The 517621-nt window shown below is 41.3% G+C and overlaps 17 protein-coding genes and 3 pseudogenes across 26 annotated transcripts; 13 read left to right on the top strand and 7 right to left on the bottom strand.

Annotated features, from left to right (window-relative positions):
• Positions 1-9983: 9983 nt before the first annotated feature.
• LOC117534489 (GRAM domain-containing protein 4-like) lies at positions 9984-30078 on the bottom strand. Its single transcript, XM_034198690.1, has 17 exons — positions 29833-30078; positions 28615-28720; positions 26398-26518; positions 24858-24925; positions 23445-23577; positions 20926-20951; positions 20719-20810; positions 19507-19566; positions 18679-18750; positions 18292-18335; positions 17968-18077; positions 14617-14771; positions 13180-13327; positions 12476-12569; positions 12129-12219; positions 11217-11285; positions 9984-10189 (listed from the first exon to the last, which is right to left on the bottom strand). Exons 1-17 carry the CDS (start codon positions 30013-30015, stop codon positions 10082-10084), a joined length of 1680 nt encoding a protein of 559 aa, XP_034054581.1. The 5' UTR covers positions 30016-30078; the 3' UTR covers positions 9984-10081.
• A 464-nt stretch (positions 30079-30542) lies between these two features.
• LOC117534487 (E3 ubiquitin-protein ligase TRIM21-like) lies at positions 30543-33785 on the top strand. Of its 2 annotated transcripts, none has more exons than XM_034198687.1 (2): positions 30543-30640; positions 31475-33785. In XM_034198687.1, the coding sequence occupies exon 2, from the start codon at positions 31481-31483 to the stop codon at positions 33125-33127; it is 1647 nt and encodes a 548-aa protein (XP_034054578.1). In that variant the 5' UTR covers positions 30543-30640; positions 31475-31480; the 3' UTR covers positions 33128-33785. The 2 variants fall into 2 exon arrangements, with proteins under 2 accessions (XP_034054578.1, XP_034054579.1); XM_034198688.1 differs by having other exon boundaries at positions 30625-30640; positions 31479-33785.
• Positions 33786-52749: 18964 nt separating this feature from the next.
• Positions 52750-56262, top strand: LOC117534503 (E3 ubiquitin-protein ligase TRIM21-like). Its single transcript, XM_034198709.1, has 2 exons — positions 52750-52774; positions 54347-56262. Exon 2 carries the CDS (start codon positions 54351-54353, stop codon positions 55989-55991), a length of 1641 nt encoding a protein of 546 aa, XP_034054600.1. The 5' UTR covers positions 52750-52774; positions 54347-54350; the 3' UTR covers positions 55992-56262.
• Positions 56263-67107: 10845 nt separating this feature from the next.
• On the top strand, positions 67108-83592 carry LOC117534502 (annotated as a pseudogene).
• Positions 83593-91864: 8272 nt separating this feature from the next.
• LOC117534501 (E3 ubiquitin-protein ligase TRIM39-like) lies at positions 91865-112297 on the top strand. The gene is made up of 2 exons (XM_034198708.1): positions 91865-92000; positions 109170-112297. Exon 2 carries the CDS (start codon positions 109176-109178, stop codon positions 110814-110816), a length of 1641 nt encoding a protein of 546 aa, XP_034054599.1. The 5' UTR covers positions 91865-92000; positions 109170-109175; the 3' UTR covers positions 110817-112297.
• On the top strand, positions 91941-136579 carry LOC117534497 (annotated as a pseudogene).
• LOC117534498 (E3 ubiquitin-protein ligase TRIM21-like) lies at positions 117117-161148 on the top strand. Its single transcript, XM_034198705.1, has 2 exons — positions 117117-117228; positions 159234-161148. Exon 2 carries the CDS (start codon positions 159240-159242, stop codon positions 160881-160883), a length of 1644 nt encoding a protein of 547 aa, XP_034054596.1. The 5' UTR covers positions 117117-117228; positions 159234-159239; the 3' UTR covers positions 160884-161148.
• Positions 152897-200365, top strand: LOC117534496 (zinc finger protein RFP-like). Of its 2 annotated transcripts, none has more exons than XM_034198704.1 (2): positions 152897-153010; positions 197231-200365. In XM_034198704.1, the coding sequence occupies exon 2, from the start codon at positions 197237-197239 to the stop codon at positions 198881-198883; it is 1647 nt and encodes a 548-aa protein (XP_034054595.1). In that variant the 5' UTR covers positions 152897-153010; positions 197231-197236; the 3' UTR covers positions 198884-200365. The 2 variants fall into 2 exon arrangements, with proteins under 2 accessions (XP_034054595.1, XP_034054594.1); XM_034198703.1 differs by lacking the exon at positions 152897-153010 and adding an exon at positions 196298-196397 and having other exon boundaries at positions 197233-200365.
• LOC117534494 (GRAM domain-containing protein 4-like) lies at positions 173102-195825 on the bottom strand. The gene is made up of 18 exons (XM_034198701.1): positions 195607-195825; positions 192965-193070; positions 190789-190909; positions 188807-188874; positions 187250-187382; positions 184727-184752; positions 184520-184611; positions 183593-183684; positions 182336-182384; positions 181508-181579; positions 181121-181164; positions 180787-180896; positions 177448-177602; positions 175964-176111; positions 175260-175353; positions 174913-175003; positions 174067-174135; positions 173102-173307 (listed from the first exon to the last, which is right to left on the bottom strand). Exons 1-18 carry the CDS (start codon positions 195766-195768, stop codon positions 173200-173202), a joined length of 1740 nt encoding a protein of 579 aa, XP_034054592.1. The 5' UTR covers positions 195769-195825; the 3' UTR covers positions 173102-173199.
• Positions 200366-206659: 6294 nt separating the features above from the next.
• On the top strand, positions 206660-213234 carry LOC117534500 (E3 ubiquitin-protein ligase TRIM21-like). The gene is made up of 2 exons (XM_034198707.1): positions 206660-206759; positions 210930-213234. The coding sequence occupies exon 2, from the start codon at positions 210934-210936 to the stop codon at positions 212575-212577; it is 1644 nt and encodes a 547-aa protein (XP_034054598.1). The 5' UTR covers positions 206660-206759; positions 210930-210933; the 3' UTR covers positions 212578-213234.
• Positions 213235-213907: 673 nt separating this feature from the next.
• Positions 213908-260986, bottom strand: LOC117534488 (annotated as a pseudogene).
• A 469-nt stretch (positions 260987-261455) lies between these two features.
• On the top strand, positions 261456-265111 carry LOC117534495 (E3 ubiquitin-protein ligase TRIM39-like). Its single transcript, XM_034198702.1, has 2 exons — positions 261456-261588; positions 262895-265111. The coding sequence occupies exon 2, from the start codon at positions 262902-262904 to the stop codon at positions 264546-264548; it is 1647 nt and encodes a 548-aa protein (XP_034054593.1). The 5' UTR covers positions 261456-261588; positions 262895-262901; the 3' UTR covers positions 264549-265111.
• A 7443-nt stretch (positions 265112-272554) lies between these two features.
• On the top strand, positions 272555-279000 carry LOC117534504 (cytosolic 5'-nucleotidase 1A). Its single transcript, XM_034198710.1, has 6 exons — positions 272555-272694; positions 273822-273935; positions 274769-274904; positions 276881-277003; positions 277097-277221; positions 278704-279000. The coding sequence occupies exons 1-6, from the start codon at positions 272659-272661 to the stop codon at positions 278938-278940; spliced, it is 771 nt and encodes a 256-aa protein (XP_034054601.1). The 5' UTR covers positions 272555-272658; the 3' UTR covers positions 278941-279000.
• A 2769-nt stretch (positions 279001-281769) lies between these two features.
• On the bottom strand, positions 281770-291266 carry LOC117534492 (caspase recruitment domain-containing protein 8-like). 2 transcript variants are annotated; one of them, XM_034198697.1, is made up of 10 exons: positions 291160-291266; positions 290710-290805; positions 290045-290085; positions 289269-289309; positions 288221-288279; positions 285988-286205; positions 285044-285306; positions 284145-284261; positions 283520-283661; positions 281770-283255 (listed from the first exon to the last, which is right to left on the bottom strand). In XM_034198697.1, exons 2-10 carry the CDS (start codon positions 290772-290774, stop codon positions 282954-282956), a joined length of 1248 nt encoding a protein of 415 aa, XP_034054588.1. In that variant the 5' UTR covers positions 290775-290805; positions 291160-291266; the 3' UTR covers positions 281770-282953. The 2 variants fall into 2 exon arrangements, with proteins under 2 accessions (XP_034054588.1, XP_034054589.1); XM_034198698.1 differs by lacking the exons at positions 288221-288279; positions 289269-289309; positions 290045-290085; positions 290710-290805; positions 291160-291266 and adding an exon at positions 287327-287413.
• Positions 291267-301247: 9981 nt separating this feature from the next.
• Positions 301248-341277, bottom strand: LOC117534491 (NACHT, LRR and PYD domains-containing protein 14-like). 5 transcript variants are annotated; one of them, XM_034198692.1, is made up of 15 exons: positions 340915-341277; positions 331857-331968; positions 330648-330746; positions 329773-329877; positions 328366-328470; positions 326525-326721; positions 312002-313817; positions 310488-310661; positions 309503-309676; positions 307798-307971; positions 306542-306715; positions 305650-305823; positions 303992-304165; positions 302829-302869; positions 301248-302223 (listed from the first exon to the last, which is right to left on the bottom strand). In XM_034198692.1, coding segments are annotated over exons 3-15 (3378 nt in total). In that variant the 5' UTR covers positions 330716-330746; positions 331857-331968; positions 340915-341277; the 3' UTR covers positions 301248-302221. The 5 variants fall into 5 exon arrangements, with proteins under 5 accessions (XP_034054583.1, XP_034054585.1, XP_034054586.1 ...); XM_034198694.1 differs by having other exon boundaries at positions 312002-313814; XM_034198695.1 differs by lacking the exon at positions 307798-307971.
• Positions 337274-352332, top strand: LOC117534493 (D(4) dopamine receptor-like). The gene is made up of 5 exons (XM_034198700.1): positions 337274-337513; positions 345456-345568; positions 348930-349318; positions 349448-349642; positions 351496-352332. Exons 1-5 carry the CDS (start codon positions 337274-337276, stop codon positions 351711-351713), a joined length of 1155 nt encoding a protein of 384 aa, XP_034054591.1. The 3' UTR covers positions 351714-352332.
• Positions 352333-355811: 3479 nt separating this feature from the next.
• Positions 355812-382284, bottom strand: deaf1 (DEAF1 transcription factor). The gene is given in 14 exon segments (XM_034198712.1): positions 355812-356591; positions 358423-358512; positions 359258-359356; positions 361773-361931; positions 361933-362042; positions 362422-362568; positions 363181-363304; positions 365144-365188; positions 366781-366846; positions 371989-372128; positions 372643-372792; positions 375368-375494; positions 379778-379875; positions 381861-382284. Coding segments are annotated over 14 exon segments (1644 nt in total). The 5' UTR covers positions 382048-382284; the 3' UTR covers positions 355812-356489.
• Positions 382285-384719: 2435 nt separating this feature from the next.
• On the bottom strand, positions 384720-389334 carry bet1l (Bet1 golgi vesicular membrane trafficking protein-like). Its single transcript, XM_034198691.1, has 4 exons — positions 389232-389334; positions 388129-388214; positions 387272-387328; positions 384720-385875 (listed from the first exon to the last, which is right to left on the bottom strand). Exons 1-4 carry the CDS (start codon positions 389248-389250, stop codon positions 385708-385710), a joined length of 330 nt encoding a protein of 109 aa, XP_034054582.1. The 5' UTR covers positions 389251-389334; the 3' UTR covers positions 384720-385707.
• Positions 389335-391653: 2319 nt separating this feature from the next.
• On the top strand, positions 391654-442170 carry LOC117534507 (plasma membrane calcium-transporting ATPase 1-like). Of its 2 annotated transcripts, XM_034198715.1 has the most exons (21): positions 391654-391808; positions 393899-394192; positions 405098-405295; positions 406332-406589; positions 408210-408335; positions 414460-414630; positions 415550-415576; positions 416414-416554; positions 417529-417743; positions 419011-419253; positions 420518-420759; positions 421035-421272; positions 426640-426819; positions 427012-427099; positions 427361-427467; positions 428314-428505; positions 430543-430756; positions 431766-431977; positions 438214-438321; positions 439706-439894; positions 441081-442170. In XM_034198715.1, the coding sequence occupies exons 2-21, from the start codon at positions 393997-393999 to the stop codon at positions 441444-441446; spliced, it is 3711 nt and encodes a 1236-aa protein (XP_034054606.1). In that variant the 5' UTR covers positions 391654-391808; positions 393899-393996; the 3' UTR covers positions 441447-442170. The 2 variants fall into 2 exon arrangements, with proteins under 2 accessions (XP_034054606.1, XP_034054607.1); XM_034198716.1 differs by lacking the exons at positions 391654-391808; positions 393899-394192 and adding an exon at positions 403224-403365.
• Positions 442171-444455: 2285 nt separating this feature from the next.
• gtse1 (G-2 and S-phase expressed 1) lies at positions 444456-457734 on the top strand. 2 transcript variants are annotated; one of them, XM_034198686.1, is made up of 12 exons: positions 444456-444588; positions 445362-445431; positions 445528-445585; positions 445915-446593; positions 448442-448603; positions 449096-449231; positions 451889-452233; positions 453592-453652; positions 454442-454654; positions 454785-455361; positions 455503-455619; positions 457414-457734. In XM_034198686.1, exons 2-12 carry the CDS (start codon positions 445410-445412, stop codon positions 457498-457500), a joined length of 2457 nt encoding a protein of 818 aa, XP_034054577.1. In that variant the 5' UTR covers positions 444456-444588; positions 445362-445409; the 3' UTR covers positions 457501-457734. The 2 variants fall into 2 exon arrangements, with proteins under 2 accessions (XP_034054577.1, XP_034054576.1); XM_034198685.1 differs by having other exon boundaries at positions 445915-446626.
• The last annotated feature ends 59887 nt before the right edge of the window (positions 457735-517621 follow it).

Raw genomic sequence — 517621 nt, 5'->3', positions numbered from 1 at the left:
AGTATGTTCTAATGTACTCTAGTTTATTCTACGGATTGCACTCCCTGCCGTCATGACTTGAAGTGATCAGAAAATTATATACTCAAAAAAAACGTTTGCCACTTCTTTATATGCAGTGGCGGTTCTAGACCAATTTGACTGGGGGGGCTACTGGGGGTCCAGTTATTTTCTGGGGGGGCACAATAAATGCAGGACGAAAAAGAGAACTAGACAGTATGAAGTAATTGCGCATAAGAAAACAATGCAATACAGTTATTGGTATTTGTTTCAGTACACTTATTTATTTCAGATAGATCTTATAGTTATTACTGTTAGCTTCAGCTTAAGTTATAGTGCAATGTTTGCACTAACACCATATTTATATAAAAATAAAGGCAATGAACAGTTACATCTCTACTTTACATAAGGGTGTCTGCACAATCTCACATTACAGCAACAAAATCCTGCGGTATTTGGCAAACCGAGTACCAGAAAATATACATTTAAAAAAAAATAAAAAAAATAAACTTTTTATTGTTAGGGGGGCCACAGGGGGGTGTGTTTTTTCCCCTGTCGTTAGTTTCCCTGGTGTGTCTAGTTGTCTGATTGTGTTCACCTGTGGCCCTTGTGTTTCTCCTCCCCTGCCCGGCTGTTTCTCGTCTCGTGATTACCCCTCCCTGTATTTAGTCTAGTCTCTTCCTGTGTTCAGTGTTGGTTCGTCTTTTGTTTGTGACTGTGTTCACCGGTGAGTGTTCTGTTTTGTCCAAGTTATTTTTATTTATCCTTGAAATAAAGGCATTTTCAGCGTTATCTGCATTTGGGTCCTGCTTCCTTCACTCAACCGTAACAGTACGAACCAACCAAATATGGGCCCAGTAGATCCTTTTGAGCAGGAATTATTGGATTTTTCCTTTTTTTTACTAACTGCTCTGATCGATGGAGGGGAGCGTCCGGGGTTCAGCAGCGAGAGGCAGCTCTGGCAGAGGCGCGCCAGATGGCTATGGAGAAGCCAGGCTTGGTGAAATTCTTACCTGGCTGGATTTTGGATTTCCTCTCTGTGTGTTATCCCCTGCCTGCTAGCCCCAGCCATGCTGGCTCCCTGCCTCCCAATTCCCATTATGACACCACACGCATCGGTGTGATCCGTCTGGAGTAGTGTTAATTTCGTCAGCTATTTTTTAATTTAGTTTTAGTCTTAGTCCTGTGTTAAATTTTCTTTTAAGTTTTAGTCATATTTAGTCACCTTCATCCTGTTTTTATTTAGACAAGTTTTAGTCGACTAAAAGTCTGAGCATTTTAGTCTTATTTTAGTCAAAGAAAACGGTTGAGTCTTTTTTAGTCATCAGATTATATAGAACATTTCAGTCAAACTAGTCTAGCCAAAACCAATAATTTGTCATTTTAGTCAAACGTATTTCACAATAAGATTATATCTTGTCCTTATTTGATGAAAAACACAGGTTGATTAGAAAGCAGCTTTGCAGAGAGTATTATGGTCAGGTTTGTGGTGTTTTACTCTGTTATGGCCACATTGCTTCCCTTCTGATAAAACAATGCATTCGCTTTTTTTCTCCGCCTCATTGTAGCGAAAATGGGCCCAAATATCACATTGTTTCTTTCTCCCAAGCAGTGGTGGCTTTAGACTTTTTCGTTGTCAGTAATTTTGATGGACAGGATCGTAACATTTCCGTCATAATCCATTATTATCCATCGAGTGCATAATTTATGAATCACTCGCGCTGACGGGGGGGGTATTCGGTAAACGCGAGTGCGACCACTGCTCCCAAGCCCTGTTGTTGCCATTTTATTTTCTGTTAAATAAGGTTAGTTAGACCATGAGTTAGACCCGAGTCTTCCTGACAGTTCATATTGTGCCGCTGCCCGGTGTAATTCAAATCTACCGCCGCGCGCAGCACAGACACACAGCTGCTGCCCAGCCGCAGCACCGGAAATGGAACTGCTGGGAGAAAAACTGACTATCAGAGATGTAACGTTATCTTTGGTAATATTTCGTCTCTTCATTTTTCGTCAACGAAAGTAAAGAGAGATTTTGGCATAGTTTTTATTTAGTAAACTACATTTTTGTCTCGTTACTTTTCGTCAACGATATTGCATGATGATTTCGTTACAGTTATTGTTTACTGCCGTCGGTACCGTCTCGTCATCATCTCGTTTTCATCTTGGAAAAAAAGGTCGTTGACGAACATATTTCATCAACGAAATTAACACTAGTCTGGAGTCAACCCTTGCTTCTGCCCCAGTTCCTGCTCCTGTCCAAGAGCCGTTCTCTGGAACTCGTCTGGCTTTTGGAGGTCCATGGAGCCTCCAAAAGGCTCCTAAGAGAATGAGTTGCAGGTCCAGGCTAGCAGCCCTAGCCACAGAAGCCATGCTTTGGGCTCCAGTACAGGCCCCAGCAGCCATGGTTCCAGCCCCAGTTCTGGCCCCAGCAGCCATGGTTCCGGCCCCAGCAGCCATGGTTCCAGCCCCAGTTCTGGCCCCAGCAGCCATGTGTCCGGCCCCAGTTCTGGCCCCACCAGCCCTGGTTCCAGCCCCAGTTCTGGCCCCAGCAGCCATGGTTCCGGCCCCAGCAGCCATGGTTCCAGCCTCAGTCCTGGCTCCAGCAGCCATGGTTTCGACTCCAGCCCCACGTCTCCGGCCGACGCCAGCTCCCCGTGTCCTGTCGGCATACCGGCCGACGCCAGCCCCCCGTGTTCTGTTGGCGAACCAATCTACTCAAGACTCCTCCCAAGTTCCTTCTCAAGTCTCCTCTCAAGTTCCTTCTCAAGTCTCCTCTCAAGTCTCCTCTCAAGTTCCTTCTCAAGTCCCCTCTCAAGTTCCTTCTCAAGCCACATCTCCAGCTCCCTCTCGAGTCCCCTCTCAAGTTCCTTCTCAAGTCCCCTCTCAAGCCACATCTCCAGCTCCCTCTCGAGTCCCCTCTCAAGTTCCCTCTCGAGTCTCCTTTCAAGTCACCTCTCGAGTCTCCTTTCAAGTCACCTCTCGAGTCTCCTCAAGTTCCCCCTCGAGTCACCTCTCGAGTTCCCTCTCAAGTCTCCTCTCGAGTTACCTCTCAAGCCTCCTTTCAAGTTATCTCTCGAGTCCACTCTCAAGTCACCTCTCGAGTTCCCTCTCAAGTCACCCCTCCAGCTCCCTCTGGAGTCACCTCTCGAGTTCCATCTCAAGTCCCTCCTCTAGTCACTTCCGTAGTCCCATCTCCAGTCACTTCTCTAGTCACTTCTCTGGTCCCTTCCAGAGTCCCTTCTCTAGTCCCTTCTCAAGTCCCTCCTCTAGTCACTTCCCTAGCCCCTTCTCTAGTCCCACCTTTAGTCACTTCTCAAGTCCCTACTCTAGTCCCATCTCGAGTTCCCTCTAGAGTCCCCTCTCCTAGTCTCTCGTCTAGTTCCCCTTTTGAGTCTCCTCTCTAGTTCCCCCTTGGTTCCCCTCTCGAGTCTACTCTCAAGTCCCATCTCGAGTCACGTCTCAAGTCCCTACCCAATGTCCTGGTCCGTTGGAAGTTCCGCTGGGGGTCCTGCCAACTCCATGTCCTGTCCCGTTGGAGGCCCCGCCGACTACTCCTCTGTCGGGGGTCCTGCCAACTCTATGTCATGTGCCGTTGGAGGTCCCGCCGACTACTCTCCTGCCGGGGGTCCTGCCAACCCTATGTCCTGTGCCGTTGGAGGTTCCGCTGGGGGTCCTGCCAACCCTATGTCCTGTCCCGTTGGGGGTCCTGTCGACTACTCTTCTGCCGTGGGTCCTGCCAACCCTATGTCCTGTGCCGTTGGAGGTTCCGCTGGGGGTCCTGCCAGCTCCATGTCTTGTCCCGTTGGGGGTCCCGCCGATTACTCTTCTGCCGGGGGTCCTGCCAGCTCCATGTCCAGTCCTGTTGGAGGTCCCGCCGACAACTATTCTGCCGGGGGTTCTGCCAACCCTATGTCCTATCCCGTTGGGGGTCCTGCCGACTAATCTCCTGCCGGGGGGCCTGCCAACCCTATGTCCTGTGCCGTTGGAGTTTCCGCTGGGGGTCCTGCCAGCTCCATGTCCAGTCCCGTTGGAGGTCCCGCCGACTACTCTCCTGCCGAGGGTCCTGCCAATCCTATGTCCTGTTCCTCTGGGGGTCCCACCGACAACTATTCTGCCAGAGGTCCTGCCAACCCCTTGTCCTGTTCCGTTGGAGGCCCCGCCATCACCTGTCTCGCCGATGGTCCTGCCAACTCCTGGTCCTCTTCCGTGGGGGATCCTGCCGAAGCCTGTCCCACCGGCTCCGGTTCCTGTTCGGCCGACACCGGGTCCTGCCCGGCCTCCGGAGCTGTCTGGTTTCGCCCTCGAGCCCGGCCCCCTGAGAGCCGCGGTCTTCGCCCTCGAGCCCGGCCCCCTGAGTGCCGCAGTCTTCGTCCTCGGGCCCGGCCCCCTTACTCTTCCTGCCGCGGTCCTCGCCCTCGGGCCCGGCACCCTGACTCTTCCTGCCGCTGCCTTCACCCTCATGCTCGGCCCCCTGAGTTCGCCCGCTGTGGCCTTCGCCCCTCCATGGTCTCTGCCTTGCCCCCGGGCCGTCCGCCCGAGTTCCCCACCTTGGACTCTGCCTTGCTCCCGGGCCGTCCGCCCGAGTTCCCCACCTTGGACTCTGCCTTGCCCCCGGGCCGTCCGCCCGAGACCCAACCCTTGGACTCTGCCTTGCCCCCGGGCCGCCCGCCCGAGTCCCCCTTCTCGGCTTCTGCCTTGCCCCCGGGCCGTCCGCCCGAGATCCCTTCCGGGTCCACCCACCCTGGTCTGTCTCACAACACAGAGCCTCTAGAATTATGTCCTTCCCCGGCCTTTGTACTCCTCCCCCGGAGGATGTGCTGGAAGCGGGCGGGGATTGGATGACGTCAATCCAATCACCTCTTCGGATGTTGCGAGGGTGGGACGGCCAATGGCATCAGAGGAACTGCACAGCTCATTTACATACACACACACACACACAAACAGAGTTAACAGCACCAGGAAAGCAGCGGCTGTAACAAAGACGTTTAACAGGGTCGGGCTATTTCTTGAACGGGACCAAAACAAGTTGCCAAATTGTTTACACATTTCAGTTTTTGTACAGAGATATATTAAGTACACTTAAATGTGTATTTTGTAATTTTTTTGAAAAAGCCTGGCTAACTATTTCTCCCCTTTTCCTAATATATATATGCTAATCTAAGTGTCTGATGGCTGCAGCCTGTGTCAGTGTGAGCGGTCTGACTGGTTGGACTGCTTCTAATGATTATGATCTCATTCTTCACCTTGAACACACTCCAACACTGCCTGTACAGGTGAGACTAACTCACTGCAAACGTCCTGTCTGACTGGGAGATAAATAAAGGGTTTTTTAAATAACAAAATTGCATTAAATATGCTTGTAAAGTCTATTTTATTAATGCCCTGTTTATAAGATGGAGCTTATCATTTGAAATGAAATGTCATTATTTTTAAAGAGGTGGATGGTGAATAATGTTTTACAACAACAGTGTCTCGCCTCAATGGTGACGTACCTTCACCTGTTAGCGACACAGTAATTAAGTTAAAAAAATAGTAACTAATTCATATGACCACTTTTTGTATTAGATTCTAATTTAATCTGGCATTATTTAATGATAACATAGTAAGGAATCAAAATATCCTAACCTTTCAAAACTGTCAACCAATGGTGACGTACCTTCACCTGTTAGCGACACAATGCTTGAATAGCACGTTCTCTAATAGGGAGTTGGCTCAAGGACTAAGAGGTTAAAATAAGGGCAGTGTCTGCAAGATTCAAGACAACCTGTCTGCACTGAGTAAACTAAAATATGCTATGAGACAGTGAACAAATGTGCAATCTCATAGTACGTCCCAACACATAGATATCTGTCTAAGAATACCTCAGTTGTACTGTGTGAATGAGGTCAAAGGCCAGGTTATATTTCAATGTGTGTTCATTGAATTATAGTGGAAGTAGTGTTTCATATGAAGGGCCGTACAGGCCGTAATTCATACTGGTCCTCTTTCACACATACATTCTCCTTTTACATACGTTCATACATTTTCATTTTCATACACATATATTTCAACGCACACATATATACATTTAGCTCTCATATTCATATATTTTAACGCTCATTTATATATATATATATTTATACATTTTGCTCTTATGTACATTCATTCAATGTTTACATTTAATATTATAAACAGTATATGCATGTCTGAAGACAATATGCAAGAGAAGAATGCATGCATGTGTGAGAGAAAGTATAGTTGAAACGGAAACATTATCGTGCTTTGATTGGCTCAGAAGGTCGAGCGGGGCGGGCTCATGTTCAGAATTTCAGATTCAAATCAACATGATGGAGGGAGATGAATCCGTGTATCTTCGGACCATTTGTTTTTATTTATTAAAAAAGTAAACGGAAGAGCGTCTGCGAGGCATTTTTGCTTTTTGTTTTTCATAAATATATAGAACCATTTCTTCAAATGATATATATTTTACATTTTAAATAAAAATAATTTAAATAATAAACAAAATGAAACATTCAAATAATAATAAGTTATTTTTAATTCCTGAGGTCCAATTCTAACGCATGTTTAAAGTCATCTCAAATAATGAGAGTGTTTATGAATGTACTGTTTGTGTTTCATAGTCTCCTCCGACTCTCTACTGACACCAACAGGCTGAACGTGGTACTGCGCAGAGCAACAATTAAAAACAGGAGACTGTCAGTGTTTTGATTTTACTTTTAAAAAAAATGTACATTACAATTTAAGAAGAGCAATCATTTCATTTAAAAAACGTACACCTATGTATACAACGACACCAGTTTATAAAACCATTGTATCTGAAAGACAGCAGCCGACAGAAAGGTTCACAACGTTCACGTAAACGAGACGAAAGCAGAACCCGAGAAACCACAAAATAAACCGGGGAAGAATTTAATCAAAGTTTAGACAATCAAACCTTTTTTTTTTTTTAAAGGAATTCCATTTGGCAAAGAAAGAGCTTAACTGGACCAATAAAAATACCTATTGAAACTGAGTATTTATTAGAAAACAAACTGATAAATAATGTTACTAAGTCTGAGTTTTGAGCCCAACTTAGAAACAAATATTGGTGTTCAGTAATTATACTTGTAATTATTTTAAAGAGGATATCCCTACTTATTCTGCAGTTTGTTTTTCTGTCAAATGTGCAACTTTCTCATTGAAATAAAGGGAATTTAACGTCAAATAAAATGATTAAACGCTGGATTAAAAGCTTTCAGACTGAAAATACAAAATACAGACATGATTTAAACATACCTGAATTAGCTGGGTAACAGACACTTAATCAAGCTGCAAAAATATATAATTTAAGAAGCCTTACTAGTGTTAGAGTAAAAATAAACATGGGCTACATGTTGATGGGAATAAGAATGTTGTCAAAATAAACTAGGAAATTGAGCCAAAAAAGAAAAGCTGAACTACGACTTTGTGTTTTAACTTGTTTAGCTTTAGCCAATTAGCTCGGACTGGAGAAGCTAAAGTTAATCAGATCAGAAAAAACCTTGAATATTTATAGATATGTTAATATTAATATGTTTTAGCTTCTTTTGAACATCCTAGCTATAGTAAAATATAACTTGACTGTGATTTAAAAAAGGTTTTAGGTCAGTTCCAGTTGTTTAGCCGATTAGCTAGTGTTAAAGAGGCTAAAGCTAACAATCCCCTTATTGTTTACATTACAACATACATTTATTTAAGCCTCTTAATTTATCTCTCAGCTAAAGTAAAATATATATTAACTGTGATAAAAAAGAAAAGCGGCCCAGGTCAACATTTCAATCGGTTAGCTTGTCGATTAGCATCAAGCTAGGAGATGAAGTTCAAAGAAATGGACAGAAATGTTATATTTAAAAAAAATAAAAGCCCCCCTGCGGTCGATGTTGTGGTTTCATTAAGTCTTTCAGCACATTCATATAGAAACAAACAGTGTCCGCCACCACATTAAAAACCCAACATACTATAATACAAACTGGCTGTAAGGCTTAGTACAACACAGAGTTACATAACGTTATAAATCCCTGAAGATATGATGTAAAGTGGTTCAAACACGGAGAGTAAAAACATTTCTCATTAATACCAGAACATGTAATATGTTCATATTTCAGCACTAACACATTGTGAAGATGTTCAAGTATAATATTCATGATGTAGTGTAAAGACACTAAAGGAAATAAGTCCGATTTTAGGGTTTTAAACGGCTCATTAGAACAAAAAGGTGATTTTCACAACTCAAAGCGGGTCAAAATGTTATTTTTTGTACCAAGTACTGAACTGTAACGACCAAATAACAAGAAATATTTAAAGCCAACTTTTATGGATTATATATAAACCATTTAAAGTGCAAACATTTCAGGAATAATGCTGTTTTTAGTCTCAAAGATGGTGATTTCCTACTATCCTTTGCTTTTTGAATCATACTAAAGGGAATATTTATGTTTAAAGTTAAGTTTGAGATCTTTAACTCAAAGAGGGACATAAAGTCCTTTTTCGTACCATGATTTATTGCATCAATGGCTAGTAATCATTTTCTGATAATACATTAATCATTTTAAGAAACTTTTCATGCAAACATTTCAGAAATAATTTGTTTCTAAATTTCAAATTTGCCAATTTCCTTCTATTCTTTACATTTTATCCTCGTAAGTGAATATTTATTTTAAAAGTTACATTTTTGAGAGATTCTTTACTCAAAATTGGTCATAAGTACCAGTAACTCTTTTTTTTTACCGTCAAAAGTCATTCATTACCAAGAAAATCCATATATAATTCAAACGATTTTTTAAAAACTATTACAAATTATTGTGCAGCATTCATTTTGATTTACATTAGAAATGTCAACATAATGGATGTAGATTCAAAATGTTGGGTTCAGCCCAGAAGGCGCGTTCACACCGCAGTACTTTTCCCACTTTAGTTCCGATATAGTTCCGAAATGTTGCGTTGACACCAAAAAGAGCCGGAACTAAAATTAGTTCTAGAGAACCTTTTTACCCCCTTTTCAGTCCCTGCTAGAGAGCAGGTACTTTCGTGGGAGAAAAAGGTTCCTATTTCTGATTGGCTGGGCGGATTGCAAACCACGCCCCGTAAAACTCCCAACAAGTTTTGTGAAGCCGCCATTTTATTATCCTCGCATTAGCATTATTAGCATTAGCCCAGCGCAGAAACGCAGAGAGACTAACTTATGGCAACACAAAATAAAACATGGGAGCGGTGGAGATGAGGAGGTGTCGGCGTTCTGGCGATTTACTCGGAAGGCTTCAGTAGAAGCTGCTGGGACTCTCAGCAGCTTCTACTGAAGCCTTCCCCAACTCCGGGGACTTCCGGCCGGGGACTTTGGGCGGCAGTATACGCCGTGAAGTTGTTTGCGGCCTGCCAGTAAGCCCAAAGCAGAAGAAGAACAAGTGACGGGCCTGCCAGTAAACCCAAAGCAGAAGAAGAAGAAGTGACGTCAGCAGCTTCATTTGCCTAATCCTCCCCCAGGGACTTTTTCCAGTGTGAACGCGATCTGTACTTAGTTCATGAGAACTAAAGAGTTCACATGAACTAAGTTCACATGAACCTTTGTGGGAAAAGTACCGCAGTGTGAATGTGCTGTATCTATGGTACAGCCGTATTAAACGCGGTGATTAAGACATGACTGTTTGAAGGAAATGTAATTCATATTTAATTTATCAAGGGAGAACTCGCCTCGATATCCTTACGCCTTCTGGACAATATTTATTAATATGCAGGACATTATTCCAGAGATAAATACCGGACATATTTGAGGATTTATCAATTAATTAGCTCTAAAAATGTACCTTATTGTTTCCTGTTTTGTGGGAACTTGTTTAAGAAGTCATTGGTGACAAAAAAAACTGCGATTTAACGTCACCGGATTATTTAAAAACTGGTTAATTAACAGTATGACAGTCCCAGTGTGTGTGTGTGTGTGTGTGTGTGTGTGTGTGTGTGTGTGTGTGTGTGTGTGTGTGTGTGTGTGTGTGTGTGTGTGTGTGTGTGTGTGTGTGTGTGTGTGTGTGTGTGTGTGTGTGTGTGTGTGTGTGGCAGCCTGGTGAAGGTGTTACTACGTCTCCGGTTCGATGGCTGTTGCCGCGGAAACGATTTTCGTGTGCTGGTTAAAGATGGCGTCGAAGGCCTCGTCTCTGTGGATCATCGCGCCGAACACCATCGGCTGCAACAAGACAGGAAGTGAGTTCAATTCAGATACTAATACTTTACTTAACATGTAATCTATCAATTAAATGTATTTATACAATATAACTGGAGGGAGCACAGGGATTGAACCCTAACCCAAGGGAAAGACCCCAGAAAGGTGTGCAACAAGACATCACTATGTAACACTCGCGCTTCTATTGGCTAGTGCTCCGACACATTGTATGATGTGAGAGGACTCTTTAAAGTAGATACACTTCATACTGATATACACCTGAACATCAGCAGGAGAGGACTCTTTAAAGTAGAGACACTACATACTGATATACACCTGAACATCAGCAGGAGAGGACTCTTTAAAGTAGAGACACTATATACTGATATACACCTGAACATCAGCAGGAGAAGACTCTTTAAAGTAGAGACACTACATACTGGTATACACCTGAACATCAGCAGGAGAGGACTCTTTAAAGTAGAGACACTACATACTGATATACACCTGAACATCAGCAGGAGAGGACTCTTTAAAGTAGAGACACTACATACTGATATACACCTGAACATCAGCAGGAGAGGACTCTTTAAAGTAGAGACACTACATACTGATATACACCTGAACATCAGCAGGAGAGGACTCTTTAAAGTAGAGACACTACATACTGATATACACCTGAACATCAGCAGGAGAGGACTCTTTAAAGTAGAGACACTACATACTGATATACACCTGAACATCAGCAGGAGAGGACTCTTTAAAGTAGAGACACTACATACTGATATACACCTGAACATCAGCAGGAGAGGACTCTTTAAAGTAGAGACACTACATACTGATATACACCTGAACATCAGCAGGAGAGGACTCTTTTAAGTAGAGACACCTGAACATTAGTATAATAGGGCCCCTTTAACTTGTAACAGTATTTTTACACCGTAGAAATCCATTCCAGGCTCTCTTGTTATTTGCACGCTTTGTTTTATATCTTAATTTAACTCATTAACTTCCACATTGCATCAGATCATAGCGCCCTGTCTTCTCGTACCTTTGTTGTGGACGGCGTTGCGATGGAGATGCCGCTCCCTGACCCCGGCAGCACGGACAACACTTTGTACTGAGAAGAGAAAAAAGCAACACAAACGTTTTTTTAAAACTAATTTAAAAACAAAACAACAACAGAAACATACTCTGATTGACTTTTAAATATCAGTATAGAATACTTGATTTAAAATGTTAGTAAATAGTGAAACATTTTCATCCCGGTTCCTCAAAGTCCAAGATGATGTATTTCAATGTTTTGTCACTATAAACACCAAAGATTTTCACTCTTTTTTTAACAATATTTAATATTGTTCTAACTTATTTCCTTTTATATTTGTATGCCGAAGGCGAGAGGGGTCTGCCTGCAGGCTCCACTCTCAGGACAGTTCCGTCTGATGGAAGTTTTCAAATCACAATGGAGACTTGTGATGAGTCCGCTCACCATGGAACCTCCCCACCTCCGTCGCGCTGCACTCTGCAAACACGGTTGTTTCTCGAACCCTCCACTGTTGTCTAGCGTGTGTAACTAAAATATAAGATGTTGTTATTTATATATATAATAAGTGTCAGTGCGATTTTATTTTGTCCTCAGAGTGGAGGTGTCCTCAGAGTGGAGGTGTCCTCAGAGTGGAGGTGTCCTCAGAGTGTAGGTGTCCTCAGAGTGGAGGTGTCCTCAGAGTGGAGGTGTCCTCAGAGTGGAGGTGTGCTCAGAGTGGAGGTGTCCTCAGAGTGTAGGTGTCCTCAGAGTGGAGGTGTCCTCAGAGTGGAGGTGTCCTGAGAGTGGAGGTGTGCTCAGAGTGGAGGTGTGCTCAGAGTGGAGGTGTCCTCAGAGTGGAGGTGTCCTCAGAGTGGAGGTGTCCTGAGACTGGCGCCCTGGCCAAATTGGGGCCCTACGCAACATTTTGTCAGAACAAACCTTCTGGATGTCGGTGATGTCGGCCAGTTTGATGACTTTGTTCCTCTTGGAGGATCCAGATCTGGAGCTGGAGCTCTCAAAACACAGATGACTGAAAACAGAGGAACAAACACGGATCCAGTTTTACACGTTTCACAGTGTTTATTCTGCACTTGTGTATTTAAAATGTTTTGTACGGAGAGTAAAGTTTGGAGAAATTTGACAATTTGTTCTGATCTTCTATAAATACTACGGCCTCAGCTTGATCTCAAAACTTTAAGTATTTCAGTCTCCCTCCTCATCTGTGTTCCGTCTGAAAACATTGTGCGGGAACAATAATCAATGTGAACAGGAAGTGAGGGACTTACTTCTCGGTGACGTAGAGGTATCCGTTGCGGATGTAGTCAGTGGGCGACTTCCTGTCTCTGTTGATGAGGCAGCAGCGCCAGCCGCTCTCACACACTGACACACAAAGAGTCAAACATCACTACATGCAGGAGGGTCAGGCAGCGTCTTGTGGGAATGAGGGCGTGTCCAGTGCTTGAAGACTCAATGTACTTTTAAGGGTCACACATGTATAAAGACATTAGTATTTCTCATTAGAGGTTAATGTATGTCACTGTGAAGCAGTTAGACCTACCTGTTGAAGATGGAACTAGTAATCGCCGTTAATACCTGTGCGATATATACCTAGCTGCTATATCTTCAGAACTGTTACAGGATGTGTATTTTGTAAATTGTGTAATTATTTTAATTATGTTTTGTCTTTAATATTTGTTCTTATGCTTCTTAGGTAACATTAAGCTGTCTTTGGTTATTTTCTGCGGTAACAAATGTAAATGTCCGCTCTGTGGGACTAATAAAGGTATTCTGATTCTCATTCTGATAATTTAACATTCATCTGAATAAACACTTTGTTGGGAGAATTGATTTTGCTAAATTCTTAGCTACGGTCCAGTAAAGAAAGGTTGTTTTAGATGAAAGACTTGTTTTCTACTTTAATTCAAATAAACAAACACAACAAATACCAATAAACAAAAGCAACAAACACATATCTAGAGTTCCTGCCCACCTGTCAGGGGGCGCTCGCTCTCCTGCAGGTTGAACACCTCGTGGAAAGCTCCTCTCTTGGTGCTGCTGTATCGCCCTCCGTCTTCATCCCGGCTCGCACCGAGAGGAGCCGCCGGGCCGACGCTGCCCCGCCCGCTGGATAACGTGACCTGGAGGGGGGGGGGGATACTAGCTTTAACATTCAGTAGCAGAGAGGATCTGTGGGAACGTCCTGAACATCACTGTGAGACGAGTCTATTGTTGTTCCAACCAATGGATGCATTATCATGGATTTGACAGCTGTGTTCGTTTCACAGAGTATCTTTTCCAGAGCAGATTGATGAAAATAGTGCTTTTTTACCATGAAAGACTATTCCCAGTTATGCTGAGTTTAGTATAATTGTAATCCAACCTTTAACCCGGACAACTCAGATGTGTTCACAGCTCTTCACAAGATCCGAGCCAATGATCACCTTCCTTTGTGGCTGAAATCTCGACTATGTCCTGAAGACTTAAGGATTTTTAGAGTCTTACACAAAATGTAACGTTGGTGGTGAAGAGGAGAAGAACCAACTTCAGTATTTGTTTACCTGACCGAAAATTGTCCCTAAAAACTAAAAAAGATGTTGATTCAAACCTTTTAACATTAGTTTGGAAACATGAACATTTGGTAGGATCTGAGAGTGACCTGAGGATGGCGCCAGAGGAAAGGGGACATTAAAATATCAAGAAGAACAATTCTGCTGATCATCAATGTGTAGAAGTTTTACCTTTATTACAAACCTGAAAGAAATTGAGTAAAAGAGGCAACATTTCACGTATAGGTTTATGATAACTCAAACTAACACCGTCACAAACACTACCAGCAGCTGACAGGGGGGGCAGTATTATCACTACTTATCTAACTACAATAAACACTGCTGATCTCCACACACACACACACACACACACACACACACACACACACACACACACACACACACACACACACACACACACACACACACACACACACACACACACACACACACACACACACACACACACACACACACAACGATCCTACCTGTTCAGACTCAGACAGCTGTGAGAGAAGAACAAATGCAAACTGAACAACCAGGAACACCAGGAACCAGCTGCTGGGACCAGTAAGAACCAGAGGAGGAGGGAGCATTGCTTTACTTCAATAGAAGTAGTAATATTACAAGTAATTAAGTGAAAGTCCTGAAATCAAAAAACATTCTCAAGTATTACAATGAATTACTGTTTTATTATAATTGATGCATTTAAGTGCATCACTTTAATGTTGCAACTGATGTTTTCTGGATATTTCTTATTCTAATTTTGTTTTTTTCTGTACATTTTGTGGATGTCTTTGAGGTATTCTGTGTATATATTTTTTAGGTATTTTCTGGATATTGTCCTGGTATTTTCTGGATATTTCAGAGTGTGTACTGACCCTCCTGGTGAGCGTGGAGCCGCCGCGCTCCTTCAGCTGCAGGTCGGTGGGCAGGTGGGTCCAGATGATGAACGGCGTGTCGAAGCGCTGCCTCAGCTTCGGACAGCTCTTGAAGAGGAAGTCGATGATGAAGAACTTTATACCTGCGTACACACCTGAGCAGAGAGACAAGTCAGAGACACTGAATATCTAATTTAGTGGGAATGGTGTTAACAGCATTCCCACTAACTGTTATGCTACGCACGAAAAGTTTATTATTATTATTCCGCCGGTATTTTGGCCCTCTTCTACTCCCGTATTGAACATCGCAGAAACTCCGTTCAAACATCAAAACGTTCAGCTCGGTCGGGAGTCGATGGCTATTACTTTTCTCATTCATAACTTTCATAATTCCAGAGATACATCCCATAATACATCACATTTTTAACATTGAAGTCAATGGAGGAAATCTTCAGACTTCAACAAATCTTCATGTGACTTCAACTGCTAACTGTTCATTCATACTTTCACTCAGAAACCTCATTCCAACTTTAAATGTTACACATCTTTCTGACATTATTCGTGCAAAACAACTTTTAAATCTCATTCTTACTTTTAGAGATATTAAACATTGTTCAGACCTTGTTTTAGAGGTTTTCTTCAGATTTTAACATTAACTAGAGTGCGTGATGTCACAGCTAGAGGGTAGAAAATCTTGAAATGTGCCTTCATATATATTTTTTAAAACTGCCATAATTCCCAAACCCTACATTCCTGAGACATAATTTATCATGATAAACGTAGGAAAACATCTCGTAGCTTGAAAAATGACAAATAATTAAGCAAAAATAATTAAACAAAATGCCTCTTGAGGGCATGAAGTGACAAAAACGTTCAAAATTCGTCCATTGAAGCCCATTGTAATTTCAGGCAGATATTTCCTCACAGCAGCAGCCGCACACCTTTAGTTAAACTGCCAAAAAGGCCACATTATTAACCTGAAAGTACACAAAAATTACACTTCAGATACTCAACTTCCTTGACATGCTACACATTTTGAAATTTCAAAGATATCTGTTACGGTTCTTCCACAAAACGTTCACATGTAAGAGGTTCATCTCTCATTCAGAACAATGGAAACCTTTGATCTCTGCACACCTCGTTAGCTCAAATATAAACACCTGTGTAATGGAACACGATGCTGACGTGCTCAGAGCAGCAGACTTTAGATAGCAGTGTGCTAGCAGTCCAGCCGTGAAAACATCTACGGGACAGTTTGAGATTTCTTCAAATGCCTTTGCCATGGCAACACAATGCTCGCCATGAAACACGGTTTTCTCATAACTTCAGTGAAACTGCTCCAAACGCCCCAAAATTCACAGGTTTGGTAACGATGCAGGCATCAACGCATCTAAGCGTATTATGGGGTGTCATCAAATGCCGTTGCCATGGCGACAGACCACTCTCCATGAAACATGATGTGGCTGTAAGTCCAATGGACACGGTCCAATCGTCCCCCAATCTTCACTTGTATATCACCGGTCCATGCCTCAACAGCTCTACGCCAAATCTGAGATCTCACCATATGCCGTTTCCATGGAAACGCATCCCTCGCCATAAAACATGATGTCGCTATAACTCCTATGCAAATGTTCAAAAAGTGCTCAAGTGTGCTAACAGTCCAGCCTTGAAGACATCTACGGGACCGTTTTGAGATTTCTTCAATTGCCGTTACCATGGCAACAAAATGCTCGCCTGGAAACACGGTTCTCATAACTTCAGTGAAACTGCTCCAAACGCCCCAAAACTTCACAGGTTTGGTAAGGATGCAGCCATCAACGCATCTAAGCGTATTATGGGGTGTCATCAAATGCCGTTGCCATGGCGACAGATCATTCGCCATCAAGTTAGTTCAGAAGTTTGCAGTTCAAATATTCTGCTGCTTTTCCAAGCTTTTTTTACTTTATTTTCTTCTCTCATCACACATTCAAGCCCCCAGTGTTCATGTATCATTTCAATCTAAATTCTTCACTTTCTTCTTCCACATTACATTTCAGCATAGCAGTTTAGCGTCAGCTTTTCAGCATAAAGCATTCCCACTAGCAATTTCTTCTGGAATTGCATTCTCTAGTTCAATCTGTTGTTCAACTTAATACAATGCACAGAAATGTATTAAATGCACAATTACTCAAATAATAATTACAATCACAGTTTATGCTTCCTACCAAAAACCTCATCAACTGCGATATCGACATTTAAACACTGATCGGCTGCTTATCAAATTAGGTGCTTCCTAAAGTAATGACCACCAGGGGGCGCTTGGAATAAGGAAACTACGCAGCAGAGAGAAGAAGAGTAAGGCCAAATCCCAAACCACGCCCTACCCCCTACCCCTACACACTCCCCCTCCGTGACTGAGTGACACTCGCAGCTCAACGAGTCTCCCTCCTGTCAGATAGAGGGAGTAAATACAGCGGCAAGCTTTGGGACGGCCTCCCCTCTCTTCGGCAGAAACAGGAAATGCCATAACTGTATGTAACAACGGTTTCAAATCAGCATATCTTTGACAAAGATAAAATAAATAACTCAAATAAAACTCCAAACATCTTTAATTGTGTTCTTTTAGTTTTAAAGCTGATGTTTATAAGCTTCTTAGTTTTTGCAACAGTCTGTAAATATACAACTTTATAATAAAATGCACACATTTACCTGTTTCTAGACTAAACACAGGTTTGATCCTAAGTTAAAACATATGAGGCTATCATGAGGTTGTTAACATCGCAGTTTATCAGTGGATGTTTGCTGGAACTACTTGTTAACAGCTTGTTTCCTGACGGACACACACAGCGTTGAGACCGGTCAGGTAGAGACCGGTCTCAAGTCAGCACCGCTGCAGACTCGCTGTTTGAGGGCTTGATAGCCCACTCCCCCTCCACACCGCTCCACACTCGTTGCTTTGGAACAGCCCTTAATGTGGCGAATGCGCAAACGGAGGGGTAGTGTGTAGGGGTAGGATGTGGTTTGGAATTGGGTCTTAGATACAAAAGTGTAGGAGGACAAAACTAAAATGCACTGAATTCAGGTGAAGAAAAATGTCATGTTAAATCCTCTATTGATGCAAATATGCGTTATTTAGCAGGAATTCAGCAGTTAATTGAATGTGAAATGGTTAGTTCTACTTACTTAATACTTTTGTACTTTTAGTAAGTAAACTTTTATATGCAGGACTTGTAACAGAGTAATTATACAATGTAGTATTAGTACTTTCACTTAAGTAAACCATTTTAGTAGGCCTACTGCTTAATTAAATGTATAAGTGTGTAGTGTGTGTGCGTGTGTATGTGTGCGTGCGTATGTGCGTGTGTGTCATACCTATGAAGAATCCCAGCAGTTTGAACGGCAGCAGGCAGGAGGAGATGAAGGCCAGCCACAGACCAACGTACAGCTTCTGAGTCAACTCAGGCTGAACCCAAATGAACAAACTACACACACACACACACACACACACACACACACACACACACACACACACACACACACACACACACACACACACACACACACACACACACACACACACACACACACACACACACACACACACACACACACACACACACACACACACACACAGTATTACATGTCTGTCCACGGACCATCATTCCTCTCTGACGTGGAGCAAAGTGTGTGACTCACTTCTTGATTTTCTCCAGTCTGTTCGCCATCCTGCCAAAGAGGTTCTGAGACACAAAAGGAACATCTTTTAATAATAATAATAAGAAGTTTATTTAGTGGAGCAGCTTTCACAGCAATAACATCACAAAGTGCTTCACAAGAAAGAACAAACGTTTAAAACTAAGACCACAGAAACATGAATACAATAACAACATGAGGCAGAAATGTCAAGGTCAACATAAAACAAAACACAGACCACGTGGAGTCCCGAAAGAAACACACATAAGAACACAACAAACATCTCAAGTAGAAACAAAGGTAAAGTAAAAAGATTGGTCTTCAGTAGTTTGTTTGTAGTGAATCTGTCTGAGCTGACGTAGCTCCGCTGAACTCTCCGTCTCGTCTCACCTGAGCTTTCTGAGCCACGTCCAGAACCAGCGTGAACTTCTCCGACACCGTCAGGTCTTCTTTGGGAGGCTCCTGGAAACCAGAGGAGACAATAAGGAGATACAAACTGACACAATCATCTACACAACTAGTGACCATGACAACGCAACTTCCCCAGCTAATTACTCACATTAAGAAATACACTGTGTGTTTGTATGAGAACTTCCACAATAACATGTTTTTGTATTGAAACCAGGCATAACCTTATCATATATGTGTTATTATGCATACATTTCGAGAACAGACATCTAAAAAAGTCAGGTCTAAACGTAGGTAGAGTACATGAAAGTTCCTTAAAATTTAGTAAATGTACTTAATAACAATGCAAGTTACATTCAAATGTTATGTTTTTTAATGCAAATCTGGTATTATTTTAATAAATATGAGTTCATTTGAATACTTTTCAACAACAGAAATCTGAAAAATAAGTAACACAGGTCATTTGAATTTATAGGACAGAAATGTATGTCAAATACTCTAAACTACCTCAAAACTGGAATATGTTACATGGAATTTTTGATATTAAAAAGGCACAACCGTTTTTAATACCAAATTTGAATACAAATGAATTATTCGTCAATTAAAAACCTACTTTTCATGACCATTAAAAGTCATTCCACTATTTAACATGACATGACATTAAATGACGTCCCATAGCCACCAGGTGGAGCTGTTAGTCTGTCACACTAACTTCCTGTTCACCTGTGCAGGTAGCCTGTCAGGACACTTTCAGATTTTAAATGGATATTTCTTTTCATGTTGAAGATAAATCACAGAGAGATTTCTCACCACGGGCTCGGAGACTTCAGGTACGATGCTCCACTGGATCCTCCAGCCTCTGAGAGCAGTGCATCATGGGAACACACAGGTAGATATGAGATCATTTCACACTGTCTAAATATATCTGTTTGTCAAAGATTTTGAATTCAAGCTGCTCAGAATCATTGGTTCATTTTTAAAACACAGTGAGGCTTTGAGTGGATGAAAAGTTACCTATCTGTCAAGAATGGAATAAAAAACATCTATTAAAACATTTTAATTAGTGACGTTTCCTCTACCTGACTGAAGTACTTTACTCCATGTTACACTCTTAAACACATAGTTAACCCCCTTCTATTTCCCATTGAGTAGTTTTAAAGAACATACAGTCATAAAGTTACGTAACCGGGGTCTAAGTACCCTAAACGAGTCAGAGCAACAGCTCATTAATGGAGCGTCTGAGAAATAGCTGTAACTAACAATTATATTGTTCAATTGATTGTTATCATAAAACCCAGATAACAGTGCCAATATCCTACCAGTTCCTCACAGGCGATGTGTTAAAATGTCCTGTTTTTAAGTACAAATACCAAATATATTCAGTTTAATATGATATAAAACATAAAAGCAGAAAATCTCTAGATTTTGGAAAGCTGAAAACAGCATTTTCTGCCATTTCTGAAAAATAACATTTACGGTAAATACTTTTTCAAAAATAGTTTCAGAATATTCTGATAGATTAGTTGACTGGAGTTAAGATGCATAAATGTAATGAACCCCCCCCGATCTATTATTCATCTGATTCACCTGCATGTTACTTAAATTGCCTATACGAGAAGATTGATGTAAACCTGATTAACAGGGTGTTTCTCAATGTCGAGGACGCTTCCTTGTCCTCCGAGTCAGGTCCATCAGAGGCTAGGCAAGAATCCTTCCTGGCATTCGGAGAACGAAGAATGGAACAGGCTAGCAAGTGTGCAGGTGTGCGTCATATGAGAGGCCCCGCCTTACGCCAGCAAAGCTCCGCGTCGCTTCCCATGCAGTGAATCCAAAGTGAATGGTGAAGCTTTCAACGCACGCCGCTGTGATTTTGGAACATTGAACAATGTGAATGTATTCTAGTAGACCTCAACAATGGAATTATGATCAGTAGAAATGGCCATGACATGGGACCTTTAAAAAGCGCTCCACAAATCATTTTTTTATTATTATCATCATCAGTAACCTTCGGGCTGAACTCACAATAAAGGCGATGGCCGAGGTGTAGACGGAGTACCAGCTGGACAGCGCCGTCAGGTTCCTCTTGAAGTTGGACAATGGTTTCAACCCTCGCTCTGAAAAAAACAGAAACTGACCAATCACAGACGCAGAGAAACACAGATGTATCTTGATAGCTCTTGTATTCTGTATTGTTTGTGATGAACGGTGAAGGAAAGTATTAATACTCACTGAGTCTTCTCATGTTTTCAGTCAACCTGTGTGTCGGAAACCACATGTTTGATTAGGATGTATTTATTTAAAGATATTCAGCTTTAACACATTGTTTTTATCACAAATTGGGATTTTCGTTCGTCACAGCGGCATCAGACATGAGTTAACAATATAATTAAATTAAAAAAACAAAAATAAAGATCTATTATTTTTATAACAGAAAGAATACAAATAAAACCTTATGAAAAAAAGATTTTCGTTCGTCACAGCGGCATGTTAACAGGCATCAGACATGAGTTAAAAATATAATAAAATAAAAAATAATTTTTTTTATAAAAGACGAAGAAAAAACTAAAATAAAATATTATAAAAAATATAATAAATATTAAATGAAGCATACTGTACAGAATAAGTTCAAATACTCTTAAGAGGACCTACATCTATCTAATATTAAAGGTCACCTATCATGCTATTTGTAGGCAATAGCATAGGTCTCAGCAGTGGCGGCCGGCCCATAGGGGCGCCGCCCCACCTCTTCCCACATACAAAAAAAAATATTAAAAAAAATATAAAATTAAAAAATATATATTTAAAAAATATATATATTTTATATTTGTATTTGTAATGAACAAGGTAAATATCATACAATTGGTATCAGTAAAATGTATAATCTACAATAAAATCTCGTTTAAAATGGTGTTACGATGTCTAAAGTTACTGATAAGTCACATGTTTCCTGCCTGGCCTTGCCCGTGGCATTAGTTTATCATTACCGGGCAGAGCTCCCGAGACAAACAGCAGCAACCAGCACGTTGCAAAAGTCTCAATAGTAAACTGTGCCGCCGAAACATAATTTCAGCCAATCAGCGACGTCAAATATTTTGGTCACGAGGGCGCTCACGTTGGCGCCCACGTTGCTTACGTGCGTTGACGTGAGTTGTTTTTTAGACTCGTGAGTGACCAAGGTGACGCAGTAGTTAGATGACAATGGTGTGCAGGTGGAGTCGCCGGACCTTGGTCCCCGCCCAATTCCGTGCAAGAGCTAATCTCCAATCCTTTCGAAAGGAGAAGTTTGGGAGATAAACTGTTGCTTAAAGACCTTGGACCGGACCAACCCGATTTGTATACATCACAGCAAGCTCGTGAAAAAGACAAAACGTATCAACGAGGCTTCTCACGTAGCTGGTACACCAGAAAGGCATGGCTAGCTGGATGCAAACAGGTAAATGCTGTCTTTTGTTTCCCATGCTTGCTCTTCAAACAGCCGGGGACAGATACGATCTGTTCAGAAACTAGACAAAAGTTAAACAAGTACAAACCACAGACTGTCTGTGTCATGGAGAATATAGTCACTGGTTTATTTATGTCTGTATAGGCCGTTGTTGTGAGTGTGGACGGTCGGAACATATATAACGTTAGCTTAGCCAAGCTCCATTCAGAAAACAAGCATTCTAAAAGGTTTTTCGCCTGCCGTCTGTCTGCAGATTTGTCAAAGCATTAATTCATGGTTTTTACTAACCGGTATCAGTATGTTGTTACGTCGGCATCATTTAGAAACGTGTATTACAATTTAATCACGGTCAAATATATTCATTTTGTTGTAGTTGTAGCTCCCGAGCCAGCGCCTCTTGTTTGAATGATGCGAGTAAACACAGCTGGCAGCCGCGGTGAAACTCGAGCGACTAGATCGATGCGATAGGAGCGTTTAGAGCGAAGCGAATATTCGCATCACGTCCGGTCTGAACGCAGCATTAAAGCAAGCTCCGCGCTGCACTGGAAACGCGCCATTACATCACCAGAAGTCCTAATTTAAGGGGTCATTTCTCCCAAAAAAAATGTTTTTACTCACTATATCAACAGCCCCACCCAAAATATTTTTCCACCAGCCGCCACTGGGTCTCAGATATATAAAAATACATAAAAAACATGTCTATGAAGTGTTTTGCTCAAAATACCAAACAGATCACCCATTCTAGCCATGCCTCATATCCCTCTGTTTCACTTCCTGTTTCAAAAGTGCTGAGTTGGATATAAAGCTTTAAAAAAAAAAAAAGTTGATAAAAAAAAAAAATTCTAAAAAAAGGAGCTTTCGAAATAAAGAGGAGGGGTCTGAGCTCATGCGGGACCCGGCAGCTACTGTCTAAACTAAATACTGCCGTGATGAAACGCCATATCATGGATTATCAAGGATTATTTCTGAAACAGTATGGAGCTCAAAGGCTTTCTCTCTTGCTGGTTACGGTACGGAGGAAAAGAGAGAGGGTTTTATTTCTGACGCTGCGTGAGTTCCCCCGACACACCGGGGACACATATTTAAAAAGTGCATTAAAAAATAAAAGCAATATTCTTTCAGTCACAGTTGCTTACAAATACTGAAACATGAAAGCAGAACACGATCAAAAGTCAACTTCATACTGTCTAATAACACTTTCTTTATACATTTTCTGAAACATAAAACATTTCTTACAGCCCTTGTCTTCAACAATGAAATGAATCGCATCTATTTTTTTTAGGGTTTCTGTGTTTCCCCTCCTCACCTCTTGGCGCTCAGCGGCTCGTCCGTCTCCACCGTCTGCTCCTCCTGCTGGAAGCGGAAGTCCTCGATGTAAACGCCAAATCTATCGTAGAGACACTTCCGGAAGCTGCTGGACCAAGTGTCCTTCTGTTTGTCTGAAGATGAGAAGAAGAAAAGATGGAGGTTACATGGTTGTTGACATTTCACCACATTTATACACTGAGGTTTATACCAGACTTTGCCTTGTATGAAAATATCAGTCACAGATATCTGAAAAATCTGGACGAATAAAACCTAAACTATGATTTTATAAACAATATAATTACTTATCTATAGAAGAACAAGAACATTTTATTCATACAATTACATGTGTGTTACTCACATTCGTGTTCTGTGGTTTTATGTGTAGGTCTTAGTATAGAGTGGTGAAGAAATGAGTCCTAAAACCTGGAAATGAGTTGGCATTTTACAACTTCCTGTTCACTCGTCTTGAAGTCAACATTTTTTACCATAGTTTGGTTGTGAGCCTGAAATAAGGTCTGTGGTTAACACAAGCTGAAGAGATTAAAAAGTGTTGTCCTACGAAATAAAATGCGTCAGTAAATACCCCACTGCTGAATTTAAAAATGGCGGTTGTTAACAAGTATCTAAATGAGTCATGTGACCGTGCTGTAGTTCCTTTATAGCCCAACATTAGCCACCTTTAGCTTAGCGGTGGTGACGTGAAGTCATGTGACCGTGCTGTAGTTCATTTATAGCCCAACATTAGCCACCTTTAGCTTAGCGGTGGTGACGTGAAGTCATGTGACCGTGCTGTAGTTCATTTATAGCCCAACATTAGCCACCTTTAGCTTAGCGGTGTTGACGTGAAGTCATGTGACCGTGCTGTAGTTCCTTTATAGCCCAACATTAGCCTCCTTTAGCTTAGCGGTGGTGACGTGAAGTCATGTGACCGTGCTGTAGTTCATTTATAGCCCAACATTAGCCACCTTTAGCTTAGCGGTGTTGACGTGAAGTCATGTGACCGTGCTGTAGTTCCTTTATAGCCCAACATTAGCCACCTTTAGCTTAGCGGTAGTGACGTGAAGTCATGTGACTTCTTTATAGCCTAACATTAGCTTTTTCATTCTGGAGATTGCATTTACACTTCAATTGTTATAAAAGTGGTGTTAATATGTGGAGATTATCCTGCTGAACCAAACAAGTAATTATCATAAAAGTTTGATCAAGAGATTATTTTGTGCAATTTTCCGAAATCCATTGGTAAAATCCCATTGGCTTTTTGTTTTATTTAGGGAGCCCTTGCGATGCTTACTTCCGTTTTGGCCCACAAAGATACATCATCCCTGCACCACTCGAACATCCTATGACTGATGAAACTACATTTCAAAAATATTGAACGATAACGAGTAATGTAAGAAAAAGATAAACTCACCTGTACCGCTGGCTGCAGATGTAGAAGGGAGCGGGGCTTTAGGCGTTTGTGAAGGTGAGTCTTCAAGTCTGTAAAGCAACAGAAACGATAATTCAGGTGATCAGATTCAGCCATGAGACTACAGGAACAAACCGCTCTGTCTGATGGTTAGCATTAGCTCATTAAAAAACGTTTATTTTTATTTAAAGGTCCTCTATCATACTGTTTTTCATCAATATATCACAGGTCTCAGATATATCCAGAGCCTGTCTCTGATTGGCTGAAACACCAAACAGATCATTGCAGCATCCCATAATCACCTCTGTTTCAGCCCTGTTTCCAAAGTGCTGATTCTCTGTCTGTTACTTTAGATGAAAATAAGGAGCCCCTCCCCACGCCCCTCTGAGAGAGGTTTGGTTACAAAGAACTCAATGGTGCTCTAGAGGAGATTCAGGTGATAAGGGGGGGGGTTACCTTGGTTGGTGATTTGCTAATGGTTACACAAGACAAAACATCGTTATGACATCACAAAGTGGCCAAAATCTGATCAGTTCATTTTCAGACAGGTTTTTATAGAAATGGATCAAAAAGAGAGAGAGAATCTTTGTTCCTGAAACTTTCAGAGTCTCTTTACACAGAGGGGACACATGTTGATGTAGAAGAGACATGAGGAAGAGGGGACACATGTTGATGTAGAAGAGACATGAAGAAGAGGGGACACATGTTGATGGCGAAGATACATGAAGAAGAGGGGACACATGTTGATGTAGAAGAGACATGAAGAAGAGGGGACACATGTTGATGTAGAAGAGACATGAAGAAGAGGGGACACATGTTGATGTAGAAGAGACATGGAGAAGAGGGGACACATGTTGATGGCGAAGAGACATGAAGAAGAGGGGACACATGTTGATGTAGAAGAGACATGAAGAAGTGGGGACACATGTTGATGTAGAAGAGACATGAAGAAGAGGGGACACATGTTGATGTAGAAGAGACATGAAGAAGAGGGGACACATGTTGATGTAGAAGAGACATGAAGAAGAGGGGACACGTGTTGATGTAGAAGAGACATGAAGAAGAGGGGACACGTGTTGATGTAGAAGAGACATGAAGAAGAGGGGACACATGTTGATGTATGAAAGACATGAAGAAGAGGGGACACATGTTGATGTAGAAGAGACATGAAGAAGAGGGGACACATGTTGATGTATGAAAGACATGAAGAAGAGGGGACACATGTTGATGTAGAAGAGACATGAAGAAGAGGGGACACATGTTGATGTATGAAAGACATGAAGAAGAGGGGACACATGTTGATGTAGAAGAGACATGAAGAAGAGGGGACACATGTTGATGTATGAAAGACATGAAGAAGAGGGGACACATGTTGATGTAGAAGAGACATGAAGAAGAGGGGACACATGTTGATGTAGAAGAGACATGAAGAAGAGGGGACACATGTTGATGTAGAAGAGACATGGAGAAGAGGGGACACATGTTGATGTATGAAAGACATGAAGAAGTGGATTTTGCATAATAGGTGACCTTTAATAAGCACCTGGGTTTCAGCACGTCGTTGATCTTCTGCTCCAGCTCGCTGCAGCGGCTGCGCTCTCTCTCCAGCTCGTGCCGCAGTGAATCCACGTTGGACTCCTCTCTCAGTTTCTTCAGCTCCTCCTCTGAAAACAGACGAGGATGAGACACGACACGTTCATGTTACCCAAAACTAAATCAAACATCAAACAGAAGTGGTGGAAGTACTCCGATCTTGTACTTGAGTAAAAGTACAGAGGAAGTACCAGAGTGTATGAATACTCTGTTACAGTGAAAGTCCTACATTTAAAATGTTACTCAAGTAAAAGTAGAAAAGTATTATCATCAACATATACTTGTAACTCTTTATTTGTGTGTGTGTGTGTGTGTGTGTGTGTGTGTGTGTGTGTGTGTGTGTGTGTGTGTGTGTGTGTGGTGTGTGTGTGTGTGTGTGTGTGTGTGTGTGTGTGTGTGTGTGTGTGTGTGTGTGTGTGTGTGTGTGTGTGTGACGAGGTTAAGCAGGCTTATTAGCAGTGTGTGTTATGTAAAGCTGACGAACAGATATTGACAGATTACCCAGCATGCATCTGTGCTGTAGGGCATTTAACCCTGAAGTGATGCTAAAGGCCAGAATGAGTCGACAGCCAATTAACACACAACTCTCCCAGCCACAGATTTAAAAAGGGACACTTTACTTTAACTTATTTTATGCTAAATTAAACCAATAAAATAACCTTGACTCAAGATCCAATAATCAGCTTTAACCTGGCTAAAACATTCTGTGTATTTAAGTGTTTTTGTTTATATTGTCTTTATTGAAATGTTGCAGGTAGCGACATTATTTATTAATGGTGGTTAATTTGAGAAGAGAGAAACAAATAAATTCAAGATAAATAACAAAAATAGTGGTGATTATAATACTACTATCACGATAGTTATTCAATAAAAATAAAAATAAATACAAAAAAAAGAAAATAACAATATGTTTCAGAGGAAAATGTCTAAATAAAACTGAGTTCAAGAAATATATATACAGTGGGGCAAAAAAGTATTTAGTTAGCCACAAATTGTGCAAGTTCTCCCACTTAAAAAGATGAGAGGCCTGTAATTTTCATCCTAGGTAAACCTCAACTATGAGAGACAGAATGAGAAAAAAGAAAATCCAGAAAATCACATTTGTCTGATTTTTAAAGAATTTATTTGCAAATTATTGTGGAAAATAAGTATTTGGTCAATAACAAAAGTTCATCTCAATACTTTGTTATATACCCTTTGTTGGCAATGACAGAGGTCAAACGTTTTCTGTAAGTCCTCACAAGGTTTTCACACACTGTTGCTGGTATTTTGGCCCATTCCTCCATGCAGATCTCCTCTAGAGCAGTGATGTTTTGGTGCTGTCGCTGGGCAACACGGACTTTCAACTCCCTCCAAAGATTGAGATCTGGAGACTGGCTAGGCCACTCCAGGACCTTGAAATGCTTCTTACGAAGCCACTCCTTCGTTGCCCGGGCGGTGTGTTTGGGATCATTGTCATGCTGAAAGACCCAGCCACGTTTCATCTTCAATGCCCTTGCTGATGGAAGGAGGTTGTCACTCAAAATCTCACGATACATGGCCCCATTCATTCTTTCCTTTACACGGATCAGTCGTCCTGCTCCCTTTGCAGGAAAACAGCCCCAAAGCATGATGTTTCCACCCCCATGTTTCACAGTAGGTATGGTGGAGTTTGGAGTGTGACTGTTTGAGGTTGTGGACAGGTGTCTTTTATACTGATAACGAGTTCAAACAGGTGCCATTAATACAGTTAACTAGTGGAGGACAGAGGAGGCTCTTAAAGAAGAAGTTACAGGTCTGTGAGAGCCAGAAATCTTGTTTGTTTGTAGGTGACCAAATACTTATTTTATCGAGGAATTTACCAATTAATTCATTAAAAATCCTACAATGTGATTTCCTGGATTCTTTCCCCCCATTCTGTCTCTCATAGTTGAAGTGTACCTAGGATGAAAATTACAGGCCTCTCATCTTTTTAAGTGGGAGAACTTGCACAATTGGTGGCTGACTAAATATTAGCCCCACTAGAATATTAGCCCCATAAGATAAATATATAAAAAAATATAAATAACATCCGGTTTAAAAGAGAAAAACACAGATTATTATATATTGTTATATGTTGTTTCTTTGTTTACATAAGTAAACAAAGAAACCCCACACAGTGGAGTGCAGTTCAGGTCAGATTACTCACCTAAGAAGTGTTTCTCTAACAAGGCGATTTCCAGGTGACCTTTGACCTCGTTGAGATCCGTCCTGGAGTCGTCGTGGAGAGCGGCAGAGAACGATGCATGACTAGCCTGAGAGACAAACACACAGTTAAATACAGACACACATAACAAGCAGACGAGTTAGTTTACAGGTGGTATCTCTGGATCTAATCATAAAACTAAACTACTTCAGTATATAAGCTACAGTAAGTGAAACCGCGTCTAAATAAGTAGGTCACAAAAAGAAACATTTGAAGACACCTTGACTTGTACTTTTTGTTTAATGCTACCATATTCTTCCAATCCACTGTATTTTAGAGGTAAATATTGCACTACATTTATCGATTTTACACATTTGTAGTCTTTTTGGTTGTTTATTTTCCTCCTGATTTCATTTCAATAACTGTAAGAGGCCCTAAAGAATTACTCATAGTACAAACAAGTTGCATGACTAGCCTGAGAGACAAACACACACACAGTCAAATAAAAATAAAACACACATGACAAAGCAACGAGTTAGTTGAGAGGTGGTATCTCTGGACATAATCATACAACTCAACTACTTGTATATAAGTGACATGATTATGTAAGTGAAGCCTGGTGTCTGAATACGTAGGACACAAAAAGAAACATTGTAAGACACCTTTACTTTTTATTGTATGCTACCATATACTTCCAGTCTGCCTGGTTTCAGACAGAGGGTGAAAAGAGGTGCTGCAGCAAAATAAAGAGCTTCATGAACATTAAAGCATGGAGAGACACTACATACTGATATACAGCTGAACATCAGCAGGAGAGGACTCTTTAAAGTAGAGACACTACATACTGATATACACCTGAACATCAGCAGGAGATGACTCTTTAAAGTAGAGACACTACATACTGATATACACCTGAACATCAGCAGGAGAGGACTCTTTAAAGTAGAGACACTACATACTGATATACACCTGAACACCAGCAGGAGAGGACTCTTTAAAGTACAGACACTACATACTGATAGACACCTGAACATCAGCAGGAGATGACTCTTTAAAGTAGAGACACTACATACTGATATACACCTGAACATCAGCAGGAGAGGACTCTTTAAAGTAGAGACACTACATACTGATATACACATGATGTCCTCTTTAAAGTCCAGGGTCAGATAAACATGTTTCTTTCTAAACTCCTGGTTGATATTGTGTGTGTTTGTGTACCTGAGCGTCACTCTGCTCCCCCTCCGCCTCCCTCAGCTCCTCTGAATCTCTGGCGGAGACTCGAGGTCTGCTCCCGACCTCCTCGTTGCTCTCTGTGTCGGAGGTGTTGGGAGAATCGGCCAGATCCGGGAACTCATCCCGTCTCTGGCCCCGGAAACGGATCCTTTCCAGATGTTTCCGCATGGTGGCCGCCGTTTAGCCGGTCGTTCTCTACCTGAACATGACTGCCGGCAGCACTGCAGAGACTGAAGGAGGACAGGAACACATCATTATTATTATTATATTTAAGTTCTTAGGATACATTTTGATATATTGCAACATAAATTTACATTTGTTTAACTACATATCAAATGTATGCGAGTCAACAATCACGTGACCCATTTTCAAACCGTCTGTTCAGGGAGGAGGAAGTGTTTCACCAGCTGCTCTTAAACAGGGACCATAGCACAGTGTTGTGAAATATAGCTATGAATCTCCAGATGTGTAAAGAGATGTTCTTTATGTATTGAGAACATACTCCTACTTATGCTCAATACACTATTTGAAAAGCCTCTTGGATCAGCTGTAAAATGCATCGTCACAAAGTTAAATAAAGCCTCAACAGTTCTTCCTCCACTTCCTCTTGGCAAACTGCCACTGAGAGGTTGAACCACACTGTAAGAGAAGAGTTTCAATTTCCCAGAAATGAAAGTTGTTGTTTTTCTGAGCGACAGCAGAGCAGCAGCCGAGACAAGTCTCTGTTTCTCTGAAGAAACACTCAACTGAATCCAGCAGCTTTTTCCAACACAGCAGGACTCTGCAAACACTGGTGAGTTCACTACAGACACATCACTTACTAAACATTTAGTCAAAGTTGGATTAAAATCTGATTCTGACTGTAATACATCCATTTGACCATATAAAGAATATTACACAATATAAATGTGTCAGTTACGATAAAAACCTCAACATTTACATTAGCAACAGCCACAAAACAACTGCAATGTAAACTCTGATTACGTTAGGTTAGAGAGCATACAGCCAAAGCTAGCATTAGTTTATACTTATTATGATATTTCCTGTATTTGAAAACATCTTTATAATTGACTTTATTAAACAAAGTAGAATCTAAATAGTAGATTTGTTCTGGACTGTCCAAAGCAAGGGATCTGGTGTTATGTTACAAGTGTTGCTCATAAAAAGGCATGACAATTACATATTTCATCTTATATCATTTGTACACACTGAGGTAAGTAGCCTTGAGCTTTGAACCTGTTTCTGTAGTAACTGCTGTCTGCCTTTTGAAGCTGATAACATTTAGTGTTTTTTAACAACTAGTATTAACTTCAGTGATGCTCAGCAGGAGGTTTCACTTCTCTGTTCAACAACGGCAAAATGCCCCAACAGTATTAGAGCGTACACATTGTGTTTCTTAGAGTTTAAACCGAATGCTAATATGATTTTCCAGATTTCATTTGAACTTAAATTGTAATTCTTACAGACAAAAAACGTAAATGTTGTTGGTTGTTTTGGTCTATGTATGTCATTTCTAACATAAAACGTTGGGGTAGTTTACATTTTCGGGTTCATAGTAGAACTCTATGAACTGGCAAATAGAGAATATGTAATTAGAGTTGTGTTTTTTTCAAACCCTTGTCCCCAGAGAGACATGTCTGCTGCCAGCTGTCTGCTGACTGAAGATCAGTTTCTGTGCTCCATCTGTCTGGATGTGTTCACTGATCCAGTCAGCACACCATGTGGACACAACTTCTGTAAAGCCTGCATCTCTGAACACTGGGATACTAAAGTCCCCTATCAGTGTCCTAACTGTAAAAAGTTATTCCACACAAGGCCTGAAATGCTGGTCAACACTTTCATCTCTGAGATGGCTGCTCAGTTCAGACAGTCAGCTCAACAGAAAGCCAGCAGCAGCAGCTCAGAGCAACAAGTTGTCAAACCAGGAGAAGTTCCCTGTGACGTCTGCACTGGATCCAGACTGAAGGCCCTGAAGTCCTGCCTGGTGTGTCTGGAGTCCTACTGTGAGACTCACCTGGAGCCTCACCTGACAAGAGCAGGCCTGAAGAAACATCAGCTGATCGACCCTGAGGAGAACCTGGAAAGCAGGATGTGTGTGAAGCACGATAAACTGCTGGAGCTGTTCTGTCAGACCGACCAGGTGTGTGTCTGCATCCACTGCACCTATTCAGAGCACAAGACACATGATGTTGTTCCTCTGAAAGAAGGATATGAAGGAAAAAAGGCTGAGCTGGGGAAGACAGAGGCTGAAATTCAGCAGATGATCCAGAAGAGACGACTGAAGATCCAGGAGATGAATCGCTCAGTGGAGCTCAGTAAGGAAGGAGCAGACAGAGAGATAGCAGATGGTGTTCAGGTCTTCACCGCTCTGAAGGAGTCTGTTGAGAGAAGCCAGGCCGAGCTCATCGACACCATCAAAGAGAAGCAGAGAGAGACAGAGGAACAGGCTGAAGGCTTCATCAAAGAGCTGGAACAGGAAATCTCTGAGCTGAAGAAGAGAAGCTCTGAGGTGGAGCAGCTCTCACGCTCTGAAGACCAGCTCCACCTCCTCCAAAGCTTCACGTCCCTGAACGCTGCTCCACCCACCAAGAACTGGACAGAAGTCAGGGTCTGTCCACCTTCATATGAGGGGACTGTGAGGAGAGCTGTGACTCAGCTGGAGAAGACGCTCAGGAAACAGATGAAGAAGCTGCTCTCTGAGGTGGAGCTGAAGAGGGTCCAGCAGTCTGAGGTGGAGGTGACTCTTGATCCTGATACAGCAAGTCCTGACCTCATCCTGTCTGTTGATGGAAAACAAGTTAAAGATGGTGATGTGAGGAAAAATCTCCCAAACAATCCAGAGAGATTTGATTCTTGTGCTTGTGTCTTAGCAAAGCAGAGTTTCTCTTCAGGAAGATTTTATTACGAGGTTCAGGTTAAAGGGAAGACTGACTGGACTCTAGGAGTGGCCAGAGAGTCGATCAACAGGAAGGGGAAGATCACACTGTCTCCTCAGAAAGGTTACTGGACGATAGTGTTGAGGAATGGAAATCAGTACTCAGCTCGTGCTGGTCCTTCAGTCTGTCTCTCTCTGAAGTCTCAGCCTGAGAAGGTGGGGGTGTTTGTGGATTATGAGGAGGGTCTGGTCTCCTTTTATGATGTTGATGCTGCAGCTCTGATCTACTCCTTCACTGGCTGCTGCTTCAAAGAGAAACTCTACCCATACTTTGGTCCCTATCTTAATCATGGTGGTAAAAACTCTGCCCCTCTGATCATCTCTCCTGTCAATCACACTGAGTAGAACAACCATTTGATTTACTACAGAAAGATTCACTCTCACTAAATGTAATACATATATTCAACTGGGGAAGTACATTGTACACATTGTAAATGGTTCAGAATCTGATCACATATGGTTCACCTTGATGAGACGCATAACAACACATACAATACTGATGAGTATGTTCTAATGTAGTCTAGTTTATTCTACGGATTGCACTTCCTGCCGTCATGACTTGAAGTGATCAGAAAACTATTTACTCAGAAATAAACTTTTACCACTTCTTTATATGTCAGGGGGACAAGAAAAGTATTTATTGTCTCAGAATTGTGTTTTCAAAAAGTGTTTCATACTTGCAGACATTACTAGTGGAAATAATGCACTTGTTTTTTAATCATTTTAAAAGGAAAAAATGATGGGTATATTTTAAAGGGGTCGATTCAGGATTCATGCTTTAATTATAGTATATTGGTAAAAAAATGATAAACAGTTACTTTGAAAATCAACAATACCTGATCATTAAACATTAGGCTGCAGTGGTTTAACAAATGAGGGACATTTAAATGTTACATCTCAGCTGTCTGTTGTGTTGTGTTAATTGTATTGCGTCCACCTCTCTGCACACTGCTTGTAAAGTTTGAACAAAGCCTCAATGGATTAAAAAAAAAGGAACAAAGAATGTTATTTTTTGTGTTTTTTTAAATGTACTAACTGAAGTACAGTTTTCACTAGTTCTCAATTTAGGGAAAGTAGCTTAAAAAATGTACTTAACTATTTCCATTTCTACTTAACTACATGTGTCTGATAGATTTGGTTCTTCTGAAGCTTTATAAACTATTAAAACCCTCTTGGATCAGCTGATCATAGATATTAAGATTGCTGTATATGTTTGTTAGAAATAAGGTCATCAACTGGTTAGCTTAGCTTAGCATAAAGACTGGAAACAGGGGAAGACAAAGCCAGCCCGTCCAAAGGTTACAAAATCCACCTATCAGCAGCTCTGAATCCAGTTTGTTTAATCCATACCAAATCAGAGGAGTAAAAACATCAATAAGACGTTTAACAAGGGATTATGGGTCGGGCTATTTCTTGACTGGGACCAAAACAAGTTGCCAAATAGTTTTTACATTTAAGTTTTCGTACAGAGATATATTAAGTACACTTAAATGTGTATTTTTTCACTCACTATTTCCCCCTTTTCCTAGTATACATGCTAAACTAAGCTAATCTAAGTGTCTGATGGCTGCAGCCTGTGTCAGTGTGAGCGGTCTGACTGGTTGGACTGCTTCTAATGATTATGATCTCATTCTTCACCTTGAACACACTCCAGCACTGCCTGTACAGGTGAGACTAACTGACTGCAAACGTCCCGTCTGACTGGGAGATAAATAAAGGTTTTTTTAAATATCAAAATTGCATGAAATATGCTTATAAAGTCTATTTTATTATTGCCCTGTTTATAAGATGGAGCTTATCATTTGAAATGTCATTATTTTTAAAGAGGTGGATGGTGAATAATATTACAATTAAAAAAAAAAAAAATGTTTCACTCACATCATGACTTTGTTTTTATTACAGTACACGTTTTCTGAAATGTTATCTTTAATATACTAACGCATACAGAAACAGCACAGAAATGTGTACACTGGTTAAAACCAGTGTTACGTTCCCTCTTGGCTAGGGGTAAAAAGGTGAAACGACACGACCAGTTTGTAACTGGTATTGGTTACCGGTGGGTTTATTTATGACTGCAAGTAAGTAAAATGATGTACACAAACAGCTTGGCCCAACAACGGGTCAAGCTGTCCCTATCCAACAAAAGGGGTCTCCAAAAGAGAGTTGCCCCGCTATACAAAAGGAAAGAAAATCTCACTTCTAAAGTGGAAACAAAACAATAACAAAACGGGACTGTGTGGAAACACAGCTGTTGCTGATCAACCGGTGCTAATCACCGGGGTCTAAGCAATATACACAAATGCTGATCTACAGGCGCTAAGCTAACCTGGGTCTAAGCTGTTTCACAATGTCACTAATCTAAATGCGGGTCTACAGGAGCTAAGCAACCTGGATCTACGCAACACACACACACAAACCCTACACCAAACACAGAATACCACGACACACTGCTAACCAGTGTGCTCGCACAGAACCCTACAGAATACACACTGCTAGTCAGTCTACAGAAGCACAGAATACACACTGCTAGTCAGTCTACAGAAGCACAGAATACACACTGCTAGTCAGTCTACAGAAGCACAGAATACACACTGCTAGTCAGTCTACAGAAGCACAGAATACACACTGCTAGTCAGTCTACAGAAGCACAGAATACACACTGCTAGTCAGTCTACAGAAGCACAGGATGAGGGCTTTGTCACAAGTAGAGGGTTGAGGCATCTGTCACAAAATACAGGGCCTCCAGACGGATGTTCGTGCCCAGCCTTTATCCTAAATCTATTCTCCACATGTTTTTGAGGGAAACAGATGTTATAATCCTTAACGCAATTATCAATAATCAGTCTATACATCTGGCTATTGATGATATATGAACAAACCACTCAGAGTACAGATGGGACTGAAACTCATTTTGAGGTAGGAATTAAAAGAGCCCAAACTTTCAAAACTTACAACCAATGAAAAAAACAATGTTTTACAACAACAGTGTCTCGCCTCAATGGTGACGTACCTTCACCTGTTAGCGACACAGTAATTACGTTTAAAGAATATTAACTAATTCATATGACCACTTTTTGTATTAGATTCTAATTTAATCTGGCATTATTTAATGATAACATAGTAAGGAATCAAAATAGCCCAACCTTTCAAAACTGTCAACCAATGGTGACGTACCTTCACCCGTTAGCGACACAATGCTTGAATAGCACGTTCTCTAATAGGGAGTTGGCTCAAGGACTAAGAGGTTAAAATAAGGGCAGTGTCTGCAAGATTCAAGACAACCTGTCTGCACTGAGTAAACTAAAATATGCTATGAGGCAGTGAACAAGTGGGCAATCTCATAGTACGTCCCAACACACAGATATCTGTCTAAGAATACCTCAGTTGTACTGTGTGAATGAGGTCAAAGGCCATGTTATATTTCAATGTGTGTTAATTGAATTGTAGTGGAAGTAGTGTTTCATATGAGGGGCCGTACAGGCCGTAATTCATACTGGTCCTCTCACACACATACATTATCCTTTTACATACGTTCATACATTTTCATTCTCATACACATATATTTCAATGCACACATTCATACATTGTCACTCTCATATTCATACATTTTGCTCTTATGTACATTCATTCAATGTTTACATTTTATATTATAAATAGTATATGCATGTCTGAAGACAATATATGTATGCAGTACTCAAGTTGTAAAAATAAATCAGGGGGGATGGTGGATTTTATCATATGGGGACATCATTTGTGCTGATAACCCGCCGAGGGTGGGAGACCTACCAGCATAAAGATAATTATTATACTCCTAAAACAACATGCATGTTATGGATGTTCAGATACTCCTTTCATTGCTCTTGACCAAGTCACCTCAGAATTAGAGTAGAATAACATTTAGGGTCAAATGCAGAGGACAATTAGGGCAAAATATTTTTTTCACTTTCATTTAAAGGGGGGGAGGGAATACAAAAATGTGGTTATAATGAAGTATATGGTACAAATCTTGTAGGTTAACAGTCCCTCATTTATTATTCAGATGGATCAACTGATTATACTAATAATAAAGTCAAAATAGTTTTTAGAATATTGAATTATAGTGTATTTTTTCAAAAAAGCAGTTACTGGTATACGATCAAAACTGGTATCTAAAGGGTTACATTTGTATCGTAATTAATTAAATCATTATGTAAATTCTTCATGAACATTTTTAGGAACAGGGCATTAAGTGCAAATTGAAATTGTTTACGAAATATGAAAATATATTAAAAGATTATACAGATAATACAAAATAGGACCAATGTTGTCAATGGCTGCCTCCTCCACTCTCCCCCATCTCATAGAAGTTTCCAAAGATTTTCATAATCATGCTTTTTGGTCTCAATTTTTCTGGCTCTTGCTTTCGGATTGTTAGCTAAGCAATGGCTTTGAAGCCAAGTCTTGACATATACCTCTGGTCTGAACTTGTTCAGTGGAGGGCCAACACACTTGATGAAAAGCAAGGCTGACATGCTTTTTACCTCCAGGGAGCTTCTAGTTGTGGTTAAAATGTTTATCTGACTAAACCCACGTTCACACTCAGCTGTGGAGATGACCAGAGTGTTCACTGCTTGAAGGAGGGGTTTCAGCTCTTCTGATGCTGGTGGTATCATTTCATCAACAGTTTTGAGTCTTACCAGCTAGCTAACACGAGAGAAACACGTAGCTAAACTCCAAACTAAGTTATTATTGCTGCTTATGTCCATAGATTCCACCTTTGGTGACTAAAGTAATGAGTAATGACTAAGATTACTGATTCTTGACTTACCTGAAATGTTATTTTTAGTATTTTTAAATATGAAGTCCCTCAGATCGCGTTGTCCTCCTGGTTGCTTGGCCATTGTGATGACCGTTACCTGCGCTTCTGGCATCGATCAAACAGGCGCATCACGGCGCTCTGGCGCCCTCTAGGGCACTCGCATAGTATAGCGTCATTGACTTGGTAAAAATGTCATTGCGTGTGTGCGTGCTTTCTCGCCCACAGTATTTTACTCAAAATGCGCACAATTAATGTTGAAATAGCAGTAATACCAGTGCCACGTTCATTGATAAAATTACATAAGGGATGGAAAGGGGGGATGGCAATTTTAGAAGGGGGATGATTTTTTACCGTTTTTATTTCAGGGGGGATGCCATCCCCCCTCAACTCGAGTACTGTATGTATGAAAGAGAAGAATGTATGCATGTGGGAGAGAAAGTATTGTGGAAACGGAAGGAGTATCGTGCTGTGATTGGCTCAGAAGGTCGAGCGGGGCGGGCTCATGTTCAGAACTTCAGATTCAAATCAACATGATGGAAGGAGATGAATCCGTGTATCTACGGACCATTTGTTTTTATTTATTAAAAAAGTAAACGGAAGAACATCTGCGAGGCGTTTTTGCTTTTCATAAATATATAGAACCATTTCTTCAAATAATATATATTTTACATTTTAAATGAAAATAAATATATAATTTAAATAATAAATAAAATGTAACATTACAATAATACAGAGTTATTTTTAATTCCTGAGGTCCAATTCTAATGCATGTTTAAGGTCATCTGAAATAATAACTAAAGTGTCACGATCTGTCTGTGTTTTGTTTTGTCTTGTCTTTTTTTCTGTTTCACCATAACATCTAGAGGGGCGCTGTTTCACTCTTTGTAAAATACTCAATGAGAATGGGGGAGAGACGGGCCGACAGAATAATTACCGAAACTAAACGAAGTGTTTTCATTTATTTATTAATATTATAACTACAATGCATAAAAACAGGGGAAGACTGGCTTCCCTTGGCCTCCAGGAGAAAACGACACTGAGTTCAAGGGATAATTCTCACCCACCTCTTGCTCTTGCCCTGCACGTGTGCCGGTTGAGCTGGTTCTTCCAGCAGCTCAACTCTGTCCCTCATCATGAATGCTGGCTGTATATCTGAACTCGCGCCCACATCATTCTCTTCATCATCTTGCACTTGTTTTAAGCTGCTGATGATGATAGAGCTTGTAGCAGCGCTGCTGCCAAAAACGTCTGTCTATTTGCGACATTTATATGCTCCACCTGCGAGTGACTTCACCTTTTTTTCTCTTGCCTTCTCGGCCCACCTTTTTCTTTTCGTTTTCTTTGATATTTATTTTTTTAACCATGTTTTTTCATTCTCCCTGTCTGCCGCGGCGTCTAATCCCTTCTCTTCATGTGGCCGGTATTTTTTCTTCTTCGTGTGTGATTATTTGACATAAGAACCACACAACTTCATTAGCGGCCGCTGTCGCCCTCTGTCGGCCGTCAGCGCAATTTAAATGATGATGTTAAACCTTTTTTTTTTTAAAGTGCCGGCCGCCAACGGCCCTTGACGACCGGCCGTTCTGTGGTTCTCCAGATTCTACAGATGGCCAGTCCGCCCCTGCTTGACTGTGTTCACGGGGAAGAGTTCTGTTAGTTTCCATTTGACCTTGGAATAAAGGAATTTTCTGTGGAATCTGCATTTCGCTCTACCCTGCCATAAAGAGAAATTAGAGTGTTTATGAATGTACTGTTTGTGTTTCATCGTCTCCTCTGACTCTCTCCTGACACCAACAGGCTGAACCTGGTACTGCGCATAGCAACAATTAAAAACAGGAGACTGTCAGTGTTTGACATTTGATTTTACTTTTTAAAAAAATTTACATTACAATTTAAGAAGAGCAATAATTTCATTTAAAAACGTACACCTATGTATACAACGACACCAGTTTATAAAACCATTGTATCCGAAAGACAGCAGCCGACAGAAAGGCTCACAACGTTCACGTAAACGAAACGAAAGCAGAACCCGAGAAACCACAAAATAAACCGGGGAAGAATTTAATCAAAGTTTAGACAATCAAACTTTTATTTTGTTTTTAAAAGGAATTCCATTTGGCAAAGAAAGAGCTTAACTGGACCAATAAAAACACCTATTGAAACTGAGTATTTATTAGAAAACAAACTGATAAATAATGTTACTAAGTCTGAGTTATCAGCCCAACTTAGAAACAAATATTGGTGTTCAGTAATTGTACTTGTAATTATGTTAAAGAGGATATCCCTACTTATTCTGCACAGTTTGTTTTTCTGTCAAATGTGCAACTTTTTCATTGAAATAAAGGGAATTTAACGTCAAATAAAATGTTTAAACGCTGGATTAAAAGCTTTCAGACTGAAATTACAAATACAGACATGATTTAAACATACCTGAATTAGCTGGGTAACAGACACTTAATCAAGCTGCAAAAAAATATAATTTAAGAAGCCTTACTAGTGTTAGAGTAAAAATAAACATGGGCTACATGTTGATGGGTATGAGAATGTTGTCAAAATAAACTTATTTTTTTACTTATCGGCTCATTTAGGTCAGATTGATAGGAAATTGAGCTTTGTTCAAAGTCAAAAAAGAAAAGCTGAACTACGACTTTGTGTTGTTTGAACTTGTTTAGCTTTAGCCAATTAGCTCTGACTGGAGAAGCTAAAGTTAATCAGATCAGAAAAAACCTTGAATATTTATAGATATGTTAATATTAATATGTTTTAGCTTCTTTTGAACATCCTAGCTATAGTAAAATATAACTTAACTGTGATTTAAAAAAGGTTTTAGGTCAGCTCCAGTTGTTTAGCTTTAGCCGATTAGCTAGTGTTAAAGAGGCTAAAGCTAACAATCCCCTTATTGTTTTTATTACAACATACATTTATTTAAGCCTCTTAATTTATCTCTCAGCTAAAGTAAAATATATCTTAACTGTGATAAAAAAAGAAAAGCGGCCCAGGTCAACGTTTCAATCGGTTAGCTTGTCGATTAGCATCAAGCTAGGAGATGAAGTTCAAAGAAATGGACAGAAATGTTATATTTAAAAAAAATAAAAGCTCCCCTGCGGTCGATGTTGTGGTTTCATTAAGTCTTTCAGCACATTCATATAGAAACAAACAGTGTCCGCCACCACATTAAAAACCCAACATACTATAATACAAACTGGCTGTAAGGCTTAGTACAACACAGAGTTACATAACGTTATAAATCCCTGAAGATATGATGTAAAGTGGTTCAAACACGGAGAGTAAAAACATTTCTCATTAATACCAGAACATGTAATATGTTCATATTTCAGCACTAACACATTGTGAAGATGTTCAAGTATAATATTCATGATGTAGTGTAAAGACACTAAAGGAAATAAGTCCGATTTTAGGGTTTTAAACGGCTCATTAGAACAAAAAGGTGATTTTCATAACTCAAAGCGGGTCAAAATGTTATTTGTTGAACCAAGTACTGAACTGTAACGACCGAATAACAAGAAATATTTAAAGCCAACTTTTATGGATTATATATAAACCATTTAAAGTGCAAACATTTCAGGAATAATGCTGTTGTTAGTCTCAAAGATGGTGATTTCCTACTATCCTTTGCTTTTTGAATCATACTAAAGGGAATATTTAAGTTAAAAGTTAAGTTTGGGAGAGATCTTTAACTCAAAGAGGGACATAAAGTCTTTTTCGTACCATGATTTATTGCATCAATGGCTAGTAATAATTTTCTGATAATACATTAATCATTTTAAGAAACTTTTCATGCAAACATTTCAGAAATAATTAGTTTCTAAATCTCAAATTTGCCAATTTCCTTCTAGTGAATATTTATTTTAAAAGTTACATTTTTGAGAAATCCTTTACTCAAAAAGGGTCATAAGTACCAGTAACTCTTTTTTTTTACCGTCAAAAGTAATTCATTACCAAGAAAATCCATATATAATTCAAACCATTTTTTAAAAAACTATTACAAATTATTGTGCAGCATTCATTTTGATTTTACAATGTCAACATAATGGATGTAGATTACAAATATTGGGTACAGTCCATAAGGCGCGTTCACACCGCAGTACTTTTCCCACTTTAGTTCAGATATATTTCCGAAATGTTGCGTTGACACCAAAAACATCCAGAAGAAAAATTAGTTCATGAGAACCTTTTTACCCCCTTTTCCGCTAGAGAGCAGGTACTTTCGTGGGAGAAAAGGTTCCTTTTTCTGATTGGCTGGGTGGATTGCAAACCACGCCCCGTAAAACTCCCAAAAAGTTTTGTGAAGCCGCCATTTCATTTTCCTCGCATTGCATTATTAGCATTAGCCCAGCGCACAAACGCAGAGAGACTAACTTATGGCAACACAAAATAAAACATGGGAGCGGTGGAGATGAGGAGGTGCCGGCGTTCTGGCGAATTACTCGGAAGGCTTCAGTAGAAGCTGCTGGGAGTCCCAGCAGCTTCTACTGAAGCCAGTCCCCAACTCCGGGACTTCCGGCGGCAGCAGCGCCGTGTATACGCCGTGAAGTTGTTTGCGGCCTGCCAGTAAACCCAAAGCAGCAGAAGAAGAAGTGACGACAGCGGCTTAATTTGCCTAATCCTCCCCCAGGGACTTATTCCGGTGTGAACGCGATCTGTACTTAGTTCATGAGAACTAGAGTTCTCATGAACTAAGTTCTGATGAACCTTTGTGGGAAAGTACTGCGGTGTGAAAGCACCTATAGATTGTATCTATGGTACAGCCGTATTAAACGCGGTGATTAAGACATGACTGTTTGAAGGAAATGTAATTCATATTTAATTTATCAAGGGAGAACTCGCCTCGATATCCTTACGCCTTCTGGACAATATTTATTAATATGCAGGACATTATTCCAGAGATAAATACCGGAGATAATTGAGGATTTATCAATTAATTAGCACTAAAAATGTACCTTATTGTTTCCTGTTTTGTGGGAACTTGTTTAAGAAGTCATTGGTGACAAAAAAACAGCGATTTAACGTCACCGGATTATTTAAAAACTGGTTAATTAACAGTATGACAGTCCGTGTGTGTGTGTGTGTGTGTGTGTGTGTGTGTGTGTGTGTGTGTGTGTGTGTGTGTGTGTGTGTGTGTGGTGTGTGTGTGTGTGTGTGTGTGTGTGTGTGTGTGTGTGTGTGTGTGTGTGTGTGTGTGTTGTGTGTGTGTGTGTGTGTGTGTGTGTGTGTGTGTGTGTGTGTGTGTGTGTGTGTGTGTGTGTGTGTGTGTGTGTGTGTGTGTGTGTGTGTGTGTGTGGCGGCAGCCTGGTGAAGGTGTTACTACGTCTCCGGTTCGATGGCTGTTGCAGCGGAAACGATTTTCGTGTGCTGGTTAAAGATGGCGTCGAAGGCCTCGTCTCTGTGGATCATCGCGCCGAACACCATCGGCTGCAACAAGACAGGAAGTGAGGTACATTCAGATACTAATACTTTACTTAACATGTAATCTATCAATTAAATGTATTTATACAATATAACTGGAGGGAGCACAGGGATTGAACCCTAACCCAAGGGAAAGACCCAAGAAAGGTGTGCAACAAGACATCACTATGTAACACTCCCGCTTCTATTGGCTAGTGCTCCGACACATTGTATGATGTGAGAGGACTCTTTAAAGTAGATACACTTCATACTGATATACACCTGAACATCAGCAGGAGAGGACTCTTTAAAGTAGAGACACTACATACTGATATACACCTGAACATCAGCAGGAGAGGACTCTTTAAAGTAGAGACACTACATACTGATATACACCTGAACATCAGCAGGAGAGGACTCTTTAAAGTAGAGACATTACACACTGATATACACCTGAACATCAGCAGGAGAGGACTCTTTAAAGTAGATGCACTACATACTGATATACACCTGAACATCAGCAGGAGAGGACTCTTTAAAGTAGAGACACTACATAGTGATATACACCTAAACATCAGCAGGAGAGGAATCTTTAAAGTAGAGACACTACATACTGATATACACCTGAACATCAGCAGGAGAGGACTCTTTAAAGTAGAGACACTACATACTGATATACACCTGAACATCAGCAGGAGAGGACTCTTTAAAGTAGAGACACTACATACTGATATACACCTGAACATCAGCAGGAGAGGACTCTTTAAAGTAGAGACATACTGATATACACCTGAACATCAGCAGGAGAGGACTCTTTAAAGTATAGACACTACATACTGATACACACCTGAACATCAGCAGGAGAGGACTCTTTAAAGTATGTAATAAGACACTACATACTGATATGAATCTGAAAATGTGCATTTTAGGGCCCTTTTAAATCATAACATTGTTCCTGTGCGTGTGAAATATTTAGATTAAGTCAAGTTGAGTAGATCTTCTAAACTTGAAAAAAAAAACATATTTTATGGTTAAGCACTTTAAACTAGAGGAACTCATATTTATAATTTCATGAAATTGTTCCTGCTCCTGATTTTGGACATCAATCAATCTTTATATATTGAATTATTTAGCTTTTTTGTTTGTATGTGTATTGTTTGTGTTAAAATCCTCTGTCAATTATACATAATCGTATTGCCCTGTTTGCTCTTTTGTTTGTAAAGCACAAGAAATGTAGTTTTCATCTGTATAACTGAAAGTCAATAATAATAATAAACACAATAATAATTATAAAATATTGAATGTTAATTTTTCTACTGCGACCAATGTAGTGAAAATACAAAATGGACAAAATTAAGTTCAATAAATGTGTATTAATTTATTTATTCTCAGTCAAATCTGACCTTTATTTTGAAATAACTTGACATGTTTGTTAAGGGAATAAATCACCCACAAATTAACCATTTATATTATTAATAATCAATCATTTCTGTCTCTTTTTTTGATAATTCCAGGTAACGTAAGTAATTGATATATTAATGATGATTTGATTCCTTTACAGCCGGGGTGTCAAACTCAGAGCCGTATAATAGACAGTGCTTGAATTGGAATGAAAAAGGTGCCAGTACTCTAAAATCAGCAACTTTTTCAAGTCAATTTTATATATACAGCCCACAAACAAGAATTTGGCTACTATAATGCTGGTGGGTTTGTCTCTTTACTACTGTATATTTAGAAAGGTTCACTGTACTTAACATTTTTTATGATAGGCAGCGGATATGGCTAAAGCTCAGTAAGGTCAATATTAACTGAAAATATAGCAATCAAAGTCTAGATCTTCTGCTGAAGACACATGAAGCAGAGACCTTTCAGGTGAGAGCCCCTCTGGTGGTGTTCAACATTAATGACAAGGAAACAAAGCTCTGGTCAGAAGCATTTTTTATAAAAAGCTTTAACAAAATTAAGTATTTCTGTACATTTTGAATGCAATCTAACTTTCCAACTCAGAAAACGAAAAACGAAAAAGTGCCAAAAGTCTTCTCACATGGCTGAGCTGCTTTGCAATATACTTCACCACTGAAGAATACAAATATGTATAAAGTAAACTATGATGCAATCTAACTTTCCAACTCAGAAAAATGATAAAGAGCATGAACAAAGAACATGTAAAAACAAATGCAAAATTTGCACAATCTAAAATAAGAAACTGTAACTGCAAGTAACAAAGTCTGAGCCATGGTAAAGAGTTACATTGAACACCAAGCTGATCAGATAACTCCCTGGTTGGTCTGAAGTCCTTCTATCTCCAGGATCTGTACAAATCGGCACATTATGCCAAAAGTCTTCTCACTGGGTGAGCTGCTTTGCAATATACTTCACATTGTTAGAAAAGGCTCCAGAAGGCCTTGGGGACATCAGTATCAGGGGCTGGAGCTGGACAGGCTCTTTCATCAGCACTTCTCCTTCCCTTTGCCAGCCAGGACCTCACATACTGTTCCGGATTGAACTGTCCTAGTGATGGTCCATTACATTTAATGAAAACCAGGCTGGACAGTCGGCTGACAGAGAGAGCATTCCTTTTTGCAGTAAGGATATCGTTCATGCAGCTGAATGCCCGCTCACACTCACTAGTGGAGACAGCGATGGTTCGGACTGCTTTCAGTAGAGGCTCCATGGCAGCAGGTGTACGGGATGCCCTGGTTTCCTTGTATTCGCGAAAGCCCTGAACAGTCTCTCTTCTGTCCACTTTCAGCACTTCGCACAAACGTAGCACCTCTACGTCCCCATACTGTACGTCTAACTCCTCTTCAGGCCAACTTCCAGGATGGATAACTTTCATGTCCTGGATTAGCTGATTGTCCCGGGCCTCCCGGCCATGTAATGGGATTTCTCTTGTGCTGACATGAGAGGAGGTTGTGGAAGTCATTCTGTGTCTCAGATTCTCTACCATACTGCGGAAAAACTGACCTGCATGAATCTGTACAAGCCTGCCATTCTCACGCAGGGCAACACCCTTGAAGGACTTCTCAGCTAGAGCTGTATGAACTGTAGTCATGTGTGGGCCAGGCATGGTGACCATGGATTCAAAAACTCGTATTTCTCGAGTTAAGAGCCTATCTACTGTAGGCAGTGTCATCTCTCTTTTTTGGAGTTGCCGAGAGAGGTCGCTGAGCTCTGTGAGCGCATCGTACATCAGTCCCAGATTGCTGACAAACGTTGCAGATGTGAGCACATCATCCAGGCCCTTGTACTTTGCTCTGTCTCTGGAATCCCTGCTCGTGTCGTTTGCAGCATTTGTGAAGTGATCATGAAGCACTCGGTAGTTTTCCCAGACTGCTCTGACGCTCCTTTCACTTGAAGCCACCCAGCGGATGGACAAAACACGCCCTATCACCAGGAGACGCTGTCCGACTGCTTGCGCACACTGCGCTAACTGCCTCTGATTTTTGGGGGAGGCATGGAACAAGGAATAGAGTTTGTCAAAAAAGATCTGGAAATGATTGAGCCCTGAGACCTCCTTGACCACATCCCCAACTGCCAGCTCTAGACGATGATTGGAGCAGTGCCACACAAACAGGCTTGGGAATTTACTACACAACTGGGTAGCAACGCCTGTTCTCTTCCCTAGCATGACTGAAGCCCCATCACATGCAAAAGAAACGAAACGCTGACCTAAAAAGTCCTCGTTAAAATCTCTTCCAAGACACTCCATTAACGCCTTTGTGATGTCATCAGCCGTTGTTCCATCCAACTCGATCAGCTCCCAAAAAAACGTTTTGGGCTCAGCATCAGCTAATGCTGAGCGTAGACACACAACAAGCACCGTTTTACCACTAATAGTGGTAGATTCATCGACCAAAACACAGAATTTTCTTTGGTTTTCTGTAATGTCTTTTGCCATTTTTTTCTTCAGCTCATGAGCTATGTGGTCGATGATTTCGCCACAGGTTTTATTGGAGTGCAAAACCCTGCCCACGTTCAGCCCATTCAGTTTCTGTACATTCAAATCAATTGGCATGTCTGTGAATGGCCGGCTATGTTTGCCAATTTTATATGCCGTTCGAAAAACTCTGATAGTGGTGTCTAATTCAGATTTATGCATAGACTGCACTTGATGTTGAATAGTTTCACGTGAAGCAGATGTAAGGATGTCAGCAGCTTTTACATGGGCTTGTGATTCTTTATGTTCTTTGATTTTTTTTCTCAGGCTAGCTTGTTGTTTGCCCTTGTCAACACCGAAATGAGACACTGCACACTCACCCCATTCAGTTGACAGTTGCAGTCCTTGTCCAGTGTGTATTCCCAAAGATTTGACATCTCTGCATATCCGACATCCTAGCTTCTTATCTTTAAGAAGGAGCCATGCATTGGTCTTGCAAAAATATTGCACCTGGTCCGTTGTCCAGCAGTCAGGTGCATCGCTTTGCCCGGTGTTGGTGGTGGCAGTTGCGCCAGCAGCAGCTAACTTTAGAGGCTCTGGAGGAGGCGGCGGAGCTAGTGCTAATGCTAATGCACTAGAACTTGGAGCAGGAGGATCAACCAAAGAAAGCTCCCCATCAGACACAATTTCCAACACAGGCACAGCATTCTCTGTATTTGAAGTTTCTTCCGGCGACAACCGCTGTCTTTTTGCACTTTTATTAATCCACGCTAACATTTTAGAAATGCTAATTTGTGACGTGACTTGCTTCCTTCTCTCGGGGGCGTGCCTGCTCTGTTCTATCACTCTACATAGCCACCCACTGGGTGGGAGTTGCACTGCATAAACACAACACACGTGCATCTAGGTATGTAAATTGTAAAGCATTAAAACATGGTTTTACTAACAGTTTTCAGTATGTTGTTACTTCGGCATTATTATTATTATTATTATTTTGAAACGTGTATTACTATTACATCACGGTCAAATAGGTTAATTTTGACATAGTCGTTTCCACCACAGTATTTACATGGAGAAGATAAGCCCCGCCCCCTCTCCAGCACGTTCTGTTTGAATGACAGGAGTAAACAGCTGACAGCCGCTGTGAAACTCCAGCGGTTAGAGCGATGAGAATGTCCGTTCGGCACCTCATGACGCATCTACTGAGTACCGGGCGGCTGTATATATATATATGGATGTATAATAAGAACGGCGGGAGAGTGTTGAGTACTGGCACGGTGCATGAGTACCGGAGTACCGCCAGCATGCCGGTACTGAGCAAGAAGTGCCGGTACTCCATGGGTCAGAACCAGAAGTGCCGGTACTGCGTACCGGTGAGTACCGGCCCAATTCCAGCACTGATAATAGAAGAGTTATGACATCTCCGTTCACTCCAATGGACCACTTTTTTACAGCAATGGCGGATCGTGGAGCCTCTCAATCGTTCCCCGGAAGTTAGCGCCAAGGCTAGCAGAGCTGTGGAGTTGCAGCATAATAGACCGTTCGTGACGGACTTTTAAAGGTAAGAAGAAGTTTAAAGATTTATATTGCGGATATTATCAGTACATCTGATTCAAATGAACATGTGTATTAAAGGATGTCAGTGGATTATCCCTAAATCAGTAGATTTAGGGAACGTTTACAGATAACAGATCAAGCTAGGATACCGAAGCAAGTTAGCAACAGACGTTGAACAGCCTTTTAATTGTAAATTCCGTTCTCTTAATGTCATTTGGTCCAACGTTGTTGAATTAGAGAAGAGGGGCTTCTAAACGGGATTGTATGCGGGGGTGGAGGGAGTTAAATATTAGATACATATAACTTTGGTGCGTGTAAGAGTGAGTGTTTTTAGCAGAGCCATATTGTGTCCTTGTGATTATGTTGATTATTACCTGCCTGTATAATGTTGCAGCTCAGCTGATTTTGGATTGATGGCAAAGGGAGAGGGACTTAAGTGAGTGTGAACAGACAAGGTAAGTTTAATACTACTGTTTTATATAAGTAAGCATACTAAACATGTATTCTATCACTGTATTATATAAGTAATCTTGTTAGTAACCTACTGTATGGCAGGTGGAGGGGCAGTGATGTTACAGGTGGAGGAGCAAGACTGCAAACTCACAAGACAGAGAAATCAAAGTTTGTTCTCCAGAGAAGAGGTTGATTTCACTTCCATTTTTTCATATTTTCTAAAGATGTGGAAATGGCAACAAAAAAACACGTGAGAGCTGTAACCAAGACAACTGTAACAACATGAGTAGACAGCCACCAAGGTTTTTCAAGTCCCTCTCTTACTCCATTTTGCCAACCCAAACTTCCAGGTACATGACGGGACACCTTGCTTGTTTTTGTTGTTTGCGCTCCTCTGGCAGGTGGAGGGCAGTGATCCCTTCCCTTCTTCCCTCAATCTTTGAGACTAATGTAAGTAGAAGACATGGCACTGTAAATGTTCGAACATTTAAAATATTATACCACTTAAAAATAAGAAATATTACTTTTGTTACTAAGAGTTCATACTTATTATACCTGTGTCACCTTTCACACTATCGCTGTGATCATGAGCTATGGGCTTTGTAGATACAGGTCCCGGGGTGAATCGTGGTGCAGGGGCCCTTCTCTTTTTGACCACAGGGCGATGCACGAAGATGGTGGGTATAGCCTCTGCTCTCAGCCTAGTCTTGCCCTTTTTTGTCTTGACAAACTGGTCTGCATCAAAATGTGCCTGCGGAGTGACTTGAGGTTACTTCACACACAGAACAACTGTGTCTGAATCTTGTCTGCCCACATACATATTCCATAGTGGTTGAATACACAGTATTAGGAAACACTTTATACTTACTGGACATGTTATACTCATTACATACTGTATATAAAATATGACCAAGAATGTGAGACAACTTTATAGAAATTCATATCACATATGTTACTGATGCCATTTGTCATACTTTGTTAAACTCACAAATAATAAAGTTCCATAACTTCAGTTGGGAACAAAGACCACACCTTATCTCGCCAAGGCAATTTCCCATTCAATAGGTGTGCTATATAGGTGTGTATAACCCTTTCTCCTGTCTGTTACTCCCTCTTTCAGCACAAGAACCAGAGGGGGATTCAATGGAGCCTGAATACCTGCACTGAGACCCTCACCCTGCACCCTGAGTCTCAACTCTCAGTGTTTTTCAAGCCTTTCCCTGTTTTTTGTATTAAACAAAACATTAAGCTTTCCCAATGGTGTGGTTTTCGTTTTGTGAAAAAGTGCAAATGCAGTGTTTGTATATAAATCACATATTTTTTTGCTGTTGGTCGTGAAATTGCTCCTGCTTCCTCCGCTCTGTGTCAGTGGGGAAGCTGTACATTCGTACTCCTTTCTCTGAGCGATTGGAGCATCCCCAGGCAGCACAGCAAACCATGGTGGCGACTAGGAGGCAGCACAGCACACCAGGACAACAAGGAGGAAAAGGCACAGACAAACTGCATGATATGCTATTCAATGTTTATTGAATTCCATGTATTTGCAATGGATGTTCCTAAAACAACACATTTAACATCATCATCATCATCATGCTGCTGCTGCTAGTCCTTTGATAGTCACCTGTCGGTCTCCTGTCCTTTCTGAAAGCCATAAAGATGACATTAGTCATTTAGATAACTTGTGTCCTCAATTACCATGGTTACTGAAACTACCATGAATTTAAGAAAATGGTAGACATTAATCTAATCTGAATTTTAAAGCATTACTTTAGATCCCCTCCCTCTAAATATATCAATAAACATTAGAAAGTGATGCTCCTGACTACCATACAAGTTTAAGAAGATAATATTGGTTTGAAAGAATTCAAAGCTATAAATAAACAGCAACAGGCTCTTTAACCAAGGCACTGTTAGCCTAACATGTAAACTAGTTGTTCACACTAATCCTAATATTATCACTTAATATTAGCAAATTCTATTTTATTTTTTAAAACATATTGATGTAAATACATACACATATCGATTTGTTGTATACATTTTGCAAATCAAAACCTTTATTCACTAATAATTACCAAAAATCGTAGTTCTATCTCCTGTTATCAATGCATTCACATTGCCCGCCATGAACTTCCGGGGAACTATCCTCTTCTACATGAACCACGTGACGATAACCGTTTTTGGACTTCCGTTGTCGTAACTCTTCTATTATATGGCTCTGGTCAAACTCAAATACACAGTGGGCCAAAATAAAAAAATGGGTACAAGTCGAGGGCCGGACTGGTTCAATGTTTATTGCAGAACTTATTGAAATGAACTCATTGCACATATTAAACCTGGAACTAACAAAGCTTAAATTATTGCCTATAAAAACAACATGACAAATTAAATAATCAGTTGCATTCATTTCTTATGGCTCTATCTGCAGCTTTTCCAGAGTCATTTCTTATGATTACATTTTCCCACAGGCCAACAACAGCTTCAACAAAACTATTCCCCTCAAAGAGAAAACCAAACATGCCCTGTTGTCGTGAGAGAAAGTGCAGAAGGAAACATCCATTAAACTCAGTGTGCTGCTCTGTGATGCTAGCTCAGATACTTGGCATCTCATCTTGGGTGCAAGGTCATCAATGTTTGGGCTCAGGCTCTGAGCTGAGGAGACCCTCAGGATGGAGTGAAGGTGTGCGTGCAATATACCGGCGGGCCAGGTCTAATAGTAATTAGAAATTATCCTGCGGGCCGAAATTAAATTCACCAAGGGCCTGATTTGGCCCCCGGGCCTTGAGTTTGACACATGTGCTTTATAGCATAGTTTCACTCCATATGCGAGAGCAAAGGCAAACAGCAGGATAGAATAGAAGAAGGACCTGGAAAAAGTTATGTTTTTTTAAAGAACGAAAGTCTGTGTGTTTAATATCAGTCTTTCCCTCCAGGTGAGTAGATTATTTACTGGTTATGGTGATTGTTACCGTCAGTGATAATAAAACCCTCCCTGCTGATACTGAAGGCTGTAAAACATTATAACAGAATAAACTGAACTTCTGTCGTTATGACCCACAAATGGTTTTAGAAACATTTGTCAGAATGAGGCAGAATTTGGGGCTAAAAATAAATGAAAATGACATTGTAGATTTATAATAATAATAAGTTATTTTTATTTCCAGACATCTAATTTTAACGCATGTTTAAAGTAATCTCAAACAATAACTAAAGACAAATTAGAGTGTTTATGAATATACTGTTTATATGTTTGTCATCGTCTACTCTGACTCTCTACTGACACCAACAGGCTGAACGTGGTACTGCGCAGAACAACAATTAAAAACAGGAGACTGTCAGTGTTTGACATTTGATTTTACTTTAAAAACAAATGTACATTACAATTTAAGAAGAGCAATCATTTCATTTAAAAAACGTACACCTATGTATACAACGACACCAGTTTATAAAACCATTGTATCCGAAAGACAGCACGTGACCCATTTTCAAACCGTCTGTTCAGGGAGGAGAAAATGTCTCACCAGCTGCTCTTAAACAGGGACCATAACACAGCGTTGTGAAATATAGCTATGAATCTCCAGATGTGTAAAGAGATGTCTTTTATGTATTGAGAAAATACTCCTACTTATACTCAATACACTATTTGAAAAGCAAAAAAAAATGCATCGTCACAAAGTTAAATAACAAGCCTCAACAGTTCTTCCTCCACTCCCTCTTGGCAAACTGCCACTGAGAGGTGGAACCACACTGTAAGAGAAGAGTTTCAATTTCCCGGAAATCAAAGCTGTTGTTTGTCTGAGCGACAGCAGAGCAGCAGCCGAGACACGTCTCTGTTTCTCTGAAGAAACACTCAACTGAATCCAGCAGCTTTTTCCAACACAGCAGGACTCTGCAAACACTGGTGAGTTCACTACAGACACATCACTTACTAAACATTTAGTCAAAGTTGTATTCATATAAAAAATAGTATACTATAGATATGTGTCGGTTAAGATATTAGGAACAGCTGCAATGTAAACTCTGGTTAAGTTAGGTTAGAGAGCATACAGTCAAAGCTAGCATTAGCTTTACTTATTTTAATATTTCCTGTATTTGAAAACATCTTTATAATTGACTCTATTAAACAAAGTAGAATCTAAATAGTAGATTTGTTCTGGACCGTCCAAAGCAAGGGATCTGGTGTTGTGTTACAAGTGTTGCTCATAAAAAGGCATGACAATTACATATTTCATCTTATATAATTTGTACACACTGTGGTTAGTAGCCTTGAGCTTTGAACCTGTTTCTGTAGTAACTGCTGTCTGCCTTTTGAAGCTGATAACGTTTACTGTTTTTTAACAACTAGTATTAACTTCAGTGATGCTCAGCAGGAGGTTTCACTCCTCTGTTCAACAATGGCAAAATCCCCCAACAGTATTAGAGCTTACACATTGTGTTTCGTAGAGTTTAATCTGAATGCTGCTATGATTTTCCAGATTTCAATTGAACTTGAATTTAAATTCTTACAGACAAAAAACCTAAATGTTTTTGGTTGTTTTGGTCTATGTATGTCATTTCTAACATAAAAACGTTGGGGTAGTTTACATTTCCGGGTTCATAGTAGAACTCTATGAACTGTCAAATAGAGAATATGTAATTACTAGGAATGTAACGATATATCGAATATCGCGATATTGCGGTAAATAAAAGTCTCAATACCGTCGTGAGACTGACAAAATCTACCAGACCTTTATTTAACCAGGTGGTCCCATTGAGATCATCGATCTCTTTTTCAAGGGAGACCTGTCCAACATGGCAGCAAGTAGGTTACAACATGAACATAAAACAACAGATAACACAAAAGGACATCGTATTTACAGGGCTACATGTACACACCTAGAGACATTGACAAGTACCAACAGTATATTTATATCTCGCCCTGTCAATAAGCCTCACCTTCTTGGCAAACACTGTATTGTTTTTGAAGTGGTGGAAAGACAAGGCACAGTTTGACCCACTGCTGTCACCCATGGCCAAAGCATATCTCTCTGTCCCAGCAACATCAGTACCAAGCAAGAGAGTTGTTTCCACAGCAGGGGATTTTGTAAACGCCCAAACATCCCAGCTTCTACCTGGAAATGTGGACATGCTCATATTCCTAAAAGATAACCTTGATGACGCTGAGTGAGTGAGTTAGAGTTGAGTTACTTGAAAAACTAAAGTGAAACTTGATTTATTCTATTGCACGGTCTGATTATTATAATGTTGACACTTTAAAATACTACTATCCTATAAAATGCCGTACAAATCAGATTTATTATTTAATAAAGAAAAAAGAAAAAAAAGATTCACATTTATTTTCTTTCTTTTTCAATATCGCGATAAATATCGTACCGTGGACTTTTTATCGCGATATTATCGTACCGTGAGTTTTTGGTATCGTTACATCCCTAGTAATTACAGTTGTGTTTTTTTCAAACTTTGGTCCCCAGAGAGACATGTCTGCTGCCAGCTGTCTGCTGACTGAAGATCAGTTTCTGTGCTCCATCTGTCTGGATGTGTTCACTGATCCAGTCACCATACCATGTGGACACAACTTCTGTAAAGCCTGCATCTCTGAACACTGGGATAGAAATGTCCCGAGTCAGTGTCCCAACTGCAAAGACGTTTTTAACATAAAGCCTGAGCTGCGGGTCAACACGTTCATCTCTGAGATGGCTGCTCAGTTCAGACAGTCAGCTCAACAGAAAGCCAGAAGCAGCAGCTCAGAGCAACACGTTGTCAAACCAGAAGAAGTTCCCTGTGACGTCTGCACTGGAACCAGACTGAAGGCCCTGAAGTCCTGCCTGGTGTGTCTGGCCTCCTACTGTGAGACTCACCTGGAGCCTCATCTGAAAAATGCAGGTTTCAAAAGACATCAGCTGATCGACCCTGAGGAGAACCTGGAAAGCAGGATGTGTGTGAAGCACGATAAACTGCTGGAGCTGTTCTGTCAGACCGACCAGGTGTGTGTCTGCATGCTCTGCTCCTTTTCAGACCACAAGACACATGATGTTGTTCCTCTGAAAGAAGGATATGAAGGAAAGAAGGCTGAGCTGGGGAAGACAGAGGCTGAAATTCAGCAGATGATCCAGAAGAGACGACTGAAGATTCAGGAGATTAATCGCTCAGTAGAGCTCAGTAAGGAAGGAGCAGACAGAGAGATAGCAGATGGTGTTCAGGTCTTCACCGCTCTGAAGGAGTCTGTTGAGAGAAGCCAGGCCGAGCTCATCGACACCATCAAAGAGAAGCAGAGAGAGACAGAGGTACAGGCTGAAGGCTTCATCAAAGAGCTGGAACAGGAAATCTCTGAGCTGAAGAAGAGAAGCTCTGAGGTGGAGCAGCTCTCACGCTCTGAAGACCAGCTCCACCTCCTCCAAAGCTTCACGTCCCTGAACGCTGCTCCACCCACCAAGAACTGGACAGAAGTCAGGGTCCGTCCTTCATATGAGGGGACTGTGGTGAGAGCTGTGACTCAGCTGGAGGAGACGCTCAGTAAACAGATGAAGAAGCTGCTCTCTGAGGTGGAGCTGAAGAGGGTCCAGCAGTATGAGAAGGAGGTGACTCTTGATTCTGATACAGCACATCCCAAACTCATTCTGTCTGATGATGGAAAACAAGTGAAACCAGGTGATGTGAGGAAGAATCTCCCAAACAATCCAGAGAGATTTGATTATTGTGCTCGTGTTTTAGCAAAGCAGAGTTTCTCTTCAGGAACATTTTATTACGAGGTTCAGGTTAAAGGGAAGACTAAGTGGGTTCTAGGAGTGGCCAGAGAGTCGATCAACAGGAAGGGAAACATCACAGCGTCTCCTCAGAATGGTTACTGGGTGATATGGCTGATTAAAAATGAGTACTCAGCTCTTGCTGGTCCTCCAGTCTGTCTCTCTCTGAAGTCTCAGCCTGAGAAGGTGGGGGTGTTTGTGGATTATGAGGAGGGTGTGGTCTCCTTTTATGATGTTGATGCTGCAGCTCTGATCTACTCCTTCACTGGCTGCTGCTTCAAAGAGAAACTCTACCCTCATTTTGGTCCCGGTAATGATGATGGTGGTAAAAACTCTGCTCCGCTGATCATCTCTCCTGTCAATCACACTGAGTAGAACAACCATTTGATTTTCTTCAGAAAGATTCACTCTCACTCATTTCAAACCTTTATTTATCCAGGTGAATCCCATTGAGATCATTGATCTCTTTTTCAAGGGAGACCTGCTCAAGTAGGTTCCACATGAAACATAAAAACAAACAGAACAACAAAAAGGACATCTTACAGAATCATTACAGGGATTACAATTTACAATAACTATCCACATGAGCAGGTACCAACAGCTTCCGATTGAGTAGCATCCAACCGAGCTTTAAAAACATTTAGTGGCACCAGATTGCTCATTTTCCATTTCAATTGCAGACTATTCCAAGACAGAGGAGCTGCGCATCTAAAAGCTGTCTTCCCTAAGACAGTCCTAGCAGTTGGCACATTTAATAAAACCACAGCATTCGATCTCAGGCAGTAGCCACTTACAATTTGCCGTGAGATCAGGGAGCAGATGTAGGATGGAAGTTTCCCTAACATGGCTTTATATATAAAAATGTACCAGTGACTGAGCCTCCGTACAGTTAGTGAAGGTAAACCAGCCCTTGCATACAGGGTACAGTGATGGGTTAATGCTTTACAGTTTGTCACAAATCTCAGTGCGCTGTGATACGCAGCATCTAACTTGACCAGGCCATTGCCATGGCAGGTGCATTCATATAGATCAGATCCCCATAGTCCAGCACAGGTAAAAAGGTCACAGTGACTAGCCTTTTCCTGGCCTCAAGCGAGAAACAGGACTTACACTAAATGTAATAAATGTATTCAACTCAGGAAGAACATTGTACACATTGTTAATGGTTCAGAATCTGATCACATATGGTTCACCTTGATGAGACGCATGACAACACATAAAATACTGATGAGTATGTTCTAATGTACTCTAGTTTATTCTACGGATTGCACTCCCTGCCGTCATGACTTGAAGTGATCAGAAAACTATATACTCAAAAAAAACGTTTGCCACTTCTTTATATGCAGTGGCGGTTCTAGACCAATTTGACTGGGGGGGCTACTGGGGGTCCAGTTATTTTCTGGGGGGGCACAATAAATGCAGGACGAAAAAGAGAACTAGACAGTATGAAGTAATTGCGCATAAGAAAACAATGCAATACAGTTATTGGTATTTGTTTCAGTACACTTATTTATTTCAGATAGATCTTATAGTTATTACTGTTAGCTTCAGCTTAAGTTATAGTGCAATGTTTGCACTAACACCATATTTATATAAAAATAAAGGCAATGAACAGTTACATCTCTACTTTACATAAGGGTGTCTGCACAATCTCACATTACAGCAACAAAATCCTGAGTACCAGAAAATATACATTTAAAAAAAAATAAAAAAAATAAACTTTTCATTGTTAGGGGGGCCACAGGGGGGTGTGTTTTTTCCCCTGTCGTTAGTTTCCCTGGTGTGTCTAGTTGTCTGATTGTGTTCACCTGTGGCCCTTGTGTTTCTCCTCCCCTGCCCGGCTGTTTCTCGTCTCGTGATTACCCCTCCCTGTATTTAGTCTTGTCTCTTCCTGTGTTCAGTGTTGGTTCGTCTTTTGTTTGTGACTGTGTTCACCGGTGAGTGTTCTGTTTTGTCCAAGTTATTTTTATTTATCCTTGAAATAAAGGCATTTTCAGCGTTATCTGCATTTGGGTCCTGCTTCCTTCACTCAACCGTAACAGTACGAACCAACCAAATATGGGCCCAGTAGATCCTTTTGAGCAGGAATTATTGGATTTTTCCTTTTTTTTGACTAACTGCTCTGATCGATGGAGGGGAGCGTCCGGGGTTCAGCAGCGAGAGGCAGCTCTGGCAGAGGCGCGCCAGATGGCTATGGAGAAGCCAGGCTTGGTGAAATTCTTACCTGGCTGGATTTTGGATTTCCTCTCTGTGTGTTATCCCCTGCCTGCTAGCCCCAGCCATGCTGGCTCCCTGCCTCCCAATTCCCATTATGACACCACACGCATCGGTGTGATCCGTCTGGAGTAGTGTTAATTTCGTCAGCTATTTTTTAATTTAGTTTTAGTCTTAGTCCTGTGTTAAATTTTCTTTTAAGTTTTAGTCATATTTAGTCACCTTCATCCTGTTTTTATTTAGACAAGTTTTAGTCGACTAAAAGTCTGAGCATTTTAGTCTTATTTTAGTCAAAGAAAACGGTTGAGTCTTTTTTAGTCATCAGATTATATAGAACATTTCAGTCAAACTAGTCAAGCCAAAACCAATAATTTGTCATTTTAGTCAAACGTATTTCACAATAAGATTATATCTTGTCCTTATTTGATGAAAAACACAGGTTGATTAGAAAGCAGCTTTGCAGAGAGTATTATGGTCAGGTTTGTGGTGTTTTACTCTGTTATGGCCACATTGCTTCCCTTCTGATAAAACAATGCATTCGCTTTTTTTCTCCGCCTCATTGTAGCGAAAATGGGCCCAAATATCACATTGTTTCTTTCTCCCAAGCAGTGGTGGCTTTAGACTTTTTCGTTGTCAGTAATTTTGACGGACAGGATCGTAACATTTCCGTCATAATCCATTATTATCCATCGAGTGCACAATTTATGAATCACTCGCGCTGACGGGGGGGGGTATTCGGTAAACGCGAGTGCGACCACTGCTCCCAAGCCCTGTTGTTGCCATTTTATTTTCTGTTAAATAAGGTTAGTTAGACCATGAGTTAGACCCGAGTCTTCCTGACAGTTCATATTGTGCCGCTGCCCGGTGTAATTCAAATCTACCGCCGCGCGCAGCACAGACACACAGCTGCTGCCCAGCCGCAGCACCGGAAATGGAACTGCTGGGAGAAAAACTGACTATCAGAGATGTAACGTTATCTTTGATAATATTTCGTCTCTTCATTTTTCGTCAACGAAAGTAAAGAGAGATTTTGGCATAGTTTTTATTTAGTAAACTACATTTTTGTCTCGTCACTTTTCGTCAACGATATTGCATGATGATTTCGTTACAGTTATTGTTTACTGCCGTCGGTACCGTCTCGTCATCATCTCGTTTTCATCTTGGAAAAAAAGGTCGTTGACGAACATATTTCATCAACGAAATTAACACTAGTCTGGAGTCAACCCTTGCTTCTGCCCCAGTTCCTGCTCCTGTCCAAGAGCCGTTCTCTGGAACTCGTCTGGCTTTTGGAGGTCCATGGAGCCTCCAAAAGGCTCCTAAGAGAATGAGTTGCAGGTCCAGGCTAGCAGCCCTAGCCACAGAAGCCATGCTTTGGGCTCCAGTACAGGCCCCAGCAGCCATGGTTCCAGCCCCAGTTCTGGCCCCAGCAGCCATGGTTCCGGCCCCAGCAGCCATGGTTCCAGCCCCAGTTCTGGCCCCAGCAGCCATGGTTCCGGCCCCAGTTCTGGCCCCAGCAGCCATGGTTCCGGCCCCAGCAGCCATGGTTCCAGCCTCAGTCCTGGCTCCAGCAGCCATGGTTTCGACTCCAGCCCCACGTCTCCGGCCGACGCCAGCTCCCCGTGTCCTGTCGGCATACCGGCCGACGCCAGCCCCCCGTGTTCTGTTGGCGAACCAATCTACTCAAGACTCCTCCCAAGTTCCTTCTCAAGTCTCCTCTCAAGTTCCTTCTCAAGTCTCCTCTCAAGTTCCTTCTCAAGTCTCCTCTCAAGTTCCTTCTCAAGTCCCCTCTCAAGTTCCTTCTCAAGCCACATCTCCAGCTCCCTCTCGAGTCCCCTCTCAAGTTCCTTCTCAAGTCCCCCTCTCAAGCCACATCTCCAGCTCCCTCTCGAGTCCCCTCTCAAGTTCCCTCTCGAGTCTCCTTTCAAGTCACCTCTCGAGTCTCCTTTCAAGTCACCTCTCGAGTCTCCTCAAGTTCCCCCTCGAGTCACCTCTCGAGTTCCCTCTCAAGTCTCCTCTCGAGTTACCTCTCAAGCCTCCTTTCAAGTTATCTCTCGAGTCCACTCTCAAGTCACCTCTCGAGTTCCCTCTCAAGTCACCCCTCCAGCTCCCTCTGGAGTCACCTCTCGAGTTCCATCTCAAGTCCCTCCTCTAGTCACTTCCGTAGTCCCATCTCCAGTCACTTCTCTAGTCACTTCTCTGGTCCCTTCCAGAGTCCCTTCTCTAGTCCCTTCTCAAGTCCCTCCTCTAGTCACTTCCCTAGCCCCTTCTCTAGTCCCACCTTTAGTCACTTCTCTAGTCCCACCTTTAGTCACTTCTCAAGTCCCTACTCTAGTCCCATCTCGAGTTCCCTCTAGAGTCCCCTCTCCTAGTCTCTCGTCTAGTTCCCCTTTTGAGTCTCCTCTCTAGTTCCCCCTTGGTTCCCCTCTCGAGTCTACTCTCGAGTCCCCTCTCTAGTTCCCCCTTGGTTCCCCTCTCGAGTCTCCTCTCAAGTCCCATCTCGAGTCACGTCTCAAGTCCCTACCCAATGTCCTGGTCCGTTGGAAGTTCCGCTGGGGGTCCTGCCAACTCCATGTCCTGTCCCGTTGGAGGCCCCGCCGACTACTCCTCTGTCGGGGGTCCTGCCAACTCTATGTCATGTGCCGTTGGAGGTCCCGCCGACTACTCTCCTGCCGGGGGTCCTGCCAACCCTATGTCCTGTGCCGTTGGAGGTTCCGCTGGGGGTCCTGCCAACCCTATGTCCTGTCCCGTTGGGGGTCCTGTCGACTACTCTTCTGCCGTGGGTCCTGCCAACCCTATGTCCTGTGCCGTTGGAGGTTCCGCTGGGGGTCCTGCCAGCTCCATGTCTTGTCCCGTTGGGGGTCCCGCCGATTACTCTTCTGCCGGGGGTCCTGCCAGCTCCATGTCCAGTCCTGTTGGAGGTCCCGCCGACAACTATTCTGCCGGGGGTTCTGCCAACCCTATGTCCTATCCCGTTGGGGGTCCTGCCGACTAATCTCCTGCCGGGGGGCCTGCCAACCCTATGTCCTGTGCCGTTGGAGTTTCCGCTGGGGGTCCTGCCAGCTCCATGTCCAGTCCCGTTGGAGGTCCCGCCGACTACTCTCCTGCCGAGGGTCCTGCCAATCCTATGTCCTGTTCCTCTGGGGGTCCCACCGACAACTATTCTGCCAGAGGTCCTGCCAACCCCTTGTCCTGTTCCGTTGGAGGCCCCGCCATCACCTGTCTCGCCGATGGTCCTGCCAACTCCTGGTCCTCTTCCGTGGGGGATCCTGCCGAAGCCTGTCCCACCGGCTCCGGTTCCTGTTCGGCCGACACCGGGTCCTGCCCGGCCTCCGGAGCTGTCTGGTTTCGCCCTCGAGCCCGGCCCCCTGAGAGCCGCGGTCTTCGCCCTCGAGCCCGGCCCCCTGAGTGCCGCGGTCTTCGTCCTCGGGCCCGGCCCCCTTACTCTTCCTGCCGCGGTCCTCGCCCTCGGGCCCGGCACCCTGACTCTTCCTGCCGCTGCCTTCGCCCTCATGCTCGGCCCCCTGAGTTCGCCCGCTGTGGCCTTCGCCCCTCCATGGTCTCTGCCTTGCCCCCGGGCCGTCCGCCCGAGTTCCCCACCTTGGACTCTGCCTTGCTCCCGGGCCGTCCGCCCGAGTTCCCCACCTTGGACTCTGCCTTGCCCCCGGGCCGTCCGCCCGAGACCCAACCCTTGGACTCTGCCTTGCCCCCGGGCCGCCCGCCCGAGTCCCCCTTCTCGGCTTCTGCCTTGCCCCCGGGCCGTCCGCCCGAGATCCCTTCCGGGTCCACCCACCCTGGTCTGTCTCACAACACAGAGCCTCTAGAATGATGTCCTTCCCCGGCCTTTGTACTCCTCCCCCGGAGGATGTGCTGGAAGCGGGCGGGGATTGGATGACGTCAATCCAATCACCTCTTCGGATGTTGCGAGGGTGGGACGGCCAATGGCATCAGAGGAACTGCACAGCTCATTTACATACACACACACACACACAAACAGAGTTAACAGCACCAGGAAAGCAGCGGCTGTAACAAAGACGTTTAACAGGGTCGGGCTATTTCTTGAACGGGACCAAAACAAGTTGCCAAATTGTTTATACATTTCAGTTTTTGTACAGAGATATATTAAGTACACTTAAATGTGTATTTTGTAATTTTTTTGAAAAAGCCTGGCTAACTATTTCTCCCCTTTTCCTAATATATATATGCTAATCTAAGTGTCTGATGGCTGCAGCCTGTGTCAGTGTGAGCGGTCTGACTGGTTGGACTGCTTCTAATGATTATGATCTCATTCTTCACCTTGAACACACTCCAACACTGCCTGTACAGGTGAGACTAACTCACTGCAAACGTCCCGTCTGACTGGGAGATAAATAAAGGGTTTTTTAAATAACAAAATTGCATTAAATATGCTTGTAAAGTCTATTTTATTAATGCCCTGTTTATAAGATGGAGCTTATCATTTGAAATGAAATGTCATTATTTTTTAAAGAGGTGGATGGTGAATAATGTTTTACAACAACAGTGTCTCGCCTCAATGGTGACGTACCTTCACCTGTTAGCGACACAGTAATTAAGTTAAAAAAATAGTAACTAATTCATATGACCACTTTTTGTATTAGATTCTAATTTAATCTGGCATTATTTAATGATAACATAGTAAGGAATCAAAATATCCTAACCTTTCAAAACTGTCAACCAATGGTGACGTACCTTCACCTGTTAGCGACACAATGCTTGAATAGCACGTTCTCTAATAGGGAGTTGGCTCAAGGACTAAGAGGTTAAAATAAGGGCAGTGTCTGCAAGATTCAAGACAACCTGTCTGCACTGAGTAAACTAAAATATGCTATGAGACAGTGAACAAATGTGCAATCTCATAGTACGTCCCAACACATAGATATCTGTCTAAGAATACCTCAGTTGTACTGTGTGAATGAGGTTAAAGGCCAGGTTATATTTCAATGTGTGTTCATTGAATTATAGTGGAAGTAGTGTTTCATATGAAGGGCCGTACAGGCCGTAATTCATACTGGTCCTCTTTCACACATACATTCTCCTTTTACATACGTTCATACATTTTCATTTTCATACACATATATTTCAACGCACACATATATACATTTAGCTCTCATATTCATATATTTTAACGCTCATATTTATATATATATATATTTATACATTTTGCTCTTATGTACATTCATTCAATGTTTACATTTAATATTATAAACAGTATATGCATGTCTGAAGACAATATGCAAGAGAAGAATGCATGCATGTGTGAGAGAAAGTATAGTTGAAACGGAAACATTATCGTGCTTTGATTGGCTCAGAAGGTCGAGCGGGGCGGGCTCATGTTCAGAACTTCGGATTCAAATCAACATGATGGAGGGAGATGAATCCGTGTATCTTCGGACCATTTGTTTTTATTTATTAAAAAAGTAAACGGAAGAGTGTCTGCGAGGCATTTTTGCTTTTTGTTTTTCCTAAATATATAGAACCATTTCTTCAAATGATATATATTTTACATTTTAAATAAAAATAATTTAAATAATAAACAAAATGAAACATTCAAATAATAATAAGTTATTTTTAATTCCTGAGGTCCAATTCTAACGCATGTTTAAAGTCATCTCAAATAATGAGAGTGTTTATGAATGTACTGTTTGTGTTTCATCATCTCCTCTGACTCTCTACTGACACCAACAGGCTGAACGTGGTACTGCGCAGAGCAACAATTAAAAACAGGAGACTGTCAGTGTTTTGATTTTACTTTTAAAAAAAATGTACATTACAATTTAAGAAGAGCAATCATTTCATTTAAAAAACGTACACCTATGTATACAACGACACCAGTTTATAAAACCATTGTATCTGAAAGACAGCAGCCGACAGAAAGGTTCACAACGTTCACGTAAACGAGACGAAAGCAGAACCCGAGAAACCACAAAATAAACCGGGGAAGAATTTAATCAAAGTTTAGACAATCAAACCTTTTTTTTTTTTTTAAAGGAATTCCATTTGGCAAAGAAAGAGCTTAACTGGACCAATAAAAATACCTATTGAAACTGAGTATTTATTAGAAAACAAACTGATAAATAATGTTACTAAGTCTGAGTTTTGAGCCCAACTTAGAAACAAATATTGGTGTTCAGTAATTATACTTGTAATTATTTTAAAGAGGAAATCCCTACTTATTCTGCAGTTTGTTTTTCTGTCAAATGTGCAACTTTCTCATTGAAATAAAGGGAATTTAACGTCAAATAAAATGTTTAAACGTTGGATTAAAAGCTTTCAGACTGAAAATACAAAATACAGACATGATTTAAACATACCTGAATTAGCTGGGTAACAGACACTTAATCAAGCTGCAAAAATATATAATTTAAGAAGCCTTACTAGTGTTAGAGTAAAAATAAACATGGGCTACATGTTGATGGGTATAAGAATGTTGTCAAAATAAACTTATTTTTTTACTTATCGGCTCATTTAGGTCAGATTGATAGGAAATTGAGCTTTGTACAAAGTCAAAAAAGAAAAGCTGAACTACGACTTTGTGTTGTTTTAACTTGTTTAGCTTTAGCCAATTAGCTCGGACTGGAGAAGCTAAAGTTAATCAGATCAGAAAAAAACCTTTAATATTTATAGATATGTTAATAATAATATATTTGAGCTTCTTTTGAACATCCTAGCTATAGGAAAATATAACTTAACTGTGATTTAAAAAAGGTTTTAGGTCAGCTCCAGTTGTTTAGCTTTAGCCGATTAGCTAGTGTTAAAGAGGCTAAAGCTAACAATCCCCTTATTGTTTACATTACAACATACATTTATTTAAGCCTCTTAATTTATCTCTCAGCTAAAGTAAAATATATCTTAACAGTGATAAAAAAGAAAAGCGGCCCAGGTCAACGATTCAATCGGTTAGCTTGTCGATTAGCATCAAGCTAGGAGATGAAGTTCAAAGAAATGGACAGAAATGTTATATTTAAAAAAAATAAAAGCTCCCCTGCGGTCGATGTTGTGGTTTCATTAAGTCTTTCAGCACATTCATATAGAAACAAACAGTGTCCGCCACCACATTAAAAACCCAACATACTATAATACAAACTGGCTGTAAGGCTTAGTACAACACAGAGTTACACAACGTTATAAATCCCTGAAGATATGATGTAAAGTGGTTCAAACACGGAGAGTACAAACATTTCTCATTAATACCAGAACATGTAATATGTTCATATTTCAGCACTAACACATTGTGAAGATGTTCAAGTATAATATTCATGATGTAGTGTAAAGACACTAAAGGAAATAAGTCAGATTTTAGGGTTTTAAAATGCTAATTTGAACAAAAAGGTGATTTTCATAACTCAAAGCGGGTCAAAATGTTATTTTTTGTACCAAGTACTGAACTGTAACGACCAAATAACAAGAAATATTTAAAGCCAACTTTTATGGATTATATATAAACCATTTAAAGTGCAAACATTTCAGGAATAATGCTGTTTTTAGTATCAAAGATGGTAATTTTCCTACTATCCTTTGCTTTTTGAATCATACTAAAGGGAATATTTATGTTTAAAGTTAAGTTTGGGAGAGATCTTTAACTCAAAGAGTGTTGTCTGAAAATGACCAGGTGATACAAATCTTTGCATTGCACAAAGTGGTAAAACTCTGCCGTACAATACTACTTGTACAAAAAGAAGGGCTTTCAGAACAACATACCGTTGAGTCCTTTTCGTACCATGATATATTGCATCAATGGCTAGTAATAATTTTCTGATAATACATTTATCATTTTAAAAAAACTTTTCATGCGAACATTTCAGAAATAATTTGTTTCTTAATCTCAAATTTGCCAATTTCCTTCTATTCTTTACATTTTATCGTCTTAAGTGAATATTTATTTTAAAAGTTACATTTTTGAGAGATACTTTACTCAAAAAGGGTCATAAGTACCAGTAACTCTTTTTTTTACCGTCAAAAGTAATTCATTACCAAGAAAATCCATATATAATTCAAACGATTTTTTTAAAAACTATTACAAATTATTGTGCAGCATTCATTTTGATTTACATTAGAAATGTCAACATAATGGATGTAGATTACAAATATTGGGTACAGTCCATAAGGCGCGTTCACACAGCAGTACTTTTCCCACTTTAGTTCTGATATATTTCCGAAATGTTGCGTTGACACCAAAAACATCCAGAAGATAAATTAGTTCATGAGAAACTTTGTACCCCCTTTTCAGTCCCTGCTAGAGAACAGGTACTTTCGTGGGAGAAAAAGGTTACTATTTCTGATTGGCTGGGCGGATTGCAGCAGCAGCAGCAGCAGCAGCAGCAGCAGCAGCAGCAGCAGCAGCAGCTTCTACTGAAGCCAGTCCCCAACTCCGGGGACTTCCGGCCGGGGACTTCGGGTGGCAGTATACGCCGTGAAGTTGTTTGCGGCCTGCCAGTAAACCCAAAGCAGAAGAAGAAGAAGTGACGTCAGCGGCTTCACCGTTCCCGGAAATGCATCCGCGGAGGAGCCGTGGAGGAACCATCAGTGTATCCTCGGTTATAGCTCCTCCAGAGAGCCTCCTCAATGCTCGATCCTCGGTCCTCGGTCTGCATTTAGAGAAATTAGATGTCCTTCAAAATGGCGCGCTGAAATTCATTTCCGGGTCACTACCGGAGGACCGAGGAAATTTGAGTATTGAGAAGCCTCTTAAGTCTCGAGGATAGGAGTCGAGGATAGGAGTCGAGGAGGGGAGTTAGAGAAATGAGAAAGGGCCCTGGTTTCTTCCTCTTGTCTTCTTGGGCTGCGAACTGACAACATGTCCGTTTCTGCTGCTCATTAAAGCTAGCTTCATACCTTCATTCTCCCTATCTCTCAGCACTACAATATCTCTTTTTCTTCTCTCAATTATTTTATTTATATTGTGCAATCAATGTTAATCAAACTATTGTTCGTTTATACATTTTAAGAATGGCTTTTATCTTTTTTGAGAATGAGTTCTTATTTTTATTTATTTGGTCTACAACAGATGATACAAATGTTTGTGTCAGTAAATGTGTGCTAACAGAGGCGAGGGTGAGTGTGGAAATAACGGGGACAGAGCTGCTGTCAGACTATCAGCTGTGCTGCGTCATCACAAAGGACATCGCTTCACGTGACGCTCCGGAGGAAAGGAAGTCCCATTGCTCTTAAAACTCATTTATCTGCTTCTCGTGGTTTCCTTGCGTCTCTCCATGCTTCCCCGGTGGGAGGGACTAAACGCTAAGAGAAGAGTTTCAATTTCCCGGAACTGAAAGTTGTTGTTTGTCTGAGCGACAGCAGAGCAGCAGCCGAGACACGTCTCTGTTTCTCTGAAGAAACACTCAACTGAATCCAGCAGCTTTTTCTCAACAACACAGCAGGACTCTGCAAACACTGGTGAGTTCACTACAGACACATCACTTACTAAACATTTAGTCAAAGTTGGATTACAATCTGAATCTGACTACATCCATTTTACGATATAAAGAATATTACACAATATAAATGTGTCAGTTATAGAAAACTCAATATTTACATTAGCAACAGCCACAAATACAATGTAAACTCTGGTTAGGTTAGAGAGCATACAGTCAAAGCTAGCATTAGCTTATACTTATTTTCATATTTCCTGTATTTGAAAACATCTTTATAATTGACTCTATTAAACAAAGTAGAATCTAAATAGTAGATTTGTTCTGGACTGTCCAAAGCAAGGGATCTGGTGTTATGTTACAAGTGTTGCTTATAAAAGGCATGACAATTACATATTTCATCTTGTATCATTTGTACACACTGTGGTTAGTAGCCTTGAGCTTTGAACCTGTTTCTGTAGTAACTGCTGTCTGCCTTTTGAAGCTGATAACGTTTACTGTTTTTTAACAACTAGTATTAACTTCAGTGATGCTCAGCAGGAGGTTTCACTCCTCTGTTCAACAACGGCAAAATCCCCCAACAGTATTAGAGCTTACACATTGTGTTTCGTAGAGTTTAAACTGAATGCTGCTATGACTTTCCAGATTTCATTTTTACTTGAATTTGAATTCTTACAGACAAAACAACCTAAATTATTTTGGTTGTTTTGGTCTATGTCATTTCTTACATAAAACGTTGGTGTTGTATACATTTTCGGGTTCATAGTATAGGGTGTAACTTTGGTTTGAGAAGTATGGCGGACACAAAACAGGGGGTCCTTCGCAATGAAAAATGTTCTTGATTTGAATCCCATTTCCTGCCTTTCTACAAATATTTAGATATTTTTTTTTAAATCCCTCAAAAATGTTTAGTGTATCCTCCTGGGACCCAGCCCATTGAAAATGTCCACTGTAGTGGACATTTTGTTAACATGCATCTCCTTTTACTCTTTTGAGCTACTCTACCAATCCCTGATGTGCTGTACAGAGGACATCCTGGTCTTTCCAGTGATATGTCATTGCTTTAAAATTGCATGCTGGGAAGTTCCTCTTTCTTTTCATCCAAAATGGCTGGCATACGAAAAACAAAATGGTATAGAAGCAGGAGGAGAAGTCAAATATTGTTGAATAATTGTCATTTTTACCTTCAAATCATATATGTTCTTGTTTATTAACATGTGAGGAACTATATAATTAGTTCTGAATGCAATTAAATAATTCAAGTTTTCAAATAACAGCCCTTTTATAAATGTCCATTCTAGTGGACGTCAGGACTATCTTCATGGACTTTATGACTCAATATTGTTGCAGGAGACGGAACTGAAGCAGACATTTTCTGTACCAGATAGTTCAGGGAGATTCAGATGTTGAGCTCTCAGATGATGAGAGAGATGAGGCTTTCACACCTGGGATAGAAGAGGGTCAAGAAGAAGGGGGGGAAAGATGCAGGATGAGCTCACAGATAGATACATAGAGACAGATAGGGACGAGCTGGAAAGACATGGCCCTCTGTGGGCCAAGAGTAGCACGTATGTCTTATTGTTGTTTTTATTTTAAGTGGAGCCATGAAAAATGAGAGTTGCCTCAGGAATGCAAGCTTTGTTTCTATGAGCAGGTCAAATGGAGACCAGATCCATCAAACTAGTCAAGATGACCCTACAGCCCGTGCTGACTGGAGTCAATGAGGTACTTTCCCACTACATTGACTACAAAGTCTTTGAAGATCTGGAAAGATTCACCAAAAAAACAAGCTAGTTTTGTATACAAATAAACAGCAATGTTCAGATCAATTACTTATTCATGTTTTAAATAAAGGTGAATGTATTATTGTATTAATATCACTCTATAACCATAATACGTTACATAGTCCATCTGTTAATTTTGGCTGTCTTTTCAAACTAATATGGTCCCTACGTCCTCTACAGTGGACATACTGTAACATTTTAAAATAAAAATAAAATAAAAAAAGTCTAAATTGCAAGATGTTTTTTTAACCCTAAATAGGTAGGAAATCACAAAAAAAAGGAAATTGGAAGACACTTTTTTCCTCGGGTCCCAGGAGGGTATATTATGAGTGTGTAGATGTATCTAGTATCCTATCCAGTGTTAATTTCGTCAACGAAAACTAGGACGAAAAATGTTCGTCAACAACCTTTTTTACATGACTAAGACGATGACGCGCTAAAAATAGATTCTTGATAACGAAAACTATGACGAAATGTATATTTAGTTTTCGTTGACGAGACGGGACTAAGGTGTTAATGGTGGACTATCAGACATTCAAAATGCAGCATATTTTCCCCCAAGTGTCCATCTTGTCTGTCAAAATGCATCTTATGTTTAACTTGCAATATCATTATTTTCGCTCTCTTCACTCCAGAAGAGCGATCTCCCTGTGTCTCTGTGTGCGGGGGGCGGGGCCTAACAGACACGCTGCAGCGGACACAGAGATCTGCCGGGGACGGAGCGTTCAGAGAGTATAGAGACACTCTACAAGGCTCGATGTGGACAAAGCTTGTTTGCCATTAGTGTTATGGCGTTAGGGCGTTGACACGAGTACAGTAGTCTGTCCAGACAGCTGGCCAAAAAATACTACTTCCCTGAAGGCTCCCACAAGATTGTTGACATCCTCGTGGATTCATCTTCTTATTATAGACACATGCATTTCCAAACATTTGGTCTACGTCTACCTATGTTGTAAATGTATTATCTTTTCGATTTACACACGGCATCTATTGCACGTCTGTCCGTCCTGGGAGAGGGATCCCTCCTCTGTTGCTCTCCCTGAGGTTTCTCCCATGTTCCCTTTAAACTGTGGGTTTTCTCTGGAAGTTTTTCCTTGTACGATGTGAGGGTCTAAGGACAGAGGGTGTCGTATTGTCATACTGATATTTTGTACACACTGTGAAGACCACTGAGACAAATGTAACATTTGTGATATTGGGCTATATAAATAAACATTGATTGATTGAAAATGCGTCATATTCAATCGGAGAAATGCACAATTTTCGACTTCCTTAAGTAGCTCTGTTGCGCCAATTACGAGTAACGTTATCACATCAGGTGCGCAGAGGTGGGAGAAGTACTCAGATCTTGTAGTTAAGTAAAACAAATACCATAGTGTAGGAAACTCTGTTACAGTAAAAGTCCTTCATTCAAAATGTTCCTCAAGTAAAAGTATAAAAGTAGTCATGGTGCAGATTGGTCCATTTCAGAATAATATATATGATATGTTTTATAATGATTGGTCATGAAAGTGTTCTCAAAGCTGGTGAAGGTGCAGCTAGTTTGAATGACTTTGTATACTGCAGGGTAGCTTGTGGATTTACTCCAGGTGGAACTAAAGTCTGATTTAAGACTTGATTATATTTCACATCATTCATCCAGATCAATAAAGTAACTAAAGGGATTAAATACATGTGGTGGAGTAAAATTACATCATTTACCTCTGAACTGTAGTGGAGTAGAAGTACTAAGTAGCCTACCTCAACATTTTACTCAAGTACAGTACAATATAATAACATAATTACACATATTTTATTTATTTATTTCACATGTAAATAAAGCAATGTTAATTCGGTTAACAATTTGTTTAGTTTTTTCCCTTTAAAAAATAACAAAAAGTACCTACAAGAATACCGTTAAGGTACCGGATCGATGAGCAGTATCGATAATAGTAGTACCGTTAAAAACCTTAGCGTTACCCATCCCTAGATATTACACAAGTAAAGTGTTAAGAGAAGGAAATGTTGCTTTACGAATTTCAACACTTGATGCTGTCACCTTGATTCCAATGTCAGAAACCTGTATTTAACTGAATTGGTTTAAAGAGAGAAAACCTTTTTTTTTTACTAAAAGTAATTTTTCATCAACTAAAAGTAGACTAAAACGTTTTGAGTTTTTGTCGACTAAAACTAGACTAAAACTACGAAGGATAGGAATGACTAAAATGTGACAAACTAATAACCATTTTTGTCTTAAGACTAAATCAAAAACAGCTGCCAAAATTAACACTGATGTGAACCTATTTTATTTATGGGTGGACCTCACATCCTCTAGGGGGGTCCACGGGCAGTGGCGGCGCCAGGGTATGGCTGGGGTAGGCTACAGCCATACTAAGAAATGGATTAGCCCCACCGTGAAAAATGATGTTAAAGTAAGCAAAATAAAGTCCGCCAACTCGCGCGGAGTAAATTGCACAGACAGCAGTTCGTAAGATTGGTTTCAGTAGCCACTTGTCTGGAAATAACGAAGACTAGAAATGGTTTTCAAAACTTTTGTCACGGAGTCTCAATAGAACATCTTTGATAATGTCTTCTGGCCAATCAGAATCACGATAACGGCGTGGTGTTGTTGCAGGAAGTCCCGACGGAGAATACTTTTGCTGTAGTACAGGGGTGGGGAAGCTTTTTCCTCTCAAGGGCCATTTCAATTTTTTCAACATCCTCCGAGGGCCGCACAAATTATTGACCTCTGCTTAAAAATCACAGCCCATTTCATTTGGCCTTTCTTTCATGCTGTGCAAAGAAAGAGCAACCTCTTAATCCAGATATCTCACCATGACTCGTGCACGGTGTGGCATGACCACCAAACAGAAAGATATGGACACAAGAAATGTAAATGTATTTAGTTTCCTATCCATGGACATGATTTAAGTGGGGGGGGACCTAACCTCCTCTAGGGGGCATGCTCCCCCGGGAAGATTTTTTTTTAAATGTTGAAGTTAAAGCATCAATCTGGTGCACTTTGAGAGCAACATGAAGAGATCTATGGAAACATCTCTCATCACCCATATGAAACAGAACTGGAAGCAGATTTTCTTTTTCTTTATGGATATTTTACAAATCACTCTCCTTTCAAACTGTATTCTTGTTTATTAATAACAACTTTTTTTTACTGTCATATAGTATTTTATACCTGTTTACTTTATTCTCTTATTTTTTTATAACTATAATGATCATATAAAGATGTGCCTTTACCTCACTGGTTGTGGAAAAAGCTTCTTATATTCATTAGCATAGCTAGCTAACCAGATGCTAATAACAACAAAGTTATGATCAGTGTGACAGATGAGCAGATCGCCACTGGGCTTTCAACTAAAGACACAGCCACGCCAAAACTGCAGCATGTGTACGGACCGGTACTGTTAACTGTGATGGTTATTCTCGCGTCCAGGAAAGAGAAGCTTAAAAGGGAGACTAAATGGAGTCTCTGAGATGTTTTCAAATTGGTACTTTAATTAATAAAAGGCGCGGTACAGTCACAAACAGGATATTGTCCGACAGAAAAGCAGCTGTCTCTGGCCCTCGCTAGCAGAGAAAAGAGGCCGAACCGCTCAGGTGCTGCTCTTATATAGCTTCTGTAGGCTCCTCCCTGCGGGCCGGCCCTCCACATCTTAATGTCCGTTGTTACGTTTAAACAGAGGATTCAGGCATTGTACATTCAATACATACTTAAACACGCCTCTTCTCCTCATATTGTCTTTCATCACTTTTCCTTTAACACATTCTAAACGTTGTAGTTAATATTCTAAAAAATACAGAAAATACTTCACGGCTGGTTTGGTTTCTGGTCATTCCGGAAGTTGTCACATCTTACCCAGGTCTGTAAACAATAACTTTATTCAAATAAACTGTACCTTCATTTAATATTCAGCAATAATAATACATCTATAGTTGCAGTGTTAAAATCAGTAGGTTTCGGTGTGCATCACTCCATGTCATTTCGCTACTAAATTAACCTCTATAAGAAATGGTAAACTAGCCACATGCTAACCGGAGATGAAGGATTTTCAGAATAAAAGCTTAACTGGTTGTGCACAATAATTTTCTGGTTTTTCAGTATAAAACAGCATTTAAACTGAAGGTACATTTAAGGTACATTATGCCATCAAAACATTGATTTTAATTTCTAACAATACGGATTTATTGGTACTGCCATTTTTTGAAGTGCCGGAGCGGCGTTCTGGTGCTCTCCGTCAGAATTGCACCCCCGTCGGACGTGGTATTATACCACGTGATGACACGTTAGGCTCGTGTTGTGTTCAAGGACCATGACCGTTGCCAGGAAAAACAGGCACTCGCTTGTTTAATTATTTTGCGGTCTAGATTTTTTAAATTTTTTTCTTTTTTGCGTGTGTTTATAAATTACCTCGAGGGCCATACCAAATGGTCTCGCGGGCCGTATACGGCCCGGGGGCCGGAGGTTCCCCACCCCTGCTGTAGTACATCTCTATATACATCGATACAACATTACGTAATGAAATAAGACCCCACGGTTTGATGATTGATAGGTGTGTGGGCTGTCTTTTATTTTGACACACAGAACAATGGGGGCTATCCACCCTTATCCACAATGTAAAGTAACTCACAGCCTCTTCCCTCTTCAGTGAGGAGCAGCAGGTTCAGCTTTCAGAACAAAGTAACACAAAACTAAAATGGCATTCATTTTTTATATATGTCGTTTAGTGATAGATTTATTTATTTTTCTTCTCAAAAGAGAACTAGAATGTGTATTTTATGTTAGTATTTAAAAAAGTCTCCTGAGGGAGAATCCCCTCAGACCCCCCTGCAGGGGTTGGGTTTTCAGCATGTCAACTCTTTCACCTGTGGGGAATTGCAGGATTGGCTTCAGGTCGCCCTTTTTATTTACTACAAGACAAATGTGCCTTTTTATTTCATACAGTTCAATTTGGATTGAGACAGGGAAATAATCTAAACCTCACGCGTGGCGTTTCACTGTCAAGGGGAGCGTGTATGTAATTACATTGCAAATACTGACTTGAGCCCCACCACTGTATGGGTTAGCTCTACCATAGATTACCCAACAAAAATACTCTTGCGCCGCCACTGTCCACGGGCTAGCTCTCCCTCCAGCTTGTAGAAACACCTCCTTATATCTATTAGCTCCAAGCTAGCATCAGATGCTAACAAAAATCTCTCTCTCTCTCTCTATCTATCTATCTCTCTCTCTCTCTCTCTGATTGTGAGTGGACCGGTGAGTATAGCGGAGAGCGATCGTTTAGAGTTGTACAACTTTTCAAACCATTGTTAACAATTCATTTTTCTCTGGGTGATAGTTTATGTCTTTGTGCATCACTTCACCGACTTTGGTGTTTTTTGGTGGTGTTGTTTGGTTGCACTGGTGAATTGTTTGTCTAATTGTTTGTCGAGCGGCTGCAGCTGCAGTCACGCCGCCCGGCATGGCGTTCCGTGGCAGCTGCGCTGTGTTAGAGAAGCTGACTCGCCAACACGCCATCAAGCTCTCTCCACCTGTCGGTGTGTCGGTGGAGGAGTGTGGTCTGGCTGTGGGGGCTGTGGTGGGATATGGCAGAGTTAAATCTGCCTCCCGCATGAACAGTGCAGTGGTTATTTTTTTAGACTACACGGAGAAAGCTAACCAGCTGGTGGAGAGCGGGCTAGTGATTAAAGGGACGCTGTTACCCGTGCTACCCCTGGTCACTCCAGCTAAAAAAGTCATCTTCTCTAATGTACCCCCGTTTCTGAGAAACGAGTTGTTGGAGAGAGAGCTGGCTCGATACGGCCAGCTTGCGTCTCCCATTAAGTTGATCCCCCTGGGCTGCAAATCCCCGCACCTCAAGCACGTTGTGCCTTTTAGGAGACAGGTGCTTATGGTCCTGAAAAAGGATGAAGGGGAACTTAATCTGGCTCTCAAGTTTAAAATTGATGATTTTGTGTATACTGTCCATGTTACGTCTGACATTTTGAAATGTTATGGTTGTGGAGCGGCAGGACACCTGATCCGCGCGTGCCCGGAGAGGGCGGGTGACTCACCCGTGGTATCCGTGCTCGCAGCCGGCCCGACGGTGCCCGCGGCGGAGCCGCTACTGGTTGCCTTGTCCACTGCCGGGCCGCCGGTGCTGGGGTCCGAGCCCGCGGCGGAGCCGCTGCAGGTCCCTTTGTCCACGGCCGGGCCGCCGGTGCTGGGGTCCGCGCCAGCTGCGGAGCCGCTGCTGGTTGTTTTGTCCACGGCCGGGCCCGCGCCCGCGGCGGAAACGCCGGTGGTAGAACCGCAGGTCAGTCGGTCCGTGGCAGAGCCAACGGTTTCACGCGTAGAAAGCACACAGGCAGCCGGTACACACAGTATCACACACAGACACTCAGGTCACACAGAAAGCAGATAGTGAGCACACTGCAGCCAGAGTGGCTGAGTCTGTTCTAGAGGATGTGGTAATGGATGAGGATTTGTTAAGGTTACCTGTTAAAAGGAAAAACGAACAAGTGAGCAAAGGAAGTGTGGCTCAGAAAGGGAAGGTGTCAAAGAAGGAGTCGCTGTGTTCCTCCTCTCAGCCAGAGGGAGTCTCAGAGGACTCAGAGGACAGTGACAGCGAGTCATTCTTTGACATCGTTGAGGTAGCAAAGGGAGAGGAGTACTCTTTCCAGAGGATCAGATCTTTCTGGTGGAAACTAAGGGGTGGAGGGGGGTGAAGTTAGATGACTTTTTTGCAGATTTGCAGATCTTTCATAATACTGCCAGGGTTCTCATGCGGCGCAAAGAAGCCTTAGGGGAACCTTTCTTCAGCGGCCCAGAGAAGGCTCGGTTAAAGAAGATACTTCAGAGGATTAGAGGGGAAACTGCAAAGAATGATGAATAAGTACATCTTGGTTTTATCTTTTTTTTTTTTTTTTCTTCAGCCAGGTTTTTGATTTTGTTAGGATGCAACTATAATTTCATTATGAGTGACATAAAGCTGGGCTCTCTAAACATTAACGGTGCTCGAGGGGATGCTAAGAGAGCATCTTTATTTACTTTATTAGGAAACAAGAGTTTAAATGTAACGTTTCTCCAGGAAACTCACAGCACTGCTGAGAACGAGAGTGACTGGAGGAGGGAATGGGGGGGAGGGCTTCTTCAGCCATAAGCGCAGCAATAGTGGAGGGGTTGCCATTCTCTTTGCGAGGGGCTTTACACCCTTCTCCTGTACGGTCGATGAGGTCATCCCAGGACACTTGCTCAAAATAAATGCTGAATTTGAAAAAGTTAAAATATGTTTTATAAATGTTTCTGCTCCCAGTGTGAGAGAGAGGCTTTTGTTTTTTGAGAAACTGAAACACACTCTTAGCACCTGTGATAGTGGGGAGTATCTGTTCCTGGGGGGTGACTTCAACTGCACAGAGAACCCTGTGCTGGATAGGAACCACCAGGAACCGCATGCTGCCTCGAAGAGTGCCTTAATAAGACTAACAGAAAGCTTTGAGCTGTGTGATGTTTGGAGGCACTTCCACCCGGGCCAGCGGCAGCACACATGGGTGCACTCTAGGGATAACCTGTTGTCTCTAGCTAGGCTGGATCGTGTCTATGTTTTTAACCATCACATTAATGTGAGCAGAAGCTGCTCCATCAGTCCAGTGGGAATCTCTGACCATTCCCTCGTACAAGTCTCACTTTTTATTAATCATGTTAAGTGTAATAGTGCGTATTGGCACTTTAATGCTTCTCTGTTGGCCGACAACTAGGGCTGTGCAATTAATCGTATTTTAATCGCGATTACGATTATGGCTTGTGACGATTATGAAAACAGCATAATTGACAAAATACGATTATTTTGCTGGGTGTGCTTTCGCCCCTCCCTAAAAGCCCACTCGGCCACGTGGGAGTGACATGTGTTCATCGCAAGCGAAGATGTCAGAACAAGAGCAGCAACTCGTTAAAAAGAAGGGTCGCGGGGAGATTCCTAGTCGATCGCGAGATGTGTCTAAAAATAGAACAACAATATTCTGTTTTATCGTTAATGTCCTGTAACATAATCTTCCTGTGCCAGAATAATGCACTTGAACGCATCAAAACTTTGTGATTGGCCGGCGTGGCTGGTGGGCAGTGGGCAGTGCAGTGACAGTCCGCACACATACAAGACCGCAATTATGGCAGAAGCAAAAAAGCCCAAAATATATCATTTTCACTCCGAGTGGGAGGATGATTATTTCTGTATCTATTCCAATTCAAAGTCCATCTGTCTCATCTGCAATGCGAGCGTGGCTTTATCGAAGAAGGGTAATTTAGGAGCGGCATTTCAAAAGAGTGCACAAACGCTACGAGACGGAATTCCCTCCTAATTCTGCCCAAAAGGGGAGGGGCCTGAAAGGACAGCTAAATGCACAGCAGTCCATTTTCACCAGGCCCAACAACAAGAGCAAGGCTGCCACCAGAGCATCTTATCGTGTCAGTTACGTTCTTGCGAAACACATGAAGTCTTTCGAAGATGGCGAAGTTGTGAAAGAAGCATTCCTGGGGACAATAACAATAACAGAAGCATTTCAACAGGTTTTTGATATAATACAAACTCAAGTTAGATACCGTTATTAATCAGCTGTAAATTTGAGTTTGTTTGAACTTATTCATTATAATTATTGTACAACATGGTATAAGAATGCAAACATTAAGATCTGTTCTGTTTAAATTGATTATAGTCTATGATCAATTCAGGTTAAGAAACTAGTGTTGCTATTTTAAAGGCATTTATTTGTATACTCTACTAAAATGCAACAAAAAAAGGGTTTGATTCTATTAATGTTGTCTTTTTTATTGCACTGTTGCAGCAGATTCCTGTAGCTTCAGATCTGAGTTGTCTTATTAGTAAGCCTCATTTATACTTTTGTAGCAACACTATTTTTATATAATGGCAAAGAAAGGGTTCAGAGTCTTTTCTTTTTTTCCTGTGTCATATGTGGCAGCACTGCCACAAGTTCCTCTTCAGAGAGGGTCTTCAGTACAGGTGGCAATATTGTCACCTGCCTGCGCTCATCTCTGAAACCAGACCATGTCAACAGGCTGGTGTTTATTGCAAAAAATCTTTAAGAGTTGACACGAGCAGCCCTACCAGCATTTGCCATGGTGGCTTAAACATTTTAATTTGGTCTTAAATTGTAGTTCAACATTTATTTCCTGTTACTTCTGGACCATGACGGTGGGCCAGCCTTCAACGTGTAACTGAGTGGAATATGTTGAATATGTTTTACCAAAATGTTGGCTATATGTTAAGGAGTTTTCAGTAGGTTGTGACAGTGCACTGCATCATATTTGATTTAATTTATTTTGGTCTAATTTATTTTTATTTATCATATTAATATATGTTTAGTATGGTTTTGGAAGTGCGCTCCAACATATTTTGTTGATCTTGTTTATTGGTAAAATATTATTTGTTTTAAAGTTCAATAAATGGTCAATGAATAATCGTCAAAATAATCGTGATATCAATTATTGACCCAAATAATCGTGATTATGATTTTTGCCATAATCGCACAGCCCTACAGACAACCATTTTAAAAATGTTTTAAAATTATTTTGAGAAAACTACCGTTTATCTAAGAGTGAGTACAATTCTCTTCAGCAGTGGTGGGATGTAGGTAAAGTGAAGATCAAGCAGCTTTGCCTGCAGTACACTTTCAATGTCACAAAGACATGGCTAGATCTCTGAGAGCTCTGGAGAGAGAAGTGGTGGAGCTGCAGGGATTGGCAGACTCCACAGGAGAGCGAGAACATGTTGAAGTTTTCAAAAGTAAAAACTCAGCTCTGTCTGACCTGCTGGGGTTTTCTGCTCAGGGTGCTCTGGTCAGATCCCGGTTTCAGAACATCGTGAAAATGGATGCTCCCTCTCACTTGTTCTTTGGTCTGGAGCGTAAGAATGGTCAGAGGAGGCTGATGCACTCGATCCAATGCTGGGCAGCTGCTTCAGGAGTCCGCCGACATTCGTCAGTGTGCTGTGGAGTTCTACAAAGAGCTCTACAGAACAGAGTTCCAGGCCGAGCCAGAGGTGGCGCAGTCGTTCTATGAGGGCCTTCCTAACGTCCCTGAGGAGGACCATGCTGAGCTGGAGGTGGAGCTCTCTGCCCAGGAGCTGCAGGAGGCCCTGCAGAGCATGCAGAGTGGGAAGGCTCCTGGCATAGACGGCCTGCCTGCAGACTTCTATAAGGCTCTCTGGCCAGTTATAGGTGACGACCTGCTGAGTGTGCTCAGAGACAGTCTAAGTAACGGGAGGTTGGCTCTGAGTTGCAGGAGAGCTGTGCTCACTCTCCTCCCTAAGAAAGGAGACCTGCAGGAGATTAAGAACTGGCGTCCTGTGTCTCTACTCCGTACCGACTACAAGCTGCTTTCCAAAGTGTTAGCGACGAGGCTGAGAAAAGTGATGGAGCATGTCATTCACGTAGACCAGACATACTGTGTACCAAGCAGGTTGATAACTGACAACGTGACTCTAATTCGAGATGTTTTGGACCTCTCCGGTTCATTGGGCTGTGAGCTTGGTCTGATTTCTCTAGACCAAGAAAAGGCTTTTGACCGAGTTGAACACCAGTACTTGTGGCAGACGCTGGAAGCTTTTGGGTTCAGCTCTGGTCTCATAACCAAGATCCAGGTCTTGTACAGGGACATTGAGAGTGTACTGAAGATAAACGGTAGTTTGTGTGCTCCTTTTGAAGCTCAGAGAGGAGTCCGACAGGGCTGCTCTTTGTCCGGGATGCTCTACTCCCTGGCCATAGAGCCCTTTTTACACCGGGTCAAAGTTACATGGTTTTTCTTTTCCTGGCTGTAGGGATGTCTTTAAATTGTCTGCGTATGTGGATGACATAATGGTCTTTGTTAAAAAACAAGATGACATCAATGTTTTAACTGAAACTGTGAGCAATTTTTGCAAAATCTCATCTGCTCGAGTCAACTGGGGGAAAAGTGAGGCCTTAGCAGGAGGAGAGGGCAGTATTGACAGCTTGTTGTTACCTGGGGGCCTTGGTTGTAAAAGGGCAGGGTTAAAGTACCTGGGTATTTATCTTGGTGATGACACATTTTGTTTGAAGAACTGGGACGGGCTTATAGAGAAAGTGGAAGGCCGGTTAAAAGAAGTGGAATTGGATCCTTCCCCAACTTTCTTTTAAAGGGAGAATCCTTATTTTAAACAACCTTGTTTCCTCCATGCTGGCTCACCGGCTGGCGTGCACCGACCCACCCGTAAACCTGCTGTCCAGGGTGCAGGCTCTCATGGTGGACTTCTTCTGGGACCGCATGCACTGGGTCCCTCAGAGCGTCCTGTTCCTGCCAAAGGAGGAGGGGGGACATGGCCTGGTTCACCTGGCAAGCAGAGGGGCGGCCTTCAGGCTCCGGTTCGTCCAGAGGTTCCTGACTGGACCTGCTGACCTGGTCTGGAGACCCGTAGCTCGGGCCTTATTGGAGCACTGTGGTGGGCTGGGTCTGGCTGAGTCGCTGTTCCTAATGGACCTGAAAGGATTACACCTGATTTGTTAAAGTTGGACAATGTTACTGATTTTAAGTTTAGCACCATGTCCAACAAAACATTTTATTATTTGGTGATAAAGGTGCTGAATCAGAGCAGACTCCAAGAGCGAGTGGACACCCGGTGGAGAGCCCACCTGGGCCTGCGGGAGGCCTGAGTGGAGAGCGCTCTACAAGCCTCCGCTGACTAAGAGGGGTGGGGACCTCCAGTGGAGGGCTCTCCACGCTGCGGTAGCTGTTAATGCGTTTGTTTCAGTGATCAACCCTACAGTGTCTGACGCCTGTCCTTTCTGTGAACAGAGGGAAAACATTTTTCATTGTTTTACAGAATGTGGTCGACTCCTTTGTCTTTTTCAGTTACTCACTCAGATGTTGATTTTGTTTAATGTGGTTTTTTCTAAGTCAATGTTCATTTTGGGTTGAAGGTACAGCCAGAAGCAAAAGTGCAAAAGTCAGCTTTTGAATTTTTTGTTGGGGCAGACTAAAATGGCCATCTACCTCAGCAGGAGGAATAAAGTTGCGGGATCATTGGATACCGATAGAGTTTCGATTTTCAAGCGGATGGTTAAAGCAAGACTGAAAGCGGACTACGGTTAATTTTGCTTAACAAAAAATGTGGGAGAATTTGAGGCCATGTGGTTAAAAATGCTTTGTGTTCTGAGGAGAATGAGGATCTTATTTTCAGTCGTTGTCTGAACTGTCAATGTGTGTCAATGTGTCTGTTTGGTTATTTGCTTTGTGAATAAAAGTGGTTTGAAAAATCAAAAAAAATAAATCTCTCTCTCTCTCTCAAAATTGGAAATTACCCCAGTGATCGTAGGACTCTATGAACTGGCAAATAGAGAATATGTAATTACAGTTTTGTTTTTTTCAAAACGTTTGTCCCCAGAGAGACATGTCTGCTGCCAGCTGTCTGCTGACTGAAGATCAGTTTCTGTGCTCCATCTGTCTGGATGTGTTCACTGATCCAGTCGCCATACCATGTGGACACAACTTCTGTAAAGCCTGCATCTCTGAACACTGGGACAGAAATGTCCCGAGTCAGTGTCCCAACTGCAAAAAGGTGTTCAACATTAAGCCTGAGCTGCTGGTCAACACTTTCATCTCTGAGATGGCTGCTCAGTTCAGACAGTCAGCTCAACAGAAAGCCAGCAGCAGCAGCTCAGAGCAACAAGTTGTCAAACCAGGAGAAGTTCCCTGTGACGTCTGCACTGGAACCAGACTGAAGGCCCTGAAGTCCTGCCTGGTGTGTCTGGAGTCCTACTGTGAGACTCACCTGGAGCCTCACCTGACAAGAGCAGGCCTGAAGAAACATCAGCTGATCGACCCTGAGGAGAACCTGGAAAGCAGGATGTGTGTGAAGCACGATAAACTGCTGGAGCTGTTCTGCAAGACCGACCAGGTGTGTGTCTGCATGCTCTGCACTGTTTTAGACCACAAGACACATGATGTTGTTCCTCTGAAAGAAGAATATGAAGGAAAGAAGGCTGAGCTGGGGAAGACAGAGGCTGAAATTCAGCAGATGATCCAGAAGAGACGACTGAAGATCCAGGAAATGAATCGCTCAGTGGAGCTCAGTAAGGAAGGGAGCAGACAGAGAGATAGCAGATGGTGTTCAGGTCTTCACCGCTCTGAAGGAGTCTGTTGAGAGAAGCCAGGCCGAGCTCATGGACACCATCAAAGAGAAGCAGAGAGAGACAGAGGAACAGGCTGAAGGCTTCATCAAAGAGCTGGAACAGGAGATCTCTGAGCTGAAGAAGAGAAGCTCTGAGGTGGAGCAGCTCTCACGCTCTGAAGACCAGCTCCACCTCCTCCAAAGCTTCACGTCCCTGAACGCTGCTCCACCCACCAAGAACTGGACAGAAGTCAGGGTCCGTCCACCTTCATATGTGGGGACTGTGAGGAGAGCTGTGACTCAGCTGGAGGAGACGCTCAGGAAACAGAAGAAGAAGCTGCTCTCTGAGGTGGAGCTGAAGAAGGTCCAGCAGTCTGAGGTGGAGGTGACTCTTGATCCTGATACAGCAAGTCCTGACCTCATCCTGTCTGATGATGGAAAACAAGTGAAACATGGTGATGTGATGAAGAATCTTCCAGACAATCCAGAGAGATTTGATTCTTGTGCTAATGTCTTAGCAAAGCAGAGTTTCTCTTCAGGAAGATTTTATTACGAGGTTCAGGTTAAAGGGAAGACTGAGTGGGATTTAGGAGTGGCCAGAGAGTCGATCAACAGGAAGGGGAAGATCACACTGACTCCTCAGAAAGGTTACTGGGTGATAGTGTTGAGGAATGAAAATAAGTACATAGCTGGTGCTGGTCCTGCAGTCCGTCTCTCTCTGAAGTATCAGCCTGAGAAGGTGGGGGTGTTTGTGGATTATGAGGAGGGTCTGGTCTCCTTTTATGATGTTGATACTGCAGCTCTGATCTACTCCTTCACTGGCTGCTGCTTCAAAGAGAAACTCTACCCATACTTTGGTCCCCATCTTAACAATGGTGGTAAAAACTCTGCCCCTCTGATCATCTCTCCTGTCAATCACACTGAGTAGAACAACCATTTGATTTACTACAGAAAAATTCACTCTCACTAAATGTAATAAATGTATTCAACTGGGGAAGTACATTGTACACATTGTTAATGTTTCAGAATCTGATCACATATGGTTCACCTTGATGAGACGCATAACAACACATCAAATACTGATGAGTATGTTCTAATGTACTCTAGTTTATTCTACGGATTGCACTACCTGCCGTCATGACTTGAAGTGATCAGAAAACTATTTACTCAGAAATAAACTTTTACCACTTCTTTATATGTCAGGGGGAAAAGAAAAGTATTTATTGTCTCAGAATTGTGTTTTCAAAAAGTGTTTCATACTTGCAGACATTACTAGTGGAAGTAATGCACTTGTTTTTTAATAATTTTAAAAGGAAAAAATGATGGGTATATTTTAAAGGGGTCGATTCAGGATTCATGCTTTAATTACAGTATATTGGTAAAAACATTATAAACAGTTACTTTGAAAATCAACAATACCTGATCATTAAACATTAGGCTGCAGTGGTTTAACAAATGAGGGAAATTAAAATGTTACCTCTCAGCTGTCTGTTGTGTTATGTTAATTGTATTTCGTCCACCTCTCTGCACACTGCTTGTAAAGTTTGAACAAAGCCTCAATGGAAAAAAAAAAAGGAACAAAGAATGTTATTTTTTGTGTTTTTTTAAATTTACTAACTGAAGTACAGTTTTCACTAGTTCTCAATTTAGGGAAAGTAGCTTAAAAAATGTACTTAACTATTTCCATTTCTACTTAACTACATGTGTCTGATAGATTTGGTTCTTCTGAAGCTTTATAAACTATGTAAAACCCTCTTGGATCAGCTGATGATAGATATTAAGATTGCTGTATATGTTTGTTAGAAATAAGGCCATCAACTGGTTAGCTTAGCTTAGCATAAAGACTGGAAACAGGGGAAGACAAAGCCAACCCGTCCAAAGGTTACAAAATCCACCTATCAGCAGCTCTGAATCCAGTTTGTTTAATCCATACCAAATCAGAGGAGTAAAAACATCAATAAGACGTTTAACAAGGGATTATGGGTCGGGCTATTTCTTGACTGGGACCAAAACAAGTTGCCAAATTGTTTTTACATTTCAGTTTTCGTACAGAGATATATTAAGTACACTTAAATGTGTATTTTGTCACTCACTATTTCTTCCCTTTTCATAGTATACATGCAAAACTAAGCTAATCTAAGTGTCTGATGGCTGCAGCCTGTGTCAGTGAGAGCGGTCTGACTGGTTGGACTGCTTCTAATGATTATGATCTCATTCTTCACCTTGAACACACTCCAGCACTGCCTGTACAGGTGAGACTAACTGACTGCAAACGTCCCGTCTGACTGGGAGATAAATAAAGGGTTTTTTAAATATCAAAATTGCATGAAATATGCTTATAAAGTCTATTTTATTATTGCCCTGTTTATAAGATGGAGCTTATCATTTGAAATATCATTATTTTCAAAGAGGTGGATGGTGAATAATATTACAATTTTAAAAAAAAAAAAAAAAAAAAAAAAAAAAATGTTTCACTCACATCATGACTTTGTTTTTTATTACAGTACACGTTTTCTGAAATGTTATCTTTAAATATACTAACTCATACAGAAACAGCACAGAAATGTGTACATTGGTTAAAGCCAGGATCACATTCTTGTTTTATTGTCGACTTATTAGAGTCAAAGGTTTTTACAGAGGGGGGTTTTGATATGGGTTTGTACCACTACATACATCCACAAAAACTGTCAGCAGCCTTTAAGAGAAATCTATTCTCCACATGTTTTTTAGGGAAACAGATGTTATAATCCTTAACGCAATCATCAATAATCAGTCTATACATCTGGCTATTGATGATATATGAACAAACCACTCAGAGTACAGATGGGACTGAAACTCATTTTGAGGTAGGAATCAAAATAGCCCAACCTTTCAAAACTGTCAACCAATGGTGACGTACCTTCACCCGTTAGCGACACAATGCTTGAATAGCACGTTCTCTAATAGGGAGTTGGCTCAAGGACTAAGAGATTAAAATAAGGGCAGTGTCTTCAAGATTCAAGACAACCTGTCTGCACTGAGTAAACGAAAATATGCTATGAGGCAGTGAACACATGTGCAATCTCTCAGTACGTCCCAACACACAGATATCTGTCTAAGAATACCTCAGTTGTACTGTGTGAATGAGGTCAAAGGCCAGGTTATATTTCAATGTGTGTTCATTGAATGATACTGGAAGTAGTGTTTCATATGAGGGGCCGTACAGGCCGTAATTCATACTGGTCCTCTCTCACACACATACATTCTCCTTTTACATACATTTTCATTCTCATACAAATATATTTCAATGCACACATTTATACATTTTTCACTCACACATATATACATTTAGCTCTCTTTCATATATTTTAATTAATCTGTGTATCTTTGGACCATTTGTTGGTACGTACAGGCCGTAATTCATACTGGTCCTCTCACACACATACATTTTCCTTTTACATACTGTGATGGTTGTCGCCTATCCGGTCCTTGTAATTATTTTTGCTGTATATGTATACATGTAAATGAGCTGTGTAGTTGCTCCAACGTCATTGGCTGCCATCTCCTGGTCCGCCTCCGAGGACACTGATTGCAGCACGCCGGGCCCGACGCACTCCAATCCCCGTGCAGCCCCAACGCACACCTTCCGGATATGACTACAAAGCCTGCGGACACCTATCACTCGGGAGGCTCTGCTGCGATCAGACGCCTCACTCATTGTTGCTCCTGTGTCGTGGACACGTTAGAGTTAAACTGTCAGAACTTGTGTGATCCGTGTTTAGTGTTGTGTGTAGCGTGTGGTTTATGTGTTTAGAGTAGTGTGTTTAGATATGTGTTAGAGTAGCGTGTTTTGGTTCCCCTGTGTTAGCTGCATTTCCCTGCGGCCTCCCCATTAGCAGTGATTAGTGGTAATTAGCGGTGTAGCCAGGTGTGGATTTAGACTCCCTTTTAGAGTCCTCTTTCTGTTTAGCAGTTTACCTGTGCCCTTTTGGCTCTTTAGTTTGGCTTAGGCTATTTTTGTCCTCCTTTTGTTGTACACCTGTTGGTTATCCCATTAAACCCTATTATAATGAATTACCAATTCCATTCTGGTGTGTGTTGCCTACCTCATCCCTATAGTGAGATCGTAACACACACGTACATATATTTTCACTCTCACACACATACATTCTCCTTTTACATACTGTACATACATTTTCATTCTCACATACATATATTTCAATGCACACATTGTCACTCACATATTTATACATTTTTCACCCACACATATATACATTTAGCTCTCATATTCATATATTTTAACGCTCATATTTATACATTTTGCTCTTATGTACATTCATTCAATGTTTACATTTAATATTATAAACAGTATATGCATGGCTGAAGACAATATATGTATGCAAGAGAAGAATGTATGTATGTATGTATGTGTGAGAGAAAGTATAGTGGAAACGGAAACATTATTGTGCTGTGATTGGCTCAGAAGGTCGAGCGGGGCGGGCTCATGTTCAGAACTTCGGATTCAAATCAACATGATGGAGGGAGATTAATCCGTGTATCTACGGACCATTTGTTTTTATTTATTAAAAAAGTAAACGGAAGAACGTCTGCGAGGCATTTTTGCTTTTTGCTTTTCATAAATATATAGAACCATTTCTTCAAATAATATATATTTTACATTTTAAATGAAAATAAATATATAATAATTTAAATAATAAATCAAATGTAACATTAAAATAATACAACATTATTTTTAATTCCTGAGGTCCAATTCTAATGCATGTTTAAAGTCATCTGAAATAATAACTAAAGTGTCACGATCTGTCTGTGTTTTGTTTTGTCCTTTTTCTTTCTCTGGTTTCCTGTTTTATTTTGAAAAGTGTTCACCCCCTGTCTTGCCTGTTGCTTTCTTTCTGTGTTCCCTCCTGTCTGATTACCCGATTGTGTTCACCTGGTGCCCCTGTGTTTTCTCCTCCCTCCTCACCTGTCTCTTGTTTCTTTGATTAGTCTTGTGTGCATTTAAGTTCTGGTTTTTCTGTCTGTCTTTGTTAGTTCCTTGTTAGTCTTCACTGTGTTCACGGGGAAGAGTTCTGTTAGTTTCCATTTGACCTTGGAATAAAGGAATTTTCTGTGGAGTCTGCATTTCGCTCTACCCTGCCATAAAGAGAAATTAGTGTGTTTATGAATGTACCGTTTGTGTTTCATAGTCTCCTCCGACTCTCTACTGACACCAACAGGCTGAACGTGGTACTGCGCAGAGCAACAATTAAAAACAGGAGACTGTCAGTGTTTTGATTTTACTTTTTTAAAAAATGTACATTACAATTTAAGAAGAGCAATCATTTCATTTAAAAAACGTACACCTATGTATACAACGACACCAGTTTATAAAACCATTGTATCCGAAAGACAGCAGCCGACAGAAAAGTTCACAACGTTCACGTAAACGAGACGAAAGCAGAACCTGAGAAACCACAAAATAAACCGAGGAAGAATTAAATCAAAGTTTAGACAATCAAACCTTTTTTTTTTTTTAAAGGAATTCCATTTGGCAAAGAAAGAGCTTAACTGGACCAATAAAAATACCTATTGAAACTGAGTATTTATTAGAAAACAAACTGATAAATAATGTTACTAAGTCTGAGTTTTGAGCCCAACTTAGAAACAAATATTGGTGTTCAGTAATTGTACTTGTAATTATTTTAAAGAGGATATCCCTACTTATTCTGCACAGTTTGTTTTTCTGTCAAATGTGCAACTTTTTCATTGAAATAAAGGGAATTTAACGTCAAATAAAATGTTTAAACGCTGGATTAAAAGCTTTCAGACTGAAAATACAAATACAGACATGATTTAAACATAGCTGAATTAGATGGGTAACAGACACTTAATCAAGCTGCAAATAAATATAATTTAAGAAGCCTTACTAGTGTTAGAGTAAAAATAAACAAGGGCTACATGTTGATGGGAATAAGAATGTTGTCAAAATAAACTAGGAAATTGAGCTTTGTAAAAAGTCAAAAAAGAAAAGCTGAACTACGACTTTGTGTTGTTTTAACTTGTTTAGCTTTAGCCAATTAGCTCGGACTGGAGAAGCTAAAGTTAATCAGATCAGAAAAAACCTTTAATATTTATAGATATGTTCATATTAATATGTTTTAGCTTCTTTTGAACATCCTAGCTATAGTAAAATATAACTTGACTGTGATTTAAAAAAGGTTTTAGGTCAGTTCCAGTTGTTTAGCTTTAGCCGATTAGCTAGTGTTAAAGAGGCTAAAGCTAACAATCCCCTTATTGTTTTTATTACAACATACATTTATTTAAGCCTCTTAATTTATCTCTCAGCTAAAGTAAAATATATCTTAACTGTGATAAAAAAGAAAAGCGGCCCAGGTCAACGTTTCAATCGGTTAGCTTGTCGATTAGCATCAAGCTAGGAGATGAAGTTCAAAGAAGTGGACAGAAATGTAATATTTTAAGTTTGTTTGTGGCTCTGCTTTAGCCAGAGTTTCTTAAGTTATTGACTGTGAAGAAAGCTAAAGCATAAGAAGTATAAACAATGATTAAACAAAACGTATGTATCAAAGGTTGTGTCTGTTATATTAGCATTAGCTTTTTTAACTTGTAGCCAAAATAAAAGCTCCCCTGCGGTCGATGTTGTGGTTTCATTAAGTCTTTCAGCACATTCATATAGAAACAAACCGTGTCCGCGCACCACATTAAAAACCCAACATACTATAATACAAACTGGCTGTAAGGCTTAGTACAACACAGAGTTACATAACGTTATAAATCCCTGAAGATATGATGTAAAGTGGTTCAAACACGGAGAGTAAAAACATTTCTCATTAATACCAGAACATGTAATATGTTCATATTTCAGCACTAACACATTGTGAAGATGTTCAAGTATAATATTCATGATGTAGTGTAAAGACACTAAAGGAAATAAGTCAGATTGTATGGTTTTAACCTGTTAAGCCCGAAGGTCCCCGCCGACGGGGACCCTGGGTCTTTTTTTCACGATACTGTGTCTCAGGGGATCTTAATATTTAAGAACCTATTAATGTGTTATACCAGATTAACGGAAATAATCTCAGCTAACTGCCGATACAAACCATGTTTACCAAAACAAAGCACAAGTCTCACAAGAAGCATCTAAATTACCCCTGAGCGAAAAATGCTAACGGACATTGGCACAGAACTCAAGATAAAAGTACCCTTATTACTTATCATAGCTGCACATACAATATATCCGATTAAAGCTGAGACTCCACAGATTATGTAGGTATATAGTATCATCACTGAGTGATCCGGACTCGCAACAGGGGAAGCAAATACAGTCATCACAACACGTACCTTTACGAAGCTTCTAGGGAGATCGTCTCACAAGTAGCTGTCAATCTGATCAAAGTACGTGTTCAATGGCATTAAAATGAGAAAAAACGCGGCTGAATCGGTTAATCCATAGGTTCTTAACGTCCATGTATAAAAAACTGATTGAATTTATAATCCATAATTCCATTTTTATGTAAAAATCGGAGTGTAAATGCTAGCTGCTAATGGTAGCCACCACAGCTAGCTGCTGCTTCCGGTCTCGGCGATGCAGCAGTCTCACACATACACATGACCAAATAAGGACTATGTGGGAGTTCCCCTCGATTCCATTGGCTCTGACGGTCAGAAAGAGATGTCACATGGCAAAATCGAGCAAGGGGGGCCAGAGATATGGAAAATCCACCCAAATGGCCCCAGAAGAGGTTTTTTTTTGCTAAATCTGTCTAAAAAGGTCAAATATCACTTGTTTTGCATCAATCTTGATACAGGGTACTTATTATATATTGTACTTTGGATTCCTAAAGGTTTTAGTCTACTAACCCATCATCCAAGGTTAGTTTTCACTATAAGTACAACATATTTTTTGGACGGACACAATAATTTACAGTTTTTTACCATGTTCAATCTGAATTTTCTTTAAAATAAAAAACATCTATATTGAATCTGACTTTTCTACATCCAACTCACAGGTTTATCATTACTTTGAGAAAAAAGATTATTAATGTAACCCTTTTAGAAGGGAAGATATGGTCATTTGTTCTGGGAATGTCATTTTCGAGCCTGAAACCTGAAAAACAGGCTCAGGGTTTAACAGGTTAAACGGCTCATTAGAACAAAAAGGGGATTTTCTTAACTCAAAGAGGGTCAAAATATTATTTGTTGTACCAAGTACTGAACTGTAACGACCAAATAACAAGAAATATTTAAAGCCAACTTTTATGGATTATATATAAACCATTTAAAGTGCAAGCATTTCAGGAATAATGCTGTTTTTAGTCTCAAAGATGGTAATTTCCTACTATCCTTTGCTTTTTGAATCATACTAAAGGGAATATTTAAGTTAAAAGTTAAGTTTGGGAGAGATCTTTAGCTCAAAGAGGGACATAAAGTCCTTTTTCGTACCATGATTTATTGCATCAATGGCTAGTAATAATTTTCTGATAATACATTTATCATTTTAAGAAACTTTTCATGCAAACATTTCAGAAATAATTTGTTTCTAAATTTCAAATTTGCCAATTTCCTTCTATTCTTTACATGTTATCGTCGTAAGTGAATATTTATGTTAAAAGTTACGTTTTTGAGAAATCCTTTACTCAAAAAGGGTCATAAGTACCAGTAACTCTTTTTTTTACCGTCAAAAGTCATTCATTACCAAGAAAATCCATATATAATTATAACCATTTTTTAAAAAACTATTACAAATTATTGTGCAGGATTCATTTTGATTTACATTAGAAATGTCAACATAATGGATGTAGATTAAAAATATTGGGTACAGTCCAGAAGGCGCGTTCACACCGCAGTACTTTTCCCACTTTAGTTCCGATATAGTTCCGAAATGTTGCGTTGACACCAAAAAGAGCCCGAGCTAAAATTAGTTAATGAGAACCTTTTTACCCCCTTTTCAGTCCCTGCTAGAGAGGACTCTTTAAAGTAGAGACACTACTGATATACACCTGACGTCCTCTTTAAAGTTCAGGGTCAGAAAAACATGTTTCTTTCTAAACTCCTGGTTGATATTGTGTGTGTTTGTGTACCTGAGCGTCACTCTGCTCCCCCTCCCCTCCTCCCTCAGCTCCTCTGAATCTCGAGGAGCTGCTCACGACCTCCTCGTTGCTCTCTGTGTCGGAGGTGTTGGGAGAATCGGCCAGATCCGGGAACTCGTCCCGTCTCTGGCCCCGGAAACGGATCCTTTCCAGATGTTTCCGCATGGTGGCCGCCGTTTAGCCGGTCGTTCTCTACCTGAACATGACTGCCGGCAGCACTGCAGACACTGAAGGAGGACAGGAACACATCATTATTATTGTTATTATTATTATATTTAAGTTCTTAGGATATATTTTGATATATTGCAACATAAATATACATTTGTTTAACTACATATCAAATGTATGCGAGTCAACAATCACGTGACCCATTTTCAAACCGTCTGTTCAGGGAGGAGGAAGTGGTTCACCAGCTGCTCTTAAACAGGGACCATAACACAGCGTTGTGAAATATAGCTATACATCTCCAGATGTGTAAAGAGATGTTCTTTATGTATTGAGAACATCTTCCTACTTATGCTCAATACACTATTTGAAAAGCCTCTTGGATCAGCTGTAAAATGCATCATCACAAAGTTAAATAACAAGCCTCAACATTTCTTCCTCCACTTCCTCTTGGCAAACTGCCACTGACAGGTTGAACCACATTGTAAGAGAAGAGTTTCCATTTCCCGGAAATGAAAGCTGTTGTTTGTCTGAGCGACAGCAGAGCAGCAGCCGAGACACATCTCTGTTTCTCTGAAGAAACACTCAACTGAATCCAGCAGCTTCTTCTCAACAACACAGCAGGACTCTGCAAACACTGGTGAGTTCACTACAGACACATCACTTACTACATATTTAGTCAAAGTTGGATTAAAATCAGAATCTGACTGTATTACATCCATTTGACCATATAAAGAATATTACACAATATAAATGTGTCAGTTAAGATAAAAACCTCAACATTTAAATTAGCAACAGCCACAAAACAACTGCAATGTAAACTCTGGTTACGTTAGGTTAGAGAGCATACAGCCTGTGACTACCCGATTTTCATCTCTGCCTGATTGCCTATATTGCACAGCTACATACGGCAACCCTAAAAGGACCTTAGACGTCTAGACGTCTGCCCGATTTGCATTGCGCATGCGCGAGTCATAAACGTCTCAAATATCTCTAAAAAAATATTTTATGCAATTGTATTTCATTTGAAATTGAAATTCACAACAGTGTGTCCGCTAGACCAGGGCTGAGAGGGCGTCCACCCCGAGAGCGGGGGGGGGTGCTTGAATTTTGACTTGAGCCGTCCCTTATAGATACTGTCTTTTTACGTTAGTGAGCCGGATCATTTGGCTCGGCTCTCTTAAAGCGCCGTCTGTTTCGGCTCCCAAACGGCTCTTCATGTTACCACAGTTTACCACGGAGCCTCAGTTTCGCCGCTGCAAGGCTCTGGCGCTCGCAGCTCACGCGCGTGCTCCACTAACCCCCCCCCCCCCCCCCCCCGCTCATGCGTCCAAATCACGCACGCTCCGTGTTGTCCTGTAGCAGGCACCTTCGATGTCGGGGAAACGATCTTCAATACTCCGAAAATAATCCCACCAGACTCCTTTGCCCCTCCAACAGAGGGATGTCCTTTTTCCTTTTCGTCATTTCAAGCGATAAAAACTCTCGATCTTCTCTCGAATTATTAATATTTGTGGACGCCCTCGGCTCGAGTTCAGGGCGTCCCGAGCTGAATAAGGGAGTCAAATGACGGCAAGACGCCCCCCTGGGGGAAACGCTGATTCACAGTAAATATTTCTTCAGTATGATAGCTGTCTAACAGAAGTTAAATCCATTCCTCACTTATTCTGAGATTGTACTTAACCCAATAAAAGTAGTTGTTAAATAATAGTGAAGTCACATTGTAATAACATTAACTCATATCTCTCGTTCAGATTAATGTTGTTGGTTTTTTTTTGTATGCTTTGCGAAACAAATGTCCTATGTGGGTTGCCGTATGTAGCTGTCCAATATGGCGGACAATCTCGCGCATGCGCAATGCAAATCGGGTAGTCACACAGCTAGCATTAGCTTATACTTATTTTCATATTTCCTGTATTTGAAAACATCTTTATAATCGACTATTAAACAAAGTAGAATCTAAATAGTAGATTTGTTCTGGACCGTCCAAAGCAAGGGATCTGGTGTTATGTTACAAGTTTTGCTTATAAAAGGCATGACAATTACATATTTCATCTTATATCATTTGTACACACTGTGGTTAGTAGCCTTGAGCTTTGAACCTGTTTCTGTAGTAACTGCTGTCTGCCTTTTGAAGCTGATAACGTTTACTGTTTTTTAACAACTAGTATTAACTTCAGTGATGCTCAGCAGGAGGTTTCACTCCTCTGTTCAACAACGGCAAAATCCCCCAACAGTATTAGAGCTTACCATTGTGTTTCGTAGAGTTTACACTGAATGCTGCTATGATTTTCCAGATTTCATTTGAACTTGAATTGTAATTCGTACAGACAAGAAACCTAAATGTGTTTGGTTGTCATTGGTCTACGTATGCAGTTTCTAACATAAAACGTTGGGGTAGTTTACATTTTCGGGTTCATAGTAGGACCAGGGGCGGATCTAGACAAATATTCATGAGGTGGCAAGAGGGGGTGGCAGGAGAATTTTAGGGGTGGCATCCCCTGGCAGAAGTATATGCTGATTTAATCGCAGTCATATCAACAATTTTAACTTGGAAAGCCACAATATTGATATTTTAACTCAATAACATAGGTGATATTATTGTGGCACATCAGTAAAGCCTTACATATAAATATATATGGTGGCAGACATCCATCCATCCATCCATCTTCTCCCGCTTATCCGTGGTCGGGTCGCGGGGGTAGCAGTTCCAGCAGAGAGCCCCAAACTTTCTTTTCCCTGGCGACATCCACCAGCTCTGACTGGGGGATCCCAAGGCGCTCCCAGGCCAGCGAAGAGATATAATCCCTCCACCTGGTCCTAGGTCTACCCCTTGGTCTCTTCCCAGCTGGACGTGCCTGGAACACCTCCCTAGGGAGGCGCCCAGGTGGCATCCTAACTAGGTGCCCGAACCACCTCAACTGGCTCCTTTCGACGCGAAGGAGGAGCGGCTCAACTCCGAGTCCCTCCCTGATGACCGAACTTCTCACCTTATCCCTAAGGGAGACACCAGCCACCCTGCGGAGAAAACCCATCTCGGCCGCTTGTATCCGCGATCTCGTTCTTTCGGCCATGACCCATCCTTCATGACCATAGGTGAGGGTAGGAACGAAAATGGCCCGGTAGACAGAGAGCTTTGCCTTCTGGCTCAGCTCCCTTTTCGTCACAACGGTGCGGTAAAGCGACTGCAGTACCGCTCCCGCTGCTCCGATTCTCCGGCCCATCTCACGCTCCATTGTTCCCTCACTCGAGAACAAGACCCCGAGATACTTGAACTCCTTCACTTGGGGTAAGGACTCATTCCCTACTTGAAGTGGACACTCCATCGGTTTCCTGCTGAGAACCATGGCCTCAGATTTGGAGGTGCTGATCCTCATCCCAGCCGCTTCACACTCGGTTGCGAACCGATCCAGTGAGTGCTGAAGGTCGCAGACCGATGAAGCCATTAGAACCACATCATCTGCAAAAAGCAGTGGTGCAATCCTTAGTCCACCGAACTGCAGACCCCCTCCCCCATGACTACGCCTCGAAATCCGATCCATGTATATTACAAACAGGATTGGTGACAAAGCGCAGCCCTGGCGGAGGCCAACCCTCACCGGAAATGGGTCCGACTTACTGCCGAGGACCCGGACACAGCTCTCGCTTTGGGAGTACAGAGATTGGATGGCCCTGAGTAGAGACCCCCTCACCCCATACTCCCGCAGCACCTCCCACAGTAACTCCCTGGGAACTCGGTCATACGCCTTCTCCAAGTCTACAAAACACATGTAGACCGGATAAGCGTACTCCCAGGCCCCCTCCAGGATCCTTGCGAGAGTAAAAAGCCGATCCGTCATTCCACGACCAGGACGGAATCCGCATCGTTCCTCCTCAATCTGAGGTTCGACAATCGGCCTGACCCTCCTTTCGAGTACCTTAGAGTAAACTTTCCCGGGGAGGCTGAGTAGTGTGATGCCTCTGTAATTGGCACACACCCTCTGATCCCCCTTTTTAAAAAGGGGAACCACCACCCCGGTCTGCCACTCCTTCGGTACTGTTTCCGACTTCCACGCAACGTTGATGAGACGTGTCAACCATGACAGTCCCTCAACACCCAGAGCCTTCAGCATTTCCGGGCGGATCTCATCCACCCCCGGGGCTTTGCCACTGTGGAGTTGTTTGACGACCTCAGTGACCTCCCCCCGGGAGATTGGTGTTGATCCCCCGTCATACTCCAGCTCTGCCTCTAACATAGAGGGCGGAGTTGTCGGGTTCAGGAGTTCCTCAAAGTGTTCCTTCCAACGCCCTAACACTCCATCAGTTGAGGTCAACAACGTCCCATCCTTACTGTACACAGCTTGGATGGTTCCCTGCTTCCCCCTCCTGAGGTGTCGGACAGTTTTCCAGAACAACTTTGGTGCCGCCCGAAAGTCCTTCTCCATGTCTTCTCCGAACTTCTCCCACACCCGCTGCTTTGCCTCGGCCACGGATGAGGCTGCTGCCCTTCGGGCCTGTCGGTACCTTGCCACTGCCTCGGGAGTCCCCCGGGATAACAAATGCCCTGAAGGCCTCCTTCTTCAGTCGGACGGCTTCCCTGACCACCGGTGTCCACCAGGAGGTTCGAGGGTTACCGCCCCTTGAGGCACCTAGGACCTTGAGACCACAGCTCCCCGCCGCGGCTTCGGCAATAGAGGCTTTGAACACCGACCACTCTGGTTCAATGTCCCCAACCTCCACAGGAATGCCCGAAAAGCTCCGCCGGAGGTGTGAGTTGAAGGCCTCCTGAACTTGGGCCTCCTCCAGACGTTCCCAGTTCACCCGAACTACACGTTTGGGCTTACCAGGTCTATCCAGAGGCTTCCCCCGCCACTCGACCCAACTCACCACCAGATGGTGATCAGTTGACAACTCCGCCCCTCTCTTTACCCGAGTGTCCAAAACATACGGCCTCAGGTCCGATGATACGATAACGAAATCGATCATGGACCTTCTGCCTAGGGTGCTCTGGTACCATGTACACTTATGAGCATCCTTATGTTCGAACATGGTGTTTGTTATGGCCAATCCATGACTAGCACAGAAGTCCAGTAACAAACCACCACTCCGGTTCAGATCAGGGGGGCCGTTCCTCCCAATCACGCCCCTCCAAGTGTCTCCATCATTGCCCACATGTGCGTTGAAGTCTCCCAGCAAGATTAAAGAGTCCCCTTCAGGAGCCCCATACAGGACTCTTTCCAGGGTCTCCAAGAAGGCCGTATACTCTGAACTGCTGTTGGGTGCATAAGCACACACAACAGTCAGAGTTTTCCCCCCCCATAACCCGCAGGCGTAGGGAGGCGACCCTCTCGTCCACTGGGGTAAACTCCAACAACGAAGCACCTAACCGGGGACCTGTGAGTATCCCCACACCCGCCCGGCGCCTCACACCTTGAGCAACTCCGGAGAAGAATAGAGTCCAACCCCTATCCAGAAGTAAGGTTCCAGAGCCGACGCTGTGCGTAGAGGTGAGCCCAACCAGATCCAACTGGTAACGCTCCACCTCCCGCACAAGCTCCGGCTCCTTCCCCCCCAGAGAGGTGACGTTCCACGTCCCCAAAGCCAGCTTTTGTCGCCCGGGTCTGGTCCGTCAAGACCCTCCGCTTTCACTGCCATCCTTCTGGCAGCGCACCCGACCCCATCGATGTTTCCCGTAGGTGGTGGGCCCGTGGGACGGAGAAGCGGAGGTGTTGCCCACGTTGCCTTTTCGGGCTGGGCCCGGCCGGGCTCCGTGGCAAGCCCGGCCACCAGACGCTCGCCGACGAGTCCTCCTTCTGGGCCTGGCTCCAGAAGGGGACCCGGGGCTTCCTCCGGGCCGGGTATCCTCACTTCTTGTGTCGTCTTTCATGAGGTCTTTTGAACCAATCTTAGTCTGGCCCCTTGCCTGAGACCAATTTGCCATGGGAGACCCTACCAGGAACACAAGGTTCCAGACAACACAGCCCCCAGGTTCATCAGGGCACACAAACCTCTCTACCACGGTAAGGTGCTGGTTCTTCAGAGAGGAGGTGGCAGACATAATGTAATGAATTTTAACTGAACAATAACTGAGTTGGTTTCACTCTTAGACCAGCAGGGGTACATTAATTAACTGTCTCATCGATGTTTGTCTGTATGAATATGATAATATTAAAGGAATGCTCCACTCATTAGATAATTAATCAAAACTTCAGTATTTAGTGAAACATTATGTTTAAACCATACCCTGAAGAAATCAGCGATATTCCCTGGTAAATAATGATTTTATAGCTCTTTTTGATCAAAACCTGTATATTCCGTCAGGCCGCTGCCATTTTGCCCATTTTCAGTAGTCACGTGATGGTCGTGACGTCATCCATGCGTTCACTTTGTAAACACACGAAAACATAGCGAAGTTTTGAGCAATATGAAGAGATTGGAAGGGGGAATTCAGCCATACAGGTTCGAGCCTACTTAGTACTACTTAGTAGATACAATGATTTTGATTACTATATATGTATGCATGTAGTACTACCCTTGCTAGCGATTCCCTCTCTAGTTTAGCATACTCAGCCTCGTTGTCCCTGGCCCTAGAACCACGATTTTATGAGGCCGGAAAAACTGGGGGAAAATACCCACTAGCCGGTACTACGCTATATGGAAAGGCCACCAAAAACTGGCCTGGCCTGGACGATAAAGGACGTTTTAAACGGGGCTACCCACTGCAATGGAAATGCACTATAACATACCTTATTCTTACTCCGAGCACTACTTCTGGTCCTCCGTCGCTTCACACTTGCAGAGGGCGATTTCTCAACTGGCCGAACTGGTGTCCTGGTCGGTGATGACACCAGAAAGACCGATGGTACTGCATCTCCATTAAGTAATGGTTGTTCAATAAATCCCATGTTATGTTTTATCATACTCTCAGAGTAGTCGTCCGGAAACTTGAAATGTTTGCTGCATACATGCGCCTGTGGATCTTTCGGTTCGGGCCGGCCACATTTCGCTAGCCACTGCCTCCGAACGTACTTCCTACGCTTACCTTTTGGCAACAGATGGAACCGAGCATTCCGTGGATTGTTCCTATCAGAATTGTGGCAATGTTTCGCGATACAATGAGGCATATTTGAAGAGAGTAACTACAGTAAATAACATGAACATCAACGTGTCCTCGAAACCAAACGCATGGTTTACGTCACGTCCGGTAAAATGGCGCCGCCCACAGTGTTGATGTTATTTCGGTAATTAATCAGTTTAAAATCACTGATAATGTCATCGGATTAAAAAAAAAAAAAAAAAGACTGGCAGAGACTGGTCTGTTTTATCGGATGATAATTATTTAAAAATGAGTGTCATGAGCATACCATTCCTTTAACAATCATATTATTCCTATCAGCTGTCAATCACTGTTATGATTAAGATATTCAGTGTTATTATTAAATAAACTATATTTTTTGGTGGAGTTAATGATGAATGTTCCTCAAAATGCTTGCTCACCCTCCTTCAAATTTGAAAGACAAGTAATTATCATAAATCAAAAGATTCAAAGGAACAGTTCAGCACCCCACAACTTCATTGCAAACAGTTACAACCTTGACTTTACATCAGAAAGAACAAACATTAAAGAAGTGACTAACTGCATCAGTTAGGGTTAAAAAACGTGTATTCAGCTAAAACATATGCATTACATCGCTGCAGTTATTATCCAGTGGAAAGCCCTTACCTACTGGCCTAGTTAAATCAAAGTGGTTACTTCTTTTTGGCTGGGCAGTGAAGTTTTACACACCGTCTTATTTGACTTTCTCAGGACTTGAAACTGTTTTTTGGGGGCAGAACCCCACAAAGAAGAAACATATTATACACACGTAAGGTCATCATCTTAACAGTTTATTATTCTCATCGACTCATCCGTGAGCAGAGCATCAAGTTGGCATGCCTATAACAGCTGAATGTGGCGATTACCATCTTGTTCAGCAAAACGCCTCACAAAAGATTTAAAGCTATGGTGCGTTTTGATTCAATGCTGAGTACAGCCAAACTTGACAGGCTCTTCTCTGTCATTGTAGACCGCAAACAGTGGCGCCAGAGTATTTTTGTTGGGTAATCTATGGTAGGGCTAACCCATACAGTGGTGGGGCTCAAGTCAGTATTTGCAATGTAATTACATACCCGCTCCCCTTGACAGTGAAACGCCACGCGTGAGGTTTAGATTATTTCCCTGTCTCAATCCAAATTGAACTGTATGAAATAAAAAGGCACATTTGTCTTGTAGTAAATAAAAAGGGCGACCTGGAGCCAATCCTGCAACTTCCCCACAAGTGAAAGAGTTGACATGCTGAAAACCCAACCCCTGCAGGGGGTATGGGGGGATTCTCCCCCAGGAGATTTTTTTAAATACTAACATAAAATACACATTCTGGTACTCTCTTGAGAAGAAAAATAAATACATCTATTACTGCACGACATATTTAAAAAAATGAATGACATTTTAGTTTTTTGTTACATGGTTCTGAAAGCTAAACTTGCTGCTCCTCACTGAAGAGCAGTGTTGTGCTAGTTACTGAAAACCAGTAACTAGTTACCATTACTAGTTACTTCATTTCAAAAGTAACTCAGTTACTTTACTAGTTACTTGAACCCAAAAGTAATGCGTTACTGTGAAAAGTAACGTTTTAGTTACTTGAAAAAAGGTCTCCCATTAATGCCCTTATAGCCTTCATTTCAGTACTGTTATTGCATTGGAGAATAATACAATCTGTTGATCAACTTGACATGCATTATATGCAATCTGGATTGCATCGATATTAGCTGGCTTTCCATTTTTGTATATTCTTTCTCCAGGTAGTTGGAAAAAGTGTTCCGTCCCATATGCCGTGTGCCGCCCGGACATGCTATCATGCTAACTAGCTCCCTGAAAGCGGGTGACTCCACTGTAGCAATAGCCTGCATGTGTTCTACAACATACCGTGCAATGGCTTTATCGACTTTTCCCTGCATAGCAGTCCTTTGGTTAAAATCCCGCCGCTGTTGCTTAGGTGGAGGTGGAGTGGCGTCGGCTGAGTCTCTGTGGTCTTAGCTACTAGCTTCGTCCCAGCATGTTGTTTTTGCAGATGTTTTAAGAGATTTGAATTACTGGTTTGGGCAGTAGATAGGATCTTTGACCCGCCAGGACACAACTTACATTTAACTAAAACGTTCTTTTCTTTGTGCTCGACAAAAGTGAAATAGTGAGAATATCTCCAGGTGGAGAAACTGAGGTTACCTACTGTAACCCAGCTTCTATGAGTATTGGCGCAGCCCTCTAAGGCTATCGCTATTGGGTTTACCCTTCTGCGTCCCCGCGCAGTACTGAAAACACTTGTAGTCCACGCCCACCCGCTAGGTGGGCCCCACCCTCGGGCCTCCTTACGGTATAAATAGGGAGGTTGCCCGGCGATCTGCTCCCATACAATATAACTTTTCTTCAGCTATTCGTAGAGCCAGTGGGGCCCAGCGCTTAGAGGGCTGCGCCAATACTCATAGAAGCTGGGTTACAGTAGGTAACCTCAGTTCTATTTCGTATATGGCTTCGCCCTCTAAGGCTATCGCTATTGGGTTAAGGGCGAAGCATGATGTAGTCTGCGCCCCACTGGGTCCGTCCAGCACTAGAAGCACAGACATACCTGCTTAATAACACCCCCCTGCCTGTTGTGCCATGCGTAATGGCACATCCCCGTCCCTGGAGCAAACATACCTGTTTTCCTGACGGGGTGAAGGCTGGGAACAATACATACCGACCGCTGTGAGAAAGTAGAGACGAAGGTCCCACCTTGTCCTGCGATCATAGAGGGGGAACAGCCGCTCTCTCCGTGTCAGCCAGGTAGGAGAGCTCTCAGCTGGATCCCTGACGTCACTCACTCTGACCAGGCACTCCCTACGAAGTGTGTCAGAGGAAGGGGAACGTCCCTCTCCTACAAGGGGAAAAAGGGCCGCTCTCTGTGTGCCGCGAGGCAGGAGAGAGGCGCACAGCTGGATCCCTGACGTCACTCACTCTGACAGGACACCCAGTACAGGGCGTGTCAGAGAGGAAAGGGAGACATCCCTCAAATAAAATTGAATAAATGAACAGGGGGAAGACCAAGATGCAGCCGTGCAAATATCTTCCACTGACATTCCTCCGCGCAACACCGAGGAGGAGGAAATTCCTCTGGTTGAGTGCGCTTTGATATTCTCCGGGGGCTCCACCCCAGAGGAGACATATGCCTGTGACACAGCCTCACACAGCCAGTGTGACAGCCGTTGTGTAGACAGAGGTTGCCCGATCGAGCGCTCTCTGTAGTGCACAAACAGGCTCAGCTGAGAACGGCGCAATGCCGCCGTGCGCGCTACATAGCAGACAGCGCGCGCACCGGGCAGAGGAGATGAGATGTTTCTTCTTTCTCCGACCTCTTGCATCCCATGGAACTGCTGGGGGGAGAGGCTTCTCTGTGATGTGCCGTAATGGTCGTCATGGTGACGTGCCACGCCCTCGCCGCTGCTGCCCGTGAAGCAAAAAAGCTGCGAGGGAGTTTCCACACGCTGCATTCCACTCTGTCTCTCATCATGAGGCGCGTACACGCCCAGAGGATGAGAGGTGTGTGTATGCTGTCCTCACGAGGCGTTATAACAGTGCTCGTGGATTTATTATGACCGTGTGTAAGGCATATCTGGGACAGAGGAATGCCTCGAGCTCTGCAGTTTATAAACCAATAGGTTAAAACAGCAGGCTTCTGCAGTGAATGAAGCACCTCTGGAGACTCCCCCTGTGGGGGAGACCCAGGGGAATCCCCCACGTGACCAGCAGACGCTAATGCCGAGCGGCTGCGTTACGGAGAGGGTTGTGTGGTTTGTGACACGCCGGAGGAGAGCTGTCAGTTTCTCACTCGCTGCCAGAGAGCGCTCTGCTGCTGGCTGAGTTTTTAATTCCACTCCAGATAACGTTTGTCTGAGAGGGAAGGGAACAGCTCTTCTTCCAACTTGTTATGAAACCCAGGCTTTGACAGATGCGATACGAGATGTACCGTCTGTAAAGCGCTTCCTCCCTGGAGCGAGCCAGCAAAGCAGGTCGTCCAAAGGAAACCACCCTCTCATCCCTCCTCTGTGTAGCGGCTCCAGCCTTCTCTACACAAAAATGGGAGGAGCCAGGAAATATCCAAACGGCAGACGATTGTCTGGTCTGATATTCCCTGAAATGAGAAACCGCAGGAATTTCCTGTGTTTCGGGAGGATGGGTACGTGGAAGTATGCATCCTTCCACGTACCCATCCTTACATCTGCTTCACGTGAAACTATTCAACATCAAGTGCAGTCTATGCATAAATCTGAATTAGACACCACTATCAGAGTTTTTCGAACGGCATATAAAATTGGCAAACATAGCCGGCCATTCACAGACATGCCAATTGATTTGAATGTACAGAAACTGAATGGGCTGAACGTGGGCAGGGTTTTGCACTCCAATAAAACCTGTGGCGAAATCATCGACCACATAGCTCATGAGCTGAAGAAAAAAATGGCAAAAGACATTACAGAAAACCAAAGAAAACTCTGTGTTTTGGTCGATGAATCTACCACTATTAGTGGTAAAACGGTGCTTGTTGTGTGTCTACGCTCAGCATTAGCTGATGCTGAGCCCGAAACGTTTTTTTGGGAGCTGATCGAGTTGGATGGAACAACGGCTGATGACATCACAAAGGCGTTAATGGAGTGTCTTGGAAGAGATTTTAACGAGGACTTTTTAGGTCAGTGTTTCGTTTCTTTTGCATGTGATGGGGCTTCAGTCATGCTAGGGAAGAGAACAGGCGTTGCTACCCAGTTGTGTAGTAAATTCCCAAGCCTGTTTGTGTGGCACTGCTCCAATCATCGTCTAGAGCTGGCAGTTGGGGATGTGGTCAAGGAGGTCTCAGGGCTCAATCATTTCCAGATCTTTTTTGACAAACTCTATTCCTTGTTCCATGCCTCCCCCAAAAATCAGAGGCAGTTAGCGCAGTGTCGGGCAGTCGGACAGCGTCTCCTGGTGATAGGGCGTGTTTTGTCCATCCGCTGGGTGGCTTCAAGTGAAAGGAGCGTCAGAGCAGTCTGGGAAAACTACCAAGTGCTTCATGATCACTTCACAAATGCTGCAAACGACACGAGCAGGGATTCCAGAGACAGAGCAAAGTACAAGGGCCTGGATGATGTGCTCACATCTGCAACGTTTGTCAGCAATCTGGGACTGATGTACGATGCACTCACAGAGCTCAGCGACCTCTCTCGGCAACTCCAAAAAAGAGAGATGACACTGCCTACAGCAGATAGGCTCTTAACTCGAGAAATACGAGTTTTTGAATCCATGGTCACCATGCCTGGCCCACACATGACTACAGTTCATACAGCTCTAGCTGAGAAGTCCTTCAAGGGTGTTGCCCTGCGTGAGAATGGCAGGCTTGTACAGATTCATGCAGGTCAGTTTTTCCGCAGTATGGTAGAGAATCTGAGACACAGAATGACTTCCACAACCTCCTCTCATGTCAGCACAAGAGAAATCCCATTACATGGCCGGGAGGCCCGGGAGAATCAGCTAATCCAGGACATGAAAGTTATCCATCCTGGAAGTTGGCCTGAAGAGGAGTTAGACGTACAGTATGGGGACGTAGAGGTGCTACGTTTGTGCGAAGTGCTGAAAGTGGACAGAAGAGAGACTGTTCAGGGCTTTCGCGAATACAAGGAAACCAGGGCATCCCGTACACCTGCTGCCATGGAGCCTCTACTGAAAGCAGTCCGAACCATCGCTGTCTCCACTAGTGAGTGTGAGCGGGCATTCAGCTGCATGAACGATATCCTTACTGCAAAAAGGAATGCTCTCTCTGTCAGCCGACTGTCCAGCCTGGTTTTCATTCAATGTAATGGACCATCACTAGGACAGTTCAATCCGGAACAGTATGTGAGGTCCTGGCTGGCAAAGGGAAGGAGAAGTGCTGATGAAAGAGCCTGTCCAGCTCCAGCCCCTGATACTGATGTCCCCAAGGCCTTCTGGAGCCTTTTCTAACAATGTGAAGTATATTGCAAAGCAGCTCACCCAGTGAGAAGACTTTTGGCATAATGTGCTGATTTGTACAGATCCTGGAGATAGAAGGACTTCAGACCAACCAGGGAGTTATCTCATCAGCTTGGTGTTCAATCTAACTCTTTACCATGGCTCAGACTTTGTTACTTGCAGTTACAGTTTCTCATTTTAGATTGTGCACATTTTGCATTTGTTTTTACATGTTCTTTGTTCATGCTCTTTATCATTTTTCTGAGTTGGAAAGTTAGATTGCATCATAGTTTACTTTATACATATTTGTATTCTTCAGTGGTGAAGTATATTGCAAAGCAGCTCAGCCATGTGAGAAGACTTTTGGCACTTTTTCGTTTTTCGTTTTCTGAGTTGGAAAGTTAGATTGCATTCAAAATGTACAGAAATACTTAATTTTGTTAAAGCTTTTTATAAAAAATGCTTCTGACCAGAGCTTTGTTTCCTTGTCATTAATGTTGAACACCACCAGAGGGGCTCTCACCTGAAAGGTCTCTGCTTCATGTGTCTTCAGCAGAAGATCTAGACTTTGATTGCTATATTTTCAGTTAATATTGACCTTACTGAGCTTTAGCCATATCCGCTGCCTATCATAAACAAATTTAAGTACAGTGAACCTTTCTAAAATATACAGTAGTAAAGAGACAAACCCACCAGCATTATAGTAGCCAAATTCTTGTTTGTGGGCTGTATATATAAAATTGACTTAAAAAAGTTGCTGATTTTAGAGTACTGGCACCTTTTTCATTCCAATTCAAGCACTGGTCATGGTGAACACATTCCAGCCCCTGTCTCATTGCCCCAGTCTTTTTCGGGATTAGAAAAATAACGGGAGTGAAAACCCCTGATTTTCCTCCCTTTGAGGAAACCTGGAAATATCCTCTTTCAACAGGAGTTCCAGCAGCTCGGATTTGGAGCGCAAGACATAGCTTCTGGGAGGACAGGAGTGTTTCCTGTATCCCATTGAACTGTGGGGGGCTTTTTCGTCACCACGCTGCGGGGTGTGACACGTCGAAGGAGAGCTGTCAGCGTGTCCACTCCACTCTCTGCCGTGAGAGTCGTGCTCTCATGCGGGCTGAGTTCAATTCCACCCAGGTAAACAATACTCTGGGCTGGAATAGGACAGCTCTTTTCCCAATTTATCATGAAACCCAGCTTTGACAGATACGATATGAGTTGTACCGTCTGTAAAGCCGCTTCCTCCCTGGAGCGAGCCATGCAGCAGCAGGTCGTCCAGGTAAAAATAGTACTCTCATCCCTCCTCTGTGTAGCGGCTGCAACGCCGTCTCTACACACTTTGAAAAAGTACGAGGAGCCAGGGAATAGCCGAACGGCAGACGGTTGTACTGGTACGCTATTCCCTGGAATGAAAACCGCAGGAATTTCCTGTGTTGCGGAATGATGGGTACATGGAAGTATGCATCCTTAGGTCTATAGAGGTGAACCAATCTCCCTGGTGAACACACTCTAGCACCTTTTTGACCGTCAGCATGTGAAACAGGTCGAGGATGGGTCTCATTCCCCCTGTCTTTTTCGGGATAAGAAAATAGCGGGAGTAATACCCCTGATTTTCTTCCTCCTGGGGAACCCTGGAAATAGCCTCTTTCAACAGGAGTTCCCGTAGCTCTGCTTGGAGCGCAAGACACTGTTCACGGGATGTTAGGCATGTCACCTGTATCCCGTTGAACTGTGGGGGGGGGGAGGCGAACTGCAGGGTGTACCCTCTGCTGATCAGCCTGTTCATCCATCTGTCCATCAAACACATGCGCTGCCACGCCGAGAAACACTCTGACAGCGGGCGCGCATGCTCGAGATGTGTTGTGGTTGTCATGACGACGAGCCACGCCAGAGCCCTCGCCACCGCTGCCCGTGAGGCAACCCAAGGTGGGCCTAGAGCGAAAGGGCTGTGCGGAGGCTTCCACACGCTGCGTATCACTCCGCCTCGCATCATGAGACGTGTACACGCTCAGAGGATGGATGGAGGTGTGTGCAGTAATATCCACATGAGGCGTTAACACTGCGCTCATGGGCTTATTATGACCGTGTATAGGTGGCGTATCTCGGACAGAAGAATGCCGCGAGGTCTGTGGTTTAATAACCGAAGAGTCAGCTGGTGTAATTACTGTGCTCCGCAGCTTATTAATCGATAGATTAAATAGCGCAGGCTTTTGTACCGAACCCGGCTGGCTATTAACCGATAGGTCATGGCAGCTGGCTCACCGGCCAGAGTGGGGGATATGTGAAACACATTTGAAACTGATGACTCAGCCAACATGTTGGAAAATAAGCTTATTTTTATTTTCCTCACACTCCCTCCCAAACCGTCAAGGCTGCTCTGTCTCCTCGGCGGCTCTCATGGAGCAGACGCCGAACGGGAGTACCTCACTCCCTTTTTTTACCCCCCCTCTCCTGGTGGGGGGGCGGAGGCCCCGTGAGGCATCCCCAGGTGGGCCTAGCGAAAAGGCTGTGAGGAGGCCTCCACACGTTGCATTCACTCCGCCTCTCATCATGATGCGCGTACACGCTCAGAGGATGGGTGGAGGTGTGTGCAGTGATAACCACATGAGGCGTTACCACGGCGCTCATGGGCTTATTGTCACCGTGTGTAGGTGGCGTATCTCGGATAGAGGAATGCCGCGAGGTCTGTGGTTTAATAACCGAAAGTTATAACCACCAGAACCCTGCAGCGAACCATGCTGCCTACTAATCACCAGATTGAAGGCAGCTGGTGTAGTTACTGTGCTCCGCAGTTTATTAATCGATAGATTAAAAAGCGCAGGCTTTTGTAACGAATCCTGCTGGCTATTAACCGATAGGTCATAGGCAACTGGTTTACCCAGAGTGGGGGATATGTGAAACACATTTGAAACTGATGACTCAGCCAACATGTTGGAAAATAAGCTTCTTTTTATTTTCCTCACACTCCCCCGGTGCCCCAGCCGCCGCTTACGGACGATTCTGACGCCTCGGCTGCTGTTGCTGCTGGTGTCTGTCCGTCTGCCGCTGTGGCCGGGTTGGCTAATGCTGCTGCCGCTGGTGTCACTGCTGCTTCACCGCTGGCTGTCCTCGCCTGGGACACCGCCACGGCTGCGCACAGCGACGGTGGTGTGTTCTGGATGGGCTCCTGCCCACCCCAGACGTCTTCCTCACCCGCAGCAGCTAGAGCGTCCGGCCTTCGCTTCCTGTCGGATGAAGGAATGCGCACATAGTGAGGACATGCAACCTGCTGGCTGAGAGCCGCGTCCGCATGCTCTGGCCCCAGACAGGCTGCGCATATCGGATGCAAATCGTAGCTCATAATGTGGCCCGTATTGCACGAAGGGCACATACGGACACACTCTTTATTGCTCATGATGTTGCTTTTCTCGTGCTTCAGTAAACTGCTGGTTGCTGAAGAAAAGAGGGAGCAGATCGCCGGGCAACCTCCCTATTTATACCGGAAGGAGGCCCGAGGGTGGGGCCCACCTAGCGGGTGGGCGTGGACTACAAGTGTTTTCAGTACTGCGCGGGGGCGCAGAAGGGTAAACCCAATAGCGATAGCCTTAGAGGGCGAAGCCATATACGAAATAGAACTAGTCTTGAGCTCCGCCGCCGCCATGATAGTCTTGTTAGTAAACAACACAAACACGCCCACAGCCCGTCTCCGCATGTGACACAGGAAGTATCTAAGTACATTTACTGAAGTACTGTACTTAAGTACAGTTCTCATCTCTGTTCGCCTGGCTGTTGACTATATAAAAAAAACTAACGGAGTAACGCACCATGTAGTAACGGTAACTGAGTTACTGAATTTAAAAGTAATGCGTTAGAGTACTAGTTACTGCCACAAATAGCGGCGTTACAGTAACGCGTTACTTTGTACCGCGTTAGTCCCAACACTGCTGAAGAGGGAAGAGGCTGTGAATTACTTTACATTGTGGATAAGGGTGGATAGCCCCCATTGTTCTGTGTGTCAAAATGAAAGACAGCCCACACACCTATCAATCATCAAACTGTGGGGTCTTATTTCAGTACGTGTTGATTTCTATCAACACGTACTGAAATAAACACGTAATGTTGTATCGATGTAGAGATGTACTACAGCTAAAGTATTCTCCATCCGGACTTCCTGCAACAACACCACGCCGTTATCGTGATTCTGATTGGCCAGAAGACATTATCAAAGATGTTCTATTGAGAAGACGATCACTACGTGACAAAAGTTATGAAAACCGTTTCTAGTCTTCGGTATTTCCAGACAAGTGGCTGAAATCAATCTTACGAACTGCTGTCTGTGCAATTTACTCCGCGCGAGTTGGCGGACTTTATTTTGCTTACTTTAACATCATTGTTCATGGTGGGGCTAAGACATTTCTTGGTATGGCTGTAGCCTACCCCATCCATACCCTGACCTCAAATACCTCATTCCTTCCGTCTACTTGGATCCGAAATGCTTCTCGTTTTGAGCTGTCCCCCGTTCAAATGAAATCTCCGCCAATCATATTTCCACGCTCGCGGCAGGGGGGAGGGGCTACAAAGCTCGCGTCTTGTGCTGCATTCACTTGCACTCGGACATTAGAGATTTTCTCTCATAAATGTCCGATGAGCCACAACTTTTCTTTCAAAACAAAGCTGCCAAATGGGGTGGCAAGGCATTTTCTGAGGTGGCAGCTGCCACCCCGTGCCACCCCGTAGAACCGCCACTGAGTAGGACTCTATGAACTGGCAAATAGAGAATATGTAATTATAGTTGTGTGTTTTTCAAACTTTTGTCCCCAGAGAGACATGTCTGCTGCCAGCTGTCTGCTGAATGAAGATCAGTTTCTGTGCTCCATCTGTCTGGATGTGTTCACTGATCCAGTCAGCACACCATGTGGACACAACTTCTGTAAAGCCTGCATCTCTGAACACTGGGATATAAATGTCCAATTAAAGTGTCCTAACTGTAATAAGCTCTTCTACAAAAGACCTGAGCTGCTGGTCAACACGTTCATCTCTGAGATTGCTGCTCAGTTCAGACAGTCAGCTCAACAGAAAGCCAGCAGCAGCAGCTCAGAGCAACAAGTTGTCAAACCAGGAGAAGTTCCCTGTGACGTCTGCACTGGAACCAGACTGAAGGCCCTGAAGTCCTGCCTGGTGTGTCTGACATCCTACTGTGAGACTCACCTGGAGCCTCACCTGACAAGAGCAGGCCTGAAGAAACATCAGCTGATCGACCCTGTGGAGAACCTGGAAAGCAGGATATGTGTGAAGCACGATAAACTGCTGGAGCTGTTCTGTCAGACCGACCAGGTGTGTGTCTGCATGCTCTGCACTGTTTCAGAGCACAAGACACATGATGTTGTTCCTCTGAAAGAAGGATATGAAAGAAAGAAGGCTGAGCTGGGGAAGACAGAGGCTGAAATTCAGCAGATGATCCAGAAGAGACGACTGAAGATTCAGGAGATGAATCGCTCAGTGGAGCTCAGTAAGGAAGGAGCAGACAGAGAGATAGCAGAAGGTGTTCAGGTCTTCACCGCTCTGAAGGAGTCTGTTGAGAGAAGCCAGGCCGAGCTCATCGACACCATCAAAGAGAAGCAGAGAGAGACAGAGGAACAGGCTGAAGGCTTCATCAAAGAGCTGGAACAGGAGATCTCTGAGCTGAAGAAGAGAAGCTCTGAGGTGGAGCAGCTCTCACGCTCTGAAGACCAGCTCCACCTCCTCCAAAGCTTCACGTCCCTGAACGCTGCTCCACCCACCAAGAACTGGACAGAAGTCAGGGTCCGTCCTTCATATCAGGGGACTGTGGTGAGAGCTGTGACTCAGCTGGAGGAGACGCTCAGTAAACAGATGAAGAAGCTGCTTGAGGTGGAGCTGAAGAGGGTCCAGCAGTCTGAGGAGGATGTGACTCTTGATCCTGATACAGCACATCCCAACCTCACCCTGTCTGATGATGGAAAACAAGTTAAAGATGGTGATGTGAAGAAGAATCTCCCAGACAATCCAGAGAGATTTGATTATTGTGTCAGTGTCTTAGCAAAGCAGAGTTTCTCTTCAGGAAGATTTTATTACGAGGTTCAGGTTAAAGGGAAGACTGACTGGACTCTAGGAGTGGCTAGAGAGTCGATGAACAGGAAGGGACCGATCACATCATCTCCTCAGGATGGTTACTGGATGATAGTGTTGAGGAATGGAAATCAGTACTCAGCTCGTGCTGGTCCTTCAGTCCGTCTCTCTCTGAAGTCTCAGCCTGAGAAGGTGGGGGTGTTTGTGGATTATGAGGAGGGTCTGGTCTCCTTTTATGATGTTGATGCTGCAGCTCTGCTCTACTCCTTCACTGGCTGCTGCTTCAAAGAGAAACTCTACCCTTACTTTAGTCCCTGTGTTAATGATGGTGGTAAAAACTCTGCCTCTCTGATCATCTCTCCTGTCAATCACACTGAGTAGAACAACCATTTGATTTACTACAGAAAGATTCACTCTCACTAAATGTAATCAATGTATTCAACTGGGGAAGTACATTGTACACATTGTTAATGTTTCAGAATCTGATCACATATGGTTCACCTTGATGAGACGCATAACAACACATAAAATACTGATGAGTATGTTCTAATGTAGTCTAGTTTATTCTACGGATTGCACTTCCTGCCGTCATGACTTGAAGTGATCAGAAAACTATTTACTCAGAAATAAACTTTTACCACTTCTTTATATGTCAGGGGGACAAGAAAAGTATTTATTGTCTCAGAATTGTGTTTTCAAAAAGTGTTTCATACTAGCACACATATAGTGGAAGTAATGCACTTGTTTTTTAATAATTTTAAAAGGAAAAAATGATGGGTATATTTTAAAGGGGTCGATTCAGGATTCATGCTTTAATTACAATATATTGGTAAAAAAATTATAAACAGTTACTTTGAAAATCAACAATACCTGATCATTAAACATTAGGCTGCAGTGGTTTAACAAATGAGGGAAATTTAAATGTTACATCTCAGCTGTCTGTTGTGTTGTGTTGATTGTATTGCGTCCACCTCTCTGCACACCGCTTGTAAAGTTTGAACAAAGCCTCAATGGATTAAAAAAAAGGAACAAAGAATGTTATTTTTTGTGTTTTTTTAAATGTACTAACTGAAGTACAGTTTTCACTAGTTCTCAATTTAGGGAAAGTATCTTAAAACAATTTACTTAACTATTTCCATTTCTACTTAACTACATGTGTCTGATAGATTTGGTTCTTCTGAAGCTTTATAAACTATTAAAACCCTCTTGGATCAGCTGATCATAGATATTAAGATTGCTGTATATGTTTGTTAGAAATAAGGCCATCACCTAGTTAGCTTAGCTTAGCATAAAGACTGGAAACAGGGGAAGACAAAGCCAGCCCGTCCAAAGGTAACAAAATCCACCTATCAGCAGCTCTGAATCCAGTTTGTTTAATCCATACCAAATCAGAGGAGTAAAAACATCAATAAGACGTTTAACAGGGGATTATGGGTCGGGCTATTTCTTGACTGGGACCAAAACAAGTTGCCAAATTGTTTTTACATTTCAGTTTTTGTTCAGAGATATATTAAGTACACTTAAATGTGTATTTTTTCACTCACTATTTTCCCCTTTTCATAGTATACATGTTAAACTAAGCTAATCTAAGTGTCTGATGGCTGCAGCCTGTGTCAGTGAGAGTGGTCTGACTGGTTGGACTGCTTCTAATGATTATGATCTCATTCTTCACCTTGAACACACTCCAGCACTGCCTGTACAGGTGAGACTAACTGACTGCAAACGTCCCGTCTGACTGAGAGATAAATAAAGGGTTTTTTAAATATCAAAATTGCATGAAATATGCTTATAAAGTTTATTTGATTAATGCCCTGTTTATAAGATGGAGCTTATCATTTGAAATGTCATTATTTTTAAAGAGGTGGATGGTGAATAATATTACAATTAAAAAAATGTTTCACTCACATCATGACTTTGTTTTTATTACAGTACACGTTTTCTGAAATGTTATCTTTAAATATACTAACTCATACAGAAACAGCACAGAAATGTGTACATTGGTTAAAGCCAGGATCAAATTATTGTTTTATTGTCGACTTATTAGAGTCAAAGGTTTTTACAGAGGGGAGTTTTGATATGGGTTTGTACCACTACATAAATCCAGAAAAACTGTCAGCAGCCTTTAAGAGAAATCTATTCTCCACATGTTTTTGAGGGAAACAGATGTTATAATCCTTAACGCAATCATCAATAATCAGTCTATACATCTGGCTATTGATGATATATGAACAAACCACTCAGAGTACAGATGGGACTGAAACTCATTTTGAGGTAGGAATTAAAATAGCCCAAACTTTCAAAACTGACAACCAATGAAAAAAACAATGTTTTACAACAACAGTGTCTCGCCTCAATGGTGACGTACCTTCACCTGTTAGCGACACAGTAATTACGTTTAAAGAATATTAACTAATTCATATGACCACTTTTTGTATTAGATTCTAATTTAATCTGGCATTATTTAATGATAACATAGTAAGGAATCAAAATAGCCCAACCTTTCAAAACTGTCAACCAATGGTGACGTACCTTCACCTGTTAGCGACACAATGCTTGAATAGCACGTTCTCTCTAATAGGGAGTTGGCTCAAGGACTAAGAGGTAAGGGCAGTGTCTGCAAGATTCAAGACAACCTGTCTGCACTGAGTAAACAAAAATATGCTATGAGACAGTGAACAATTGGGCAATCTCATAGTACGTCCCAACACACAGATATCTGTCTAAGAATACCTCAGTTGTACTGTGTGAATGAGGTCAAAGGCCATGTTATATTTCAATGTGTGTTCATTGAATTATAGTGGAAGTAGTGTTTCATATAAGGGGCCGTACAGGCCGTAATTCATACTGGTCCTCTCACACACATACATTATCCTTTTACATACGTTCATGCATTTTCATTCTCACACACATATATTTCAACGCACACATTCATACATTGTCACTCTCATATTCATACATTTTGCTCTTATGTACATTCATTCAATGTTTACATTTAATATTATAATAGTATATGCATGTCTGAAGACAATATATGTATGCAAGAGAAGAATGTATGTATGTGTGAGAGAAAGTATAGTGGAAACGGAAGGAGTATAGTTGAAACGGAAGCATTATCTTGCTGTGATTGGCTCAGAAGGCCGAGCGAGGCGGGCTCATGTTCAGAACTTCGGATTCAAATCAACATGATGGAGGGAGATGAATCTGTGTATCTTGACTTCACTGTGTTCACGGGGAAGAGTTCTGTTAGTTTCCATTTGACCTTGGAATAAAGGAATTTTCTGTGGAATCTGCATTTCGCTCTACCCTGCCATAAAGAGAAATTAGAGTGTTTATGAATGTACTGTTTGTGTTTCATCGTCTCCTCTGACTCTCTACTGACACCAACAGGCTGAACGTGGTACTGCGCAGAGCAACAATTAAAAACAGGAGACTGTCAGTGTTTGACATTTGATTTTACTTTTAAAAAAAATGTACATTACAATTTAAGAAGAGCAATCATTTCATTTAAAAAACGTACACCTATGTATACAACGACACCAGTTTATAAAACCATTGTATCCTAAAGACAGCAGCCGACAGAAAGGACACAGTTTGTCAAATGTGCAACTTTTTCATTGAAATAAAGGGAATTTAACGTCAAATAAAATGTTTAAAACGCTGGATTAAAAGCTTTCAGACTGAAAATACAAATAGAGACATGATTTAAACATAGCTGCATTAGCTGGGTAACAGACACTTAATCAAGCTGCAAAAAAATATAATTTAAGAAGCCTTACTAGTGTTAGAGTAAAAATAAACATGGGCTACATGTTGATGGGTATAAGAATGTTGTCAAAATAAACTTATTTTTTTACTTATCGGCTCATTTAGGTCAGATTGATAGGAAATTGAGCTTTGTACAAAGTCAAAAAAGAAAAGCTGAACTACGACTTTGTGTTGTTTTAACTTGTTTAGCTTTAGCCAATTAGCTCGGACTGGAGAAGCTAAAGTTAATCAGATCAGAAAAAACCTTTAATATTTATAGATATGTTAATAATAATATATTTGAGCTTCTTTTGAACATCCTAGCTATAGTAAAATATAACTTAACTGTGATTTAAAAAAGGTTTTAGGTCAGCTCCAGTTGTTTAGCTTTAGCCGATTAGCTAGTGTTAAAGAGGCTAAAGCTAACAATCCCCTTATTGTTTACATTACAACATACATTTATTTAAGCCTCTTAATTTATCTCTCAGCTAAAGTAAAATATATCTTAACAGTGATAAAAAAGAAAAGCGGCCCAGGTCAACGATTCAATCGGTTAGCTTGTCGATTAGCATCAAGCTAGGAGATGAAGTTCAAAGAAATGGACAGAAATGTTATATTTAAAAAAATAAAAGCTCCCCTGCGGTCGATGTTGTGGTTTCATTAAGTCTTTCAGCACATTCATATAGAAACAAACAGTGTCCGCCACCACATTAAAAACCCAACATACTATAATACAAACTGGCTGTAAGGCTTAGTACAACACGGAGTTACACAACGTTATAAATCCCTGAAGATATGATGTAAAGTGGTTCAAACACGGAGAGTACAAACATTTCTCATTAATACCAGAACATGTAATATGTTCATATTTCAGCACTAACACATTGTTAAGATGTTCAAGTATAATATTCATGATGTAGTGTAAAGACACTAAAGGAAATAAGTCAGATTTTAGGGTTTTAAAATGCTAATTTGAACAAAAAGGTGATTTTCATAACTCAAAGCGGGTCAAAATGTTATTTTTTGTACCAAGTACTGAACTGTAACGACCAAATAACAAGAAATATTTAAAGCCAACTTTTATGGATTATATATAAACCATTTAAAGTGCAAACATTTCAGGAATAATGCTGTTTTTAGTATCAAAGATGGTAATTTCCTACTATCCTTTGCTTTTTGAATCATACTAAAGGGAATATTTATGTTTAAAGTTAAGTTTGGGAGAGATCTTTAACTCAAAGAGTGTTGTCTGAAAATGACCAGGTGATACAAATCTTTGCATTGCACAAAGTGGTAAAACTCTGCCGTACAATACTACTTGTACAAAAAGAAGGGCTTTCAGAACAACATACCGTTGAGTCCTTTTCGTACCATGATGTATTGCATCAATGGCTAGTAATAATTTTCTGATAATACATTTATCATTTTAAAAAACTTTTCATGCGAACATTTCAGAAATAATTTGTTTCTTAATCTCAAATTTGCCAATTTCCTTCTATTCTTTACATTTTATCGTCTTAAGTGAATATTTATTTTAAAAGTTACATTTTTGAGAGATACTTTACTCAAAAAGGGTCATAAGTACCAGTAACTCTTTTTTTTTACCGTCAAAAGTAATTCATTACCAAGAAAATCCATATATAATTCAAACGATTTTTTAAAAACTATTACAAATTATTGTGCAGCATTCATTTTGATTTACATTAGAAATGTCAACATAATGGATGTAGATTACAAATATTGGGTACAGTCCATAAGGCGCGTTCACACAGCAGTACTTTTCCCACTTTAGTTCTGATATATTTCCGAAATGTTGCGTTGACACCAAAAACATCCAGAAGATAAATTAGTTCATGAGAAACTTTGTACCCCCTTTTCAGTCCCTGCTAGAGAACAGGTACTTTCGTGGGAGAAAAAGGTTACTATTTCTGATTGGCTGGGCGGATTGCAGCAGCAGCAGCAGCAGCAGCAGCAGCAGCAGCAGCAGCAGCAGCAGCAGCTTCTACTGAAGCCAGTCCCCAACTCCGGGGACTTCCGGCCGGGGACTTCGGGTGGCAGTATACGCCGTGAAGTTGTTTGCGGCCTGCCAGTAAACCCAAAGCAGAAGAAGAAGAAGTGACGTCAGCGGCTTCACCGTTCCCGGAAATGCATCCGCGGAGGAGCCGTGGAGGAACCATCAGTGTATCCTCGGTTATAGCTCCTCCAGAGAGCCTCCTCAATGCTCGATCCTCGGTCCTCGGTCTGCATTTAGAGAAATGAGATGTCCTTCAAAATGGCGCGCTGAAATTCATTTCCGGGTCACTACCGGAGGACCGAGGAAATTTGAGTATTGAGAAGCCTCTTAAGTCTCGAGGATAGGAGTCGAGGATAGGAGTCGAGGAGGGGAGTTAGAGAAATGAGAAAGGGCCCTGGTTTCTTCCTCTTGTCTTCTTGGGCTGCGAACTGACAACATGTCCGTTTCTGCTGCTCATTAAAGCTAGCTTCATACCTTCATTCTCCCTATCTCTCAGCACTACAATATCTCTTTTTCTTCTCTCAATTATTTTATTTATATTGTGCAATCAATGTTAATCAAACTATTGTTCGTTTATACATTTTAAGAATGGCTTTTATCTTTTTTGAGAATGAGTTCTTATTTTTATTTATTTGGTCTACAACAGATGATACAAATGTTTGTGTCAGTAAATGTGTGCTAACAGAGGCGAGGGTGAGTGTGGAAATAACGGGGACAGAGCTGCTGTCAGACTATCAGCTGTGCTGCGTCATCACAAAGGACATCGCTTCACGTGACGCTCCGGAGGAAAGGAAGTCCCATTGCTCTTAAAACTCATTTCTCTGCTTCTCGTGGTTTCCTTGCGTCTCTCCATGCTTCCCTGGTGGGAGGGACTAAACGCTAAGAGAAGAGTTTCAATTTCCCGGAACTGAAAGTTGTTGTTTGTCTGAGCGACAGCAGAGCAGCAGCCGAGACACGTCTCTGTTTCTCTGAAGAAACACTCAACTGAATCCAGCAGCTTTTTCTCAACAACACAGCAGGACTCTGCAAACACTGGTGAGTTCACTACAGACACATCACTTACTAAACATTTAGTCAAAGTTGGATTACAATCTGAATCTGACTACATCCATTTTACGATATAAAGAATATTACACAATATAAATGTGTCAGTTATAGAAAACTCAATATTTACATTAGCAACAGCAACAAATACAATGTAAACTCTGGTTAGGTTAGAGAGCATACAGTCAAAGCTAGCATTAGCTTATACTTATTTTCATATTTCCTGTATTTGAAAACATCTTTATAATTGACTCTATTAAACAAAGTAGTATCTAAATAGTAGATTTGTTCTGGACTGTCCAAAGCAAGGGATCTGGTGTTATGTTACAAGTGTTGCTTATAAAAGGCATGACAATTACATATTTCATCTTATATCATTTGTACACACTGTGGTAAGTAGCCTTGAGCTTTGAACCTGTTTCTGTAGTAACTGCTGTCTGCCTTTTGAAGCTGATAACGTTTACTGTTTTTTAACAACTAGTATTAACTTCAGTGATGCTCAGCAGGAGGTTTCACTCCTCTGTTCAACAACGGCAAAATCCCCCAACAGTATTAGAGCTTACACATTGTGTTTCTTAGAGTTTAAACTGAATGCTGCTATGACTTTCCAGATTTCATTTTTACTTGAATTTGAATTCTTACAGACAAAACAACCTAAATTATTTTGGTTGTTTTGGTCTATGTCATTTCTTACATAAAACGTTGGTGTTGTATACATTTTCGGGTTCATAGTATAGGGTGTAACTTTGGTTTGAGAAGTATGGCGGACACAAAACAGGGGGTCCTTCGCAATGAAAAATGTTCTTGATTTGAATCCCATTTCCTGCCTTTCTACAAATATTTAGATATTTTTTTTAAATCCCTCAAAAATGTTTAGTGTATCCTCCTGGGACCCAGCCCATTGAAAATGTCCACTGTAGTGGACATTTTGTTAACATGCATCTCCTTTTACTCTTTTGAGCTACTCTACCAATCCCTGATGTGCTGTACAGAGGACATCCTGGTCTTTCCAGTGATATGTCATTGCTTAAAATTGCATGCTGGGAAGTTCCTCTTTCTTTTCATCCAAAATGGCTGGCATACGAAAAACAAAATGGTATAGAAGCAGGAGGAGAAGTCAAATATTGTTGAATAATTGTCATTTTTACCTTCAAATCATATATGTTCTTGTTTATTAACATGTGAGGAACTATATAATTAGTTCTGAATGAAATTAAATAATTCAAGTTTTCAAATAACAGCCCTTTTATAAATGTCCATTCTAGTGGACGTCAGGACTATCTTCATGGACTTTATGACTCAATATTGTTGCAGGAGACGGAACTGAAGCAGACATTTTCTGTACCAGATAGTTCAGGGAGATTCAGATGTTGAGCTCTCAGATGATGAGAGAGATGAGGCTTTCACACCTGGGATAGAAGAGGGTCAAGAAGAAGGGGGGGAAAGATGCAGGATGAGCTCACAGATAGATACATAGAGACAGATAGGGACGAGCTGGAAAGACATGGCCCTCTGTGGGCCAAGAGTAGCACGTATGTCTTATTGTTGTTTTTATTTTAAGTGGAGCCATGAAAAATGAGAGTTGCCTCAGGAATGCAAGCTTTGTTTCTATGAGCAGGTCAAATGGAGACCAGATCCATCAAACTAGTCAAGATGACCCTACAGCCCGTGCTGACTGGAGTCAATGAGGTACTTTCCCACTACATTGACTACAAAGTCTTTGAAGATCTGGAAAGATTCACCAAAAAAACAAGCTAGTTTTGTATACAAATAAACAGCAATGTTCAGATCAATTACTTATTCATGTTTTAAATAAAGGTGAATGTATTATTGTATTAATATCACTCTATATAACCATAATACGTTACATAGTCCATCTGTTAATTTCGGCTGTCTTTTCAAACTAATATGGTCCCTACGTCCTCTACAGTGGACATACTGTAACATTTTAAAATAAAATAAAATAAAAAAAGTCTAAATTGCAAGATGTTTTTTTAACCCTAAATAGGTAGGAAATCACAAAAAAAAGGAAATTGGAAGACACTTTTTTCCTCGGGTCCCAGGAGGGTATATTATGAGTGTGTAGATTTATCTAGTATCCTATCCATGTGAACCAGTGTTAATTTCGTCAACGAAAACTAGGACGAAAAATGTTCGTCAACAACCTTTTTTACATGACTAAGACGATGACGCGCTAAAAATAGATTCTTGATAACGAAAACTATGACGAAATGTATATTTAGTTTTCGTTGACGAGACGGGACTAAGGTGTTAATGGTGGACTATCAGACATTCAAAATGCAGCATATTTTCCCCCAAGTGTCCATCTTGTCTGTCAAAATGCATCTTATGTTTCTAACTTGCAATATCATTATTTTCGCTCTCTTCACTCCAGAAGAGCGATCTCCCTGTGTCTCTGTGTGCGGGGGGCGGGGCCTAACAGACACGCTGCAGCGGACACAGAGATCTGCCGGGGACGGAGCGTTCAGAGAGTATAGAGACACTCTACAAGGCTCGATGTGGACAAAGCTTGTTTGCCATTAGTGTTATGGCGTTAGGGCGTTGACACGAGTACAGTAGTCTGTCCAGACAGCTGGCCAAAAAATACTACTTCCCTGAAGGCTCCCACAAGATTGTTGACATCCTCGTGGATTCATCTTCTTATTATAGACACATGCATTTCCAAACATTTGGTCTACGTCTACCTATGTTGTAAATGTATTATCTTTTCGATTTACACACGGCATCTATTGCACGTCTGTCCGTCCTGGGAGAGGGATCCCTCCTCTGTTGCTCTCCCTGAGGGTCTAAGGACAGAGGGTGTCGTATTGTCATACTGATATTTTGTACACACTGTGAAGACCACTGAGACAAATGTAACATTTGTGATATTGGGCTATATAAATAAACATTGATTGATTGAAAATGCGTCATATTCAATCGGAGAAATGCACAATTTTCGACTTCCTTAAGTAGCTCTGTTGCGCCAATTACGAGTAACGTTATCACATCAGGTGCGCAGAGGTGGGAGAAGTACTCAGATCTTGTAATTAAGTAAAAAAAATACCATTGTGTAGGAAACTCTGTTACAGTAAAAGTCCTTCATTCAAAATGTTCCTCAAGTAAAAGTATAAAAGTAGTCATGGTGCAGATTGGTCCATTTCAGAATAATATATATGATATGTTTTATAATGATTGGTCATGAAAGTGTTCTCAAAGCTGGTGAAGGTGCAGCTAGTTTGAATGACTTTGTATACTGCAGGGTAGCTTGTGGATTTACTCCAGGTGGAACTAAATTCTGATTCAACACTTGATTATATTTCACATCATTCATCCAGATCAATAAAGTAACTAAAGGGATTAAATACATGTAGTGGAGTAAAATTACATAATTTACCTCTGAACTGTAGTGGAGTAGAAGTACTAAGTAGCCTACCTCAACATTTTACTCAAGTACAGTACAATATAATAACATAATTACACATATTTTATTTATTTATTTCACATGTAAATAAAGCAATGTTAATTCAGTTAACAATTTGTTTAGTTTTTCCCTTTAAAAAATAACAAAAAGTACCTACAAGAATACCGTTAAGGTACCGGATCGATGAGCAGTATCGATAATAGTAGTACCGTTAAAAACCTTAGCGATACCCATCCCTAGATATTACACAAGTAAAGTGTTAAGAGAAGGAAATGTTGCTTTACGAATTTCAACACTTGATGCTGTCACCTTGATTCCAATGTCAGAAACCTGTATTTAACTGAATTGGTTTAAAGAGAGAAAACCTTTTTTTTTTACTAAAAGTAATTTTTCATCAACTAAAAGTAGACTAAAACGTTTTGAGTTTTTGTCGACTAAAACTAGACTAAAACTACGAAGGATAGGAATGACTAAAATGTGACAAACTAATAACCATTTTTGTCTTAAGACTAAATCAAAAACAGCTGCCAAAATTAACACTGATGTGAACCTATTTTATTTGTGGGTGGACCTCACATCCTCTAGGGGGGTCCACGGGCAGTGGCGGCGCCAGGGTATGGCTGGGGTAGGCTACAGCCATACTAAGAAATGGATTAGCCCCACCGTGAAAAATGATGTTAAAGTAAGCAAAATAAAGTCCGCCAACTCGCGCGGAGTAAATTGCACAGACAGCAGTTCGTAAGATTGGTTTCAGTAGCCACTTGTCTGGAAATAACGAAGACTAGAAATGGTTTTCAAAACTTTTGTCACGGAGTCTCAATAGAACATCTTTGATAATGTCTTCTGGCCAATCAGAATCACGATAACGGCGTGGTGTTGTTGCAGGAAGTCCCGACGGAGAATACTTTTGCTGTAGTACAGGGGTGGGGAACCTTTTTCCTCTCAAGGGCCATTTCAATTTTTTCAACATCCTCCGAGGGCCGCACAAATTATTGACCTCTGCTTAAAAATCACAGCCCATTTCATTTGGCCTTTCTTTCATGCTGTGCAAAGAAAAAGCAACCTCTTAATCCAGATATCTCACCATGACTCGTGCACGGTGTGGCATGACCACCAAACAGAAAGATATGGACACAAGAAATGTAAATGTATTTAGTTTCCTATCCATGGACATGATTTAAGTGGGGGGGGACCTAACCTCCTCTAGGGGGCATGCTCCCCCGGGAAGATTTGTTTTTAAATGTTGAAGTTAAAAGCATCAATCTGGTGCACTTTGAGAGCAACATGAAGAGATCTATGGAAACATCTCTCAGCACCCATATGAAACAGAACTGGAAGCAGATTTTCTTTTTCTTTATGGATATTTTACAAATCACTCTCCTTTCAAACTGTATTCTTGTTTATTAATAACAACTTTTTTTTACTGTCATATAGTATTTTATACCTGTTTACTTTATTCTCTTATTTTTTTATAACTATAATGATCATATAAAGATGTGCCTTTACCTCACTGGTTGTGGAAAAAGCTTCTTATATTCATTAGCATAGCTAGCTAACCAGATGCTAATAACAACAAAGTTATGATCAGTGTGACAGATGAGCAGATCGCCACTGGGCTTTCAACTAGACACAGCCACGCCAAAACTGCAGCATGTGTACGGACCGGTACGGATTTATTGGTACTGCCATTTTTTGAAGTGCCGGAGCGGCGTTCTGGTGCTCTCCGTCAGAATTGCACCCCCGTCAGACGTGATATTATACCACGTGATGACACGTTAGGCTCGTGTTGTGTTCAAGGACCATGACCGTTGCCAGGAAAAACAGGCACTCGCTTGTTTAATTATTTTGCGGTCTAGATTTCTTTAATTTTTTTCTTTTTTGCGTGTGTTTATAAATTACCTCGAGGGCCATACCAAATGGTCTCGCAGGCCGTATACGGCCCGGGGGCCGGAGGTTCCCCACCCCTGCTGTAGTACATCTCTATATACATCGATACAACATTACGTAATGAAATAAGACCCCACGGTTTGATGATTGATAGGTGTGTGGGCTGTCTTTTATTTTGACACACAGAACAATGGGGGCTATCCACCCTTATCCACAATGTAAAGTAATTCACAGCCTCTTCCCTCTTCAGTGAGGAGCAGCAGGTTCAGCTTTCAGAACAAAGTAACACAAAACTAAAATGGCATTCATTTTTTTATATATGTCGTGTAGTGATAGATTTATTTATTTTTCTTCTCAAAAGAGAACTAGAATGTGTATTTTATGTTAGTATTTAAAAAAGTCTCCTGGTTGGAGAATCCCCTCAGACCCCCCCAGGGGTTGGGTTTTCAGCATGTCAACTCTTTCACCTGTGGGGAATTGCAGGATTGGCTTCAGGTCGCCCTTTTTATTTACTACAAGACAAATGTGCCTTTTTATTTCATACAGTTCAATTTGGATTGAGACAGGGAAATAATCTAACGAGTGGCGTTTCACTGTCAAGGGGAGCGTGTATGTAATTACATTGCAAATACTGACTTGAGCCCCACCATGGGTTAGCTCTACCATAGATTACCCAACAAAAATACTCTTGCGCCGCCACTGTCCACGGGCTAGCTCTCCCTCCAGCTTGTAGAAACACCTCCTTATATCTATTAGCTCCAAGCTAGCATCAGATGCTAACAAAAATCTCTCTCTCTCTCTCTCTCTCTCTCTCTCTCTCTCTCTCTCTCTCTCTCTCTCTCCTCTCTCTCTCTCTCTCTCTCTCTCTCTCTCTGTGTCTCTGTCTCTGTCTCTGTCTCTCTCTGTCTGATTGTGAGTGGACCGGTGAGTATAGCGGAGAGCGATCGTTTAAAGTTGTACAACTTTTCAAACCATTGTTAACAATTCATTTTTCTCTGGGTGATAGTTTATGTCTTTGTGCATCACTTCACCGACTTTGGTGTTTTTTGGTGGTGTTGTTTGGTTGCACTGGTGAATTGTTTGTCTAATTGTTTGTCGAGCGGCTGCAGCTGCAGTCACGCCGCCCGGCATGGCGTTCCGTGGCAGCTGCGCTGTGTTAGAGAAGCTGACTCGCCAACTCGCCAACACGCCATCAAGCTCTCTCCACCTGTCGGTGTGTCGGTGTGTCGGTGGAGGAGTGTGGTCTGGCTGTGGGGGCTGTGGTGGGATATGGCAGAGTTAAATCTGCCTCCCGCATGAACAGTGCAGTGGTTATTTTTTTAGACTGCACGGAGAAAGCTAACCAGCTGGTGGAGAGCGTGTAGTGATTAAAGGGACGCTGTTACCCGTGCTACCCCTGGTCACTCCAGCTAAAAAAGTCATCATCTCTAATGTACCCCCGTTTCTGAGAAACGAGTTGTTGGAGAGAGAGCTGCTCGATACGGCCAGCTTGCGTCTCCCATTAAGTTGATCCCCCTGGGCTGCAAATCCCCGCACCTCAAGCACGTTGTGTCTTTTAGGAGACAGGTGCTTATGGTCCTGAAAAAGGATGAAGGGGAACTTAATCTGGCTCTCAAGTTTAAAATTGATGATTTTGTGTATACTGTCCATGTTACGTCTGACATTTTGAAATGTTATGGTTGTGGAGCGGCAGGACACCTGATCCGCGCGTGCCCGGAGAGGGCGGGTGACGCGCCCGTGGCAGAGCCATATAATAGAAGAGTTATGACAACGGAAGTCCAAAAACGGTTATCGTCACGTGGTTCATGTAGAAGCGGATCGTTCCCCGGAAGTTCATGGCGGGCAATGTGAATGCATTGATAACAGGAGATAGAACTACGATTTTTGGTAATTATTAGTGAATAAAGGTTTTGATTTGCAATATTTATACAACAAATCGATATGTGTATGTATTTACATCAATATGTTTTAAAAAATAAAATAGAATTTGCTAATATTAAGTGATAATATTAGGATTAGTGTGAACTAGTTTACATGTTAGGCTAACAGTGCCTTGGTTAAAGAGCCTGTTGCTGTTTATTTATAGCTTTGAATTCTTTAAAACCAATATTATCTTCTTAAACTTGTATGGTAGTCAGGAGCATCACTTTCTAATGTTTATTGATATATTTAGAGGGAGGGGATCTAAAGTAATGCTTTAAAATTCAGATTAGATTAATGTCTACCATTTTCTTAAATTCATGGTAGTTTCAGTAACCATGGTAATTGAGGACACAAGTTATCTAAATGACTAATGTCATCTTTATGGCTTTCAGAAAGGACAGGAGACCGACAGGTGACTATCAAAGGACTAGCAGCAGCAGCATGATGATGATGATGATGTTAAATGTGTTGTTTTAGGAACATCCATTGCAAATACATGGAATTCAATAAACATTGAATAGCATATCATGCAGTTTGTCTGTGCCTTTTCCTCCGTGTTGTCCTGGTTTGCTGTGCTGCCTCCTAGTCGCCACCATGGTTTGCTGTGCTGCCTGGGGATGCTCCAATCGCTCAGACAAAGGAGTACGAATGTACAGCTTCCCCACTGACACAGAGCGGAGGAAGCAGGAGCAATTTCACGACCAACAGCAACAAAATATGTGATTTATATACAAACACTGCATTTGCACTTTTTCACAAAACGAAAACCACACCATTGGGAAAGCTTAATGTTTTGTTTAATACAAAAAAACAGGGAAAGGCTTGAAAAACACTGAGAGTTGAGACACAGGGTGCAGGGTGAGGGTCTCAGTGCAGGTATTCAGGCTCCATTGAATCCCCCTCTGGTTCTTGTGCTGAAAGAGGGATAAACAGACAGGAGAAAGGGTTATACACACCTATATAGCACACCTATTGGATGGGAAATTGCCTTGGCGAGATAAGGTGTGGTCTTTGTTCCCAACTGAAGTTATGGAACTTTATTATTTGTGAGTTTAACAAAGTATGACAAATGGCATCAGTAACATATGTGATATGAATTTCTATAAAGTTGTCTCACATTCTTGGTCATATTGTATATACAGTATGTAATGAGTATAACATGTCCAGTAAGTATAAAGTGTTTCCTAATACTGTGTATTCAACCACTATGGAATATGTATGTGGGCAGACAAGATTCAGACACAGTTGTTCTGTGTGTGAAGTAACCTCAAGTCACTCCGCAGGCACATTTTGATGCAGACCAGTTTGTCAAGACAAAAAAGGGCAAGACTAGGCTGAGAGCAGAGGCTATACCCACCATCTTCGTGCATCGCCCTGTGGTCAAAAAGAGAAGGGCCCCTGCACCACGATTCACCCCGGGACCTGTATCTACAAAGCCCATAGCTCATGATCACAGCGATAGTGTGAAAGGTGACACAGGTATAATAAGTATGAACTCTTAGTAACAAAAGTAATATTTCTTATTTTTAAGTGGTATAATATTTTAAATGTTCGAACATTTACAGTGCCATGTCTTCTACTTACATTAGTCTCAAAGATTGAGGGAAGAAGGGAAGGGATCACTGCCCTCCACCTGCCAGAGGAGCGCAAACAACAAAAACAAGCAAGGTGTCCCGTCATGTACCTGGAAGTTTGGGTTGGCAAAATGGAGTAAGAGAGGGACTTGAAAAACCTTGGTGGCTGTCTACTCATGTTGTTACAGTTGTCTTGGTTACAGCTCTCACGTGTTTTTTTGTTGCCATTTCCACATCTTTAGAAAATATGAAAAAATTGAAGTGAAATCAACCTCTTCTCTGGAGAACAAACTTTGATTTCTCTGTCTTGTGAGTTTGCAGTCTTGCAGTTTTGCTCCTCCACCTGTAACATCACTGCCCCTCCACCTGCCATACAGTAGGTTACTAACAAGATTACTTATATAATACAGTGATATAATACATGTTTAGTATGCTTACTTATATAAAACAGTAGTATTAAACTTACCTTGTGTGTTCACTCTCACTTAAGTCCCTCTCCCTTTGCCATCAATCCAAAATCAGCTGAGCTGCAACATTATACACAGGTAATAATCAACATAATCACAAGGACACAATATGGCTCTGCTAAAAACACTCACTCTTACACGCACCAAAGTGATAGTTATCTAATATTTAAGTCCCTCCACCCCCGCATACAATCCCGTTTAGAAGCCCCTCTTCTCTAATTCAACAACGTTGGACCAAATAGACATTAAGAGAACGGAATTTACAATTAAAAGGTTGTTCAACGTCTGTTGCTAACTTCCTTCGGTATCCTAGCTTGATCTGTTATCTGTAAACGTTCCCTAAATCTACTAATTTAGGGATAATCCACTGACATCCTTTAATACACATGTTCAATTGAATCAGATGTACTGATAATATCCGCAATATAAATCTTTAAACTTCTTCTTACCTTTAAAAGTCCGTCACGAACGGTCTATTATGCTGCAACTCCACAGCTCTGCTAGCCTTGGCGCTAACTTCCGGGGAACGATTGAGAGGCTCCACGATCCGCCATTGCTGTAAAAAAAGTGGTCCATTGGAGTGAACGGAGATGTCATAACTCTTCTATTATATGGCTCTGACCCGTGGTATCCGCGCTCGCAGCCGGCCCGACGGTGCCCGCGGCGGAGCCGCTACTGGTTGCCTTGTCCACTGCCGGGCCGCCGGTGCTGGGGTCCGAGCCCGCGGCGGAGCCGATGCAGGTCCCTTTGTCCACGGCCGGGCCGCCGGTGCTGGGGTCCGCGCCAGCTGCGGAGCCGCTGCTGGTTGTTTTGTCCACGGCCGGGCCCGCGCCCGCGGCGGAAACGAAGGTGGTGGAACCGCAGGTCAGTCGGTCCGTGGCAGAGCCAACGGTTTCACGCGTAGAAAGCACACAGGCAGCCGGTACACACAGTATCACACACAGACACTCAGGTCACACAGAAAGCAGATAGTGAGCACACTGCAGCCAGCAGTGCTGGAATTGGGCCGGTACTCACCGGTACGCAGTACCGGCACTTCTGGTTCTGACCCATGGAGTACCGGCACTTCTTGCTTAGTACCGGCATGCTGGCGGTACTCCGGTACTCATGCACCGTGCCAGTACTCAACACTCTCCCGCCGTTCTTATTATACATCCATATATATATATACAGCCGCCCGGTACTCAGTAGATGCGTCATGAGGTGCCGAACGGACATTCTCATCGCTCTAACCGCTGGAGTTTCACAGCGGCTGTCAGCTGTTTACTCCTGTCATTCAAACAGAACGTGCTGGAGAGGGGGCGGGGCTTATCTTCTCCATGTAAATACTGTGGTGGAAACGACTATGTAAAAATTAACCTATTTGACCGTGATTTAATAGTAATACACGTTTCAAAATAATAATAATAATAATGCCGAAGTAACAACATACTGAAAACTGTTAGTAAAACCATGTTTTAATGCTTTACAATTTACATACCTAGATGCACGTGTGTTGTGTTTATGCAGTGCAACTCCCACCCAGTGGGTGGCTATGTAGAGTGATAGAACAGAGCAGGCACGCCCCCGAGAGAAGGAAAGCAAGTCACGTCACAAATTAGCATTTCTAAAATGTTAGCGTGGATTAATAAAAGTGCAAAAAGACAGCGGTTGTCGCCGGAAGAAACTTCAAATACAGAGAATGCTGTGCCTGTGTTGGAAATTGTGTCTGATGGGGAGCTTTCTTTGGTTGATCCTCCTGCTCCAAGTTCTAGTGCATTAGCATTAGCACTAGCTCCGCCGCCTCCTCCAGAGCCTCTAACGTTAGCTGCTGCTGGCGCAACTGCCACCACCATCACCGGGCAAAGCGATGCACCTGACTGCTGGACAACGGACCAGGTGCAATATTTTTGCAAGACCAATGCATGGCTCCTTCTTAAAGATAAGAAGCTAGGATGTCGGATATGCAGAGATCATGTCAAATCTTTGGGAATACACACTGGACAAGGACTGAAACTGTCAACTGAATGGGGTGAGTGTGCAGTGTCTCATTTCGGTGTTGACAAGGGAAAACAACAAGCTAGCCTGAGAAAAAAAATCAAAGAACATAAAGAATCACAAGCCCATGTAAAAGCTGCTGACATCCTTACATCTGCTTCACGTGAAACTATTCAACATCAAGTGCAGTCTATGCATAAATCTGAATTAGACACCACTATCAGAGTTTTTCGAACGGCATATAAAATTGGCAAACATAGCCGGCCATTCACAGACATGCCAATTGATTTGAATGTACAGAAACTGAATGGGCTGAACGTGGGCAGGGTTTTGCACTCCAATAAAACCTGTGGCGAAATCATCGACCACATAGCTCATGAGCTGAAGAAAAAAATGGCAAAAGACATTACAGAAAACCAAAGAAAACTCTGTGTTTTGGTCGATGAATCTACCACTATTAGTGGTAAAACGGTGCTTGTTGTGTGTCTACGCTCAGCATTAGCTGATGCTGAGCCCGAAACGTTTTTTTGGGAGCTGATCGAGTTGGATGGAACAACGGCTGATGACATCACAAAGGCATTAATGGAGTGTCTTGGAAGAGATTTTAACGAGGACTTTTTAGGTCAGTGTTTCGTTTCTTTTGCATGTGATGGGGCTTCAGTCATGCTAGGGAAGAGAACAGGCGTTGCTACCCAGTTGTGTAGTAAATTCCCAAGCCTGTTTGTGTGGCACTGCTCCAATCATCGTCTAGAGCTGGCAGTTGGGGATGTGGTCAAGGAGGTCTCAGGGCTCAATCATTTCCAGATCTTTTTTGACAAACTCTATTCCTTGTTCCATGCCTTCCCCAAAAATCAGAGGCAGTTAGCGCAGTGTGCGCAAGCAGTCGGACAGCGTCTCCTGGTGATAGGGCGTGTTTTGTCCATCCGCTGGGTGGCTTCAAGTGAAAGGAGCGTCAGAGCAGTCTGGGAAAACTACCGAGTGCTTCATGATCACTTCACAAATGCTGCAAACGACACGAGCAGGGATTCCAGAGACAGAGCAAAGTACAAGGGCCTGGATGATGTGCTCACATCTGCAACGTTTGTCAGCAATCTGGGACTGATGTACGATGCGCTCACAGAGCTCAGGGACCTCTCTCGGCAACTCCAAAAAAGAGAGATGACACTGCCTACAGCAGATAGGCTCTTAACTCGAGAAATACGAGTTTTTGAATCCATGGTCACCATGCCTGGCCCACACATGACTACAGTTCATACAGCTCTAGCTGAGAAGTCCTTCAAGGGTGTTGCCCTGCGTGAGAATTGCAGGCTTGTACAGATTCATGCAGGTCAGTTTTTCCGCAGTATGGTAGAGAATCTGAGACACAGAATGACTTCCACAACCTCCTCTCATGTCAGCACAAGAGAAATCCCATTACATGGCCGGGAGGCCCGGGACAATCAGCTAATCCAGGACATGAAAGTTATCCATCCTGGAAGTTGGCCTGAAGAGGAGTTAGACGTACAGTATAGGGACGTAGAGGTGCTACGTTTGTGCGAAGTGCTGAAAGTGGACAGAAGAGAGACTGTTCAGGGCTTTCGCGAATACAAGGAAACCAGGGCATCCCGTACACCTGCTGCCATGGAGCCTCTACTGAAAGCAGTCCGAACCATCGCTGTCTCCACTAGTGAGTGTGAGCGGGCATTCAGCTGCATGAACGATATCCTTACTGCAAAAAGGAATGCTCTCTCTGTCAGCCGACTGTCCAGCCTGGTTTTCATTCAATGTAATGGACCATCACTAGGACAGTTCAATCCGGAACAGTATGTGAGGTCCTGGCTGGCAAAGGGAAGGAGAAGTGCTGATGAAAGAGCCTGTCCAGCTCCAGCCCCTGATACTGATGTCCCCAAGGCCTTCTGGAGCCTTTTCTAACAATGTGAAGTATATTGCAAAGCAGCTCACCCAGTGAGAAGACTTTTGGCATAATGTGCCGATTTGTACAGATCCTGGAGATAGAAGGACTTCAGACCAACCAGGGAGTTATCTGATCAGCTTGGTGTTCAATGTAACTCTTTACCATGGCTCAGACTTTGTTACTTGCAGTTACAGTTTCTCATTTTAGATTGTGCAAATTTTGCATTTGTTTTTACATGTTCTTTGTTCATGCTCTTTATCATTTTTCTGAGTTGGAAAGTTAGATTGCATCATAGTTTACTTTATACATATTTGTATTCTTCAGTGGTGAAGTATATTGCAAAGCAGCTCAGCCATGTGAGAAGACTTTTGGCACTTTTTCGTTTTTCGTTTTCTGAGTTGGAAAGTTAGATTGCATTCAAAATGTACAGAAATACTTAATTTTGTTAAAGCTTTTTATAAAAAATGCTTCTGACCAGAGCTTTGTTTCCTTGTCATTAATGTTGAACACTTATTCTGAGATTGTACTTAACCCAATAAAAGTAGTTGTTAAATAATAGTGAAGTCACATTGTAATAACATTAACTCATATCTCTCGTTCAGATTAATGTTGTTGGGTTTTTTGTGGTTTTTTTGTATGCTTTGCGAAACAAATGTCCTATGTGGGTTGCCGTATAGCTGTCCAATATGGCGGACAATCTCGCGCATGCGCAATGCAAATCGGGTAGTCACACAGCTAGCATTAGCTTATACTTATTTTCATATTTCCTGTATTTGAAAACATCTTTATAAATGACTCTATTAAACAAAGTAGAATCTAAATAGTAGATTTGTTCTGGACTGTCCAAAGCAAGGGATCTGGTGTTGTGTTACAAGTGTTGCTTATAAAAGGCATGACAATTACATATTTCATCTTATATCATTTGTACACACTGTGGTTAGCAGCCTTGAGCTTTGAACCTGTTTCTGTAGTAACTGCTGTCTGCCTTTTGAAGCTGATAACGTTTACTGTTTTTTAACAACTAGTATTAACTTCAGTGATGCTCAGCAGGAGGTTTCACTCCTCTGTTCAACAATGGCAAAATCCCCCAACAGCATTAGAGCTTACACATTGTGTTTCGTAGAGTTTAAACTGAATGCTGCTATGACTTTCCAGATTTCATTTGAACTTGAATTGTAATTCGTACAGACAAGAAACCTAAATGTGTTTGGTTGTCATTGGTCTACTCTACGTATGCAGTTTCTAACATAAAACGTTGGGGTAGTTTACATTTTCGGGTTCATAGTAGGACCAGGGGCGAATCTAGACAAATATTCATGAGGTGGCAGGAGAATTTCAGGGGTGGCATCCCCTGGCAGAAGTATATGCTGATTTAATCGCAGTCATATCAACAATTTTAACTTGGAAAGCCACAATATTGATATTTTAACTCAATAACATAGGTGACATTATTGTGGCACATCAGTAAAGCCTTACATATACATATATAAGGTGGCAGACATAATTTAATGAATTTTAACTGAACAATAACTGAATGAGTTGGTTTCACAGGGTACATTAATTAACTGCCTCATCGATGTTTGTCTGTATGAATATGATAATATTAACAATCATATTATTCCCATCAGCTGTCAATCACTGTTATGATTCACATATTCAGTGTTATTATTAAATAAACTATATTTTTTGGAGGAGTTAATGATGAACGTTCCTCAAGATGCTTGCTCACCCTCCTTCAAATTTGAAAGACAAGTAATTACTATCATATATTAAAAGATTCAAAGGAACAGTTCAGCGCCCCACAACTTCATTGCAAACAGTTACAACCTTGACTTTACATCAGAAAGAACAAACATTAAAGAAGTGACTAACTGCATCAATTAGGGTTAAAAAACGTGTATTCAGCTAAAACATAAACATCGCTGCAGTTATTATCCAGTGGAAAGCCCTTACCTACTGGCCTAGTTAAATCAAAGTGGTTACTTCTTTTTGGCTGGGCAGTGAAGTTTTACACACCGTCTTATTTGACTTTCTCATGACTTTAAACAGTTTTTTGGGGGCAGAACCCCACAAAGAAGAAACATATTATACACACGTAAGGTCATCATCTTAACAGTTTATTATTCTCATCGACTCATCCGTGAGCAGAGCATCAAGTTGGCATGCCTATAACAGCTGAATGTGGCGATTACCATCTTGTTCAGCAAAACGCCTCACAAAAGATTTAAAGCTATGGTGCGTTTTGATTCAATGCTGAGTACAGCCAAACTTGACAGGCTCTTCTCTGTCATTGTAGACCGCAAACAGTGGCGCCAGAGTATTTGTGTTGGGTAATCTGTAGAGCTAACCCATACAGTGGTGGGGCTCAAGTCAGTATTTGCAATGTAATTACATACACGCTCCCCTTGACAGTGAAACGCCACGCGTGAGGTTTAGATTATTTCCCTGTCTCAATCCAAATTGAACTGTATGAAATAAAAAGGCACATTTGTCTTGTAGTAAATAAAAAGGGCGACCTGAAGCCAATCCTGCAATTTCCCCACAAGTGAAAGAGTTGACATGCTGAAAACCCAACCCCTGCAGGGGGGTCTGAGGGGATTCTCCCCCAGGAGATTTTTTGAAATACTAACATAAAATACACATTATTACTCTCTTGAGAAGAAAAATAAATAAATCTATTACTGCACGACATATTTAAAAAAATGAATGCCATTTTAGTTTTTTGTTACATGGTTCTGAAAGCTAAACTTGCTGCTCCTCACTGAAGAGAGAAGAGGCTGTGAATTACTTTACATTGTGGATAAGGGTGGATAGCCCCCATTGTTCTGTGTGTCAAAATGAAAGACAGCCCACACACCTATCAATCATCAAACCGTGGGGTCTTATTTCATTACGTGTTGATTTCTATCAACACGTAATGTTGTATCGATGTAGAGATGTACTACAGCAAAAGTATTCTCCGTCGGGACTTCCTGCAACAACACCACGCCGTTATCGTGATTCTGATTGGCCAGAAGACATTATCAAAGATGTTCTATTGAGAAGACGATCACTACGTGACAAAAGTTTTGAAAACCGTTTCTAGTCTTCGGTATTTCCAGACAAGTGGCTGAAATCAATCTTACGAACTGCTGTCTGTGCAATTTACTCCGCGCGAGTTGGCGGACTTTATTTTGCTTACTTTAACATCATTGTTCATGGTGGGGCTAAGACATTTCTTGGTATGGCTGTAGCCTACCCCATCCATACCCTGACCGCAAATACCTCATTCCTTCCGTCTACTTGGATCCGAAATGCTTCTCGTTTTGAGCTGTCCCCGGTTCAAATGAAATCGCCGCCAATCATATTTCCACGCTCGCGGCAGGGGGGGAGGGGTTACAAGGCTCGCGTCTTGTGCTGCATTCACTTGCACTCGGACATTAGAGATTTTCTCTCATAAATGTCCGATGAGCCACAACTTTTCTTTCAAAACAAAGCTGCCAAATGGGGTGGCAGCTGGGGTGGCAAGGCATTTTTCGGAGGTGGCAGCTGCCACCTCCGTGCCACCCCGTAGAAACCGCCACTGAGTAGGACTCTATGAACTGGCAAAGAGAGAATATGTAATTACAGTTGTGTTTTTTTCAAACTTTTGTCCCCAGAGAGACATGTCTGCTGCCAGCTGTCTGCTGACTGAAGATCAGTTTCTGTGCTCTATCTGTCTGGATGTGTTCACTGATCCAGTCGCCATACCATGTGGACACAACTTCTGTAAAGCCTGCATCTCTGAACACTGGGATAGAAATGTCCAATTAAAGTGTCCGAACTGTAATAAGCTATTTTCCCCAAGACCTGAGCTGCAGGTCAACACTTTCATCTCTGAGATGGCTGCTCAGTTCAGACAGTCAGCTCAACAGAAAGCCAGCAGCAGCAGTTCAGAGCAACACGTTGTCAAACCAGGAGAAGTTCCCTGTGACGTCTGCACTGGAACCAGACTGAAGGCCCTGAAGTCCTGCCTGGTGTGTCTGACCTCCTACTGTGAGACTCACCTGGAGCCTCATCTGAAAATGTCAGGTCTGAAAAGACATCAGCTGATCGACCCTGAAGAGAACCTGGAAAGCAGGATGTGTGTGAAGCACGATAAACTGCTGGAGCTGTTCTGTAAGACCGACCAGGTGTGTGTCTGCATGCTCTGCACTGTTCAGAGCACAAGACACATGATGTTGTTCCTCTGAAAGAAGGATATGAAGGAAAGAAGGCCGAGCTGGGGAAGACAGAGGCTGAAATTCAGCAGATGATCCAGAAGAGACGACTGAAGATCCAGGAGATGAATCGCTCAGTGGAGCTCAGTAAGGAAGGAGCAGACAGAGAGATAGCAGATGGTGTTCAGGTCTTCACCGCTCTGAAGGAGTCTGTTGAGAGAAGCCAGGCCGAGCTCATCGACACCATCAAAGAGAAGCAGAGAGAGACAGAGGAACAGGCTGAAGGCTTCATCAAAGAGCTGGAACAGGAAGTCTCTGAGCTGAAGAAGAGAAGCTCTGAGGTGGAGCAGCTCTCACGCTCTGAAGACCAGCTCCACCTCCTCCAAAGCTTCACGTCCCTGAACGCTGCTCCACCCACCAAGAACTGGACAGGAGTCAGGGTCTGTCCACCTTCATATGAGGGGACTGTGGTGAGAGCTGTGACTCAGCTGGAGGAGACGCTCAGTAATCAGATGAAGAAGCTGCTTGAGGTGGAGCTGAAGAGGGTCCAGCAGTATGAGGAGGAGGTGACTCTTGATCCTGATACAGCACATCCCTATCTCATCCTGTCTGATGATGGAAAACAAGTGAAACATGGTGATGTGAGGAAGAATCTCCCAAAGAATCCAGAGAGATTTGACAAGTGTGCTAATGTCTTAGCAAAGCAGAGTTTCTCTTCAGGAAGATTTTATTACGAGGTTCAGGTTAAAGGAAAGACTGAGTGGGATTTAGGAGTGGCCAGAGAGTCGATCAACAGGAAGGGACATATCTCAGGGACTCCTCAGGATGGTTACTGGGTGATAGTGTTGAGGAATGGAAATGAGTACAAAGCTCTTGCTCTTCCTTCAGTGCGTCTCTCTCTGAAGTCTCAGCCTGAGAAGGTGGGGGTGTTTGTGGATTATGAGGAGGGTCTGGTCTCCTTTTATGATGTTGATGCTGCAGCTCTGATCTACTCCTTCACTGGCTGCTGCTTCAAAGAGAAACTCTACCCATTCTTTGGTCCAAGTCTTAATGATGGTGGTAAAAACTCTGCCCCTCTGATCATCTCTCCTGTCAATCACACTGAGTAGAACAACCATTTGATTTTCTTCAGAAAGATTCACTCTCACTAAATGTAATACATGTATTCAACTGGGGAAGTACATTGTACACATTGTTAATGTTTCAGAATCTGATCACATATGGTTCACCTTGATGAGACGCATAAAAACACATTAAATACTGATGAGTATGTTCTAATGTACTCTAGTTTATTCTACGGATTGCACTACCTGCCGTCATGACTTGAAGTGATCAGAAAACTATTTACTCAGAAATAAACTTTTACCACTTCTTTATATGTCAGGGGGACAAGAAAAGTATTTATTGTCTCAGAATTGTGTTTTCAAAAAGTGTTTCATACTTGCACACATTACTAGTGGAAGTAATGCACTTGTTTTTTAATAATTTTAAAAGGAAAAAATGATGGGTATATTTTAAAGGGGTCGATTCAGGATTCATGCTTTAATTACAATATATTGGTAAAAAAATGATAAACAGTTACTTTGAAAATGAACAATATCTGATCATTAAACATTAGGCTGCAGTGGTTTAACAAACCAGGGACATTTAAATGTTACATCTCAGCTGTCTGTTGTGTTATGTTAACTGTATTGCGTCCACCTCTCTGCACACTGCTTGTAAAGTTTGAACAAAGCCTCAATGGATTAAAAAAAAGGAACAAAGAATGTTATTTTTTGTGTTTTTTTTAAATGTACTAACTGAAGTACAGTTTTCACTAGTTCTCAATTTAGGGAAAGTAGCTTAAAAAATGTACTTAACTACTAGATATTAAAATTGCTGTATATGTTTGTTAGAAATAAGGCCATCAACTGGTTAGCTTAGCTTAGCATAAAGACTGGAAACAAGGGAAGACAAAGCCAGCCTGTCCAAAGGTAACAAAATCCACCAATCAGCAGCTCTGAATCCAGTTTGTTTAATCCATACCAAATCAGAGGAGTAAAAACATCAATAAGATGTTTAACAGGGGATTATGGGTCGGGCTATTTCTTGACTGGGACCAAAACAAGTTGCCAAATTGTTTTTACATTTCAGTTTTCGTACAAAGATATATTAAGTACACTTAAATGTGTATTTTTGCACTCACTATTTCCCCCCTTTTCCTAGTATACATGCTAAACCAGTGGTTCTCAACCTTTTTACACCAATTACCACCTGAGAAAATAGTTGTCTCTCCAAGTACCACCATATGACCAATGTTCAAATACAGTCAATGCACAGTTCATGCAGGACTCGGAGGCAAATGTATTCATAACAACATTATTTATTGTCTGCCACAGCTACATGTATACGGGCAGTCTCTCTCTGTCTCACTCATCACTCACTCACACACCACAAGCGAGAATATAAAGAACAAAATAATAACTAATTCTCACAACAAATGACAACCATACATACCTACATGTACCAAATACCAAAGTGTGAATGTCCTATTGGGAATTCAGTTCCACAATAATATTGAAGCCTCCAGGAGCAGATGAGCTCATCTTCAGTCTGCTGATGTTTGCTATTGCCATTTCTGTGGTGGCAAAGTAAAAAAGAAAAGAAAAAAGATAACAATTAAGGACAAGTGTTTGCTTTTTCAGCTTTTGACCTCGGTCACAGCCTTCTCTCCATTCTTTGCGCAAATGCCTTCTTCCTGAGTCACTTCTCTCCTCCATCACAGCGGCTGTGCCTGTGCATATCACTTTTGTGTTGCTGGTGGAGCCTGCGCTTGTGCTCGGTTGATGACTGTCCTCCTCCTCATTCACTTGTTCACTTTCGCTGGTAATATTGTCCTCTGTACAACATCATTCAGCTTTATTCTTTCTTTAGCTTGCTTGCAACGTTCGCTAATCGTTCGCGGGTAGTATGGTCGTCATTAGCAACACCAGAAAAAAAAGAAAAAATGTTCGTTTCTACATCTAAAAACAACAATAGCCTATAAGAACTTATTTAAACCACAGTTTCAATTATCTCAAGCTTATTTTCATTCGTTGTAGTATTTTGATAGTATGATTTATTTTGTAATTAATGTTATTCAATCAAGCCTCAAACTGATGGCACTTGTCCCTATAGCCCAGGGATGGGCAAATGACGGCCCGGGTTGTGACGCGTTTGTGTGTATTGTGCTTATTTCCCGGGGAAACCCTCACAAGAAACACCGGCTGTTGTTATGTCTGCTGTGAGGTTAAGTTGCCGCTTGTAATTATGCATTTACAAGCTTAAAAGTTATTTTTATCATCTGAATTTGGCGAAACAAGTTTAATATTATAAAAACCAAGACTTTGTTTATTTTAAATCAGATGAAAACAAACTGTCACGGACCCTGCCGTGTTATCTATGATTACTATACGCTTTTCTTTCATAATTTCAGCGAGAGGGGGAGCGGCGCTGAGGAACAGCCGAGTGCGGGTTGGCAGGTGTCTGTTTTGACATTCCCCTTATTGTGGAATAAGGGGAATGCAGAGACTGGCTACAAGTGTCTTAGGTTCAAGTTAGACAACTAATGGTTAGTGTGTATGTCATCTTATGGTTAATCTCAATACACACACATTTTCCGTGCTTTCCAATAGTTCAAAATTGTTTCATTCCACTGTTAAATAACCTGTTCAATACAAACATGCCACTTGTACAAATTAAACAACATTTCTGTGAACTGATATTTGTTTAGTGGCTTATTAGAGGATGTTCCCTGAAAGATTGTAAAATGCCAATGAAGATGTCAGACTTAGTATATTTGTTAATAATTACATACAATACATGGAATTTGTGTGTGTGTGTGTTCCAAGTGAATCTGCGGGCCCCTGGTGGCCAGTACATCAATTATGTGGCCCCTACCACCATCCAAGTTGCCCATCCCTGCTATAGCCTGTTTTAAATTGAAGTTGTCTGAGGTCCTTACCACCAGCTGCTCTTGCAGTAATAAGTAGTGTACCTTTCTTACTGTCCCAAATGTGCACAATGTAGTGACTGCTTTTCGTCTTTTTGTTTACTTAGTTGTGTATTTTATATGTTATGTGTAAGAATATGTAACGTTGCTGCCTTCTTGGCCAGGTCAGCATTGTAAATGAGATTTTGTCTCAATGTTTTCATCTGGTTAGATAAAGGTTAAATAACATGTAAAATGTTTTTTTTTAAATGTTTTTTTTTTATATGTCAGATTCCTCCGTACCACAGGTTGAGAACCACTGTGCTAAATGAAGCTAATCTAAGTGTCTGATGGCTGCAGCCTGTGTCAGTGAGAGCGGTCTGACTGGTTGGACTGCTTCTAATGATTATGATCTCATTCTTCACCTTGAACACACTCCAGCACTGCCTGTACAGGTGAGACTAACTGACTGCAAACGTCCCGTCTGACTGAGAGATAAATAAAGGGTTTTTTAAATATCAAAATTGCATGAAATTTGCTTGTAAAGTCTATTTTATTATTGCCCTGTTTAGAAGATGGAGCTTTTCATTTGAAATGTCATTATTTGTAAAGAGGTGGATGGTGAAGAATATTACAATTAAAAATGTTTCACTCACATCATGACTTTGTTTTTTATTACAATACACGTTTTCTGAAATGTTATCTTTAAATATACTAACTCATACAGAAACAGCATAGAAATGTGTACATTGGTTAAAGCCAGGATCACATTCTTGTTTTATTGTCGACTTATTAGAGTCAAATGTTTTTACAGAGGGGAGTTTTGATATGGGTTTGTACCACTACAGAAATCCACAAAAACTGTCAGCAGCCTTTAAGAAAAATCTATTCTCCAGATGTTTTTGAGGGAAACAGATGTTATAATCCTTAACGCAATCATCAATAATCAGTCTATACATCTGGCTATTGATGATATATGAACAAACCACTCAGAGTACAGATGAGACTGAAACTAATTGTGAGGTAGGAATCAAAAGAGCCCAAACTTTCAAAACTGACAACCAATGAAAAAACGATGTTTTACAACAACAGTGTCTCGCCTCAATGGCAACATACCTTCACCTGTTAGCGACACAATGCTTGAATAGCACGTTCTCTAATAGGGAGTTGGCTCAAGGAATAAGAGGTTAAAATAAGTGCAGTGTCTGCAAGATTCAATACAACCTCTAAAGTCTATTTTAATAATGCACTGTTTATAAGCAGTGGCGGAGCTGGGGGGTGGCTGAATCCTGGTAACCCTATTGGCCACCCCAAACAACCTCACCACGGGGGCCAAAACTATTTTAGAACATTAAAGAGCCTGTGACACGAGTTTCCCCCATCATCCAAACCCATCAATTTGAGTAAATATTGTCCCCTTGAAAACCGTTACTGAACTGATTTTGGATATTTGTACTTTGATAACCATTAATCTGCCCTTCAATGTTGACCATTTCCTGGATCTTCTCGGGGATTCTTCAAGTCCCGCCAAATTACGTGTGACGTCATTGCGGGCACAGCGCTCCAGCTGCACCGTTCAGGATCCCAGCATCTGCATGTAAACGCACGATGGCGCACAGAGCAGCAAGCTCAGACAGCGATGACAGTTTAATTTTGAACGTGTCTGAGAGCTCATATGAGGCTGAAGGATCGGTTTATGCTGTATCTGTTAGAAGTTTAGGAATTAGGTGCGTCAATATGGGCGATCATACGGTCATGTAGCCAGTGGTGGAATGGGACTAAAAATCATCCCGGGACTCTCGACCGGCCCACTTCGGTACCACTAGTAAATTGTCAACGGGGGGAGTGGGGGATGTCAGGGGCGGCGGGTGCTGTAGATAGTAAATGTAAATATGTAAATATTTGTGTCACTGCATCCTGGTAAAATACAAATATAATGTATAATGTCTGTGTCTTTGACATTAGCGCTGCCAGCCACCTGTGCCCTGTACTACGAAGCCAGTTCAACAGACCCTGGATATGTTTGAGTAACAAACAAACTAACAACAACAAACTAACAAACGAGATCTCGCTAAGCGGTCCTACGACGCTGGTTATCAACTCGGTAAATCAAGCCAGGGGTTCTCTCACCAGCTGAGAGCGCGTTCACGTCTAAGACACGAGTGGATCTGACTTTAATTACATTTGTCTCGAGTGTTTCGTCAACATAATGTGTTGCTTAAAATAATACTTCAGCATACAGTATGTGATACTGTAAGTGTTGCACGGCCAGATACGGCTGGAGAAGCTGACTCAGATAAGGAAATATATGATATATTATGATATTATATGATCGATGATCTGATTGATGATGTAATATGAATGATAAGTGCGACACGTCGGCGTCTTCTCTGCATACGGCAGTTTAAACTGTATTTCCTTTATCCTGTAATATGACTTGAGAGATTTAAACTCCGCACACTGAGTTGATCTATTTTCTATAGACGCCGGAGGCGGGCAGCGTCAGGCAGGGCCGGACTGGGACAATAAGTCAGGCCGGGAATTATACACCCAGCCAGGCCACTACCAGTTTTATTTTGTGTAATTTTCCTGGATTTATTTGTCAATATTTACAGCGTTGCTGCCCGTAGTGATAGCCATAAACTTTAAATCTACTACCCCAGAATAAACATATGGACATGGGTTACTATTTTTTTTTAAAGTGCAAATCTATTTAGGAACCTATCCATGTGAACATATTTTAAGTGGAGGTGGACCTCAAATCCTCTAGGGGGGTCCGGGGGCATGCTCCCCGCGGAAGATTTTTTGTTTTTTAAATGTTGGACTTAAATGCATCAATCTGGTGCACTTTGAGGGGGAAATAAAGAGACTACACCCATATGAAACAGAACTGTATACATTTAAATAATCATAAAATCATAAGAACATGGCCATAACCAATAACATACCATATCCAATATGAAAAAACATTGAAACTTGTTTATTTATTTGTTTTTGGTTCATTTATAGTTGTGAGTGTGTCTGGGCTCCTGAACCAGCCTCACTCGTCTCCCCCTGCTCCTCTTTGAGGCAGCAGCAAAGACTATTAGCTCTCAACAAGTTTTAAAGTTTATCTTACCTTTTTTCACCTAGTTAACTTTTTTAAAATTATTATTCATGCATATTGTACTAATCACTCCCCCTTCAAATGGAAATATGTGTTTACATAAATGGTGACCAAACCGTTTGAGACCCACAGAGATAACTTAGACTAAGTTAACTATCTAAACACTCTAAAGTCCTTTACCTCACCTGAGCTATAGTTATCAGTCTCTCAGTCTGACAGGAGAGGACTCTCCTCCACCTTGTTGACAGCTCATTCCGTTAGCGCCGCTAGCTAGCACCGGATGCTAACAACAACAATACACGTAACCAGTGCACGCGCTTTCTCTCTCGCTTGCTCGCGCCACACATACACACCCTCCCGAGCTTGAATGACACGAGACCAATCGAGGGCATTAGTGTATGATCTGTATGAAAGTGGCCATGTCGGCAGGCCACATCATGTAGACAGCCAGTCACCCTCTGTGAGGCAGAGTCAGACCCACATTTGCGCAGCGTTGTGTTCACAATACATAAAAAAAATTCCTCAAGCCAGCAGGCCACTTAACAGGCCAGGCCATCGGGAAACCTCCCGGTCCTCCCGATGGCCAGTCCGGGCCTGGCGTCAGGTAAAAAAAGTTATTTAGCCTTCCCAAACCTGAGCCTCACGCGCCGCCTATGGGGGATGTGCTAGCGACTTATCCGACCGGCCCACTTCGGTACCGGCCCATCGGGACGAATCCCGATGGCCAGTCCGCCACTGCACCCAGCCCACGTAAACTGTCAACGGGGGGGGGGCCTCGCTGCGGGGAAACGGTGGACCTAGTGTCCCGATCGGAGTGGGAATAATAATAATAATAATCCGTGCATTTTACCCATTAATTTCCCCAACATTGTGGTAAAAAACCACACGTTTAATCCATGTTGGTGTACTACAACTACAAAAAGCATCGGTTTGTTTTCTCATCAGGAAATGCAGACCGGCTCAAACAAACGATTTTTAATCATCATCCTCACGATCATTTAATGTATCATATGTTCGCCGAATTGACACGAAAGCACTAATAAATGTAGTTTCATCCACTTGAGTTTACAACTACAAAAATAATCGATTTGTTTTTATATCACATACGGGAGGAAATTCAGCAGCTCTCACTACCGATTTTTAATCCTAATGTAATCATCATCTTCACCACGATCATTTATGTTTATGTTCGCCGAATTGACATGAAAGCACTGACAAATATGAATATACTGTAGTCAACTTCATTAAAACGTTATTAACGTGCCTAAACTCAGTAATTCACCATTTCTACGCATGACAACACACTTTGTCCGTGTTTGGCTCTCTCGCCGCACAGTGAAGTGTTCCCGCATTGACGTCACTTCCGGCTTCCCCCAAAACTTCAAAATGAGTCGAAGGAATTTCCCCGCGATGTTCGAAATTATTGATATTTAACGGAACGGTATCGCTTTTTCTTTTTTAAACTGACGGTTCGAGATTACTAGTAGCCCAATATTTCATTGCACAACAGTTGTTGGGATGATAGGCTCTTTAAGAAAAAAATGTTTATGTAACCTTTCATCATTCATCAAGAATTAACATTAATAGGACGTTATATCGATAATGTATCTACTCACTAAACTTACAATTCATTTAACTTATTTTCTTCCAAAAGCTAATTATCCAAAGCCTCTGTACACCCCCTTCTATTTACATGTAATGGTTTGGTCCTGCCTCCCAACGTGGTGCAGCACCTCCGGCACTTTCTAGCAGAGAGTGAGAGCGTGTGAGGAGCAGGGATGCTAGTACTTACGTGTGTAGTATACCATGTCTCAACGACTTACAAAGTCAGGCTTTCAAAATAAATAAATACACTGCCGGAAAAAATCTGCCACTTCCTTACAGAGCCCCTCCTCCAACACAAACAAACGCGCACATGACCAATGAGGGCAAGAGATAAGTTTGTGCACAGATGGAAGGCTGACAGGCAGGTAGGCCATCCAGTTACTTTAGCCGGGCCGGCTCAAATGATTGGTCGTGCTTTTTACAGTACTACGGCTTCCACAGATGCACTTAAGATATTCATTGCTATCGGGATGTTAAGAGCATTCCATGGAATATAACAAAGTGTATCTTGAGCCGGTTTCTCAAACTTACCTACCCCGCCTTTAAGGACTGTTAATATCTATACAGGTTTTTGATTTCACTGCTCTTTTAGCTGACATTTAATAAATGCAGGTACATTTTTGGCAGCTATTCATACTAAATCAGTTGTCCCTCCCCTGGTGCCAGGACCAACAGATCCATCTTTAGGCTCAGCAGCCCTGTCCCCCATAAGCCTGAACCTGAACCAGCTTTTCTCCCAACTGAAGGAGGTGAGCAGCATTGTGTTGAATGCCACTTAACATATCTGAAGGGAGACTGGAATACAACATATATATCAAAACAAAAAGCTAACATCTAAATTTCAATTGCACATTTCAAACACAGTATTTTTACACATATTTCAGTTATATTTATTTGGATGTATGCATTCATGTTGAGAATGTTCCATTCAAAAATGTAATTATTAAAAAGGCATTCACACCATAAAAGATGACTCTTGAGATCTATTGTCAGGAATGTTAGTCTTATATCTAATAGTGAATTCTACTGCAGCAGAATGTTGCACGTCTGCACAATATTTTCACCGCTCAGTGTCAGTAAATATTGTGCGGTTAGTATTGGATTACAAGATAGATGCCACCCTGTACAGGTAGAGTTATTTAAAGCATAAATGAGTCGGTTGGGTTCTGGAGGTGTGGTTACAGCATTGTGCTTGGTTGGTGAGACCTGGGCCTGGTGGTGGGTCCCAATGTGATATACAGTGGGGCAAACAAGTATTTAGTCAGCCACCAATTGTGAAAGTTCTCCCACTTAAAAAGATGAGAGAGGCCTGTCATTTTCATCCTAGGTATACCTCAACTATGAGAGACAACATGAGAAGAAAAAAAACAGAAAATCACATTGTCTGATTTTTAAAGAATTTATTTGCAAATTATGGTGGAAAATAAGTATTTGGTCCATAACAACAGTTCATCTCAATACTTTGTTATATACCCTTTGTTGGCAATGACAGAGGTCAAACGTTTTCTGTAAGTCCTCACAAGGTTTTCACACACTGTTGCTGGTATTTTTGGCCCATTCCTCCATGCAGATCTCCTCTAGAGCAGTGATGTTTTGGGGCTGTCGCTGGGCAACACGGACTTTCAACTCCCTCCAAAGATTTTCTATGGGGTTGAGATCTGGAGACTGGCTAGGCCACTCCAGGACCTTGAAATGCTTCTTACGAAGCCACTCCTTCGTTGCCCGGGCGGTGTGTTTGGGATCATTGTCATGCTGAAAGACCCAGCCACGTTTCATCTTCAATGCCCTTGCTGATGGAAGGAGGTTGTCACTCAAAATCTCACGATACATGGCCCCATTCATTCTTTCCTTTACACGGATCAGTCGTCCTGGTCCCTTTGCATAAAAACAGCCCCAAAGCATGATGTTTCCACCCCCATGTTTCACAGTAGGTGTTCTTTGGATGCAACTCAGCATTCTTTCTCCTCCAAACACATCTAGTTGAGTTTTTACCAAAAAGTTATATTTTGGTTTCATATGACATTCTCCCAATCCTCTTCTGGATCATCTAAATGCTCTCTAGCAAACTTCAGACGGGCCTGGACATACTGGCTTAAGCAGGGGGACACGTCTGGCACTGCAGGATTTGAGTCCCTGGCGGCGTAGTGTATTACTGATGGTAGCCTTTGTTACTTTGGTCCCAGCTCTCTGCAGGTCATTGACTAGGTCCCCCTGTGTGGTTCTGGGATTTTTGCTCACCGTTCTTGTGATCATTTTGACCCCACGGGGTGAGATCTTGCGTGGAGCCCCAGATCGAGGGAGATTATCATCGGTCTTGTATATCTTCCATTTTCTAATAATTGCTCCCACAGTTGATTTCTTCACACCAAGCTGCTTACCTATTGCAGATGCAGTCTTCCCAGCCTGGTGCAGGTCTACAATTTTGTTTCTGGTGTCCTTTGACAGCTCTTTGGTCTTGGCCATAGTGGAGTTTGGAGTGTGACTGTTTGAGGTTGTGGACAGGTGTCTTTTATACTGATAACAAGTTCAAACAGGTGCCATTAATACAGTTAACAAGTGGAGGACAGAGGAGGCTCTTAAAGAAGAAGTTACAGGTCTGTGAGAGCCAGAAATCTTGTTTGTTTGTAGGTGACCAAATACTTATTTTACCGAGGAATTTACCAATTAATTCATTAAAAATCCTACAATGTGATTTCCTGGATTCTTTCCCCCCATTCTGTCTCTCATAGTTGAAGTGTACCTAGGATGAAAATTACAGGCCTCTCTCATCTTTTTAAGTGGGAGAACTTGCACAATTGGTGGCTGACTAAATACTTTTTTGCCCCACTGTATTTTCATGGGGCCCAAAATCCCTGGCGTGTATGGCCAGAGGGCAGGACTATATACTATAGGCAAGGCAAGGCAATTTTATTTATATAGCACTTTTCAGCACGTGGCGATTCAAAGTGCTTTACAGATTAAAAGCAAACAACATTTAAGAACAAATACAGCATAAATACATTATTAAAAAGGCATTTAAAAACAGGCATAATAAGCAAAGGTAATGAAATTAAATAAATAAATAAACACAGCAGGTACAGAATACATGACTAAAAAGGCATACTGTAGTGTGAGTATGGGCAGCTCAATTAAAAACAGCGGCAAATAGGTGCGTTTTTAGTCGGGATTTAAAAATAGGAAGTGTTTCGGCGGACGTGCACGATTTAGGCAGTTTGTTCCAAATTGTTGGGTTATAATAACTAAACGCTGCTTTTCCATGTTTAGTGGTTATTTTCGGAACAGAGAGCAGACCCGACCCAGAATACCTGAGACTCCTGGATGCTTCATAGTGATGGAGGAGGTCGTCTATATACCTCAGTCCGAAGCCATTTAGTGATTTAAAAACTAGCAGTAGTATTTTAAAATCAATTATTTGGCAGACTGGAAGCCAGTGTAATGATCTCAGAACTGGAGTGATGTGATCCACTTTTCTAGTGTCAGTGAGTACTCGAACAGCAGCGTTCTGAATCAGCTGCAGCTTTCTGATAGATTTTTTAGTGAGACCTGTGAAGACACCATTGCAGTAGTCGAGTCTACTGAAAATAAAAGCATGGATAAGTTTTTCTAAATCCTGTTGCGACATCAGTTTTGTATTCCTTGATATATTCTTCAGGTGCTAGTATGCATACCTAATAACTGTTGTAATGTGACTGTTAAAATGCAGGTCTGAGTCCATCACTACACCCAGATTTCTTGCTTTGTGAGTTACTTTGTAGTCTGCCGACTGAAGCTGATCTCAGTTTTTTGTTTGTTCAATTGGAGAAAGTTCTGAGTCATCCAGTCAGTGATGTGCTCAATGCACTTGCTCAGTGTTTTAATCGGAGAGTAGTCTCCCGGTGTAATTTTAAAATAAATCTGGGTGTCGTCTGCATAGATGTGATAGCTTAGATCGCTCTTTTTAATAATTTCAGCCAGAGGTAGCATATAAATATTAAAAAGCAAAGGTCCTAAGATGGAGCCTTGAGGAACCCCGCATGTCATATTTATCAGGGTTGATTTGTAATTGCCTATTGAGACAACGTTTGTTCTGTCCTTCAAGTAGGAGCTAAACCAGTTTAGAGCTGTTGCTGAAACTCCCACCCAGTTTTCTAGACGGTCTAGTATGTTGTGGTCAACAGTATCAAAGGCAGCGCTGAGATCTAATAATACTAACACTGATATTCTGCCACTGTCTGTGTTCAAATGGATGTCATTTAAGACCTTAACAAGAGAAGTCTCAGTGCTGTGGTTAGGTCTAAAGCCCGACTGAAACACATCAAAACCGTCAGTTAAAAACATGAAATTACTCAACTGTTGAAAAACTGCTTTTTCAATCAATTTGCTTAAAAAGGGAAGGTTTGATTTTGGCCATTCATTATGGTTTTGTCTAGGTTATGCTTTTTTAGGAGCGGTTTAATTATTGCAGTTTTCAGGGCTTGTGGAAATACACCTGATTTAAGAAACTTGTTTACTATGTGTAGTATATCTGAGGCCAAGCAATGAAAAATAGTTTTGAAAAAAATCCTGTCGGGATGATGTTGAGGCTACAGGAGGAGGATTTCAGATGCATAATGTCTTCCAGTTCCAGGTCATTAGCATTTATCAGACGAAATTGTGACATGGTGTCTGAATTGGCTTTAGGTGAACACAGGGACAGTACATTTGCTGTAACTGATACAGAGGCACTGACTGCCTGTCTAATTTGCATGATTTTGTCAGTGAAGAATTGCAGGCCCTGGTGGATAGAAATTCTGAGGCTATCGACACTGGGGCGTTTGTTAGTCTGTCGACGGTAGCAAATAAAGCACGTGAGTTGTTTTTATTTTTGGTAATGATGAAGAAGAACGATTGTCGTGCCTTTTTTATTTCCTGATTATAGAAACCGAGTTTCTCTTTATATATTTCCAAGTGAACCTGGAGATTTGTATTTCTCCACCTGCGTTCAGCTTTTCTGCACTCAGTTGTTGCTGTTCTCACAGTCATGGCTTTTCTCCATGGAGATATTTTCTTGCCAGATACTTCCTTTATTTTAATGGGAGCGATGGTATCCATGACATTTGTTATTTTAGAATTAAAATGATCAACTAGCTCATTTACTGAGAAGTTAGCATGGGCAATTGAGGGAGTACAAATCTGGACAAACATTTCCTCTGCATTTTCAGTTAAGTGACGTTAAGTGACCTCTTGCTTAACAGTTGTATGGACGGTAATAGAGCTCTCAAAGAAAGCACAGGAATGGTTGGAGAGCGCTACATCAGTCACCACAAGCTTAGCGATGTTCAGACCCTTTGATACAATTAAGTCCAGGGTGTGCCCCTTATTGTGCATCGGACCCATCACATGCTGAGTCAGTCCAAAATTGTCGATAACACAAAACAGTTCTTTAGCCCCACTGTCCTCAGGGTTGTCAACATGGATATTAAAATCGCCAACAATGATTAAACAGTCAAAGTCAATACACACTATAGACAGCAACTCGGTAAAATCATCAAAAAAGCTTGCACAGTATTTGGGTGGTCTGTTGATGTTTAGGAAAAGAGCTCGAAAGGAGCATTTCAACTGAAGGGCCACATATTCAAAATAAGCAAAGTTGCCATACATAGTCTGCTTGCATTGAAATAAATCATTAAACAAAATAGCTACTCCACCCCCTCTCTTATGCAGTCTTGCCTGACTCATATAATTAAAGTTGGGAAGAGTTGATTCTATAAGAACAGCTGTGCTGTTGTTTTGGTCTAACCAAGTTTCAGTTAAAAACATAAAATCCAGGTTGTGCTTGGTGATAAAATCATTGATTAAAAATGATTTACCTGCTAAAGACCTGACATTTAATAAAGCCAGTTTGAGTGTGTTTGACATACCACCCAGTGGCGGTTCTAGACCAATTTGACTGGGGGGGCAGTTATTTTCTGAGGGGGGCACAATAAATGCAGGACGAAGAAGAGAACTAGACAGTATGAAGTAATTGCGCATAAGAAAACAATGCAATCCAGTTATTGGTATTTGTTTCAGTACACTTATTTATTTCAAATATATCTTATAGTTATTACTGTTAGCTTCAGCTTAAGTTATAGTACAATGTTTGCACTAACACTATATCATATTTATATAAAAATAAAGGCAATGAACAGTTACATCTCTACTTATCTACAATTACACGGATACAATAGTTTAACTCATCTTCAATTATCGTGGTAGTCTCTCGAAACGTAGGTTTCAATCAGTCTTTCTTGGATGCAACAGCCTCTGATGATCCAAGATGAAAAGTGTTTGTTTTTCGCGCGCTTCAGCCGGACAGTGAAAGTGGGTGCACCGCTCTAATGGGTCCGACTAGAATGACGAATAACGTTAGTTCCGCCTATTCCGTCATTCAATAAATCGTGTAATAAATCATACATTTTTTTCACTTTTCATTTTTAGGGGGGCCACAGGGGAGTCAGAGGTCAGTGTTAGGGGGGCACTGCCCCCCCCCACCCCCCTAGAACCGCCCCTGATGCCACCACTCTGACTGTTAACAACAGACCGTGGAGCACGTGGAATCACTACAAAATGTGATACATTACATACATTCAGACGGATGCCCTTGGATCCTCTGTTCTCAGTCCTAGTCACCAGCCTTCTGTGTAAGCAGGCCACAACACAAATGGGACGCTGCACTGGTATAGAAGCCTCTGGTCGTTGGGTGGCGCCAGAGAGCGAGACGGCAGGCGTGGAAACAGTGGCCTTGGATGACACCGCCGGAGAGGGGGGTGTGTCAACGTGGCGCTGGAAAAGTCAGGGAGACGTCTGAACAGCGTGATGCATGTTAGCCGCTAGCATGCGGCTACCAAACCTGCTGGGGTGGATTCCATCAGTGCCGAAGAGGGCGGGTCGGCCCCAAAATAGAGTGAAATTGTCAATAAAAACAAAATCGGCAGCTCTGCAGGCGGATTGGAGCTAGGTGTGGAGGCTGAGGATCCTAGTGAAACGCCCTGCTCCACGGCCTAGCGTTGGGATCGGACCTGAGATAAAAAACGACTTTTCACAGCTCCGTAAAAGAATTAAAAGTTTCTTAAAATCATTTTTTGTCAGCTCCGACTGCTGGCGGGCTGTATCGTTAGACCCCACATGGACGATTAGACGATTGACAGAGGACGGGAGTGTGTGCAGCAGCCGCGGGAGTTTCTCCAGGATAACCGGGACGGTGGCTCCAGGGAGGCAGCGCGTGGCCGCTTTGAAAGATCGGATGTTTCTGATTATGGACTATAAACACATTTACTACCCAATAGCATTGTGAGGCTGAACAAAAGGACCTTTTGACTATGTAAATGTAGTCTTTTAAAAAACTAAACATTTACTGACTTTTTTAGAATAGCTTAAAGTAATGTTGTACAATTACAACCGGGGGCCTTACAGGGTTAAGGGCTATCGTTTATTGTTATTTACTTTAAGATGTTTATTCTTAACCTATCATTGAATTTAAAAACTCTTATTTAAATTATGTGTGTGTGTCTCTGTATTCCTGATGATACACTGAGAGAATGAGCTCATAGAGCTGCTGATCATCATAAGCTAAACAGTCTGTATATTGCATTACGTTTGTATAATGTAAGCTTTGTTGATACTTTACGAAAAAAATTGTTAGATATACTGAATATTATTTGATCTATTCCACCACTAGCTTAATCCCAAATAATGTAGAGGTGTGTTGTAGGTGCCTTAAATAACACCTTATTTTATAGTGAGATGTATTTTTATGTTCATATAATAGTGATTTCAATGCCACCCCAAAATGATCACTGGTTCCATCCTGGCCACCCCACTGAAAATGTCCTGGCTCCGCCACTGTTTAGAAGATGGAGCTTATCATTTGCAATGTCATTATTTTTTAAGAGGTGGATGGTGAATAACATTACAATTTAAAAATGTTTCACTCACATCATGACTTTGTTTTTTATTACAGTACACGTTTTCTGAAATGTTATCTTTAATATACTAAAACATACAGAAACAGCACAGAAATGTGTACACTGGTTAAAACCAGGATCACATTCTTGTTTTATTGTCGACTTATTAGATTCAAAGGTTTTTACAGAGGGGAGTTTTGATATGGGTTTGTACCACTACATACATCCAAAAAACTGTCAGCAGCTTTTAAGAAAAATCTATTCTTCCCCTTTTTTTTAAGGAAACAGATGTTATAATCCTAAACGCAATCATGAATAATCAGTCTATAAATCTGGCTATTGATGATATATGAACAAACCACTTTGTACTCTTTTTACTCAAGTAAATAATAATAATAATACATTTAATTTCAAAGCGCTTTTTCAGGTGCTCAAAGACGCTTTACAGTGGTGATAAAACGAGATAAAATAGAATAAAACATGTTAAAACAGCAACACAACATAATTCACAAATTAAAAGCCAATCTGAAGAGGTATGTTTTGAAAGTGGGGGGGACGGTGCAGTCTCTGATGTGTTGTGGAAGGGAGTTCCAGAGGGTGGGGGCAGCGATGGAAAAGGCTCTGTTCGTGTGGGGATAGAGAGGAGGTTCGCTTCTGATGAACGAAGGCTGCGGGAAGGGGTGCAGTGGTGGATCAGGTCGGTGAGGTAGGGGGGTAAGATCTGAGTACTTCTACTTTTACTCAAGTACAAGATCTAAGTATTTTGTCTGTAATATTTATTATTTTGCAGACCATGTACATGCACACAAACCTCCAGAACACACTACAGGAAAGGGGAAAACCCAAAAGCATAACAGTGCCTCTTTAATACTTCTTCCACTACTTGCACTCAGTCAGTCAGACAGTTCAATGTTTTTTAAAGGTCAAAGTCAGTAAGGCATCTATCAGCAGTCTTTAAGATCCCTCACAAGTGCAAATACTCAGTTGTTAAGTCAATTAGTTTAGCATTCAGCACAGAAGCAACCTGATACACTACATCCAGTATAATTCAATGAAGTATTCTACCAGAGTGTAGGAATACTCTTTTACAGTAAAAGTCCTGCATTCTAAATGTTACTCAAGTAAAAGTAGAAAAGTATTAGCATCAAAATATACTTAAATTACCAAAACATTGGTCCATTCCAGAATAATATATATGATGTTTTATAATGATTGATCATGAAAGTGTTCTCAAAGCTGGTAAAGGTGCAGCTAGTTTGAATGACTTTGTATACTGCAGGGGAGCTTGTGAATTTACTCCAGGTGGAACTAAAGTCTGATTCAACACTTGATTATATTTCACACCATTAATCCAGATCTGTAAAGAAACTAAAGGTATTCAATACATGTAGTGGAGTAAAAGTATACCATTTACCTCTGAACTGTAGAGGAGTAGAAGTAAAAAGTAGCAAAAAATGGCACTTAAGTACAGACCCATTTTAGAACAGGAAATGATTCAGCTGCTCTTAAACAGGGACCATAACACAGCGTTGTGAAATATAGCTATGAATCTACAGGTGTGTAAAGAGATGTCCTTTATGTATTGAGAACATACTCCTACTTATGCTCAATACACTATTTGGAAAGCCTCTTGGATCAGCTGTAAAATGCATCGTCACAAAGTTAAATAACAAGCCTCAAGTTCTTCCTCCACTCCCTCTTGGCAAACCACCACTGAGAGGTTGAACCACACTGTAAGAGAAGAGTTTCAATTTCCCAGAAATGAAAGCTGAAGTTTGTCTGAGCGACAGCAGAGCAGCAGCCGAGACACGTCTCTGTTTCTCTGAAGAAACACTCAACTGAATCCAGCAGCTTTTTCCAACACAGCAGGACTCTGCAAACACTGGTGAGTACACTACAGACCAGAGATGGGGACTCGAGTCTGTGACTCGGACTCGAGTCGCACTTAAGTCGCACACACAGAGACTTCAGACTTGACTTGGACTCCTGCTCAAAAGACTTCGGACTCGACTTGGACTCGTGAACAATCATTGTGTTTTCTATTTTTGGCGTATTAAAGGTGGGGTAGGTAAGTTTGAGAAACCGGCTCGAGATCGCTAGAATTTGAAAATACACAACCGGAGAAAATCTGCCACTTCCTCACAGAGCCCCTCCTCCAACACACACGAACGCGCACATGACCAATGAGGGCACGAGATAAGTTTGTGCCCCGATGGGAGGCTGACAGGCAGGCAGGCCATCCAGTTATTTTAGCCGGGCCGGCTATCGGGATGTTAAGAGCATTCCATGGAATATAACAAAAAGTGTATCTCGAGCCGGTTTCTCAAACTTACCTACCCCACCTTTAACATTAACATTATGGTAACACCATGGCGACCGGCGGCACACCTGCAGCTGTACCGCTTGTAATTAGGTTCAACTATAAAAACTTCGAACAAAACGCCGGCGGCACCAACAAAAGGAGCGCACACTGCAAAGTCTGCAATATTAAAATCAAGGATGCTGGTGCAACAACGTCAAATTTCATCAGGCACTTGAAAACTCACCCGGAGAGGTCAGTCACATTAACGCATATGGACCAACCCAGTCTCACGGCATTTCGTGTTCACCAACACGATTTTTAATCTATTGATTCGTGTTCCCCAACACGTTTTTCCCCTTTTTTTCGTGTTGCACAGCACGATTTTAAAAGCAATGTATTTCTACTGCTTGCAGCACGTCTTTTTCTCCGGTCGGGTCGAGGAAGACCTGAAGCTGTGTGGTTCATAAAAACATGTTCTTACTCAATATCAAGCCACAATTATTGCTTTTATTTTAAATCGTATAATTTCGGACTTTTGTTGCCGTCTGTGAGGAAAATAAATGGGGCTCAGAGCCTCAGAATACTGAAATCTGTATTTTTTAAATATTTGTTCCTTCTAATTTGTTATTCTTTTCAAAAATAACACACTGTTATTTACTCACCAATAACACACAATTATCCTTGATTTTATTTATTGGTTTAACTCCATAATCTCGGGCTTTTTTGGCCTCCGTCAGGAACTGAATTTCAAAATAAAAATAACCGGACATAGGCATTACCCAAGATCCTCAGCTATGGTTTTAAGCTCGTTTATTGGATGTTTTAGCCGCAATGCATGCTGGGATTTGGTGTTTATATGATATGAAATCCGGAAAACATTTGTGTACCTTGTGTGCATCTAGTGGTTAAAGCACGTTATTGAATGATTGTGTTTGATTAAAAAAATATTAAGAGTACATACTTTCATAGGGGGAAAGTATAAATATAGAAATATAGAATATAAAAAATCAAGAAGATACTATAAAGTGATCTCTACAATAAAACAGTTTAGTGCAGAATGTACAAAGATATTAATAGGAGGAGGTGCAAAACAGAAAAAACGAATTAACCTTTATTTAAACATTAAATAACAGATTAAGGTCTTCTTTTAAATAAGAAAAAAACGTTGGGGGTATCTATCTACAGATAAATATTAACCTGACAAAGTACTTAACGTCTAATATATTGCTTTCCTGCAATGTTAACTATGTTGAAGCACTTATTTTAACTGATATTATACATATGAATTATACTCGTATGTATGTAGATATAATAAGAAATGTGCAGAATATGACAGTTTAATGGTGGAGGTACACACACATATTGATAGATGTCTTGTAATGCACTGTTGAGGAACCTGTGACCCAAGTGTTTCATTCATTGCATAACTACACCGTAGTTGTGTATATGATATGTCAATAAACCTTTGAAAATCTTGAAAGGGATGTGAAAAATAGCCATAATATACAGTCTTTAATTAACTATTAGTAGAGAATAACGAGTAATGAATATACTTTATTACTCGTTTCCATTCATGTCAATTGCAGATACATGTTTCGTCTTCTCAAGCACCAACTATCAAATATCTCTCCTGATTGTTGGCACTTGACAATCACCTTACCTGAATTTTACTCAGGTGTAACTAAAGTCTGATTTAAGGGTTGTTTATATTTCACATAATTAATCAGAATCTGCAAAGTAACTCAAATAAATGCAGTGGAGTAAAAATACCAGGTTAACCTCTGAATTGTAGTGGAGTAGAATTACAAAGTAACAATGAGCTGTCATGTGGGTATATATAGCGATTTTCACCCATTTATTAATTATAATAAATAATATATAATAGTTTTACATTTGATAACACCAATGTGTTTAATACTGGCAACCTCTAATTGTGGGAAAAACGAAAACGTTCAGTAGAGACGTCCCATAGAACATTTGGCGAAACACAACAGCCAGCATCCAGCATGTGTAGTTCTGGGGGGGGCGTTCGATTCCAGTTTTGGATAGTCTGGCGTGGTTTCGTTCCATTTCACACAGCTGTTTGACGCTCTGCGTAACCTTACGGGGGACTGTAGTCCTAAACGATAGCTGGGGATTATGGGTAGTGTAGTGTCTTCGGCCATCCTAAACTCAGAAAGGTTGACAATCGCAATGACGCTCGAAATGTCCCTTATACGTCTGTTTCCGGATATTTTATTTTGAAATTCAGTTCCTGACGGATGCCAAAAAACACAGAGATTATGGAAATAAACCAATAAATAAAAGCAAGGATAATTGTGTGTTATTGGTGAGTAAATAACAGTGTGTTATTTTGAAAAGAATAACAAATTAGAAGGAAACAAATATTTAAAAAATACAGATTTCAGTATTCTGAGGCTCTGAGCCCCATTTATTTTCCTCACAGACGGCAACAAAAGTCCGAAATTATACGATTTAAAATAAAAGCAATAATTGTGGCTTGATATTGAGTAAGAACATGTTTTTATGAACCACACAGCTTCAGGTCTTCCTCGACCCGACCGGAGAAAAAGACGTGCTGCAGGCAATAGAAATACATTGCTTTTAAAATCGTGCTGTGCAACACGAAAAAAAGGGGCAAATCGTGTTGGGGAACACGAATCAATAGATTAAAAATCGTGTTGGTGAACACGAAATGCCGTGAGACTGGGTTGTATGGACGGTTAGCAAACATGTTTAGCTCAGCATCAGCTATGTAATGTTAACTTAGCTTGCTACTAGCTTTGTAACTGAATATTTGAAAAGATGAGTGAATGTTTGCTTGTCACACTTGTTTGCGTTGAGTGGCGTTGACATCCAACTCTTGACATGACATAAAAAAGGTCGGTAACGTTAATCATTACGTTCCGCTGCCACCATCTACTGGCTAACGTTAAACGTAGAAAAATACATAGTTACATACATACATACATCTGTCGGTTTATAGGCAGGTTATAGGTTTATTGTTGACCACGTAACGTTAATGTTACAGGTTTATCAGGTTACCATTACACTGGGTTTGAGTGAGAGGATAGAGGAATATGTTTATTTATAGTAGACTTAAAAGATGTCATTAGAGACCCAGTGTAATTAAACAATACGGTTGCAGAGGTCACATTTTAAAAATGTTGTCCACTAGCCAAATGGCTAGCCTAGTGAATGTTGAAATTTTACCAGCCACTCAATAGATTGCCATTGTTATTTTTGGCTGGTGCGTGCAACATACAGTACCAGCCACTTGCATGATTTACCAGCATTTGGCTGGTAAATGGTGTTAATGGTAGATATCTCTTTTGGAACAGGTCATGTTTTAATATCACCAGTTCAGTATATTTCAGATAATATTGCAGCAATAGTTTTTTAGTTGCAAATTGCACAGAACAAATGTTTACTTTTAAGTACTTTTAACACAGTTTCCCTGCGGGGGATTAATAAAGTATTTGTGATACTGATTTCTGATTCTGAAGTGTTTTGCTTATAAGTTGTTTGCATTTAGCTAAAGTGTGATGTTTGTCCTCATATTGCATTGCAATAGCCTGTTTAAAGTGATCATATAACAAACAACTAATCAGTACTGATACTGTATGCTAATAGATATAGGAGTGATACTAATACAGTAAATGCTTTGAATTTCTTAGATATAGCTGTGCAGTATTCTTAACAGACTGGATAGCAGCAGACAATAGAAGGCTTATTACAACCAGAAGAGACATGAGACTTTTATTTTTTAGAGACTTGAGACTTGACTTGGACTCGTGACCAAAGACTTGAGACTTGATCAAGTCTCACCCCACAAAGACTTGAGACTTGACTTGGACTCGTGACCAAAGACTTGAGACTTGACTTGGACTTGCAAAAAAAGACTTGTGAACATCTCTGCTACAGACACATCACTTACTAAACATTTAGTCAAAGTTGGATTCATATTAAGAATATTAATCAATATAAATGTGTCAGTTAAGATAAAAACCTCAATATGTACATTAGCAACAGCAACAAAGATAATGTTAACTCTGTGTAAGTAAGGTTAGAGAGCATACAGCATAAGCTAGCATTAGCTTGTGCTAATTTTCATATTTCCTGTATTTTAAAACATCTTTATACAGTAATTGTGTTTATTAAACAAAGTAGAATCTGAATATTAGATATGTTCTGGTCTGTCCAAAGCAAGGGATCTGGTGTTATGTTACAAGCTTTTGGAATTGCTTATAAAAAGGCATGATGATTACATATTCAAACTTATATAATTGTAACACACTGTGGTAAGTAGCCTTGAGCTTTGCCGCACTGTTTCTGTAGTAACTGCTGTCTGCCTTTTGAAGCTGATAACGTTGAATGTTTTTTTAACAACTAGCATTAACTTCAGTGATGCTCAGCAGGAGGTTTCACTCCTCTGTTCAACAATGGCAAAATCCCCCAAAATGATTGGAGCTTACACATTGTGTTTCTTAAGAGTTTAAAACGAATGCTGCTATGATTTTCCAGATTTCATTTATGATATTAATGGAGAGCTTGAATTTGAATTCTCATAGACAAAAACCTAAATATTGTTGGTTGTCATTGGTCTATATATGTCATTTATAATGCTGGCATCACACTGTCCCAAAATTGACACCAGATGGACACACGAATATGGAATTGTGAATTTAGCACGAAGATGGCCCCGAACTTGGTCAACAGCCAAGCAACAGCCGAAGCAAGTACGATGCCTACAGAAGGCCACACGATGGCATCCGAACCACACACAAAGGCAACATTCAAATTACATTTAAGACATACAACTGCAACGAAAGTAACAAAAACAATTATGTTAAAGTACTATGGGACTTCACATTTTGGAAACTTGAGATTGTATATAATGGTCACTGATATTTTCAGACTTTGTTCTTTGCTTTCTCCGTCTTTATATGTAGAAGATATTAAGTTTTCTCCGTCATGTTGTTTCCATAGCAACAACAACTTCCTGTCAACAGTGTAAACTCGCCTTCAAAATAAAAGCATCTAAATAAAACAGGACGTTAAACTAAATTACATTCAAGACATACAACTGTAACGAAAGTAACAACACAAATGTAATATCCTTTTCAGTTTCACACAACACAAATTGGGTTATTTACATAATATGTTTACATGATTTTGTTGTGCAATAAAACAACCAGAGAAGCGATCTGCAAGGAAACACACCGTGGTCCCATCTCAATGTCATCGTACTATAATACGATGGCTACACGACGGCATTGCGAGGGCTTCACATAGTCGTGTTGCCTTCATAAGACAATCGGGCAGCTTCTTGTTTCCTTTGTATTGTCTTCGTGAGGCGAAAAATGCCCGATGGCACCGATGATCACACAAAGTAAAGACGAAGATGACACGATTTGACAAGCGACCCTCATGAGTGCATTAAGAAGGGCAAAATGGACACACGAATTCAACACGAAAATGAACCTTCGCAAGGTCTTTCGGCAATTTTTTGGCATACCAAAGATTTTGCCACCGCTCACGAAGTTGCTGCCAGAGCCTGAGAAACGGTCATACGATGGCTTAAGATGCCCTCACGAATGGCCCGATGTTGTTACGATCAGAGCCGAATTTGAAACATTTCCTTTATTGTGTGTCCATCTGGTGTCAATTTCGGGACAGTGTGACGCGGGCTTAACATAAAACATTGGGGTAGTTTTACATTTTCGGGTTCATGGTAGGACTCTATGAACTGGCAAATAGAGAATATGTAATTGCAGTTGTGTTTTTTTCAAACTTGTGTCCCCAGAGAGACATGTCTGCTGCCAGCTGTCTGCTGATTGAAGATCAGTTTCTGTGCTCCATCTGTCTGGATGTGTTCACTGATCCAGTCACCATACCATGTGGACACAACTTCTGTAAAGCCTGCATCTCTGAACACTGGGATGTTGATGTCCAGTGTCAGTGGCCCAACTGTAAAGAGGTGTTCAACATAAAGCCTGAGCTGCGGGTGAACACGTTCATCTCTGAGATGGCTGCTCAGTTCAGACAGTCAGCTCAACAGAAAGCCAGCAGCAGCAGCTCAGAGCAACAAGTTGTCAAACCAGGAGAAGTTCCCTGTGACGCCTGCACTGGAACCAGACTGAAGGCCCTGAAGTCCTGCATGGTGTGTCTGGCCTCCTACTGCGAGACTCACCTGGAGCCTCATCTGACAATGTCAGGTCTGAAAAGACATCAGCTGATCGACCCTGAAGAGAACCTGGAAGGCAGGATGTGTGTAAAGCACGATAAACAGCTGGAGCTGTTCTGTAAGACCGACCAGGTGTGTGTCTGCATGCTCTGCACTGTTTTAGACCACAAGACACATGATGTTGTTCCTCTGAAAGAAGGATATGAAGGAAAGAAGGCTGAGCTGGGGAAGACAGAGGCTGAAATTCAGCAGATGATCCAGAAGAGACGACTGAAGATTCAGGAGATGAGTCGCTCAGTGGAGCTCAGTAAGGAAGGAGCAGACAGAGAGATAGCAGATGGTGTTCAGGTCTTCACCGCTCTGAAGGAGTCTGTTGAGAGAAGCCAGGCCGAGCTCATCGACACCATCAAAGAGAAGCAGAGAGAGACAGAGGAACAGGCTGAAGGCTTCATCAAAGAGCTGGAACAGGAGATCTCTGAGCTGAAGAAGAGAAGCTCTGAGGTGGAGCAGCTCTCACGCTCTGAAGACCAGCTCCACCTCCTCCAAAGCTTCACGTCCCGGAACGCTGCTCCACCCACCAAGAACTGGACAGAAGTCAGGGTCCGTCCACCTTCATATGAGGGGACTGTGGTGAGAGCTGTGACTCAGCTGGAGGAGACGCTCAGTAAACAGATGAAGAAGCTGCTCGTTGAGGTGGAGCTGAAGAGGGTCCAGCAGTATGAGAAGGAGGTGACTCTTGATTCTGATACAGCACATCCCAACCTCATTCTGTCTCATGATGGAAAACAAGTTAAATTTGGTGATGTGCAGAAGAATCTCCCAAACAATCCAGAGAGATTTGATACGTGTGCTCGTGTTTTAGCAAAGCAGAGTTTCTCTTCAGGAACATTTTATTACGAGGTTCAGGTTAAAGGGAAGACTATGTGGGTTCTAGGAGTGGTCAGAGAGTCGATCAACAGGAAGGGAAAAATTACAGCGTCTCCTCAGGATGGTTACTGGATAATATGGCTGATTAAAAATGAGTACTCAGCTTTTGCTGGTCCTTCAGTCTGTCTCTCTCTGAAGTCTCAGCCTGAGAAGGTGGGGGTGTTTGTGGATTATGAGGAGGGTGTGGTCTCCTTTTATGATGTTGATGCTGCAGCTCTGATCTACTCCTTCACTGGCTGCTGCTTCAAAGAGAAACTCTACCCTCATTTTGGTCCCGGTAATGATGATGGTGGTAAAAACTATGCCCCTCTGATCATCTCTCCTGTCAATCACACTGAGTAGAACAACCATTTGATTTTCTTCAGAAAGAGTCACTCTCACTCATTTCAAACCTTTATTTATCCAGGTGTATCCCATTGAGATCATTGATCTCTTTTTCAAGGGAGACCTGCTCAAGTAGGTTCCACATGAAACATAAAAACAAACAGAACAACAAAAAGGACATCTTACAGAATCATTACAGGGATTTACAATTTACAATAACTATCCACATGAGCAGATACCAACAGCTTCCGATTGAGTAGCATCCAACCGAGCTTTAAAAACATTTAGTGGCACCAGATTGCTCATTTTCCATTTCAATTGCAGACTATTCCAAGACAGAGGAGCTGCGCATCTAAAAGCTATCTTCCCTAAGACAGTCCTAGCAGTTGGCACATTTAATAAAACCACAGCATGCGATCTCAGGCAGTAGCCACTTACAATTTTCCGTGAGATCAGGGAGCAGATGTAGGATGGAAGTTTCCCTAACATGGCTTTATATATAAAAATGTACCAGTGACTGAGCCTCCATACAGTTAGTGAAGGTAAACCAGCCCTTGCATACAGGGTACAGTGATGGGTTAATGCTTTACAGTTTGTCACAAATCTCAGTGCGCTGTGATACGCAGCATCTAACTTGACCAGGCAATGGGCAGGTGCATTCATATAGATCAGATCCCCATAGTCCAGCACAGGTAAAAAGGTCACAGTGACTAGCCTTTTCCTGGCCTCAAGCGAGAAACAGGACTTACACTAAATGTAATAAATGTATTCAACTCAGGAAGAACATTGTACACATTGTTAATGGTTCAGAATCTGATCACATATGGTTCACCTTGATGAGACCCATGACAACAGATAAAATACTGATGAGTATGTTCTAATGTACTCTAGTTTATTCTACGGATTGCACTCCCTGCCGTCATGACTTGAAGTGATCAGAAAACGATATACTCAAAAAAAACGTTTGCCACTTCTTTATATGCAGTGGCGGTTCTAGACCAATTTGACTGGGGGGGCCACTGGGGGTCCAGTTATTTTCTGAGGGGGGCACAATAAATGCAGGACGAAAAAGAGAACTAGACAGTATGAAGTAATTGCGCATAAGATAACAATGCAATACAGTTATTGGTATTTGTTTCAGTACACTTATTTATTTCAGATAGATCTTATAGTTATTACTGTTAGCTTCAGCTTAAGTTATAGTGCAATGTTTGCACTAACACCATATTTATATAAAAATAAAGGCAATGAACAGTTACATCTCTACTTTACATAAGGGTGTCTGCACAATCTCACATTACAGCAACAAAATCCTGCGGTATTTGGCAAACCGAGTACCAGAAAATATACATTTAAAAATAAATAAAAAAAATAAACTTTCATTGTTAGGGGGGCCACAGGGGGGTCAGAGGTCAGTGTTAGGGGGCACTGCCCCCCCCCCCTGGCCCCCTCCTAGAACCTCCCCTGTTTATATGTCAGGGGGACAAGAAAAGTGTTTATTGTCTCAGAATTGGGTGTTCAAAAAGTGTTTCATACTTGCACACATTACTAGTGGAAGTAATGCACTCCTTTTTCATTACTAAAATACTGTATATACTTTTTTTTTAAATATCATTTTAAAATGGAAAAAATGATGGGTGTGTCCGGTGTGTTTTAAAGGGGTAGATTCAGGATTCATGCTTTAATTATAGTATATTGGTACAAAATGTATTGACAGTTACTTGGAAAATCTAAACTATGTGATCATTAAAGGTGGGGTAGGTAATTTTGGAGAAACCAGCTCGAGTGCGCTAGAATTTGAAAATACACAGCCGGAAAAAATCTGCCACTTCCTTACAGAGCCCCTCCTCCAACACACATGACCATTGAGGGCACAAGATAAGTGTGCACAGATCTCGAGCCGGTTTCTCAAACTTACCTACCCCACCTTTAAACATTAGGCTGCAGTGGTTTAACAAACCGGGGAAATTAAAATGTTACATCTCAGCTGTCTGTTGTGTTATGTTAATTGTATTGCGTCCACCTCTCTGCACACTGCTTGTAAAGTTTGAACAAAGCCTCAATGGATTAAAAAAAAAGGAACAAAGAATGTTGTTTTTTGTGTTTTTTTTTTTTTAAATGTACTAACTGAACTACAGTTTTCACTAGTTCTCAATTTAGGGAATGTATCTTTAAAAAAGTGTACTTAACTATTTCCATTTCTACTTAACTACATTTGTCTGACAGCCTTGGTTCTTCTGAAGCTTTATAAACTATTTAAAACCCTCTTGGATCAGCTGATCATAGATATTAAGATTGCTGTATATGTTTGTTAGAAATAAGGCCATCAACTGGTTAGCTTAGCTTAGCTTAGCATAAAGACTGGAAACAGAGGAAGACAAAGCCAGCCTGTCCAAAGGTAAGAAAATCCACCAATCAGCAGCTCTGAATCCAGTTTGTTTAATCCATACCAAATCAGAGGAGTAAAAACATCAATAAGACGTTTACGTTCCCTTTTGGTCTAGGGGATCCAAAGAGAAGCAACACCACCAGATTGGATTTGGTATAAGTTACAAGTGGTTTTATTGTAACTATAGTTGAACAAAATAATAGACACCTACTGTCAGGATTCTCATGTTATGTCACGTTTGTAGTTTTGTATGTCTGGTTATGGGTATTTTCCTCCTTGTATATTGTCTGGTCCTTCTTCCTGTGTTTTTTCCCCTGTCGTTAGTTTCCCTGGTGTGTCTAGTTGTCTGATTGTGTTCACCTGTGGCCCTTGTGTTTCTCCTCCCCTGCCCGGCTGTTTCTCGTCTCGTGATTACCCCTCCCTGTATTTAGTCTTGTCTCTTCCTGTGTTCAGTGTTGGTTCGTCTTTTGTTTGTGACTGTGTTCACCGGTGAGTGTTCTGTTTTGTCCAAGTTATTTTTATTTATCCTTGAAATAAAGGCATTTTCAGCGTTATCTGCATTTGGGTCCTGCTTCCTTCACTCAACCGTAACAGTACGAACCAACCAAATATGGGCCCAGTAGATCCTTTTGAGCAGGAATTATTGGATTTTTCCTTTTTTTTTACTAACTGCTCTGATCGATGGAGGGGAGCGTCCGGGGTTCAGCAGCGAGAGGCAGCTCTGGCAGAGGCGCGCCAGATGGCTATGGAGAAGCCAGGCTTGGTGAAATTCTTACCTGGCTGGATTTTGGATTTCCTCTCTGTGTGTTATCCCCTGCCTACTAGCCCCAGCCATGCTGGCTCCCTGCCTCCCAATTCCCATTATGACACCACACGCATCGGTGTGATCCGTCTGGAGTAGTGTTAATTTCGTCAGCTATTTTTTAATTTAGTTTTAGTCTTAGTCCTGTGTTAAATTTTCTTTTAAGTTTTAGTCATATTTAGTCACCTTCATCCTGTTTTTATTTAGACAAGTTTTAGTCGACTAAAAGTCTGAGCATTTTAGTCTTATTTTAGTCAAAGAAAACGGTTGAGTCTTTTTTAGTCATCAGATTATATAGAACATTTCAGTCAAACTAGTCTAGCCAAAACCAATAATTTGTCATTTTAGTCAAACGTATTTCACAATAAGATTATATCTTGTCCTTATTTGATGAAAAACACAGGTTGATTAGAAAGCAGCTTTGCAGAGAGTATTATGGTCAGGTTTGTGGTGTTTTACTCTGTTATGGCCACATTGCTTCCCTTCTGATAAAACAATGCATTCGCTTTTTTTTCTCCGCCTCATTGTAGCGAAAATGGGCCCAAATATCACATTGTTTCTTTCTCCCAAGCAGTGGTGGCTTTAGACTTTTTCGTTGTCAGTAATTTTGACGGACAGGATCGTAACATTTCCGTCATAATCCATTATTATCCATCGAGTGCACAATTTATGAATCACTCGCGCTGACGGGGGGGTATTCGGTAAACGCGAGTGCGACCACTGCTCCCAAGCCCTGTTGTTGCCATTTTATTTTCTGTTAAATAAGGTTAGTTAGACCATGAGTTAGACCCGAGTCTTCCTGACAGTTCATATTGTGCCGCTGCCCGGTGTAATTCAAATCTACCGCCGCGCGCAGCACAGACACACAGCTGCTGCCCAGCCGCTGCACCGGAAATGGAACTGCTGGGAGAAAAACTGACTATCAGAGATGTAACGTTATCTTTGGTAATATTTCGTCTCTTCATTTTTCGTCAACGAAAGTAAAGAGAGATTTTGGCATAGTTTTTATTTAGTAAACTACATTTTTGTCTCGTCACTTTTCGTCAACGATATTGCATGATGATTTCGTTACAGTTATTGTTTACTGCCGTCGGTACCGTCTCGTCATCATCTCGTTTTCATCTTGGAAAAAAAGGTCGTTGACGAACATATTTCATCAACGAAATTAACACTAGTCTGGAGTCAACCCTTGCTTCTGCCCCAGTTCCTGCTCCTGTCCAAGAGCCGTTCTCTGGAACTCGTCTGGCTTTTGGAGGTCCATGGAGCCTCCAAAAGGCTCCTAAGAGAATGAGTTGCAGGTCCAGGCTAGCAGCCCTAGCCACAGAAGCCATGCTTTGGGCTCCAGTACAGGCCCCAGCAGCCATGGTTCCAGCCCCAGTTCTGGCCCCAGCAGCCATGGTTCCGGCCCCAGCAGCCATGGTTCCAGCCCCAGTTCTGGCCCCAGCAGCCATGGTTCCGGCCCCAGTTCTGGCCCCACCAGCCCTGGTTCCAGCCCCAGTTCTGGCCCCAGCAGCCATGGTTCCGGCCCCAGCAGCCATGGTTCCAGCCTCAGTCCTGGCTCCAGCAGCCATGGTTTCGACTCCAGCCCCACGTCTCCGGCCGACGCCAGCTCCCCGTGTCCTGTCGGCATACCGGCCGACGCCAGCCCCCCGTGTTCTGTTGGCGAACCAATCTACTCAAGACTCCTCCCAAGTTCCTTCTCAAGTCTCCTCTCAAGTTCCTTCTCAAGTCTCCTCTCAAGTTCCTTCTCAAGTCTCCTCTCAAGTTCCTTCTCAAGTCCCCTCTCAAGTTCCTTCTCAAGCCACATCTCCAGCTCCCTCTCGAGTCCCCTCAAGTTCCTTCTCAAGTCCCCTCTCAAGCCACATCTCCAGCTCCCTCTCGAGTCCCCTCTCAAGTTCCCTCTCGAGTCTCCTTTCAAGTCACCTCTCGAGTCTCCTTTCAAGTCACCTCTCGAGTCTCCTCAAGTTCCCCCTCGAGTCACCTCTCGAGTTCCCTCTCAAGTCTCCTCTCGAGTTACCTCTCAAGCCTCCTTTCAAGTTATCTCTCGAGTCCACTCTCAAGTCACCTCTCGAGTTCCCTCTCAAGTGTCCTCTCGAGTCCCCTCTCAAGTCACCCCTCCAGCTCCCTCTGGAGTCACCTCTCGAGTTCCATCTCAAGTCCCTCCTCTAGTCACTTCCGTAGTCCCATCTCCAGTCACTTCTCTAGTCACTTCTCTGGTCCCTTCCAGAGTCCCTTCTCTAGTCCCTTCTCAAGTCCCTCCTCTAGTCACTTCCCTAGCCCCACCTTTAGTCACTTCTCTAGTCCCACCTTTAGTCACTTCTCAAGTCCCTACTCTAGTCCCATCTCGAGTTCCCTCTAGAGTCCCCTCTCCTAGTCTCTCGTCTAGTTCCCCTTTTGAGTCTCCTCTCTAGTTCCCCCTTGGTTCCCCTCTCGAGTCTCCTCTCAAGTCCCATCTCGAGTCACGTCTCAAGTCCCTACCCAATGTCCTGGTCTGTTGGAAGTTCCGCTGGGGGTCCTGCCAACTCCATGTCCTGTCCCGTTGGAGACCCCGCCGACTACTCCTCTGTCGGGGGTCCTGCCAACTCTATGTCATGTGCCGTTGGAGGTCCCGCCGACTACTCTCCTGCCGGGGGTCCTGCCAACCCTATGTCCTGTGCCGTTGGAGGTTCCGCTGGGGGGTCCTGCCAACCCTATGTCCTGTCCCGTTGGGGGTCCTGTCGACTACTCTTCTGCCGTGGGTCCTGCCAACCCTATGTCCTGTGCCGTTGGAGGTTCCGCTGGGGGTCCTGCCAGCTCCATGTCTTGTCCCGTTGGGGGTCCCGCCGATTACTCTTCTGCCGGGGGTCCTGCCAGCTCCATGTCCAGTCCTGTTGGAGGTCCCGCCGACAACTATTCTGCCGGGGATTCTGCCAACCCTATGTCCTATCCCGTTGGGGGTCCCGCCGACTACTCTCCTGCCGAGGGTCCTGCCAATCCTATGTCCTGTTCCTCTGGGGGTCCCACCGACAACTATTCTGCCGGAGGTCCTGCCAACCCCTTGTCCTGTTCCGTTGGAGGCCCCGCCATCACCTGTCTCGCCGATGGTCCTGCCAACTCCTGGTCCTCTTCCGTGGGGGATCCTGCCGAAGCCTGTCCCACCGGCTCCGGTTCCTGTTCGGCCGACACCGGGTCCTGCCCGGCCTCCGGAGCTGTCTGGTTTCGCCCTCGAGCCCGGCCCCCCTGAGAGCCGCGGTCTTCGCCCTCGAGCCCGGCCCCCTGAGTGCCGCGGTCTTCGTCCTCGGGCCCGGCCCCCTTACTCTTCCTGCCGCGGTCCTCGCCCTCGGGCCCGGCCCCCTGACTCTTCCTGCCGCTGCCTTCGCCCTCATGCTCGGCCCCCTGAGTTCGCCCGCTGTGGCCTTCGCCCCTCCATGGTCTCTGCCTTGCCCCCGGGCCGTCCGCCCGAGTTCCCCACCTTGGACTCTGCCTTGCTCCCGGGCCGTCCGCCCGAGTTCCCCACCTTGGACTCTGCCTTGCCCCCGGGCCGTCCGCCCGAGACCCAACCCTTGGACTCTGCCTTGCCCCCGGGCCGTCCGCCCGAGACCCAACCCTTGGACTCTGCCTTGCCCCCGGGCCGCCCGCCCGAGTCCCCCTTCTCGGCTTCTGCCTTGCCCCCGGGCCGTCCACCCGAGATCCCTTCCGGGTCCACCCACCCTGGTCTGTCTCACAACACAGAGCCTCTAGAATGATGTCCTTCCCCGGCCTTTGTACTCCTCCCCCGGAGGATGTGCTGGAAGCGGGCGGGGATTGGATGACGTCAATCCAATCACCTCTTCGGATGTTGCGAGGGTGGGACGGCCAATGGCATCAGAGGAACTGCACAGCTCATTTACATACACACACACACACACACACACACACACAAACAGAGTTAACAGCACCAGGAAAGCAGCGGCTGTAACAAAGACGTTTAACAGGGTCGGGCTATTTCTTGAACGGGACCAAAACAAGTTGCCAAATTGTTTATACATTTCAGTTTTTGTACAGAGATATATTAAGTACACTTAAATGTGTATTTTGTAATTTTTTTGAAAAAGCCTGGCTAACTATTTCTCCCCTTTTCCTAATATATATATGCTAATCTAAGTGTCTGATGGCTGCAGCCTGTGTCAGTGTGAGCGGTCTGACTGGTTGGACTGCTTCTAATGATTATGATCTCATTCTTCACCTTGAACACACTCCAGCACTGCCTGTACAGGTGAGACTAACTCACTGCAAACGTCCTGTCTGACTGGGAGATAAATAAAGGGTTTTTTAAATAACAAAATTGCATTAAATATGCTTGTAAAGTCTATTTTATTAATGCCCTGTTTATAAGATGGAGCTTATCATTTGAAATGAAATGTCATTATTTTTAAAGAGGTGGATGGTGAATAATGTTTTACAACAACAGCGTCTCGCCTCAATGGTGACGTACCTTCACCTGTTAGCGACACAGTAATTAAGTTAAAAAAATAGTAACTAATTCATATGACCACTTTTTGTATTAGATTCTAATTTAATCTGGCATTATTTAATGATAACATAGTAAGGAATCAAAATATCCTAACCTTTCAAAACTGTCAACCAATGGTGACGTACCTTCACCTGTTAGCGACACAATGCTTGAATAGCACGTTCTCTAATAGGGAGTTGGCTCAAGGACTAAGAGGTTAAAATAAGGGCAGTGTCTGCAAGATTCAAGACAACCTGTCTGCACTGAGTAAACTAAAATATGCTATGAGGCAGTGAACAAATGTGCAATCTCATAGTACGTCCCAACACATAGATATCTGTCTAAGAATACCTCAGTTGTACTGTGTGAATGAGGTCAAAGGCCAGGTTATATTTCAATGTGTGTTCATTGAATTATAGTGGAAGTAGTGTTTCATATGAAGGGCCGTACAGGCCGTAATTCATACTGGTCCTCTTTCACACATACATTCTCCTTTTACATACGTTCATACATTTTCATTTTCATACACATATATTTCAACGCACACATATATACATTTAGCTCTCATATTCATATATTTTAACGCTCATATTTATATATATATATATTTATACATTTTGCTCTTATGTACATTCATTCAATGTTTACATTTAATATTATAAACATGCACGTATGCATGTCTGAAGACAATATGCAAGAGAAGAATGTATGCATGTGTGAGAGAAAGTATAGTTGAAACGGAAACATTATCGTGCTTTGATTGGCTCAGAAGGTCGAGCAGGGCGGGCTCATGTTCAGAATTTCAGATTCAAATCAACATGATGGAGGGAGATGAATCTGTGTATCTTCGGACCATTTGTTTTTATTTATTAAAAAAGTAAACGGAAGAGCGTCTGCGAGGCATTTTTGCTTTTTGTTTTTCATAAATATATAGAACCATTTCTTCAAATGATATATATTTTACATTTTAAATAAAAATAATTTAAATAATAAACAAAATGAAACATTCAAATAATAATAAGTTATTTTTAATTCCTGAGGTCCAATTCTAACGCATGTTTAAAGTCATCTCAAATAATGAGAGTGTTTATGAATGTACTGTTTGTGTTTCATCATCTCCTCTGACTCTCTACTGACACCAACAGGCTGAACGTGGTACTGCGTAGAGCAACAATTAAAAACAGGAGACTGTCAGTGTTTTGATTTTACTTTAAAAAAAAATGTACATTACAATTTAAGAAGAGCAATCATTTCATTTAAAAAACGTACACCTATGTATACAACGACACCAGTTTATAAAACCATTGTATCTGAAAGACAGCAGCCGACAGAAAGGTTCACAACGTTCACGTAAACGAGACGAAAGCAGAACCCGAGAAACCACAAAATAAACCGGGGAAGAATTTAATCAAAGTTTAGACAATCAAACCTTTTTTTTTTTATTAAAGGAATTCCATTTGGCAAAGAAAGAGCTTAACTGGACCAATAAAAATACCTATTGAAACTGAGTATTTATTAGAAAACAAACTGATAAATAATGTTACTAAGTCTGAGTTTTGAGCCCAACTTAGAAACAAATATTGGTGTTCAGTAATTATACTTGTAATTATTTTAAAGAGGAAATCCCTACTTATTCTGCAGTTTGTTTTTCTGTCAAATGTGCAACTTTTTCATTGAAATAAAGGGAATTTAACGTCAAATAAAATGATTAAACGCTGGATTAAAAGCTTTCAGACTGAAAATACAAATACAGAGATGATTTAAACATAGCTGAATTAGCTGGGTAACAGACACTTAATCAAGCTGCAAAAAATATAATTTAAGAAGCCTTACTAGTGTTAGAGTAAAAATAAACATGGGCTGCATGTTGATGGGTATAAGAATGTTGTCAAAATAAACTAGGAAATTGAGCTTTGTACAAAGTCAAAAAAGAAAAGCTGAACTACGACATTGTGTTTTAACTTGTTTAGCTTTAGCCAATTAGCTCGGACTGGAGAAGCTAAAGTTAATCAGATCAGAAAAAACCTTGAATATTTATAGATATGTTAATATTAATATGTTTTAGCTTCTTTTGAACATCCTAGCTATAGTAAAATATAACTTGACTGTGATTTAAAAAAGGTTTTAGGTCAGTTCCAGTTGTTTAGCTTTAGCCGATTAGCTAGTGTTAAAGAGGCTAAAGCTAACAATCCCCTTATTGTTTACATTACAACATACATTTATTTAAGCCTCTTAATTTATCTCTCAGCTAAAGTAAAATATATATTAACTGTGATAAAAAAGAAAAGCGGCCCAGGTCAACATTTCAATCGGTTAGCTTGTCGATTAGCATCAAGCTAGGAGATGAAGTTCAAAGAAATGGACAGAAATGTTATATTTAAAAAAAATAAAAGCCCCCCTGCGGTCGATGTTGTGGTTTCATTAAGTCTTTCAGCACATTCATATAGAAACAAACAGTGTCCGCCACCACATTAAAAACCCAACATACTATAATACAAACTGGCTGTAAGGCTTAGTACAACACAGAGTTACATAACGTTATAAATCCCTGAAGATATGATGTAAAGTGGTTCAAACACGGAGAGTAAAAACATTTCTCATTAATACCAGAACATGTAATATGTTCATATTTCAGCACTAACACATTGTGAAGATGTTCAAGTATAATATTCATCATGTAGTGTAAAGACACTAAAGGAAATAAGTCCGATTTTAGGGTTTTAAACGGCTCATTAGAAGAAAAAGGTGATTTTCATAACTCAAAGCGGGTCAAAATGTTATTTTTTGTACCAAGTACTGAACTGTAACGACCAAATAACAAGAAATATTTAAAGCCAACTTTTATGGATTATATATAAACCATTTAAAGTGCAAACATTTCAGAAATAATGCTGTTTTTAGTCTCAAAGATGGTGATTTCCTACTATCCTTTGCTTTTTGAATCATACTAAAGGGAATATTTATGTTTAAAGTTAAGTTTGAGATCTTTAACTCAAAGAGGGACATAAAGTCCTTTTTCGTACCATGATTTATTGCATCAATGGCTAGTAATCATTTTCTGATAATACATTAATCATTTTAAGAAACTTTTCATGCAAACATTTCAGAAATAATTTGTTTCTAAATTTCAAATTTGCCAATTTCCTTCTATTCTTTACATTTTATCGTCTTAAGTGAATATTTATTTTAAAAGTTACATTTTTGAGAGATTCTTTACTCAAAATTGGTCATAAGTACCAGTAACTCTTTTTTTTTACCGTCAAAAGTCATTCATTACCAAGAAAATCCATATATAATTCAAACGATTTTTTAAAAACTATTACAAATTATTGTGCAGCATTCATTTTGATTTACATTAGAAATGTCAACATAATGGATGTAGATTCAAAATGTTGGGTTCAGCCCAGAAGGCGCGTTCACACCGCAGTACTTTTCCCACTTTAGTTCCGATATAGTTCCGAAATGTTGCGTTGACACCAAAAAGAGCCGGAACTAAAATTAGTTCTAGAGAACCTTTTTACCCCCTTTTCAGTCCCTGCTAGAGAGCAGGTACTTTCGTGGGAGAAAAAGGTTCCTATTTCTGATTGGCTGGGCGGATTGCAAACCACGCCCCGTAAAACTCCCAAAAAGTTTTGTGAAGCCGCCATTTTATTATCCTCGCATTAGCATTATTAGCATTAGCCCAGCGCAGAAACGCAGAGAGACTAACTTATGGCAATACAAAATAAAACATGGGAGCGGTGGAGATGAGGAGGTGTCGGCGTTCTGGCGATTTACTCGGAAGGCTTCAGTAGAAGCTGCTGGGACTCTCAGCAGCTTCTACTGAAGCCTTCCCCAACTCCGGGGACTTCCGGCCGGGGACTTTGGGCGGCAGTATACGCCGTGAAGTTGTTTGCGGCCTGCCAGTAAGCCCAAAGCAGAAGAAGAACAAGTGACGGGCCTGCCAGTAAACCCAAAGCAGAAGAAGAAGAAGTGACGTCAGCGGCTTCATTTGCCTAATCCTCCCCCAGGGACTTTTTCCAGTGTGAACGCGATCTGTACTTAGTTCATGAGAACTAAAGAGTTCACATGAACTAAGTTCACATGAACCTTTGTGGGAAAAGTACCGCAGTGTGAATGTGCTGTATCTATGGTACAGCCGTATTAAACGCGGTGATTAAGACATGACTGTTTGAAGGAAATGTAATTCATATTTAATTTATCAAGGGAGAACTCGCCTCGATATCCTTACGCCTTCTGGACAATATTTATTAATATGCAGGACATTATTCCAGAGATAAATACCGGACATATTTGAGGATTTATCAATTAATTAGCACTAAAAATGTACCTTATTGTTTCCTGTTTTGTGGGAACTTGTTTAAGAAGTCATTGGTGACAAAAAAAACTGCGATTTAACGTCACCGGATAATTTAAAAACTGGTTAATTAACAGTATGACAGTCCCAGTGTGTGTGTGTGTGTGTGTGTGTGTGGTGTGTGTGTGTGTGTGTGTGTGTGTGTGTGTGTGTGTGTGTGTGTGTGTGTGTGGTGTGTGTGTGTGTGTGTGTGTGTGTGTGTGTGTGTGTGTGTGTGTGTGTGTGTGTGTGTGTGTGTGTGTGTGTGTGTGTGTGTGTGTGTGTGTGTGTGTGTGTGTGTGTGTGTGTGTGTGTGGCAGCCTGGTGAAGGTGTTACTACGTCTCCGGTTCGATGGCTGTTGCCGCGGAAACGATTTTCGTGTGCTGGTTAAAGATGGCGTCGAAGGCCTCGTCTCTGTGGATCATCGCGCCGAACACCATCGGCTGCAACAAGACAGGAAGTGAGTTCAATTCAGATACTAATACTTTACTTAACATGTAATCTATCAATTAAATGTATTTATACAATATAACTGGAGGGAGCACAGGGATTGAACCCTAACCCAAGGGAAAGACCCCAGAAAGGTGTGCAACAAGACATCACTATGTAACACTCGCGCTTCTATTGGCTAGTGCTCCGACACATTGTATGATGTGAGAGGACTCTTTAAAGTAGAGACACTACATACTGATATACACCTGAACATCAGCAGGAGAAGACTCTTTAAAGTAGAGACACTACATACTGGTATACACCTGAACATCAGCAGGAGAGGACTCTTTAAAGTAGAGACACTACATACTGATATACACCTGAACATCAGCAGGAGAGGACTCTTTAAAGTAGAGACACTACATACTGATATACACCTGAACATCAGCAGGAGAGGACTCTTTAAAGTAGAGACACTACATACTGATATACACCTGAACATCAGCAGGAGAGGACTCTTTAAAGTAGAGACACTACATACTGATATACACCTGAACATCAGCAGGAGAGGACTCTTTAAAGTAGAGACACTACATACTGATACACACCTGAACATTAGTATAATAGGGCCCCTTTAACTTGTAACAGTATTTTTACACCGTAGAAATCCATTCCAGGCTCTCTTGTTATTTGCACGCTTTGTTTTATATCTTAATTTAACTCATTAACTTCCACATTGCATCAGATCATAGCGCCCTGTCTTCTCGTACCTTTGTTGTGGACGGCGTTGCGATGGAGATGCCGCTCCCTGACCCCGGCAGCACGGACAACACTTTGTACTGAGAAGAGAAAAAAAGCAACACAAACGTTTTTTTTAAAACTAATTTAAAAACAAAACAACAACAGAAACATACTCTGATTGACTTTTAAATATCAGTATAGAATACTTGATTTAAAATGTTAGTAAATAGTGAAACATTTTCATCCCGGTTCCTCAAAGTCCAAGATGATGTATTTCAATGTTTTGTCACTATAAACACCAAAGATTTTCACTCTTTTTTTAACAATATTTAATATTGTTCTAACTTATTTCCTTTTATATTTGTATGCCGAAGGCGAGAGGGGTCTGCCTGCAGGCTCCACTCTCAGGACAGTTCCGTCTGATGGAAGTTTTCAAATCACAATGGAGACTTGTGATGAGTCCGCTCACCATGGAACCTCCCCACCTCCGTCGCGCTGCACTCGGCAAACACGGTTGTTTCTCGAACCCTCCACTGTTGTCTAGCGTGTGTAACTAAAATATAAGATGTTGTTATTTATATATATAATAAGTGTCAGTGCGATTTTATTTTGTCCTCAGAGTGGAGGTGTCCTCAGAGTGGAGGTGTCCTCAGAGTGGAGGTGTGCTCAGAGTGGAGGTGTCCTCAGAGTGTAGGTGTCCTCAGAGTGGAGGTGTCCTCAGAGTGGAGGTGTCCTGAGAGTGGAGGTGTGCTCAGAGTGGAGGTGTCCTGAGAGTGGAGGTGTCCTCAGAGTGGAGGTGTCCTCAGAGTGGAGGTGTCCTGAGACTGGCGCCCTGGCCAAATTGGGGCCCTACGCAACATTTTGTCAGAACAAACCTTCTGGATGTCGGTGATGTCGGCCAGTTTGATGACTTTGTTCCTCTTGGAGGATCCAGATCTGGAGCTGGAGCTCTCAAAACACAGATGACTGAAAACAGAGGAACAAACACGGATCCAGTTTTACACGTTTCACAGTGTTTATTCTGCACTTGTGTATTTAAAATGTTTTGTACGGAGAGTAAAGTTTGGAGAAATTTGACAATTTGTTCTGATCTTCTATAAATACTACGGCCTCAGCTTGATCTCAAAACTTTAAGTATTTCAGTCTCCCTCCTCATCTGTGTTCCGTCTGAAAACATTGTGCGGGAACAATAATCAATGTGAACAGGAAGTGAGGGACTTACTTCTCGGTGACGTAGAGGTATCCGTTGCGGATGTAGTCAGTGGGCGACTTCCTGTCTCTGTTGATGAGGCAGCAGCGCCAGCCGCTCTCACACACTGACACACAAAGAGTCAAACATCACTACATGCAGGAGGGTCAGGCAGCGTCTTGTGGGAATGAGGGCGTGTCCAGTGCTTGAAGACTCAATGTACTTTTAAGGGTCACACATGTATAAAGACATTAGTATTTTTCATTAGAGGTTAATGTATGTCACTGTGAAGCAGTTAGACCTACCTGTTGAAGATGGAACTAGTAATCGCCGTTAATACCTGTGCGATATATACCTAGCTGCTATATCTTCAGAACTGTTACAGGATGTGTATTTTGTAAATTGTGTAATTATTTTAATTATGTTTTGTCTTTAATATTTGTTCTTATGCTTCTTAGGTAACATTAAGCTGTCTTTGGTTCTTTTCTGCGGTAACAAATGTAAATGTCCGCTCTGTGGGACTAATAAAGGTATTCTGATTCTCATTCTGATAATTTAACATTCATCTGAATAAACACTTTGTTGGGAGAATTGATTTTGCTAAATTCTTAGCTACGGTCCAGTAAAGAAAGGTTGTTTTAGATGAAAGACTTGTTTTCTACTTTAATTCAAATAAACAAACACAACAAATACCAATAAACAAAAGCAACAAACACATATCTAGAGTTCCTGCCCACCTGTCAGGGGGCGCTCGCTCTCCTGCAGGTTGAACACCTCGTGGAAAGCTCCTCTCTTGGTGCTGCTGTATCGCCCTCCGTCTTCATCCCGGCTCGCACCGAGAGGAGCCGCCGGGCCGACGCTGCCCCGCCCGCTGGATAACGTGACCTGGAGGGGGGGGGGGGGATACTAGCTTTAACATTCAGCAGCAGAGAGGATCTGTGGGAACGTCCTGAACATCACTGTGAGACGAGTCTATTGTTGTTCCAACCAATGGATGCATTATCAGAGCGGCGTGTTAATCACACTAATATGGATTTGACAGCTGTGTTCGCTTCACAGAGTATCGTTTCCAGAGCAGATTGATGAAAATAGTGCTTTTTTACCATGAAAGACTATTCCCAGTTATGCTGAGTTTAGTATAATTGTAATCCAACCTTTAACCCGGACAACTCAGATGTGTTCACAGCTCTTCACAAGATCCGAGCCAATGATCACCTTCCTTTGTGGCTGAAATCTCGACTATGTCCTGAAGACTTAAGGATTTTTAGAGTCTTACACAAAATGTAACGTTGGTGGTGAAGAGGAGAAGAACCAACTTCTATATTTGTTTACCTGACCGAAAATTGTCCCTAAAAACTAAAAAAGATGTTGATTCAAACCTTTTAACATTAGTTTGGAAACATGAACATTTGGTAGGATCTGAGAGTGACCTGAGGATGGCGCCAGAGGAAAGGGGACATTAAAATATCAAGAAGAACAATTCTGCTGATCATCAATGTGTAGAAGTTTTACCTTTATTACAAACCTGAAAGAAATTGAGTAAAAGAGGCAACATTTCACGTATAGGTTTATGATAACTCAAACTAACACCGTCACAAACACTACCAGCAGCTGACAGGGGGGCAGTATTATCACTACTTATCTAACTACAATAAACACTGCTGATCCACACACACACACACACACACACACACACACACACACACACACACACACACACACACACACACACACACACACACACACACACACACACACACACACACACACACACACACACACACACACACACACACACACACACACACACACACACCATGATCCTACCTGTTCAGACTCAGACAGCTGTGAGAGAAGAACAAATGCAAACTGAACAACCAGGAACACCAGGAACCAGCTGCTGGGACCAGTAAGAACCAGAGGAGGAGGGAGTATTGCTTTACTTCATTAGAAGTAGTAATATTACAAGTAATTAAGTGAAAGTCCTGAAATCAAAAAACATTCTCAAGTATTACAATGAATGACTGTTTTATTATAATTGATGCATTTAAGTGCATCACTTTAATGTTGCAACTGATGTTTTCTGGATATTTCTTATTCTAATTTTGTTTTTTTTCTGTACATTTTGTGGATGTCTTTGAGGTATTCTGTGTATATATTTTTTAGGTATTTTCTGGATATTGTCCTGGTATTTTCTGGATATTTCAGAGTGTGTACTGACCCTCCTGGTGAGCGTGGAGCCGCCGCGCTCCTTCAGCTGCAGGTCGGTGGGCAGGTGGGTCCAGATGATGAACGGCGTGTCGAAGCGCTGCCTCAGCTTCGGACAGCTCTTGAAGAGGAAGTCGATGATGAAGAACTTTATACCTGCGTACACACCTGAGCAGAGAGACAAGTCAGAGACACTGAATATCTAATTTAGTGGGAATGGTGTTAACAGCATTCCCACTAACTGTTATGCTACGCACGAAAAGTTTATTATTATTATTCCGCCGGTATTTTGGCCCTCTTCTCCTCCCGTATTGAACATCGCAGAAACTCCGTTCAAACATCAAAACGTTCAGCTCGGTCGGGAGTCGATGGCTATTACTTTTCTCATTCATAACTTTCATAATTCCAGAGATACATCCCATAATACATCACATTTTTAACATTGAAGTCAATGGAGGAAATCTTCAGACTTCAACAAATCTTCATGTGACTTCAACTGCTAACTGTTCATTCATACTTTCACTCAGAAACCTCATTCCAACTTTAAAATGTTACACATCTTTCTGACATTATTCGTGCAAAACAACTTTTAAATCTCATTCTTACTTTTAGAGATATTAAACATTGTTCAGACATTGTTTGAGAGGTTTTCTTCAGATTTTAACATTAACTAGAGTGCGTGATGTCACAGCTAGAGGGTAGAAAATCTTGAAATGTGCCTTCATATATATTTTTTAAAACTGCCATAATTCCCAAACCCTACATTCCTGAGACATCATTTATCATGAAAAACGTAGGAAAACATCTCGTAGCTTGAAAAATGACAAATAATTAAGCAAAAATAATTAAACAAAATGCCTCTTGAGGGCATGAAGTGACAAAAACGTTCAAAACTCGTCCATTGAAGCCCATTGTAATTTCAGGCAGATATTTCCTCACGGTAGCAGCCGCACACCTTTAGTTAAACTGCCAAAAAGGCCACATTATTAACCCGAAAGTACACAAAGATTACACTTCAGATACTCAACTTCCTTGACATGCTACACATTTTGAAATTTCACAGATATCTGTTACGGTTCTTCCACAAAACGTTCACATGTAAGAGGTTTATCTCTCATTCAGAACAATGGAAACCTTTGATCTCTGCACACCTCGTTAGCTCAAATATAAACACCTGTGTAATGGAACACGATGCTGACGTGCTCAGAGCAGCAGACTCCAGATAGCAGTGTGCTAGCAGTCCAGCCATGAAGACATCTACGGGACAGTTTGAGATTTCTTCAAATGCCTTTGCCATGGCAACACAATGCTCGCCATGAAACACGGTTTTCTCATAACTTCAGTGAAACTGCTCCAAACGCCCCAAAATTCACAGGTTTGGTAACGATGCAGGCATCAACGCATCTAAGCGTATTATGGGGTGTCATCAAATGCCGTTGCCATGGCGACAGACCACTCTCCATGAAACATGATGTGGCTGTAAATCCAATCGACACGGTCCAATCGTCCCCCAATCTTCACTTGTATATCACCGGTCCATGCCTCAACAGCTCTACGCCAAATCTGAGATCTCACCATATGCCGTTTCCATGGAAACGCATCCCTCGCCATAAAACATGATGTCGCTATAACTCCTATGAAAATGTTCAAAAAGTGCTCAAGTGTGCTAACAGTCCAGCCTTGAAGACATCTACGGGACCGTTTTGAGATTTCTTCAATTGCCGTTACCTTGGCAACAAAATGCTCGCCTGGAAACACGGTTCTCATAACTTCAGTGAAACTGCTCCAAACGCCCAGGTTTGGTAAGGATGCAGCCATCAACGCATCTAAGCGTATTATGGGGTGTCATCAAATGCCGTTGCCATGGCGACAGATCATTCGCCATCAAGTTAGTTCAGAAGTTTGCAGTTCAAATATTCTGCTGCTTTTCCAAGCTTTTTTTACTTTATTTTCTTCTCTCATCACACATTCAAGCCCCCAGTGTTCATGTATCATTTCAATCTAAATTCTTCACTTTCTTCTTCCACATTACATTTCAGCATAGCAGTTTAGCGTCAGCTTTTCAGCATAAAGCATTCCCACTAGCAATTTCCTCTGGAATTGCATTCTCTAGTTCAATCTGTTGTTCAACTGAATACAATGCACAGAAATGTATTAAATGCACGATTACTCAAATAATAATTACAATAACAGTTTATGCTTCCTACCAAAAACCTCATCAACTGCGATATCGACATTTAAACACTGATCGGCTGCTTATCAAATTAGGTGCTTCCTAAAGTAATGACCACCAGGGGGCGCTTGGAATAAGGAAACTACGCAGCAGAGAGAAGAAGAGTAAGGCCAAATCCCAAACCACGCCCTACCCCTACCCCTACACACTCCCCCTCCGTGACTGAGTGACACTTGCAGCTCAACGAGTCTCCCTCCTGTCAGATAGAGGGAGTAAATACAGCGGCAAGCTTTGGGACGGCCTCCCCTCTCTCCGGCAGAAACAGGAAATGCCGTAACTGTATGTAACAACGGTTTCAAATCAGCATATCTTTGACAAAGATAAAATAAATAACTCAAATAAAACTCCAAACATCTTTAATTGTGTTCTTTTAGTTTTAAAGCTGATGTTTATAAGCTTCTTAGTTTTTGCAACAGTCTGTAAATATACAACTTTATAATAAAATGCACACATTTACCTGTTTCTAGACTAAACACAGGTTTGATCCTAAGTTAAAACATGAGGTTATCATGAGGTTGTTAACATCGCAGTTTATCAGTGGATGTTTGCTGGAACTACTTGTTAACAGCTTGTTTCCTGACGGACACACACAGCGTTGAGACCGGTCAGGTAGAGACCGGTCTCAAGTCAGCACCGCTGCAGACTCGCTGTTTGAGGGCTTGATAGCCCACTCCCCCTCCACACCGCTCCACACTCGTTGCTTTGGAACAGCCCTTAATGTGGCGAATGCGCAAACGGAGGGGTAGTGTGTAGGGGTAGGATGTGGTTTGGAATTGGGTCTTAGATACAAAAGTGTAGGAGGACAAAACTAAAATGCACTGAATTCAGGTGAAGAAAAATGTCATGTTAAATCCTCTATTGATGCAAATATGCGTTATTTAGCAGGAATTCAGCAGTTAATTGAATGTGAAATGGTTAGTTCTACTTACTTAATACTTTTGTACTTTTAGTAAGTAAACTTTTATATGCAGGACTTGTAACAGAGTAATTATACAATGTGGTATTAGTACTTTCACTTAAGTAAACCATTTTAGTAGGCCTACTGCTTAATTAAATGTATAAGTGTGCGTGTGTGTGTGCGTGTGTATGTGTGCGTGCGTATGTGCGTGTGTGTCATACCTATGAAGAATCCCAGCAGTTTGAACGGCAGCAGGCAGGAGGAGATGAAGGCCAGCCACAGACCAACGTACAGCTTCTGAGTCAACTCAGGCTGCACCCAAATGAACAAACTACACACACACACACACACACACACACACACACACACACACACACACACACACACACACACACACACACACACACACACACACACACACACACACACACACACACACACACACACACACACACACACACACACACACACACACACACACACACACACACAGTATTACATGTCTGTCCACGGACCATCATTCCTCTCTGACGTGGAGCAAAGTGTGTGACTCACTTCTTGATTTTCTCCAGTCTGTTCGCCATCCTGCCAAAGAGGTTCTGAGACACAAAAGGAACATCTTTTAATAATAAGAAGAAGAAGTTTATTTAGTGGAGCAGCTTTCACAGCAATAACATCACAAAGTGCTTCACAAGAAAGAACAAACGTTTAAAACTAAGACCACAGAAACATGAATACAATAACAACATGAGGCAGAAATGTCAAGGTCAACATAAAACAAAACACAGACCACGTGGAGTCCCGAAAGAAACACACATAAGAACACAACAAACATCTCAAGTAGAAACAAAGGCAAAGTAAAAAGATTGGTCTTCAGTAGTTTGTTTGTAGTGAATCTGTCTGAGCTGACGTAGCTCCGCTGAACTCTCCGTCTCGTCTCACCTGAGCTTTCTGAGCCACGTCCAGAACCAGCGTGAACTTCTCCGACACCGTCAGGTCTTCTTTGGGAGGCTCCTGGAAACCAGAGGAGACAATAAGGAGATACAAACTGACACAATCATCTACACAACTAGTGACCATGACAACGCAACTTCCCCAGCTAATTACTCACATTAAGAAATACACTGTGTGTTTGTATGAGAACTTCCACAATAACATGTTTTTGTATTGAAACCAGGCATAACCTTATCATATATGTGTTATTATGCATACCTTTCGAGAACAGACATCTAAAAAAGTCAGGTCTAAACGTAGGTAGAGTACATGAAAGTTCCTTAAAATTTAGTAAATGTACTTAATAACAATGCAAGTTACATTCAAATGTTATGTTTTTTAATGCAAATATGGTATTATTTTAATAAATATGAGTTAATTTGAATACTTTTCAACAACAGAAATCTGAAAAATAAGTAACACAGGTCATTTGAATTTATAGGACAGAAATGTATGTCAAATACTCTAAACTACCTCAAAACTGGAATATGTTACATGGAATTTTTGATATTAAAAAGGCACAACCGTTTTTAATACCAAATTTGAATACAAATGAATTATTCGTCAATTAAAAACCTACTTTTCATGACCATTAAAAGTCATTCCACTATTTAACATGACATGACATTAAATGACGTCCCATAGCCACCAGGTGGAGCTGTTAGTCTGTCACACTAACTTCCTGTTCACCTGTCCAGGTAGCCTGTCAGGACACTTTCAGATTTTAAATGGATATTTCTTTTCATGTTGAAGATAAATTACAGAGAGATTTCTCACCACGGGCTCGGAGACTTCAGGTACGATGCTCCACTGGATCCTCCAGCCTCTGAGAGCAGTGCATCATGGGAACACACAGGTAGATATGAGATCATTTCACACTGTCTAAATATATCTGTTTGTCAAAGATTTTGAATTCAAGCTGCTCAGAATCATTGGTTCATTTTTAAAACACAGTGAGGCTTCGAGTGGATGAAAAGTTACCTATCTGTCAAGAATGGAATAAAAAACATCTATTAAAACATTTTAATTAGTGACGTTTCCTCTACCTGACTGAAGTACTTTACTCCATGTTACACTCTTAAACACATAGTTAACCCCCTTCTATTTCCCATTGAGTAGTTTTAAAGAACATACAGTCATAAAGTTACGTAACCGGGGTCTAAGTACCCTAAACGAGCCAGAGCAACAGCTCATTAATGGAGCGTCTGAGAAATAGCTGTAACTAACAATTATATTGTTCAATTGATTGTTATCATAAAACCCAGATAACAGTGCCAATATCCTACCAGTTCCTCACAGGCGATGTGTTAAAATGTCCTGTTTTTAAGTACAAATACCAAATATATTCAGTTTAATATGATATAAAACATAAAAGCAGAAAATCTCTAGATTTTGGAAAGCTGAAAACAGCATTTTCTGCCATTTCTGAAAAATAACATTTACGGTAAATACTTTTTCAAAAATAGTTTCAGAATATTCTGATAGATTAGTTGACTGGAGTTAAGATGCATAAATGTAATGAACCCCCCCCGATCTATTATTCATCTGATTCACCTGCATGTTACTTAAATTGCCTATACGAGAAGATTGATGTCAACCTGATTAACAGGGTGTTTCTCAATGTCGAGGACGCTTCCTTGTCCTCCGAGTCAGGTCCATCAGAGGCTAGGCAAGAATCCTTCCTGGCATTCGGAGAACGAAGAATGGAACAGGCTAGCAAGTGTGCAGGTGTGCGTCATATGAGAGGCCCCGCCTTACGCCAGCAAAGCTCCGCGTCGCTTCCCATGCAGTGAATCCAAAGTGAATGGTGAAGCTTTCAACGCACGCCGCTGTGTGGACGGGCCAGTACCCCGGCCTCGGTAGAATTCCAAGTATCCTGGACATTGGAAAAGTCCTTCGGCGGGACTCAATGACGTAGTATCCTTGAAATAGTGGCTCTGGAGCAGTTTTCCTCGACATTGAGAAACACCCACTGTCTCTGATTGGAGCCGTGCGATTGGCTGTAGGAGAGAGAGGGGCGGGGCTTACACTGACCTGGCGATGAGATAATTTAAAGAGAGTCGGACGATGGCGAGGAACAGGAACATCGGGACGGCCCAGCCGTGCCACGCTGCATACATATAGACCTGCAACACACACACACACATTTTTAAGGTGTCTTTATATATTATGTAGATAATTCATGTGAATGCACACTAATAGATGAAGATGCAATAATTAAAAGGTGTCACGGATCAAGATGAGGTCACGACTAAATGAAAAACGTTTCAACTGGAGTGTAAAATCTGATCTTATACTGAAACTCTTTGTCTTTTTATAATATTTATAGTCAACAAAGTATAGTTAAACTTCAAAATGAATGCTCAAAATATACATGTATCCTTCTTTAAATGTTTTGTTGAGACTGTGTCGGCGAGAAACTCCCTCTGGGGGAACTTTCAGATGTTACCCTTTGCAGACCATTTACATGCACTAAATCCTATACAACACTACAGGACCTCTTTAATAAATGAAAAGATAGGAGCGTTTTAGAAAATATGGATCTGAAATTTACCAAATGAATAATAAATAAATAAATCGCATTTTTATAAATCCCAACATGTTTCAGTTTCCTCAAAAACAACTCGTCATCAAAATAATCATTAGTTTATTTTCTATTTTTCTATATTTTTCTACACTATAATAGTTGTTTATATACACTTTATAGTTTTCTTTTTCATTTGCAATGAAAGGAGCTCCAAGAAGGCGTGTAGGACAGAGAGTGAATACACAGACTATACAGAGATGCTGGATGAGAAACCAATGTGATTTTGGAACATTGAACAATGTGAATGTATTCTAGTAGACCTCAACACTGGAATTATGATCAGTAGAAATGGCCATGACATGGGACCTTTAAAAAGCGCTCCACAAATCATTTTTTATTATTATCATCATCAGTAACCTTCGGGCTGAACTCACAATAAAGGCGATGGCCGAGGTGTAGACGGAGTACCAGCTGGACAGCGCCGTCAGGTTCCTCTTGAAGTTGGACAATGGTTTCAACCCTCGCTCTGAAAAAAACAGAAACTGACCAATCACAGACGCAGAGAAACACAGATGTATCTTGATAGCTCTTGTATTCTGTATTGTTTGTGATGAACGGTGAAGGAAAGTATTAATACTCACTGAGTCTTCTCATGTTTTCAGTCAACCTGTGTGTCGGAAACCACATTAGGATGTATTTATTTAAAGATATTCAGCTTTAACACATTGTTTTTATCACAAATTGGGATTTTCGTTCGTCACAGCGGCATCAGACATGAGTTAACAATATAATTAAATAAAAAAAACAAAAATAAAGATCTATTATTTTTATAACAGAAAGAATACAAATAAAACCTTATGAAAAAAAGATTTTCGTTCGTCACAGCGGCATGTTAACAGGCATCAGACATGAGTTAAAAATATAATAAAATAAAAAATAATTTTTTTTATAAAAGACGAAGAAAAAACTAAAATCAAATATTATAAAAAATATAATAAATATTAAATGAAGCATACTGTACAGAATAAGTTCAAATACTCTTAAGAGGACCTACATCTATCTAGTATTAAAGGTCACCTATCATGCTATTTGTAGGCAATAGCATAGGTCTCAGCAGTGGCGGCCGGCCCATAGGGGCGCTAGGGGCGCCGCCCCACCTCTTCCCACATACAAAAAAAAAATATTAAAAAAAATATAAAATTAAAAAATATATATTTAAAAAATATATATATTTTATATTTGTATTTGTAATGAACAAGGTAAATATCATACAATTGGTATCAGTAAAATGTATAATCTACAATAAAATCTCGTTTAAAATGGTGTTACGATGTCTAAAGTTACTGATAAGTCACAGGTTTCCTGCCTGACCTTGCCCGTGGCATTAGTTTATCATTACCGGGCAGAGCCCCCGAGCCAAACAGCAGCAACCAGCACGTTGCAAAAGTCTCAATAGTAAACTGTGCCGCCGAAACATAATTTCAGCCAATCAGCGACGTCAAATATTTTGGTCACGAGGGCGCTCACGTTGGCGCCCACGTTGCTTACGTGCGTTGACGTGAGTTGTTTTTTAGACTCGTGAGTGACCAAGGTGACGCAGTAGTTAGATGACAATGGTGTGCAGGTGGAGTCGCCGGACCTTGGTCCCCGCCCAATTCCGTGCAAGAGCTAATCTCCAATCCTTTCGAAAGGAGAAGTTTGGGAGATAAACTGTTGCTTAAAGACCTTGGACCGGACCAACCCGATTTGTATACATCACAGCAAGCTCGTGAAAAAGACAAAACGTATCAACGAGGCTTCTCACGTAGCTGGTACACCAGAAAGGCATGGCTAGCTGGATGCAAACAGGTAAATGCTGTCTTTTGTTTCCCATGCTTGCTCTTCAAACAGCCGGGGACAGATACGATCTGTTCAGAAACTAGACAAAAGTTAAACAAGTACAAACCACAGACTGTCTGTGTCATGGAGAATACAGTCACTGGTTTATTTATGTCTGTATAGGCCGTTGTTGTGAGTGTGGACGGTCGGAACATATATAACGTTAGCATAGCCAAGCTCCATTCAGAAAACAAGCATTCTAAAAGGTTTCTCGCCTGCCGTCTGTCTGCAGATTTGTCAAAGCATTAATTCATGGTTTTTACTAACCGGTATCAGTATGTTGTTACGTCGGCATCATTTAGAAACGTGTATTACAATTTAATCACGGTCAAATATATTCATTTTGTTGTAGTTGTAGCTCCCGAGCCAGCGCCTCTTGTTTGAATGATGCGAGTAAACACAGCTGGCAGCCGCGGTGAAACTCGAGCGACTAGAGCAATGCGATAGGAGCGTTTAGAGCGAAGCGAATATTCGCATCACGTCCGGTCTGAACGCAGCATTAAAGCGAGCTCCGCGCTGCACTGGAAACGCGCCATTACATCACCAGAAGTCCTAATTTAAGGGGTCATTTCTCCCAAAAAAAATGTTTTTACTCACTATATCAACAGCCCCACCAAAAATATTTTTCCACCAGCCGCCACTGGGTCTCAGATATATAAAAATACATAAAAAACATGTCTATGAAGTGTTTTGCTCAAAATACCAAACAGATCACCCATTCTAGCCATGCCTCATATCCCTCTGTTTCACTTCCTGTTTCAAAAGTGCTGAGTTGGATATAAAGCTTTAAAAAAAAAAAAAAATTGATAAAAAAAAAAAATTCTAAAAAAAGGAGCTTTCGAAATAAAGAGGAGGGGTCTGAGCTCATGCGGGACCCGGCAGCTACTGTCTAAACTAAATACTGCCGTGATGAAACGCCATATCATGGATTATCAAGGATTATTTCTGAAACAGTATGGAGCTCAAAGGCTTTCTCTCTTGCTGGTTACGGTACGGAGGAAAAGAGAGAGGGTTTTATTTCTGACGCTGCGTGAGTTCCCCCGACACACCGGGGACACATATTTAAAAAGTGCATTAAAAAATAAAAGCAATATTCTTTCAGTCACAGTTGCTTACAAATACTGAAACATGAAAGCAGAACACGATCAAAAGTCAACTTCATACTGTCTAATAACACTTTCTTTATACATTTTCTGAAACATAAAACATTTCTTACAGCCCTTGTCTTCAACAATGAAATGAATCGCATCTATTTTTTTTAGGGTTTCTGTGTTTCCCCTCCTCACCTCTTGGCGCTCAGCGGCTCGTCCGTCTCCACCGTCTGCTCCTCCTGCTGGAAGCGGAAGTCCTCGATGTAAACGCCAAATCTATCGTAGAGACACTTCCGGAAGCTGCTGGACCAAGTGTCCTTCTGTTTGTCTGAAGATGAGAAGAAGAAAAGATGGAGGTTACATGGTTGTTGACATTTCACCACATTTATACACTGAGGTTTATACTAGACTTTGCCTTGTATGAAAATATCAGTCACAGATATCTGAAAAATCTGGACGAATAAAACCTAAACTATGATTTTATAAACAATATAATTACTTATCTATAGAAGAACAAGAACATTTTATTCATACAATTACATGTGTGTTACTCACATTCGTGTTCTGTGGTTTTATGTGTAGGTCTTAGTATAGAGTGGTGAAGAAATGAGTCCTAAAACCTGGAAATGAGTTGGCATTTTACAACTTCCTGTTCACTCGTCTTGAAGTCAACATTTTTTACCATAGTTTGGTTGTGAGCCTGAAATAAGGTCTGTGGTTAACACAAGCTGAAGAGATTAAAAAGTGTTGTCCTACGAAATAAAATGCGTCAGTAAATACCCCACTGCTGAATTTAAAAATGGCGGTTGTTAACAAGTATCTAAATGAGTCATGTGACCGTGCTGTAGTTCCTTTATAGCCCAACATTAGCCACCTTTAGCTTAGCGGTGGTGACGTGAAGTCATGTGACCGTGCTGTAGTTCATTTATAGCCCAACATTAGCCACCTTTAGCTTAGCGGTGGTGACGTGAAGTCATGTGACCGTGCTGTAGTTCATTTATAGCCCAACATTAGCCACCTTTAGCTTAGCGGTGTTGACGTGAAGTCATGTGACCGTGCTGTAGTTCCTTTATAGCCCAACATTAGCCTCCTTTAGCTTAGCGGTGGTGACGTGAAGTCATGTGACCGTGCTGTAGTTCATTTATAGCCCAACATTAGCCACCTTTAGCTTAGCGGTGTTGACGTGAAGTCATGTGACCGTGCTGTAGTTCCTTTATAGCCCAACATTAGCCTCCTTTAGCTTAGCGGTGGTGACGTGAAGTCATGTGACCGTGCTGTAGTTCATTTATAGCCCAACATTAGCCACCTTTAGCTTAGCGGTGTTGACGTGAAGTCATGTGACCGTGCTGTAGTTCCTTTATAGCCCAACATTAGCCACCTTTAGCTTAGCGGTAGTGACGTGAAGTCATGTGACTTCTTTATAGCCTAACATTAGCTTTTTCATTCTGGAGATTGCATTTACACTTCAATTGTTATAAAAGTGGTGTTAATATGTGGAGATTATCCTGCTGAACCAAACAAGTAATTATCATAAAAGTTTGATCAAGAGATTATTTTGTGCAATTTTCCGAAATCCATTGGTAAAATCCCATTGGCTTTTTGTTTTATTTAGGGAGCCCTTGCGATGCTTACTTCCGTTTTGGCCCACAAAGATACATCATCCCTGCACCACTCGAACATCCTATGACTGATGAAACTACATTTCAAAAATATTGAACGATAACGAGTAATGTAAGAAAAAGATAAACTCACCTGTACCGCTGGCTGCAGATGTAGAAGGGAGCGGGGCTTTAGGCGTTTGTGAAGGTGAGTCTTCAAGTCTGTAAAGCAACAGAAACGATCATTCAGGTGATCAGATTCAGCCATGAGACTACAGGAACAAACCGCTCTGTCTGATGGTTAGCATTAGCTCATTAAAAAACGTTTATTTTTATTTAAAGGTCCTCTATCATACTGTTTTTCATCAATATATCACAGGTCTCAGATATATCCAGAGCCTGTCTCTGATTGGCTGAAACACCAAACAGATCATTGCATTACCCATAATCCCATCTGTTTCAGCCCTGTTTCCAAAGTGCTGATTCTCTGTCTGTTACTTTAGATGAAAATAAGGAGCCCCTCCCCACGCCCCTCTGAGAGAGATTTGGTTACAAAGAACTCAATGGTGCTCTAGAGGAGATTCAGGTGATAAGGGGGGTTTACCTTGGTTGGTGATTGGCTAATGGTTACACAAGACAAAACATCGTTATGACATCATAAAGTGGCCAAAATCTGATCAGTTCATTTTCAGACAGGTTTTTATAGAAATGGATCAAAAAGAGAGAGAATCTTTGTTCCTGAAACTTTCAGAGTCTCTTTCCACAAAGGGGACACATGTTGATGTAGAAGAGACATGAAGAAGAGGGGACACATGTTGATGTAGAAGAGACATGAAGAAGAGGGGACACATGTTGATGTAGAAGAGACATGAGGAAGAGGGGACACATGTTGATGTAGAAGAGACATGAAGAAGAGGGGACACATGTTGATGTAGAAGAGACATGAGGAAGAGGGGACACATGTTGATGTAGAAGAGACATGAAGAAGAGGGGACCCATGTTGATGTAAAAGAGAAATGAAGAAGAGGGGACACATGTTGATGTAGAAGAGACATGAAGAAGAGGGGACACATGTTGATGTAGAAGAGACATGAAGAAGAGGGGACACATGTTGATGTAGAGAAGAGACATGAAGAAGAGGGGACACATGTTGAGGTAGAGGAGACATGAAGAAGAGGGGACACATGTTGATGTAGAAGAGACATGAAGAAGAGGGGACACATGTTGATGTAGAAGAGACATGGAGAAGAGGGGACACATGTTTGATGTAGAAGAGACATGGAGAAGAGGGGACACATGTTGATGTAGAAGAGACATGGAGAAGAGGGGACACATGTTGATGTAGAAGAGACATGAAGAAGAGGGGACACATGTTGATGTAGAAGAGACATGAAGAAGAGGGGACACATGTTGATGGCGAAGATACATGAAGAAGAGGGGACACATGTTGATGTAGAAGAGACATGAAGAAGAGGGGACACATGTTGATGTAGAAGAGACATGAAGAAGAGGGGACACATGTTGATGTAGAAGAGACATGGAGAAGAGGGGACACATGTTGATGGCGAAGAGACATGAAGAAGAGGGGACACATGTTGATGTAGAAGAGACATGAAGAAGTGGGGACACATGTTGATGTAGAAGAGACATGAAGAAGAGGGGACACATGTTGATGTAGAAGAGACATGAAGAAGAGGGGACACATGTTGATGTAGAAGAGACATGAAGAAGAGGGGACACATGTTGATGTAGAAGAGACATGAAGAAGAGGGGACACATGTTGATGTATGAAAGACATGAAGAAGAGGGGACACATGTTGATGTAGAAGAGACATGAAGAAGAGGGGACACATGTTGATGTATGAAAGACATGAAGAAGAGGGGACACATGTTGATGTAGAAGAGACATGAAGAAGAGGGGACACATGTTGATGTAGAAGAGACATGAAGAAGAGGGGACACATGTTGATGTAGAAGAGACATGAAGAAGAGGGGACACATGTTGATGGCGAAGATACATGAAGAAGAGGGGACACATGTTGATGTAGAAGAGACATGAAGAAGAGGGGACACATGTTGATGTATGAAAGACATGAAGAAGTGGATTTTGCATAATAGGTGACCTTTAATAAGCACCTGGGTTTCAGCACGTCGTTGATCTTCTGCTCCAGCTCGCTGCAGCGGCTGCGCTCTCTCTCCAGCTCGTGCCGCAGTGAATCCACGTTGGACTCCTCTCTCAGTTTCTTCAGCTCCTCCTCTGAAAACAGACGAGGATGAGACACGACACGTTCATGTTACCCAAAACTAAATCAAACATCAAACAGAAGTGGTGGAAGTACTCCGATCTTGTACTTGAGTAAAAGTACAGAGGAAGTACCAGAGTGTATGAATACTCTGTTACAGTTAAAGTCCTACATTTAAAATGTTACTCAAGTAAAAGTAGAAAAGTATTATCATCAACATATACTTGTAACTCTTTATTTGTGTGTGTGTGTGTGTGTGTGTGTGTGTGTGTGTGTGTGTGTGTGTGTGTGTGTGTGTGTGTGTGTGTGTGTGTGTGTGTGTGTGTGTGTGACGAGGTTAAGCAGGCTTATTAGCAGTGTGTGTTATGTAAAGCTGACGAACAGATATTGACAGATTACCCAGCATGCATCTGTGCTGTAGGGCATTTAACCCTGAAGTGATGCTAAAGGCCAGAATGAGTCGACAGCCAATTAACACACAACTCTCCCAGCCACACATTTAAAAAGGGACACTTTACTTTAACTTATTTTATGCTAAATTAAACCAATAAAATAACCTTGACTCAAGATCCAATAATCAGCTTTAACCTGGCTAAAACATTCTGTGTATTTAAGTGTTTTTGTTTATATTGTCTTTATTGAAATGTTGCAGGTAGCGACATTATTTATTAATGGTGGTTAATTTGAGAAGAGAGAAACAAATAAATTCAAGATAAATAACAAAAATAGTGGTGATTATAATACTACTATCACGATAGTTATTCAATAAAAAGAAAAAGAAATACAAAAAAAAGAAAACAACAATATATTTCAGAAGAAAATGTCTAAATAAAACTGAGTTCAAGAAATATATATACAGTGGGGCAAAAAAGTATTTAGTCAGCCACCAATTGTGCAAGTTCTCCCACTTAAAAAGATGAGAGGCCTGTAATTTTCATCCTAGGTAAACCTCAACTATGAGAGACAACATGAGAAAAAAGAAAATCCAGAAAATCACATTTGTCTGATTTTTAAAGAATTTATTTGCAAATTATTGTGGAAAATAAGTATTTGGTCAATAACAAAAGTTCATCTCAATACTTTGTTATATACCCTTTGTTGGCAATGACAGAGGTCAAACGTTTTCTGTAAGTCCTCACAAGGTTTTCACACACTGTTGCTGGTATGTTGGCCCATTCCTCCATGCAGATCTCCTCTAGAGCAGTGATGTTTTGGGGCTGTCGCTGGGCAACACGGACTTTCAACTCCCTCCAAAGATTTTCTATGGGGTTGAGATCTGGAGACTGGCTAGGCCACTCCAGGACCTTGAAATGCTTCTTACGAAGCCACTCCTTCGTTGCCCGGGCGGTGTGTTTGGGATCATTGTCATGCTGAAAGACCCAGCCACGTTTCATCTTCAATGCCCTTGCTGATGGAAGGAGGTTGTCACTCAAAATCTCACGATACATGGCCCCATTCATTCTTTCCTTTACACGGATCAGTCGTCCTGCTCCCTTTGCAGGAAAACAGCCCCAAAGCATGATGTGTCCACCCCCATGTTTCACAGTAGGTATGGTGGAGTTTGGAGTGTGACTGTTTGAGGTTGTGGACAGGTGTCTTTTATACTGATAACGAGTTCAAACAGGTGCCATTAATACAGTTAACGAGTGGAGGACAGAGGAGGCTCTTAAAGAAGAAGTTGCAGGTCTGTGAGAGCCAGAAATCTTGTTTGTTTGTAGGTGACCAAATACTTATTTTACCGAGGAATTTACCAATTAATTCATTAAAAATCCTACAATGTGATTTCCTGGATTCTTTCCCCCCATTCTGTCTCTCATAGTTGAAGTGTACCTAGGATGAAAATTACAGGCCTCTCTCATGTTTTTAAGTGGGAGAACTTGCACAATTGGTGGCTGACTAAATATTAGCCCCACTGTATATAAGATAAATATATAAAAAAATATAAATAACATCCGGTTTAAAAGAGAAAAACACAGATTATTATATATTGTTATATGTTGTTTCTTTGTTTACATAAGTAAACAAAGAAACCCCACACAGTGGAGTGCAGTTCAGGTCAGATTACTCACCTAAGAAGTGTTTCTCTAACAAGGCGATTTCCAGGTGACCTTTGACCTCGTTGAGATCCGTCCTGGAGTCGTCGTGGAGAGCAGCAGAGAACGATGCATGACTAGCCTGAGAGACAAACACACAGTTAAATACAGACACACATAACAAGCAGACGAGTTAGTTTACAGGTGGTATCTCTGGATCTAATCATAAAACTAAACTACTTCAGTATATAAGCTACAGTAAGTGAAACCGCGTCTAAATAAGTAGGTCACAAAAAGAAACATTTGAAGACACCTTGACTTGTACTTTTTGTTTAATGCTACCATATTCTTCCAATCCACTGTATTTTAGAGGTAAATATTACACTACATTTATCGATTTTACACATTTGCAGTCTTTTTGGTTGTTTATTTTCCTCCTGATTTCATTTCAATAACTGTAAGAGGCCCTAAAGAATTACTCATAGTACAAACAAGTTGCATGACTGGCCTGAGAGACAAACACACACACAGTCAAATAAAAATAAAACACACATGACAAAGCAACGAGTTAGTTGAGAGGTGGTATCTCTGGACATAATCATACAACTCAACTACTTGTATATAAGTGACATGATTATGTAAGTGAAGCCTGGTGTCTGAATACGTAGGACACAAAAAGAAACATTGTAAGACACCTTTACTTTTTATTGTATGCTACCATATACTTCCAGTCTGTCTGGTTTCAGACAGAGGGTGAAAAGAGGTGCTGCAGCAAAATAAAGAGCTTCATGAACATTAAAGCATGGAGAGACACTACATACTGATATACAGCTGAACATCAGCAGGAGAGGACTCTTTAATGTAGAGACACTACATACTGATATACACCTGAACATCAGCAGGAGAGGACTCTTTAAAGTAGAGACACTACATACTGATATACACCTGAACATCAGCAGGAGAGGACTCTTTAAAGTAGAGACACTACATACTGATATACACCTGAACATCAGCAGGAGAGGACTCTTTAAAGTAGAGACACTACATACTGATATAAACCTGAACATCAGCAGGAGATGACTCTTTAAAGTAGAGACACTACATACTGATATACACCTGAACATCAGCAGGAGAGGACTCTTTAAAGTAGAGACACTACATACTGATATAAACCTGAACATCAGCAGGAGAGGACTCTTTAAAGTAGAGACACTCCATACTGATATACACCTGAACATCAGCAGGAGAGGACTCTTTAAAGTAGAGACACTACATACTGATATACACCTGAACATCAGCAGGAGAGGACTATTTAAAGTAGAGACACTACATACTGATATACACCTGAACACCAGCAGGAGAGGACTCTTTAAAGTAGAGACACTACATACTGATATACACCTAAACATCAGCAGGAGAGGACTCTTTAAAGTAGAGACACTACATACTGATATACACCTGAACATCAGCAGGAGAGGACTCTTTAAAGTAGAGACACTCCATACTGATATACACCTGAACATCAGCAGGAGAGGACTCTTTAAAGTAGAGACACTACATACTGATATACACCTGAACATCAGCAGGAGAGGACTCTTTAAAGTAGAGACACTACATACTGATATACACCTGAACATCAGCAGGAGAGGACTCTTTAAAGTAGAGACACTACATACTGATATACAACTGAACATCAGCAGGAGAGGACTCTTTAAAGTAGAGACACCACATACTGATATACACCTGAACATCAGCAGGAGAGGACTCTTTAAAGTAGAGACACTACATACTGATATACACCTGAACATCAGCAGGAGAGGACTCTTTCAAGTAGAGACACTACATACTGATATACACCTGAACATCAGCAGGAGAGGACTCTTTCAAGTAGAGACACTACATACTGATATACATCTGAACATCAGCAGGAGAGGACTCTTTAAAGTAGAGACACTACATACTGATATACACCTGAACATCAGCAGGAGAGGACTCTTTAAAGTAGAGACACTACATACTGATATACACCTGAACATCAGCAGGAGAGGACTCTTTAAAGTAGACACACTACATACTGATATACACCTGAACATCAGCAGGAGAGGACTCTTTAAAGTAGAGACACTACATACTGATATACACCTGAACATCAGCAGGAGAGGACTCTTTAAAGTAGAGACACTACATACTGATATACACCTGAACATCAGCAGGAGAGGACTCTTTAAAGTAGAGACACTTCATACTGAAATACACCTGAACATCAGCAGGAGAGGACTCTTTAAGTAGAGACACTTCATACTGAAATACACCTGAACATCAGCAGGAGAGGACTCTTTAAAGTAGAGACACTACATACTGATATACACCTGAACATCAGCAGGAGAGGACTCTTTAAAGTAGAGACACTACATACTGATATACACCTGAACATCAGCAGGAGAGCACTCTTTAAAGTAGAGACACTACATACTGATATACACCTGAACATCAGCAGGAGAGGACTCTTTCAAGTAGAGACACTACATACTGATATACACCTGAACATCAGCAGGAGAGGACTCTTTAAAGTAGAGACACTACATACTGATATACACATGATGTCCTCTTTAAAGTCCAGGGTCAGATAAACATGTTTCTTTCTAAACTCCTGGTTGATATTGTGTGTGTTTGTGTACCTGAGCGTCACTCTGCTCCTCTGAATCTCTGGCGGAGACTCGAGGTCTGCTCACGACCTCCTCGTTGCTCTCTGTGTCGGAGGTGTTGGGAGAATCGGCCAGATCCGGGAACTCATCCCGTCTCTGGCCCCGGAAACGGATCCTTTCCAGATGTTTCCGCATGGTGGCCGCCGTTTAGCCGGTCGTTCTCTACCTGAACATGACTGCCGGCAGCACTGCAGAGACTGAAGGAGGACAGGAACACATCATTATTATTATTATATTTAAGTTCTTAGGATACATTTTGATATATTGCAACATAAATATACATTTGATTAACTACATATCAAATGTATGCGAGTCAACAATCACGTGACCCATTTTCAAACCGTCTGTTCAGGGAGGAGGAAGTGTTTCACCAGCTTCTCTTAAACAGGGACCATAGCACAGTGTTGTGAAATATAGCTATGAATCTCCAGATGTGTAAAGAGATGTTCTTTATGTATTGAGAACATACTCCTACTTATGCTCAATACACTATTTGAAAAGCCTCTTGGATCAGCTGTAAAATGCATCGTCACAAAGTTAAATAAAGCCTCAACAGTTCTTCCTCCACTTCCTCTTGGCAAACTGCCACTGACAGGTTGAACCACACTGTAAGAGAAGAGTTTCAATTTCCCAGAAATGAAAGTTGTTGTTTTTCTGAGCGACAGCAGAGCAGCAGCCGAGACACGTCTCTGTTTCTCTGAAGAAACACTCAACTGAATCCAGCAGCTTCTTCTCAACAACACAGCAGGACTCTGCAAACACTGGTGAGTTCACTACAGACACATCACTTACTAAACATTTAGTCAAAGTTGGATTAAAATCTGATTCTGACTGTAATACATCCATTTGACCATATAAAGAATATTACACAATATAAATGTGTCAGTTACGATAAAAACCTCAACATTTACATTAGCAACAGCCACAAAACAACTGCAATGTAAACTCTGATTACGTTAGGTTAGAGAGCATACAGCCAAAGCTAGCATTAGTTTATACTTATTATGATATTTCCTGTATTTGAAAACATCTTTATAATTGACTTTATTAAACAAAGTAGAATCTAAATAGTAGATTTGTTCTGGACTGTCCAAAGCAAGGGATCTGGTGTTATGTTACAAGTGTTGCTCATAAAAAGGCATGACAATTACATATTTCATCTTATATCATTTGTACACACTGAGGTAAGTAGCCTTGAGCTTTGAACCTGTTTCTGTAGTAACTGCTGTCTGCCTTTTGAAGCTGATAACATTTAGTGTTTTTTAACAACTAGTATTAACTTCAGTGATGCTCAGCAGGAGGTTTCACTTCTCTGTTCAACAACGGCAAAATGCCCCAACAGTATTAGAGCGTACACATTGTGTTTCTTAGAGTTTAAACCGAATGCTGCTATGATTTTCCAGATTTCATTTGAACTTAAATTGTAATTCTTACAGACAAAAAACGTAAATGTTGTTGGTTGTTTTGGTCTATGTATGTCATTTCTAACATAAAACGTTGGGGTAGTATACATTTTCGGGTTCGTAGTAGACTCTATGAACTGGCAAATAGAGAATATGTAATTAGAGTTGTGTTTTTTTCAAACCCTTGTCCCCAGAGAGACATGTCTGCTGCCAGCTGTCTGCTGACTGAAGATCAGTTTCTGTGCTCCATCTGTCTGGATGTGTTCACTGATCCAGTCAGCACACCATGTGGACACAACTTCTGTAAAGCCTGCATCTCTGAACACTGGGATACTAAAGTCCCCTATCAGTGTCCTAACTGTAAAAAGTTATTCCACACAAGGCCTGAAATGCTGGTCAACACTTTCATCTCTGAGATGGCTGCTCAGTTCAGACAGTCAGCTCAACAGAAAGCCAGCAGCAGCAGCTCAGAGCAACAAGTTGTCAAACCAGGAGAAGTTCCCTGTGACGTCTGCACTGGAACCAGACTGAAGGCCCTGAAGTCCTGCCTGGTGTGTCTGGAGTCCTACTGTGAGACTCACCTGGAGCCTCACCTGACAAGAGCAGGCCTGAAGAAACATCAGCTGATCGACCCTGAGGAGAACCTGGAAAGCAGGATGTGTGTGAAGCACGATAAACTGCTGGAGCTGTTCTGTCAGACCGACCAGGTGTGTGTCTGCATCCACTGCACCTATTCAGAGCACAAGACACATGATGTTGTTCCTCTGAAAGAAGGATATGAAGGAAAAAAGGCTGAGCTGGGGAAGACAGAGGCTGAAATTCAGCAGATGATCCAGAAGAGACGACTGAAGATCCAGGAGATGAATCGCTCAGTGGAGCTCAGTAAGGAAGGAGCAGACAGAGAGGTAGCAGATGGTGTTCAGGTCTTCACCGCTCTGAAGGAGTCTGTTGAGAGAAGCCAGGCCGAGCTCATCGACACCATCAAAGAGAAGCAGAGAGAGACAGAGGAACAGGCTGAAGGCTTCATCAAAGAGCTGGAACAGGAAATCTCTGAGCTGAAGAAGAGAAGCTCTGAGGTGGAGCAGCTCTCACGCTCTGAAGACCAGCTCCACCTCCTCCAAAGCTTCACGTCCCTGAACGCTGCTCCACCCACCAAGAACTGGACAGAAGTCAGGGTCTGTCCACCTTCATATGAGGGGACTGTGAGGAGAGCTGTGACTCAGCTGGAGGAGACGCTCAGGAAACAGATGAAGAAGCTGCTCTCTGAGGTGGAGCTGAAGAGGGTCCAGCAGTCTGAGGTGGAGGTGACTCTTGATCCTGATACAGCAAGTCCTGACCTCATCCTGTCTGTTGATGGAAAACAAGTTAAAGATGGTGATGTGTGGAAGAATCTCCCAAACAATCCAGAGAGATTTGATTTGTGTCCTTGTGTCTTAGCAAAGCAGAGTTTCTCTTCAGGAAGATTTTATTACGAGGTTCAGGTTAAAGGGAAGACTGACTGGACTCTAGGAGTGGCCAGAGAGTCGATCAACAGGAAGGGGAAGATCACACTGTCTCCTCAGAAAGGTTACTGGACGATAGTGTTGAGGAATGGAAATCAGTACTCAGCTCGTGCTGGTCCTTCAGTCTGTCTCTCTCTGAAGTCTCAGCCTGAGAAGGTGGGGGTGTTTGTGGATTATGAGGAGGGTCTGGTCTCCTTTTATGATGTTGATGCTGCAGCTCTGATCTACTCCTTCACTGGCTGCTGCTTCAAAGAGAAACTCTACCCATACTTTGGTCCCTATCTTAATCATGGTGGTAAAAACTCTGCCCCTCTGATCATCTCTCCTGTCAATCACACTGAGTAGAACAACCATTTGATTTACTACAGAAAGATTCACTCTCACTAAATGTAATACATATATTCAACTGGGGAAGTACATTGTACACATTGTAAATGGTTCAGAATCTGATCACATATGGTTCACCTTGATGAGACGCATAACAACACATACAATACTGATGAGTATGTTCTAATGTAGTCTAGTTTATTCTACGGATTGCACTTCCTGCCGTCATGACTTGAAGTGATCAGAAAACTATTTACTCAGAAATAAACTTTTACCACTTCTTTATATGTCAGGGGGACAAGAAAAGTATTTATTGTCTCAGAATTGTGTTTTCAAAAAGTGTTTCATACTTGCAGACATTACTAGTGGAAATAATGCACTTGTTTTTTAATCATTTTAAAAGGAAAAAATGATGGGTATATTTTAAAGGGGTCGATTCAGGATTCATGCTTTAATTACAATATATTGGTAAAAAAATGATAAACAGTTACTTTGAAAATCAACAATACCTGATCATTAAACATTAGGCTGCAGTGGTTTAACAAATGAGGGACATTTAAATGTTACATCTCAGCTGTCTGTTGTGTTAAGTTAATTGTATTGCGTCCACCTCTCTGCACTCTGCTTGTAAAGTTTGAACAAAGCCTCAATGGATTAAAAAAAAGGAACAAAGAATGTTATTTTTTGTGTTTTTTTTAAATGTACTAACTGAAGTACAGTTTTCACTAGTTCTCAATTTAGGGAAAGTAGCTTAAAAAATGTACTTAACTATTTCCATTTCTACTTAACTACATGTGTCTGATATATTTGGTTCTTCTGAAGCTTTATAAACTATTAAAACCCTCTTGGATCAGCTGATGATAGATATTAAAATTGCTGTATATGTTTGTTAGAAATAAGGCCATCAACTGGTTAGCTTAGCTTAGCATAAAGACTGGAAACAGGGGAAGACAAAGCCAGCCCGTCCAAAGGTAACAAAATCCACCTATCAGCAGCTCTGAATCCAGTTTGTTTAATCCATACCAAATCAGAGGAGTAAAAACATCAATACGACGTTTAACAGGGGATTATGGGTCGGGCTATTTCTTGACTGGGACCAAAACAAGTTGCCAAATAGTTTTTACATTTAAGTTTTCGTACAGAGATATATTAAGTACACTTAAATGTGTATTTTTTCACTCACTATTTCCCCCTTTTCATAGTATATATGCTAAATGAAGCTAATCTAAGTGTCTGATGGCTGCAGCCTGTGTCAGTGAGAGCGGTCTGACTGGTTGGACTGCTTCTAATGATTATGATCTCATTCTTCACCTTGAACACACTCCAGCACTGCCTGTACAGGTGAGACTAACTGACTGCAAACGTCCCGTCTGACTGGGAGATAAATAAAGGTTTTTTTAAATATCAAAATTGCATGAAATATGCTTATAAAGTCTATTTGATTAATGCCCTGTTTATAAGATGGAGCTTATCATTTGAAATGTCATTATTTGTAAAGAGGTGGATGGTGAATAATATTACAATTAAAAATGTTTCACTCACATCATGACTTTGTTTTTATTACAGTACACGTTTTCTGAAATGTTATCTTTAATATACTAACGCATACAGAAACAGCACAGAAATGTGTACACTGGTTAAAACCAGTGTTACGTTCCCTCTTGGCTAGGGGTAAAAAGGTGAAACGACACGACCAGTTTGTAACTGGTATTGGTTACCGGTGGGTTTATTTATGACTGCAAGTAAGTAAAATGATGTACACAAACAGCTTGGCCCAACAACGGGTCAAGCTGTCCCTATCCAACAAAAGGGGTCTCCAAAAGAGAGTTGCCCCGCTATACAAAAGGAAAGAAAATCTCACTTCTAAAGTGGAAACAAAACAATAACAAAACGGGACTGTGTGGAAACACAGCTGTTGCTGATCAACCGGTGCTAATCACCGGGGTCTAAGCAATATACACAAATGCTGATCTACAGGCGCTAAGCTAACCTGGGTCTAAGCTGTTTCACAATGTCACTAATCTAAATGCGGGTCTACAGGAGCTAAGCAACCTGGATCTACGCAACACACACACACAAACCCTACACCAAACACAGAATACCACGACACACTGCTAACCAGTGTGCTCGCACAGAACCCTACAGAATACACACTGCTAGTCAGTCTACAGAAGCACAGAATACACACTGCTAGTCAGTCTACAGAAGCACAGAATACACACTGCTAGTCAGTCTACAGAAGCACAGAATACACACTGCTAGTCAGTCTACAGAAGCACAGGATGAGGGCTTTGTCACAAGTAGAGGGTTGAGGCATCTGTCACAAAATACAGGGCCTCCAGACGGATGTTCGTGCCCAGCCTTTATCCTAAATCTATTCTCCACATGTTTTTGAGGGAAACAGATGTTATAATCCTTAACGCAATCATCAATAATCAGTCTATACATCTGGCTATTGATGATATATGAACAAACCACTCAGAGTACAGATGGGACTGAAACTCATTTTGAGGTAGGAATTAAAATAGCCCAAACTTTCAAAACTTACAACCAATGAAAAAAACAATGTTTTACAACAACAGTGTCTCGCCCAATGGTGACGTACCTTCACCTGTTAGCGACACAGTAATTACGTTTAAAGAATATTAACTAATTCATATGAGCACTTTTTGTATTAGATTCTAATTTAATCTGGCATTATTTAATGATAACATAGTAAGGAATCAAAATAGCCCAACCTTTCAAAACTGTCAACCAATAGTGACGTACCTTCACCTGTTAGCGACACAATGCTTGAATAGCACGTTCTCTCTAATAGGGAGTTGGCTCAAGGACTAAGAGGTTAAAATAAGGGCAGTGTCTGCAAGATTCAAGACAACCTGTCTGCACTGAGTAAACTAAAATATGCTATGAGACAGTGAACAAGTGGGCAATCTCATAGTACGTCCCAACACACAGAATCTGTCTAAGAATACCTCAGTTGTACTGTGTGAATGAGGTCAAAGGCCATGTTATATTTCAATGTGTGTTCATTGAATTATACTGGAAGTAGTGTTTCATATGAGGGGCCGTACAGGCCGTAATTCATACTGGTCCTCTCTCACACACATACATTCTCCTTTTACATACGTTCATACATTTTCATTCTCATACACATATATTTCAATGCACACATTCATACATTGTCACTCTCATATTCATACATTTTGCTCTTATGTACATTCATTCAATGTTTACATTTTATATTATAAATAGTATATGCATGTCTGAAGACAATATATGTATGCAGTACTCAAGTTGTAAAAATAAATCAGGGGGGATGGTGGATTTTATCATATGGGGACATAATTTGTGCTGATAACCCGCCGAGGGTGGGAGACCTACCAGCATAAAGATAATTATTATACTCCTAAAACAACATGCATGTTATGGATGTTCAGATACTCCTTTCATTGCTCTTGACCAAGTCACCTCAGAATTAGAGTAGAATAACATTTAGGGTCAAATGCAGAGGACAATTAGGGCAAAATATTTTTTTCACTTTCATTTAAAGGGGGGGAGGGAATACAAAAATGTGGTTATAATGAAGTATATGGTACAAATCTTGTAGGTTAACAGTCCCTCATTTATTATTCAGATGGATCAACTGATTATACTAATAATAAAGTCAAAATAGTTTTTAGAATATTGAATTATAGTGTATTTTTTCAAAAAAGCAGTTACTGGTATACGATCAAAACTGGTATCTAAAGGGTTACATTTGTATCGTAATTAATTAAATCATTATGTAAATTCTTCATGAACATTTTTAGGAACAGGGCATTAAGTGCAAATTGAAATTGTTTACGAAATATGAAAATATATTAAAAGATTATACAGATAATACAAAATAGGACCAATGTTGTCAATGGCTGCCGACTCCACTCTCCCCCATCTCAGAGAAGTTTCCAAAGATTTTCATAATCATGCTTTTTGGTCTCAATTTTTCTGGCTCTTGCTTTCGGATTGTTAGCTAAGCAATGGCTTTGAAGCCAAGTCTTAACATATACCTCTGGTCTGAACTTGTTCAGTGGAGGGCCAACACACTTGATGAAAAGCAAGGCTGACATGCTTTTTACCTCCAGGGAGCTTCTAGTTGTGGTTAAAATGTTCATCTGACTAAACCCACGTTCACACTCAGCTGTGGAGATGACCAGAGTGTTCACTGCTTGAAGGAGGGGTTTCAGCTCTTCTGGTGCTGGTGGTATCATTTCATCAACAGTTTTGAGTCTGACCAGCTAGCTAACACGAGAGAAAAACGTAGCTAAACTCCAAACTAAGTTGTTATTGCTGCTTATGTCCATAGATTCCACCTTTGGTGACTAAAGTAGTGAGTAATGACTAAGATTACTGATTCTTGACTTACCTGAAATGTTATTTTTAGTATTTTTAAATATGAAGTCCCTCATATCGCGTTGTCCTCCTGGTTGCTTGGCCATTGTGATGACCGTTACCTGCGCTTCTGGCATCGATCAAACAGGCGCATCACGGCGCTCTGGCGCCCTCTAGGGCACTCGCATAGTATAGCGTCAGTGACTTGGTAAAAATGTCATTGCGTGTGTGCGTGCTTTCTCGCCCACAGTATTTTACTCAAAATGCACAAAATTAATGTTGAAATAGCAGTAATACCAGTGCCACGTTCATTGATAACATTACATAAGGGATGGAAAGGGGGGATGGCAATTTTATAAGGGGGATGATTTTTTACCGTTTTTATTTCAGGGGGGATGCCATCCCCCCTCAACTCGAGTACTGTATGTATGAAAGAGAAGAATGTATGCATGTGTGAGAGATAGTATTGTGGAAACGGAAGGAGTATCGTGCTGTGATTGGCTCAGAAGGTCGAGCGGGGCGGGCTCATGTTCAGAACTTCGGATTCAAATCAACATGATGGAAGGAGATGAATCCGTGTATCTACGGACCATTTGTTTTTATTTATTAAAAAAGTAAACGGAAGAACGTCTGCGAGGCGTTTTTGCTTTTTGTTTTTCATAAATATATAGAACCATTTCTTCAAATAATATATATTTTACATTTTAAATGAAAATAAATATATAATAATTTAAATAATAAATAAAATGTAACATTAAAATAATACAGAGTTATTTTTAATTCCTGAGGTCCAATTCTAATGCATGTTTAAAGTAATCTCAAATAATAACTAAAGTGTCACGATCTGTCTGTGTTTTGTTTTGTCTTGTCTTTTTTTCTGTTTCACCATAACACCTAGAGGGGCGCTGTTTCACTCTTTGTAAAATACTCAATGAGAATGGGGGAGAGACGGGCCGACAGAATAATTACCGAAACTAAACAAAGTGTTTTCATTTATTTATTAATATTATAACTACAATGCAAAAAAACAGGGGAAGACTGGCTTCCCTTGGCCTCCAGGAGAAAACGACACTGAGTTCAAGGGATAATTCTCACCCACCTCTTGCTCTTGCCCTGCACGTGTGCCGGTTGAGCTGGTTCTTCCAGCAGCTCAACTCTGTCCCTCATCATGAATGCTGGCTGTATATCTGAACTCGCGCCCACATCATTCTCTTCATCATCTTGCACTTGTTTTAAGCTGCTGATGATGATAGAGCTTGCAGCGCTGCTGCCAAAAAGGTCTGTCAATTTGCGACATTTATATGCTCCACCTGCGAGTGACTTCACCTTTTTTTCTCTTGCCTTCTCGGTCCACCTTTTTCTTTTCGTTTTCTTTTCTTTTTATTTTTTTAACCATGTTTTTTAATTCTCCCTGTCTGCCGCGGCGTCTAATCCCTTCTCTTCATGTGGCCGGTATTTTTTCTTCTTCGTGTTTGATTATTTGACATAAGAGCCACACAACTGCATTAGCGGCCACTGTCGCCCTCTGTCGGCCTTCAGCGCAATTTAAATGATGACGTTAAAGCTTTTTTTTTTTAAAGTGCCGGCCGCCAACGAACACAGACCCGGCCCTTGACGACCGGCCGTTCTGTGGTTCTCCAGATTCTACAGATGGCCAGTCCGCCCCTGCTTGACTGTGTTCACGGGGAAGAGTTCTGTTAGTTTCCATTTGACCTTGGAATAAAGGAATTTTCTGTGGAATCTGCATTTCGCTCTACCCTGCCATAAAGAGAAATTAGAGTGTTTATGAATGTACTGTTTGTGTTTCATCGTCTCCTCTGACTCTCTACTGACACCAACAGGCTGAACCTGGTACTGCGCAGAGCAACAATTAAAAACAGGAGACTGTCAGTGTTTGACATTTGATTTTACTTTTAAAAAAAATGTACATTACAATTTAAGAAGAGCAATCATTTCATTTAAAAAACGTACACCTATGTATACAACGACACCAGTTTATAAAACCATTGTATCCGAAAGACAGCAGCCGACAGAAAAGTTCACAACGTTTCAGAAATAATTTGTTTCTAAATTTCAAATTTGCCAATTTCCTTCTATTCTTTACATTTTTCCTCGTAAGTGAATATTTATTTTAAAAGTTACGTTTTTGAGAAATACTTTACTCAAAAAGGGTCATAAGTACCAGTAACTCTTTTTTTTTACCGTCAAAAGTCATTCATTACCAAGAAAATCCATCTATAATGCAAACGATTTTTTTAAAAACTATTACAAATTATTGTGCAGCATTCATTTTGATTTACATTAGAAATGTCAACATAATGGATGTAGATTAAAAATATTGGGTTCAGCCCAGAAGGCGCGTTCACACCGCAGTACTTTCCCCACTTTAGTACCGATATAGTTCCGAAATGTTGCGTTCACACCAAAAAGAGCCGGAACTAAAATTAGTTAATGAGAACCTTTTTACCCCCTTTTCAGTCCCTGCTAGAGAGGACTCTTTAAAGTAGAGACACTACATACTGATATACACCTGAACATCAGCAGGAGAGGACTCTTTAAAGTAGAGACACTACATACTGATATACACCTGAACATCAGCAGGAGATTACTCTTTAAAGTAGAGACAGTGCATACTGATACACCTGACGTCCTCTTTAAAGTTCAGGGTCAGAAAAACAAGTTTCTTTCTAAACTCCTGGTTGATATTGTGTTTGTTTGTGTACCTGAGCGTCACTCTGCTCCTCTGAATCTCTGGCGGAGACTCGAGGTCTGCTCACGACCTCCTCGTTGCTCTCTGTGTCGGAGGTGTTGGGAGAATCGGCCAGATCCGGGAACTCGTCCCGTCTCTGGCCCCGGAAACGGATCCTTTCCAGATGTTTCCGCATGGTGGCCGCCGTTTAGCCGGTCGTTCTCTACCTGAACATGACTGCCGGCAGCACTGCAGACACTGAAGGAGGACAGGAACACATCATTATTAATATTGTTATTATTATATTTAAGTTCCTAGGATACATTTTGATATATTGCAACATAAATATACATTTGATTAACTACATATCAAATGTATGCGAGTCAACAATCACGTGACCCATTTTCAAGCCGTCTGTTCAGGGAGGAGGAAGTGTTTCACCAGCTGCTCTTAAACAGGGACCATAACACAGCGTTGTGAAATATAGCTATAAATCTCCAGATGTGTAAAGAGATGTTCTTTATGTATTGAGAACATATTCCTACTTATGCTCAATACACTATTTCAAAAGCCTCTTGGATCAGCTGTAAAATGCATCGTCACAAAGTTAAATAAAGCCTCAACAGTTCTTCCTCCACTCCCTCTTGGCAAACTGCCACTGAGAGGTGGAACCACACTGTAAGAGAAGAGTTTCCATTTCCCGGAAATCAAAGCTGTTATTTGTCTGAGCGACAGCAGAGCAGCAGCCGAGACACGTCTCTGTTTCTCTGAAGAAACACTCAACTGAATCCAGCAGCTTCTTCTCAACAACACAGCAGGACTCTGCAAACACTGGTGAGTTCACTACAGACACATCACTTACTACACATTTAGTCAAAGTTGGATTAAAATCAGAATCTGACTGTATTACATCCATTTGACCATATAAAGAATATTACACAATATAAATGTGTCAGTTAAGATAAAAACCTCAACATTTAAATTAGCAACAGCCACAAAACAACTGTAATGTAAACTCTGGTTACGTTGGGTTAGAGAGCATACAGCCTGTGACTACCCGATTTTCATCTCTGCCTGATTGCCTATATTGCACAGCTACATACGGCAACCCTAATAGGACATTAGACGTCTGCCCGATTTGCATTGCGCATGCGCGAGTCATAAACGTCTCAAATATCTCTAAAAAAATATTTTATGCAATTGTATTTCATTTGAAATTGAAATTCACAACAGTGTGTCCGCTAGACCAGGGCTGAGAGGGCGTCCACCCCGAGAGCGGGGGGGGTGCTTGAATTTTGACTTGAGCCGTCCCTTATAGATACTGTCTTTTTACGTTAGTGAGCCGGATCATTTGGCTCGGCTCTCTTACAGCGCCGTCTGTTTCGGCTCCCAAACGGCTCTTCATGTTACCACAGTTTACCACGGAGCCTCAGTTTCGCCGCTGCAAGGCTCTGGCGCTCGCAGCTCACGCGCGTGCTCCACTAAACCCCCCCCCCCCCCCCCCCCCCCCGCTCATGCGTCCAAATCACGCACGCTCCGTGTTGTCCTGTAGCAGGCACCTTCGATGTCGGGGAAACGATCTTCAATACTCCGAAAAGAATCCCACCAGACTCCTTTGCCCCTCCAACAGAGGGATGTCCTTTTTCCTTTTCGTCATTTCAAGCGATAAAAACTCTCGATCTTCTCTCGAATTATTAATATTTTTGGACGCCCTCGGCTCGAGTTCAGGGCGTCCCGAGCTGAATAAGGGAGTCAAATGACGTCAAGACGCCCCCCTGGGGGAAACGCTGATTCACAGTAAATATTTCTTCAGTATGATAGCTGTCTAACAGAAGTTAAATCCATTCCTCACTTATTCTGAGATTGTACTTAACCCAATAAAAGTAGTTGTTAAATAATAGTGAAGTCACATTGTAATAACATTAACTCATATCTCTCGTTCAGATTAATGTTGTTGGGTTTTTTGTGGTTTTTTTGTATGCTTTGCGAAACAAATGTCCTATGTGGGTTGCCGTATAGCTGTCCAATATGGCGGACAATCTCGCGCATGCGCAATGCAAATCGGGTAGTCACACAGCTAGCATTAGCTTATACTTATTTTCATATTTCCTGTATTTGAAAACATCTTTATAAATGACTCTATTAAACAAAGTAGAATCTAAATAGTAGATTTGTTCTGGACTGTCCAAAGCAAGGGATCTGGTGTTGTGTTACAAGTGTTGCTTATAAAAGGCATGACAATTACATATTTCATCTTATATCATTTGTACACACTGTGGTTAGCAGCCTTGAGCTTTGAACCTGTTTCTGTAGTAACTGCTGTCTGCCTTTTGAAGCTGATAACGTTTACTGTTTTTTAACAACTAGTATTAACTTCAGTGATGCTCAGCAGGAGGTTTCACTCCTCTGTTCAACAATGGCAAAATCCCCCAACAGCATTAGAGCTTACACATTGTGTTTCTTAGAGTTTAAACTGAATGCTGCTATGACTTTCCAGATTTCATTTGAACTTGAATTGTAATTCGTACAGACAAGAAACCTAAATGTGTTTGGTTGTCATTGGTCTACTCTACGTATGCAGTTTCTAACATAAAACGTTGGGGTAGTTTACATTTTCGGGTTCATAGTAGGACCAGGGGCGAATCTAGACAAATATTCATGGGGTGGCAGGAGAATTTCAGGGGTGGCATCCCCTGGCAGAAGTATATGCTGATTTAATCGCAGTCATATCAACAATTTTAACTTGGAAAGCCACAATATTGATATTTTAACTCAATAACATAGGTGACATTATTGTGGCACATCAGTAAAGCCTTACATATACATATATAAGGTGGCAGACATAATTTAATGAATTTTAACTGAACAATAACTGAATGAGTTGGTTTCACTCTTAGACCAGCAGGGTACATTAATTAACTGCCTCATCGATGTTTGTCTGTATGAATATGATAATATTAACAATCATATTATTCCCATCAGCTGTCAATCACTGTTATGATTCACATATTCAGTGTTATTATTAAATAAACTATATTTTTTGGAGGAGTTAATGATGAACGTTCCTCAAGATGCTTGCTCACCCTCCTTCAAATTTGAAAGACAAGTAATTACTATCATATATTAAAAGATTCAAAGGAACAGTTCAGCGCCCCACAACTTCATTGCAAACAGTTACAACCTTGACTTTACATCAGAAAGAACAAACATTAAAGAAGTGACTAACTGCATCAATTAGGGTTAAAAAACGTGTATTCAGCTAAAACATATGCATTACATCGCTGCAGTTATTATCCAGTGGAAAGCCCTTACCTACTGGCCTAGTTAAATCAAAGTGGTTACTTCTTTTTGGCTGGGCAGTGAAGTTTTACACACCGTCTTATTTGACTTTCTCATGACTTGAAACAGTTTTTTGGGGGCAGAACCCCACAAAGAAGAAACATATTATACACACGTAAGGTCATCATCTTAACAGTTTATTATTCTCATCGACTCATCCGTGAGCAGAGCATCAAGTTGGCATGCCTATAACAGCTGAATGTGGCGATTACCATCTTGTTCAGCAAAACGCCTCACAAAAGATTTAAAGCTATGGTGCGTTTTGATTCAATGCTGAGTACAGCCAAACTTGACAGGCTCTTCTCTGTCATTGTAGACCGCAAACAGTGGCGCCAGAGTATTTGTGTTGGGTAATCTATGGTAGAGCTAACCCATACAGTGGTGGGGCTCAAGTCAGTATTTGCAATGTAATTACATACACGCTCCCCTTGACAGTGAAACGCCACGCGTGAGGTTTAGATTATTTCCCTGTCTCAATCCAAATTGAACTGTATGAAATAAAAAGGCACATTTGTCTTGTAGTAAATAAAAAGGGCGACCTGAAGCCAATCCTGCAATTTCCCCACAAGTGAAAGAGTTGACATGCTGAAAACCCAACCCCTGCAGGGGGGTCTGAGGGGATTCTCCCCCAGGAGACTTTTTTAAATACTAACATAAAATACACATTCTGGTACTCTCTTGAGAAGAAAAATAAATAAATCTATTACTGCACGACATATTTAAAAAAATGAATGCCATTTTAGTTTTTTGTTACATGGTTCTGAAAGCTAAACTTGCTGCTCCTCACTGAAGAGAGAAGAGGCTGTGAATTACTTTACATTGTGGATAAGGGTGGATAGCCCCCATTGTTCTGTGTGTCAAAATGAAAGACAGCCCACACACACCTATCAATCATCAAACCGTGGGGTCTTATTTCATTACGTGTTGATTTCTATCAACACGTAATGTTGTATCGATGTAGAGATGTACTACAGCAAAAGTATTCTCCGTCGGGACTTCCTGCAACAACACCACGCCGTTATCGTGATTCTGATTGGCCAGAAGACATTATCAAAGATGTTCTATTGAGAAGACGATCACTACGTGACAAAAGTTTTGAAAACCGTTTCTAGTCTTCGGTATTTCCAGACAAGTGGCTGAAACCAATCTTACGAACTGCTGTCTGTGCAATTTACTCCGCGCGAGTTGGCGGACTTTATTTTGCTTACTTTAACATCATTGTTCATGGTGGGGCTAAGACATTTCTTGGTATGGCTGTAGCCTACCCCAGCCATACCCTGACCGCAAATACCTCATTCCTTCCGTCTACTTGGATCCGAAATGCTTCTCGTTTTGAGCTGTCCCCGGTTCAAATGAAATCGCCGCCAATCATATTTCCACGCTCGCGGCAGGGGGGGAAGGGTTACAAGGCTCGCGTCTTGTGCTGCATTCACTTGCACTCGGACATTAGAGATTTTCTCTCATAAATGTCCGATGAGCCACAACTTTTCTTTCAAAACAAAGCTGCCAAATGGGGTGGCAGCTGGGGTGGCAAGGCATTTTTCGGAGGTGGCAGCTGCCACCCCGTGCCACCCCGTAGAACCGCCACTGAGTAGGACTCTATGAACTGGCAAAGAGAGAATATGTAATTACAGTTGTGTTTTTTTCAAACTTTTGTCCCCAGAGAGACATGTCTGCTGCCAGCTGTCTGCTGACTGAAGATCAGTTTCTGTGCTCTATCTGTCTGGATGTGTTCACTGATCCAGTCGCCATACCATGTGGACACAACTTCTGTAAAGCCTGCATCTCTGAACACTGGGATAGAAATGTCCAATTAAAGTGTCCTAACTGTAATAAGCTATTTTCCCCAAGACCTGAGCTGCAGGTCAACACTTTCATCTCTGAGATGGCTGCTCAGTTCAGACAGTCAGCTCAACAGAAAGCCAGCAGCAGCAGTTCAGAGCAACACGTTGTCAAACCAGGAGAAGTTCCCTGTGACGTCTGCACTGGAACCAGACTGAAGGCCCTGAAGTCCTGCCTGGTGTGTCTGACCTCCTACTGTGAGACTCACCTGGAGCCTCATCTGAAAATGTCAGGTCTGAAAAGACATCAGCTGATCGACCCTGAAGAGAACCTGGAAAGCAGGATGTGTGTGAAGCACGATAAACTGCTGGAGCTGTTCTGTAAGACCGACCAGGTGTGTGTCTGCATGCTCTGCACTGTTTCAGAGCACAATACACATGATGTTGTTCCTCTGAAAGAAGGATATGAAGGAAAGAAGGCCGAGCTGGGGAAGACAGAGGCTGAAATTCAGCAGATGATCCAGAAGAGACGACTGAAGATCCAGGAGATGAATCGCTCAGTGGAGCTCAGTAAGGAAGGAGCAGCCAGAGAGATAGCAGATGGTGTTCAGGTCTTCACCGCTCTGAAGGAGTCTGTTGAGAGAAGCCAGGCCGAGCTCATCGACACCATCAAAGAGAAGCAGAGAGAGACAGAGGAACAGGCTGAAGGCTTCATCAAAGAGCTGGAACAGGAAGTCTCTGAGCTGAAGAAGAGAAGCTCTGAGGTGGAGCAGCTCTCACGCTCTAAAGACCAGCTCCACCTCCTCCAAAGCTTCACGTCCCTGAACGCTGCTCCACCCACCAAGAACTGGACAGGAGTCAGGGTCTGTCCACCTTCATATGAGGGGACTGTGGTGAGAGCTGTGACTCAGCTGGAGGAGACGCTCAGTAATCAGATGAAGAAGCTGCTTGAGGTGGAGCTGAAGAGGGTCCAGCAGTATGAGGTGGGGGTGACTCTTGATTCTGATACAGCACATCCCTATCTCATCCTGTCTGATGATGGAAAACAAGTGAATCATGGTGATGTGAGGAAGAATCTCCCAAAGAATCCAGAGAGATTTGACAAGTGTGCTAATGTCTTAGCAAAGCAGAGTTTCTCTTCAGGAAGATTTTATTACGAGGTTCAGGTTAAAGGAAAGACTGAGTGGGATTTAGGAGTGGCCAGAGAGTCGATCAACAGGAAGGGACATATCTCAGGGACTCCTCAGGATGGTTACTGGGTGATAGTGTTGAGGAATGGAAATGAGTACATAGCTCTTGCTGGTCCTTCAGTGCGTCTCTCTCTGAAGTCTCAGCCTGAGAAGGTGGGGGTGTTTGTGGATTATGAGGAGGGTCTGGTCTCCTTTTATGATGTTGATGCTGCAGCTCTGATCTACTCCTTCACTGGCTGCTGCTTCAAAGAGAAACTCTACCCATTCTTTGGTCCAAGTCTTAATGATGGTGGTAAAAACTCTGCCCCTCTGATCATCTCTCCTGTCAATCACACTGAGTAGAACAACCATTTGATTTTCTTCAGAAAGATTCACTCTCACTAAATGTAATCAATGTATTCAACTGGGGAAGTACATTGTACACATTGTTAATGTTTCAGAATCTGATCACATATGGTTCACCTTGATGAGACGCATAAAAACACATTAAATACTGATGAGTATGTTCTAATGTACTCTAGTTTATTCTACGGATTGCACTACCTGCCGTCATGACTTGAAGTGATCAGAAAACTATTTACTCAGAAATAAACGTTTACCACTTCTTTATATGTCAGGGGAACAAGAAAAGTATTTATTGTCTCAGAATTGTGTTTTCAAAAAGTGTTTCATACTTGCACACATTACTAGTGGAAGTAATGCACTTGTTTTTTAATAATTTTAAAAGGAAAAAATGATGGGTATATTTTAAAGGGGTCGATTCAGGATTCATGCTTTAATTACAGTATATTGGTAAAAAAATTATAAACAGTTACTTTGAAAATCAACAATACCTGATCATTAAACATTAGGCTGCAGTGGTTTAACAAATGAGGGAAATTTAAATGTTACATCTCAGCTGTCTGTTGTGTTGTGTTAATTGTATTTCGTCCACCTCTCTGCACACTGCTTGTAAAGTTTGAACAAAGCCTCAATGGATTAAAAAAAAGGAACAAAGAATGTTATTTTTGTGTTTTTTTAAATGTACTAACTGAAGTACAGTTTTCACTAGTTCTCAACTTAGGGAAAGTATTTTAAAACAATTTACTTAACCATTTCCATTTCTACTTAACTACGTGTGTCTGATAGATTTGGTTCTTCTGAAGCTTTATAAACTATGTAAAACCCTCTTGGATCAGCTGATCATAGATATTAAGATTGCTGTATAGGTTTGTTAGAAATAAGGCCATCAACTGGTTAGCTTAGCTTAGCATAAAGACTGGAAACAGAGGAAGACAAAGCCAGCCCGTCCAAAGGTTACAAAATCCACCTATCAGCAGCTCTGAATCCAGTTTGTTTAATCCATACCAAATCAGAGGAGTAAAAACATCAATACGACGTTTAACAGGGGATTATGGGTCGGGCTATTTCTTGACTGGGACCAAAACAAGTTGCCAAATTGTTTTTACATTTCAGTTTTTGTACAGAGATATATTAAGTACACTTAAATGTGTATTTTGTCACTCACTATTTCTCCCCTTTTCCTAGTATATATGCTAAACTAAGCTAATCTAAGTGTCTGATGGCTGCAGCCTGTGTCAGTGTGAGCGGTCTGACTGGTTGGACTGCTTCTAATGATTATGATCTCATTCCTCACCTTGAACACACTCCAGCACTGCCTGTACAGGTGAGACTAACTGACTGCAAACGTCCCGTCTGACTGGGAGATAAATAAAGGGTTTTTTAAATATCAAAATTGCATGAAATATGCTTATAAAGTTTACTTGATTATTGCCCTGTTTAGAAGATGGAGCTTATCATTTGAAATGTCATTATTTTTAAAGAGGTGGATGGTGAATAATATTACAATTAAAAAATGTTTCACTCACATCATGACTTTGTTTTTATTACAGTACACGTTTTCTGAAATGTTATCTTTAAATATACTAACGCATACAGAAACAGCACAGAAATGTGTACATTGGTTAAAGCCAGGATCAAATTATTGTTTTATTGTCGACTTATTAGAGTCAAAGGTTTTTACAGAGGGGAGTTTTGATATGGGTTTGTACCACTACATAAATCCAGAAAAACTGTCAGCAGCCTTTAAGAGAAATCTATTCTCCACATGTTTTTGAGGGAAACAGATGTTATAATCCTTAACGCAATCATCAATAATCAGTCTATACATCTGGCTATTGATGATATATGAACAAACCACTCAGAGTACAGATGGGACTGAAACTCATTTTGAGGTAGGAATTAAAATAGCCCAAACTTTCAAAACTGACAACCAATGAAAAAAACAATGTTTTACAACAACAGTGTCTCGCCTCAATGGTGACGTACCTTCACCTGTTAGCGACACAGTAATTACGTTTAAAGAATATTAACTAATTCATATGACCACTTTTTGTATTAGATTCTAATTTAATCTGGCATTATTTAATGATAACATAGTAAGGAATCAAAATAGCCCAACCTTTCAAAACTGTCAACAAATGGTGACGTACCTTCACCTGTTAGCGACACAATGCTTGAATAGCACGTTCTCTCTAATAGGGAGTTGGCTCAAGGACTAAGAGGTAAGGGCAGTGTCTGCAAGATTCAAGACAACCTGTCTGCACTGAGTAAACAAAAATATGCTATGAGACAGTGAACAAGTGGGCAATCTCATAGTACGTCCCAACACACAGATATCTGTCTAAGAATACCTCAGTTGTACTGTGTGAATGAGGTCAAAGGCCATGTTATATTTCAATGTGTGTTCATTGAATTATAGTGGAAGTAGTGTTTCATATGAGGGGCCGTACAGGCCGTAATCCATACTGGTCCTCTCACACACATACATTATCCTTTTACATACGTTCATGCATTTTCATTCTCACACACATATATTTCAACGCACACATTCATACATTGTCACTCTCATATTCATACATTTTGCTCTTATGTACATTCATTCAATGTTTACATTTAATATTATAATAGTATATGCATGTCTGAAGACAATATATGTATGCAAGAGAAGAATGTATGTATGTGTGAGAGAAAGTATAGTGGAAACGGAAGGAGTATAGTTGAAACGGAAGCATTATCTTGCTGTGATTGGCTCAGAAGGCCGAGCGAGGCGGGCTCATGTTCAGAACTTCGGATTCAAATCAACATGATGGAGGGAGATGAATCTGTGTATCTTGACTTCACTGTGTTCACGGGGAAGAGTTCTGTTAGTTTCCATTTGACTTTGGAATAAAGGAATTTTCTGTGGAATCTGCATTTCGCTCTACCCTGCCATAAAGAGAAATTAGAGTGTTTATGAATGTACTGTTTGTGTTTCATCGTCTCCTCTGACTCTCTACTGACACCAACAGGCTGAACGTGGTACTGCGCAAAGCAACAATTAAAAACAGGAGACTGTCAGTGTTTGACATCTGATTTTACTTAAAAAATGTACATTACAATTTAAGAAGAGCAATCATTTCATTTAAAAAACGTACACCTATGTATACAACGACACCAGTTTATAAAACCATTGTATCCGAAAGACAGCAGCCGACAGAAAGGACACAGTTTGTTTTTCTGTCAAATGTGCAACTTTTTCATTGAAATAAAGGGAATTTAACGTCAAATAAAATATTTAAACGCTGGATTAAAAGCTTTCAGACTGAAAATACAAATAGAGACATGATTTAAACATAGCTGCATTAGCTGGGTAACAGACACTTAATCAAGCTGCAAAAAAATATAATTTAAGAAGCCTTACTAGTGTTAGAGTAAAAATAAACATGGGCTACATGTTGATGGGTATAAGAATGTTGTCAAAATAAACTTATTTTTTTACTTATCGGCTCATTTAGGTCAGATTGATAGGAAATTGAGCTTTGTACAAAGTCAAAAAAGAAAAGCTGAACTACGACTTTGTGTTGTTTTAACTTGTTTAGCTTTAGCCAATTAGCTCGGACTGGAGAAGCTAAAGTTAATCAGATCAGAAAAAACCTTGAATATTTATAGATATGTTAATATTAATATGTTTTAGCTTCTTTTGAACATCCTAGCTATAGGAAAATATAACTTAACTGTTATTTAAAAAAGGTTTTAGGTCAGCTCCAGTTGTTTAGCTTTAGCCGATTAGCTAGTGTTAAAGAGGCTAAAGCTAACAATCCCCTTATTGTTTTTATTACAACATACATTTATTTAAGCCTCTTAATTTATCTCTCAGCTAAAGTAGAATATATCTTAACAGTGATAAAAAAAAGAAAAGCGGCCCAGGTCAACGATTCAATCGGTTAGCTTGTCGATTAGCATCAAGCTAGGAGATGAAGTTCAAAGAAATGGACAGAAATGTTATATTTAAAAAAAATAAAAGCCCCCCTGCGGTCGATGTTGTGGTTTCATTAAGTCTTTCAGCACATTCATATAGAAACAAACAGTGTCCGCCACCACATTAAAAACCCAACATACTATAATACAAACTGGCTGTAAGGCTTAGTACAACACAGAGTTACATAACGTTATAAATCCCTGAAGATATGATGTAAAGTGGTTCAAACACGGAGAGTACAAACATTTCTCATTAATACCAGAACATGTAATATGTTCATATTTCAGCACTAACACATTGTGAAGATGTTCAAGTATAATATTCATGATGTAGTGTAAAGACACTAAAGGAAATAAGTCCGATTTTAGGGTTTTAAACGGCTCATTAGAACAAAAAGGTGATTTTCATAACTCAAAGTGGGTCAAAATGTTATTTTTTGTACCAAGTACTGAACTGTAACGACCAAATAACAAGAAATATTTAAAGCCAACTTTTATGGATTATATATAAACCATTTAAAGTGCAAACATTTCAGGAATAATGCTGTTGTTAGTCTCAAAGATGGTGATTTCCTACTATCCTTTGCTTTTTGAATCATACTAAAGGGAATATTTAAGTTTAAAGTTAAGTTTGGGAGAGATCTTTAACTCAAAGAGGGACATAAAGTCCTTTTTCATACCATGATTTATTGCATCAATGGCTAGTAATAATTTTCTGATAATACATTTATCATTTTAAGAAACTTTTCATGCAAACATTTCAGAAATATTTTGTTTCTTAATCTCAAATTTGCCAATTTCCTTCTATTCTTTACATTTTATCGTCGTAAGTGAATATTTATTTTAAAAGTTACGTTTTTGAGAGATACTTAAAGGTGGGGTAGGTAATTTTGGAGAAACCAGCTCGAGTGCGCTAGAATTTGAAAATACACAGCCGGAAACAATCTGCCCCTTCCTTCAGACTTCCTCACAGAGCCCCTCCTCCAACACACACGAACGCGCACATGACCAATGAGGGCACGAGATAAGTTTGTGCACAGATGGAAGGCTGACAGGCAGGTAGGCCATCCAGTTATTTTAGCCGGGCCGGCTCAAATGATTGGTCGTGCTTTTTACAGTACGGCTTCCACAGATGATGTTTTTTTATGGATTTTTTATCAAAGAATTTAAGATATTCATTGCTATCGGGATGTTAAGAGCATTCCATGCAATATAACAAAAAGTGTATCTCGATCCGGTTTCTCAAACCTACATACCCTACCTTTAACTCAAAAAGGGTCATAAGTACCAGTAACTCTTTTTTTAACCGTCAAAAGTCATTCATTACCAAGAAAATCCATATATAATTAAAACCATTTTTAAAAAACTATAAAAAATGATTGTGCAGCATTCATTTTGATTTACAATTAGAAATGTCAACATAACGGATGTAGATTCAAAATATCTGTTACTACGGTGGCCCTGAAGTGCAAGACACAACAGCATTTCACAAAACGCCACAGCATTTCACAAACACAACAGCATTTCAGAAAACACAACAGCATTTCACAAAACGCCACAGCATTTCACAAACACAACAGCATTTCAGAAAACACAACAGCATTTCACAAAACACAACAGCATTTCAGAAAACACAACAGCATTTCACAAAACACCACAGCATTTCACAAAACACCACAGCATTTCACAAAACACAACAGCATTTCACAAAACACCACAGCATTTCAGAAAACACAACAGCATTTCAGAAAACACCGCAGCATTTCACAAACACAACAGCATTTCACAAAACACAACAGCATTTCACAAAACACCACAGCATTTCACAAAACACAACAGCATTTCAGAAAACACCGCAGCATTTCACATTGGACGGAAAGGGTATTCCTTAGGGAGAACACTTCTTGTTTGTGATTGGACAGAGCCAGCCATAGAAGCACTGCTGTGATTGGTTGTTTTTGCTGCCAGTCAAGAAATTACGCTTCGTGATTGGCCCAACACATCAGCCGTTAGCTGTTAGTACACACTCAGAGCTCACAGCTCCTCATATCTGTTCAGAAACTGGACAAAAGTTAAACATATACAAAACACAGACTGTCTGTGTCATGGCGAATACAGTCGCTGCTTTAGTTATGTCTGGATGACGTTGTTGGTGAGTGTGGACGGAGCAGCAACAGGTTCGTTTAGCCTGATCGATCCGATTCCGATAGGATTTACATGGAGATACGGCCCGCCCCCTCTCCAGCGTCTTGTTTGAATGACAGGAGTAAACACAGAATTAATGCTTTATTCATTCATGGTTTTTAAGGGGCTTATCTCCATGTACATACTATGGTAGACCACCCAATATTCGCATCGCTCTAATCGCTCGAGTTTCACCGCGGCTGTCAGCTGTGTTTGGTCCTGTCATTCAAACAAGAGGCGCTGAGAGGGGGCGGGGCGTATCTCCATGTAAATCCTATGGGAGATACCAACTACAACAAAATGAACATATTTGACCGTAATTTAATTGTAATACACGTTTCAAAGTGATGCCGAAGTAACTACATACTGATAACGGTTAGCAAAAACCATGAATTAACGCTTTGACAAGTCTGCAGATAAGACGGCAGGCGAAAAGCTTTTCAAATGCGTGTTTTCTGAATGGAATCGGATCCATCAGGCTAAACTAACCTGTTGCTGCTCCGTCCACACTCACAACAACGTCATACAGACATAAATAAAGCAGCGACTGTATTCGCCATGACACAGACAGTCTGTGGTTTGTACATGTTTAACTTTTGTCCAGTTTCTGAACAGATTACATTACATTACATTGCATTTAGCTGACGCTTTTATCCAAAGCGACTTACAATAAGTGCGTTCGTCCAACAAAATACAACTTGAAGAAAACAGAATCATATAAGTACATCAGGTTTCATAGAGCAAAAACATTTCAAGTGCTACTCAACTGGCTTTAGAAAAGCCAGTCCTTTATTAGTATAAAAGTGCTTCGTTAATGAGGAGCTGTGAGCTCTGAGTGTGTGCTAACGGCTGATGTGTTGGGACCGGTTGGGACATGTTGCGCTGTCGGGTGCTGACCAATCACGAAGCGTCATTTCTTGACTGGCAGCAAAAACAACCAATCACAGCAGTGCTTCTCTTGCTGGCTCTGTCCAATCACAAACAATAAGTGTTCTCCCTAAAGGAATACCCTTTCCGTCCAATGTGAAATGCTGTGGTGTTTTCTGAAATGCTGTGGTGTCTTGCACTTCAGGGCCACCGTATGTTACAGCCCATAGACTGTATCTATGGTACAGCCGTATTATACGCGGTGATTAAGACGTGACTGTTTGAAGGAAATGTAATTCACATTAATTTATCAAGGGAGAACTCGCCTCAATATCCTTACGCCTTCTGGACATATTTGTTATATGCAGGACATTATTCCAGAGATAAATACCGGACATAATTGAGGATTTATCAATTAATTAGCACTAAAAATGTACCTTATTGTTTCCTGTTTTGTGGGAACTTGTTTAAGAAGTCATTGGTGACAAAAAAACAGCGATTTAACGTCACCGGATTATTTAAAAACTGGTTAATTAACAGTATGACAGTCCCATGGCGTGTGTGTGTGTGTGTGTGTGTGTGTGTGTGTGTGTGTGTGGTGTGTGTGTGTGTGTGTGTGTGTGTGTGTGTGTGTGTGTGTGTGGTGTGTGTGTGTGTGTGTGTGTGTGTGTGTGTGTGTGTGTGTGTGTGTGTGCGGCAGCCTGGTGAAGGTGTTACTACGCCTCCGGTTTGATGGCTGTTGCCCGCGGAAACGATTTTCGTGTGCTGGTTAAAGATGGGCGTCAAGGCCTCGTCTCTGTGGATCATCGCGCCGAACACCATCGGCTGCACAAGACAGGAAGTGAGGTACATTCAGATACTAATACTTTTACATAACATGTAATCTATCAATTAAATGTATTTATACAATTATACCTGGGGGAGCACAGGGATTGAACCCTAACCCAAGGGAAAGACCCCAGAAAGGTGTGTGCGTAGCCTACTCATAATGCGCAAGGCTTGAGTAATTTTTACTGTTGGGACTCGGGTTTGAGTCCAGCATGATCTTTTTTGTTATTTTCATGTCGATGGACACTGCATACAGGGGCGCCGTAAGGGGGTGAAAAGTTAGGACGATTCTAAGGGCCCGTGACTGACAGGGGCCCCAAAATGTTCAGAACATTAAGAAAAAAAATGTAAGTAACCTTTCATCAATCCTCAATAATTAACATTAATATAGCGTTATATTGATAAATTACTCACTAAACTTACGATTCATTTAACTTATTTTCTTCCAAAAGTTAATTACCCAAAGCCTCTGTACACCCCCTTCTATTTACGTGTAATGGTTTGGTCCTGCCTCCAAACGCGGTGCTGCACCGGCACTTGCAGAGAGTGAAAGCATGTGAGGAGGGATGCTAGTACTTAGCCTACATACGTGTGTTGTACCATGTTTCAACGACCAACAAAGTCAGGCTCTAAGAAAAGAAGAGAAAGAAAAGAAGACAAGAGAGAGGGACTAAAGGGCGACAATATGTCACCAAGTTTTTCAAGAGAAAAGGTGGGTGTGGTCCATGAGTGGTGGAAATGAGTCTGTTAGCTAATGTTTTTTTGTTTACTAAGCTGACATTAAGTACTGTTAATATCTTTACAGAAAATTCAGAGGTCTTTAATTTCACTGCTCTTTTAGCTGACATTTAAAGGTATGGTAGGTAATACACTTCAGATACACTTGTTGTTATATTCCATGGAATGCTCTTAACATCCGATAGCAATGAATACATTAAATGCTTTGACAATAAATACGTACAAAAATATCATCTGTGGAAGCCGTGGCGCTGTAAAAAGCACGACCAATCATCTGAGCCGGCCCGGCTAAAGTAACTGGATGGCCTACCTGCCTGTCAGCCTTCCATCTGTGCACACACTTATCTCGTGCCCTCATTGGTCATGTGTGCGTTCGTGTGTGTTGGAGGAGGGGCTCTGTAAGGAACTCTGAAGGAAGGGGCAGAATTTTTTCGGTTGTGTACTTTCAAATTCTGGCGCACTCGAGCTGGTTTCTCCATTCTTACCTACCCTTTAATAAATGCAGGCACATTTTTAGCGCCTATTCATACTAAATCAGTTGTCCCTCCCCCTGGTGCCAGGTCCAACAGATCCATCTTTAGGCTCAGCAGCCCTGTCCCCCATAAGGCTGAACCTAAACCAGCTTTTCTCCAAACTGAAGGAGGTGAGCAGCATGGTGTTGAATGCCACTTAACATATCTGAAGGGAGACTGGAATACAAAAAATATATATATAACAAAAAGCTAACATCTAATTTAAATTATACATTTCAAACACAGTATTTCCCCACATAGCCAATGATCTATATAAAACAAAAAACTGCTTTTAGTCTATTTAGGATGATGGACAGTTTGAAGCATTGAGTGATCAGTCTGTAAACAAAATGTTAATCACCGACATTTTGGCTATGATATTAATACTAATGTTATTATATTAAAGCAGGGGTGGGGAACCTCCGGCCCCCCGGGCCATATATACGGACTGCTAGACCATTTGGTACGGCCCTCGAGGTAATTTATAAACAAAGTGGCCTGTGCCTGGTGGTGGGGCCCAATGTGATATATTTTCAGGGGGCCCAAAATCCCTGGCGGCGCCCCTGACTGCATAGTATGTAGTTTGAATAGAGGATTCCTAATATTGTTTGCCGAGACCAACATTAATGACCCATCAGCATTTAAGTCTAAGTATCCCTGCACATGCAGCAATGACATTTCTGCTGCTATCTTTGCAAAACGAGTTAACAGTCACATCTTATCTGGATGAGTGCTGCAGAATACCGCTTTGATAAGGGATACATGTGTGTGTAGTCTTTCATATTAAAGATGATCGCTGGTAGATAGCCACAGAAGTCGTAACACAGTTTAACCTGGGTGGATCGCCGTTTACCTGAACGGGTCAGTTTAACACAGATGAAGACTTCTCCACGCTGCTTTCAAACTGTGAGTAAACAACGTGTGCTTCACTTGGAGGCTGTCTGAAGGTATACACATGTCTCAGATGGACTTGGTATCACATTAAGAATGATATTCAGTAATAAGTCTGGCAACAATAGCTGGTTTAAATGATTTATTGGAGTTTGCAATGTTTTGAACAGACATCCCCTGTCAACTCGTTTTTCTTTTTGTAGTCCTCGCTGTTCACGTCCGGATATCGCCATCGTAACCACAACCTCACACACTGGTACTGAATGTGCATCAAAGTCTTCCTACCGAGCCAAATACACCAAAAGATTTATGTAAACGACAGAAGAAGCGATCGCAATGTGTATTTCAGTCGAAGGCCACGCCTCCACATCTGTGCCCGTTGATCGGGAAACCAGTTAATCCGGAACACCGGCAGCACTGCAGAGACTGAAGGAGGAAAGGAACACATCATTATTATTGTTATTATTATATTTAAGTTCCTAGGATACATTTTGATATATTGCAACATAAATATACATTTGTTTAACTACATATCAAAGAATACAACTGAACAGAATCAACATCAGTTCCTCTGACACACGTTAAAGCTGTAGTTTGTCCAAAAGCCCCTAAAACTACAGGTGAATAAAAATGAATCTGACTGTAATAGAAACTAAAGACTGACCTGAATGCGAGTCAACAATCACGTGACCCATTTTCAAACAGTCTGTTCAGGGAGGAGGACATGTTTCACCAGCTGCTCTTAAACAGGGACCATAACACAGCGTTGTGAAATATAGCTATGAATCTCCAGATGTGTAAAGAGATGTTCTTTATGTATTGAGAAAATATTCCTACTTATGCTCAATACACTATTTAAAAAGCCTCTTGGATCAGCTGTAAAATGCATCGTCACAAAGTTAAATAACAAGCCTCAACAGTTCTTCCTCCACTCCCTCTTGGCAAACTGCCACTGAGAGGTTAAACCACATTGTAAGAGAAGAGTTTCCATTTCCCGGAAATGAAAGCTGTTGTTTGTCTGAGCGACAGCAGAGCAGCAGCCGAGACAAGTCTCTGTTTCTCTGAAGAAACACTCAACTGAATCCAGCAGCTTCTTCTCAACAACACAGCAGGACTCTGCAAACACTGGTGAGTTCACTACAGACACATCACTTACTAAACATTTAGTAAAAGTTGGATTAAAATCTGAATCTGACTGTATTACATCCATTTGACCATATAAAGAATATTACACAACATAAATGTATAAAAGTTAAGATAAAAACCTCAACATTTACACATTAGCCACAAATGTATAATGTAAACTCTGGTTAAGTTAGGTTAGACAGAATACAGTCAAAGCTAGCATTAGCTTATACTTATTTTCATATTTCCTGTATTTGAATAACATCTTTATAATTGACTTTATTAAACAAAGTAGTATCTAAATAGTAGATTTGTTCTGGACTGTCCAAAGCAAGGGATCTGGTGTTATGTTACAAGTGTTGCTTATAAAAGGCATGACAATTACATATTTCATCTTATATCATTTGTACACACTGTGGTTAGTAGCCTTGAGCTTTGAACCTGTTTCTGTAGTAACTGCTGTCTGCCTTTTGAAGCTGATAACGTTTACTGTTTTTTAACAACTAGTATTAACTTCAGTGATGCTCAGCAGGAGGTTTCACTCCTCTGTTCAACAATGGCAAAATCCCCCAACAGTATTAGAGCTTACACATTGTGTTTCTTAGAGTTTAATCTGAATGCTGCTATGATTTTCCAGATTTCAATTGAACTTGAATTGTAATTCTTACAGACAAAAAACCTAAATGTTTTTGGTTGTTTTGGTCTATGTATGTCATTTCTAACATAAAAACGTTGGGGTAGTTTACATTTCCGGGTTCATAGTAGAACTCTATGAACTGTCAAATAGAGAATATGTAATTACTAGGAATGTAACGATATATCGAATATCGCGATATTGCGGTAAATAAAAGTCTCAATACCGTCGTGAGACTGACAAAATCTACCAGACCTTTATTTAACCAGGTGGTCCTATTGAGATCATCGATCTCTTTTTCAAGGGAGACCTGTCCAACATGGCAGCAAGTAGGTTACAACATGAACATAAAACAACAGATAACACAAAAGGACATCGTATTTACAGGGCTACATGTACACACCTAGAGACATTGACAAGTACCAACAGTATATTTATATCTCGCCCTGTCAATAAGCCTCACCTTCTTGGCAAACACTGTATTGTTTTTGAAGTGGTGGAAAGACAAGGCACAGTTTGACCCACTGCTGTCACCCATGGCCAAAGCATATCTCTCTGTCCCAGCAACATCAGTACCAAGCAAGAGAGTTGTTTCCACAGCAGGGGATTTTGTAAACGCCCAAACATCCCAGCTTCTACCTGGAAATGTGGACATGCTCATATTCCTAAAAGATAACCTTGATGACGCTGAGTGAGTGAGTTAGAGTTGAGTTACTTGAAAAACTAAAGTGAAACTTGATTTATTCTATTGCACGGTCTGATTATTATAATGTTGACACTTTAAAATACTACTATCCTATAAAATGCCGTACAAATCAGATTTATTATTTAATAAAGAAAAAAGAAAAAAAAAGATTCACATTTATTTTCTTTCTTTTTCAATATCGCGATAAATATCGTACCGTGGACTTTTTATCGCGATATTATCGTACCGTGAGTTTTTGGTATCGTTACATCCCTAGTAATTACAGTTGTGTTTTTTTTCAAACTTTGGTCCCCAGAGAGACATGTCTGCTGCCAGCTGTCTGCTGACTGAAGATCAGTTTCTGTGCTCCATCTGTCTGGATGTGTTCACTGATCCAGTCACCATACCATGTGGACACAACTTCTGTAAAGCCTGCATCTCTGAACACTGGGATAGAAATGTCCCGAGTCAGTGTCCCAACTGCAAAGACGTTTTTAACATAAAGCCTGAGCTGCGGGTCAACACGTTCATCTCTGAGATGGCTGCTCAGTTCAGACAGTCAGCTCAACAGAAAGCCAGAAGCAGCAGCTCAGAGCAACACGTTGTCAAACCAGAAGAAGTTCCCTGTGACGTCTGCACTGGAACCAGACTGAAGGCCCTGAAGTCCTGCCTGGTGTGTCTGGCCTCCTACTGTGAGACTCACCTGGAGCCTCATCTGAAAAATGCAGGTTTCAAAAGACATCAGCTGATCGACCCTGAGGAGAACCTGGAAAGCAGGATGTGTGTGAAGCACGATAAACTGCTGGAGCTGTTCTGTCAGACCGACCAGGTGTGTGTCTGCATGCTCTGCTCCTTTTCAGACCACAAGACACATGATGTTGTTCCTCTGAAAGAAGGATATGAAGGAAAGAAGGCTGAGCTGGGGAAGACAGAGGCTGAAATTCAGCAGATGATCCAGAAGAGACGACTGAAGATTCAGGAGATTAATCGCTCAGTAGAGCTCAGTAAGGAAGGAGCAGACAGAGAGATAGCAGATGGTGTTCAGGTCTTCACCGCTCTGAAGGAGTCTGTTGAGAGAAGCCAGGCCGAGCTCATCGACACCATCAAAGAGAAGCAGAGAGAGACAGAGGTACAGGCTGAAGGCTTTCATCAAAGAGCTGGAACAGGAAATCTCTGAGCTGAAGAAGAGAAGCTCTGAGGTGGAGCAGCTCTCACGCTCTGAAGACCAGCTCCACCTCCTCCAAAGCTTCACGTCCCTGAACGCTTGCTCCACCCACCAAGAACTGGACAGAAGTCAGGGTCCGTCCTTCATATGAGGGGACTGTGAGGAGAGCTGTGACTCAGCTGGAGGAGACGCTCAGTAAACAGATGAAGAAGCTGCTCTCCTGAGGTGGAGTATGAAGAGGGTCCAGCAGTATGAGAAGGAGGTGACTCTTGATCCTGATACAGCACATCCCAAACTCATTCTGTCTCATGATGGAAAACCAAGTTAAATTTGGTGATGTGTGGAAGAATCTCCCAAACAATCCAGAGAGATTTGATTATTGTGCTCGTGTTTTTTAGCAAAGCAGAGTTTCTCTTCAGGAACATTTTATTACGAGGTTCAGGTTAAAGGGAAGACTATGTGGGTTCTAGGAGTGGCCAGAGAGTCGATCAACAGGAAGGGAAACATCACAGCGTCTCCTCAGAATGGTTACTGGGTGATATGGCTGATTAAAAATGAGTACCAAGCTTGTGCTGGTCCTCCAGTCTGTCTCTCTCTGAAGTCTCAGCCTGAGAAGGTGGGGGTGTTTGTGGATTATGAGGAGGGTGTGGTCTCCTTTTATGATGTTGATGCTGCAGCTCTGATCTACTCCTTCACTGGCTGCTGCTTCAAAGAGAAACTCTACCCTCATGTTGGTCCCGGTAATGATGATGGTGGTAAAAACTCTGCCCCTCTGATCATCTCTCCTGTCAATCACACTGAGTAGAACAACCATTTGATTTTCTTCAGAAAGATTCACTCTCACTCATTTCAAACCTTTATTTATCCAGGTGAATCCCATTGAGATCATTGATCTCTTTTTCAAGGGAGACCTGCTCAAGTAGGTTCCACATGAAACATAAAAACAAACAGAACAACAAAAGGACATCTTACAGAATCATTACAGGGATTACAATTTACCAATAACTATCCACATGAGCAGGTACCAACAGCTTCGATTGAGTAGCATCCAACCGAGCTTTAAAAACATTTAGTGGCACCAGATTGCTCATTTTCCATTTTCAATTGCAGACTATTCCAAGACAGAGGAGCTGCGCATCTAAAAGCTGTCTTCCCTAAGACAGTCCTAGCAGTTGGCACATTTAATAAAACCACAGCATTCGATCTCAGGCAGTAGCCACTTACCAATTTGGCCGTGAGATCAGGGAGCAGATGTAGGATGGAAGTTTCCCTAACATGGCTTTATATATAAAAATGTACCAGTGACTGAGCCTCCGTACAGTTAGTGAAGGTAACCAGCCCTGCATACAGGGTACAGTGATGGGTTAATGCTTTACAGTTTGTCACAAATCTCAGGTGCGCTGTGATACGCAGCATCTAACTTGACCAGGAATTGCCATGGCAGGTGCATTCATATAGATCAGATCCCCATAGTCCAGCACAGGTAAAAAGGTCACAGTGACTAGCCTTTTCCTGGCCTCAAGCGAGAAACAGGACTTACACTAAATGTAATAATGTATTCAACTCAGGAAGAACATTGTACACATTGTTAATGGTTCAGAATCTGATCACATATGGTTCACCTTGATGAGACGCATGACAACACATAAAATACTGATGAGTATGTTCTAATGTACTCTAGTTTATTCTACGGATTGCACTCCCTGCCGTCATGACTTGAAGTGATCAGAAAACTATATACTCAAAAAAAACATTTGCCACTTCTTTATATGCAGTGGCGGTTCTAGACCAATTTGACTGGGGGGGCTTACTGGGGGTCCAGTTATTTTCTGGGGGGGCACAATAAATGCAGGACGAAAAAGAGAACTAGACAGTATGAAGTAATTGCGCATAAGAAAACAATGCAATACAGTTATTGGTATTTGTTTCAGTACACTTAATTATTTCAGATAGATCTTATAGTTATTACTGTTAGCTTCAGCTTAAGTTATAGTGCAATGTTTGCACTAACACCATATTTATATAAAAATAAAGGCAATGAACAGTTACATCTCTACTTTACATAAGGGTGTCTGCACAATCTCACATTACAGCAACAAAATCCTGCGGTATTTGGCAAACCGAGTACCAGAAAATATACATTTTAAAAAAAAAAAAAAATTCATTGTTAGGGGGGCCATAGGGGGGCAGAGGTCAGTGTTAGGGGGGCACTGCCCCCCCCCCCCCTGGGCCCCCCTCCTAGACCCTCCCCTGTTTATATGTCAGGGGGACAGAAAAGTGTTTATTGTCTCAGAATTGGGTGTTCAAAAAGTGTTTCATACTTGCACACATTACTAGTGGAAGTAATGCACTCCTTTTTCATTACTAAAATACTGTATATACTTTTTTTTTAAAATATCATTCTAAAAAGGAAAAAATGATGGGTGTGTCCGGTGTGTTTTAAAGGGGTAAGATCAGGATTCATGCTTAATTATCGTATATTGGTACAAAATGTATTGACAGTTACTTGGAAAATCTACAATATGTGATCATTAAAGGTGGGGTAGGTAATTTTGGAGAAACCAGCTCGAGTGCGCTAGAATTTGAAAATACACAGCCGGAAAAAATCTGCCACTTCCTTACAGAGCCCCTCCTCCAACACACATGACCATTGAGGGCACAAGATAAGTGTGCACATATCTCGAGCCGGTTTCTCAAACTTACCTACCCCACCTTTAAACATTAGGCTGCAGTGGTTTAACAAACCGGGGGAAATTAAAAATGTTACATCTCAGCTGTCTGTTGTGTTATGTTAATTGTATTGCGTCCACCTCTCTGCACACTGCTTGTAAAGTTTGAACAAAAGCCTCAATGGATTAAAAAAAAAGGAACAAAGAATGTTGTTTTTTGTGTTTTTTTTTTTTTAAATGTACTAACTGAACTACAGTTTTCACTAGTTCTCAATTTAGGGAATGTATCTTTAAAAAAGTGTACTTAACTATTTCCATTTCTACTTAACTACATTTGTCTGACAGCCTTGGTTCTTCTGAAGCTTTATAAACTATTTAAAACCCTCTTGGATCAGCTGATCATAGATATTAAGATTGCTGTATATGTTTGTTAGAAATAAGGCCATCAACTGGTTAGCTTAGCTTAGCTTAGCATAAAGACTGGAAACAGAGGAAGACAAAGCCAGCCTGTCCAAAGGTAAGAAAATCCACCAATCAGCAGCTCTGAATCCAGTTTGTTTAATCCATACCAAATCAGAGGAGTAAAAACATCAATAAGACGTTTACGTTCCCTTTTGGTCTAGGGGATCCAAAGAGAAGCAACCACCACCAGATTGGATTTGGTATAAGTTACAAGTGGTTTATTGTAACTATAGTTGAACAAAATAATAGACACCTACTGTCAGGATTCTCATGTTATGTCACGTTTGTAGTTTTGTATTGTCTGGTTATGGGTATTTTCCTCCTTGTATATTGTCTGGTCCTTCTTCCTTTGTTTTTTCCCCTGTCGTTAGTTTCCCTGGTGTGTCTAGTTGTCTGATTGTGTTCACCTGTGGCCCTTGTGTTTCTCCTCCCCTGCCCGGCTGTTTCTCGTCTCGTGATTACCCCTCCCTGTATTTAGTCTTGTCTCTTCCTGTGTTCAGTGTTGGTTCGTCTTTTGTTTGTGACTGTGTTCACCGGTGAGTGTTCTGTTTTGTCCAAGTTATTTTTATTTATCCTTGAAATAAAGGCATTTTCAGCGTTATCTGCATTTGGGTCCTGCTTCCTTCACTCAACCGTAACAGTACGAACCAACCAAATATGGGCCCAGTAGATCCTTTTGAGCAGGAATTATTGGATTTTTCCTTTTTTTTGACTAACTGCTCTGATCGATGGAGGGGAGCGTCGGGGTTCAGCAGCGAGAGGCAGCTCTGGCAGAGGCGCGCCAGATGGCTATGGAGAAGCCAGGCTTGGTGAAATTCTTACCTGGCTGGATTTTGGATTTCCTCTCTGTGTGTTATCCCCTGCCTGCTAGCCCCAGCCATGCTGGCTCCCTGCCTCCCAATTCCCATTATGACACCACACGCATCGGTGTGATCCGTCTGGAGTAGTGTTAATTTCGTCAGCTATTTTTTAATTTAGTTTTAGTCTTAGTCCCTGTGTTAAATTTCTTTTAAGTTTTAGTCATATTTAGTCACCTTCATCCCTGTTTTTATTAGACAAGTTTTAGTCGACTAAAAGTCTGAGCATTTTAGTCTTATTTTAGTCAAAGAAAACGTTTGAGCTTTTTTAGTCATCAGATTATATAGAACATTTCAGGTCAAACTAGTCAAGCCAAAACCAATAATTTGTCATTTTAGTCAAACGTATTTCACAATAAGATTATATCTTGTCCTTATTTGATGAAAACACAGGTTGATTAGAAAGCAGCTTTGCAGAGAGTATTATGGTCAGGTTTGTGGTGTTTTACTCTGTTATGGCCACATTGCTTCCCTTCTGATAAAACAATGCATTCGCTTTTTTTTCTCCGCCTCATTGTAGCGAAAATGGGCCCAAATATCACATTGTTTCTTTCTCCCAAGCAGTGGTGGCTTTAGACTTTTTCGTTGTCAGTAATTTTGACGGACAGGATCGTAACATTTCCGTCATAATCCATTATTATCCATCGAGTGCACAATTTATGAATCACTTGCGCTGACGGGGGGGTATTCGGTAAACGCGAGTGCGACCACTGCTCCCAAGCCCTGTTGTTGCCATTTTATTTTCTGTTAAATAAGGTTAGTTAGACCATGAGTTAGACCCGAGTCTTCCTGACAGTTCATATTGTGCCGCTGCCCGGTGTAATTCAAATCTACCGCCGCGCGCAGCACAGACACACAGCTGCTGCCCAGCCGCAGCACCGGAAATGGAACTGCTGGGAGAAAAACTGACTATCAGAGATGTAACGTTATCTTTGGTAATATTTCGTCTCTTCATTTTTCGTCAACGAAAGTAAAGAGATATTTTGGCATAGTTTTTATTTAGTAAACTACATTTTTGTCTCGTCACTTTTCGTCAACGATATTGCATGATGATTTCGTTACAGTTATTGTTTACTGCCGTCGGTACCGTCTCGTCATCATCTCGTTTTCATCTTGGAAAAGAAGGTCGTTGACGAACATATTTCATCAACGAAATTAACACTAGTCTGGAGTCAACCCTTGCTTCTGCCCCAGTTCCTGCTCCTGTCCAAGAGCCGTTCTCTGGAACTCGTCTGGCTTTTGGAGGTCCATGGAGCCTCCAAAAGGCTCCTAAGAGAATGAGTTGCAGGTCCAGGCTAGCAGCCCTAGCCACAGAAGCCATGCTTTGGGCTCCAGTACAGGCCCCAGCAGCCATGGTTCCAGCCCCAGTTCTGGCCCCAGCAGCCATGGTTCCGGCCCCAGCAGCCATGGTTCCAGCCCCAGTTCTGGCCCCAGCAGCCATGGTTCCGGCCCCACCAGCCCTGGTTCCAGCCCCAGTTCTGGCCCCAGCAGCCATGGTTCCGGCCCCAGCAGCCATGGTTCCAGCCTCAGTCCTGGCTCCAGCAGCCATGGTTTCGACTCCAGCCCCACGTCTCCGGCCGACGCCAGCTCCCCGTGTCCTGTCGGCATACCGGCCGACGCCAGCCCCCCGTGTTCTGTTGGCGAACCAATCTACTCAAGACTCCTCCCAAGTTCCTTCTCAAGTCTCCTCTCAAGTTCCTTCTCAAGTCTCCTCTCAAGTTCCTTCTCAAGTCTCCTCTCAAGTTCCTTCTCAAGTCCCCTCTCAAGTTCCTTCTCAAGCCACATCTCCAGCTCCCTCTCGAGTCCCCTCTCAAGTTCCTTCTCAAGTCCCCTCTCAAGCCACATCTCCAGCTCCCTCTCGAGCCCCCTCTCAAGTTCCCTCTCGAGTCTCCTTTCAAGTCACCTCTCAAGTCTCCTTTCAAGTCACCTCTCGAGTCTCCTCAAGTTCCCCCTCGAGTCACCTCTCGAGTTCCCTCTCAAGTCTCCTCTCGAGTTACCTCTCAAGCCTCCTTTCAAGTTATCTCTCGAGTCCACTCTCAAGTCACCTCTCGAGTTCCCTCTCAAGTGTCCTCTCGAGTCCCCTCTCAAGTCACCCCTCCAGCTCCCTCTGGAGTCACCTCTCGAGTTCCATCTCAAGTCCCTCCTCTAGTCACTTCCGTAGTCCCATCTCTAGTCACTTCTCTGGTCCCTTCCAGAGTCCCTTCTCAAGTCCCTCCTCTAGTCACTTCCCTAGCCCCTTCTCTAGTCCCACCTTTAGTCACTTCTCTAGTCCCACCTTTAGTCACTTCTCAAGTCCCTACTCTAGTCCCATCTCGAGTTCCCTCTAGAGTCCCCTCTCCTAGTCTCTCGTCTAGTTCCCCTTTTGAGTCTCCTCTCTAGTTCCCCCTTGGTTCCCCTCTCGAGTCTACTCTCGAGTCTACTCTCGAGTCCCCTCTCTAGTTCCCCCTTGGTTCCCCTCTCGAGTCTCCTCTCAAGTCCCATCTCGAGTCACGTCTCAAGTCCCTACCCAATGTCCTGGTCCGTTGGAAGTTCCGCTGGGGGTCCTGCCAACTCCATGTCCTGTCCCGTTGGAGGCCCCGCCGACTACTCCTCTGTCGGGGGTCCTGCCAACTCTATGTCATGTGCCGTTGGAGGTTCCGCTGGGGGTCCTGCCAACCCTATGTCCTGTCCCGTTGGGGGTCCTGTCGACTACTCTTCTGCCGTGGGTCCTGCCAACCCTATGTCCTGTGCCGTTGGAGGTTCCGCTGGGGGTCCTGCCAGCTCCATGTCTTGTCCCGTTGGGGGTCCCGCCGATTACTCTTCTGCCGGGGGTCCTGCCAGCTCCATGTCCAGTCCTGTTGGAGGTCCCGCCGACAACTATTCTGCCGGGGGTTCTGCCAACCCTATGTCCTATCCCGTTGGGGGTCCTGCCGACTAATCTCCTGCCAACCCTATGTCCTGTGCCGTTGGAGTTTCCGCTGGGGGTCCTGCCAGCTCCATGTCCAGTCCCGTTGGAGGTCCCGCCGACTACTCTCCTGCCGAGGGTCCTGCCAATCCTATGTCCTGTTCCTCTGGGGGTCCCACCGACAACTATTCTGCCGGAGGTCCTGCCAACCCCTTGTCCTGTTCCGTTGGAGGCCCCGCCATCACCTGTCTCGCCGATGGTCCTGCCAACTCCTGGTCCTCTTCCGTGGGGGATCCTGCCGAAGCCTGTCCCACCGGCTCCGGTTCGGCCGACACCGGGTCCTGCCCGGCCTCCGGAGCTGTCTGGTTTCGCCTTCGAGCCCGGCCCCCTGAGAGCCGCGGTCTTCGCCCTCGAGCCCGGCCCCCTGAGTGCCGCGGTCTTCGTCCTCGGGCCCGGCCCCCTTACTCTTCCTGCCGCGGTCCTCGCCCTCGGGCCCGGCCCCCTGACTCTTCCTGCCGCTGCCTTCGCCCTCATGCTCGGCCCCCTGAGTTCGCCCGCTGTGGCCTTCGCCCCTCCATGGTCTCTGCCTTGCCCCCGGGCCGTCCGCCCGAGTTCCCCACCTTGGACTCTGCCTTGCTCCCGGGCCGTCCGCCCGAGTTCCCCACCTTGGACTCTGCCTTGCCCCCGGGCCGTCCGCCCGAGACCCAACCCTTGGACTCTGCCTTGCCCCCGGGCCGCCCGCCCGAGTCCCCCTTCTCGGCTTCTGCCTTGCCCCCGGGCCGTCCGCCCGAGATCCCTTCCGGGTCCACCCACCCTGGTCTGTCTCACAACACAGAGCCTCTAGAATGATGTCCTTCCCCGGCCTTTGTACTCCTCCCCCGGAGGATGTGCTGGAAGCGGGCGGGGATTGGATGACGTCAATCCAATCACCTCTTCGGATGTTGCGAGGGTGGGACGGCCAATGGCATCAGAGGAACTGCACAGCTCATTTACATACACACACACACACACACACACACAAACAGAGTTAACAGCACCAGGAAAGCAGCGGCTGTAACAAAGACGTTTAACAGGGTCGGGCTATTTCTTGAACGGGACCAAAACAAGTTGCCAAATTGTTTATACATTTCAGTTTTTGTACAGAGATATATTAAGTACACTTAAATGTGTATTTTGTAATTTTTTTGAAAAAGCCTGGCTAACTATTTCTCCCCTTTTCCTAATATATATATGCTAATCTAAGTGTCTGATGGCTGCAGCCTGTGTCAGTGTGAGCGGTCTGACTGGTTGGACTGCTTCTAATGATTATGATCTCATTCTTCACCTTGAACACACTCCAACACTGCCTGTACAGGTGAGACTAACTCACTGCAAACGTCCTGTCTGACTGGGAGATAAATAAAGGGTTTTTTAAATAACAAAATTGCATTAAATATGCTTGTAAAGTCTATTTTATTAATGCCCTGTTTATAAGATGGAGCTTATCATTTGAAATGAAATGTCATTATTTTTAAAGAGGTGGATGGTGAATAATGTTTTACAACAACAGTGTCTCGCCTCAATGGTGACGTACCTTCACCTGTTAGCGACACAGTAATTAAGTTAAAAAAATAGTAACTAATTCATATGACCACTTTTTGTATTAGATTCTAATTTAATCTGGCATTATTTAATGATAACATAGTAAGGAATCAAAATATCCTAACCTTTCAAAACTGTCAACCAATGGTGACGTACCTTCACCTGTTAGCGACACAATGCTTGAATAGCACGTTCTCTAATAGGGAGTTGGCTCAAGGACTAAGAGGTTAAAATAAGGGCAGTGTCTGCAAGATTCAAGACAACCTGTCTGCACTGAGTAAACTAAAATATGCTATGAGACAGTGAACAAATGTGCAATCTCATAGTACGTCCCAACACAAAGATATCTGTCTAAGAATACCTCAGTTGTACTGTGTGAATGAGGTCAAAGGCCAGGTTATATTTCAATGTGTGTTCATTGAATTATAGTGGAAGTAGTGTTTCATATGAAGGGCCGTACAGGCCGTAATTCATACTGGTCCTCTTTCACACATACATTCTCATTTTACATACATTTTCATTTTCATACACATATATTTCAACGCACACATATATACATTTAGCTCTCATATTCATATATTTTAACGCTCATATTTATATATATATATATTTATACATTTTGCTCTTATGTACATTCATTCAATGTTTACATTTAATATTATAAACATGCACGTATGCATGTCTGAAGACAATATGCAAGAGAAACATGTATGCATGTGTGAGAGAAAGTATAGTTGAAACGGAAACATTATCGTGCTTTGATTGGCTCAGAAGGTCGAGCGGGGCGGGCTCATGTTCAGAATTTCAGATTCAAATCAACATGATGGAGGGAGATGAATCTGTGTATCTTCGGACCATTTGTTTTTATTTATTAAAAAAGTAAACGGAAGAGCGTCTGCGAGGCATTTTTGCTTTTTGTTTTTCATAAATATATAGAACCATTTCTTCAAATGATATATATTTTACATTTTAAATAAAAATAATTTAAATAATAAACAAAATGAAACATTCAAATAATAAGTTATTTTTAATTCCTGAGGTCCAATTCTAACGCATGTTTAAAGTCATCTCAAATAATGAGAGTGTTTATGAATGTACTGTTTGTGTTTCATCATCTCCTCTGACTCTCTACTGACACCAACAGGCTGAACGTGGTACTGCGCAGAGCAACAATTAAAAACAGGAGACTGTCAGTGTTTTGATTTTACTTTAAAAAAAAAATGTACATTACAATTTAAGAAGAGCAATCATTTCATTTAAAAAAACGTACACCTATGTATACAACGACACCAGTTTATAAAACCATTGTATCTGAAAGACAGCAGCCGACAGAAAGGTTCACAACGTTCACGTAAACGAGACGAAAGCAGAACCCGAGAAACCACAAAATAAACCGGGGAAGAATTTAATCAAAGTTTAGACAATCAAACCTTTTTATTTTTATTAAAGGAATTCCATTTGGCAAAGAAAGAGCTTAACTGGACCAATAAAAATACCTATTGAAACTGAGTATTTATTAGAAAACAAACTGATAAATAATGTTACTAAGTCTGAGTTTGAGCCCAACTTAGAAACAAATATTGGTGTTCAGTAATTATACTTGTAATTATTTTAAAGAGGAAATCCCTACTTATTCTGCAGTTTGTTTTTCTGTCAAATGTGCAACTTTTTCATTGAAATAAAGGGAATTTAACGTCAAATAAAATGATTAAACGCTGGATTAAAAGCTTTCAGACTGAAAATACAAATACAGAGATGATTTAAACATAGCTGAATTAGCTGGGTAACAGACACTTAATCAAGCTGCAAAAAAATATAATTTAAGAAGCCTTACTAGTGTTAGAGTAAAAATAAACATGGGCTGCATGTTGATGGGTATAAGAATGTTGTCAAAATAAACTAGGAAATTGAGCTTTGTACAAAGTCAAAAAAGAAAAGCTGAACTACGACTTTGTGTTTTAACTTGTTTAGCTTTAGCCAATTAGCTCGGACTGGAGAAGCTAAAGTTAATCAGATCAGAAAAAACCTTGAATATTTATAGATATGTTAATATTAATATGTTTTAGCTTCTTTTGAACATCCTAGCTATAGTAAATATAACTTGACTGTGATTTAAAAAAGGTTTTAGGTCAGTTCCAGTTGTTTAGCTTTAGCCGATTAGCTAGTGTTAAAGAGGCTAAAGCTAACAATCCCCTTATTGTTTTTATTACAACATACATTTATTTAAGCCTCTTAATTTATCTCTCAGCTAAAGTAAAATATATATTAACTGTGATAAAAAAGAAAAGCGGCCCAGGTCAACGTTTCAATCGGTTAGCTTGTCGATTAGCATCAAGCTAGGAGATGAAGTTCAAAGAAATGGACAGGAATGTTATATTTAAAAAAAATAAAAGCCCCCCTGCGGTCGATGTTGTGGTTTCATTAAGTCTTTCAGCACATTCATATAGAAACAAACAGTGTCCGCCACCACATTAAAAACCCAACATACTATAATACAAACTGGCTGTAAGGCTTAGTACAACACAGAGTTACATAACGTTATAAATCCCTGAAGATATGATGTAAAGTGGTTCAAACACGGAGAGTAAAAACATTTCTCATTAATACCAGAACATGTAATATGTTCATATTTCAGCACTAACACATTGTGAAGATGTTCAAGTATAATATTCATCATGTAGTGTAAAGACACTAAAGGAAATAAGTCCGATTTTAGGGTTTTAAACGGCTCATTAGAAGAAAAAGGTGATTTTCATAACTCAAAGCGGGTCAAAATGTTATTTTTTGTACCAAGTAGGCCTACTGAACTGTAACGACCAAATAACAAGAAATATTTAAAGCCAACTTTTATGGATTATATATAAACCATTTAAAGTGCAAACATTTCAGAAATAATGCTGTTTTTAGTCTCAAAGATGGTGATTTCCTACTATCCTTTGCTTTTTGAATCATACTAAAGGGAATATTTATGTTTAAAGTTAAGTTTGAGATCTTTAACTCAAAGAGGGACATAAAGTCCTTTTTCGTACCATGATTTATTGCATCAATGGCTAGTAATCATTTTCTGATAATACATTAATCATTTTAAGAAACTTTTCATGCAAACATTTCAGAAATAATTTGTTTCTAAATTTCAAATTTGCCAATTTCCTTCTATTCTTTACATTTTATCCTCGTAAGTGAATATTTATTTTAAAAGTTACATTTTTGAGAGATACTTTACTCAAAAAGGGTCATAAGTACCAGTAACTCTTTTTTTTTACCGTCAAAAGTCATTCATTACCAAGAAAATCCATATATAATTCAAACGATTTTTTAAAAACTATTACAAATTATTGTGCAGCATTCATTTTGATTTACATTAGAAATGTCAACATAATGGATGTAGATTCAAAATGTTGGGTTCAGCCCAGAAGGCGCGTTCACACCGCAGTACTTTTCCCACTTTAGTTCCGATATAGTTCCGAAATGTTGCGTTGACACCAAAAAGAGCCGGAACTAAAATTAGTTCTAGAGAACCTTTTTACCCCCTTTTCAGTCCCTGCTAGAGAGCAGGTACTTTCGTGGGAGAAAAAGGTTCCTATTTCTGATTGGCTGGGCGGATTGCAAACCACGCCCCGTAAAACTCCAAAAAGTTTTGTGAAGCCGCCATTTTATTATCCTCGCATTAGCATTATTAGCATTAGCCCAGCGCAGAAACGCAGAGAGACTAACTTATGGCAACACAAAATAAAACATGGGAGCGGTGGAGATGAGGAGGTGTCGGCGTTCTGGCGATTTACTCGGAAGGCTTCAGTAGAAGCTGCTGGGACTCTCAGCAGCTTCTACTGAAGCCTTCCCCAACTCCGGGGACTTCCGGCCGGGGACTTTGGGCGGCAGTATACGCCGTGAAGTTGTTTGCGGCCTGCCAGTAAGCCCAAAGCAGAAGAAGAACAAGTGACGGGCCTGCCAGTAAACCCAAAGCAGAAAGAAGAAGAAGTGACGTCAGCGGCTTCATTTGCCTAATCCTCCCCCAGGGACTTTTTCCAGTGTGAACGCGATCTGTACTTAGTTCATGAGAACTAAAGAGTTCACATGAACTAAGTTCACATGAACCTTTGTGGGAAAAGTACCGCAGTGTGAATGTGCTGTATCTATGGTACAGCCGTATTAAACGCGGTGATTAAGACATGACTGTTTGAAGGAAATGTAATTCATATTTAATTTATCAAGGGAGAACTCGCCTCGATATCCTTACGCCTTCTGGACAATATTTATTAATATGCAGGACATTATTCCAGAGATAAATACCGGACATATTTGAGGATTTATCAATTAATTAGCACTAAAAATGTACCTTATTGTTTCCTGTTTTGTGGGAACTTGTTTAAGAAGTCATTGGTGACAAAAAAAACTGCGATTTAACGTCACCGGATAATTTAAAAACTGGTTAATTAACAGTATGACAGTCCCAGTGTGTGTGTGTGTGTGTGTGTGTGTGTGTGTGTGTGTGTGTGTGTGTGTGTGTGTGTGTGTGTGGCAGCCTGGTGGAAGGTGTTACTACGTCTCCGGTTCGATGGCTGTTGCCGCGGGAAACGATTTTCGTGTGCTGGTTAAAGATGGCGTCGAAGGCCTCGTCTCTGTGGATCATCGCGCCCGAACACCATCGGCTTGCAACAAGACAGGAAGTGAGTTTCAATTCAGATACTAATACTTTACTTAACATGTAATCTATCAATTAAATGTATTTATACAATATAACTGGAGGGAGCACAGGGATTGAACCCTAACCCAAGGGAAAGGCCCCCAGAAAGGGTGTGCAAACAAGGACATCACTATGTAACACTCCGCGCTGCTATTGGCTATGCTCCGACACAATTGTATGATGTGAGAGGACTCTTTTAAAGTAGATACCCTTCATACTGATATACACCTGAACATCAGCAGGAGTAGGACTCTTTAAAGTAGACGACAACTACATACTGATATACACCCTGGAACATCAGCAGGAGAGGACGTCTTTAAAGTAGAGACACTACATACTGATATACACCTGAACATCAGAAAGACTCTTTAAGTAGAGACACTACTACTGGTATTACACCTGAACATCAGCAGGAGAGGACTCTTTAAAGTAGAGACACTACATACTGATATACACTGAACATCAGCAGGAGAGGACTCTTTAAAGTAGAGACACTACATACTGATATACACCTGAACACCAGCAGGAGGAGGACTCTTCTAAAGTAGAGACACTACATACTGATATTACACCTGAAACATCAGCAGGAGAGGACTCTTTAAAATAGAGACACTACATACTGATATAACACCTGAAACATCAGCAGGAAGAAGACTCTTAAAGTAGAGACACTACATACTGATATACACCTGAACATCAGCAGGAGAGGACTCTTTTAAGTAGAGACAACCCTGAACATTAGTATATAGGGCCCCTTTAACTTGTAACAGTATTTTTACACCGTAGAAATCCATTCCAGGCTCTCTTGTTATTTGCACGCTTTGTTTTATATCTTAATTTAACTCATTAACTTCCACATTGCATCAGATCATAGCGCCCTGTCTTCTCGTACCTTTGTTGTGGACGGCGTTGCGATGGAGATGCCGCTCCCTGACCCCGGCAGCACGGACAACACTTTGTACTGAGAAGAGAAAAAAGCAACACAAACGTTTTTTTAAAACTAATTTAAAAACAAAACAACAACAGAAACATACTCTGATTGACTTTTAAATATCAGTATAGAATACTTGATTTAAAATGTTAGTAAATAGTGAAACATTTTCATCCCGGTTCCTCAAAGTCCAAGATGATGTATTTCAATGTTTTGTCACTATAAACACCAAAGATTTTCACTCTTTTTTTAACAATATTTAATATTGTTCTAACTTATTTCCTTTTATATTTGTATGCCGAAGGCGAGAGGGGTCTGCCTGCAGGCTCCACTCTCAGGACAGTTCCGTCTGATGGAAGTTTTCAAATCACAATGGAGACTTGTGATGAGTCCGCTCACCATGGAACCTCCCCACCTCCGTCGCGCTGCACTCGGCAAACACGGTTGTTTCTCGAACCCTCCACTGTTGTCTAGCGTGTGTAACTAAAATATAAGATGTTGTTATTTATATATATAATAAGTGTCAGTGCGATTTTATTTTGTCCTCAGAGTGGAGGTGTCCTCAGAGTGGAGGTGTCCTCAGAGTGGAGGTGTGCTCAGAGTGGAGGTGTCCTCAGAGTGGAGGTGTCCTCAGAGTGGAGGTGTCCTCAGAGTGGAGGTGTCCTGAGACTGGCGCCCTGGCCAAATTGGGGCCCTACGCAACATTTTGTCAGAACAAACCTTCTGGATGTCGGTGATGTCGGCCAGTTTGATGACTTTGTTCCTCTTGGAGGATCCAGATCTGGAGCTGGAGCTCTCAAAACACAGATGACTGAAAACAGAGGAACAAACACGGATCCAGTTTTACACGTTTCACAGTGTTTATTCTGCACTTGTGTATTTAAAATGTTTTGTACGGAGAGTAAAGTTTGGAGAAATTTGACAATTTGTTCTGATCTTCTATAAATACTACGGCCTCAGCTTGATCTCAAAACTTTAAGTATTTCAGTCTCCCTCCTCATCTGTGTTCCGTCTGAAAACATTGTGCGGGAACAATAATCAATGTGAACAGGAAGTGAGGGACTTACTTCTCGGTGACGTAGAGGTATCCGTTGCGGATGTAGTCAGTGGGCGACTTCCTGTCTCTGTTGATGAGGCAGCAGCGCCAGCCGCTCTCACACACTGACACACAAAGAGTCAAACATCACTACATGCAGGAGGGTCAGGCAGCGTCTTGTGGGAATGAGGGCGTGTCCAGTGCTTGAAGACTCAATGTACTTTTAAGGGTCACACATGTATAAAGACATTAGTATTTTTCATTAGAGGTTAATGTATGTCACTGTGAAGCAGTTAGACCTACCTGTTGAAGATGGAACTAGTAATCGCCGTTAATACCTGTGCGATATATACCTAGCTGCTATATCTTCAGAACTGTTACAGGATGTGTATTTTGTAAATTGTGTAATTATTTTAATTATGTTTTGTCTTTAATATTTGTTCTTATGCTTCTTAGGTAACATTAAGCTGTCTTTGGTTCTTTTCTGCGGTAACAAATGTAAATGTCCGCTCTGTGGGACTAATAAAGGTATTCTGATTCTCATTCTGATAATTTAACATTCATCTGAATAAACACTTTGTTGGGAGAATTGATTTTGCTAAATTCTTAGCTACGGTCCAGTAAAGAAAGGTTGTTTTAGATGAAAGACTTGTTTTCTACTTTAATTCAAATAAACAAACACAACAAATACCAATAAACAAAAGCAACAAACACATATCTAGAGTTCCTGCCCACCTGTCAGGGGGCGCTCGCTCTCCTGCAGGTTGAACACTTCGTGGAAAGCTCCTCTCTTGGTGCTGCTGTATCGCCCTCCGTCTTCATCCCGGCTCGCACCGAGAGGAGCCGCCGGGCCGACGCTGCCCCGCCCGCTGGATAACGTGACCTGGAGGGGGGGGGGGATACTAGCTTTAACATTCAGCAGCAGAGAGGATCTGTGGGAACGTCCTGAACATCACTGTGAGACGAGTCTATTGTTGTTCCAACCAATGGATGCATTATCATGGATTTGACAGCTGTGTTCGTTTCACAGAGTATCTTTTCCAGAGCAGATTGATGAAAATAGTGCTTTTTTACCATGAAAGACTATTCCCAGTTATGCTGAGTTTAGTATAATTGTAATCCAACCTTTAACCCGGACAACTCAGATGTGTTCACAGCTCTTCACAAGATCCGAGCCAATGATCACCTTCCTTTGTGGCTGAAATCTCGACTATGTCCTGAAGACTTAAGGATTTTTAGAGTCTTACACAAAATGTAACGTTGGTGGTGAAGAGGAGAAGAACCAACTTCTATATTTGTTTACCTGACCGAAAATTGTCCCTAAAAACTAAAAAAGATGTTGATTCAAACCTTTTAACATTAGTTTGGAAACATGAACATTTGGTAGGATCTGAGAGTGACCTGAGGATGGCGCCAGAGGAAAGGGGACATTAAAATATCAAGAAGAACAATTCTGCTGATCATCAATGTGTAGAAGTTTTACCTTTATTACAAACCTGAAAGAAATTGAGTAAAAGAGGCAACATTTCACGTATAGGTTTATGATAACTCAAACTAACACCGTCACAAACACTACCAGCAGCTGACAGGGGGGGCAGTATTATCACTACTTATCTAACTACAATAAACACTGCTGATCCACACACACACACACACACACACACACACACACACACACACACACACACACACACACACACACACACACACACACACACACACACACACACACACCACCACACACACACACACACACACACACACACACACACCACCACACACACACACACACACACACACACACACACAACACACACACAACACACACACACACACACACACACACACACACACACACACACACACACACACACACACGATCCTACCTGTTCAGACTCAGACAGCTGTGAGAGAAGAACAAATGCAAACTGAACAACCAGGAACACCAGGAACCAGCTGCTGGGACCAGTAAGAACCAGAGGAGGAGGGAGCATTGCTTTACTTCATTAGAAGTAGTAATATTACAAGTAATTAAGTGAAAGTCCTGAAATCAAAAAACATTCTCAAGTATTACAATGAATGACTGTTTTATTATAATTGATGCATTTAAGTGCATCACTTTAATGTTGCAACTGATGTTTTCTGGATATTTCTTATTCTAATTTTGTTTTTTTCTGTACATTTTGTGGATGTCTTTGAGGTATTCTGTGTATATATTTTTTAGGTATTTTCTGGATATTGTCCTGGTATTTTCTGGATATTTCAGAGTGTGTACTGACCCTCCTGGTGAGCGTGGAGCCGCCGCGCTCCTTCAGCTGCAGGTCGGTGGGCAGGTGGGTCCAGATGATGAACGGCGTGTCGAAGCGCTGCCTCAGCTTCGGACAGCTCTTGAAGAGGAAGTCGATGATGAAGAACTTTATACCTGCGTACACACCTGAGCAGAGAGACAAGTCAGAGACACTGAATATCTAATTTAGTGGGAATGGTGTTAACAGCATTCCCACTAACTGTTATGCTACGCACGAAAAGTTTATTATTATTATTCCGCCGGTATTTTGGCCCTCTTCTCCTCCCGTATTGAACATCGCAGAAACTCCGTTCAAACATCAAAACGTTTAGCTCGGTCGGGAGTCGATGGCTATTACTTTTCTCATTCATAACTTTCATAATTCCAGAGATACATCCCATAATACATCACATTTTTAACATTGAAGTCAATGGAGGAAATCTTCAGACTTCAACAAATCTTCATGTGACTTCAACTGCTAACTGTTCATTCATACTTTCACTCAGAAACCTCATTCCAACTTTAAAATGTTACACATCTTTCTGACATTATTCGTGCAAAACAACTTTTAAATATGATTCTTACTTTTAGAGATATTAAACATTGTTCAGACATTGTTTTAGAGGTTTTCTTCAGATTTTAACATTAACTAGAGTGCGTGATGTCACAGCTAGAGGGTAGGAAATCTTGACATTTGCCTTCATATTTTTTTAAAACTGCCATAATTCCCAAACCCTACATTCCTGAGACATAATTTATCATGAAAAACGTAGGAAAACATCTCGTAGCTTGAAAAATGACAAATAATTAAGCAAAAATAATTAAACAAAATGCCTCTTGAGGGCATGAAGTGACAAAAACGTTCAAAATTCGTCCATTGAAGCCCATTGTAATTTCAGGCAGATATTTCCTCACGGTAGCAGCCGCACACCTTTAGTTAAACTGCCAAAAAGGCCACATTATTAACCTGAAAGTACACAAAAATTACACTTCAGATACTCAACTTCCTTGACATGCTTCACGTTTTGAAATTTCAAAGATATCTGTTACGGTTCTTCCACAAAACGTTCACATGTAAGAGGTTCATCTCTCATTCAGAACAATGGAAACCTTTGATCTCTACACACCTCGTTAGCTCAAATATAAACACCTGTGTAATGGAACACGATGCTGACGTGCTCAGAGCAGCAGACTTTAGATAGCAGTGTGCTAGCAGTCCAGCCGTGAAAACATCTACGGGACAGTTTGAGATTTCTTCAAATGCCTTTGCCATGGCAACACAATGCTCGCCATGAAACACGGTTTTCTCATAACTTCAGTGAAACTGCTCCAAACGCCCCAAAATTCACAGGTTTGGTAACGATGCAGGCATCAACGCATCTAAGCGTATTATGGGGTGTCATCAAATGCCGTTGCCATGGCGACAGACCACTCTCCATGAAACATGATGTGGCTGTAAGTCCAATGGACACGGTCCAATCGTCCCCCAATCTTCACTTGTATATCACCGGTCCATGCCTCAACAGCTCTACGCCAAATCTGAGATCTCACCATATGCCGTTTCCATGGAAACGCATCCCTCGCCATAAAACATGATGTCGCTATAATTCCTATGCAAATGTTCAAAAAGTGCTCAAGTGTGCTAACAGTCCAGCCTTGAAGACATCTACGGGACCGTTTTGAGATTTCTTCAATTGCCGTTACCATGGCAACAAAATGCTCGCCTGGAAACACGGTTCTCATAACTTCAGTGAAAATGCTCCAAACGCCCCAAAACTTCACAGGTTTGGTAAGGATGCAGCCATCAACGCATCTAAGCGTATTATGGGGTGTCATCAAATGCCGTTGCCATGGCGACAGATCATTCGCCATCAAGTTAGTTCAGAAGTTTGCAGTTCAAATATTCTGCTGCTTTTCCAAGCCTTTTTACTTTATTTTCTTCTCTCATCACACATTCAAGCCCCCAGTGTTCATGTATCATTTCAATCTAAATTCTTCACTTTCTTCTTCCACATTACATTTCAGCATAGCAGTTTAGCGTCAGCTTTTCAGCATAAAGCATTCCCACTAGCAATTTCCTCTGGAATTGCATTCTCTAGTTCAATCTGTTGTTCAACTTAATACAATGCACAGAAATGTATTAAATGCACGATTACTCAAATAATAATTACAATCACAGTTTATGCTTCCTACCAAAAACCTCATCAACTGCGATATCGACATTTAAACACTGATCGGCTGCTTATCAAATTAGGTGCTTCCTAAAGTAATGACCACCAGGGGGCGCTTGGAATAAGGAAACTACGCAGCAGAGAGAAGAAGAGTAAGGCCAAATCCCAAACCACGCCCTACCCCAACCCCTACACACTCCCCCTCCGTGACTGAGTGACACTCGCAGCTCAACGAGTCTCCCTCCTGTCAGATAGAGGGAGTAAATACAGCGGCAAGCTTTGGGACGGCCTCCCCTCTCTCCGGCAGAAACAGGAAATGCCGTAACTGTATGTAACAACGGTTTCAAATCAGCATATCTTTGACAAAGATAAAATAAATAACTCAAATAAAACTCCAAACATCTTTAATTGTGTTCTTTTAGTTTTAAAGCTGATGTTTATAAGCTTCTTAGTTTTTGCAACAGTCTGTAAATATACAACTTTATAATAAAATGCACACATTTACCTGTTTCTAGACTAAACACAGGTTTGATCCTAAGTTAAAACATGAGGTCATCATGAGGTTGTTAACATCGCAGTTTATCAGTGGATGTTTGCTGGAACTACTTGTTAACAGCTTGTTTCCTGACGGACACACACAGCGTTGAGACCGGTCAGGTAGAGACCGGTCTCAAGTCAGCACCGCTGCAGACTCGCTGTTTGAGGGCTTGATAGCCCACTCCCCCTCCACACCGCTCCACACTCGTTGCTTTGGAACAGCCCTTAATGTGGCGAACGCGCAAACGGAGGGGTAGTGTGTAGGGGTAGGATGTGGTTTGGAATTGGGTCTTAGATACAAAAGTGTAGGAGGACAAAACTAAAATGCACTGAATTCAGGTGAAGAAAAATGTCATGTTAAATCCTCTATTGATGCAAATATGCGTTATTTAGCAGGAATTCAGCAGTTAATTGAATGTGAAATGGTTAGTTCTACTTACTTAATACTTTTGTACTTTTAGTAAGTAAACTTTTATATGCAGGACTTGTAACAGAGTAATTATACAATGTGGTATTAGTACTTTCACTTAAGTAAACCATTTTAGTAGGCCTACTGCTTAATTAAATGTATAAGTGTGCGTGTGTGTGTGCGTGTGTATGTGTGCGTGCGTATGTGCGTGTGTGTCATACCTATGAAGAATCCCAGCAGTTTGAACGGCAGCAGGCAGGAGGAGATGAAGGCCAGCCACAGACCAACGTACAGCTTCTGAGTCAACTCAGGCTGAACCCAAATGAACAAACTAGACACACCACACACACACACACACACACACACACACACACACACACACACACACACACACACACACACACACACACACACACACACACACACACACACACACACACACACACACACACACACACACACACACACACACACACACACACACACACACACACACACACACACACACACAGTATTACATGTCTGTCCACGGACCATCATTCCTCTCTGACGTGGAGCAAAGTGTGTGACTCACTTCTTGATTTTCTCCAGTCTGTTCGCCATCCTGCCAAAGAGGTTCTGAGACACAAAAGGAACATCTTTTAATAATAATAAGAAGTTTATTTAGTGGAGCAGCTTTCACAGCAATAACATCACAAAGTGCTTCACAAGAAGTTCAAAACTAAGACCACAGAAACATGAATACAATAACATGAGGCAGAAATGTCAAGGTCAACATAAAACACAGACCACGTGGAGTCCCGAAAGAAACACACATAAGAACACAACAAACATCTCAAGTAGAAACAAAGGTAAAGTAAAAAGATTGGTCTTCAGTAGTTTGTTTGTAGTGAATCTGTCTGAGCTGACGTAGCTCCGCTGAACTCTCCGTCTCGTCTCACCTGAGCTTTCTGAGCCACGTCCAGAACCAGCGTGAACTTCTCCGACACCGTCAGGTCTTCTTTGGGAGGCTCCTGGAAACCAGAGGAGACAATAAGGAGATACAAACTGACACAATCATCTACACAACTAGTGACCATGACAACGCAACTTCCCCAGCTAATTACTCACATTAAGAAATACACTGTGTGTTTGTATGAGAACTTCCACAATAACATGTTTTTGTATTGAAACCAGGCATAACCTTATCATATATGTGTTATTATGCATACCTTTCGAGAACAGACATCTAAAAAAGTCAGGTCTAAACGTAGGTAGAGTACATGAAAGTTCCTTAAAATTTAGTAAATGTACTTAATAACAATGCAAGTTACATTCAAATGTTATGTTTTTTAATGCAAATCTGGTATTATTTTAATAAATATGAGTTAATTTGAATACTTTTCAACAACAGAAATCTGAAAAATAAGTAACACAGGTCATTTGAATTTATAGGACAGAAATGTATGTCAAATACTCTAAACTACCTCAAAACTGGAATATGTTACATGGAATTTTTAATATTAAAAAGGCACAACCGTTTTTAATACCAAATTTGAATACAAATGAATTATTCGTCAATTAAAAACCTACTTTTCATGACCATTAAAAGTCATTCCACTATTTAACATGACATGACATTAAATGACGTCCCATAGCCACCAGGTGGAGCTGTTAGTCTGTCACACTAACTTCCTGTTCACCTGTGCAGGTAGCCTGTCAGGACACTTTCAGATTTTAAATGGATATTTCTTTTCATGTTGAAGATAAATCACAGAGAGATTTCTCACCACGGGCTCGGAGACTTCAGGTACGATGCTCCACTGGATCCTCCAGCCTCTGAGAGCAGTGCATCATGGGAACACACAGGTAGATATGAGATCATTTCACACTGTCTAAATATATCTGTTTGTCAAAGATTTTGAATTCAAGCTGCTAAGAATCATTGGTTCATTTTTAAAACACAGTGAGGCTTCGAGTGGATGAAAAGTTACCTATCTGTCAAGAATGGAATAAAAAACATCTATTAAAACATTTTAATTAGTGACGTTTCCTCTACCTGACTGAAGTACTTTACTCCATGTTACACTCTTAAACACATAGTTAACCCCCTTCTATTTCCCATTGAGTAGTTTTAAAGAACATACAGTCATAAAGTTACGTAACCGGGGTCTAAGTACCCTAAACGAGCCAGAGCAACAGCTCATTAATGGAGCGTCTGAGAAATAGCTGTAACTAACAATTATATTGTTCAATTGATTGTTATCATAAAACCCAGATAACAGTGCCAATATCCTACCAGCTCCTCACAGGCGATGTGTTAAAATGTCCTGTTTTTAAGTACAAATACCAAATATATTCAGTTTAATATGATATAAAACATAAAAGCAGAGAATCTCTAGATTTTGGAAAGCTGAAAACAGCATTTTCTGCCATTTCTGAAAAATAACATTTACGGTAAATACTTTTTCAAAAATAGTTTCAGAATATTCTGATAGATTAGTTGACTGGAGTTAAGATGCATAAATGTAATGAACCCCCCCCCGATCTATTATTCATCTGATTCACCTGCATGTTACTTAAATTGCCTATACGAGAAGATTCATGTCAACCTGATTAACAGGGTGTTTCTCAATGTCGAGGACGCTTCCTTGTCCTCCGAGTCAGGTCCATCAGAGGCTAGGCAAGAATCCTTCCTGGCATTCGGAGAACGAAGAATGGAACAGGCTAGCAAGTGTGCAAGTGAGAGGCCCCGCCTTACGCCAGCAAAGCTCTGCGTCGCTTCCCATGCAGTGAATCCAAAGTGAATGGTGAAGCTTTCAACGCACGCCGCTGTGTGGACGGGCCAGTACCCCGGCCTCGGTAGAATTCCAAGTATCCTGGACATTGGAAAAGTCCTTCGGCGGGACTCAATGACGTAGTATCCTTGAAATAGTGGCTCTGGAGCAGTTTTCCTCGACATTGAGAAACACCCACTGTCTCTGATTGGAGCCGTGTGATTGGCTGTAGGAGAGAGAGGGGCGGGGCTTACACTGACCTGGCGATGAGATAATTTAAAGAGAGTCGGACGATGGCGAGGAACAGGAACATCGGGACGGCCCAGCCGTGCCACGCTGCATACATGTAGACCTGCAACACACACACACACACATTTTTAAGGTGTCTTTATATATTATGTAGATAATTCATGTGAATGCACACTAATAGATGAAGATGCAATAATTAAAAGGTGTCACGGATCAAGATGAGGTCACGACTAAATGAAAAACATTTCAACTGGAGTGTAAAATCTGATCTTATACTGAAACTCTTTGTCTTTTTATAATATTTATAGTCAACAAAGTATAGTTAAACTTCAAAATGAATGCTCAAAATATACATGTATCCTTCTTTAAATGTTTTGTTGAGACTGTGTCGGCGAGAAACTCCCTCTGGGGGGAACTTTCAGATGTTACCCTTTGCAGACCATTTACATGCACTAAATCCTATACAACACTACAGGACCTCTTTAATAAATGAAAAGATAGGAGCGTTTTAGAAAATATGGATCTGAAATTTACCAAATGAATAATAAATAAATAAATCGCATGTTTATAAATCCCAAAAATGTTCAGTTTCCTCAAAAACAACTCGTCATGATCAAAATAATCATTAGTTTATTTTCTATTTTTCTATATTTTTCTACACTATAATAGTTGTTTATACACTTTATAGTTTTCTTTTTCATTTGCAATGAAAGGAGCTCCAAGAAGGCGTGTAGGACAGAGAGTGAATACACAGACTATACAGAGATGCTGGATGAGAAACCAATGTGATTTTGGAACATTGAACAATGTGAATGTATTCTAGTAGACCTCAACACTGGAATTATGATCAGTAGAAATGGCCATGACATGGGACCTTTAAAAAGCGCTCCACAAATCATTTTTTATTATTATCATCATCAGTAACCTTCGGGCTGAACTCACAATAAAGGCGATGGCCGAGGTGTAGACGGAGTACCAGCTGGACAGCGCCGTCAGGTTCCTCTTGAAGTTGGACAATGGTTTCAACCCTCGCTCTGAAAAAAACAGAAACTGACCAATCACAGACGCAGAGAAACACAGATGTATCTTGATAGCTCTTGTATTCTGTATTGTTTGTGATGAACGGTGAAAGAAAGTATTAATACTCACTGAGTCTTCTCATGTTTTCAGTCAACCTGTGTGTCGGAAACCACATGTTTGATTAGGATGTATTTATTTAAAGATATTCAGCTTTAACACATTGTTTTTATCACAAATTGGGATTTTCGTTCGTCACAGCGGCATCAGACATGAGTTAACAATATAATTAAATAAAAAAAACAAAAATAAAGATCTATTATTTTTATAACAGAAAGAATACAAATAAAACCTTATGAAAAAAAGATTTTCGTTCGTCACAGCGGCATGTTAACAGGCATCAGACATGAGTTAAAAATATAATAAAATAAAAAATAATTTTTTTTATAAAAGACGAAGAAAAAACTAAAATCAAATATTATAAAAAATATAATAAATATTAAATGAAGCATACTGTACAGAATAAGTTCAAATACTCTTAAGAGGACCTACATCTATCTAGTATTAAAGGTCACCTATCATGCTATTTGTAGGCAATAGCATAGGTCTCAGCAGTGGCGGCCGGCCCATAGGGGCGCTAGGGGCGCCGCCCCACCTCTTCCCACATACAAAAAAAAATATTAAAAAAAATATAAAATTAAAAAATATATATTTAAAAAATATATATATTTTATATTTGTATTTGTAATGAACAAGGTAAATATCATACAATTGGTATCAGTAAAATGTATAATCTACAATAAAATCTCGTTTAAAATGGTGTTACGATGTCTAAAGTTACTGATAAGTCACATGTTTCCTGCCTGGCCTTGCCCGTGGCATTAGTTTATCATTACCGGGCGGAGCCCCCGAGCCAAACAGCAGCAACCAGCACGTTGCAAAAGTCTCAATAGTAAACTGTGCCGCCGAAACATAATTTCAGCCAATCAGCGACGTCAAATATTTTGGTCACGAGGGCGCTCACGTTGGCGCCCACGTTGCTTACGTGCGTTGACGTGAGTTGTTTTTTAGACTCGTGAGTGACCAAGGTGACGCAGTAGTTAGATGACAATGGTGTGCAGGTGGAGTCGCCGGACCTTGGTCCCCGCCCAATTCCGTTCAAGAGCTAATCTCCAATCCTTTCGAAAGGAGAATTTTGGGAGATAAACTGTTGCTTAAAGACCTTGGACCGGACCAACCCGATTTGTATACATCACAGCAAGCTCGTGAAAAAGACAAAACGTATCAACGAGGCTTCTCACGTAGCTGGTACACCAGAAAGGCATGGCTAGCTGGATGCAAACAGGTAAATGCTATCTTTTGTTTCCCATGCTTGCTCTTCAAACAGCCGGGGACAGATACGATCTGTTCAGAAACTAGACAAAAGTTAAACAAGTACAAACCACAGACTGTCTGTGTCATGGAGAATACAGTCACTGGTTTATTTATGTCTGTATAGGCCGTTGTTGTGAGTGTGGACGGTCGGAACATATATAACGTTAGCTTAGCCAAGCTCCATTCAGAAAACAAGCATTCTAAAAGGTTTTTCGCCTGCTGTCTGTCTGCAGATTTGTCAAAGCATTAATTCATGGTTTTTACTAACCGGTATCAGTATGTTGTTACGTCGGCATCATTTAGAAACGTGTATTACAATTTAATCACGGTCAAATATATTCATTTTGTTGTAGTTGTAGCTCCCGAGCCAGCGCCTCTTGTTTGAATGATGCGAGTAAACACAGCTGGCAGCCGCGGTGAAACTCGAGCGACTAGAGCGATGCGATAGGAGCGTTTAGAGCGAAGCGAATATTCGCATCGCGTCCGGTCTGAACGCAGCATTAAAGCGAGCTCCGCGCTGCACTGGAAACGCGCCATTACATCACCAGAAGTCCTAATTTAAGGGGTCATTTCTCCCAAAAAAAATGTTTTTACTCACTATATCAACAGCCCCACCAAAAATATTTTTCCACCAGCCGCCACTGGGTCTCAGATATATAAAAATACATAAAAAACATGTCTATGAAGTGTTTTGCTCAAAATACCAAACAGATCACCCATTCTAGCCATGCCTCATATCCCTCTGTTTCACTTCCTGTTTCAAAAGTGCTGAGTTGGATATAAAGCTTTAAAAAAAAAAAAAATTGGTAAAAAAAAAAAAATTCTAAAAAAAGGAGCTTTCGAAATAAAGAGGAGGGGTCTGAGCTCATGCGGGACCCGGCAGCTACTGTCTAAACTAAATACTGCCGTGATGAAACGCCATATCATGGATTATCAAGGATTATTTCTGAAACAGTATGGAGCTCAAAGGCTTTCTCTCTTGCTGGTTACGGTACGGAGGAAAAGAGAGAGGGTTTTATTTCTGACGCTGCGTGAGTTCCCCCGACACACCGGGGACACATATTTAAAAAGTGCATTAAAAAATAAAAGCAATATTCTTTCAGTCACAGTTGCTTACAAATACTGAAACATGAAAGCAGAACACGATCAAAAGTCAACTTCATACTGTCTAATAACACTTTCTTTATACATTTTCTGAAACATAAAACATTTCTTACAGCCCTTGTCTTCAACAATGAAATGAATCGCATCTATTTTTTTTAGGGTTTCTGTGTTTCCCCTCCTCACCTCTTGGCGCTCAGCGGCTCGTCCGTCTCCACCGTCTGCTCCTCCTGCTGGAAGCGGAAGTCCTCGATGTAAACGCCAAATCTATCGTAGAGACACTTCCGGAAGCTGCTGGACCAAGTGTCCTTCTGTTTGTCTGAAGATGAGAAGAAGAAAAGATGGAGGTTACATGGTTGTTGACATTTCACCACATTTATACACTGAGGTTTATACTAGACTTTGCCTTGTATGAAAATATCAGTCACAGATATCTGAAAAATCTGGACGAATAAAACCTAAACTATGATTTTATAAACAATATAATTACTTATCTATAGAAGAACAAGAACATTTTATTCATACAATTACATGTGTGTTACTCACATTCGTGTTCTGTGGTTTTATGTGTAGGTCTTAGTATAGAGTGGTGAAGAAATGAGTCCTAAAACCTGGAAATGAGTTGGCATTTTACAACTTCCTGTTCACTCGTCTTGAAGTCAACATTTTTTACCATAGTTTGGTTGTGAGCCTGAAATAAGGTCTGTGGTTAACACAAGCTGAAGAGATTAAAAAGTGTTGTCCTACGAAATAAAATGCGTCAGTAAATACCCCACTGCTGAATTTAAAAATGGCGGTTGTTAACAAGTATCTAAATGAGTCATGTGACCGTGCTGTAGTTCCTTTATAGCCCAACATTAGCCACCTTTAGCTTAGCGGTGGTGACGTGAAGTCATGTGACCGTGCTGTAGTTCATTTATAGCCCAACATTAGCCACCTTTAGCTTAGCGGTGGTGACGTGAAGTCATGTGACCGTGCTGTAGTTCATTTATAGCCCAACATTAGCCACCTTTAGCTTAGCGGTGTTGACGTGAAGTCATGTGACCGTGCTGTAGTTCCTTTATAGCCCAACATTAGCCTCCTTTAGCTTAGCGGTGGTGACGTGAAGTCATGTGACCGTGCTGTAGTTCATTTATAGCCCAACATTAGCCACCTTTAGCTTAGCGGTGTTGACGTGAAGTCATGTGACCGTGCTGTAGTTCCTTTATAGCCCAATATTAGCCACCTTTAGCTTAGCGGTAGTGACGTGAAGTCATGTGACTTCTTTATAGCCTAACATTAGCTTTTTCATTCTGGAGATTGCATTTACACTTCAATTGTTATAAAAGTGGTGTTAATATGTGGAGATTATCCTGCTGAACCAAACAAGTAATTATCATAAAAGTTTGATCAAGAGATTATTTTGTGCAATTTTCCGAAATCCATTGGTAAAATCCCATTGGCTTTTTGTTTTATTTAGGGAGCCCTTGCGATGCTTACTTCCGTTTTGGCCCACAAAGATACATCATCCCTGCACCACTCGAACATCCTATGACTGATGAAACTACATTTCAAAAATATTGAACGATAACGAGTAATGTAAGAAAAAGATAAACTCACCTGTACCGCTGGCTGCAGATGTAGAAGGGAGCGGGGCTTTAGGCGTTTGTGAAGGTGAGTCTTCAAGTCTGTAAAGCAACAGAAACGATCATTCAGGTGATCAGATTCAGCCATGAGACTACAGGAACAAACCGCTCTGTCTGATGGTTAGCATTAGCTCATTAAAAAACGTTTATTTTTATTTAAAGGTCCTCTATCATACTGTTTTTCATCAATATATCACAGGTCTCAGATATATCCAGAGCCTGTCTCTGATTGGCTGAAACACCAAACAGATCATTGCAGCATCCCATAATCACCTCTGTTTCAGCCCTGTTTCCAAAGTGCTGATTCTCTGTCTGTTACTTTAGATGAAAATAAGGAGCCCCTCCCCACGCCCCTCTGAGAGAGATTTGGTTACAAAGAACTCAATGGTGCTCTAGAGGAGATTCAGGTGATAATGGGGGTTTACCTTGGTTGGTGATTTGCTAATGGTTACACAAGACAAAACATCGTTATGACATCATAAAGTGGCCAAAATCTGATCAGTTCATTTTCAGACAGGTTTTTATAGAAATGGATCAAAAAGAGAGAGAATCTTTGTTCCTGAAACTTTCAGAGTCTCTTTACACAGAGGGGACACATGTTGATGTAGAAGAGACATGAGGAAGAGGGGACACATGTTGATGTAGAAGAGACATGAAGAAGAGGGGACACATGTTGATGTAGAAGAGACATGAAGAAGAGGGGACACATGTTGATGTAGAAGAGACATGAAGAAGAGGGGACACATGTTGATGTAGACGAAGACATGAAGAAGAGGGGACACATGTTTGAGGTAGAGGCGACATGAAGAAGAGGGGACACATGTTGATGTAGAAGAGACATGAAGAAGAGGGGACACATGTTGATGTAGAAGAGACATGAAGAAGATGGGACACATGTTGATAGAAGAGACATGAAGAAGAGGGGACACATGTTGATGTAGAAGAGACATGAAGAAGAGGGGACATATGTTGATGTAGAAAGAGACATGGAGAAGAGGGGACACATGTTGATGTAGAAGAGACATGAAGAAGAGGGGACACATGTTGATGTAGAAGAGACATGAAGAAGAGGGGACACATGTTGATGTAGAAGAGACATGGAGAAGAGGGGACACATGTTGATGTAGAAGAGACATGGAGAAGAGGGGACACATGTTGATGTAGAAGAGACATTGAGAAGAGGGGACACATGTGGAGTAGAAGAGACATGGAAGAAGAGGGACACATGTTGATGTAGAAGAGACATGAAGAAGAGGGGACACATGTTGATGTAGAAGAGACATGAAGAAGAGGGGACACATGTTGAGGTAGAGGAGACATGAAGAAGAGGGGACACATGTTGATGTAGAAGAGACATGAAGAAGAGGGGACACATGTTGATGTAGAAGAGACATGAAGAAGAGGGGACACATGTTGATGTAGAAGAGACATGAAGAAGAGGGGACACATGTTGATGTAGAAGAGACATGAAGAAGAAGGGGACACATGTTGATGTAGAAGAGACATGGAGAAGAGGGGACACATGTTGATGTAGAAGAGACATGAGAAGAGGGGACACATGTTGATGTAGAAGAGACATGGAGAAGAGGGGACACATGTTGATGTAGAAGAGACATGGAGAAGAGGGGACACATGTTGATGTAGAAGAGACATGGAGAAGAGGGGACACATGTTGATGTAGAAGAGACATGAAGAAGAGGGGACACATGTTGATGTAGAAGAGACATGAAGAAGAGGGGACACATGTTGATGGACGAAGATACATGAAGAAGAGGGGACACATGTTGATGTAGAAGAGACATGAAGAAGAGGGGACACATGTTGATGTAGAAGAGACATGAAGAAGAGGGGACACATGTTGATGTAGAAGAGACATGAAGAAGATGGGGACACATGTTGATGTAGAAGAGACATGAAGAAGAGGGGACACATGTTGATGTAGAAGAGACATGAAGAAGAGGGGACACATGTTGATGTAGAGAGACATGAAGAAGAGGGACACATGTTGATGTATGAAAGACATGAAGAAGAGGGGACACATGTTGATGTAGAAGAGACATGAAGAAGAGGGGACACATGTTGATGTATGAAAGACATGAAGAAGAGGGGACACATGTTGATGTAGAAGAGACATGAAGAAGAGGGGACACATGTTGATGTAGAAGAGACATGAAGAAGAGGGGACACATGTTGATGTATGAAAGACATGAAGAAGAGGGGACACATGTTGATGTAGAAGAGACCTGGAGAAGAGGGGACACATGTTGATGTAGAAGAGACATGGAGAAGAGGGGACACATGTTGATGTAGAAGAGACATGGAGAAGAGGGGACACATGTTGATGTAGAAGAGACATGGAGAAGAGGGGACACATGTTGATGTATGAAAGACATGAAGAAGTGGATTTTGCATAATAGGTGACCTTTAATAACCAACCTGGGTTTTCAGCACGTCGTTGATCTTCTGCCTCCAGCTCGCTGCAGCGGCTGCGCTCTCTCTCCAGCTCGTGCCGCAGTGAATCCACGTTGACTCCTCTCTCAGTTTCTTCAACTCCTCCTCTGAAAACAGACGAGGATGAGACACGACACGTTCATGTTAACCCAAAACTAAATCAACATCAAACAGAAGTGGTGGAAGTACTCCGATCTTGTACTTGAGTAAAAGTACAGAGGAAGTAATACCAGAGTGTATGAATACTCGTTACAGTTAAAGTCCTACATTTAAAATGTTACTCAAGTAAAAGTAGAAAGTATTATCAATCAACATATAATTGTAACTCTTTATTGGTGTGTTGTGTGTGTGTGTGTGTGTGTGTGTGTGTGTGTGTGTGTGTGTGTGTGTGTGTGTGTGTGTGTGTGACGAGGTTAAGCAGGCTTATTAGCAGTGTGTGTTACGTAAAGCTGACGAACAGATATTGACAGATTACCCAGCATGCATCTGTGCTGTAGGGCATTTAACCCTGAAGTGATGCTAAAGGCCAGAATGAGTCCACAGCCAATTAACACACAACTCTCCCAGCCACAGATTTAAAAAGGGACACTTTACTTTAACTTATTTTATGCTAAATTAAACCAATAAAATAACCTTGACTCAAGATCCAATAATCAGCTTTAACCTGGCTAAAACATTCTGTGTATTTAAGTGTTTTTGTTTATATTGTCTTTATTGAAATGTTGCAGGTAGCGACATTATTTATTAATGGTGGTTAATTTGAGAAGAGAGAACCAAATAAATTCAAGATAAATAACAAAAATAGTGGTGATTATAATACTACTATCACGATAGTTATTCAATAAAAATAAAAATAAATACAAAAAAAAGAAAACAACAATATGTTTCAGAGGAAAATGTCTAAATAAAACTGAGTTCAAGAAATATATATACAGTGGGGCAAAAAAGTATTTAGTCAGCCACCAATTGTGCAAGTTCTCCCACTTAAAAAGATGAGAGGCCTGTAATTTTCATCCTAGGTACACTTCAACTATGAGAGACAACATGAGAAAAAAGAAAATCCAGAAAATCACATTTGTCTGATTTTTAAAGAATTTATTCGCATATTATTGTGGAAAATAAGTATTTGGTCCATAACAAAAGTTCATCTCAATACTTTGTTATATACCCTTTGTTGGCAATGACAGAGGTCAAACGTTTTCTGTAAATCCTCACAAGGTTTTCACACACTGTTGCTGGTATTTTGGCCCATTCCTCCATGCAGATCTCCTCTAGAGCAGTGATGTTTTGGGGCTGTCGCTGGGCAACACGGACTATGGGGTTGAGATCTGGAGACTGGCTAGGCCACTCCAGGACCTTGAAATGCTTCTTACGAAGCCACTCCTTCGTTGCCCGGGCGGTGTGTTTGGGATCATTGTCATGCTGAAAGACCCAGCCACGTTTCATCTTCAATGCCCTTGCTGATGGAAGGAGGTTGTCACTCAAAATCTCACGATACATGGCCCCATTCATTCTTTCCTTTACACGGATCAGTCGTCCTGTTCCCTTTGCAGAAAAACAGCCCCAAAGCATGATGTTTCCACCCCCATGTTTCACAGTAGGTATGGTGGAGTTTGGAGTGTGACTGTTTGAGGTTGTGGACAGGTGTCTTTTATACTGATAACGAGTTCAAACAGGTGCCATTAATACAGTTAACTAGTGGAGGACAGAGGAGGCTCTTAAAGAAGAAGTTGCAGGTCTGTGAGAGCCAGAAATCTTGTTTGTTTGTAGGTGACCAAATACTTATTTTACCGAGGAATTTACCAATTAATTCATTAAAAATCCTACAATGTGATTTCCTGGATTCTTTCCCCCCATTCTGTCTCTCATAGTTGAAGTGTACCTAGGATGAAAATTACAGGCCTCTCATCTTTTAAGTGGGAGAACTTGCACAATTGGTGGCTGACTAAATATTAGCCCCACTAGAATATTAGCCCCATAAGATAAATATATAAAAAAATATAAATAACATCCGGTTTAAAAGAGAAAAACACAGATTATTATATATTGTTATATGTTGTTTCTTTGTTTACATAAGTAAACAAAGAAACCCCACACAGTGGAGTGCAGTTCAGGTCAGATTACTCACCTAAGAAGTGTTTCTCTAACAAGGCGATTTCCAGGTGACCTTTGACCTCGTTGAGATCCGTCCTGGAGTCGTCGTGGAGAGCAGCAGAGAACGATGCATGACTAGCCTGAGAGACAAACACACAGTTAAATACGGACACACATAACAAGCAGACGAGTTAGTTTACAGGTGGTATCTCTGGATCTAATCATAAAACTAAACTACTTCAGTATATAAGCTACAGTAAGTGAAACCGCGTCTAAATAAGTAGGTCACAAAAAGAAACATTTGAAGACACTTTGACTTGTACTTTTTGTTTAATGCTACCATATTCTTCCAATCCACTGTATTTTAGAGGTAAATATTACACTACATTTATCGATTTTACACATTTGCAGTCTTTTTGGTTGTTTATTTTCCTCCTGATTTCATTTCAATAACTGTAAGAGGCCCTAAAGAATTACTCATAGTACAAACAAGTTGCATGACTGGCCTGAGAGACAAACACACACACAGTCAAATAAAAATAAAACACACATGACAAAGCAACGAGTTAGTTGAGAGGTGGTATCTCTGGACATAATCATACAACTCAACTACTTGTATATAAGTGACATGATTATGTAAGTGAAGCCTGGTGTCTGAATACGTAGGACACAAAAAGAAACATTGTAAGACACCTTTACTTTTTATTGTATGCTACCATATACTTCCAGTCTGTCTGGTTTCAGACAGAGGGTGAAAAGAGGTGCTGCAGCAAAATAAAGAGCTTCATGAACATTAAAGCATGGAGAGACACTACATACTGATATACAGCTGAACATCAGCAGGAGAGGACTCTTTAAAGTAGAGACACTACATACTGATATACACCTGAACATCAGCAGGAGAGGACTCTTTAAAGTAGAGACACTACATACTGATATACACCTGAACATCATCAGGAGAGGACTCTTTAAAGTAGAGACACTACATACTGATATACACCTGAACATCAGCAGGAGAGGACTCTTTAAAGTAGAGACACTACATACTGATATACACCTGGACATCAGCAGGAGAGGACTCTTTAAAGTAGAGACACTACATACTGATATACACCTGAACATCAGCAGGAGAGGACTCTTTAAAGTAGAGACACTACATACTGATATACACCTGAACATCAGCAGGAGAGGACTCTTTAAAGTAGAGACACTACATACTGATATACACCTGAACATCAGCAGGAGAGGACTCTTTAAAGTAGAGACACCACATACTGATATACACCTGAACATCAGCAGGAGAGGACTCTTTAAAGTAGAGAGACTACATACTGATATACACCTGAACATCAGCAGGAGAGGACTCTTTAAAGTTCAGGGTCAGATAAACATGTTTCTTTCTAAACTCCTGGTTGATATTGTGTGTGTTTGTGTACCTGAGCGTCACTCTGCTCCCCCTCCGCCTCCCTCAGCTCCTCTGAATCTCTGGCGGAGACTCGAGGTCTGCTCACGACCTCCTCGTTGCTCTCTGTGTCGGAGGTGTTGGGAGAATCGGCCAGATCCGGGAACTCATCCCGTCTCTGGCCCCGGAAACGGATCCTTTCCAGATGTTTCCGCATGGTGGCCGCCGTTTAGCCGGTCGTTCTCTACCTGAACATGACTGCCGGCAGCACTGCAGAGACTGAAGGAGGACAGGAACACATCATTATTATTATTATATTTAAGTTCCTAGGATACATTTTGATATATTCCAACATAAATATACATTTGATTTACTACATATCAAATGTATGCGAGTCAACAATCACGTGACCCATTTTCAAGCCGTCTGTTCAGGGAGGAGGAAGTGTTTCACCAGCTGCTCTTAAACAGGGACCATAACACAGCGTTGTGAAATATAGCTATGAATCTCCAGATGTGTAAAGAGATGTTCTTTATGTATTGAGAACATATTCCTACTTATGCTCAATACACTATTTGAAAAGCCTCTTGGATCAGCTGTAAAATGCATCGTCACAAAGTTAAATAACAAGCCTCAACAGTTCTTCCTCCACTCCCTCTTAGCAAACTGTCACTGACAGGTTGAACCACACTGTAAGAGAAGAGTTTCCATTTCCCGGAAATGAAAGCTGTTGTTTGTCTGAGCGACAGCAGAGCAGCAGCCGAGACACGTCTCTGTTTCTCTGAAGAAACACACAACTGAATCCAGCAGCTTTTTCTCAACAACACAGCAGGACTCTGCAAACACTGGTGAGTTCACTACAGACACATCACTTACTAAACATTTAGTCAAAGTTGGATTAAAATCTGAATCTGACTGGATTACATCGTTTGACCATATAAAGAATATTACACAATAGAAACGTGTCAGTTAAGATAAAAACCTCAACATTTAAATTAGCAACAGCCACAAAACAACTGCAATGTAAACTATGGTTAAGTTGGGTTAGAGAGCATACAGCCTGTGACTACCCGATTTGCATCTCTGCCCGATTTGCATTGCGCATGCGCGAGATGGTCCGCCATATAAACATAAACAGTCATAAACATCTCAAATATCTCTACAAAAATATTTTATGCAATTGTATTTTATTTGAAACAAAATGAAAGACATTCACAGTTAATGTAATTAGAATTATTAATGCCATACATTTTTGCATACATTCACAGTAAATATGTCTTCAGTATGATAGCTGTCTAACAGAAGTTAAATCCATTCCTCACTTGTTCTGAGATTGTACTTAACTCAATAAAAGTAGTTGTTAAATAATAGTGAAGTCACATTGTAATAACATTAACTCATATCTCTCGTTCAGATTAATGTTGTTGGGTTTTTTTGTGGGTTTTTTGTATGCTTTGCGAAACAAATGTCCTATTTGGGTTGCCTATGTAGCTGTCCAATATGGCGGCCAATCTCGCGCATGCGCAATGCAAATCGGGTAGTCACAGCTAGCATTAGTTTATACTTATTTTCATATTTCCTGTATTTGAAAACATCTTTATAATTGACTTTATTAAACAAAGTAGTATCTAAATAGTAGATTTGTTCTGGACTGTCCAAAGCAAGGGATCTGGTGTTATGTTACAAGTGTTGCTTATAAAAGGCATGACAATTACATATTTCATCTTATATAATTTGTAGACACTGTGGTTAGTAGCCTTGAGCTTTGAACCTGTTTCTGTAGTAACTGCTGTCTGCCTTTTGAAGCTGATAACGTTTATTGTTTTTTAACAACTAGTATTAACTTCAGTGATGCTCAGCAGGAGGTTTCACTTCTCTGTTCAACAATGGCAAAATGCCCCAACAGTATTAGAGCTTACACATTGTGTTTCGTAGAGTTTAAACTGAATGCTGCTATGATTTTCCAGATTTCATTTGAACTTAAATTGTAATTCTTACAGACAAAAAAGGTAAATGTTGTTGGTTGTCATTGGTCTATGTTTGTCATTTCTAACATAAAACGTTGGGGTAGTTTACCTGTTTGGGTTCATAGTAGGACTCTATGAACTGGCAAATAGAGAATATGTAATTAGAGTTGTGTTTTTTTCCCCAGAGAGAAGACATGTCTGCTGCCAGCTGTCTGCTGACTGAAGATCAGTTTCTGTGCTCCATCTGTCTGGATGTGTTCACTGATCCAGTCACCATACCATGTGGACACAACTTCTGTAAAGCCTGCATCTCTGAACACTGGGATAGAAATGTCCCGAGTCAGTGTCCCAACTGTAATAAGGTGTTCAACATTAAGCCTGAGCTGCTGGTCAACACTTTCATCTCTGAGATGGCTGCTCAGTTCAGACAGTCAGCTCAACAGAAAGCCAGCAGCAGCAGCTCAGAGCAACACGTTGTCAAATCAGGAGAAGTTCCCTGTGACGTCTGCACTGGAACCAGACTGAAGGCCCTGAAGTCCTGCCTGGTGTGTCTGGAGTCCTACTGTGAGACTCACCTGGAGCCTCACCTGACAAGAGCAGGCCTGAAGAAACATCAGCTGATCGACCCTGTGGAGAACCTGGAAGGCAGGATGTGTGTGAAGCACGATAAACCGCTGGAGCTGTTCTGTAAGACCGACCAGGTGTGTGTCTGCATGCTCTGCACTGTTTCAGACCACAAGACACATGATGTTGTTCCTCTGAAAGAAGGATATGAAGGAAAGAAGGCTGAGCTGGGGAAGACAGAGGCTGAAATTCAGAAGATGATCCAGAAGAGACGACTGAAGATTCAGGAGATGAATCGCTCAGTGGAGCTCAGTAAGGAAGGAGCAGACAGAGAGGTAGCAGATGGTGTTCAGGTCTTCACCGCTCTGAAGGAGTCTGTTGAGAGAAGCCAGGCCGAGCTCATCGACACCATCAAAGAGAAGCAGAGAGAGACAGAGGAACAGGCTGAAGGCTTCATCAAAGAGCTGGAACAGGAAGTCTCTGAGCTGAAGAAGAGAAGCTCTGAGGTGGAGCAGCTCTCACGCTCTGAAGACCAGCTCCACCTCCTCCAAAGCTTCACATCCCTGAACGCTGCTCCACCCACCAAGAACTGGACAGAAGTCAGGGTCCGTCCACCTTCATATGAGGGGACTGTGAGGAGAGCTGTGACTCAGCTGGAGGAGACGCTCAGGAAACAGATGAAGAAGCTGCTCTCTGAGGTGGAGCTGAAGAGGGTCCAGCAGTATGAGGTGGAGGTGACTCTTGATCCTGATACAGCACATCCTGAACTCATCCTGTCTGATGATGGAAAACAAGTTAAAGATGGTGATGTGAAGAAGAATCTTCCAGACAATCCAGAGAGATTTGATCGGTGTGCTCGTGTCTTAGCAAAGCAGAGTTTCTCTTCAGGAAGATTTTATTACGAGGTTCAGGTTCAAGGGAAGACTGAGTGGACTCTAGGAGTGGCTAGAGAGTCGATGAACAGGAAGGGAGACATCATACTGGTTCCTCAGAAAGGTTACTGGGTGATAGTGTTGAGGAATGAAAATAAGTACCAAGCTTTTGCTGGTCCTCCAGTCCGTCTCTCTCTGAAGTCTCAGCCTGAGAAGGTGGGGGTGTTTGTGGATTATGAGGAGGGTCTGGTCTCCTTTTATGATGTTGATACTGCAGCTCTGATCTACTCCTTCACTGGCTGCTGCTTCAAAGAGAAACTCTACCCTCATTTTGGTCCTTGTTTTAATGATGGTGGTAAAAACTCTGCCCCTCTGATCATCTCTCCTGTCAATCACACTGAGTAGAACAACCATTAGATTTTCTTCAGAAAGAGTCACTCTCACTAAATGTAATACATGTATTCAACTGGGGAAGTACATTGTACACATTGTTAATTTTTCAGAGTCTGATCACATATAGTTCACCTTGATGAGACGCACAATACTGATGAGTATGTTCTAATGTACTCTAGTTTATTCTACGGATTGCACTACCTTCCGTCATGACTTGAAGTGATCAGAAAACTATTTACTCAGAAATAAACTTTTACCACTTCTTTATATGTCAGGGGGACAAGAAAAGTATTTATTGTCTCAGAATTGTGTGTTCAAAAAGTGATTCATACTTGCAAACATTACTAGTGGAAGTAATGCACTTGTTTTTTTAATAATTTTAAAAGGAAACAATTATGGGTATATTTTAAAAGGGGTAGATTCAGGATTCATGCTTTAATTACAATATATTGGTAAAAAAATGTATAAACAGTTACTTGGAAAATGAGAGATGTCCCGATCCGATCACGTGATCGGGGATCGGAGCCGATCTCGTGATTTTCAAAAGATTGGAATCGGGAGAAAAAAAATCGGGGATCGGGATTTTTTTTTTTTTTTTATAAAATATTTTTATTATTTAATGTTATAAAACAAAAATGACCATGTTCACGTCTTAAAGTCATCCTGAGGCCTTAGTTTTTGTTTAAAATGACACAACATCATGTATGTGTTGCTTCTTTTGGGCTTGTTTTCAGACCTGGTTGCTTATTTCTCTCAAATCTGGCAACAGAGTGGGCGCAGTGTCTAATAGTAGCAGCAAGCTAACGAGAGGCTACGTTCAGCTGGTGACTCGGGAGTCGGGACAGAGAAAATGTCAGGAGTTTGGAAGTATTATAAAATTGAAAGCGAAGGCAGTGTAACAGCCAGATGCAATGTTTGCAAGGCGGAGGTTCCGCGTGGTGGAAAGAACAGAGCTACGCTCAACACGACCAATCTAATACGCCACCTGAGAAACAAACACCAACAACAACACGACGAGTACACAGCGGCCACTCAGGTAACGGCACTGAAACAACCTTTCAGAGACTTTTAAAAGGAAAGAGAAACTGGCCCAGAACAGTGACAAGGCCAAAGAGATAACAGCCAAGGTAGCTGAATTCATCGCGTTGGATGCATTGCATAAAGATCGGATCGGGAAAAATCGGTATCGGCAGATTGTCAAAATCAAATGATCGGGATCGGAATCGGATCGGGAGCAAAAAAAGGTGATCGGGACATCCCTATGGAAAATGAACAATATCTGATCATTAAACATTAGGCTGCAATGGTTTAACAAACCAGGGTAATTAAAATGTCACATCTCAGCTGTCTGTTGTGTTATGTTGATTGTATTTCGTCCACCTCTCTGAACACTGCTTGTAAAGTTTGAACAAAACCTCAATGGATTAAAAAAAAGGAACAAAGAATGTTTTTGTTGTGTTTTTTTTATTTAAATGTACTAACTGAAGTACAGTTTTCACTAGTTCTCAATTTAGGGAAAGTAGCTTTAAAAAAATGTACTTGACCATTTCTACTTAACTACATTTGTCTGATAGATTTGGTTCTTCTGAAGCTTTATAAACTATTTAAAACCCTCTTGTATCATCCAATCATAGATATTAAGATTGCTGTATATGTTTGTTAGAAATAAAGCCATCAACTGGTTAGCTTAGCTTAGCATAAAGACTGGAAACAGGGGAAGACAAATCCAGCCAGTCCAAAGGTAACAAAATCCACCTATCAGCAGCTCTGAATCCAGTTTGTTTAATCCATACCAAATCAGAGGAGTAAAAACATCAATAAGACGTTTAACAGGGGATTATGGGTCGGGCTATTTCTTGACTGGGACCAAAACAAGTTGCCAAATTGTTTTTACATTTCAGTTTTTGTACAGAGATATATTAAGTACACTTAAATGTGTATTTGTTCACTCACTATTTATTTTCCCCTTTTCATAGTATATATGCTAAACTAAGCTAATCTAAGTGTCGGATGGCTGCAGCCTGTGTCAGTGAGAGCGATCTGACTGGTTGGACTGCTTCTAATGATTATTATCTCATTCTTCACCTTGAACACACTCCAGCACTGCCTGTACAGGTGAGACTAACCCTAACCCGGCCACACGAGGACGAAAACGGCTAAACGCATAGGATTAACGCAAACGCAAAAAAGCTTCCGTCCACACGCAATATTCACCGGATAGTGTCTGTCCACACGAGACAGCTCCGTTTAGCTCCAACCGCTGGAGAAGCTGCAGTATTATGCAGGAGCCTGTACGTGGCGCTGTAACTTCCTCCACAAAAGCAGCGAAGAAGCATGGTTGTCATGGTTGCCCTTCTCCGCGGTGGGGGCCGAGGGAACCGGGCAGAGTTGTTTGCCAGTGAACGTGTATTAAAGTTTAAATCTTCCAGACAAAATTATAAAAGTGCCGGTCAAAGGTCTTCTTTGTTGAGCTTTAAAACAAATTAATAACGACTGTATATAATATGATAATAAAATACATGGAGCCTCTCTTTTTCCTCCCTCTCTTCGGACAGCGCCAGTGTCTGTTTCATGCAGCAGCTGATCCAGTAATGAGTGACCCGGCCGACAGTAGTTTGAGAGGTGTCTCCGTCCTGTCAGATTAGACTTCACTCGCGTTTATGTCCATATCGAGAGAAAGATAAATAATCTGAATTCAGTGTGCAGTTTACTTTGACGCGGGGGTGAGCAGCAGATGTGGGGAGAGGCGGGGCTATTGCCTCATCATTATCAGAAAATGATCGTATAGGGCGTACACACGGAGCCGTTTGACCCTCCAGAGCGTTGCATATGCCGTTCTATCCACCTTGGGACCCGTTATCGTATTCGGTCGTCCTCGTGTGGCCGAACGGTCTATATGACCAGTGGCGTTATATGTACAAAAGTGGTGGGGCACAAAACACTTAGATGTCTATATATAAGCTTCTGCAGTGAGGTTCATGGCTGCTGAGGCACTGGCACTGACTCTTCAGGTTTACAAATATTATATTTTGACCTAAATCAAAATATAATATTATTTTCAAAAGCCTCTTTAGTCTGATGCTTCAATTAATTTTAAACAGACAGTTCAACAGAAGGATACCCAACAAATGTAATTTTATCATTTAAATATTGAATTGTTCTCTCTTAGTAAGATCCCAGTTTCAATAAAATTGCGGTCTTACCTTGACTTGAAGATTAAGTCCATTTGCCTATCCTTCTGGACAAAAATCTCTATTACTTTTTTGTAAAAGTCCTCCTTATCTTCTTGTAGTTTCAAAAGTCTATCATAAATCTAAATGATGGATTTATGATTCGAAAATGATAAAAGTAGGGTAGACATGTGGATATTATCCGACTGAACAAAACGTGCATGTATCTAACAGCTACGTTTCCCACAGATCTTATTTTGAGCTATTTTCTAAAATCCTATGGAGAAATCTCATTGCTTTTTTGTGGAGGGAAGCCATGCGCAGCTTACTTCCTGGTTTTAGGACGAGTCTCTCTCCTCCTCTTCACCTGCTCTTCACACACCACACTTTTCGCGGCACACGTACTTACAGCCAATCAGCTCTGAATGATGTGAGATGTCGTATGGTGGGGATGGCAGCTCTATGCCCCTATGGTCATTATTTTTTGCCACACACATTAAATAGGAAAATACCCTGAGCATGCGCAGTGTAGTTTTTACAGTCACCGTTCACCTATGGCGCGTTTCCACTGCAGCGGGTAGCCCCGTTTAAGCGTCCTTAACCGTCCTCAAGCGGCCAGGCCGGTTTTTGGTGGCGTTTCCATATAGCCTAGTACCGGCCAGCGGGTACTTTTTCCCTCTTTTTCCGGCCTCATAAAATCGTGGTTCCCTCAGACCAGGGCCAGGGCTGAACTAGTGACGTCAACACTCTCGACTGCTGATTGGTCAGAGAGAATCATCACAAGATTGCGCGCGAGTTCATCCCTAGCGTCGCATATATATCTAGAAGCAAGCTTGCAGCATTTTTATACACAGCATTTTGTAAACGGAGGAGCTACAAAATGGCTACGTCTAATAAGAAAAGCACACCGTGGTCGACCGAGGAGGTGACGACGTTCCTACATCTCATTGGGGATGATCAAATCCAGCGGGAGCTCGACGGAACAACTCGAAATGTGAACAAAAACAAAGCCGATGGCCCCGCCTACACTGCGTTGCTACCCCAGGTCCTAAACTGTAATGGAAATGCGCCACGGCCTGGGCCGGCCAGCGAGGCGGCCCGAGGCCAGAGCGAGGACGCTTAGGGACGCTTAAACGGGGCTACCCCGCTGCAGTGGAAACGCGCCATTAGACCAGGGGTCTGCAACCTTTTTGACCAAAAGAGCCATTTTGCTCCTTTTTCCAAAAAAATGTTTTGTCTGGAGCCGCAAAACATATTTCATCGTTTTGTATTGTTATATCAGACAAAAACTACAGTTTTTTGCATTTATTAGGCTATTTATTACATGATATAAAACTGTTAACCTCTAATAAGAAACAAAGAACTCTTATAAGGAGAATTACAAATAATACACAGGCCTACTTTAAAATAAATTAAACACAGCACTTGGGGAGTCCTCTGCACATTTGAAGGGAAAACAAATATTAAAATGGGCCCACTTTGAAATAAATAAAACATATAGCTGCACCCTAAAAAGAGTTAAAGGTAGGTAAGAATGGAGAAACCAGCTCAAGTGCGCTAGAATTTGAAAGTACACAACCGGAAAACATATGCCTCTTCCTTCAGACTTCCTTACAGAGTCCCTCCTCCAACACACGAACGCGCACATGACCAATGAGGGCACGAGATAAATTTGTGCCCAGATGGGAGTCTGACAGGCAGGTAGGTCATCCAGTTATTTTAGCCGGGCCGGCTCAGATGATTGGTCGTGCTTTTTACAGCGCCACGGCTTCCACAGATGACGTTTTTGTATGTATTTATTGTCAAAGCATTTAATATATTCATTGCTATCGGGACGTTAAGAGCATTCCATGGAATATAACAAAAAGTGTTTTCTGAAATAAATGACATACCCCATTGAATTATGACTGAAGATCGTCAGCTGTCTTCCTCTCCCGTGTTGTTCCTTGACAACTTCTCTCTACATATCAAACATACCGGTAAACCAGCATCGTTTGCTGTGAAAGCAGATAACTCTGTCCACACAGAATTAAATCCTGTGTTCCTCCGGTACTTTTCTTTGATTTATCCATAGTTCCCTCATCGAGCCGGGGGTCAGGTTATTCGCCTCCAAGAAAAGGCGCTCGCGCGGGACCGTAGCAGGATGTGACGCATATTTTAGTTGACCTAATTAAAACCGTTTTATTTTTTATTTATGTGTCACAGTATCACCTCAAAATACAAGATACGAAACATTTTCAACCATGCAACAAAATATAAATAGTCCTACAAATACTTTTATTTTATTTCCTTCTTATGTTTGGCTTAAAGGGCCGCATGCTGCCCGTGGGCCGCGGGTTGCCGACCCCTGACTTAGACAGAGAGAGGGAGGGGCAGGATCGGGTTTTGTCCCACATGGCTTTAAACAGCTCAATAGGCACACACTGTAGACACTAATTAGAAGAACACAGACTAAAACAGCAATGTACAGACGAATCAGACGATTAAACATGATCTTAAAATATATTTTAATTTATTTTTTGCATTTTGTTGTAATCATTATTTTAATACTTTCTGCTGACACTAGGTGGGGCTGCCCCTAATGACCAGTCGCCACTGTATACGACACTAAACAGTAACGCAAACGACCGTTTTCGTCCTCGTGTGGCTGGGGCCAAACTGACTGCAAACGTCCCGTCTGACTGGGAGATAAATAGAGGGTTTTTTTTAATATCAAAATGGCATGAAATATGCTTATAAAGTCTAATTTATGAATGCCCTGTTTATAAGATGGAGATTATCATTTGAAATGTCATTATTTTTAAAGAGGTGGATGGTGAATAATATTACTATTAAAAATGTTTCACTCACATCATGACTTTGTTTTTATTACAGTACACGTTTTCTGAAATGTTATCTTTAAATATACTAACGCATACAGAAACAGCATAGAAATGTGTATGGGAGTGAAACTCATTTTGATAAAAAAATTAAAAAAGGCCTTGTACAGTATTGTGAATATACATTTGGCAGTACACAGGTAATTAAGTAAAACAAATAGTAACTCATTCATATGACCACTTTTTGTATTAGATTCGAATTTAATCTGGCATTATTTAATGATAACATAGTAAGGAATCAAAATAGCCCAACCTTTCAAAACTGTCAACCGATAGTGACGTACCTTCACCTGTTAGCGACACAATGCTTGAATAGCACGTTCTCTAATAGGGAGTTGGCTCAAGGACTAAGAGGTTAAAATAAGGGCAGTGTCTGAAAGATTCAAGACAACCTGTCTGCACTGAGTAAACAAAAATATGCTATGAGACAGTGAACACATGTGCAATCTCATAGTACGTCCCAACACACAGATATCTGTCTAAGAATACCTCAGTTGTACTGTGTGAATGAGGTCAAAGGCCAGGTTATATTTCAATGTGTGTTCATTGAATTGTACTGGAAGTAGTGTATCAGGTTGTTTCTGTGCTGAATGACAAACTAATTGACACTTGTGAGGGATCTTAAAGTCTGTTGATAGATGCCTTACTGACTTTGACCTTTAAAAAACGAGAGCACAACAAAAACTCACTGACATTGAACTGTCTGACTGACTGAGTGCAAGTAGTGGAAGAAGTATTAAAGAGGCACTGTTATGCTTTTGGGGTTTCCCCTTTCCTGTAGTGTGTTCTGGAGGTTTGTGTGCATGTGAATGGTCTGCAAAGTAATACATATTACATAAAAAATACTCAGATATTGTACTTGAGTAAAAGTAGAAGTACTCAGGTCTTGTACTTGAGTAAAAGTAGAAGTACTCAGGTCTTGTACTTGAGTAAAAGTAGAAGTACCAGAGTGTAGGAATACTCTGTCAGAGTAAAAGTCCTGCATTCAAAATGTTACTCAAGTAAAAGTAGAAAAGTATTATCATCAAAATATAGTTAAAGTAGCGACAGTAAAAGTAGTCATTGTGCAGATTGGTCCATTTCAGAATAATATATATGATATGTTTTATAATGATTGATCATGAAAGTGTTCTCAAAGCTGGTGAAGGTGCAGCTAGTTTGAATGACTTTGTAAGCTGCAGGGTAGCTGGTGGATTTACTCCAGGTGGAACTAAAGTAGCAACAAATGGCACAAGTACAGTACTGGAGTAAATGTACTAGTTACTTCCCACCACTGATTGACTGTTAGTGATTATCTGACAGGTAACTGACAGTTTAACTGATCTGACTCTGAGTCCATCACCTGCTGATTACCTGCGGACGTCAAGCAGGTACCTGAACCCCCTTTGGTAACCAAGATAAAAGGTCTAGGAAGTAAGGAAGTAAGGAAAAGGGGAACCGAAGAAGGTTTTCTCACCGTTAAGCCGAAGAAAACTTTCCCTTCTCCTCCTTTTACCCCAACGGTCCAAACCCGGTTGCCAACCCAGCTCACAAACCGGGTTAAATCCGCTCCAAACCAGACCAGGTTTATCTCGGACCTTCTCCAGACCTTCACCCCTTCTCTGCCCCAAACAGGTAGTCCAGGTGTGGACGTTTTAGCGTGTAAAATAAGGGTTAAAAAGACCCGGATCGTTTGTCTCTACCTGAGACAATAATCACTGCTGTGGGCGGGGTGACCAGCGGCAGGCAAACAAGGAAGTGACGTCATCACGTTAATGTTTATGTTACGCTCTTAAAGTGAACGTCACTGTATTTTTTTTTCTTTACTGTATTTGTATTATTTGTATGTATTTTGTTCTTACTTTATACGTCCAACCCCTGAATACATTATGTTAATATATGTTCTTGAATAAATAAAATTAAAAACAAAAAATAAAAATCTTAAAGTTAACGTAAGGTGTTACGCACGAAGGCGGAACTTGCAGGAACTTTAAAGTTAGTTAGTTTGACAGGCAGTTGTTTAGCGTTGGATTGGTGTTACATTCATTTGTTAGGAGTATTTATAAACTGCAGGGTTTTAGTCGAGTTGCGGGCATGGTCTCCACGATCCAAAACACCGACGTGAAGCAGGTAGGACTCACCTAGGTCGAGTTATGACATTATAATGTAGGGCTGTCTCATACTCAAAGAGACAGGTCACAAACATCCAGAACCACACCCTGTGGAAAATATTAGCAATACCACACTGTTTGCGTGCCCTTCTTAAGAGTTTTCCACCAGGTTTGAATGATCATGTATTTTAATCTTCCTCACTTCCTCACAGTCTTATGACTCGATGCCTTCTTGCAAATGCAGCTCATAATGCTACACAAAAAGTAAAACGTCCCATTGGAGAGGGAGAACATTGAAAGGGAAACACGTATTTGTTTTATTTTAAAATCATGCAATCTGAATGTTATGTGTGCCGAATTGATGGGTGAGAAGTATTGTTTATAATAAAACACAAACTTATTTTAACTGTGACATACCTGCACCAGGTGGCGGGGCAAGGAAACAATTGAATATTCTGTAATAGAGGTTTGGACCATATGAGACTGAAAAAGTGCATTGTCTAAATACTGTAGGTAATAGACTTATAGACATGTATTTTCATTTTACTTTATACTTCTACTCCACTAGCCAATGTAGTACTTTTTACTCCACAGATGGATCAATTCAGATGTTGACACAATACGTAGGAAAAACATGATTAGTTTTGCTTTAGATTAAACCATCCAACATTATAACTAAGACCATGAGTGGGTTAACAGAAAAATAAATTGGCTTTAAGAGGTCTTTAATATAAATATACTTCACTGTTCCAGCTTCTTCAATGTGAGGATTTGCTGCTTTTACTTTCTGCAATGAGTACTTTAACTCCTAATACGTTTTTACTATTCTTGATGCAATACTTTTACTTGAAATTGGGTTTTTTTTCAAGTGGGGTATTAGTAATTTTACTCAAGTGAAGAATCTTCGTACTTTTTCCACCACTGTTAGTTGTCTGAAGATTCAGATCCTGTTTCTATTTACGTGTATACAGAATAGACTTTTTGCAATACTTTTTATTCTGTATTTTTGAATTTTATTATATATGTAGGATTGTTGGAGGAGCTTAGGTCATAAGAATGCCATTGCCATTTCTACACTGTAACTTTGTGCATATGACAATAAAAGCTTTAAAACCTTTGAAATCTTTGAATCTTTCCCCTCTGCAGAAAGAGGCTGATCGTGCGGTGGTCGTCGCGGTAACGTCTCGGGCGGTGTTTGACTGTGGAGCTGATGATGGAGATGAGGTGTGCGAAGTGGGCGTGGCTTTCCCTCTGCTACAGGTAGACTCTAACACTGAACTATTAAAAACGGTTTATTTGGTTAGTGAAATAATGTTTTCCCCTCTAAAATGAACTCAGGTGAGCATAGCCATATTCATATATCTGTGTGTTGGGGAAATCCTGAATGTCCTCTTCCAATATCAGAGCACACATGATAACAAAGGTATCCCAACTGTAGCTGTATTCATGACAGGATGTGTGATTACCTAGAAGAGCATCAGGACTGTTTGAGGCATGTGATAGCTATGTGATTAACATGATGATTCAGCCTCTATGGAGAGAGACATCAAGCATGCTCATTTCTGACGTGGAGCTAATCTGAAGTAAACATTGAATACTGCTTTCTATTCCTCCATCTTGTGACTGTGTGACTCCCTCTCTTGGATATCAGCATGTGAAGGATACTGCTCAGGAACTAGCTGATGCTCTGTATGTGATGACTACTTCCATTCTGGAGAGGATCACAGATACGTGGATCCTGATTTGAATCCTGACGAGTGATATTTTTCTAACACTGTGCCATAAACTAATTTTGTGTAAAAAGTAGTTTATTTTGAGTCAATCCCACATACAGGAAATAGAGCAAGTGAGAAAATGAGGATTAATCCGCCACTGAAAATAGTTCCCTACAAACGCACCATTTCCTCATATTTGGCGCCCTGGTAATGACTCAGCCGTTATTTTCAATTGAAACCTAAATATACTTGTGATATGTTTGAACAGATTTTACAATGGATTTGGAGTTTTGAGAGCAAAGTTTACAATAAGAAAAATAAAGAACAAAACCAGACTAAACTTTTAAAGGAACCTTTTCAATTGAATTCATAACCCAGGCGCTGCAGAGAGTGAACGAACGTCTGTTGGAGGAGAATCCATCGGAGTCGCTGCTGTTCGATGTAGTCCTGATCACCAGCGACAGTCAGCAACAGCAGCAGAGCTCCCGCATCATCAGCAACACCCGGCATCACGGTAATATCCCTTTTACCTTGAGCAGCACAATCATTACTCTAACTGTGACCATAAACTCCATCGCTGGACATTACGGTAGTCTTATTTCAACCATCAGCAGCACGACACATTGTGAAGTAAAAACTTCTTTGCAGCAATGTTGAGCGCATCATCAAATGAGGGAAACTGGATTCGCCTGTCAATACACTGATATTTATTGAGAGCCTGAACGGCCGGAGAGTTCACAGCATATCACAGTTCTCATGTAAGATCCCAGCAAACTCTGCCCCAAAAGCGCCAAGCACCCATCTATACAAAGAGAAGAGGAGGGCCCTAAAACACGCGGGTTTTCCTTTAATGCATGCCAGATGTCGAGACAAAGACTCGTTGCATTGTAAACCCACATGAGCCAAGCTTCTCCCCCACAAGACATCAGATGACCTCTTGACCTGTGTCTTCCTGAGAAGCTATGGATCACATTACAGGCAGGAATACACTTTAACCAATAAACAGATTCCCGAGGACAAATCACTAAACTCTATATACTTTAACAAGACCAAAATATTCCTTTACACACATCATAACTGACTGACCTTTATTTGATTGATTTGTTATTCTAACCTTTTATGCTCTTAACCTTTTCTATATTACCATATTTTATTCAATATGCTCCTTAGATAACTTTTAATATTATTTGTTTTATTATTTCCTCCTTACAGTATAGCATTGTGAAGCACCTTGAGATGACGTTGTTTTTAAAGTGTGCTATATAAATGAAATGTATTATTATTATTATTGTTATTGTAAGGTAATCTTCAGCAACAACACAGTAATTTAACTTTAACCTACAGCAGCAGTATAACACATTATGGTAATACAACTCTAATCTTCTGTAGCGACAAATATTACAGTAATCCAATGTTAAAGGGGACCTATCATGGAAAATGCACTTTGTGATGTCTTTTATACATCAACATGTGTCCCCGGTGTGTCGGGGAACTCACGCAGCGTCAGAAAAGAAAACCCTCTCTCTTTTCCTCCGTACCCAAATCTTTTAAAAACGGGGTGTAACGGAGCTGATTCAGATTTGCTGCCGATATGACGTCAAATCGGCAGCGGACCCACAGAGAGTTGCTATCAGAAACAATGCCTGACGTGTTTTGGACGTAATCTCGTCTTTGTTGACATTAGCAAGCCTCGCTAACACTCAGAGCTAACCTGTACTGGAGGCACATGTGTTTAAAAAGCAGGAAATAAAAAAAAGAACTCACCTTGTGATAAACCTGAGAGAGAGAAAGCATTTGAGCTCCATACTGTTTCAGAAATAATCCTTGATGTGGTTTAAACAGGATGGCATATATCACAGCAGAATGTAACTTTATCTCCGGTAGAATTCTGTTCAGGCATTAGCTCCGCCTCCTCTTTTTTTTTTCAAGCTAAGGACCCAAAATCCTTGTTTCTCTAACAGGGTTGCAACAGAGGGGTTTGAGCAGAATGAGGCATGGCTACAATGGAGGATCTGTTTGGTATTTTAAGCAAAACACTTCACAGACATGTTTTGTATAGGTATGGCCCTACAATATATGTTTCCAATATAGCAATAGGTCCACTTTAACCTACAACAGCAGCAAAATACCTTACAGCTATCTAACCTTAATGATCAGCAGTAACAACAAACAGTAGGGTAATAAAGCTTTAACCAGCAGTATCAACACCAGACATTAGGGTAATCTAATTTGAACCAGCATCAGAACTACCAGAGATTACAGTAACCTAACTTTAATCTCCAACAGCACCACCAGACATTTCTGTAATCCTACTTTAACCAGCATCAGAACTACCAAACATTACGGTAATCCAATTTCATACGTCAGCAGCAACACTAAACATCACGGTAATCTAACTTTAACCAGCAGCATCAACACCAGACTTTACGGTATTCTATGGCTATCCTTTTGTCTTATTGATGCAGTGGTTGACCTTTTGTTCTGTTGCAGGTCTTGAAATAAGCAGGTTCTGTTTTTCCAGCGAGGAGGATTTCACGGAGAGTTTACTGAAAAATAACGTGCATCTCTTCCTGACGACGGACAGAGACGAGGCGGCGCAGGCGTCACAAAAAGGTTTCTTCAAACTATCTCGGCTATTTCAAAGTCCATCCTGTCTATTTCTAGTGTGAATGTCCAGGTGAATCATCCTCCTTCTCATTGGTCCAGGGGTTTTCTCGGCGCTGCTAAATGGGAAGGTAGCTTCGTCAGAGCAGCTCAGAGTTGTGTTCTGCGGGGACGCCGTCATCCGGACCGACACAGAACCACCATCAGCGAGCCAAGACGCCGCTCAGGTACTCACGTAAACAAACGATGATACCTCTTTCGTCTAGATCTTTTGTGCACCAGTCAATCCTCAAATTAAATACAGAGTTAAATCCCACATCAAATGTACGATAGACGGTCTTGTATGTTGTCTTAAAGGTCCCCTATTATACTGTTTTTCATTTTCATTTCGTCTGTTATATACAAAATATGTCTCTGAAGTGTTTGGCTCCAAACAGATCATTGCAGCATCCCATAATAATAAGGGAGGGGGGGGGGTTACCTTGGTTGCTGATTGGCTGATGGTTACACAAGCTGAAACATCGTTATGACATCATAAAGTGGCCAAAATCTGATCAGCTCATTTTCAGACAGGTTTTTATAGAAATGGATCAAAAAGAGAGAGAATCTTTGTTCCTGAAACTTTCAGAGTCTCTTTCCACAGAGGGGACACATGTTGATGAAGAAGAGACATGAAGAAGAGGGGACACATGTTGATGTAGAAGAGACATGAAGAAGAGGAGACACATGTTGATGTAGAAGAGACATGAAGAAGAGGGGACACATGTTGATGTAGAAGAGACATGAAGAAGAGGGGACACATGTTGATGTTGAAGAGACATGAAGAAGAGGGGACACATGTTGATGTAGAAGAGACATGAAGAAGAGGGGACACATGTTGATGTTGAAGAGACATGAAGAAGAGGGGACACATGTTGATGTAGAAGAGACATGAAGAAGAGGAGACACATGTTGATGTAGAAGAGACATGAAGAAGAGGGGACACATGTTGATGTAGAAGAGACATGAAGAAGAGGGGACACATGTTGATGTTGAAGAGACATGAAGAAGAGGAGACACATGTTGATGTAGAAGAGACATGAAGAAGAGGGGACACATGTTGATGTTGAAGAGACATGAAGAAGAGGGGACACATGTTGATGTTGAAGAGACATGAAGAAGAGGGGACACATGTTGATGTAGAAGAGACATGAAGAAGAGGGGACACATGTTGATGTAGAAGAGACATGAAGAAGAGGGGACACATGTTGATGTAGAAGAGACATGAAGAAGAGGATTTTGCACAATAGGTGACCTTTAAATATTTGTTAAATTATGTTGCAAAGCTGCTGTGATGCAAGAAACATTTCCGACTCGATCTGACAATAAAGGAAGATAAGATAAGATAAGAAGTACTTTATTGATCCCAATTTGGGACATGTTTGTGTTGCAGCAGCATACAAAGACATGGCATTGTACAATCAAAATCAAAAGACTAGAAATAAACAAGAAATTAGAAAATATACATGTTGAATATTAATAAAAGCTTGTTTAAGTTATTATATATACATAAGTATGTGAGGTATGGAATATTAAATTGAATATAAATGTCAAATGTACAGTGTGATAATATTATAAGTATAATAGTATCGTGTTAACTTCTGTACTTTTCTATAAGCCCTATTGAAGATTCTTTCAATAAAAGCTAATGCACGTTTCTTGCGTCGCAGAGTTTCTGGGCTCAGCTGGGCGAGATGCGGCGGAGGTTCGGCATGTTGGACAGCCCCCTCAGCCTTGTGCTGCTGACGTCCCGCGGCGGGAGGGAAAGCTGCGGCACCGCCCTCCAAACGCTACGATCACGAGGCGTAAACATGGACGAGGCGTACTCCCTGGCTGGGGCCCCGCAGAGCCCCATCCTGTCCCTGCTGAGACCTCACTTCCTGCTTATCAACCACCTGCAGGACTGAGGACATCATAACTAGGATGAACTGTTACAAGATTAAAAATAAAATTCACTGTGTCTTTAACAGAGATGTCAAAAGTACATCCTTTACTCAAGTAGAAGTACAGATACTCGTGTTTAAAAATAGAAGTAGAAGTACTGACTAAACTTCTTTACTCAAGTAGAAGTAAAGAGGCTTTGAAATGTACTTCAGTAAAAAGTTCCCATAACTAGCAGCTGTTTTAAAGAGTACCTGACCTCCCTTTATATTAATAGAACAATAATGTCATTGTTAGCTAATGAATGTTTCCATGCTGAACAACGGCAACATGACAACGTTTCCATTGGTCCCTCTTCTTTAGAGAAGACCAGGAAATGATGGATACACGGATCGTGTTCAAATCAATAGGCACGCAATGACTCTAAAGAATAATGATCACGCACCAAACACACATTCAGACTAAAGGAACCAGCTGTTTGGAAAATGAGAGAAGTAGAAAGTACAGGTATTTGAGTTCAACATGTAAGAAGTAGAAAGTACAGGTATTTGAGTTCAACATGTAAGAAGTAGAAAGTTCAGGTATTTGAGTTCAACATGTAAGAAGTAGAAAGTACAGGTATTTGAGTTCAACATGTAAGAAGTAGAAAGTACAGGTATTTGAGTTCAACATGTAAGAAGTAGAAAGTACAGGTATTTGAGTTCAACATGTAAGAAGTAGAAAGTACAGGTATTTGAGTTCAACATGTAAGAAGTAGAAAGTTCAGGTATTTGAGTTCAACATGTAAGAAGTAGAAAGTACAGGTATTTGTGTTCAACATGTAAGAAGTAGAAAGTACAGGTATTTGAGTTCAACATGTAAGAAGTAGAAAGTTCAGGTATTTGAGTTCAACATGTAAGAAGTAGAAAGTACAGGTATTTGAGTTCAACATGTTAGAAGTAGAAAGTTCAGGTATTTGAGTTCAACGTGTAAGAAGTAGAAAGTACAGGTATTTGGGTTCAACATGTAAGAAGTAGAAAGTACAGGTATTTGAGTTCAACATGTAAGAAGTAGAAAGTACAGGTATTTGGGTTCAACATGTAAGAAGTAGAAAGTTCAGGTATTTGAGTTCAACATGTAAGAAGTAGAAAGTACAGGTATTTGGGTTCAACGTGTAAGAAGTAGAAAGTACAGGTATTTGGGTTCAACATGTAAGAAGTAGAAAGTACAGGTATTTGAGTTCAACATGTGAGAAGTAGAAAGTACAGGTATTTGGGTTCAACATGTAAGAAGTAGAAAGTACAGGTATTTGGGTTCAACATGTGAGAAGTAGAAAGTACAGGTATTTGAGTTCAACATGTAATAAGTAGAAAGTACAGGTATTTGGGTTCAACGTGTAAGAAGTAGAAAGTACAGGTATTTGTGTTCAACATGTAAGAAGTAGAAAGTACAGGTATTTGGGTTCAACATGTGAGAAGTAGAAAGTACAGGTATTTGGGTTCAACATGTGAGAAGTAGAAAGTACAGGTATTTGAGTTCAACATGTAATAAGTAGAAAGTACAGGTATTTGGGTTCAACGTGTAAGAAGTAGAAAGTACAGGTATTTGGGTTCAACATGTGAGAAGTAGAAAGTACAGGTATTTGTGTTCAACATGTAAGAAGTAGAAAGTACAGGTATTTGGGTTCAACATGTGAGAAGTAGAAAGTACAGGTATTTGAGTTCAACATGTGAGAAGTAGAAAGTACAGGTATTTGGGTTCAACGTGTAAGAAGTAGAAAGTACAGGTATTTGTGTTCAACATGTAAGAAGTAGAAAGTACAGGTATTTGGGTTCAACATGTAAGAAGTAGAAAGTACAGGTATTTGGGTTCAACATGTAAGAAGTAGAAAGTACAGGTAGGGTTCAAAATTTAAGAAGTAAAAGTAAAAAGTCGTCAGAAAATAAGTAGTGGAGTAAAGTACTGATACCAGAAAAATGTACTTAAGTACAGTAACGAAGTATTTGTACTCCACTACTTCCCGCCTCTGTAGATGTCAATTCAGCTCATTAGCGTAAAGAGCCAATCAGTGGTCCTGATTTAAAGCTAAGCCCCGCCCACTTTCACAGTGGTTATATATTTTGGTTTGTATTTTAATTTTTTTCAACTCTAATTTGATGATGAAAATAAACCTGAATGAATCAGAATGTGTATAAGTGTTTTTCAGTCCATGACTGTACGATTTACGATAATAATGCTTTTACCTTGAGCAGCACAATACGGTATTCTAACTGTGACCCGGCCTAAAGTCCATCACTGGACATTACGGTAGTCTTATTTCACCCATCAGCAGCCCTGGACACTAACTTTAATCTTCAGCAGCAACACATTAATTTAAATGTACCTTGCAGCAGCAGTATACAACATTATGGTAAAATAATGGAGAGCAGTCTCTCTTTGAATCTGATCATATTAAACACACTATGTCATTTTCTGGACTGATCGAAGGAGTTTGTTATCAATGCAGCTTTGTTCAGGAGGATGTTACCGGTGCCGAATTATCCACAGGGGTCTCAAACAAACAGACCATGTTTTAAAAACTTTTAAAAGCACTGAGTTGAGAAAAACTGCATTTCCCCAATGTTGTCCAAACGTATTTATCTTATATTCTTAAGATCTAGACGTTGAATGACTGGAATATATGGTTAAAAACTACCAAAATCTAAAATGATACAGTAAAAATGTACTGTTTTAAGACGGCTTAAAAAGTCAAATTATGACCGAGGGATACAATATAAACGTAATCTAAATCACAGATTTCTTTGGTTTTGTAAAATGTTCCACACATTTCAGATAATTGAAGTAAGACAACGACAAAATATCAAACGGAGATCTAGTTATTTTGACCATTTTTATTTTTGGAAAAGTTACAGATGCGTTGAATGCAGAAAATAACAGTTGAATTTAACATCTATACTCTTAAAGGTGGGGTAGGTAATTTTGGAGAAACCAGCTCGAGTGCGCTAGAATTTGAAAATACACAGCCGGAAAAAATCTGCCACTTCCTTACAGAGCCCCTCCTCCAACACACACAAACGCGCACATGACCAATGAGGGCACGAGATACATTTGTGCACAGATGGAAGGCTGACAGGCAGGTAGGCCATCCAGTTACTTTAGCCGGGCCGGCTCAGATGATTGGTCGTGCTTTTTACAGTATTACGGCTTCCACAGATGACATGTTTTTATGGATTTTTGCTATGGGATGTTAAGAGCATTCCATGGAATATAACAACAAGTGTATCTCGAGCCGGTTTCTCAAACTTACCTACCCCACCTTTAACTTGCAGCTGATGTGATTAAAAATCCACCTTCTATATGCTAAAAATATTATAGTGCCAACAAGAAAAAATGCACTATTCCTATCTTGTGCATCTTATACATTACATTTCATTTAGCTGACAATGTTGTCCAAAGCGACAACCAATGAGTTCAATCAACCATGAAGATAGACCCCCAAAAAAGCAGGATTCCTGAAAGTACCTAAGCTGTTCATAAACGCAACCAAGTGCTACAACCAAGTGAGATTTTTTTTTGGATTTTTTTTGATGGAAAAGGTGCAGTTGACACAGGTGGGTGTTGATTCTGTGACAGAAGATGTGTAGACGTTCAGCTGTCATGATATCAATTGGGAGTTCAATCCACCATTTTGGAGCCAGGATAACAGATAGGTGTGTTCTTGTGAGAGAAACTCCTTCTGGAGGAAACACAGGGATATTAGCATTCGCAGACCATACAAAAACCTATATAACACACGACAGGAAAGGGGAACCAGAAAAAAGCATAAAAGGATCTCTTTAAGTATGTCCTGGATGTAGGAAGGAAAAGTGCCAAAAGGTAGAACATTACCAGGGACTTCAAGCAGATATGGGCATCTACTGGTAGCCAATGAGGGGAGGGGAGGGCGGTGTATTTGTGGGAGAACTGAGGGGGGTTTTAGAATAATTGGGCTGCTGCGTTCAGAATAAGCTCCTGAGGGGTTTAGGGTTGGGGTTGAGATTTCTCCTTACACTACGGGTTCTTAATAGTCTATCTCGAGCTCTTTGCAGATCACCGGGTCAACCTCACGGAGAGCAGCGAGCAGGATTGTGCTGGGATCTCGTCCCTTGTATTGCACCATCTGCAGCACCTCTCTTGCTCTTTCTTCTTGGGGTTTGGCGCTGACTGATGCAATTTGCTCATCAGTTAGAATTTTGTTCTCGATAAGCACATCGAGAAGCTTCTCCAGAGTAGCTGGAGATATCCCATTGCTGAGCGCTGACCGATGAGAGATCAGCTGCATGTCTGAATAGGGCTTCCGCCGGGACATTAACCATCTTGCTTCTGGAAGATAAAGAGGAAACATACTTTTGTTATACAACTAACAACACTTACAACAGAGATTAAAATAACTGTAAAGCTCAGAAGAAATTAAATGTAGTGTTCTACAGATAACATATGCTCTAAATAACTCCTTTCTTTGCCTTTTTGTTCACTTGAAAGATGATGAGATGGAGCAAAATGCATGAAGGTGCACTGCAGCTATACTGTTCTATTGTAACTTGTCTATCACTGGGCTCTGAACTTGACATCAGGCGGAGGCGGTACCTTGCAGATACAGTCTGTTTTCCCAGGCTACTTTCCCGCTCTGGTCCTGGAGCTTCAAGTTCAGGGACTCTGTGCTCGTGTCCAGGAAAACTTCAAATGTCGGATGGTAATTCGGTCCGAACCTGGGTGAGAATTCATCATGCTGAAAACCAGAACAGAAGAAATTAAGTGTTAACCTGGTTTGTTCATGATTGTGAATCTACATACAGCCAAAAGTAAATGTATGCTTGTTTATAAGCATTAGCGCCAGGTTCCACATTGCGACTTTAGGCTCTTTGTTCAATGGATACCAATGAGAAGAGAGTGTACACCATTGCATGAGGACCACCTTGTGAAAAAAACCTGTGGTTACCAGCTTCTTTTTACCAAGCATTCGGAAAATATCTCAACTATCAGAGAAACACTGAGGACGTCACTGTAGAAAATGGAGAGGAAGCTTTTTGTTGACCGTGTCCTTCAGACTAAAATCATAACAAAGACAATCTAATGAAACAGAATTGAGCCGATCGACTAGGATGACCCTTGATATTGCTTTCAGTGAAAAGTTATAGTTGGTTTCATAGAAAACAGAAAGGCACGTTATGTAGACACCGGGCCTTGGAAGAGAAGCTGTGACTTTACTCACCATTGGCTGCAGGAACAGGTCTTCAGGATCAACGTGAATGCTGTATTTGTGACCAAAGTCCAGCTGACAGTGGCTTGGGATCCTTACGCGCTGAGCACCATTTTGTTGTCTGGAAATCTTCAGAAACAGGACATTTCTATCACTTGGGTTCATGACATTTATACACAACAAATGTTGACGGTGCCAACAGAGCGCTGCAGGAATGAGTGAGTGGAGAATGAGCTAGCATTCTAAAATGTATGGTTCCCCCATCCCGAAGCCAACATTTATTTAATTTGTTGTTTTTGGTTAGTAACCTGAAATAAGGTCTGTGGTTTACACAAACTGTTCACGTTCAGGACATTAAATATGTCAGTTAATACCCCACTGGTGAATGTCAGTTTCTATCTTTCAGCAGCGGTTGCTAACAAGTGACTAAACGAGACTTCTAAACTTCATCGCGCTGAACATTAGCCACCTTTAGCTTAGCGGTCTCTGATGCACAGCCATGCGACTGTGATGCATTTCCTTTGTAGCTTTATGTTATAGCTTTTTACTTCTGCCGATTACATTGACGCTTTAAAAGTCATAAAAGGGGTGTCCATCTTTTGGGATTATCAATAGGAACATCATTTATAAGTATAGTTAAACGTGATCTAATTTTCTGCAATATTCCGAAATCCAATGGAAAAATCCCATTGCTTTTTGTCGAGGGTTAGGGTTAGTGCTATCCTACATCATCAGTGCACCACTCTACTGCCGAAAGGGATGACAACAAAAAGCAACTTGTATAATGATGATAATAAAAATAAGAAACACAGACTACATAAAACCTTAGGGCGCTGACAGCGGGTTTTGATGGAAACAGCTTAAAAGAAGTGTTGAGGCTGATGGAGAGCACATACGGCGGATGGCTTTACCTCATGCAAAGGGACGTTGTCCTGCAGGACAATTACGGTCATTATTTGAAGCTCTTTGATCGGTGTCCGTAGGTACAGCATGAGTTGGCTCCTTATTGGCCGGTTATTTTTCATAAACCTTTTGATGATATGCCAAACCAGGCCAAAGGAAGAGAGGTGAGGGACGTCCACGACCACGTGAGTCTCTGTCATCTCCAGCGGCTTCAAGATGCTCATTCCCTCATCAGAGATGTCAGCCACAGACAATGCGCCATCCTTCATCGCTGTGAAGGCAAAGAGCTGATCAACATTGGTTCATCTGCACCTAATGTATCCCTTAAAGGTCCCCTATCATGCTCTTTTTCATCAATATATTATAGTTCTCAGATATATACAAAACATGTCTTTGAAGTGTTTGGCTCCAAACACCAAACAGATCATTGCAGCATTACCCATAATCCCCTCTGTTTCAGCCCTGTTTCCAAAGTGCTGATTCTCTGTCTGTTACTTTAGATGAAAATAAGGAGCCCCTCCCCACGCCCCTCTGAGGGAGATTTGGTTGGTTACAAAGAACTCAATGGTGCTCTAGGAGGAGATTCAGGTGATAAGGGTGGAGGGGGGGGGGGGTTACCTTGGTTGCTGATTGGCTAATGGTTACACAAGCCCAAAAAAAAATCGTTATGACATCATAAAGTGGCCAAAATCTGATCAGCTCATTTTCAGACAGGTTTTTATATAAATGGATCAGGACAAAAAGATCTCTCAACTCACAGGGAACACATATGTATGTATAAAAGACATGAAAAAGTGGATTTTGCATAATAGGTGACCTTTAAAATGTGTCTAATGTCATCAACATCGGAGCCTCCCAACAGCTGCTTTATAACTTTTCACAGGTTTTCGATATTACTTGGTCCTACTCGGTATCCGAAAAATGCATATCCTAGCATTGCAGATGTCTTTACCTTCCTTTGTTTCACTGTGGGGGAAGCGGAGCTGAGTTAGGGCGTCCTCGACAGCACTCTTGATTTGGAACAGCGGCCCTGCAGGCGTCTTTCCGCCTGAGTTGAGGAGGTCTTCGTCCCAAATGAGGGTCATGTACGTCAGCTCTGCCTCTTTAGCCATTACGAACACCAGGTTAGTCAAATCACACCGGAACACACCAGGACCAGGGAACTTGTACCTGGAGACATAGAAGGGACACACTTTTATAACAAGCATTTATTGAGCTGTTGCTCAAATGATGTGTTTTCACTCAGAGCTTCATCGGCACAGTTAGCACAACATGTTGATTTTAACATAAAACCAACAAAAAAAGTCGGTTTTACTGTGTAGCAACGGCTGAAACTGCGGCGACAACAACTTAACTTAAAATGACGGCAGCACTGATCGAGGTTTCCTGTAACTTTCCAAGTATGTTCACATTTTCCTTTCCATAAACCACTCTTTAAACACTGCCGAAGCCCATACTAGAGGCTTCTCAATACTCAAATTTCCCCTTCTCGACTCCCCTCCTCGGTTCCCCTCCTCGAGACTTAGACCCGCCCACAGGAGATGCGAGCGGAGGACCGAGGAGGGGAACCGAGGAGAGAGGAGGTGAAGCAACAGACGTTTAAAGAAATGAGAACTCCTCTCCTCTGAGCGGTCATTTTAAAGAGACGTCCGTTCATTATTACGTGGCAACAGCTGCATCAGCTGTCGAGTGTTTTGTCATAGCACTGTATCTCTGTTAGATCAGCTGAACATTGTTCCCCCACATATTTACTTTGAATTCATTGAGAGTGCGGTATAATGAGACAATAACAGGCTACAGATGCGGACACACACACACAAATATATTTATATAAATATATACAATTTAAAGTATGAGAGCACTCTCATAATAACGTAACACAATCAGAGACTGGATATAACCCCCCCTCTCTCTGGTCGCTGAAATGGGGAATTGAAATTACGGGCCAAAAGTTGTATTTACAAGTAGGCCTATTAAAAGTAAGCAGAGGACACCAAACCAACTGAGACCCGTCTGTCCGCCGCATTTACGCACTGTACAACACACACCTACACACTGTACAACACACACCTACACACTGTACAACACACACCTACACACTGTACCACACACACCTACAGCTCCGAAAGCATAAGCCGTTGTGTATTTTATTATGTGAAGCAATGGTCTTAGAAAAATATCGACTCTTTGTTTGTATATATCTACTAAACTAAAGCAAATAAAGAGAGTAGGCCTGTTATACTGAGTGATATATATTATACACACTGCTCTGCTTTCTGCATGGACCTTACAGCTGTTCTCTCTCTGGAAACATCGCGACGCGATGAAAGCAGTTTCTAAAATAATATCCAGCTGCATAGCTGTCATTGGCTGAGATAAGTCCGGCCGTGCGTCACGCCTCCACCGTTCCCGGAAATGCATCCGTGGAGGAGCCGTGGAGGAACCATCAGTGTATCCTCGGTTATAGCTCCTCCAGAGAGCCTCCTCGACGCTCGATGCTCGGTCCTCGGTGTGCATTTAGAGAAATGAGACGTCCTTCAAAATGGCGCGCTGAAATTCATTTCCGGGTCACTACCGGAGGACCGAGGAGTCGAGGAGGGGAAATTTGAGTATTGAGAAGCCTCTACTGCGTTCCCTTCAGTGTTTACTTCCTGTCTGTCTTCTTCTGCTGTTCCGGTTTGGTTAGGGTTAAAATCAGAACTCAAATATTGTTTTACTTCACAACCCCAAAATGTTTTTCTCGTGTGCCCCTTATCCTCTTCCATAAAAATTACGATTGAAGAAGTATGGTGTTTGACGAAGGAGAACTAATGTGTGTAACATCACAGCTGACGTTTCATTGACCGGACTATTTTGTGCGGACTAACAGAAAGCACATGGTCCCTTCATCAGAGCGTCCTTATAATAACAGACCTCTCCCTTTTCCAATTAACGGATCAGAATGACCGATCAAAGACTTTCGGATGGGGGATTTCCAACTGATCAGGTGGAGAGAAAGTCTTACCAGTCGGCAACAACAACCTGATTAATGTGAGGTGTTACAATTGGAAAAGCTTGAAAGCCCCTGCTATTTGCTATTTCATGCATAGAGGCATTATTTAATATCTACTGGAAAGAGCCTTATATGAAATACCTGAGCATTATACTAAATAAAGACAATGCAATGCGTCATGTTATGGGATTACCTGTATAGAGGTTGTTGGAACCTGCATTGAAACACTGCAGGTGAGAAGGTTACAAAATCCTGGAGTTATGAGAGGAAAACATTTGGTTATTTTCACAGAGATGAAGATATCAATTCTACCTTAAATAACAAAAAACACAATTCTAGAGCATTACATCTTAAGAACAAACAAAATGTAGTTAGTCAGGATCCTCCCAATCACAAGCACAACAGTAACAGCCAATCACAGCACAGTAATGATAGCCAATCACAGCACAGTTATACTAGCCAATCACAGCACAACAGTACCAGTCAATCACAGCACAGTCATACTAGCCAATCACGGCACAGTTATACTAGCCAATCACAGCACAACAGTACCAGCCAATCACAGCACAGTCATATTAGCTAATCACAGCACAACAGTACCAGCCAATCACTGCACAGTAATACCAGCCAATCACAGCACAGTCATACTAGCCAATCGAAGCACAGTCATACTAGCCAATCACAGCACAGTAATACCAGCCAATCACAGCACAGTTATACTAGCCAATCACAGCACAACAGTACCAGCCAATCACAGCACAGTGATACCAGCCAATCACAGTACAGTCATACTAGCCAATCACAGCAAAACAGTACCAGCCAATCATAGCACAGTAATACCAGCCAATCACAGCACAGTCATACTAGCCAATCGAAGCACAGTAGTACCAGCCAATCACAAGCCGGCTAATACCGGCCTATCAGAGCACATTGGGGCGGGACTTAGCTCACAGCACATGAGCAGTTAAAAAATGTTATATTATTATTTCTTTATTTATGTATACATTTTTAACTAACATATATTTTTTTGTATTTGATCTATTCACCAATACAACAAAGCAATTGCCTTTGTTAATTCCATTTTTTACGAGTAGGTATACTACACTTTTTACAGATTTTTCACAATAGCTGTTAACGAATAAAAAGTAAGCTCACAGAATTAAATTAACCATTAGTTAAATGTTATCAGTGGTTAAACAGCATTAAATATACTTCTCGCTGAACCACTGCTCCTCTTTCACCTGTGCTTCTGTTGTCCCATCCTCTACGCCATAGCGGTCATCTGATGGAGAGAAGAAGTGAAAGAGAAAGCGCCATAATAATAATTAGTACACTTTTGAAAAAAAAGTGTTTCGTATGAAGAAACGCTCCTTTTGCCAGACATTAATGTTCACAAGTTTAAAGGTCTCCTATTATGCTATTTGTAGGCATATATTATGGGTCTCAGATATATACAAATATAAAAAAAACCTATATATGATGCGTTATGCTCAAAATACCAAACAGATCATGCATTTTAGACACCCCTCATATATCCCTCTATTTCAGCCCTGTTAGAGAACTGCTAGCCTGGGTCCTTGGCTTGAAAAAAAGGAGGCGGAGCTAATGCCTGCTCAGAATTACCCGGCAGATTCAGCTCAATGCTGCCGTGATTAAATGCCATCATGTTCCAAACCACATCAAGGATTATTTCTGAAACGGTAAGGAGCTCAAATGCTTTTTCTCTCTCAGGTTTATCACAAGGTGAGTTTTTTTATTTCCTGCTGTTTTACACATGCTATCTCCAGTACAGGTTAGCTCTGAGTGTTAGCGATGCTTGCTAATATAAACAAAGATGACCAAAACAGGCATTGTTCCCCGTTTTTAGAGATTTGGGTACGGAGGAAAAGAGAGAAGGTTTTATTTTCTGACTTCCCGACACACTGGGGACACATATTGATGTATACAAGACATCAAAAAGTGCATTTTGCATGATAGGTCCCCTTTAATGAATGGAGGATATGGTTTCAATACTCACAGGTGTTTGATTTCTCAGGCTTGGTCTCGTCGCCCTCCAGCCTGTAGGGATGTCGAGGGTGAGAATTATTTCAATAGTCGTTCTTTTAACTATTACAACATGTCCTCTGGCAATAGTTTACATGTCTACGGTATTGAAGCGTTTGTATGGTGCTTTGAATAAAAGCAACAGCTGAATAACATGTTATGATGATGCCAAAAGAGCCCAGCAAGAGTTCATTTAAAGGGGTCCTTTTATGCTTTTTGGGGTCTTCCCTTTCATGTAGTGTGTTATGTAGGTATTTGTGCATGTAAATAATAATAATAGTTGTTTAATGTTTATATGTTCATGTACTCAAAGATGCTTTACAGTGTAAGGGAGGGTGGACAAACAAAGACAGTCAGCAGGCAATTATTTTGGGGGGGGGGGGGGCTTATGGATAGACAGAGGTGATGGTCTACAAAGGCTAAAATCCATGTGTTGAATTTGTTGTTGAGAATATGGCCTCTTAAACCCTTGTATTGTACTCTACTGTGTTTCTTTACTGAACCTTTCCGTACTCTAAATGACAGAGATATCACATGACATCAAAACTGAGTCCTCTTCTGGTCAGGTGACACCACATAGACTCTTCCTTTGTGTCTGAGGGTCCAAGGATTATTACTGAAGACCGGAGGTACCCTTACCAAATCCTCTCCACATACCGAGGAGGGCTGGTGGCTCTAGGATTGTCCTTTCTTAAATCATCCATAGTCTCGGGTCTGACAGATGCACTGGTAATACTGGAAACACACACACACACACACACGCACACACACACACACACACACACACACACACACACACACACACACACATACATACACACTTTAAATGCAATTCCTTTAAATCAGAGCCATCTTAATGGTTAACTTTGGTTTAAATACAACACATTAGTGAAATCTCAGACAGGTTGGTCTCCATTTTGACCGCATTGCATGCAGGAATGCTTGCTCATAAACCAGGAAACGGAAAAAGTTACATTTAAAGAAGTCACATTGGACTCCAGGAGGTTCCTTTCTTCATCAAGATTGTGTTTTTCTGTCTAACAGTATAACAGGCTGAATAATAATCGTGTAAATGGTTTTAACACTCACCCTGTTTTTTCCTCCTGCTTTGTCGAAGTACGAAATGGAGTCTGCCTCTCTTACTTCATACTTTCACTTTTAAAGTCCCTTCCTGTCTGAGTTCCTCACTTTGTTACACAACAGGGGTTTTTTGTCAGTTGGTCTCAAGTTACACAGTTTCAGGAAGTAAATCCTGGAAGATAGACATAGATAAGAGAAATACAAGTCCAGTTTTGGTGTAAAAGGAGTTGAATCCTACTACTACTACATCTACATGTGTGTATTGATGACATATAATATATCACTGTTTACATTACAGTTTATTCATTCTACACGTAGGCTACGTAGCACCAAAAATATTGTTATGTCTTATTCATATTTTACATCTGGCTTTCTATTCATACAACACAAATTAGTTTTATGACGAGGGTCTGAGGAATAACATGTTTGTGTTTCCAACAACTGCTTTAGTTACTTATACTGTATAATAAATGAATACAGGAAGTACACATTGTCCTGGCGCTGTGTAGGCAGTAAGACTGGATCAGTGACGCCATCTACTGTTTGTCTCAAAGAACTGATAATAGAATAACTGCTGTGGATGGTGAAAAGCATGCACAAAGAGAAGAAGAAACAGGAACCACAGAAGGGACATTTACATTCTGCATTTGACCCATCATAGTGTTAGGAGCAGTGGGCTGCCATATGTGCGCCGCCCGGGGAGCAATGTAGGGAACGGTGCCTTGCTCAGGGACACCTCTGTAGCACTTAGTCTTTCCGGGACTTGAACCGGTGGTCTTCCAGTTCCCATTCAAGTCATACGAACCTCACCACCCCATCAAAAGCATTCACTTTTGAAAATGTTCTCAAAATTCAGTGCAAGATGGAGGAGAATTCAGATGTATTTAAAACAGCTATTATGCTCATTTATATTGTGTCCCTCTACTGTGACATGTCTCAATGCTTTAATGTTCAAAAAGCAATTTTTTCAATAATATTTGCCTTTTTGGCTCCGACAGTCGTCTGTAGAATTCCACAAATCACAATGTGTTTTAAAGGTTATTTACAGTATTTTGCTGTAACACTGTAAATGTCCCTGCTGTGGGACTAATAAAGAAATTCGGATTCTCTGGTCTCGAGTATCTGGCACAACAACAATAGGAAAGTTTCATATTATATTTCAGAGTTTTATAAAAAAAGTTGAGGACTCACCCTGCACTTGGGGTTGTATACACATTTTGCTTCCAGTAAAATATAATTGGACACAAGCCATACCGAGATGCATAGGCTCCATTCATGAGTTGAGTCTCATGTTGTACATGTACACGGCCAAAAAACACTTCTTGGTCATCTTGTTCTCCCAATGCACATTCTGAGCTATTGGTGTGAATGCCGATACATATTTCCGACACATCCACACATTCACCGTTTTTTAACACAAAGCGAGGAAAATCAAATCACACTTTCCTAGCAGTTTAACTGAAACACCAGCAGCCAATACAAACACACGGTCAAACTGTGACCAGACATAACTGGCACTCATGAATATTTCATCACATTTGTATTCTTTTAGTCGTAGTCTCTTTCACCTCTATGCTATATTTTGAATAACTTGCATTATACATTTGTTACTGGCCACCAATCAGACTCTACATATTTTGTGCAAAAGCACATTTATTTTACTTTAATTTGATGCTGCTACTACTACTTTGGTAAGGGAAATCCCTTTATAATGTTTTACATATATCCGTTCATATTGTTTTAAATATGAATGATAAGGAATTTGGTTATTTTCATTATTTCAGACAATTTCCGATGAAAAAAACAAACCTTAAAAATGTAAAATAATAAGACATTTGACAGTTTAAAGAGCACTTCTGCACCAAAACAGTATTTTCCTTTAATAACTAAAAAACAAATGTTAATCTATTCCATTTTTTGTCAGGAGGTTGGATCTAAATGCAGTAACAGAGGGAGGCAGGAATATGGAATCAAAATCGAGCTTTTAATTAAGAAAAAGGTGATGACAAAAAACAAGGGGAACCAGGCTAATCAACAAAATCAAAAAACTGAACCTAAATCATAGACTCGTTTACACCCTTTGTTAGATTGTAAACCAGGGTGCGGAGCAGGGTGACGGCATCAGGATCATTGAAGTTAATCAGTGTTCAAGGTTCAAGATCCAAGGCTTCTATTGTCATGTGTACATTAGCTACAGTGTAGTTAAGACAATGAAAATCTGAGGTCACAGGCTCCTCCAACAGTGCAACACAACAAAACAGATAATGGTGCAAGTAAAGAAAAATAAAATCGAATAGAAATAGTGCAGAATAGTCTATAAGTAGTTGGAATATTGATATAAGTTGTAAACAGATGAATGTTATGGATGTTCTTTCAAAAGTTCAGGTGTTTAACGGTCATATGGCCTGTGGGATGTGTTAAATATTATCTGTGTTTATTATATCTTACATATTTCACAATAACATTTAGACTGATTAAATAAATGTTTTGGGACCTGTTAAGTTGGATTAGTTTAAGGGAAGGTTAAAGGTTATTAATAAATATATTCAATCAATCAATCAATCAATGTTTATTTATATAGCCCAATATCACAAATGTTACATTTGTCTCAGTGGACTTCACAGTTTGTACAAAATATCAGTATGACAATACGACACCCTCTGTCCTTAGACCCTCACATCGTACAAGGAAAAAATTCCAGAGAAAACCCACAGTTTAAAGGGAAAAATGGGAGAAACCTCAGGGAGAGCAACAGAGGAGGGATCCCTCTCCCAGGACGGACAGACGTGCAATAGATGCCGTATGTCAATTGAAAAGATAATACATTTGCAACATAGGTAGTCCAAATGTTTGGAAATGCATGTGTGTATAATAGGAAGATGAATCCACGAGGATATCCATCCAGGACCTATGATCCGGGACCACAGCCACGACTCAAGATCCAGGGCTCGCGATCCAGGACACAGGACCGCAGCAACAGGATCATCCATGACTCTGGATCCCGGCGTATATAGACACCAAAAAGAAAGAAAAGAAAAACACAGGTATAGACAGAGAGAAGGAAGAAGTAAGATGTCCCCCGACAAACTAAGCCTATATCAGCAAAACTAGGGGCTGAATCTAATCAGCCCTAACTATAATCTTTATCAAAAAGGAAGGTCTTAAGCGCACTCTTAAAAACGGATAGGGTGTCTGCCGCCCGAACACAAACTGGAAGCTGATTCCACAAATGTGGAGCTTGATAAGAAAAGGCTCTGGCTCCCATTGTACTTTTAGAGACTCTAGGAACAACCAACAACCCTGCATTCTTGGAACGCAATGCCCTAGTAGGACAGTAGGGTATAATGAGTTATTTAAGGTAAGATGGCGCCTGCCCATTAAGGGCTTTGTAGGCGAGAAGAAGAATTTTAAATTCTATCCTGTGTTCTATAGGGAGCCAGTGTAAGGCAGCCAGAACAGGAGTAATGTGGTCCCTTTTCCTAACTCTGGTTAGTACACGAGCTGCAGCATTTTGAATCAGATGAAGCGACTTGACTGACTTCTTGGTACACCCTGATAATAAGGAGTTACAATAATCCAGCCTTGAAATAACAAATGCATGGACTAGTTTCTCTGCATCGTTTTGAGGCAAGATATGCCTGATTTTTGCAATGTTACGTAGATGGAAGTAGGCGGTCCTTGAAATTGATTTTATGAAAACCCTTTATTAATAGTTTTCACCAGTGCATACACATCAGACACAGGGATGAAAGTAATCTCCAAACTTTACCAAGCTCTTCAAGATATTAAAAAGGAAAATACTTTCTATATAAAACACAAATGGGAAAACGAAACAAAAAAAACCATCCCTGACGAAGTTTGGACAAGCTACTGTACTTTTCAATGGAAGATCTCTAGCTCAGGCACCTACAGAATGTTTAGTTGGAAGATGCTGAGCAGGTATTTTTTCAGCCCTGCCCAGTCATCACATCAGCTAGGGCCCCCCAGCTGCTGGAGGAAATGTGGTTCTCAGTTAGCACATCACTACCATTTGTTTTGGACTTGCCCTTTAATAGTAACTTTTTGGCAAAAGATCCATGTAGAAATTGAAATAATACTACAGGAAAAAATCCCATTAAACTGGGACGAATTTCTATTTGGGCTCGTACATTCAATCCCCTCAAACTTAAAAACAAAACAATTATTTGGAATTCTTACTGTTGCAGCAAAAAAAGCAATAACTAGAAAATGGCTCAAAGCAGACATCCCCTCTCTTGACAACTGGTATGACAAAATCCATGAAATCTATATCATGGAAAGAATCACATTCTCAATGAGGCTACAGGAAAACACATTTGAGGAAATATGGAAAAAGTGGAGAATTTACATATCCCAAAGACGACCATCCCTTGTTTGACTGTTCCTATAAACCGATTGAATGTATATAGATGTGTATGTATGGACACATGTATGTGTGTGTGTATTGTATGCTTATATGCATGTTGATATGAATGCATATGTACATGTGTAGACATTTGCTATTTCAAACAACCCCAGTGTACTTTTTCGTTTTTATTTTATTTTGACTAATTTTGTTTGCTATTTCATTTGTCACTTTCGGGTCTCTAAAAATATATGATTTGAAAAACTGTACTTGTATTATAATGTGACCCCAAATAAATAAAGAATTAAAAAAAAAAAAGAAATTGATTTTATGTGGGCGTTAAAGGATAAATCCTGATCAAATATAACACCAAGATTCCTTACAGTCTCACTGGAGGCCAAATTAATGCCATCCATAGTTAGTATATCCTTAGATAATTTGTGTCGTAGATTCTTCGGGCCAAGTACAATAACTTCAGTTTTGGTCGTGTTTAACATCAAAAAGTTTAAGGTCATCCACGTTTTAAGTCCTTGAGGCAGTCTTGAATTTTATTTAGATGATTAATTTCATCAGGCTTGATTGATAAATATAGTTGAGTATCATCCACATAACAGTGGAAATGTACTGAATGATTCCTTATAATATTGCCTAACGGAAGCATATATAATGTGAACAAAATAGGTCCGAGCACTGAGCCCTGTGGCACTCCATGGCTAACTTTGGTTTGCGTGGAAGATTCATCGTTGACACGTACAAACTGAGAGCATTCAGATAGATAGGACCTAAACCAGCCTAAAGCAGTTCCCGGTATGCCAACTAAGTGCTCTAGTCTTTGCAATAAGATATCATGGTCGATAGTATCAAATGCAGCACTGAGTTCGAGCAAAACGAGAATAGAGACAAGTCCTTTGTCTGAGGCTATTAGAATGTCATTTGTGACTTTAACCAGAGCTGTCTCTGTGCTATGATGTGTTCTAAAGCCAGACTGCAAATCTTCAAATAAATCATCGTTTTTTAAGTAATCACACAACTGTTTTGCGACTGCTTTCTCAAGAATTTTTGAGAGGAACGGAAGATTAGAAATAGGTCTATAGTTGGCTCCAGCACCTCGTCTCCTGTTGGCTCTCCAGCCGACGCCAGCTCCCCGAGTCCTGTCGGCATACCGGCCGACGCCAGCTCCCTGTGTCCTGTCGGTGTATCGACCGACTCAAGTCCCCTCTCAAGTCTCCTCTCGAGTTCCCTCTCAAGTCTCCTCTCGAGTTCCCTCTCCAGTCACCTCTCCAGTCCCCTCTCCAGTCTCCTCTCGAGTTCCCACTCGAGTTCCATCTCAAGTCCCCTCTCCAGTTCCTACTCGAGTCCCTACTCAAGTCCCTACTCAAGTGCCGTTGGAGGTTCCGCTGGGGGTCCTGCCAACTCCATGTCCTGTCCCGTTGGGGGCCCTGCCGACTACTCTTCTGCCGGGGGTCCTGCCAACCCTATGTCCTGTGCCGTTGGAGGTCCCGCCGACTACTCTTCTGCCGGGGGTCCTGCCAACCCTATGTCTTGTGCCGTTGGAGGTCCCGCCGACTACTCTCCTGCCGGGGGTCCTGCCAACCCTGTGTCCTGTGCCGTTGGAGGTCCCGCCGACTGCTCTTCTGCCGGGGGTACTGCCAACCCCATGTCCTGTTCCGTTGGAGGCCCTGCCGTCACCTGTCTCGCCGGGGGTCCTGCCAATTCCTTGTCCTCTTCCGTGGGGGATCCTGCCGACACCTGTCCCGCCGGTGGTCCTGCCTACTCCTTGCCCTGTTGCGTTGGTGGTCCAATCGACTCCAGCCCTTGCTCCATCCGGGGTCCCATTGACACCAGCCCAGGTCATGTCCAGGATCCCGTCTACGCCTGTCCCCACCGGCTCCGGTTCCTGTCCGGCCGACACCGGGTCCTGCCCGGCCTACGGAGCTGTCCGGTCTTCGCCCTCGAGCCCGGCTCCCTGAGAGCCGCGGTCCTCGCCTTCGGGCCTGGCCCCCTGACTCTTCCCGCCGCTGCCTTCGCCCTCATGCTCGGCCTCCTGAGTTCGCCCGCTGTGGCCCTCGCCTCATTATGAACTCTGCCTTGCCCCTGGGCCGTCCGCCCGAGACCCCCTCCATGGACTCTGCCTTGCCCCCGGGCCGTCCGCCCGAGACCTATTCCTCGAACTCTGCCCTGCCCCCGGGCCGTCCGCCCGAGATCCCCTCCATGGATTCTGCTTTGCCCCGGGATGTACATCCTACTCCCTATGTTTGATTTCCTGTCGTTAGTTTCCATCCTGTGTCTGATTGTGCCTCATTGTGTTCACCTGTTACACTGATGAACAATATAACCAGAAAATCAAACAAATGGCAAATTATCAATCATCCATTTTAATAGCAGAAGCCTGTATGCAAACTTTAACAACATCAGAGAATATTTACATACATTTACTAATCCATTCAACATAATTGCTATTTCTGAAACATGGATCAACAACGAAAAGGACATAGACTTTGAGCTGGATGGATATGAGCTCAGATACAAAAATAGACCAAATAAGGGAGGAGGAGGAGTTGCCATCTATGTGGATACAACTCTGCACTTTAGTGTGGTGGACAGTATGACAACTGTGGTTGACAATTTATTAGACAGTATAACAATTGAAATCTATAAGGAAAAAAATTTAAAATGTCATAATTAGCTGTATATATAGGACGCCAGGGTCAAGCATTGTTCACAGACTGGATGGAGGGCATGTTTTCTAAAATAAATAACAAAGCTATTTTCATATGTGGAGATTTTAATATTGACCTGCTTAATCCTAGCAAGCACACAACTACTGATGCATTTATCAATACAATGTATAGTCTGAGCCTATTTCCGAAAATAACTAGACCCAGTAGAGTGACATCCCATTGTGCCACCCTAATAGATAATATATGTAACAATGACATTGAAAACCACACAGTAAGTGGCTTATTAATCAATAATATCAGTGATCACTTGCCAGTGTTCACAGTCTATGATAGCAACTACAGGAAAAATAAGCCAGAAAAAGGATACAGATGGATGCGATCAGAGGAATCCATCAACGCACTGAAAAATGAATTGCTGGAACAGAATTGGGACAAACTTTACCAAGAAAGAGACATTGATACTGCTTATGAAACTTTCCTACGGATATTTAGGTCATTATATGAGAAAAACTGCCCAATTAAAGAATACAGCAGAAAACAAAATTATATTCATTGTCCATGGATCACAAAGGGATTACAACATGCCTGCAAAAAGAAAAACACACTATATAGGGACTTCATTACACAAAGAACTCAAAGTGCAGAGGATAAATATAAAAAATATTCAAATAAGTTGACTAATATTATAAGAACAAGCAAGAAAGACTATTATAAGGAATTAATAGATTAAAAAAAGCAACATTAAAGGAATATGGGATATACATAACAGTATTGTAAGAGAAAACTCTAAACAAAAAGGGTATCCTGAGTATTTTACTGATAACTATAATGAAAAGTATAATATAAATAATGTAGCTAACAACTTCAATCAATTCTTTGTGAATGTTGGACCCGATTTGGCGGGAAAAATCCCTGATCCAGGGACAACTGGGGAACATCAAGACGATGTATTGGAGAGAAAACCCTGCTCAATGTTCATTAAACCAGTTGATGAAAGAGAGATATTAGATATTGTTCAAAAATGTAAAAATAAAATGTCTACTGATTATAATGACATTCATATGACATTAGTAAAAATGGTCATTGGGGGGATTTCTAAACCATTAACGCACATCTACCTGTCATTCCAAACCGGTACTTGTCCAAACAAAATGAAAATAGCTAAAGTCACCTACACAACTGGGAACAAGCACCACTTCACAAACTACAGACCTATCTCTTTACTTCCCCAATTTTCAAAAATACTAGAAAAAGTATTTAACAACAGACTGGACACATTCACAGAAAATCACAAATGAATCACGGACAGTCAATACAGATTCAGATCAAACAGATCAACATCACTGGCAATTATGGAATCAATTGAGGATATCACAGATGCCCTTGAACACAACAAATATGCAGTAGGGATTTTTATACATATTTAAAAAGTTTTTGACACAATCAACCATGTATATAAATTAGAAAGGTATGGTATCAGGGGTATACTTTTAGACTGGATTAAAAGCTATTTAAGCAATAGACAGCAGTATGTGAAGTTGGGAAATGACTGTTCTTCATGTTTGGAAATTGCTTGTGGTGTCCCCCAGGGGTCAGTGTTGGGTCCTAAATTGTTTATACTGTACATCAATGACATCTGTAGAGTATCCAATGTACTGAGGCTAGTTTTGTTTGCTGATGATTCAAATATATTCTGTTCTGGGGAGAATTTAGAACAGCTAGTGGAGAACATAGAAAATGAAATGCACAAATGGTTTGACAAAAATAAACTATCATTAAACTTGAGTAAAACAAAATGAATGCTGTTTGGTAAACATAGAACAAAAACACAAATGCAAATAAAAATAGATGGGGTTGAAATTGAAAGAGTCCATGAAATTACATTTCTTGGGGTAATAATAGATGACACGATAAGTTGGAAATTACACATAAAGAAGAAGAAGATTCAACTTATTGTCATTACGTAGTACACTATGTAACGAAATGGTTTCTGTGCATTTGACCCATCCTAGAGTTAGGAGCAGTGGGCTGCCATTATGAACGGTGCCCGGGGAGCCGTGTAGGGAACGGTGCCTTGCTCAGGGACACCTCTGTAGCACTTGGTCTTTCCGGGACTTGAACTGGTGACCTTCCAGTTGCCAAGCCAAGTCCCTATGGACTTCGCCACCACCGCCCTCAAAACATGTACAATCAAAGCTGTCAATAAGCATTTCCATACTAAACAAACTAAAACAAGTTCTAGATCAGAAATCACTTCACATTCTCTACTGTTCAGTAGTCTTACCATATCTGACTTACTGTGCTGAAATCTGGGGCAATAACTACAAAAGTTCTATACATGCAGTATCTATTCTACAAAAAAAAAGCCATAGGAATCATTCACAATGCCAAATACCTTGATCACACTAACGAATTATGTCTGCAGTCAAAATTGTTAAAATTCACAGACCTGGTAGAATTCCAAACGGCACAAATCATGTTTAAGGAAAATAATAACGTTTCACCTGGAAAGATCCAAAAAGTATCCACTCAACGAGTGGGGGGATAAAATTCAAGGAGACAATTTCAATTCTAAATTCATAGGGTCCGTACAACCAGAAGAACATTTTGTATCTCAGCCTGTGGAGAGAGACTATGGTACAGTGTGAATGTGGAGCTAGAGCGATGTCCAGACATTAACCAGTTCAGGAGGAAATACAGAGAAATTATTTTCTCGAGGTACAGGGATGGGGAAGGTGTTTGACTGTGTATATGTGTGAGTATGTAGGTGTGTATATGTATGTGCATACATGTGCGTGTGTGGTGTGTGTGTGTGTGTGTGGTGTGTGTGTGTGTGTGTGTGTGTGTGTGTGTGTGTGTGTGTGTGTGTGTGTGTGTGTGTGTGTGTGTGTGTGTGTGTGTGTGTGTGTGTGTGTGTGGTGTGTGTGGTGTATGTACATATGTGTATATGTCAATCAAGAGGTAAAGCAGATTAATAATAATAATAATAACAATAATTGTACTGTCTATCTCCCGACAGTATGGGTGAAATCAAGATGAACGAAAACAACTCCTAGTTTTGATAATTTAATCAAATCCAAATAGGTTGTTAACCTTAGAAGAAAAAGGACAATAACAATACAACAATTAGGATCACACATATCCAATACAACTTAACTTCCTAGTGGCCTCTCCTGATTCCTCAATCTCAATGACGTTCATTTATTTATCCTCTCTATTTATACCATATCAATAAACCCTGCGAATCTCCACCCAGATTTAAAGTCACACTCACATAAACTGAACCCCATTAATTGAACCCTCATACAACCAGCACAAAACATGAGTTTACAGCACAATAATAATTAATAATAATGATCATTATTGCAGATTATAGATTATCAATAAATCATTTAGGTACAAGGGGATGCGATTAAATAAGTTATACTTCTTCTCACTCCTGTTCGAACACTAGATGTGGGACTGTTTATGTTGCTAATGCTGTTGTTGTTGTAAATGTAATTTTGTTTTGATTTCTCTTACATGACTATGCACTGCAACATTTGTTTTGTTTTGTAATTATTTATTTTACTTGTTCGAAATAAAAAAAAATGTATCAATCAATGAATGAATATAATTGAATACAGTTTGCCTCAGGGACACAGTGTGACCTCTATCTCTCAGGAATACTATGTTTAGCCTCCTGTAAGACAACTGGAATAGATTATACTTATGTAACTAAAATAACTGAAAAACCTTCACATACATTCAAACTTGTTGTGCATTAAACTACATTCAATTTCATTTAGCTAGTATTGTTCTAAATGGGCTCTTAAAGTGCTATAATTCCTTTATTCAGTGTGTTGGGTCAAGGTACAAGCAACACAGGTGGGTATGAAGTCAGTAATGGAAAATGTGTAGATTTGTCTCCTGTCATGATAGGCCAGTACCAGTCTCTTGAAACCAATGTGGGCATTAGCAACTGAAGGGAGCAGTGTGGGAGAACTGAGGGAGGTTGTACAGTAGTCGGGCAATTTTCCAATCTCGGTCCTGGAATAAAAAGAGCGAACATACTTTTGTAATACAACCAACAACCACTTTAAACAAATATCTTACAAATAACTGTGAAGAAGGCCTGTTAGAGAAGTGCCGATTCTGTGTCTGTAGCTGCTGGCCCCGCCCCCTTTTGAGCACGACAAGGCAAGCAGTGAGGTCTCCTCTCTGCCTGCAGATACTCAGCTAAATGCTGCCGTGATGAAACACCATATCATGTTCAAAACCACATCACGGATTATTTCTGAAACAGTTTGGAGCTCAAATGCTTTTTCTCTTTCCGGTTTACCACAAGGTGAGTTCCTTTTTTTATTTCCTGCTTTTTTACACAAACTCTCTCCAGTACAGGTTAGCGATGCTTTCTAATGTAAACAAAGACCATATTACTTCCAAAATGTTGCGCATTGTTTCTGATAGCGATGTTACTGATAGGGCCGTGGGCGTAAAGCCAGCCCACATTTCCAATATTACATCATATCGGACACAAATCTGGATCAGCTCCGTTGACGTGTCATTTTGCCAGAAGATATTATAAGAGGACTTTTTATCCAGTTGTATACCACATTTTGACCATATAACTTTTAGATACTTCTAATACTTACAGATCTTCTGTTTCTCAGCTGTGATCCACTTGTCATTGATCCTGCAGGGAAATAAATAGTAATAAATCTAAAAGAAAAACATATCATGGGAAAACCAACAGACTATCTTTTTAGCTTTTCTGTAAAGTCCTTTCTGTTAGACAGTTGCTTTCTTACTCAAATGTTGCTTTGCAGCTTACGTTATAATGTTTGTGTCAATCAGGTCTTGACCAAACCACAGCACTGAGCCTACTCTTGTTAAGATCTTAAATGACATGCCGTTAAAAACAAATATTAGCAGAATCTCAGTCTTGATATCTCAGTGCTGTTTTGACACTGTTGACCACATTTTACATTTTACTAGACCAACTGGAAAGACAGAAAGATAGACTTTCTGGCATAATACTAAATTGGTTTGAATCTTACAGGAAGCACAGTGACAACTTTGTTTGTTTCTATAGGTAATTACATATCTAAGAGTACACATTTGAAATGCGGAGTTCCTCAGGGCTCCATCCTGGGGCCTCTATTGTTTAACATCTTCATGCAACACTGGCTCAGTTAATTGAAAACAAAAACAAAGTTATTATCAGTTTGCAGATGACACTGCATTGACAAATCAATGATTGGAAATATTAAAACTTCCTTCAACAAAGAATAAACTGATGTAATAATTTGTTCAGCCAATGAGGAAGGAATACAATGTAATTGCTGAGCTCCAATCAGCATTGTTAAAACCCACAGAAAAGGACAGAAATCTAGGTGTATTCATATATTCAGACCTTTATCTCAAGAGTGAAATTAAGGCAATTACAAAGTCGGCCTGTTATCACCTTAAGAATATATCTATTATTCAATTACTTACTTTATATCTCAGCAGGATTTGGCCAAAACCTGTCCATGCATGCATCTTTAGTAGACTCGACCACTGTCTTTACATGTCTCACTGAAAAGTCAATTTGACAACTAAGGCTCATTCAGAACGCTTCTGCGCTAGAACTCACTAAAACTAAGAAGGTGGATCACATTACTCTTGTTCGTAGGTCTTTACAAAACAGATGGAGAAAATAGACTTTAGCATTAAGGTTGTCAGAGTGGATCAGTATGATATCAGCCCCTTCAGCTCAGTCAACACATCTCTCACATATTAATCTTAGTAAAGAAGTTAAATATGGAGAACTGACCTGAGAGTCTCCAGTCTACAGTCTGGACTCTCCAGAAGATCACTCAGCAGCTTCACTCCTGAATCCTGCAGCTTATTGTATTTCAGGTCCAGCTTTCTCAGATGGGAGTGTTTGGACTTCAAAGCTGAGGCCAGAGAAGCACAGCTGATCTCTGACAACCCGCAGAGACTCAGTCTGAATAAAGAAAAAACATGATGTAACTTTAGAAAACAATGCTCTTGCTAGAAATAATTCAAGTTGTAATAATGGTTAAAACACCTTTCACTAATTTAAAGGACAAAAAAAGTGGTGATTTCACGTCCTAAACGCTGCTCCATATACACAAACCCCCAGACATCATAAATCCTAAAGTTTAAAAAATGTGAAATATATCAGGACGAATTGTAAAGGAATGTAAACAAAAGACATCCTGAATATTTATTTTAGGAATAGTGGAGTATTAAATCCTCCCAGAAATGTGCATGGAATCTGGGGCAGACCACCAGGAATGAGGGCTTATGGGAAACAGGCAGTGGTGAAAGGACACGGGGGATGAACCTGACAGGACACGAAGGCCTAGAACCGGGTCAGGTGCTCTGACTGCTAGGAATCCTGATGCAGAACCCTGAGCTCTGGTTGGTCGTGCCTTGCGTCTTCTTCCATGAGACCTTGGAGTCTTGCTGAGGCTCCGAGGACCCCCATGCATTTCTTAATTGTCGTTTGTACTATTGGGCAGCCAACATGCGTTGTATTACCTTTTGGTCTAATTTCCACAATCAAGCCGACTGTCCGTCTTGGGTGGCAATGGAGTAGAGCTCCTTCAAAGAACTCTCTATCTTAGCATTGCTCAAATGTTCACTCCCTCTCCTTCCAAATAACTTGAGTTGTAATTGTTGTGGAATATTTTCCAAGGCCCATAACTTTGACCCAGTTTATCAGTTCAAACTTTCCTGACTGAGCACACGCACCTCGTAACCTTGGCTGTGTTCTGTCTCCCTGTTCCTGCCTGTTGACGTCAGCTGATAGAGGTGTTATGATTTTATCTTGTTATGCAGCAGTTTGATGATGCTCTCAGAACTAGTTAAATACATGGGTCTGAGGTAGAGTTCTTTAGAATTGACGTGGCAACTCTACCGTGAAATCAGAACCTCTGGCTCTTGGACTTGTGATGTGAATCCTCCGGCCGTAACTCCAAATAAACCTCCAGTGTTTGACATCGAAGCTCCAGCTCTTCCCGTGTCTCTTTCCTGAGTCGGTGACTCCCACTGCATTGCTGCTACACAGAAGTTTCCCTTACAGTAATCTGGTTGCTAGACACACAGTTCAGAAAACACCTCGACTTTCATGGTGCCTCTCTTTTAAGTCCTATTCTATCCATCCACCTTTTTCAACTTTCTGCATCTGACTTCGGGGTTTCTGGAATGGCAGAGGAGGGTTATCACATGTTTTAAGGATATTTGTATTAACCACAGCTTTGCTTCATTTGAGCAACTCTCTGAAATGTGAAGATCAACATAGCTTTGCCACGATCAATGAACTAAACCACAGAAGAAGAAAATAGACTTTAGCATTAAGGTTGTCAGAGTGGATCAGTATAATATCAGCCTGATTGCTGCAGCTCAGTCAACTCATCTCTCACATACTAATCTCAGCACAGAAGTAAAAGATGGGGAACTGACCTGAGAGTCTCCAGTCTGCATTGTGGACTCTCCAGAAGATCACTCAGCTGCTTCACTCCTGAATCTTGCAGATTGTTCCGACTCAGGTTCAGATCTTTAAGAGGGGAGGGGTTGGACTTCAGAGCTGAGGCCAGAGAAGCACAGCTGATCTCTGACAACCTGCAGCCACTCAGTCTGAATAAAGAAAAAACATGACTTTAGAAAACAATGTTCTTGATAGAAAATAATTCAAGGTTTAATCATTTGTTTAGAGCTGGAGAAGTTGAGAATGTAGGAGTTCAGAAAGTGAAAACTCAAAAATGTTTAAAACAGTTTGACACAAAACAAGAGCTCTTATTATTTTATATATGACACTACTTTAATCTATGTAATATAAAAGTGGTAACTTCCCATTCTAAACTATACTAACAGAAACATAATCAAATCAAAATTCCAATGTTTTCAAATATTTTAGGGTGAATTTAAAAGTAATGTGAATAACATCTAGAATATTTATTTTAGGAATAGTGGAGTCATAAAATCAAAGCATATTTAATGTAAACTAATTATTCAGTATAAGTATCAAGTATCTTCATAAGAATATTGGAAAAAGCAACAAATGTATTTGTTGGTATTTGATAGTTTTAATACAAATCTATATTCAATGTTTCTATATTTGTATATCATTTGTTTAAAAATAAATAAGGAGATTGTACATTTCAGGTGATTCAGAGGAAATTATATAGTGTATGATATTTCATGTTATATTTAAATGTAAAGATCATTATTGCTTATCATTATTCAGCATTAAGATGCTCAGTTTGGATCAGTGTAACATCAGACTCTGCAGCACAGTGTCAAAACAACTCTCACAAACTAATCTTAGCATCGAAGTAAAATATGGAGGACTGACCTGAGAGTCTCCAGTCTGCAGTCTGGACTCTCCAGAAGGACACACAACTGCTTCACTCCTGAATCCTGCAGCTTATTGTCTTTCAGGTCCAGCTTTCTCAGATGGGAGTGTTTGGACTTCAGAGCTGAGGCCAGAGAAGTACAGCTGATCTCTGACAACCTGCAGTCCCTCAGTCTGAATAAAATAGAAGCGAGTCAGAGGAAGAAACCCTCTTTATTTGTCACACATTCATGCACACAGCACAGTGAGATTTGTTCTCTGCTTTTAACCCATCCTAGTACCAGGAGTGTAGTACTAGGAGCAGTGGGCAGCTATTGTACAGCGCCCGGGGAGCAATGGGAGTGAGGGGGGAAGGGGTGTCAGGTGCCTTGCTCAAGGGCACCACGGAAGGGCAGGAAGTGAACTGGGACCTCTCCAAGTAGCAGTCCACACTCAATTTTAAGGTCTGGTCGGGGGCTTGAACCGGCAACCCTACGGCTCACAGTCCAAGCCCCTACTGACTGAGCCACTGCCGGAGCAGAAAGAAAACGGGATGTAAGTTTAGAAAGCAATGCTCTTGATTGAAATAATTAAAGGTTCAATAATTTGTTTAGCGCTGGAGAATTTGAGAATGTAGGAGTTAAGAAAGTGAAAACTCGAAATTGTTTAAAACTTTAAGATACAAACAATGAAAAACAGCTCTGATTAATATAAAGGACAAACACAAGTGTTAACTTCACATCCTAAAAATTGCTCCATCTACACAAACCAATTCAACTCAAAATGCCAAATGTGTAAGGATGAATTGTGAAGAAATGTGAACAAAAGAAATCCAGAAGATTTATTTTAAGGAATAGTGGAGTCCTAAAATCAAAGAAACTTCAGTTTAAACTAATTATTAAGTATAATCATCATGTAGCTTCATAAACATTTGGGGGAAAAGCAAATACTAAATATATTTCTTAGTGTTTTGTATTTTTTAACAACAATCTATATTCAATTATTTCTGTATTTTTATAAAAATATATTTTAAGAGAAAAAGGAGAATGTAAATTTCAGGTGATTCGGAGTGAATTATACAGAGTATGATATTCCTTGTGATATTTAAATTTGAAGATCAACATTGCTCCTCCACGGTCAATGAACTTAACCACAGAAGAAGAAAATAGACTTTAGCATTCATGTTTTCAAAGTGGATCAGTATAAATCCGCCTGACGTTTGCAGTCTCAACTCATCTCACTAATCTCAGCATAGAAGTAAAAGACGGAGAACTGACTTGAGAGTCTCCAGTCTGCAGTCTGGACTCTCCAGAAGATCACTCAGCTGCTTCACTCCTGAATCCTGCAGAGCGTTGTCTTTCAGGTCCAGCGTTCTCAGATTGGAGTGTTTGAACTTCAAAGCTGAGGCCAGAGAAGCACAGCTGATCTCTGACAAACTGCAGTCCCTCAGTCTGAATAAAGAAAAAACATGATGTAACTTTAGAAAACAATGCTCTTGCTAGAAATAATTCAAGGTTTAATCATTAGTTTAGAGCTGGAGACGTTGAGAATGTAGGAGTTCAGAAAGTGAAAACTTGAAACTGTTTAAAAACTTTTAAGATACAATAAATGAAAAACAGCTCTGATTAGAATACAATAGATACTTTATTGTCATTATACAACGAAATGCAGGTGCACTTAACGACTGGACTCCAAATATACAAACATTTGATAAATAGAATAAGAATAATACAAAATAAAATGTAAAAAAAGCTTGCATTCTACTGTATGCGCACATACTCCCACTTTACATGCCAACATTTTTACCATACACTCACTGCCACCGTATGCACTCAGTGAACATAAGTACTGTTTTGTGTTCATGGGGTGTATTTTTTGTTCAGAGATCATTATGGAGATGGCCCTGGGGTAGAAATTGTTCAGGAACTTTGAGGTGCGTGTTATTCTGAATTAGGTTATTCAGAGTGAAACATTCAGTGTATGATATTTCTTGTGATATTTAAATTTGAAGATCAACATAGCTCTGCCATGCAGGGGCGGTTCTAGGGCGGGGTGCAAGGGGGGACCAGTGCCCCCGTAACACTGACTTTGGACCCCCTGTGGCCCCCCCAGAAAATGAAAAGTTTATGATTAAACGATTTCTTGGCTGACGGAATAGGCGGAACTAACGTTATTTGTCATTCTAGTCGGACCCATTAGAGCGTAAAAACTGTAACTATAAGTGTCTGAAATAAATATTACATTACATTGCATTTAGCTGACGCTTTTATCCAAAGTGACTTACAATAAGTGCATTCGAAGAAGATTCTATATAAGAATCATATAAGTACATCAGGTTTCATAGAGCCTAAACATTTCAAGTGCTACTCAACTGGCTTTAGGTAAGCCAGTCCTTTATTAGTATATAAGTGCTTTGTTAGTAGATAGATAGATCTTTATTTGTCATTGTGCAGGTACAATGAAATTACAATAATAGTAATTTAGTAATTTAGTTAATAATTATATCGCTCGAAGTGGAGTCGAAAGAGATGAGTTTTCAGTCTGCGCCGGAAGGTGTGTAAGCTATCTGCTGTCCTGATTTCAATGGGGAGCTCATTCCACCATCTTGGAGCCAGGATAGCAAACCCACGTGTTTTTGCTGATGGGAACTTGGGTCCCCTTCGCAGCGAGGGTGCAGCGAGCTGTTTGGCTGATGCAGAGCAGAGTGCACGTGCTACCATGTGTACCAATAACTGTATTGCATTGTTTTCTTATACGCAATTACTTCATACTGTCTTTGTATTTTTCGTCCTGCATGTATTGTGCCCCTCTCAGAAAATAACTGGCCCCAGCCTGCACCCCCCCCCACAGAAGAAGAGAATAGACTTTAGCATTCAGGTTGTCAGTGTGGATTAGTATAAATCAGCCTCACGTGACGTCTGCAGTCTCAACTCATCTCTCACATATTAATCTCAGCACAGATGTAAAAGATGGAGAACTGACCTGAGAGTCTCCAGTCTGCAGTCTGGACTCTCCAGAAGATCACTCAGCTGCTTCACTCCTGAATCCTGCAGCTTGTTGTAACTCAGGTTCAGATCTCTCAGATGGGAGGGGTTGGACCTCAGAGCGGAGGCCAGAGTAGCACAGCTGATCTCTGACAACCTGCAGAGACTCAGTCTGAATAAAGAAAAAAACATGATTTTGAAAAATATATTTGTATAATCCATCAGATGTGTTCAGGTTTTAAATGTGAATCTCAACATTACTTTGACCTTATCAATGAGCTTTACCCTGTTCTTGAGGATCATCATAATATCAATATTCTATATATTATTTGTGAAAATGCATTAAGATGAAAGGGAACCAAATAAAGATCAGCAAGGGTGACTGTGGTGCAGGGGATCCTAACCAATATAACTAGAGAATGTAATTCCTGAAGAAGTTTCGGTGTGAATGCTATATGCTAAGCTGCAATTCCCACAGGAGCAATTTGGGGTGAAGTGTATTTTCCAAGGATTGGGCCAGACTCACCTGATCTAAGGATCAGTGCACAAACCCACTGAGCTAAGCCGCCCCAGGGCGACAGAAAGATGAAGACTTATACACCAATATTAAATTAATTATGGATAATATCTCTGGAGTTATGAGTGTCAGGAGTAATAGCACAAATGTCCTGGACATGAATGTTTTGAAGTTCAAACAGTGTTTCTGCGAAATAAAATGTGGTAGCAGTCACACCAAATGATCCAAGCTCCAACTCTCTATCATCAGATCTTTGACAACCTCATTTATATCCCACAGCTCATCAATATCATCTTCAGTGAATCATGGAATACAATGCGAGTCTGTGGAAGCTGAAAAACTGAGCCATAAAGCTTTTCTCTTTTTGCTTTTTGTTCAGCTATTTGAAAAAGCAGAACAAATATGAAAAAATGGAAATTCCTAAAATCATAAATAAAAAATAAACGGCTGCAGTCAGTGAACTAACCTCAGCGTCTCCAGTCTACAGTTTGAACTCTTTAGTCCAGAACACAGCTGTCCCACTCCTGAGTCCTTCACAGTGTTGTAACTCATGTCCAGCTCTCTCAGATGGGAGGGGTTAGACTCCAGAGCTGAAGCCACAACTTCACAGTGAGTCTCTGAGACGACACAGCCAGAAAAACTGTCATGAAATGAATATATGAAATATTAAGAAATGTGATATTGTAAACATTAGAAAGATATTGTTGTATTGATGTAAATATTACATAACCATTTTCAGAAATAACATTAGCTCTTGGGCCATTTAATATATTATTGATATATGCATTGTCTGCCTGGAGGAGCTATTTTTTGGTAAAAACCAAATCAAGTGTTATGTGAGTCTCTCATTTAATGATGACTGTATTCACTGACACCTGTGAAATACTTTTGTACGTTGTGATCAAATGATGATGTAATAAAACCCGATCCAAAGCCTCTAAAGTCCTTCATTTATTTGACTGGGTCTGCACATGTCCTTCCCAAAACTGTAACATTTTACATTTATTATAAATAAATAGAATAACTCTGATAATTTAATTGTGCTCTAACAATATATTAAACAGTAAACATGTTAAAGTGTTTAATTGAAAAACTAAACTTCTACACCTATTTATAAAGTTAATCACATATTGTAGAGTTATATTTGTATTTATTCATGTTAGCAAACTATGGATAAGCTTAAAATGAGAATAATTTGGGTAAAACTGTGAGCTGCATTTGGGGCCTGTTGACATGTGTTTTTGAGGACAAAGGAAGATGGGGGAAGGTGAGAGCATGTCCTGATTTGCATTCAACTTAGAACGAGCTACAGTGGTTGTGATATTAAGAGAGGTCCCTTGGGTTTCTCTGGTGGTTATCAACAGTAGCAGTTAAGTGAATACTGTTCAAACAATACCTGTGTTTGTGTTTTATATTGATTTCTCTGTTTTATCCTTTCATAAATGTAAGGACTACAAATGGCTATAAACATTCTGGGCTGGTTGGAGTAAACAGGGTTTTATGGCTCTGTGGGGGAGGTGTAGGTATGCAGGCCTTGAGACCTTTTGTTGGAAAGTGAGCCTGTTTGGTTTCCTGCTGCGTTTCCTGCTGCGTTGCGTCTCCCAATGAGATGACCTGAAAAGATGACCAGCTGACCTAACACCAAACCCCTCCTTCTTACTCTGGTATATATCCGGTGGATCCCTGGCGTTCGGCCTCTTCTTCACATGCTGCCCTCGGGTGAAAGTAGCTCTGCAGTATGCGGACCAGAGCAGGAGTAAGCCGGCATTACTCCTTAAGCATTGCAATATAACTGTAATATATCATGTTGTATTGTAATGATTGTATTGCATTGTCATATTGCCATTAAAGTAGATTATTGTTAACGGTTACTTTGTAGATATGGATTCCTTCCTGTATTATAACCAGCTTCATAGGAACGCGCGGAGATTTGAAAAGCGGACCAGTTATCCCTCCAAATCCCCAACAATATGTACTTACACAGCCTTTCTGCAGTTCCTCACAGCTGGAAACAGTCTCAGTCGTCCCTCCAATGATGTTCTGTATTTATTCAGGTCCAACTCATCCAGAACCTCCTCTGACATCTGCAGCATGTCGGCCAGAGCAGAGCAGTGGATATCAGAGAGCTCCTCCTCTGATCTGTTCTCTGACTTCAGGAACTCTGTGATCTCCTGATGTACTGAGTGGTCCTTCATCTCTGTCAGACAGTGGAAGATGTTGATGCTCCTGTCGGGAGAGATTTTATGACTGCTCATCTTCTTCAGGTTGCTGATGGCTCTCTGGATGGTTTCTGGACTGTTGTCTGTGCGACCCAGCAGGCATCCTAACAGCCTCTGGTTGGACTCCAGAGAGAGGCCGTGGAGAAAGCGTCCAAACAGGTCCAGGTGGCCATTTTTACTTTCGAGTGATTTCTTCATGGCTCCTTCCAGGAAGACATCCAGGGATGGGTAATCCTGATCAATACTATCAATGCTCTCATAGGGCCAGTCTCCCTGCAGGAAGTCCTTCAGTACCGCTGTGTCTCTGTTGGTGTAGCAGTGGAACATGTAGACTGCAGCCAGAAACTCCTGAATGCTCAGATGAACAAAGCAGTAGACTGTTTTCTGGAAGATCAAACTCTCTCTTTTGAAGATCTCTGTACAAACTCCTGAGTGCACCAAGGCCTCGGTGACACCAAGACCACAGCGCTGAAGGTCTTCTTGGTAGAACATGATGTCTCCTTTCTCCAGATGTTCAAACGCCAGCCTCCCCAGCTTCAGAAGAAGCTCCCTGTCAGCCTCCGCCAGCTGCTGTGGACTCGTCTCATGTCCCGCTTCATACTTCTGCTTCTTCCTCTTTGTCTGGACCAGAAGGAAGTGTGCATACATTTCGGTGAGGGTCTTGGGCAGCTCTCCTCTCTGGTCTGTAGCCAACATGTGGTCCAGAACTGCAGCAGTGATCCAGCAGAAGACTGGGATCAGACACATGATGTGGAGGCTCCTGGAGCTCTTGATGTGAGAGATAATTCTGCTGGACAGGTCTTCATCACTCGATCTCCTCCTGAAGTACTCCTCTGTTTGGGTATCAGTGAAGCCTCTTACTTCTGTTACCCTGTCCACACACTCAGGAGGAATCTGATTGGATGCTGCAGGCCTGGAAGTTATCCAGACTAGAGCTGAGGGAAGCAGCTTCCCCCTGATGAGGTTTGTCAGCAGCACGTTGACTGAGGACTGCTGTGAGACATCAGACACAACCTTACTGTTTCTGAAATCCAGAGAAAGTCTGCTTTCATCCAGGCCGTCAAAGATGAACAGCACTTTACAGACAGCCAGCTGCTCTGCTGTGACCTTCTGTAAGGTTGGATGGAAAACATGGAGCACCCTGAGAAGACTGTACTGCTCACATTTGATCAGGTTCAGCTCCCTGAAGGAGAGCGGGATCACCAGACTGACATCTTTGCTTTCCAAACCCTCGGCCCAGTCCAGAGTGAACTTCTGCACTGAGAAGGTTTTTCCAACACCAGCGATGCCGTTCGTCATAACCACTCTAATGTGTTTCTGTTGATCGGGTAAGGCCTTAAAGATGTCATGGCACTTAATTCGGGTGTCATAGAAGGGCTTTTTCTTTGAGTCTCTCTCCAGCTGCTTCACCTCATGTTGGGTATTAATCTCTTCACTCTGTCCTTGTGTGATGTAGAGCTCAGTGAAGATGCTGTTGAGGAGGGTTTTACTTTGATCAGTTCCTTCAGTCACACGTTCACATCTCCTCCTCAGACAGGTCTTATGTTCATGGAAAACATCCTGAAGATCCCTATCTGCTGAAAGAGAAGGAAACAGGGTTTTATAATGATAAGAAAGCTTCTTAATGTGAGTAGACCATGGATGTATAATAAGAACCTGCTACTAATTTCCCCTATGCAACCTGAAGAGTAAAAGTGTCAAGTCCGTCAGAAAGCACTGACTGTAAGTGTAGGGTTGCCAACCGTCCCGTATTAGCCGGGACGCCCCGTATTTGAGCCAAAAGGGGCGTGTCCCGTACGGGACTTTGTTTGTCCCGGACTCCCGTCCCGTGTAAAGGGAACAATTAAAAATGTGTTTCTGTTTGCGCGCAATGCAGTGTGACTGGCTGCGTCCCTGTGTGTTTGTGTGCTGTATCCGAAGGGCACTAGGACCGCTCAGTTGACAGGGCAGGCACAATGCTCGCACGTGTGTGTGTGAGATTTTCTCCGGTGGGCCGAGGCTCGGCATCATTGTTTGTGTGGCATGTCAGCCTGTTCAGTCGTGTGGGGAAATGAGCGCTGCCGGTGGAGGAGGTGATAATGAAAGAGGAGAAGAGAGAGAGGATGTGGTTCTGGGCCCTGGCCCTTCTAAAAAGAAAATACTTGTGTGTGTGTGTGTGTGTGTGTGTGTGTGTGTGTGTGTGTGTGTGTGTGTGTGTGTGTGTGTGTGTGTGTGTGTGTGTGTGTGTGTGTGTGTGTGTGTGTGTGTGTGTGTCAGCTGATTGATGGGAAAATGGTTGGTTGAAGGATAACATTAAGTCTAATAATGATGTACCGTGCATGTTCACATCATGCATTACTTAATACCATTTTTCAAATATTTATTTTTTAACATTTTGGACAAAATAGCCAATTGTACATCAAGGTGCCCAGATGTCCCTAGTGCCCACCTATCCGATTTGAACATGCTGATGTACAATGTGATGTAGTAAGTAGCCTAATGCAGGTGTGATTGATTGATTGATTGATTGAAAAGTTTATTAACAGCTTGTATATTGGGTACAGTACAGTACAGTCCCCCATTTCCAATTCATCATATAATTTAAGACATATAAGACATATTTGACATACATATGGCTTATTTACAATTTACATACAGGTGGTTTTTTACATACAGATTGCTTATTTACAATTTTCATTTTAGATTTCGTTCTAATACATCCTAACCGGACATTTAAGACATACCAAGTCTACAGATATACAGTTAGTAACAGAGTCTAAAATGCGAGTATATACATAGATGGGGGGGGGGGGGAAGCTGTCCATTGAACGACAGGTTGAGATTTGTACCATTACCGGGGCCAGTTTTGTAATGCTCTCCCCCGAAGGTGCTCTTTAAGAGAGGGTTTGAAGGTAAGTATAGTTTTACTTTCCTTTACAGTTGTGGGAAGAGCGTTCCACCTTGATGTGGCATAATTGCGAAACGTGTATTCCCCCTTTTTTGTGCCAAATCTGGGTTTCACATGATTTGTGGAGCTCCCTCTGGTGTTACGATCATGGTATTCCTTGACCTTTGGGAAGAATTTTGACATGTACATGGGTACCATAGAGGTGTAGTGGATCTTGTAGACCAGGCCCATTGCAAGTAGCTGTACTCTGTCGTCTACTCTAAGCCATCCTAGGTTGTCAAAGTGGGCAGAGGTGAGGTGGGTTCTAGATGAAAGGTCAAGCAGTAGTCTGACCAGTTTATTTTGAGATGTTTGCATTTTTATTTGTAGCGCCTTGGAGGTGCTATGGTACCATGACGTGCAAGCATAGTCATAGTCAGGGGTGCACATAACTTTTTTTCCCTGGTTCGCAAAGGAGCACCTGGAGATGTTGCTTGGTGCGCATCCTTACAATGAAATATACCGGACCTTTTGAGGGGTACTTGACTTTATGAAGGGGGGGGGGGTGCGCTAGTGAGCACGCCCATGAACTGTTCGCCCGTGCCTCGCAGCAGGGTTACTGTGCGGAGCGCATATGCAGACCTTCCACGCGATAGCGAGGGGTAGAGCAGGGATCGCAGATGCCGTCGCGCTCGCGGATGGATTAAAAAAACCCTGCTATCTTACCAGTTCTTATGCAACTCGCAAATATCTCTCTTTTCTCTCTCTCTCTCTCTCTCTCTCTCTCTCTCTCTCTCTCTCTCTCTCTCTCCTCTCTCTCTCTCTCTCTCTCTCTCTCTCTCTCTCTCTCTATGTTGGTGCGCAAATGCGCTTTTTTCTAATGATCCGGTGCTCCTTTTTTGGCGGTGGGTGCGCATGCGCACCTGCGCACCAGTTATGTGCAGCCCTGGTCATAGTAGCCTTGAATGAGTGCTCCTGCTAGAGTTTTCAGGGTGTTTTTGTTTACCAGAGAGGAGATCCGGTATAGGAATCTAGTTCTTTGATTGACTTTTTTTTATTACATTGGATGCCATTTTGTCACAGGAGTGTAAGACCATTGTGTTTGTATTGTGTTATAGGTATGCATAGTTTGCTATGCATTTTGAGGGTTTTGGGGTGTTTGACCCATCAAACCCTAGGGGGCTGGCTCCCCCAAAATAATTAAATAACCCTAACCCTAAAACCGAAATAAAGTTTTTTTTTAAAGTAACTAAATCTGCCAGAAACGTGTCCCGTTTCTCCATTTATGGAAGTTGGCAACCCTATGTAAGTGTAAGCTTTACACTACACTCTAAGGATTAGTAACATCTATTGTGTGTATGTGATGATATTTGGAGATGTTTAAACACAATGAGTAAATGCGTTAGCATTCGCGCTAGCATTGGCGTTAGCATCCGCGCTAGCGTTAGCATACACGGTAGCGTTAGCATTAGGGTGGCCATTTCCATAACACCAAAAAGGAGGACACTTTGGGATTATCTTTTAGTTTTTATCCTGGCTTCACAGAATCCTTCACACTCTAAACACAATGAGACTAGTGTACTAACCACAAGTTGAATGTCTATTTTCGATACTTTTGCCCTTTCCTGGCTGCTTCCAAGAGTTTTTTGTTTGTAAGGAGTCTCTGGTTCATGTCTGTGCACTCAAATGTGAAGTTGACACAAATGTGCAGCTCTGCCTTGACTCTGTCCACATCCAGACGATTTCTCTCATTTCTCCATGCTGAGGTCATCATTGAGAACACACGTTCTGTATGGGCATTGCTACATGGGATGGAGAAGATGTAGGCGCTGACCTTCCTCAGATTCACAAGTGGGACTTCTGCTTTGGAAAACAGTTTGAGATACCGCTCCTCACTGTGGCATCCTTCCATTGCTGAAGAGCTGAGAATAGCTTCCACCATGCCATATTCCTCAGAGTCCATCCATGTCAATGTCTTTCAGGCTGCAGGCTTGGACTGCATCACTGTATTCTCCATAGGACCCAGCAGTTGTGAGGCCAAGCTTTGACACTTTACTATGAAAGCTGTTCTCAGAGAAGTCAAACCTTTCACTCACGTATTTCTTGGCTCTTTCATAGAAAACAAGAAAATCAGCCTCACATTTCTTTGCGAGATCAGGGGTTAGCTGCTTGAGTTTGTTGTTCACAGCAAAGCCAAAAAATGTGTCCTTTAACCTTCTCTCAAGTTTCCCTTTCAGTTCAGTCATGCCCTTAAACACAGAGGTTATGCTGAATGATTTGGCCTCAAGTGCTTCAATGCAGTGAATGCATGAAAACACTTTCAGAATGTGACTGAGGAAGAGAAAATACATCTCAGATACTTTGTTACCATCCTCTCCAAAGCATTTCCACAACATCTTGAAGCATTCCTCCTCACCTAGGCCCCTTCTCACTTCTCTTATTTTTCATTTCCTCGCTCCTCGGTCTCACCGGAAGTTGATTTGTCTGCGCCATCTTGAGTAGCGTCCCAATGGCCTTATTTTTGCCGGAGGATCGAGGAGCGATAATGGAGGAGCTATAACCGAGGAACCACCAGACCATCCTTCGATGAAATCCTCAGACACTCACCCCGCCCCCTTGCTGTGTATCGCTCACTGATTGGACGATGCAGTGCATGCACTGATCTGATGCTTCTTGACATGAGAGCAGTTTCCCAGCGGAGTGAAGAAAATACATGAACCTCACGAGTCACTCCTCAGTTTATACCGTGTTTTGTTTCAATTCATGTTTCATTTAGTTACAAATATGTGATATATCTGAACAACAAAGTGGGCAAAAATCATTTTATTCATTTATTAGAAACATTTTCATGATCGCTTTTTTCGTTTTATATTTTCATTTATTGTCATTTCCATTCAGTCATTACGTGCTATTGAAATGTTAATGTGCTACATATCCACACAAACACACAAAGTGTGCAATCCAATGAATGTTAATCTAACTGGGTTTTGATAGATAACATATCTCTTTTTCTTCTCTCAATTATTTTATTTCTATTGTGCACTCTAATCAATATTAATCTAACTATTGTTCGTTTATACATTTTAAGAATGGCGTTTATCTTTTTTGAGAATGAGTTCTTATTTTATTTCATGTATTTGGGTCTACAACAGATGATACAAATGTTTGTGTCAGTAAATGTGTGGCGGGGGTGTTTGTGAAAACAACGGGGACAGAGCTGCTGTCAGACGATCAGCTGTGCAGCGTCATCACAAACGGACGTCGCTTCACGTGACGCTCCGGAGGAAAGGACGTCCCATTGCTCTTAAAACTCATTTCCCTGCTTCTCGTGGTTTCCTTGCGTCTCTCCATGCTTCCTTGGTGGGAGGGACTAAACGCAGGGAAACGACGCAAGCGAGGGACGCAAGGAATCCATTTAACCGAAGTGAGAAGGACCCCTAGACTCTGAAAGTCGCTGGTCAGGGGTCTCAATACTTCAGAATTCTGTCAATAGATGGCAGCAGAGACAACCATCTCGTGACAACGTGCCGCAGCAGATTGCATTCCTCCACTTCCACAAACTCGCAGAATTCCTTCAACTGCGCCGTTCTGCTAGCTGAGATGCTAACATGGCTATACACCTTAAGCACAACATTTTCAATGTCAATATCCAAGTTGCTTGCTGCATATCTTGTTGCATTGTGCAGAATATGGGCTAAACAGTTTGCAGCGAGCACGTCTTTTTGAGCCAGTTTCAGTTTCTGATAAACACTGTTGTGTTTTCCATAGTTAACGCTGGCGTTGTCTGCTGCATATGCTGACATTTTTTTCACATCTAGTCCAGACATCTCCAGTTTAGATAGCAGCTGATTTGTTATAGCTTCTGACTTTTCGTTGCTATCACTGTAAAAATCCAACAGTGCATGTTTCACGCCCTCCTCAAAGTGAAAATATCTCAGTACAATGGGGAAACACTTGATCGTACCTTTGTTTGATGCATCACTTGCCACTGAATAATGCAGTTCATTTTCTTTTATATAATCCACATGCGTATGGACAGAGTAGGGTGCTAGGACATTTTCGCACAAAGCTTTGGCCTTTGTTTTTCCACAGGTCATCCCTTCTGCTATTGATGAGTCGTTGTAGATTGTGCGATCAACTTTTATTCCACAGTCTACACTCCTGTATGACTGGTGATGCTTGACGGCATGATACACTTTACAAAGTTCTGCAGCAGAGATTTTGTCATCTTGAGGCGATGAAGCTTCACGGAAAAACGATAAAAGTGAAGAGGCACCTGCGCTTTGATCGTTGCTTTTGTGCTTATCTGTGTTAGCATGTCTGTCGACAGCACCTTTTCCTTTGCTGCTTACGTCCACATCGCAACGACACAACGTGCAAAAAGCATGGAAGTCGTCCTTTCGGCTTTTTGTGAGGAATCCATGCTCTTTCGACCATTCAGGATTAAATGAAGTCTTTCGTTTCGGCATTTCTGCGGTTTAACCCTACCGCTAACTAGGTGGAGTTGGCTCATGAGCTAGTCGGCTAGCGCTAACGTCACTCTCTGCCACAGTGCCCTGCCGTGAACGTGACGTCAAGAAGCACATGCTAATTGTTTACGTTTATGAACCAATGAAATACAAGATATTTATTTGACATCGCATTCAGCCAATAATTTGTAAGACCACAAGTCTTACGGGGGTATATACTTACACATAACTTATTATTTGTATTTCTTTGTATAATTGTCTATTTTTTTTTATACCCTAAAAGTATAAAATAGGGATGACCTCAAAAGGAGGACAAATGAGCGTCCGGCTCAAGGCTGCGCCGGCAGACGGACACAGACATTGAAAACCGGACTGTCCGACCTAAAACCGGACGTATGGCCACCCTAGTTAGCATACATGCTAGTGTTAGCCTGTAGGCTACATGCTTATTGCACAACTAGCATTAGCTATATTTACCTTGTTTACACTTAGCGGTCCTATTTGTTAATCTGTGCATATTACACTTCCATGTATGAGATTAAGTGCCTGTGCCTTGTATTGAAGTAACCTGTGTTCCTAGTGTCCAGATGTGAGTTTGCTTAAATATATGTGTGTACTTAATTACTTTGTATTAAATAGTAGCAGTCTGTATAACAAGAAGCTGGAAAATGAGAAGTGAAACATTTGTATTAAGAGTAGTGGAGATGTGAGAGATGAGATATCCTTATTTGGACACCGTGTGGCAAACATCTGGAAGGCAGCAGAGTAAAATGAGTATGCGTTAAACATGCTTAGGGAAATGAGTGTGCGTTCTGTCAAAGAGTCCTATTGTTTGTGTAAAGTGTTACTATTTCAGAAGCATGGCTGTGGGACTGCTTAAGAGCAGAGGTAATGTTTTCTTCGTTATTATTGATATTAAAGTAACTTACATGTATTACTTGTATTAGCCAACTATAAACAACTATATCTTAGACATATCTTAAAAATGCCAAGGGTGTGTGGAGCTGTGTGTATTGAACTGATGGGGGAGGGGGCCGGAGAGAGGGAAGTCTATGCAGAAAATGTGTGTGTGTGTGCAGGCTGCAAGAATGCGAGACAATGAACACCAGATTATTCACTACGACAGCCCATCGTTTTTGTATCTCCCAATGGATGATCGCTATGGGAGGAGCATCCGAAACAACTCCTCCCGTTGGGATTACATATAGCCCTGTTGTGTCTTTGTGTCCGGTCTCTTTTTTCCTCCTGCTGCCAAGATAGCAAGATCTCCCAGCACTAGGAACCGAGCAGATTGATTGATTGATTGAAAAGTGTATTAACAGCTTGTATATTGGGTACAGTACAGTATAGCTCAAAACATACAATTGTTAAGGGGATGCAGTCCAGAGAAAGACTTTCGTCTTGTTTACATCAGGGTCCCCCATTTCCAATTCATCATAAAGCAGGAGCAGGAGTACTCCTTATTTTCTATTGTTGTTTGTTTACCATTAAAACAGATTATTGTTTATCCTTTATCCCGGTGTTTCGAATTCCTTCTTTTATAATTTGACCAGCTCATCAAGGGACGCGCGGAGCCGAGGTGGGCTTCAGACCACCGTCCTCATTGCTCCAACACTTGTAACTTCTTTTTATATAGTTTCACTCCGTTTGAATGTCAGTGGACTGCAAATAAGTAAATAAAGGAGCATGGCTGCTCATTCCCTGGCTCTCAAAGAGTTTGGCTAGCTGTTTAATCAATGTTCACACTGAGACAGTACAACACATAGAGAGAGAACAGTACACCTATTGTGTAAGAACATGCAAGCAGGTCACAAATACATAAACTCTGTTAAAAATCTGTTTTTATTCAAAAGTACAGGCTGCATATGTGTTCTCACTCAGCCTTGGAGAAACTTGACATGTGTTGGTATGTGTATGTGTCTGAACCTCTCTTTAGTGGTTCATTAATAAAACAGATATTTCAACGTGGGCCTACTTTGTTCATGTACTGTTGAGGTTAATTTCAGTTGTGTGATATAATGTATTTACAAAGTGTGAAGAGGAGGAATCTTTATAATAGGGAACCTGTTCAGGTCAATTAGAGTCAAATTACTAGCTTATTGGTTATGAACAAGACTTCACTTTAAAATAGGCAACATATTCTTAGATAGAAATACCTAATTAGAGTCCACGGCGGGTGTGGCAAGGTATACAGCACATCACCAACTACAAGAACAATAACAGCACAACGGTTGACGGGGACGCCTCACTGGCAGAGGAACTTAATTGTTTCTTTGCTCGTTTTGAGGTCAATGCAGTAGAGACGGACACAACAACCTCACCAGCATCCAACAGTCACACCCTCACTGCATGATGTGAGGGGTGTGCTCAGAGCGTTGAACCCGAGGAAAGCTGCAGGCCCTGATGGCGTGACGGGAAGGGTGTTGAAGGACTTTGCAGACCAACTTACGGAGGTCTTCACAAAGATCTTCAACCTGTCACTCTCCAAATCCATAGAGCAAATAGGTCTACAGAGGATGCCATCGCCACTGTTCTTCACAGTGCACTGTTCCACCTTGAACACCAGGGGAACTATGTGAGGATGCTCTTTGTTGATTACAGTTCTGCCTTTAATACAGGCAGATTGGTTTCCAAGCTATCTGACCTAGGATTTTCCCCAAACATCTGCCAATGGATTAAGGACTTCCTAACTAACCACCCCCAGACAGTGAGAATAGGCCCTCACCTCTCCTCCACCCTCACACTCAGCACCGGTTTACCACAAGGCTGTGCTGAGTAGGGTTGCAACATTCTGGGAATTTTCAAAGACGGAAACTTTCCATGGGAATTAATGGAAATAAATGGACATTTTTGGGAATAAACTGGGAATTTTCTAAATTGAAGGTTGGCTCTTCATAGGGAACTTAAACATAGTTGGGGAAAGTATATTTTAGCATAATCTTGACTAAAACAGATGCCATTCAAGTACACTTGAATATCCATGCCATAGCACACTGCTTACTGCAAGGCTATTGAGACCACACCCCCTACAGGCACTGTGCATTCCTCCATCACATGCACAGATGAGTAATATTTAACTCAACATTCCTGTTTTCGTTCTTCAATGAAACAAATAATTGTTCAATAACATAATTAAAAATTGTTCTGTTCTACTTAAAAAAAAAAAAATCTGTTGAAATGTCATGTTTTTGTTTAATTTTGCATTGAATATTTCCAAAATTCCCCAGCTTAACTTCCCATGGAAACGTTCCGCCCCTTTGCAACCCTAGTGCTGAGCCCCATGTTCTACTCTCCGTTATGACTGTGCCCCCACTCACCCCACCAACACCATCGTCAAGTTCGCGGACAACACAACTGTGGCACAGCCCCACCTAGTGTCAGCAGAGAGTATTAAAATAATGATTACAACAAAATGCAAAAAGAAAATATATATATATATAAAATATATTTTAAGATCATGTTTAATAATCTGATTCGTCTGTACATTGCTGTTTTAGTATGTGTTCTTCTAATTAGTGTCTACAGTGTGTGCCTATTGAGCTGTTTAGAACCATGTGGGACAAAACCCGATCCTGCCCCTCCCTCTCACTGTCTAAGTGAACGGTGACTGTAAAAACTACACTGCACATGCTCAGAGTATTTTCCTATTTAATGTGTGTGGCAAAAAATAATGACCATAGGGGCATAGAGCTGCCATCCCCACCATACGTTATCTCACATAATTCAGAGCTGATTGGCTGTAAGTACGTGTGCCGCAAAAAGTGTGGTGTGTGAAGAGGAGGAGAGAGACGCGTCCTAAAACCAGGAAGTAAGCTGCGCATGGCTTCCCTCGACAAAACAGCAATGAGATTTCTCCATAGGATTTTAGAAAATAGCTCAAAATAAGATCTGTGGGAAACGTAGCTGTTAGATAAATGTACGTTTTGTTCAGCCGGATAATATCCACATGTCTACCCTACTTTTATCATTTTCAAATCATAAATCCATCATTTAGATTTATGATAGACTTTTGAAACTACAAGAAGATAAGGAGGACTTTTACAAAAAAGTAATAGAGATTTTTGTCCAGAAGGATAGGCAAATTGACTTCATCTTCAAGTCAAGGTAAGACCTCAATTTTATTGAAAATGGGATCTTACTGAGAGAGAACAATTCAATATTTAAATGATAAAATTACATTTTTTGGGTATCCTTCTATTGAACTGTCTGTTTAAAATTAATTGAAGCATCAGACTAAAGAGGCTTTTGAAAATAATATTATATTTTGATTTAGGTCAGAATATAATATTTGTAAACCTGAAGAGTCAGTGCCAGTGCCTCAGCAGCCATGAACCTCACTGCAGAAGCTTATATATAGACATCTGAGTTTTTTGTGCCCCACCACTTTTGTACATATAGAAACGCCACTGGATGTTCAGATAATAACCTTGTTCTGAACTCCATAAAAACTAAATAACTCATTATAGACTTCAGGAAAAACAGCACAACACCAGATCCACTGTACGGCAACTGTGTGGAAAGGGTTCACGCCTTCAGGTTCCTCGGCACACACATTGCTGAAGATCTATCCTGGTCTTTCAACACGACAACATCTGTAAAAAAGGCCCAGCAGCGACTCCACTTCCTGAGGATCCTCAGGAAAAACAACCTGGAGGAGAAGCTTCTGGTGTCTTTCTACCGCTGCTCCATAGAGAGTGTTTGCTCTTCTGCCCTCCGGTGGACGCTACAGGTCAATTAAATCAAGGACAAACCGACTGAAAAACTGTTTCTACCCCAGAGCCATACGAGAACTGAACACCGTCAAACGCTGAACTAGCACACACACAGAAACAATTTGCAACTGCACTACTTTTTAATAGTTTTATTAATTTATTAACTGATCGACATCAGAGATGCCAAATATCATCCCTGTGTTTTTTATATTGTAAACTGTATTTAAATTATGTGCGGGCATGTATGCATGTTGGTATGGATGTGTTTATATAGATATACAGTTGGAATAAAAAGTATGTGAACCCTTTGGATTCTCCACACATAGCGTTGTGTGTTCCTTCCAAACAACTCAACTTTGGTTTCATCTGTCCACAGAATATGTTGCCAGTAGTGCTGTGGAACATCCAGGTGCTCTTTTGCAAACTTCAAACGTGCAGCAATGTTTTTTCTGGACAGCAGTGGCTTCCTCCGTGGTGTCCTCCCATGAACTCCATTCTTGTTCAGTGTTTCGTAGATCGTAGATTCGTCAACAGAGATGTTAGCATGTGCCAGAGATTTCTTTAAGTCTCTAGCTGACACTCTAGGATTCTTCTTCACCTCATTGAGCATTCTGCGCTGTGCTCTTGCAGTCATCTTTACAGGACGGCCACTCCTAGGGAGAGTAGCAACAGTGCTGAACTTTCTCCATTTATAGACACTTTGTCTTACCGTGGACTGATGAACATCAAGGCTTTTAGAGATAACTTTGTAACCCTTTCCAGCTTTATGCAAGTCAACAATTCTTAATCGTAGGTCTTCTGAGAGCTCTTTAGTGCGAGGCATGGTTCACATCTGGCAATGCTTCTTAAGAATAGCTAATTCAAAACTGGTGTGTATTTTTTATAGGGCAGGGCAGCTTTAACCAACACCTCCAATCTCGTCTCATTGATTGGACTCCAGGTTGGCTGACTCCTGACTCCAAGTAGCTCTTGAAGATGTCTTTAGCCTAGGGGTTCACATACTTTTTCCACCCTGCATTGTGAATGTTTACATGGTGTGTTCAATAAAAACATGAAAACATATAATTGTTTGTGTGGTATTAGTTTAAGCAGACTGTGTTTGTCTATTGTTGTGACTTAGATGAAGATCAGAACACATTTTATGACCAACTTATGCAGAAATCCAGGTCATTCCAAAGGGTTCACTTACTTTTTATTGCAACTGTATATTTTTTCGTATTATGTGGAAATGCACTACGAGGATTGCTTTTTTAAATTTCGTTGTACCTGGTGCGATGACAATAAAGGAATTCTTCTTCTTCTTCTTCTTCTTCTTCTATTGGTTATGAACAAGACTTCACTTTAAAATAGGGAACATGTTCTTAGATATAAATACCTAATTTTGAGTTATTTAGAGACAATTAACACTTATACGTTCATGTATTGTCACATAAGAATAGATCATATTTGTTAAGTGTTATTATGGGAGAATTACTATTCTTGTGGTACTACTGCCTTATTAGGCCCATATTGAGCAGCGCATATTAAGACCACAACTCATGTACAACAACTTCCTTACTTGCAATAAATAAGCACTAATTAGAGGGTTATTGAGGAAAAACTCTCAACTAATGGCCTATTACTTGTAGAATATGGTCATGTAGAATAAGGCATTAATAAGTGTTTTATAATGACTAATAAAGAGCCAATATACTGCTAATATGCATGTTAATTAACAACTAGTTGATGGTTCATTTGTGTAGCTTAATATAAAGTGTTACCGTAAGGAGAATGTACTCTCAAGTCACAACAACTATCTTTTTCCTGGTGTGGATCTCCAAATGTTCGAAATGCTACGGCATGGTTATTCCATGTAATAGAAGCTTTTAATAACTTCTGAACCTGAAGGACTTTAGATGGTACTGATCAAATTTGAAGTTAATTATAATATCTTCAAGGTCCTACGGCTTTCTGATCATACTTCAGTGATATCAGAAAAATCTGTGAGCAGAAAAACCTAAAACCTGTCACTCCGAGTTACCAGCAGTTGCCGCCATGTCGATGACTTAATAATGGCTTGTAGATGTCTTGGCAACACATTTGAGAATGTATCCATATGGAAAAACTGCTCTGGCATGGCATGGAAAATATTTTAATACGCACTATAAACAACGCCTGGAAGAAACTGAGATGGTACTGTACACCCTTGACACCCAGCGCCCAAATGTCGGTAAAAATGCTGCATGTGTACCCCTTACTTTGTACGGTTCTGGATCTTTTTCCACACAGGGAACAGGAGTTTCCTGATGAAGCAGACTGGTCCCAGCCTGAGGTGATGCACTGTCTGCAGAACCAGTGTCCACAGCTGGCAGAGACTGGATCCTTCAGGACGTCCTGACACAAAGCACAGATGGACAGCTGCTCCTTCAATGAAGCATGACGTTTCCTCTGAACTCTGTGAAGATAAACACATCTTTGATAGCACCTTTCGTTAGTGGTGGCCCTGTTTTTACTGATGGGTAAAACCCACATTCTAGATGATATTCCAACATCACTGTTCCAGTGTTGTAGGTAGGGTTAGGGGTTACAATTAGTCACAGTAATCAACCTAATGTGGAGATATTTGATGGCCGATACAATGCACAATTTGGTCTTATCATTTGTTACACAAATATTTGCGTAGACATTTTTTAACACAGTCCTGTGTAACAAAATGTTGGGTTGTCATTTCCCAACTGACTATGACATTTTATTCACCAATGGGCTAACTTTCTGGTTTCATTAGATCTTAGGGGTGTAACGGTATCCGTATTCACCCTGAACCGTCACGGTTCGGACGTCACGGTTCGGCACACGCATTCACACGACGAATACGCCTTTTTTATGAGTGGGAAAAAAGTCTGTCACTCAGGGCAGTATCCATTACACTATATAAAATATAGGGGGCGGTATTGCACCTAAAAGCTGTATACCAGCCGCCCTTAACCTGTTATGCCCTGAGCCTGTTTTTCAGGTCTCAGGCTCGAAAATGACATTCCCAGAACAAATGACCATATCTTCCCTTCTAAAGGGGTTACATTAATAATCTTTTTTCTCAAAGTAATGATAAACCTGTGAGTTGGATGTAGAAGAGTCAGAATCAATATAGATGTTTTTTATTTTAAAGAAAATTCAGATTGAACATAGTAAAAAACTGTAAATTATAGTGTCCGTCCAAACATTATTTTTTACTTATATTGAAAACTACCCTTGGATGATGGGTTAGTAGACTAAAAGCTTTAGGAATCCAAAGTACAACATATAATAAGTCCCCTGTATCAAGATTGATGCAAAACAAGTGACATTTGACCTTTTTAGAGAGATTTAGCACAAAAAAAACACTTCTGGGGTCATTTGGGTGGATTTTCCATATCTCTGGCCCCCCTTGGTCGATTTTGACGAATGCAATCTCTTTCTGACCGCTAGAGCCAATGGAATCGAAGGGGAATTTCCCCACACACACAAATTGTAAATAAAAAGGTGGAGGCTTTGCGCATGCAGGTTTGCATCAGAGCGAACCTATCTCGCTCTGACATCTGGAAACGGAAAAGCAGGTTTATTGCTTATGGATTATCAGAAATCATTTCAAAGGGACACAGACACATTGGATTAACCTATGGATTAACCTTCAGCAGCGTTGTTATCGTTTTAATACCATTGAAGACCACTTTTGACCAGACAACGACCAAGGTAAGCCATTTTGCCATTTTTAGCTACCTAGCACCACATGTTGTGATGTCTGTTCTTGTTACTATGTTCGCGAGTTCTTATCATGGAGTGATAATGTAGGTACCGATCGATTCTGTGTCTTCTCACGATGCTAATCGATGGGTTGGACGTGCAGCTACGATAAGTAATAAGGGTCTTATGAGTGAGTTTCTGTGCAGTAATGCGTTAGCATTTATTTGCTCGTGGCTAATTTAGAGGCTCAGTGCTAGCTTTGTGTTTTTTTTTCTTTATTGAACTGTGCTTCACTCATGTAATTCTTTTTTTAAAAAGCTATCAGATAACATTAAAACTGAATCCTTTTCAGGTCAGTTGACAGTGAACATACTCTTACTTTGTGTCTGAGGGTCCAGGCTCATTGCTGAAGGTTAGAGGCCATTCTTTAGACCGGTCACTCTTCAGAGACAGACAGCTGGAGCCTGAAGACTGTGCCCTCCGTCTGTGGAAACAACAAAAATTGTACACATACATCTGTGGCAGCTCTGGCTCACAAGTTGAATGGTCGGCCACCAATTAGAGGGTTTGCAGCCCCTGCAGTCAACATGTCAATGTGTCCTTAGACAAGATACTTCACCCCAAATTTCTCCCGATAGCCAATAGTGTGTGAATGTTAGTTTATTTGGTTAATTGGTCAACAGTATTGAAGTGTATTTAACTCGCTTAGAATAAAAATGTCAGCTAATTAACATGTGATGTATCGCTGAAAGTCGCAAATAACTGGGTCTTGGATGTCTTGGGACTGTTCTCATTTTGTTGGATACGCGATCGAATGCAGGCCTTTTTAACTGCAAGCTGACAACAACACAGCACTGGAGGAAATGTACCATGTTATTGACATCACAGAGACTTCACGGCCAGAGGCTGCTTTGACTTTAACACCAATCAGACCACATCTCACTGCTGCTGCCGCCCGAAACTCAAATGGGACAGGTCCATGAGGCGGTTTATACAGTGCTGGAGTGAACAGTCAGATTCTGCTCTGGAGCACTGCTTTTAAACCATAGAGTGGTGTGTGTTTGAGAACGAAACCATTTACACACACACAGATGCGATCATTTGCTATATTGGAAAATGCATCGATGATCAAGTACCGGAAATTACTGTTTGACCATTCCCGAACCAGAAGCCCTAGATAAACGGCAAGGTCTGTGCCAAACTCAAAGCATGTGGATCTTTGGACGAGTAAAGGAACCCCAGCTACACACTCCGGAGAGCCATTAGAAGTGCAACGAGACAATAAAGAGAGAAAGTGGAGTCTGACTACAAAGGCTTTAACATCAGCAATATGTGGGCGGGACTAAGAACAATGACTCAGCGGCTCAGGAAGAAAGCCCTCGGGATTATCAAAGACCCCCATCACCCCAGCCACAAACTGTTCTGTCTGCTGCATGCAGACTAAAACCACTCAGGCCAGAAGACTGCTTTACTCCTGAGCTTGCACTATTTTAATGTTTTTTTGGTTTGTGTCTTATATATATATATATGTTGTATTGTTGGAGGAACCTGTGACCCGAGATTATTATTGTACAACTACCCTGTAGCTGTGTATATGAGAAATAAACGCTGTGTACATTTGAACCTTTGAGGAACACAGCAAACTCAATAAAACCTTTTTATTGGACTCTATAGTATTTCTTTATTGAACTGTGTTTCACTTGTGTAATTATAAAGAAAAAAGCAATCAGATAACATTAAAACTGAATCCTCTTCAGGTCAGTTTATAGCAGAAACAGACTCTTACTTTGTGTCTGAGGGTCCAGGCTCATTGCTGAAGGTTAGAGGCCATTCTTTAGACCGGTCACTCTTCAGAGACAGACAGCTGGAGCCTGAAGACTGTGCCCTCCGTCTGTGGAAACAACAAAAGTTTTACACATACATCTGTGGCAGCTCTGGCTCACAAGTTGAATGGTCGTCCACCAATTAGAGGGTTTGCAGCCCCTGCAGTCAACATGTCAATGTGTCCTTAGACAAGTCACTTCACCCCAAATTGCTCCCTAATAGGCAACAGTGTCTCAATGTTAGCTTGCACTATTTTTATGTTTTTTTTGTTTTGTGTCTTATATATATTTTTGTTGTATTGTTGGACGAACCTGTGACCGAAGATTCTCATTACACCACTACTCTGTAGCTGTGTATACAACAGATACAACCTGTGTACCTTTGAACCTTTAAAGAACACAGCAAACTCAATAAAAACTTTTTTATTGGACTCTATTGTATTTCTTTATTGAACTGTGCTTCAAGATTAAATATTCAACAGCTTTATTGTCATATGCATAGTAGCTACAGTGTAGTTATGGCAATGCAAATCGTATGTCCCGAGCTCCTCACTCAATGCAAATATAGTAGGACATAAAACAATAAGAGAATTAAAAATAACAATAACATTGAAATAGTGCAAAATGAAACGGAGTAGATTAGAGCAGAATAAAATAGTGCAGATTATGTTGCAAGACCAATGCGTAAGTAATGCAGATGAATGCAACTACATGTCAGAAAAATAAATAAATACAATAAGCTAAATAATGCTAAATAAATGTGCTTCACTCATGTAAATAAACAGCTATCAGACAACATAATCCTTTTCAGGTCAGTTGACAGTGAACAGACTCGTACCTTGTGTCTGGAGGTCTGGGCTCATTACTGGAGATGGAGTCGTCCTCCTCTTCTTTGAAATCACTCATCTTCTCAAGTCAGAGAGGTACACTGGTAACACTGGACACATACACACATACATGCACACTTTATAACGATTTTAGTTTTTTTAAACCTTGTATCAGGTTCACATTTTGCACCCTTCGGTTTATTTCGGGTCAAAGTGATCTGGGACATTGTTGGGGTCTAAAAGAAATACAGGAATAAAAAAATGACATTCACAATCTGTAACACATACTGTCTTTATCTCAAATCCTAACAACAAGGTAACAGTTGTGATTACAGTAATACATGCAAATACTCTCAGCTAGACCCCAATAAACAATGGAAATGTCATTCGTTTATTATTTTGATGAAGTTAAAGTTTATGTAAAAGTCCAACTATTATCAACTATAATAAAGAGGTAAATTGCAGTTTCATGCTTATCTTACTCCGTAAAGCACTTTGGGCTGCATCATGCATGAAAGGTGCTTTATAAATACGTTTATTATAATATTATTATCTAGGAAAGTATAATTAAACAACTTTGTATTGATATTTTATTTATTAACTGATTTTGATAAGCGGCTTTAATCGGCTAATTTGGCCCTGCAGTGGCCTTTGCAGGAGGTGAACCCACCGGAGCTGAAAACACCGACACGTGTGTGTGTGTGTGTGTGTGTGTGTGTGTGTGTGTGTGTGTGTGTGTGTGTGTGTGTGTGTGTGTGTGTGTGTGTGTGTGTGTGTGTGTGTGTGTGTGTGTGTGTGTGTGTGTTGTGTGTGTGTGTGTGTGTGGTGTGTGTGTGTGTGTGTGTGTGTGTGTGTGTGACTAAGTGTGTTTTTGTGTGTCTCAGAATTGTACACGGATCAAATTGACCTGACATAAATGTGTGGGGGCATTTTAGCAGCCATTTTTTTCTTCTACATATTCTTTACAGAAAATAAGCAACAAATAAATTACCCTTGTACCATTTTTCGTTTAGTTAAAACGTAACACAAAGGTTAATCAAAAACATATAAATGATTAATTTAACCTAAATTATTAAACAATAGTTAACATTTAAAGAAGTCACGTTGGACTCCAGCCGTGATGTTCATTCTTCATCAAGACTGTGTTGTTCTGTCGAAGAGTATAACAGACTGAATAATAATCTGGTAAAAACCCAGCAGACACTGGGTTTAACACTCACCCTGTTTTTTCCTCCTGCTTTGACGAAGTGTGAAATGGAGTGTGCCTTTCTGTTTCACATGCTGCAGCCTCTGTCTATTTTTCCACTCTCTGCCCTCACCTGATATCAGCTCCTATCAAGGCAAGGCAAGTTTATTTATATAGCACCTTTCAACACAAGGCAATTCAAAGTGCTTTACAAAAATGAAAGACATGGAGAGCATTAAGAAACATATTATAAAATGGCATTTAAAAACACTCATTTAAAAGCAAAGAAAATAAAACATGAATAACTCAGGCACATGAATAAAAGTTACAGTGCAGTCTAAGATGTGAATAGTTCAATTAAAAGCAGCGGCAAAAAGAAAAGTCTTCAGCCTGGATTTAAAAGTAGTCAGAGTTGCAGCGGACCTGCAGGTTTCTGGGAGTTTGTTCCAGATGTTTGGAGCATAATAACTGAACGCTGCTTCTCCATGTTTAGTTCTGACTCTGGGGACAGAAAGCTGACCAGTCCCTGAAGACCTGAGAGATCTGGATGGTTCATCATTTAGCAGGAGGTCAGAAATGTATTTTGGGCCTAAACCATTCAGTGCTTTATAAACCAGCAGCAGTATTTAGAAATCTATTCTTTGACACACAGGAAGCCAGTGTAAAGACTTCAGAACAGGAGTGATGTGATCCACTTTCTTAGTGTTAGTGAGGACTCGAGCAGCAGCGTTCTGAATCAGCTGCAGCTTCCTAATAGATTCTTTAGTGAGACCTGTGAAGACACCATTGCAGTAGTCGAGTCTACTGAAGATAAAAGCATGGACAAGTTTCTCCAGATCCTGCTGTGACATTAGTCTTTTAATCCTAGATATGTTCTTTAGGTGATAGTAGGCTGATTTAGTAACTGTTTTAATGTGACTGTTGAAAATCAGGTCAGAGTCCATGACTACAATAGACTTCTGGCTTTATATGTTGTTTCGAACATTGCAGACTGAAGCTCACGCCCCTCTTATCAGCTTGATAACGATTGAACACCTCTGACTTCTGTATCTGACCTCGAATCCAGCCCGTGTGTATCTGGGTTCCTGTTTGCCTGTTCTGGTGGCTGCTAGGCGTTTTACCAGTTTGTGTTCCAGTGTGAGTTTTCTCTATCTCCTGCTGTGAATTGACCCTGCCCTGAACTGCGAGGCAACATCAGTTCTCCTGAGTTGGACATTGAAAACTGCGTATTAAGATAAGATGGATCTTTATTAATCCCCGTGGGGAGATTCAGTAGTTAAACAGCAACAGGGTAAGAATGAAAAACAGCACAGATTCACACAGATTAGAGATTAATACAATTAAAGATAAAAATCAAAGATAAAAAATTAAAATGATAAAATAACTATAAAATAAGAAATTAATTGAAATGAACACATATTGGGACATATATACATATCCGATATACTTACATGTGTGTGTGAAAACTGTGTATTTTATGTCCAGTATTTGTGTTACGATTATTGTGTTATGTCACGTTTTATACGTCTTGTTTTGGGTGTTTTGCTGTTCTCCCTGTCATGTTTTCCTCTTGGTATATTGTCTGGTCCTTCTTCCTGTGTTTTTTCCCCTGTCGTTAGTTTCCCTGGTGTGTCTAGTTGTCTGATTGTGTTCACCTGTGGCCCTTGTGTTTCTCCCCCCCTGCCTGGCTGTTTCTCGTCTTGTGATTACCCCTCCCTGTATTTAGTCTTGTCTCTTCCTGTGTTCAGTGTTGGTTCGTCGTTTGTCTGTGACTGTGTTCACCGAGGAGTGTTCTGATTGTCCGTGTGCCATATCCTTGAAATGAAGGTATTTTCAGTTTTTTCTGCATTTGGGTCCTGCCTGCTTCACTCAACGTAACAGAACGAACCAACCACGATATGGGCCCAGCAGATCCGTTTGAGCAGGAACTAGTGGATTATACCTTTTCTTTGTCTGACTGCGCTCATCGATGGATAGGAGCGGTCAGGGTTCAGCAGCGAGATGCTGCTCTGGCAGATGCAGTCCACCTTACGCTGAGGAATCAAGATTTGGTTAAATTCTTACCGGCCTGGCTTTTGGATTACCTCACGGTTTGTTTTCCCGTTCCTGATAGACCCAGGTCTCCAGATTCCCTTTTTGATACCACACGCATCGGTGTGGTCCGTCTGACGTCAGCCCCTGCTTCTCACCCATTGTTTGCTACAGTCCAGGAGTCATTCGCTGGTACTCGTCTGGCTTTTGGAGGTCCACGGAGCCTCCAAACGGCTCCTAAGAGGAGTCGCAATGCCAGGTTAGCAGCATGAGCCCAAAAGGCCATGGTTCCAGAACCAGTTCAGCCCCCAGCAGCCATGGTCCTTGCTCCAGAACCGGTCCCGGCAGCCATGGTTTCGGCTCCAGAGCCGGCCCATTCAGCCATGTTTCCGGCTCCAGAACCGGACCTTACAGCCATGTTTCCAGCTCCAGAACCGGATCTTACAGCCATGATTCTGGCTTCAATTCCGGCTCCAGAGCCGGCCCATTCAGCCATGTTTCCGGCTCCAGAACCGAACCTTACAGCCATGATTCTGGCTTCAATTCCGGCCCCAGCAGCCATGGTTCCAGACCCAGTTCTGGCCCCAGCAGCCATGGTTCCAGACCCAGCTCTGGCCCCAGCTGCCCTAGTCCCATCCCAAGTCCCTTCTCCAGTCCCACCTCTAGTCCCTTCCCTAGTCACTTCTCAGGTACCAACTCTAGTCCCATCTCAAGTCCCTTCTCTAGTCCCTTCTCTGGTCCCCTCTCTAGTCTCTTCTCGAGTTCCCCCTCTAGTCCCTCCTCAGGTCACTTCTCTAGTCCCTTTTCTAGTCCCTACTCAAGTCCTTTCTCAAGTCCTTTCTCAAGTCTCTCCTCTAGTCTCTCCTCTAGTCCCATCTCAAATCCCAACTCTGGTCCCATCTCAAGTTCCCTCTCGAGTCCCCTCTCCAGTTTCCTCTCAAGTCCCCTCTCAAGTCACCTCTCGAGTTCCCTCTCGTCACCTCTCGAGTTCCCTCTCAAGTCACCTCTCGAGTTCCCTCTCAAGTCACCTCTCGAGTTCCCTCTCATGTCACCTCTCGAGTTCCCTCTCAAATCCCCTCTCGAGTCCCCTCTCGAGTTCCCTCTCCAGTCCCAATTCAAGTCCCAATTCAAGTCCCTACTGAAGTCTGGGGGTCCTGCCAACTCCATGTCCTGTCCCGTTGGAGGTCCCGCCGTCTACTCTCCTGCCGGGGGTCCTGCCAGCTCCTTGTCCTGTCTCGTTGGAGGCCCCGCCGACTACTCTCCTGCCGGGGGTCCTGTCAACCCTTTGTCCTGTCCCGTTGGAGGTCCCGCCGTCTACTCTCCTGCCGGGGGTCCTGCAAGCTCCTTGTCCTGTCTCGTTGGAGGCCCCGCCGACTACTCTCCTGCCGGGGGTCCTGCCAACCCTATGTCCTGTGCCGATAGAGGTTCCGCTGGGGGTCCTGCCGGCTCCATGTCCAGTCCCGTTGGAGGTCCCGCCGACTACTCTCCTGCCGGGGGTCATGCCAACCCTATGTCCTGTCCCGTTGGAGGTCCCGCCGACTGCTCTCCTGCCGGGGGTCCTGCCAATCCCGTGTCCTGGTCCTCTTCCATGGGGGATCCTGCCGAGGCCTGTCCCACCAGCTCCGGTTCCTGTCCGGCCGACACCGGGTCCTGCCCGGCCTTCGGCGCTGTCCCGTTAGCGCCTTCCTGCCCGGCCTCCGGAGCTGTCTGGTCTTCGCCCTCGAGCCCGGCCCCCTGAGAGTCGCGGTCTTCGCCCTCGAGCCTGGCCCTCTGAGAGCCTGGCCCTCTGAGAGCCTGGCCCTCTGAGAGCCTGGCCCTCTGAGAGCCTGGCCCTCTGAGAGCCTGGCCCTCTGAGAGCCTGGCCCTCTGAGAGCCGCAGTCTTCACCCTCGAGCCCAGCCCCCTGAGGGCCACGGCTTTCGCCCTCGAGCCCGGCCCCCTGACTTTCCCGGCCGCGGCCCTCGCCCTCATGCTCGGCCCCCTGACTTTTCCGGCCGCGGTCCTCACCCTCATGCTCAGCCCCCTGAGTTCGCCCGCGGTGGCCTTCGCCCCTCCATAACCCCCACCTTGGACTCTGTCTTGCCCCCGGGTCGTCCGCCCGAGTCCCCCTTCTCGGCTTCTGCCTTGCCCCCGGGCCGCCCGCCCGAGATCCCTTACGGGTCCTCCGCTGTGCTCCTGGGTTGTCAGCCCAAACCCGTCCTCCTGACCCCCTCCACCCACCCTGGTGGCCCTAGTTTTGTGAAAACGCCCCGCTCATCAAACTAATGCTATGGTCCAGCATGCTGCAATTGGGTCCTTACTACCCTTGTTACACTCTGACTTCATTTTTGTCAGTTGCTCTCAAGTTACGCAACTCCAGGAAGTGATGATGAACTTGATGTTTATTTCGTTAAAGCTTTTATATTGATGATACATATTGAATAAAGCATCTATTTGTTATGTATACTTTCCATCAACTTTTATTTAAGGAAAATATAGGAGTAGCCTGTATCAACTTCACCTTAAATCTGTGTGATTTCATTCATTTAAAAATGTGGATAAAGACACTTTTAATGCACCTGCAGCGTAAAATAATGCAATTTGAACGGGGAAAAACATTTATAGTATTTCTATCTATTATATATTTGCTTATATATTATAGTATTGTTCACTATTAGACTTATAATTTAACTTTAAATAAAGTTGTTATTTTGTATGCAGCATCCTCTCTCTCTCTCTCCCTCTCTCTCTATCACAGACACACACACGCGCACACACACACACACACACACATAGAGAGAGATCGTCTCAGCTCAGGGACTGAAGGACACAGTAAAGCGCAGCTGATAAGCGGCTTTAATCGGCTAATTTGGCCCTGCAGTGGCCTTTGCAGGAGGTGAACCCACCGGAGCTGAAAACACCGACACACTTCCCGGGGTGTGACCGCAGACACACTCCGGCTGCTGTCCACTCTTTCATCGAAGGACACACAGATATCCGCTTCAACTTTCCAATCTTTTAAGCTTTGGATCGATGTGTTTTTACTTTGTCACGACGTGAAGAAGAGGGGAAGTGGAACTTTTGAGCAGCTGTTCAATAATGATGAGTTAGGGGTGTCTTATTTTGCAAAAGCAACCTGTTTTACGAACAGTTCCTTTGCGTAAAGAGCTCACCACAGTAGATCTGAAGAGCATAATTGAAACTGTGAGCAGCTGTTTAATCATCATGAGTTAGGGGTGTCTAACTTTATCAAACCAACCAGTTTCCACCCTGTTTTACGCACTAGTTTTACGCACCTGTTTCCATCCTGTTTTACGCTCAGTTCCTTTGCGTAAAGTGCGCACCGGAGCTTCTTTTTTTGCTCCATGACGACCCCACAGTAAGGGGACCATAGTCCGGCCCGGGCTTCATGAGAGCCCGCGGGCCGGACCGTGGGGCGGACATGGCTGGGAACCTGAGCGGAGAGGTGGCCCCGGAGGCGGCCTCGGGGGGTTACAACGTGCCGGCCCTGGTGGTTGGGGTGCTGCTGATCGTGGTGATCATCGGCGGGAACCTGCTGGTGTGTCTCAGCGTGATGACGGAGAAGGCGCTGAAGACCACCACAAACTACTTCATCGTGAGTCTCGCGGTGTCGGATCTGATGCTCGCGGTGCTCGTGCTGCCACTCTTTGTGTATTCCGAGGTGAGATCGGAAATCAAGATTCAAGGCTTGTATTGTCATGTGCACATATAGCTACAGTGTAGTTATGTCAATGAACAGCTTAGGTCAGAGTCGCCTCCAACAGTGCAACACAATAAAACATAATAGTGCAAGTAAATAAAAATAAAATAAAACGAAAAGTAAACAAACACTGAAATGCAGCGAAAAAAAGGCAGAGTTGGAGAGGAGCAAAAGGAATCACCGAGAACCCGAAAAATATATTAGGACGATTATTGTTTACTGCGTGCAGAGGTTTGGTTGGTTTCTGTTAGATTTAGTCTAAAATGCCACCTTAATTTAAAGTTAAGTGTTTGTTTCAAATTAAGCGAATGTAAGGATGTTTAGTTCATCCAGGATGTTTGCACAACATATGTTAGTAAGCAGTGGTGTAAATGAACTAACATTTACTCAAGTAAACAATATTGAGGGAAAGTAATACACCTCATTTACTTAAGGGGTCATTTGGAAATGTGAATATATTTTATGCAGATCCAGGATGCATTACACAACATCTGCAGAATGTTCTTGGTATCAGATCATTTATAAAAATGAAAGTCAATGGCCCTTAAACCCTACTTAACTTGACCATTAACATGTTAACTAAGGAGAAAGCATTCTTTATAAATGTTTTTCTTAAGTACTTTATTGTTGCTTTTCGAGAATGTAATGGATATCTTAATTTGAATCAAAGTGTTGGCGTGATTTCTGGATTGAATTGAGGGTTTTTTGTTCATCCCGGATGCTTTACCCAACAGCTAATTGATAAGATAATTAAGGTGAAATTATTGTGCCCCCTATCAGTTTGTTAAATATTAAAAAATAAGGTGAAATCTTTGTACACCTCTGAAATAGATTTTAAGGGGGTTGGTAATAGCTTTTGAAAAAAAAAGGTGTCTCCACCTTAATTTAAATTCAATTAAATATGTGTTTAATTTTGTGTCTTTGCTTCTCATTTTATTTACTCAAGCCGCTCAAATATAAATATAATATTTACATACAATAATCTCAAATCATCGGAATTTATGCAACTTTGGATAAGATATGGCTTTTTCTTAAAGTCTCTGCAAAATTCTGATATATCTTTTGGAAAACTTTAGTGACTTTATAAAATTGCCAAATGATTGTATTACTTGAATCCTCCAGAAAGTTGATTTAGAGTCAAATCACTGGCTTTTTTCTGGAGCTTTTTAACTAAAGATGAGAGAAACCCATCCGGTACTTCCCCTCTACGTCATGGCCCCGCTCCTTTTTTGGGTGAAAACATTTGCTGCCATTTGACTGGCTATAAAAACAGATCCTGAAGTTTTTGGCCAATCCCATCCAAGAATTAAGAATACTGTGCCATTTTTACAATCTACAAAGAGTCCAGTGATGGTCAGTTAGGCAAACTAATGTCATTGGAGATTGATGATTGACGTCAATATTTAGTTAATGAAATCAATACAGGATCAATGTCCTGTAAGTCTGCCATTGGATGAGTGGCAGGCAGCAGCTAACACTTAAGATTCCCTATGGAGCATACAGTCACTACTTTTACTTTTTACATTACAACTGTTTACTTTGCCGATTGACATTAGCCTCATTAGCATCGTTAGCTGTGAGGATTCTTTGTTTTCATTATAAAAAGGGCGGGGCAGTTACTTTAGCCAGGCAGTATCTTAAACTGGCATTGAGGAAAAGTGGTGCTCAGAATATAATATATAATGGGGATGTATGACATTTGGGGAAGTAAATACATAAGCTGATGAAGATCAGGCTTTACGCTCAAAAGCTCCAGAACAATTGAGTAAGTGGGGCTTGAGGGGGGGTTTCTTTTGTTGTCATTTATGTTTGGTAAAAAATAGAACCATTAGACTCAGATGGATAAATTATTCAAATCCCCAACACGACCCAAAAACCCAAATCCATGTGTTGTTGATAGGTCTCATTGAGAAAACAGCTCTCTTTTCCAAGAGAGTCCTGGCCAAAGATAGGCAGCAGCTCAGTTACAGACAACAAGATCAGCCAAAGCATTTACAGACACAGCGGCCTGCTACAAAGTCATTTGGAGTCGCTTTGAGTCTGAGACCAGTTCTCTGAGCTTCAGCTCATTTTGCAGCTGGTTCAAAAGCCACAGGAGCATCGTAATCAAACGCCTTCTTTCCCAGTTCAGTACAGACTTTTGGGACAGTAGGAACAAGTCCTTGGAGCGGTATAATAATCATTTACAATTTTCTAATCAAAACATTCATTTAATTTATGGGTATATTTGACAGATGTTTTATTGTTAAATGATCCATATATATTTTTTAAATCTATATTTATCAGTGTTTTATTTGACATCAGTGATCATGGTTTTAACCCTGCGTACTGTCCCTTTAACAATCGGGATTCTAGCCGACTTTCAGCTGCAGCCCCGCCCCCTTTATGACGTCACTAAGTTCGTTTAATTTTAAAGGTCCCATGTCATGGCCATTTCTACTGATCATATCACCTCCTGCTGAGCATCACTGAAGTTAATACTAGTAAAAAACAGTAAACGTTATCAGCTTCAAAAGGCAGTTACTAGTTACTACAGAAACAGGTTCAAAGCTCAAGGCTACTTACCTCAGTGTGTACAAATGATATAAGATGAAATATCTAATTGTCATGCCTTTTATAAGCAACACTTGTAACATAACACCAGATCCCTTGCTTTGGACGGTCCAGAACAAATCTAATATTTAGATTCTACTTTGTTTAATAGAGTCAATTATAAAGATGTTTTCAAATACAGGAAATATGAAAATAAGTATAAGCTAATGCTAGCTTTGGCTGTGTGACTACCCGATTTGCATTGCGCATGCGCGAGATTGTCCGCCATATTGGACAGCTACATAGGCAACCAAAATAGGACATTTGTTTCGCAAAGCATACAAAAAAAACACAAAAAACCCAACAACATTAATCTGAACGAGAGATATGAGTTAATGTTATTACAATGTGACTTCACTATTATTTAACAACTACTTTTATTGGGTTAAGTACAATCTCAGAATAAGTGAGAAATTGATTTAACTTCTGTTAGACAGCTATCATACTGAAGACATATTTACAATTGCATAAAATATTTTTGTAGAGATATTTGAGACGTTTATGACTCGCGCATGCGCAATGCAAATCGGGCAGAGATGCAAATCGGGTAGTCACAGGCTGTATGCTCTCTAACCTAACTTAACCAGAGTTTACATTGCAGTTGTTTTGTGGCTGTTGCTAATGTAAATGTTGAGGTTTTTATCTTAACTGACACATTTCTATTGTGTAATATTCTTTATATGGTCAAATGGATGTATTACAGTCAGAATCAGATTTTAATCCAACTTTGACTAAATGTTTAGTAAGTGATATGTCTGTAGTGAACTCACCAGTGTTTGCAGAGTCCTGCTGTGTTGTTGAGAAAAAGCTGCTGGATTCAGTTGAGTGTTTCTTCAGAGAAACAGAGACGTGTCTCGGCTGCTGCTCTGCTGTCGCTCAGACAAACAACAGCTTTCATTTCCGGGAAATATAAACTCTTCTCTTACAGTGTGGTTTAACCTGTCAGTGGCAGTTTGCCAAGAGGAAGTGGAGGAAGATATATTGAGGCTTGTTATTTAACTTTGTGACGATGCATTTTACAGCTGATCCAAGAGGCTTTTCAAATAGTGTATTGAGCATAAGTAGGAGTATGTTCTCAATACATAAAGAACATCTCTTTACACATCTGGAGATTTATAGCTATATTTCACAACGCTGTGTTATGGTCCCTGTTTAAGAGCAGCTGGTGAAACATTTCCTGTTTGAAAATGGGTTTGTACTTAAAGGTCCCATGTCATGGCCATTTCTACTGATCATAATTCCATTGTTGAGGTCTACTAGAATAGATTTATATTGATTAATGTTCCAAACTCACATTGGTTTCTCATACAGCATCTCTGTATAGTATGTGTATTCACTCTCTGTCCTAAACGGCTTGTTGGAGCTCCTGCCCCACCCCTCCCTGTGAGCCCAGTGTGCTCTGATTGGTCGGTACGTTGCGAGGCTCGTTGCTGCTCGCCGCAGCTGCGAGGAGCAGACAAGTTTCCGGGTCGGCGATACAGCGGGACAGCGTGAAACTCATCCTGAGCACACACAAACACTCACAGCTGAAGTAAAAACAATACGTGTGGCTTGATATTGAGTAAGAACAAGGTTTATAATGCTGTGAGAATGGGTCTGTGGAGAGCATTTCTCCGCCATCCCAACTCGTCTATTACCAGCGTTCAGGGAGCTCTATACAAGTCAATGGGACTCCCTGTTAGTTAGCCAAGGGGTCCTGGTGTGTGAGGTGCTCCAAGGATTGGTCCATTTGGGCCAATCCGGTCATTTGTTGTTGATCTGGGTGTTCACACGTCACAGAACCCAGGAAGTAAACAATGGAACATGAGAAATGTCCAACGAGGCGTTCTGGGGCAGCAGACAGGTATTTTCTGTGTTAGAGTTTTACTCGCTACAGGGTGTACTTTGAGGGTTTGTGACTGCAGACCATTTACATGCAGAAAAACCTTCATAACACACAAGGGGACGGGTAATAACCAGAAAAGCATGACATAGGCCCTTTAATACAATATGATCTTAATATATTGTATTATTAATTAACTCAGTAATTATTACGCTTACCCAAGCTCACTGGAAACTACCCTGTTTTTTTGCAGCGATCACGACTGACATCATATTTTTATAATAACAATTTAGTTAAAGTTTGAACACAGTTACAATCAGTCTTTGTCTATTTGAGGACACCAGATGAACTGTACATTCCTCCGTAGGTCGTCTCACATCCGGGGTCGAAGGTCAGCTGAAGGGGCTCCTGAAACAACAATGGGGATTTAGGAAATCCATGAAGACAATAACAACAAGTCTGTGTTTGTCACATAGCGTTGATTCTCTGGAGCCTGTGCGTTTGTTTATCCATGCATCATGTTCTTTCAGTCATCACAGTTCACCTTTTGTTTGTGTGGTTATCTAAACTGCTTTTGTTTACAACATTGGAGCACAACAAGTAATTTGTCATAGATATTATATTAATAAGTCAGAGCTATTATGAGAGAGCTTTTATTAAAGAGAACACTTTAATGTTTCTTTAATTAAGCCCCAAAGACCCCTTCGGCGGGTCTTTTTTTTCTCACGACACTGTGTCTCAGGGCATCTTAATATTTAAAAACCTATTAATGTGTTATACCAGATTAACGGAAATAATCTCAGCTAACTGACGATACAAACCATGTTTACCAAAACAAAACACAAGTCTCATAAGAAGCATCTAAATGACCCCTGAGCGAAAAATGCTAACGCACTTTGGCACAGAACTCAAGATAAAGATACCCTTATTACTTATCGTAGCTGCACTTACAAGATATCCGATTAAAGCTGAGATTCCACAGATCATTTTAGTATAGTATCATCACTGAGCGATCCGAACTCGCGAACAGGGCAAGCAAACACAGACATCACAACACGTACCTTTACGGAGCTTTTACGGGAGATCGTCTCACCGTAGCTGTCAATCTGATCAAAAGACGTGTTCAATGGCATTAAAACGAGAAAAAACGCGGCTGAATCGGTTAATCCATAGGTTGATAATGTGTATGTCACTTTGAAAAAATTATTTATAATCCATAATTCCATTTTTATGTAAAAATCGGAGAGTAAAAGTTAGCTGCTAATGGTAGCCACCAGAGTTATTGCAGCTTCCCGTTTTGGCTATGCATCACTCTCACTCCTTATTTGGTAATGTGTGTGTGTATGTGGGAGTTCCCCTCGATTCCATTGGATCTGACGGTTAGCAAGAGGTGTCAATCATTAAAATCGACCAAGGGGGGCCAGAGACATGGAAAATCCACCCAAATGACCCCAGAAGTGTTTTTTTTGGTGCTAAATATCTCTAAAAAGGTCAAATTTAACTTGTTTTGCATCGATCTTGATACAGGGTACTTATTATATGTTGTAGTTTGGATTCCTAAAGCTTTTAGTCTACCATCCCATCATTCAAGGGTGGTTTTCACTATAAGTATTTTTTTTCTTTTTTGACGGACACAATAATTTACATTTTTTTACTGTGTTCAATCTGAATTTACTTTAAAATAAAAACATCTATATTGATTCTGACACTTCTACATACAACTCACAGGTGTAACCTTGCTTTGAGAACAAATATTATTAATTTAACCCTTTTAGAAGGGAATATATGGTAATTTTTCTGGGAATGTCATTTTCGAGCCTGAGACCTGAAAAACAGGCTCGGGGCTTAACAGGTTAAATAAACAGTAGTTCAATAATACTGTTGGAGCTGTATATTGATTTGTTATTTAATGGTGGCGGTGGGATTGGTGCACCAGACGAGCATGTGGTTTTTTCCCCGGGAACATAGGATATTCTACAGGAGAAACCACAGGAGAGGCAACCATTGTTCTGTATGTGTAGAGAATAAAAGAACAAACACAACGTTCTCGTCTGGACATCGACTATTTACCTGCGTTAGGACTCGCTCTCTGGTGCCCAGCGGCCTATTTAGTTTAAGTTACGCAGGTCCTTCCTTCAGGCTGTATAACCATCATGGTCCCTGGTAGACCCCCGCACATATAACAACAAAGACTATAACACCCCTTGTTTTGCAATACCAATTATGTGCATATGTCGTTGATAGCTGTGCAATATATACCTGGCTGCTATCTCTCTCAGAACTGTTACAGGATGTGTATTTTGTAAATTGTGTTATTTTTTTATCTTTAATATTTTGTATTGCTGCTTCTTAGTTAACATTAAGCTTTCTTTGGTTATTTTCTTGCTGTAACAAATGCAAACTTACCCTCTATGGCAGTGCTTCTCAAACTCTTTTCAGTAATGTTCCCCCTTTGAAACATTTTCTCAGCCAAGTACCGACCCGAACATTTTTGATCGAAAAAGCCTATACAAATGATTACAATGTAGTGATGTTCCCTCAGTGTGTGATTTATTAACTCCTTCGTGCATGCACAACAAACTAAGGATATTTTCATCTTCATGCATGAAAAACAGATTTTTCCAAGGAGATTTTCAATTTAAGTCATATGTTTAACAAACCAATGAACAATATTATATATTGTGAAAAACTATAAAATACAATACACACATTTGACATTTATATGAGGACCCCCTTGGTGGTTCTAGGAATATTTTATATACAATTGTGTGTTGTGCTTATTGTACTAAGATTATTTTTGTAATCATGCATTGTATTTTTTTAAATAACCTTTTTTTTATTTTATTTTTGAAATCTCACGTACCCCCTGCAGTACCCCAACGTACCCCCAGGGGTCCGCGTACCCCCATTTGAGAATCACTGCTCTATGGGACGAAAAAAGGTGTTCTGATTCTGATTATTTTATCTCTTTGTTTAGCCGTCACAAATACTAAGTATTTATTTATTGTATTATTTCTGCTATTACGGTTAAATGTTTAATTTTATACATTTTTTAACCATGTATTGTTTTACGTTGTATATTGTCATGCTTAGAGCTTTTAATTGCATTCACATTTATATAAATATATATTTTAATGTATTTCATAATTGTTATATGTAGGATTTGTATTTATTTTATTTTACAGTTTTTTGTATTACATGTGCAATTATGAGTTTAATATTAACTGCACAGATGGTCCATTTATCCTATTTTTTCAATTGTTAATGTTTATCATTTAATTTCTTTGCATTTTATTTAGTTTTTATATATTCTTTTAAAACAAATGTTGCATACATGCAATATTATTTTAATAAAGTAAAAGCAATCACATATTATTGGCTCTGTTGAGAACAGTACTTGAGTAAATGTATTTAGTTAAATGTGTTTATGTGTGTACAGCTTGTAAGTTAATGTTGATAAGTAAACATACATACTGTGTGTTTCTTCAGTTCCAGGACGGCGTGTGGACCCTCAGCACCTCGGTCTGTGACTACCTGATGACGATGGACGTGATGCTGTGCACCGCCTCCATCTTCAACCTCTGCGCCATCAGTGTCGACAGGTAAATATTATTGCCGCAAGGGATTGTGGGAAGACATTATCTCACATCCCTTAGTATTTGATGGTTCATAATTCCCTATAGAGTCGTGCAGTGATGAGATTTTTGTAGGCTGACCTGGAAGGTAGCATCACAAGGCCTCGACAAAAATCTAACAGATTTTTTCGTCTGATTACCAAATATTTCAGAAAATAGGATCTCCACACGTAAATTATACTTATATGTTTTGTTCAGCACGATATTAACCCCAATTTTAAGATTTTTGAAGAGTAAATGCGATCGTTCAAGGTAAATAGCTAACGTTAGGCTATAAACGACCTACAGCATGGTCACATGACTTCACGTCACCACCGCTGAGCTAAAGGCGGCTAATGTTGTGCTATAAAGGAACTACAGCACGGTCATATGACTTCACGTCACCTCCGCTAAGCTAAAGGTGGCTAATGTTGTGCTATAAAGGAACTACAGCATGGTCACATGACTTCACGTCACCACCGCTGAGCTAAAGGCGGCTAATGTTGTGCTATAAAGGAACTACAGCACGGTCACATGACTTCACGTCACCACCGCTGAGCTAAAGGCGGCTAATGTTGGGCTATAAAGGAACTACAGCACGGTCACATGACTTCACGTCACCACCGCTGAGCTAAAGGCGGCTAATGTTGGGCTATAAAGGAACTACAGCACGGTCACATGACTTCACGTCACCTCCGCTAAGCTAAAGGAGGCTAATGTTGGGCTATAAAGGAACTACAGCACGGTCACATGACTTCACGTCACCACCGCTAAGCTAAAGGTGGCTAATGGTCGGGGTGATGAGGTTCAGTCGTCTCATTTAGACACTTGTTAGCAACCCCTGATTTTATGACACATAAAAGCTTCACTCAATTACAAGTGGGTTGTTTACTGATGTAATTGATGTTGTAGGACAGACCTTGAAAATCTCTTCAACTTATTTCAGACATCCAACTATCAACCCTTTCAAAAAAAATTTGACTTTGAGATGAGGGAACAGGAAGTAGTAAAATGCGAACACATCTTTATGGTTTTAGGACTCATTACTGCACCGTGCTATGCTAAAACGGAAGCATTGAGGCTCCTTTTCTTAGCATTTAGAGAATTTGAACAGCATACCTACCACTTTATAACTTGGTTTATTTCACTCAGTCAGGAAGCTTCACAAGCAAAAAACACTTTTCCACCAAGGTGTTTTTCAGCTTCAGTCAGGGTCATCCAGCTAATTAATCAAAACCAGAACCCTGAGGTCTTCAGCTCTCCATCTGAAGGGTCAGATCATCGAGCCACAGTTCACTCTAATGCGGAAATATTAGGACAACCTTTTTGTCTTGTTCCTGTAATAGCCCCAAAAGAAGAAAAATGAGAGGATGCGTCCGCGGTGATGAACTGCCGGCATCACTCTGCACTCGTTAGTTTGACACAATGAGATTATCCGAACTCTCGGGCTGATGTTGAAGGATGAAACTCTGGAGCTGCCCCTCAAAGCTGATGTCCCAACTCCAGATAAATATGATTAGAGCCGAGACTGATGGAGGCAGTGGAGCTAACGGGGACTGATGCTGATGATCTGAAGCTTTTTAGAGGATTTACTGTCTGAATAATTTAACAGAGCGGGCAGGAAACAAATCGTGAAGGTCTGCAGAGTCCACCTGGCTTCTGGTTCCTCTGCAGGTTTGATTTAACATCAAACTGACTGATGACCTGCTGTCATTCAGTGATGGATTACTGAACAATGCCACGGCCCCCAGGACTGAGTGGGCCTTTGAGACAGAGGATGTAGACTATGTATTATTGTCACCACACCAGAATGTTTTCTGTCCATATTGTTGCTCCTGAAGTCCTAAATTAAGGGACTCATTTGACATTTTGGCAAAACCAATTAGGTTAGCTTAGCATAAAGACATGCAACCACGTCGCCTGAAAATGGATGTTGCCGTATGACTAAACTGCATCCTCAAATACCATTCTAGGGAATTATATTTTCCCGGGTCGCAGTTTTTAATGCGTTGTTAAAATGATAAATTAAACAAAAAACGGTAAAGCTTAGAAAACATTTCCTGATTTTAGACTTTTTTCTAGGAATTCAGATTTTTTCCCCCAGAATTCAGACTTTTTTCTCAGACCTCAAAACTAAAAATCACTTTTGGCCTGATCCCCAAAATGTGGACCTTATCCTCCTCCGTAGAATAGGGGTGAAAATAGGACTTCAGATTATAATTTGATGAGGAGTTGATAAACTAAACGTCTCTCCAGAGGTTGAACCCTTTACATTTCAATGACGCCATGACCTTTCCTCTAGCAAACAAACTGTACGTATTTAGTTTAGTTTAGTTTATTTGTTTATAGTGTCGTGGACAGTTCCCATTAATCCACTGTCACAAACAACAGTAAACGGGGCAGTTTTAGCCAACATTGCTAATTTCTATCAATCAATCAATCAATGTTTATTTATATAGCCCAATATCACAAATATTACATTTGTCTCAGTGGTCTTCACAGTGTGTACAGAATATCAGTATGACAATACAACACCCTCTGTCCTTAGACCCTCTGTCCTCAGACCCTCTGTCCTTAGACCCTCTGTCCTTAGACCCTCACATCGTACAAGGAAACACTTCCGGAGAAACCCCACAGTTTAAGGGAAAAATGGGAGAAACCTCAGGGAGAGCAACAGAGGAGGGATCCCTCTCCCAGGACGGACAGACGTGCAATAGATGCCGTGTGTAAATCGAAGAGATAATACATTTGCAACATAGGTAGTCCAAATGTTTGGAAATGCATTTTTCCAGCTGTTGTCCCCGGCCAGATGATAATGGACACCTTTTTAAAATCACAATACATCAACAGCATTGAGGCGCAGTGCCTTTGCACAAACTGCAGTTTCATTTACGGCCATCAAACACTGGAATATTCTTCTAGTTGAACTTAAAACCTGTACTGACTTTAACTCTTTCTCTTATGGTGCAAAACAATTGATCTTAAGCAACCAGTCATGCCAACATTAATTACACTGTAACCTGGGTTTTTCAATCTTAACTGTATTGTAATATTATATTTTAACTGTTCTATGTATTATTGTATTGACCTGTACTTAAATCATGTTTTATAATTGTTTGTGTGATAGAGATTATGCAATGTTTGTTGATTGTTATGTACCTGCCCAAGGACTGCAGATGGAAATGAGCTATTAGCTCAAATCTGGCATAATTCATCTCTTCTCTTTTCTGAGATTAATGTATTTGCATTGCTTGTTGAAATGAATACATAATAATCATAAGCATTAGTTATAAAGCAAGGATGAAAGGATTTAAAGCTACACACTAAAACCTTCTCTGCCGTGTTGCAGGTTCATCGCTGTAGTCATCCCTCTGAACTACAACAGGAAGCACGTGGACATGCGTCAGACGGTGCTGCTGTCGGCCACCTGGGTCGTGGCGCTGGCCGTGGCGTCGCCCGTCGTGTTCGGCATCAACAACGTGCCGGGCCGCGACCCCACCGAGTGCAAACTGGAGAACGACGACTACGTGCTGTACTCGTCCGTGTGCTCCTTCTTCATCCCGTGTCCCATCATGCTGCTGCTGTACTGCGGCATGTTTCGAGGCCTGAGGCGATGGGAAGAAGCTCGGAGAGCCAAGCTGAAGAACAGTATTCTGGACTGCCGGAAGCTTCAAGAAACGGCCGCTGCGCTGCCGGCGCTCGCCGCTCTGCCGCCATTACTGCCGCCCGTCATCAGAGGTGGGAAGTAGTGGAGTACAAATACTTCGTTACTACTTAAAGGTCACCTATTATGCAAAATGCACTTTAAACACGAGTATCTGTACTTCTACTTGAGTAAAGGATGTGTTTACTCTTGCCTCCTTATAGAGAGGGAGCTGACGGAGAGTCCGGAGCAGCAGTCTACCTTCAAGTCCTCCAAAAAGTCCTCGGAGTTAAAGGGCGGCCCCGTGCCCACCGTCAGCTTCTCAGAGATCAAGTACAACCAGGAACCTCGCCGGAGAAAAACGGCTAAGATCAACAACCGGGAGAGGAAGGCCATGAAGGTGCTTCCTGTCGTTGTAGGTAAGGTTCACTTCCTGTCTAACGAGTTACATTACATTACATTGCATTTAGCTGACGCTTTTATCCAAAGCGACTTACAATAAGTGCGTTCGACCAACAAAATACAAACTTGAAGAAAACAGAATCATATAAGAACATCAGGTTTCATAGAGCAAAAACATTTCAAGTGCTACTCAACTGGCTTTAGATAAGCCAGTCCTTTATAGTGCTTTGTTAGTAATTCTATCGCTCGAAGTGGAGTCCTAGTAGTTACTACTATCATATGTATCGGTATGTACTATCATATGTATATACAGTATGTACTATCATATACAGTATATTATGAGCCTATATTTCTGCTACTGCAGTATTTTTGACCTTCCAAAAAAAGTCCAAGTACTCAGGAGTCAGATTTTACAGTATTATATTATTAAAGATTTATATTGAACAGTTTTTATTCACAATTAATGACTGGTTATAAAATGGGCGCTGGAAGGTACTTGAACGCCTCACACCCATCTGATGTGTGTTCAGAGGCACTAACACAACAGTGAGAAAAGGTCGTCCTATTCATAGCAGTGAGTGTTGGTTCTAGTGCGTAGAAGTGCTTCTCTTTAGCACACAGCGGCTAATCCTGCAGCTCCTTAATCTGAAATCCAGTTATTACGTAAAGCTTGTCCCATGGTCTCATGAACCTCTCATTAGCTCAGGAGACAGCATGTCTTCACAATAATAAGTCACTCATTTGCAATGCAATGTATCAAATTCATTTCTGCAGGAAGAGAATCAGATTACGTTTGGTGTTGTGTTCCTCACAGGATTCTTCATCGTAAAAACAGTACATTTACAAGTAAACTTTAGCTTTTTTAAATAACAGATTCTCACAACTCTTACCATCGATTTAAAGAGGCCCTGTTTTGGGGGTTTTAGTGCATGCTAACGGTCTGCAAAGGCTGAAATCCCTGTGAGAGTAACTGTAACTCTAATTAGAATATTTAACTGATACATTTTTTAGTTATAGTTAAAAGTATTGTTTGTAAATATAAAATAATGTAACCTTTAAACCTGTAACCCAATTTTTTAGTACTCAGAATCCTGACGTACTTTTTTTTCTAAAAATGTAGACTTTTTTTCTCGGAATTCAGATTATTTTCTGGGCCCTCAAAACAAAAATCCCTTTTGGTCAGATCCCAAAAATAATTCACATTGCCCTAATCCTCCTAGAAAAGTGATATTTGAAATTGGAATCTGATTCTATCACTTGAAAGTCAACCGGAGTTGATTGCTTAATTGAATTAAGTTGAACTCAACGGCTTCTTCAGTTGTGCTATTTGGGAAATGTGTGTCCTCACCTAGCCTCGCGTGGATGGTGAAGATTAGAAGCCAAGGATTAGTCACTTTCAAAGCGTTCGGCCTGACCTGAGAGCAGCAGTTTGACGACTTTCTTCTGCACCTGTTGGTAGAAAGCAGTTCCTTGTGATGGCTCCACAGGATTTTTGACATCCACCTGGATTCAACTTATTATTATAGACACATACATTTTAAAACATTTGGACTACCTACGTTGTAAATGTATTATCTTTTCAATTTACACACGGCATCTATTGCACGTCTGTCCGTTTTGAAATGTACTTGAGAATGTTCCTGACTGATATGGACGGGTAAAGAGTTCCAGCTGAGCATGGCTGTAACTGACTGTTTTCTGTCTCATATTTGATTTTGATTTAGATTTGGGTAATACGAACCTTCCTACTATTGCATGTCATGTTTGATAGTTATGTTGGGCATACTGCGCTATAGACCCTTGTAAGTGAGTCACTGTAATATTTCGGACAAAATGTAACACCTGACTTCTTCTCCCTGTCTTCCTGCAGGTGCCTTCCTGTTCTGCTGGACTCCGTTCTTCGTGCTTCACACGGTGAGAGCTCGATGTCAGGACTGCTACGTTCCTCCGGCTCTGATGAGCGTGGTGACGTGGCTCGGATACTTCAACAGCGCCCTGAACCCCGTCATCTACACCGTGTTCAACACAGAGTTCAGGAAGTTCTTCAAGCGGTTCCTGCACAGCTGCTTCTCCAAGAACGCCTCATGAACACTCGAGATGCTGCAGGAAGAGACGCCTTTTTTTATTCCAACGAGACACTACGGATGTTCTTTTAGGGTCTGTCCATTGTTTCAGTGATTTTTCTACATAAGAAAGGTTTGTTTGAGCTTCCTGTGAAGAGGCTAAAGAACAAACTACCTCAAACCAACAAGAACGGATTTTATATGTCAGATCTTTTTAGAATAAAGGTTTTTATAAAAAAAGACTCCAGAGAGATGCATTCACTTGTGTTGAAAACTATGGGACATATTTGATCCTACAGACTAATAGAAATGAATTGTGTGAAAACTATATGACTCTTTTTTCCTGTTATTACATTTTGTGTAAATGTCCTCTTCTCCCTCCTCCTCATCGAATCCAGATCTTCATCATCTTCCTCTTGCCATCTCCTCATCAAATCCAAATCTTCTTCATCCCTTCTCCTCATCAAATCCAGATCTTCATCACCACCACCAGTGTCTAGACCCCAAAAGGGGGCTTCCTAATATACTCACGGCTGCACTTCCCCCTTAAGATATATACGATCGGGGATCAGGGCCTAATCGCTCAAGACTATTAACATTTCCATCATGGCGCATGCGTAAATAAATGTTCTTTAAACTAAAAATGAAGTCTCTCCTGATTGAAATATTCTCTATCTGTATCCTGCAGGTCAGAAATGGCTGGAAAGTTTATCTGTCCTCGTGCTTTTGGCCAATTTTGTGTGTCTTAGTTTCATCATCCAATTAAAATGTTTATATCAAACATTCGCTCCAATAAATAAACCTTAACAAATACATAATGAGATGAATAAAAAACACTAACAAATTACAATTAGGAAGGTTTTATACAATATATTTCAGATCATAAATCTGCTTCTTCACTGGTGTGTGATGATAACAATACAATATATCTGTTTTATTCTGACCTTGAGTTTTAGGACGTTTTCTCTCAGACTTCAATCATCTCAAGATTCATTTTAGCAGCCGAATACGAAGATTATTTATTTAAGTTGCTAACCATCATCAGTCAGGTGCCGTGTCTCCTGATAAATCACAGCTTACACAATGACAGAAAATATGATAAAAGAGTGTCTGCTGCTGCTCACTGATAGAGAAGCTGCCACACAAACTGTAAATGTATACACAAACGTTAAATGTCTTCTTTAAATCAGTCGCTCCCAAACAATTTCTCCTTAAGGGACCCTTTCCTATGAACAACTAAACTGAAGACCCCTGGCTCTTTTCCTCCTCCTTTCCATTCATATTATATATTTGGGTGATTTGAAGATTTTGTCATGAATGACTCAATAGAGCGGTGCAGGGGTGACGTATTTACCCGGAAGTAAGCTGCTGGTTCCCTCGTCAAGAAAGCAACGGGATTTCTCCATAGGATTTTGGAAAATAGCTCGAAATAAGGTCTCTGGAAAACGAGCCTGTTTGATAAATGCACGTTTTGTTCAGCCGGATAATCTCCACATGTCTACCCTACATTTATAATGTTCAAATCATAAATGTAATCGCCAGAAGCTAAATGCTAACGTTATGCTATAAAGGAACTACAGCCGAGTACAGCAGCACGACTTCAACGTCACGCCGACTTAAGATCCATATTCAAACATACAGATTCTAAATGGTACAAGTTGAAGCGTTTGTTTTAACAGTTTGCAGCAGGCAGGTACTTGCTTTCAAGAAGAACAGGGCAAACTAACTTAGAGGAGTGTTTACGTGTTCGGCGTAATGACGTACAACGGCCTGGACAACTTCTGTAGTCCTATTCAGCCACTTGGTCACAACCATCGTTTTTCAGACACGTAAACTCTTCAGAAATCACCAGTGGGGTCACTGCTGATGGATTTAATGTCGTAGAACAAAACATGATCCGTCTCTTAAATGTGTCTCAACCACAGACCTTATTTCCAGATATTTTCCAAAATCCTATGGAGAAATCCCATTAGCCACTTTCACACCAAGTACTTTGCCTACTTAGTTGCCCAGCAGCAGTTAGGTGCCCAGCACTTAGTGCCCTCATGCAGGCCCGGTTCCAGAACAAAATGACTCAGGGTGCATCTGAGATTAGAGAGGGTGCAGTGGTAAAGTGCTATTTTTATAAGTGGGGAGTGGACCTAACACCCTCTAGGGGGTCCTCATCTCCTCTAGGAGGGTCCTCACCTCCTCTAGGTGGGTCCGGGGGCATGCTCCCCCGGAAATAATGTTTTTTTAAATATTGAAGTTAAAAGCATCAATCTGGTGCACTTTGAGAGCAAAATTAAGAGATCTATGGATCTATGTGCTCCTTGCTTGATTCATGCCTTCCCAGTCCCTTATCACGTACCCTATAAGAGCATGGCGCCAGTTGTAGTAGCCAGTTGTGGTGAAGGCATCTGACTCACTTGAACCGAAATGTCTACATGCATAGCAGAAGATGGCGTCTTTTTTACATGAATATTCCAGCCAATCTCTGTTTTGAAACCATGAGCTGCAAAATGAGTAGCCTACAGACGAGTTGGGCACTTTTTTAAATATACCTGGGCAGGCTCTGTTTTGCCGAGGTCCTCTGGCACTTGCGGGCCGCTGAGGGGTGGCGGTGTTTGGGGCAACAAAGACGGCTGTGGCTGCTCCGCCTCTGTGGGCGAGGCGGGCAAAGCTGGCGAGTCGGGCGTTATTGTCCACGACAGTGGCCGCGGGCAACGTAATGTCCCCATGATCTGAACTGTTATTACCTGCAGTAGATGCAGTGTTACTGCTGGCGATAAGGGCTGGTTGTTTTAACCATTTTCTGATGTCCATCACTGACACTGATAGCTTTGTAAGAACCTTGCAGATGACGAACGCGCAGCGGCACAGGTCACACGCACCTGACATAATAACGTTACTTACCGTTTAAATTGACCAAATAAATGCAGCAATTTTATTTAACCACAATTCCAATTTATTTTATTTCAACTAAATTCTTCTTATTATTATTATTATTATATATGTAATATATTTTTTTTTTCACTTTTCATTTTTCAAATGAGGGTGCATAACGACTCAACTGAGGGTGCAATGCACCCTTATGCACCCCCGTAGAACCGGGCCTGCCCTCATGGAACTAGTAGTTCCATGAGGGCACTAAGGAACATCAGCAGGAGAGGACTCTTTAAAGTAGAGACACTACATACTGATATACACCTCAACATCAGCAGGAGAGCACTCTTTAAAGTAGAGACACTACATACTGATATACACCTCAACATCAGCAGGAGAGCACTCTTTAAAGTAGAGACACTATACTGATATACACCTGAACATCAGCAGGAGAGCACTCTTTAAAGTAGAGACACTACATACTGATATACACCTCAACATCAGCAGGAGAGCACTCTTTAAAGTAGAGACACTACATACTGATATACACCTGAACATCAGCAGGAGAGGACTCTTTAAAGTAGAGACACTACATACTGATATACACCTGAACATCAGCCGGAGAGGACTCTTTAAAGTAGAGACACCACATACTGATATACACCTGAACATCAGCAGGAGAGGACTCTTTAAAGTAGAGACACTACATACTGATATACACCTGAACATCAGCAGGAGAGGACTCTTTAAAGTAGAGACACTACATACTGATATACACCTGAACATCAGCAGGAGAGGACTCTTTAAAGTAGAGATACTACATACTGATATACACCTGAACATCAGCAGGAGAGGACTCTTTAAAGTAGAGACACTACATACTGATATACACCTGAACATCAGCAGGAGAGGACTCTTTAAAGTAGAGACACTACATACTGATATACACCTGAACATCAGCAGGAAAGGACTCTTTAAAGTAGAGACACTACATACTGATATACACCTGAACATCAGCAGGAGAGGACTCTTTAAAGTAGAGACACTACACACTGATATACACCTGAACATCAGCAGGAGAGGACTCTTTAAAGTAGAGACACTACATACTGATATACACCTGAACATCAGCAGGAGAGGACTCTTTAAAGTAGAGACACTACATACTGATATACACCTGAACATCAGCAGGAGAGGACTCTTTAAAGTAGAGACACTACATCATAATTGAATGAAAAAAATTAACACTACAGCTTCATATCTCTTAAAGATAATCCTTTTTTTTTAATCATGTACATATACAAGATATTATCTTATGCAAAGATGTTCTGAACTGAAACGTTCACATTATATAAACTGGGTCTTTTAGTTGGAAGCAAACACACAAAGAAACCTTGTAAACAATTCATAGTCACTCTAATTGTAAAATAAGAAAAATACCATTAACAAAGGACAACAGATAGCTCATGTCTTCCTATCAGCCAGGGTGGGGCGCGTTAATTTAATAATATTTCCTTTTAGTTTATCGATGTGTTGACCTTTATTTAAACCAGGACTGTCTCTGGACAGAGATTCGAAATTAGTTTAGCGTTAAAGGTCGGGAAAGTCTGTTTAATCAAACAGCAGAAAAAAAAGATTCACTGAGGGAAGACGAGAAATAAAAAACACCATTAATTAAAAAACGTATAAATAAAGTGAATTACAGATTGATTGATAATGACATAAGTGGTTATCTGCAGCCCTATGGCATATTTTCTGGAACTTCTATCAACAAATATACAGTTTATCATGTCTGTAGTTTCAAATCGGGACATCCCAGACGTTCCTCTTCCTGTCGAGAGGGATTTCTCACAATAAAAGTTCAAGTTAGGAGATTTTAAGTTTTGACATCTCCTCCTCTCGGCGCCATATAAGGACTTCCTGTCTGATTGCTCCTTCATTTGACTTTGTCCAGTTCCAGGGCTGTGATTGGCTCCTCTTCCAGAACAGACACGCCCCCAGATGATTGACAGCAGGTGTGCTGGTGCTCCTTCCAGTCCTGCAGGAGGAAAAAAATAAATAATAAATACAAAAAAAAGCTTCAGATTCAAGACAGAATTCAGACTTTTTTCTTAGAACTCTCACACGTCAGAAAAAAAAAAGACTTCTGACATTTTGTTTATTTTTCAGACTTTTATCAGAAGACTCTTTTTCTCCTTTGAATTCTGAGAGTCAGAATTTTTCTAAAAAAAATGACTTTAAACACAGAACAAAAAAAAAGTTTGCTTTTGATAAAATCCCCCCCCCTTTTACATATGACCTAAAGTACGGAGTCAGATTTGGGTCAATATTCTAGCGCGTAAAACAAGCTACTCACGAGCGGAAAATGTGCTTTTACACGCGCATAAAATGACCCTCGCGAGCAGATTAAACCCCCGCGAGCGGCTCTGCGCCCGCGAGCGGCTCTGCGCCCGCGAGCGGCTCTGCGCTGTACACTTTACGAATATAATAGTTTTTTATGGACAACTTTACCATTCAATCTCGTCCAACTGATCTTGCAGCTGTCACTCCTCGGCTCTTGGTAGTTCAGGCATTTATCAAACCTGGCAACTCCGGGTTTCCTGGCAGCTGTCAATCAAAGTCCAGTGGCTCCGCCCCAAAGTGCCAGAAACTTTTCACACGCGTAGACAGACTCCGCGAGGCTGATACTCCCGCGAGCGAGCAAGAGGGCTAGAGCCACTCGCGGGCGCAGAGCCGCTCGCGGGGGTTTAATCTGTGCGCGAGGGTCATTTTATGCACGTGTAAAAGCACATTTTCCGCTCGTGAGTAGCTTGTTTTACGCGCTAGAATATTGACCCAAATCTGACTCCATATAAAGTCATTAGAGGTCTATAAGATGGCGTAAGAAATGTTTACTCGTAACTTTAAAATTAAATCAGAATCAGAATCCTTAATTTGTCCCGCAGTTCACAAACTGGGCAGCAGTGATTTTTGTAATCTAGCTCTTGATTTCCTGTGCGTTTCGGCTGCTTCTCTTGTTCTGGACGTGTCTATCGTTTTATCGCCACTTCTGCAATAGCATAGTTTTGCACGATGGACGTATAAAGAGAACATGTTAACAACGCTGAAGTCATATCACGTCTACTCTAGCTTGGAGAAAAACCAATATGGGCTGTTTATCAGACCACAAAGAATGATTTAACTACCCCTTCCCACTTCCTTACCGCATTACATTGTGTTTTAATGTACATTATTTAATTTCATATTGTGTTCTTGTACTTATCATATTCTATTTACATGTATATAGACTTTTTGCACTATTTTGTATCTGTATTTATGTTGCATTGTTGGAGGAGCTCAGTAAGAAGATGTTCACTACACTGTAGCTTTGTGGATATGACAATAAAACCTTTGAATCTTGAATGAATCTTTGGTTGCTGCTGTAGTAACTCCCATTGCAGTCGGTGCAAACCATGCTGAGAAACGACACAGCGGTCTGCAGCAAACTCAATATCTGCTTTCCTCTAACAGTGTTGATTAGGAATAATTACATGTACCCAAATACTGTACTTCTGCACACGTGACAAACCAAAACAACAGCTATTGGGCTGCATAGTGTTGTAAATATATGGTGAATTAATAAATGAACATGTACTGGCTTAGCTATATAGCTATGATCTTCCTTTATATAAAAAAAGTGCAATTTTTTATCGATATACTCTAAAAGAGATACTCTACTATTAAGCGACTGTATTTTGTGGGATGAAAACGTGATAAAAAAGTCAAGTGTACACAGGTTTGGAAACGGTGATAGACGCGTCCCGGACAGTCCTAAATAAGAGATCTTTAACGAGGCTGTGATGAGGGTTAATGTGAAGGATTGAGCTTACCTTCCTCTGGCAGAAGGTGGAGCAGTAGTTGACCTTATGGCAGCCCGTGCACTCACTCATCGCCATGCGCCCACAGTTCACACACATCTGCTGCAGGGGAACACACACACACACACACACACATGTTAAGGTGCCCGTCTTACATCTTATCTTAATATCCTTTTTTTTCATTGCATATTCAGGATCCAAAAGTTTGTTGTTGTAATACTCATTTCAGCCACAGGAGGCAGAGGTGTGTCACTATACCAGGTTATAATGAGAGTAAAAGGAGGCACCCTAATATGCTCCTTTAGCATTTTGTAAATATCTAAGGTGTTTGCAACTTTTGTGATAATAACTACATGACTCCACAAAATAAATGACACAGGTCTATTTATTTTTAGACATTTTAATGCTTACATATTATTATTATATTATTATTAACAGTTCCTTTATGTAAGGCCTGATGTGCTTAAGTACATTTTACTTATAATAGGGATGTCATAATGTCAGTAGTACTGCATTAATGCTTGCTCTGTGTGTGTGTGTGTGTGTGTGTGTGTGTGTGTGTGTGTGTGTGTGTGTGTGTGTGTGTGTGTGTGTGTGGCCTAGCATTACTATACTTGTGGGGACCTAAATCTGTTTACATAGTCACGTGTGGGGACTCGCCTCCCTTATGGGGACAAAAATCGGAGGTCCCCATGAGGGGCATCATTAATTTTAGGGTGAAGACTTGGTTAGGGTTAGGCATGTGTTGGTTATGGATAAGGTTAGGATAAGTCTCCAGGAAATACATGTAAGTCAATGTAATGTCCCCTGAAGTGATGTATACATGATATGTGTGTGTGTGTCCTACATTGATGATGATCTCGGTGATGTCAGAGCTCCTCTTGGCATCCGAGTCGTCCTGCTGCTGAAACGTGATCTGATTCTGAAATGTCTGAGTGAGACCAAACTGAACACACACACACACACACACACACACACACAACACACACACACGACAACACACACCACACAACACACACACACCCACACACCACACACACACACACCACACACACACACACACCACACACACAAACACACACACACACACACACCACACACACAACACACACACACACACACAACACACACACACACACACACACACACACACACACACAACAATTATTACTCAAGTTATCTGGAAATATAATGGTAATGTCAAAATAACTTTATCTCTACACCTGCAACTATTGCATGACAGACAGGTAAATAATCACAGTACTAATACATTGTACTACTGCGCAAATAATACTCTATTAATACACAATATATACACAGTACTACTGTGCTAATATTAAAATAGTTCTCCATCTGTGTTTTTTTATTTTTGTTTTACTTTTATGTATTCACCACGACGTCAAGTCAAATTCCTCGTACATTTGTTACTCTCTTGACCGTACTGTTCTTGTATTTGTATGGTAATGTTGTATTGTTTTGTAAGCGTATACTGTTCAATGTATCATGGGTCCAATTTATAGTCACTTTATATATTATATATTAAAACTGTGTGGTGACAGTAAAGGAATCTGAATCTGAATGTCAACCTACCTGATTCTGATATACAGCACGTTTACAATTCTGTCTGTGTGTGTGTGTGTGTGTGTGTGTGTGTGTGTGTGTGTGTGTGTGTGTGTGTGTGTGTGTGTGTGTGTGTGTGTGTGTGTGTGTGTGTGTAAATGTGTTTGTGTGCGCGTGTGTGTGTATGTATGTGTGTGTGTATTGTTGTGAGTTTTCATAGTATGTTTAATACTTAAAAACGAAAGTTAGTTATAATCAAATATAATCAATTATATTCTTGTATAACCCACAATGAAAATGCTTCATATTTTAGGTTTTCTATAGTTACAGTATAAACAAAACAAAGTGGGTTGTTTAGGTTGAGTTTTCTTCCTCTCCTCTGGCAGCAGTCCACAGGGAGGGGGGGCTTCACACTAAGGGGAGAAACATTAAGAGGCCAAAGAGAGTTCATGTCCTTTTTACCTCATATGAAAGGGTGTCTTATCCCATAACAGCTGTGGAACATGTTGGGACATGTTTAGCCTTGTACATTATGCGCATGCGCGGTTTTCAACTGAATTGGGTGTAAGAGGAGGAGTTTTGTTTTTTTGGGTTTTCGATCCAGTTTTTTTAGCATAAAGAGACTGGTTTTTTGAGAGAGCGCGAGAGAGGGGGGGTGACCCCTGGTAGACTCTCTCCGGGTAGGCTGTGTGCTTCAGAGCTGGGTAACTAGCTCTCGGTATTTGGTTCTGTCAGACGGGGTAAATATCTCTTGATTTTCTTGGTTGTTGGCTGAGTGGAATGATTTGATGGGTATGTGTTTTTGAGTATTCTAACCGCAACCTGTAAGGATCTTCCTTCGAACTCTTGGCGGATGGGTATGGGTTTTTTTTAAGTGTTAATCCGCCGTCTGTGTCGGAAAAAAACGGTATGGAACTGATGTGAATAAATGGGTGAATGAAAAGTTGAATGCGCTTTTTATTGTCACCGGTCTTTTTACGAGGAAATACCTCTAAATTCTATCGGGAGAATTTTAAAATGTCACAACTGAAATGGGCAGTTGAAATTAAAACATTTTGGTAATAAATGTAAGACTGTGAATTAAAGTTTCATTTGAACATGATCACAGCACGGTGTTTTTTGTTAGTATGATTATAATGTTGTGAGAGAGAAGGAAAAAACCCTGTATTAGTTTGGACCTATTTTTCTTCAAATAAACTGACTCCCACCTGTTGGATTGGGATCCTTTAAAAGACACCTGTGCCCTCCTCTCCTGCGTCAAAGGTAAGATTGCACCCTGCCACACACACTTAGGTAGGAGCACACTCCATTTACTGATATCAAAATCCTTCGGGATCCCTTAAACAGATTAAAAAAGAGTTGTCTGAATTGAAACCGCAGTTAATTGAAACCTTGGTTCTTCGGGGGGGTTAGGAAGAGGTGAGATCTTGCTGACGTTGGTGGATCTGAGCCACTCAGCAACCTTACATAGACTCAATAATCTTCGGAAAGGTCAATTAGGAGGTCAGAGTAATTTACCGGAATAAATTATCAGGACCTCTCATACTCTAAACAGTATGTATGCGTGCATATGTGTGTGTGTGTATGTATGCGTGTGTATGTGTGTGTGTATGTATGTGTACGCGAACGTGTGTATGTGTCTCTGTGTGTGTGTGTGTATGTATGTGTGCGCGAACGTGTGTATGTGTCTCTGTGTGTATGTGTGTGTGTATGTATGTGTGTGTGTATGTATGTGTGTGTGTATGTATGTGTGCGCGAACGTGTGTATGTGTCTCTGTGTGTGTGTGTGTCTCTGCGCTCACCTCCTTCCTGCCTCCCTGACCTTTGACCCCCGTGCACTCTGAGTGTTTGGCCTGTTCTATCAGAGCCTTCAGCTGCTGCACGTTGCTCTGCAGAGTGTTGGCCATGTCCTCCAGGTACAGCCAGCTGCTGCTCCGCCCCCCCCTCGCTGACTCCGCCCCCCTCCAGGCCCCCCATCAGCAGCCCCCCCCCCAAAGGTGACCCCACCGTCACCGCCATCTTGGCCTGCAGCGACTGGGGGGCCACGGCGAGGGCAGGTAGCGCCGTGAGCACTGAGAGGAGGAGAAGAAGAAAAAAAGGAACGTTGAGAAATAATTTGGTGTTTTTTATAAAGCACTTTAAAACCTCCAGACCAAAGTGCTGTCCAGTCAAACAAACAAACACATACAAAAATCACACAGCTCAGCTCACACACCATAAAACAAGTAACAACAATACAAGCAACAATCTAAAAGATGTCAATACGCTAAGGAGAAGGTGGAAAACAAAGGAGAGTATTCAGAAATAATTTGGTGTTTTTCCTACAAGGAGAGTCTTAGTCAGATGATTCAGAATCAGAAACGGGTTGATTCCCAAGAAGGTTAACACATACGAGGAACTAGCCTTGGTGTATATGGTGCATACAGTGTGATGCTATCAGAGATGAGGTACCTGCGGTGCTGGTGAACACCTCGCTCTGGGCCGAGCTCTCCGACATGATGGCAGCAGCAGCGGCGGCCGTGACAGCGTCACTCTGAGCCGGGCGGTCAAAGGTCAACGTGCCCGAGGTCGTGAACTGTCCCGACGGAGACACCGTGACTGAAGGAGAAGAAGAAGACACACTTTATGAACTCCTCCAGGGAACTTTACAGGATGTTAAATATTCTTTAAGAGGCGAAAAAATATTCTTTAAGAGGCGAAACCTCTAGGTTTTACACTAAGTGGCAACCCTTCTTAACCTTCTTCAAATCTCTCTAATTTTTGTCTACTGATTAATTGACACTCCCCCCCTTTATTACATATTTAGTTTTTGTCTTTGTACTGTTTTATTATTATTTATTTTAGTTTTGTCCTGTTAGTCTGTACAGCACTCTCTGTTTTAAATATTGTAGGTTCCTTAAAGTGAAGATCAACTATGTATGGCTTCAATTGATCAGTAGTAGAGACTAAGCTGAACACTAGTAGCTTTGAACTGTTGAACATTTGTAACTGTGGTTCCTATAAATGTACCAAATGTCTTTTCTATGTGTCTTCAATACAAATATATAAAAAAATAAAAACTTTACAGGATGTCGTCAAATAATAATAAATGAATATATATAATATTTGTTCTCCAAAGGCTGATTTCCATACTTTAAACTGCTGATAAAACCACAGCCTATATTTTATTTTCCTCTGCGGCCCCACTAATCTCACATCAGTGTGACGTACATGTTGTCCCCGGGCTCAGCGTGATGTTTTTGGCGGAAGAAAGATCCTTCTTCGGGGAAACGACCAGAGAATCGCTGTCCTTCTTCCGTCTCTTGTACGGGACGAAGAGGCGGACCGGACCCGTCTGAAGAAAACATGAAATTAAATCAAAATGACAAAAAAAGTGGAGACGCTTCTAAGAGGTCATATTACTGTTTTTTTGGTTGTCTCTTTCCTGTAGTGTGTTCTATAGGTTTTAGTGCATGTAAATGATCTGCAAAGGCTCAGGGACATTGGTATTGAAGGTATTGCACTCAGATGGCTCTAGTCCTACCTCACTGAACGATCCCACTTCATCTCCCTCCCCAACCATTCCTCTGCCACAGCTTCAGTCACCCAAGGCGTTCCTCAAGGATCAGTACTTGGCCCCCTCCTCTTCATCATCATTTACATCCTCCCCCTCGGTCAGATACTCCGCCATTTCAACCTGGACTTCCACTGCTATGCTGATGACACTCAGATCTACCTCAGCACCAAATCCCTCCATGACCCACCCCTTACCCACATCGATTCCTGTCTGACAGCTATTAAAACTTGGATGCAACATAACCTCCTCAAACTGAACAGCAACAAAACAGAACTCCTCCTAATCGGCTCCAAATCCACCCTCAGCAAGGTCACTAACATAACTCTCACCATCGATGGCACCATTGTTTCCCCCTCCAATCAGGCACGCCACCTTGGCGTAATCTTTGACCCCACCCTCTCCCTCGAACCTCACATCCGCCAAACAGTCAAAACCTCATTTTTCCACCTCCGCAATATTGCAAAAATCCTACCCTCTCTCACCCGCCCCGCAGCCGAACGACTAATCCATGCCTTCATTTCCTCCCGCCTTGACTACTGCAACTCACTTCTTTACGGCATCAGCACTACATCCCTCAACAGACTCCAACGGGTTCAAAATGCAGCTGCACGTCTCCTCACGCATACCAAATCATGGCATCACATCACCCCAGTCCTCAAAGACCTCCACTGGCTTCCTGTCTCCCATCGCATCAACTACAAAGTTCTGGTCCTCACCTACAAAGCCCTCCACCATCTGGCCCCCCCTTATCTCACAAACCTTCTCACTCCGTATCAACCCCCACGGTCCCTCAGATCCACCGCAGCTGGACTCCTATCCATTCCCACATCCACACTCTGCAGCTTTGGGGACAGAGCCTTCTCAGTGGCAGCTCCTAGGCTCTGGAATTCCCTCCCCCAAGATCTCCGTGACTCTGAGTCCCTCACAGTCTTTCAGTCCCGCCTCAAAACACATCTTTTCAACTCTGTCTACCCATAAGCCCCCCCCCCCTCTCAATCAACTTCCTCTTGACTGCCTTTTTATTTTACTATACTTACTTGTTTGCCTGTCCTTGTTTGTCTACCCTCCCTCATACTGTAAAGCGTCTTTGAGTTGTGAAAAATAAAATGCATTATTATTATTAAAATCCCTGTGTTCCCTCCACCTGCCTGAAACACCACTCCTTTGTTTACTTAACAACTGTGTTTGCTTCTAGTGGCTAGCGCTTCAACACATTACACTATCAGGAGGCGTGTGGCGCAGTGGGTTGTGCTTATGTGTTCTGATCAGGGGGTCACAGGTTCAAACCCCACTGCAGTCAGCATGTCGTTGTGTCCCTGAGACATTTCACCCCAAATTGCTCCTGTGGGGATCGCCCACAGTATTGAGTATGTAAGTCGCTTTGGATAAAAGCGTCTAACAAGTGACATGTAATGTAATACGTGATAGGCTAAGAGTAGGGACATCTCTTAGTGGTTGACCAATCACAACAGAGCCGGCCAGCTAACCAATCAGAGCAGACTGGGCTCTGGTTTCAGACAGAGGGTGAAAAGAGGTGCTGCAGCACAGGCAGTATGAGAAACATAGAGAGACATGTCGTGAGATAATGAGGTCATAGAATAAGAATGCTAAACGTACCATGCTGATGTTTTCTGCTACCAGAGGCTCTTCTTCCTTTGCACACTGAAGAGAGAAGCAGAAAAAAACACAGAGCGAGTTTTACTGTCTGACTGGTTATTTATTTAAATCAACAATTATTCATTACATGCAGTTTATCAATCAGACATCAGAAAGGACAGCAATCCTTAAAACTGTTTTTAAAGTACGACCAAACAAACCTATTTAGTACAGAAAGTGGATTAAAACTCAAGCATTTCTCATATTTAATTTGAGTTTACAGTAAACCTATTCTTCATCCATGATCATGTGGCTGTTTTGTTTTTATCATTGTTTTATTTGTATGTATGTATCTTTGTGTATGCACCAAAAACACTAAGACAAATTCCTCGTATGTGTTAACCGGCAATAAACCTGGTTCTGGTTCTGATTTTGTAAGCACATTAAAGTACTTAAAATAAAAATTCCTAAAAAGCTTTAACCTGTGAAGCCCTGAGCCTGTTTTCCAGGTCTCAGGCTCGAAAATGATTTCCTAGAACAAATGACCATAACTTCACTTCCAGAAGGGGAACATTAATAATCTTTTTTCTCAAAGCAAGGTTACACCTGTGAGTTGGATGTAGACAAGTCAGAATCAATATAGATGTTTTTTATTTTAAAGTCAATTCAGATTGAACATAGTAAAAAAATGTAAATGTCCGTCCAAAAATAAACCATTACTTATAGTGAACACCACCCTTAAATGATGGGATGGTAGACTAAAGCTTTAGGAATCCAAAGTATAACATATAATAAGTACCCTGTATCAAGATTGATGCAAAACAAGTGACATTTGATATTTTTAGAGAGGTTTAGAAAAAAGAACCCACCTCTGGGGTCATTTTCCATATCTCTGGCCCCCCTCGGTCGATTTTGATGATTGACACCTCTTTTTAACCGTTAGAGCCAATATAATCGAGGGGGAGTTCCACATACACACACACGTTACCAAATAAGGAGTGACGCCTAGCCAAAACCGGAAGCTGCGATACAATGCGTTTAATATCTAGCTGGGGTCTTCTGGTGGGAGACGCCAGGAGATGATAAAAAACATTATGTCAATATTTTAAATATGGAAAGACTTCTGCTTTTAATGGGTGTTTGTTTTCATGTAACACTTATCTCTCACCTTGAGATCATAACCGTTTAATTTAGGCCTTTTTCAAACTTCCAAGACTTTGTACAAATCGTTACAGAAGCATGATTTTATTTGAATAATGTGATATTTTGGACGGGTGTTTTGCTTTGTCCCAGCAGCAGAGGGCAGAAACAGAAATGGATGTAATGAGCTGTGGTTTTGTCCTGTGTTTCTGGGAAGGAAGACAAATCTAATTATTTTTCTCATCAGAGCGCTCCAGTAATATTCTGAGTGCAGGAAGCAAAACAAAGCATCTTATCACAAAGTGTATCTGCAGTTACCTTAAAACCCAGTTACACAATGACAAATGATGAACCACAGGTGGAGGAAGGGCTCCGACCTTTCAGAAGTACAATTTGTTTTAACATCATATACAAATGTAAAGATCAATATTCTAAAGGCTACTTACGGAAACACTGGCATCACAATATCATCTCAAAGTACCAAACGTAAAAGAACAATCCTGAGAAACGTTACTCACCCCCGTCAGGTCATCACAGCAGGCTGCACACGTACAGGAGGCAGCGTGAGGGTTCAGGATACGCTCCTACACACACACACACACACACACACACACACACACACACACACACACACACACACACACACACACACACACACACACACCACACACACACACACACACACCACACACACACACACACACACACACACACACACACACACACACACACACACACACACACACACACACACACACACACACACACACACACACACACACACACACACACGCACACAAAAATAGTGAATAATTACTTCAGTATGAGTGCAGCAGTACATTGTATTAATACTAAGTTACGAGTGTAGTATTACAGTATATAAATACTGCAGTATGGTGTAGGGCTGCTCGATTATGGCAAAAATGATAATTTCGATTATTTGGTTCAATAATTGATATCACGATTATTAAAAACGATTATTCATTTACTTTGAAAACATCCATTTATTGAAAAAAAAATGTTGAACAGTTGATTACCCTGAACTTTAAAGGTGGGGTAGGTAATGTTGGAGAAACCAGCTCGAGTGCGCTAGAATTAGAAAATACACAGCCGGGAAAAATCTGCTACTTCCTCACAGAGCCCCTCCTCCAACACACATGAACGCGCACATGACCAATGAGGGCACGAGATAAGTTTGTGCCCAGATGGAAGGCTGACAGGCAGGTAGGCCATCCAGTTACTTTAGCCGGGCCGGCTAAAATGATTGGTCGTGCTTTTTACAGCGCCACGGCTTCAACAGATGATCTTTTGTTATGTATTTTTTGTCAAAGCACTTTAGATATTCATTGCTATCGGGATGTTAAGAGCATTCCATGGAATATAACAACAAGTGTATCTCGAGCCGGTTTCTCAAACTTACCTACCCCACGTTTAAGTATAATTCAACTGAAAAACCAATAAAAAGTACTACAGTGTATTATCACTGCAGTGAGACAGAGTATTAATGATGTAGTGTGGTAGTAGTACAGTGTATTATCACTGCAGTAGGACAGAGTATTAATGATGCAGTGTGGTAGTAGTACAGTGTATTATCACTGCAGTAGAACAGAGTATTAATGATGCAGTGTGGTAGTAGTACAGTGTATTATCACTGCAGTAGGACAGAGTATTAATGATGCAGTGTGGTAGTAGTACAGTGTATTATCACTGCAGTAGGACAGAGTATTAATGATGTAGTGTGGTAGTAGTACAGTGTATTATCACTGCAGTGGGACAGAGTATTAATGATGTAGTGTGGTAGTAGTACAGTGTATTATCACTGCAGTAGGACAGAGTATTAATGATGTAGTGTGGTAGTAGTACAGTGTATTATCACTGCAGTGGGACAGAGTATTAATGATGCAGTGTGGTAGTAGTACAGTGTATTATCACTACAGTAGGACAGAGTATTAATGATGTAGTGTGGTAGTAGTACAGTGTATTATCACTGCAGTGGGACAGAGTATTAATGATGTAGTGTGGTAGTAGTACAGTGTATTATCACTGCAGTGAGACAGAGTATTAATGATGCAGTGTGGTAGTAGTACAGTGTATTATCACTGCAGTGAGACAGAGTATTAATGATGTAGTGTGGTAGTAGTACAGTGTATTATCACTGCAGTAGGACAGAGTATTAATGATGTAGTGTGGTAGTAGTACAGTGTATTATCACTGCAGTAGGACAGAGTATTAATGATGTAGTGTGGTAGTAGTACAGTGTATTATCACTGCAGTAGGACAGAGTATTAATGATGCAGTGTGGTAGTAGTACAGTGTATTATCACTGCAGTGAGACAGAGTATTAATGATGCAGTGTGGTAGTAGTACAGTGTATTATCACTGCAGTAGAACAGAGTATTAATGATGCAGTGTGGTAGTAGTACAGTGTATTATCACTGCAGTGGGACAGAGTATTAATGATGTAGTGTGGTAGTAGTACAGTGTATTATCACTACAGTAGGACAGAGTATTAATGATGCAGTGTGGTAGTAGTACAGTGTATTATCACTGCAGTAGGACAGAGTATTAATGATGCAGTGTGGTAGTAGTACAGTGTATTATCACTGCAGTAGGACAGAGTATTAATGATGCAGTGTGGTAGTAGTACAGTGTATTATCACTGCAGTAGGACAGAGTATTAATGATGCAGTGTGGTAGTAGTACAGTGTATTATCACTGCAGTAGGACAGAGTATTAATGATGCAGTGTGGTAGTAGTACAGTGTATTATCACTACAGTAGGACAGAGTATTAATGATGCAGTGTGGTAGTAGTACAGTGTATTATCACTGCAGTGAGACAGAGTATTAATGATGCAGTGTGGTAGTAGTACAGTGTATTATCACTACAGTAGGACAGAGTATTAATGATGCAGTGTGGTAGTAGTACAGTGTATTATCACTGCAGTGAGACAGAGTATTAATGATGCAGTGTGGTAGTAGTACAGTGTATTATCACTGCAGTAGGACAGAGTATTAATGATGCAGTGTGGTAGTAGTACAGTGTATTATCACTGCAGTAGGACAGAGTATTAATGATGTAGTGTGGTAGTAGTACAGTGTATTATCACTACAGTAGGACAGAGTATTAATGATGCAGTGTGGTAGTAGTACAGTGTATTATCACTACAGTAGGACAGAGTATTAATGATGTAGTGTGGTAGTAGTACAGTGTATTATCACTGCAGTAGGACAGAGTATTAATGATGTAGTGTGGTAGTAGTACAGTGTATTATCACTACAGTAGGACAGAGTATTAATGATGTAGTGTGGTAGTAGTACAGTGTATTATCACTACAGTAGGACAGAGTATTAATGATGTAGTGTGGTAGTAGTACAGTGTATTATCACTGCAGTAGGACAGAGTATTAATGATGTAGTGTGGTAGTAGTACAGTGTATTATCACTACAGTGAGACAGAGTATTAATGATGTAGTGTGGTAGTAGTACAGTGTATTATCACTGCAGTAGGACAGAGTATTAATGATGTAGTGTGGTAGTAGTACAGTGTATTATCACTGCAGTAGGACAGAGTATTAATGATGTAGTGTGGTAGTAGTACAGTGTATTATCACTACAGTGAGACAGAGTATTAATGATGTAGTGTGGTAGTAGTACAGTGTATTATCACTGCAGTAGGACAGAGTATTAATGATGTAGTGTGGTAGTAGTACAGTGTATTATCACTGCAGTAGGACAGAGTATTAATGATGTAGTGTGGTAGTAGTACAGTGTATTATCACTGCAGTAGGACAGAGTATTAATGATGTAGTGTGGTAGTAGTACAGTGTATATCACTACAGTGAGACAGAGTATTAATGATGTAGTGTGGTAGTAGTACAGTGTATTATCACTGCAGTAGGACAGAGTATTAATGATGCAGTGTGGTAGTAGTACAGTGTATTATCACTACAGTGAGACAGAGTATTAATGATGTAGTGTGGTAGTAGTACAGTGTATTATCACTGCAGTAGGACAGAGTATTAATGATGCAGTGTGGTAGTAGTACAGTGTATTATCACTGCAGTAGGACAGAGTATTAATGATGTAGTGTGGTAGTAGTACAGTGTATTATCACTGCAGTAGGACAGAGTATTAATGATGTAGTGTGGTAGTAGTACAGTGTATTATCACTACAGTAGGACAGAGTATTAATGATGCAGTGTGGTAGTAGTACAGTGTATTATCACTGCAGTAGGACAGAGTATTAATGATGTAGTGTGGTAGTAGTACAGTGTATTATCACTGCAGTAGGACAGAGTATTAATGATGTAGTGTGGTAGTAGTACAGTGTATTATCACTGCAGTGAGACAGAGTATTAATGATGTAGTGTGGTAGTAGTACAGTGTATTATCACTGCAGTAGGACAGAGTATTAATGATGCAGTGTGGTAGTAGTACAGTGTATTATCACTGCAGTGGGACAAAGTATTAATGATGTAGTGTGGTAGTAGTACAGTGTATTATCACTGCAGTGGGACAGAGTATTAATGATGTAGTGTGGTAGTAGTACAGTGTATTATCTCTGCAGTAGGACAGAGTATTAATGATGTAGTGTGGTAGTAGTACAGTGTATTATCTCTGCAGTAGGACAGAGTATTAATGATGTAGTGTGGTAGTAGTACAGTGTATTATCACTGCAGTAGGACAGAGTATTAATGATGTAGTGTGGTAGTAGTACAGTGTATTATCACTGCAGTGGGACAGAGTATTAATGATGTAGTGTGGTAGTAGTACAGTGTATTATCACTGCAGTAGGACAGAGTATTAATGATGTAGTGTGGTAGTAGTACAGTGTATTATCACTGCAGTAGGACAGAGTATTAATGATGTAGTGTGGTAGTAGTACAGTGTATTATCACTGCAGTGGGACAGAGTATTAATGATGCAGTGTGGTAGTAGTACAGTGTATTATCACTGCAGTAGGACAGAGTATTAATGATGTAGTGTGGTAGTAGTACAGTGTATTATCACTGCAGTGAGACAGAGTATTAATGATGTAGTGTGGTAGTAGTACAGTGTATTATCACTGCAGTGGGACAGAGTATTAATGATGTAGTGTGGTAGTAGTACAGTGTATTATCACTGCAGTAGGACAGAGTATTAATGATGTAGTGTGGTAGTAGTACAGTGTATTATCACTGCAGTGGGACAGAGTATTAATGATGCAGTGTGGTAGTAGTACAGTGTATTATCACTGCAGTGGGACAGAGTATTAATGATGCAGTGTGGTAGTAGTACAGTGTATTATCACTGCAGTAGGACAGAGTATTAATGATGTAGTGTGGTAGTAGTACAGTGTATTATCACTGCAGTGGGACAGAGTATTAATGATGTAGTGTGGTAGTAGTACAGTGTATTATCACTGCAGTAGGACAGAGTATTAATGATGTAGTGTGGTAGTAGTACAGTGTATTATCACTGCAGTAGAACAGAGTATTAATGATGTAGTGTGGTAGTAGTACAGTGTATTATCACTGCAGTAGGACAGAGTATTAATGATGCAGTGTGGTAGTAGTACAGTGTATTATCACTGCAGTAGAACAGAGTATTAATGATGTAGTGTGGTAGTAGTACAGTGTATTATCACTGCAGTAGGACAGAGTATTAATGATGCAGTGTGGTAGTAGTACAGTGTATTATCACTACAGTAGGACAGAGTATTAATGATGTAGTGTGGTAGTAGTACCTGTATGAGGCAGAGCAGCGGCCTGCCGGCGTATCGGATGCTTCTCTTCCAGTCTTTGCTGCTCGCTCGCCCCGCCAGACCTTCAAACTCTGTGGGAGTGTACCACTGCTGGTTGTGTCTGATGCAGCGGCCCTTCCCCCCTGAACACAACAACAAGTCAACAACACAACAACAAGTCAACAACAAAACAACACCGTCAGTGTGGGTTAAAGCACTCGAGAAACAGAGTCGTGAAGTGAGGGATTCAGTACGGCTGCAAATATAACATAATATCAGATTAGAAATGTTTATTTTCTAGATGAGTCGATTATTTGTCATGTCTAAGAAAAGTAGAAAATGTCATTAATGGTTTCTAATGAAAGGGCCCCTTTAAGTTTATCTGCAAAGAGAGAAAACTAATAATTACATTTCTCCTACGCCGAGACATTCTTATTTTATTCTAATTATACGTGTTGCAAGATTGCAATCCTACATGGTACACGTGTTTGTCCCCCACTTTAAAGTCAAAGCTGCTCCACCAAAGATTGAAGAGAACTTTGGGATGTTAGCCTTTGCAGACCATTTACATGCACAAAAACCAAAATGGCAAACATACAGGAGAGGGGAAACCACAACAAAGCATAATGGGGCCTCTTTATCTTCAGCCGGACTCACCTGATCCCAGCCGGTTCTTGTACAGGACCCCGCTGGAGTTCCTGCAGCGCACCGGCAGCTCGCTGTTGTAAACCGAAGGGTCCCAGTTGTACTTGGAGCAGGAGTCTTTGTCCTGGGGGGGCATCAGAGGAGTGGGATGAGTCTGAGAGCCTGAGGGAAACACAGGGGGCGAAACACACACACAGGTCAGTCTGAGAGAGGGACATCACTTTGTTAAAAAGAGTGGTGGGGACACTTCTTCAAGATAAAAACCCCCACAAATAAAACATATACATACAGTATGCTTACCATACAGAATGTTGACAATTCTCTCTTCAATTATTACTAATATTAAACTTGTCGCAGGACAAAATTGCACCACTTGGGTCACCAGACATACACCCAAAAAAGTGTGGACAGTCCTGGAGATTGTACATTCTCATTCATTGTACATCCTCTTGAGCCATTTTCAGAACATTTTAAACTAATTATCCTAAAAGTCCTAAGGACACTTCTACCACTCAGGTGTTTTATAAACTGCTTTAACATGGACACCTCAGAACCAGTTGAATATTGTCAGTGCTAGTCACTTCGTAGATTTACTCAAGTACTGTTCAATTTGTAGGTACTTTACTTGAGTATTTCAACTTTTTGCTACTTTGTACTTCTACTCCACTACATGTATTTAATCCCTTTAGTTATGTGATGGCCACAGCCACACACACTGCATCCTCATCTTCAGTAGTTTTGCTTCAGTGCAGCTACAATAAAACATGCCAATTAACACCACACATTTGCTCTAGATGGTAAACTCTTTATTTGATTGTAATCTGACATTACTTCAAACATTTTAGCACAGCTAATACACAAGTATTTGTTTGTATTAATTACTAGTGATGGCAGTTTGACACGGAAGCTTCGAACGGAGCTTCAACCCTGGACTTCCTATTCCATAGAAGCAGTGCTTCGAAGCTTGCTTCAAATCACGTGACATGTGACGTCCGAAGCAGCAACTGCTTCATTTCCTGAATGAATCACTTGACTGGTTCGCGGTCCATTCACGCGATTCAATGCATTGCCTCGTCTCGATTCTGACAGGTGACAGGTTGAAACGGTTTCGAATTTGAGCGCTTCAACACTTTATGACCGCTCTAAACAATGCGCAATGTGTGGGTTGTTGTCGTAGTTTGCGTTGTTGCTGTTGAGTTGTTGTTATTGCATTTGATATCATTATAGAGCAAGCCAGGAAGTAAGATAGGTCGTTCTGGCTCGGGAAACACTTCGAAATGTGGAGAAGTTGTGAACAAAAAGACAGTCATCAGTCATATAAAAACAGTTCAACATTTTAAGGAATAGATAGCCCAGTGGGTAGAGCCGGGGCCCGAATGCGGCGATGTCCTCCGCGCAGCTGGTTCAAAGCCTGGAATGGATGTATTTGAATCATTGCTTTTCAACTTTAATAACTGATAAAAGGCCCTCTCCTCCCAAAAAAATGTCTAGCACTCTCTAGTCTCTTCTCAATAACCCAATACACACAATTATCAATCTTAATTGCAAATAGAACATGATATTCAGTCTTAGTGTGTGCATCGAATATTTTTCAAGGCAAAGATAAGTTAAACCCACTGCAGCCTTGCACTTCGCCAGGAGAGGTCGCTGTACCTGAAACTTCGAGAAATGAACCTATTTCCGACACAATTGTCCAAGTGGTTCGATGCTTCATTCAAAGCTTCATTTTGCCATCACTATTAATTACATTCTTTGTCTCTTGAGTTACCATGTCCATTGGGGGAGGTTACTTCCTGGTTCAGCAAAGGGCGTGGCCGAGCGCTGAGGGCTCATAAATACTGCAAGGAGCCAATTGGGACAGATTGGGACAAACCACCTGCTTCCATGTCAAAGGGGGGATTTGTGTTTTGTCAGTGTCCTTTGTGTATGATGTGACTATTAATTATCCCTTGGGTTCAACTTGGTTTGGCCAAGCCCCTATATAGGTTCCTTGGTTTTTCATTATGGGGGGGTCAGTTTTGTTAACACCTGTTATGTGCCTTTGAGGTGTTGTCTGTTGACCTCTTTTATAGGCCTAGTTATTATATGATGTTCTTGTGGACTTTTGGTTTAAATAAAAACCCTAGTTTATTTAAACCACTCCTGTGTCCTGTTGCCTTACTGCTTGGTCCCTGACAAGTGACTTCACAGATGAATGATGAATGATGTGAAATATAATCAAGTGTTGAATCAGACTTTAGTTCCACCTGGAGTAAATCCACCAGCTACCCTGCAGTATACAAAGTCATTCAAACTAGCTGCACCTTCACCAGCTTTGAGAACACTTTCATGATCAATCATTATAAAACATATCATATATATTATTCTGAAATGGACCAATCTGCACAACGACTACTTTTACTGTCGCTACTTTAACTATATTTTGATGAGAATACTTTTCTACTTTTACTTGAGGAACATTTTGAATACAGGACTTTTACTGTAACAGTATTCCTACACTCTGGTACTTCTACTTTTACTCAAGTACAAGATCTGAGTACTTCTACTTCTACTTTTACTGAAGTACAAGATCTGAGTACTTCTACTTTTACTCAAGTACAAGATCTGAGTACTTCTACTTTTACTCAAATACAAGATCTGAGTACTTCTACTTTTACTCAAGTACAATATCTGAGTACTTCTACTTTTACTCACGATGTGAGTACTTTCTCCTCCTCTGGTCAGTACTGGAACTCACCTGTTGCCAAAGCAGCAGCAGATTTGAGGCCGGTTGCCTGGACGATGCTGCCGTTGGTGTGAACCACGATCAGTGTGGCCTTCTGGGTACTGAGACCATCACCCAGCTGCAGGGTGGTTCCTCTGCTCTGTGACACACACACACACACACCATGTATACATCACTTCAGGGGACATTACATTGACTTACATGCATTTCCTGGAGACTTATCCTAACCTTAACCATAACCATAACATGCCTAACCCTAACCCTAACCCTAATCAAGTCTTCATCCTAAAATTAATGATTCCCCTCATGGGGACCTCCATTATGTCCCCATAAGGGAGGCGAGTCCCCACACGTGACTATGTAAACAGATGTAGGTCCCCACAAGTATAGTAATGCTAGACCGACCACACACACACACACACACACACACACACACACACACACAGTCCATATATTAGATAGAGAACAGCTACAGTAAGAGGAAGCTCAGAAATGATTGGTGATGATGTTTTTTTAAGGGTCCTTCAGAGGATGAACACCTTTGGGAGATTTAGGAGCGACATTAAAAGGTCCCATGTCATGGCCATTTCCACTGATCATAATTCCATTGTTGAGGTCTACTGGAATAGATTTATATTGTGCAATTTTCCAAACTCACATTGGTTTCTCACAGCATCTCTGTAAACTACGTGTATTCACTGAATTTCACTCTCTGCCTTTAACGGCTCGTTGTAGCTCCAATAGCTCCAGCCCCCCCCCTCCCTGTGAGCACAGTGTGCTCTGATTGGTCGGGACGTTGTGAATCGCGCTAAGCTCCGTGGAGGTGTGGTTTCCTTGTTTAGCGATACACAGCGAAACACAGCCAAACTCACCCTGAGCACACACAAAGTCACAGCCGAAGTACAAACAATAAGTGTGGCTTGATATTGAGTAAGAAAAGGGTTGATAAACGCTGTGAGAATGGGTCTGTAGAGAGAATGGGTCTGCAGAGAGAATGGGTCTGCAGAGAGAATGGGTCTGCAGAGAGAATGGGTCTGCAGAGAGAATGGGTCTGTAGAGAGAATGGGTCAGCAGAGAGAATGGGTCTGCAGAGAGAATGGGTCTGCAGAGAGAATGGGTCTGCAGAGAGAATGGGTCTGCAGAGAGAATGGGTCTGCAGAGAGAACGGGTCTGCAGAGAGAATGGGTCTGCAGAGAGAATGGGTCTGCAGAGAGAATGGGTCTGTAGAGAGAATGGGTCTGCAGAGAGAATGGGTCTGTAGAGAGAATGGGTCTGTAGAGAGAATGGGTCTGCAGAGAGAATGGGTCTGCTGTGAGAACGGGTCTGCAGAGAGAATGGGTCTGCAGAGAGAATGGGTCTGTAGAGAGAACGGGTCTGCAGAGAGAATGGGTCTGCAGAGAGAATGGGTCTGCAGAGAGAATGGGTCTGCAGAGAGAATGGGTCTGCAGAGAGAATTTCGCCGCGATCCCAACTGTCTGTTATCAGCCTGCAGCCCGGGAGGAGAGATCAGCAGAGCTGCTTGCACTGAGTGTGTGAGGAAGTCCGTGGATTGGTCAATTTGGACCAATCAGCGGGGGCTTAACATAACGGCTCCGCGGACGTAACGTAACGGCTCCACGGATTGGTCCATTTCGTTCCGGGTACGGTTGAAGGTACCCGGAAGAATCAAATGGACAATGACGTATCTCCAACGAGGCGTTTTGGGGAGGTATTTTCTGTGTTAGAGTTGTACTCGCTACAGGGTGTACTTTGAGGGTTTTGACTCTGCACACCGTTTACATGCAGAAAAACCTTCATAACACACAAGGGGACGGATACTAACCGGAAAAGCGTGACATGGGACCTTTAAGAGTATGCACTCTCCACCACTTTTATGAAGAGCTGGAATTGAACTCCAATTAAAAAGGTTGACACTTCTCTAAGTCAACAGGTTTACTATGGTAGTGATTTTCAACCAGTGTGCGGTGACCAGTGTTGGGCAAGTTACTTCCAAAATGTAATATATTACATATTACTGTCTTTTGAAAGTAATAAGTTACATTACAATATTACTGTCTCTGAAATGTAATGAGTTACACTACTTTTGAGTTACTTTCACCAAAATAACCGCAAAAGAATGGCTAGGTATTTTAAATGCTAAAATGTAGTTTAGTGCAGCTCATTATGCATCCAGTGAAGGGCGATGTGGTATAGCATAACAACTGTGTAGGCCCTTAAGGCTACTAACAACTTGTATTACACGGCTTAGTTGAATACTCGATTCTGATTGTAACTTCTTAACATGTGACACGTTGTTAATACAGCAGTACAGACCGCTGTCAAGGACTATGATGAAGGTTGCTACGGAGGATCAAGAAAGAGAAAGGAAAAGAGGTTAAAAGACGGAGCGCTGGACGTCAGATAAATCACCAGAAGAAGGCAGAGAGGAAGTAAACAATAACAGGACACGGAATGGGCTCTGTAGTGTGTTTAGTATGTGGCCGTGTACAGGCCCGGTTCCAGGACAAAATGACTCTGAGGTTACAGGGGGCGCAGCAGTAGTAGGTTTACATGAGCAATAGTGGCAGCAGCAATGAAAAATAGCATTGATGGTCCCCATGAACAGATTATGGCATTTGTTATGTTTTGAAACCAAGCAAGTGAGAACATTTCAAGTGAGTTAAAAGTGCAATCCTGAAATATGTCATATAGTCCAAAGTGGACTATGGCAAAGAAAAGCACAAAAGCTTCAAAGCTGTACTGATAAAAGAAATGAGAACATATTGTAAATCAAGGCAAATATGATTTGAACCAGCTCATGGTTTGAAATGGCAAACATTGAAAAGCAAAAGTATTAAAACCATGTACTAAACATCACTTTGGTCCCATCATATACTCTGGGAAGAGAATATTTACTGTGCTTGAAAACTGGTATCACATCATCACGTGAGGTTGACTTTGTGACCTGGAGATCATTTCAGCTGCAACATCAGCTCGTTGATAAGCTTGGGATATGAGATCTTTCTGTAGCCATTCGTGGTGAAGGCATCTTTGCTATTGTCTGCATTATGTTTGACCCAACATTTCTACAGGCAGAATATGGCACTATTTCACATTAATATTCTAGCCCTTGTCTATTTTTATACCACGAGCTGCAAAATGACCGCCTAACCCCACTGCACAGGCGGGTACTTGTTTAGATATACCTGGGCAGGCTCTGTGTTGCCGTGGTATCCTGGCACCTGCGGGCCGCAGAGGGGCGAAGTAGCTGCTCCGGGGGCGAGGGCGGCGAGTCAGGCGGGAGTATGCTAGTGTCCACAACGGAGGGTCACGTGATGTCCCCATCTGACCTGTTGCTACTGTCTGCAGTAGAGGCAGTGTTGCTGGCGTTTAGTGATGGTTGCTTTAACCATTTTCGTATAAATGATTATCCACAGATGTGCGTCACTGCTGTGGAAGCACTTTGGAAATGATGCACGCGCAGCGGAGCAGGTCACGCGCACCTGACACAATTTGTTGTTAGTATTTTTCGCTCCGTTCTCTTTTTTCAATTGAGGGTGCATAACATTCAACTGCCCCGAAGATCCCGACGCGAAGCCTGAAGGGTAAACACCAGGTTTACTGATCTACCCGCACAATTTGTCTGGTGTCGGAATGTCTCGCTATGTTAGTACATTCTTAAAAAACAAAACACCATTTAATTTCGGGTTGAAATGTATTGTAACTGCGTTACTGAGCATTGTGGGTAATATATTACCCACATTTCATTAGTAATGCGTTACATTACTTCGTTACAGCAAAAAGTAATATATTACTGTAACTCCGTTACTTTTGTAACGCGTTACACCCAACACTGGCCGTGACAGATGGGCAGGAGTGCCGTGACAGATGGGCAGGAGTGCCGTGACAGATGGGCAGGAGTGCCGTGGCAGATGGGCAGGAGTGCCGTGACAGATGGGCAGGAGTGCCGTGACAGATGGGCAGGAGTGCCGTGACAGATGGGCAGGAGTGCCGTGGCAGATGGGCAGGAGTGCCGTGACAGATGGGCAGGAGTGCCGTGACAGATGGGCAGGAGTGCCGTGACAGATGGGCAGGTGTGCCATGACAGATGGGCAGGTGTGCCATGACAGATGGGCAGGTGTGCCGTGGGAAACTCTACAATTTCGGTAAAACATGACGGCAGTTCAGTGTCCCTGTTTGTAACACACACAGATACAGTTACAATAAAGTTGACTTTGACTTGTGACAGGAATAAACCGGGTAGAAAGCTCAGCGTAACAGATGTCTGATTGCTCACCTGGACATCATGAAGATCACTACACGTGATTATAAATATTGATCTGCAAGCACATCGTCACACTGAGCAGCAGCGTGTGTGTGTGTGTGTGTGTGTGTGTGTGTGTGTGTGTGTGTGTGTGTGTGTGTGTGTGTGTGTGTGTTTACCAGCACGTGTTCAGGCAGACTTCCTGACGTGGCGACCGTGGTTGTGTAAACGTTGTCGTCCGCACAGTGAACGTCTCCCACCGTCACAGCCGTCACCTCTGATCAACAACAAGACATTCAAATGTGTTATCAAACACATCTTAGGATCAACATTCAAAGACTCAAAGATATAAAAGGCGTTATCTTTATTCGCACAGCAGCTCAATATGTGACGATATGAAGTCCCAGGCTCCTCCAACAAAGACTTTAAACAAGAACACTAAATACAAAACAATACAAATAGTGCAACTACTTCTACTTTATTACAGGTACTTCAGTACTTCAGTACTCTTGTTATGTTAGAATACATACAATTATAATATCACAGCCAAACTGAAGTATAACACAGAAATATATATATGTACAATTTAAAATATCTCCAAAATGATCATCATATATATATAATATATCGAGTTGTGCAATTAATTCAACAGGTAGCAGATTTTGCAGAGGTGGAGGAAGTACTCAGATATTGTACTTGAGTAAAAGTAGAAGTACTCAGATCTTGTACTTGAGTAAAAGTAGAAGTACTCAGATGTCAATGTAATGTCCCTTGAAGTGATGTATACATGGTGTGTGTGTGTGTGTGTGTGTGTGTGTGTGTGTGTGTGTGTGTGTGTGTGTGTGTGTGTGTGTGTGTGTGTGTGTGTGTGTGTGTGTGTGTGTGTGTGTGTGTGTGTGTCACAGAGCAGAGGAACCACCCTGCAGCTGGGTGATGGTCTCAGTACCCAGAAGGCCACACTGATCGTGGTTCACACCAACGGCAGCATCGTCCAGGCAACCGGCCTCAAATCTGCTGCTGCTTTGGCAACAGGTGAGTTCCAGTACTGACCAGAGGAGGAGAAAGTACTCACATCGTGAGTAAAAGTAGAAGTACTCAGATATTGTACTTGAGTAAAAGTAGAAGTACTCAGATCTTGTATTTGAGTAAAAGTAGAAGTACTCAGATCTTGTACTTGAGTAAAAGTAGAAGTACTCAGATCTTGTACTTGAGTAAAAGTAGAAGTACCAGAGTGTAGGAATACTCTGTTACAGTAAAAGTCCTGCATTCAAAATGTTCCTCAAGTAAAAGTAGAAAAGTATTCTCATCAAAATATAGTGAAAGTAGCGACAGTAAAAGTAGTCGTTGTGCAGATTGGTCCATTTCAGAATAATATATATGATATGTTTTATAATGATTGATCATGAAAGTGTTCTCAAAGCTGGTAAAGGTGCAGCTAGTTTGAATGACTTTGTATTCTGCAGGGTAGCTGGTGGATTTACTCCAGGTGGAACTAAAGTCTGATTTAACACTTGATTATATTTCACATAATTGATCCACATCTGTGAAGTAACTAAAGGTATTAAATACATGTAGTCGAGTAGAAGTACACAATTTACCTCATGTAGTAGAAGTATGAAGTAGCATAAAATGGAAACACTCAAGTAAAGTACAAGTATCTCAAATTCGACTTAAATACAGTACTTGAGTAAATATACTTAGTTACTTTACACCTCTGTGCATTAGTAGAAACTTTGAGTGAAGTTATATATATATATATATATATATATATATATATATAGGAGAATTGTGCAATTAACATTCATCTGCAACTTATATCAATATTCCAATTACTTGCATAGAGACTATTCTGCACAATTTCTATTATATTATATTTCATTTTATTTACTTGCACTACTATCTGTTTTATTGTGTTGCTCTGTTGGAGGAGCCTGTGACCTCAGAAGTTCGTTGTCATCACTACCCTGTAGCTATGTACAAGTGACAATAAAAGCCTTGAAACTTTAAATGAATGTACGGATCTGATTCCCTTCTATGAATAAGAGGTGTAGCAGAGGAGGCATTAGTAGAAACCCCGAGTGAAGCTAAATATATTTATTGGAGAATTGTGTAATTAATGTAAGGATTTATATTGATTCGCTTTTATAAATAAGAGGTGGTGCATTCCCCAGTGTAGCAGAGACATTAGCAGAAACCCTGAGTGGAGCTAACTTCCATTTTCTGTATGTGGGCCGTCCTGCAGACTCGAGGCCTACAACTTGCCTCCAAAAGCCTCCTCGGCCTCGTCTGAGTTCGGCAGGGACTCGGCTCCCATGTCGATGTTCCCCGGTTCCTCCATCACGGAAATCGTGGTGACTTCGGCCTCCGATTCGGTATCCGAGCCCACCTCCTCGTGCTCCACCTCCTCTTGCAACCCGAGCGCCTTCGTGGCCGAGTCGGCTTCGTCCATTTGTTCCTCTCGAGACGACAAGAGCCGAATGAGACCGAGCAGTAAGGAGAGTTTGGACCGAGTGCAGCCGAACCGGAGAACCACCGCAAACACGGAGCCCGGTCACCGACAGAGACTGGAAATAACCCGGAATGGTGAGAGAAACGTGGAGGAATCGGGAGAGCTAATCCGAAAGAGAGGGCGACCGCTCCACTGTTTGTTTGTATCAAGTCATCCAGGAAAGAGATGCACCGGAAACTGCCGAGAAAACACGAGTCAATACGAAGCGACCCAGCGGCCAAAGAGCACATTACATTAAATTACATTACATTACATTGTTACTTGGACGCTTTTCCCCCAGTACTTACAGATTTTCTTAATTTAAATTTGTTTTAAATACAACACTTTTAAACACCTTAATTTCTGAGTGACCACTGATGTCTTGGAATAATTGTTCAATAAAGTTGGAAAGATAACTGATCATTTGTATTACTTCTGCATTAAACAAGCTATTTACAAATGTCTGACAGTGGTTACAAATGGTAACAGAAACTTGGAAGAAGTGTTTTCATTATTGTTATTAATTTGATAACATTTTTTGTTGTCGTTTTATCTAATGTGCTGATGTGAAACCCCAGTTTACATATGTGTTTTTATATGAATACACCATGGTGAAACACTTCTCATTTACTTCTGAAAATAAGTAGTTAATAGCAAAAATTGTAAATGATTTGCTCAAATTAAATCTGTTACCCTGTGTAAACAATGTGAACTGACATCCGGTTGCCAATTCATATATACCTATTATGTGTTATTTTGCAACCAAGGCGGTGGAAGAAGTATGCAGATCCTTCATTTAAGACATAGGCGTCCTTTATATTACTGAGGACGCTCGGGACATGTCCCCACCACTTTAGGAAATGGCTAATTTTGTCCCAACCGCTTTGCATTAGGATAATTTGTTGATTGCAGCGTAGCATATAGGTACTGCACTAGTCGTCAACAAATATATATGGTAAGCATATGTATGGGTATGAGGGGGTCCTTTAATGCAGTAGTGGTTTTTTAAATCGGAAAAAAGTGACCTCACCAAATGACGCCCATAATGTTTTTGACCCAATCTGTAAATAAATAAGATACGAGTGAAAGTCCTGCATTTAAATCAGGAAAATGTGTGCGGAGAATGCAACTTGTGATTTCTACACTAATGTATATTTAACCTGTTTTTGTTATTTTATTATAATATAATTTCATCATTGTTATTACTTATTAATACATGTAAAAGCTACACATGTATCCACATGTCTGTATAGTATCCCCTTTATCTGTAATGTGCAATGTTTCCCTCTGAAATGTATAGTAGTATGAAGTAGCATGACAAGGTAATCAAAGTAAAATCTTTATAATCTCACATCAAACTATGACTATAAAAATAGAAATAAACCCTTCTTCATTTAAGACTTTCTCACATATGCACACAACGTAAATACATCAGGTACAAAGGTCCAAATATACCCAATAAGTAACTAAACAAACACATGTATTGCAGGTGTATTAATAATGTCGTCTGTGCAGAGCGCTGGAATGAAAACACATTCACTCTCCTCTAGACAAAATGTGTATAATTTGACAAAACATCCAATAAACGTTTAACAGAACATCGCCCAAAATGTAATATTAATGAAAATATGGAAACCGTTACCGCCAACACACACAAAGCTACAGAAAACATTGATGTTTAAAGGTTTGTTAAAAAAAATAGACCAGTATGTCTGAAAATGTTAAAGATTATATACATTATTGAACACAGGATAAGTTGTCCACCACAGTTTTCACAAGAGTCCAAGTTGTTGTTTTTAGTTGTTTGGCCAGTCCCAACCTGAACAATATTCACTTTGATTGGATTTAAAATAGAGAAAAGCGTCTAATTAGGGGTTAAAATCTGCTTTCTTTGTGCCTCTTTTGGATTAATGTACCTTAAGAGTTAAAGAAGAAAATAGTTGTTTTTTTCAGTTCCTTCCTGACCCTGACACACCAGGCCGAAATCGGCCGTGTTCGTTAGTCGGACGACGAAGCGTGCCCTGTCGCCCAAACTCAATTTGGTGTGTCCCGCACCGTCGGTCGTGACACGCCTTATTTGGCCTTTCATGGCCGACGCACGGCCGATTCAACATGTTGAATCGGCCGTGCGTCGGCCACAGGCAGTCGGACAAAGAAATCCCTCTGATTGGCTGTTCAGCTAGCGAATCAGTGCATGAGAAGCGAAACGGTTGCTTGAGAATGTCTCCACAAGCAACACTCCAATGGCTGATAGCTCCAGTACCGCACGAAACATGTTTTCGATGGACGAGAGTGAAAATGGAACGCACACGCTATTTGTTGTTTCTTTAGATCACGCAGTCTGTTCTTCTTCTCTGTCTTCCCGGTTGTTGCCTCTTTTGAATGACGAATACACACTACCGCCGCCTGCTGGTAAGGAGAGTTATTGCCGCTCACGCATGCGCAGTTCGTACGTGCTCGGCTGAAGTCTTTGCGGTGTGTTCTAGTGCGACACATGGCCAAGATTCAGGAGAACACGCCGACGCAACAGTCGGCATCGGCGTCAGCGAGTTCTCTGGTGACTGCTTGGTGTGTCAGGGCCTTTAACATGTAGTAAGTGTTTGCTTATAGTCTGCAGAATCAATAACATTGTATACGATGCTAACGAGAGCTATCTACTCTTGTTTACAAATGTATTTACATCACAGTTGATTGACAGTCCTTCAAGACATGACATCATTGCCTTGTGATTTAGAGATCAGCAAGAAACAAAGATGGCGGTGTCACTTTCTGTTCTCCCCAGACGCTGTGTCTCTATTCCTTCCTCTATACTATTACATATCAATTGTCAAGAAATGTTTTTCAGCTGTTTGATAGAAAACATCTTTAAAAATCATTGTTTTGTATCGACAAGAAATTCATGCCAACGTCCATAAAACTTGGAATAATTTAACCTTACCAAGAAAAGCACAATGTTTTCCAGACATTTAATAAATGTTCCCCCATAACCTTTCTGTTTATGTCTCACCACCAAAATCACATTTTCTTTTGCAGCTTTGTTAAGTTTTTTTGTCTTCAATTCTCTGTACTTTTTTTATATAATTTTGTAAACATATTAGAAATGTGCAGTTTGAACACACTACAACGCTACAACCCAAAACGTGCGTCCAATTATTTGTTGTATTCTGGAGGTGAGACTCTTCGTGGGAAGTTGGTCATGATTGACAGGTTCATCAGCCTATCACAGAGCTGCATTCAGGCTCCACCATTCCATTGCCCATATAAGGACTTCCTGAGTACAGCAGGAAGGGAGAAAGGTAAAGTTTAAAAGCCCCAATCAGTCCAATCATGTTTCTTTTAATTGTTTCCAGTGTCTATGGCATGACCGCGCCCATATAAGGACTTCAGGTACAGTTGAAAAGCCACCTTTAGTCCAATCATGTTTCTTTTAATTGACTCCAGTATCTTTATACCAGACAGTACCATCCCCGTTTCCCCTGCTGAGCATTTTGACACCCGCCAACGATTCAACAGAAACGTCCACTTCCTGTTTGTCTTTTTCTCACTTTGGTGCAGAATAAAAAGTATTTTCAGATATGAGTTTTCAGTCTCAGCTCCTGTCTGATGGTGGGGTTTCCCCCGTCAGCGCTGGATCCTGGAGATCATGTAGTAGAGGATGAAGAAGGCGAGCACCAGGCCCCCGGAGACGTAGCAGAGGATGCGCCGGTTGTCTCTGCCGGACCGGACCATGGTGGAGAAACGCTTCACGCTGCCGCTCAGCAGCCCTGTCGCACTCAGGAAGTTCGAGTCCTGAAAGGGTGGAGGACAAGAGGAAGGGAAGGGATGAAGGAGGGGACTCTTATTAAGCATGCAGCATATATTATTGTCAGATTAAAACCACCAGACTAAAAGACAGTTTCACCCCACAGGCCATAAGACTGTTAAACACTTTTGAAAGAACATCCATCCGTTTGCAACTTATATCAATATTCCAATTACTTATATACAGACTATTCTACTATTTTTATTATATTATATTTTATTGTATTACTTGCACTATTATCTGTGTTATTGTGTTGCATTGTGGGAGGAGCCTGTGACCTGAGATGTTCATTGTCATAACTACACTGTAGCTACGTACACATGACAATAAAAGCCTTGAAACTTGAACTGAATCTTGATTGCTGCATTTAGTTGGTTTTTGATGGAACATTGTTGTATAGCAACTTGAAGTTAGAGTTGGAGTATATATATATATCCTTTATTTAACCAGGTAAAAGACTCATTGAGATTAAAATCTCTTTTCCAAGAGCGACCTGGCCAAGAAGGGCAGCATGTACAAAGTTACAACAGATGAAACACAGACATGACAGGCAGACAAATACAGCTGTAAAACACAAATAAAATGGCACATTAGCCAGTCAATATGCGAAGTAACACAAACTATTAAAATCATTCAAAACTGGCAACATTTAAAACGATTTTAGGATATACGAGCACTCACATCTACCAATGGTGTCGTGTTCTCTGTCCTTTAAGATGGACCTGAATTCCCCCATAGTGATTACATCTGAGAGTTTCAGCATATCTAAAAGCTGTTTTACCCAGTTTTGTTCTCACTGTAGGGACCAGCATCTGAATAAAATCTTGGGAGCGCAGGCCATATAGACTTTCTCTTTGACACATATGTGCAGTAAATGTAATCTGAGGCTGAAATGTTACCGTTTTCCTTTATTTTGTATAAAGCCTATAGTTAGGGCAGGTTTCAGGCTTCCCCAGAACATCCTCTTGGGTCATATTATTTTTATTTTATTGTTTTTTATTTTAATCTCTTGTATTTTAGATTCTATCTTGTAATTTTAATATATTTTTCTAGACATTGTCAATCATGTTTGTTGATCTGTAAAACCCTCTTAGACAAATGTGTGTTGGGATATTGGGCTATATAAATAAAAATAAAATTTTTATTTATTAAGGTTACAACTTTTTTTCTTATGTTGTTTATGTCTGCTCCCCCATACACCAAAGTAAATTCCTTGTAAGTGTAAAGGTACCTGGCGATAAACTCGATTCTGACTCTAACTTAGGAGGAGTAAATGTCGTCCTATATTTGATTCAACCAACTATTATTTTAACTCCATTTTAGCTCGATAACAAACAAACAAAGCCCACATGTTTATCAGCCTTACAGACAGGATGGACTCACCATGCCGTCCAGATACTCGTTCTGATCTTCAGCCTCTCGGTCGATGTCATACGCCAGCTGGCAGATCCAGAGACAGGACAGAAGACACAGTTCAACCACTTATATTTATATTGTCTATTGTTTTGTATTGACCTATATTGTCTTTGCAAGGTGTGAGTGTAAAACCTCAGACTGAGGATCGGACATACAATCTAAATATATGTCATAAGAAAGTTGCTCAAATCAAAGCCACTAACTATTAATGTATGGACTTAAATGTTATATGGAACTTATATTATGGAAACATTTTCATTTTCCCTCAAAGTCTGACAGTACATATTTTGTTCTAATTTATTGTACTTGAATAAGTGCATTCAAACGATTAGACGGACGATAGCTGGTTTTATAGAATATATAAGTGTGAATATATAATGATATATTATTTATACTCATACACCAGCTTGTATCTATTCTAAGGGGAAATGGAAATGTTCAATTGTAAATAATTAAAGCTAATGTTATAAAAAGAAAACCTTTGGGAGGGCCAGTCTCTTTTCTTAATGTGCATAATGTTATGTGAATGTATCTGCAGTAACACTTGTACTGTTGAATGATGAATGTGACACTTATGCTATTCAATATTACACATTTAATAAAAGAAAGAAAGCAGATTTCGAAAAAGGAATATAAAGAGTGGAGGGTCAGGAACAGAAATGCAAACATCTGCCTCTGAATTAAGACGAGAACGTTGTCTATGTTCACGTCAACTTCTATGTATGTTGTTTTCTATGAATACAGGGACTCAAGCGTCACTTAAACACATCAACAAACCACTCAATGAAACTTGACTGTAACGAGAAGAACTGTTGGGGACTCACAGATTTCAGTCTGGACACTTTGCTGGCGAGGTTATCAGTCAGGCGCTTGTTTTCAGTGTCCAGCATGTCGTCCACAGAGTCCTGACCTGCAGACACAAGAGGAGCATAATTAAGGAATGTGCCTATGTACGCTAGAAGGACATAATCATAATGTATGACAACATTTCCATCAAGTTAAACTGAAAGAAAAATGACTTTGACTATCCCATTGCAGCATCCTTATGATATGTTACTTCAGGGAGGTAAAACTCTCAATTTTAGTTCAGGGGCCACATTTTCACATCATGTGCCCCTAAAATCATAGCAGCATAATAATCTACAAATAACAACAACTCCAAATTGATCCTTTTGTTTTAGTGCAACAACATTATGGATAAACCAGGAGACATCCTTAAGAAAAATAAGTGTAATTTCAACTGTTTTATGCCTAAGTGTATCACTTACACCTGCATTACAACGTACAGATCCAAATGTATCTACAAAAACATGTAGTACCCGGTATCTGGAGTTATAGTATTTTACTTTATGATCAAAACAACTTCAAGATCTAACAAAATATTTTACATTCATTTCCACATCTGTGTAGTAATCCTGACATACCATCATACAAAGTGCTAATACTTGTGTACTTTTACTTGAGTAACATTTTGAATGCAGGACTTTTACCTGTAACACAGAGTATTCCTACACTCTGGTACTTCTACTTGTACTCAAGTACAAGATCTGAGTACTTCTACTTTGACTGTAATACAAGATCTGAGTACTCCTCCCACCTCTGGTACAAAGTAGCCTAACATGGAAATACTCTGGTAAAGTACAAGTACCTCAACATTGTACTTAAATACAGTACTTGCGTAAATGTATTTAGTTACTCTCCACCACTGCTTGAAGTCTCAAACAGCTGATAACGTTAGTTAGCCTGTTAGCTTAGCTTCAGTATTTGCCTGTAAAAGTGAAATAAAAAGCGAGACACTAAACACACTTCCGGTCTGACTTGTCCTTTAGGTTAAACACCCCATCATTCATCTGTAACATGAACCCCGTCCTGCTGTAGAAGGTTAAAGACTGAATATTTAGAAGTGAGGACGTGTCAAAAACAATACCTCTATTCCAGTCCGCCATGTTGACGAGTGACGTCACGATCAGCTGTTCTGCGGGTTTAGATGACGCAGGTGACGTGCCATGACCACACCTCCCGGAAGTGAACTGCCGTTTGCTTTTGTTTTTTTACAAACAACATGGCTTTCAGATTCTTCAATGAAAAGAATAGAGAAAGGACAGAATGGTGACCTAATTAAACAACTAGCATTTTTGTTTTTCATTATCTTAAATGATCTCAAAGGGCTTAAAAAAAGAAATAAATTATTTGTGAAATACATCAAATATAGGACTTGCTTTTATGAATTTGGATTTATGAATATCTGCCCCTCTCTTTGATGTTTACTAGCACTTCCTGTCAGAGTCTTTCTGAAAGAATCATCTCTTTAAAACAAGACCCCCCCCCCTCAAATCTGTTCTAACCATTGGGATAAAAACATGTGTGTCTTTTATATATCAAGGTGGCCAGTGTGTGCAGCGAGTTGACTATAAGTGACCACTGGGTGGCAACACACACACACACACACACACACACACACACACACACACACACACACACACACACACACACACACACACACACACACACACACACACACACACACAGAGAGAATAGTAAGCTGATCCCAGCAGGCCAACTTGCCCAGTGGCTGACTAAACCAATTCACCCAGAATGTATTCTTTATGAAATTATTATATCTATTTGAGCTGTTTTGTTTACCGTCAGACCTGAAATGTTACATGCTATTGTTGATTAAACAACAGAAATCCAGTCATGGTTTTGTGTCAGCTTTGGTCTCCATTTTTTCCATGTGCGTCTTTAAAGTTTTAAGGCAGGGGTCAAAGTTCGGTGTGATCACACTACCGTGCAAAAGTGAAACAGGGATAGCAACCTGTGTGTGTGTGTGTGTGTGTGTGTGTGTGTGTGTGTGTGTGTGTGTGTGTGTGTGTGTGTGTGTGTGTGTGTGTGTGTGTGTGTGTGTGTGTGTGTGTGTGTGTGTGATGTGTGTGTGTTCAGTTAATCCTCCTGTGTCTCTATGTGCCGTAATCCACCTGTGTGTGCGTGTGTGTGACGGTCACGTGTGTGTTTGTGTGCCACCTGACATCAGACAGCATCACTGCTGCTCAGAGTGGGGGAAGGGAAGTGTTCAAGAGTTGCGTGTGTGTGTGTGTGCGTGCGTGTGTGTGTGTGCGTGCGTGTGTGTGTGTGTGTGTGTGTGTGTGTGTGTGTGTGTGTGTGTGTGTGTGTGTGTGTGTGTGTGTGTGTGTGTGTGTGTGTGTGTGTGTGTGTGTGTGTGTGTGTGTGTGTGTGTGTGTGTGTGTGTGTGTGTGTACAGGATCGATATTCCATTAAGAGGGTTGCTAGGCCGTGTCTTGCTGGTTGCTAGGGATGCCAAGCTTGAGGGTGTTCCACTTGTTGCCCACCTTGTTGTGCTCTCTGTCATTACGTCTTATCCTCAAGTCTGTTCGGACGAGTTGTAAAGAAGCAACTATACGGTTTCGCCCGTGGGAAATCATTTCAGAAAACATATGTCCACTAGTCAACAACAAGAGACTTTTTGGTCATGTTTGTCTTTCTAGGTGAAGAAACTCACAGTGAGTGGTATTAAGTAACATTGATTTGATATGAAACTGCTCAGAAAACAGTTACACAATTCCTATGATATAACTCTCTCAAATCGAGAGTGTTTCTTTATTTTAAAAGTATTGTCACAGTCTTACACGTCAGCAGTTATGTTACAAATGTGATCTTTTGCAAAATAAGGTCCCATTGGGTCTCTAAAACTCCAATGGGAGACAGAACATTTGTCTATCAAGCCCCTCTTCTGTGGGACCGGTTTCCAGTTTGTGTTCAGGCAGAAGACACCCGTAAGAGTAGGCTTAAGACTTTCCTTTTTTATAAAGCTTATAGTAAGGGCTGGCTCAGGCTTGTCTTGAATCTCTTTCTAGTTAGGCTGCTCAACTGTCAGAGGTTTCTTCCATTTCCCCCGTTAACGGTGGGGTTGCTTTTGGAGTTTGTCCATGTCCGATGTGAGGGTCTAAGGACAGAGGGTGTTATAATGTAAAATGTGTGATATTGGGCTATAAACTTTGATTGATGTGTGTGTGTGTGTGTGTGTCTGTGTGTGTGTGTGTGTGGTGTGTTGTGTGTGTGTGTGGTGTGTGTGTGTGTGTGTGTGTGTGTGTGTGTGTGTGTGTGTGTGTGTGTGTGTGTGTGTGTGTGTGTGTGTGTGTGTGTGTTCTGCTCAGCAGGAGGAGCTGCAGCCACAGTCTCTCTGGAGCTCACTGAAGCCACAGATTGTCTAATTAGATTAAGCGAGGCTTTCCTCAGATAATCATTTAGCCGGCTCCGTTGTTTTTCCTCCGATGGAGCGCTGCTTGTGGCTGTGAGCTCGCTGAAGGTCATACCGAATTTCTGAACAAAAAAAGGCTGATTTTGGGAGTACAATTTGTGGTCCTGGAGGATCTGTGGCCGGGTTATGGGCTGTTTCTGGAGCTGTGAGTGTGACGCTGCTCAGAGTAATCAGACGGCCACTAATACCTGCTGCTGCTGCTAACAGGAGGCGATGGGGGAAGTTTCTGTGAGTAACGCTCAGCTTCTCCGCAGAACTGAAGTAATGAAGGGACAATAGTGTTTGTATCAGAGAGGATTATAGCTCTGACAGGTGTATGTTTCCTCATTGTGTATGACCGGTTGTTAAGTCTATTCAACTGTTGATTACAGGTATAGCTTGCATGCTGCTGGGATGACTAGCTTGTTATTAACTAATCAAAAGATAATTAAAAACCTATACATTATCCCGTTGCATCCTCTCTAATGTAACCCTTCAAAGGTTTCTGTATCCTGGGGGTAAGGGTCATTTCACAGGTTGACTCCATGTGTAAAATTGGTGTAATAACAGCGTAATTACCGTGTTATATGTGTGAAATATTGGTGTTGTATAATATGGGTCTAATAACAGTGTAATTACTGTGTAATATTGGTGTTACATGGGTGTAATTTGGGTCTGATAGCAGTGTAATATGGGTGTAATAACAGTGTAGTAAGAGTGTAATAACAGTGTAATGTTGCTGGGTATAAAAACTGAGTATTAGGGCGGTATTACGGGTGTAATAATGGTGTAACAGGGGTAAAATAGGAGTGTATTAATGTGTAATATGGGGGTAATAACAGTGTCATATGGGTGTAATGTTAAAACAATTAGTAACTTGACTGTTGGTTGGACTCAATAAAGAAGCTTTGTGCAGCGAGAAAGAACAAATACTATCCTCCAGTTTGCCCAGTTGATCTGTGTTCAGCCTGCTCACCTCGCTGCAGGTCTTTTCTTGAACAGGCTGCTTCTCTCTCGCTCAGATTAAGCCTCGGCTGACTGATTGACACAGATTACAGTTGAAGCACAGAGGTCACAACCTTTGAGGAACAGATATAAAGGCTTTTCCGTTCACACATCAGCAGGCGCAACACACTCTGCACTCAGAGTCTGTTCGTTGTGCATCAACTATTAGGTTTTTAGCTGATTTCTTTTCAACTATATGAGTCCAAAAATAATGTTATATCGGCGTAAAAACAGTGTAATATAGGGGTAACATTGACATAAGTAGGTTCATAATGGTGTACCATGGGTGTAATAATGTGTAATATTGGCGTAAGAGGGGTGTAATAACAGTGTTATATGGGTGTAAGAGGGGTGTAATAACAGTGTTATATTGGCGTAAGAGGGGTGTAATAACAGTGTTATATTGGTGTGAGAGGGGTGTAATAACAGTGTTATATGGGTGTGAGAGGGGTGTAATAACAGTGTTATATGGGTGTAAGAGGGGTGTAATAACAGTGTTATATTGGTGTAAGAGGGGTGTAATAACAGTGTTATATGGGTGTAAGAGGGGTGTAATAACAGTGTTATATGGGTGTGAGAGGGGTGTAATAACAGTGTTATATTGGTGTAAGAGGGGTGTAATAACAGTGTTATATGGGTGTGAGAGGGGTGTAATAACAGTGTTATATGGGTGTAAGAGGGGTGTAATAACAGTGTTATATGGGTGTAAGAGGGGTGTAATAACAGTGTTATATGGGTGTGAGAGGGGTGTAATAACAGTGTTATATGGGTGTGAGAGGGGTGTAATAACAGTGTTATATGGGTGTGAGAGGGGTGTAATAACAGTGTTATATGGGTGTGAGAGGGGTGTAATAACAGTGTTATATTGGTGTAAGAGGGGTGTAATAACAGTGTTATATGGGTGTAAGAGGGGTGTAATAACAGTGTTACAACGGAGCACAATACTCTACACTCAGAGTCTGTTCGTTGTGAATCAACAATTAAGTAATTAACAGATTTATTTGAACTACTTCTGCCTTCAATGGTTTCTGTATCCTGTGAAGCTCATGCAACCCTTGTATATGATTATAATTTAAATTAAGAGCACACAGTTCCCCGTTATGTATTTTATTTTCACAAGCAGTTCTTATTTGACTTGAAATGATCTAAGATAATGATTAGAGTGTAAACCCCACTTTATCAGAAACAAATGTAAATGACTTTGGTGTCATGCGACCAGTCCTAACTGCTGCGGCCAATCAGGCACCTTTCTGTGGTGACACTTCTGTATTGTTTTACTGATCTGTTTTCTCACAAGATGTCTGAAATGACCTCTTCTGCCTCTCCCTCTGCAGGCACAGAGTCCCTGTCAGGCCAGATCTGCACCTCAGGCTGAATACTGAGTCTGTGTTATTTATTGGGAGGCCTCTGAAGAGTCCCAGAGGAAGCAGACATGGCCACCAACTCTTTTCGGGGGTCCAAACATGGGCGGCGTGGCGAGACAAACCACGAGGCGGAGTTCAGCTGCTCTTTGCAGGAGCTGCGCTCCGTCATGGAGCTGAGAGGAGAGGAGTCTCTCACCAGGATCAAGGAGAGCTACGGAGACGTGAACGGACTGTGTGCCAGACTGAGGACGTCACCTATCGATGGTAAAAATGCATCTGTGGTTCTTTTCTTTTAAAGGTCCCTATTATACTGTTTTTCCTCAATATATTACAGGTCTCAGATATATCCAGAGCCTGTCTCTGATTGGCTGAAACACCAAACAGATCATTGCAGCATCCCATAATCCCCTCTGTTTCAGCCCTGTTTCCAAAGTGCTGATTCTCTGTCTGTTACTTTAGATGAAAATACACATGTTGATGTAGAAGAGACATGAAGCAGAGGGGACACATGTTGATGTAGAAGAGACATGGAGAAGAGAGGACACATGTTGATGTAGAAGAGACATGAAGAAGAGGGGACACATGTTGATGTAGAAGAGACATGAAGAAGAGGGGACACATGTTGATGTAGAAGAGACATGGAGAAGAGAGGACACATGTTGATGTAGAAGAGACATGGAGAAGAGAGGACACATGTTGATGTAGAAGAGACATGAAGAAGAGGGGACACATGTTGATGTAGAAGAGACATGAAGAAGAGGGGACACATGTTGATGTAGAAGAGACATGGAGATGAGAGGACACATGTTGATGTAGAAGAGACATGAAGAAGAGGGGACACATGTTGATGTAGAAGAGACATGAAGAAGAGGGGACACATGTTGATGTAGAAGAGACATGAAGAAGAGGGGACACATGTTGATTGTAGAAGAGACATGAAGAAGAGGGGACACATGTTGATGTAGAAGAGACATGAAGAAGAGGGGACACATGTTGATGAAGAAGAGACATGAAGAAGAGGGGACACATGTTGATTGTAGAAGAGACATGAAGGAAGAGGGGACACATGTTGATGTAGAAGAGACATGAAGAAGAGGGGAACACATGTTGATGTAGAAGAGACAATGAAGAAGAGGGGACACATGTTGATGTAGAGGAGACATGAAGAAGAGGGGACACTTGTTGATGTAGAAGAGACATTAAGAAGAGGGGACACTTGTTGATGTAGAAGAGACATGAAGAAGAGGGGGACACATGTTGATGTAGAAGAGACATGAAGAAGAGGGGACGCATGTTGATGTAGAAAGAGACATGAAGAAGATGGGACACATGTTGATGTAGAAGAGACATGAAAGAAGAGGGGACACATGTTGATGTAGAAGAGACATGAAGAAGAGGGGACACATGTTGATGTAGAAGAGACATGAAGAAGAGGGGACATGTTGATGTAGAAGAGACATGAAGAAGAGGGGACGCATGTTGATGTAGAAGAGACATGAAGAAGAGGGGACACATGTTGATGTAGAAGAGACATGAAGAAGAGGATTTTGCACAATAGGTGACCTTTAAGTACAAGTACTTGAGTAAATGTACTTTGTTGTCTCTCATCTTCAGGAACATATGAGACAAACAAAGTATTTTCCCGTCAGTAAATAATGAATTTAAATGAAGCTCATTCGAATAGAGGATTCTCTGCAGCAAGCACACTATGATCTATCTTGCTGTTTCTCAGGCGGTGTTAGTAATGTTGTATAACGCTTGACTGAAAAGGCTTCAAGTCAACAGGACGTTGACATTTAACTCTTGGTGTTGCGGTGAGTCTTTAATGAGGGACGCACCGATCATTTAATCAATGAGTTCTGATTGGTATTGATTCTGATAGGGACCTCATTAAGCAGAACAGGTGGGGTGCCTGTGTGGATGTGTGAGGAGGCCGGACTCATTAAAGTGCATTAACATACTTTATTATAAACATTTCACTCGATGGATAAGTCCTAAACTCATCGGCCTTGCGAGGTTCAGGGCTGATTTGATTACATTTTTTTTTATTTGATGAGAAATGTCAACACAAACACCATAATTGAATTGTTTCGTCACACAACAGCAATATTATATCACAAAAACAAAGGGTTGAGTATGCCTCTTTAACAAGCTTAGGCGAAAGAAGCCTGTAGTTAAATATTATTAGCAATGACTGTTTGGTGCTGTTTTTTATGTGGATGTTTCTCTGTTATTATTGTAAAAGGAAAACTTGAACTGTCAACAAATACATTAACCCTTAAATGGTTTCAGTATCTTGGGGTAAACATGTATTTGACAGACTGTGTCCCTGTGAAAAATGTGTCTTATAACAGTGTAACATCGGTGTAATAATGGTTTAATATGGACAACCGACAATGGACTTGATGTATGAATATATCAGATATATTTGAGTTACAGCGTTATTTATGAAATACTATGTTTTCGTTTGGACAACAAACACCTTTTTTATTGAATGAGTGACGTCACTCCCTGTGGAGGGCGAGGCTTTAAATGGATGAGAAAATGTTTTAGGGTTGGATGGCAGAAGGCGTACAGTTTTCCGATCACATTATTTGGCGCATTATTCAATAGTAGATCACATGACTCGGCACATTGTTTGCAAGTGTTTCTGCACATTATTTGCAGTGATTCTCAAATGGGGGTACGCGGACCCCTAGGGGTACGTTGGGGTACTGCATGGGGGTCCGTGAGATTTAAAAAAACAAAAACGAAAACAAGTTAATTAAAAAAATACCATGCATGATTACAAAAATAATCTTAGTACAATAAGTTAAATAGAAAACACAATTGTATATAAAATATGACCACCAAGGGGGTCCTCATATAAACATGTCACATTTGTGTATTGTATTTTATAGTTTTGCATAATATATCATTTTGTTCATTGGTTTGTTAAACAGATATTACTTCAGTTGAAAAACTCCTTGGAAAAATCAGTTTTAATGTCGTTATGTTATTTTTTTCATGCATAAAATGAAAATATCCTTAGTTTGTTGTAATGCATGCATGAAGGAGGTAATACATCACACACTGAGGGAACATCACTATATTGGAATTATTTGTATAGGCTTTTTCGATCAAAAATGTTCAAGGTCGGTCAGGGGGTACTTGGCTGAGAAGATGTTTCAATGGGGGAACATTACTGAAAAAAGTTTGAGAAGCACTGATTTAGAGCGTTATTCTTGTATTTTTGATGATTGCCTGATCACAGTTGGGATATTTGCATTTTGGATATTTGTTTTTTCTAGAAAGTCAACCAGAGGTTATGTAACGATAATGTGCCGCCTGAAGGGTGTTGTGTTTTCATCATGGACCAGCTTGCTGCACAATATCTCGCTTAATTCACGGCCAGATACTAAATAAACTAATGACTTACCTCCCAATATAAATTGAAAAAAATTATATTGACTTGAAAATGATCTTCAGCTAAGAATAAAATAGTCTGTTCAACTGCGTACCGGTGGCTGAACTGTGACAACAACAACGTAATTTAAAATGAAAGGCAGGTTCTGATCGAGGTGTTTTCTGTACATGTCGAAGTCTGTTCATTTGATTTATCTGACATCCAATGCTCTGTCTTTTAACCTCTGTCCTTCTCTGCCTTGATCCTCCTTAGCAACGGTCATTATTTTTGCTTAGTAGCGGTGTGTTATCGAGTATTAACAACCTCTGAGATATCCAAATTGACTAATCAGAATTGAGTATTCAACTAAGCCATGTAATAATATTAACAAGCGGAATTAAACACCATGTCTATGCGCACTTTTTGGCAATGTGAGTCGGACACGGTCACCTCATGTGGCTTTGGAAAGTTTAAAACCCAGGATTAGCCTCTTCACAGAGTGTCTCGTGCCGATACAGACAGCCAGAGATGGCCAAAGTACACACATCCTTTACTCAAGTAGAAGTCAGGGACGTGCACAGACATTTGGAGGGGTTATTGCTCTAAACTAGAAAAAGGGCCACCCCCCCCGACCCAGGGGCGGCGCCAGGGGGGAGCTAGGGGGTGCTGAAGCACCCCCCAGGATTGCCAAAGCACCCCCAAAGCACCCCCAAGAAATGTTTTTTTTTCTTTTTCGAAAATAATAATAATAATTTTTATTAAATTAAATTAGAAATATTATTGATTACATCAATGCAAATGTGAAACAAACACATTTTTGACCAAAAACATAAAGCCAACACAGGTGATATGATTAGGCCAATGGCCAGCACCGATTCGATTTTTGACCTACCCATAGGCTAAATGACACTTGAGTGACTTCCTGTTAGCTAGAGCGTCAACTTATTTGCTAACAGCAAAGTGAAAAATGTATCGTTTTTTAGTCCTTAAACGTCCACGTGTGGACACTCAATCAAAACCACCTGAAAGCGAGAGGGATTCTGCACATAATAGCATAGCCTCGTGAGTACAAGTAGCTTACTTCTGGGTCTCTGTGTTTCATTCAAGCTCTGCTCTGTGTGTGTGGCACGAGCCATTTTGTGTGCGTGCGCGAGCGAGCGAGAGAGCTCACGCACCGGTGGGTAGGCCTATCTACTGGAGATCGTTGTGGTTCGCATCTGGTGCTAGCTAGCCAAGCTAACGGATATAGGGAGCTTTTTCAACAACAAGGTGGAGGGAGAACTCTCTCCTGTCACGGCCCGTCCACACAGCGGCGTGCGTTGACGCTTGCCGGCAGGCGTGTCTGACACTCGACCAACAACCAATCACATGAATCTCCCGCCCCTGACACACAAGCAGCGGTTTGATTGGCTAGAGCTTGTACTGGCATATGATTCAATTGGCTGACGCTTCTGCCGAGGCGTCAAAAGTTGAGCATTGCTCAACTTTTGCAGCGAGCCACGCCAGCAACGCTCCGCATCGCTTCCCACGATGCAGTTCGGCTAAAAGTGACGTCACTCCATTCAAAGTGAATGGGCAGAAGCGTTGGAAGCTTCAACGCACGCCGCTGTGTAGACGGGCCGTCAGACTGACACCCTAATCGCACCAGGAGCGTCTGCGCTGCGGCTGCGCTGCGGCTGCGCCACGCTGCGACCTCCTCCTGCGTCCTAACCCACCAGGCGCGTTTCAAAACATTGCGGAAGCGGAGCGTCTTGTGTGCAGCCTCGCAGTTGTTGGATGAACATTCCACTTCCTGCCTGCGGAGCGTCTTGTGTGCAGCCTCGCAGTTGTTGGATGAACATTCCACTTCCTGCCTGCGGAGCGTCTTGTGTGCAGCCTCGCAGTTGTTGGATGAACATTCCACTTCCTGCCTGCGCCGCGCTGCGCTGCGTCAAAAATAGGATTCATCCTATATTTTAGAAATTCCTTGCGGCGAGGAGCTTCTGGGACGCTTCGAGCCGCGGCGCAGCGCGGCGCAGCGCGGCGCAGCGTGTCTGGTGGAATAGCACCCATTGACTAGAGTGGCCGCGATCGCTAAAAACGCCGCAGCCGCAGCGCAACGCAGCGCAGACGCTCCTGGTGGGATTAGGGGGTGAGAGTCTCAGATAACCTCAGCTCAGGTGAAGTAAAGGACTCTCAGTGTTTAGATAGTTATCTTTAGTCTAGTTATCTCAGTGGGTCTCAAACGGTTTGTTTTAAAAGGGGAGTTGTAAAATATCTATAAAGAAATAGAAAATCTGTTTACAGTTCTGTTTCATCTGGGTGTTGAGAGATGTATCCATAGATCTCTTCACGTTGCTCTCAAAGTGCACCAGATTGATGCTTTTAACTTTAATATTTAAAAAAAACCTTCCCGGGGAAGCATGCCCCCGGACCTCATTAGAGGAGGTGAGGTCCCTCCTAGAGGAGGTGAGGTCCACTCCCCACTTGTAAAAATAGCACTTTAGCCCTGCTTACACCTATATGCCGTGAGCTGATTATCGAGCCTTCATTGTAACAGTCGCGGGTGCACTGTGTGTGTGTGTGTGGGGAGTGTTGCAGTATAAAATTCAACTGTAGCGCTGGTAATGTTTGAGCACCCTCTATGAAACGTCAAGCTACCCCACAGCAACCCCTAGTTAATCTCTGGCGCCGCCACTGCCCCGACCCCCCTGAAAACGTAAGAACATTTTTATAAAAAAAATGAAAACCAAGGGAAAAAAATGTTTGCGGTCTATATCTCATTAACATATCTAATGTTAGTAACTATTAAAGATAAAATGCGGACAATTCTGTTTTAATGTAGGCTAGTTTGACCATTGTAACGGCTGTGCCTTAAATAAACTCACTAATTGATTAAACCAGTTCAATACACATTATTCTTATTCTTATCATTCTTTATGAGAGCAGTAACGGTAAGGTATCTAATTACTTATGTATTTAGTATTCCATAACTTAATAACAGAGATGGCCAAACTAAAGTAGAGACATGGCAGAAATCCTACAATGAAGCGGGACAGTGAACTGTTCTCCCGTATGTGAGAGAGGGCGATCAAGAAAAGAGAGAGAGGGAGTTTACGGAGCAGATGAAAAGACACAGAAAGACAGAAACACAATAAGAAGTATATTTAAATCAATTTAAGCATATTTAAAAACGGGAACATTTCAGATGTGACCCGAGGATTTGCCACCAAAGCCAGCCAGGCACATGATCACCATAGCCATAGGCCGGACTGGACTCGGAGGGCTTTCCTTTGCTTTCAGCTGTCAGATTATAAACAAAGTCACGTGACTGGGGGAAGATGACAGCGCTGGCAAGGTGTGTTTTATCGCAGCGAGACTCTACAATACTAATTGTGGGCTTATCATGTTTATTCGGCCACAACAGAAAAAAAAGACTTTCGCTCTCTCCAGGGGGGCAGGTCAGCCAAAAAGTTCAAAAGGGCCGTTGCCCGGGCAACATTAGCCCGTACCTGTGCACGTCCCTGGTAGAAGTACGGATACTCGTATTTAAATATGGTAAAAGTATAAGTACTGACTAAACTTCTTTACTCAAGTCAAAGTAAAGAGGCTTTGAAATGTACTTCAGTAAAAAGTACCCATAACTAGCAGCTGTTTTAAAGAGTACCTGACCTCCCTTTATATTAATAGAACAATAATGTCATTGTTAGCTAATGAATGTTTCCATGCTGAACAACGGCAACATGACAACGTTTCCATTGGTCCCTCTTCTTTAGAGAAGACCAGGAAATGATGGATACACGGATCGTGTTCAAATCAATAGGCACGCAATGACTCTAAATAATAATGATCACGACACCAAATACACATTCAGACTAAAGGAACCAGCCTGTTTGGAAAATGAGAGAAGTAGAAAGTACAGGTATTTGGGTTCAACATGTAAGAAGTAGAAAGTACAGGTATTTGGGTTCAACATGTAAGAAGTAGAAAGTACAGGTGTTTGTGTTCAACATGTAAGAAGTAGAAAGTAGGCCTACAGGTATTTGTGTTCAACATGTAAGAAGTAGAAAGTACAGGTATTTGAGTTCAACATGTAAGAAGTAGAAAGTACAGGTGTTTGTGTTCAACATGTAAGAAGTAGAAAGTACAGGTATTTGTGTTCAACATGTGAGAAGTAGAAAGTACAGGTATTTGAGTTCAACATGTAAGAAGTAGAAAGTACAGGTATTTGAGTTCAACATGTAGAAGTAGAAAGTACAGGTATTTGTGTTCAACATGTGAGAAGTAGAAAGTACAGGTATTTGTGTTCAACATGTAAGAAGTAGAAAGTACAGGTGTTTGAGTTCAACATGTGAGAAGTAGAAAGTACAGGTATTTGGGTTCAACATGTAAGAAGTAGAAAGTACAGGTATTTGGGTTCAACATGTAAGAAGTAGAAAGTACAGGTATTTGGGTTCAACATGTAGAAGTAGAAAGTACAGGTATTTGTGTTCAACATGTAAGAAGTAGAAAGTATAGGTATTGAGTTCAACATGTGAGAAGTAGAAAGTACAGGTATTTGGGTTCAACATGTAAGAAGTAGAAAGTACAGGTATTTGAGTTCAACATGTAAGAAGTAGAAAGTACAGGTATTTGAGTTCAACATGTGAGAAGTAGAAAGTACAGGTATTTGAGTTCAACATGTAAGAAGTAGAAAGTACAGGTATTTGTGTTCAACATGTAAGAAGTAGAAAGTACAGGTATTTGAGTTCAACATGTAAGAAGTAGAAAGTACAGGTATTTGTGTTCAACATGTAAGAAGTAGAAAGTACAGGTATTTGGGTTCAAAATGTAAGTACAATTAAAAAGTCCTCAGGAAAATAAGTAGTGGAGTAAAGTACTGATACCAGAAACATGTACTTAAGTACAGTAACGAAGTATTTGTACTCTGCTACTTCCCACCTCTGCAGACAGTGGACATTGTGTCTCAGTGAACCCTGGTTCGTCTCTCACTCTGAGTAAATGGTAAATGGACTGTACTTATATAGCGCTTTATCCAGTCTTTAAGACCCCTCAAAGCGCTTTACATACTATATGTCGTTCACCCATTCACACCCATTCATACAGAGCAGTGTATGTTACTCTAGGACCTAACATGCATACACATTCACACACCGTAGGCCATGCCATCGGGAGCAACTCAGGGTTAAGTATCTTGCCCAAGGATACATCGACATGTTGACTGCATGGGCTGGGATCGAACCCACAACCTTCTGGTTGAAAGAGGACCGCACTCCCTCACAGCCACAGTCGCCCTTGAGTCTCTGCCCCTTGACATTTCCTCGTCATCATTAATTCACTCGGTGTGTCTGTCTGGTTCACACTCAGCAAACACTCAGTGTTTGGACTCCTGCTGACACACAGAGGTGAAATGTCAGCAGCGGCTGGGAAACTGTGGAAAATCCATCACTCTGCTTTACTGCTCTGTGTGTCAGCAGGGGGAGACCTATTATTATTATTAGTCCATTTATTGAACAGGTCAGAAAGATTTTTATTTTTTTAATAATAATAATAATAATAATTTTAGCAAAGAGATGCAAAACAAAAAAACAGAAAAAAAACCTTCACGTTACAAAAAATTAAATAAAATACATTCTCAAATAGTCTCCGTCATGTTCAAAAGGCGCAAGAAGAAGCTTGCCCCCCCCCCTCTAGCGTTCATTTGTCTTGAAAATAAAAGATTAGGTCATCGTCATCAGCGTCATGTCCGTCATGTTGTAAACAAATACTTTTTTTTGTATAAAACAACCAAATAAGTATGAGTTCACAGGTCCTGCTCATAACCATTCACAATTTGGTTCTAAATAATAGTTTTAGTTTAGATAGACTGGTACAATATTTCACTTAGTTGACAGTGAAATCAGAGTCACCTGAAAGCAGAGGGCTCGCTCTCTGAGTTTCAGTTGCTGAGTCAGGGAGTCCCGCGGGATCTGAGCGAGTCCCAACATGTCCTCCTGCTCCTCGGAGGAAACACATCTACAACAACACACCACTGCTGAGAGGCAGGATACACCACGCGTCATGTTGTTTCATCGTGCGTCAAGCTGGCAAGAAATACAATTTTCCACCTGATTAACTTTGCCAGACATTATTACGAATCGCTTGGACTGTTGAAATTCAATTTGTATTGTTTTAAACATCTTGAATTGCAATTCATTCAGAATGATGCGGGCAGGATTTTAACAGACAAAACAAACATGGATCACTTTCCCCCGCTGCTGGCATCACTGCACTGGTTACCGGTGTCTTTCAGAATTGATTTTAAAGTGCTTTTAATGATTTACAAGGCTTACCGTAACCCTCCATCTTTGCAAGGACACTCAGATCCTTTTAGAAGTACCAACAGTATTACACAAGAAACCTGGTTAGGCTGCTTTCTGCTTTTATGGCCCCTTGGATCTTAGCAAACCCCCTTGGCATTTTGAAATGTCAATTAAAGACCTACCTTTTTCATGTGGCTTTTGATTTGGGGTAATGTTGTGGTATCACTGTTACTGTTTTACGGTTTTGTGATCTAACTCTTTCTGTGTTGTTTTTAATTATGTTTCTTACTATTTATTTTCACTCATTGTTATTGTTTTTATGTATTTGATCTGGCTCTGTACATTGATGCACCTTGCATGGAGTAATTACATTGAAAAAAACAAGTTCTAACCATTAGAATTAACACTGAACTTATTCAAATTCAACTTTATGCTATAGCCTTATCTGACACTACATTTACCAAGGCCTTGCTAAATGATGAGCTACTATTGCTAAAGTTACTGTGTGCCCATTTACACACGGTGAAAAGTAAATGTACTCAATACTCAAGTTCTGTACACAAGTTTTTAAGAGATACATGTACTTTACCTGAGTATTTTCATTCTATGCTGCTTTGTATTTCTACTCCATTATATTTTGGCAGCAAATATCATACTTTTAAATCCACTTATACAGTTTAATGTACTATCATGGATGAGAGAATGAAAGACATGTGAATACATTACTAACTATGCTCAAGTGATATAATATATATTACTCACAAAATGGCCACTACGGATAATTAGTTATTTTAGATTTGGTACTTTAAATAGACTAATACTTTTCTGCTTTTACTTGAGTAACATTTTGATTGAAGGACTTTTACTAACAGAGTATTCTCACACTCTGTACATCAAGTACAATATCTGAGTACTTCTACTTTTACTCAAGTACAAGATCTGAGTACTTCTACTTTTAATCAAGTACAATATCTGAGTACTTCTACTTTTACTCAAGTACAAGATCTGAGTACTTCTACTTTTACTCAAGTACAAGATCTGAGTACTTCTACTTTTACTCAAGTACAATATCTGAGTACTTCTACTTTTACTCAAGTACAATATCTGAGTACTTCTACTTTTACTCAAGTACACGATCTGAGTACTTCTACTTTTACTCAAGTACAAGATCTGAGTACTTCTACTTTTACTCAAGTACAAGATCTGAGTACTTCTACTTTTACTCAAGTACAAGATCTGAGTACTTCTACTTTTACTCAAGTACAAGATCTGAGTACTTCGACTGTTACTCAAGTACAAGATCTGAGTACTTCGACTGTTACTCAAGTACAAGATCTGAGTACTTCTACTGTTACTCAAGTACAAGATCTGAGTACTTCTACCACCTCTGATTAAAGTAGGTTATCTGGGATCAACAGTTGTTAAATGAACCTGGTCTAATGGTGTGAACGAGGCTCAGAGGAGGACATGTCTCTGATGATGTCTCTGTGTCTCCCCCCGCAGGTTTGGACGGGACGTCGGAGGACATCGACAGAAGGAAAGCGGAGTTTGGACAGAACCTCATCCCTCCTAAAAAGCCAAAAACCTTTTTGCATTTAGTATGGGAAGCCCTGCAGGATGTCACACTCATCATCCTGGAGGTGGCAGCCATCATTTCTCTAGGCCTTTCTTTCTACAGTCCGCCCAACGCCGAAAGACAGAGTGAGTTTGGATTTTAAACACTCCGATGAAACCTTTACATCTTCAGATAAGTCACTTTCCATTACTTGTATTTTGAACCTATGTGTAGGCATCTCACAGCGTTCAAAAAACACCTATTTACAACTTTGAAGCAGGTTGTTGCTGTTGCCAAAGTTGTTGTTCCAGCCCACTTGAGATCAGATTTGGCTGTATGTTGCCCCTGAACCAAAATAAGTTTGACACCCCTGCTCTAAGACTAGCTGAGATTGTAACGTCAAAGCAGAAGTATCTCACCCCTCCTAAAGTTAGTTGGTCTTGAATCCTCGTGTACAGGAAGGTCAGAGGTCACTTACTTCAGGTTCAGGTTATTTATTTGTACTCCTAGGTAGATTTAGTTTGCAGGTAAAAGACAAGGTATCCATTGACACAGATTACAAAACAACATAGACAAGTTAACAGACAAAAAAAAAAGTACGCCCTGCTCCATCACATCTAACAACATTTAAAAACAACTACTACCAACCTGAGCAATCCAGAAAGTTAATAATAAATACAAAAGAAATAGCCTCTGTGTGACGCTGCTACAATAGTTAATTTGTGCGTTGGCTGCTGGAACAAAGCTGTTTTTATACCCCTTAGTTCTACATTTTGGGACAACTAACCTCCTAAAGGAAGAAGCTTAAACTCTGAGTGCAGAGGGTGGGTGTCATCGTCCAATATAGAGCTGGAAAACCGCTGTAACTGTCAGGGTCTCCAGGTTTAGATTTGGCTCATTAATCAATCTGCTAGAAGACTTAATGATCTGACTGGGAGAGTTTCTGCTCTTCACGGACAGGGTACTAAACTATGACAGTAAAGAAAAAGACAGAGTCGACGATGATTATCATGGTTTTGTCAACGGTGAAATAGGACACTGGTGATCCTTTTTGCACACAGCTTCACAATTTGCTTCAAAGATCAATTTTGAGTCCTTTGAGATATGGTTAAAAAAGCAGAGTTCATGACTCTAAGGTCGACACAGAACACTAAAGTCCAGCCTCTCGTTGTCTCTGTTCAGACTGCGGCAGTGCGGCCGGCGGCGTGGACGAGGACGGCGAGGCGGAGGCCGGCTGGATCGAGGGCGCCGCCATCCTGCTGTCGGTGGTCTGCGTGGTCCTTGTGACCGCCTTCAATGACTGGAGCAAAGAGAAGCAGTTTCGAGGCCTCCAGAACCGCATCGAGCAGGAGCAGAAGTTCACCGTGGTGCGAGGGGGGCAGATGCTCCAGATCCTGGTGTCAGAGATCGTCGTAGGGGACATCGCACAAGTCAAATATGGTGAGAGATCATGATGCATCAGCTATAGTCAATTCAATTCAAAACCTTTATTTATCCAGGTAAAATCCCATTGAGATCAATGATCTCTTTTTCAAGGGAGACCTGCAGCAGTAGGTTCCACAAGAAGACATAAAAACATAAACAACAGAACAACAAAAGGACATCATCAAAATGTACAGGGATTACAATTTACATATTTAACCACATGTACAGGTACCAACAGCATCTGATTTTGTTGCATCCAACCGAGCTTTAAAAACATGTAGTGGTACTAGCTTGGTAATTTTCCATTCTTTTTGCAGACTGTTCCAAGTTAGTACAGCCAGTGGTGTAAAGACAAAACAAAGAATAACTCCAGTTGTTGTTTTTCGTCTAAATGCTGAGACTTTAAATCGTGTGTAATCTTAGAGCTGCACCAATATCTTAATAGCTGAAGATCTTATTCAAGGGTGTCTGAGTTCATTCATTTAGCTTTTTGCTTACATGTTCTTGGTATTACAAAATACAAAATGACCCTTTCAATCTAAATACAAGGATGTTTGTTATATAAAAAAACACAGGAAAGGTTATTTCTATTCATAGACTTAAAAAGAACACAACAAATGAAAATGACCAAAGGGCTCTCCAAAGTGACCTTGTTGATGCTGCAGTGCCCTGAGCCCATTTCTGCTGGATTGTTTTTCCCCTTTTTTACACATAGAAAATACATTTGGTACAAGTTACAAATGTTCAAAGCTAATAGTGTTCAGCTTAGTCTCTACTATTGTACATCAATTGACAAGCCATACATAGTTGATCGACACTTGAAGGCGTACAATGTTAAAACCACAATTATAACCAAAATGTAAAAAAAAAAACTGAACAGCATTGATTTTTCGATTCATCATAGAGTCTTCTTTCAGCAGAACATTAACAAGTTTAAATAAAATGTGTTTTTTTTTTATTTGAGTATAGAAAGCTGCAGAAGATTTGATTCTTCTTTAGTTTACAGCATAAAGAATCATCAGCAGTCAGAAAGTAATTTAAAGCAACACATTCTCACTCCCAACTCGTCCAATAGTGACGTTATGTCAGGATCTTTTGGCGTCACCATCAAACACAGTGGGGGGCCCTTTAGCGTCGATTTCCAATTATCAGAGAGTCCCATTGACTTGCATAGAGCTTCCTGAACTGTTGGTAATAGACGAGTTGGGATCGCAGAGAAAAGCTCTCCGCCAACCCATTCTCCCAGTGTTTATCAACCTTTTTCTTACTCAATATCAAGCCACACTTATTGTGTTTACTTCTTTATTTTAAATGTATAATGTCAGACTTTTTTCAGTTAGGGGGAGAGTAGGGGCTCAGAATACTGACATCTGTATTGAGTTGGGAGTGAGAATGTGTTTGAGAGAACCAAACGCATCAGCTATAGCACAGCTCATCGTTGACTGGAAGTTATATTGAAAAATGTTATTTGACATCTGTATTTAAATCTCAACATCACTATTTAAAAGCGGAATATTTAATTGTTGGTTGTTTTCCTCCATCGGTACCCATGTGACAGACTTAATGTTGTAACACAGAGACGTGATGAAGGAGAGCTGTTCTTACAGTGCACCTGTGTGTGTTTTGCGGTTCCAGGTGACCTCCTGCCGACTGACGGCATCCTGATTCAGGGCAACGATCTGAAGATTGATGAGAGCTCTCTGACCGGAGAGTCGGACCACGTGAAGAAGAGCGTTGACAAGGACCCCATGTTGCTGTCAGGTAATGAAGATCTTAATTATTTCAAGTCAAGTCAGTTTGCCAGTCGTCTTAACAATTTGTACAGCATATCACACCGCCTGTTGTTTCTCGCCTTGAGAGAAGAAAGAAGAAAAATAAAAAAAAAGGGACATTGAAATTGAAGAAACATCAGAAATAGCAGCCATTCATATTGATTCAACCAATTAGTTCATAATTCAGTTTTTACTAGAGCAGAACATTTTTCATGAATGTATCCTCTCACCAGATTGATGCATTTGACTTTGTAGGCCACAAAATATTCTTCATAAATGCAAGATTTGTTCAAAGTCAGAGAGTAAGTACATTATCCCGCTTATTACGCGGTCACATACTAAATATACAAACTATTTCAAGGTTCAAGGTTATTTATTTTGTCAAACGAACAAAGCTACATTCTAGTCATGCCGATGAAAATCTTAGGTCACAGGCTTCAGTGCAACACAATAACACAGATAAACATAAAAATATAGTACAAGTAAATAGTAAATACAAAAAGAAAAATTGTTTAAAAAAGTTAAATAGTGCAATATTTGACTCCCAATATTAATTGCAATGGGACAACAACAACATAACTTTAAATAACAGCAGCACTTACAGTATCAAGGTTTTCTGTAACTGTCAAAGTCTATTCACGTTTATTTTCCACTAAGAAATCCTTAAACACTGCCAGAGCCCATACTGTGTTCCTGTTAGTGTTTACTTCCTGTCTGTCTTCTTCTGCTGTACCGTTAGTGTTTACTTCCTGTCTGACTGTCTTCTTCTGCTGTTCCCGTTAGTGTTTACTTCATTTCTGTCTTTCTTCTTCTGCTGTTCCCTTTAGTGTTTACTTCCTGTATGTCTTCTTCTGCTTTTCCCTTTAGTGTTTTCTTGCTGTCTGTCTTCTTCTGCTGTTCCCTTTAGTGTTTTCTTGCTGTCTGTCTTCTTCTGCTTTTCCCTTTAGTGTTTACTTCCTTTCTGTCTTCTTCTGCTGTTCCCTTTAGTGTTTACTTCCTGTCTGTCTTCTTCTGCTGTTCCCTTTAGTGTTTACTTCCTTCTTGTCTTCTTCTGATGTTCCCATTAGTGTTTACTTCCTGTCTGTCTTCTTCTGCTGTTCCCTTTAGTGTGTTTATCCTGTCTGTCTTATTCTGCTGTTCCCTTTAGTGTTTACTTCCTGTATGTCTTCTTCTACTGTCCCCATTAGTGTTTGCTTCCTGTGTGTCTTCTTCTACTGTTCCCTTTAGTGTTTACTTCCTGTCTGTCTTCTTCTACTGTTCCCTTTAGTATTTACTTCCTGCCTGTCTTCTTCTACTGTTCCCTTTAGTGTTTACTTCCTGTGTGTCTTATTTTACTGTTCCCTTTAGTGTTTACTTCCTGTCTGTCTTCTTCTACTGTTCCCTTTAATGTATACTTCCTGTATGTCTTCTTCTGCTGTTCCCATTAGTGTTTACTTCATGTCTGTCTTCTTCTACTGTTCCCTTTAGTGTATACTTCCTGTATGTCTTCTTCTGCTGTTCCCATTAGTGTTTACTTCCTGCCTGTATTCTCCTACTGTTCCCTTTAGTGTTTACTTCCTGTATGTCTTCTTCTACTGTCCCCATTAGTGTTTGCTTCCTGTGTGTCTTCTTCTACTGATCCCTTTAGTGTTTACTTCCTGCATGTCTTCTTCTACTGTTCCCTTTAGTGTTTACTTCCTGTCTGTCTTCTTCTACTGTTCCCTTTAGTGTATACTTCCTGTATGTCTTCTTCTGCTGTTCCCATTAGTGTTTACTTCCTGTCTTTCTTCTTCTGCTGTTCCCTTTAGTGTCTACTTCCTGTCTGTCTTCTTCTGCTGTTCCCGTTAGTGTTTTCTTCCTGTCTTTCTTCTTCTGCTGTTCCGTTTAGTGTCTACTTCCTGTCTGTCTTCTTCTGCTGTTCCCGTTAGTGTTTTCTTCCTGTCTTTCTTCTTCTGCTGTTCCCGTTAGTGTTTTCTTCCTGTCTTTCTTCTTCTGCTGTTCCCTTTAGTGTTTAGTTCCTGTCTTTCTTCTTCTGCTGTTCCCTTTAGTGTTTACTTCCTGTCTTTCTTCTTCTGCTGTTCCCTTTAGTGTTTACTTCCTGTCTGTCTTCTTCTGCTGTTCCCTTTAGTATTTACTTCCTGCCTGTCTTCTTCTGATGTTCCCATTAGTGTTTACTTCCTGTCTGTCTTCTTCTGCTGTTCCCTTTAGTGTTTACTTTCTGCCTGTCTTCTTCTGATGTTCCCATTAGTGTTTACTTCCTGTGTGTCTTCTTCTACTGTTCCCTTTAGTGTTTACTTCCTGTCTGTCTTCTTCTACTGTTCCCTTTAGTGTATACTTCCTGTCTGTCTTCTTCTGCTGTTCCTGTTAGTGTTTTCTTCCTGTATTTCTTCTTCTGCTGTTCCCTTTAGTGTTTACTTCCTGTCTGTCTTCTTCTGCTGTTCCCGTTAGTGTTTTCTTCCTGTCTTTCTTCTGCTGTTCCCTTTAGTGTTTACTTCCTGCCTGTCTTCTTCTGCTGTTCCCTTTAGTGTTTACTTCCTGTCTGTCTTCTTCTTCTGTTCCCTTTAGTGTTTACTTCCTGCCTGTCTTCTTCTGCTGTTCCCTTTAGTGTCTACTTCCTGTCTGTCTTCTTCTGCTGTTCCCGTTAGTGTTTCTTCCTGTCTTTCTTCTGCTGTTCCCTTTAGTGTTTACTTCCTGCCTGTCTTCTTCTGCTGTTCCCTTTAGTGTTTACTTCCTGTCTTTCTTCTTCTGCTGTTCCCTTTAGTGTTTACTTCCTGTGTGTCTTCTTCTACTGTTCCCTTTATTGTCTACTTCCTGTCTGTCTGTCTTCTTCTGCTGTTCCCCTTAGTGTTTACTTTCTTTCTGTCTTCTTCTGCTGTCCCCATCAGTGTTTACTTCCTGTCTGTCTTCTTCTGCTGTTCCTTTTAGTGTTTACTACCTGCCTGTCTTCTTCTGAAGTTTCCCATTAGTGTTTACTTCCTGTCTGTCTTCTTCTGCTGTCCCCATCAGTGTTTACTTCCTGTCTGTCTTCTTCTGCTGTTCCTTTTAGTGTTTACTTCCTGCCTGTCTTCTTCTGAAGTTCCCATTAGTGTTTACTTCCTGCCTGTATTCTCCTACTGTTCCCTTTAGTGTTTACTTCCTGTCTGTCTTCTTCTGCTGTCCCCATTAGTGTCTACTTCCTGCCTGTATTCTCCTACTGTTCCCTTTAGTGTTTACTTCCTGTGTGTCTTCTTCTACTGTTCCCTTTAGTGTTTACTTCCTGTCTTTCTTCTTCTGCTGTTCCTGTTAGTGTCTACTTCCTGTCTGTCTTCTTCTGCTGTTCCCGTTAGTGTTTTCTTCCTGTCTTTCTTCTGCTGTTCCCTTTAGTGTTTACTTCCTGCCTGTCTTCTTCTGCTGTTCCCTTTAGTGTTTACTTCCTGTCTGTCTTCTTCTTCTGTTCCCTTTAGTGTTTACTTCCTGTCTTTCTTCTTCTGCTGTTCCCTTTAGTGTTTACTTCCTGTGTGTCTTCTTCTACTGTTCCCTTTATTGTCTACTTCCTGTCTGTCTTCTTCTGCTGTTCCCGTTAATATTTACTTCCTGTCTGTCTTCTTCTGCTGTTCCCCTTAGTGTTTACTTTCTTTCTGTCTTCTTCTGCTGTCCCCATCAGTGTTTACTTCCTGTCTGTCTTCTTCTGCTGTTCCTTTTAGTGTTTACTTCCTGCCTGTCTTCTTCTGAAGTTCCCATTAGTGTTTACTTCCTGTCTGTCTTCTTCTGCTGTTCCCTTTAGTGTTTACAGGTATTTCCTGTCTGTCTTCTTCTGCTGTCCCCATTAGTGTTTACTTCCTGCCTGTATTCTCCTACTGTTCCCTTTAGTGTTTACTTCCTGTCTGTCTTCTTCTGCTGTCCCTATTAGTGTCTACTTCCTGCCTGTATTCTCCTACTGTTCCCTTTAGTCTTTACTTCCTGTCTGTCTTCTTCTGCTGTTCCCTTTAGTGTCTACTTCCTGTCTTTCTTCTTCTGCTGTTCCCTTTAGTGTTTACTTCCTGCCTGTCTTCTTCTGCTGTTCCCTTTAGTGTTTACTTCCTGTCTGTCTTCTTCTACTGTTCCCTTTAGTGTTTACTTCCTGTCTTTCTTCTTCTGCTGTTCCCTTTAGTGTTTACTTACTGTCTGTCTTCTTCTGCTGTTCCCTTTAGTGTTTACTTCATGCCTGTCTTCTTCTGATGTTCCCATTAGTGTTTACTTCCTGTCTGTCTTTTTCTACTGTTCCCTTTAGTGTTTACTTCCTGTGTGTCTTCTTCTACTGTTCCCTTTAGTGTTTACATCCTGCCTGTATTCATCTACCGTTCCCTTTAGTGTTTACTTCCTGTGTGTCTTCTTCTACTGTTCCCTTTATTGTCTACTTCCTGTATGTCTTCTTCTGCTGTTCCCTTTAGTGTTTACTTTCTTTCTGTCTTCTTCTGCTGTTCCCTTTAGTGTTTACTTCCTGTCTGTTTTTTTGTTCTGTTCCTTTTAGTGTTTGCTTCCTGTGTGTCTTCTTCTACTGTTCCCTTTAGTGTCTACTTCCTGTATGTCTTCTTCTGCTGTTCCCTTTAGTGTTTACTTTCTTTCTGTCTTCTTCTGCTGTTCCCTTTAGTGTTTACTTCCTGTGTGTCTTCTTCTACTGTTCCCTTTAGTGTTTACTTCCTGCCTGTCTTCTTCTACTGTTCCCTTTAGTGTTTACTTCCTGTGTGTCTTCTTCTGATGTTCTCATTAGTGTTTACTTCCTGTCTGTCTTTTTCTACTGTTCCCTTTAGTGTTTACATCCTGCCTGTATTCATCTACCGTTCCCTTTAGTGTTTACTTCCTGTGTGTCTTCTTCTACTGTTCCCTTTATTGTCTACTTCCTGTATGTCTTCTTCTGCTGTTCCCTTTAGTGTTTACTTCTTTCTGTCTTCTTCTGCTGTTCCCTTTAGTGTTTACTTCCTGTCTGTTTTTTTGTTCTGTTCCTTTTAGTGTTTACTTCCTGTATGTCTTCTTCTGCTGTTCCCTTTGGTGTTTACTTTCTTTCTGTCTTCTTCTTCTGTTCCCTTTAGTGTTTACTTCCTGTCTGTTTTTTTCTACTGTTCCATTTAGTGTTTACTTCCTGTGTGTCTTCTTCTGCTGTTCCTGTTAGTGTTTTCTTCCTGTCTTTCTTCTTCTGCTGTACCCTTTAGTGTTTACTTCCTGCCTGTCTTCTTTAGTGTTTACTTCCTGTCTGTCTTCTTCTACTGTTCCCTTTAGTGTTTACATCCTGTCTTTCTTCTTCTGCTGTTCCCTTTAGTGTTTACTTCCTGTGTGTCTTCTTCTGCTGTTCCCTTTAGTGTTTACTTCCTGCATGTCTTCTTCTGATGTTCCCATTAGTGTTTACTTCCTGTCTGTCTTCTTCTACTGTTCCCTTTAGTGTTTACTTCCTGGTGTGTCTTCTTCTACTGTTCCCTTTAGTGTATACTTCCTGTCTGTCTTCTTCTGCTGTTCCCGTTAGTGTTTACTTCCTGTCTGTCTTCTTCTGCTGTTCCCGTTAGTATTTTCTTTCTGTCTTTCTTCTGCTGTTCCCTTTAGTGTTTACTTCCTGCCTGTCTTCTTCTGCTGTTCCCTAGTATTTACTTCCTGCCTGTATTCTTCTACCGTTCCCTTTAGTGTTTACTTCCTGTGTGTCTTCTTCTACTGCTCCCTTTATTGTCTACTTCCTGTCTGTCTTCTTCTGCTGTTCCCGTTACTATTTACTTCCTGTCTGTCTTTTTCTACTGTTCCCTTTAGTGTTTACTTCCTGTCTGTCTTCTTCTACTGTTCCCTTTAGTGTTTACTTCATGTGTGTCTTCTTCTACTGTTCCCTTTAGTGTTTACTTCCTGTGTGTCTTCTTCTACTGGTCCCTTTAGTGTTTACTTCCTGTCTGTCATCTTCCAACACATCGTCGAATGCTCCGTCTTTTAACCTCTTTCCTTCTCTCCCTTGATCTTCCTTAGTAATGTTCATTATTTTGTTTAGCAGCGGAGTGCTATTGCTTATTAACAACCTCTGAAATGTCCAAATTGACCAATCAGAATCGAGTATTCAACTTAGCCATATAATAATCGTGTTTAATAATGTCTATCTCAATATTAACGGAAGTAATTGTGATTCGCCTTAATCTCTCTCCCAGGTACCCATGTGATGGAGGGCTCTGGTAAGATGCTGGTCACGGCTGTGGGGGAAAACTCTCAGACTGGGATCATCTTCACGCTGCTCGGCGCTAGTGAAGACAGTGATGTGGACGAGAAGGCTGAGAAAGAAAAGAAGGAGAAGAAAAAGAAGGAGAGGAAAGAGAAGAGAAGTAAGTTCAGAGAACAAAGGGATCGGTTTAATAAGATTACTGTTAGGGGTTAACAATAAAACGTCAGTCAACGTCATCATGTGTTTTAAGCTTGCAGATACTATTCTATGTCTTTAAGATTGTCAAAGGAAAACAAAAGAAGTACAGATAAATACAAAATAAGAGGTATTCAAAACCTTAAATAAGGAAATAAACAAAATGTAGAAACTATACAAGAGAAATTAAAGATGGAGATGTTTTGCACACTGGTGAACAATTTGATATTTTTGGGGTTTCATAATTGATGCAAGTGAAATGTCTCTACAGTTTAGCACCCCGTACAAATTTGCTAACAAGCAGCCCCTCATTGTACTTTCACCTACAAGTCTGAAGTTTGGTAGGCCAACGTAGCATGGTGAGATGCACAAGAAACCCTCTTGGAGACATACTGTAAACCCAACAGGAGGTCGGCCATTTTAATTTTATGTACAACACCTGGCCATTTTTTGCACTTTTTCAGCCCCATATTTGAGCTAACTCCTACAGTTTCATTCGGATCGACTTTAAATGTGGTCAGTATCATGTAAAGACCACGAGGATCAAAAGTTATCATACGCTTTTTGTCTACATCATGTCTTTTAACTTGTTTTAGCGCCTACCGTATTTACAATGTTGTTTTTAAACTATTCTGTATCTCTTTTATGCATGGTTTTTATGAATCTGTTATTCCATTTTGTTTATTTATAGTGTTCCTTTCTGTTGTCTTCTTGTTAAGTGTTAATGATGACGTAAAGCACAATAATTGCCTCTGTGTCTGAAAATGTGCTTTATAAATAAACGTACGTTACCTACTTACCTTACTAACGTCCTAGGTTTTGCGTGCCGGCAAAAAAGCACCTTTCGGCAAAACAACTAACTGTTGCATGTTTTTCTCTTACAGGTAAAAAAGAGGAGAAAGCAAAGAAAGGTGAGCAACACAAAGCTGCTTTAGTTCTGTGAGGTAGTGTAGTATATGACTGAGTGGATGTCTGATCTAAGGCAGACTCCTGGTTCCAGGTCCCTGTCCGGTCTTCCTGGTTCTCCCGCATGGTGCAGTGTGCGTCCCTCTGAGCAGCAGCAGGTGCTCCTGACTCTGTTGCTGGTGATTAGGACCAAGCAGATTATCGGCCTTAAGCTCAGCAGCTGCTTTCTTCTCCTGCCTGCCTGTCCCCTAATAAACTCATTACTGAGATGGGATCAGCATGCTCTCACACACAGAGAAACAAACACACACCTACAGATACCCTCACTCTCCAGGGCTTCTTCTAATCCGGCCCGTGCACCCTCCCACTGCCTGGCAGATTGAACTCTGTTTGAAGTCACACACTGAACGAAGGACCCTTCTGTGAGATGAAGAGTTATAAACACACAGCCTCAGGACAAACGTCCCTCTCTGCGGCAGAAAGAGGAACTGCTGTAACTTTATTCAACCATATTCTTTATCAGCAGGGAAAGTAAAACTCCAATTCTTCTTTGGTGGCATTCTTTTTTGTAAACGACGACTCTAACTGTGAGGTTTGTGAGCTGCTTAGTTTTTGCAAAGTCCCTGTAAATCAACAACAACACTTCCCAGCTACCGTTTTCTAGAGACGGGTACATTTGATCCTAATATAATGTAACCTTCAAGTTGTTAAAGTCTATAACAAGAATAAATACCTGTCTTAATTGGCTCAGTTAACTATTTGTCGATTATATATTTTTTTATAATGGAGGAACAAAATGTAATCGTATCTTCACGTGTGTTTAATTCCCTTGTTTTCTGTAGGAAAAAACAAGGATGGAGGCCCGGTGGAGATGCAGCCGCTCAACGATGATGGAGAACCGGAGAAGAAGAAAAACCTCAAAAAGGAGAAGTCCGTCCTCCAGGGGAAGCTGACCAAACTGGCTGTGCAGATCGGAAAAGCAGGTACGATACCAATCTGATGAATCAGTATCATCAGTATCATATCAGTATCATAGTACTCTTCATCAATGAAGCAATCCATTTCACTTTGGTTGTAAAGATGATGATGCCATATGGGTTTAATTCACTTTGAACAGGACTTGTATTCTTATTCCTCTCTTTCAGAGCTTTTTCATATTAGGGCTCCTTGTAATGTGCTAGGGCTAATTTCATGTTCATGATGTGAGTTGATTTAGTTTGACATGTGTTATTACACCATATTACTCTGTTATTACACCACGGTTACACTGTTATTAGACCCATATTACACTGTAATTACATTGTTATAACTCCCATATTACATGGTTATTACAAGCCTATTACGCCCACGTGACCCATATTACACCTTAATTACACTGTTATTAGACCTATTTTACACACGGACACATCTTGTCAAATAAATGTATCCCCAGGATACAGAAACCGTTTTAGGTTTAAGCGCCTACTACACAACAAGCAAATAGTTAAATATGAGATTAAGGATCTGCTATGAATTCATATTGTTATTATATTTCTGTATGTGACACATAGAGCCTACACATATACACGTTTTGACCCCCTATTGTCTTATAATACACTCAAAGAGGTTGCCTTTGTGTAGATCCATGATAGTTAGGATAAGAACAGTGACTTCACACTCTCTCCAAGGGTTTGTCCTTTTTGTGGACCGTAGAAAACACTTCCTTGATTACTCTGAGTCTATGAGGAAAACAGGCTTTTTATTTGTACTTAAACTCTCAGTGTCATCTCTAGGCATTGACAATCCTATCCTCTCCTTATTTTGCTCAGCATGTGTTGTGCTTATGATCAGGTTTATATCTTTATATGCGCCATCTACACCAAAGCAAATTCCTCGTGTGTGTAACCCTACTTGGTAATAAAACCGATCCTGATTCTGAACTAACTGTCATCGTCTCTCTTTGTCTTTCTGTCTTCAGGTCTGTTCATGTCGTCCATCACTGTCGTCATCCTTATCACTCGCTTCCTGATCGACACCTTCTGGATTCAGGGCGTCACGTGGACCAGCGAGTGTGTTCCCGTCTACGTTCAGTTCTTTGTCAAGTTCTTCATCATCGGCGTGACGGTGCTGGTGGTGGCCGTGCCTGAAGGTCTTCCTCTGGCCGTCACCATCTCCCTGGCCTACTCAGTCAAGGTGTGTTAGTATATAACATCACTTATATATCACGACATATTGGCACCGCTCTAAAGACTTGTAGCGTCAAGAACTCCCAATGAGGTTTGGACAAAACTTTGAGTTGAATCACTGTATAATATTCAATATGAAATACCTGAGAATATTCAACAAAAATATAACACAACCAGGGCTAAAAGAACAGTGAGTATTTGACAATAAAATGGATTTAAAAACTGGGAAATTCTGATAAAGGCATGACAAAAACAACAAAGGCGATAGTGATAGAAACGGTGTTGAAGGGGGAGACCAAGTGGTGGACCTGGGTTCCTTGAGCCATATTTTAACCCACGTGCTGTTATTTTATATGCGATTTTGTAAAAACTTTCTACAGTTTTACAGAGCTAATGCCATTTTAACATAATTTTAGTAGCACACAGAATTGATTTGGAGCAGTGACCATCTAGAAAAGTAGGTGTGTTAGTATATAATGTCACTTATATATCACGACATATTGTCACTGCTCAAAAGACTTGTATGATGAGGTTTGTCGCTGATGGACCAAAGAGTGCATTTAGGGATAGAACCAGCATTAAAGGGGAGGACTTGGCCTGTAAGTTCCTCGAGCCGGATTTTAACCCACGTACTGTTATGTTTATATGATTTTGTAAAAATGCTCTACAGTTTTAAAGTTCTAATGCCATTTTAATGTAATCTTTAGCAATCAGTAGCACCCAGAATGGCCTTTGGCTCTCCCCTGTTGGACCAATGACCACTTTGGAAAGTACGCTGATGGACCAGAGTACATTCATTGATAGAAACTGTATTAAAGGGGGAGACCAAGGGGAGGACTTGGCCTGTAGGTTCCTCGAACTGGATTTGAACCCACGTACTGTTATTTTCTATAAGAATTTGTAAAAATGTAACGTCATTTTTAGCACACATAATGTTTTTTCTCTCTTCGTGCTTGGAGCAATGACCACTTTGGAAAGAAGGCTACTAACTAACCTGAATCTCCTCCTAGAGCACCATTGTGTTCTTTTTAACCAAATCTCTCTCAGAGGGGCGTGGGGAGGGGCTCCTTATTTTCATCTAAAGTAACAGACAGAGAATCAGCACTTTGGAAACAGGGCTGAAACAGAGGGGATTATGGGATGCTGCAATGATCTGTTTGGTATTTCAGCCAATCAGAGACAGGCTCTGTTTATATCTGAGACCTGTGATATATTGATGAAAAACAGTATAATAAGGGACTTCTAAGTAACGCTGCGTTTCTTGTTTATTCCAGAAAATGATGAAGGACAACAACCTGGTCCGCCACCTGGACGCTTGCGAGACGATGGGCAACGCTACGGCCATCTGCTCCGACAAGACCGGCACGCTCACTATGAACCGCATGACGGTGGTGCAGGCCTACGTCGCGGGACAATATTACAAAAGGTTGCCGGATCCAAAAGACATCCCGGCATCAGCCATGGACCTGCTCATCCAGGGAATAGGGGTCAACTGCGCCTACACCACCAAGATTATGGTGAGCGGTTAAAAATAGCCGGCCGTTCAGGAAGCGCCATGAGAGTTAAGCATTTGGCTGAGAGAGCGGGTTGGTTTGGAGAGCAGCCACAGCTCAGGACTCATCTGATCACTGCAAGGATCACAGCACATGCATACATGATACCAACAGGTGTAGCTTTTAGGGTTTAAGTTCTGTCCAACACACTTTCAGCAGCTAATAGCTTATATTCAATTAAAGACTCAAGATGCAAAGGCTTAATTGTCATTTGCACAGTAGCTAGTGTAGTTATGGCAAGGGAACTGAATGAAAGTTTGAGGCTCCTCTAACAGTGCAACATAAATATACTGTTTAAAACTGAACCGTGAACTTTAATTAAGTATATATTATGTCAACAAATTAACAAAAGTTAAACATGTTTTATTTAAACTTAATATTATTGCTTTCAACTAACCTGAGACCTGTTGACCTAATACATTAAGTCAAAGTTTCAGTTTTTTGTGTGTATATATAGGACATAAAACAATAAAACAAATTATAATAATAATAGTGCAAGAAGAAACAGACTAGAAATGAAATTGTGCAAGACTATGTAGCGAGACGAGGTGATAAGTAATCGAAACATTCCTCATAGTGCACAATGCTGCTTTTATATTTGACTATTTATTTAGTTTTCTTAATACTTATGCTTCATCTTTATCACTTTTTTTTTAACCCCTGATGAGGTTGCATGCCGTCCAAAAAACGTCAAATTTTTTTTGTAAACAGGGGGGAGAATATCATGTCCAAAGATCCAGCCCAGGCCCTTGCATTTTTTTCATTTCCATCTTAATTCTTCTTCTTTTACCCCGTTTCAACCCATTACATTCTCAGTGTCAGAGAGTATAGCATCCCAAATCAACCCCTCATCCTGTATCCTAGATATTATCCCTATTAAGCTGTTCAACTATTTTCCACTGCTGGCAATGTTTTTATAGCAATACTTGTATTTTGTTTGGTCTGGCCTTTTGCAGACAGTTTTACATTTGCCATTGTTAACCCATTACTAAAGAATACTAGTTGGACCCCCTGTCCTTAAGTTACAACAGTCTAATCTCCAGAAGGGCTTCTTTCTATCTAAGGTCCTTGACATTAAACATATCTGTTTTCTGTTTGTTTAAATCTGTTTTTTGGTCCTGTGCTGCTGCATTTATGAGTTTGATTCCCGCACAAGATAAAGATTTGTCATGATATAAATGAACCGCCTGCTGTGCTGTAACCCCCTCTCGGCTGCTGTTTCCTGCAGCCTCCAGAGAAGGAGGGCGGGCTGCCTCGCCAAATAGGAAACAAGACTGAATGTGCCTTACTGGGATTCTCCCTCGACCTGAACCGAGACTACCAGGCCGTCCGCAACGAAATCCCAGAAGAGAAACTGTTCAAGGTCTACACCTTCAACTCGGTGAGGAAGTCCATGAGCACCGTGCTGAAGAACCACGATGGCAGCTATCGAATGTTCAGCAAGGGTGCCTCTGAGATCCTGCTCAGGAAGTACGTTTGGGAGTACTTTTGTACTTTTACTTAAAGTTCACCTATTATGCAAAATCCACTTTTTCATGTATTTTATACATAAACATGTGTCCCCTCAGTATATAGATTATTGATGAAAAACAGTATAATTGGGGACCTTTAAGTAAGATGTCGAATTAAGGAATTTTACTTGTAACAAGTTAAGTAACGAATCTGAGTACTTCTTCCACACCGCTGCTCACACAACTCTGCGCTCAGTTATACGATGATTTCATGACTCCTTCCTGTTGTTAAAGGTGCTGTAAGATCCTGACCACTACCGGCATGGCCAAACCCTTCAAATCTTCCAACCGAGAAGACCTGGTGAAGCAGGTGATCGAGCCGATGGCGTCGCAGGGCCTCAGGACCATCTGCCTCGCCTACAGAGACTTCCCCGCCGCTGAGGGAGAGCCCGACTGGGAAGACGAGGTGCACATCCTCACCGGACTCACCTGTCTCGGTGTGGTCGGCATCGAAGACCCTGTCCGACCTGAGGTACGTCAGACCAGTTGTTATACACGCGCATTCACATTAATGATCAGATATTGCCGTTTATTCAAAGAAAAACTGATGAAATACTAAACACAACTCTAAACTCTTAAACAAAAGATTCAAAGCCATTCGACGTATCTTGGGTAAATGTTCTCATCCAGATTTCACCATGCGGTCTCAATCGTGCAGTTAATTAATAGTTTGCCTTCCACTCATCGTGAAAACCTGTCAACTGTCGTCTATTAAAGGTCCAAAACCACGCCTATGTGACGCCACCATAATAATACATTGATAGTCGGCATCAATCAAAATATTCATAATATTTCATTATAAATATAAATAAGATAGAAATGCAAAATGGCTTCAACACCAGTCTTCACATAGGGTAAAGTACAAACTAGAGAATGCAATTCCTGAAGAGATTGCGGTGGGAATGCTGTATCTAAGTTATGAATGGGGGAGGAGCTAACGTTTGGGGGGCGGAGCAAAGCTTCACCAATGAAACATGAACTCTGTGTGATGGCGTGGATATTTCCAACGAGAGACTATGGCAAACTGTTCATAAGTTGTGTACGTTTGAAGAGTTTGACAATTATATCAATAGGGGAACATTTTGAAGAATTATGGTTAATATTTATGGAATTATGAAAGATGTCTAGAGTAATTGAGCTGCAGGTTTTGATGTATCAATGGAGTTTATGCGATGTAAAATGTGAGAAACAAAGGCAAGTTTATTTATATAGCACCTTTCAACACAAGGCAATTCAAGGTGCTTTACAAAAATGAAAGACATTCAGACAAAGGCATTTAAAAACAGTCCTTAAAAAGAAAAGATCAAAATATATGATTTGAAAAACTGTACTTGTATTATAATGTGACCCCAAATAAATAAAGAATTAAAAAAAAAAAAAAAAAAGATAATAAATAAACATTAAAAGAAAAAACACATGAATAAAAAGTACATGAATACAAATGACATGAATAAAAAGTTACAGTGCAGTTTAAGATATGAATAGTTAACACAGAAGTTCCACTTTACTGATGAACACAACGGCTCAGTTTCAATTAAAAGCAGCGACAAAAAGAAAAGTCTTCAGCCTGGATTTTAAAATAGTAAGAGTTGCTCTGGGGACAGAAACTGACCTGTCCCTGAAGACCTGAGAGATCTGGATGGTTCATAATTTAGCAGGAGGTCAGAAATGTATTTTGGGCCTAAACCATTCAGTGCTTTATAAACCAGCAGCAGTATTTAGAAATCTATTCTTTGACACACAGGAAGCCAGTGTAAAGACTTCAGAACAGGAGTGATGTGATCCACTTTCTTAGTGTTAGTGAGGACTCGAGCAGCGGCGTTCTGAATCAGCTGCAGCTTTCTAATAGATGTTTTAGTGAGACCTGCAAAGACACCATTGCAGTAGTCGAGTCTACTGAAGATAAAAGCATGGACAAGTTTTTCCAAATCCTGCTGTGACATTAGTCTTTTAATCCTAGATATATTCTTTAGGTGATAGTAGGCTGATTTAGTAACTGTTTTAATGTGACTGTTGAAACTCAGGTCAGAGTCCATGACTACACCTAGATTTCTGGCTTTATCTGTTGTTTTGAACATTGCAGACTGAAGCTCAGCGCTAACTTTTATACGTTCTGACTTGGCTCCAAAAACCATTACCTCAGTTTTATCTTTGTTTAATTGGAGAAAGTTCTGACACATCCAGTCATTGATTTGTTCAATGCACTTACTCAGTGTTTGAATTGGAGCATAGTCTCCTGGTGAAATTGTTACGTACATTTGTGTGTCATCTGCATAGCTATGGTAACTTATTTTGTTGTTCTTCATTATCTGAGCCAGTGGTAGCATGTAGATGTTAAAGAGAAGAGGTCCTAAGATGGAGCCTTGAGGAACCCCACATGTCATATTTGTCAGATGTGTATTTACCTATAGAAACAAAGTTGTTTCTGTCCTTTAAGTAGGATTCAAACCAATTTAGAACTGTTTCCGAAAGTCCCTCCCAGTTTTCCAGTCGGTCTAGTAATATGTTGTGGTCAACAGTGTCAAACGCAGCACTGAGATCTAATAATACTAACACTGAAGTTCTGCCACTGCCTGTGTTTAAGTGGATGTAATTGAAGACCTTTACAAGAGCAGTCTCAGTGCTGTGGTTTGGACGAAAGCCTGACTGGAACACATCCAAACAGTTATTTAAATGCAAGAAATTACTCAACTGTTGAAAAACTACTTTTTCAATGATTTTACCTAGAAATGGCAGGTTTGATATGGGCCTGTAATTGTTCATTACTGAAGCATCTAGATTATTCTTTTTTAAGAGCGGTTTAATGACTGCAGTTTTCAGGGCCTGTGGAAAAACACCTGAGTGAAGAGACTTGTTTACTATATGAAGTAGATCTGAGGCCATGCAATGAAAAACATTTTTTTAAAACCCTGTCGGAATAATATCAAGGCAGCAGGAGGAGGATTTCAGAAGTTGTATAATGTCCTCTAGGTTTTTATCATTAATCTGATGGAATTGTGTCATGGTGTTTGAATTGATATTAGGTGGACATAGGGACAACACATTTGCTGTACCTAATACAGAGGCACTGACTGTCTGATTTTCTGAATTTTGTCAGTGAAAAAGGCAAAATCATTGCACGCCCTGGTGGATAGAAATTCAGAGGCTACTGACACCGGGGGGTTAGTTAGTCTGTCGACGGTAGTTTTGGCAATGATATCAGAGAAGAAAGACTGTCGGGCAAATTTCAATTCCAAATTATAAAGGCCAAGTCTCTCTTTATAGATTTCAAAGTGAACCTGGAGATTTGTTTTTCGCCACCTGCGTTCAGCTTTTTGACACTCTCTTTTTTCAGCTCTCACGGTCATGGCCTTTCTCCATGGAGATATTTTCTTCCCAGTCACTTCCTTACCTTAGTTGGTATGGCATCTATAAATCTTTTAATTTTTGAATTAAAATGATCTACTAGCTCATTTACTGAGATGTTAGCAGGGGCAAGTGTGGAAGAAAAATTGTGAGTAAACATTTCCCTAGTATTTTCAGTTAAATATCGCTTTGTGGTTATCTCTTTTTGAACATTCTTGTGAACAGAAATAGAGCTCTCAAAGAACACACAGGAATGATCAGAGAGTGCAACATCAGTCACCACAACCTTAGAGATATTCAGACCCTTTGAGATAATTAAGTCCAGAGTGTGCCCCTTATTGTGCACATGCTGAGTCAGTCCATAGCTATCAAGAACACAAAACAGTTCTTTAGCCCCTCTGTCCTGGGGGTTGTCAACATGGATGTTAAAATCACCAACAATGACTAGACGGTCAAAGTCAATACACACTATAGACAGCAGTTCAGTAAAGTCATCAAAAACGCTTGCACAGTATTTGGGTGGTCTATAAATATTTAGGAACAGAGCTCGAGAGGAGCATTTCAGCTGAAGGGCCACATATTCAAAAGAAGCAAAGTTCCAATAAGATGTCTTCCTGCATTGAAGGCCCTGTCACACTGTCCCGAAATTGACTCCCGATGGACACACGAATATGGAATTGTGAATTTCGCACGAAGATGGCCCCGAACCACACACAAAGGCAACATTTACATTACATTTAAGACATACAACTGCAATGAAAGTACCAAAAACAATTGTTACAGTACTATGATACTGTACTGATATCTTCAGACTTTGTTCTTTACTTTATCCGTCTTTATATGTAGAAAATATTACGTTTTCTCCGTAATGTTGTTTCCATAACAACAACAACTTCCTGTCAACTGTCCTTCAAAATAATATATTATATCCTTTTTAGTTTCACAGAACACAAATTGGGTTATTTACATAATATATTTACATGATTTTGTTGTGCAATAAAACAACCCGATGGACACACGATAAAGGAAATGTTCAAATTCGGCTGTGATCGTAGCAACATCGGGCCATTCGTGAGGGCATCTTAAGCCATCGTATGTCCGCCGGTGGAGTTTCTCAGGCTCCGGCAGCAACTTCGTGAGCGGTGGCAAAATCTTTGGCATGCCAAAAAATTGCCGAAGGACCTTGCGAAGGTTCATTTTCGTGTTGAATTCGTGTGTCAATTGTGCCCTTCGTAAGGCCATCGTGAGGGCATCTTGTTATCATCGGTGCCATCGGGCATTCGCCCCGATCAGAGTGAGGGTGAATGCACCGATGATAACACGAAGATGACACGATTTGACAAGATGCCCTCACGAGTGCCTTACGAAGTTGCCGCTCACGAAGTTGCTGCCGGAGCCTGAGAAACTCCACCGGCGGTCATACGATGGCTTAAGATGCTGATATCTGTGCTGATATCTGGAAGCCTTCATTCTGAGTTTATCAACAGGAACAGTTTTTCTAATTCAAGTTTCTTTAAAGGTCCCCTATTATACTGTTTTTCATCAATCTATATATCTCAGATATATAGAAAACATGTCTGAAGTGTTTGGCTCCAAACACCAAACAGGTCATTGCAGCATTACCCATAATCCCCTCTGTTTCAGACCTGTTGCCAAAGTGCTGATTCTCTGTCTGTTACTTTAGATGAAAATAAGGAGCCCCTCCCCACGCCCCTCTGAGAGACATTTGGTTACAAAGAACTCAATGGTGCTCTAGGAGGAGATTCAGGTGATAAGGGGGGGGGGGGGGGGTACCTTGGTTGGTGATTGGCTAATGGTTACACGAGACAAAACATCGTTATGACATCATAAAGTGGCCAAAATCTGATCAGCTCATTTTCAGACAGGTTTCTATAGAAATGGATCAAAAAGAGAGAGAATCTTTGTTCCTGAAACTTTCAGAGTCTCTTTACACAGAGGGGACACATGTTGATGTAGAAGAGACATGAAGAAGAGGGGACACATGTTGATGTAGAAGAGACATGAAGAAGAGGGGACACATGTTGATGTAGAAGAGACATGAAGAAGAGGGGACACATGTTGATGTAGAAGAGACATGAAGAAGAGGGGACACATGTTGATGTAGAAGAGACATGAAGAAGAGGGGACACATGTTGATGTAGAAGAGACATGAAGAAGAGGGGACACATGTTGATGTAGAAGAGACATGGAGAAGAGGGGACACATGTTGATGTAGAAGAGACATGAAGAAGAGGGGACACATGTTGATGTAGAAGAGACAATGAAGAAGAGGGGACACATGTTGATGTAGAAGAGACATGAAGAAGAGGGGACACATGTTGATGAGAGGAGACATGAAGAAGAGGGGACACATGTTGATGTAGAGGAGACATGAAGAAGAGGGGACACATGTTGATGTAGAAGAGACATGAACAAGTGGATTTTGAATAATAGGTGACCTTTAAATCTACATTTCTTTGGTTGTTCCCATCAGGTCCCAGATGCCATCAGAAAGTGCCAGCGGGCAGGGATCACTGTCCGCATGGTGACCGGAGACAACATCGACACCGCCCGCGCCATCGCCACCAAATGTGGCATCATCCAACCTGGAGACGACTTCCTGTGCATGGACGGCAAAGAGTTCAACCGACGCATCCGCAACGAGCAGGGAGAGGTCCGTGTCGGTTTCTAATTCACATTTTAATACAGTACTTCAGATTGAAAGACCCTATAAGATGTCTTCTAGCTCCACCCTCAGGTCAACTTCACAGTTTTAGCTCCTTCTGGCTATCGGTCTGCTAAACTTATATGAATAACTGTTTTGCAACCAATGCTTCATATTTATGTCTTCTCTCTTTTTATACAGATTGAGCAGGAGCGTATCGACAAGATTTGGCCAAAGCTGAGAGTCCTCGCCAGATCTTCTCCGACAGACAAACACACTCTGGTCAAAGGTTAGTAACTATAGGAGGACAAAGAGACCTGAGGGACACAGATAGTCAAAGAGCCAAACAGGCAATGATTGAGACGTTTTTTTAATCAATTTTTTTCAAAATCTATAGAAAACAAAGCATGATTTGTGAACCCTGATATCAAATGAAATCAACGGCTCATCGCAGTGGAGAAAACTGGCATTAAGGTGGTTTTAAGGTCCGTCAGAGTAGCTTTCGTCCTGATTTGGTCCATGCGTTTGTGTCTCATTTGTCATTTCTCAGGTATCATCGACAGCACTGTGCTGGAGAAGCGTCAGGTCGTCGCTGTAACTGGAGACGGAACAAATGATGGCCCCGCCCTCAAGAAAGCAGACGTCGGCTTCGCTATGGTGAGGATTTCAACAGACTGCTGCCTTTAGCAAACTTTGTAACATTTCCCATCGAGTAGTGAGAACAATCTTTAATATCTGATTAACTCTTAAAATCTCAGAGCACTTCTTAAAAGGTTTGGACTTATTTCTTAGTGTATTGATATATATATACAATTAAAGAACAAACAAATGTCCATCAGAACATTGAACTTCCTGTTCGCTTTGTTGTGGCTCCGCCCCCCAGATCTTCAGATTATTCTAGATTTAAAAAATATTCCTGACATGTTCTGAAACAGAGCAGCTTGGAGGTTAATCTATTGTTTATTCAAATTACTTAAACTTGATGATTTATTGTGATTTCTAACATTTTTATTATCAACAATTTTATCCATTCCTCTCAGAAAGATTTAAACGACGGTTTCCCTATCCACCCACTTACTGTTTCTCAATGGGATAGTGAGACCAATCGAAATTGTGTGAAAAGCATTTTGATGGTTTTAGATCATTCATCACGTACAAACAGACAGCGGACAGGTTCAGAATCTCAATCTCAATCTTTATTTATTTATATAGCACATTGAAAACAACCTCAGTGGACCTAAGTGCTGTACAGGCAATACATACAATATAAAATAACACAATGGGAGTGAAATAATAAAACAATGATTAAAAACATGATCAAAAGTACAATAACTTATAACATATAAAAACACATTCAAATGTTAAAATGTTATGTTGAACTAAAGCCAGGGCAAAGAGGTGAGTTTTTAGCTGAGATTAAAACGTTCAATAGACTCAGCAGCCCGGATATGTACGGGTTAAGTGGAAGGTTTATAACTTTATAACCCTTGCTGTGTTGTGCAGGGCATTGCGGGGACGGACGTGGCGAAGGAGGCGTCGGACATCATCCTGACAGACGATAACTTCAGCAGCATCGTGAAGGCTGTGATGTGGGGCAGGAACGTCTACGACAGCATTTCCAAGTTCCTGCAGTTCCAGCTCACCGTCAACGTGGTGGCCGTCACCGTGGCCTTCACCGGAGCCTGCATCACCCAGGTGAGAGACACTGAAAACACTGACATAACCAGTGATGGCAAAAGTATACACATCCTTTACTCAAGTAGAAGTAAAAATACTCTGGTAAAAGATTAACTTCTTTACTCAAGTGAAAGTAAAGAGGCTTTGAAATGTACTTCAGTAAAAAGTACCCATAACTAGCAGCTGTTTTAAAGAGTACCTGACCTCCCTTTATATTAATAGAACAATAATGTCATTGTTAGCTAATGAATGTTTCCATGCTGAACAACGGCAACATGACAACGTTTCCATTGGTCCCTCTTCTTTAGAGAAGACCAGGAAATGATGGATACACGGATCGTGTTCAAATCAATAAGCACGCAATGACTCTAAAGAATAATGATCACGCATCAAACACACATTCAGACTAAAGGAACCAGCCTGTTTGGAAAATGAGAGAAGTAGAAAGTACAGGTATTTTGAAGTTCAACATGTAAGAAGTAGAAAGTACAGGTATTTGTGTTCAACAGGTGAGAAGTAGAAAGTACAGGTATTTGTGTTCAACATGTGAGAAGTAGAAAGTATAGGTATTTGTGTTCAACAAGTGAGAAGTAGAAAGTACAGGTATTTGTGTTCAACATGTGAGAAGTAGAAAGTACAGGTATTTGTGTTCAACATGTGAGAAGTAGAAAGTACAGGTATTTGTGTTCAACAAGTGAGAAGTAGAAAGTACAGGTATTTGTGTTCAACATGTAAGAAGTAGAAAGTACAGGTATTTGAGTTCAACATGTAAGAAGTAGAAAGTACAGGGTATTTGTGTTCAACATGTGAGAAGTAGAAAGTACAGGTATTTGTGTTCAACAAGTGAGAAGTAGAAAGTACAGGTATTTGTGTTCAACATGTAAGAAGTAGAAAGTACAGGTATTTGTGTTCAACATGTAAGAAGTAGAAAGTACAGGTATTTGTGTTCAACATGTGAGAAGTAGAAAGTACAGGTATTTGTGTTCAACATGTAAGAAGTAGAAAGTACAGGTATTTGGGTTCAACATGTAAGAAGTAGAAAGTACAGGTATTTGTGTTCAACATGTGAGAAGTAGAAAGTACAGGTATTTGTGTTCAACATGTGAGAAGTAGAAAGTACAGGTATTTGAGTTCAACATGTAAGAAGTAAAAAGTGGTCAGAAAAATAAGTAGTGAAGTAAAGTACTGACCAGAAAAATGTACTTAAGTACAGTAACAAGGTATTTGCACTCAACTACTTCCCACCTCTGGAAATAACAGAAGCCTATCTTAATAGTCCAACAGCGTCTGCAACCAGAACATCTAGTGGCTCCTGGCCTGACTTTGTAGCCCATGATGGAAAGGAGCAGGGAGAAGATAGTCCTATTTTACCCCTTAATCAAAAAACAATGGTCTGTCAATCACAGCTGCTCACAACCAATACTTACAGTAACATGTAACACAAAAACACATCTAAAAATTCAACACAACAATCTATCATCAGCGAAACAGGTATTTTCATACTGTTTAAAGGTCACCTATTACGCATAATCCAAGTTTTCATATATTTTACACATCACCATGTGTAAAGAGACTCTGAAAGTTTCAGGAACAAAGATTCTCTCTCTTTTGGTCCTGATCCATTTCTATAAAAACCTGTCTGAAAATGAGCTGATCAGATTTTGGCCACTTTATGATGTCATAACGATGTTTTGTCTTGTGTAACCATTAGCCAATCACCAACCAAGGTAACCCCCCCCCCCCCCACCTTATCACCTGAATCTCCTCCTAGAGCACCATTGAGTGCTTTGTAACCAAATGTCTCTCAGAGGGGCGTGGGGAGGGGCTCCTTATTTTCATCTAAAGTAACAGACAGAGAATCAGCACTTTGGAAACAGGTCTGAAATAGAGGGGATTATGGGTAATGCTGCAATGATCTGTTTTGTATTCGGAGCCAAACACTTCAGAGACATGTTTGTATATATCTGAGACCTATAATATATCAATGAAAAACAGAATAATATGCGACCTGTAATTATTATTTTCCTCATACATCATATCCATGTGTGTCTCCAGGACTCCCCTCTGAAGGCGGTGCAGATGTTGTGGGTGAACCTCATCATGGACACCTTCGCCTCGCTCGCTCTGGCCACCGAGCCGCCCACCGAGGCTCTGCTGCTCCGGGACCCATACGGACGCAACAAGCCGCTCGTTTCCCGCACCATGATGAAGAACATCCTCGGACACGCCATCTACCAGCTGACTGTCATCTTCACCCTCCTCTTCTTGGGTCAGTGAATGCAGTAAATCTCACCAGAGGTGGAAGTAGTGGAGTACAAATACTTTGTTACTGTACTTAAGTACATTTTTCTGGTATCAGTACTTTATTCCACTACTTATTTTTCTGACAACTATTTACTTTTACTTCTTACATTTTCCAAACAGCTGGTTCCTTTAGTTTGAATGTGTGTTTGATGCGTGATCATTATTATTTAGAGTCATTGCGTGCCTATTGATTTGAACACGATCCGTGTATCCATCATTTCCTGGTCTTCTCTAAAGAAGAGGGACCAATGGAAACGTTGTCATGTTGCCGTTGTTCAGCATGGAAACATTCATTAGCTAACAATGACATTATTGTTCTATTAATATAAAGGGAGGTCAGGTACTCTTTAAAACAGCTGGGAGTTATGGGTACTTTTTACTTAAGTAGCCTACATTTCAAAGCCTCTTTACTTTTACTTAAAGGTGGGGTAGGTAAGTTTGAGAAACCGGCTCAAGATACACTTTTTGTTATAATCCATGGAATGCTCTTAACATCCCGATAGCAATGAATATCTGAAGTGCTTTGACAAAAAATCCATAACAAAATGTCATCAGTGGAAGCCGTAGCGCTGTAAAAAGCACGACCAATATTCTGAGCCGGCCCGGCTAAAGTAACTGGATGGCCTACCTGCCTGTCAGCCTTCCATCTGGGCACTAACTTATCTCGTGCCCTCATTGGTCATGTGCGCGTTCGTGTGTGTTGGAGGAGGGGCTCTGTAAGGAAGTGGCAGATTTTCTCCGGTCGTGTATTTTCCAATTCTAGCGATCTCGAGCCGGTTTCTCAAACTTACATACCCCACCTTTAAGTACATTTCAAAGCCCATACTTCTTTACACTTTAGTTGAGTAGAGGATATGTGTACTTTTGCCATCTCTGAATCTCTGTCCACATTTCTTTCAGTGTACAATAAATGTATTCTTGTATAAAAACCTGGACACAGATTAACTGGGTTAACTCGACCTTCTCTTTCTCAGGTGAGAACGTGTTCAACATCGACAGCGGCAGGTACGCCCCCCTCCACGCGCCGCCCTCCGAGCACTACACCATCGTCTTCAACACGTTTGTCCTCATGCAGATCTTCAACGAGCTCAACGCCCGCAAGATCCACGGCGAGAGGAACGTGTTTGACGGCGTCTTCAAGAACCCCATCTTCTGCTCCATCCTCTTGGGAACCTTCATCTTACAGGTGAGCTGTGAGGGGCGGAGCTACATCTACGATACGATAATACTTTATAGTCAGATCAAGTCGGAAATGTTTCTTCCTTCAAGGGGAAATATTAAGACATGAATACAAGGAAATAGACATTTAAAGGTCACCTATTATGCAATATCCACTTGTTCATGTCTCTTCTACATCAACATGTGTCCCCTCATCTCCATGTCTCTTCTACATCAACATGTGTCCCCTCTTCTTCATGTCTCCTCTACATCAACATGTGTCCCCTCTTCTTCATGTCTCTTCTACATCAACATGTGTCCCCTCTTCTCCATGTCTCTTCTACATCAACATGTGTCCCCTCTTCTTCATGTCTCCTCTACATCAACATGTGTCCCCTCTTCTTCATGTCTCTTCTACATCAACATGTGTCCCCTCTTCTTAATGTCTCTTCTACATCAACATGTGTCCCCTCTTCTTCATGTCTCCTCTACATCAACATGTGTCCCCTCTTCTTCATGTCTCTTCTACATCAACATGTGTCCCCTCTTCTCCATGTCTCTTCTACATCAACATGTGTCCCCTCTTCTCCATGTCTCTTCTACATCAACATTACATTACATTGCATTTAGCTGACGCTTTTATCCAAAGCGACTTACAATAAGTACATTCGACCAGGAAGACACAACCTTGAAGAAAACAGAATCATATAAGTACATCAGGTTTCATAGAGCCAAACATTTCAAGTGCTACTCAACTGGCTATAGATAAGCCAGTCCTTTATTAGTATATAAGTGCTCTGTTAGCAGTTCTTTGTTAGTAATTCTAACGCTCGAGGTGGAGTCGAAAGAGATGAGTTTTCAGTCTGCGCCGGAAGATGTGCAGGCTTTCTGCTGTCCTGATGTCAATGGGGAGCTCATTCCACCATTTTGGAGCCAGGATAGCAAACCCACGTGTTTTTGCTGATGGGAACTTGGGTCCCCCTCGCAGCGAGGGTGCAGCGAGTTGTTTGGCTGATGCAGAGTGTAGTGCACGCGCTGGGGTGTAGAGTTTAACCATGTCCTGGATGTAGGAAGGGCCAGATCCATTCGCAGCATGGTAAGCAAGTACCAGTGTCTTGAAGTGGATTCTAGTAGTTACCGGAAGCCAGTGAAGGGAGCGGAGGAGGAGAGTGGTGTGGGAGAATTTAGGAAGGTTGAAGACCAGACGAGCCGCTGTATCACACCCAGATTCCTTGCAGTCTGAGTCGGGGAAACAACTGAGGTGCCGATGTTGATTGTTAGGTCAAGAGTGGGACAATCTTTTCCCGGAAGGAAAAGCAGTTCAGTCTTGTCAAGATTGAGCTTGAGGTGATGAGCAGACATCCACAGAGAGATGTCAGCTAGACAAGCAGAGATGCGTGCGACGACCTGGGTCTCTGAGCGGGGAAAGGACAGAATTAATTGGGTGTCGTCAGCGTAGCAGTGGTATGAAAAACCATGCGGGCTAATGACAGATCCGAGCGAGTTTGTGTACAGGGAGAAGAGGAGGGGACCAAGAACAGAGCCCTGAGGGACCCCTGTAGTTAATTGACAAGGGTCGGACTCGGACCCTCTCCAAGTTACCCTGTAGGTACGGTCTTTGAGGTATGAGGTGAGGAAGGAAAGTGCAGAGCCTGAAACTCCAAGTTCTTGGAGAGTGCGAAGGAGGATCTGATGATTCACCGTGTCGAATGCAGCAGACAGGTCCAATAGGATGATGACAGAGGAGAGGGATGCTGCTTTGGCAGTGTGCAGTTCCTCCGTGACAGCAATGAGAGCAGTTTCTGTGGAGTGACCTGCCTTGAAACCAGACTGGTGCGGATCCAGAAGGTTGTTCTGATGGAGATAACAGGAGAGTTGTTTAAAAGACAGTGCGTTCAAGTGTTTTAGACAGGAACGGGAGTAGAGAGACAGGCCTGTAGTTTATAACATCAGACGGGTTGAGAGTGGGTTTCTTTAGGAGAGGGTTTACTCTTGCCTCCTTGAGACTGTTTGGAAAGTGACCAGAAGTTAGAGAAGTGTTGATGAAATGGGTGAGAAACGGTAGAATATCAGGAGCGATAGTCTGAAGGAGGTTTGAAGGGATAGGTTCCAGAGGACAGGTGGTAGGGCGGGCAGAGGTAATGAGGGTAAGAACCTCACTTGGAGAGAGAGGGGAAAAGGAGGTTAGTGTGTGGGTGGAAGGAGGGTCTGGTGACCCAGCGGTGAGTAAAGGTGAGTCAGAAAAAGAAGAGCGAATATCATCAACCTTTTTTTCAAAGTGGGTAACAAAGTCGCTTGACAGAAGGGAGGAGGGGGAAGGGGCTTTGGGGCGGTCCAAGAGGGTGGAGAAGATGGAAAATAGTTTTTTGGGATTGGAATAGGAAGATTGGATCTTGTCTTGAAAGAAAGTGCTTTTTGCCTGAGAGATCGAAGCAGAGAAAGAGGAGAGGAGAGCCTGATAGGTTAGGAGGTCATCACGGTGTTTGGATTTCCACCGTTTCCGCTCTGCTGCCCTAAGGACGGTTCTATTAGCATGCAGTGCGTCATTTAGCCAGGGAGCAGGAGGGGACTGACGAGCCTGCCGAGATGTGAGAGGACAGAGAGAGTCCAGAGAGGATGAGAGAGTAGAGAGGAGAGTTTCTGCAGCAGAGTTTGGAGGCAGGAGTTGGAACGAGTCAGTGGAAGGGAGGACTGAGAGCACCGACGAGGCAAAGGTAGAGGGGGAGAGGGAACGAAGGTTACCGCGGACAGGTGCAGGATGAGAAGAGATTAGTTTGTTTTGTTTGGAAAGGGGTAGAGAGAATGAAATGAAGAAGTGATCGGATGTGTGGAGCGGGTTTACAGAGAGGTTAGAAGTAGCGCAGTTCCTTGAGAATATGAGATCAAGGACATTGCCAGCTTTATGAGTTGGTGGGGAAGGAGACAGTGAGAAAGCAAAGGCGGTTAACAGAGATGTTAGTTTGTCTATCTTCCCTGTCTGGAGGTTGAAGTCTCCATGTGTCCCCTCTTCTTCATGTCTCTTCTACATCAACATGTGTCCCCTCTTCTTCATGTCTCTTCTACATCAACATGTGTCCCCTCTTCTTCATGTCTCTTCTACATCAACATGTGTCCCCTCGTCTCCATGTCTCTTCTACATCAACATGTGTCCCCTCGTCTCCATGTCTCTTCTACATCAACATGTGTCCCCTCTTCTTCATGTCTCTTCTACATCAACATGTGTCCCCTCTTCTTCATGTCTCCTCTACATCAGTGTTTCTCAAACCTTTTCATACCAAGGACCACTTAACCAATAAAAAAACACTCGCGGACCACCTAACTCCACAAATATCCAAAAACACATCGTTTTTTAAAAATCGCCTGAAAATTGTACAAACAAGTGGCAACATGTGTGATGAAGGTGTTTATCTGGGCTATATCATGCAATTGAAAGTGAAACTTAAGCTCGTTCCATTGCGGAGATATTCCCGCGAGAGTGCGAAAAACTTAAATAAATGTATTTATTTCAAATGTGAAATGTTACCAATATACTCACGGACCACTAGGGGGCGCTCACGGACCACCAGTGGTCCGCGGACCACACTTTGAGAAGCACTGCTCTACATCAACATGTGTCCCCTCTTCTTCATGTCTCTTCTACATCAACATGTGTCCCCTCTTCTTAATGTCTCTTCTACATCAACATCTGTCCCCTCTTCTTCATGTCTCTTCTACATCAACATGTGTCCCCTCTTCTTCATGTCTCTTCTACATCAACATGTGTCCCCTCTTCTTCATGTCTCCTCTACATCAACATGTGTCCCCTCTTCTCCATGTCTCCTCTACATCAACATGTGTCCCCTCTTCCTCATGTCTCTTCTACATCAACATGTGTCCCCTCTTCTCCATGTCTCTTCTACATCAACGTGTGTCCCCTCTTCTTCATGTCTCCTCTACATCAACATGTGTCCCCTCTTCTTCATGTCTCCTCTACATCAACATGTGTCCCCTCTTCTCCATGTCTCTTCTACATCAACATGTGTCCCCTCTTCTACATCAACATGTGTCCCCTCTTCTTCATGTCTCTTCTACATCAACATGTGTCCCCTCTTCTTCATGTCTCTTCTACATCAACATGTGTCCCCTCTTCTTCATGTCTCCTCTACATCAACATGTGTCCCCTCTTCTTCATGTCTCTTCTACATCAACATGTGTCCCCTCTTCTTCATGTCTCTTCTACATCAACATGTGTCCCCTCTTCTTCATGTCTCTTCTACATCAACATGTGTCCCCTCTTCTTCATGTCTCTTCTACATCAACATGTGTCCCCTCTTCTTCATGTCTCTTCTACATCAACATGTGTCCCCTCTTCTTCATGTCTCTTCTTCATCAACATGTGTCTCCTCTTCTCCATGTCTCTTCTACATCAACATGTGTCCCCTCTTCTTCATGTCTCTTCTACATCAACATGTGTCCCCTCTTCTTCATGTCTCCTCTACATCAACATGTGTCCCCTCTTCTTCATGTCTCTTCTACATCAACATGTGTCCCCTCTTCTTCATGTCTCTTCTACATCAACATGTGTCCCCTCTTCTTCATGTCTCTTCTACATCAACATGTGTCCCCTCTTCTTCATGTCTCTTCTACATCAACATGTGTCCCCTCTTCTCCATGTCTCTTCTACATCAACATGTGTCCCCTCTTCTTCATGTCTCTTCTACATCAACATGTGTCCCCTCTGTGGAAAGAGACTCTGAAAGTTTCAGGAACAAAGATTCTCTCTCTTTTTGATCCATTTCTATAAAAACCTGTCTGAAAATGAGTTGATCAGATTTTGGCCACTTTATGATGTCATCACAATGTTTTGTCTTGTGTAACCATCAGCCAATCACCAACCAAGGTAACCCCCCCCCCCCCTTATCACCTGAATCTCCTCCTAGAGCACCATTGAGTTCTTTGTAACCAAATCTCTCTCAGAGGGGCGTGGGGAGGGGCTCCTTATTTTCATCTAAAGTAACAGACAGAGAATCAGCACTTTTGAAACAGGGCGGACACAGAGGGGATTATGGGTAATGCTGCAATGATCTGTTTGGTGTTTCAGCCAATCAGAGACATATGTTAGGAACCTTGACAGACACTTGGACTCAAACGCACGACTCAAAAGAAAGTTTGTTGTTCAAAAAGTCTTTACTTTGAATAAGTATAAAGTTCAAACAAAAATCACTCCTGAGAGGCAAAACATAGCAAAGCAAACTACAAACTAAATAAACTTGACTATGATCACATAGTACAAAAACTCTTAGCGTGAAAAGCTGGCTCTCTTAATGGCACAAGACGAACTGGCACAGGACAAAGGGAGACAGGATTATTTATACATGAGGTAAGTGGGAACAGGTGGAAACAATCAGGGGCGGGGCAGACGCTGACGATGGCGGGGACACACACAAAGGGAGGAAGTAAGGGGGGCTGAAATGAGAGACAAGAGGCAAGTACAAAATAAAACAGGAAGTGCAATGACAGGACTAGACAGGTGAACAAAAAGACTTGACTAAACATAAATCTAACCTGGTCTATGAACTAAATGTGAAACAATAACATGAACCTGATTAACATGACATGAATGATTTAGCAGACATGACGGGATGTTACAACATGTTCTGGATATATCTGAGACCTATAATATGTTGATGAAAAACAGTGTAATAGGGGACCTTTAACATAACATTATAATCGCTGAAAAACAACTTGATTGACTGGTGCAATAAATAATGCTTCAGACTTACTTCATCAAATACCCTGTAGCTCCAATTCGATGGTATGAATTCAGATTCAGTATTCAGGACATTGTTTTGGTCAAAGACATGTTGTTTGCCAGCCTCACTATGTTGTTATGGTAGGCTGAATCATAGAGTTTCTCACTGACCTACAACTTCCACCAGGTCACAAACTGTTCCCACAAACTGATACAGGGACTCAAAAACTTCCCCTGAGCCACCAGGCTGCTAGCCCAACAGTCCTAAGTTCAATATCTTTTAATTACCTAACTCATATGCATTGTATGTATGTTTTTAATGCACTTTATAGCTTTTAATGCCATTGCTATTAACTATGTATTCCCCACTGGATAAGTGTTTATGTTCGTCTGCCCTACTAGAGTGTTTTTAATGTTTGTCTGCTGTCGTTACTCAGGGTTTGACTCCAAAATCTTGTTGTATATGTTTGTACAATGACATTAAAGGATTTCATTTCTGTTCTGTATGACGATGTTTTTCTCTCCTCCTGTAGATTCTAATCGTCCAGTTTGGTGGTAAACCGTTCAGCTGTGTGTCTCTGAACATGGAGCAGTGGCTGTGGTGCATCTTCCTGGGTATCGGCAGCCTGCTGTGGGGACAGGTGAGGCACTTTCATTTGATATGAGACAGGAAGTGATGGGAGAGTAAGGCAAGGCAATGCACGTTTGTTTATACAGCATCTTTCGACAGAAGGTAATTCAAAGTGGTTTACAAAAATTGAAAACATTAAGAAATTAAATGTCACCTATTATGTAAAATCCTCTTCTCCATGTCTCTTCTACATCAACATGCATCCCCTCTTCTTCATGTCTCTTCTACATCAACATGTGTCCCCTCTTCTTCATGTCTCTTCTACATCAACATGTGTCCCCTCTTCTTCATGTCTCTTCTACATCAACATGCGTCCCCTCTTCTTCATGTCTCTTCTACATCAACATGTGTCCCCTCTTCTTCATGTCTCTTCTACATCAACATGTGTCCCCTCTTCTCCATGTCTCTTCTACATCAACATGTGTCCCCTCTTCTTCATGTCTCTTCTACATCAACACGTGTCCCCTCTTCTCCATGTCTCTTCTACATCAACATGTGTCCCCTCTTCTCCAATTCTACATCAACATGTGTCCCCCTCTTCTTCATGTCTCTTCTACATCAACATGTGTCCCCTCTTCTTCATGTCTCTTCTACATCAACATGTGTCCCCTCTTCTTCATGTCTCTTCTACATCAACATGTGTCCCCTCTTCTTCATGTCTCTTCTACATCAACATGTGTCCACTCTTCTTCATGTCTCTTCTACATCAACATGTGTCCCCTCTGTGTAAAGAGACTCTGAAAGTTTCAGGAACAAAGATTCTCTCTCTTTTTGATCCATTTCTATAAAAACCTGTCTGAAAATGAGCTGATCAGATTTTGGCCACTTTATGATGTCATAACGATGTTTTGTCTTGTGTAACCATTAGCCAATCACCAACCAAGGTAACCCCCCCCCCCCCCCCTATCACCTGAATCTCCTCCTAGAGCACCATAGAGTTCTTTGTAACCAAATCTCTCTCAGAGGGGCGTGGGGAGGGGCTCCTTATTTTCATCTAAAGTAACAGACAGAGAATCAGCACTTTGGAAACAGGGCTGAAACAGAGGGGATTATGGGTAATGCTGCAATGATCTGTTTGGTGTTTAGAGCCAATCAGAGACAGGCTCTGGATATATCTGAGACCTGTGATATATTGATGAAAAACAGTATAATAGGGGACCTTGAAGAACATTAAGAAATAGTGCAGCAGAAACATGGGATTTAAAAACAGTCATTAAAAGGCAAAGAGAGTAAAATAAACACAAGACAAGCTAATATAGAATAACACAGGTATAAAATACATGAATACAAAGTTACAGTGCAGATAACCTCACCCTCAGGTGGAAACATACTGAGGTCCCACAGGAATTGCTGTTGTCTGACTGCAGTGTGTTTTGTGTGTGTCCTCCTCTCAGGTGGTGTCCAGTGTTCCCACCGGCTGGCTGAAGTTCCTGAAGACGGCGGGTCACGGCACTCAGCAGGACGAGATCCCCGAGGAGGAGCTGGAGGACATGGACGACCTGGACGAGATCGACCACGCTGAGATGGAGCTGAAGAGGGGACAGGTGCTGTGGTGCAGAGGACTCAACCGCATCTCCACACAGGTACTGGACTCATCTTTAGCATTTTCATTGCTTTTATTTTACATTTGATTGTTTTATTTACATGGATAACTTAACCTTCTTCCTCAATAGTTCCAACTTTAGTTTGTATCGTGGACTATCAGTTTAGGTGGTCGGGATTACCAGATGTGGAAAAATAGAAGTTGGTGGAGGACTTGCTCATTGGCTGATTATTCATAAAACAGCTAGGAGAATTTATTTCATTTATTTGGTTGAATTAGAACCAGAGTTCAGATCAGGAGCAGAATCAACAGAAGACCTGAAAGACAATGTAACTCCTTCATTTAGTGTTCCTGAATGTACTACTCTTGCAGAAGAGAACTTGATGCAGCGTTGAAGCCGGTGTCCATTTATTCCTATGAAAGTTTCTCAGTGGCGCATTAAGACAAAAATGCACTGACTGTAGATTAAAGAAGTACCCAGGGGCTTGGGCCCATAGACTATGGGTGATTATTCACTTGAGTTTTCTGTCAAATTAATGAAGGGAAAATAACTCTTATAACGCATTATACAACCTTTAGACCCTAATGTTTCAAATTAGGGCTATAGAAGTGTTCGTAAGACATCTCTTTCCCAGTAAGTGAATGGAAAACTGTGTTTTCGAACGCAATTACGTCACGGACTAGAACATAGGTGTAGTACCACTGTGTGGCCACTACTTTGTAGTAGACTTCCTGGGGATTTGACAACAACATATTTTTCATGTAATGGCTTCTGCTGACTGTTTTTGTTGGGAAAATACTGTATGTCCTCTTCCAATATGAGTGTAACATGATAACAAAGGTATCCCAACTGTAGCTGTGAACATGACAGGATGTGTGATTACCTAGAAGAGCATCAGGACTGTTTGAGGCATATGATAGCTATGTGATTAACATGATGATTCAGCCTCTATGGAGATGGACATATGACAAGCATGCTCATTTCTGACGTGGAGCTAATCTGAAGTAAACATTGAATACTGCTTTCTATTCCTCCATCTTGTGACTGTGTAACTCCCTCTCTTGGATATCAGCATGTGAAGGACACTGTTCAGGAACTAGTTGATGCTCTGTATGTGATGACTACTTCCATTCTGGAGAGGATCACAGATACGTGGATCCTGAGATTGAAGCTCAAGCCGGTGACGAGTGATATTTTTCTAACAGTTTTCCTTTGTGTTTTTCAGATCCGTGTAGTGAACGCCTTCAGAGACACCTTATCTCCGTACGAAGGACTCGAAACAGTCGAGTCTCGCAACTCCATCCACAGCTTCATGAGCAACCCGGAGTTCCATATCCAAGATTCGATGCCTCAGATCCCCCTGATCGATGAGGCCGATTGTGAGGACGAACCCCCGACCAAACGAAACTCCACCGTTCCTCCGACGCCAGAGACCGAGCCGTCGCCCCAGCTAACGCTCCCGACTTCGCCCAACCAGAACAACAACGCAACGGAGCGCAGGATCCCTCTTCCCGGCCTGGCAGCGCTCAACTCAGCCGGGTTACCTCCGTGTCCGGGGAGCCCGCTGCACAGCCTGGAGACGTCACTCTGAGGCCCACATACAACCACTTCCTGTCACGAATGTCTCAACGAGAGTTCTGGTTCTTCCGAAAGAACGAAAATACATTTTAAAAACTTGTTTCGATTGGTTCCCGTCAGGAGTTCACCTGCCGGTTTTTAGAATCCAGGAAGCAGAAATGTTTCCGCTGTGTTTGTGTTTGTGTACTGAGCGGCGGTGCAGCTTCACACGGACTCAAGTTTCTTTATTTTTACTATAGACATGAACTCTGCAGTTGTTGTTTAGAAGAAGACGTGTTTGTAAGGTGATCAATAATCCGTTTCTGATCTGTAAATATTGATGTTGGTGTTCAGACGTAGTTTCAGTTTGTCATCAACGAGCTAATTCAAGTTAGTTTTGTGTCACGTTTTTAACTTTGAGGATCTGTGACTGAAATGTTTAGTCTGTCACCTTTGATGAGGATGGGGGGGGGGCTGTTCTTACAAAAATATGTGTTTGTAGACAGAAAAGTTTTAAGTAATTGTTTATTCATTGGATTTTATTCTAGTATTTTTGTAAAAAAAAACGTTATAGGTTGTTGTCGTTTCAAAAGATGTTAAAACCAAAAGTAATTACATTTTAAAAACAACAACAGAGTGGGAGATTTGTCACATCAGACAGAACAATAAATGTTTCAGTTAATACAGAGAAACTGATGATTTTACCTTCATATCAACCTTCAAAGCTCTGCACCATTTAAAATGTATTTATGACACCATCTAGTTCTCCTTTATTTGCTGTGGGTCAATTAATCTACAGCTTGCACCACATTCTATCAAGTTATCAATTGTGTGTATCTTTGTCCTGTGAGACCCACGTATCTCTAAAGAGTCATTTTTCAAGAGTTTCTCAGAAAAACAGCCTGTTTTCAACTTCGTGGCAATGCATTTTCCAGCTGATCCAAGAGAAGACTATATTTCGCCTATCATAAACATACTTGTTTTTCACCTGACAGGAAAGGAGTGTGGAGCAGAAGTTGATTTGAGTGGAAGTGCAAATCTTAAAAGGTAGGGTAGGTAATTCACTTCAGAAACACTTGTTATATTCCATGGAATGCTCTTAACATCCCGATAGCAATGAATACATGAAATGCTTTGACAATAAATATATACAAATATTTCATCTGTGGAAGCCGTGGCGCTGTAAAAAGCACGACCAATCATCTGAGCCGGCCCGGCTAAAGTAACTGGATGGCCTACCTGCCTGTCAGCCTTCCATCTGTGCACAAACTTATCTCGTGCCCTCATTGGTCATGTGCGCGTTCGTGTGTGTTGGAGGAGGGGCTCTGTGAGGAAGTCTGAAGGAAGTGGCAGATTTGTTTAGGTTGTGTACTTTCAAATTCTAGCTCACTCGAGCTGCTTTCTCCATTCTTACATACCCTACCTTTAAGTTCAGTATTTAGTACATAGAGTTAATTACAATCCACCTTTGATGGGAGGCGTGTGGTGCAGTGGGTTGTGCGTTGGTGTTCGGATCAGGGGGTCACAGGTTCAAACCCCACTGCAGTCAGCATGTCGTTGTGTTCCTGAGACACTTCACCCAAATTGCTCCTGTGGAGATTGCCCACAGTATTGAGTATGTAAGTCGCTTTGGATAAAAGCGTTTAACAAGTGACATGTAATGTAATGGTCCTCACTGATGCTGAATGTGATTGAGCTGCCTGCAGGAAACAACAGCTCTCCCTGGTGGATGATTTGCACAGGGTTCCTGCTTCACACTGGAAGCTGCCCAGTTCAACCAGTAAGTCGTGTGTTCTCCAGCTCAAAATGTTATCACATTCATTATTACAATACATTTTCCTGATCGTCGTTAAATACTTTTAATCAGGTACCATTCTCGATGCAAATTGAGTATTTTTACAGTGTGGTATTATCACTCTAACTCAAGTGAAGATTCTGAATACTTTAATCACTTTAACCATTGGAAATCGGATGATCTGATACAGTTTAGTCCCTGCAAAGACTAAAGACAAATAACCGATACAACACAAGAGCATAACTCTGACGTGTATTTTAGTTGTTCTATTATTTACCGTCAAGTTATAAATTGTAACCCATAAACAACAAAACGGTAGTTTGGTAAAGTTAGCAAGATATTGAACTTGACAAGCAATAATTAAAGCACAGCACAGCAGCAGTGGCTGCCGGCCTTAATTAGAAAAGTAGAAAAAGAAAGAATTATAATTAAAACAATTAAATAATACAAAAAAACAAATAAAAATAAATAAATAAAATATAATTATTAAATTTCATAATTTGTAGGAAAAAATATAATAAAAACATACAATAAATAATAAGGTACTTAAATGCATTAATAATAATACAGCTATTCCAAACAGTATAACCACAACAATGCCATAAATACAATTCCTTACATTATAACAATAACAAATAAAGAAATATCCTTAAAATATAATAATAAAAACCATCATAATATTAATAAAACAATAACAAATATAATAATAAAAAATACAAATATAATAATTATATAATTAATCATGTATATAAAAAGTATGAAAATAAAACATCAATAAATGACGAGGGACGGTTTTGGTCGGTTTTGATCACATGACAATTCTGGTCATGTGATCAACTGAGTCCAGATCAATTCCTCATTGATCAAGCAGCTGCATGGCTCAGTTGATAGAGCAGGTGTCCCGTAACTTTGTGTATATGGGTTTAAATCCCGACCTTGGCAGTACATTTCAGTATAGATACATCCCCCTTTAACACTGCATCTGCACAAATACTTTCACCCATATCATGTCTTAAAAAACATATTTCAAAAAGATATTAACCAAAATTCAACATATGCATTTGATAAAATAAAAGTATTTGTACCCTGAAAAAAGTATTAATGTAGAATAACCAGCAGGGGAAGTGTTAGACGATGTGTGAAGTGACTTTGATCATTTTTCGGTGTTGCTGCACCTTGTAGACGACGGAGGACGGGACTACAACCCCCAGAGTTCTGTTCGCGCTTGCGTCACCAACTTCCAGCCAATGGTTGACTGCGTACGGGTCACCTGACCAGCACCGCAGCAGATTTGAATGTGTGGTGGTGTATGTATTTTCCGTGTCGTCGTTTTGAATGCGGAGCAGAAAATAACCTTTGAGAGTTTTAAGAGGCGCTTCAGGTTTGTTGTGTTTTAATGTAATGACACTGACTTCCGTGGACTTAACGTCATGTTGGAATTCTCAATTTAAAGCTGTTAATTAGTTAACATTTGCTTCAGCTAGTTTGCGAACCAACGGGCTAGCATGCTAAAGTTAGCATGACAAGTAACGTTCGTGTTTTAACTGTTAATCAGTGGTGTAAAGGAGCTAATTACATTTACTCAAGTACTGTATTTAAGTATACTTTTGAGATATTTGTATTTTAATATTTACATGTTATGCTACTTTGTACTTCTACTCCACTACAGTTCAGAGGTCAATTGTGTACTTCTACTCCACTACATGTATTTAATCCCTTTTGTTACTTTACAGATGTGGATGAATGGTGTGAAATCTAATCAAGTGTTGAATCAGACTTTAGTTCCACCTGGAGTAAATCCACCAGCTACCCTGCAGTATACAAAGCCATTCAAACTAGCTGCACCTTCACCAGCTTTGAGAACACTTTCATGATCAATCATTATAAAACATATCATATATATTATTCTGAAATGGACCAATCTGCACAACGACTACTTTTACTGTCGCTACTTTCACTATATTTTGATGATAATACTTTTCTACTTTTACTTCAGTAACATTTTGAATGCAGGACTTTTACTGTAACAGAGTATTCCTACACTCTGGTACTTCTACTTTTACTGAAGCACAAGATCTGAGTAATTCTTCCACCTCTGTTTGTCAGAAGTTATTATACAATATCATAACATGTGTTAATGTACTGTTGCTGCAGGTGTGATCTGGATCAATCTGTATCGCACAGAGAGGAGACAACATCGGGATGGACTGTCGAGCTAACAGCGGTAGGTTAACACTGACTAAGCCAGAGTGTATTTAAACACCGCTAACACCATTTGTTTTGTTACCTCTTTTAAACCCGTGTTTATGTCTCCATACAGATATGTTCTTTCTGGCTGATGAGAAATTTGACTTCGATGTTTCTCTGTCACCTGCCAGGTAATTTCCTCTCAGCTGTGATTCAATTTAAATAGCTTTATTGGCATGACCATAATGACATACAGTATTGCCAAAGCTTTGTACAATTATGATATCCATACATAATCATTAATAAACATTTTAAACAAAAGCAATTCTAACATGTTTTCTTTACAAGGATACTATACAGCTTTTGAACACAAACTAGAAATGCCTATGTGAAGCACTTTGAATTGCCTTTGTTTCTTAAAATGTGCTATACAAATAAACTGACCTTGAACCTTGATTAAAGTAAACACGGAACAATAGAAAAAGTTGTTCTATCTAAAAGTTGATATTTCTCTCTGCAGCTCCAAAGGTGATGAAGATGAGGATGAGGTGTTCATGGGTCCGGTCAGCCATACGGAGAGGTGCGTCTCTGTAACCGTGGCGTCGCGTCTTGAGAATGTCGGCGGCGTGCGTGCAAGCTGGAGTCCTCTGAGCGAAGATCAGCTGGACGCCGTGTGTCAGGAAGCACACAGACTGGCCGACCAGCTGCAGGACAGAAAACCCAATCAGAGCGCCAACGGGACCGCCAACATGGCCACCGACGTGACCGCCGACACCACATCTCACAGGGACGAGTTTGTCCAGGACGCTGAGGTCAAACTGGGCATGTTGGATCACATCCCGAGTGCTCTGAGCCCCATCAAACGGGAGACCTTCTGCGTGCAGGACAGTCCCATGAAGCAGCTGCCGCCCGCCGTGCAGTGCCGCCTGCTCAGAGGAAGCAGCTCCAACGCTCTGTCATCCACCCAACCTTCAACCACCAACCCTGTGCCATCCACCAGACCTGCTTCCACCACCCGGCACTCCTCCGTTACCCTCCCTTCATCCTCTCGCCCCGTAGCCACCTCCAGACTCGCCACCTCCATGGCGGGGGGGAAGCCTCAGCTCAGGATGGGGCTTCGGGGGAGGGCAGCACTCTGTGTCGTGCTGCCGAGCAAACCTGCCGCCCCGACAACTTCCTGTTCATCCAGCAAGAGCCAGGTGGAGAAAACCAGACTGCAACCGTCGAGACAAGTAGGAGAGACAGGTTTTTTTTCACCTATTGTGCAAAATCCACTTCTTCATGTCTCTTCTACATCAACATGTGTCCCCTCTTCTTCATGTCTCTTCTACATCAACATGTGTCCCCTCTTCTTCATGTCTCTTCTACATCAACATGTGTCCCCTCTTCTTCATGTCTCTTCTACATCAACATGTGTCCCCTCTTCTTCATGTCTTTCATTCATCAACATGTGTCCCCTCTTCTTCATGTCTCTTCTACATCAACATGTGTCCCCTCTTCTTCATGTCTCTTCTACATCAACATATGTCCCCTCTTCTTCATGTCTCTTCTACATCAACATGTGTCCCCTCTTCTTCATGTCTCTTCTACATCAACATGTGTCCCCTCTTCTTCATGTCTCTTCTACATCAACATGTGTCCCCTCTTCTTCATGTCTCCTCTACATCAACATGTGTCCCCTCTTCTTCATGTCTCTTCTACATCAAACATGTGTCCCCTCTTCTCCATGTCTCTTCTACATCAACATGTGTCCCCTCTTCTTCATGTCTCTTCTACATCAACATGTGTCCCCTCTTCTTCATGTCTCTTCTACATCAACATGTGTCCCCTCTTCTTCATGTCTCTTCTACATCACCATGTGTCCCCTCTTCTTCATGTCTCTTCTACATCAACATGTGTCCCCTCTTCTTCATGTCTCTTCTACATCAACATGTGTCCCCTCTTCTTCATGTCTCTTCTACATCAACATGTGTCCCCTCTTCTTCATGTCTCTTCTACATCAACATGTGTCCCCTCTTCTTCATGTCTCTTCTACATCAACATATGTCCCCTCTTCTTCATGTCTCTTCTACATCAACATGTGTCTCCTCTTCTTCATGTCTCTTCTACATCAACATATGTCCCCTCTTCTTCATGTCTCTTCTACATCAACATGTGTCCCCTCTTCTTCATGTCTCTTCTACATCAACATGTGTCCCCTCTTCTTCATGTCTCTTCTACATCAACATGTGTCCCCTCTTCTTCATGTCTCTTCTACATCAACATGTGTCCCCTCTTCTTCATGTCTCTTCTACATCAACATGTGTCCCCTCTTCTTCATGTCTCTTCTACATCAACATGTGTCCCCTCTTCTTCATGTCTCTTCTTCATCAACATGTGTCCCCTCTTCTTCATGTCTCTTCTACATCAACATGTGTCCCCTCTTCTTCATGTCTCTTCTACATCAACATGTGTCCCCTCTTCTTCATGTCTCTTCTACATCAACATGTGTCCCCTCTTCTTCATGTCTCTTCTACATCAACATGTGTCCCCTCTTCTTCATGTCTCTTCTACATCTACATCTGTGTAAAGAGATTCTGAAAGTTTCAGAAAAAAATATTCTCTCTCTCTTTTTGTCTTGACCCATTTCTATAAAAACCTGTCTGCAAATGAGCTGATCAGATTTTGGCCACTTTATGATGTCATAATAACGATTGTTTGGCTTGTGTAACCATTAGCCAACAAGGTATTAGCTATTTCTAGTCTTTTAATTGATCTTATGTACTATGCCTTGTCTTTTTATGCTGCTGCAACCCAAACAATTTACAAATTGGGATCAATAAAGTACTTATCTTATTATACATGTAGATTCAGTCTGTTATATCTACCGTATTGACGGGTCGTCTTATATTCGGGTCAATACGGTACTTTGTTTCATCTGTCGAACAACTGAACATCCACAATTTGCGAGGACGAGATGTATTTACTGCTGTGTTTCTTGGTTTCAAAGAGTTGTTGTTGTTGTTGGTAGAAACCATGGATTTGTGTCTCTTTTCGTCGTGTTTCAGGCGGTGGGGGGTTGGAAGCGCAGCCCATCGTCTCGCCCCTCCAGCAGGGCGGGGTCCAGCGAGGATCTGCTCTCTGATTCGGCGAGCGTGGCGTCCGACATCAGCGACTCCTCCTTAAACTCCAGCCTTCAGGGGAAACGCATGCTGGCTCCGCCCACTAAGGTAACACACCTGTTAAAAAGTGGTCTACAACAGGGGGGGAGAAACAAGTCAAATCCCTTACAAGTGTACACAAACTTGATACATTGATTTGATCACTTTGGGGGGATTCAAGTCCATCTTAAAGGACAGAGAACAAGAATCCGTTGGTCGATGTGATTGCTCTTTTATCCCATCATTTATGATAAAATAGTTTTATGTTTTTATAATAGTTTCTTTTATTTTGCATATTGACTGGTTAATGTGCCATTTTTTGTTTGCGTTTTACGACCGCTGTGTTCCTCTGCCTGTGTTTGTTTTGTGTTCATTTGTTGTAACTTTGTTCATGCTGCCCTCTTGGCCAGGTCGCTCTTGGAAAAAACTTTTACCTGGTTAAATAAAGGATATATAAATTGACCTTGATACTAGTCACACAGCGCCACCTGCAGACCAACACACTAAATGAAACTGATATTCATCATGTGTCTTAACTTCCTTTATGTTTCGGTCCGTTAGAGTGCGATGAGGAACATGTCGGGTGTGAAAGCTCCACCTCTTCAGAGGAGGAGGGTGACGGAGAGGAACAACACATCCTCTTCCTCGTCCTCAGTGTCCAGCTTCAACTCCAGCATCTCTCTGTCCCCAGCCAAAGGTACGCTGACGTAATGTAAAGAGTGTCCATGCTGTGTGAGGGACTTACAAAACTACACCATTGTCAACAAATCTGACCACTCTTCATTAACCCTTATGTTGTGTTCAAAAGCTGTTACCATTCATGGTGTACATTTTGACCCATGATTTATCTCAGTCCAAAACACACACACAAAATGACTATCATCCAATATTGTTTTAACTACATCATAACTAACTCATTATGCATTCATAACCGTACAATCCTGTTATTTTATTGTATGGTCCCAAAACACATTACACCACATATTGCACACGTGTGTGTTCAGGTTCAAGTTAGGGCTGCACGATTTTGGGAAAAAATCTAATTGCGATTTTTCTGACAAATATTGCGATTCGAATTGCGATATTTGTTTTGAAGCGACCCAACGGAAGTTTATGGTAAAATGCGGCCATAACTCCGGCTAGGAAGGTCGTATCAACGTACTCCCGTCTCTAGCACCCCGCAGCCCGAGCTACGAGTGAAAAAACTAAACTTACATGAAACTTCCGTTGGGTTGCTTTAAAGTCAAGCTTCAGTTTAAGATTCACCCTGTAATAGAAACACGTGATGGAGCATTGCTAACCTGACTCAGATGGTTCACCAAACCATCTAAAGCTCCATTGGAAGCCATTTGGAAAGGGCAGGCACTTTCAGAAGCACTTGGCAGGTGATTGGATCAATCTGTCTATCACCTTCTATCATGGGCTACTTCTGATTGATTAACAATGGCTGGTACATGTGGAGCACAGCACTTCTGATTGGTGTGGATGACTGAGACACAAAAAAGAAAAAAATAATTGTAATAAAAAAAAATATGTGTTAGAAAAAATCGCAGGCTTTGCGATTTGATAATCGCATCATTTCAAATCGCGATTTCGATTTAAAATCGATTAATCGTTCAGCCCTAGTTCAAGTGTTAGTGTACATATTCTTTGAGAAAGGTGGAGTTCTCGTGAGGGGAGGGGAGACTGGGTGCATGTTGCGAAAAATGATTGTGGCTGGGGGGGAGGGGTGTCTAAAGTCAAAGATGAATCTTGATTGGGCCAAATTTGACCTCGAGTCCCCCAAAACAATTCTACTGGGTCTCCCCAGACCCCAACACCAAATTACACACTTCTTTTTTTTAGAGACCTTCAGACTTGGCTAAAATGGTCAAAATCAGTTTTGCAGTGCTTATATAGCTGCTGTGGAGGATATCATGAAGCCTTGATCAGATAAAAAAAACAGAGCGTAGTTATTATATCATTTGAACTTGAAACGGGTCACAGGAGACCCGAACAGAACGTAAGGGTTAAACTAAGTAAAGAAAACGCCATGGAGTTAAGGAAAAACGTGAAAGAGAATTCCTCAGGACTTAGGGAAAGAGACTGTACTGATTATGGGAGATGAGAGGAAAACATTAAATGACAACATACCTCTTGGTTTAGAAAAAACGACACCCTTTGATGGTTTCCTTTAGGAAAATAAAGCTCAAGCTAATGAGAAGACAATACGGTCTCACTCCTGTAAAAAAGCAGCAGCAGATGAAAAGTTACGTACGTCTGGGTGGGGATACAACCATTTCTCCAAGATGGACTAACAACAGAGTTTCTAAATACTTTCCCCTGGGCTCTCTTATCACGGTCTTTCCTGCTGGCTTCATAAACATAGACAAATAAATGTCTTCATTTCCAAGGTTGGAATTTAAATAATGTAAAAGGAAACGTTGCTTACCCTCTTGTCCACTCGTATTAATCAACATGAATCCCGATTAGTATGATACTGTTTGTATAAATAATACTTTCACTACTTCCTTTCAAACATGTTGAGTTAATTAAAGCCTGGGAAACGCCATGAAATGCTCTTTAAATGACCTCATTTGAACAAGATTTGACAGTTCCCCAAAACATATAAGCACTTAAGCAAGTTATGAAATAAGTTGTAAAATGCTTAATAAGCATAGTGACTTATACGATCTTTATTTGCCTGTCAAAGTATTTTTTTTAAATGTTGAAGCACAGGGTGTCTTAAAAAGTATTAAAAGTTGATCAATCAATTTAGTGAAAATTAAGGCTATTAAACGGCTTTTTCCAAGATATTACATTTTGTAGCTTGTTTTCAATAAGTATATAAATGGTCCAAAGAGGTTGTGTTCTACAGTCTGCCTGAATGTAATCATTGCGTAGGTGTGTAGTGTGATTCTGTGTAGTTTATTGATGGCATCCCGTTGGGTTTGACGTCATCTGAACAGGACATCGCACGCTCACTGCTTGATAGCGCGAAGGTCCGTTTACGCCGGTTGCTAAGCAACATCGTTATGGGGAAATGCAAGTCTGCGTCCAAATGGTTGGAAGATAAGGAGGAAGGACAATCAATACTGTATATAGTCAATGTGAGGTAAAGTGTGTCGCCAAGGTAACCGGTTACAACTCCAAGTGGCGATGAGGTCTTAAAATGTATGGAAAGGGTCTTTAAAAAAGGTCTTACATTTGAGTTCAGGATTCCTGCATATACCCTGAAGCTCTTTCCGTATCGGTTAGAGAAACCGAACAGCTCTTATCATGGCTGCCATTTCAGGTTCATTTCTCTCAGTTAAAAGCCTTCCTGCGAGGACAAATACTATCCGACTGTAACCCTGTTGTTGTGTCTCCTCTCAGGTAAACTGAACTCCTCTCTGAGCGGCCCCGCCCCCAGCAGACCGGCCAATCAGAGCCGCCCTCGTCGCTCCACCGTCAACACGCAGCAAATATCTTCCTCCACCATCGCTGGCCGCCGCTCGATGTCTCTGCAGAACAGGAAGCTGCCCGAAGTGGAGCCCGTCAAAGCGGGCAGATCCAAGCCGCTGAAGAGGTCCGATTCCACGCCGGTGCAGCTGACCCCCGTTAAGAGAGGGTTGGAGAAGAGCACCCAGCCCCTGAGCGCTCTGAGAAGCAGATCCAGACCTGAGGCACTCGTCCTTCTGACACCAGGCGGAGGATTCAGAGGAGTCCGCAATGCAGACAGTGAGAGGAGCATCAGTCAAAGTCAACTTTATTGTCAATCTTTTAGTTTGTGTGTACAGACAGAGAGATCGAAATACCTCAATCCTGAATACAAATATATATATATATATAACAATATGTATATCCTCTAGGGCTATATCCGAATATTCGTTCGTTGGAGTACTATTCGGGTTTCAATTCCGTTATTCGTTTTTTGTTTTTTTTTAAATTGAATTTATTGAAATCTCCCATATCAACGTAAGAGCTTGTGCCTCTTCGGGAGGTGCTAACACTTAACCATAAACGTTATCGTTTACTTTCTCCGTCTTTATATGTAGATATTACTTTTCTCCGTTAATCTCCGTCACGTTGTTTCCAAAGCAACAACAACTTCCTGTCAACAGCGCTACCTCGCCTTCAACATAAAAGCATGTCCATAAATAGGAAGCCAAGCCAAATTACACTTAAGACATATACAACTGCAACGAAAGTAACAAACACAATGCGATATCCTTTTCAATTTCAAAGAACACAAATTGGGTTACATTAACAAATAACTATAAAACAACAATACTGTAGAATAACAAAATGAATGCCGTGAATACACTGAAATACACGTGTTGAAGCGGTTCGCTGCCGATTACTACCGAATATCCGGAGCCCGAAAAATGGTATTCAGGACAGCCCTAATATCCTCTATATCTCTATATCTCTATATATATATATATATATATATATATATATATATATATATATATATATATATATATATATATATACAAAAAAACAGTCACTTCTTCAATATGTTTATGTATGTTTATTTTTCTCATTCTGCCTGTGTTGCAGCACCTCTTTTCACCCTCTGTCTGAAACCAGAGCCCAGTCTGCTCTGATTGGAACTCCCTCTGGAGGGAACACGGGGATTCTAGCCTTTTAGCAGACTATTTACATGCACAAAAACCTGTATAACACACTACTGGAAAGAGCAAGCCCCCAAAGAGCATAGTAGGGCCGCTTCAAAGCAAGCTAACCACCAAGAACAGACTCTATGCTGCGCTTTGACGCATTATTTAGCAGATTTATAGCCTATTCCATTTTCCATTCCCTCTTCTTATATGTTTTGACATTTAACCGAACTGTAATAAAGTAATCAAAATGACTGCATGAGACCAAATGCAGAGTTCAAAGCTGCAGCACTTTCTGTTATACCGCCTGTGGTAAATAAAGACACACTTAAAGTTTGACTTTAGAAAGGTTAGGAGTAAAGTCTCTGGTCCTTACCTCTTAGAAATAATTGGCTTCAATTTAAACTTCTTTGTTCAAACCAAATAAAAGAAAGTCTTGTGAAACAGAATAATCTCATTGTGTTGTTGTTTTAGCTCCAGACGTCTCAAAGATGTTGAAGCCAAAGGCGCTGACGTCAGTGAGCAGCCTGGACAGGTAGGTGGTGCTAAATACTCCTTTTTAAAAGAGCAGCTTTTACCAACTTCTGTCCTGCTGAGTCTAGGGCTGTGCGATTAATCGTATTTTAATCTCGATTTCGGCTTGCAACGATTACGAAAACAACGTAATCCAAATAAAACGATTTATTTGTTTGTATTGGTTTTTCAGTTGAATTATAATTAAAGTTCAGGGTAATCAACTGTTAAAAACATATTGTTCACATTTTCTTTTTCAAGAAATGGATGTTTTCAAAGTAAATGGATAATCGTATTTAATAATCGTGATATCAATTATTGACAAAAATAATCGTGATTATGATTTTTGCCATAATCCCACAGCCCTAGCTGAGTCTAGATCTGAAGTAGTTTTTTTTTAAGGTTCATTTAACTTCCCTTCTGGCAGTCAGGGTTCCCACGGGGTCTTAAAAAGTCTTAAGCGTCTTTGAGTTGTGAAAAGCGCTATATAAATAAAATGCATTATTAAATATGATTTAGAAGGTCTTAAAAATGATGGGATTTGAAAGGTACTTCTGTATCGCGATCGCGTCTAAATGTGTTTTGAGGGAAATGTCCGGGCTGCAAAGTCACCAGTACGGTAAGAGCCTTTCAGGTCCCCCCAACAATCTGTATTGAAATAAATCAACATGGAACCAGTAATCACTAACTTTGTTTCCCCCGGCCCCGTATCGGAGAACACCCAGCTAAAAAGTCTTACATTTGAGTTGGTGAAACCTGCAGGAACCCTGGGCAGATCATTAATGATTTCCCTCTCCTTCTTCTCCTGTAGTCTCCAGAAGCCATCAGGCCCTCTGACGCCCCCTGCTGTCAGGTCGCTGCAGGTGAAACCTCAACGTCCCTCCGCCCTCCCGACCCCCGTGAAGCGCAGGATGTCCTCCATCCCCACGCCCACCACCAAGAGCCGGGCCAGCAGACCGCCGTCCAACCCCGGCTCTGACCCCGCCTACACACCCTCCTCCACCAGGAGGGACAGGAGTTGCTGGTAAGGCTGCCGTTGACCAATAGGAATATCCCTTGTGAAATATATATATATATATATATATATATGCCATTACATGCCAAAACATTAAATATCTTCGGACTCATTCATTTGTTTGTTTTGGTTTCTGTAGCCCCGCCCCCTTGGAGATGCAGGAGGCGGAGTCTGTTGAAATGCCCGTCATCCAACCCTTCTGCCTGGAGGAGGAGGAGTTTCCTGCTGCCCCGCCCACCAGCTCACCACAGCCCGACCAATCAGAGAGCACAGAGGCTGGAGCACCGAGTCAGGGCCAATCAGAGAGCACAGAGACTGCAGCACCCAGTGAGAGCCAATCAGAGTGTACAGTTCCTGCAGCACAGAGTCACAGCCAATCAGAGAGCACAGTTCCTGCAGCACGGATTGAGAGCCAATCAGAGAGCACAGATCCTGCAGCACTGAGTGAGAGCCAATCGGAGAGCACAGTTCCTGCGGCACGGATTGAGAGCCAATCAGATTGTACAGTTCCTGCAGCACAGAGTCACAGCCAATCCGAGAGCACAGTTCCTGCAGCACGGATTGAGAGCCAATCAGAGAGCACAGATCCTGCAGCACTGAGTGAGAGCCAATCGGAGACCACAGTTCCTGCAGCACAGATTGAGAGCCAATCAGAGCCATGCAGGAACCTGATCGAACCTGAAACTAAAGAGGAGAGCCACCACAAGACACATGAGGTCAGAGGTCACGCAAAAATAAAAACACACACCTCACATAACTCAACTTTTCTTCTGTTTTCATCTGTATTTATTTCTGCCGTTTGTGTGGCAACCAATGAGTGTCTGAGAGTTCACTTCACTTCTTGTTTCTCTCCTCAGTTTCTCCTCCTGGATCTCCCCGCTCCGACGCTGCTCCCTCAGGAGAAAATGCTCATCGACCTGAGCAACACCCCCGAGCTGATCCGCACCAGCAGCAAGTCCTGCTCCAACTCTCAGGTACTCACACGTTACCTTTAGCTGACGCTTTTATCCAAAGAGACTCCCATTAAGTCTTTCAACCATGAAGAAACAAACTCAAGATACATGTGCAGGTACTCACATGTCCTCTCTATGAGCCCAACTCGATTAAGTGCTACTCCGACACATTCCTTTACAATATTATATCCACAAACACAAAACCTATAATGTAAACATATTACGCATTACATTTAGGGCTTTGGGCCTCATGACAACATTTCACATTGGCCCCAATTAGGCCAGGGGCAGCACTGCAAACACCCAGCTATAAATAGTAAAACCAGAGAATCTGATTAGCCTGCTGTGTTTTCTTTTTTAGATTTATGTATTTGAGTTGTATAAATAAATAAAAACTGAAATAAAATAACCTAAGAAGCGACCGTTTGAGTCGTAAAACAAAGTAAATGTAATTTTAAAGCATTTTTTCTTTAACTTCTGTGTGGTTTAAAAAAAACACCCGGCACAAATAATTATTTTGTTTTAAAATATCTCTTCAGGGGAGCTTTAATAATAATTTGTATTTGTATATATTTCACTTGCAGTTCAAAGTGTAGATGGTAGACATCTCCTAAAATACTCAGAATATATCACATAGAATACAGTTACAAGTACAAGACATAAAACAAACTTAAATAGAGCAAAGAATATTCATAATATCAGGGTGTCCGCGGGGTCTTCAAAAGTATTAAAAGTTGATAAATCAATTTAGCGAAAATTAAGGCTATTAAAAAGTATTAAACGGCATTTTCCAAGGTATTAAGAAGGTCCACAGCAACGACAACATGAAACGCCCTTTAATTTACTGAAACAACATGTCGGGGAAACCCCTCAAGGCGGCCCCATGCATAGCGTGCCGTAAAATGCTGCTTCTTATTTTAAGTTTTGTTGCCTGGCTCCGCTCTGTGAGGGGGGGGGGGGGGGGGGGTTTAATCTGCTGGTGGACTACCTGAGAGATATACAGCAGGAGAACACGCCGTCCACCGCGGAGAATAAACAGAAGGTCAACACATATCGACCCTAAATATAGTCTATATTAAGAACGAGAAAAGTCTTAACATATATAGTTTTTTGTAAACATATGACAAATGTGCGAGGGTGATGACGTCAGAGCATCGTCCTATGTGCCGGGCTTAGCCCCAGACAGCCCCAGTCCAATTTAACCCCTGGGTATTTGTGAGGGAGCTCCTATATGGCATTACCCCGCTGAAGCTCACCAAAGTTTAATATATTTCATAGTTCAACGTTTTGTCAATTGTTTTGTTTATTGGTCAAATACTGGTTTCTAATGGTTTCTGAGGAGTTCTACTGGAATGAAAGAGCACAGAGTACAGAAGCTTACAGGAGGCTTCAGTCTGTCTGCACTCGGTTTAGTTGTGCTATCTTACAATCAATATAGTCAATGTGAGGTAAATTGTGTCGCCAATGTAACCGGTTAGAAATCGAAGTGGCGATGAGGTCTTAAAATGTATGGAAAGGGTCTTAAGTGGTCTTACATTAGACTTCAGGATTCCTGCATATACCCTGGATAGGTACGACGATAAAATGGTGCATTAAAAGGAGGATAGTGCAAATACAACAAAGTCAGGTGACCGGTTAAAGTGCGGCAGAAAGCAGGAGTTAGCTTCCTAAAAGGCTAAATTGTACAAATATGTTTTGAGTCCCTGATGGCATTTTGTTCCATAGCTTTGAGGCGTAGTTCCTGAAAGCTGCATCACCAATCTTTAAATAGTGTTTTCTCTCAACCTGTGTTTATATTTCTTTATTGTCCTGCAGCTGATCGACCTGACCTCTCCGCTCATCAAGTGGAGTCCTGAAGACAAGAGGGAGAACCACGCTCCGCTCATCAACCTCTCCTTCTGATCTTCCTCCTCTTCCTCTTCCTCCTCCTCCTCAGGATCTTCCATAAACTGGACTCTTAATTATTATAATTTAGTAAAATGACCCCTAAAGTTTTTATCAGCAAAGCCTTAACTGAGTATTATGTTTTAAATGGAGAAAATATTCAAAGGTTGCAAAAGGTGTTTCTGCACCGGATTGTACTTTTATTGTCTCAGTCTTGCTCTTATTGATGTCTGAATAAATGTTTATGTCACGGCTGCTTGTTTACTTTCTGTGGTTATAATATGTCCTCTTAACTTGATTGAGGTAAGGGTTAGTTTGCCGGGGGATATACAAAATATAAAAATATATATATATATAATAAACCTCCAATCAAAGATATTGTTGTAAAATAAAAAGTCAGAATTTGGCATTTAAAATGATGAAAAATTAAAAAAATTGTGAAATAATCTCTGATATTTTAATTTTCCCAGCAAAACAGAATCCTGTAATAATAACAGATTATTCAAATTTCCATTACGAAACATAAGAAATCTCATGCTCTATAGACACAGGTGTGCTCGCTCTCACAGGGTGGCAGAAAGAGGTTTTTTTTCGCTGCCACAGCAGTTTTCTCGCCAAAGTGACTCGTATCGCTGAGTGTGTTTTCCTCAGCTATAATAAATATGCTGCAGGTTCAGGTGTGTGTTGTTCACTTGAAACATGGCTCTCTTCACGTGCGCTATCCTCGTCTTCCTCGCGCTCTCCGACTGCAGCCGGGCTGAAGAGCAGGTGAGGAGCTTTTTGAAATCTGGACTTGTATCCAACGTTTTATTTTTTCATTTCTGATCTAAAATATTATCCCGTTTCGACAATGCATAAACCAGGGGTGTCCAAACTACGACCCGGGGGCCAAATGCGGCCCGTTGCCCACTTTTAATCGGCCGTCAGCAAATGCTAAAAGTGAATGAATATCAGAAATGTGTGCTTGTCTTACATTTTACGTCTATGTTTAAAATAAACTACACAGTGTTAATCAAATCAAGTTTTATTTATATAGCACATTTATAAACGATTTTTGGTCGAGCCAAAGTGCTGTACAGATAATAAAAATAGCCTACAGTAGAGACACTTTACAGCAAATACAACAGCACAGATTGTTCAGAATATCAGTATGAGAAAAACGACACCCTCTGTCCTTAGACCCTCTGTCCTTAGACCCTCTGTCCTTAGACCCTCACATCGTACAAGGAAACACTTCCGGAGAAAACCCACAGTTTGAGGGGAAAAAATGGGAGAAACCTCAGGGAGAGCAACAGAGGAGGGATCCCTCTCCCAGGACGGACAGACGTGCAATAGATGCCGTGTGTAAATCGAAGAGATAATACATTTTACAGCATATAGACCGAATGTTAGGAAATGCATGTGTCTGTAATAAGAAGATGAATCTAAGATGTCAACTATAATAAGACCACTTTTCAAATATATTCCATCAATTAAAGTTGGAAACGTGTTCTAACATATCCGTAGTATTTCCATAACAAGCTTGAAACACACCCTTCCTATTTCTCCTTATTGTAATCAATGTGAGGCTTCTGTTTTAAGGGATGAGCTGCCAACACTCACATACTTTACCTACATTTGATTGAGTTTGCTAACTGATAACTGAACCTATGAGGCGATAAACCTCGTCTCTATCGAGTGGCCCAGCCCTTCGTATATTTCTCTGTATGTAGCCCTCGGGGGAAAAGTTTGGACCCCCCTGGGATAAACAGTGTTTGCCATTTAGAGATGGACAGCAAAATATATGCATACAAATGAAATGAGACAGTGGTCTGTACTGATTGTATGTACAAACAAACCATAACAACGACTAAAGTAATTCCCTACATTCCCTGCCAGTGAGCCTCAGACACACGATTATTGATCAGGAACAGGTGAGGAGCATTTTGATATCGACTTAACTGGAACAACAGTTTTAATATTAGGATTATATGGGGCTTAAATGTTATTTTTTAGCCATTAATCTAAAAATCTTGTTTGTTTTCTTTCAAATTGTGCTTGCATTATTGTTTTTCACGACCCCTGTGAAAACTAGATGGTACATAATCAAACTTAACATTTTTATTTGGTACAAAAACATTGATTTAATAATAAGTGAAGATAAAATAATGACTTAATGGGAGAAAGATATATAGCACATTCACAATAGAAAATACATATATCACTAGAGAATCTGAATAATACAACATGAAGGAATACTGAATCATTTGAATGTAACATCTCTATAACATACAGGAATATAAGGACATATAATACAGACTACAGAAGTAATTAATAGAAGTTTACTTTTTCTGAATTGCCTAGAACCTAGGAGATTTGTCGTATAACGAAATCACAATATGAGTTGTGAGGATGGTAAAGATGATTCTTCATTTGCACCTGTCGGCCTCCATACTTATCCATGTCACTTTTGTTTTTTAGTAAACTTCAACACTGTCTCACAGCTAAAAAATACTGCAAAAGAATATATATATTTGTTCTCCATTTACAAAATGATTATACTAAATAACAGCTTTTTGTTAAAAATACTTAAAGGTCACATATCATGCTATTTTTAGGCAATAGCATAGGTCTCAGATATATACAAATATATAAAAAACATGTCTATGAAGTGTTTTGCTCCAAATACCAAACAGATCACCCATTCTAGCCATGCCTCATATCCCTCTATTTCACTTCCTGTTTCTAAAGTGCAGATTTTGGGTATAAAGCTTATCATGGATTATCAAGGATTATTTCTGAAACAGTCTGGAGCTCAAAGGCTTTCTCTCTTGACGGTTATACCACACCCTGCTTGAGGACTTTTGTGTTTTTTTGGGACGTCTGGGATCCGTCCCTTGAGGGGGGGGTACTGTCACGATCTGTCTTTATGGTGTTTTGTCTTGTCTTGTTTCATGTTTTATTTTGTAAGGTCTTCACCTCCCGTCTTGCCTGTTTCTGTCTGCGTTGTGTCTTGTTTGGATTTGTCTGTGGTTCCCTGTCGTTAGTTTCCCTGGTGTGTCTGATTACCCAATTGTGTTCACCTGTGTTTTCTCCTCCCTCCTCACCTGTGTGTATTTAAGTTCTGGTTTTTCTGTCTGTCTTTGTCGGTTCGTCTTTTGTCATGACTAGTTCGTCGGTGAGTGTTCTGTTTTGTCTTTGTTGTTTCACTTAGCCTTGAAATAAAGGAAGTTTCACGTTATTCTGCATTTGGGTCCTACCTGCTTCACACACCGTGACATTAGTGCCGGATGTATAAAGATATTAATATGAGGATGTGCAAAACAGACAAACAAATTAACCTTTATTAACACATTAAAGAATACTTTTGGTCAGTGGCGAGCCGTCAGGGCCCTCTAGGCCCTCTGTGAGGGCCTAAGATATTCTAACAAATAATATTTGAAAACATTAAAAAAATGACATTTTTAAAAAAATATTTTTTTGTTGTTACATTTTTCATTAGTTTTACCAAAATAACTTGATTTAATTGTATTTAAAATAATATTTCCAAAGAAATAAATCCTTTGAATCTGCCTGTTCAGTTTCTGTTGGAATGTGAAGGGTTAAATGCCGTCTCTGCGAGTTATGTGAAGACGGGAGAGCTTGTTGGTCCCTCTCTACATTCACAGAGGGCCAGCTATAGTAATTCAATGAGAGAGTAATGTCAAATGACAGTACAATTGACCAATCATATCTTCCCTCTAAATGGGCGGGCTTTATTTTTCGCGGACTTTATGACAAGTTCCGCCCGCTGTGAGGTCTATGCAAGTGGTGCAGTGACGCGTCCTAAACCCCGGAAGTAAGCTTCGCTCGGATTCCCTCGACAGAAAGCATTGGGATTTCTCCATAGGATTTTGGAAAATAGCTCGAAATAAGGTCTGTGGAAAACGAACCTGTTAGATAAATGCACGTTTTGTTCAGCCGGATAATATCCACATGTCTACCCTACTTTTATTATTTTCGAATCATAAATCTAATCGATAGATTTATGATCGATAGATTTATGATTAGCATAAGTTCGTTCACGATGGCTCACTTCAGTGATAGTGATGACATCGTTGCGAAATTATTAACCGAGTCATTTTCAAGATTGAGTGGCAAAGGATCAGCTGAAGCAAGTGCTTCATCCAAAAGGACAGGAGGATGGACTTTATGTTTAAGTGATTTGATCATCAAAGGTAGGCCTAAGTCATTTTCAATGTGGGCCGCCGTGCCGACTTAATTCATTTGTAATTATTACTTGGCTGTGGGTGCCCTGTCATGATAGGTGTTTATATAAATGGTGTTGTTTTGTGTGGTAGAGGCTCGCTGTCATTGATGCGTTTTGCACCCCGGGCCGCTGTTTTGATATTCCGCTGAAGTATACGTGGGACGTAATATCTCTTCTTTGTTTTCGAGGGAAGGGGAGTCAGAGGGCTAGGTATAAAAGTCACGGCTCGCCACTGCTTTTGGTTAAGGTCTTCTGCCCCTCTAACATCCAATCCCAGAGCTTGAACATTAATCACGGGGTTTGTCAACGGGACTGTAGTCCCAAACGATAGCTGGGGATTATGGGTAGTGTAGTGTCTTCGGCCATCCTAAACTCTGATTTTTTTTCCGGATATCATATCGCATTAACACCATATCCCAACGTGCATTGCGGCTAAAACATCAAATTAGCGAACATGAAAACATTCCCAGTTAAAGATGCAAAAACAAATCTCGCTCATGAGAGTAACAGCTGGAGAAATTACAGCCTTGCCTACTGATTTTAATTTAACCATATATTGAGCCCGATTCTCGATTTAAAATGTGTGCTCTAAAATGATATTTATAAATGACTATTATCATTATTATAAGCAAGACAATAAATGGCAAAGATATGTAGAAAATAAACGTATTTAAGATACGTTCATAACAAACGTAACGTGGGAGAAAGTATGTTTCTAGAAGATATGATCACGTGACATAGACGCCAGCCATTGGAAATTAATGGTGAAAAAAAACGTAGGGATCTTAAAATTTCAGAGGCGTTTTTGTACAAATACTACGTCCCAAGTTGTGGACCAACGTAGTTATTACACGTTTAGATGTGAGACTGGGTTGTAACTACAGACAAATAGCTCTTACATCTCACCTATAAATGGATGAAAAAGATCATTGTCCGTAGGCTCTCACATGTACTGGGACAGAAAGGGCTGCTGAGTAGTTTTCAGAGCGGATTTCGTAAAGGGCAGTCCACAATAGATGCTTTAGTAACATGTAATGTAAGAGTGAGTAATGATGCGGAAAAAACACTGAAAATGAAAGAGATAATGGCAATAGTGTACTTTGACATTGAAAAGGCGTATGACTCTATGTGGAGGGATGGATCACTTATCAAATTGAGTAGAATTGGTATTGGGGGGGAGAATGTACAATTGGGTAAAGGCCTTTTTAACAGACAGGACATTTAGAGTAAAGGTTGGAGCAGATATTTCCAATTATTTTTAAATAGAAAATGGTATTCCCCAAGGGAGTGCAGTTAGTCCAATATTGTTTAACATCATGATTAATGACATATTTACATGCACATGCATCTAATCGGCTCTATACGCAGATGATGGGGCTATTTGGATGAGGGAAGACATGCCCCATAAGTAATGGAGAATATAGCTAGAGCGATTAAAAAAGTGGAGAGGTGGTCATATAACTGGGGATTCAAAATGTCAGAAAGCAAGTCATGCTACATGGTATTTACAAACAAATGCAAGATTGATGGCCAACAGCTAACTCTATATGATCGTCCAATGACAAAGGTGAATGAGTTCAAATAGGACTGTGGTTTGATAGCAAATATACATGGAAAATGCAAAAAAGTATTAAATGTATTGCGAGCTGTAGCTGGATGCAACTGGGGCGCAGACAAACAAGCATTAATAGACATTTACAGATCAATTATGAGGTCCACAATAGACTATGGTTGTATAGTGTATGGAGCAGCAGCAAAAACATCGCTTTTAAAAATAGATAGACTACAATATAAAGCATTGCAGCTGTGTATTGGAGCGATAAAGTCATCCCCTATCAAAGCAGTTCTGATAGAAGCAGGAGAGACACCTCTGGAGATCAGAAAGAGAGAAACTTGCTCTGTCATACTGGGTCAGACTACAAGGAAGTGGAGAAGAAAATATTTCAAACAGAATATTACAGGATTGCTGGGAATATAGAAAGTTCCAGGGGCGTGGGTTTGGCTGGACGAGTAAGGAGAGAACGAGGGCATATGGAGTGGAGACGATTACGTTTGCCAAAGCAACCCCATTTAGTATTATTCCCCCATGGCTTTTCCCAGAAGCTAAAATAGATATGAGTATTGTAGAAAGGAAAAAAGAGTGGCAAATAAATGAAGTGGGAATTAAAACAAGTATGTACCTGAACGAAAAGTACTACAATTACCTAAACATGTACAAAGATGGTTCTAAGAACAAGGAAGAGTGTGTTGGAGTTGGTATATACATCCCAGACTTTAAAATATCTATTTCAAAAAGAGCGCCTGATCAATTATCAGTGTACACAGCAGAAATGCTTGCTGTAATAATAGGATTACAGTGGGTTGAAGAGGTCAGACCAGATAGGGTGGTGATATGCATAGATTCATTGTCCATATTAAAAAGCATACAATCAACAACAACTGCCAGAGAAGACATTCTCGGAGAACTGAATCATAGCCTGTTAAGACTGCACAGAGGCGGTAGATCTGCAGTTCTGCTGGGTGCCTGCACATGAGGGGGTGAAAGGGAACGAGTGTGCTGATAAATTAGCAAAAAGTGCACTAAGGAAATAACATTAACCAGTTCAACTTGGTAAAGGAGAAGGAAAAGCAGTAATGAAGAAAAAAGGGATGGAGATCTGGCAGAAAAGGTGGGAGGAAGACCAGAAAGGCAAAGAGTATCACAAAGGACAAAAGACCATTACAATTAATATTTATAAAGAAAGAAACAGAAGGGAGGAAATCAAGATAGCTAGACTCAGAATAAATCACACAGCTTTGAATGGTACGCTGTATATCATGGGGAAAAGTGACAGTGACAAGTGTGGGAACTGTGGAGTAAAAGAAGATGTAGAACATATCTTGTTACATTGTGACATCTATAAAGCGGAAAGAGAAAAACTAAAAGCTAAAGTTTTAGAGGCAGAGAGGGAATGGAGTGTGGTTGGTGTTTTGGGAACAAAGGAAGAGGGAGTAAGAGCTACCAGAAAGGCACTGTTTACATTCTTGAGTGGAACCGGGGTAGGAAAAATAATTTAACATTAGGTCAGGAAAGAACATAGATTTTTATTTTATTTATTTCATGTTTTTGTTGATTTATTTATTTATTTTTGATTTATTTTGATTAGATCATAGGTTAAAGATGTAATGTAAAGAGTTGGAACGATATGATGATTCATACTCATGTACAGTAGGTGGCGGTATGCACCGTTTAAGTTGTTTGCAATCTGCCAAAAACGAGAGAAGAAGAAGATCGGGCGGGAATTCAGATCGGGTCACTGGGTCAAGGTGGCGTCTCGTCGCTACTGTTCTCTCTCTCTGTGTTCCCGAGAAAGCGTTTGTGAGCTCCAGCTCTACTGATCCATCATCTGTGTGTTTGGATAAACCTCCGAATGAACTGCGTGCTCTTTTTTCTGGAGCGTTTACCTCGGACTATAGGAGCTAGCTTAGCATGCTAGCTGGAAACACGTTGGCAACAGTAGTCAGATTGAGAGTTTGATGGAGCGAAATAAACAGTGTGTTTAACGGAGTTTGCAGAAAAAGGTGATCAAGTAAACATGAGTAAAGTCCAAATGCTGCTGTCGTTGAAGAAGCAGCAACTCACTGCTGAAGAGATATTTGCTGTGTTTGAAAAGACGATAGCAGAGCTCGAGGAGGAGCTGTCTCTTTCCAAGGAGGAGCTGTCTCTTTCCAAGGAGGAGAACAAGAGACTCCAGAAACTACTGGACGCTGTTTTACAGCCTCAGCTTCGGATACACAGAGCAGGTCTGTTCCCTTTACTCTTCATTAACACTTTAAACCAGGGGTGTCCAAACTACGGCCCGGGGGCCCTCAGCTAATTCAAAAAGTATTTGGGAAATATGGCCCACAAATGAAATGTGCTTTTCTCATATTGTACTTCTTAAATGTACAACCATATTACACACAGTGTATTCATGTGTTAATAAGCTCACTTTTAAAATAAATGCAGTCAATTCATGTTGATAAAATGTTCTAACAAATCCTAGTTGATGAAAAGAAGACTAATAACTTATTTACACAACAAGCTTGAAATAGACCATTCATATTTCATGTTATTATAATCACTGAGACTTCTGTTTTTAAGGGATGAGCTGCCAACACGATACATGAAACCCGATAGAGAGCTGTGATGTAGGCTGTTTTTTTTCTTAAAGCATATTAATGTATTAAGCCTAATTTACCTACATTTTGCTAACTTATAACTTAAAGGTGGGGTAGGTAATGTTCAGGGGAGGCAGAGCCTCACCTGTCATACTCCAATGTAACGGAAAAACAACTAAAGAAAGACTAAATAGTAGGGGTGTAACGGTTCACAAACATTTCGGTTCGGTACGTACCTCGGTTTTTTGGTCACGGTTCGGTTCGGTACGTTTTCGGTACAGCAGAATTTTTTTCACAAAACAAAACATATATATATATATTTTTTTTTATTATTATTAAACTGTGGATAATGTATTCACTCAAATAAATACAAAATATAATAAAATAAACATTAAACTGCAGCATTTCGATGAACTGAAATAATCTGTATTTGAACTGTACTGTACTAGCACCTAAGCAGCCAGTTTGACATTATGACTTGCTTGTCATTGTATTTTCATGTTTATTTTAAGAAAGATGAACTTGTCCACCGCAGTACTTTTCCCACAAAGGTTCATGAGAACTTAGTTCATGTGAACTCTTTAGTTCTCATGAACTAAATACAGATCGCGTTCACACCGGATAAATCCCTGGGGGTGGATTAGGCAAATTAAGCCGCTGACGTCACTTCATCTTCTTCTGCTTTGGGTTTACTGGCAGGCCGCAAACCACTTCACGGCGTATACTGCCGCCCAAAGTCCCCGGCCGGAAGTCCCCGGAGTTGGGGACTGGCTTCAGTAGAAGCTGCTGGGAGTCCCAGCAGCTTCTACTGAAGCCTTCCGAGTAAATCGCCAGAACGCCGACACCTCCTCATCTCCACCGCTCCCATGTTTTATTTTGTGTTGCCATAAATTAGTCTCTCTGCGTTTCTGCGCTGGGCTAATGCTAATAATGCTAATGCGAGGATAATAAAATGGCGGCCTTCACAAAACTTTTTGGGAGTTTTGCGGGGCGTGGGTTTGTAATCCGCCCCAGCCAATCAGAAATATAGCTCTTTTCTCACAAAAGAGCCGGGTAAAAAGGTTCTCATGAACTAAGATCGCATGAACCTTTGTGGGAAAAGTACCGCGGTGTGAATGCGCCTATTGCTTGCCGAAAAGGGCAAGATCTGCTGGCACTAACAATGTCTCCTGCTGTGGAGAACACCCTCTCTAGGGACAGAGGTGCAGATCTGCTGGCACTAACAATGTGTCCTGCTGTGGAGAACACCCTCTCTAGGGACAGAGGTAGCAGATACAGCCAGGTAGCGCTTTGCTAACATGGCAACATAAGGATATTTGGCGTTTGTAATAGCTTTTGGCTCGGTCTGAACTCTCTGCGAGTGGTGGAGGCTTACATGCTAGCGGGAGCTGGGTTTGCACTTCAGTCATTTTCTTTTGGTACCGGTGATATTCACGTTCGGGGTGATGCCTTTTCAAGAGTGTGCAAGTTTGATGTATTGCCAGCCACGTAACCAATTTTAGTTGAACAATGCCGACAAACAGCTTTGGTTCGGTCCACCTGTCTTTGTCCGTCATCCTTGTTCGTAACTGCGAAACCAAAATGTTCCCAAACCGGAGACTTCAATGATGCTGTGAGGATTTTCGAGCTCAACTTTATTTGCGTTCGCCATTCATTTTCGACAGTTCCTCAAATTACTGACTACATTTGAACGCATCCCTCTGACCAGCTCTCATAGAATGCCTCTCGTCCAATGACATGACTTGCTCGCTCTATGACGCGTTGAACCCAATGTGAGCAAATCACTCTGAATGCTGCGACGCAGCACCTGAGATTACTTCCAAGAAGTTTATTCACGTTCTCAATTTTTTTACGTTTAACGTTATATTCGTTCGGTACACTTCGGTACACATGTGTACCGAACCGAAGGGCCCATACCGAATAATTTCGGTACGTTGTACCGTTACACCCCCTACTAAATAGTAATAATAATAAAATGTCTCCACTGATCTGTGTTTGTAAATGTGATGTATGTTTGATTCCAATCGCTTTTATAGTCAAAATCAGCAAATTTGCTGAGCTCCGCTACAACTACGAGTAGCGATTGAGCAAGTTGAGGCAGGGACGAGCTTGCCTCTCGTAAGCCCACAGTAACTGGCTGGAGCGTGGGCACTTATTTTGTGAGCACGCTCAAGCCAGTTACTGTGGGGGTAAGGTGAGGCACAGATGAGATCTGCCTCACCTCAGAATGCGTCACCCCATATAAACTGGCTGGAAAGCGGGGCCCTAAGCGCATGCCTGCACCGATCTCACTGTATGTCACCAATGTAATGTTTTGTAGATCCCTGTATTACATTTATCCTCGCCATCCATAGTCTCTAAATAACTTATTTCACGTATATATGATATTTAGGCTCGCTGGTCTCATCATACAACGGCAATGAAAAAAGCACCAGGGGAGGCAGCCATAACCTCCTGCCGAACTGAAGGGGGCGCACGTGAGCCCACAGGTTCTTGTTGCTACTGTTATTCTACGCAGAGACGGTAGACGCAAACAACAAACTAGACTTTTGAAAGAGGAAGATAAGGAGGACTTTTACAAAAAAGTAATAGAGATTGTTGTCGAGAAGGATAGCATGGACTTCATCTTCAAGTCAAGGTAAGACCCCCAATTGTAATAAAATGGGATCTTACTAAGAAAGAACAATCCAATATTTAGATTTTGGGTATCCTTTTTTTGAACGGTTTGTTTAAAATGAATTGAAGCATCAGACTAAAAAAGCTTTTGAAAATAACGGAATATTTCGATTAAGGTCAAATATTATATTTGTAAATCTGACTCTGAAAGAGTCAGTGCCTCACCAGTAGAGATGTCCCGATCACGTGATCGGGGATCGGAGCCGATCACGTGATTTTTAAAAGATCTGAATCGGGAGAAGAAAAGATCGGGGATTGGGAATCCTTAAAAAATTATTTATTTAATGTTACAAAACAAAAAGGACCATGTTCACATCTTAAAGTCACCCTGAGGCCTTAGTTTTGGTTTAAAATCACTCAACATCATGTATGTGGTGCTTCTTTTGGGCTTGTTTTCAGACCTGGTTGCTTATTTCTCTCACAATCTGGCAACAGAGTGGGCGCAGTGTCTAATAGTGGCAGTAAGCTAACGAGAGGCTACGTTCAGCTGATGACTCGGGAGTCGGGACAGAGAAAATGTCAGGAGTTTTGGAAGTATTATAAAATTGAAAGCGGAAGGCAGTGTAACAGCCAGATGCAATGTTTGCAAGAAGGAGGTTCCGCGTGGTGGAAAGAACAGAGCTACGCTCAACACGACCAATCTGATACGATTGTTTGTTTTTTATTTTTTTCCCCGTTTTTTTTTCAAATTGAATTTATTGAAATCTCCAATATAAGAGCTTGTGCCTCTTCGGGGGGGTGCCTAACACTTAACCATAAACGTTATCGTTTACTTTCTCCGTCTTTATATGTAGATATTACTTTTCTCCGTTAATCTCCGTCACTGTTGTTTCCAAAGCAACAACAACTTCCTGTCAACAGCGCTACCTCTCCTTCAAAATAAAAGCATGTCCACAAATAGGAAGCCAAGCCAAATTACACTTAAGACATATACAACTGCAACGAAAGTAACAAACACAATGCGATATCCTTTTCAATTCAAAGAACACAAATTGGGTTACATTAACAAATAACTATAAAACAACAATACTGTAGAATACAAAATAAGTGGTTTGCTGCTGATTACTATTGAATTGTGTTACTTCAGTAAGATGGGAAATATAATACTTTGTTTATTCATGTTATGTTAAGCTTGCTGTTGTTCATTGCATTATTACTAGACTAGTTAGTCTTAAGGCTAGAAATTCTGCACTAAGCCACATTTTATTTTATTTTATTATTTGTGACTGAATGTGACCTTGTGAAGCTAGTCAAGCTACCTCTTTCAGTAGAGTTATTTTTGTTTTGTTACCTGCACTATCTGCACTCAATTTGTTTACATGGTATTTTGTGCTGGACCACTGATAAGCTTTATTTTGTTTTTGATCCAATGCTGCACAACTGAACTGAGTCCAATGCTGCTGTGAGAAAAAGAAGCTATATCCATGTTGGATAGAAATGGATAGTTAATAATTAATTTAATAATAATAATTCCTTACATTTATTATAGCGCTTTTTCAATGACTCAAGCGCTTTACATATACACACATTACACATATATCATACATGCAATGGTCAGATACTGTGGACAATACCCACAGGAGCAAGTTCAGGTGAAGTGTCTTGCCCAAGGACACACCGGCTTTAAGGACGCAGCAGCGGCGGGTTTCACCCCTTGATCTGATGATCATTTTACAGCGCACTGCGCCACAGGACCGTCCATCTTCACGCCTCGAGGTCATCGAGGCGCTTTTACAAGTACACATTGGTATTATACGTACTGTGGACAATACCCACAGGAGCAAATCCGGGTGAAGTGTCTTGCCCAAGGACACAACGGCTATGACGGCGAAGTGGCGGCAGGGAGCGGGGTTTCGAACTGGAGTTCCCCAGCACTCCCCTTGAGTTGGGTACTTGGTCATTTAAAATTAAAAAAAAATAACCTTAAGGACAACTTGAAATGCTTTTTTTCCTTTTTTTCCTCTTAATGCATTGCATAAAAGATCGGATCGGGAAAAAATCGGTATCGGCAGATTGTCAAAATCAAATGATCGGAATCGGATAGGGAAGCAAAAAAAGGTGATCGGGACATCCCTACTCACCAGCCATGACCTCACCGAACGTCACTGGTAATTTTGAGAAACCAGACCTCGAGTGCGCTAGAATTTGAAAAATACACAGCCGGAAAAAATCTGCCACTTCCTTACAGAGCCCCTCCTCCAACACACACGAACGCGCACATGGCCAATGAGGGCACGAGATAAGTTTGTTGCACAGATGGAAGGCTGACAGGCAGGTAGGCCCATCCAGTTATTTTAGCCGGGCCGGCTAAAATGATTGGTCGTGCTTTTTACAGTACTACGGCTTCCACAGATGACATTTTTGTATGGATTTTTTGTCAAAGCACTTCAGATATTCATTGCTATCGGGATGTTAAGAGCATTCCATGGAATATACAAGTGTATCTCGAGCCGGTTTCTCAAACTTACCTACCCCACCTTTAACTTACGAGGCATATAACCTCACCTTTATGAGTGGCCCAGCCCTCTTAGTATATTTTTCTGTATATGGCCCTCTGTGAAAAAAGTTTGGACACCCCCCTGCTTTAAACTCTTTGGTAACACGCTAAAGTCTTTGGTAACACTTAAGACTATTTATTATTGCTGGGCAACGATTAAACATTTGATCATGATTAATCAAGGATTTTCTGCGATTAATTGCAATTTGGTACTCACACAATTCAATAATTGAATTCAAAATTAGTTTTTTGCGCACTTTTATTTAAACAAATAAGGTTTTTTAACAGTAGTAGGCCTATTCCCTTTACAGAGTAGCATTTAAATATTCCTTGTCAATCTCAACAGGCAGGCAGCCTTGGGTGTATTATAGAATGATCACACCGGTGTGATCATTAGAAGTAGATAGGCGTGACTTCGCCACTCTATAAGTAATTAACACAATTATTTGAAACTAAAGTGGTAGTAAACTTGTCCACCCTCAATTGCTGGTATACAAAATACCAGTAGTGCAGCTGTACCTCAAAAATGAATTGAGCAAGTCACTAGTTTCTTGGTCATCCGTTGTCTCTTCAAAGGGTTCACGAAATATGACTACTACTCTTACTGTTTAACATTATGGGTTACTTAATGTCACTTCATGTTAAGGCTAATGAAAATGACAAGGCTGTAATGCTAACTAACGTGCTTGCTACTAGCTAGGTAGCTAACTTGATCCAGCCATTCCTCGTCCTTTCATCAGACGGGAAGCGAAATAACGACCAAGACCCATTGCTGGTATGATAACAACCTGGTACTAAGCACACAGGCATCTTGTTAAAGTTATCTTATCTTAGCTATCTCTTATTTGGTGGAGGAAAACAATTGTGACATCAGTTATGACATGACTTACGCGACTCTGGGATTTGTAATCTTTCTAGTTGCGTATTTTTCATAGTCTTATATTTCAACAGTTTTACGAAAAACTGTGACTTTTTTGACATGAAAATGATTTTTTAAGATTGACAAACATCATATGTGTAATTCGTGGCACAATTCAAACGGGATCGAAAGATAAGTTTTCTCTCTCCATTGACTTCAATACATAATTTTTCCAAAATAAGGTCCCATGGACCGGAAGTAGATAGGCGTGACTTCGCCACTCTATAAGTAATTAACACAATTATTTGAAACTAAAGTGGTAGTAAACTTGTCCACCCTCAATTGCTGGTATACAAAATACCAGTAGGGCAGCTGTACCTCAAATGAATTGAGCAAGTCACTAGTTTCTTGGTCATGCCGTTGTCTCCCTTTCAATTTGGGTTTCCTTGAACTTTGTGCAGACCCCCACCATAGATCCACTGGCCATTCATCATCGAGTCTTGGATTGGCCAGACTAATACATTTCTAATGTTAAAATAATGAAAACCATTTCACAGTTAAGAATGAGATATTAATTATTAATGCTGTAATATTTATTAATATGTCTAACTATATTTAAAATGTGTTACCTAGAAGTGATTATATTTGTATGCCAATATTTTCCTATGGTAAAGTTTAGTTTATCACTTTTATTTTGGTAGTAATAAGATCGGGACTATTATTTTGAAGGAACTTTTACCGGAAGTGAATGGACACGGAGCAAGCAAATGTACATATATATTTCGCCTCCCAAGACTTTACACATGTCCTCTTTGCTTTTCGTTCAGGTTCATCTTGCGCTTTATCAGCTTGAATCACTTGAACATTCATTTGAGATGTTGACTGATTGGCTGAACTTTTTACCCCATAGTCAAACAACTTAAAGTGGACCTATCATGCTATATTTGAATAATATAGTGTAGGACCATACCTATATAAGGCATATTATACTTTTTATTTTTCAAAATACCAAACAGATCATTGCATTTCAGCCATTCCTCATTTCGCTCAATTTAACACAGTCTTTGCACGGGCTGATTCTGTGAGAACAGCAACCAATCTACAGGCCTGGCATATGGACTACAGCGTCTCCAGCGGCTTTCGAACGGCAATATCCGTGGCTGTCTCCTCCTGATTGGGTGGATGAGTTGGCCCAATAGCCGTAGCCGCCACTTCTGTGACGTCCGAGAAGTGTTCAAATCTGGATCAGTCTGTATCAGATCCGTTTGCAGCCCTTTTTAAGAGATTTGGGTATGGGGAAGGAAAATAGAGAGGGTTGTGTTTTCTGACACTTGTGAGTTCCCCTGGAACACCGGGGGACCACACTATTCATGTATAAAAGACGTACAAAAGTGCATTTTGCATGATAGGTCAACCTTTAATTTGCTTCGCCATTTCTTGTAAACAAACACACGGCGCACCGCGCACGCGAGTAAACGTGCATCGCTTTCTGGCTCCGTAATCACACCAATGCACGTGCAACTTAAGTATCAGGTTCCGACTGGTCACAACAATAATTAAATATCACTCTATACAACAAATAATTAACATTTATCTATTTTACGGTGCACATTTTGCTGTTTGCTGTCCTTATTTCTTTATGTTAAAAACTGGTTGCCACTGATGGCAACCAAAGGCCAAGAAGTGGTTGACATTTTTTCTGAATGGTTCCCACTGGCAACCGTTACTGTCAAGCCCTGCATATAATGGCACTGTTCTAGCAGTTAACACTTAAGATAAGATAAGATAGAGCTTTATTGTCTCCCTTAGGAGAAATGTGTCTTGGGCATCGAAATAATACACATAAAACATTCAGGTCAATCAGTCATAGATACAGAACAGAGATCACATATCACATGGCAAAGAAACAAGCAAGAAACATACAAGTGTTTCTTACAAGTAAGAAAGAACATGTCAAGCTATGTGCTATATCAGAAACAATGCACTGCGTGTTTTGGGAGTAATATGGTCTGTGTTTACATTAGCAAGCATGCTAACACTCAGAGCGAACGCTGTAGGCTACTGGAGATGTGTAACGTAATGTCCTTGCGGTAAACCCTGCGAGAGAGAAAGGTTTGAGCTCCTTCTGTTTCAGAAATAATGCTTGAAAGTGGTTTGGAACATAATATGGCATTTAATCACGGCAGCGTTTAGCTGAGTTTCTCCCGGTAGAAAACTCTCTTAGCAGGGGAGAGCTGCATGAGCTACAAAGGGGCGTGGCTAGCAGCAGATGTTCCATTTAAAGCTAGGTCACAGAATCAGCCTTTTTGGAACAGGGCTGGAATAGAGGGGTATGAGGCATGGCTACAATGGGTGATCTGTTTGGTATTTTAAGCAAAAAACTTCACAGTCATGTTTTGTATAGGTATGGCCCTACTATACATTTGTTGTATTACCATTGTATAGGCGTAGTGTAGCTGTGAACGATCCCAAATACAATTCCTTGTTTACATTGCAGCTAGTGGCTAAACCAGAAAGAAATAACCCCTTTTCATTTTTAACTGGAAGTGGAATGGGGCTGGGCTACGTAAGGTGAATTGAGCTAACAAAAAATACACAATAGGTGGGGACTACTAGAAAGATAATATTAAAGTATAAAAACAAAGGCATACTAGGGCTGAAAAATGTCTCCCGTTTTAATGGTGATTAGATTTTTAATTGCTAACACTTATTTTGTTATGACTGTTTCCTGTTTCCTGTTTCCTGCAGACGTCCAGCAGCTGGTGGTGGTTAAGAAGAGGTTTCTCCCCTGACCAGCAGGAGTGGAGCACCAGTCTGGACCAGGAAGACCCAGAGCCCCCCCCACACATTAAGCAGGAACAGGAGGGGACTCAGGATCCAGTCAGGAGGGAGAGCAGCTTTGGGAGCTGGAGGAGGCTGATATCCTCCAAGTCCACTTTCACTCCTGACCCTGTGAAGAGTGAAGAAGATAAAGAGAAACCTCAGTCCTCACAGCCTCATCAAAGACAAACTGAACACATGAAACAGAAGCTGATGGAGATGACTGTCGAGGACCAGAACCAGCCAGGAACTCAGATCCAGAGAGCAGTTTACAACCAAAGATTGAGGACGACCTGAAGACTCTTCTGAACCTGACACTGAAGACAGTGCTGATTGGAAGGAGACCAGAGAACCTGCATCAGGCTCAAACTCACTGAAAAATAGACATGAATCCGTCAGTGATCCACAACGTATTGCTGAAAAAAACCATTCTGCTGCTCGGTCTGTAAGAAAGCTTTTTCACAGAGTGGAAATGTAAAGAGACACATGAGAATCCACACAGGAGAGAAACCCATTAGCTGTTCAGTCTGTAAGAAACATTTTTCCCACAGTGGAAGTTTAAAGAAACACATGAGTCCACACAGGAGAGAAACCATACAGCTGCTCAGTCTGTAAGAAAGCTTTTTCACAGAGTGGACATTTAAAACAACACATGAGAGTCCACACAGGAGAGAAACCCTTTAGCTGCTCAGTCTGTAAGAAACATTTTTCCAGATTGGACATTTAAGAGACACATGAGAGTCCACACAGGAGAGGAAATATACAGCTGCAATGTTTGCGACAAAAGATTTAAATGGCGTAATGGTTTCAAAAAACACAAGTGTGTTGGTCGTCAGTCCTCACGGCTTAATGAAATTCAAACTGAGGATAACAGAGAGGCAGAGCCTCCAATCAGCAGCTCAGCTGAAGACATGGAGACAGAAGCTGATGGAGAGGACAATGAATAAGTCTTATGACAGTTCACACATGAGTGGATCAACATTGTTGCACAACATTCATATAAGACTTAAACGAACTCTATCTTTATCAACATAAGTGGACAACATGTTTAATGTTTTTGTCATACTGATTTTCTGATTTATACGTTAACCACTGGCTGTTAATGAACCATTTCATTGTGGATTGAGGGCTCCAAGTTTCTATATTCAGATATAGGATGATTTTATGTATTGTTCTTTATTTCTAAATGTTTTGTATCATTGCTATCCTGTTAATGAGCCCTGTTTTACATAAATATACCTGTTATCTGATTGTTTTTGCTTCTCTAACTGTAAGGGAACACATTTGCCTATTTTGTATCCTGATGACCTAATGCCGTTACATGTAATACGTTAGAATAGAATATCTTTATTGTCATCACACATCAGTGTAACGAAATTCAGTTGGCTTCTCTCACTGCAGTATATAAATAAGAACACATCCATAAAAGCAGAGATAGTAGCAATAATCAGGGTCATCACTTAAATGCACTTTACCAGAATGTTAAAATACATTTTTAAAGTTTATTTAATAAAGAAAAGCTACAATTTGATAGTTAATAAATATACAGATAAATAACATGATATTTTTGGCTGCAGTCTTTGATGGGAGGTAGTGTGTTTGTATGTGTGCATGTTCAAAGTTATAGTGAGTTTTGTGGTTGGACAGGGATGGGAGTGATGGAGGCCACAGCTCTGGGAAAGAAGCCGTTCTTCAGTCTGTTGGTGCGGGATGTTATTGACCCGAACGATCTGCCGGATGGCAACGGTTCGAACAGTGAGTGGCCGGGGTGTGTGATGTCTCTGATGATACTGCTGGCTTTCTTTTGCTGTCAACTTTTGTAGATGTTGCCAAGCAACCTTGTCAAAAAATAAAAGTTGACTGCAGAAGAAAGCCAGCTAAGTCCCAATGATGCGCTGAGCAGCCTTCACCACCCATTGCAGGTCCTTCCACTCAGGGTGCTTTCAATAGTCGACCGATAGAAGTTTACCAGCAGTTTTTGTGGAAGCCTGGCCTGTCTCAGTTTCCTCAGGAAAAACAGTCTCTGCTGTGCCTTTTTCACCAGGTTTGAGGTCCAAGTTAAATTATTGGAGATGTTGACTCCAAGGAACCGTAGGTCCTCCACGCTCTCCACTGCTTCTCTGTGGAGATGGACTTCCTTTTTTGTCCTCCTGAAAATTAACAGTGAGGCTCCTTAGTTTTGGTTGTAGTTCCTCCCTAAGCCTGATTTCACCAGCCTGCAACCGATTCGCTAATAATCACAAATGTTCATTTCTTTGACCCCTTGACTCGACAACTTTCTTCTTTAATAATCATTACATCTCCTCAGGACCAAGTTCCTGTGTCCTGCCTTTCACCTGCTGATCACCCACTGCTCATTTAAGGTGGACTGATCTTTACAATGGACCAGCTAGTCTTAGTGTCTTAATGCAAACGTTTTGTAAAGTGATGCTAGACCAAAACGTGCCTGTTGTGTGCTCTTTGCCAGGACGGTGTCTGGACTCAAAGATTGTTTATGAAATGAGAGTTTAACTCTGTTTTTGTAGTCCAAATGACGCCAACAGAGCGATACGTCTTCTTCCAGCAGATGGCATACATGTTGCACATCCAGTTCAACTGTCATCCACATATTAATGTTTCAAAACAGCAATGTGTAAGATATGGATAGTATTGACTATTTCAACAGAATGTGAAGAGGTTACAGTCTTGATGCCATGTCCAATATGTTCATGTTTGTTTGATTTAAATCTACTGAAATGAGCATTTCAATGACTAATATTCTTAATTACTGTCATTACATCATGGGTTTGCATGCAATATTAGACACAATAACATCCAGCTTTATTTCTTCTAAGTTGCGGGTGTTCATTCTTTAGAAGTCCGCTGTGTTTCATCCAAGCTTCCACTTTGTGCTCCGATGATGCTGAAAGAATCTGTTGTATGCTTTACCTGCTCCAGTAACACAAGTGTAATTCACTGGACAGAGACAAGAGATAGTGGATGGATCCAGAGGAGAACCAGAAGATAGTCCGTATAGAGCCTTCAGGTTCTGAAAATGATCAGGGATAGAGCTAGAAAAAAACTCCAGAAACCTGAATAGAGCTAGAAGATAGCCAGTACAAAGCCACGAAAGACCCAGTAGAAAGACAGGAAGGAGCCAAAAGAGCTCTTCTCTTAAGATATTAAAACTTCCTATCTCAACATGCTGCCAATTATTGAGATTGTTTCACAGCTTTATCTTTAAATATTTTGTTTCTTTACATATAGATTACATAGGATGAACATCACGATCCACTCTGCTGGATTCTGCCCAAATCGACTCAAAATGCATGCAAACCTCTCGCTTTATCCATACTCCTGCAGGTGTATTGTTCTGGATTCATAGTGAGGTTAGATGTTCTGCACTGTTATTGTTAAAAAAAGTCAGAAAAGAGAAAGAGACTCACTTTTGTTATTTCGCCTTTTATACCACACTGCAAGTCTGACATTTATTAATGAGACGACTGGAAGATACCCTGCAGATTTAAACACGTATAAACTTAGCTCAAGTCTTTCACAGACAGAAATATTCAAGCAGAAGAGTCAGTGCCTGTTAAATCAAAGGGAAAGCAATCATCTAAGACAACATTTGTGAAGCGGATGAGATCAACTCAGCGTACACGACACATCACTCCTGTGATATTTTGGTCATAATTCAGGTTCTCTGTTCACATAGAGAAGGATATCACAGTGTTGAGGGCCTATGTTGGTTTAAAAGCCAGCGGAAGGGCGTATTAGTCTGGGAGATAACTCATAAAGTTGTAAATTAACAAGAAAAAAACTGTGATCCTTCAAAAAATAAGTGTTTGATGAGAGGTTCATCCCAACCTTGCAATTGCAGTAATGCAAACAAAACAAAACAACATACTACAACATAATTTTTTTTTAAAATCCCCCCCCAAATGTAGAAATGTAATATACTTTTGTTCTTGTTTAAAAGCCTGATTTTTCTGGTAAATTAACCTTACAAATCTCAAAGAATATACAGTTTTTTACGATTTAATCTAGCTTATTTTCTCGGAATATTACCCTTTAATTTGATTAACAAATCTACAATGGCCCTAAAACACTGCCGATAATGGAAAACCTTAGTCTTGTGTCAGTGGAATGAATATTAAATATGGAGCCTGAGGTTTACAAAAACACAGCTCTTTATGTTAAATAGGAAACGCTGCCTTCAAACACATTTTGAATTGAATCAAGCTAATATCCTTTTCAGCTAAATCCCATCTCAGTGTAGTCACAGCTGACAGTAATCCCTTGGGTGTTGTACCATCATCACATCTATCAATACATATTTGGAACAAGGACCCTCATGAATAAAATTGGGTTGGTTGTCAGGCAAATTATTGTAAACATATTTTCCTAATGATGTTTTGTCTCCACAGTTTGGTTGGACTCATGTGACTCTGCTGATCGTGGCGACTCTCAGTCTCACCTCATCATTCACAAGCTGTTTGAGGGGGATGATCTGGTAAATCCTTTATCGTCTTAGATTAAGCTTCGCCTTAATAGTTTCTTAAGTTTCTGTCTTTAAAAAGAAAATATTCCACTGTGTTTTACCATTTCAATAAACTTGAACACTTTTCATATTATACTAAAACTGTACCTCATTGCATTTAAATAAAAAAACTGTACCTACTATTTTACCGTGTTTATTGGCAAGACAAATCCAAATACATTCATACATGCCTTGTTATACAAAACTTGCTTTCTCTAAGTCTCTTATTTATGAGTCTCATGTTAACTCTTCTCTTCTCACAGGTTCCTTGTGCCGATTTCCTGTGTGATCTATAACAACATTATGGCCTACATGTTTGGTTTATTCTTCTTCGAGCGCACCCCTCTCATCAAGGTTGGTTGCATATTATTGTTTTTCCTATTATTAGAAACTGTTAATGTCAGCAAAGAAGACTCTAAGAAGACTCTAAATAATAATGATCATGCCACCAAATACAGATTAAACTAAAGTAACAAACCTGTTTTGATAATGTAAGAAGTAGAAAGTACAGGTATTTGTGTTAAAAATGTAAGAAGTAAAGTAAAAAGTCCTCAGAACAATAAGTAGTGGAGTACGAAGTGAAGTATTATTGATACCAGAAAGATGTATAAGTAGGCCTACAGTACAGTAGACAAGAAAGGGCGGTTTTTATTATTTATGCAGTAGTAGTCGGTAATTGCAACGTCCGGGCTGGATTGAGCGAGTCGAGCTGGCGTGACGTGGATTGCAGACCGGAAGAAGGAATTGAAGTCGGAGACGCGTTGCAGATAGCTCAGAGAGAATCGGGAAAACTCGGAAACATACAGAAAACGGTTTGCATTTGGACTGTTATTTTGGCGGATTTGCATAAACTGTACATTGACTCTATTCATCATGTCAACCAGCTGAGATGGTAGCCAAATAACTGATATGGAATGGATGATATCCAAATCCCGCGAGGAAGAAAAGGGCTTTGACAGAAAGAGATAGCTCAGTCAGAGCGCGAAGTTGTTCGGATTGGTCGGGTGAAGCAGACAAGGCTAGCCAAATCAAAAGTCAGTCAAAATGACAGCCAAGCAACTTTGAATAAAGAACTAGAACACGAGTGGAAAGTTGTAATATAATTCAATCAGGATGGTGGGCATTACCACCCGATTATTAAACTTACCAAAGCAATTGAAAAATATATTGGAACAATTAAATGTGCTAAGTTCATGAACAACAAGCGGGTATTGATACATATGCTAGTAACAATGCAAGAAACCTGGTTTACGACCTCAATTAGACTTTGTCATTCCAGGATTTAGCTGTAGAAGGCATGATCGAGATAATAATCAAAATGGTGGAGGGTGCCACGTTTCTCAAAGATGGGTGTGGCATATAGGGAGGTGCAATCTCCTGATGATATAGAGAGTATTATAGTGTAAATCTGCAACCCTAGGAAACAAGATAACATTAGGATAATCAATTTATACAACCCATGTAAAATCTAACCACTGATATATTTTAAAGAAATAGCAGGCAATAAACATAGGAAGGAAGTTTGTAGTGTGGTGGAAAAGGGGGAAAGTCTCATGCCTGGATCTGACATTAGTGTCAAAACTGTTTGGTTCATACATGCAAATAGCTTGTTTTGAATAACTCCACTGTAGGAACAGGAAGGAGGTGTAATAACCAGGTGGTGCTTTGCAAAAGCTGATTGGGGGAAATGTAGGATATGGTGTGAGGAGTCGGTATACCTGCTAACATCAGAGGGAAGCATAGAGGTCATTACAACATATACTAAATGCAGCAGGGAACAGTATACCCAAAACAACAACCAAGGGTAGGAAGAATGTGGTGCCATGGTGGAATGAGGAATGCAGCAGGGCTATTAAAGAGCGAAATTATGCATTTAGAGAATTAAAGAAAATCATGACACAAAACAATGTTATTGAGAATCAAAGGAAAAGGGCAGCTGCTCGAAGGACAATCAAATACACACAAAGAGAACATGGAGAGAATTGTGTTCTACCATTGGCAGAGAGAGTACAATTAGGTGATGTCTGCTCCATGTTTAAGCAGATGAGTGGGAGAAAAGGAAACCCATTAAAATTCCAGCTTTGGTTGATGGGGAGAGGCTGGCAGTGACAGATAAAGAGAAGGCAGATATTACATACATTACATACATTGCATTTAGCTGACGCTTTTATCCAAAGCGACTTACAATAAGTACATTCGACCAGGAAGACACAACCTTGAAGAAAACAGAGTCATATAAGTACATCAGGTTTCATAGAGCCAAACATTTGAAGTGCTACTCAACACTGGCTTTAGGTAGCCAGTCCTTTATTAGTATAAAAGTGCTTCGTTAATAGTTCTAACGCTCGAAGTGGAGTCGAAAGAGATGAGTTTTCAGTTTGCGCCGGAAGATGTGCAAGCTATCTGCCATCCTGATGTCAATGGGGAGCTCATTCCACCATCTTGGAGCCAGGACAGCAAACCCACGTGTTTTCGCCGATGGGAACTTGGGTCCCCCTCGCAGCGAGGGCACAACGAGTCGTTTGGCTGATGCAGAGCGTAGTGCACGCGCTGGGGTGTACGGTTTAACCATGTCCTGGATGTAGGAAGGGCCAGATCCATTCGCAGCATGGTAAGCAAGTACCAGTGTCTTGAAGTGGATTCTAGCAGTTACCGGAAGCCAGTGAAGGGAGCGGAGGAGCGGAGTGGTGTGGGAGAATTTAGGAAGGTTGAAGACCAGACGAGCCGCTGCATTCTGGATGAGCTGCAGAGGTCGGATGGCACATGCAGGTAGACCAGCCAGGAGGGAGTTGCAGTAGTCTAGGCGTGAGATGACGAGAGCCTGGACCAGAACCTGAGTCGCTTTCTGAGTCAGCTGGGGACGTATCTTCCTGATGTTGTAAAGCGTGTATCTGCAGCAACGGGTTGTAGCAGCGATGTTTGCAGTGAAGGACAGGTTGTTATCTAGGGTCACACCCAGATTCCTTGCAGTCTGAGTCGGGGAAACAACTGAGGTGCCGATGTTGATTGTTAGGTCAAGAGTGGGACAATCTTTTCCCGGGAGGAAGAGCAGCTCAGTCTTGTCAAGGTTGACCTTGAGGTGGTGAGCAGACATCCACTGAGAGATGTCAGCTAGACAAGCAGAGATGCGTGCAACGACCTGGGTCTCTGAGCGGGGAAAGGACAGAATTAATTGGGTGTCATCAGCGTAGCAGTGGTAAGAAAAACCATGCGGGCTAATGACTGATCCGAGCGAGTTTGTGTACAGGGAGAAGAGGAGGGGACCAAGAACAGAGCCCTGAGGGACCCCCGTAGTTAATTGACAAGGGTCGGACTCAGACCCTCTCCAAGTCACCCTGTAGGTACGGTCTTTCAGGTATGAGGTGAGGAGGGAAAGTGCAGAGCCTGAAACTCCAAGTTTTTGGAGAGTGCGAAGGAGGATCTGATGATTCACCGTGTCGAATGCAGCAGACAGGTCCAATAGGATGATGACAGAGGAGAGGGATGCAGTTTTGGCAGTGTGCAGTTCCTCCGTGACAGCAATGAGAGCAGTTTCTGTGGAGTGACCTGCCTTGAAACCAGACTGGTGCGGATCCAGAAGGTTGTTCTGATTGAGATAACAGGAGAGTTGTTTAAAGACAGCGCGTTCAAGTGATTTAGACAGGAACGGGAGGAGAGAGACAGGCCTGTAGTTTATAACATCAGACGGGTTGAGAGTGGATTTCTTTAGGAGAGGGTTTACTCTTGCCTCCTTGAGACTGTTTGGAAAGTGACCAGAAGTTAGAGAAGTGTTGATGAAATGGGTGAGAAACGGTAGAATATCAGGAGCGATAGTCTGAGGAGGTTTGAAGGGATAGGGTCCAGAGGACAGGTGGTAGGGCGGGCAGAGGTAATGAGGGTAAGAACCTCACTTGGAGAGAGAGGGGAAAAGGAGGTAAGTGTGTTGGTGGAAGGAGGGTCTGGTGACCCAGCGGTGAGTAAAGGTGAGTCAGAAAAAGAAGAGCGAATATCATCAACCTTTTTTTCAAAGTGGGTAACAAAGTCGCTTGACAGAAGTGAGGAGGGGGGAGGAGCTTTTGGAGGGTCCAAGAGGGTGGTGGAGAAGATGGAAAATAGTTTTTTAGGATTGGAATAGGAAGATTGGATCTTATCTTGAAAGAAAGTGCTTTTTGCCTGAGAGATCGAAGCAGAGAAAGAGGAGAGGAGAGCCTGATAGGTTAGGAGGTCGTCACGGTGTTTGGATTTCCACCATTTCCGCTCTGCTGCCCTAAGGACGGTTCTATTAGCACGCAGTGCATCATTTAGCCAGGGAACAGGAGGGGACTGACGAGCCTGCCGAGATGTGAGAGGACAGAGAGAGTCCAGAGTGGATGAGAGAGTAGAGAGGAGAGTTTCTGCAGCAGAGTTTGAAGGCAGGAGATGGAACGAATCAGAGGAAGGGAGGGCTGAGAGCACCGACGAGGCAAAGCTAGAGGGGGAGAGGGAGCGAAGGTTACGGCGGACAAGTGCAGGATGAGAAGAGATTAGTTTGTTATGTTTGGAAAGGGATAGAGAGAATGAAATGAAGAAGTGATCGGATGTGTGGAGCGGGTTTACAGAGAGGTTAGAAGTAGCGCAGTTCCTTGAGAATATGAGATCAAGGACATTGCCAGCTTTATGAGTCGGTGGGGACGGAGACAGTGAGAAAGCAAAGGCGGTTAACAGAGATGTTAGTTCGTCTATCTTCCCCGTCTGGAGGTTGAAGTCTCCGAGAAGTACAGCGGGAGGGCCAGTTTCAGGGATGAGTGAGAGGAGATTATCTAATTCCTCCAAGAAGTCCCCCAAGGCGCCTGGTGGACGGTAGAGAACAACAATGGTTAACTGTATAGGATGGGTTACTGTGACGGCATGGAATTCAAAGGTGGAAGGAGTGAAGTTAGGTAGCTTGAAGAGGGAAAAGCTCCATTTGGGAGAGAGCAGGAGACCAGTGCCACCTCCTCTGCCAGTGGGTCTGGGTGTATGGGAGAAGGAATATGCAGTGGAGAGAGCTGCTGGGGTGGATGTGTTGGATGGAGTAATCCAGGTCTCAGTGAGAGCAAGGAAATCCAGAGACTGCAGGGAGGCGTAGCCAGAGATGAAGTCAGCCTTAGGAACAGCTGACTGGCAATTCCACAGGCCACCAGAAACTAGATGTTGGATCTCAGTGGAGCACGTGGGATAGACGAGAGCAGGCCGGTTATATCGATTAGGAGATACACGGGGCCAGTGATAATTGCGAGAAGACACATGAACAGGAATAGAGAAAATACACATGATTATAGCATGCGGGGCTAGAAAACTAAAGAAAAGAGAAATAAGACACCAGCTCGATCAGAGTAGGATTTGCCTCCTCTTTGCCTCCCTCGTGACTCCCGCAGGACTCCAATGTCTTTGTCAGTCTTACTCCCGCAGGACTCCAATGTCTTTGTCAGTCTTCGGCTGTCTGACGCTGAAGCTGACGCTCCAGGAAAGAGCTACCCGAAATGGACGCCTGATTGCTCAGTTCTCACAGCTGTAGGGCCACGGCCCTCTAATTAGTTAACTATCTACAGCTGATGGGCGACAATAAACTGGCCGTGCCTATATTAATGCAGGCTTGAGTGCTGAGACCTGTAAAGCAGGTATCGCCTGAGCAGATCTGAGATTTAAAATCTCTCAAACGCGATTTAGCCGTTTACGCTACAATAACAATTTATACAGAGTCGAATAAATGAAACAGAGAAGTCTAATTAAACAAGAATATAACTTACAGTGGTTGCTGCGTCAATAGGTAATGTCGTCACCGGGTCCAGATGCACACTGAGTTCATCAGATTTTAAATGCGGTATTTAAATGCTTTTTAAGGTACAAAATGACTGAGTCACGCGGTTGTACTTCACGCTATCAATAGACTGGCCGTGCCTATATTAATGCAGGCTTGAGTGCTGAGACCTGTAAAGCAGGTTTCGCCTGAGCAGATCTGAGATTTAAAATCTCTCAAACGCGATTTAGCCGTTTACGCTACAATAACAATTTATACAGAGTCGAATAAATGAAACAGAGAAGTCTAATTAAACAAGAATATAACTTACAGTGGTTTGCTGCGTCAATAGGTAATGTCGTCACCGGGTCCAGATGCACACTGAGTTCATCAGATTTTAAATGCGGTATTTAAATGCTTTTTAAGGTACAAAATGACTGAGTCACGCGGTTGTACTTCACGCTATCAATAGACTGGCCGTGCCTATATTAATGCAGGCTTGAGTGCTGAGACCTGTAAAGCAGGTTTCGCCTGAGCAGATCTGAGATTTAAAAATCTCTCAAACGCGATTTAGCCGTTTACGCTACAATAACAATTTATACAGAGTCGAATAAATGAAACAGAGAAGTCTAATTAAACAAGAATATAACTTACAGTGGTTGCTGCGTCAATAGGTAATGTCGTCACCGGGTCCAGATGCACACTGATATGTTAGGAAGGACACTTGCAGCATTACATAGTGGCCTTAGTGGGGGGCATCTCAGTGATATTCATAGGCAGCAAAAACAGCAGTTACTAGCAGAGAATGAAAACGTGAAGGAGAATAGACAGGGTAATAGGTCAGCTCTTGATGTGGAATTTACAATGTCAGAACTCAAAATAGACTTACAAGGTACAGGATATACAGTCCCTGTACAAGACCAGCTATGTTATGACTGTTACCTATGGAAACTATGACAACGGTGCTGAGTCTTTTCAATACAATCTGGAGAGAAGGAGATATGCCAAGTGTGTGGAAAACAGCAGTCGTGCTACCATTCAATAAGCCAGGGAAAGATACAGCTAACCCTAGTAACTACAGACTAATAGCTCTTACATCACACCTATGTAAATGGGTGGAAAAGATCATTGTCCGTAGGCTCTCACATGTACTGGGACAGAAAGGGCTGCTGAGTAGTTTTCAGAGCGGATTTCGTAAAGGGCAGTCCACAATAGATGCTTTAGTAACATGTAATGTAAGAGTGAGTAATGATGTGGAAAAAACACTGAAAATGAAAGAGATAATGGCAATAGTGTACTTTGACATTGAAAAGGCGTATGACTCTAAATGGAGGGATGGATTACTGATCAAATTGAGTAGTATTGGTATTGGAGGGAGAATGTTCAATTGGGTAAAGGCCTTTTTAACAGACAGGACATTTAGAATAAAGGTTGGAGCAGATATTTCCAATTATTTTGAAATAGAAAATGGTATTCCCCAAGGGAGTGCAGTTAGTCCAATATTGTTTAACATCATGATTAATGACATATTTACATGCACATGCATCTAATCGGCTCTATACGCAGATGATGGGGCTATTTGGATGAGGGAAGACATGCCCCATACGTAATGGAGAATATAGCTAGAGCGATTAAAAAAGTGGAGAGGTGGTCATATAACTGGGGATTCAAAATGTCAGAAAGCAAGTCATGCTACATGGTATTTACAAACAAACGCAAGATTGATGGCCAACAGCTAACTCTATATGATCGTCCAATGACAAAGGTGAATGAGTTCAAATAGGACTGTGGTTTGATAGCAAATATACATGGAAAATGCAAAAAAGTATTAAATGTATTGCGAGCTGTAGCTGGATGCAACTGGGGCGCAGACAAACAAGCATTAATAGACGTTTACAGATCAATTATGAGGTCCAAAATAGACTATGGTTGTATAGTGTATGGAGCAACAGCAACAACATTGCTTTTAAAAATGGATAGACTACAATATAAAGCATTGCGGCTGTGTATTGGAGCGATAAAGTCATCCCCTATCAATGCAGTACTGACAGAAGCAGGAGAGACACCTCTGGAGATCAGAAGAGAGAAACTTGCTCTGTCATACTGGGTCAGACTACAAGGAAGTGGAGAAGAAAATATTTCAAACAGAATATTACAGGATTGCTGGGAATATAGAAAGTTCCAGGGGCGTGGGTTTGGCTGGACGAGTAAGGAGAGAACGAGGGCATATGGAGTGGAGACGATTACGTTTGCGAAAGCAACCCCATTTAATAGTATTCGCCCATGGCTTTTCCCAGAAGCTAAAATAGATATGAGTATTGTAGAAAGGAAAAAAGAGTGGCAAATAAATGAAGTGGGAATTAAAACAAGTATGTACCTGAACGAAAAGTACTACAATTACCTAAACATGTACAAAGATGGTTCTAAGAACAAGGAAGAGTGTGTTGGAGTTGGTATCCCAGACTTTAAAATATCGATTTCAAAAAGAGCGTCTGATCAATTATCAGTGTACACAGCAGAAATGCTTGCTGTAATAATAGGATTACAGTGGGTTGAAGAGGTCAGACCAGATAGGGTGGTGATATGCATAGATTCATTGTCCATATTAAAAAGCATACAATTAACAACAACTGCCAAAGAAGACATTCTCATAGAACTGAATCATAGCCTGTTAAGACTGCACAGAGGCGGTAGTTCTGCAGTTCTGCTGGGTGCCTGCACATGAGGGGGTGAAAGGGAACGAGTGTGCTGATAAATTAGCAAAAAGTGCACTAAGGAAATAACATTACCAGTTCAACTTGTTAAAGGAGAAGGAAAAGCAGTAATGAAGAAAAAAGGGATGGAGGTCTGGCAGAAAAGGTGGGAGGAAGACCAGAAAGGCAAAGAGTATCACAAAGTACAAAAGACAATTAAAATTAATATTTATAAAGAAAGAAACAGAAGGGAGGAAATCATGATAGCTAGACTCAGAATAAATCACACGGCTTTCAATGGTATGCTGTATATCATGGGGAAAAGTGACAGTGACAAGTGTGGGAACTGTGGAGTAAAAGAAGATGTAGAACATATCTTGTTACATTGTGACATCTATAAATCTGAAAGAGAAAAACTAAAGGCTAAAGTTTTAGAGGCAGAGAGGGAATGGAGTGTGGTTGGTGTTTTGGGAACAAAGGGAGAGGGAGTAAGAGCTACCAGAAAGGCACTGTTTACATTCTTGAGTGGAACCGGGGTAGGAAAAATAATTTAACATTAGGTCAGGAAAGAACATAGATTTTTATTTAATTTATTTCATGTTTTTGTTGATTCATTTTGATTAGATCATAGGTTAAAGATGTAATGTAAAGAGTTGGAACGATATGATGAGTCATACTCATGTACAGTAGGTGACGGTATGCACCGTTTAAGTTGTTTGCAATCTGCCAAAAACGAGAGAAGAAGAAGATCGGGCGGGAATTCAGATCGAGTCACTGGGTCCAGGTGGCGTCTCGTCGCTACGGTTCTCTCTCTTTGTGTTCCCGAGAAAGCGTTTGTGAGCTCCAGCTCTACTGATCCATCATCTGTGTGTTTGGATAAACCTCCGAATGAACTGCGTGCTCTTTTTTCTGGAGCGTTTACCGCGGACTATAGGAGCTAGCTTAGCATGCTAGCTGGAAACACGTTGGCAACACTAGTCAGATTGAGAGTTTGATGGAGATAAATAAGCAGTGTGTTTAACGGAGTTTGCAGAAAAAGGTGATCTAGTAAACATGAGTAAAGTCCAAATGCTGCTGTCGTTGAAGAAGCAGCGACTCACTGCTGAAGAGATATTTGCTGTGTTTGAAAAGACGATAGCAGAGCTCGAGGAGGAGCTGTCTCTTTCCAAGGAGGAGAACAAGAGACTCCAGAAACTACTGGACGCTGTTTTACAGCCTCAGCTTCGGATACACAGAGCAGGTCTGTTCCCTTTACTCTTCATTAACACTTTAAACCAGGGGTGTCCAAACTACGGCCCGGGGGCCCTCAGCTAATTCAAAAAGTATTTGGGAAATATGGCCCACAAATGAAATGTGCTTTTCTCATATTGTACTTCTTAAATGTACAACCATATTACACACAGTGTATTCATGTGTTAATAAGCTCACTTTTAAAATAAATGCAGTCAATTCATGTTGATAAAATGTTCTAACAAATCTTAGTTGATGAAAAGAAGCCTAATAACTTATTTACACAACAAGCTTGAAATAGACCATTCATATTTCATGTTATTATAATCACTCTGAGACTTCTGTTTTTAAGGGATGAGCTGCCAACACGATACATGAAACCCGATAGAGAGCTGTGATGTAGGCTGTTTTTTTTCTTAAAGCATATTAATGTATTAAGCCTAATTTACCTACATTTTGCTAACTTATAACTTAAAGGTGGGGTAGGTAATGTTCAGGGGAGGCAGAGCCTCACCTGTCATACTCCAATGTAACGGAAAAACAACTAAAGAAAGACTAAATAGTAATAATAATAAATAGGGCCGGGACTCGATTAAAAAAATCAATCTAATTAATTAGAGGCTTTGTAATGAATTAATCGAAATTAATCGCATTTTTAATCGCATATACATATTTGACCTAAGAACAGTGAGAAGCAATTTTTTTTCACATGGATTTTAGTATACCATTAGGCGCATTCACACCGCAGTACTTTTCCCACAAAGGTTCATGAGAATTTAGTTCATGAGAACTCTTTGAACCTGGGGGTGGATTAGGCAAATGAAGCCGCTGACGTCACTTCTTCTTCTGCTTTGGGTTTACTGGCAGGCCGCAAACCACTTCACGGCGTATACTGCCGCCCAAAGTCCCCGGCCGGAAGTCCCCGGAGTTGGGGACTGGCTTCATTAGAAGCTGCTGGGAGTCCCAGCAGCTTCTACTGAAGCCTTCCAAGTAAATCGCCAGAACGCCGACACCTCCTCATCTCCACCGCTCCCATGTTTTATTTTGTGTTGCCATAAGTTAGTCTCTCTGCGTTTCTGCGCTGGGCTAATGCTAATAATGCTAATGCGAGGATAATAAAATGGCGGCTTCACAAAACGTTTTGGGAGTTTTACGGGGCGTGGTTTGCAATCCGCCCAGCCAATCAGAAATATAGCTCTTTTCTCACAAAAGAGCCGGGTAAAAAGGTTCTCATGAACTAAGATCGCATGAACCTTTGTGGGAAAAGTACCGCGGTGTGAATGCGCCTATTGCTTGCCGAAAGGGCAGATCTGCTGGCACTAACAATGTCTCCTGCTGTGGAGAACACCCTCTCTAGGGACAGAGGTAGCAGATCTGCTGGCACTAACAATGTGTCCTGCTGTGGAGAACACCCTCTCTAGGGACAGAGGTAGCAGATACAGCCAGGTAGCGCTTTGCTAACATGGCAACATAAGGATATTTGGCGTTTGTAATAGCTTTGGCTCGGTCTGAACTCTCTGCGAGTGGTGGAGGCTTACATGCTAGCGGGAGCTGGGTTTGCACTTCAGTCATTTTCTTTTGGTACCGGTGATATTCACGTTCGGGTGATGCCTTTTCAAGAGTGTGCAAGTTTGATGTATTGCCAGCCACGTAACCAATTTTAGTTGAACAATGCCGACAAACAGCTTTGGTTCGGTCCACCTGTCTTTGTCCGTCATCCTTGTTCGTAACTGCGAAACCAAAATGTTCCCAAACCGGAGACTTCAATGATGCTGGAGGATTTTCGAGCTCAACTTTATTTGCGTTCGCCATTCATTTTCGACAGTTCCTCAAATTACTGACTACATTTGAACGCATCCCTCTGACCAGCTCTCATAGAATGCCTCTCGTCCAATGAAATGACTTGCTCGCTCTATGACGCGTTGAACCCAATGTGAGCAAATCACTCTGAATGCTGCGACGCAGCACCTGAGATTACTTCCAAGAAGTTATTCACGTTCTCAATTTTTTTACGTTTAACGTTATATTCGTTCGGTACACTTCGGTACACATGTGTACCGAACCGAAGGGCCCATACCGAATAATTTCGGTACGTGTACCGTTACACCCCTACTAAATAGTAATAATAATAAAATGTCTCCACTGATCTGTGTTGTAAATGTGATGTATGTTTGATTCCAATCGCTTTTTATAGTCAAAATCAGCAAATTTGCTGAGCTCCGCTACAACTACGAGTAGCGATGAGAAGTGAGGCAGGGACGAGCTTTGCCTCTCGTAAGCCCACAGTAACTGGCTGGAGCGCGGGCACTTATTTTGTGAGCACGCTCAAGCCAGTTACTGTGGGGTAAGGTGAGGCACAGATGAGATCTGCCTCACCTCAGAATGCGTCACCCCATATAAACTGGCTGGAAAGCGGGCCCTAAGCGCATGCCTGCACCATCTCACTGTATGTCACCAATGTAATGTTTGTAGATCCCTGTATTACATTTATCCTCGCCATCCATAGTCTCTAAATAACTTATTTCACGTATATATGATATTTAGGCTCGCTGGTCTCATCATACAACGGCAATGAAAAAAGCACCAGGGGAGGCAGCCATAACCTCTGCCGAACTGAAGGGGGCGCACGTGAGCCCACAGGTTCTTGTTGCTACTGTTATTCTACGCAGAGACGGTAGACGCAAACAACAAACTAGACTTTTGAAAGAGGAAGATAAGGAGGACTTTTACAAAAAAGTAATAGAGATTGTTGTCGAGAAGGATAGCATGGACTTCATCTTCAAGTCAAGGTAAGACCCCAATTGTAATAAAAATGGGATCTTACTAAGAAAGAACAATCCAATATTTAGATTTTGGGTATCCTTTTTTTGAACGGTTTGTTTAAAATGAATTGAAGCATCAGACTAAAAAAGCTTTTGAAAATAACGGAATATTTCGATTAAGGTCAAAATATAATATTTGTAAATCTGACTCTGAAAGAGTCAGTGCCTCACCAGTAGAGATGTCCCGATCACGTGATCGGGGATCGGAGCCGATCACGTGATTTTTAAAAGATCTGAATCGGGAGAAAAAGATCGGGGATTGGGAATCCTTAAAAAAATTATTTTATTTAATGTTACAAAACAAAAAGGACCATGTTCACATCTTAAAGTCACCCTGAGGCCTTAGTTTTGGTTTAAAATCACTCAACATCATGTATGTGTTGCTTCTTTTGGGCTTGTTTTCAGACCTGCTTATTTCTCTCAAATCTGGCAACAGAGTGGGCGCAGTGTCTAATAGTGGCAGTAAGCTAACGAGAGGCTACGTTCAGCTGATGACTCGGGAGTCGGGACAGAGAAAATGTCAGGAGTTTGGAAGTATTATAAAATTGAAAGCGAAGGCAGTGTAACAGCCAGATGCAATGTTTGCAAGGCGGAGGTTCCGCGTGGTGGAAAGAACAGAGCTACGCTCAACACGACCAATCTAATACGATTGTTTGTTTTTTATTTTTTTCCCCCGTTTTTTTTTCAAATTGAATTTATTGAAATCTCCAATATAAGAGCTTGTGCCTCTTCGGGGGGTGCTAACACTTAACCATAAACGTTATCGTTTACTTTCTCCGTCTTTATATGTAGATATTACTTTTCTCCGTTAATCTCCGTCATGTTGTTTCCAAAGCAACAACAACTTCCTGTCAACAGCGCTACCTCTCCTTCAAAATAAAAGCATGTCCACAAATAGGAAGCCAAGCCAAATTACACTTAAGACATATACAACTGCAACGAAAGTAACAAACACAATGCGATATCCTTTTCAATTTCAAAGAACACAAATTGGGTTACATTAACAAATAACTATAACACAACAATACTGTAGAATAACAAAAATAAGTGGTTTGCTGCTGATTACTATTGAATTGTGTTACTTCAGTAAGATGGAAATATAATACTTTGTTTATTCATGTTATGTTAAGCTGCTGTTGTTCATTGCATTATTACTAGACTAGTTAGTCTTAAGGCTAGAATTCTGCACTAAGCCACATTTTTATTTTATTTTATTATTTGTGACTGAATGTGAACTTGTAAAGCTAGTCAAGCTACCTCTTTCCAGTAGAGTTATTTTTGTTTTGTTACTGCACTATCTGCACTCAATTTGTTTACATGGTTATTTTGTGGTGGACCACTGATAAGCTTTATTTTGTTTTTGATCCAATGCTGCACAACTGAACTGATCCAATGCTGCTGTGAGAAAAAGAAGCTATATCCATGTTGGATAGAATGGATAGTTAATAATTAATTTAATAATAATAATTCCTTACATTTATTATAGCGCTTTTTCAATGACTCAAAGCGCTTTACATATACACACATTACACATATATCATACATGCAATGGTCAGATACTGTGGACAATACCCACAGGAGCAAGTTCAGGTGAAGTGTCTTGCCCAAGGACACACCGGCTTTACAGACGCAGCAGCGGCGGGTTTCACCCCTTGATCTGATGATCATTTTACAGCGCACTGCGCCACACCGTCCATCTTCACGCCTCGAGGTCATCGAGGCGCTTTTACAAGTACACATTGGTATTATACGTACTGTGGACAATACCCACAGGAGCAAATCCGGGTGAAGTGTCTTGCCCAAGGACACAACGGCTTGACGCAGTGGCGGCAGGAGCGGGTTTCAAACTGGAGTTCCCCAGCACTCCCCCTTGAGTTGGGTACTGTCATTTAAATTAAAAAAATAACCTTAAGGGACAACTTGAATGCTTTTTTCCTTTTTTTTTCTCTTAATGCATTGCATAAAGATCGGATCGGGAAAAATCGGTATCGGCAGATTGTCAAAATCAAATGATCGGAATCGGATAGGGAGCAAAAAAAGGTGATCGGGACATCCCTACTCACCAGCCATGAACCTCACCGCACGTCACTGGTAATTTTGGAGAAACCAGCTCGAGTGCGCTAGAATTTGAAAATACACAGCCGGAAAAAATCTGCCACTTCCTTACAGAGCCCCTCCTCCAACACACACGAACGCGCACATGGCCAATGAGGGCACGAGATAAGTTTGTGCACAGATGGAAGGCTGACAGGCAGGTAGGCCATCCAGTTATTTTAGCCGGGCCGGCTAAAATGATTGGTCGTGCTTTTTACAGTACTACGGCTTCCACAGATGATATTTTTGTATGGATTTTTTGTCAAAGCACTTCAGATATTCATTGCTATCGGGATGTTAAGAGCATTCCATGGAATATAACAAGTGTATCTCGAGCCGGTTTCTCAAACTTACCTACCCCACCTTTAACTTACGAGGCGATATACCTCACCTTTATGAGTGGCCCAGCCCTTCGTATATTTTTCTGTATATGGCCCTCTGTGAAAAAAGTTTGGACACCCCTGCTTTAAACTCTTTGGTAACACGCTAAAGTCTTTGGTAACACTTAAGACTATTTATTATTGCTGGGCAACGATTAAACATTTGAATCATGATTAATCAAAGGATTTTCTGCGATTAATTGCATTGTTATGCACACAATTCAATAATGAATTCAAAATTAGTTTTTTGCGCACTTTTATTTTAAACAAATAAGGTTTTTTTAACAGTAGTAGGCCTATTCCCTTTACAGAGTAGCATTTAAAATATTCCTTGTCAATCTCAACAGGCAGGCAGCCTTGGGTGTATTATAGAATGATCACACCGGTGTGATCATTAGAAGTAGATAGGCGTGACTTCGCCACTCTATAAGTAATTAACACAATTATTTGAAACTAAAGTGGTAGTAAACTTGTCCACCCTCAATTGCTGGTATACAAAATACCAGTAGTGCAGCAGTACCTCAAAAATGAATTGAGCAAGTCACTAGTTTCTTGGTCATCCGTTGTCTCTTCAAAGGGTTCACGAAATATGACTACTACTCTTACTGTTTAACATTATGGGTTACTTAATGTCACTTCATGTTAAGGCTAATGAAAATGACAAGGCTGTAATGCTAACTAACGTGCTTGCTACTAGCTAGGTAGCTAACTTGATCCAGCCATTCCTCGTCCTTTCATCAGACGGGAAGCGAAATAACGACCAAGACCCATTGCTGGTATGATAACAACCTGGTACTAAGCACACAGGCATCTTGTTAAAGTTATCTTATCTTAGCTATCTCTTATTTGGTGGAGGAAAACAATTGTGACATCAGTTATGACATGACTTACGCGACTCTGGGATTTGTAATCTTTCTAGTTGCGTATTTTTCATAGTCTTATATTTCAACAGTTTTACGAAAAACTGTGACTTTTTTGACATGAAAATGATTTTTTAAGATTGACAAACATCATATGTGTAATTCGTGGCACAATTCAAACGGGATCGAAAGATAAGTTTTCTCTCTCCATTGACTTCAATACATAATTTTTCCAAAATAAGGTCCCATGGACCGGAAGTAGATAGGCGTGACTTCGCCACTCTATAAGTAATTAACACAATTATTTGAAACTAAAGTGGTAGTAAACTTGTCCACCCTCAATTGCTGATATACAAAATACCAGTAGGGCAGCTGTACCTCAAATGAATTGAGCAAGTCACTAGTTTCTTGGTCATCCGTTGTCTCCCTTTCAAATTTGGGTTTCCTTGAACTTTGTGCTGACCCCCACCATAGATCCACTGGCCATTCATCATCGAAGTCTTGGATTGGCCAGACTAATACATTTCTAATGTTAAATAAATGAAAACCATTCACAGTTAAGAATGAGATATTAATTATTAATGCTGTAAATTATTTATTAATATGTCTAACTATATTTAAAATGTGTTACCTAGAAGTGATTATATTTGTATGCCAATATTTTCCTATGGTAAAGTTTAGTTTATCACTTTTATTTTGGTAGTAATAAGATCGGGACTATTATTTTGAAGGAACTTTTACCGGAAGTGAATGGACAACGGAGCAGAATGTACATATATATTTCGCCTCCCAAGACTTTACACATTTCCTCTTTGCTTTTCGTTCAGGTTCATCTTGCGCTTTATCAGTTGAATCACTTTGAACATTCATTTGAGATGTTGACGGATTGGCTGAACTTTTTACCCCATAGTCAAACAACTTAAAGTGGACCTATCATGCTATATTTGAATAATATAGTGTAGGACCATACCTATATAAGGCATATTTATACTTTTTATTTTTCAAAATACCAAACAGATCATGCATTTCAGCCATTCCTCATTTCGCTCAATTTAACACAGTCTTTGCACGGGCTGATTCTGTGAGAACAGCACCATCTACAGGCCTGGCATATGTACTACAGCGTCTCCAGCGCTTTCGAACGGCAATATCCGTGGCTGTCTCCTCCTGATTGGTGGAGTTGGCCCAATAGCCGTAGCGCCACTTCTGTGACGTCAGAGAAGTGTTCAAATCTGGATCAGTCTGTATCAGATCCGTTGCAGCCCCTTTTTAAGAGATTTGGGTATGGAGGAAAATAGAGAGGGTTGTGTTTTCTGACACTTGGTGAGTTCCCTGGAACACCGGGGACACATATTCATGTATAAAAGATGTACAAAAGTGCATTTTGCATGATAGGTCACCTTTAATTTGCTTCGCCATTTCTTGTAAACAAACACACGGCGCACCGCGCACGCGAGTAAACGTGCATCGCTTTCTGGCTCCGTAATCACACCAATGCACGTGCAACTTAAGTATCAGGTTCCGACTGGTCACAACAATAATTAAATATCACTCTATACAACAAATAATTAACATTTATCTATTTTACGGTGCACATTTTGCTGTTTGCTGTCCTTATTTCTTTATGTTAAAAACTGGTTGCCACTAATGGCAACCAAAGGCCAAGAAGTGGTTGACATTTTTTCTGAATGGTTCCCACTGGCAACCGTTACTGTCAAGCCCTGCATATAATGGCACTGTTCTAGCAGTTAACACTTAAGATAAGATAAGATAGAGCTTTATTGTCTCCCTTAGGAGAAATGTGTCTTGGGCATCGAAATAATACACATAAAACATTCAGGTCAATCAGTCATAGATACAGAACAGAGATTACATATCACATGGTAAAGAAACAAACAAGAAACATACAAGTGTTTCTTACAAGTAAGAAAGAACATGTCAAGCTATGTGCTGTATCAGAAACAATGCACTGCGTGTTTTGGGAGTAATATGGTCTGTGTTTACATTAGCAAGCATGCTAACACTCAGAGCTAACGCTGTAGGCTACTGGAGATGTGTAACGTAATGTCCTTGCGGTAAACCCTGCGAGAGAGAAAGGTTTGAGCTCCTTCTGTTTCAGAAATAATTCTTGAAAGTGGTTTGGAACATAATATGGCATTTAATCACGGCAGCGTTTAGCTGAGTTTCTCCCGGTAGAAAACTCTCTTAGCAGGGAGAGCTGCATGAGCTACAAAGGGGCGTGGCTAGCAGCAGATGTTCCATTTAAAGCTAGGTCACAGAATCAGCCTTTTTGGAACAGGGCTGGAATAGAGGGGTATGAGGCATGGCTACAATGGGTGATCTGTTTGGTATTTTAAGCAAAAAACTTCACAGTCATGTTTTGTATAGGTATGGCCCTACTATACATTTGTTGTATTACCATTGTATAGGCGTAGTGTAGCTGTGAACGATCCCAAATACAATTCCTTGTTTACATTGCAGCTAGTGCTAAACCAGAAGAAATAACCCCTTTTCATTTTTAACTGGAAGTGGAATGGGGCTGGGCTACGTAAGGTGAATTGAGCTAACAAAAATACACAATAGGTGGGACTAAGAAAGATAATATTAAAGTATAAAAACAAAGGCATTACTAGGGCTGAAAAATGTCTCCCGTTTTAATGGTGATTAGATTTTTAAATGCTAACACTTATTTTTTTATGACTGTTTCCTGTTTCCTGTTTCCTGCAGACGTCCAGCAGCTGGTGGTGGTTAAAGAAGAGGTTCTCCCTGACCAGCAGGAGTGGAGCACCAGTCTGGACCAGGAAGACCCAGAGCCCCCCCCACACATTAAGCAGGAACAGGAGGGACTCAGGATCAGTCAGGAGGGAGAGCAGCTTTGGGAGCTGGAGGAGGCTGATATCTCCAAGTCCACTTTCACTCCTGACCCTGTGAAGAGTGAAGAAGATAAAGAGAAACCTCAGTCCTCACAGCCTCATCAAAGACAAACTGAACACATGGAAACAGAAGCTGATGGAGATGACTGTCGAGGACTAGAACCAGCCAGGAACTCAGATCCAGAGAGCAGTTTACAACCAAAGATTGAGGACGACCCTGAAGACTCTTCTGAACCTGACACTGAAGACAGTGCTGATTGGAAGGAGACCAGAGAACCTGCATCAGGCTCAAACTCACTGAAAAATAGACATGAATCCGTCAGTGATCCACAACGTATTGCTGAAAAGAAACCATTCAGCTGCTCAGTCTGTAAGAAAGCTTTTTCACAGAGTGGAAATGTAAAGAGACACATGAGAATCCACACAGGAGAGAAACCCATTAGCTGTTCAGTCTGTAAGAAACATTTTTCCCACAGTGGAAGTTTAAAGAAACACATGAGAATCCACACAGGAGAGAAACCATACAGCTGCTCAGTCTGTAAGAAAGCTTTTTCACGGAGTGGACATTTAAAACAACACATGAGAGTCCACACAGGAGAGAAACCCTTTAGCTGCTCAGTCTGTAAGAAACATTTTTCCCAGATTGGACATTTAAAGAGACACATGAGAGTCCACACAGGAGAGGAAATATACAGCTGCAATGTTTGCGACAAAAGATTTAAATGGCGTAATGGTTTCAAAAAACACAAGTGTGTTGGTCGTCAGTCCTCACGGCTTAATGAAATTCAAACTGAGGATAACAGAGAGGCAGAGCCTCCAATCAGCAGCTCAGCTGAAGACATGGAGACAGAAGCTGATGGAGAGGACAATGAATAAGTCTTATGACAGTTCACACATGAGTGGATCAACATTGTTGCACAACATTCATATAAGACTTAAACGAACTCTATCTTTATCAACATAAGTGGACAACATGTTTAATGTTTTTGTCATACTGATTTTCTGATTTATACGTTAACCACTGGCTGTTAATGAACCATTTCATTGTGGATTGAGGGCTCCAAGTTTCTATATTCAGATATAGGATGATTTTATGTATTGTTCTTTATTCTAAATGTTTTGTATCATTGCTATCCTGTTAATGAGCCCTGTTTACATAAATATACCTGTTATCTGATTGTTTTTGCTTCTCTAACTGTAAGGGAACACATTTGCCTATTTTGTATCCTGATGACCTAATGCCGTTACATGTAATACGTTAGAATAGAATATCTTTATTGTCATCACACATCAGTGTAACGAAATTCAGTTGGCTTCTCTCACTGCAGTATATAAATAAGAACACATCCATAAAAGCAGAGATAGTAGCAATAATCAGGGTCATCACTTAAATGCACTTTACCAGAATGTTAAAATACATTTTTAAAGTTTATTTAATAAAGAAAAGCTACAATTTGATAGTTAATAAATATACAGATAAATAACATGATATTTTGGCTGCAGTCTTTGATGGGAGGTAGTGTGTTTGTATGTGTGCATGTTCAAAGTTATAGTGAGTTTTGTGGTTGGACAGGGATGGGAGTGATGGAGGCCACAGCTCTGGGAAAGAAGCCGTTCTTCAGTCTGTTGGTGCGTTATTTTATTGACCCGAACGATCTGCCGGATGGCAACGGTTCGAACAGTGAGTGGCCGGGGTGTGTGATGTCTCTGATGATACTGCTGGCTTTCTTTTGCTGTCAACTTTTGTAGATGTTGCCAAGCAACCTTGGCAAAAAATAAAAGTTGACTGCAGAAGAAAGCCAGCTAAGTCCCAATGATGCGCTGAGCAGCCTTCACCACCCGTTGCAGGTCCTTCCACTCAGGGTGCTTTCAATAGTCGACCGATAGAAGTTTACCAGCAGTTTTTGTGGAAGCCTGGCCTGTCTCAGTTTCCTCAGGAAAAACAGTCTCTGCTGTGCCTTTTTCACCAGGTTTGAGGTCCAAGTTAAATTATTGGAGATGTTGACTCCAAGGAACCGTAGGTCCTCCACGCTCTCCACTGCTTCTCTGTGGAGATGGACTTCCTTTTTTGTCCTCCTGAAATTAACAGTGAGCTCCTTAGTTTTGGTTTTAGTTACTCCCTAAGCCTGATTTCACCAGCCTGCAACCGATTCGCTAATAATCACAAATGTTCATTTCTTTGACCCCTTGACTCGACAACTTTCTTCTTTAATAATCGTTACATCTCCTCAGGACCAAGTTCCTGTGTCCTGCCTTTCACCTGCTGATCATTTAAGGTAGACTGACCTTTACAATGGACCAGCTAGTCTTAGTGTCTTAATGCAAACGTTTTGTAAAGTGATGCTAGACCAAAAACGTGCTGTTGTGTGCTCTTTGCAGGACGGTGTCTGGACTCAAAGATTGTTTATGAAATGAGAGTTTAACTCTGTTTTTGTAGTCCAAATGACGCCAACAGAGCGATACGTCTTCTTTCCAGCAGATGGCATACATGTTGCATCATCCAGTTGAACTGTCATCCACATATTAATGATTCAAAACAGCAATGTGTAAGATATGGATAGTAATTGACTATTTCAACAGAATGTGAAGAGGTTACAGTCTTGATGCCATGTCCAATATGTTCATGTTTTGTTTGATTAAATCTACTGAAATGAGCATTCAATGACTAAATTATTCTTAATTACTGTCATTACATCATGGGTTTGCATTGCAATATTAGAACACATAAAATCCAGCTTTATTTCTTCTAAGTTGCGGGTGTTCATTGTTTAGAAGTCCGCTGTGTTTCATCCAAGCTTCCACTTTATGCTCCGATGATGCTGAAAGAATCTGTTGTATGCTTTACCTGCTCCAGTAACACAAGTGTAATTCACTGGACAGAGACAAGAGATAGTGGATGGATCCAGAGGAGAACCAGAAGATAGTCTGTATAGAGCCTTCAGGTTCTGAAAATGATCAGGGATAGAGCTAGAAAAAAACTCCAGAAACCTGAATAGAGCTAGAAGATAGCCAGTACAAAGCCAAGAAAGACCCAGTAGAAAGACAGGAAGGAGCCAAAAGAGCTCTTCTCTTAAGATATTAAAACTTCCTATCTCAACATGCTGCCAATTATTGAGATTGTTTCACAGCTTTATCTTTAAATATTTAGACTTGTTTCTTTACATATAGATTACATAGGATGAACATCACGATCCACTCTGCTGGATTCTGCCCAAATCGGCTCAAAATGCATGCAAACCTCTCGCTTTATCCATACTCCTGCAGGTGTATTGTTCTGGATTCATAGTGAGGTTAGATGTTCTGCACTGTTATTGTTATGTATTTAATATAAAGTAAAATACCCATTAAAAAAAGTCAGAAAAGAGAAAGAGACTCACTTTTGTTATTTCTTCTTTTATACCACACTGCAAGTCTGACATTTATTAATGAGACGACTGGAAGATACCCTGCAGATTTAAACACTTATAAACTTAGCTCAAGTCTTTCACAGACAGAAATATTCAAGCAGAAGAATCAGTGCCTGTTAAATCAAAGGGAAAGCAATCATCTAAGACAACATTTGTGAAGCGGATGAGATCAACTCAGCGTACACGACACATCACTCCTGTGATTTTTGGTCATAATCCAGGTTCTCTGTTCACATAGAGAAGGATATCACAGTGTTTGAGGGCCTATGTTGGTTAAAAGCCAGCGGAAGGGCGTATTAGTCTGGGAGATAACTCATAAAGTTGTAAATTAACAAGAAAAAAAACTGTGATACCTTCAAAAAAATAAGTGTTTGATAGAGGTTCATCCAACCTTGCAAGTGCAGTAATGCAAACAAAACAAAACAAAATACTTACAACATAATTTTTTTTAAAATCCCCCCCAAATGTAGAAATGTAATATACTTTTGTTCTTGTTAAAGCCTGATTTTTCTGGTAAATTAACCTTACAAATCTCAAAGAATATACAGTTTTTTTACGATTTAATCTTGTTTATTTTCTCGGAATATTACCCTTTAATTTGATTAACAAATCTACAAAGGCCCTAAAACACTGCCGATAATGGAAAACCTTAGTCTTGTGTCAGTGGAATGTATGAATGAATATTAAATATGGAGCCTGAGGTTTACAAAAACACAGCTCTTTATGTTAAATAAGAAACGCTGCCTTCAAACACATCTTGAATTGAATCAAGCTAATATCCTTTTCAGCTAAATCCCATCTCAGTGTATTCACAGATGACAGTAATCCCTTGGGTGTTGTACCATCATCACATCTATCAATACATATTTGGAACAAGGACCCTCATGAATAAAATTGGGTTGGTTGTCAGGCAAATTATTGTAAACATATTTTCCTAATGATGTTTTGTCTCCACAGTTTGGTTGGACTCATGTGACTCTGCTGATCGTGGTGACTCAGTCTCACCTCATCATTCACAAGCTGTTTGAGGGGATGATCTGGTAAATCCTTTATCGTCTTAGATTAAGCTTCGCCTTAATAGTTTCTTAAGTTTCTGTCTTTAAAAAGAAAATATTCCACTGTGTTTTACCATTTCAATAAACTTGAACACTTTTCATATTATACTAAAACTGTACCTCATTGCATTTAAATAAAAAAAACTGTACCTACTATTTTTACCGTGTTTATTGGCAAGACAAATCCAAATACATTCATACATGCCTTGTTATACAAAACTTGCTTTCTCTAAGTCTCTTATTTATGAGTCTCATGTTAACTCTTCTCTTCTCACAGGTTCCTTGTGCCGATTTCCTGTGTGATCTGTAACAACATTATGGCCTACATGTTTGGTTTCTTCTTCTTCGAGCGCACCCCTCTCATCAAGGTTGGTTGCATATTATTGTTTTTCCTATTATTAGAAACTGTTAATGTCAGCAAAGAAGACTCTAAGAAGACTCTAAATAATAATGATCATGCCACCAAATACAGATTAAAACTAAAGTAACAAACCTGTTTTGATAATGTAAGAAGTAGAAAGTACAGGTATTTGTGTTAAAAATGTAAGAAGTAAAAGTAAAAAGTCCTCAGAACAATAAGTAGTGGAGTACGAAGTGAAGTATTGATACCAGAAAGATGTATAAGTAGGCCTACAGTACAGTAACCAAGAAAGGGCGGTTTTATTATTTATGCAGTAGTAGTCGGTAATGCAACGTCCGGGCTGGATTGAGCGAGTCGAGCTGGCGTGACGTGGATTGCAGACCGGAAGAAGGAATTGAAGTCGGAGACGCGTTGCAGATAGCTCAGAGAGAATCGGAAAACTCGGAAACATACAGAAACGGTTGCATTGGACTGTTATTTTGGCGGATTTGCATAAACTGTACATTGACTCTATCATCATGTCAACCAGCTGAGATGGTAGCCAAATAACTGATATGGAATGGATGATATCCAAATCCGCGAGGAAGAAAAGGGCTTTGACAGAAAGAGATAGCTCAGTCAGAGCGCAAAGTTGTTCGGATTGGTCGGGTGAAGCAGACAAGGCTAGCCAAAATCAAAAGTCAGTCAAAATGACAGCCAAGCAACTTTGAATAAAGAACTAGAACACGAGTGGAAAGTTGTAATATAATTCAATCAGGATGGTGGGCATTACCACCCGATTAAACTTACCAAAGCAATTGAAAAATATATTGGAACAATTAAATGTGCTAAGTTCATGAACAACAAGCGGGTATTGATACATATGCTAGTAACAATGCAAGAAACCTGGTTTACGACCTCAATTAGACTTTGTCATTCCAGGATTTAGCTGTAGAAGGCATGATCGAGATAATAATCAAAATGGTGGAGGGTGCCACGTTTCTCAAAGATGGTGTGGCATATAGGGAGGTGCAATCTCCTGATGATATAGAGAGTATTATAGTGTAAATCTGCAACCCTAGGAAACAAGATAACATTAGGATAATCAATTTATACAACCCATGTAAAAATCTAACCACTGATATATTTAAAGAAATAGCAGGCAATAAACATAGGAAGGAAGTTTGGTGTGGTGGGAAAAGGGGGAAAGTCTCATGCCTGGATCTGACATTAGTGTCAAACTGTTTGGTTCATACATGCAAATAGCTTGTTTTGAATAACTCCACTGTAGGAACAGGAAGGAGGTGTAATAACCAGGTGGTGCTTTGCAAAAGCTGATTGGGGGAAATGTAGGATATGGTGTGAGGAGTCGGTATACCTGCTAACATCAGAGGGAAGCATAGAGGTCATTACAAGCCAAATAACGCAACATATACTAAATGCAGCAGGGAACAGTATACCCAAAACAACAACCAAGGGTAGGAAGAATGTGGTGCCATGGTGGAATGAGGAATGCAGCAGGGCTATTAAAGAGCGAAATTATGCATTTAGAGAATTAAAGAAAATCATGACACAAAACAATGTTATTGAGAATCAAAGGAAAAGGGCAGCTGCTCGAAGGACAATCAAATACACACAAAAGAGAACATGGAGAGAATTGTGTTCTACCATTGGCAGAGGAGTACAATTAGGTGATGTCTGCTCCATGTTTAAGCAGATGAGTGGGAAAAGGAAACCCATTAAAATTCCAGCTTTGGTTGATGGGGAGAGGCTGGCAGTGACAGATAAAGAGAAGGCAGATATTACATTACATTACATTACATTGCATTTAGCTGACGCTTTTATCCAAAGCGACTTACAATAAGTACATTCGACCAGGAAGACACAACCTTGAAGAAAACAGAATCATATAAGTACATCAGGTTTCATAGAGCCAAACATTTCAAGTGCTACTCAACTGGCTTTAGGTAAGCCAGTCCTTTATTAGTATAAAAGTGCTTCGTTAATAGTTCTAACGCTCGAAGTGGAGTCGAAAGAGATGAGTTTTCAGTTTGCGCCGGAAGATGTGCAAGCTATCTGCCGTCCTGATGTCAATGGGGAGCTCATTCCACCATCTTGGAGCCAGGACAGCAAACCCACGTGTTTTCGCCGATGGGAACTTGGGTCCCCCTCGCAGCGAGGGCACAACGAGTCGTTTGGCTGATGCAGAGCGTAGTGCACGCGCTAGGGTGTACGGTTTAACCATGTCCTGGATGTAGGAAGGGCCAGATCCATTCGCAGCATGGTAAGCAAGTACCAGTGTCTTGAAGTGGATTCTAGCAGTTACCGGAAGCCAGTGAAGGGAGCGGAGGAGCGGAGTGGTGTGGGAGAATTTAGGAAGGTTGAAGACCAGACGAGCCGCTGCATTCTGGATGAGCTGCAGAGGTCGGATGGCACATGCAGGTAGACCAGCCAGGAGGGAGTTGCAGTAGTCTAGGCGTGAGATGACGAGAGCCTGGACCAGAACCTGAGTCGCTTTCTGAGTCAGCTGGGGACGTATCTTCCTGATGTTGTAAAGCGTGTATCTGCAGCAACGGGTTGTAGCAGCGATGTTTGCAGTGAAGGACAGGTTGTTATCTAGGGTCACACCCAGATTCCTTGCAGTCTGAGTCGGGGAAACAACTGAGGTGCCGATGTTGATTGTTAGGTCAAGAGTGGGACAATCTTTTCCCGGGAGGAAGAGCAGCTCAGTCTTGTCAAGGTTGAGCTTGAGGTGGTGAGCAGACATCCACTGAGAGATGTCAGCTAGACAAGCAGAGATGCGTGCAACGACCTGGGTCTCTGAGCGGGGAAAGGACAGAATTAATTGGGTGTCATCAGCGTAGCAGTGGTAAGAAAAACCATGCGGGCTAATGACTGATCCGAGCAAGTTTGTGTACAGGGAGAAGAGGAGGGGACCAAGAACAGAGCCCTGAGGGACCCCCGTAGTTAATTGACAAGGGTCGGACTCAGACCCTCTCCAAGTCACCCTGTAGGTACGGTCTTTCAGGTATGAGGTGAGGAGGGAAAGTGCAGAGCCTGAAACTCCAAGTTTTTGGAGAGTGCGAAGGAGGATCTGATGATTCACCGTGTCGAATGCAGCAGACAGGTCCAATAGGATGATGACAGAGGAGAGGGATGCAGTTTTGGCAGTGTGCAGTTCCTCCGTGACAGCAATGAGAGCAGTTTCTGTGGAGTGACCTGCCTTGAAACCAGACTGGTGCGGATCCAGAAGGTTGTTCTGATTGAGATAACAGGAGAGTTGTTTAAAGACAGCGCGTTCAAGTGATTTAGACAGGAACGGGAGGAGAGAGACAGGCCTGTAGTTTATAACATCAGACGGGTTGAGAGTGGGTTTCTTTAGGAGAGGGTTTACTCTTGCCTCCTTGAGACTGTTTGGAAAGTGACCAGAAGTTAGAGAAGTGTTGATGAAATGGGTGAGAAACGGTAGAATATCAGGAGCGATAGTCTGAAGGAGGTTTGAAGGGATAGGGTCCAGAGGACAGGTGGTAGGGCGGGCAGAGGTAATGAGGGTAAGAACCTCACTTGGAGAGAGAGGGGAAAAGGAGGTAAGTGTGTTGGTGGAAGGAGGGTCTGGTGACCCAGCGGTGAGTAAAGGTGAGTCAGAAAAAGAAGAGCGAATATCATCAACCTTTTTTTCAAAGTGGGTAACAAAGTCGCTTGACAGAAGTGAGGAGGGGGGAGGAGCTTTTGGAGGGTCCAAGAGGGTGGAGAAGATGGAAAATAGTTTTTTAGGATTGGAATAGGAAGATTGGATCTTATCTTGAAAGAAAGTGCTTTTTGCCTGAGAGATCGAAGCAGAGAAAGAGGAGAGGAGAGCCTGATAGGTTAGGAGGTCGTCACGGTGTTTGGATTTCCACCATTTCCGCTCTGCTGCCCTAAGGACGGTTCTATTAGCACGCAGTGCATCATTTAGCCAGGGAACAGGAGGGGACTGACGAGCCTGCCGAGATGTGAGAGGACAGAGCGAGTCCAGAGTGGATGAGAGAGTAGAGAGGAGAGTTTCTGCAGCAGAGTTTGGAGGCAGGAGATGGAACGAATCAGAGGAAGGGAGGGCTGAGAGCACCGACGAGGCAAAGCTAGAGGGGGAGAGGGAGCGAAGGTTACGGCGGACAAGTGCAGGATGAGAAGAGATTAGTTTGTTATGTTTGGAAAGGGATAGAGAGAATGAAATGAAGAAGTGATCGGATGTGTGGAGCGGGTTTACAGAGAGGTTAGAAGTAGCGCAGTTCCTTGAGAATATGAGATCAAGGACATTGCCAGCTTTATGAGTCGGTGGGGACGGAGACAGTGAGAAAGCAAAGGCGGTTAACAGAGATGTTAGTTCGTCTATCTTCCCCGTCTGGAGGTTGAAGTCTCCGAGAAGTACAGCGGGAGGGCCAGTTTCAGGGATGAGTGAGAGGAGATTATCTAATTCCTCCAAGAAGTCCCCCAAGGCGCCTGGTGGACGGTAGAGAACAACAATGGTTAACTGTATAGGATGGGTTACTGTGACGGCATGGAATTCAAAGGTGGAAGGAGTGAAGTTAGGTAGCTTGAAGAGGGAAAAGCTCCATTTGGGAGAGAGCAGGAGACCAGTGCCACCTCCTCTGCCAGTGGGTCTGGGTGTATGGGAGAAGGAATATGCAGTGGAGAGAGCTGCTGGGGTGGATGTGTTGGATGGAGTAATCCAGGTCTCAGTGAGAGCAAGGAAATCCAGAGACTGCAGGGAGGCGTAGCCAGAGATGAAGTCAGCCTTAGGAACAGCTGACTGGCAGTTCCACAGGCCACCAGAAACTAGATGTTGGATCTCAGTGGAGCACGTGGGATAGACGAGAGCAGGCCGGTTATATCGATTAGGAGATACACGGGGCCAGTGATAATTGCGAGAAGACACATGAACAGGAATAGAGAAAATACACATGATTATAGCATGCGGGGCTAGAAAACTAAAGAAAAGAGAAATAAGACACCAGCTCGATCAGAGTAGGATTTGCCTCCTCTTTGCCTCCCTCGTGACTCCCGCAGGACTCCAATGTCTTTGTCAGTCTTACTCCCGCAGGCAGTGCTGGAATTGGGCCATACGTTGGTTCGTGGGAGAACACAGCTCCAGTTGAGGGAGGCTGCAGTAGCGACTCTGGTATGCTGTAAATTGTTTTGAGTGGTATGAAGGGTAAGCCAGGGCACTTTGTGGATGTGAGATGATCTTTACCTTGTCCATTTCAGTTTCTAGCTCTTGCATCTGCCTGCTAATCGTCTGCCAGCGTGCCTCTAATCGTTGCCAGTTGTGATCTGGAGTGCCAACAGGGTGATGTACTGCTACAGGGTAACCGACATGTCCTCCTTGGCTGGGCGACTCGTCATATGCTGGTCTCGGTGATGAGACTGGCCTCATATGGGGGGGATAAAGAGGTTGATGTGGGTAGCTGAGCTCGAAGTCCTCCAGATGTCCGGGAATGCGCCGCACTCTGCTGGGACGGGGACTGAGCGGTGGCTGCCCATCATACAGCTCCCTGGATGTGGCCATAGCGCAGCTTGTATACCTCCGGCTTGAAGGACCACTTGTGAAATTATGAATAATGAATGCTGGTGTATACAAGTCTGGCCTAAATCTTCTGTCAGAAAGATTGCAGCAATCCAGGGGGTGTAGATATCCAAACTTTAATTGTTCACAGGAGTTATGGTGTTACAGGAAGTTCGTTTGTTATGTTGTGGTTATAGTTTCATAAACGCACAACGTGGAACACACAACGACCCGTTCACTTGCTGAAAGTCTGTTTATAACCGGTCGTAAGCAGCGCGTGACTAATGACGTTACAGTGTGAGGGGTGCGTCCAGTAACTATCTCTGGACTGCCTGGGGGGCATCCCAAAGCAGGGAAGTTTGCACAGATAGCTTCCAGAGTGTATGACAGTTCCCTGTTTTGTCTCCTTGGATACGAGTAAAAACAACTCACAGACTTCCTTGGGCCTGGCGCTGAAATTGTAGCCCTTGGACCATCAGATCTGACGACGCTGATTCGCTGAAATTATGTTTCGGCGGCATAGTACTTTTCAGGTAGCAACAGTCAGCACTTGGTTGGCTGCTGCTGCACTTACGGCCCATCCACACGGCGGCGTGCGTTGAAGCTTCAACGCTTCTGCCCATTCACTTTGAATGGGGTGACGTCACGCTTTGCCGAACTGCATTGTGGGAGCGTCGGTTCGCTTTGCTCGCTTCAAAAGTTGAGCAATGTTCAACTTTTGAAGCTTCGGCGGAAGCGTCAGCCAATCAAATCATATGCCAGTACAAGCTCTAGCCAATCAAACCGCGTGCTTGTGTGTCCGGGGCGGGAGATTCATGTGATTGGTTGTTGGTCGAGTTTCAGAAAAGCTCACCGGCAAGCTTCAACGCACGCCGCCGTGTGGACGCTGCGTTAGGGCTCTTTTCTTACCGCGCAGACGAGAGAGGGTAATGATACACGCAAAGATTTCTGCGGCCAGGCAGGAAACACATGACTTATCAGTAACTTTAGATATCGTAACACACATTTAAACGAGATTTTATTGTAGACTATGCATTTTTCTGATACCAACTATATAATATGTACCTTGTTTATTTAAAAAAAATGAATATATATATTTTTTTAATTTGGAATGACAATCTAAAATGTGGGAAGAGGGGGGGTGGGCCGGCCGCCACTGGTGATGGTTAAACACCTGTGTCATTAAAGCAGTTCTGTAAAGGTGTGTTAGCAGGTCTCTTCATGTGAACTGTGAGGATGTGTCACCCCCTAGTGGACAAACATCTACCCTTACATGCAGTCAAGATTTTTACTGTTGTTACATTCAGAGGTACTTTATTTTTATCTTGAATATGTTTTCATGTATTAATTTGTCATTCAAATAAAGTATACTGTGTTATTACCCCTGTCATTCATTCATTCTATCAGAGTCCTTTCTGTACAAAGCCATCGTTGTTAATTCATTAAAAGCCGAGCCACGATATTGTTAATCAACATTAAACGTTCAAACACCTTCTTCTTTTTTTGGAGTATCGGAAGAAAGATGTGGTGAATCATATTCACATTATTGAGGTTTTAATAAAGAAATATACCTTTTTATTTCCTCGATTAGAGCGGAAATGTCCTCCTTGAGTTCGAGTCAACAAGACTAAGAGATAAATTCAATGATGCTAACACCACAAACACTTAATACGAAGTCAGACAGAGTGTGTGTGTGTGTGTGTGTGTGTGTATCCTTGTGGGGACCAACAGTTGTTTACACAATCACGTGTGGGAACTCGCCACACCTGTTTAAAAACTACTGTAGTAAAACGAATAACAGTTTATAAAAGCCCTGTTTGGTCTGTGTTAAAAAATGTTTAAGAAAATGCAATAAAAGGGATAAAAGAGAGCAGCGGCTGAAGCACAGAGCGTATGCGGCGGGGTTAAAACTTGTGCTCCTGCCCCCCGAGGGGGTCTCCCCCGATGGGGTGTCCGAGGCTCTTTACCACAACAACATCTGGTAAAAGACCTGGTAAGTGGGTTAAAAACATCTGGCTAAAAGAACCGAGGTTGACTTTGTTTAAAATCGGCATGCAGGTAAAATGTGTGTTAAAAAATGATAAATAAAAACATAAAAGAGCTTTTGTTTTAAATAAGTGCTTTTAAAAATACGTGCTGGTAATAAAAATCACATCAACCCAAATGTAAAATATAAAATACACACGGGTTAGTAGGCACACGGGGAGGGAAAATATCTTAAAATAAAGTCAACCAAGTGTCCCTAAAAGTGTTTAAAACCCAGGCCGAGGTCTAGAGAGGTGGTGCAGGTGAGACATGGGACACGCCTCGGATGATGTTTTAAAAAATACTTTATTAAGGGCTTATTTGAGGGTGTTTTAGAGCATGCATGTTTAGGATACAGACAGGACTGGATGTTCTCCCACAGGATCCGGATGTGCTGGTCTCTGTCGGAGCGGCACTGCTCATGGTTGAACCCGAGTGCGTGCAGCAGCTCGTGTTGAACCGTGCTGTGATACAGGCAGCCCTGCCGGTCCAGAGACACCGTCTGGGAGTAGCCCCGACGCCCCACGTACGAGTAACAGCTGCAACAAACACAACATTTACATGTCTCCTAACATACAAATTGCACTTTTTCATGTCCTTTGTACATAGATATGTGTCCCCGGTGTGTCAGGGAACTCACAAAGTGTTCCGTACCCAAATCTCTAAAAACGGGGGAACAACGGAGCTGATCCAGATTTGCGTCCGATCACGTAATATCTGAAATATGGGCGGGCTTTACACCCACGGCCCTATCAGAGACGTTGCTATCAGAAACAATGCGTGACAGTTTTGGACGTAATATGGTCTTTGTTTACATTAGCAAGCATCGCTAACACTCAGAGCTAACCTGTAGGCTACTGGAGAGAGCATGGAAAATAAATTTAAAAAAAAGGATGCCTCAAAATAGTACAATAGGAGACCTTTAAGAATCATAATCTGTTTTTTTGGAAAGTAGGTTTACAAATATGAGGTTTACCCGCCGTCTGACTGGATGTTGAAGAAGAAAGAAACAAAGCAGCTCTGGTTCAATGGAGGTCAAAGGAGGTCAAAGGAGGTCAAGGGTCACATTCACATTCTTAGACTTTTCCTCAGAGGTGGGAGAAGTAGTCAGATCTAGCAGTTGAGTAAAAGTAGAAGTACCAGAGTGTAGGAATACTCTGTTACGGTAAAAGTCCTGCATTCAAAATGTTACTCAAGTAAAAGTTGTTGAGATCTTCATATGAAGTGAATACTTAAAACGAAAGTTAATTGAGATCATGGTATGAAGTGAATACTTAAAAAACGAAAGTTAATTATAAATCATACATGATCAATCATATTCTTGTATAAACCCATAATGAGAATGCTTCTTGACGGTTTTTGAATATGTATCTATGCTTACAATTTTTTCTGTTGCTATTTGAGAACTTTGCGTTTTGAAAAGAGGGTGTTGTGAGTTTTCATAGTATGTTTAATACTTAAAAACGAAAGTTAGTTATAATCAAATATAATCAATTATATTCTTGTATAACCCACAATGAAAATGCTTCATATTTTAGGTTTTCTATAGTTACAGTATAAACAAAACAAAGTGGGTTGTTTAGGTTGAGTTTTCTTCCTCTCCTCTGGCAGCAGTCCACAGGGAAGGGGGGGGGCTTCACACTAAGGGGAGAAACATTAAGAGGCCAAAGAGAGTTCATGTCCTTTTTACCTCATATGAAAGGGTGTCTTATCCCATAACAGCTGTGGAACATGTTGAGACATGTTTAGCCTTGTACATTAGTGCGCATGCGCAGTTTTCAACTGAATTGGGTGAAGAGGAGGAGTTTGTTTTATTGGGTTTAGGATCCAGTTTTTTTAGCATAAAGAGACTGGTTTTTTGAGAGAGCGCGAGAGAGGGGGGGTGACCCCTGGTAGACTCTCTCCGGGTAGGCTGTGTGCTTCAGAGCTGGGTTAATAGCTCTCGGTAAGGTCCTCCCAGACGGGGTAAATATCTCTCTAATTTATTGGTTGTTGGCTGAGTGGAATGATTTGATGAGAGAAAAAGTGTATGGAATGTTATAAATACTGCCATCTGTGAGGAAAATCTCCCCTCCGAAATTGCAGATAGGAATGGGTTTTTAAATGTTATACCCGCCGTCTGTGTCGGAAACAGTGTATGGAATGTTATAAATACTGCCATCTGTGAGGAAAATCTCCCCTCCGAAATTGCAGATAGGTATGGGTTTTTAAATGTTATATCCGCCGTCTGTGTCGGAAAAAGTGTATGAAACTGAAGTGAATAAATGGGTGAATGAAAAGTTGAATGCGCTTTTTATTGGCACCGGTCTTTTTACGAGGAAATACCTCTAAATTCTATCGGGAGAATTTTAAAATGTCACAACTGAAATGGGCAGTTGAAATTAAAACATTTTGGTAATAAATGTAAGACTGTGAATTAAAGTTTCATTTGAACATGATCACAGCACGGTTTTTTTTGTTAGTATGATTATAATGTTGTGAGAGAGAAGGAAAAAACCCTGTATTAGTTTGGACCTATTTTTCTTCAAATAAACTGACTCCCACCTGTTGGATTGGGATCCTTTAAAAGACACCTGTGCCCTCCTCTCCTGCGTCAAAGGTAAGATTGCACCCTGCCACACAGACTTAGGTAGGAGCACACTCCATTTACTGATATCAAAATCCTTCGGGATCGCTTAAAACAGATTAAAAGAGAGTTGTCTGAATTGAAACAGCAGTTAATTGAACCTGGTTCTTCGGGGGGGGTTAGGAAGAGGTGAGATCTTGCTGACGTTGGTGGATCTGAGCCACGCAGCAAACTTACATAGACTCAATAATCTTCGGAAAGGTCAATTAGGAGGTCAGAATAATTTACCGGAATAAATTATCAGGACCTCTCATACTCTAAACATGGCGCCCAACGTGGGGCTCTGTGAAAATAATACTTTTACAGAGTCAAAATACAAGAACCAAAACGACCTAGTGAAAAAAGTCGATGAATACAAATCAGCGAAATACAGGCTGAAAGTCTTGTTAAAATACCTACCCCAAATCCTAGAATATATATAATTAAACCTGAAAGTGTAGTAATTTAAGTTAATACTATTGCACCGGACTGAGGGTTATATTATATCGGATATAGCTGTCTGATTAAAGAAGCTAAAGAAGGTTCGTTTCCCCTAGTCAAATTGAGAAGCCTGTGGTCCCTTTAACACAGGTTTAGGTGGCTAAAGTGAAGTCAGCCGTAGGAGCACTGCTCAGTACTTGTCCAATTACTTTGAAACTTATAGGTAGGACTTGACCAAGAGCTGCGGTTTGAACTTTTGCGTTAAAACATAACGTGGGGGAAGAGTTAATAGGAGATTTAATAAAGATAAACATAGGTCTAAAGGTACCTATGCTGTTTAAAAAATTCGAAGCTCGGTAATAAAACTCTTAGCTGAGGTACCCGCATGTACTAACTGATCCAGAAAGAGAACTTAGAACCAAGTGACGGTATAGTCGGACTGTACACCCGTCGAGAGTAAAGCCTAGGAACTTGCATGTGTATAAAAGAGTGAACTTGAACCCTTTAAATACATTTTTGTTGTTTAAAAAACCAAACAAACAAAAATAAATAAATGGCGGATGAGGATAGAACACAGTTTAATGACTCAGAGCCAACCACAGATGGGGAGGGATACACAGAAGGAAAATCCGGACCTTCTGCCCCCCCTGGTCGAATTAGCCCAGACCCACGGGCTTACCGCGACCTAAATACCTTCCTATCAGACTACCGTGTAGACAATGTGCAACAAACAGGTGGTATAGTGTCCGAGACCTTACCCCCACCCTACGGGGATAAAAACTCACAGATGCCATTTATGAGTGTCCCCTCTACTACTCCTAGAAGAAAACACATTGTTAGACCTAATAGTTCGGGAAGAGGAATGTTGGAAATAATAATGGCAAATTTTGAATATCTCAAATTAGATCAACCAACCATGTTAGTGAACCCTGCTAATATGGAGTTGCAACATGCAGGAGGAATAGCAGCAGCTCTGGCAAAGAGAATAGGTCCTAGCATGCAAGCACAAAGCGATAACATGATAAGGACCATTAAACTGTCGGAAGGAAATGTGGTTGTCACTCGAGGAGGTGATGACCCACACATACCTGTTGTTTTACATGTACCATTTAAAACCTATGTGGGAACTAACAGAAGAAACCAAATTCCAAGAATATCTTCAAAACAAATATGAGGAGGTTTTTCGTGAAGCTAAAGCTCAGATACTTTACCAAAATCAACCAAACTATGTGCTCTTGACCCTTTTTGGAAATGGGATTTCGGGTACACAACAGAGGACTCAACCCAAGCCTTAAAGAAAGCTTTACAGACAAGTCAGGGAGAGTTAAATGTGGTACTATGTTGTTCATCGCATGATGATTTCGCACATGCATTGAGGGAGCTCAGTGTTGAGGGTCAATATCTCCTCCCTTTCTCTGTTCCTGAGATGCTACAGTCTCCAGGGTTGAGAAGAGATCCAAATACTCCTATGAGACAGCTGTTATTTCAGGAATCACCTCTGATCTCAAACATGCTACCAGAACCAAAAACAAACTATGGAGAGAATAGGATCATAATTGAAGTAGCTGCCCCAGACCAAACTCAAATGCTCGGAATAGGGCCGTTTATGACTTTGTGTGAGCCTGATCTAACAAAAGACGCTGAACACGAAGCTGAATGTCACAGAACTTTTAGACAGGCACATTGTAGACGAACAAGGGCAAATATAATGCATAAAAGAAATCAAGCAGCGAGTGCTGGTCGATTTTCAGGACCAGGAACTTTGGATGCATTTGGCCAAGGACTCTTAAAAGAAGGAGAAGTAGAAGATGCGGATCCTGGATCAAAAATGGGAACATTATACTCCTCATTTATGCATTTAATGGCAAGCAAAAAAAGTTATTCAAAAAGAGATCAGATTGATGAAAACAAATTAATCAAGGCCCTAAACAGAGGAATGAAGATGTTAATACAGTCTGCTACTTCAGATGGAGAAAACATAGTCACATTCAGACTCAGAACCCAGGGCAGAAAGTATCGCGGCATCCCCGTAAATACTCTCTTGACAGCAGCGGCTGAAGCATTCCCTTGGGGTGAATGTTCACCTTTATTTAGATTCCTAGTGGATACACCAAACATAAAAACTCTGTTTGGAGCGGAACTAGAAAAATCCCAGCGTACAGATGAAGACACAAGTTCAGCAGAGGGTCAATCGGAGTCAGAAAGAGAGGATACCTCAGAGGAGGAAGAAAATCACAATCAAAACAGACAACAGAGAGACCCATTAACAAACGATAGGGCCTCTAATCAGGGAGGAAGATCTGGAGAGTGTAATAATGTTGAAATCTCCCAGCCCAGGCAGTCCATCCCCAGATCTAGGGGAAGACTTTTGCTCTCACCCATAAACATATCAACCCCCACCCAAGTCAGATTTCAAGTAGACAGAGCTCTAGTGGCCAGGGGAAAAAACAGTCGATCAAAGGGTAAAGTGGCAAAACAATACGATCCAACCAAATCACCTTGTCAAGAGCCTACATTGTATACTAATGAAGGATGGGCCTATAACCCTCAATTAGAAAATGTTGAGGAGCAAACTAAATGGCCACAATCTGGCGATGAGGACCTTCTGGCTGACGCTTGGTATCCTGTAACAAAAGGAGAGGCAAGATTGACAAAAGAGGCACCCGATCCAAGAAAATTAATGGAAAAACCAGGAGTCCCACTTCCATGGAAGCAAGCTTATTTGCAAGCAGGCTATAAATATTTTCAAGAAGGGAATATTAGGAGGGATGAAGCAGTGGAACAGAACCACTTGTATAATAATATTCAGAAATCACAAACATATGGTTCACAGGCTAATTGGGATAATCCTCAAACTCAACTTGGACTTGACTTAGGTCAAAGCCTGTTAGCACATACTCTACATCCAGTAATCTCTTCAACTCGCACCCTGTTAAGACCAACAGGGAACCCCCTTGACACTTTTAGTGCTCTCGCAATAAATCAAAACCTTGTCCAAACTGAAACAAACTCTACAAAACTGCCTCAAGAAGGATCTGCATTTAGAGACCTCAAAAACCTTGTCCCAAAAAGAGAAACAGGACAATCAGATATAGAGTTTTACCAAACATGCTTAAACAAAGGTCTCACAGAATCTCTGTTGAGTTCGCCCAGCACAGCAATGTTTATGCGACTACAAAGGGAGTGTATTTTGGCCAGTTAACATGACTCACCGCTCAGGTGCTGGCCACTACCAGAATAACTCCAGGATTAAATCCAGTGCAACAGAAAATCGATCAGTTGGTCAGAGATGTTGCTAGTGGTAAAATGCTTCTTGCTGTGGCAGCGATTGACTTGCAAAATCATTCTAACGATCTGATGGATATGGAAAAATTACTTATGGCTGTGCCAGGAGGGAGTAAATTAGCTGCCAGATGGGAAATCTTGACTCCTCAGCAACGAGTGATAGAGTTGCAAATGTATGATGTGGAAAGCCTACATGTAAATGATAAAAGGAAGAAAGGTGCACAAATTTCAGACAAAAATCCTAAACTAAATTATTTTCCTAAAAATGACACACCGTCTCAACCAATGGTGAGCGGGGGCAATGAGTAATTTAAGTGTACACCTACAGGAAGCAGAGGAGGATTTTTAACCGCAACACCGCAAAGGGCTAGAAATACAAAAAGAAGAGTGGGAAAACAAAAGATTCGGAGATGCTCCAAAAAACAACCGAGAAATCTCAAAATCAACCCAAAACTCAATATCCTCCACGCGATCCCAATTTACCACCACGACCCAGGGTGAACAACAAGGAATATACAGGCATGACCAAAGAGCAGAAACATGCCCTCAGAGGGAAACAATTGGAGTGGGATGCGAAGTTTGGTCAGAAGAAGCCTCCTCAGACCGACACAGACCCGCGTTAGAATTAATGCGGAAACACACATGGGAAAATGCAGAGGGTAATTTTTTCAGTACTTTAGGAGACGAAACCTATAGAGTAGATTCTGGTTCAGATTTTACAATTCATACACAGGGAGAACCCACTGGGAATCATGAGATAGTAACTTTAGCAGATGGGAAGAGTGTCTTAATGTCTGAAATCGAGAGAGAAGGTGTGGTGGGTTTAAAAGGTGCTCATAATTTGGCTAAGGTAATAGATCTCCCACTTTTTGACAAGCAATGTAATACAATGATGAAACCAGTAAATCAAGTTGATCAAGTGAATGAATTGGTGGGAAAATCGGATGTGGAAAATAAAACTCGTCTGCATAAAATCTTGAGTGAAGGCTCAGTTTCCCATTTTAAAAATGA

This window comes from Gymnodraco acuticeps, unplaced genomic scaffold (genome assembly GCF_902827175.1).
Source record: "Gymnodraco acuticeps unplaced genomic scaffold, fGymAcu1.1, whole genome shotgun sequence".
Classification (NCBI taxonomy): Eukaryota; Metazoa; Chordata; class Actinopteri; order Perciformes; family Bathydraconidae; genus Gymnodraco; species Gymnodraco acuticeps.
Note: the sequence above shows the minus strand (reverse complement) of the source record. Positions and strands in the feature narration are given on the sequence as shown.

Bases quoted from the DNA above. Each gene is read 5' to 3' on its own strand.
- LOC117534489 (XM_034198690.1), bottom strand. From the start codon at position 30,015: ATGCGGAAACATCTGGAAAGGATCCGTTTCCGGGGCCAGAGACGGGAT. The intron at 23,578-24,857 runs GTGAGTTTATCT...TCTCATCTTCAG, and splicing joins ATCTGCAGCCAGCGGTACAG to ACAAACAGAAGGACACTTGG. The intron at 18,078-18,291 runs GTGAGTCACACA...GTGTGTGTGTAG, and splicing joins AGACTGGAGAAAATCAAGAA to TTTGTTCATTTGGGTTCAGC.
- LOC117534503 (XM_034198709.1), top strand. From the start codon at position 54,351: ATGTCTGCTGCCAGCTGTCTGCTGACTGAAGATCAGTTTCTGTGCTCC.
- bet1l (XM_034198691.1), bottom strand. The intron at 387,329-388,128 runs GTGAGTCCCCAA...TGGATCTGCCAG, and splicing joins AAGTGTCCAGACTGAAATCT to CTGGCGTATGACATCGACCG. The intron at 385,876-387,271 runs GTGAGTCCATCC...CCACCCTTTCAG, and splicing joins ACGAGTATCTGGACGGCATG to GACTCGAACTTCCTGAGTGC.
- LOC117534493 (XM_034198700.1), top strand. From the start codon at position 337,274: ATGGCTGGGAACCTGAGCGGAGAGGTGGCCCCGGAGGCGGCCTCGGGG. The intron at 345,569-348,929 runs GTAAATATTATT...GCCGTGTTGCAG, and splicing joins TGCGCCATCAGTGTCGACAG to GTTCATCGCTGTAGTCATCC. The intron at 349,319-349,447 runs GTGGGAAGTAGT...GCCTCCTTATAG, and splicing joins ACTGCCGCCCGTCATCAGAG to AGAGGGAGCTGACGGAGAGT.
- LOC117534495 (XM_034198702.1), top strand. From the start codon at position 262,902: ATGTCTGCTGCCAGCTGTCTGCTGACTGAAGATCAGTTTCTGTGCTCC.
- LOC117534507 (XM_034198715.1), top strand. From the start codon at position 393,997: ATGGCCACCAACTCTTTTCGGGGGTCCAAACATGGGCGGCGTGGCGAG. The intron at 415,577-416,413 runs GTGAGCAACACA...TGTTTTCTGTAG, and splicing joins AGAGGAGAAAGCAAAGAAAG to GAAAAAACAAGGATGGAGGC. The intron at 416,555-417,528 runs GTACGATACCAA...TTCTGTCTTCAG, and splicing joins TGTGCAGATCGGAAAAGCAG to GTCTGTTCATGTCGTCCATC.
- LOC117534498 (XM_034198705.1), top strand. From the start codon at position 159,240: ATGTCTGCTGCCAGCTGTCTGCTGATTGAAGATCAGTTTCTGTGCTCC.
- LOC117534496 (XM_034198704.1), top strand. From the start codon at position 197,237: ATGTCTGCTGCCAGCTGTCTGCTGACTGAAGATCAGTTTCTGTGCTCC.
- LOC117534491 (XM_034198692.1), bottom strand. From the start codon at position 330,715: ATGAGTGATTTCAAAGAAGAGGAGGACGACTCCATCTCCAGTAATGAG. The intron at 328,471-329,772 runs GTAAGAGTCTGT...TTGTTTCCACAG, and splicing joins CCTGGACCCTCAGACACAAA to ACGGAGGGCACAGTCTTCAG. The intron at 309,677-310,487 runs GTTAGTTCACTG...TTCTTTATTCAG, and splicing joins TGTAGACTGGAGACGCTGAG to ACTGAGTCTCTGCAGGTTGT.
- LOC117534500 (XM_034198707.1), top strand. From the start codon at position 210,934: ATGTCTGCTGCCAGCTGTCTGCTGACTGAAGATCAGTTTCTGTGCTCT.
- LOC117534494 (XM_034198701.1), bottom strand. From the start codon at position 195,768: ATGCGGAAACATCTGGAAAGGATCCGTTTCCGGGGCCAGAGACGGGAT. The intron at 193,071-195,606 runs GTACACAAACAC...TTTGTCTCTCAG, and splicing joins AGGAGCAGAGTGACGCTCAG to GCTAGTCATGCATCGTTCTC. The intron at 176,112-177,447 runs GTCAGTACACAC...CCCCCCCTCCAG, and splicing joins GCTCCACGCTCACCAGGAGG to GTCACGTTATCCAGCGGGCG.
- LOC117534504 (XM_034198710.1), top strand. From the start codon at position 272,659: ATGGTCTCCACGATCCAAAACACCGACGTGAAGCAG. The intron at 272,695-273,821 runs GTAGGACTCACC...TCCCCTCTGCAG, and splicing joins AAAACACCGACGTGAAGCAG to AAAGAGGCTGATCGTGCGGT. The intron at 277,004-277,096 runs GTTTCTTCAAAC...TCATTGGTCCAG, and splicing joins GGCGCAGGCGTCACAAAAAG to GGGTTTTCTCGGCGCTGCTA.
- LOC117534487 (XM_034198687.1), top strand. From the start codon at position 31,481: ATGTCTGCTGCCAGCTGTCTGCTGACTGAAGATCAGTTTCTGTGCTCC.
- gtse1 (XM_034198685.1), top strand. From the start codon at position 445,410: ATGGACTGTCGAGCTAACAGCG. The intron at 454,655-454,784 runs GTAAGGCTGCCG...TGGTTTCTGTAG, and splicing joins AGGAGGGACAGGAGTTGCTG to CCCCGCCCCCTTGGAGATGC. The intron at 455,620-457,413 runs GTACTCACACGT...ATTGTCCTGCAG, and splicing joins AGTCCTGCTCCAACTCTCAG to CTGATCGACCTGACCTCTCC.
- LOC117534501 (XM_034198708.1), top strand. From the start codon at position 109,176: ATGTCTGCTGCCAGCTGTCTGCTGAATGAAGATCAGTTTCTGTGCTCC.
- LOC117534492 (XM_034198697.1), bottom strand. From the start codon at position 290,774: ATGGATGATTTAAGAAAGGACAATCCTAGAGCCACCAGCCCTCCTCGG. The intron at 283,662-284,144 runs GTGAGTAAAGTC...TCTGGTTTTCAG, and splicing joins ACCTGTTCCTGCAGCCAATG to CATGATGAATTCTCACCCAG. The intron at 283,256-283,519 runs GTACCGCCTCCG...TTTATCTTCCAG, and splicing joins AAACAGACTGTATCTGCAAG to AAGCAAGATGGTTAATGTCC.